We start from the raw sequence: 420,991 nt of genomic DNA, 5'->3' as shown, positions 1-420,991 counted from the left end.
TTACAGATCATCCATCTACCTTCATGCAGCCATGAGAAACAGGATTAAGTTTCTCTTTATTTATTCCCATTTCCTGAGTTTAATTTGGTCGCGGAGAAAAAGGTTAAATGCCTCGTCAGCACTGATCCTTACGAGCACAATTGCAGGTGCCTGTATCAGAGTTATTGCTGCATGCTCGTACCACAGTTTATACAGTATGTATCTGATTATGGCCGCAGAGAAACAGAACTTCCAGTTGACCGAGTCAAGCCCACATGGGTTCTAGCAAAGGCTTGGCCCGTCACTTAAAATTGCTGCTAAAACATGCAAACAACAACAGAACATGCTCCATACCGTGTAAAAAACAGTTAACAATTTTTTTTTTTTTTTTTTTTTTTTTTTTTTAAAAAAAAAGCAAAAAAGCAAAAAAAAGCAAAAGAAAGAAAAAGCCCGCACTCTCAATCTGCTTGCTTAGGCCCCCTTCGCAAACAGGATTCAGGGCCGCGCAGGCACATATGCAGAGGCCGTTTCACCTTGACTAGGTTTGTGGATGCAGTCGACGGCGATTGGGCACGCTTGGGTCGGACTCGTCCACGGCGGCCGCCACAAGCGGTTGCAATCGCTGTGCCTGGCCAACCGGAAGCCTGTGCCTGGCGCGCAGTGGCCAATGAGTGCAGCCTCAACTGGCGATGTGCCTTGGCGGGGGCGACTCCCCAAAACGGTCCCCAAGCAGTCCCCATAGGCCCTCTGGAAGACTCCATAGGGTGCTTAGCGTGGTCCCCGTAGCCCCTGGCGCTAGTTGAGGCTTTGGCCGGCACTAGGAGCGTTAGGCTAAAGCCAAGTTGGGTTGACGGACTACATGTTGGATAGAGTAAGCAAGTGGGCGACTTTTCCTAGTTTTCTTGCCCTTTTGAATTTCTTCTTTGCTTCTGTACAGTATTAGCATGGATGCCAATGTGTAACTGTGCTGCAGCGGAAAAATTATGTAAAGTTTGAGCATCGCTTGCACAGTGATGGCGGGAGAATGGAGAGGGGTTGGCAGTGTTACAATATTGCAATATATTGGGCCTCCCTGAAGGGAGGTGACGCTGCAGCAGCTGCTACATTGCAAGCAGAGGCATGCAATATTCCTGGTACTACGGGATTAATATCGAATGAGGATTCGTGATGGTTTAGCAGTTATTGCCTGTAAATTACCAACCGCGAGTGCTTTTTGTACACAGGTGCTTGAACAGCTCGAGCACAGGTCCAACCATCACTGTGTGGAACTCAATGAACTCCATACAGGCTAGCATCTCCTGCTAAGCTTTGACATATACCGGACTGCTCCTAGACTTGAACAAACAGTGCACGACTTCAAGTTTGCACACGTCGTGCCCATTAGCTACTCTCGTGGCCACAAGCATTGTCGTTGCTTTTGTCCTCCAGCTGCACAACCAATAGCGTTATAAACGTGGCAGACACGTACAGGTAGCACTGCCAACCTGCAGCCAAATGCCGAGCGAGGCCATGCAGGCCAACAGCCAAACTCAGTTCACGTTCGCTGACTCTAGCGTCAGGTCAGCAGGCCCCACCCTTCCCAGGGCACCGTTTGGACACTACAAAACTTGCACGATAGCGCCGACAGGGGGGACAACTACCCACGCCCTCGACCAACAGGGATCCCGCTGCCCTGGTTCTGTACCTTGCATCAGGCCCTGTATCGGTCCCTGTATCTGGCCCTGTACTTGCGGCTTCCACTTGCCGGGTACTTCAGGCCCCTCTCATCCCCAGCTCATCTCTTCCTTTCTCCTTCTTTTCACCATCAAACGTTTTCGATTCCCTGGCAGTTTCGTCAGCTCGTCTTTCATTTATCTTCTCCGTCGCCAGTTCGACTTCTTCTTTTGAATCAGCAAGGCTGTTCACTCTTTACTCTGCGTCTTTGATAGACCGATTGCACTCTTTAACCGGCCGCGCCGACCTGCCTCGCACTGCAAAAGCATTTACAAGTCAACCTCGACTTTCTTCTCACAGTCATTCACTTCAACGTTTGAAACCGATAGACAACTCTAGACAAAATGTACAAGGCCGTTGCTCTCACCTCCATCGCTGCCCTCGCGGGTCAGTCCATGGCTCTCAACGCCCATCGCCACCAGCACCAGATGGACAAGAAGGCTCTCGTTGTCGACTGGACCACTGTCGTCGAGACCGTCTATGTCACCGTCGACCCCGGCGCGTCTACTCCCGCTGCTCCTGCTGCTCCCGCTGCCACCTCTGCTTCTGGTGGCTTCGCTGCTCAGGCTGTTCCCAACCCTGCTGGTAACGCCGCTGCTGCTTCTTCCAGCTCTGTCGTTGTTGCTTCGTCTCCTGCGGCTCCCTCAACCACTCTGGTCACCTCTGTTCGCCCATCTGTCGCCGCCGCTGCCGTCGTGAGCAGCAGCATTGCACCCGTTGTGGCATCATCTGCTCCGGTGTCCTCTGCTCCGGCTCCTCCTCCTACCACCTCTGCGGCGCCTACTCCCACTCCCACTCCCTCGTCCAGCTCTGCGCCAGCTCCTCCTCCCAGCTCTACTTCCCAGGCTGCTCCCTCTGCTACTCCTAGCAAGGCCCCCAGCTCTGCTCCCCCAGTCAGCGCTGGTCACTTTGGCCGTGGTATGGCTTACAACAGCGGTGCTCTGGCCAACGCTTTCGGTGCCCTTTCCAAGAAGATTACCTGGGGTTACAACTGGGGCTTCTACCCTGATAGCCTCGACAGCCAGTACAGCTATATTCCTACTCTCTGGAGCCCTGCGCCCTCGCACTCCGATGGCTTCGCTGCCCAGGTTGAGACCCTTATTGCCTCTGGAACCAAGGCTATTTTCAGCTTCAACGAGCCCGATATTGCCAGCCAGGCCAACATGTCTCCTGGCGACGCTGCTTCTGCCTACCAGCAGTGGTTGAACCAGTACTCTGGAAGAGTCGCGCTTGGTGCTCCTGCTGTTTCCAACTCCCAGTCGGCCGGCCAGGGTGCCGATTGGCTCAAGCAGTTCGTTGAGGCTTGCGACGGTAACTGCAAGTTCGACTTCTGCAACATGCACTGGTACTCTCCTGCCTCTGCCATCGACACCCTCTTCTCCCAGATTGAGGCTGTCAGCGAGGCCTGCAATGGCCTGCCTGTCATGATCACTGAGTTCCAGGCTTCTGGCTCTGTTGCGGAGGTCCAGGCTTTCTTGGAAGAGGCTCTGCCCAAGTTGGACGGCAACTCCAACGTTTTGGGTTACTCTTACTTCATGGTCAACAACGACGGTACCGCTACCGGTGCCGACCTGATGGCCTCTGACACCAGCGCGACCGAGATCGGCCAAACCTATGCCTCCACCTAAGCAAGTGGCTGAGATAGCATCTTTCGCTTCCTTTACAATACCTCGCTAGAGATTGATCTCGATGAATCTTTGGCCACATTTTCGGACATAGCTTATTTATTGCAAGAGGGAGACATTTGGTGTACAACATCAGATCAAAAACAGAATGGCATTTAGGGGAAAGGCGCAACTCAAGTTCACCTGTACATATTTTTAACTACCTGGTTCTTGGATGTCACATCCGCGATATCAGTACATTTTGATTCGCAATTTTTTTTGTCAAGGAGGGGAAAGAGTGGGCTCCAGATATTTCACTTTTTGGTGGTCATCTCTAGGCCTTTCCGTCTATATTTTACTTTCAAATATTCCACGAGACAAAGGACAGAGATGTTCACGGAAAAGCATGAAATGATCTGGTATGTATCTCAAGTATAGAAATAGGGTCGTGGACAAGACTTTAGCATAGATCTACGAGCTACGAATTCAATAAAGGTCTTGCGATTTGCCTTATTTGCGCCTAAGTTTTAATACTTGTCTTTATATCTGCTGTGAATATGTGTGCATGAATGCCGACTGTCGCCAGGGATTGATATACTATCTTAATGTACTAACCATTGACTGCAACTACCTTTACGAGGACTGTAAAGCAACGTATGAATTGTGCCATAAAAGCAGAAAGTAAAAGCTCTATTGAATCAATAGCTACTATTAACTAACTACCTGGTAGGTAACACTCGGCATTGCTCTCAAAGGGAAAAGGATTGACAGTGACAGGCATCGAATTTTTGATCGGATCCCTCCACAGAGTGTGACCGCCCAGCAGTAATCTTGGTCTGCAGCGGGAGGAATCTCTCATCGATCCCGCCGGACTTTAGGGATATCAGACACTCGCGTCCACAAGTCGTGGAAGACTCCATATGCAGTCCGGAAAAGTCATTAGGGCGTGGCCCAACCTCACGTTTAATCGTTGTCGTAACTGTGACCGCATTGGAGGGATTTTTGATCATCTTTGCAGCGTCGCTATCAGGGGTGTCGTTCTCATAAGGATCATCGTGATCGCCATCGCGAGATCGACGCCTGGTTGGCACGAGCGATATGTCGGCTAATGTCGATGATAGCGTCTCTTGAAATTCGCTTGGCGTTGATATACGATTTGCCCCTGAGCCGAGATCTCGCGATCGTCTGGCTTCCCCAGATGAGCTGTTGCTTGCTGTCCCGGCGTTATCCTTGGATGTCACCCATTGGATCACTATTACAGAAAATAGGACTATCAACAACACATGGTTTAGCTATGAAGTCTCAAGGAAGAGTTTGCATAAGTAACTCACTATCACAGTTGCAGCTCATCAAGCAGATCCATCCAGGTTCACCGTGACGGGCCATCAACACAGAGAGGTTGCTAGAATCTGTTGATTAGCCGACCCATATCAAAGAGTGAACTGATTTGGATCCATTGAGAATCGAGTCTTACACAATACTGCTTACTAGTGTGCATACTGCGCCGCAGAATGTTCGAAATGCCACGCTCCGAAGACGAATATTGGCTCGTGTTCTCGCCATATTGGTATAAGAGTAGAGTCCTGGCAGATGTCAGCAAATACTGCCTCTACTGCTGCCCCCAAAAGATTCAAGCAAGTTTACTCTTCAAAGGTATGAGAAACATGATTGTCAGGTACACATTGATCAACGCATCGAAGGAGATGAGAGGAATCATTGAGACCGTTTCCATCCCTATTATGCATCCTCCATTGTTCATTCTTGCAATGCGACTGTTTTACCTGTTATCAGTGCTCATTTGCTAAATATTCACATATTAGACTTACTAAACAAAGTTTAATATGACCACTGCTATGTATATGGTGAGCATGCCAAGCGAGTTTACCAGATACAGGGTGGATTTCATGCGAGGCTTTGTTGCACCGCGAATGATATACTGGACCATAGCGTTAGCAGGATGTCGGACATGACTTTAACTGAATTTGCACTTGCAGCTTTCTCAACGAGAAACAAGTATATAAACTGAAATGGTTAGCATGGCGCAGAACTTGGCATTCAGTGAGATCAAGTACTAGGTACTGACAATCTACCAAAGAGACCATATTAGCAAGAGAGGGAAAACCGGCGAGTTTCAATATATAAATATCACCTTGGTGGTAACGTAGCATGCCAAGCACAGTATAATTTCAGCTTCACAAATGCTGAAGCCTGAGTTGATCCCGAGTGCGTGCTGCAGGATCGCAGTGGCAACAACGAACATGTACGAGTCAATATATATGGCAAATACCACTTGAAACTAGAATTAGTTCCCTTTCTTCGAAAATTGAGCAAAATAATGACAACTTACACCAAACTACAGGCGGTAATCGGCGCCAAGATTTGATTGCAAGAACTCTCTGTGCTAGTATGTTCACCGCAGTTAGCTTCGGAAGGTGCCAAGTGGAAAATCAGGTATTAGTGATCTCACTCAAAAATAACGTCAAAACAGTGATTGCTGTTAAAGACAGTATGACACTGAAGACTAATCCTCCGAGTGGTGCTGTGGCCCCTTCTCGCCGCGAAGTAATTGTCGGAGCCATGGTGACGTGACGAAAGGCCTCGATGAAAATCGACTCTCTCTAACTTGATGTACCCGAGCCCCTCTCAAATTTCTTATCCAAGAAGCCTGTAGTGTTTGAAGAGAGGGCAGAGCCACTCAGCAGATGGACTGAGTGCGAATCATGATGGTGAGAGGCGGAGTCCAGAATCGAGGGATTACAGCTGCTGGCTGCAGATAGGAAGCGGAACTATGGGATCAGGATAGCAATTTTTAACAAGGAAGAAGAGGAAGAAGGAAGTTGAAGCGATCGTGTAGTATAGACAAAGAAGTAATGAGAAGATAGGTACGTATCAATTTAGTGGTATCATTTGGGTACTAAGTTGGTAGGCATTAATAACAAAAGCATGTTTGGGCAGGTGGTATCTGCTTTCATCAGATATACGATTGGCCGTTCTCTCCTTATTAATCCAGAATCGACTTGGCAAGGAGCATTATATCCTGACAAAATATACATATAGGCACCTCATACAGAATAGTATTTAAACACCAGCTATATGACGCACGATTCTAGCCCATTGGTATATAGCAGTGAGATCTGTTCAAAGACACACTAGTGCTGGATTTTGTTTAAGTGCGATGAACACCACTCTCATGACACACGCCAATCTCAGCTTTCACCACTGTTACACGAAGATGGAATCGTCATCGCCAAATATCGAGTATTGTGTATCGTAATACGAAGTACACATAAAAATACCCACACCAGGCTATGCCACGCCTTTAATAACTACAAATAGTTCAGTTCAGCCAGGCGATCTGGCCTTGGGGAACCCTGATGACCAACCTGGCTGAACCTTATAGCTATATTTGGATGCTATCCTATCCATCCAGTCATTGAACCGAGGGCTAGGTATAGCCCTTTACTGCACCGGTCTTGTGTGGCCTATTTGAACCTATATAACTGCATTTATAAATAAAATCTAGAATAGTTCAGTTCAGTCACACAACACTGCATCTGGAAAGACATGTATGAGATAAGCATCCAGCTTCAACAACCATCTCTGTACCACTACTTACCGACTCAATCACTCGTCGAATAAGCTCTTCCTTTACGCCTACCAGTACCAGTCTAATCAAGTCACATATTGTAGCTGAAGTAGTTTAGTAGCGGGAGCTTGTCTCACGCCTTGTGTATTTCAAACACCGTCTCAAACACCGTCGTGTTCCTCATAATTATCCCTGCATCGCACGTCCAATAAAACAAAGAGGTACAGTTCCCCAACTCCGATGTAAGCCACGATTCGCTGGAAAGCAGCTTGAATAAAAGATAGCTTGAAAAACGAGAAAAAATGTTTACAGATGCCAAAAAACGCCGTGCGATGCTTCCATGAGTCCCCGTCTTCTCTGCCTAATAGAGTTCAAGTGTTACCCCCAAGCGCCGAAGCCGTAGTATTGTCAAATAGACAGTTCTACCAAGATGTGGCGATCGAAATTGATGTAGCGGTAAAGGAAAAGCCGGCCGTTTGTATATATAGTGGCCAGAAAAGCCGCTGAGATGATAATAAAGAGATAAAGGATTGTGTGGCTTTGACGTGGACATACGTGGATGGAGAGAATAAAAGGTGGGGGAAAATGCTGCTTTTAGCTATCGCGACGCTCTGGAGACCGAGCTCTGGTTCGAATTCGAAATTTCTCCTTGAGTTTCGCTGATAAGTGAGCCCTCTGTCCTCTTTCGCCTTCTGCATCATTGACGCCGCCCGCATCACCGCTTGCCCCATGAGCTTCTGCATCACTCTGGCGAGTTGATCGCATCTGTCGAAGAGCTTCGATTTGTTCTTCCGTTGTTGCCTGTCTCAGCCTGTTGATGTCGAAAAAGCGTGAAATCCTATTGCGGTGATGGGGATGACTGCCTTCGCCATCCTCACCCTCCAAAGCCAAAGGAGGCGGTAGTGTAGAGCTTCTATCAGTGGCCGGTCTATCATTGTTCTCAGCAGCATTAGGACGAAGATCGAGTCGGCTAGTTCAGGCGTCGTTAGTACCGAGAAAAGAAACAATGCATGGGTGCACATTCAACTTACCACAAGGGGCATGTTCCAGACACGTTGAGAAGCCAAGGGTCAACACAATTTGGATGGAACTGATGGTTACAAGGCAGAACCCTCATATCCTCACCTTCCTTGAAGTCCTCCGTACAAATCGAACATCCCACGTTCCCAACCGGGTTAGTGCCAGGGTCAGCAGCGCCATGGGACTCAGCTGCCGGAATCGGTTCCTTGGCCTCGCTACCGCCCGTGGTAGCCGCAGCTTCATGTCGTGCATCCTCCGTAAGGATTGAAGCCGACTTCTGAGTCCTGGTGTCACGCCCATCAGTGGTTGCCGTGTCTAGTTCAAGCTCAGGATCCGGCTTAGCGGATTCTTGGTTGTTGAATTTGACAATGGGAAGAGTCTCGAGAACTGCGCGAGCCAGTCCCTTGGCGCGGCTCTGTCGAGGCCGGCCGCCTAGGGCTCTTCGAGGTCCATATCGTTCCGGATAACGATGTGCTCTTATGGCGCCAGTGGCGATAATTACGAGAAATAGAAGAGTAATAAGACCTGTTATGGTGTAGAGAACACTCATGGCGACTGATGAGCTGGAACCCCCACCGCTGCTGGGGTTACCATTGGGATCTCCAGCTGATGAATTTCCTGTGATAGAAACGTTGACAACTCTCCCGTTGGCAGTTCCGTTTAAGAAACTTAACACATTTTGTGCTTCGCCGTTATCGGCCATGGACAGGATATTGGAAAACGCTGGTGGGTTCTGGAAATTCAGACTGCACCAAGTGCCGACAAGCGAATACAAGACGATGGCCTTTGGGTTTGCGCTGACGAGGTCGTTTAGCACTGTATCGGTGCTAATGAAGGTGCCAGATGAAGGATTATCGCATGATAGATAAGCGACGTCATTAGGCTTATTGATTTTGTTGAAGTTGGATACGTCGACAGCGATCATGTTGCCATCTATGTTCAATGACTTTGTTGGTTTGTTAGCATCGAGGCCAAGACAATAACAAAGGTTTCCGGAAACAATCTTACAAAGCTACTGCTTGACTGATTCGCGCCGGCATTAGGGATAAGAGGAATGACTGTATATTGGAGCGGGTTGGTCTGCCCGCCCGGAGTTGATAGATTCATTTGCAGAGCTTCGTTTGTGGACCATTCTGGAGGCGTATCGGTCTCGGTTGAGGTGGTGATGTTGTCACTATCGTCAGCCGAAGTCGCGGCGACCAAAAGGCCGAGCGCGGCGAGTAAGATGGAGTACATTTTGTGTATATATATATGTTATGTGCGTAGGTATCTGTATATATCGTGGATATCGGTGAAGCGGTGGTTCACCTCGCTTTGGCACCTGGAAGGGAAGCGTATAGAAATAGCCTTGGATGCGTATAGGTTGACTTGTAGCCTTTTCAGACACAGACAGAAGTGCTGCAGGTGGGGGTAGAGCAGCAAACGTGCGAGCGGGATTCGGGAGTTTGGTTGAAGCGATCTGAGCCAGCAGACAATCTTTTCGAGCTTCGGATGGTGGCTCTGCGATACGGCGGGCGTCGTCGCCAGGCTCGTCTTTGGTCCGCCTTCTCGCACTCAGAGCAGAGACGACATCTGGCGACAGTCAAGTTCGCCGGCGCCAGGCGATCACAGAGTCGGGCAAGGGCGAAGGGCGGATGGGATGCAAGGTGCGAGACGCAGATTTGGCGCTCAGCAGCAAAGTAGTGAGGAAGTGAGACGACAGCGTCTGGCGGCCATGGATATCGGCGGCGGCGGTGGATTTGCCCCGAGCACGACGGGCTTCACCTGGCTCTAAGGGTGGATGGACTGATGGTCCGCCCCCTCCGGAAGGGCGGCGGAAAATAGCTCCAGCGGATTGGGGCGCTGAGGCTAGCAGAAGCCAGGTGAGCACCAAGTTGAATGTCTGGTGCTTGGCATTTTTGGCTGGATGTCTGTTTGCAGTTGAGACTGGAGCTGGAGCGGGTCGCTATCGGTGGCGGTGCCCGCCTAATAGACTTCATGTTCTGCGCTTAGCGGTGCCCTCAAGCCGGGGAAGCTTGAAGCCGGGCTCTGGATTTGGCAGCCCTAATGCGCAAATTGGCCACTGCCGTAAGTTAAGATGTTTACAGGTGGCAGTTTATGGCAGTTTAGAAGAAATAGTTTCGTGCTCATCGCAAAAAAAGATATCATATAGGTAGCCTGTTATATGCACTAGACTATATTGACTGTGCATTCGTTTCCTCATTCAAGTAAATCACGGGTTGCGCCCACCCTCTGATTGGCAGCAGTCAGCAGAAAAAAAAAAAAAAAAAACTTCTCCAAAAAGTCGCCCGGGATTACGCACTTTGCATGATTTCCGGATTTCGGGCGGCAAGTCGACGAATGCAGTGCTTCCAGGCGTTCCGTACCAGCTTAATAGTACTAGCTGCGGTAGCTTATCCAACCCAATCTATTCTTGCAGCACAATACTATAACAATACGGAGGACTAAATCCTAAAGCTGTCAAGTGCCTACTAGGTAGTTCGATCCTTTTCTAACCCATTTCTATGATGTTAGGACTACCGAAGTCGCTTGTAAGTGGCGCTTGAGAGAGAACGAGCAGATTTTCGACAGCCCAATTGCCAGCTCGGGGCCCAGTAAAAATTGGCAAAATAGAAAGTTAATAGTACGTACGCGTAATGTCATCTTGCCGCTCTCTCAGAATTGGAGAATTCTAGCGGGCGCAGTTGCTTATCGTGAGAGCCCCTAAAGGCATTGGACTTCCGGAGAGCGGGAGGCAAATCCGCGCTAATCAGAGAAGCGGGATGGCTGCCTCATATATATGCGGCAGCGCGCTTCGTATCGTGTCTGATGCTGCTTCTGCTGCAAGTAGGTTTACGAGTTAGGCTACTCTATTAAGCAACGCCTCCTATCGAGAAAGGAGGCAGCGAAGCGTCTCAGGTTCTGAGCGCAGCGATCCTACTAGAAGAGAATGCTGAGAGATTGGGGTGACTGAAACATAAGGCTGCACGATGCCTGTGGCTTTAGCCACTGTAAAGGAGAAGTGGCTGCCTATTAGGTAGATTAGGTACCTCCTATCTGGTTAATATAAAATTTGAAATATCTCAACAGGCAGACGAATAATCTCATCAAGTATTTCAGAATATGCAGGTGTCTGTGCAGCTTGGCTGTAGAGACCAATCTGGCGCAGAGCCTCAATAACAGGTACTGTCTCCAACTGCAAAGTAGGTACATTCTGACAATGGACCCTTATTGCTGTCTCTCATTAGAGATTAGAGCATTAGACAGGTATTATTAGCTGTGGCTTGAATTGGAAGTGGCTTGCTGCTCAATAAAAATGACAATCAGGTACTGGATACTTGTAGCTGGTGCCTGAGTAAGAGCCATTCTTGCTAGATCTGACTAGCTGAGCTGGAACATTTAGAGTACTCTGTACCCCGGCGCGCGTTGTTTCGCACCTCCAATTGGTACGTACAGCCTCGAGGCTAAGGCGGCGTAATGGGCCCGCTCTCCGGCTCCCTCTCGCTTTTGGAAATGTTGTCCCCTAGTCGAGAGACATCCAAATCTGAGCTCTGCGTTGATATATCGCAGCTTTTCTCTGATCCGCCAGCTGCGGGATAAGGCACCGGCCTCTCCAATTACTCGGCCTGCTCGCGAAGCCCTTCGTCCCACTCTTCCGCCTTCGCCCGTGCCCTCGCTTCCGAACCGCAGCCTCAATCGATGGACCAAGCCCAAGGTCCCTAACTCCCGCGTCTTTCTTCCGTGGCGATTGTCTGTTATATCCGGCCTCCCTGCGCCCCATGAGCTCCTTAAAATTCGTGGTGTCCTCTCTGGACGCCATTGCGACTTCTAAAGATGCCCAGCGAAACAAGCAGCTGGCTGATCTGACCAAGACGGCCCTCGATGCCATCAAAGAGCAGGATCAGCTGCCCGATCCCGAGATCGTCTTCGCGCCTCTCCAGCTCGCAACCAAGACCGGCAGCCCGCAACTCACAACGACAGCTCTCGATTGCATTGGAAAGCTGATATCCTATTCATACTTCTCCCTTCCTGCCAAAGACGATGGACACAAGGAAGGCGCCGAACCGGCATCCCCGCTAATTGAACGAGCCATCGATACCATCTGCGATTGTTTTCTAGGCGAGACGACGGCTGTCGAGATTCAGCTGCAAATTGTCAAGTCGCTTCTAGCGGCCGTCCTGAATGATAAAATCGTCGTTCATGGCGCAGGCCTGCTAAAGGCTGTGCGCCAGACCTACAACATCTTCCTGCTCTCTCGGAGCACGGCCAACCAGCAGGTTGCACAGGGAACTCTCACCCAGATGGTTGGCACCGTTTTCGAGCGAGTCAAGACCAGACTTCACATGAAAGAAGCCAGATTAAATTTGGACAACCTGAAGCATGGTGCAAGCAATATTACTTTCGAACAATCCGAGGTTGCCAACGGCACCCCTCACAGTGATGATGATGGAGAAGACGCTTCAGTTTCGGCTTCACAGCTGGATAGCAACGATGCGTCGGAAGAGCCGGCCAATGCTGCTAAACTCACATTAAAAGATTTGGAGCATCGCAAGAGTTTCGACGATTCGACCCTTGGCGAAGGACCTACTATGGTTACGCGACTCAAATCGGAGAAGAAAGATGACAGCAATGTGTCCGTGTCAGGGCAGTCTGGTCCGCTGGAGGATAGCGATGCGCTGGACGCTGAAGATGAGGTTTACATCCGGGATGCCTATCTCATCTTCCGATCTTTCTGCAATTTGTCGACCAAGGTTCTGCCTCCTGAGCAGCTCTTCGACTTACGGGGTGGAGCGATGCGCTCTAAGCTCGTTTCTCTGCACCTCATCCACACCCTCCTTAACAACAATATTGCTGTTTTCACTTCGCCTCTCTGTACTATTAGGAGCTCCAAGAGCAATGAGCCCACTACATTTCTTCAAGCCATTAAGTTTTATCTTTGTCTTAGCATTACGCGGAATGGAGCTAGTTCGGTGGATAGAATCTTTGATATCTGCTGTGAGATTTTTTGGCTCATGCTCAAATACATGCGCCCCTCATTCAAGGTATATTACCCCCCGTCTTCTTTACTTCACCCCACCGTACACAAATCGATGCGTATCAGAGGCTCACCCTGTAGTAGAAAGAAATCGAGGTCATTCTCAATGAGATTTATTTGGCGCTCCTGTCTCAAAAGAATGCCCCGCTGACACAGAAACTCTACTTTGTTTCCATCCTAAACCGCCTCTGCGCTGATCCGAGAGCTTTGGTCGAGACGTATCTCAACTACGATTGCGATCAGTCTGTGGAGAACATCTTCCAAACTGTCATTGAGGATCTATCTAAATTTGCGACGGCGCCAGTCTCGATTACATCCATCCATGAGCAAGCGTATGAGGAGTACCGAGGGAAGACTGCGCCAGCGAGCGAGTGGCAGCTCAAGGGTATTCTTCCCCCGTCACTCACCGTTGCGCAGATTATCCCACACCAGGAAAATGAGGCCGACTACCCGAAAGAATATGCAATCAAACGCCTATCACTGGAGGCCCTTGTCGAGACCCTACGCTCTTTAGTTAATTGGTCCGCCTCTGTACGCTCAGATAGCGAAAATGTTCGCACAGATGCAGATGCTAGAACCTCTTTTGATGAGCTGCGGCCGTCCATCGACCCCACCAGCGAAAGTGCCTCTCGACTTGACACACCCTTACCCCCTTCGACTCCTGTGCTGGAGGATGACCCAGACTATCTCAGCAAAGAAAAGGCTAGGAAAACGGCCCTCATGAAGGGAATCAGACAATTTAACTTTAAGCCTAAAAAGGGAATCGAGTTGCTCCTTCGCGATGGCTTCATCGCGAGCGACTCACCCCAAGATATAGCCACATTTTTGCTCAGTGAAGACAAGTTGGATAAGGCACAGATTGGTGAATATCTCGGCGAAGGAGATCAGAAGAATATCGATACCATGCACGCATTTGTGGACTCTATGGATTTCACCAAAAAGCGTTTCGTTGATGCCCTTCGTCAATTTTTGCAGTCGTTCCGTCTGCCAGGAGAGGCGCAGAAAATCGATCGATTTATGCTCAAGTTTGCCGAGCGTTATGTGCTTGGTAACCCCAATGCCTTTGCCAATGCCGACACGGCGTATGTACTGGCGTACTCAGTGATCTTGCTGAATACAGATCTGCACAGCAGCAAGATCGCCAAGAGAATGACCAAGGAGGAATTCATTCGAAACAATGCGGGCATTAACGACAATGCTGATTTGCCCCATGAGTATCAGATTACCATCTATGAAGAAATTGCCAGTAACGAAATTGTTTTGAAGAGCGAGCGAGACATTGCAGCTGCAGCGGGCAATCTTCCTGCCCAACCAAGTGGTTTGGCTGCAGGGTTGGGACAAGCTTTCTCAAATGTAGGCCGAGATCTGCAGCGGGAAGCTTATATGCAACAGTCAGAAGAGATTGCTTTGCGTTCAGAGCAGCTCTTCAAGAACTTGTTCAAGAGCCAGCGACGAAACGCCTCCAAGACTACTCCCAAGTATATTGAAGCAACATCTTTTAAGCATGTCGAGGCCATGTTTGATATTACATGGATGTCCATCTTCTCTGCACTTTCAAGCCAGATGCAAAAGGCACATAACCTTGAAGTTAATAAACTGTGCCTCGAGGGCATGAGGCTAGCAACCCAAATTGCCTGCCTCTTCAATCTCTCAACACCTCGAGAAGCATTCATTTCCGCTCTTCGAAATGCCACAAACTTGAACAATCCCCAGGAGATGCAAGCCAAAAACATTGAAGCCTTGAAGGTGATCCTGGATCTGGCTCAGACAGAGGGCAATGTTCTGCAAGAGTCATGGAAGGATGTTCTCATGTGCATCAGTCAGTTGGATCGATTGCAATTGATCTCTGGCGGTGTTGATGAGAGTGCCATCCCAGATGTGTCCCAGGCGCGCTTTATCCCCCCTCAGCGATCCGGGACATCAGAATCTCGCTCATCTATGCAGTTGAAAAATAGACCGCGACAGAGATCTACTACTGGTACCAAAGGCTTTTCTCACGAAATTGCTCTCGAGAGCCGCTCGGATGAGCTTATTCGAAGCGTCGATCGAATATTCTCCAGCACAGCTGACCTTTCGGGTGAAGCCATGGTTTATTTTGCCAAGGCCTTAACAGAGGTCAGCTGGGACGAGATCAAAGTTTCAGGTTCGAACGATTCCCCTCGGACATACAGTCTGCAAAAGATTGTCGAAATCAGCTACTACAACATGAATCGTGTGAGATTTGAGTGGAGCAATATCTGGGTAGTACTTGGCGAGCACTTCAACCAGGTCGGATGCCATAACAACATGAACATTGTATTCTTTGCTTTGGATTCTTTGCGCCAGTTGTCCATGCGATTCATGGAGATCGAAGAGCTTGCAGGTTTCAAGTTTCAGAAGGATTTCCTAAAACCATTTGAGCATGTGCTGTCCAACTCGCATAATATCACAGTCAAAGACATGGTGCTGCGGTGTCTTATTCAGATGATTCAGGCGCGAGGAGACAACATCCGCTCTGGATGGAGGACCATGTTTGGTGTCTTTACAGTTGCCGCCCGGGAGCCGTACGAGAGTATTGTCTATCTTGCATATGAGAACGTTAGCCAGGTTTACAAGGAAAAATTCGGCGTTGTCATTTCCCAAGGAGCGTTTACGGATCTTATAGTCTGCTTGACAGAGTTCTCAAAGAATCTAAAATTCCAGAAAAAGAGTCTAGGCGCTCTGGAGCTGCTAAAGTCGATTATTCCAACAATGCTCAAAACACCAGAGTGCCCGTTGTCTCATCAACCATGGAATACTTCCTCGTCCCAAAATGACGGAGCTGCAGAGCCTCCTAAAAAGGGGCAGACAAAAACATCCATGGAAGAGGGCTATTGGTTCCCTGTGCTGTTTGCTTTCCATGATGTGCTAATGACTGGCGAAGACCTTGAAGTTCGTTCAAATGCTCTGGAGTACTTCTTTGCTGCACTCCTCAAGTACGGAGGTGGATTTACCCAGCCATTCTGGGATATTCTTTGGCGACAGCAACTCTATCCTATCTTCATGGTTCTGCGCTCAAGACCAGAGATGACAAACGTTCTTAATCATGAAGAGCTGTCCGTTTGGCTGTCTACTACAATGATCCAAGCTCTACGCAACATGATTACGCTTTTTACACATTACTTCGATGCACTCGAATATATGTTGGACAGATTTTTAGAGCTGCTCGCCCTCTGCATTTGTCAGGAAAATGATACGATATCTCGTATTGGTAGCAACTGTTTACAACAGCTGATACTGAAAAATGTGACGAAATTTAACCTGGTACACTGGAGTAAGATTGTTGGAGCATTTTGCGAACTGTTCGAGCGGACAACAGCATACCAACTCTTTACTGCGGCAAACATGGAAGCCACTACTTCTATGTCAATGTCGTCATCCAATGGACTGGAGTTTACTTCGCCTCTCAGTCCAACTGCTGCTGAGACTCCTTCCGTTGGGGATGAAAACACATTGAAGATTAATGGCGGAGACGAGAACGGCGCTTCCGACACAGAGTCCATTCATCACCCAACTTTGCACAAACTAGACGATGATGAGGCCCAGACTTCAGCGGCAAATACCACCAATGGACAGCAGTTGGAAGAGTTTAAACCAACTTCTAACCTTCAGCAGCAACCTGTTGTCGTGACAGCCGCTCGCCGACGATTCTTCAACCGCATCATTTCCCGCTGTGTCCTACAGCTTCTCATGATTGAGACAGTCAACGAGCTCTTTAGCAACGACACCGTATACGCAAACATCCCTTCCACCGAGCTCTTACGCCTCATGGCTCTTTTGAAGCGCTCTTTCCAGTTTGCACGCCGCTTTAACGAAGATAAGGAGCTCCGAATGAAGCTCTGGCGGGAAGGATTCATGAAGCAGCCACCCAACTTGCTGAAGCAGGAAAGCGGTGCTGCGGCGACGTACGTGTCTATCCTGTTCAGGATGTTCATAGATGATGCACCTGAGAGGCTGAAGAGCAGACCCGACATTGAAGCCGCTCTCGTGCCTTTGTGTGAGGACATTATTACGGGATACTCTTTGTTGGCTGAAGAAAGCCAGCAGAGAAACATCATTGCTTGGAGACCAGTCGTTGTTGATGTGCTTGAGGGATTCGCTACTTTCCCTGAAGATGCTTTCAAGACCCACTTGAGCTCTTTCTACCCGCTCGCCATTGACTTGCTCCAAAAGGACTTGACGGCGGATTTGCGCGGTGCGCTACTTGCAGTTTTGCGGAGGGTTGGTGAGGTGTCCCTTGGAATTGAAGGGCTGGTAAGGGCTGGGGACAAGAGGCGGGACAGCACGGTCAGCACTAATGCTGAGGAACTTCCGCTTGGTAGGATTGAAGCTGCTGCACGAAAGATGCTGTAAGTCAGGCATGGCTAGATCGGACAGCGATGTATGGCGTTGGAGGGCGGATATAATAGACGAGTGTGACTTTTTTTTTTCATTTTCTTTTTTCAAAGCACCATGAGTGTGTATGTATGTTAGGAAAGACTGCCTATACTGTCTGTCAGGTAGAAGATAAAATGTTATAATAGTATGATGTTTATTTTTAGGTTATGCATGGTATATGTAACCCTTCTCGTTAACTACTTGTTTGACCTGACAACCCCCTTTCTTGAAGTCACATAAATAGTTCTATTGCTCGATAGGTAGCTGCGTGTGACTAAACTAGACTTTAGACTCTCAAAAATTTATGAATAAGAACAAATATTTATTCAATTTAGTAAATCATTGATATATGCCCGCAGAGGCTCAGCTTCTTCTTCCACAGTCCGGTTCGGTAGTCCTCTTAGGGCCTCCTTCAGCTCGCCATCCCCTTCGGCCGCCACTTTGACCAATTTCTTCACAATGGCATTTTCTTCAGGAGTGAGACGAGATACGCGCATGATGCTGACGAAAGTCTCGAAGAAATCGATGAGATTGAGGTGCATGAGGATATCGTCTGACCCGGATAGCATTTCCAGCGCTGCCCATTGCAGGATTCCTTGGTCGCTGGGAGCGATGGCATTGGTGGAAAGGGGAAATAGATTCTGGTAGTGAGCTGTGCTTATGGCACGAGTATCGAGCGCTGAGAGGCGGGTGAGAAGGCGTAGGAGACGGCCTTGTGAGAGGGAGGTTTGGTGTCGAGGCCGCGTGGGAGGGTTTGCTGTTTCAGGGGAGCAAAGCGTTTTGATGAGTTCCAGGAAGGGTCGCTGGGTGAATATCAGGCGCCAGAGACGTCCGTGGCCGGGGATACGACGCCTGGTGGTGCTCAGACCGTTGAAATTATAGCTGCTTGCGCCGTTGACAGCTTCTGTTGGTCGGATGGTTTCGCTGTCCGTCTCGAGCAGGTCGCCGAGTACCTTGGCTGCGCGCTCGCCAACGCCAACATCTGGGCTCTCTAGCCAGCGGCGGATGAGGGCCTCGACGACATCGGGGAGAGTGCTGAGGAGGGCGGCCTCAGTAGGTGCTTTGGCGGCTTTGTGGATGATGGCGAGGGCGAGAAGATTGGCGCCGGGGAGTGGAGAGCTCAAGGCTGTGAGGATAGATGGAGGGTCGGCGATGGTGAGAGTGCGGGTGAAGGTTAATGGTGAGAGGAGCTTGATGGTGAGAGAGAGCAGAGGAGTAGGATCCTGTGTGGTTGATTTGAGGATTTCAGTGAGAGGAGGGAGGACGGTTGGGAGGAGAGGAGGGATGTTGGATTCTGGGAGAGCTGATTAGCAATCTTTCTTGGGACCTGTAGAGGGTGAATGATTTACCTGTTAGCTGAAGCTCGACGTCATCGAGGAGCTTGAGATTAAATGGAACAGAAGGATCATTCTCGAGCTCTGTCAGGTGAGTTTGGAACTCTTCGAGGCCGGAGATGGGATGGGCGTCTGAGTTGCCGTCTGGGATGATGCGTTCTGACATGATCAAGTCTCAGCTATCACCGGTAGCTTTGAATCTTGTTTTTCTGCTGGCTGATCTCCGTGAAATTGAAAATGATATCTAATGCGGCAAAATATAATGAGAAAATGCGAAAGCTGTTATTGAATTCAGAGCCAGTGTATGGATTATAAATGGTATCCTCAAGGACGGTTGATTTACATATAATTTGCAGGGTAGGCAATAGCAGGCAGATGCGCTGACGGCGAGCGCCTAGGCAGCGGGGCAGCGTCACAGCGGAGGAAATTCCGCCCTCCCCACCATACTTTTTTCTCTGTCGCTGAAAGTTGGCGCTCCAATTGAGCTTCTTCTGCCATTTCCATCCAAGTCCAACAGGTCGCTCTTTGTTTATCCAGCGAAAAATATTGACGCTGCTGTCGTGACATTCGGCAGTATAACAACTACTATTATCATCTTTACCACGATATTCATAAACTAGCACTGAAATAGACCTGCTCACTGAGCAATTGGAGCTTTGCGCAAGGCTCTTGAGCTGAGTCGGAAATGTCAAGAGGTGGTGGGCGAGGAGGAGGTCGAGGAGGCAGGGGAGGAGGCAGAGGAGGACGGCCAGGTCTTCCATGGGATGACACAGATGAGCCTGATGCGCGGCCCTCTGAGCTGTTCCCAGTAAGTTGATGATGCGCTGCATATTCAGAAAAAGATTCTATAGGTGGGAGCTGCTGCTAACAGTCATTCTCTTTTCAGCCTTATGTCGTCCCGACCTCTCGCGACCTAAACACCACAGAATACAACGGCGTCCAATATTTCCTCCTCCTTCGTCACCAGATCCATTCATCGGCGCTATATACATCCAAACGAACCTCCCTCATCGATCCCGACGCACCACGCAAAACCTACGGTCGCGACCAGATGAATGCCCTCTACGACGTCAAAAGCAAAGCCTCCGTCGACCCCTTCATCGCAATGCCAACCTACTCTCAGCGCTTCTCCCGCCCAGAACGCGCGCTCCCGGAATGGTCTTCACGGCCGGTGTGTCGAGAGATGTACCCACCCGAGCTGCTCGACACAGTCGACTCTGCGGATCCTAGCGGCGTGAGGAAGCGGCGCAAGCTGGAACTGAGCAAAGTCAATGCCCTGCCAAATGCGGAAGAGGCGTTTGGTATGCCTGCTATTGAGGGAGAAGACGACGGCGTGCTGGTGGATGAGAAACATATCCTGGAAAGGCTGGATGCCATGCGGGATGATGAGGGCGACGATGTGGGCGACGCTGAAGACGAAGAGGGTCTGGAGGAAGAAGAGGAAGATGAGGCCTACGACGATGAAGATGCGGGTGACTACGATGCCGAAGGATACTTTGATAATGGTGACGACGGCGGCGATGACTACGGAGATGGAGATGATGGCGAAGGAACATATTAAAAGCCAATTTTTTTCTTTACTTGTTTCACCACTTCCGGCGTTTTTTTGAATTACCGAAAGATCTTTGGTTACCAGGGAGAAAAAACTTCGAAGAAGCTGCTGTCATTGGAGCAATTTTTTTTCTTTTTTTCGTTATTATTTCCAGATCCGCATGTATATAAATTCTACTGAGGTACTCTCATATACCCATTTCATATATCATGATTCCAGAATGAGTCACACACACGCAACATGCCAGTGAAACAATTTGCTTAGAGCCCTCACCCTTGCAGATTTTCCTATTTCGCATCTTCTAAGAGGAGGGTATCTCTTGTGGCTACACTTGCAGCTATATCTACACCAATCACCCCCTATAGTTTTATCGTCTAGATACTCCTTTTTCTCGCTGCTACCCTTCTCATAGTCATACATTGCTTTGACAATGAACAGCCCGTCTTATGCTCGGCCGTAAACAGCCCTTGTACAGCAAGCGCCGCCTAATGATTAAACCTAAAAGCGCGTCTCCCTTCAACCAAATACCAAAAAAATTAAACGCAGCGAAATCCCAAAAACCCGAAAAGACATGAAAACAGTGACCGTAAGCGCTTCATGAGGAAATGCCAGATTACAGGCCGTTATCCAAGAACCCGGCCTGCAGCCGTGATAATCTCTCCCGCGTATCCGCAATCTGTCCAGCCTGAGCAACAATCGCGCTGCCCATCTCTCGCAGCGCCGCGAGCACCTGGCTCAGCTGGTCCTGAACCGGCACGTTGCTGTGGTCGCGCAGGCTGCGAATCTGCTCGTAGAGGCCGTTTTCCACTCCAGGCATGTCGCGCTCGATCTGCGCCCGGTATTCGTCCAGGCGTTTCTTGTATTTCTCGACGTCATCGCAGATGCGGTTAAAATAAGTAATGAGGTCCTGAGCACTGGCATGCGCCGATGAAGCGTCTGCTGAGTTGGAGTCGCTGGTTGGAGGGGGGCCGGCGAAGAGGCCGGTTTGGTGGTAGTGTGTCGGTAGCTTGAGGTTATCCGCGGCCTTGAAGGAGAGCTGAGCATCGGTGACGTTCTTCTTGGTCATGTCTTGTAGGGCCTTGACAGTCTGGATGTCGCGGTTGAGGGCGTCTTGAACTGTCTTGAACTTGGACTCGACAAACTGAACGTCTCGTCCGAGCTGATCGATGTCCTTTTCGTGCTGGGGCATGAATTCGCCAATCTCATCCCTCATCTTGATAACGCGCTGGATGCCTTTGTCGATAAGAGCAATTTGATTCTGAACCGGCTGAGCAAGATCATCGAATCGCGATCGTGGTCGCAAATTGTCATAGTTGACTTGGACGGCGGCAACTTGGTTTGTGGACTGGGCCGGTTGGGCTGTAGATCCTCCACTGCATGGTTGTTAGCATTGACTGAGAAAATCCTTCAACACGAATATAGTATTGCGTACAAGAAACCACCTCCTGTGGTAGTTGCAGCTGGAGCTGTTCCAGAACTAAAGAGACCACCTCCTGACTGCTGAGTGGTCGCAGCACCGCCGAACAAACCTCCTCCTGTTCCCGTTGTTGTCGCCGCGGGTTTGCTTCCGAAGAGACCACCGCCGGTTGTAGCGCTGGGCTGGGCCGCAGGGGTGCTTCCAAACAGACCTCCGCCGGTGGTTGTCTGCTGCTGAGGGGTCGCAGTATTGCCGAACAAGCCTCCTCCCGTTCCTGTCGTCGTTGTCGCCGCCGGTTTGCTTCCAAATAGACCCCCGCCAGTTGTACCAGATGCCTGAGCTGGCTGAGCAGTCGCTGTTGAGCCAAACAAGCCGCCGGCGGTTGTATTCGCCGCCGGTGTGCTTGGAGCAGCGCCAAAGAGACCTCCGCCGGTGGTCGTTTGTGGGCTCGCCGTCGTTGCAGCTCCAAAGAGTCCTGTTGCTGCTGGCTTGGCGCCAAAAAGGCCGCCCGTGGTCGCCATGTTGTTTGGTGTTGATGGATTCGCTGACGCGTTACCAGAACCAAATAGCCCTCTAGTCGCTGCTGGCTGCGCAGTGCCTCTGTGGCGCGTTTAGTTAGAAACAATAAGAGGATGACAGTGTAAAGCGTGGCCAATTGGAAGATATGGGGGGTGTTGGAGAGTTGAAAGGCGTGGTGCAAAGTATAAATATGGGCGATATCAGATAGCCCAAGGCGTGGTGTTGAAGATTTAGCAAAGCTTACAGGCTATTGGCAGCTCCAGTGTTAATGCTAAGACCCGCTGGGCCACTGGCTGACCGCGCCAGAGACATCACACCTCTATAAGAGACGCTCTGAACTTTTTTTTTTCAGACAGGCGAGTCAAGGGTCTAATTCGTGTGGAGCTCTTTACTTCAGTATGCGAAAGCTTGGACTGAACTTTGTTGCGGGTCTGATAATGGCTGATAATGAAGGGATACGGAAAAACTACGGAGCTGTGTCGCTATGACCCACTATGGACTTATCCAGCCTATCAGCCTGCAGAAGAGCTTCCTACCTAGTAGAGCTTCAACTTTGAATTGATGTAGGCTGCATGTTACTTTGTTAATCCTCTTATTCAATTCATACTATTTTTACACCAAATTTGCCTCTAATCCGCTGCAAAAATGGACATGGACGAAGATGATGATCTTTACCAGCCGGAAGAGCCCAAGATTGAACAAGACGAGGAGAAAAAGCTTAAAGCTGAAGAGTTAGAGGAAGGCGAAGAAGAAGATGAAAGCGGCGCCATGGACGAAGATGACGATGACGATTCGGTACGCGACTTTGACCTTTTGTTGTCGAAATTGGCTACAACACGTATGCTAACATTATGGATTTCAGGATATAGACATCATCACAGAGCGAAAAGATGGCACAAAGGCAGCGCCACCACCGTATGTCGACCCCAAGCACGCCGTGCTGCGCGAACGCTTTTCTAAGCGCCCGATGATATATCCAATCCTTTACTGACAGCTCGACAACAGCCAGGCAAAATATAGCGACATTAGGAATATCCCCCAACGGTCAGCCTCCAACGATATCTCCGCAAAGTCAACGGCGCCGGTCAAGAGAGACGAAGACTCGAAAACGACCAACGCTCTGAGTATTGCTGCCCCAAGCGCAGACCAAACCTCGGCTGCCGCCTCAAAATCTACAATCGATATCAATGCCATCCCAGTTCACCCTGCAGCTGGCAAACCTATAACACAAATAAACATTGATGAGGGTATGCGGCTATTATTATAGGTGGATTTCCTTGATAACTGACCAACCCTGTTAGATCTGCCAGAGAATGATAAGCCGTGGCGCAAGCCAGGCACAGATATTAGCGATTACTTCAATTACGGCTTCGACGAATTTACATGGGCGCTATATGCTGCCAAGCAAGAATCTATTCGTGGCGAGTTTGGTGCTGATGCTTTTGCTGTCAACAACAAGAAGATGATGGAAGACTTCAACATGATGATGATGGGAGGTATGGGCATGCAAGGTGGAGGAGGTGCTGGGGCTGGCGGCCAAGGCCAAGGCGGTGCTGCTGCTGGTATGCCTGGTATGGATGGAATCCCACCTGAAATGCAGGCCATGATGCAGCAGATGATGGCTTCTGGCATGGATCCTTCCCAGATGGACCCAAGCCAGATGGCAGCCATGTTCTCTGGGATGCAAAATGCTGGCGGCAATGCGGGTGCCCAGGGAAGCCAGGGCCAAAATTTTGGTGGAGGCTTTGGTGGAAACCAGGGCTTCGGTTACGACCAAGGCATGGCCGGAGGTGGCAGTGGAAGAGGCGGATTTGGAGGCCGTGGACGCCGTGGCCGATGGTAGGACCATTCCCACCATGATTATGATGCTGCCATGAATTCTCAGAATTTTCTTAACTATCAATGAGTGGGCATGTATTTGGGACATCTGGAGTTGAACAATTGGCGTTGACGGGACTGCATTTCCAAGATATTGCAATGTCACATTGCTGGAGATCTCTACTGCGATAATGGAGCGGGGATACAAGGCAACTTTTAATGGATGCTATCTGCTATTATGATTCCTGATTGCGGAGTCTGAAATTAGACGCGATAGGCCAGCGCAAAAGAGCGATAAGAACATCACATTCATGATGATATACCACCGGAACCAACGATGTATCGAATCTTAACGGGAAGCAAGATATTATTTACGAGAAAAGATGGGACAGCAAAGGCATAGCCAAAATGCTTTTGAACTTGATTATCGAAATGCTCAAACAAGGAAGCTACGTTTTCTTATGCCAGCGACTGCTATGGACAAGATCAAAAGACTTAAGACCTTGGCCGTTACCAGCCCGAAACAAGTTCTACAAGATGGAAGGCGGCAAAAGGAGCTGATTCTCCTCTTCTTTCAGTCATGGAGTAGGGCATAACTTGAAGAGACTGATAGACGTAATTACACGGATACTTTGATGTACAAATATATACAACTTTGAGAACTGCCAACCGAAATGAAAATGCCGATAAGGCATATCTGTGTAGCTCGGCACCAGGTAACGTTACCTAACTGTAGCAAACGTAGACCTAGTTGGGAACTCTGAGGCTCGAACTTCCTAAGACAGGTGGGCGACCGATCCTGTATGGCCTGCCAAGAGGCTAAGAGGGCTTGAGTTGACAGACGCCAGGAACGGCCGCAGTCTAGATTGGATTCGCATCACATGACGCCGGAGAGGTGTGTGAATAGAGTCTTTGTCCTTGGTGAGACGGAAGAGCTACTCGGCAGCGGAGCAATATGATGTTTGGCAGCACAGTAGCAGGCGGATTTTCTGCAGCCAGAGCCGAAAAGCTGGATTGGTGTTGAAACTGGCTTAGGTGGGGGACTGCGCGGAGAGAGATGTTAGCTTCTATGTCATGAGAAATGCTTACTACCGCTGTTGTTATTATTAGCGGATAAACTAAACAGACGTATTAAGCTTGATAACTAACCTTACTGCCTAACAGCTATTCGATTATTCCTGCCTGGAAAAGCCAACTGAGCTATGCCATGGTGAGAAGCTCTCCTGCGCCAGAGAGAGAAAGGACCGAGACTGGATCACTGTTTCTCATCAAAATGTCCTGGTGCTCGCCAAAAGCGGTTATCGCTGTCGGTAGATAACGTCTCATCGTGGCTATTGATAAGACGGATTTGAGAAGGTGCGCTACGCTGCAGGTCATCAACATGTTTACGTTGCATCGTGCACTACAACAGCCTTGGGGCCATTCTCTGCCATTCTCTGCCATCTTACTTGCTCACGTATTTGCATCGTGGGAGAGGCGAGATGCTGCATGAGACACGTGGGGCTGCGGGTACAGCATCAAATGAGTGTGGTCTCGACTCTCTTTTCGGATTCCTTTCAGGTACCGTAATAGCAAAATAGCAGTGTCACGCTTGAAGCTGATGGACTCTAATCGAAGACGCAGAAGCCAATAAGATCAGCTTCATGATACACCAACCGAGCGTCGCGTGAGTGATCAACAAGATCGAAAGCATCTTTACCAGAATACCGGAGCTGGCTATCTGGATTCACAGACTTCGGAAACCGCCATTCTCGTCTTAGTAGCGGGCATCGCAATTCTCTCCGAAGCCGACTTGACTCGCTAGTACCCCACGGAGTATCGCTCCACTACTTTAAATCATGCTTGCGCCGATTAGGCTGGCGGCTGATGGGGGTAGCCGGCTAATATGTGATGCTTGAAGCACACTGGCTGTCATGGACAATGGCCCCAGAAATGAATGATTCGCTATACAGCCATACCCAAGGAGCAGGTGGAAACACGTCTTTAAAAGGGCCATGAGCGCCGACGACAGCTAAGTTGAGAATCTCATGAAATGAAGATACGCGGAGACGGGTAAAGCAAAGGGCTGTATTATAGCCTCATAATTGTTCCTACGCAGATGTTATCATATTTCTGGCGTTTTGGAGCAAAGTGAAATCGCCGAGACCACTGAGAAGGGTGGAAAACAAAGTGTGATATGATCACTGGGGCAGCCGGACTGAACCGAACCGCGGCTCTGCTTCCCCACGATATCTGGGTTGAAAGATTTGAAGTGAAGAGTTTTAACCTTCTTGGGATATCCCTGTGGAAAACGTCTACAGGGGGACATTCACCCCAAAGTCATATGTATTCTCCCTATGCCAAAGTGGGAAGCTGCTATATCAAGAAAAAGCTAGCTGTAGCGATACGCTCCGTCGAGCTTCTTTCCGACTGGTGGAAGTGTCTCGTTGGGCGGCAAAAGAAAGTGCTTATGATCTATTTGATGAGAGGAAGGCTTGGCATCCAAGCAAGCTGTTTGCTATAATCTGTTCAAAAACACATGCTTTTTCGCGCGTTGCTGCAGATGAGTAAAGGGTGTCAAGCTTATTGTGGTGCGTCGGATGAGCATGGTCACAATGGAGGGACTTTCTAGCCGCAGCTGTTTTGTTTGCGTCTCTTCTGCACCAATAGATACTGTCTGTGATAGCCGACTGTGTGCAACTCAGATCTGCTGAGCAAATTCGGCAGCTTGAAAGCATTTTTGGAATCGCTGCCGACCATTTTAGCCTGTGAGATTGACATGCCAGGGACTTACTCAAGCTTAACTGTTGCTTACCGACTGACCCATGTTTGAATCCAAATTAGGATTCCATGTCGCTCTGGGGCGGCTCGAAGGCCAACTATTGATCTTACTCGATATTGGCATCTAGGCTCTGCCCAAGTAGGTAGGAGGTATTACATCCTAGTCCCTCCGCAAACCTTACTGCAAGTCAAGATTCAGATACGCTCTCATCAACATTTGTTCCTTTCCCTCTATGATTATCTCAGCCTGCTTCTAGTGACACTTTGTGAGCACTGAGTTCACCTCGTACGTATACGAACTCGTACAAATATATGTGGAGTTTTGCTTCATATATATATTTTACCAGTGCTGAAGGAGCCATTATCAAGCTCTAGAAGTTGTATAAGATAGGCAAAGACATCTATAGGGCGGTAAAGCTCGGTGGCATTGATTGGTACTACTACTGAGTACTTTGTACGTTGTATTTGAGCAGCAGCCAGAACCCCTGATGTTTCGGAGCGTTAACCAATCTGGCCTCGGCACGCACCTTCGAATGCCACCATCCCTCTTCTTTGCTAGGGTGCGTACATGTCACCTTGTGGTTTAGTTGTGAAGCTGCTATCTCGACTGATGGTATATCTAAAACTACAATAGCGAAGCTAAGGGATACAATTGCCGACATTAGTGGTTCTCTTATTCGAAGCTGCCCAAGATAGCATGGCTCTATCATGGGCTTGTGATGACCCTCGTCTCGCCTCATCCCTTTGTCCGGGGGTAGAAGCTTACGTTGATGAAAAAAGGTCGGTCGATGCGATGCTACGTGTGTTCTCAAAGATGGATGTAGAATGTAGCATCGCGGTAAGACAGTGGAGAGGACTCCTCTTCGATGTTCAGGCATGTTGAACTCAAAATGAGGATATAAACGCAGTTTGTCCAACCGGTCGAGGTGACACTCTGCTCTTCATCATCGTCAGCATCTTCATTTCGCACTCAGCAGCTTCACCATCTCTTCAGTCACGATGCCCTCTTTGACTACTTTTGCGAGCGTGCTCGCTCTTGTTCCATCCGTCTTCGCGGGTTGGAATGTTAACTCGAAGCAAAACATTGCTGTGTACTGGGGTAATTACTATCCTTATAAATTTCTCTAATTTGGAAAGAAAGTAATCATCTAATATAACTTTTGTATAGGACAAAACTCCGCCAACCAACAAAGCACACAGCAACGTCTTTCAACCTACTGCAGCGGTATGTTTCTGCTTTATTTCCTGACGCCGAAACCTTCAATCGGCCAAATTGAGAAAAAGAAAATGTAGAATCTGACAGTTGCCATGTAGATGCCAACATCAATGTCATTGACATTGCTTTCCTAAACGGAATTACTCCCCCCATGACCAACTTTGCCAATGCTGGTGACCGATGCACTCCTTTCTCCGACAACCCTTGGCTCCTGAGCTGCCCTGAAATTGAGTGGGTTTTTGGATGAATACATTCTTTTCTGCTGTATGCAAATTTGGACTAACAATTCATTTAAAGGGCGGATATCAAGACTTGCCAGGCTAATGGCAAGACCATCCTTCTTTCCCTTGGTGGTGATTCCTACACTCAAGGTGGCTGGAGCTCTACCAGTGCTGCTCAGGCCGCAGCCAAACAGGTTTGGGCCATGTTTGGTCCTGTTCAATCCGGCAGCTCCACCGAGCGTCCCTTTGGCAGTGCCGTTGTGGATGGCTTCGACTTCGATTTTGAAGCGACGACCAACAACCTCGCGGCCTTTGGCGCCCAGCTCAAGAGCCTCTCGAGCGCTGCCGGTGGCAAGAAGTACTACTTCTCTGCTGCTCCTCAGTGCTTCTTCCCCGACGCTGCTGTCGGTGCACTGATCAACGCCGTACCCATGGACTGGATCCAGATTCAATTCTATAACAACCCTTGCGGCGTCAGCGGCTACACCCCCGGCACCAGCACCCAGAACAACTACAACTACCAGACCTGGGATACCTGGGCCAAGACGAGCCCCAACCCCAACGTCAAGCTTCTTGTCGGCATTCCCGCTGGCCCAGGCGCTGGTCGCGGCTACGTCTCTGGCTCTCAGCTCACTTCAGTCTTCCAGTACTCGAAGGGATTCAGCAGCACTTTTGCCGGTGCTATGATGTGGGATATGTCCCAGCTTTTCCAGAACACTGGCTTTGAGGCCCAGGTTGTCAACGCTTTGAAATAAGTAAAATTATAAAATGAATAAAAAAAGAAAATGTTATGAGACTCGGATCATGCACAGATATCTCGAAAGAGGATGAGCTAGTATGATTTGACGGCCTGATTTGATTGTTTGGTGGACAATATTGTATATATGTATATATGTTTGTCTTGAAGTACTACTGTATATAGCTTCAGCTCTAGCACATATTGAACTGACTGCACATAACTTTGTGTTTGTACCGCTAATTATATGTTGCTGTAATCAATCTCATCAGTTCTAACATTGGGTATCATAAGTTCATAACTCCTAACAGGGCCGCTTATCGGCACTGTTTTCCCTCCGAGTCTCCCTCTTGCTTCTCTTCTCGCCCCCTGCGAATAGATAAATGATTGGCTTAGGTTGGGATGAAATGCTTGGAGTCATCCTCTTGCTGCGCAAACGATTGCGAGAAAGCAGCCAGGCCAATGATAATGCCAACAGCCATAAAAAGTACAGAAATGATGGACCAAATGACACCCCAGCACTGTGACGAGCCGCCATACCGCTTGGCAAAGACGCTCGCATCCGACTCATTCACTTTACGCAAGATCAAATCATCGCAAATATCCCACACGCTGTACAACGAACTCATGACGCCAATAAACAGCACGACAAAGCGCAGCGCCTCAGCATGGACAATAAACCAACAAGCCACCAGCAATCCCACAGCAAGCAAAACCGTCATGATGGTCAACCAGTCGCGCTTCCCCCACCACAGCGTTAGCAGGAAGCACACGCCCAGGACGATGGAGGCGATTTTGCTGGCGACAATGTCAAAGCCGCACATGGTGAGCAGGGCGCCGATGATGGAGGAGCCGAGATAGCCTGCGGGGAGGGTGATTGCGCTGATGCCCCCGGTGAGGTGGGTGACGCCGCCTTCGTTGGGGTCGAGGGAGATGGACTTGACGTGGCCGCCGGTGAGGATGGCGGTGATGGCGTGGCCGAATTCGTGGAAGGCGATGACGAGCATCTGTGATGTTGTTAGTTGCGATGTACTACATCCTGGTGTTTTGTACATGTATGTAAGTGTATATATGAAAGGGATTTCAATTATATGTATATACAAAGCTGATCTGGAAATTTGAGATGAAAATACCTTGAATGGCCACAGAATCATGCGCAGGTAGGGCACATTCCATAGGATGGCAATGGCCACGACATAGCCGCCAATGACGCCCAATGTGACGGCCTGAGTGTGAGTTGGATGCTGTAGATTTCGAGAGATTAGAGGTTGATATTGAGGTTCATGACGGGCAAATAGGTTGGAAGCATCCTCAAGAGGCTGCCACGGCGCCATTTGGGCAGATTTTGGTGATGACGACGCTTTGTGGAGGAGTTTTGTTTTTGTAGGTGGTTTGTTGATGCTGGTTTTAGACTTGGGTGGGATGAAACAAGCTTAGGTCTAATGATCGTCGTCACTGCATGAGCTGATCACGAGATCTCAAAAGAGAGCAAAATCGCACACAGAGGAGCAGAGATTAAAAAGGCAAGATGGTAAATAAAAAAAGACAAGATTCAAGTAAAGGTCGAACCTAATAAAAAATGAGAGTCAATATCGAATTCCAAAGCTGTTGACGCGGCATGTGAGCAGCAAGTGGAACCGCGGCGTGGCTGAGGCGCGGTGCAGCATCATTCTTCAAGCAATGCGGTTTTGTTTTTGTGGCTTTTTGGCTTATACGAGAAGAGTGAGCCCCCTGGAGCTTCTTTATTTTTAGGTGGTTATTAAGATCGACAGGGCATAGTTTGCCACTGCCACAGCCACTTTTTATGCTTGGCTGCTTGGGATCGGCAGCTTGGCTTGGGCTGGCTTTGTGTGCGGGGTACTTGTTGGATAATCTTTTAAACATGCTATACTCGACGTCCACCTGGCTGTTTCTCATGAGATGGTGGTCTGTTTTGACTCAATTTTGGTCTGTAGCATGAGAGATGTGGTATACATGGAGTGTCTGTTAGCCAAATTGCCTTTGGTTGCTCAATAGTTGCCATTTGACTGAGGTAGTGGTACACATTGTAACTCATTACACGTAGTAACAGAGTCCCTATGTTGTATGTTGAATCAGTAGTATGCAAAGTTGAAGAAGAGAAAAAAGGATAGCAGCCATATGAATCAACAGTCAATATAGACTGGAAAGGAACAGCTTCAACACAGGCAGAGCCTTCTTCTTATATAATAAAGCTACCGTTACTTAGCAGTTAAGAATTATGCTATACTGGTTTCATCGACTTCACCCTATGATGAGCTTAAGCGTTCTCGGATTTCTGACCAAATTCTAGAAATAAGCCGGGCATTTCGCGACTGGCTCTGTCTCGCATGATGGGGCCGCACCAATCGAAAGCGCCGGCAAAAAGCGCCGGTGAAATCCCATCTAGTTCACTCTTATAACCGGCCCTATTTGTGATTATAGATACCTAGGTATATATACGTAGGTACGTATAATACGTATATACACCAGCGCAGAAAATGGATAGTTTGATGAGACTATTACTACTCCGTCCTTCGTACTTCGTATGATAGGTATGGATTAGATCTAATCAGATGCAGCTATCGACGCGTTGTAACTCTGACCCCCTGTATTCTGCATTAGAGTAAGCTTCTTAAGCGATAGTATCTCCTGCAACTCTTTTGAAGGAGAAAATCAATTGTTACGAGTAGAGCCTTTTTCAGAAGACTGTCTCCAAAAAAAGCGACAGCGGACTAACTACCAGTCAAACTTCCTCCTATTACTAGGCAGCAAAACAAACTAGATGAAGGCCAATGATGCAATCAAATTATATTGCACCGATTGGTAGTGCGCTAAAGACTTATATATGCTGATTGCAGTAAATACCACTGTCCATTAGAGGAAAATGCTATGGATATGTCGTGGCTATATAAGAGCGTATTCTGAAAACAGAAAACGGAGGCAGTACTGCTGCTGCTACTGCCAACAACAGTGTTGTAAGCCGACGAATCAGGACTCCATGCCATGAGTGGAAGCTGGCGGCCTGCTCTTGTAAGTAAAGTCGAAACAAGCGGCGGGCGCTGCAAATGCATCTCACCGGCGGAGGGTCTGATGGATTCCAAGATGGATCTAGAAGCCGGCATCCGAAATGAAAGCCTACGTACATGTATATAAACCTAACTGATATCGCGAACTTGTCTAGCGTTTCTCACAAGTTCAAACTAGCCCAGTCAACTGTTGATACCAGCACAACAACACCTGCCCACCATGCAGCTCTCCCTCTTCGGTGTAAGCTTATTAGGCCTTGCCATGATGACTTGCTGAAAGTCCAATGCTTCTCTGTTCTAATATAACTTTAGGCACTTATGGCATTGGCCATTGCCCCCGCAGCGGCCACTGACAGCCTCACTTTTGACATTTGGTTCTATCAAGATGGAGCCCTCTCCCTCGTGCCCTGCGGACCACAGACCTTTGTGGGTTTCAACGACACAGTAAGCGACAACAGTTGCTCTACTTGGGCGCTCGCAGCTGCAGATTCCGTTACGCTGTCGGCTGGACAGACTATCCCAGCGTCCTTGCAGACCAACAACGAGCAGACGTGCACGGTTTACTGGGTTTGGTCTAATAACGGCGTGGTCTCGCCATCATGTGCTGATACTGTCTTGGCCACCACGGCGGAGTTGTCTGCCGACGTTTGCTATCAAGCGCCGAATACTAGGGTTTTTGGGCTGAATATCAAGTGTGAGGCGAATTGAGCAGTTTGAATATCCGCCATAGATGTTACTTGGGCTTGTAAGTTTGGCTAGTCAAACTATCAAATGTGTCTCCAAGATTTGGGTGGCGATTAGCATTTTGACGTATTCATCTACGGAGCAATATACGGACTTACATGGAGAAGGGAAAATTGAAGTTTGCAAGCCAATATGCACATACGTGAACTTCCATAGAGAATAGCCTATCATCATCCATCATTCCTTTTTTTTTTTTTTTTTTTAATCTTTTTGTATCCGCCCATTAAATTGCTAAATAGTTCTCTTCTTGGTCATGATACTAGTAATGCCTCTTCAACGGCCCCACCCGGCCCCATCGCCTTAATAAACTTTTAACATGATCGACATCGGCACCGGCTCCATCTCAGTTTAGCATCTCCATCATGTCAATGACTTGCGGCTCTCACATTTTGAATTAAAATTTTTCTTAATGTCGGCTCATCTCCTGCTCTTCCTTCTTGCCATTCAAGTTGGATAAGAACAAAAAAATTTTTTTTTTAAAAAAAAGGTAAAAAGACAAAAGATAGAAACGATGCCAGTCGACTTTGACAAGCAGGCTTACTGGCACGACCGCTTCTCTACTGAAACTTCCTTCGAATGGCTCGCCAGCTCTGCTGAGTTCATGTCTATCATCAAGCCTATTCTCATCAAGCTCGAGCCTTCATCAGCACGAATCCTCCACCTCGGCTCTGGAACCAGCGATTTACAGAACTACTTCCGCCTTCTCGGCTTCCTGGACGTCACAAACGTCGACTATGAGCCTCTGGCCGCGGATCGTGGCCGAGAGCTTGAGCAGCAGGCTTTTGGCGATGTCAAGATGAAGTACGCTGTGGCAGACGCTACACAGTTGCAGCTCTCAAATGACAGTGGTGATCAAGACTGCAAATTCGATCTCGTGGTTGACAAGAGCACCGTCGATGCAATCTCTTGTGGCGGAGACGACCAAGTTTGGCGCATGGCGAGCAGTGTTAAAGAGCATCTTGCGCCGGGTGCTGTATGGATCTCGTTGAGTTACTCTTCTTCTCGGTTCGGCATTGAGGGACTGCCATTCGATGTTGAAGTCTTGGCAAAAGTTCCCACGCCGAAAATTAAAGCGACGGATCCGGATATCTTTCACTGGTGCTATCTGTTGCGGCAAAAATGAAAGAAACCACCATCTCGGAACCATAATAAACAATCTACATCTAAACAGGAGAAAGAGAGAGAAAGGTCAAGCCGCTTGACGGGTTATCGAATAATTTCGGCCGCTAAATAGACAAGGTGACCCAACTATGGCTATTGGAAAAAGTCCGCCAGCGCAGAATTTGGAGTTCAAGAGGAGTTGAAGCTTTCATAGAAGACATATATGTCTATTGGACCTATTTTTGAAAAAGAATACCTTTGGATGATAAATTTATATAATCCTAGACGCCATAGATAGATTATAAAGGCAGGTAAATAATCCGCAAGCCCATTTATTAAGAAACATTCTATTTTCCTTCTATCGTACCATTCTATATCTCATTTGTATGATACCGCGCCTGTATGATGCCATGCCGTGTATGTTCATGTCCCAAAAAATTAAAACAACTCCCTTGTCCCAAAATGCAACCCGTCTACTCCGAAATATCCATTCGTCTCTCGCGGTAACTTTCCATCTTCCGCTTTGCTATCACCTCAATCTGCGTCCATCGTTTGACCAAAAGCGCTCTTTGATCATCCAGACCAACTTTCAAAGCATCAACCTCTTGTAACCGCTTTGCAACAACGTCACTCAAAAATTCATCGAGCAACTTGACCAGATATTCGTCAACTCGACTTTGGACGTCATGTCCCTTTTCTTCACCATCTACAAACCGGCCAAACTCTTTGATCGTACAAGAAAGCAGCCTCAGTGCCGCCTGCGTACGGTGAAATTCTTCTATAGCTTCTCCCAATGGATACTCTCCAAGTAGATCTCGCTTTTTGAGTTCCTCCTTTTGGCCCTTTCCCAGCTTAGGAAATATCACATCGTCAATATAGATGTCATCTGTTGGATTTTCATCGGGGATGAAGCCATACTCGAGCAGGTTGTAATCATTAGAGTGAGTACTGTACGAGATGAACAACTCTTCGCCCTTCTTGTAATCTCGGTCTGCAATAATATGGTAACCCTCTGGAGAGTAGTATACCTTACATCCAGCGTCTGTATGGTTGAACAAATCGGCCACGGGGATCAACGCCAGTCTATCTTCCCAGGGATACTTCAACGTCTCGGGTGATTCGTTGTAAAATGTCCGAGTGTTGACCACTAGCCATGCATACGTGTACTCATCATACGGAACATCCGGAAATGCCTTCTTAAAATCATTCCAATCTCCCTGGAACGTCTTCTCTCGCTTTATGAGAAGGTTTCTAGGCTCAAGAGGCAAAAGATCCTTGAGCTCCTTCGGCCACATCATCGGCATGCCTACTTCAAAATCACTCATCTTCGGCAGCACAGCTTTCCAAGGCACCGCATTGGCGCTCTTATCAAGAGCCAAATCCGCCGCAAGCAGCGCCTGGATGGTCGTGTTCGCGGGCAATCTCTCGCGTATACTCGATGGGATCGACTCCAAGCAACGCAACGCTCCAGGAGGCACCTTCAGGACTTCCTCTTCAGCCTATTGGCGTGAATGTTAGAACCCCCCAAAGTGCCGATACTACTCAGTGGGCCCAATTTACCTTAATTTTTCGCGTGGCCAGAATCCCTGTGCCACGACCGGGAATCTTGCTCGGCTGTATCGCGTCAATTACCACGCCTTGGGCCTTGGCCCATGTTATGAGATTCTGCAGATGCCCCATGTCTACTCCGCAAAATGAAAGAGTAATTTACTCTGTACGACACAAAAAGAAACTTAGTTGGACATAATTTTCGAAATACTGAGAAAAGAAAAGGGATTATCTGCCCCATAAAGAGATGACACAACGGTGCAGCAACAAGAGCCCCCTTTAACCCCCAGCTGTTAAGGCTTCATCACGGGATCTCGGTGTTTTGGTGCGCAATTGAAGTATTTCCGGTTAACCGGATAATCTTAGTGTTTTTCTCTAACTCCATTCCGCCGCTTGTTTTACAATTCTGACATTGCCGCAAAGAGGCATAAAGCAATGGCGGCCATCGTGGCTTTGGCTCGTCGCATAGCTGAGGATGGCAGTCACGGGAAATCGTTCGGCCGAGAGCCCAGCTCTGGCGCTGATTACTAATGACGCTGTCAGTTGTCTGTTTCTTTAAAGGTACTTTGTAAACTTGTGAAACCTTGAACTTGTCATGGCAATAACAACATCAAAGCTGCATCTGCGTGTTTACGTCCATCAATTTAATCTACATGAGGCGCATGGGCCTCGAGGAACCATTGACGTCTATCAATTCTATTCGTCCATGGTGGAAGCATGCATTAATTGTTGTCCACAAATGTTCACGGAACATGCGTGCTTATTGCTGCGCAGTTCGATATGTAAGACCACCTGCATTAGCACATACATATACGGAGTATATGCTCCATTGAGGAGTGGGTAAACAAACACCAGACCTCCTATCCCCACAACCAGCTTTCTGGTAAACATTGACTATCCTTTTTTAAACGAAATGCCAATTTACTCATGTCGTTGCTATTTCTTGTCTTGGGGCTTGTTCGGCAATGAGGGATAATAATGAAGGCCCCTGCCCCAGATCCACCGTCTCTTAATATCCTCTCCCTCTGCCGTAAAATCCTCCTCTTCCGTCTCCTCTACCCCTACCGCCGCCTCTACCGCCTCCTCTGCCTCCTCCTCTGCCCCTTCCCCTTCCCCTTCCATCGTAGCCCACTCTGTCACTGCGCCCCAGGAGTTGTGTATTCACCGGCCCCTGAGCCTGCCGCTGCTGTCTCTCCTCGGGACTAGCATCCCACAGGTTCTCAATGCCTAAGAGCTCGCAGAAGGCCGCAGTCTGTGGGCTTGTATACTCATTGGGCTGCTTGTGAACAATTTCAGGCGTGCCGAGAACATATGGAGGTGCTGTTTGCTCAAAGTTCTCCGGCACATCCAGCTTCCCCTTTTGCACAATGTTCTCTTCAACCCACGCCTTTTCTGCTTCAATCAGGGGAATGTATTTCTCTTCGCCCAAATCTTCGGACACTTGGACTGCAGGATCGCCAAAGGTCTGGAATTTGTGGAAAGCACGAGTGATTGCCAACCACTCGGCATCATACTGAAGTCGATATCTAGGGCCAGAGCTTTGGGGTGGGTATAAAGACAGCTGCTCTTTCTTGAACGGCTGAACCTCACATAGCTGGAGAAAATGTCGTTGTGGCAGACACTTGTCTAATGACAAAAACCTGACTTCCTTATTTTCAATACCCGGAGGGACTGGTTGACCCGGTGTGCGCTTCACCTTTTCTGTAGGTCGAGCAAACGATGCGGGCAGCTGTGCTCTCAAGTCGTCAGGAACTTCCCCAGTAGCACTCTCAGTATCCTCTTTAGCCTCGCTTTCTGTGCCTCCCGTAGCCGTTTCTTTGGTAGTATCCTCAGTCTTTTCAGCATCTTCGTCGTCCATATCCAAGTCAATCTCATCCGGGTTATCTTGGACGAGGGGTGCAGCATCAATGGGCTTATCTGGTTGAGCTTGAGTCACCTCAGTGGCATTTGAGGCATCGCCGTATTTTTTGATTGCAGAAAATTTGACATGTAGATGTGCAGAGAACCAGTAAGGGGGTCGTAGACGGTCCATGACATACTCAGCGGCCACGCTTCCCAGGGATCCATCCATAGACTCGCGTCTGAGAAAAGGCTTCCGTCTAAACAGTTCGTCAAGGTCACCGTGTGTCTCTACCTGGCGCGGCCAATCGTGACTTAGGCCGACATCAACTTGCGTCTGCATCAACAAGAGCTTCCGGACATCAATCTCTCTGATAGAGTAGAATGACTTGATATCGAGATGATTAAAAGGTAGTCGTTCGTGATGCGGCTTGCGATAGTTCATGCCCCTCCATATCCCAGACATGCCTGCGATGCGGATAGGTCCCAGCCGTAGAACGTTGGCAGCTCCGAGATAGTAAATGTTAGGAGCCACCCAGCCACCATAATAGAGCTCCCATGAATGTGAAGCAGCTTCATGATTTCCGCCAATGAAGATGGTTAGATATGGAGCTTGCTTTCTCCCAGCGTAGTAGTCGTGAAAGCCACCAATTTTGCGATACTTGATGGGACATGACATGACCGTCAAGTCAGCCGCATTGCGCACAGCCTGTGTGGATCAGCGACCTGTATCAACAGGAAATGGAAAGTTGTATTATATGATTTACCTGGAAATCACCTCCAATGATAAGCAAGTCAACGCCATCCCAGCCGCGCTCCTGGGCAGACTGCTTGACGGAAGCATATATCGCGTCGAGCGCGCCATGGCCCTGGAAAGAAGGTCAATTGACGCTATCCCAGCAGATCATAAGGAAATATGTTGTGTGGAGAAACCTACACAGCCCTCGACGGCAATTCGAACGCCCTGCGATTCGAATGCACCTGAAGCCATTTTCCTCGTGGTGGGATATCTGAGGTATTGTTGAAAAAGAGTGACGAAAGGCCGAGGCTTAGCGCGCATCTACTGTACGTCCACTAACAGGACCACTGGCTGTATTATATTGCCAACCTATGCAAAAGACGGCCAAAACGTTCGCTCAAGTGTACCTGAGTGGATACGACGGAAACTTACCCTTTACGACGACAAAGTTGGAACCGACGGATTTTTTTTAATTCATCCAGGGATGTGGTTGAGTCATAGTTTTGAGTTTGACTCACAGATGACTGATGTGACACCATTACTGCAGCTTAGGAAGGAAGCCACTGCAGCTACATGCAACTCCTACGGCAGAGCAGCATGGCAAGAAGTGTCATTAACGCCGAGTTGGCGGCGTTTACACAGCATCCTGTAAGGGATAGAGTGACTGAGGTAGGATAGACTAATGTGGTGTTTATGCATGGCAGTTTAAGCAGATATGAATATTGCTCGAAGCTCTTGTAAGAGTTCACATCAAACTAGCCAGCCTATCAGAGGCAATTCATTGATTTACAAAGCTACGAATTGTTTGGCAAAGCATGTGCCCCTACAAAAAAAGCGAGATCTCGACGGAAGAACTGTGAGTCAAGCAGAGTGAGAGGGAGGCTATCAATCTACCACTTCTAATAGACGTTCAACCCACGGAGGAGTAACAGAGAGGAACGCATATGCTGAAATGGAGGTCATGGAGAGATGATCATCACAGTGAACTGAGGAAAAAAAAATGCTGCTGATTGTCATTCTTAGTATTAAGGCGAGGGGTATTGCTTCCCTCTTCTATTTCTGTAATCGGGGTGGTATCATATCTTCGTATCATAATCTTTCTGGATAGAAACATCCATGGGAGTGCGGCATCATTTCGTGCTCATATTGGCCCTGTGAAAAACATGTAAAGTTAGAAGTGCCTATAGCTCGATTCCCACATGGCTTACTGATCCAAGCCCAGGTAATCGGCTGCGGCCAACAGCTCAAGGCAAAGCTCTACAGGAATGTCCATGTCGGGCACGTCTTCGCTGTTCCTGTAACGATACCAGTAATGGAAGTACTCGACCACCTTGTCGAGCACCATTCCGCTATCATGCGTTAGTCAGCCAGCTCGAACACCGTTATAGCAAGGCCGTTTCAAGGCGATTCTCGGTCAGTTCAAGTGTAGTGCAAGATCAACCAGACCAGCCTGCCAGCCTCTCCCGAGACATTCAAGTCTGGTAGAGACAGCGGCGTTCTGTCAAAAAATGCTCATGAAATTGTCGTCATCCCATGCAGCACATTCCAGCGGCCACGCATGTTCGTTTCTCACCTCATCTCTTGGAATACACATCTCGCATCTTTAGCCTCGACGAATTGACCTGCACAGTATTGTGAGCAGGCAGAGCCAGAGAGACAATGAGGTGGTCCCCGGGCTGTTCTTCACGCACTCCTCGGGTCCAGCATGCCCTTGATAATCGGGCTCACCATGGCAGCCTCACGCAGCACGACAAACTCGAAGCCGTCTCCGGACACGAGCGTCACATACTTGCTGGGGGCTGAGAGATCCATGGCAGCTGAATAAAATCTCGTTAATCTCCGGCGAGAGAGGGACCTCGGAAAAAAAAAAAGAGAAGAGAGAAATTTTGCACTGAAAAAAGCTTTATACGCACGCACAAGACTATCTCCACTTGCAGGCGTTCGTGCACGCGTTTTAGCCCAGGAGAATTTTTGCGAGCGGCTAATGCACGGACCATCTTCGGAGCCGGAACAACCCGCCCTAGCCACCGCCGGTTGGCGCCCCAGCCACTCGTCAGTGCTGTCACGTCAGTGCACCGCCATCCGTTGCCCCGCCAACTTGTTTACTCAGCTCTTTGGGCTCGGTTTCCACGTTCCCCGTCTGATAACCAGCTGCAGCAACCGTCCTGTCCCACCACCTCGTCTTGTTGCCCGGAGCGAAAAGCAACAGCAGCCTAGCCCGCCCAAGTACAACATCGTCATCCCCCCCAGCCTCTGTATCCTGCCAATTTTCAACCCTTCAGCTTTGGGGGCTGCGCTACGGTTTTTGCTGCTCGCCGCATCGTATTCCACACCGCCGCGGCCTGTTTTTGTATCTCTTTTTTTACTTCCTCTTTTTTCATTACACCGCGTTGTTCCTTTACCTGCGTCGACCCTACCGAGCCGGATTTGTCCATTTTCTTTGTTTCTGCTGCGGTGCCCACTCCTATTCTTTGTTGAGTAGGATCAGCATTCCTGTCGGAGAAAGAGAGATTGTTGTTCGCCCGAGACACGCTCTCCTGCCGAGCTCTCTCTAGCATCTGCACGGAACGTCGTTTCCACCATGGCGGCGTACCAGAACCGCAACTCGCAGTATGCGACGGGGAGCAACGAGAAACGCGCCCAGCGCACCCGCTCCAGCGAGGGAACTGTCAGTACAACCACCTCCTCGTCAGGCCGCAATTCAGCAGCGACTCACGTAACGGAGGCCCCGACATATTCGAAGAAAATTGTCGTTGTAGGAGACGGTGGATGCGGCAAGACATGTCTGCTCATCAGTTACAGCCAGGGCTATTTTCCAGAGGTAAGCAGAGTCCAGCCGCAGAGATCCATCATTAAGCATACAGATACTGAAGCTCGACCCCTGGTAGAAATATGTTCCTACCGTATTCGAGAACTACATCACCTACCCGACGCACCCACCCACCGGCAAGACCGTAGAACTCGCTCTATGGGATACCGCCGGTCAAGAAGAATACGACCGTCTCCGCCCACTGTCGTACCCCGAAACCGATCTGATTTTTGTTTGCTTCGCCATCGACTGCCCCAACTCTCTGGACAATGTCATGGATAAGGTACGCTGGAGGCTCCACCCCCTGAATCTAGTCCAAGGCAGCTCATCTGCGATTGCCGTCTGCTAACTCCGACAACAGTGGTACCCCGAAGTTCTGCATTTTTGCCCTTACACCCCCCTCATCCTGGTCGGCCTCAAATCAGATCTCCGGCACAAAAAATCTTGTATCGACATGCTGAAGACCCAGGGCCTCACGCCCGTCACCGCAGAGCAGGGAATGGCCGTTGCCAAGAAGATGGGAGCCCAGTACATGGAATGCAGCAGTAAGGAAATGCGGGGCGTCGACGAGATCTTTGAACGAGCCATCCTGACTGTCGTGGCCAACGACCGGAGGAACACGGAGACACCTTCCGCATTGGCTGTGTCCGCGGGCGGCGATGGAAAGACACAGGCTCCGATAGTAGGAGGCATTAAAAAGAAGAAGAGAAATTGTAAATTCCTCTAAAGCGCGCACGCGAGAGCCTGTGTGCTCATACTTTCTGCACTGGCGGCAGAAGGCAGTGGTCGTCGAGGTGGACCTGTGGGTGCGGAGTGGATGCGGACGCAGATACGGCAATTCTAATGACCATTAGACGATCTTTACGACGATTTGCGCCTATAACGAACGACGTCCAACGGCTAATGGTCCCACGATTTCAGACGAGAACGCTTGGAGATGGGAGACGGGCTGCTGGTGCATCTCGCTCTTCGAAGGAAAGGTAGCAGAGCCTGGTATATATAAGCGGAAATCCGCGTGGTTGATTTTAACATATTCGAGCCGGCCTCTTTTTTTGGATTTGCGCTTTAGGTCCTGCTAGCCTTGACGCATGGAAGGGGAAGGGTGGATATGGAAGCCACAAACTTTTCAACGCAACTAGGAAACGGGTGGTGACTTTTTTGCGAACTTGTGTGGTCTTTTAGTGCTTTATTATTTTTTCCTTTTGTCTCGCTTTTTCTATCCACTTTGCGTTTTCTCTTATGTAGCATGATACTGCTGAGCTCAATCAGGTTTGGGATGGGGACATAAAAAATCATCATATTCACCCTACCGACTGTCTCTCTTTTTTACCCTTTTCTTCTTTATATTTTTCTTTCTCTCCGATCTAGCGGTCGTGCTGTAGCGATAGTGTAGATTCATACGTTGCGTAGATTGGTTTGGGTGCTCGGCAGTTTGGGGTATCTTTTTCGCCTACGTGCGTGTAGTAGCAATATAATCTTTCGTTTGTTTCATATGAAACGTGCTTCCTTCTTTCTCCTTCCGTCGCTCTGAGTTGGGTATCATATCATAAACTCATTCATGTCGTGTCTCTTCTTCTTCTTCGGCTTGTGTTTCGTCACCCTGGTTGTCTGCTGCTTTGTTGGTGCTGTCTTCGTCTCTGCCCATGACGTTTTCGAATTGTGACCAGAGGGCTTCTACGGAAGAGAATTCATTGCCAACCTAAAGAACCGTATTGATATATTAGCCTTTGCCATCTCTTTGGCCGTCACTCGGATAGAGTCGGGACGCACAGCAATGACTGCCTCGAGCGATCGGTTCAATTTGTTTATACTGGAAAGGACATGTTCGAAGCTCTAAGATTCCCCCAGATATTAGCTCCCTGTATCGCAAATGAAGGGTAAAGTGATTTCCATACTTCCGCAATGTCCCCAATGAGGACCTCTCGCTGCTGTTCGAAATACGCTCTGCTGCTAATGTTTGAGCCGCTGGCGGTGTTGCGTGAGTCCATTGTAGAGAGCTAGAGGGACTTTTAGATTTGTGGTCTTTTTGTCTTTGGGAATAGCTCGTATTATTGTACTGAGTATGGTATGATGCAGTTGCAAGTAGCAGTTGGAGTTGCGCGACGCGCCAGAAGCTATTTGGACATGCCTATCTGCAGCTACGTCGTTAGGCATTAGCAGCTGATAACTCACTAATAGCGGGGACGAATGCGCCCCACCAATCGTCTTCCTCCAACTATAGCATACCTCACAAATACAGAACCATCCACTAATATTACTCGCAGTCTTCTAACAATAATCATTTATATGTATATATATATAAGCTATATTTCATCATCGAGATAAACAGTATCATACAAAGGCCCGTCCCAAACGCAAAGAGCAATTACTTGCATTCGTAAAGACAACTTTAAACCAAAACAGTGAAGACAAAACGCACTATACACAAACCACTTCGCCGGTCCTTCTCCTTATTTTCCCAGTTTACAGTTTTGGTTTTCGCCATAAACGCTCCATTCAACCAACCCAAATGCCTTTGTATATCTTTTTTCGGTGCTTCAGAGGCCCCCATCTATAGAACATGGCAAATTCGTAGACGAATGAAATCAAGAAAGATGCGTAGAAAAGATAGAGGGAGGAAAACAAAAGGATTGAAATAAGGCAAGTACATAATTGTAGCAGAAACAAATATGGTATATTGCTATACCTCTCATTGGCCCTTCAATGAGCCTTTTTTTCATCGCGCATATCTGTTGTCTGGCGGCCGATCATACTCTGGCGGCCGAAGACTACCTCTGTTCATTATATCACGCGGATCACGCGGATCACGCGGATCTCGCAGATCTCTTGGGTCCCTCTGATCTCTTGCATCTCTATGATCTCTCGGATCTCTTGCATCTCGAAGCTGCATGTCTCTTGGGTCTGGCGCTGGATAGCCATGCATCTGCGACTGAGCAGGTGGCGGCCCACGTGTATCATAGACACTTGGGGTGTAGCTTCGACCCGGCGGAGGTTCCCGGAGATCTCGCGGTGGTGGCGGGCCTGGTGTTGACGCATATCGCGAGTATGGCTGAGGAGCAGAAGGCAGCGGTTCCCGAGTAGCGGGTGGGTACCTGGATTGCATTCCGTGCTGCTGTGGCAAGCCAGAAGCACTTTGCCCGTATATTGAAGGTGGTCCTCTTTCATCTCTCAGATGCTGTTGAGGTGGAGGTGCCGTTGACCATGTTGGTCCCGGAGTCCCTGGCTTTGTTGAAGGATGCTGAGATCCCCAAGCCTGCTGCGAGTGTGGTGGAGGAGCCTGTGATGATTTCGGAGGTTGAGTTGGCCAGCTGTTGCTTTGTGACCGAACATCAGAAGGCTGTGCTTGATGACCGGATGATGGCCAAGCGTTATCGCGGCTGCTCGGAAGAATCTCGCGGCTCCTGGATGAGGAGTGGACCGCATATGGTTGTGCCGGCGGAGAGGTGATATGCGGCGGTTGTGAAGCTCCTCCATATGACGTAGGATAACCTGTCTGAGACTGATATTGAGCTTGAGTCGGCTGTACAGGTGGAGGATATCGATGCGATGTTTGGGGAGAATTCGTTCCGCTCGCTGGATGGCTTTGCGGATATCCATGGGACCGATAGTAATCAATGTCCACAGCTGAATCAGATGGCATGCTTCGATGTCCACTCATATGCTGCGAGGAAGCTGATGAGGCGGTATAGGGAGGCTTGAGAGACGGCATGGCTGATGCTCCACCTGATGGCGTCCGCGTGTAGGGAGAATAGTGCGCGTCTGTTTCCCGGCGAACTGGTGCCCCCTGTGGAAGCCCGGATGCTGGTGGCGGCGGCCTGCCGATACCCTGAGATGGTGGTGTCGAGGACGGCGCAGGCGTGTGGCTTTTCGTGACCTCGGCAACCCGCTTAGGGGGTGGAGGATCATCGTTCAAGAGCGACATGATGTTCGACTTCCGGGGTTCAGGTGGCCGAACCGGTGTGAGGGGAGATATTGAAGCAGCACTCGGCGGTGGCGCAGCTGCACTATAAGACTCGTGTGGAGGTCCTGAAGATATTCTTGGCTGAGGAGTTTGAGTCGGTCGAGAAGACGGAGGTGCCAATGGCGGCGACTGCACTGCTACAGGTTCCGAAAGCAATGGCCTCATTGGCTGCTGTGATACAGGAACAGAGTACGGTTGAGGAGCAACGGAACGAGAGGGCTCTTGAGATTGCGCCCTTGTCAATGAGAAAGGCTCTCGTGGGCCTCCGCCATGGCTGAGCTGCTGACGATGAGTGTAAGGCTCGTAACGGTGCTGAAGTGGTGCCTCGGGTTCTTGTTTCAATCTCATCGACTGCTGCTCTGCTTGTCGCAGATCTCGCTCCCTCTCCCTCTCCATTTCAATTTCTCTTTCTCGAATGAGCTGCTGCTGCTGTTGCTGTTGCTGGTGATGCTGCTGCTGATGTTGGTGGTGGAGCTGCTGCTGTTGCTGTTGTTGATGCTGCTGCTGCATTTGCTGCTCTCTATACCGCTTTTCGGCATTCATCCGCTCAAGCTGAGCAGTGCGTTCGCGCTCAGCGATAGCGTCAGGGTGCGATGGCTGAAGGGGTTGTGTCACAGACAACGGGCGTGGGTCTCGAAGCTCCGGAACCTGGCTAACAGAAGACTTCTGCGGCAGCGGCACTCGCTGGGGCTGAGCGGAGTCGCGCTCTCTCTCTGGGAAGCCGAAATGTGGCAGCTGTTGATGCATGTTGCGCCCGCTCGGCGATATGGCCTGCTGTGTCCCTGGAGGCACTGGATGAGCCGGTATAGCAAGAGGGGTCTGGTTAGGCTGCGCGAGGGGAGCCTGAGCTGGAGCCTGAGCAATTGGCACACCATAAGTAGAGATATGCTGCTGCTGCCTCAATGGCTGAGGAGCTGTAGGCTCAACCTTGGGCTGTGGAAGATCCACGTGAGGGTCGACTGCTCCAGGAGCAACCGCAATAGGTCGTGAAGTGCCAGGTGTAGCGCTTTCGAACCTCCTACCACGGCCACCACTACTGAGCACAGGGGGATCAGGTCTCTTTTCACCCCTGGCCCGCTTTGCATCAGCCTCTTGAGCAATTACCTCCCACTCGGGTTTCCCTGAATCTTTCTGCCGCACATAGTAGTTCTTAACCTATATTGTTTATTTAATTAGTAAGTCTATCGCTCACAATAATTTGGGTGAAATCATACCATCACAGTTGTTTTCGATTGCATGTACTTTGCAATTGCAGACCAATCGGTACCAAATGCTCTTAGTAGATGCGGAAAGTCATTCGCTTCCGAGACACTCCAATAGCTCGATGCCGCTTGTGACAGTGCCTTTCGTTCAGGAATTGGCTGCTGCAAGTTGAAAGTGGCAATAGAGGACGGAGGTGGTGGGGGTGGTTCTGGTCGAAGTGATGGAGCCGCCATAACTTCTGTAATAGAAGTAACGGCAGGCTTCGGTCTCTCCATAAGTTGCGGCTGTGGCACAACAAATGGCGGTTGAATACCTGCTGGCAGCGGCTGTTCGAACTGTACCGGCAAACGATGAGGGTCGGAGAGCGGGTGAGGAGCTGGCAGAAATTCTGCGGCCACTGGACGGGATTCGGGTCGACCTCTTCCCTTTCCTGTCCCAGAACTGGGGCCCGGCGCAGCTGCAAGAACTTGGTTTGGTTTAGATGCTTTGGCATCCTTCTCCTTCTCCTTATCCTTGTCCTTGTCTTTGTCTTTGTCTCTTGGCTTTCTCCTTTTCCTGCCGTCTACCTTTTCTGGCTGATCGCCCTTGGCAGCAGCAGATGCTCCGCGTCGCCCAGGAGTAGCTGCAGGAGTGCTCTCGCCGTCCGTCGTAGGTTGCTCGAAACCCCATGTAGGAGCGGCAGCTCTGCGTGGCCTTCGTCTTTCTCCATTCTCTCCATTTTCCTGGGGCGTCTCCTCTGCTTCAGGCTCGCCGTTACCGAGCTCCGAAACCAGAGCACTGGACCTCTGTTTGCCACGTCCACCCTTCTTCCGCCTCTTGGGCTGCTTCTTCAACTTTTCTTTGAGATTTAGCTCTCCCTTCATCAGATAGTAATACTGAATGCAGGAGTGGAAGTCGCGGTTTGGAAGAGCTTCTGCGATCTTGCCCCATTGCTTGGGAAGCTCTAGGTAACGCTTCTCAAAGAGCTGTGCTTCTTCCTCAGTGAAATTGTTGGTGGGTGGGAGTATATGCCATGCAGAAACAAGCCTATCTGGAGGTGTATATCCCGACCGATCAATGTACTGAATCTGTTGCTTCTCCAAATCGTCCCAGTACATGTCTGGAATAACAGCCTCCTTATCGCTGCGGTATTTCTCCTGCTGGATTCGCAATTCCCGTTCCTTCCTCTCTTCGTCTTCCCGCATGGACGCTTGAAGCACACGCTCAAGATCACGTTCGGTGGCAAATCTTCTACCTGTGCCCCTTCCTTCTGGCTTATGCTCTGGCGTTACAGTACCTGTAGTCTCGGAGGGGGCTGAAACAGAAAACTTGTCTCGGCTTTTTGTCGCCACAGGGTCATCCGACAATGTGTACTTCAAGTACTGCATGTAGTTGTCTGCATAAATCTGTTGCGCGTGTCGTTGCTCAGCGGATCTATCAAAGTGAATTTTTGCAAGATGCTCGGCAACAAAATCGTCGATAATGGGATCTGAGTCTAGCGTTGCCAGAAACTCTTTATCTCGGTACCAGACTGGACCATTGAAATCAGGAAGGCTATCAATGGGTGGCGTCGACATATATCGACGGACTGTCTCGGCGGCTGCGACAGCCTGAGCCTCCATGTAAGCTTCATCTTCCGTCTCAGTCTCATCATCCTCATCTGGTACTTGGGATGGGGTGCTTGGAGCTTTAGGCTCTACTTCAGCTGGTTTCACCGGACTAGTAGTCTCTTCGATAGGCGCCAGAGTCTTTTCGTGAGCCTTTTCGTTGATCGGATCGGTCTCAACTTCTTTGTCTTCCTTCATAGTAGAGTCATCTGCAGTAGTTTCGGCTACGGGCTCGGCGACGGGCTCGGGTACAGGCTCGGCTTCAGGCTCGGGAACATCTTTGGGCTCTGAGGGTGGAATCGTAGGTTCGTTATCGACGTCCATTTCTTCGGCTTTGGGCTGAAGATCTTCTGCTTCTTGTGTGGCTGCAACCTCAGGTTTCTCCTTGACTTCCTCAACCGTTTCCCTTTCAAGTTGCTCGGTAACAGGCGCTTTTACGCGATTGATCTCCTCGGTCTCATTTGAAGGACGGGGTTCGTCGGGAAGAGCAGGCGCTCCTTCAGTCTGTACAGCGGGTTCCACTTCCATTTTTTCGCTCTCGGGCTCAAGGTTCTCTGGTATGTCGCCCAGCATCTCGGACAATCCCTCTCCTTCGTTGAGTATCTGTACCATTGATCCATGTGATAAGCCCATAAAGCGCCTGATAACTTCAACCGGTGTGTTTGGCCTCTGCAATTTGTCCAATTCAGCTTCAGTCTTGTTAATCTCCATATCAAAATAATCGCCCATATCTTCATCATCAGATTCAGGAGGTTCTTCTTGCTGAGTTTTCTTTGGAGGTAGAGCGAATCGGACGGCGCGCACTTTGAGTCGTCTGTATTTCTGTTCTGTGGTTGCTTCCGCAGAGATTTTCGTATCCTCGGTCATCTCAATCTCCTGGGGCTTGGCAGGTGAATCCTGCTTAGAAACCGGTTCCTGCTTCGGTGAAGTGGTAGAAGGGACAGCTAGTGGCTCCGAGTTAGCCAAAGGCTTTTCGTCCTGGTCCATTGATTCAGGTGGCTCGTAATCAACTGAATCCTTTTCCTCAGACTTCTCAGCTTCGGCTTTTGCGGCTATCTCGCTCAGTTTTTCGTCTTCAGTCCTTGTGGTAATCTCGCCCGGCTCTTCGCTATGGTGAGCTCGCAGTCTATTATTATCTAGCCCAGAGTAAGAATCCGACTTGGCATCGCTACTACGCGGTCGTCTTGGTTCGGAAGGCTCGACTTGCGAGGTGTCCCGTTGTAACGGGATTGGCCGCTGTTGAGCAAAGCTTTGCGATCTCGCTACCTTTGGCGATTCTGGCGGCGGCTTCTTCAAGCTTGGGTTGATCCATTGCTTGCTAGATGGCCGGGTAACCTTGGGTGGTTGCTGAAGTCGGGGACCTACAGGCGTCCCTATAGGGGGACTGTCGTGAGGTGCAATTTTCGATGGTCCAGCGGGGGGCAATGGGGTCTCAGGGGCTGTGGAAGCTTGTGCTGTGGAAGCTTGTCCTGCGGAAGCTTGTCCTGCAGAAACAGGGCGTTCTCCAAACGCCCGTGGGGCTGTTGGTGGCGGTTTAGCTGTGACTATGCTATGGGCAGCCTGCGTCTGCGCCTCGCCACCAGCACCGGAGCCTGCACCCGTAGCCGGAGCCCGATTTGGTGCAGGCTCGAATGCCGGAGCTGAAGGTGCCACATGAAGAGGTGAGACGTCTTTGGCCTGCGCAGCGGATTCCTGGGCCGCCATCTTCGGGCGAAAAAGTTCACGATCTCCTCGATCTCTATCGATATGAAGGTCACGGCGCACATCGGCGTCAGGATGCCTATCGTTTCGCTCGCGCTCGTCACGATCACGAGCCCAGCGCCCTTCCTGAGAGCGACTGCGCATGTAGCGGTCGCCGCGATCGTCGTACGGAACTCGACCACGACCTCTCTCCATAGGCCAGTCTCCTCGTCCACCCCTTCCTCGCCCGCGGAATCCTCCTCCTCCTCGAGGAAATGGCAATACACCAAATGGAGGCTCTGACGATGAAGAGCCTGCCGATGGAGGACCGCCATCACGGGAACCACGTCGAGATCTGTCGGCATCCAGTCCTGGGGGTATGTCCCGGTCACGATCCCGAAAATCTCGTGCATCTCGCGTGGGCGATCGTGCTCTGCCGATTGGTGATCTACGCAACCTAAAGTCTCTCGAGTCGCGCCAGTCTCTATCCCGCTCTCGTTCACGTTCTCGGCTTCTCTCGTCTCGATACCGGTCTCGAAAGTCGACATCTCTATCCCTTCCTCGATCACGGCTATCGTCTCTTCCCCATCCTCGTCCTCTGCCGCGCCCTCTTCCGCCTCTGAAGTCACCAGCAAACCCTCCGCCTCTCGGCCCGACAGGCGCATCTATGAGGGCCTTGGGGCCGCGGGGCGGCTCTCTGCGCATCTGATCTCCGAACAGATCTCTGCCTGGCGGAAATGGTGCCGAATTCGTTCGGGCTTCTGCGGATGAGCGACGCCTATCACCATCATTGTTAAAGTGTGACGGTCGGTCAAAGCGATCCGCTGGGGATCTATCTCGAGGGGACCTAGACCGCCGGTCCCCATCGTATCTTGAATACCTGGACGTCCTAGAACGAGTGTTAACGTGAGTAAGATACCCCAGGCCGATAGTTGCAGAATTCAATCGTCTCTTCTGATAACGATGATCGCGGCGCCACCTACGACCATCGACAATGCACCGTTACTAGGCAGATCACTCAAGCGCGGTACGTACATGATAAGTGGCGGGCCAGTGCCGGATGAGACCCTGCAGATGTTCCGCAGGTCCCATCCAGGAGCAAATGGTGTCGCGAAACCAGAACCGGAGATGGATTCGCTGCGTCTCGAAGTCGGTTTTCCTTGTTGTTGGCCACGGGGACTCCAATGGGCTCAACGGTTCGGCTAACGTGCCTCTGTACCCGAATCAAGCACAAGGGGGTCCCGAGAAGTCGAACTCAATGGACCAGCGCCCTCAAACACAGAATAAAATACGATGCAAAATGCAGCCGACGATCCGACGATGTCTAGCCGCGACGCCGCAGATTATCGCAAGGGAATCGATGCAAATAGCCGTCGGGGGCTGGAATGGTGAAGGAGCTGAAGATCTCGAGGTCCACCGTGAGACTTCAAAATACATCCAGATCGCGTGGCGCTTGAACAGACCTAGCCTCTTTGCCGCGAGGCGCTAGTCCCTTCCGGGGGCTCTGCTGTGATTAAAGCACCCCGGTTTTAGGCGGGGGCTTGGCGCTGTCGAGAAAAATTGTTTATAACACTGCCGGGCTACGGAGGTACCTGCCTTGTAACACTGCAATAGTGGGACTAGCCCCATTATTGATACAGAAGGCTTTTTTTTTCTTTAATTTTTTTTAGAGTAAATCTGGCGGATGAGGCTACCCGCGACTTGTGCAAATATAGAGAAAAGCGTCAAGTATTTCCACCTACCTTGAAGTTAACAGGCCTCTGTCAGAGGGTGGGATAATTCATTTTGAAATCTTTCCATCTCCAGAATCGAATAATCTACATCTTTTTTACTCTTTACAGGGGGATCACGTATCATTCAGCAGAATTCCTATCTCTTAAAATGGCTGACAACGGCAACTCAAATGCGCCTCCAGTTGAGGTCACCAATGCGGTGCTCGTCCAGTCGGAAGAAATGCCAAAGGACGCCCCGAAGGTAGAAGAACTTGATTTCAATAAGTTAAAGGGGCCCATTACTGCAGAGGATTTATTTCTTGGTATGAGAAACATGGGATTTCAGGCAACTTCGATGAGTGAGGCTATCAGGATCATCAACGACATGGTTAGTAAGAGAGTCTCAACATAGCTGATTCAATGTGGCTAACAGCCTCATAAAGAGAGCTTGGAGAGACCCTGAAACAGGAGATAAGACCACCATCTTCTTGGGATACACTTCCAATCTAATCTCATCTGGTCTAAGAGGCGTCTTTCGGTGGCTGGTGGAGCACAAGCATGTCTCAGCCATTGTCACCACAGCAGGAGGAGTAGAAGAGGACTTCATCAAGTGCCTCGGTGAAACATACATGAGTTCTTTCAGTGCAGACGGCGCAAGTCTGCGGAAAAAGGGCCTTAACCGAATCGGAAACCTCGTAGTACCCAACGCCAACTACTGCGCCTTTGAAGACTGGGTGGTGCCCATCTTTGACAAGATGTTGGAGGAGCAGGAAGCTAGCAAAGGAACAGAAGACGAGATTCACTGGACACCATCAAAGGTTATCCACCGACTGGGCAAGGAGATCAACGACGAGCGCTCGGTATACTATTGGGCGTACAAGAACGACATCCCGGTCTTCTGCCCTGCCCTGACGGACGGCAGTCTTGGAGATATGCTTTACTTTCACACATTCAAAACTTCACCACAGCAATTGCGCGTTGACCTCGTGGAGGACATCCGTCGCATTAACACCATTGCCGTACGAGCAAAGAGAGCAGGAATGATTATCCTAGGAGGAGGAGTTGTCAAGCACCACATTGCAAACGCATGTCTAATGAGAAACGGCGCGGAGTCAGCCGTCTACATCAACACAGCCCAAGAATTCGATGGTAGTGATGCCGGTGCTCGTCCAGATGAGGCCGTCTCATGGGGCAAGATTAAGATTGGAGCAGATAATGTGAAGGTAAGCATCCCCATATCTTTCTCTTGCAATTTCATGGATATAAGCTGAGACAAAGTAATAGGTATACCTGGAAGCTACAGCATGCTTTCCATTTATTGTAGCGAACACATTTGCAAAAGATATTTAGACTTAGACGTACACTCAAGATATCCCAAGACATTCTCATTTATCCTTTTGTTGTGCTAAGTGGGCGGGTCATACTCATATTTATTCCTATTCGCATCAGCAAGACGCCCAGAGGGAGTTACCAATGGTAGATTTGCAATCTCGGTTTATTATACCACCTTCAACTATAATAGCTTCTACTGTTCTATGAGGGTTATGACTCACCGATTAGCTTCTTGAAGTCACTGAGCGCAGAGGCCCAATCAGAGGCCCCTTCTCCTTCTGCCCAGACGCCCACAGCTTCTATTCCCTCCAAGTCTTCTTTCATATGCGCCTCACTTGTCGTTCCATCCAAGATGGTAGTTCCCTCAAGACCCAGTACCATGGAATAATACGCCACAACCGCTCCTACCCCAGCTTTTTGTGCCACCTCTCGGACAGGGCTGCATTGAATAAGATGTCTATTGGCGGAGATTGTCCAAAAAGATTGAAACACGATTTTCTGCTCGCTGCAGAATGCTCTAAGCTCGGTCTCGTAATAAGTCCTATTATGGAACCGATTCTGTACAACAGCCGGCTTCACGCTCATGTCGTTGAACAAAGTCTGCAAGACGGGGAGGGTAGTGTTGGAGATCCCGAGATTGCGAATCTTGTGGGGCGTGTACGTTTCGAGAGTCTTCCACACGGTTATTGTCTCTTGGATGGTGTCCATGGGAGAATGCAGCACGAGACTGTCCAAGTATGCTTCTTGGCCATCAATGGTAAAGTTGGCGAGGGATGACTGCACAGATTGGTGAACTTTGTCAGCCAGCGGGGCGTTGAAATCATATGGAGCAATATCACTCTGCCCCGCTGGTGAGGTAAACTTGGTCTGGATCTACAAATGTATGGTTTAGCCACTAGTTTTTCTAAAAGAAGCCTCACGTATATGGTAGAGCTGTAGCTGTACATACGAATAGGTCCTCTCGTTTAATTATACCTTCTCCTATAGCTCGTCGAATACCGGTGCTGACGCCGCGCTCATCATAGTGCTTCGGCTGCGCTGCAGTATCGATGCCTCGAAAGCCTGTTTTTAGAGCCAGGTAGACAAGATCCGCAGTCTGGTCTTTCTTCCAGGCGGTTCCATAGACCAGCTTTGGAATCCGCGTGGAGGATGTTGATGATATCCCCAGAGGAAGATCTCGTGCAAGGCGAGAGGCCTGCGCTCCAATAGACGGTCGAGCCATAACACTAGGATCGCTGGTGGTGAGACCACATTAGCAAAGATGCCATTCAGCAGAACTGCATCATGATAAAGAAGGTGATAGAAAAACAGCTGCTATCGGCTTATCGGCCTGGAGCTGTTAAATATCAGTCCCATGCACTCAACAGCGGAGCTTGAGACGCGGGGAAATAGACCATGTATGCATTACGAGGTCACGTCAGGCTTATAGTCTTGTTCAGTTCATACACATTGCCACGTTTAGTATAAGCTTATATAATAGATATGCCAAATGAAAAGCGCTTAGTTTTGCTCTTTTGGCATCTTCTTGAACCTCGCCTTTAATCATCTAAACTCCAGTTTGACGGTTAAAGCTGCCTGATCAATGCTTTTGCCTCAGCACCACTCGGATATTAGTCCCACGAACCACGGATATACTATCGGGGTAATGGACATGGAAAAATGACGCCGTTCTCTGAGCCTAATTGGATCGCATGTTGCAACCCCACCAAGCCGAATTCCATTCCCCGCCGCTAACGTAGCTTTGCCATAATAACGAACTGCTGAGGAGAGTCGGATTTGGTAATTTGTAAGCTATAACGAATGCGTTGTATGGTCAATAGAGAGAAATAGCTGCTGCGGGGCAACTTTGTCCGCACCTTACGCAGTGGATAATGGGATACCCTCCACCACTGGCGGCCGTTTATTGGTGACGGCGTGGATCGACCAGTTCGCAGTGGGTCGCTTCGCCGTATATTTTTGTTGACGGCGAACTTTACGAACAATCGCCAATACTGCTAAAAGAGAGAGCTAGATGATGCTAGTAGATATAAATATCCGTAGAGCCTCCTGTCTTCAGCCGTCAGACCACGAAACCCCTCTTGACGCAACCTCATAGAAGCGCTCTCTGTCGTAACACATTCTTCTGGCAATTGCAATTAAACAAGTACCACCCACAATGGCTGCAGGAAACCCTTACACCGTGAAATGGGGCATTATGGCCACCGGTGGAATCGCAGAGAGTCAGTATATTGTCTCTCAACCGCATTTTAGGAGGCAATCATAGAGCTAATACCACAACAACAGCTTTCTGCAAGGACCTTCTGTGCAACCCCGAAATTCGAGGCGTTACTGACGTGCGCCACGAGATTGTTGCCGTAGCCTCCTCCAGCAGCAAGAAGAGGGCAGATGAGTTTCTCAAGACGATTGACGGCGCCTTTGACGCCAAGACATATGGATCTTACCCAGAGCTGGTCGCCGACCCCAACATCGACATCATCTACGTCGCAACCCCTCACAGCCACCACTTCCAGAACACCATGCTGGCATTGGACGCCGGCAAGCATGTATTGTGTGAAAAGGCGTTCACTGTCACGGCTGCCCAGGCCAGAAAGCTCGTTGAGACGGCCAATGCGAAGAACCTGTTCTTGATGGAGGCTGTATGGACTCGATACTTCCCGCTGAGCATCCAGATTCGAAAGCGTATCACATCGGGCGAGATTGGTACTGTCTACCGAACAATTGGTGAGTATACCGACTCTATAGCTGATAGGCTTGATAATTTTAAAGAACATTACTTACTGACTTCAATATAGGTGACTTGTCATTTAACTCAAATGCAACTGAGGGCAAGGGCCTCTCGTTTGCAGATTCTCATCGCATGGTCAATGTTGATCTTGCAGGCGGCGCAATCCTAGACCTCGGAGTGTACCCCCTGACTTGGGTGTTCCAAACGCTCTATCACCTGCAGCCAGAGCAAGACAAGGAGGCACCGACCGTGGTCGCCGCCAGCAACAAGTACACCACCGGCGCGGATGAAAACACGGCAATTATCTGCCAGTTCCCTCAGCACAACACCCTGGGCGTCGCCACAACCACCCTCCGAGCACACACCGACCCCGAACTCGACGCCGTCCCAGCCATCCGAATCCAGGGATCAGAAGGGGAAATTCAAGTCTTTTTCCCGGCTTACCGACCCCTCAAGTACAAGGTCGTCAAGAAGAGCGGCGAGTCTCAGCTCATCGACTGCCCCATCCCCGGAGACCCGGCACGCAATGGATGGGGCCACGGAATGTTCTGGGAGGCAGACGAGGCTGCTCGATGCCTGCGCGATGGCAAGAAGGAGAGCGCCACGCTGCCCTGGACGGAGAGCATCGTCATTATGGAGACGATGGAGGCGGCGCTGAAGCAAGGTGGTATTCAGTATCCGGAGCTGATCACCACGGATGTGTATGACCCGAAGAGCCCTTTGAACACTGGGAATCAATAAAAGAAAAGAAACATAAAAAAACCAGGGAGAGTGGGATGGATGCGGAAAATTATTAAACCTCGAGTCACAAGCGATTACGTGAACCATAGCAAAATATAATGAAGTGGAAATGACAGGGACTATTGCTGCAAGTACATGTACCTTATAAGAACCTTGAATGGTGATGTATATGACATCTGACGGTAAAAAAGTATATGCTGAGTACGAGCGCCACAAACGCAGCACTCATCCTTGACCCAATGCAAAAATGATTGCCACACAGCCGCATGAGACAGTGTACATTATACTATAATCAATTGCCATCATTTACTTGAAAAGGAAAGAGAAGAAAAAGGAGAGAAAAAGACAAGCCCCCAAATGTAAGATGCAGATGGAAGAGCGAGTCAAGAATAGGTAGCCTCGATAGTAATCCCTTTACTTGGGAACCAATCAAATAGTCTACATCATCCAATACTTCCTACAAGCCGGACTCACCTATCTTGCTTACTTCATACAGGCATCATATCACATAATACAAGCAAACCACAATCTAGATGATAGACGCCATCCTTGGCTGTCATTCTCAATATTATCCACCGAGCACTTTTGTCCAGCATCAGCCCATGGTTCCCCGATCTATACAAGCCCACAAAGCAAGGGTCCCCCGAATACCACCGAACAATACCACCTTGGCACGGCAATTATGCCAATGATTAGAAAACCAAAAGAGAGCAACAACAAGAAATAAGAAAGAAAAAAATCAAGATGGAGCAAGGGTACCATTCCGTTCATCGCATCAAAAACCCCTTGCCAGCAGAAAATACGACACGGTAAAAATGGACGGCAGATAAGCTTCCCTCCCCATGCGATTTAGGTCCCGCCGCACAAAGCAATAGCTCTTTTTTTCACTATGTACAGTAATCAATTCACATGCTCGGTGGGATGATTTTATACATGCACACCCACGTTCTATTTTTTCACACCCTCTCTAGCCGCTTAGCCTTTTTATCGCAGGCTTTTTTGAACGGCCTTGTTGAGAACTGCACTGAAACCACCAAAAAAGAACAAACAATTTTCTCATATTCGTTACAGACTAGCAAGCACAAAACTCAAACTTATTAATTTCGCATACAATAGCCAAGGCTCTACACAGCCCACAGCCCGTTTAGGGAGGGAATCTAAAATCAACTCAGTTTCATCCCACATATCAAAAAAAAGTTGCAATTCTATCACTCATCACAACACCAGAAACATCCTGCTCTCACACACATCTCACACACATCTCACCCTCATTGCTCATATACAACACACCCCAGTCAAACTGCAACCCTATCACACACAAAATCTCCGACCGCAAAGCCAAAACAAAATCATTATACAGCACAATGGAGCAGCCTTCTTCATCAGCCGAGGACTACGAGGCCACCCACGTCCACTCCGTCTACAACGCCATCGCGCCGCACTTCTCCTCAACCCGCCACAAGCCCTGGCCCCTGATAGCATCCTTCCTCACGTCCCAGCCCCCGGGCGCCACGGGCCTCGACGTCGGGTGCGGCAACGGCAAGTATCTCCCCGTCAACCCGACGCTGCACATCTTCGGGTCCGACCGCAGCGAGAACCTCGTGCAGCTCGCCCGCTCCGAGCGCAATGGCGAGGTCGTCGTCGCTGATGCCCTGAACCTGCCCTACCGCGAGCGCTCTGTCGACTTTGTTATTTGTGTGGCCGTCATCCACCACTTGTCTACTCGAGAGAGGCGCCAGGAGAGTCTCCAGGCACTGTTAAACTGCGTGAGGGCTGGTGGCAAGGTGCTTGTGTATGCGTGGGCGCTGGAGCAGGGCACGAGTCGGAGGGGGTGGGATGAAGGGTCGGAGCAGGATACGCTGGTGCCGTGGGTGATGCGCTCAAAGGGCAAGCCAGATGCTACGTATCAGCGGTACTATCACTTGTATCGAAAGGGGGAACTAGAAGAGGATGTTGAGGCTGCTGGGGGAGTCGTCTTGGAGAGTGGCTATGAGAAGGACAACTGGTGGGTGATATATAGCAGTAAAGAAACGTGAGACTTGTGCATGAAGGCAAAAAAAAAAAAAAAACAATACCCAAATTCATCAAGAGTTGCAAAACAGACGATATTTTTGATAATGATAATCATGATAGTCAATTTGATACAAAGTAAACGCTGCAGATATGCCGTATGCTAGCTAAATAAGTAGAACAAATACAAAACAGTAAAAGTTTTTATGCCCAGTGTATGCCCAATGCCATTCTCTCCCAATAAAAGCAGAAAAGAATAAGAAGAATAGAAATAACGCCCTTTCGCTTCATGCCCTTTCAACAAATCTTCTTCACGTCGGAACTTAAATACTTCAACACAGGTAGATATCTTTTTTTTAAAAAAAAAGCTCTCCCATCAGCTACCATCGGTCCGTTCTCATGTACCTCTAAAGCCATAGTAGAATGCCTGTTTCATGAACCAAACCCACCAGAAAAAGCCCAGAGTCAATTTTTTTCTGTATTCCAAGAAGCGCCTCTAGCCGTAGACCGGAAAATAACCAAAAAGAAAAGGAGTGCGGAACTCGGTTGACAAAGAGCTAGTACAATAATGAATGAAAACCTAGAAAAGAAAAAGAAAAGAAAAGAAAATCATCAGAACAAAACAAATAGCTGGCTGTCTTAGTGTCTGTGACCGGGCGTACTGTACTGTTGATACCATCCGTCTGTCAGTGAGCGTGTTGTCCCGTGAACCGTGTTCCGTATTTCCCGTCTATTGATATTGCAGTGCATATCCGTCCCAATCCATGCCTATTCGTTGAATTCATCAAAGCGTGTGCCTCAACCCAAATAACGAATGAATAACCAGTGGTTTTTTTTTTTTTTTGGTCTTTTCTCTTTTTATTTTCCCTTCATCTTTCTCAATGTCAAATTCTACTTTCGCTCGCCATATATACGCCTTACTCCCTTTCTTTGCAACATATATGAAATCGTTTGATAATTGAGCAAGAATAAGATTTTATGCCAGTCTTCTCCTATGAGCGCCATCCGGCCTTGTCATATCAGGGCTCGCTCGACGTTTTGTTCCAGTCTGTTCCAGAGGCAGATAACGAGGCATCGACGGATTATTAATCGCAGGCAGAGACGTTGGTGTTGGCGGTCCGCTTGGCGGGCCATACGGACTCATCCCGGTAGTCAGTTGTGCAACACTTGGTAGAGGGCCGGTGTTGTGAGATGGAGGGTGAGGTTGAATCGGGGCAAGACCAGGACCCGGGCTGCGGCGGTAATCAGGATGAGGGTGTGGCAAAGCAGCGGCAGTTGCCGGTGGCGGCGGCGGCGGCGGCGGCTGCTGCTGCTGTAGCGGAGCCGATGGTCCTGGCACTACTGCGTGGGGGGAGGAATGGGGTGTTTGATGCAGGTGTTGGGGAGGTAACATTGGTCGAGCATGCGGTGGGGGAGGTGGTTGAGAGTTGATACGTCGAGTTGTTCGTGCAGGTGTCATGGGGGGCATGAGTTGGCCACGGCCGTAGCTCGAGTGAGGAGAGGGTGGTTTTATTTCACGAAGATTGCTACTATCGTGTGGTTGAATCGGCGTCTGGTTTCGACTGGCCATGGCCCTGTTGCTCGCTGCCTCATTGTTGACGGCAGCGAGAGAGAAAGGAACCACCCCAGCTCGTCGAGCCATATCCGCCTCTCCAAGCTGCCAGTGCATCGCTTCAGCTGCTCGCCAGGGGACAGCCAGTTCTTCAGCCACTTTAGCCCACATGTCAGATTTGAATCTACAAGTAGATAGATGTTAGCTTTGTTCATAAGAGGTTGAGGCTCCATATTGAAAGAGGAGAAGCAATGGTCGTAAAACACGAATGAAAAGTCAAGGCATATGTGATGAAAAAGAAGGGGGTCCTTTTGCGCCACTAGAGCCCATACATACCTCTCATAGAGTCTAGCAAGCTTATTCTTGCGTTCCTCATCCCATTCACTGCGTCTCTCGAGATAGTTCTGGTAGTGAAGTCGACAACTGATGGCACTGCGTCCAGGAAGTCGCTTGGAAACATCTTCCCACTTCATGCCTCTCCCGCGAAGTTCGATGATGACGGCATCCTCTTCGGGAGACCACTTGCTCTGTTTCTTGACTGGCTGGTCTGGAACGTGAGGTGTCATACTGCGCCGATTGCTCGGGACGAGCGTCGGAGCTACAGGCAAAGGCCCTACACGTGAAGGGAGGAGATCATGAGGAGTAGTCGTAGGAGTTGATGGTACAGAGGCAGGTCGAAGCTGTCTTGTGTGGGACACGGAGGGCTCGTTTGAGGCTGGAATTCGAAGCAAAGAGGCGATATCCACGGAACTGGTTGTCAAGCCTCTGCCGCCCAGACGGGGTCGGTCAGCAGAGGCGCCAGAACCGCGGATCAGGCCGAAACTGCCGTGTGCGACCACGTTGAACGACGTCGGTGGCCCTGCCTGCGGGAGGCAGAGCAGCGACTGGCTCTGGAGTTGAGCCAGCTCAGCGACTGCCTGCTTAAGCCCCGGCGCGGGCTATGCAAATGAGGCGATGATGAGGGCCGGCGTAATGGCCCAGTGAGGTGGCAAAGCAGTGTCAGCAAATTGTGGCCGAGACACAGTGTCCTGGAGACGGTCGATGTTCCTGGTTTTTTTTGGTGTGGCGGTCGTTACGAGAGCTGTTGCAGAGGGCAGCAAAGGGGCCTAGGCAGAACAGACCAGCCCCTCGTAGGTGATGCGTATGAAGTCAGAACGACGGCGTGAAATATGGAGAGAAGCAGGGAGCAAGATATGTGCTGTCCTATCGTTGCCTAATGCTGCCAGAGTAGAATACAGCCGCAGAAGCTGAGAGTTGAGGAGGATAAGAGACGTCTGGGTGTAGCTGGGCTTCCAAGTACCGTGAAGAGGAGGGAAGAAGACGGCAGAAGAGAGAAGAACAGTGCTTGAATGTGCTTGTGTCTCGGGGAGTGAATACAATGGGCTTGCAGTTCCGGGAACGTGTTTATGAAGGCGAAAAATGCCAACTGATTGGCGTGGCCCGGGGGGTTCATGGGGCCAATTGGGGGGGAGATGAGAGGAGCCGATGAAGCAGAGCATGGGGCCGGCGGCAACGGGCCACTACGTCAAGGCCAGACCAGGACCCTGTCACTAGATCGGGTTGCAGTGCTTGTAAAAAGGCCTTGGGAGAGTCTCAGTTCCATCTAGCCAGTCCCACGAGAGAGGAAACGTCAGATGGACCAGGCAGGGGTGGAGAGAGCCCAGCGCTGGGGACAGGGCGGACGCCAGTCCGGGAAGCCACTTTGATGGTGCATCTGGCCGTTGAGTCCAGGGGGGAGTCGACCAGGAAAACTAGCCAGAACCGGCACTCAGGGCTGATTGGCCTGTTCGACGCCAGCTGGACTGGGGAGGCAGAGAACGGTGGGGGAGTGTGTTTTGAGAAGAAAAGAAGAAAGGACAGGTTTGCATGCATGGAGCAGGCAAGCAGCACTGTAAAGCCTGGGGCTCAACTCAGTCAGGCCCGAGCAGCGTAGGGCTAGTTCCCGGTAAATAATGAACCAATTGATTAAAGCCGATACAAAAGAGGGAAAGGGCTTGTCGGCACTCGCAAGGCGCGAGATTGAGTAAGAAAAAAAAAGGGTGTGAGGGAGAGAACGGCGAAGAGACGGCCGGGCTGAAGTCTATGCCGAAATACAGCAGGTCGGAGAAACTGCATCACCACCAAAGAAGCTTGAAATCAATGGAAGAAGCAAGAACAAAAAAGGAGCAGGGAGGGGGTGCGGCTGGATATCAGACCAGCAGAGACCACAGCAAATAGTTTCAGAAAAAAAAGCAAAGAAAAAAAAAAAAGGAAATAGAAGCTTGCTTGAGTCACTGGCGGCCCTCCAGCTCATCCCATCGTCAAGTCGACGTTGATTCAAGTCGGTGAGGAAGATGCACCATGGCGGTGGCTTGTGTGCTCGTCAGAGGTCGCCAGGCTCATTGCATCACCGGCCACGAATATGCACCAGGGCCCTGCAGATGGAAGCTAATCAAAGGCCCCGGATCCTCTTTGGGTTCCCAGAGTGGAGGCTGGAGCATTAGAATCTGGTAGCGTCGTGGCCTTCTCGCTGCATGTTTCAGCCGAGCTTTGCCAGATCGCCCACGTCGTCTGCTGTTCATCTAGCGGCTGACTGCTGGAGCAGACAACGGAGAGTGGTGCTATGGCGGGTTCCAAGTGCCGGAGGTGCGTCATTCACTGCTGATGAGATTCCACGCCCTTCGTTTGCGCCGCTCGACTTCATGGTTGCACCTATATGGAATGCATCACCATCACCGCCTCGCCCGTACCGTACGCGTCTGGGCAGACTGTGTTCGTGCGAGGCAGACAGCCCTTGTCGTAGTGCTCAATCTCGCAATCAGGAGTCTGACCTTGTCGCTCTAAGCCTCGTCGAGCCCAAGGTTCGCACTGCCATCCTCTCTCGGCTCTCGCCACAGCACCACGTATTCGGTGCAAGGAAGGGTGGACAAGCTGGATGGCTTCATTTTCTTTTCTTTTTTTGGTGTCTGATGTGCGTGCATGGGCATGGGGGAGGTACCATTGGATTTAGGTACAGATCAAGGTACAACCGCTCCCACCGTCGCGCAGTCCGCATCGCGAGTACCTGCCAAGTAGAGCATGTGCTTCTGTATAGGTAGGTACTTGGTAACATGTACATACAGTACACGCCTTACACGACAGCCGTGCATTTGGGTATAAAGATAGATTAGCAGCTCCATCCTGGCAGCATCACTAACTATGTTGCTGTGAAGCTTAGTCGGGAACCCGTCTCTCGATGCGTTCTAGCAGCTGCTGTGGCACTACCTGTGTATGGCCAGCACAGGGATTAGACAAAGAGGCCAACGGCACAGCTGGCCTACCGTTTCATACACGCCCCCCTCTTAGCCCAGCTTCGCAACTGGTCGCCCCATTCGCTGTGGCCTCACTACTGCCTGTACATGTATGCATGTACGGAGTACACTTTGCTTCTGGCCCTCAAACGAGTCTGCCAATAAGCTGTGGCTTGACTTGGTGTTCTTGTTCCTGCCCCCTACATTGCTAGTATATCTGAAGCCACCACCGCAGCTTGTCCAGGGACTTCATATATGCAGTGTAGCACCTGACCTGGCCACGCATTCATGCATCGAAAGGTGCTAATTGCTAGATGCTTGAGTCAATTACCAGGCAGGCAGGCCTGTTATGAGCTGCTGGGTACGAAATACATGCTTGGACAAGTATTCTGGATTACTAGTGGCCCGTAACTCGCAACCAGCTGCTGTAAGATGAGGTAGTTTGGCATCCTGCATCCTACTTGTGCTAGGACTGTGCCCATCGGGTTCGCTGGGCTGAACTCGTATCGACAGCTCTTCGCCCCCAAATATTACAGCATGACTTGTCTGGGTGATCCCGGCGGTAGCGTAGTCATCTCATGCCGCAGTAATTGTTTTGAATGCATCTATGTGCAAAGCTACAGCTCCCTAATGAGCCTCTCCTCTCCTTAACACTATAGCAGAAGATGGAAACAGGAAGTTGCTTTCAAACGCCGTGGTAATAGCTACATCGGAGGCTTTGGAATAATGGAGTGGCAATACCGCAACTAGCGAAGCAGGGCTCTTTGGACCCGTATGTAGTTTAGCACCGCGCTTATATGGCCATAGTGGATGCTTCGATCATCTTACGGGAATGACCGTCAATCATCCTGTCATTAGCCTGTAAATAGCAACACTACCGGGGAGCTGTACCAGTAGCGTCTGCTCGCCTCTACAAGCTGTCAAGTCCCCTGCGGAGATAGGCAGGCTGTAGTACTGCTAAATTTGCGCTCAAATTTGGTAGAACGGCCATACCAGGCCTTCTGTTGTCAGGGCAGACCCTGCAGTGCTTTAATTAAAGCGTCATCGGCGACTATTGCTTCGCTTTTCTGTTTTCAGCTCTCCTAGTTTCACAAGTATTCTTGTTCTTTTTTCCCTCATCTACTCTCCTCCAGGCTTCCATGTACATACAAATAGGACAATACGTGTATTGTGACGCCACTACAGGGTCTAACGTGAAACTTGGAATGGTTGTAAGCAGACTAGTTTCAGCTTGGTTCGCCAAGCCCCAAACCGCGGTGAAGGTAGTATTATCGGAGATAGAGCGCTCACTCGGGAGTTGTAGGGGATAACGAGCTGCACCTCATTTACATGTATTTTTCTTATTTCTTTCTCTTACAGAGCGTGCTCTTTTTTTTTTTTTAATGCCACGTCCATTGCTTCTACGTGCGGCCACCTGCAAGCTCATATAAGATGAAACACTCACTAGAATTGCCACAGTCTCCATCTATAATATATCGCTTCTCGGATGTGCGTTCCGTCCAAAGTCTTGGCGTCCCGGGCCGTCGTTGGTTTAGACAAGGCGGAACTCCGGACAGCACGTACAAAGTATAAAATGATCCTAGTAATTTCATCCTTACCCCAGATACTAGTGGTATTTGATAAACAGTTCTTGCTATTGCTGCTAGTTCAATCAATGCTTGCCACCGTTATCAGCACCACCCTCGCCATATTGCTCAATCCTACGGGGAGTACTGGGTATAGGATACCTAAAAGACTTGTACTACTACTCCCTTGTTCATGGCCAGACGCTATTAGAGCCTCTGCTAGATCTGTCATATATCTAACCTGATTAGCTACATACATGCGTTGAACAGGCATAGCCCAGTCCAATAGTAATAGAAAAAGTCCGCGGGCGATGTTACATTGCGGGAGCCGAGCTTAAAACTAGATGATCAGTCTGACGTCGAATCCAGGCTGCCGGCTCTGTTTGACGGGCGTACTCCGTACTACCTGGTACTACTTACTGCTTGAGGCTATGAGCCAGATACGGGGAAGCGCCGTCTACCTATGCTGGTATGAATGCGCGGCAACCCCTGGCCCTGTTCACAATTCGGCACTTATAGTGCCCAATCCAGGAGCAGGGTGCCATGATTGTATGGTATGGTATTATTAGGCAGAAGTCAATGCAGGGAGAAGAGAAGGCAGGCTTGTATTGGACAAGCAAAAGCTATCTACCAGCGTACCTGATCCTTAACGAAGCCAGCCACAAGCAGCAAGCAGAAGCGAGATAACCAAAGTCTGGACCTGAGAAAGATATGACAACAGCTAACGCCACTTTTTTTTTGATGCTTGTATCTGTATTTGTAAGTACGAACAAGTACTACCTAAGCATTGAGATCGTGGTTTCAGCCTTTGACAGGTTCTCAAGCGCCTTGATAAGTTGTATTTCAAGGTACTTGTACTGTGGTAACGAAGCAACGTCCACTTGCTGTACCCCCGGTTGGTTTACAACTATGAAGTAGTATTGGAGTTGTCAATCCCCATTAAATGGCCGCTTACATTATTCTCTACCTAAACCAAATTACGGCCAATGGTAGGGCTTATTTGTTCAGAGTGACATGACATATGGCTTGCGAAATGTGTCTATCAAGTTCAGTGCTATACTTGAATGAAGAGGACAGGACACTTCCAAAGCATCCATTACGTTAATCCTAAGCAGATAATAAAAGATTGCTGTTTAATCTGCGATATCTCGAGTGCACGCGAGCATCCGTCACATGCGCCAAGTACAGATACATGGGCCTTAGTACTGTGTCCGGCAGTGCAAGCAGCCAAGTAGTACTTGTGGAATACCTGCCGGTCATTCCTGCCTCAGCCCATAATGGCACCTCACTTGCGGCCCATTAAAAATGCACCACATCTTTTTCTCCCCCCTTCTCTTCACTTGTTCTATACAACTCCATCCCACGCTTTCAACGCATTCTGTAGAGCCATCTCAGAAGCCCAATAGCTACACCTGCAATATTCTTCACCAAGCAAGTCATCGTGGATGAAAGGAGCTGGATCAGGCAAGCTCTCTTTGAGCACCGCCAGGGAGCTTGCCCGGGACTGCCGATGAACGAACTGGCGGTCAACTCCAAGCTACATGCACTCGGGTTTCTGCTTTCGCGAAAATGTAGCAAAGCGCACAGGATCTCGATACACGATACCTGTGCGCGAAGCTTCAGCAGCCAATTCGTATACAAACAAGCAGACAGCATGTATCGGTGAGTAGCACTACGATCGAACGAAGAGGCGTGGGAGGCCACAAAGAGAGGTATGGGTGTGGATGCCAGCTACTGCACCTCACCCACAAAAGTGTGCGTGTGTGAGCTGGCTCTCAGGAGCCGGTGCTAGGACAAGGGGACATCGTTCGTCGAACTGACTGCGAACCATGATCGACCAGTCAGCGTCGCATGAGTCTCAGAGATCCTGTTCGTACGCCCCTCGTGGTCTTGCTTCTGCTTGCTGTCTGTTCTGCCGGCGGTCTGCGCATCAGCTGCACTGTCATCCGAGCCGCTCCAGAGATTGAATCATGGCGCACCGCTTGCTTCCCTTACCCCCCCTGTCGCTTTCATTGCAGGTCCACCACACCACCATTAGCTCGCTATATTTACGATATTTACGAACCGCTACTGGGCCAGAGAGCTTGAGAGCCACAGCCGCCAGCAAGAGGTGTACTCGCACGCCAAATCAAATATCGCGTCTCTGGACGTGCTGGATACCGCTCTTGGTGAGTCGACGATCTGCGGTGAACAAAGCAAGCCACTCTTTATCAGTAGCGTCATGGCCCTGCTGACGCCCACTCCTGCACCCACAAGCAGTCCTATGCGGAAACAGAGGGTTCTCTCCCCCACGGCCAGTGCTACCTTTGAACAGCAACCCAATCTGCCAGCATATCTACTCTATATCTGTACTTGCCATACGAGTGTACAATATTCTGTGCCATACTCCCGACTTGAAGTTTGGAACAGTTATTATCGTGCATGGCCGCTAATAGCTACGTACTATGTATATCATACATATCCAAGTTCCGAGCGCCAAGTCAGTGTTGATGCCCGAGCCGCAGCGAGAGCCGTAAATCCCTGGCACTCCTTCGCTAACCTAGCAGTGTCATACTGCTAGTAGGGTTGACAGGCGAGAAACTGCTGGCATAAATTCTAATAGCTTAATATACTATGTAGCTGTAGCACTAGGTACCTGGCAGCGGCACAGACAATGTTGACAAGCAGAACCATTTCCTCAGCCCGCGATGGCCCTTGTCTACTGCTCACAAGCCGGCCCTCGTCAGGTAGCCAGTATTGTGAATGTTTCGTGATTCATACGATGCTATGAGGGCTGGCATGGTAAATATGCATTGGCAGTGGTAGTACTCCATACGGAGCACAACTCCCGCCCCTCCACCAGCCGCGGTGTCGTCCCGGAAAAGCCATCGTCAACTATTGCACGAGGCGGTACGAGGAGCACAATAGCTGCGCGGTACTACCAATTCTGGTAGTAGTACGGTATGGAGCAGCTGTATCCGCATTGCTGGTAGCATAAGGCAAGGGCACTGAGGAGTGGCATAAGTATGCGCTGACCTTGTATAACAAAGTCCAAATAACCGGCGATAGAGGCGAAATATACCGACATTATGCATTCCACATAAGACAAGATGGATGCTATCAATCAATTGCGTTGACCAAGCACGGATTGTCACTATCATTGACTGCGTCTTAATGATATAAGATGCTACTACTATTATCAGTTTCAAGTGTTATGAGTGGATGAACCCACAGGAGACTTTGTTGGCTCGACACACCATCTGCAGAGACATCCCTGTCAGACGACGTCGTTCCAGCATCCGTTCCCCGAAATCACATCTCACATCTGTCTGTCATCGCGGGACATGCAGCAATTTTTTTTGCCCGTTACCAGTCGCGTGGGCAGCCAGCTGGTGCAGCGTTGTGTGCGGGAGGACCATCCCCAACACTACTTACTAACAAACCCACCAGCCAATCCAAATGTTGGCCTCCATATGTAAGCAGAGGATCCTCTTGCTTGTGCTGGTACACATACGGAGTAGCAGCAGCGCAACCTGAAGAAAAAAGGCAATCCATATCGACTCCACGATCGTCTTTGCTAGAGAAGCGGATCTTTTTAGAATCACTACTACAGTTACTACATTAGCACGCTACTACTGCTGCTGCTGGGCATCTTTTCTCCTCCTCTTTCTCCCCCCTCCTGATGTAGAACTTGCAGGATGCACTTAATCCAGGCAATAGAAAGTCGTGACGTGGCGGCGGTGAGTGTTGGGTCAGGTGCCAGGCGCCACGATACCCCCAATGGACGGGGGCATCTCCGAAGATTGGGAAGAAGTTGAATGAGGCGTGGCTAGGGTAGCATTGCCTCCGTCTTCATGCCTGGCCGGGGTCATTGGGAGTGGTGCTTCATCCCAACCGATCTCATTCAGCAGTATTCAAACGGGGAATGTTGTCCGTCAATCAATGAAGCGTATGCTGCAAAAGAGGAGAGAGAGCCCCATCATTGACAAACGTTAGGCTCTTCTCAGGTTTACACAATTGTCTCATGCACATTTGCCATGAAATTTTATACACGGCATAAATCAATTCTTGGGCTTCTCCTCTTTGCTTCATGATGAGAGGATGTAAAGACCAGAAGCAGCCGTCGCTCACAGTGCGCATGCCGGCCTTTCTCTATCAAGAAGTGCATTATGGGCTGCAGAGTATCAATTGGTAGGTAGTATCCTGATTGCGTGGATGAAGCCTGTTGCAAAAACGTATCTGGTCCGGGATTAAGAGGCTGCCGTACCTACAGTACAGTATGCTGTGTTACGTGAAAGATCTGGCATGCCAATGAAATGCGGGCTGTGGAGTAGCGGCTGGCCAATTGATGCTAATCGTTACATACAACAGCTACCTATCTATGCGAACTCATACTAATAGTACCTCGATCTTATAATTACCTTATAATTATCCTGAAACGGATATTAGCCCAAAAACCTTAAATTGTTTTGATAAAGGCCTTTACGTCTGCAAGACATCTCGCCAACCTCGCCCATTCAACATGTGCTTCAACATCTACTAGGTAGATTTCGATATAATCCAAAGCCTGTTCCGGTGCTTTATCAATCTACCGCCAATACCGCTATGCACTAATACTGCTATTGCTACAGCCATGGCTGCGCTTCGATTGGGCCTGACAATTGGGCACTCAGATACTTACCTCTCCACGCCCGCTACGACTATACACCTAAACAAGGTTGCTCTGCGGCAAAGCTCCGATGCAAACACAGGTCACTCAGGTAATCTGGTCATTTATGACATGCCTATGGTCGTATATAGCCGTCGGCGGATACCCTCAAGGCGGGTGATACTGCCGTGGCAAGGGTCTTGGGGGAGTCCCGTCCGTTTGCTTGCCAACGGCCATGTAGGCAAGGATTCTGCAGGGCCCTACAAGGCCTGTTCTAGGCATCTCTTTAGACGCCTTTGATAGATACCCAAAGCAACCATGAAGATTTTCAAACCTATATGGGGAATATCCCATTTACGAAACCGCTTTATTACGCAATTGAAAGCAAGAGAAACAAAATCCAGCTAGGTATAGATAACCATTGTCTTTAATGGGCTCTTGGGAAGCGGCTGGTACCAATGCACTACTAGTACAGGTACTAGGTAGTACTAATCACTTCCACCCCAAGGTGGCGCTCGTATGCGCTGTGGCTTGTTTCCGCGTATTAGGCTGGGCAAGCAAGTAGCGGCTGACGCCTGCCGGTCGGCAAATACTTCGCACAGCGCGTTGCTGCAGTGGACGGCGTTGTAGCTGGACCCCTATGCCAGCTGTTAGGTACCACATACGTCCACTAATGCCTATTTCTCCTGTGGCGCCAAACCGTTGCTGCCTTCTGCCATTTGCGCCTGGCTCTTGCTTTGTAAAGGATAGGGACTTAGTAGGCACCGACAATAATTGGCCTGACGAGAAATTGACAGGTACCTTACAAAACGACATATACCTGCTTGCAGAAATATTTTTCTCTTCTCATCTATTTTCTACTCTTCGCTCTACATCCTCGTTCTTTGCCCTGCTCCCTTACCGCGGTCGCATCAGCATATTGCTTGCTCTCAACGGCCGTTCTCAGCCACTAGCGACGTCCTTCGATCAAGTTCCTCCGTGCTCCATCAGCGTTTGCGAATTCTAGGGGCCAAACCCCGCTAGTTTGTCCGAAGTAGCAGTGAGGACTCAAAAAAAAGGGAGTGAGAGAGGTTGATACCAAACAACCACCACAATTGGCCCATTAACGAGAAACGTCAGAAATCTCAAAAAGGTCCTACTGCCGAGCTACACAATCCAAAACGTCATGGCGGACGTCCCTCTTCTGGTCATTTCGGAGTACGCCGCCTCCGAGCGTCGCATCACACCTTCTTGGTCAATCTTCCAGCTCAAGACAAAGCTCGAGCCCGTCACAGGCATCCCCCCTTCATGCCAGATACTCAGTCTCAAAACATCAGCCGGCTCGGAAAAGATCCCAGTCGAGGCAGCAGATGAAGACGCCGTCCGACTGTCTAGCTTTCCCCTGGCACCGTATGCAGAGCTGCATGTAAGTCAACCGTTGTCGATTTCATTAGCCGCTGAGCATGCTGGCTAGGATGCGGAGTTTGATCCCATGCCCTGCTGCGCAACGCAGACGCCTCAGCTTGCTTGTCTTTCTCATCCTCTTCACCTTCTTCTTTCCTTGCCTCTGTGTGCATACTAGCCTATGCGGGGTGGAGAATTGCTTTGCAATTGACTCAATGCCCGAAAAAAAGAGCTATGAATTCCCAAAGCGGGCCTCTCTTGGAGGGTTTTGGGCAGCCAAACGTTTCTTCTGGGCGCGTGCGCCCCTGCCGTCCGTAATGGAGCGTCTCTATGCATTTGCTAGGGATGGACGCAGACGGCAGAGGAGGGGGGGGGGGGGGGGGGGCCTATATGGAGACGAAGCTAATACGCCATGATTTCGTAGGTTGTTGATACCCGCCCACCTACAGCCAGGCCCAACTTCACCGATACTTCAGGCGTTGAAAAATATGTAATGCCCGATGATGAGTACGAGAAGAAGACAGACTCTGTGCTAGCATGGAAGAAGACGGAGAAACTTGGCCGATTTGACCCTACAGCCCCAAGCCGTGAGGAGGCCAAGGTGGTCGCCCTCAAGGAAGAGATTGCCCAGCGTGGCATCGAGGTCGGTAAGAGATGCCGTGTTGGCGGAGACGACACTCGTCGAGGCGAAGTCAAGTATGTGGGCGATGTTGAAGAGATTCCTGGTGGTGCTGGACCGTGGGTGGGGGTTCATCTAGATGAGCCTGTGGGGAAGAACGACGGCAGCATCTCAGGCAAGCGTTATTGGGGACAGCCGTCAGAGCTAAAGCATGGTGTTTTTGTAAGGCCGGAAAGGGTGGAGATTGGAGATTATCCTGCTCTCGACGATTTAGAGGATATGGAGGAGATTTAAACTAGATACTACCTGGAAAACCAACAGAGCAGATGAATATCCAGGAAATGGTTCTACGTTCTGGCTATTTGATATGCTTCAGAGGTGGATTGATGAAAAGGACTGGAAATTTTACAGGTATGAGCTGCAAGTATTAGCATGTGCGTATCTTCTCTGAGTGGTATGCAGGGCTGATTATTCACCAGCTTAGAGTGAACGCCATTCTAGAAACAGAAGCTATGCTATAACAAGACTCTTGCTTCCGATGTGATCCTGGACGCACTAATGCGAAGAAGCAGAGCTCCTCTCTCTAATCAGAAACTGCCACGGAACTCGTCTCCATTCTTGTATTCCGCAAAAGTTTGGCGAGCAGAGAAGTCTCCATAATCATAATAGCTACGTGCTCATACAGCTCCCGGTATCATATCATATAATATCATACATACATACATATGTATGTATGTGGTAACGCACTGACCTTTTTGCAGGTCATGGGGACACCGAATGTACGAGAATATTCAATCGAATGCTGTGCCCGGTTTGGCTGCCTAGGAAAATTCTGGTGAAGATTTTCCTACTTTGTTCTTCCCTTCTTTTGCTTGCCCTATATCCCAGCAGTTGTGTGGCACATTCAGTGCATCTCTTTTCCCGGCTGTGAGAATCCTATGGAGATTACGGAGTTTTTTTAGGTCCGTATTAACACTTGGTTCTATCCATTCTCCCTTGCGGAATCCTGTTAGGCGGGAAACAGTAGAAGACAAACGGAGATAAAAGCAGCTGTAACAAGAGATGAGCCGTTTATCACCGATCTCGCTGTCGAACATGCCCCTTCGTATTTAGGAACTGTGTTGAAACAGACGATTTGGTTGCCTAAAGTTACGATTCAAGACTAGGACTAGGACTAGGACAAGTTAAGAGCCGTATTGGATGGTTGTATTACTACATGCTATACCACTGCGAATAATGAGTGGATGTCAAGGTCTGATAGCGCAGACCAGGGCAAGACAAGGAGCTTGAGATGCTTCTATGAGCAGGATGTAACTCATACGATGTACAACTATACCCTGCAATATTGTATGCTGCACACCTACAGTACACCGTAACATCACTGCTAGTACTATTGCAGTATATTCTTTTGATATTCCAGTTTCTTTCCTGATATGCCATAAGCGAGCCGTTATAGAAACAAGGGTCTAAGCCAGCCCTTGCCAGTGATCCTGGTCCATTTGTTAAGCGCCAAAACGGTGCGGAACAGCCGGGTAAGCAGCGTTCCTTTTAGCACTCCGTACTATTAGGTAGTAGTAGGCTACCTATTACTGCACTTACCTATACGATGGTATCGCGAGGTCTTGCTTTAGGTTAAACCGTCTCTCGTCTTCGTCCCGTCGTTATGGTACATGGTGTACATGTATAGACCGACGCCAACGCCACCGCCACAGGCCAAGGTCAAGGTCACGACCCAGCGGGCTCGCCGTCGGTCATGGCATAATGAAGAAGGGGGGTAGTAGTCAGCCAGCTTTGCTTCTGAGACTGCTAGGGCGCTTTATGAATCTCGATTTGGTTAACAGTATTACCAAGCATAGAACTAACTCGTACAAAGGATTTACTTATGAGAAAGCGAGAGAGAGGGAGGGAGAGACATAATGAAGTAAAGCCACAATGTTTTGAAGTATTGCTACGCAACTTAATCCTCCAGGGTTGTACGAATACCGCCGAATACAACTATCTCACCTAGCTACTAAGATACGATATCCTCAGGCATTGGTGCCAAGCTTGATTTTCGCGGAGCGGAGCTTTTTTCCGTTTCTTGGTTTGCTTCTCTTTGCGATCAAGATAACAACCCGGCGAATGATGTGCATCTGATGTACATGTTTCCACTTCACTCACTAATGTTGCCAGGCGTGTTTATATTTTTGTGGTGCTACTATTCGAATACGGCTTGCGAAATGCTACAATCATTACCTCAAAAAGACAAGAATGTCGTAAGAATGATAATGGCAGAACCACTTGCACTAGCCGTAGTGCAGCTAGTTGATGTTCATGTTCCCACCTTCTCGGACCCAGCGTGGAGCAATATCAGCATCGTTTAAGAGGGCTCGCTTCGCAAGTTAGTAGTATTAGCTAAAAAATTACTATACTGATACATGGAGGTAGGAGTTCTACCCCATAAGCCAGAAGGCCGACTGCGGCCGTCTCTCTCTACTTAGAAATAGTCCCGAAGTCCCATTGACAAATGCTTGCAAACTCTAATATCGATGCTTGATGGATGGTTAGCCTTGCTGGCCGGCAAAAAGTGGTCGGCAAAAAGTGGTCGGCAAAAAGTAGCCGGCTCGGCCGCTTTTGAATCTGACAAACAAGCTTAGAAGAAAGACCTTGAGGGCTGCCAAAAAGCGAAGAGTACGACCCCTGGAGGGGAAAAAAGGACGGTTGCAGCTAATAATGGAGATGATCTTATCGTTGTTTGGGACTAGCATGGAGGGAAATGGCGCTCCGTGCCGCTGAGGAGACACGCTTCTGCTAGTAGGAAAATATTGAGCCAAGGAGGCTTTTCCCATGAATAGTAGATAACTATGTAGTAAGAGCAATATGATGTGTAATATCGAGGGGGGAGTACGAATAAACTATCACCAGTGTGGAAAAAAAAGGCGAGGCACGGGCAAGGGGGTTTTCCCTAGGGCTTCCTGGAATTTGGAAAGTGGCACTGCTAAGGATTCTCGAGAAAAGGGCCCATGTCCTCTTATTTTTCCTAGCTTCAGTCTTTGTTGCTTTTTAACCCAGGGCTCTGTCAGTGGTTTGATCCCCTGGAGCTAAGCACGGAGGAAAGGCAGCGTTACGCGGTGCTAGTATTTTAGCGGTGATGGTGTTTGGCAATTACAGCCACCCCAGCCAGTAATCCCAATGTCTGGGTATTGGTGATGGTGTTAGTGGCAGTTTTAGCAGAGGGAACTAGTGGCCGTCTAGCAGCCAGCAATTTTGGAAAGTTCCCTTTGGTAGGGCGTGCGTGTGGTGGTGTGTTTCGTGTGTATAATTCCGGATATAAGGTAGGTATATCGGCATAAGGCGTCTCAAATACGTGCTATGGAAGGATTGCAGGCAAAATAGGAGCATAGCAATTATTGCGTGGCTTTGATGAAACTAGCAATCCTTCTAGCGGGTTAGACTGCATGGAAATCAGACGCTTAGACTAGAAGGATGGGATCGATTTGTCTTGGGTTCGTGTGTTTGTAAGCGGTCTCGCTCTCGGGTAAGGAAAAGGCGAAGGAATCGTCGTCGTCGTCGTCGTCGTCGTCGTCGTCGGCGTCGCGGTTTGTCGTTCGGCGTCGCGGTCTGTCGTTCGGCGTCGCGGTCTGTCGTTCATTTCTCAGGAGTAGGACGACTTAGTGCCGCGCTTGCACACATATACTCTGTGTACATATATTGACATGGATGTCCTTGACAGGGGGTGGTGAGAGGCTTTAGAGCGAGCAGATCAATTTGAATCGCTTCCTATTTTTAGAGGGCACTACTTGCTGATGTAAGGTCTAGTATGCGGGTTGCCTATTACAAAGAAACGAGAGATGATTTGAAACATGGGATTTGAGGAAACTAATATTGGAGTCCGGGTATTCATCACTGTGAGATCCTTGTGTGAGAGCGCCTCGCTCTCGGTGGTTTGTATGCTAAAGGCCGATGATTCGATTTCCTCTTCTTTGCTCTCGTGATTGAAAGGGTACACTATCCGTGTATCGGATCACTGATCCGAGAACGTTCCGTCTTACACACATAGACGTTAAACGGGGGGCAGTTTGTCGAATTTGTAATTAGGAATTCTTAGTAGTTGTAGCATGTACAAGGAGGAATATACTGAATAGCTTCATTGTGCTGCCCTATAATTTTTATTTTTTCCAAGATGGACAGCATATACAAAGTTTTAACCTTGAAATTTGAAAACTAAAACCTTAAGGCTCTGTCACTGTTATGTGGCTCCAAAGAGCTACTATTCCTTCGGTGATTTGCCGCTCGCTGGCCAATGAGCGATCACCAAAACACCGAACAGTAGTCTCGAAATGCGCCGTTCTTCCGAGCTTCAACGCGTATGTACATGCAACTAGCAGTAGAATAGCCTTAGAGACTTCGCGTCGTTGTTCCTTCAAGCCAATTGAACTTTTCTCTTTTCAAATATTTTGCAATTTCGATACAATAAATTTACTGGAGATATTATTCGTTGTATGCATCTTTGTTTCGCAAGTGCTGCACTGTAAAACCCCGCCAAAGTCTGGCGTAACTAGAGCGTCTTAAATGAACTGGATCGAAACTTCATGATGGACTCAGGATCCAAACAACCGCAGCAGCCCGAAGCTTCAAAGGCTCCCGCCGAGAAGAAGCGACGCCGGCCGCCGCTCTCTTGCGAGCAATGTAGGAAGCGCAAGATTCGCTGCGACCGCACGCAGCCGTGCGCCAACTGCGTCAAGTCCAACATCCCCAGCTGCACCTATGCGCCGTATCATGTTCCCGCCTGGCGGGCTAAGAAGATGGACGCCATGATGAGCACCAGTAAAGATTCGGCTGCTGATGGCAATGGCAAGGTTTCGTTGAGAAACCTCAAGGCAGCGGAACCTAAGCCAGATGCCCAGAACCCAGAGACATCGGAAATCAGTCCATTCAGTGTAGACTCTGCTGGCGCTTCATCATCGTCTGTCATTCTCAGCTCCAAGGCTGGGTCGTCTTCCACTTCATCGTCCCCCAATGTCGACTGGTTAGTCAACCGAGTTCAACAGTTGGAGGAAAAGCTTGCCAAGGCTCTGCGTATCAACGACGCTCCAGACGGGCTCAAGAAGCGCCCATCTGAGCTGGAGCCACAGGAACAAACGGATGGATTCGTGGCCAAGTCTCGATATTTTGCTCAAAGCCATTGGATATATGGACTGAGCATGGTGAGTAATTCGGCAGCAGAGCACTGTGTTGACTTTTGCAATTTGTGCTAACTCTCATAGCTTACTATGGAACAAGATCTTATTGGACAAGACAAGATCAACCAAGGAGAACTCTACATGTCACTTGGGAAATGCAAAGTCCTTGGGCGCAAGATCAAGAAGAATCGCTCTAAACCACTCTCCTCTACCAATCTAGGGCTCCAAATTCCTGCCCGGGAGCTCGCAGATGAGCTTGTCGAAAACTATCTCCGCACTTTTGAAGGCGTCTTTCGTATCGTTCATATTCCCACGTTCAGGGCTGACTATGCGAGGTTCTGGGAAGGCAGCCTTGCGTCTAATAATTATTTTGTTATTCTGCTCCAGCTCGTCATGGCGCTTGGAGCAGCTGTTTACGATAACGTCTTCTCCCTGCGGCCAATGGCGACGCAGTGGATATTCGAAGCCCAGATGTGGCTCATGACTCCGCCGGAGAAGAAAAGGATTAATATCGAGGGCATTCAAATCCAGTGCCTTTTGCTCCTTGCCAAATCTACGTGCAACGTCGGCGCAGACATGGTATGGATGATGGCTGGGAATTTAGTGAGAAACGCCATGTTTGTAGGCCTTCATCGGGAACCTCAATATCTCGGAGACATGACGATATATCGAGCTGAGATGCGACGTCGTTTATGGGCGACTGTCTTGGAGCTGAACATACAGTTTTCTTTTGAAGCTGGAGGCTCGCCATTGCTTTCCACAGCGCATTACGACACTCTGCCTCCGGCCAACTTAAACGACGACGAACTCACAGACGAGAAAGATGGCGACAGACAGACTGTGAAAGGCCCAAAGGTGCCGACCCAAACGTCAGTTTTGAGAGCACTACTGGCGACAATACCACTGCGCTTGAATCTAATTAACCACGTCAATAATACAAGACCAGGCGATCACTACGAAGAAACGCTGCGGCTGAATTCAGACCTGACGAAATCCTGCCGAGCCATCTCAGAGTCTCTCGTGGCTCTCAAAGCAGTGCCAAACTCACCCATCACGCAGTTCCACGTTCTTGTGACGGAGATTTTCCTGTACCGCTGCTTTCACGCACTTCATCAGCCCATCATTGTCAAGTTTTTAAACGACGCCAGGTTTTACTTTTCTCGACAAATGTGTCTGGATAGCGCATTGAAGCTCACGCATATCTGGGGCTTCCCCGACGCCTGGTCCGCAGACAACCACACAGCCAGCGAAGAAGCCATGGATGCCGACCTCAAGCGACTGGTCACTACTGGAACGGGCATCTTTCACAACGTCGCATCGCAAGCCATGATCAACCTTCAGATAGAGCTCGTCCATACCAAAACCGGTCAGGCTTCCAGCCTTGGCTATCTCCCCACAGTGGGCAGCACCAACCTCCGCGCTCGGCTCGACGCCACGCGGACGTGGAAAGTCGAGCGGGTGCGCGCCGGTGAGACAAACATCAAGGGCGTCATCTTTATGGCGGCGTGCCTCGCCCACATCAAGGCGCTAGAAGCTGGGGTCGACGCCAAAGAGAGAACGCGTCTGATGTTCGAGGCGGCGACCACCATGAGCCAGCAGTGCTTTGAGCTCCTCAAAGAGGTGGCCGAGCGAGAAGGGCTGCCTGCATCCGAGTGGGACGACTATGAGACAGCGAGCCTGGACGGGCTGTCTTCCATCTCAGGGATTCCGATGGATTGGATGCAGGATTGGGTGTTTGACGGCGACCAAGGAATTTCATTCCCTCAGTGGGATCCTGATTTTGAAAGCGCCGACTTTATGGACGACCTGGACTTTGACATTGGTCAGATGTAGATGAGGTGCCTGGAACTTATGAAGCTTGATGGATTGTTGTGCTACCAGCTTATATATGGAGTGCTATTATTAGTGGTATCTATTCCTATCTCTGGAGTTTGGCGGATGGATGCCATTCCAGAGTCTCTGAGAAATTGTCTCTGGCTTTACAGACCTCTCAACTCGTATTACCTCTCAACTCATATTACTACATAATATTAGAATCTCAACTTTAAATGAAGAAATAGCAACAGTAATACTTCCTGTGGTGATAATAATGCATAAGCGAAGCAGCTGCAATGCGCTGCATGTGACTGGGGCATCCGCTACGCAGTGTCTCTTGTCTGTTCCGTCTTTCCGGCTTGTGCGATGCTGATCCTCCCTTGCGTTTGTCACCGCCATCGCTCAGCTTCGTCTCCTCATCATCTCTCAGCACACTTGAAGAGAAGGAAAAATCGTATAAAAAGAGGTCGAGTAAGCCCAGATTACGTCTTTTCATCACTCATTGAGCATACTCGACAACTGCCGATAGTGGCAAAAACAACAACGCCCAAGTCTTCACAGCCCGCATTTTAAAACACTCTTCAATTCTCAGCTACCTTTACAAACAGCACGATGGCAATTCTATCTACCAAGGTCTTTCTCTTCCTCGCCCTTCTCAGCGCAAATCTTGCCACAGCGGAAGAAAACCAAGCTGCTTCCCAGGCCAACTCTCCAGTCAACTGCACAACTACCCTGACATTGACGCAGTCTCGACTCCCTACTCCGCCATTCTGGCCGCAATGCTCATGGGATGGCACGATGAGCATCTATTCATCCACTGTCACCGTTGACCGCTCGATCGACTGTCATGGCTGCTCGGATGTTCGAGTCACTGAGGTGCCGATAGTCCATTGCCCGGCCATGATTATCACGGCGAGTGTACATGTGGCGACACCAAGCACGTCGCACCGAACGGTTTGCTTAGCAACTCCTACTCCTCGCATTTAAACAAAAAGGGGACGAATTATAGGATTATGGGCTGAGGATTTGGAAAGGGGGATTTGGGGTAGTGGCCGCGTGGTGTTTCAAGAATGGAATGCATATCACGAAGAGGTGGATCCTGGTGGACTGATATTATTGTACGGGAACTTTTGTATGACTCGGGTTTGATCAACTATCGTGGCGTTATGAGACTACTTTATGAACTGTCAATGCGAGTAATATACATGTACCGTATAAAGGTTTTTTTTCGGGGAGCATTTGGGGTGGCATGGTTACTAATGAGTACTACCTGTGACTTATCTGATACTATCAGAGTTTATATTATATGTAAGTTATTGCATACATGTTCCTTGCACCTTTGCTTTACAACTAGGTACTTTACATAAATCTTGTTTTACTTAGTACTCCAGTCGCCACTGCTTATATACTTTTCTTTAGATAGTAGCGTCTCAGTTCCCCTTACTTAGTATGTAGATCTTATACTATTAAACTCGAGTATAAGAAGCCACAAGCCGCCTCTAAACAACCCTTTGCTCAACAGATTTCGGAGCCAAAACCGACGATCTGCAAACCCTGTCCTCGTAGTGGCGATCTAAAAGTATCCCCTTGCACGTTAGTTTGAGCTTAATAAGATCTAGAATGAACGCTATTCGCAATACTGTTAAGTTTGTCTCGGATATATGGCAAGAACTGGTCTTGCGCGGACAATGCTCCGAAGTCAGTTGAAGAACGCCTCCTCCATGTATATTGAGCTGAAAAATCAAGAAAAGAACTAAGCCATCCAAGGCTTAACCTTGTAACTCGCTTTTTTGAGATTTCTTCTATTTCGTAATTTTATCACGTTTTCTGACGCTTAACCTATGGTCGCACCAGGTACCGTTTAAGTAAAGGGCATAAAAACATTCCAGTCCCAACTTTTTCTCTCTCTCTCTTCTCTTCCTTCCACCAACCTATCCATCCGCATACGAACTCCTTTATACTCTATATTGGCTATACAAACAATTGCTGGGAAAGCAAGATAGACTCATCATGGCTCTATCGATCAAATCCTCTCTTCTCGCCGCCGCCCTCGCCTACATCGCCGCGGGAAACCCTCTGCCCCAGGGAGGTACAGTCTCTAGGAGGCCCGACAATTGGCATATAAACCCATATCCAGAATATACTTCCTACTGCACAAGCACCATAACCAAAATCTGGACGCAAGAGTCGATACCCATGCCGCCGCCAGACATTATGACCGTTACAAAGTATGTGAAGGGGAATAATAAGCTGGTTCACAAAGCACTCGACTGCGGCGGATGCGCCTATCTCGATTCCGAGATGACGGTCACCAACTTTGACCACCCGCATCTGGGGTATCGGGGTCCAACTGGGTTCAAGTACGTCACGGAGACGGCCACTTTTACCTATCTGTACTGCTCTGGATTCAAGGTTGCGCCTCCAAGATTCCAAGATGCGAGGCGTGATCTCGGGGCAGTTGACGAGATGATGGAATATGTCGATTTCGAAAATGATTCGGGCGTCATCGTTCAAGGGGATGAAGACTGCACTGCTAGGGTCTTGCAGGTGCCTAAGTTGAACATCGGCCCTACTCGCACCATCTTCACTACCACGACGACGACCGACAGAATCGTCAACTGCGGTACTTGTACTAACAACTCGCCCATCCCTATCCCGCTCGGCGTCCCTCCAGTCGCAGTTTTCAAAACGACAGTCACAGCCGTGGAACCATATACAGAGACAGAGCTCGTGTGCGGCACTCCCACAACTAGCATTTGGATCGAAGAATCTGCCAAAGCATCCGTCATCACCTCTGTCCCAACCACGGTCACAAAGGAGAGTATCACCACCGTCACTGTAGCTAAAGCTTCCCCAGAGAACGTTGCCGCCGTGATCACGGCCTCAGCCGCTACTACCCGATCACAAGCCAATGTGCAAGGTATTGTTTCTCACACCGACATCCCTGTCGGGACGATGTTACCAGACTGCGTTCTCACTTACGCCCTCCAGGCTGACCATCAAGACTCGACGAAGACGGTTTACACTTCGACCGTCACGCGTACGAAGCGTAGGGCGTGTGGCCAATGCGCGCTTGTGTGGTGGCAAGAGCCGAGTGAGCCCACCATCACGTCGTTCGTGAAAACAGTGACGGAAAAGGGGCGCAAGACTGAGACGGCGCTTGTTTGTTCAGAGGATAAGTAGCAAGAAGCTATTTAAAAGATGTGGGGGATGTGCGAGTTGAGGTTTGAATAGCAAGTACTTAATTTTCTATGCTACTTTTGGGCGAATTTCCTATGATGAATAATATGACTCCGTTTGTGTTTTGGCTGTATGAATCAAACGCTATGTATATGCGATCAAACTCAAAGTAAAGGGCAGCATTGAATCGCTAGTTGAGTAAAATGCAGATTGTTTGGATAAACATCCAGCTTTCACCTCTGTCGTGTCAATGCGTTTCCGTCCAAACCGTTCTCTGTCTTGAATGTTGACGGCGGAGTGGCACTCTTGGCCAATAAGTTCCTCGTAACGTCAATACGCCAGACAGTCGGGCCGCGTTCCCCGTCATCCCGTCTGTTAGCCTCGACCCATGTGCGGATCTGGCCACGAATTTCCTTGTTTGATGTGACGGTTACATTGCCCGTCGCCCAGCCGTACATGTATATGCTCAGCTTGGAGCTCTTGAAAGCACCGCACTGAGCAACATCAAGAGCGACTTTCGGAAGACGTCCGTCTGCCACGGCTTGCGTGACTTCAGCCATGGTCCACGTCTCATCGAGGATTCGTATGGGAACTTGGACATTGGGAGGGAGAGGGTGAGTGGAGAGTTCTTCAAAGCGTCTGCGGATATCCTCGGTTGACATGTTGCGTGTTTCGTCGTCATATGGTACCAAGAGCCTCCCTCGCTCCCTTTCTGTTGCAGTTCCGACTGTGCTGAGTACTTCATGGAAATGTTCGGCTGCTTCTTGCGTGCAGACGAGGGTGCGGCCTTGTAGGATTGGATACAGGGCGCGCACCATGACGCCTCCTTGCTTTCTTTCTTCTTCGATCTGTAACTGCGTGGTTTGAGCCTGCCATGGTTGTGGTTGGAGTTGAAAGTGGGTGATGTCGGAGATGAGGTCAACGAGGATGGTGTGATCCATGTTAAGGATGTTTGTCAGGCCATCATATTCGTCTCCTATAAGCTTTCTTATAGCATCTTGAAGAGGTGGAGATGGTGTCTTCATGAATAAGCTGCTACTATCCTCAATGATGATTTCAACCAAGGGGTCAAGATGACATATCTGATCCAACAGCACATCGATGTCCTCATTTTCTCCCTTAGTGATATTGGGAAAGACGATTCGTAGGCGGGGAATGCGATATTCGTGACGGTTCATCTTGGCCGCAGCCACCAGTCGCTTTATCTGCTTGGCAAGAGGCGTATCCTCCCATTCTTCAGGGTCGACGGTATCTCCCAGTTGGTAGTCGCCCCATCCCCACCCGCAGTCTGTCATTTGTCGTGCCAGCCTATCCGCTTGAAGCCATCGAATATCAAGCCATTCGCTCCCCCCTTCGACCACATCAACTTCCACTTTAGCCTGCTCTTTCAATGTTCGATTCAGCTGTTGTTTCTCTCTCCCATCTCCAACGATTCGTGAAACTTGCTTCTTTCGATCCTCTTTGGCCGACCCCTGAAACGCCTGGTTGGCAATGCGAAATGAGCGGCAGCGTTTGAGGATATCCCAGTGAACTGCCCCGTGATTAACAATAGTAGAACTAGCCACCAATTTCCTATTTAATAGACCAAGTCCAACTTCGTCTTGTTCCTCAGCAACGAGCTCAGACTCTACCCGCTTTAAGATGTCATGCTCTTTTCGCAGTTTACGAATAAAACTAGGAAGGCCAGTAACTCGCGGGTTCTTGACTTTTAACTCGATGGCCTTGAGAAAGTTTTCAATCTCGGGTATGTATGAATCGCATATTGAGATAGTCTGGCGTGTCTCCTTTAGCATACCCTGCTTGATAGTGGCAACATCATCTTCGCTGCAAGGAGGCAGCCGAGGTTCAGGTTGCTCAGCGATTTCCAGTCTCATGATGGATGTTTAGTTTTAGCCAAAGACAATGAAAATTGCCCTGGCTTGTAAGATTCACGCCCGTCGCTCTGCCATAATCGTGGTCTCTCAGCACCAAAGACTCATGAGCCTCATCTCAACATGAAGCCAAATCTTGAGAGGCTATGCTGTGGGTGCCTAATCCATACTGTGCTACGGAGCATATATTTACCGGCCCGAGCTGGGCCATCTAGAACTTTCATGTCAAAGTAGTTTGGCACTAATCTCACTGATCAGAGTCTTGAGTAATTGATTACCCAACACTAGGAATAAGAATGTAGAGGACTCGATATTATATATGGCTTCATTAAATAGGCGAAAGCAGCCAGCAATTATCCTTTGACCTACGATTTTAGAAGTTGAACCGCCAGTTGGTGTAAGAGACTGCTAGTTTGTGCAATCCTGCCGGTTAGGCTAAGACGGCACACACATGAAAAAGATGGGCGGGGCAGTCAGCGTCCGATCCAGATAATCTGCTAAAGTAGAACCTGTGTGTTCCTGAGTTTTGCAGACTCGTACATCTATCTAGTCAGGGCCTCAGTCCAATAGAGTAATTCATCTCATTGTTGCTATAAAAAGTAATAAATAATGGATTCATGATGCCAAAAATACCAATTGGCCTCCTCTTGTCCAGCAGAGCTGCCCATCTTTTACTCATGTCCATCCACTTACACGCTTCCCATACACAGAATTCGTCATGCTAGCTTCACATGTTTTTTGCCACCATTCAGTGGAATAGTATGTAGTTCTCTCCAACCAGAATAATGCCTCAAACTCCATAGCCTTCCCCACCATCACCGACAAGCGAAAACAAGAAACTTGGTTCCTCACATGCCAAGGTAACTCTAGAATAATCGCCGACTCGGTGGATTCCCTCCACCTCAAAAGATCTAAACGTCCACCGCTAAAGTATGTCACCATGGATTCCTCAAAGTGTACCGATCGGGTTTGTCATGATATAACCGGTTCTTAAGAAATCCCGCTAGTACCTGACAAGGCCAACCAGATCCATTTCCCATGTGGCAAGGCACACCCACCGGCCCTCTGCCAACTCATCAATGACTCGAGCCGACCGAACAACCCGCTGCAGGCCGCTTCACTTTTTTTGATGGAGATGTGCGTGTAAGTGTGAGGTTTTACTTACCCTCTGACGTGTAATACGTATGCAGTGCACCTAATTGACCACTCGGATGCTCACCCGTGCTACCATTTACTCTAAAACGAGCATTTTAAAAAGAGGGGAAAGGATTATGCTTTACAGAAAAGCAATAGTTTTACAATGTCCTGTGCAATCGGAGGCCATGGAAGGGAAAATTTTTGTGACCTGCATTAGCTACGGGTCGGATGCCTAAACGAGAGTGTCTAGATCGGTAACTTTCCGGTAAACAAGAAAAGATCCGTGATGCTAGTAGTACACGCGAGAGGGGAGGAGAAAACCAATGAAGCGACTCAATGAGGGCCGTTTTGTCAAATGGAAAAATTCGAGGCGGACTTTTAGAACACAGACTAGACATTTAGTAAACCGTTGGCTTCAGTTACGCGAGTTGGCAAGTTCAAGAACCAACGGAAAGGAAAACGCCATGGCGTACTGCTTAGTTTAAATTTTGCCAATAGTAAATTCGCCTCAAGACAAAGGCACAATAAGAGAAAGACGTGTGAGTGGAATGGTGTAACGCCATCCACCATTTTCGCTGTTGTTTTCAAAAGAAAGTTAGAATTAAGCTCAATGATAATCACGCATTGGTGAAATAAACTACAGTAGGCATGACTCATATAGAAGAAAATCAAATAAACATTTCAATTATATATATAAAAGAACCGTAAATATATATATATAAAACACGGATTCGAGCAACTTTGAGTGGTCTTTGTCCCATGCACTCGATGGGTATCGGGGGGAAACCGTAAAAGCCACACACCAAAAACACCGTAGATATTCTCCACGTAAGAAATTCTCAAGTCGAAATCATGTAAAAATAAATCCCAGAACCTAGCCCAACTAATTTTCTCTATTCCACTTCTCCCTTCGTCTTCCAGTGAGAATCGAGAACTTAACCCTGGTAGTTAACGGTGACGACGAGTGATTGGTCACCAGGGGTCAGGTTGCCACCAATGCCGTCCATGGCCGCAGTACCGGCGACGAAAGCATTGTCGCCCTTGCCGCCGGGGTAGATGGTGGAGCATGTGCTCCCAGAGGCAAGGCAGACCTTGAGGCCGGGGATGGGCAGGTTGGCAGCGGCGGACACGAGGCAGGAGGCATCGTAACCGGACCAACCACCGTTGGAGAGATTGCCAAAATCAAACTCGAACCAAGTAGCAGCGAATTCGCCAATGGAGGTCAAAGGAAGGCTGCCCTCTCCGCAAGCGCAGGCACCCTGAGAGTTACCGTCGAAAGCGATAGTCTGAGAGCCACCAGCGGGTAAGGAGAATGTCAAGGCTTCGTTGCCGTTGAAGAAGCCGTTGATACCACCATCGGGTCCGATCTTGTTCCAGCACTTGCATTGAGAGTCGCCGCCAGCATTGTTGAAAGCAGCGGTGTATTGATACTGGGAGGCAAATTTGCTCTGGACGGCCATGATGTTGCAGCCGGCCAGGGCGCCAGTGCCGCCGACATTGCCCTTATAAGCAATCTCAGCGGCGGTAGCACGCTTGCTGAGGGGCTTGCCACAGAAGCCTTGCGCGGTCGAGCTACCAGAGCCACCAGAGGTGGCATCCTTGGCAGGGGCAGCAGAGGAGGGAGTAGGAGTGGCGATAGGAGCGGCGGTGGAAGTGGGAGCAGCGGCGGGCTTGTTGGCCATGACGAAGTCACCGCGGGCCTGGAGAGAGTTGTGGGCGCGCTGGTGAACGTGGCCGCTGGGGTGGGCAGAGACGCCGAGGGCGGCAGCCAGGAGAACAGAGGTGGTGGAGAACTTCATGATGTCGGTGTTTTGTTGTCGAAACTTGAAGATGCTGTGTATTTGATATATATCCAAATGAGTGATCGATCGTCTTAGGTATTCCCAGAATACGGCTTGCGCGTCTGTATTTGGCTGAAGGAGCGGTGGGCGACTAGGTGCGCGAAGGAAGCCTTTTTGCTTTTGTAGGAGGTGCTAAAAGAAGGTGTTGTCGAACGCTGAAAACGGGCGCCGGCGATGTCTGGTTTTCAAGGAATGGCTCTGAGAAGAGTGAAAGACGGGGTGAGGAGGAAGAGGAATAGGACGAAAGGAGGAGGGAAAGCGGACGTTATTTACGCATGCGGCAGGGGACCAGGCTTCATGTTCAGCGGCAGGGGTGGAAAGGGATCAGTGATTGGACCCAGTCGCAGCACGTTCTAGCGCTCTTTGGCAACGCCTGGCTCGTAAAACTCTTTGTCGACGGCCCCCTAAGGCCGCGATGCTGCCCCCATGAAACAGCCCAGGAGACCCCTGTCTTTGCAGCGGTCCAAGAACCACCAGGTACCCGCCGGCCGCCATTGGCTCAGCTGCGCGGTGGAGCCCGGATTGAGTGCCTGGATCTCGCCGCGTCAGCCCACAAACAGGACAAGAAGTGCGGTATTGTTGTGTGCTTTGGCGATTATTTGGTAACGGACGCTCGAGAAGATTCTCTTTGGTTTTCGCTCTTTGTCCGCGGAATTTTTATCTGCTCTGTGTAACCGAGGTGTGTGGCAGACAGACGACGGTACTGACGCAGATTAGTAGCCATTGATGGTTCACAATGGCCGTTGACGATCCACCACGCGATGTACGCATGGATATGCTTTAATGGATGCCTGTCATTTTAGTAGTACTGGTGGTAATTTCATGTACTCGGTACCCCTTCAACGCAGTATTTTGCTGGCATGTACAAGTATCTGTACTAGTGTTTTACTATTTTCTATATGTGATCTATTACACCTATTACACTACTCGTTGAACACCATCAAATCAAGGCGAATGGCATCTGCTTCGGGCCTCGTCTGCCAAATTAATCTTCCCAATCCTTGTGTTTTCCCCCTCAACCTCCCAGATGGATTTCTGTTCAAAGTTGCCTTTGGCGACTACCTGTCACCTCCCAGCCAGGCTCCAAATATGAGACATCACTATCTCTTCTGATCCTTTTTTCTCACTGCCCGCCGCCCACCGCCCAGCCATCTCGCCAAGGCCGCAGACTACCAAAACCCGCAACGCCCAGGCGCCTTCTGGAATGAAAAAAGAGCAATTGTATGACTGTTACTCCGTAGCATTCTCGCCTAATTGACAAGAGCTGGCGAGGGGGGAAGCGCAAAAAGGGAAATGAGCTCGTCCGCACCCCTGCGAAGCAATTTCGTCGAAATCGAGCCTTTGCTGCATCGGGCTGCCGGGTCCGCGAAAAGCCAAGCCAACGGCTAAAATCCTAACCACTTGAGCGTGCAAGTTTAATGCCACCACCCCAGACGCTCAAGGCGGTAAGAATCGGCAATTCTCATCCACATAGTCCACGCAGCGAGCTTAGTCATTGTCTTGATTCCAAGGTTGAGCTCGTATTGGATTGAGTTGAGAGGCTTTCTCGTTTATGCACAGCACCTTTTGGTCGCCGCCTTGTGGAAGAACAAGATTTTTTGCGTTATTTTCACAATATGTTCTTCTTCTTTTTATTTACAGTTTCTTTTATTCACAACTACCCATCTACGGGCTGCTGCCTCAATGTGCTAGCACTGCTGATGCACTAATGCCATCAAGTGACTCAGGGTGTTGCAGCTACCGAACTCAATAGTGCTTCAGCCCTCTGATTCGCCAAACCAAACTAGTAATACCAAAACACCATGCCACAACCTGTTTTGCACTAGCATTCCATCAACTCCAGCCTCTTTATAACGCGTAACTACCGCGTCACCGCCATTTTAATTCATCTAATATGTCAAATACCGCTTAATTGTTCTCGCATATATATTGCCGGTACAAGCTCTGGTTCTCCATACAATTCATTCCAACTCAGACCACCGTCCCAATCTCGTCTCCTCTCTCCCCGCTGATGCTATTCTTGTTTCCTCGATTTCCCTGTTTTTCTTCCCCCATGGCCCCATCGCTTCTCCTATAAACGCATTGACACACGGCTCCGCCTCCCCCCTTTGAATCCATCCGCTGCCAATCCTCTTTTTTTCTCCGTATGAGTGCATATTCCGGCTTCCGGGTCTCCACAACGACCCAGCCGCAGCAATCGGATCCGCGTCACCCCTTCTTTGTGTCTTCCTTCGACATTCTATTAACGGTGACAACGTTCGACAGCCTCTGAACCCCCTACGAGGATGTTCTGCAGCTTTTCCTGTTTTGCAAATGAAAGAAAGCTTATTATCCTTGGATCACGAGCACTAGCAACCGATCGCCAGGGGACAGACAGTGCATAGACCACTAATCCAAACTAATGCAAGGATCGGAACTTGTAATACCAATACTCTCTCCCTCCGGTTTGTATAAAGCACAATTACGTATACGTAAGTGTATATGGAATACAAAGCATTGATATCTCGGTGTGCTCAGCGAGTATTGGATTCCAAATGCTTCGCCAAGAATAAGGAGCAGAATATGGCATTTTATTCTTGCAAATTCCGTTTTCTTACCAAGATAGGGGGGAATGGTGGTCTCGTACCATGTCTTGCCTTGAGCATGGAGAATCTCACTATCGCTGAGACAAAAAACGGTAATCTGTCGATTCTTTGGTGACCACATCCACCATAAAAGGCTCTATCAAAATGTCTTGAGGGTTCGTGGCACTGAAATATCGATTAACATGAAACAAGATGGGGCATTCACCTTTATGCAGTACACTGCCTTTTTATGCACTCAATGTAAGTTATGTGCCAGGACGTACTTCAATACCTACTTTGTATATGTAATCTTTCTTCCGTTGCTCTTGTGCTACCTGACGAGGCAACCTGACGAGGCATAAGCAGGATTGCGCATACTATGAATAAAAGAAGGAGGGGGGATATTAATATTATAAAGCACATAATCAGCAAGAAGTAAAAGTATACTCCGTAAAAGAAAAAAAGACAAACCCCTCTTCGCGCATCTACCCTGGAAAGATCCAAGATCAAGAAAAGTAATTCCGATAGTCCCTTCCTCCAAAATTACATCTGTATTTTTCTTGCATCTCCATGACATCCTGCAAATGCCGTCTCCCGAGCGCTTCCTTTCTCGCCTCTGCTAAACTTAGGGCTAGCTCAACTGCCTTCTCAATCTCGCGGCTGCTGAGATCGTTCTCCACGAGTTTACCGTAGTCTTCATCGCAGAGTGTGTCTGTTTTCCCAAGATCCAGCGCCGTTGCTCGACGAATAGCTCGCTTGAGGATGATACTTTTACCTCTTCTGTCTGGTTCATCATATTTTAGGACAAAGTCAATCCGCGATTGATATGCTCCATCAAATGCCTTTTCCATTGTTAGTTTAAACGCAGCATGCAATAGTATTTGGTCATAGCGTATAGCGGGTATATCTCAACTTACCCGGATGGTATCACATGTTAAGAAAATGATGCCTTGAAAAGATTCCAGATGCCGTGAAACGGTGGCCACCAAAGAATTCCGCTCGATGCTAAAGACGTCATATTTTTCCAAAAGTATTTGGGCATCGTCAAATACTACAATGGCATTCCAGCTCTGACAGGTAGTTAGGATCTTAGTTAGCATGGAGCTGACCGAAACAGCACAGCACCCCATCAATTCTTTAGCTGGCAGCATCAACAAAGGACGCCTTAGATGATCGCTAATCCCCACCACCGTAAGCGTCTTTCCAGTCCCTGGAGGGCCATGTAGCACGACTGGATAAAGATCAGTATTCCTGTGCTGCAAGGGGAAACTAGTTAACGTCTTGAGTTGTGGGGATGGAGCTACTCACTGGTCAACCCTTTCCTCTTCGTCAACACATCATTATTGATATCAAATGCCGAATTAGAGATGTGGGATGCCACGGACGCCTTGATCAACTCCTTCATCTTCTCTTCAAGCACAAGAGAATCCCATGCTTCTTCATTCCACTTGACATCTTCGATACCACGCACATCAAACTCGAGCCATTCCAAGCTCGCAAGAGAATATCCTACTATAACGGGAGAACATAAAAGTAAAAGGTTGTTTTTTGCCAGCTCTAGCCTTATCTTTTCCATACAATCTCTCTTTGACCATGTGTTTGAACTGCTGGGTGAGCCTTTGCTAATTTTCAAATCGCTTCTGAGATTGTGCGGACCATCTTCAGCCTTTTTAGTAGATATCATATCAATAAGATTCTGGGGCTTTACACCATTGTTGAAAGTTTCATCATCATTCGTATATTGAGTAGGCAAGTCTGTTGTCTCGAAAAATTCCGGATATACTTTTCGAAAGCCCACGGGATCTATCATTATCCTGCTCTGCTCCTCAAGAAATTTTGTCACTGCCTCATTCTTGCTGTGAATAAGCTGAAACGCGGTACCCGTATACGATTTGTGGTGTATTCCTTGGAGCGATACAAATTTGGCACCGCGTTCGACTAACAAACGGCGAATTTGGGTTTCATCCTTGTGGTATTGAAGTGGGTAAAACGGAAGGCTGGTGATGTTGACGGCACCATTGAAATGCTGCACCTCTTTCTTCAATCTCTTATAGGTGAGCGTCTCGCCGTTAAAATCGACAAATCTGGACTCTACAGAATATTCAAACTCTGCTGAAGACCGGCTCTTGCATTTCTCTGCACAAATCACCATGGACACCCAAGGAATATCATGGTATCGATAAATAGGTGAGTATATCAACGTAAAGGGCTTCCAGAGTGCCCATAATAAGTCAAAAGTTATGACTCCTTTGCCTAGCATTAAATTGAGATTCTTCTTGGCTTCTGCAAACTCTTCTTCTAGGTATTCGATGAGAGTTTTAAGACATCTCCTTTGGGTAGAAATCACATTCCACTTTTTCTTCATCCAATGCCCTTTTTTGTTGTAGGGCCTTGTTTGGGCTAATGATTCGTGATGGTTCTTGAAATCGTCCAAGTAGCTATTGAAGTGGAACAATTGTTAGTAAAGAAGACCGAGGGATGTGGGTATGTATTAATAGGGCCAAGTAATTCTTACAGAAATAAAGTCTTTGGATCAAGTATAGGATTTTCTTCGGCAAAATTGACGCCAGAGATATTTCCTATGACGTTTTGTAGGCATTCCTTTAATAGGCTGTCCTTGATCTCTACGGTGGTTTTAATGTGAGTTTTGTCGCAATTTAAATCTCGACGAATCACAAAGATGTAGTCTTTAGCTTGGGAAGCATCATGATGACCATGCTCTTCTGTGGTTTCCATTATTATAAATTTCTGCTCTGATACATTCCAAAGGCGGTCGAGGCGCCTGAATTTCGGCAAATGATGACCATTGAAACTGGTCTTCTCGTTTTCTGTGCTTTGCTCTCGCTTGGTAAGGGGTGAGTGTTCAGATGAAACTTGAGGCGTAGATACGGATGAAGACACGAGAGAAAGTGAAGTCCCTGGTGACAGTTCAGGTAACGATTCCAAATGTTGCTTATCCAATTCCGTGTTGTTATTAGACGAATCTTTGAGAAAAGACCGGTTGTTTGTAGCAGGAAGATCAGACTGTGACACTGCTGGTGGGTCTCCATATGCACATTGTAGGTGCGTAGATGAAGAGAGGTCGCCATCCGCTGTATCTATCAACTTCTGCAACCCCTCATCTAGACGTTCTTGAAGCTGCTCTAACTTTGATAGCAGCCATTCAGCCTCGAATTTACCGTATATTGAAGGCGCACGGTCGTTTTTGTTTTCTAAGATGGAGACGGATTGAACGAGTTCGTCATGTTTCTCTGAATCTTTTGTCCCAGATGGTGGGGGTTTCGACTGATTTCGGGTCGTCTTTTTGCGTTTTTTCGAATCCGAGGAGACGCTTTCGAAAGATTCGTACGAAGAACAGGTACTGTCTTCTGAGGCACTATAGATAACACTGCTGCGGCGGTTCATACTGACAACAACGCCAGAGTTCTTGTCTATATCGTTGGCATGCTGAATAAATGGGGTGCTAAGTATGTCTTTGGTTGTAATCTCTTTCTTTGGATCCTCCATGGCGATTATCCGTGGCTTTCAAGTTGGTGAGGACGCTAGTTTCGAGTCAAAGAGATATTTTATTGCTTTGAGAGAGCTGTAGCTACTACTAAGCGACGGTTCGAAGTGATGTTTGGTAAGCATGAAGATACGGTGACTGGGGATAAAAGCTTCAAGTTTGGCTAAATTTTTTAAAATACCTCAACACTGCCAAACATAGCTTCCGCACAATAGGTGATAGAAGGCGCCGCCAGCTGTGATCCTTCACTTTGACCACGATCTCACTTGCTAGAAGATTGGACATATTCGTAATACTCATTAATAAGCATGTCCAGTATTTTTATTATACTGGTTCTCTCTCGCAGGTTGGCTACTCTACGTGTAGTTAAGCATAGCGCATTAAGTAATAATTATATAGGTAAGCAGCTGGAATAAGTCATTGAAACAAATAATGAACGAGATAAGCAAAATAGCGCCTATAGTATTATATAAGTTATACTACTTCTTGCACTACTCCTTCTTAGGCTATTTCTTAGGCTTTTTTTCTCCCCATTTCAATGAGAGTCCAAAGAATATGCCAACCACAACTACAAAAATTAAAACTAAATATAAGTGCCGACATGGTTTGGAATACTGAGATTCTAGAGATGGAGAAACGGATTGGTACTTGCTATTTAGTGCAGTTACCCCCAGACTAAAGATTAAAGCAGTATTTCTATAATATAAACTCTTTTTCCACTTTTTAAGTATAAACTTAACGAAGCCCCCTGCCATAGCTTAACTGTCAATATGTACCTAAGCTGAATCAAATTTTGAATACAAAGTTTATTTTCTTTCTCTCTCCGTTTAATATACACATTATATTATGTAAGATATTGTGTTACTATATATGTTTCTGGCCATAGCTAATTTTACCAGCAAACATGACGCTCAGTCTTCCCCTTGTTATAGCAGCAGCGGCTGGCTCAGATGCAAGAGCCACAGGTTCTTTTAAAGGCAGCATTTCCTTTTATAATGCAATCAACTGTAAAGGCGAACTGGGCAGTTATGTTCCTACCCAGGAAAGAAATTGCTTTGTGTTCAGTGCATTTACTTCGGTTTATGCTAGCATAGGCGCTAATGGAGATAGAATTGACTGCCCATATGTTTTCTGATACAAATTGTCAGAATGAAATGGCTAGCGTGTCAACTGATAGTCTTGGGGGTACAAGTGGTATTTATGATCATATTCCCCTTGGCTCCAATGGGCTTCCCATTCCATTTGCGCAGTCTATGATTTGTATTGTTTAATAAATATTTGCTGGCGACAATTGGTATAGAACTGGTTTAGGGGTATAACTATAGATACTATTTACTTTTTATTTTGTATTGCTTAGTACTAGATATAGAAATCGAGATGAATCTTCCATACTGTGTCTTCCAATATGAGAATTTACTTTTTCGTATTGTAATTGTCCTTTGCTCTATGAGTACCTATATCTCCGGGAGATAGATAGGTACATGTAAGCACCTGGCTTCAATGTTCTTTACTGTTCCAGAAACGATACATCAAAAACCCACGGAAGCTATCGATAAAAAAAATTCGAAAAGTGTCAATGACCATCAAATGCTGATATCCACGCATCCACACGGCGGCTAATATTGGGCCGATTGTGAGGATGCTCCAGCTCCAACGACAACTTGATGTATGATACGCAGAGGCATGATAGCTCTGACACTTACGATTTGCCTAGATTGCAAATAGGTGAGGCATATACGTCTTCCAATAATGGCATTTACTACATACAAGACCTGTGATATGACACCACGATCATGTTATATACTTTGGCAGCTGCATGCATGTACATAAATCTACCCGGTATCCACTGAAGAGGTGCCAGATAATAAGAGTGGCACTGCCGCAAAGCATGAGACAATTTCATGCAATAAATTACTCGTACAGCAGTGCAATATGTATCCGATTCGCCCAATGGCAGAGCCATGTGTCTGACCTGATGTGTTTCATAGGCGACCACTCCCTCACGTGTAACATTCTGCAGCACATGGCTTGGCTCGAATCAGTTGAGAGCGTGCATGATTCCTTGAGCCTCTTGGAAGCCAGAGAAGACGCCCAGATCCGACATTGGGCAAAGAAACATCCGACAGGCGGCCGCACGACATACATGATTTGCTGCTTTGCGGCCTAAGGTAGCAACGCAGCGGCATGTATGAGTCTTTAATTAACGGGCAGCAGTCCGAGATACGAGGCCGCTCGAATCATCGTCGTTAGCGCCCAACTTTCTTAGTATGATCTCAGCAACGGGGCATCAGAGCTACAATCTCCTGGCCATCTAATTCGCCGTCTCTAGCTGCCATCGTCGATTTGCTAGAGGCGCTGAAGAAGCGCTAATGCTGGCAGCAAGTCGATGCTAGGCTGCTCCAGGAATGGCAGCTGGCGGTGCTGTTGCGTCATGCGGGGTGCTAGCGCTGGCGGCTGTAGCTCCATAACAGCGATAAGCTCACTTCGGGCTCTGCTCAGGCCGCTTCCACGATGCAATCAGCTAATGCACAACCTGTCTATGCCGTGAAGCTTAAGCAAAAATAGACGCTGCTCCCTGGCTAGGGCAGTGGTAAGGTATCCATCGTTTTGCCGCTAAAACAAAGTGACCCGACAGTATTAGTAGGGCAGTGAGTAGGACCTTGTTTTTGCCCTTTCAACTCAGCTTGCATTGCTGCAGTGCCTCCAGCTTTTTTCTTCGCCGCCGCGCGGTTGGTGACTGCTGTTCATTATTTTTGGCGTCTTTGACTCAATTTTTGACCTGCACGGTGGATTGACCACAGCCGCGAGGCTTTTGAGCCACTTTGGCATTTTGTTGCATCCGCTGTATCGCTCACCGTCTCTCGATTGTCGTCATCATGCCTCGCAGCAACCGCTGGCGCAACATTGATCGCCTCCTTGGCTTCAATAGACATGGCAGCCACTCTGGCCGTCATTGGCTTCACGAAGAAGAGCGTGCTCGTAAGTGAAATCCTTTCAATGGCACTTTAGCTCTTGTCTCGTGCCCTGGAGCTCGCCCTGCTAACAAAAAGCTCCGTGCCCTGGCCATAGTGCTTCCGCATATTCGTAATGAGGACATAGACTCTGCCATTCCGCCGGCCGAAGTTACAAAAGTATGCCTTCGGCTAAGGCATCTGGTCCAACAGTGCGTGCCGTGTGAGATGGAAGAGAGTCGAATCACAGAACCGCACAGCCGCATCATCACACCACACGTCGTTCGGGCAGCCAAGGAAGCAGGCGGTCAAGAGAACAGGGGTTGTGTGGTATGTAGTTACTTGGAAATATGTTACCGTCTATTATGGCGATCACCCACTGATCGTACTAGGTCTACTCTTTACTCGTAAACCAACGCTGGTTCACGCATGAAGCCAATGTCGAGCTCTGGGATGCCGGGCTACACAACCTCCGAGCTGAAGCATGCGGCGTCATAGCAAAGGCTCTGTACGTGATCCGAGACACAATTATTTGTTGGTATCCGTTATCTTGATTGATATGCTAATATTGAGACTAGTATCGAGGAAGAAGAAGACACTGCGTACCTTCTGCACTCTGTGTTATTGCGTCGATATTCATACATTGCAAACGGCATACCAACCCCTCCCGTCAATGTCATTGAAAAAGCTGTTGATTTACACGCCGTTCGAGTCATTGGATCTTCAGGCTATCAAAAATGCATCAGCTATCTATGGCGTGGTTGGCTAGTCCAAGACGAGAACGATCCGTCCGTCTTCGTGGATTACGATAATAAGGACAACACTAGATTCTTTGTTCATATGGACCCGGATCGGATGCGAAGCCCCAGAAACCAAAATCTTGCCCAGCTTTTGTTCTCACTCATCTATCTTGCCCTCTTCACAATTGCCATCAATACTGTCAACGCTAGTGGCGTCATCGATATCGCTGAAGGAGCTTTGTACGCTTTTACGCTTGGCTTTGTATGCGACGAATTGCTCAAGGTTTACAAAGCTGGGCCTCAAATTCTGGGTTTTTGGAATGCATTCAATGCAATCCTATATGCATTTTTGACGGCTTCTTTTGTATTCCGCATCATTGGCTTGACCTTTGCGGCCCACACTGATGGCCGAACGTATTATAGCACCTTGGGATACAATATTCTGGCTTTTACCGCCCCCATGTTTTGGTGCCGCCTCTTGCTCTACCTGGACAGCTTCAGGTTCTTTGGCGCAATGCTCGTGGTTCTTAAGGTCATGATGAAAGAGTCTGTGATCTTTTTTGCTCTTCTTATCGTCATAATTGTCGGCTTCTTGCAGGCTTTCATCGGCCTTGACCTTACCGACGACAATGTGGCTGATGATGTAGTGTTCATCATTGAGTCTATGATGAGAGCTATTCTTGGGAGTCCAGAGTTTGATGGCTTCGATGCCTTTGGGCCACCTTGGGGTGCTATTCTGTACTACTGCTTTACATTTATCGTCATGGTACGTTCTTCTGCCCAATTTTCACCGATAGCATATTGTGTCTTACGCTAACATACATTACCAGGTCATTCTTCTCAATATTCTCATTGCCCTCTACAACTCTGCTTACGAGGATATCTATGACAACGCGGATGATGAATATTTGGCGCTCTTCGCTCAAAAGACAATGCAGTTTGTTCGGGCACCAGATGAAAATGTTTACATTGCTCCATTCAACTTGATAGAGATTGTAATTTCGGCTCTATTTGAATGGTGGATGAGCAAGAGAGTTTACGAATTCATCAATGATTGTGTCATGGGCTTTTTATACTCTCCGCTTCTCTTGATCACAGCCTTCTTTGAGACTCGTACTGCGTACGCTATCCGCCGCAATCGGGCACGTGGGGAAGAAGATGATGATATCATTGAAGAGTGGGAACAATTGGCACACGAAATTGACTTTGGAGCCGAAGGCTGGGCCAAGAAGTGCGAGGCTGTCAAGCCCAACCTGGAGGTGGACCCCGCTGTCCTTGAGATTAAGAAGCTCCGAGGTGAAATCGCTGAGCTGAGGTCTATGCTGTCTGATATCAGTGATCATGTCCAATATCCGACCAGCCAGGATACCAAAATTGGAGATGGTAGCACCCACGATGAGTTCAAAAACTCTTACTTTGAATCGACCCATGAGGAAAGCGACTCCGCTGGCAAAACTGTAAAGGATGTAAGACATAGGCCTGCAAGCACATCGGGTGATACAAGAGAGGAAGCTGGCCAGAGCAGCTCGGAACAGTTGATTGAAACCACTGAAGAATCTGCAAAGCCCGTCAAGCCATCTGATGAATTGGCTCAGCTGACCGAGGAACCTACACATCCTTTTACACACCCCTCCGAGACTGAACCCGAGGCTGAACCAGAAGCTGAACCAGAGGCTGAACCCGAGGCTGAACCAGAGGCTGAACCAGAAGCCGAATCAGAGGCCGAGCCAGAAACTCGAGATGCACCATCCAAGGCCTCCGAATCCAAAGCCTCCGAATCCAAAGCCCCCGAAGATGTTCCCTCTAAAGTATCTGAAGACATAGCCTTCGAGTGGTCTGAAGATGTTCCATCCAAGACGCCTGATGATTCACAATCTGAAGCTCCTGAAGCGATGCCCTTCCAAGCCCCAGAAGGTGCTCCCCTTGAGGCTCCCGAGTATGTTCCGTTTATGGCTCCTGAAGATCTGCCAACAGAAACTCTTGAAGGCGTATCCTCCAAAGCCCCTGAAGTCGATTTTCCCCAAGCTCCTGGAGCTGTATCGTCTAAGGCTCCCGAGGATGAACCGTTCAATGCCCTTGAAGGTGTAACATCCAAGCCTAATGAAGGATATGATCCGTTCGAGGCACCTGAAGTCACGTCATCCAAGGCACCGGAAGATACATCATCTAAAGCTCCTGAAGCCACGGCACCGGCACCTCTTGCACGCGCTGACACTGAAGAACTCGAAGCCGAGGATCCTAACCCTGATAGTCCCACATCTGGGCAGCCTTCCCAAGGAGCAAAGAAGAGAAGACGGAGAAAGAAGAATAAGGGAGGGCAAGGTGGCCCAAGTGGTGGTAGCTAAGCAACTGAGCTTGGCGTGAAAAGTGCAGCAAAGGAGTGAGGACTGTGTGTATTATCTTTGGTCTAAGGAGGGCGTATATATACCCATATGGTTCTGATTTGATGAGATGCTACCAGAGCAGGGTCGCATTCTTTTGTATGTCGTGGACTGAGCTTGGACATGGGGACTTGGCCGAACGGGTGATGATGCTCAATGTAGGAATGACTTTGCGCGTTGCATTTTTTTTTAAGGGGAGGACCGGATGTTATTTATGGCTTTTATGTATTCATGACATTTTTCTAAAGACTCAAACGATTTCAATGTGACATAACGCTTTAGAATTAAATGCACCCATCCCTTATCTCATTCAACCGAATATACCAGCTGAAGATTCGCTAATTTTTGCCTTCCGTTTCCTTCTCTCCAATCCTTAGTCTCGGTTGGGTGGCTCTTCCACCCCATCGTGGTCTATGGGAGGAAAATAGTGGCTTCTCGAAGCATTAGTATATATATTTCACTAAAAGTTGGTAGTTACTTACGGAATTGTATTGCTATATGCGTTTAAATCCTTGTCTAAAAACGTCACGAATACCACTTTCTGGATCTGATTCGTGGTGTCCTCGTCAAGATACTGTCTCACTGCATCACAGGCTGCGGCACAAGCCAGAGTGCTCGGATACCCGTAAATGCCAGTGCTGACGGCACTGAAGGCGATGCTGGAGCATCCATTCTCCTCGGCGACCTTGAGGCTCTGTAGATAGCAGCTCTGCAGGAGGGGTCGACTCACCCTCTCGCTGCGGAAGATGGGGCCGACGGTGTGGATGACGTGCTTGGCGAGGAGGCGGTGGCCCCTGGTGATGACGGCCTGGCCGGTGTCGCAGCCTTCCGGATATTTGGTGATGCATTCTTGCACGAGGCCTGGGCCGGCAGCGGCGTGGATGGCGCCGTCGACGCCGCCGCCGCCGAGGAGAGAGGAGTTTGCGGCGTTGACGATGGCATCAACGGGGAGGGTAGTGATGTCTGCGCGGACGAGGCATACGCGGGCATTGAGTTTTTCGTCTGGTGAGATCTCTCGGAAGGGCTTGTATGGGAATGGACCCTGGGGCGGCGAGAGGCGGTTGGTGGAATAGAGGTGGTGGATGGTGGGCATGTCGCGGGCAGGCTTAGGGGGAGATCGTCGGGAGGAGGAAGAAGATGAAGAAGAAAAATAATTAGTAATGTAAGCCATGGCGAAATGTTGGTGTGAAGAAGATGGCTTGAGATGCGAATGCGATGGGGTGCGGCGAGTGTGTTGTTGCTGTAAAGCTTTGTGAGAATCAAGTTTTTGGTGTTTTGGTGAGAGACTGGGGCATATACCTACAAGTGTGTGGTGGATTGGGTACGTTACTCGTAGGTAGCTTGGTTTTAGGCCTTTGAGTGCTGCAATGGAGCTGGAGGTGCAACGCAGCATTGAATTCTCGCTTTGTTATCACCAGGAAAATGGGATGACAAGAAAAAGGGCGAGAGAAAGTGTAAAGAAAGCTGTATCAAGAAGTGAGAGTGAGGTGACGTTATGATATTGAAGGCGCACAGTGCTGAGAGGTACACGCCTGCTAGTCGTCGGCGCATATTGGAGGGCAAGCAAATACCCGACTAAAGGGTCACACTAGGCAATTCTCTGAAGCTTTATTAAGCAAGAAATAGCTCTCGAACGATTTATTTATAGATGTAACGCTTCATTTTTTAGTCAATTTTCTTGGTTTCGTTGCCATCTCCTAGTAATCATGAGTGTATCGCCGTGGTGATAGGTGGTAGCAACATCTATGGAAATATATGTGTATTGTTCCTGTCTAAAATACAAATTGCATGCTAATATCTCATTAATTGAGATCTAAAATACTAAAAGAAAGTAGCAATATAGAAGCCTAAAAATCCTACAACTCTATCATCTCGACGTTCAAGTTCCCTCCTCGCCCTGCAGCTCGTCTGCCTTGTTTCGCTCTTCTTGAGCAAGCTCATGAGCCTTCTGCTGCCATTCTGCCGCCTCATTCAACGCTTTTGTATGTTCATCCATGGCATATTCTATCTTAGTTGTGAGGAGTTGGTTGGTTCGATGAATTTTGACATCTTCATTGTCATCACTCATTATTACGTCCATGTCTTGCTGGACAGATTCCGCAAGCTCTTCAAGGACGTCACCTGAAATTTGGATATCTCGATAGACCAACTTTGGGGCTCGTCCTGCAGGCATGTGGACATTGCCATTGCTGCTGTTGCTGATTTCCATAACCGCTTGGGACAGACTATCGATCCTTTGTGGCAAAATAGCTGGTCGCCTCTTTCGCACAGGAGTCTCAACGATATCAAGTGAATTGTCGCAAAGATCCCAAGTTCTCTTCTTTCTGTTTTCAGAGCTCGTATGAGGAATAGGGTGGTCTTGCATGAGAACTCGTGTAATTTGTGGCTCAGTAGATGTAATAGGAGGGTTCCTTGCGGCCTTTTGTGCCTTCTGTAGTTGATATGCCCACATTGGATGCGTAGGAGCATCTCTTTCAAAGGCTTCTTGAACATACGACTCTGTGCGCTCAAGTTGCATCTTTCTTTCATTTTGTCTGATAGTTTCCAGCTCGTGACGAATCTCCCGTGTTCGATACTGTCCTAGAACTTTGGGGTCCATTTTCGCGGCTATAGAGGTTATCCTCGAGGAGGATTCCAAAATTTGTATCTCCTCCCGTCCCAAGTCTTCCATCAGCTTGCTCTCATCTCGTTCAAACTCCACAATGTTATTCAATAGGCCTGCCCACTTCTCGGCAATTCCTTGTTCATTTGCGCTTCGACCTGGTAAGATCATCTTGTACTTGTTTAGATCGAATTCTTGAGAATACAGGTTTTCGAACTCTTCCAATTTAGCAAGCTGCTCGCCTTTGAGATTGAGAATTGCTCGTTTGGCCAAAAAGTACCACCTTTCCCACAATTTACGCCTCGACTTACGCAGCATGGGCACCGTATGAAACATCTCCCGCCAGTTGATATGCACTTCTCTGGCATCTTGGGATATGAGAGTCAGGATATTTTGAAATGACGTTAGCCAAGACAGAATTTTAGCTTGCCACTCATTTCTCCAAGATGGCAAGTAATTCTGAAGCCCATTAAGGTCCTTAAGTAAGCTGGTCAGTTGAATAATGATCTTGCCAGTCCTCGCTTTCCAAATCAATTGATGGCCTGGGATGCCATGTATATAGTGCTCCCAAAATCCAATCGGCAGCTCATATAGTTGAGCTGCCATGGTTTCTTGCAAACACAACTCTTGGTGCAGGTGGTGAGAAAATTCCATTAGTGACTTGGTAATGCGCTTATCATAATCAGCCTCTGCTTGACAGATGGCCGATGTAAACTGATCCATTGGTCCCTTTAACGATATGGAAACCTCATCTGGTTCGATGTAGCGGTGGTTTCGTAGTTTCTGCCACTGCGCATGGAATGTTGAAGCTACTTGTTTCTTGTGATCAATATCGATGCCTCTGTTCTGATGTAGATAGAAGGTTCCCGCTTCAAGTGCAATCATACGTGTATTTGCAACAAAGCCTGCAAGCCTCTTCCCCCTATAATACCACTTTTCCGCAAAATTAACAAAACGCTTGGCAAGCATGGCAAACTGCCAAGCGTCATAAATCAGGGCCTTGAGGTACTGCGCAATAACTTGCTGGCCGCTTTTATGCAGTTCCCAGATAAAGCTACAGGCTCGTCGTCGAAATTCAGAGCTTCCAAAACTGAGGCCAGCGACTGAGCTGTAAAATGTGGCAGACTCTACAGCTGAAAACCAAGCGACTTTCAGAGGGTTGGTTGGGGCGCTCTTTAAGGCTGATGAACCGTATTTCTTGAATGTGGTATTCCAAAACTCTTTTTTGAAGAAGGTCTGAATCGTGGTGTGAGGATTGAACGTGAACGATAATTCACCCAGCTTATGTGGCGCCTCTATGCCATCTTGTTTGGTACTTTTTAGAAAAGTATCGCTTTGATCGAATGAAGATGTAAGACCGCCGTAAAAGGATAGAAATATGGGCTTACAAGAGGAAGCCTTGGCCATTGGAAATGGGCTCTGACCTAAAACCTGGAAAGATAACTCATTAGTGTTCTGTTTTTTTTTTCTCTATTTATTCCTATTAATAAAGCATACATGTCTTTCAAAAGCCTCTCCGATTTCATTTGATGAATCATCTTTATAGTATGGTTCTAGGGAATTGTATTGTGAATCTGAGATATATAATTCCTTCAGAAGTAGCTCGCAGAATCGGAGATCTACTGGATCCGTAACTCCGTAGTCGTCGGGGTACCGAATCCATAAGAGTGTTGCTTCTATGATGGCATACTATGGTCAATATTTGGGTCAGTAAATGTGCTTAAATTGCTTTAAGAGCGTGCCTAATATCATATGCGAAATATATTTCACAATAAAGAGGTATAGATGTCAGAACCACTTACACATAATTCGTGCACAATTGTCGTTGAAAGCATCCAGCTAATCATAGTTTTCTCGGAAGAGCTATATCGGGACGTCATGAGCTGCCACACAATCTCTGCACAGAGGTTTATACAGATAGACCTACTACGGTCTGAGAGATCGTAGTGCGTCCCACCCACTGCTGTCTGTACCTTGAACTCGCCAATTGGCGGCTCTATGTCATAATGAGCAGTGACAATTCGCAACTGTAACTTCTCCTCTAGTACTTTAAACGTAAGTGCAACTGGATTAAATGTTGGGGAAGGCTTGACATTATGTCTATATCCTATTGCCTCGTTGTTATCGCTTCGAATCTCTATCCTGATAACTGGTTCAGCTGTTCCTTGAGCCTGGCTGTCAATAGTTGACCGTGCATCGTACCAATTTCTCACATCGAGTATTGCTTTAAAGAAAGGATCCTCTTGACAAAACATTCTCGTAGCCATCTGAAGGGTTGGCTGAAGACTATCCCATACGAGGTCATAAAACTATGAAGGCCACGTTAATTTCCTTTTCTATTACTTCAAGCCTTGTTCGAGAAACAAAACTTACACCAGGCTCCATAGGACAAAAGGTTCCATCAAGGTTGTAAAGGACGGCGCTGACATCTACTGCGCCAGTAGGACAGTGATCCCACCTTTCTCGAGAGAACAACCTGAAATATATTAGCAAGTAGTATGAGAAAATGTTGTAACTTATTCTAACCTATTTATGGGCCCGCCAAGATTGTTCTGAAAGGCACCTACTTCAAAATAATTCCCAGCTAATAACTGATAGTTGTTAGCAAGTAGCCTAACAGAGTAGTGTCCGAATATACCAACCTCATCCATAGTCATATCCCCAAAAAGACACCGATGCCAAAATTCTTCAATGAGTAATTCGTCAAATGCCCTTACGTATTCACGTTCCTGTTCATCTTGCTGTAGTGAATTAGAGGTTTGGGATGTGATATATTCATCGATATGGAGTCCTTTCTTTCGAGCTAATTCCTCGAGTTTGCTAGTTAACGCTCTTCTTGTAATGTTTTTGTTGGGCTGATTTTGCATCGCTATCAACTGTGTTGTTAACCGGGTCGGCGAGCTGCATGAACGCCCGTCAGAACGCCCTGGGAAAATGCCAAATCTCACGGCATGCTCTGATGGATTCTTTGCCTTATCCGTATCTAGCATCATTGGCCTTATCACATATTTAACGGGGTCACAGATTTCGAAATCCGTGTCGGTGCGAGCAACGGCATCATCGCTCCAACCTGGCGTTGTCCATATAGGGACATATACGTCAGGCCATGGTGGGCTATCTTGCCTGTCCGAACCAGCTTATGAAGAGCTGCTCGGTTCAGTTGAGTGGTGGCTCATTATTATATCGATGGAGAGTTATCGTACGCTTGTCTCTGTACTAGTGGCAAGAAGGAGAGGGATGAAAATATGGGATGAGGTGAATTGTGTAGCTGAATTGGCTACCTAAAAACCAGACTTCTAACGAAAAGATGCTCTATAGTAGGCTTTGGCTGATTGAAGCAGGTTACAAAAGAGAAGAAGAAATTTATTTTTCCAACGGGTATATTCAGATTTGGTTACTGCTGGATTGACCCATGCAAAGCAAATGTGATATTGGTAATGCGATGCGATCACCTTTGTTAAACTCACCAACAGGTAGCTCTGAGGGTATAATATCTAAATACAAAGAGCTATGAAAGGCTACAGAGTTTAAAATAGAAGCAATATCGAAAGAACAGTGGCACTGTCGTTAATACAAGTATGACCGATAACAAGCGCGAAATTATAAGATCAGGGTTGGCAAGGATATCGGGATTGAGAAAAGGCACCGCCGCAATAAGACGGCCAAGAGGAGAGAATAAGTGAGCATATACAAAAAATTATTCTTTGTCGTTTCTCTCAAAAGATCACAATAATGAGCTTCAATAGCTAGGGATACCTTTGTTAGCATTTACAAAATGCGAAGCAACCCAAGAGCTCGACAAAGGAGGCAGTGGAGCTTTGTTTAGTAGGAAGAATAAAGAGCAGCAAGCGCGAGACATGAAAGACCTTTATTTGGCCAGTTTTTCGTCAAACCTCTTCTAGAGCCGTTTCCGAAAGCGTAAAAGCTGAATCAATGATTGAAACAAGCGGCTCTTGAGACTCAGATCAGAGATATCGTGATGAGTCAGCAATGGATGAAGCTTGATGTCGCACCTACCATGGATCCGTGTTGTGGTATCTACAGATGCTGAAGCCGATTTTACTTTCCTCGCCCTTCACTGCCTCCTAATACCTACATGAGTATCTACGAGTATGCCTCTGGTGAATCTGCTTTCAATTGGAAGCCCAAGTTTGCTGATTTCATCGCTAGGACATCAATGCGCCCGACGAGCGAGCCCCGTCTATATGTGCCCTATGCCGCATCTGATAGTCGGTGAGTCCGCATCTAACATGGGCAAAGACGCTGCAGCAAACTGGACTCTGGGGCCCCGCGATAGTGGTGGATCATGGCGATGGACCTAAGGAATTGGCGATTCGATTTACCTGGATGTTGAACCTGAATGCATATCTGGACTGGCCGAGCGTGAGACCTGCATTTCAACATCGACGAGGCGCTTCTTCAATCCGAGGCTGGCAGCACGCACAGCGCAGAACAGACTCAAGACGTACGGAGCACATGCTAGCCTGGGGCGGTTCTCCACGCCGTCCCAAATCCAGCCACTGAGGCTCACTGACAGTGACAACGTGGCGACAAAGCTGGACAGGAATGGCAGGCCGAGTTTATTTGGTAACTTTTTTTTTTCTGCCAGCCCCACCGTCACCGCGAAGATGGATAAGGAGGGCAGCTCTATGTCAGGTGTGACATCTCCATTACTCGGCACGGAGTATTATGCCCAGACTGACCACAGACAGCTATACGAGAAGGCACCAGGCAGAATGCACTGACAACGCAGCCGCCCTGTTGTCTTATTTTTTTTTTTTCTGAAAAGGAGCTGGAAGTGCCAAATGGGAGCAGGAATTCAGTCCGGCCAAGCCGATAAGTGCGAGAGCTTCTGACACCGCCTCAGTCCATGCATAATACTTGTAGGCCCAACCAGAATTCACAACAGCTTTGCCAGCAGTACATGTAGCGAGAGGGCCAATGGGTGCAGACTACAGGTACCGCATACATGCATTTGGACCCTTCGTAACTGGCAGTAAGCTTGGAGTAGCACCATTCTTACCACTCCATATGCAGGGGCGGATCCGGCTGGGCGAGATGTGAGACACACCATCGGCCATAGGGGGGATAGCAATATATCTTATAGCAATGCGTGGCGGCAGATCAAGGGAGCATTTTGCCCTCCCCCACCAGTCCCTGCCTGCAGCACCACTACGCCATATAGCCGAGTAGTGTACAGATCAGTAGCGGCAGAACACGATGCATGTGAGGCTTTTGGCGGGAAAAGCTGCGAAGACTGAGCTCATTCACCCCTGAATCTGGGGGAGTATTCGTATCTCAGCCCTCGATACCCCCAATATCACCAGATGCCGTAAGAAGGAGATACTACGTCTGTAAAATCACTAGACTCTGGCCAATGAAGATGCCTGTCCAGATAGAATTTCACAGATGCGAGAGGCTTGGGTTACGGCAACTATTCGCAATCTCGGAGTATATACTTCGTGGACACAATACCCTCAATACAAGACGCAATATGGAGAGAACTCTCAGACCTTAGACTCCGCCACCTAGAGCTCAATGCTGGGGTACCAGGCGCCTCTAGGGAGCAGGACTAGGACCCGTCGAGCGGCAAAAAAAAAAAAGCTAGAAAAAATTCGCTGCACATCGAATTCCTTCTGTTTCGACAGCCACAGCAATTTTTTCTCGAAATTTAGTACCCAGACGCCTCACCGCCTTTGCCTCACCACAGCGTCATCCTGGACAGGCTTAGCGCGGCACTGATAGAGCTGATAAGCCAGCCTCAGCGCCCAATGGAGGGGCAGCAAAAAAATCTTTCTGGGCTGCCCGATTTTAGCGACACGCCCCGCGAAAAAAAAAAGTTGTGGACTCGAAGCTGGCTCTTGGGCGGCCGCAGCCTTTTTAAAAACTTGTCGCCCTCCCACCTTTTTTTCTCCTTTGACCTCCCTACCTCCATCTCCTTCATTATTTTCTCATATTTGGTCGTCATCTCTTTCGACGAACCTCGGACTTGTATTCACACAGTCCCTGACGAGTTGTTCTTTGGTTCCTCCCCATCGAGCAGCGTCTTCGAAGAAATAACAGGCAGAGTCGATTCCTCCATCGTCTCTCTTGACTACTCGATTGAAAAGTCTTTACTGCCTGTGGTAGATATCGACAGATTCCAATCGACTTCGATTCTCTAATCCTCCGACTTTTATAACCCTCTTCTACATCATCGCCAACATGCCTAACGAAGGTGCCGAGTCCCTCAAGGTCCTCGACGAGCTCTTCCAGAAGCTCACCGTCTCCAAGGAGGCGGCGGACATCAAGCAGTCTGCTGGAGAGCTTGCCGGCTTCATCAATGGCCGCATCAGCGACCAGGCCGTCCCCGAGAAGTAAGTTTATCCCTGACGATACACTCGAAACTCACGTTTTTTTTTTTTTTTTCTTCTCTTTTTTTTTTTTTCTCCCCTTGGCGGGGAAAACTCTTTTTTTTCGCCTCTAATCTTACCTGGCCAACGAGTGCCCCGCCACTCACAGCGGGGTTTCCGCTGGCCTACCCCTCCGTTCGGTGGCTACGTTAGTGGCCAAATTCACTGGGAAAAAAAGTTTTCTTTTCGCTGTACCGCCATAATTTTAGCCGCCATCGGTACTAACAGTGTTTTTTTCTGCAGGACCATCGACGACATCAAGAAGGCTCTCGTCAACAAGAAGGATGCCACTCTCCGTGAGAAGGCCGCCCTCGCCGTTGAGGCCATTGCTTCTCACTCTGAGGTTGGCGCCGGCGTCGAGCCCTACCTGATCATTCTTCTGCCCGTTGTCCTTGCCGCCGTTGGCGACAAGATCACCGCCGTCAAGAATGCCGCCAACGCTGCTGTTCTGGCCATTGCCAGCGCCATCAACGGCAACGCTGTCAAGGCTGCCCTCCCCTATCTGATGGAGTCTATCCGCACTGCCCAGAAGTGGCCTGAAAAGATGGCTGCTCTGGACTTCATCCTTGCTCTTGTCAAGACTGCCCCTGCTCCTCTCTCCTACCGTGTCCCCGAGCTGATCCCCGTCGTCTCTGAGGCCATGTGGGACACCAAGAAGGAGGTCAAGGAGCACGCCTACAAGGTCATGGAGACCATCTGCCAGCTGATCGTCAACAAGGATATTGAGCGATTCATTCCCGAGCTGATCAAGTGTATTGCTAAGCCCGAGAACGTCCCCGAGACTGTCCACCTTCTCGGTGCCACCACCTTCGTTACCGAAGTCCAGGAGCCTACCCTCGCTCTTATGGTTCCTCTGCTGGATCGTGGTCTCGCTGAGCGTGAGACTGCCATCAAGCGAAAGACTGCTGTCATTGTTGACAACATGTGCAAGCTGGTCGACGACCCCAACATCGTTGCTCCTTTCTTGCCCAAGATGATGCCAGGTCTCCAGAAGAACTACGACAACCTTGCTGACCCCGAGGCTCGTGAGAAGACCAAGCAGGCTCTTGACACCCTGTACCGTGTCGGTAACGTTGTCGATGGCAAGATCCCTGAGGTCCGCAACGACGGTGATATCACCATCGTCCTCACCAAGGCCAAGGAGGTCCTCTCCACCCGCTACGCTTCTCTCGTTGAGAAGATGGGCCCCGTCGCTGAGTACATCGCTGCCATTGCTGGCCAGCTCGTCGACATGAAGGAGACTGAGCCTATCGTCTGGGTTGAGAACCTTAAGCCCTACGTTGCCGTCATCACCGGCATTGACAACGCTGAGAGCGTTGTTGAGACTCTCCGCAAGCGTGCTTCCCCCGGCGCTGAGGCCGAGGCCGAGACTGAGGCCGATGAGGAAGAGGGTGAGGATCTTTGCAACTGCACCTTCTCTCTTGCCTACGGTGCCAAGATTCTGCTTAACCAGACCCACCTTCGCCTCAAGCGTGGCCAGCGTTATGGTCTTTGCGGCCCCAACGGTTCCGGCAAGTCTACTCTCATGCGTGCCATCAACAACGAGCAGGTCGAGGGTTTCCCCAAGCAGAGCGAAGTCAAGACTGTCTTCGTTGAGCACGATCTCGACTCCGCTGACACTGAGATGACCACCATTGACTGGACCATGAAGAAGCTGGCTGAGGCCGAGGTCGATGTCAGCAAAGCTGATGTCGAGAAGCGCCTGGACGAGTTCGGTTTCACCGAGCAGATGGTCCAGGGTGAGATTTCCGCCCTCTCTGGTGGTTGGAAGATGAAGCTCGCTCTGTGCCGTGCTGTCTTCGAGGCCCCCGATATCCTGCTTCTTGACGAGCCTACTAACCACTTGGACGTGAAGAACGTTAAGTGGCTCGAGGACTACCTCGTCAACTCTCCTTGCACTTCCATCATCGTCTCTCACGACTCCGGCTTCCTTGACAACGTCTGCCAGCACATCGTTCACTACGAGCGCTTCAAGCTTAAGCGTTACCGTGGTAACCTGAAGGAGTTCGTCAAGCGTGTTCCTTCTGCCAAGTCCTACTACGAGCTTGGTGCCTCTGAGATCGAGTTCAGCTTCCCCGAGCCCGGTTTCCTTGAGGGTGTCAAGACCAAGGCCAAGGCTATCTTGCGTGCTACCAAGATGTCCTTCCAGTACCCCGGTACCTCCAAGCCCCAGATTCAGGAAATCAGCTTCCAGTGCTCTCTGGGCTCTCGTATTGCCGTCATTGGTCCCAACGGTGCTGGCAAGTCTACCCTGATCAACGTTCTCTGCGGTGAGCTCATCCCCACTGGTGGTGAGATCTACCAGCACGAGAACATCCGTATCGCCTACATCAAGCAGCACGCTTTCGCCCACATCGATAACCACTTGGACAAGACTCCTTCCGAGTACATCCAGTGGCGTTTCCAGACTGGTGAGGATCGTGAGACCATGGACCGTGCCAACAAGATCATCACCGAGGCTGATGAGAAGGCTATGGACAAGGTCTTCAAGATCGAGGGTACTCAGCGTCGTGTCATTGGCATCAACGGCCGTAGAAAGTTCAAGAACAGCTACGAGTACGAGTGTTCATTCGCTCTGGGTGAGAACGTCGGCATGAAGAACGAGCGCTGGGTTCCCATGATGTCTGCTGACAACGTTTGGCTGCCCCGTAACGAGCTGTTGGCCTCTCACCAGAAGATGGTCGCTGATGTCGATATGAAGGAGGCCCTTGCCTCTGGTCAGTTCAGACCTCTGGTCCGAAAGGAGATTGAGACCCACTGCGCCAACTTCGGTCTCGATGCTGAGCTGGTTTCTCACTCCCGTATGCGTGGTCTGTCTGGTGGTCAGCGTGTCAAGACTGTCTTGGCTGCTTGCTCTTGGCAGCGACCCCACTTGATCGTCCTTGACGAGCCTACCAACTATCTGGATCGTGACTCTCTGGGTGCCCTGTCCAAGGCCCTGAAGAAGTTCGAGGGTGGTGTTATCATCATTACTCACTCTGCTGAGTTCACCAAGGACTTGACTGAGGAGGTCTGGGCTGTCATGGACGGCAAGATGACTCCTTCCGGCCACAACTGGGTCCAGGGCCAGGGTTCTGGTCCTCGTCTCAAGGGCGATGATGATGATGAGGAGGACAAGTTCGATGCCATGGGCAACAAGATCGTCAGCACCAAGAAGAAGGCTAAGCTGTCATCTGCTGAGCTGCGAAAGAAGAAGAAGGGTAAGTCTACTTCAAAACAATACCACAAGATGGTGTCAACATTAACTAACTCGGATTTTCTACAGAGCGTATGGCCCGCCGAAAGCGTGGTGAGGAGGTGTTCAGCGACGAGGATGACCTGTAAACGATTCAACATACCCCTACATCACGGCATTTCGATGACGTCTAGTCCTTTGACGGCTTAGAGAATGTTTTCTTATTTTCTTTTTTTGTTTTAATTGTGATGAAAAATACGGATTGGTACAGGAAAAGTTGCGATGCGTTCTTGCGATGATTGCATGCTCGGGTTTGCCGATAGAGAGGGCCTTCTCAATAGAATGGAATGGCCTGGATGAGTGCGGGAAACACAGTTGGGGGTGGAGGACCCCCTGTGCTGTCATGAAGTCTCGCACCTTGGGCTATAGAGGGAAGGTAGACGGTAGATAGAACCCGAATAGACTTGAACAACCTCTTGAATTAAACATTAGTCTCTCTCTTTTACTGTGAATGTTAGGTAATTATAGACCTATTTCTCACTCGGGGTAAATCTCAAATGCAAGATTTCTTTTTATAATATTCACTAGCTATGGCTATATTTGTGTGTAATGTCCTTTATTTAGAAGTGCCTATTTAGTGGCTTTATTAAACGATTTCGGAGCTATATGATGCATATATTATTGAACATATACCCCATATTGAACAGATATATACATGAGCGACGCACTTATAACCGAAATGCTGATTGGGGCAGCTGTACATAGACATACAGCATACCCCTTACAATCATACCAAGTCTCTCTCACTCCAAATACCAGAAAGAAAGGTTCTTGATCTTCCCTTTGCATTTCTATTCTATTTTATTCTTTTTCTATTCTATTCAGCTTCTGTCTATTTTCAGTCCCTCCATGAGATTCTCCAGCGTTTTCCACCCCTCGCTATCCTCCCAGTTGGTCTTTGCCCGTCCCATCACGCTGCGCACCGCACTCCGCGCCTTGCCCTTCCACTTTTGTCCAATAGTCTCGACATCAGGGCCCCAGTTCTCCAGTACGGAGACCAGCTCGTCAGTTCGCTTAACGACTTCTACCCAACCGGCCTCGTTAGTAGTCCAGTCCGCAGAAGCAGATTCGCCGGGAAGGAGACCACTGCCTGAAGCACCGACAGCAGCGCGCCAAGCTCGCTCTGAGGCGTCGATGGCTCCGGCGTAGTCGCACCGCCAGGAGCGGAGGCGTGAGACGAGTGTCCAGAGGTCGGAGCGGTTGGTGATGAGGGGTACGATTTCCTCTTCGATGAGACGCATGAGGAGGCGCTCGACTGAGCCGCGAGGGGGGTCGTAGACGCCGTTACTAGCGGAGGGCCTGTCCTTTGATAGAATGGTGTCTTGTAAGAGGGCAGAGAGGATGTCGGTGTCGAGGCCATCCTCTGTTTTTCGAATGCGGATGATGTGTGTCATAGCGAGGATGATGTCTGTGGCGGGGACGGGGTAGATGCGAGAGCCAAGAGTGATGACGTTGTCCCAGATGCGCCAGTTGTCGTGCGCGATGGAAGCTCCCTGCTTGTAGGCGGCGAGTGACTGGGCGAGAAGCTTGTTAGGATCTCGAGAGGCGATTTTCTCCTCTGAGCCTGCGATAACGACGTCGTCCTCCTCGTCGTCAAGTGGGGCTCTCGTAGCAACAGGAGACTCTTCGACCTGTTTAGCCTTTCCAGGAGCAGTCAGTTCGCTGTACAAGCTGTACAAAGCACTGCCGAGATTGCTCCACGTCTTAGCACCTTCGCCTCCCTCGGTGTCGTTTGCGCTGCTGATGGACCGGCTGTATGCCTCTGCTGCGTCTTCAAATTGTCCCATACGCAAGCTGATATCTCCGAGACGACCCCACATGTCGGGACTCAGCCTATTGACACTGGTGGCCTTTTTATATGCTTCCAGAGCCTTTGATAGATCTTTCTGGCCAATGTAGTATTCTCCCAGGGATCGCTGGGCACGAGAGTATCGGTGCTTGGAGATCTCCCATGCACGCTCGTAATGGGCGGGATCGTTTTCGAGGTCGCCGAGAATGCACCACAGACGAGCAGCGTTGGGAGAGGGGGGTTGTCGCTCTACGCCCGAATAATCAGCTGCCTTGAGAAGGCTGACGTCTTGGCCAACAACTTCATCTTCTGGCTCTGAAGAAGAAGGTGTTGTAACTCCAGTCTTGTTGAAAAGTCTCCAGCGAATGATTCCCTTGGCCTTAGCCTCTCCACCACTTCCCCGGCCATCTTCATCCTCAGTAGCTGCACTGCTGGCGTAGCAGAGAGCTACTTCCGCCCACAGTTTCAGACGCTTGAAGATTTCAAGAGCAGATGTCATGGAGCCTATGCCAGCCCATGCGTAAGCAAGCTCAGACTCGAGATGCCATCGCGGAGGGGAGGATAGGGCGTGAATGTAACGAAGACGAACGTGAGCGGGTGCAGAATCTGAGTTCGTTGCGGCGGGTAGGAAAGTAGTGGGCTTGGACTCGTCGACAGGGGCGGCAGATTGGCCAGGGGCGGTCACCTGAATGGCAGGGACGTCGGATTCGTCTTTTTCTTGAGATTCATTGTTTGTCGGAGCGGAAAAGGTGGTGTCAGTGAGGACTTGGTCGGCAACAGCCTGCAGTTGCAGAACACCACGTTCAACTGTTCTACTTCTGTGAATTTCCACCCTTGAACGCACGAGCAGGGCTTGTGTGTAAATCTGCCAGTTGACGGATTTATCAGTCAGAACGCGGACAGCGAATGGCAGAATCTGTTCAGATGTGAGTTCGTCGATGGGTGAAAAGGCATCCTTGATTGTGGCCTCTGTAAGAAGAATAATTTCGTCGAGGGCAGAAAGCTGTGGCTGATCATCTGGTGATAGCTCGGATAGCGCCGGCGGCAAAGTCTCAACTGCTGCTGTGTCATTCACGGGCTCGTTTGCAAACTTAATCTCTTCAAGTAGGGTATCATTGTTGAGCTTGAGAGAGTCTGGCTTAGCAGCGGCTTTGTCGTCCTCATCTTTGCTCAGCTCTGTAGTAGCAGCATCTTGTTCAGAGGCGCTTCGTGCGAAAACAACCAGCTGGCTGATGTTGTGCTCTTGGAATTTAGTCCTCTTTCCCAGTGCACCGGATAAGGCATAAGCAACGCCAGTGACCTGTGCCGCTTCACTCAGCGTCTCCTTTGCCTTGTCATAGCGTCCAAGCAGAATGTAGTTGTTGGCAGCCTCGACAAGGAACAAGGCCTTCTCATCACGGGTCCAGGTCTCATCCGTCGCCCAGACCTCATTACCGATAATAGTTCCTCGTAGAGCATCTATTTCATTGCTAATTTGGGTTGCCAGTGTGGGAATGTCGCTCCACTGTGAACTCTTGGTGAAATTTGATCCAGAGCCCAAGCTTGGCTGAGTGATGATCTTATAGTGCCAGACATTAACGCGTAGTTTCTCCCATGCAAGGCTTCGTTTTGTTGAAGCTCCTTCAGATGAAAGCAGCTCAAATACATCTTTTGTCTCAGTTGCTAGGGAGTGGACCAAGATGTACTTGGCGAGAGAGAAGAGTTCCAAGTGAGGGATGTAGGCATAGGGAACAACACCATCAACTTCGAGATACTTTAAGCAGGCCCGTCTAAGTTGGTGCAGCGCGACGGCGGAGTCGTGAGATTCTGAGTGACTTGAGTTCCAAGCAGTAACAAAGAGCTTCTCAACATGAGTTGACTCATTCGGTGGCAGAACAGGACCGGTAACGGTTGCTTGGAGGAAGGCATCGAGAGCGGCCAAGCCTATGGCGAGGAGTTCTGAAGACGGGTGCTGTGTTGATGCAGTTGAAGCTGTCCCTTCTGAAGGAGACACCAGGTGAGATACATGTGCCGTTATGAGCTGCTCCGCTACAGCACTGCCAACCAGCGTTGCCAGGGTACTGTTATCAGACGTCGAGGCCATGGTGGGGGTTTTGATATTCGCAGTTGGTGATGCTTTGACCGGCAGGCCTCTGGCGATCGCAGAGCCGCCACGAAACTCGGGGACTGGCGAAATATCAGACGAGACTATTTGTTTGGTCTCCAGGCAAGTGATACGTGCTCTGGGATGTCACTGGTACGGTATCTTGGTGATTCTTTTGTTGTCACCTTTTTTGTGATTTTCGTTATCGATACGGCAGCCTAAGGTGGGATGACGATTTTCAGCATGAAAATTTTAGCGTGTGAGAACCCTTTTACCCCACCTGTCACTGAAGACGCAGGATGGCAGGTCTTTCTAAGTGGCATGAAAAAGAAAGAAAGCTCATGTTCATTATGGGCCAGCTTTGAGAAAAAAAAATTATAAAATGAGTCCATTACAAATTTCTGCCATCAAATTCATACATATTGAGTACAACAAGGCTTTTGTCTATCAGCGACTAGACGTGCCATTTGGTACTCAAATCTGCCGCCTTACAGCACATGAGCCTTACCGTACAAGCAAGTGTCCAAAATCCACGAGAACTGCACTAAACCTCATTAAAACCCACGCTTTTTAAAATCTACGCCAACAGTTGTCTGGGCTCATACTGTAGCTGATATGCAAATATCCTTATTTACTAGGTTATATAAATATATAATAGCCCCTATACTGTATTCTGTTCACATGCTGGACTTTGTCGCTCTTATTCCAGCACTATTACCTTAGTAGTGGGCTCTTTAGCCTCATTCATTTCACCGACTTCAGGGTCTCTCTTCAATTGACATGTGATTGTCCCAAGGCGGTAATCCACCTCCGCTAATGCATCAATAGACTTCTAAATACCCTCGCTTAGGATGATGAATTCTCTATTTCTTCATATTTAGTAATCGTCACTATGTTTTTGTTGAGGATTAAGGAAGTCTCGTCGGTCCAGACCGTTTCTATGCGTTGAGACAGCTTCATCCATGTGCTAGTAAGAGAATATGCCTGCAACACGGATGTTTTCCTCCCTCTTTTTTGTCACTTGATTGTTCTTGGAATGGTCACTTTTTCTCGCTCAATTCTTCTTTCTTTCTGTTCTTTTCGCCCCATTGCTCTTTACTTGACGCGCATGGCTTTAGAATAGACCCACAGGCTCATCAGTGCGCGCGCGAGTGCTTGTGTGTGTGTGGGCTTCAAGAATTTTTCTGCCTGTGCGAGTCTCCAAGCTGTGGTGGCGAAAGGCCAGTGATGCTCTCTGCATCGAATTCCAGCGCCAGACTATAAGTATTATATGCCTTTCGATGGTATGAATGTTAGTAATTCATATCATTTTTGTAAGAGTATTCGCAACTTGATTTGGCAAAAATAACTGCGAGGTCACGCGATGAGTAGCCAAAAAGATACAAGGCCAAGCCATTGAACGGCAAAGCAGCAGCCAGAAAGAGGGAGAAAAGCCTTGCGCTGTAATTTACCGTTAGCGTCCGTTTCTTACGGCAACTCAACGCCTATTGGTGCCTTTGTTCTGAAAACCCTGGCGCTGCTGAGGGCTGAAAAAATATGAAACGACGCAGACGCCGTCTAATACGTATTAGCAGCTACTAGGTACAGTAGGGAGGATGTTATGACCGAATGGGACTTTCTGCGGTACGGGCGCTCTCCTGCATTTGATTGGCAGCACAGTGCGAAAATACCAACTCCGCCGCCTATCAGCGCACTTGCTGCGGGTACGAGAGCGAAACTTGGCTGATGTGGGAAATTAGCGGCAGCCCACGGTCTCCCTCAGGTAGATACCCCATATGGTGCGATAGTACTCCTAACTCCGAGCGTACAGTATTATGTGCATTTCAAGTTCCCCGTATGCTAAACCGAACTTCCTGCCCAGTCATTGGTGCGCTGTAAAAGGCGGTGGATTCCAGCCCACAAAAAAAAACCGTCGCTCAACAAACTCGCCTTTTGTCTCCAAGTCTTTGACCCTCTCTCGCCTCAGCTTGCCTTGCCTTGTTCTCAAAGATGACGACAGTGATGGCCTCAGACATCCGGGGCTTTGCAGCTGGAGGGCATGTCCTGACTCGCGTCCACCAAGCCTGCCGCATGCAGCTCATTTATGCTCAAAGTCTACTTTAAAGTATGGCTGTGCGCAGAAAACGGCAGCCTGGTGTTGTTGCAGGGTGTTCAGGGCACAGCCTCCCTATTCCGGCATTCGGTCTAATCAGATGAACTGTTGGGGATCGCCAGCATCCAGGCGGTGTCGCCAGCGAGCGACTACTGGAGAGGCCTCGAGATACGAGTACAATACGATGCCGATTGTTATTTAGCAAGGCCTCTGATGGCGCTATCCCGCACGGTTTGCAAACTGTGCGACAGGGACAGTCGTGATCGTCGATGCCCGCTAGGCCAGATACGAGTCTAGTCGCGGACAGGGCTCAAGCAGAGTGACGTCAATGTGAGCTACGAGGAGATTCCTTCGACGCAAGCAGGCACACCAGCCGCTGAATCGCCGTCAAAGTTACGATTTGCTGAAGAGCGCCATCAAGATCTCTGTTAAGCGACATGCAACTTTATATGCTCAGACGTATGCAGCCATGATGGGAGTCTTTCCAGATCGAGCGCCTGGCTTGAGTCCAGAATCCTTGGTCGCGTGGCCAGAACGTTGACATGCTTCGATCGCACAGTGCCTGGCAAAAGGCTGATCTTGGGAGCAAGTTCTGCGAAAATGGCATCTAGAAACTTGCCGGTTTGTCTAACTTTTCATAGTCCAATGATAGAGACGAGATACACAATTTGTAATAAGGGCTAAAGATGCCATCGTGGCTTTGGATTCGCTAAAGACTCAAGACTACGCTTATACTACTATCAGGCCGGCGAGGCGCGAGTTCTCAGCTCTGTATGCCATTCCATGTATGGAATTGTTCTGATACTTAGCTTGAGATGGATGTGCAGTCGATCCCAGGGTTCTAGACTCGGGTATTTACCTAGGTACGGAATGCAGACTGCAGCGATCATTCTTCCATACTTATACCCTTAACTCTAACCTTGCTTCAGGACGGAAGACAGGATGGCTAGCATATGTCGGTATTTAACACAAGGTAATCTGGCTAATAAAAGCCGGATTTAGCTTCTTGACGTTCGATCAACACGTGTGCATAATGCAATAGCCAAATATGGGCATTGGTTACGAGTTGAAATCTGGGACGAGTCATTAAGATATGCATGTGACTTTCTTTGACGTCTCGCTGATCAGCGATATCTTGACAGAGGGGAGTTTGGGGATATCGTAGAGTACTTGGGGGTCAAGGATCTTCGTCTTTTAGCATCAGGATTTCACTGACTTTTGATTCTGGTCGATGCAAGTAAATCTTGGACAAATACGGCACTTTTAGGAGACCTGCGTGTGCATGGTTTATTGCATAGCATGTCGGGCACGCAGGGAGGTATTTGTGATGTGATTATAATATATCCTTGCCCAGGCCTCTAATCTTGCGATAAATGCTAATCTGTTGTCAGATCTCTCTCCTTCTCACTGCCATGACAGTCAACCTTCTGCCCCGAGCGCTGTGAACAAGAAAACAGGGAAAAGCAAGGACCGCAATCTAACACTGTGCCCTCCCCCTGGTCGCTTTTCTGGATCCTTAGCCCCCCTTCTCTGTGGTGGCTGTTCGTCCCGTTCAGTCTAAGCAGGGCCTAAAGCGCTAGCTCTTCTTTGGCGTTGTCCTTGGCTTCTCCACCAAGAACGACAATGGCAGGGTACGCGAGCAGCGAGCACTGAGCGACTCGCCAGTTGTAGGACAACAGCAGCTCCTCGGGCCTTGCCAAGACGAATACCAAAAAATCGCCTGAGATCATATTGGAAGCGTTTCTAATTCGGCCTCCCCCCCACATAGCCTACGCCGTCACCGCGATGCTGTCCAATCCCATTGCGATACTAAGTCTTCGGCCTTGTCTTCGCTCTTGTCACGGTCCCCAGTCGGTTGGCTACTACATAGTACGGTATTCACTCATACAATTGGACCTGATGCGACAGGTACTTTGCGAGTCCCTGGCCCATTGATGCGGCGCTGCTCATGAATACTTGCTACATATACTCCTCCATCGCCCGTCATCTTCGTTGGATTTTTTTTTTTCTTCTATTCCCCAACTTCTCTTTCATTGACCATACGAAAACGTCTTCCCCAAAGATTTAATCTTTTGGTGGCGCTAGTTCGTTGATCTTGATCTATTTGGCAATACACTCTGCTTTTGTATCGTCACAGTTCTTTTTTCTTTCTTCATGACGATCTAAGACGTAGCACTGCTACCATTTTACTAGTCCATTTCTCAAAATGGCAAATGTCAATGATGAAAAGCACCTCAAGTTTGAAGCTCCCGAGGCTTCTGACTCAGGGTCCCAAGAGTTCATCGAGAATGCCGACGGTCTGCAACGGCGCCTTAATAACCGTCAGATTCAGCTAATTGCTATCGGCGGTTCGATTGGCACTGCTCTCTTCGTCAGTATCGGAAGTGGACTTTCCACGGCCGGACCAGGCAGCCTTTTCTTGGCATACGCTCTTTACTCAATGGTACTGGGATTGGTAAACAACTCTCTCGCGGAGATGACAGTCCTAATGCCCGTATCTGGAGGATTCATCCGGCTCGCAGGCCACTGGGTCGATGATGCTCTGGGATTCATGACTGGTTGGAATTTCTTCATTTATGAAGCGCTGCTCATTCCCTTTGAAATCACGGCACTCAATCTCGTTATCTCTTTTTGGGATGATAACATGACCAATCCGGGCCCTACTGCTGGCATTTGTGCTGCAGTCATCGTCTGCTATGCGTAAGTACTCGCCCTGTAATGGAGAGAAAGGAGAGGCAGATAAGAACCCTGCACTCCTAAAATTCATTGGTGCTAGAGCTTCAATGCTAACGTGTATTTTCAAATTTAGTCTATTAAACGTCCTCGCTGTGAAGGCTTATGGTGAAGCTGAATTCTTCCTCTCTGGAGGAAAGGTTATTCTCATCTTCATGCTCTTTGGCTTCACTTTTATCACTATGGTTGGCGGAAATCCTACCCACGACGCCTACGGCTTTCGATACTGGAACAATCCCGGAGCCTTCGCCGAGTACCACACAACGGGTGCCCTCGGTCGATTTGAAGGGTTCTTGACTGCGCTTTGGAGCGCTGCTTTTGCTGTTGTCGGACCCGAGTATATTTCTATGGTGGCTGCCGAAGCTCAGCGACCCCGAACCTACATCAAGACCGCTTTCAAGACCATTTATATCCGCTTTGGCATTTTCTTCATGGGCAGTGCCTTGGCTGTCGGCATTATTCTTCCTTACAACGACAGCACATTGTCCAATCTCGTCAATGGCGGAAAGGGCAGTGGCACCGCTGCGGCTTCACCATACGTCATTGCCATGCAGAACATGGGAGTCTCAGTGCTACCCCATATTGTCAATGCGCTGATGATGACGTCCATCTTCTCTGCTGGTAACACATACACCTACTGCGCAACTCGTTCGCTGTATGGCTTGGCTCTTGAAGGCCGCGCTCCTCGATTCCTGCGCAAGTGCACAAGCAAGGGTGTTCCAATCAATGCATTTTTGGTCGTCATGTGCTTCCCATTCCTGTCTTTCCTCCAAGTTGGAAACGGATCTGCTGTCGTGCTTGACTGGCTGGTGACTCTGATCACAGCCGGTGGAATTATCGACTACCTGGTCATGTCCTTCACATACCTGTGCTTCTACAGAGCATGCAAGGCCCAGGGCGTTGACCGAAAGGCATTCCCATATGTCGGTTGGGGCCAGCCTTACTGTGCCATTATCGCTTTCGTGATCCAGCTCATGGTTGTGGGAGGTTATGGATATGCTTCTTTCATTCCCTGGGACGTCAAGAGCTTTTTCCGCAACTACACCATGCAGATTCTGGCGCCTATTCTCTTCATCTTCTGGAAGGTTTTGAAGCGCACTCGATTCGTCCGACCCAGCGAAGTTGATCTCGTGTGGCAACGACCAACGATTGACGCTTATGAAGCACACCTTATCGACCCTCCGACCGGATTCTGGAATGAGATGCTGCAAATGGTCCGCATTAAGCGCAAGAAGGACCCAGTCACAATTCACGTGTAAGATGAGAAGCGAAACCGAGAGCTTTCTAGACGCTTCTTGAGGCTGGAGTTTTTGAAGATAGATTTACGATTATACGTCCTTTTATGCCCTCTCTTTTTTTTTTACGTTTTTTGTTTTATATACCCATCACGTTTTGTGGAATAGAGATTCTACTGCCGGGATATACGGGGCTAGACGTATATAAATGCACGACTTATAGATATAGCATACATACATATACATATACGCAGGACATATAAAAGAAAAAAAATAAAAAGTACATTTCAAGAAGCACATGCACCTTTTCCACCCGACGGCAAACATGCACCATAAGACGCATCGCATGGCGAAGACGAGCAACCCCACCAAATGCTTTACTTGCAACACCAAAGCTTTGTTTTGCCTTTGACCTTTTACAACACCGAAAAATAGCAAACAACAGCAAAAAAAAAAAGAAATCTCAATGCGTAATCTGGGAATCGAACCCAGGGCTCCCCGACGTTGCTCGGATGGCAACGGAGAATTTTACCACTAAACCAATTACGCTGAAAGATGTAGAAGAGAACCAAGATCCTCACTGCGTGAACTGGGAATCGAACCCAGGGCTCCCCGACGTTGCGGATGGCAACGGAGAATTTTACCACTAAACCATTCACGCTTTAGTGTTATTTGTTGGAAAAGGGCCGAGCAGAATGCAATCTTGAAGTTTTCGGGAAGATTTGAGACAAAGGAAAATTCTGTTGATGGTATGGGCTGAGACGTACCCTGGAGATGAGTTGTTTCTTTCCAATTGGCAAGATGTTATGACATTGGATTGAGGGAATATTATTATAGAGAAAAAAAAATAAATGCACTCAAGTTTGTGGTGTTAATTATTCAACATGCTTACCCTTTGAGTGAGTTGCTATGCATTACTTGAAGAAATTGAAATTAGCTGCAGCTAGTTGTATAGAATAACCAAGTTGGACTCAGCCATAATGAAAATGCAAACCTCCAGGGAACAAGATTATAACAAATGGCTAGTACGAAGTATATGACAAAGGAACAACTTGTTGATTTTCGAAAATAAATTCAGGATTCGTTATCCTCTTGATATCCAAACACAGCTGCATACTATGTCCAGAGATAAGTTAGAGAGCTCATATAAAGACTAAAACTTGAGCAAATGGGCTATACTGAACAGAGATATGCGAAACATAGTCCTAGAAGTGTTATAGTTCAAACATGTATGTGTATGGCTTCCTGAAAAGCAGTCTCAGTTACAGGTGCGCAATTCATACTATTGCATCAAACGGAATGACAACGGCCTAGGAACAAATGGTCCCAGTTCAGAATCAAGTAGACATTTTGCGTAGCGTAACACTGCTCTTAACATTCATTTGCGCACAAGTACATACTACATATAGTCATGCTCCGCTCTGGTTCCTAACACTAGCAACGCTCGAAAACATACAATCCAATGACAAGGGCTCGAGCTCAACAATATTCCATAGCAATATAACTTTTCTACAAGTGCCTTATTTCTTGCTCTTCTTTCTTCCGGGCACAACCTTGAAATCAGCGCTCTGCATTGGCTCGCTCTCTTTGACCTGAGTTGCACCGCTCTTCTTGGCAACTTCGCTCCATCCACCGGCGGAGCTAGTCGTCTTGCTTTCAGCCTGCGTCTGCTTCTCTACAACGCCCTTTTCGGCCAGCTTCTTTCGGCGGATGTACTCTTCAGCAAAGTGTCGTCCGTCCATTGTGGTTGAGTTGGCATATACGGCGTCCGCAATCAATCCCGTATCAAGGGGTAAGACGGCGAGGTCTGCCTGGAAGCTCGTGACTATTGCATGCATGTTAGACACTATGAATGTGATTGTAGGAATATCCAAAGATGACTTACTATCACTGACACCCGTGATTCCTCGAGAAAGCTCTCTGTACGCCCACTTGTTGAACTCATCCATGGCCGCATTGGCTGGCTGAGAGCCAGTGTTGCTAATGATTGACTTGGGTGCCAATTTCACAGGGGCGGCTACAACAGGCTTGGCGCTGCTGGCACTTCCAGAGCGGCTTTGAAGCTGAGATGGGACTGTAGATGGGCTCTTCACTTTGCCTCCAGCCCCAACAGTAGCCCAGCCACTTCCGGCGGTAATGATCGGAGAGGGGACTGTTGGAGAGGGACCATGGTTTGGCTTGCCGGCAAGGTTAGCATAGCTTTTGCCGGTGCTAACAGGAGCACCACCTCCAGCCTGGATGGCAACTTCTTTGGCCTTCTGCTTTCGTGCTTCTTCTTCACGCTGGATTTCAGCCAAAGTTTTCTTGGCTCCGGCTGCTCCAGCTGTTGCGATGGGAGTGGCTCCCTTGGCTTTGGTAGCCCCTGGTTTGGCCCATGGGCTGACGGATGATACAGGCGAGCCCTGGCCCCAAGTGCTTGTCGCCGGGAGGCCAGCGTTGGCGGCAGCGGCAGCAGCCGACTTCTCTTTCTCTCTCAACAGGGCAGCCTCTTGTTCCATCGCGGCCTTTCGGAGTGCGGCGGCGGCTTCTTCAGCTTTGGCAGCTTTACGCGCTTCGGCTTCTTGAATTTCCTTCAGGCTTGGGCCCTTCTGTCCTTCCTGGCCGGGCTCTTTAGCCCAAGGGGCCAGAGGAGGAGGCTGGGCGACAACGTCGGGGGTTGCAGTTTGCGATCGGCTGAACTGTTCAGGCAAATTAGACCTGGCCCTTTGAGCGGTTGGCGCCGGGAGAGGAGTTGTCGAAGCCGGTGGAGGGAATGGCATTGGCATTCCAGGCTCCGTAGGCTGGGGAGGAGGGGGGGCAGTGGCAGCCGCAGCTGCGGAGGCTTGAGTCTTCTGCACTTGCTGGGTTAGAGAAAGCGAGCTCTCTTCGACAACTGTAGTCTTCTTCTTGGATGCCTTGCTAGCTTTGCCGGCAGACGGAGCGGGTTCGCTTTTCGGCTCGACGGTGACGGTCGTGACGGTCGTTTCTTCTACCTGTACGGAGCTCTCTTGGGACTCATCGGCGGGAATCCCAGCAGCAGCTTGCTCAGCGTCATGCTCGGCACGGAGTTCTTCAAATTCTTGGAGTCGATCTTTGAAACCTTCATCGTCCTCCTTGAGCTCGTTAGCTTCTGGTAGACCGTATCGTCGACTTGCGTCGCCCGGAGTCCCAATGGGCTGAGGCGCACCAGATTCAGTACCAGTAGGTTCACCCTGCAAGGATGCGAGCATTTGTCGTTCATTTGCTGAGAGGTTAGCCAGGTCTTCTGGCCTAAAAAGCTCGCCGTTTCCCATAGCGGCGCGGATAGCGGCGGGGTTGGCGCCAGGGTGACTATCAAACACGCCTCCCGGGCCAGCCATAGCCCCAATGGGTTGTTGATGCGGCAACTGGTGATGTTGCTGCTGAGGAACTCCCAAAGGGGATGTCATGCTGCCAAAACTTGGTTGACTTTGGAGGCTATGAGCGCTGGAATGATGTTGGAGGCTTGGCTGCATTTGGAACTTAGCCATAGCTTGCTGCCGCATCATGAAATCGCGCTGTTGAGCCATAAGGAATTGCTCCTCTTGTTTACGGCGCTCCAGATTGTTCTGTTCTTCAGCCGTAAGGGTTCGGCCAAATGTAGGGAAAACGCCGCTGAGAGGAGGAATGATTCCGCTGCCAGTTCCAGGTCCAAATGGACCGCTCTGCATAGGAGGTCCATGAGCAATTCCAATCTGGGGTACCAAGAATGGCTCTCGAGAATTTCCAATGCGTCTGATGAGCTGACCAAGTGGCTCAAACTCAGGATCCTCAACCTTTTTCACTCTGAGATCAGGGGTAAAGAAGTTGGCCTTGTACCAATCATTCATCTCCAGTCCTGTAAACGGACCTTGAATCTGCCCCTGGGGGTCAAGATAGACCCATCGCATACGATCGGGCATAACCATTTGACGGACCTGGGCAGATGGGTGGTCTACACCAGCCGGAGCATTTCCGAATGGTAGACCGCCGCTAACTGGTGTGAATGACTGAGGTACCGTAGCAGCGATGTTGGGCTGCCCAGCATCTGACGCTCCAAACGCCGCGAGATTTCTGGAACTATCGCTGGAGGGGAAAAGCTCCTCAAAGACTCCGCGGTTAGACCTCATGGGGCTATCAGTGTCTCGAGTTGGGACGGCAAAGTTACCCCGGCCGATGGCACCGAGCGGGTTGCTCTGTCGGAGATCGCCCAGAGAATCTGAGAGGCTGCTCTCTTGCTCATGCGCCTGCATCTGGGCTTGCATAGCAGGGGGGAAAAGAGATCCCAGCTTGCTTCCGCGACCGATACTACCGGTGTTGGAGGGCCCAAACACACCGCCGAGATTGCCAAGACCGGGAGATTGCATATCACCGATAGGGCTGAAGAGAGAGCTGCCAAATGCGCCTCCAAAGTTTGACCGCTCACGGTCAGGGGTTCCGGTAGACGGGCCAGCTGGAGCCGGCCAACCGCCAGACAGAAAGGCTTTAGCACCTACACTTGAGGTCTGACTGCGGTCACTCCCATCAAATGCTGCAGCAAATCCCCGAGAGAGAGTGCTATAGTTGGAGTGTTGCTGCTGTTCATGCCCAGTGCTGTGGATCTTATCACCAGCACTCGAATCTTGTCCGTCATGGTCATGGCGTTCAGCTGGGGGGCTTCGGTAAGGATTTGTTTCCGATGGGCTAACAGGGCCATCGGCAGAAGATTGTCCGCCCAAGTTCAGGCCAGACATCCCAAAGTCTCCGGCGGACCCCTTGACTGGAGTGCCCAAGACACCTGCTCGATTAGGCGGTTGCGGCCCCCCCGAGTTAGTATCCTGCGCGCCTCCAAGAACGGCACTACCAGACAACTCTTCATCGCCACCGAAGGGATCGGTGTCAGTTCGTGGCCTAGTTCGCCAGGAACTCTGCGCCTGAGCGTTCTGAGCTTCAGAAGGTTTGCTGGTACCAGTGCCCTCCACATTGTCCTTGGGAATCAGATGTGCCAGTCGACTTCCACCGGTAGCCCCACCAGGTCGTTTGTCACCAACGGCTGGAGACGTGGGCAGGGCAAAATTGCCAAACCCGCCAGCACCGGATGCGCTAGATGGCCACATGGACCCCATGCTTACGCCAGTCGATGTATTAGATCGCATTAGGCCTCCAATCGGCAGCTTTGGGACATCACGCGAAGCTTGCTCAGTATCAGGCTCGTCATTTTCTGATTCTCTCAAATCGCCACTTTTTCGCGAGAACCAGAGCGGATCTTCCCGCGAAAATCGGCTAGCAGTCGGCGACGCAAGAGCGGAAGGGCTGAATGGGTTGGAATCGACGGTTTCTCGGCGACGAGTACTAGGTCGGACAGCGGATGATGGTGAGCTCACTCCAAAGGTAGCTCCTGGAGCATGAGAAAGAGAAGGCTTGCGGCCATTGACAGCAGTCTGGTGAACTTCCTTGGTCTGTGTGGGAGGTTTCAGTGGCGAGTTGATGTCAGTAGAAAAAGCCTAGACGTCATCGTTAGCACGTTTATATCCCCGCAGCGTGATTGACTGCAAAAAAAAAAAAAAAGTTGCATCTCTAACCTCTCTCTCTTCCGAGGAGAATCCTTGTAATCCTATCGGTGCTGTCTCGCCGCTGGCATCCCAACAGGTACCGGGATCCTGCGGCACGTGGTTTTCGTTGCTTTTCCCCCAGCCCCTTACAGCAGCACTGGCGCCATTGCTTGGGTCCCAGCCAGAAATGAAGAGGTGAGAAGGGTTACCACCAGGGCGCTGGGAGTTATACATCTCGAGCAGGTCGTCTTTTGTATAACGTGAAGGGCCAACTTCGTAGGTTGTGGGTTGCGCGATGGGTACCTCGACGCTAGGCGGCTGGACAGCGTTATCATTCGCAGGAGGAAGGTTGGAAGACTGGCTCAGGGGCGTAGTGGAGGAACGACGAAAGGTCAGAGTGCCGTTAGCTGAGCGCCCATCTCTCCGAGACCTAAAGATTAAAGTTAGCCACGAAGACAATGTTATGGATAGGACACGGCCGCTTTCGGGGAAATAGTAGAGGGGCTGCGTCGTTGAGCGGGTGTCCCCGCCCAAAAAAACGATGATTCACGCAGCGTTCGTTAGTGCAAAGCAACAGCGGCAGACTGCATGCATGACACAAATTCTCCGTCGTCTCCAGGGTTTGCGCCCAACACGGGTGCTGGCGAGGGGCAGAACTCACCATTCGCCTCCAGCAGATCCCCTTCCATCAGTTCTACCACCCCTCGCATCACGGGCCGCGTTCTGGCCGGCGGCGGCCGAAGCAAAGCTTGACGGGAGATTGGATGGCATGTTTTGGACTTTTCCCACGGGTCGTGATCGTGTATCGAGGCGCGGGGTGTTTGTCGTGAGGTCGAGTTCAGCCGTGGGTCGGGCGACTGAAAAAAAGTGGCAGGATGCAGACACCAGTGGGTGGATGTCTAGCAAAAGGAAAAACTCAAAATTCTGCTACGATTAGCTAGATGATGAGAGTGATCAATTGCGCGGGCAAGGGGTCGTCGGAGTCGTGGTTATAGCAGACGCTAGGTCGCGAGATGACAGAATGCTTGAATGAGAAACTAATGCTACCAGTGCTTTTGCTGGGGTTAAAAACCTGAGATTTGGGAAAGATAAAATTGGAGTTCGATTCTGTTCCCCAGGCTGGATGAACAGCGAGGCTGGACGCCGCTAGGCCGCAACGGGATAGCCCCGAACCTTAACCGAGCCTACTGTGCGAGGGCTAAATCCTAATCGAGGAACCTTGCAGGGACCGTCCAGAGCCGTATTACGACATGCTACGATAAGTGCTGTAATAACGCATGCACAGGGCCCCGGTAAGGCACAACGGCTCGCGATTCGGAATGCGGTGCATCTGGTCGCGGCGGCCCTGGGACTGACGGCGTGATCTTTGCCCTAATGCTACGGGGTAATGCGGCCTCTGGCGAGGAACGGTGGATTCGGTGGCAGGCCCTCATGCAGGCGTACTCTTATAGTAGGCAGTATCTGCACGGAGTAATATGTGCGTCGTCGACTTATGGTAAGCGCCATCAGCCACCGAGAGCTACCGAAGAATATAGCGGTCTCTTTTCGGCCCTGAATCCCAAAGGCAATTACGTGTGTACGACGGAATATGTTGAGAGCTGAAAAAGATCGACGCTCTATGAATGCCAACATGCAGATATTATGGCGGAGGATTAGTCAGATGGACTATATGCAGAGTGTAAGTCGGTTGGGCACCTATTGGGCAGGTAAGTATTACGTGATGGTTGCATGCACCGAGAGAATGTATAAATGAACAGCGGCAACTCTTGAAAATGATATCATTGGTCGAATTACTACTACTAACACTATCAACGTGTTCCACAAACATAATATTATATGCTACTGCAACAGTATATTGCCTTTCTGGTATTAAATGCCTTGTGCCCGTTTAGATATACCTAATACTAGAACTATTCTAATTAGGCTCCATTCATAGCTGAATTCTCTCCTCTTTGGATTATTTTTTTAACCATGAGGAACCGAGTGAACCAGCTTATCCTATGAACTCAGGTCAGCTTTTTCTTCATATGCAAGGGGAGAGAGTGTCACGAACGTCTGCCAGCAAGCCATATACAAAGCGAGGGCGGTGCTGATCCAATAGTACACAGACCAGGACGTCCCCTCCCAGTCGGGAATCTCAGCTGCTTTACGATTGCCAAAGAAGTGACAATATTGCTGCGCGACCTCCTCTTGATAGCCAGGGGCATGGCAATGTACAAAACCGCTCACGATGATGCTGGCATTGAAAACAAAGACCAAGGCCCAAATGGAGGCGAGACCGAGACACAACATCTTCATGTTAGGACTGCAGAAATAGTTGTTCAAACGCATGGCGCAAAACGCGCCGATTAATAGAAGTATTGATGCGAGCTATGTGTTATAGCAAGAGTTAGCTGCTAGATCTGAGAAGCAATCTATTTCTAGTGCCAGGTTGACTTACTAGGGAAATATTCATCACAAAAATATAGACAGGTGATACGTCCAGGATTCTCAGCCGTTCGTAGAGCCCATTCATATTGGCCAACATGATCAGGCCTATGAAGCACCGGACAACCATGCCCACAAAAGGCACCGGGAGTGTCCATGGGCGGGGGTCGAATAAGCACATTTTCCTAGATTTTTTCTGTTACAAGGACTTGACAGATTATTCGGGCAGATTGTTCGAGATGAGCGTTCTGGAGGCTGTTTGTGTTGCAAACGATTGCTCGAGATGCTAAAATCAAATAATCGGGAAGAGTCTCATCCCCTCCAGACAATGGCCGTAGATTTCTTATATTAGTGGGGTGTACTATCTGCCATCCCAGCAAACGAGAGCAGGATTATTGGCTCTGGACAGATTCCATATGGAGAGAGGAGTACTTGACGACGCGCAATGCAATGTGTACACGGCGTAGTACTGGAACCTTAAAATAAAAAGATTGGAGAATCTTTATGGTAAATCCATAATTCCGCCGGGAAGAGGCTCGTATTTCAGAGTATGTGTCGTCTTTTCAAAGCCACCGAAAATAAATTGGCGACGCGTCCCGCCACTACACATTCTTCAAAAAGTGTGACTTGAACTTTCTGTTGGCTCGGTCCGCAGATCGGAGCATCATCTGGTCGCCAAGTACCTCGAAGGCAAACGTTTTCTCCGTATCATCGTTGGGTTGCTGGGGGGCGCAGACTTCCACCCGGAATGTGGTCCCTTCTTTGGGTATGACTCTGAGTCCCCTCTTCTTCGTAATCAGCTCAACAACAAACTTGCGATCTCTGACGATGATGCCCTTGGTTCCCACTCGTCCAGGACACCGGCTCCTCACCACTTCAGCCTCTGCTCCATGGAATTCAGCACTGGCCAGCTTGGCAGCAGCAAGTGAACCGCCGGTGTATATGTCGTTCCCTAAGATCTCCAAGGCGTAGCCCATCCACATCTTTTTTAGCGGCTCGTAGATTTCATATTTCTGCCCTTCCTTTGGAATATCGTACAGTCCAAGTTTGCGACGCTCCCGAGCTGACAATGGCTTTGGCCTCTGTTTCCCACGTAGCTTTTCCTGTTGCCGAGCTCTGTGACGCGCTGCCCTGGCGTTGAGAGCAGCAGGTGGAGGAGATGTAGGCTTTAGCTGGAGAGTTCGATACTGGATCTTTTCGCTGTAGATGCGGTTTGCGCTGTCGGGGGAGTGCGCTCTCGCCAATAGGTCTTGCGTCACCTTGATCTGCTCTGCGGATGACATGGCGGCGATCTGTAATGTCAATGTCCGAGACCCTTTGCAGAATATTGCAATCTTTTGCAGTGTAAATATGAGCTGCAGCCTGACGGCAGATGTAGCTGATAGGTCAAATAACTTTTTTTTTAGTGGTTGCGGCTTCGAAGCCTTGCAGGTGGTCCAAGCTCCATCGAACTGCTTTGTCGCTAGTACGAAGTGATGGAGCGTTTATAGTGCGTCATGTTCTGTACTCGGTACGCCGGCTGTGTGCTTAGCACAGGCTTATAGCGGCTCAGCTGCTGGATGCAACCACTCTTCACATGTCCTCGGGTTATATCGACTAATGACACTGCTCGCGTTCTCGTCGTCTCATTCAGCCCCACAACACTATTTACCCCGGATAAGCATCAGACTCGGTCTCCATGGCTGACCATTTGCCATTGCATCAGCGAGCTTGATTTTCTTTTGTGCAGAGCATAGCATGGCAATGTTGCTGCTACCCCTCAGCTCCTTCAATTATCCTTAACCAACTCCGCACCGCTCCAGCTCTCGTCTATTTCGACTCCGCGACATCCAACCATGGCTCGAGATGGCGATTCCGTTGACGATGCCAGCAGCTCGGCTCCCGATCTCCAGATCTTGGGCGATGAAATCACTCTGCAACCCAGCGGCTTCGTAGAGCCCAGAGGTGTGTCGCAGGACGACAAAGAGGAGGCTTTGATGAATCAAACCCATTCGTTCCGTAGCGAACCGCTCCAGTATGACTTACCGAGGTTCGCCGTTGGACTCGTCTGCTAACCCGCTGTCAACCAGGTTTCTTCGCGAAGTCTCTCTTTACGTTTCTGGCCAAGGATGGCGAGCCTACGACCGCGACCGCGTTATTGGGCAGCCGGTCTTCTACTCCGGCTTCTCAGAGAACATGATTTCCAATGTCTTGTCGGCCCCTTTGCTACAAAAGCGGATTTCGCAGCTAGCCAACGATCGCCTGGCCGTTGAAGAAAAAGAAGGATTGCTCAACAAAGATGACAAGGATTATCAATTGAAGCGTGCGCAACGACGAAACATTATCGAAAGCTCCCTCCTAGAAGTTGCAGAGAAGCTTACGGATAATATGATTTGCAAGATGGAGAGCAACACCTTTATTCGCGGCGCATACTACCTGTGTATGCAGCTAATAACGCGCGCCTACCACCAAGGAATCCATGTTTCTAGCGAAGAAGTTTTGCGATTACGAAAGGTGGCAGATATTGCTGCTAAGAACAAACAGAGCATTGTGTTCCTGCCCAGTCATCGATCACACGTTGATTATGTCTCTCTGCAGCTGATTTGCTACCGCCTTGGCTTGACGTTGCCGGTGGTCGTGGCTGGCGACAACCTCAATTTTCCATTGGTGGGAGCTTTCTTGCAGCATGCGGGCGCGATGTGGATCAGAAGATCGTTTGGAGATGATGCCTTGTATACCACACTCGTCCAATCATACGTCGATACCCTCTTGCAAGGCGGCTATAATTTTGAATGCTTCATTGAGGGAGGCAGGTCACGTACAGGAAAACTGCTGCCCCCTAAATTCGGTATCCTGAGCTTCGTGCTTGATAGTATTCTCTCTGGCCGAGTCAAGGATTGCATTATTTGTCCCGTCAGCACGCAATACGACAAAGTCATCGAGACGGAAGGCTACGTCACTGAACTGCTTGGTATGCCAAAGAAAAAAGAAAACTTGGCTGACCTTCTCTCCAACGGGCCTTCTGTTCTCTCTTTGAAGCTGGGCAGAGTCGACGTCCGATTCCATGAGCCCTGGAGTTTGAGAAAGTTTATCGACACGCATCTTTCGAAATTATCTAGCGTTCCTCGTGGATTGGATACTGATCACCGCAACCCGGAAGTAAGAGCAGTCCGAGAGAAGATTCTGCGTGCTTTGGGCTACAAAGTCCTCGGTGATATCAATGCAGTGTCGGTTGTGATGCCTACCGCTCTCATTGGCACCGTCCTACTTACTCTACGTGGTCGAGGCGTCGGCAAAGGCGAATTGATCCGCCGCGTAGAGTGGTTGACATTTCGTATCCGAGCCAAAGGCGGACGAGTGGCACACTTTGGAAACGCAGCTATCTCGGAAATTGTTGACCGAGGATTAGAAGTCTTGGGCAAAGATTTGGTGGGAGTGGCCGAAGGATTGGCAGAGCCAACATATTATGCCGTCGACCGCTTCCAGCTCTCCTTTTATCGCAATATGACGATCCATCTGTTTATTTACGAAGCTCTGGTTAGCGCGGCCATGTACACACGTATTAAGCGCGGAGGCGGCCCATCTAACCAAGATATTCCCTTTGCAGAACTTAGGGACCAAGTTCTGTTTCTATCCTCGCTATTCCGTGGAGAGTTTATCTTCTCTGGCGCTGGTCTTGACGTAAACTTGGATAATACCCTACGTGGCTTGGAAGCCGATCATGTCGTCCGCTTGGATAAAGATGAGAATGGTAACATTACAACCGTTGGGTTGTCAGACGAGGAGCGCAAGGCCGGGCGAGAAAATTATGATTTCTACTGTTTCCTTATCTGGCCTTTTATCGAGGCTAGTTGGCTGGCGGCAGTGTCGTTAATGGGACTTACTCCCCCAGTCGGTAAAAACGGTGATATATGGATTGGAGAAGCAAAAGCTCAGAACAACGCACAGCTGGTAAGGAAAAAAAAAATCCCCATGATATAAAGAGCGAAGCTAACATTTTGATACTACAGCTCGGTAAAACTCTCTATCATCAAGGAGACCTATCTTACTTTGAGGCTGTAAACAAGGAAACTCTCAAAAACTCATATACGCGCTTCCAGCAAGAGCAGATTATCAGAGTCGTCAAGTCTAAAGATGCCAAGATCCCTCCCCGCCTCCAGCTCGATCCTTCATGGCGGCCTTCTCGTGATCCCGCCACGGGAGCTCTATTGGCCGAAGGAAAGCTGTGGGATTTCACAGAGAAGATTGCAAGCTCGCGCCGAGAGGGTAAGAACCGACGAGACGGAGCGACGGTTAGCAGCCGCGTGCTTCGATTAACGGATGAGCTTGGCACACGGTTGTTTGCTGAAGCTGAAGAGGCGGAGAAGGGCGGAAAGGGAGTACCCAGCCGGCTGAGCAAAGAAGAGCAGGAGGCGCTGGATCACAATGTGAAGAATGCACGGCAGAAGAGGAAGTTGGAGGGCAGGGCACATTTGTAAAAAACAAATTTTGCTGGCTTTTTTTTGAATTTCTCTCTCATTCCTTTCTAGGCCTGTCTTGTATTATACCCCTATATATGATGCTATGTATACATAAGAAATTTAATAAGAGCGCGTTATTTGAAGAAGGAGCAAACGTTGTAAATCCAATCGCCCGCCATATATAATATACATCTTTTTCTATCGGTGTTTCTTCGCTCGCAGACTCCTGTTGGTTGTTAATTATCCTCTTCTTTAATTACTCGTCAATCGTAATCCGTTTTTCTCAATAAAACTTCTCTTCACTCGGTCTTGGGCGCAAGAATAATGTTGTCGATCAGTCTTACTGCCGGTCCTCCAGAATGGCCTAAGTCTTCACCACTCTGGGCTTGTTCTACAGGCTGCATCTTGATTGCGCCGCTGAGGATAGCTCCCTTTGTCGCATCTACAACGTCAACTTCTTGCAGCGTATCCGGATCAGCCAAGGATATGTAGTCGACCTCATACGTAACCCGCTGGTCCGCAGGAAGCTCCTTCTGAGCCTCCAACATGGTCTTGGCAACATTGTTCGCCGCTCCGAGGACATCACTGCGATCCAGTCGGCCGTTCTTGTACATATCCTCCGCAGCACGCAAGGCCTTGCTCAGAACAACAGCGACAGTGCGTCGGCGAGGGCCTAGGTAGACATTCCGCGAGCTCAGTGCAAGGCCGTCGGTTTCCCGCGTGGTGGGGCAGATGACAACTTCGGTGGGCATCATAAAGTCCTTGACCATGCGCTTGATGATGACAGTCTGCTGGACGTCCTTTTGGCCAAAGTAGACGCGGTCCGGCTGGACAATGTTGAAGAGCTTCATGCAGACGGTGGCGACGCCGCGGAAAAAGGTCGGCCGGCTGGCGCCCTCGAGGACCTCTCCCACGGGTGTGATGGTGACGAAGCTGCCCTTGCTGTCGATCTCCTGGCCAGGGAAGCCAGAAGGATACATTTCGGTCGTTGTGGGCGCAAAAACGGCAGATATGCGGCCGAGGTTGGCTCCATCGTCGGCGAACTCGCGGTCCAGCTTGGCCAGGGCGGCGGTGTCGCTCTCCCACGTCACGGGGTAGGACGCCAGATCCTCTTTGATGCCGAACTGGGCCGGGTTAACGTATATGCTCACGACAACGTGGTGGTTCTCGCGCGCGGCGGCTCGGATGAGGGAGAAGTGGCCCTCGTGCAGGGCGCCCATGGTAGGAACCAGGCCGACGGAGCGGTAGTTGGCCATGTGCGGTTTGCGCCATTGTCGAACGGCATCGACGAGGCGGAGGATCTTGATGGACGTCTTGGGGATGGTTTCGGCTACGGTGCGAAGCGTCCGGATGGTGTCTGGACGGCCAATGGCGCGCGGCAGGCCGGCAGTCCGGGCGACGAGCCGTGAGAAGGAAGCTTGAGGCAGCATTGCGGATGTGTGTGTATTCTGGTCTTTGGCGGTGGTTGCTGTCGCAAAGATCGCAGAATGGTCGTGTGCCTTGATGGTTTTCAAGTGGATTCTGGGAAGAAAGAAAAACCGTTCGAGATGCGGCGACAACCAAGGGAATTAAATAAAATGGCTCGGGGTTGGGGCCAAGCCGAAGCGTTCAGGTTGGAGTCGATGCCTCGGCCGCCATTGCCGGACGCACAAGTTGGCCGAGTCAAGAAGAAGAAGTTGTTTCGTGATGGTTTCTGCCGCGGAGTTTTGGGGACGAGGAGGGGTGAGTTTGAAGCTCTGGCTGTTTTTTCCCCCTCTGTTTGGTGGCTTTTTTGCCCGCGGTGGTTCTCTCTGCCTTACGGTATGACGGAGCTCGGATCGGCCCCTCCCCTCTAAAAATCTCACGGCTTGTCACCGCCGCCCCTCTGGGATGGAGATCCGGACTTGGCCGTGCCTGAAGGAGCCGCGGATGGAGCTTAAACTGGGGGTTTCATGAGTGCGAATGCACTTCGTAGGGCTGCGTTGGTGGGATCCCACGTGAGATTGAGATGCAGAGTTGCAGTCAATGTGTATGTGTGTGTGTGAGGCTTGGTGCCGAGTAGAGTATAAGCAGGGCCTTGTAAGACGTCATGTTGTTACATTATAGCTAGTAGGTACCACTTGATTGGATTTATACAGATGCCTTTCTATCTAGAGTTAATAATCAAATACTACCCAAGTAGGTAAACCATATAGAGACATTCAGTACGTCGTGATATATATCAGAATAGCCTTGTTAGCTATTGCATCGTATTATTGCAGGTTGCTTGGAATCATCAGTCCACCGCTCGACCCAGCGGCCGCAGCCTTATTTCTCGTCATGAGTATTACTCCGTATAAACCCAATGATCACGCTGCACTTCCCATCATATTTTCTCATCCGCCAGCTTGACTAAACCCCCAAAAGGTAAGCTTACTACATGCGATACATCACGATCCTCAAACTGCGCTCTCTCGTAAAAGTGATGAATCTTGTTCACGAATTAAAAATAAAGAATAAAAATAGAACGTGAGTAGTGATTGATTCCGCTCTCTATATATGTTGAAAATATGTATCATCTACTGTGGTATATAGCGTTACATGCGTTTAAAAAAAAGGAAACTTCTAAAGGAGGGTGTCAGAAATCCCACTTCTGCCCTATCTATATTACCCGGTATTACCTATTATACCCCTCCGGTTTTTCCCAAACATGTTAAAAAAAATGGACGCCTGCAAATGCAAAAATTGTACCAGAAAATTCTGTCATCTTTCCTGATTCAGCCACCACCAAGTCTCTATGCCGCTCCTCCGGCGTTCTTGAGAGCTTCGGGGTTGAGCTTCTTCCACCGCATGCCCAGGCCAATCAGTGTCGCGATACCGGTGCAGGCAACGCACATGGCAAATACGACCTTGATGCCCGCCATGTAGCCGTCAATGACAAATGGCTGCTGGTCGAGGGGGAAGCTTTGGCGGATCTTGGTGGCACCGGTCAGGACGAGCGTGGCCTGGCTGACCTGAGGAGCGTGCTGGAGGACGTGGCGGATCATGGTGTTGACAAAGGCCGACTGGGCTCCAGAGACGAGGAAAGCTCCTCCGAGGCCCTGGAAGAAGAGGAGCATGCCGGTGGTAGGGCCGAGGTCTGCTGGGTCGGCCAGAGCCTGGACGGCGATCATGGGGATCTGGAAAGATGTGCCCCAGCCAGCACCAGCAATGATTTGGTATCCGATCCATTTTCCGGTACCCGTGGTGGTGCTCAGGGTGTACAAGAGACCAGCGCCGATGGTGGCGAGAGATGTTCCACCGAGGAGTAGAGGCTGGTAGTATCCAGTGGTGGTGACCAGCACACCGCTAGCGACGGTTGAGAAAGACACGGCAATGATGAAGGGCAGGTTGCGCACACCGCTCATAGTCGGGTTAGTGCCATCAACAGACTGGAAGTAGATGGGGATGTAGTAAATAGCTGCGAAGAAGCCACCGGCCTGGATAAAGGCGACGAGGCTCATGACCCAGTTGGTGCGCTTGAGGAACAGCTTTGGCGGCACCATGGCGTAATCGCCTTGGAACCACTGACTGGCCATCCAGGCGCCGATGATGAGGACGAAACCGACAAGGAGTCCGATAACAACGGATGAGTTCCAGGGGTGGGCGATACCACCGTACTGGACAGCCAAAATGAAGGTAACAGTGGCTCCCATCATCAAGATGACACCGAGGGGGTCCATCTGTCGGATCTTCTCAAAGAGAGGCGCCTTGACGGGCACCGCATTGCGAGGAGTTTGGAAAAAGATGAAGATGATGGCAGCGGAGACACCACCAATCGGCAGGTTGATGTAAAAGCACCATCTCCACGTAACGCTATCGGTGAAAGCACCTCCCAGCAGCGGTCCGATGACACTAGCAAAACCATATGAGGCACCGATGATGCCAGTGAACGCGGGACGCTTCTTGGGCGGCGCAGCAAAGGCAATGATTGTGTACGCACCGGCGCCGATGCCAGCGGCACCCAGACCGGCAATAGCTCGGCCGGTGATGAGGGCTTCAGCGTTGGGGGCGGCACCGCAGATGACGGAGCCGAGCTCGAAGATGAGGATGGAGAGGATGAAGGTGATCTTGAGAGGGAAATACTTGTATGCCTTGCCCCCTGTAAATTTAATTTGTTAGCAGCTGAACTGAGATGTGATTGTAGGGAGGTAGAGTTGCTTACAAGTTGATTGGAATGCGCCGACGGTCATGAAGAAAGCAGCGCCATACCAACCGGCTTTGTCGAGGCCTTTGAACTCGTCTGTGATTTTGGGAATAGCTGTTGCGACGATTGTCTAAAGCCACAGTTGTTAGTACATGTAGTTAATTGGCTACTATTAAGTGTCCAAACTCACCATATCGAGACTCAGGAGGAAAACACTCAGCACCAGGGCGACAACGATGAAGAACATCTTGATACCCGAAGGGTACTCGTCCTCTCGTAGCTCGCCATCTGAAGCTGGAGATTCAGATTCAACAACAGTGTTTTCTCGCTTCTCGCCAGCTTCTTCTCGCTTCTCATCCAGGCCGAGATCTAGGTCGTCCTTTTCTCCCAGGCTAGGCACAGGAGTCTTGCTATCGACATCTTCGCCATTGAGTGTTGTGGCCGATGATGCCACTGCGGCGTGCAGCTTTTCAGGGTCTAGGTGTAAGTCTGCCATTATGACTTGCGTCCTTGTTGTCTCTTCGGAGAATAGTTGTAAGGACAAGGGGGGGCTGGAAGGGTTGCCAGCAAAGTGACAACGCGTCGATGGTTGGATCCTTTCACCAGGTCCCCGGCTCTGGAGCCCATGCCCATCTTATATATACAGGCCTGCACAAGCTTCTGTCTGGGGTACGGCGCGGCAGCGAGTCACTACAGTACCAAAAAGCGAAATTTCTATCAAAGCGGACTTAGGGTCCGCTAAGCCATCTTCCTACGGTGTACATGCCCCGTCGACGTCCACGTAGCCCCCCCCTTTGGCCATCATACTGTACTATGGATGAACCTGATCGACCCGCTCTTTGGGTGTAAGTGCGTTGGAGCCCATCTCGTTCTTTCTCATGTGTCTCGGACGCTTAATCTCCAAAGTCCGCCCAGCCTAACGGAAGCCAAGATGCTGACACAATGAATTAAGCTCACGGTGAATGAGCCAGATTGCTGGGTCTGGTTGGCCGCCTCGACGGCATGGGTCACGGCTAGTTTGGCGCAGGGCGGAACGACCGAGTGGAACTGGCAATGTGCCGAAGCGGTTTCGTACGAGTTAGCGTTTCTGAGTGGGCGGCTCTTCTCTCTGCTTTGTTTACTTTGAGACAAAATACCCGCTGGCTTGGGCTTCCGGACAGGTGCAAGAGCCCGAAGGAATGCAGCTATTCAGAGTCAAATGGCCCATGTCCAAGTGGCGATTACGTGCAGGATTCAATGGCATTGTGTAGGCACATGTGATGCATTCTATTCTTACAGTGGACACGTATTCGATGCAGGACACAAGCCATACAAAGATGATCTGCATTGGCCTCGTAAGAGAACATATTAAAATAACGTAGAACCGCGAGTCAGAGCTTGCCAGCACCTGCAACTTCTAATTGAGGCTACAGGGGATAACCGGAGCCGAAGTCCACTGCAAAGGCTTATACACTACCACTAACACTACTGTATCGCTACCAATCTCATGGCTCCCTTCCAGGCGCTAAGCCTCGAGCAGGATCCTGGCGGTTGCTCAACTGGGCATCGCGCACAGGCGCTAATGAGTCACTAGCCGAATTCAACAGGAAAATTCTTCAGGTTACGAATACAAGAAGGTTTGCCGGATCAGCAGCGTATGACAAGTACTTTTCACGGCCGTCATTAACGCGATCCTCCTTCATCCTTCGCACGCAAAAAGCCCCATTCTTGGATACGCATGTTGTCATTCTCTCACCGCGTCGGAATTAGCCGCTCTTGAGAAAAGCTTCGACACCCTATGACGCTATGACGCCTATTTGGCTTTTTCGCTGCATTATCTCGACTAATCGGAACGTTTGCGGGTGAAATATTAAGCCGAAGTGCGCCTCCCGCCCAGTCACCAGTGAATCATTCCACAGCCGTAGCGTTATCTCGTCAATCTAAGTGGCGGACACGTTTTCTCTGCTAAATTTACTCTTATTTCCGGAGTAGGTATCAAGCAGAATCAAACTCCCTCGGTGGCTTTAGCGGCTACTTTTGTGGTGACTTTTTTGTACGCTATGGCACGTAGTGCAGCGGTAGTGCGAGAAGGTTTCAATCTTTGTAAGCCTCTGCCGCTGCTAGCTGGCGGACTTTTCAAATGTCCGCCAATGCGACGACGGACGCCCTCCAGATAGGACGCGAATAGGCTACTTGCTAACAAAGATGTGGGTGTTTGAGCTTCAACTCCGAGATTGATGGCCTGAAACGTGATGAGCTGCGTTGGAGATTCCAACTCTAATTCCGCCAAGGGAGGAGTTCCGCAGGGCATATACAAATCAATATTCTATCTGCGCAGAGAAACTCAGCCCTGCGGATGTTGTTCGTGTTGGGGAGTTGGAGACAATGGAGTAAACGGGCTCGGACTTAATATGTCTTCAACGAGTGACATGCTGTATGCATGGCATTGTGTTGCAGATTTCAAAGCATCTGAGTTTGAGGGGTTCATGAATGCATGGTGATTTCGGCCTCTATCAGGGCGGATAGTCCGATCTGCATATATGGATTCCGTCACAGTGAGACGATCTGCATTCGGCATCCAACAGCATGAAGCTAGCACCAACAGCTGTAGCCGCCCTTCTGCACATCTCATGTTATAATCATCTCGTATTAACGAATTGCACATGGTAATAACATACGTATGTGACCTTGGGAGTAAACCTGAGATAGACTTGCCCAATAATTACTTCCAGTTTGTAACGAGTACTCAGCTTCTTGGGCTCGCGCAACTATTACCTCTCCTGCTAAGACTACTCCTCAAAACGAGCTGCCAAAAATATTGGGTTGACCTAGCGAGACAGCGAATAGTATTTAATCTTCTTTATAGAGGCCTTATTTGAAATCAGCCCTTACTTGGATGTTAGGGCTTATGCAATGACTCAGTTTGGGAATATCATTAGCTGCTGATAGTCCTGGTTAGGAAATCCGTGTTTTCTCACAGCAATTAGTGTATACTATTCCAGATAACCTATATGCAGCTATAATCTTTAGGCAAATCGTACTAAAATTAGGATCGTTCCCTACAGAGCAAAGCAACAGTCGTCCTTGGTGGCTAGAGGCACCTTATCCCCCTTTCTCCCTTTCTCCCTTTCTCCAAGGAGATATCTCTTATGCCCGGACAAGACATTTACAAGAATTTACAACATTTATGTATATTCTCTATAATCCACATTAGCTGAACAAGCAGCGCGATATTAAATCTCTAGAATCGATTTCGAGATCAGTTGCAGATACGAAACCACCTGACTTCAAAATGCATCTTTCAGCTACAACGAGTGTATTTGATATGATAAATTCGTCTTTATTATGAAGGATATGTATGCAGCAGTAAATGAAAATCCAAGATATCATGTCGTGCCCAAATTTTCAAAGCCAAAATGCATTTCAAGAATTTTCTGGCATCAATATCCTGTTCCTCGCAACAGCAGCGATAGTATCTTTATCCATTAGAGGGCCCAAAATAAACGTTAGCTACTACGTATATGCCCGGTTTACCAATAAATTTTGATTATCAAAGAGCAAAATGATTGAGGGAATTTCCATGTTCGCTTACGCCATTCTTTCCATCTAGGGTAAGAAGAAAAAATTCAAATGACCATGGCTCTCACCATACGTCTTGTCTCTAAACATGGCTAGGCCTTGAGAATGTACGCTTGCAACTGCCTTTGTATAGCAGGATGTTTCATTAACTTTCTTTTGCGTATCAGGAGCTGAACGAAGTGTCTTGTCCAAGCTTCACTGGGATGAATTCCCCTGGGTGACTGAACTTCCGCCCCAGATGGATATAGCGGACCCTACAGGAAGTTGGATGCTGGAAACATGAAGCGTATGTGTAATCTTTTGATCTGGTACATGATGTATGTAAATAAGAAATATAGATCGAAGGCGATCAGTTGTTTAAACTAATTTGAGACGCCATTGACTATTATACGAGCCATTCATGAACTCCCTAACATCACTAGCTAAGCGAGATGCGGGATATTGGATGTCCAAGTAGAAATATATGAACCAGGAGGAAGAAAGTAAAGCGTCCGAAACATCTCGACAATAATACACAGCCTCGCAATGGAATAAAAGGCCGTGAGAACAAAGGCGAGACAATCTATCGAGAAGGTGGCGTAAGAAGCCAGGTTTAAATGCTTTTCAAGGGTGCCTGACAAGAAAAGGAACAACGCGAGACAAAGTGGAGCTGCAGCTGTGTAGATACTTGCGCATCTCCAGAGCACCAATTCAATCGTCGATGGGAACGCGAAGTTCCACGCAACGGCATGAATCCCACCAAACACCGCTGCACTGGCAGATGCAACAACCCAGATAGTTATGGTTTCACTGCGGCTATTATCTGCAAGGTCGATTCTATCCACGCTAATCGGCGAACCATGTAATAGAGTTTCTTCGAAAGAGATGCCAAAATTCTCAAGTATTGCGTAAAATATATCTTTGAAAAATCTGGGACTCTCCTTTAATTTGGGTTTATTATATAGCGGATTATTGCTATTTAGCTGGATAGTTTGAGTGACGCCGACGCGCTGCGGCTTTTCCCAGTAGAGAACGTACATGAGGACTGCGCAGACAGCAAAGGCCACAACGGCCACCTCAAGAGGCGAAACGGGAAGCCTTCTCACAGCCCGTACGATGATTTGAATCGTGGACCACGCAATTTGGCCAAGTGCAATCAGTTTGCCCAGCATATCGCTTTTGGATTTGTCCTTGATTTCTGCTTCCTTTATGTTGGGCAATTCCGTAATATGTCCTTCTTCTCGAAGTTTGAAGATTTCTTCGCCAGTAAGATGGTATGGATCATGATATATCTTTTTGTCTGCCGATGGGTTGTGTACAACAAAACCTCCCATGTATGCATAATAGCTGTGGGTTAGACTCCAAGTTGCTTCGTCTTTTAAGCCCAACCCTAAATTCTTCATTTTTTTACAATTCTCCCGTGCTTGTATCAGTTCATTACAAGCTGCAACAAGTATCAGTTCGGGAGCGATAACCGTCCACAGCATCCGCAGCGTGCTTCTGTAGAAACTTTTCAATCCCCATTTGGCGTTTCTCAATTGATCACGTATCCATCCCTGTGATGTCTCTTTATCAAAATTTCGTTGTTCGGGGACATTGGGATGCTGAATACTCCAAGTGCAAGCGAAGATTGTGAAGAGGGAGCTCCATAGTATATCGAGAGTCCCACGAGTGTTAGGAGATGATACATAGTTGAACAGAGTGACAGGGGCAGAACAGTTTGTTTCGAATACCGTGTAGGCTTGAACGAGTGAAATTAGACAAAGGACAATGAATTGACTTGGCCATTGCGGTAATGCCATTTTTAATAATAATGGATTTTTATCGATAAAAATAGGTAAATAGAGCATGCTGTATACGCTTTGGTTGGAGCCTAGTACGGAATAGAGACATGCTACGAGGGCAGAGAGGAGAATGGGAATAAAGAAGGAATATTTAGAGACCAGGATGCCGTTTTGGGCATACATCGCGCTACCTAAAGCTGAATCCCAATGATAGACTGCCTTATTGGTCTGCCTCGTTGCTTCAGTGAGGCAGTGGAGAGGCGTGGTTGCAATCCTGCAAGGATGGCAAGCTCTCCGTAAAACTATTGGTTCTCTCCAGAGCAGCTGAAGGTGCTAAAAGACAGGTAGAACAGCCAGCTCAGCTCACTTAAGCCATACACTTGTATGCTTAAAAAATGAAGCGCATCATTGCCTTGGCGGTGCAGACTATGTTTTCGTAAATTTGCCTTGTTGTTCTCTAGATACCATATGCTTGATGTATCACTGGATAATTCCCAAGGTGTGCCAAGCCAAAAGTTAAGGGATTCCGTGCATCAGACAAACCATCTACTCTGCGTTGATTTAGGCAGCACATTAGACTATGAGGGCTTGACTAGCATTTTTAGGTGGTGGGCTAGGTACAAATACGCCACATCGAATCGCGGTGAAAGGGAAAGCCAGTATATAGCATTAACGAGCATAGGATGTATTTGTGCAACATATATCCTGCTAACCCGCGTATCAATTTTCATCTTATACCCAGGACTGTGCAAACTTATATTCTGTGGATTATCATAGTGAAGAGGGGGCAGAACTAATGAATTCTACAGCAATTACGGAAATGCATTCATAATATCGCTTGATGTTGTACGTGCAGCAATTTCGCCACAGCTTAGCTGCCGTGCTTGCGCGTCTCAGCCTCTGTCGACTCCTGGTCTATGTGACAGACACTGACAAGAGGGGGGACGCCCTGGAGTTCAGCTCTAACGGCTACAACCAATAGGGAGAGTAAATCGCTAATAGATTTTATAGTATAAGCCGCCACTACTTATTCTTAGTGACAGACTTCCAATTTCAATAAGTGAACTACGCGCACTTAAGTGTTTTATTTCTACAGGGCGCCTATCCAAAATTTTTACTTATCCGAAGCGTTTCACTCATACCCATATACCTATGTGAGGTCCTCTTGACGTGCGGACCAAGCCGTTGCGAGTAGTACGTCATGTTCAATACTACTGGGCTGATCATTGCATTGATCAATAAGATTCAAGTATTAGTAGTTGTCAATTCATCCGCGATAATCGATTTGTTATTTATCAGAAGTCAAGGTCAATCATCGTTTGCCATTTTCCCACCGCCAGATTATAGCAACGCTACCCAGAACCTAGGGATGCAGCTAAAATGATACCCTGCGACCATAACTGCCACACGCTACTGTCATATTCTCATGCCTAAATAAGTCTTCTTTTCCAAATCGAAGTTCTGGATGCTGCCCTAAAATCGAAATCTCTCAAGGTACACGCCCATCTTGCCATTTCTAGCAATCGCAGTGAACGCATAGCGGTCGTTTGACGTATGATGTAGCCACAAGAAAAAGGGTTCCACCTAAAAATAAACACCTGTGATTGCATATACCCATAGCTGTTCCTTGGTTTGGGAGGCCTGCGCGGCGCGGTGGGTCTATAACTGCCGAGAAGGCGTCATCTTAGATGGTCAAACGCATGTAGATCTGTAAATCGGCCCATCGGTTTATACGCTGGAACATCTGTCCGAATGTGCATGATTAGAGTTCAAGAAACCATTTAGTATTAGCGGATCCCCCATTCTGCGGCAGCAGCTTTTAGTTCATCCCCATATATAAATCCCGAGTGCGGGATGGGTCCAGGCCAGGGCTAGTGGGTAGCATGAATCTTGATGTCATTCATCGCTGTATTCTTGCATCGCCAAAGCCAATTCGGGTTACATGGTTCATCATTTAAAGTGCTGATAGGGACAGAGCATTTCTATATTCATTGGATAGATCATGTGGCTCAGAGCTGTGAAGACTGTGGCTGCGAATAAGAAGCCAGGGGAGCGCCAACATCACGTCACACGTTGTAATCATAACGCTGCAAAGGCAAATTCACACCGTCCGTGCCACGATCCTTTCCTCCGCGTACACTGTAGCCACCGACAGCATCATATCCATGAGTTTCATATAAGTCGGGCCTTTCATTGCGCCGTCCGCCATATACGCCCACCCAAGACGCCCACCAAGAACCGAAATTTCTTCATCGCCATATAAACACATACGCACTCATGGACGACCCGCCTTCATACTACTGTAGCGACTTTACCAGCAGCTCCTCAGTCGGCGAGCAAGACGAAGTCCTCTCACCGACAACACTCTATGTAGCTGGTCGCTTTATTCACTCCGCTGGCCCCCCAGCGCCACCACTGTACGAGCTCTCTCACTCAGTGGGCTTTCTCAAAGACACAGATCGTAATGTGCGCGTAGAGAGGCTGGACTATTCGGTGAAACGGCGAGAAGGCGAGGCCCAGATAGCGGCGCGGAGGAGGCACATCTATGACCTGAAGCATCCTGTTCGCGTCACCTGTCCAACATTTCCGTATCATGCAGAGCCTACTTCGCGGCAGAGTCTCTGTACTTTTGGGTTAGAGAGCTTTCGGCCAAGGAAATTGTCAACTACTCGGGGCTATCGCATTCGCCGCGCAACACACTCGCATGATCACCAGTTAGTACGCCGAAATGTTCTCTTCTCAGCTGTTCCTACAAGAGACAAAGCTGTTCGATATGAGTGGAGTGACGGAGAGGGCCAGCTTGTAGCACGAGAGGTGGACATGAGCGATCTGATGACATTAGTGATCAGTGCTATGATGAGTCCTGGCGAGAGAGATGCTTTGGTTTCGGCGTGGATGTCAAGGATATGGTCTGAGCTTGCAAATAAGCAGTGAAGACAGGTTGCGCGAAGGAGTTGACCGAGGAATTACACTAGCCAGTATTGAAGACTGGTGTGAGCATACTGACCGGGTAAGCTTTCTCTTCCTGGTATGCTCGATGCCTGCGATGATAACACGAACTGGCCAATGGATATGATAATGATGTTATGACATGAATTTTGGTGTATATAGCGAGTTTTAGTATATGTCCCAAAGGCTTACTTTTCCATCTTTTGCCCCTGCTGCAATCCAGTGTGCGGTCTTTGCAAGTTGTAGTCTGCGGTCTTTGACACTCATTCCAGCTCCTCTTATCAAGCTCTTTGTTTCCTGTGGCTCAGCCTTTTGAGGTGCTTCGCCATCAAGTTCTTTGACAGTGTTTTCTTCCGATTGTTCGGATGATGCAGGTTTAGTGCTTCCAGTAGCAGCTGAGTCTTCGATGACAGAAAAGGCTACGGCATAAGCTCCGACTTTGTGCCAGCTCAACACAGCGAGCTCCTTTAGTGTCTTGGTCGAGTATATCCTTATCTTCGAATCCCATCCAGCAGTGGCAAATATTTTCCCGTCGGATCTGACTTTGAGATTTTGTTGGCCAGAATGCTTCGTGTTAATAACTTTGAGTGCGTGCTCCCATTCCTTCAAGGTCTTACGGCCTGAACCAGTTGCTGAAGAGGTAGACGGAGAGTCAACAATCTCTACTACCCTCTTATTGGACTCGAGCCCAATGACTACCTCTTGCTGAGAGATTGGAATCGGGTGTTTGGCTATCAGAGCATCTGCAGCTGAAGTGAAAAAGCATCCCCGATTGGGATGAATGTCTATAGATAAAACAGGCTGAGTATGGGCTTGGCATCGGTATGTCATCGTCCAAGTCCCATCAGTTTCCAGTCGATGCACAGAGACAAACCCGTTTTCAAACGCCGCAGCTAGTGTCAAACTCCCCTGGTGATGAAACAAGGATAGGCTCATGGCCATGCCATTTTTTTCACCGGGTTTGATAGTATGAATTCTGTTTTGGCTTGGGAGTGTGTAGATATCAATCTGCGAATCGTCAGTTGAGTACAGCCAGGCTCATCATCATCATCATCACAAATAGTGCGGCTACTTACAGCCTCAGAGGCCAGTGTATTGGGCACAGCGAGAATAACCTCTGTTGTGGGCGAGCTGGCTTCAATAGAACTTCCTTGCTGGGGGTCACCAAGACAAGCAGCAAATGAGCAAAAGTTCATTGTATTCACCTCCAACAAGTGAAGGACCCAGGGCTGTGGGCGTGGCGTGGGGGTATCCTCCAGCGGCAATGAGACGCTGAGACGCTCCTCATCCTCCTCTTTGACCCTCCACACAATAAGCTTGTGATCACGGCCATGGCTTGGGTCTTTGATCAGTAACAAGTTTTTACTTCATTCTGCGCTGCCTACTGATAACATACGTGATAATTTTGTCGTTGCCCCACCCTCTTATGCCAAGAATTGCATTTTCATGAGCTCTCCAAACAGCTCTTGGCCGCATAATCGTGAGGTCCCAGAGCACAACCCAGCCCTCCGCATCACCAGTCGCAAGGCGCTCATTATGTCTCACGAAGGTGGCGGCGTGTACCTGGGCCTTGTGCCCTCGTAATATCGCTTTTGGCGATGGCGCTGATTCAGCCATAGTTTTCCCCGCCTTTCAGCCAACACTTGTCAGTTGAAACATTACTATCCGAGCGAAATGGGACGCATCGTTAGAAAGAAAAGAGGGCGTCCTGCGGGAAGGCTGATAAAGCGTCAGATTGTGCTAGATAATGCGTAGTAGTAATTGAAGTCGAAAGTGTATGGAGCAGTTACTACGAGTCACGTGCACGCCGGTAGCACACTTGATGCGGCAAGCTCTCTTGCACGACAACCTCTTCCAATAGAGCTTCTACTGTACAACCTGATCTGCACTATTCAAATTCACTGAAATTGAAACCAAAGACCATAGCTCAGATGCTATGACGCGTGGGAGAAATGAAAACTGCTTGACATGTGCCATACTTGAACATCATCATAAGCTTGTGACAGGCAATTTCCGCCTGCTCTTACGCTGTGCTACCATCAAAGTCTCAAACTTCTACTACCTCGGTGAAGCATCTCTCCTTTCTTTGGTCACAGCCAAGTGACGATCTTTATCCAATAAGACATCACTGTCACAAAGCGTTGTATGATGTTTTCACATTCTGCCTGTTCCACCTGAGACATGCATGTGAAGTTGAGCTGATTATCGGTTTTCGTGTTACCAGATTGGTCCTCAAGATGACCCTGGACTACCTGAATATTCTCCTTGCTTCTAGGCCTTCACGTGGACTATTACATACTTACCAGAGCAATACCCTTGCAAGTATTAGGCCAATGTTGCGGTTACTCTTGTTGGTTCTGAACACCTAGTGTGCTGATAGCTGACACTTTGCAGTAAGCCACCGCCACAGGTTTTCAGCAGATCAGTCTAGTGGACAGGATTCATGGGTAAAATATGAATGCTTGATTTGACTCAATAACCTAGTTGCATCCTTGCCTCTCACTACTTTGATCTAAAATCCAATAAACAAACGCCCAAATAAAGACAAGCACTCACGAGGAGCTCGACGGGTGGGGGAGGAGCGGACCAGTCACAGATATCGTGCCGTTGCTTGAACTCTACAGTATGTTTCGGAAGAAGCCGTGGGATGTATGACATGCACCTAAATTATTGCTTGTCGTCACAAATCCTGAGCCCAGGGACGCTAGTCAACCCCTCTATCCGTTGGAGCAACTAACGCTTGTGTCAATTCTCCAACGCTAAATCATTTTTGCCACAATATGCAGTATTTCAGTCAACTGGGCTGGTAATAGTCCTGAGAAGGAAGAGACTAAGCTGCCATGCTTGTCAGGCCCTTTCAGCCCATAGCGCTATACGAATCAAAGTATATGCCTGACATGCTAAGCTAGAGCCTTGCTAGAGCCTTGCTGGAACTCCATGGGTATCCCACACCAGTTTGCCACACCTTTTAGGACTATCAAGAGTACGGTCCAATTTCCTTAATAGCTATGCTTTGGTTTATTGACAAGATGATTGTATGCGGCAAGGCCTTCTGAGCGTATTAGCTGGGGTGGACGTATATGGCTTCAGGTTGCTCAGGGCTCCTGTAATTTAGAAAGCATGCCACATCTATGCTCAGGGTTACGCAACCTTGGGATAGATTTACGACTACCGGCGTATTATACTCTCGTTCTACATCGCATAGGCAAGACAGACACTGAGAAATTTGTATCACCATATGGATACTACTGTAATCTAACTGGATTTAGCAGTGAGAGCATTTCACAACCTCTAAATACTGTTTCTCTACCAGTTACTCACCGCATCCTTACTTCTTAAATAATTTTTTGCCATGCTATTAAATATCTACTCTCATTAACCGTTCGAATGGTGTACGAATGCTCTCTAGATAGCAAACAGCAAGTTCAAAGCGAGATACCGAGATAAGTAGCAGGCATGACGACCAGCGTTTACAATATAATCCGTATCCTATTTTACCAATAGGCCTTCAAAGGCTAATAGGCCGATAAAAGTTGTTTCTTTTGTTCATTCAACGTACCGAAATTGATTTGCTAGCAGATAATTTGCCTTGACTCCACGAGATTACGCATGCATGCAAAATACCCTGATATATGCCGATACAGTACAATTTTACCAATGATCAAATCATGTCAAACACCGTCGCTGGGATCTTCTAAATACTCTAGAAAGTCGAAGCGAGTACGTACCGGCTGCCTGACGTGTAGAGATCGACATCTCAAATGCGACGAATCAGTACCGTCCTGCCAAAATTGCCAAAAGGGGAGACGAAAATGTTTACGCGGAATCAGACTCAATTTTACAAATATTACGATTCACGATTCGTCTAATTTTATTCCAGTTGCTTTCCAGAACAGTATGGAATTAATCTATAGACATGAGGATATGAAACTGATATACTCTCAGATATAGTTACGATCAGAGATGAGTCTCGCCAAATCGCTTCCGAGTATCAAGATGGGTTAGTGGGATACGCAGACGTAGACGCTGAGAGAGGCCAATTTATAGGACGCAGCCCGATGGTTCGAACGCAAACCCCCATTTCTGACCAAGGATCATCCTCTAGCTCTATCCTCCAGGGACATGTCTGGCACATTTATATATCACCTGAGAGCTCAAACAAAACGAGGAGTATATACAGCGATAGCTTGATACTACAAGCCACGGAGTGGCGCAAAGGAGCTACAGTCGAATCAGGACCAATGAGCCTATCTGAAGTGGAAGATCGCTCAAATATTAGTGTGAGCATTGAAGACGACAGTGCTACCCTTGGAGATGCTACGGGCTCTACCTCTTTCGAACGAGAGTTCCTCGACTCACCTGAGCACGTTCAGTATATGCGAGTCTATGTAGATGAAATTGCGGTCTGGATGGATTCGTTCAATAAGGGAAAGCACTTTGGCGAGTGTCTTCCATATCGAGCGCTGGATTCTCCTCTGCTGCTCTATTCTCTCTTGGCTTGTGGAGTTAGACGCTTATCACATCGCCAACCAGATTTAGGCCACAGCGCTACAGCATATTATAGCACGGCAAATATGCAGCTATTTCGCTATCACGAGAATCCAGAGCGTAACATAGAAGAATGCTCAATTGCAGCAACGATTTTAAAACTCTACAACATCATGTTTAGGGAAAAGCCGGAGACTGGCGGCCACAGTCTTACTGTGCTCAACTCCATCATTAGCGAAAGCCAGTGGACTGCAGAGGGCGACAGCGTCGGACCAGCATGTTTCTGGTTAAATGCCTACTTGGATGTTTTGTGGAACCTAGAAACAGGCTACCATTTGCATTTTGGCTTCTGGAATATGGAATTGTGCTTTCCCAGTGATGGAGGCGAAGTTATGTCCCAAGGAGATGAGGAGCTTTGGGCACAGAAAATGCTGTTCATACTGGCCAAGGTTGCAAGCTACAGGCTACACGTGCTGTCATTTTCAGAGATGGATCCAAGGGAAAACAGGACTCTGGAAAATTATATACCGGAATGGAAATATCTAAAGCAGCTCTGCGTTCAGTGGAGCGACGCATGTCCGAGGAACCTGCGCCCTTTGGGATACACGCAACCCATTCAAGTAGAAAACGATTCTGTTTTCCCAAAAGCATGGTAAGTCTGAAACAGGATTCTCTCTTTTCTTCTTGAGATGAGGATCTAGGAACTGATTGTGTTATTCTTTGACCAGGGCACCCAAACAGGTGGCAATATTCTGTCGTCTCTTGTATCACACTGCACAATGCATGCTTACCCAAACACATCCCATGGAACAAACAATGGTATCGGATGAAATAAGCTGGCTTCAACTACACCATGCCCGCGAAGTATGCGGGATTGTAGCGCATACGGACGACAAATATCTTGGGCCGGTTTATATACAAGCACTCTTGCTGGCTTCGGTAATCTTAACGGATCACAAAGAACAAATAGAAGTCTTGGAGATTTTACAGAGAATAGAGACTCAAATTGGATATTCGCGGCCAGGTGCCGACGAGCATCTTAAAGCGACTTGGGGCTGGGGCACTACAGGACCAGCCATGCCGCTGAGGTACGACCAAGGGGATGAGCAAGTTGCTCGGATAGGCCCATCTCCTACACAAACGTCGGATATCTCAGCAGTTGTTTCGCCTCAGCAGCGATCTCCGTCAGTAAACACTCCGTATACTCCGATGTTGGTACCGCGAACAGATGGTTTGCCACAGCAGCCGGGTCTTTCATTTGCCCAATATGAGCAACTTCACCAATATGGCTTTGGCACTTGGTGAGATAGCAACACGTTCGCTCAGCCGTTCTATCCTCCTAGTCGCTGAGATTCTAAATGGTATTCACACCTGATGGTTATATCTATAGATAAATGGCGCTCTTTAAGAAGATTATGATAATGACCTCTTGACATGTCATGATGATGAGCCGCCTTGTGAGAAATTCATGCTATATCCTCCCGTCTTTTCATCCTTGACCATTTGGAAATTGTTGGTACTCAGACCAAAAGGCTTAAGGAGACTGTCTCCAAGGCCACGCAGTTTCCCCCACATCTCTGACATTTCAGCTTCCTGGGCGGCCTTTGTTCGCGGCGGCAGGGTCTTGAGCTGTGACCGAACGGTACGCTGGTCAGCGGGCGTCAGGCCAGGCATTTGAGAGAGAGCACGATAGTCCTCTTCAGCGCCAGCGAGGTTGGACCAGCCACCGGCCTCAGAACGGGCGCGCGCACGTCGAAGTAGGGCTTTTGTGCGGATACGAAGAATGTCGGCTTTGCGGTTCTCTAGTGCTACCTGCTCGGGTGTGGGTTCAGGAGGAGCCATAGGCGCAGCTCGCTCTGCTCCGGAGCTGATAATCTCTTCTTCGACATCATCATCCTCATCTTTGTCTTCATTCGTCTTTTTATCTTCATTATCTGACTTGGTATCCTTGGATTTCTTGGATTCCTCTTTTGGCACAAGTTGCTCCTCAATTTCAACTTTTGCTAAGCTGTCAATGGCATCTGTTGCGGCTTTTATAGCTTCTGTCCATTGTTCGACTTGCAAATGGCACGCAGAAATGTTGCTCTGTATCACTGCACGTTCATAGTGAAGGTAGTTGGGGCATGAAGCAATGGCGTCGTCGTATCTGGAGAGGGCGTTGTGGTAATCTTTAGAGACGAAGAGAGAGTTGGCATCGGCCTTGAGGGTGGAAGATTCCTTGAGGAGGGCCTAGGATGAGAAGCTTTGAATGAGTATTTTGAAAATTGTAAAACTTTAAGAGAATTCAATATTGAAATGAGTGCCGATCATGTAAGTGAGTGGCAGTCTATATAGCGAGATTGACTGATGCGAGACGGTCATAAGATTGAATAGGACAGATAAAGAACTGACTGATGAGACATAGCCCATATTGACAGTAAAAGAGGGTAGGTGCAGTAATATATAATAAAAGTAAAAGCGAGACCTGCTACCAGGATTCTGAATAGCGCTAGTTAATACTTACTGCTTCTTCCTCCGGAGGGAATCTCACAACTTCCGGTTCCTCATTAGACTTCTCATCTTGAGGTGCTTCTTTTGTGTTTTCCGGAGTTTTTTCTTTATCACTCATGTTTGAGTTGCGTATCGCTACGTATCAAGCAACAGCTATTAGCGAGCAGAGTGAAATGTAATAGGGGGGTATCAATGATGAAGAAGCATCATCACTGAGCTACGAAGCTTGCATGGCGGAAATGTGGCATGTGAGGCGATTATGTCAGCGCAGCGGAAACTAGTGGGGAAGTCTCTATGCACAGCTCCATAGCAACTTATGCCAGTAAGCATTGGTGTGTTCGAAAAATGATAAGGTGGCATTCTGGCGGTCAAAGATACGGCAGATAGAAAGTTATTGTCTATAGCAAGCAATTTTCAACCCTTTCAGCCTTTGAACCAATTCATCGGAAGCTGCCGATGTACGGGACCTCACTTGCGAGTCACTCGCCGAACCCCAGCGCAAATCGCCCCGCCCCCACTTCGGCGCGTTTTCGATACTTAAAACTCGAATGGATAGTCTCCGATAGGAATCAGGAGAATCTCACAATCCTTCAGCTTCATTTAGCAAGACTAGCCTTCTTCTCATTTCTTCCCTTGTCCATTCGGCTACTAGCACCTTATCTTCAACCTTATCGAAACAATAGAATCCTTCTCTATACCCTTCCCTGAAAATGGCCCCCCGAACTGAGTATGTCCTCTTCATCATGAATCTTCAACATGAAGACTTGAACTAAAGCCATTGCCAGCTTCCCTCCCGTGAGAGCCTGTCTCTTTGACATGGACGGCCTCCTTCTTGACACCGAGGATATCTACACACTCTGCGTCAACCTCATCCTAGACAAGTACTCTCGTCCTTCCATGCCATGGTCCATCAAGGCCCAGCTCCAGGGCCGTCCTGGTCCCGACGCCAACAAGATCCTCCTGGACTGGGCCCAACTGCCCATCTCAGACCAAGAGTATGCCGTTGAATGTGCGGCCCTCCACCAGAAGATGTTTCCTGGCACCAAGCCTCTGCCCGGTGTCCCTGAGCTGTTGACCAGCCTATCTCGGACAGCGGAGCCTGGCGTCGACTCTCCTACCGTGCACATTGCTCTCGCCACGAGCTCTCACATGGGCAATTTCAAGCTCAAGACGAGCCATCTCGCCGATACGTTCTCCGTATTTCCCCCTCATCGACAAGTCGTAGGTGACGATTCCCGACTCAAGCCTGGCCGTGGAAAGCCGCTCCCAGATATCTTCCTCCTCGCCCTGCAGACCATCAACGATTCGCTGCCCGAGGGAGAAGCGCCCATTAAGCCCGAAGAGTGTCTTGTTTTTGAAGACTCAGTCCCTGGCGTTGAGGCTGGTCGCCGCGCTGGCATGCGTGTGGTTTGGTGCCCTCACCCTATGCTCAAGAAGGAGTACGCCGGCCGTGAGGAAGAAGTCCTAGCTGGACGAACTGCCGCGGCCGGAGAGGTTGACTTGCACCAGGTTGGTGAATTGGGCGATGGCTGGGCCGAGTACCTTGTTTCTCTGGAGAACTTTCCGTATGAAAAGTACGGCATGGTTATCCCGCCTGTTCAGGCATAGATGGTGAGTTGGACCATAACTTTAACGACTTTGATAACAACTAACATGATCTTGAGATTGATTTTTTTCTTGTTAAAAGTACAAAATGATAAACGACTGATTTATGGTTGGAATGAAGATACAACTGCTCTTTTCGAATCGCTTTTATTACAAGCGTATGTATATTGGAAGGACCAGTAAAAATTTGAGACGAAAGAGAAACTATAAAGCTAGATTTTAGAATGCTCGTCTTGCTAGATTGAGAATATAGAAGATTATTTTTTTTATCATGAGCTCTTAATAATTGTGCAGCTCTGGTAATACAAAACCGTAGGGCAGTATGAATAAGACGTATTATGAAGCCTCTGGCTGCCATGAACAAGAGAAATCATGAAGCATATTACAATTAGTTTAGAAGATGCGATGAGCGGTCTGCATGAGACGCTGGCTGAGACATTTTTATACGTCATGACTGTGACGTAATGTGATATCGTACTCGCATTCACTTGCTCTTTCATCTTTTCTGCGCGAGCCCTTCTCAATCTCATTATAACTCTTTCTTACGACAGCTTGTATCACGAAAACCAGCAAATTGACACTAAACTCACCAGATAAAGAAGAGAAAAGAAGAGGACAATGGCTGCTCCCTTCTCTCTCACGCAAACCGTCCTCGCTTCCGACCCTCTCGCCTATCAATTAGCCACGCAATCCTCTTTCCTTACTCGTGCTTCCGAAGGCCGCGTCTCCAAACACCACCTAGGACAATGGCTTTCTAATGATCGACTTTATATCCATGGATATATCCGTGGCGTGGGCCGTCTACTGAGCTTTCTACAACTCCCTGAGACGGCTGAAGATAAGGGAAATGTCTCCGAGAGTACCAAACTACTTCACTGGATGATTGATGCACTGGTAAACATTCGCCGAGAGGAAGAGTTCTTTGTCCGCACCGCAGCAGAGTACGGCATAAGCCTGGATCTCAGCCACAAGCTGGAAGGTCTCTGCCGTTTCGAGGCTCTCTTCGACAACACGTCTCCTGGCGGTGGCGACAGGGCCATTCTACCCTGGCTCGAGTCAGCGATAGTATTCTGGGCGACGGAGAAATGCTACCTCGACGCTTGGTCCGGCGCATCAACCCGGCTTTCCGCTCCGTCAGATGCCGATGAGGATGGTGGGGCTCTGAGGCGGGAATTCATACCGAACTGGAGTTCCGTGGAGTTTGCGCGGTTTGTCGACCAGCTGGGCGAAATTATCGATTCTGCGGTGCAGCACGAGATCAAAGTTAAGCAGAATCAAGGCGAGGAGGATATCAAAGGAGAGTTGCTGAATAGAGCATTGGTAAAGTGGCGCGAGGTATTGGCCGCGGAGAAGGCGTTTTGGCCTGCAATGGAATAGTAATAGCAAACATGGGCCCATGGCCAGCCTGTCAGTGCAGTATTACATGTTGCTAGCGCTCAGTTTGGATAAAGATGTACAACTCTACGCAAGGATATAGGGCATCAATGTAAAAAGAAAAAATGAGTCAAGGGAGAGAATGGTAGCCAAGAGGTCTTGGCTGTGATGCTAAATCATACCGCCACAGTATGAGCCAAGGAAAGTATCCAGAGCCAAGCCACTCTACCTACGCGGAGAAGATTGGCATCATCAGACAAATACAGTATTCAATAATTCTGATATTCCAATAGTATACCATACCTCGTAATCTATGCCTAACAAGGAATCTCCAGGCTGAGAAGTAAACGATAGCGAGCGGCTATTCCACGGCGCCTCGAAAGAAGTTGCCTGTTCCACCAGATCGAGACAAAACGTGCGGAGGAGCCGCAGCCCACATAGACGCTGACTGGGTTTGGACTATGGAGCAGAGTATGCAATACCTACTACTTCGTACAACTGAATAGGATAACGAAGGACAAGTTAACCAGCCACCCTTTCTAGAATGTACCTAAACAATCTAAACAATACCCAGAGAAGCAAATCGAAAGCCTGGAATCAGCCTTGGCGTCCTCCCCGACGTGTCGGCTGATTTGGCCCGCGTGGCTGGTTAACGTAGCCGCACGCACAGACAGCCGATCTGGCCCCTCCCTTGGCTGGAGGCTGAGCGAAGGCTGGAATCTTGGCCACCACCGCTGTTTCGGCTTTCGAGCGAGGGCGCCCCCCGCTTTGCCCGTGTCTCTCGTTGAATCGCCATACCGAGGCTGGATGTGTTAGACAGCCATGGAGAAGTTGGCGTCTCTCGGACAGATGAGCCGAGATGTCATCGAAGCCATGATTGCTATTAATATGTTTTTGGCGTGCAAATTGCTTCGATGCGTGTTCTGGGGAGGCTCAGGGACTGCATTCAGCCCCTCCCTTGTAGGTAGTATCAATAATCCTCCTGCAGTGCCATCCCTCCAGCGCTTCCACGGCCAGCAGACCTCACCTAGCACGCAACCGCTGCCCAAAGCTAAAAGTTGAGCCTACCATAAGCTCCAGACTGTGCCGGAAATGCCGTAGCCTGGCCTGGGTGACCCTGTTACAGCCTCTCTTTGTTGGGGTGCATATCCCGTAGCGACATGTATGCGATGCTGCTGCTTGCGACAACCAAAAAAAAATCATATCGACCAGTATTACATTCTATCATCATGCTGAGCCCGAAATTGATGTCATCGCCGTCCTAGATTCCATTCGACAGCAAAGAGAATGAAAAAAAAGGGTTCGCCCCAAAAGGGGGAAGAGAACCGCAGTGACTGCGCCACGCTCAAGTGTACCTTACAGCTGACTCCAGTAGCACGGCCCAGCCACTGCTGATATGAAGCCGCTAGACATGCACAGAAGCGCTCTTCCCCCCCACCGACCTCTTAATATTTCTCGTGTAAGAAAAACGAATAAATAAGCTTGGCCGTAGCCTCTCGAAGTCTGATTATTCTACTTCTTTCATCCATCAAGTTTCTACTCGGTTCATCTTTTTCTGATCTCATCTGATCACCGCGTGACTCTAGTCTCGTTTTTGCAGCTACATATCCCTCTCGACCTAGCCTCTTTTTCGCTCGAATACCCCGCCATCATAATGTCTGCCAACGATTACTACAACAACGCCGGCAGCGGCAGCGGCTACCCGCCTCAGCAGCAGTACGGCCAGCAGCAGCAGTACAACCAGGGTTATCCCCAGCAGCAGCAGTACGGCCAGCAGGTAAATTTGAATCCAGTCTAATAATATTGACACATCCATCGGTTGACTAACACATTTTGGAAATAGCCTCAGTACGGCGGCCAGCAGCAGCAGTACAACCAGGGCTACCCCCCTCAGCAGCAGTATGGCCAGCAGCAGCAGTACGACCACAACCGCAGCGCCTCTCCTTATGACCAGCAGCCCCAATACGCACAGCACCAGCAGCAGCCTTATGGCCAGCAGCAGCAGTACGGTGGCCAGCCCGGCTACGAGCAGCAGCAGTACCCCGGCGGCGGTCCCCCCGGCGCTGAGGGCCCCGAGGGCGAGCGCGGTCTCGCTGCCACCTTGATCGGAGGTGGTGGTGCTGCTTTCGCCGCGCACAAGGCCGGTGGTGGCAAGCTTGCTGCCGTCGGAGCTGCCGCCGTCGGTGCCATCGGAGCCAATCTGATTGAGCACGCTTTCAAGAAGCACAAGGAGGAGAAGGAGATGCAGAACCTGGCCTATGGTGGCAACAACGATGGCCACCACCATCACCACCACCACGGTGGTAACCAGTACTAAAAAGGGTGATGCAAGAGAGGGATATTCACACATTATGACTTCGATATAAATATTACGAAACGCATGGTTATGGGGCTTTGATTTGGTTCTCTTTTTTTCTTCTAGAGAAGCATTATGATAAATGAGAGGCGTTAGATCTTTTGCTTATACCATAAAATATATATAATAAATTACATCATAACAAAGAGCATCTCGTGTGATCCTAGTAGATTTATTAAGCTTATAATCTATAATTAAGCTTAGTATTGCTGCATTTAGTTCTAAACTCGAGTCTATAAGATCCTCTTTTCACTAATGCGGGATCCGCTGCATAAATCTTGGATCCTCATGCGGGTGTGAATGATCCGCGGACTCGTTGGGCAAACTCTTCGATATCTTGCAAGAATAGCTTCGGTTGTTCCAACCTCGCGAAATGTCCGCCCTATTCATCTCAGTTAGTGATCTGGCATCTAAACACACGAGACGTTGAGAACTCACCACTTCGTGTGCTTCGAAGAAGACTAAATTCGGGTAAATCTGATGGGCCCAGGCCTTGGGAAGCAGAGCGAGGTCGCGCGGAAACATTGAATATCCAAGCGGCTTTTCCTTGGATATCGGGAGCGATTCTCCTTTGAGGATTGTTTGTATGACTTGTGCGTGGTATAGGCTGCGAGGGAATGTATCTGTGAACCAGTAAAGGCTGACCATGGCTAGGATGGTATCGAGAGATAGCGGCTCACGCTGGTCAGGCCACTCAAGGAGCTTCTCCCCAATCCTACTCTACTGTTAGTAAAACATATGTTGAATCTAGTTATTGGGATTATTTACCAAGCTAGCAAAGCGAGTGGATTGGAGGAAATAGCCAGCCCAGCAGTGGCAGGGCGGGTGCCATGCTCAAGCGCAAAGGCCAAACCAGTTTGAGCCCAGGTTTCGGTGCGCTTCATTTCCTGTGCCTCTTCGGCAGATAGACCGTCGGCAGGAGGTGGTGTTTCCCCCGTATTCAACGTCAGCATACTGACTGCATTCTGTTAGATATTCGTCTCCATCTTTTTTGTATCTTCGAAGAAAACTTACGGTGAAAAGCTTTACACTCCTGGTATTTGACTGACATGATTCTTGCTAGCATGCTGCCGAGATCGCCTCCCTGGGCGACATATCCATCGCTGAACCCAAGGTCCATCATCAGCTGGTGCATAATTCGTGCAGCTTGGTCCAGCGTCATCTCGACATTCTCGCTAGGACTACCAGAGAGTCCATAATTGGGCAGTGATGGTACAATGATGTGATATGGCAGAGTCTCGGGCGTGTACTTGTCGGAAAGAAGCTCCATCATGGGTAGAAGCTCAAAGAATGAACTTGGGAACCCATGTAGGAAGATAATTGGCATCGCGTCCTTCTTGGAAGAAAATAGTGCCAGAAAATGTATCTCGATTTTGCCAGACTCTGGATCATCAATATTCATCTTGAAGTTGGGGAACTTGTTGATGCGAGCCTCATGCTGGCGCCAGTCAAATGTTGTAAGCCAGGTTTCTTTGGCCTGGCTGAGCCACTCGCGGGACACTCCAAAGCGGCCATCACTTTGTTGGTTCCACCATGTTGCAGGCCCGATCTTGGACAATTTTAGAAGTTGGTGAAATTCAGATAATTCCTTTTCAGGGACATGCAGGGTGAAAGGCTCAGGTTTGCCTGGCGTGTTAGTGGGCGGTACGTTGAAGTGGTTTGCCATTATAAGATGATGTGTTTTCGGTACTAGACTGTGGATGTGGACTGTAATCAAAGAAGCGCATATAAATTAGAAATTTACGAGAGAACAAATTGGCCTTTTATAATTGTCTTGTCGCTGAAGGATCTCCGATGTCACGGACGAAGGTTTACCTCAGTTGTAATCCAACTCGCACAAGGAATGCAAAAAGTGGGGCCACCCAAGGTCACTGGCTTCAGCTCGTCCACCGAGATTCCGGTCGAAAGACAGGACTTCTCCCCTACGCGCAATCCGTGTTACATCTCGTGCGACGTATACTTTCTACATCAGAAACTCTTTTGCTGTGTTTCATTCTTCCGTAATCGGGATTATTTTAATAGCTATCGCTACGGGTTGAGCTTTCTCTCATGGATGCAGCGTCAACCAAGCGTTCTGAGCCGACTCATACGCCACCAGACCAAGAGCACGAAATCGATGGCGGTCCTCAGTCAAAGAGGAGAAAAGTTCGAAAGGGGACGAGAAGCTGCTGGGAGTGCCGGCGGCGGAAGATGAAATGCATCTTTGGCTCGCCCGAAGACACCATCTGCATCAGCTGTAAGCGACGCGGTGCCAAATGCGTCGACCAGCAGTTTCCCGAGCAGATCTCAACGCCCTTGGACCGGAGTCTTCAGATGGGAGACCGAGTTGTGAGAGTTGAAGCATTAGTCGAACAGTTGCTCAAAAAGATCCCCAACAATTCGGACTCTTTCTGCGGATGCGCGACGGCCCAAGAGAATGGGAAACCTACTAATAATGGCAGCTCTGTACTTGCAGAACCACGTAACAGTTCATATGAACCTGAATCTTTAAATGTACGTGCTCAACATTCATAACACGTCCAATGATACATGTTGACCTATTTCATTAGCATAATGAGACTCCTCAATATGAAATCCTCGACTGCGATAGTAGCGGTAGATCTCCGCAGCCAGTTTCTAGTAAGAAGCGCTCTATTGAACTGGGAAAACACCAGGCACTATCAAAAGCTCTGTATGAATCTTTGCCTACGCCGAAAGATATCGACATCATCTCCAATGCACGCGGCGACTTGTCAGCGCGCTTCTACCAGATGCTTACCGTTTCCTATAACGACCTCGAAAAAAGCGATCCTCAATCATTAGAGAGCCTGTTTGAGCCGCCAGGACCAAATGCTCACCCTGTTCTGATAGGCCTATACATGCTCAGGATTGCTACCTTCTTACAACACCTCCATCCTAATCTTCATCAAAACCTCAAAGGATTATCAGAACCGCCACGTCAGATTATGAACCGCCTGTTTAACACTGCCATTAGCCTCGTAAATGCAAACGAAAGCCTCATCAACAACATCGAAGGAATAGAGTGCGTGATGATGGAGAGTCTGTGGCATACAAACGGCGGAGATCTGCGCAAAGGCTTGGTTGCTATCCGGAGGGCCATGACGATTGCGCAACTAATGGGCTTTCACCGCTCCAGGAGCTCGGCGCAGTGCAAGCTGATGGACTCGGAAAGACAGGCCCAACCAAGATTTATATGGTTTCGCATTGTGTTTGCGGAACGACACATCTGTCTCATGCTGGGTCTGCCTCAAAGTTCCATCGATCAGAGCATGGCTTCCAAAGAGATGCTCGAAAGCGACACGCATATGGGACGCCTTGAGCGCATACACTGCGTTATTGCATCTCGTATCTTGCAGCGCAACCAGTCAGATCCAAGCCCGGACGACATTGGCTTGACGCAAGAATTGGACAAGGAGCTGCAAAAGGCTGCTGAAGATTTGCCTAAAAAATGGTGGCTTCACTCAAACCTAGCTACAGTATTGGACGACCCAGAAAGGCTCTTTTGGGATATGCGACGGCTGTTTCATCAACTATTTCATTATACCCTTCTCAACCAACTTCATCTTCCTTACATGCTTCGCTCCTCTCTGAATGGATTCGATAACCAATACTCAAGGGCTACCTGCATAAACACCTCTCGCGAGGTGCTCTCCCGCTTCATAACGTTCCGCAGCGCCGATCGAATAGCTTTTTGGTGCCGGACCATGGACTGGTTCTCCTTGATGGCAGCCATGACGCTACTAATAGCACATCTTGACGGGCATCGTCGAGGTTCCGAGTCTGCGAGATCCGAGAATTGGCTAACGCACCAGCGACCTGGTGACCGAGCGATGATAGAACAGGTGTATGAAAGCATGGAGGAAGTTAGCCAACGAAACGGAGACGCACTGGGAGCACGAAGCGTAGAACTGCTACGAAGACTACTGGTCATTGAGGCAGAGGCTGCTGGTGGCCATGCAGAAAATGCGAATAGGGCAAGCGTACAGGTCGCGGCGGCTGATGAGCCAGTCGATGAAGGGAGAAGCGGCGCTGTGTGTGTAAACATACCGTATTTTGGCACAATCCAGATTGCGCGTGGAGGCATCATCTCCAAAGAAATGCTTACAGATGTAGGTAATCAAAGCTGGATACAAATTCCAGAAGCTCACCATGCCGATGATATCGCTGGAACTTCAAAGACTTGGAGCAGCACGCTGGCCGATGCAGGATACAGCAGCAATGGCACATTAACAGAGACACTACCCGAGAGCTTCTTACAACAAGAGGAAGATGATTTTTTCACCCTTGGGATTGATGAATGGGCTTACCAAAGTGTTGACATGGCCTTTTTTGATAGCTTGATGAGAGGGGTTGGAGATGATCCTGCTGAGCTAGGGTAGCAGAATGGGTGTTGGCTCACGATAATACAACTGCCCGTTAAAGCCCAACATTTTAACTCTATAAGAAACAGTAAATTCTGTTCACATAATATGGCACATTTCATTATTCATTTACCACTTTGTGGTCTTTGTATTGATAGGCAAATATATATGGTATATATATAAAGCATAGTTTGTATCATTTCATAATTGTCATACAGTGTCTGATTCCACTGCCTCAAGGCGTCCTCAAAATCTCAAACCAATATCCAAAAGGTTCTCAGATCCTAGAAGCCCTCATTTCCCATTTCATTAACATAACAAGAAAAAGCAAGATATACTAGCGACATTATCCAAGTAAAGGGTATCCATTTTAAACCTCCTGCTTCTCTCCCGCAACAGAGTCCCGCTTGTCAAACTCCTCGTGCTCAGCCTTGGCCTTGTCGTCCCAGCCAGCAACAACAGCGGCGTCGTGGTCGTAAGCGACTTCGAAGCTCTTGCGGAGCTGTTCGGGGCCGAGGAAGGTCAGGACAATGACGTAGGCGTAGACGCAGCCCATGAAGATGCAGATGACTTTGCCGTAGTCGTAACGAGCAACACCAGCGGTGGTGGGTGGCAGAGGGAAGCGCTCGCCAATGCGGGCCTCGATGGTGGAAGATGCAGAAGAGACGAGGTTACCCAGCTGGTAGGCGGTACCGACGACAAAGGTTCTGAAAGCACCGGGGGACAGCTCCATCAAGTGGATGGGAATGACACCCCAAGCGCCCTGGACGCAGAATTGCTGGAAGAAAGCGGCGGCCATGATGGAGGTGTCGTGCACAAAAGTGTATGGGTAGAGGAGAGCACCGCCAACAATGCAGCAGCAGATGATGCTGAATCGACGACCGATAGACTGACTGAGGAAACCAACAACGGTTCCGCCAGTCATGGCGCCCAAGTTGGCAACAACCTGCGTAACAGTGACCTTGTTGGCGCTAAAGGCAAGCTGGTTGGTCAACATGGTCGGGTAGAGATCCTGGCTGCCGTGGCTCATGAAGTTGAAGCCGGCCATGAGCAGGACGAGGTAGGTCAGCAGCAGCCAGTGGCGCTTGATGGCGACCTTGCCCTCGGAGAGGAAGACGCTGCCGACAGACTTCTCGTCGCCTCTGCTGCGGCCGGCCTCGATGCGCATGCGCTCGCGCTCGCGGTAGGTCTGGGTTTCGGGCATCATGAGACGGAAGACGATGAAGATGACGGGGGGGCCGGCGCCGAACCAGTACAGCGGGCGCCATCCGTGGGAGGTGGTGTTGACGAGGCCGCGGGCAAAGGCGGCAGCGAGAAGGTATCCAAAGGCGTACTGTTGAAAAATCAGTTAGACAAAAAGTCGGCTACTTGGAGTTGAGAATAGCTTACACCCTGCTGGAGGATTCCGGAAATGATACCACGGGCCTCTGACGGGCAGTCTTCCAGAGCTGTGGCCGCTGCGTTTCCGTACAGACCGCCCATGGCAACGCCGAAGAGCGCGCGGCAGGCAAGGAACTGCTTGTAAGTTTGGCAGAATCCGGTTCCCTGTAATTTCAGCCATGGTTAGCCTTTTTTTTTTCATTTTATTCTCCTAGCCTCTGTAAATTGGCAAAATCAGTTCAATAGCTCCGGCAGTTGCTATACGCGGCTCAGATGCCGACATTATAGCGCTGCTTGGCCACTTGGCGGGGGTTTTTAGGGAGAGTTTGGCCAAGGCGGGTGGCACCGCCGTGGCTCTCTGAACCGAGCCTTGGCTGCATCTCTGCCAAGGGCCAAGAGCCAAGACGCTGCATCTCAAATGCACGAAATACGATCGGACGGGGAATTTCTTACCAATTCCAGAGCAATAAACAGAAGATTGTTGACGACAAACGGCCACTTGCGGCCGTAGCGATCGGCAGCCACACCAAAGGCAATAGAGCCGACGGATCGGAACATGAGCACCAGCGTGATGCCCCAGGTGATGTCAGTGTTGGTCTTGCCAAACTGCTTGGCCAGGTCCGACACGGTCAGCGACACGGTGAAGAAGTCAAAGGCGTCCCAGGTCCAGGCCCAGAAGGCAATGGCGAAAAAGGACCACTGCTGGCGGTTGAGCATGCGCAGCAGCTTCCACGGGTTCGGTACGTTGAGCATCGGCGGCTTCAGCGAGGACACGCGCGTGGCCAGGTAGCGGCCGGCGGTCATGCCCTCATAGTCCTCGGGGACCCAGTACTCTTCATTGTTCCCAACCATGGTGGGCGGTTTTGTTCGCTCTCTTCTTGCTTGACGACGATGGCTCTGTGAGACAAGTCAAGGTCGAGATGGAGGAGATGAGAGGGAAACAAAAAGGCCTTGGGGAAGAAAAGGGAGAGGGGAAGCGAGTAGATATAAGAAAAATCAAAATGCGGAGGAATGGTGGATGAGGAACAAGGCGGAGGAGGGGGTCGACTTAGACGCATGTGAGCCACGTTTGGGGAACCCCAGACCGATTAATGTATAAAAGTGGGATACTCCAGGATGAGGCTTACTGGGGAACCGCAAGCAGACACTCCACGCGACGACTAGCACCAGTCTAGGCTCTGGAACCTGGAAACTCTGTCTTTCTTTTTACTGCAGAGACACCAATACGAGCAGCTCGTACGTGGATTGGGCGTCTGGACACACAAGAGCCGTGCGCATTCGGACCCGGGGCAGCATGGGGCTGCTTTTGCCTCTTCGCCTCCATTCTCGTCCCGATGATACAAGCTTAATTTTTGTTTTATGGAATCAACATCATCACTAGCTGAGATGGTAGCTGCGGTAGTACCGTCAAGAGCTGGCTCTAGCTTATGCCAAGGGCCGCTTGTATCTCCCGAGTCAATACGGGCGCAAGCAAAAAAGCAGGTTGAAGCACGAAGGGAGGAAAAAACCACAGAGCATGGCTGATCCACCCGGGTTGGAACCAGGCCATGGATGGCGGCCAGTCACGCACGCTGCCTAACGGGGTGGGATCCATCCATCACCAAGTGATTTACATGGATGGCTCGAACCAGCGGAGCGACAATGCTCATGATGAGGTCTGTGTAGCACCTGGACCCCTGGTCCGAGCATCTTCCGCTACACTATTGCCATTAGCACTCGGGGACGGGTAAACCTTTATCACAATAGCTGTGTCTGCATCATCTTGAATAAATCTGGCTGGCTGTCAGGCTGTCAAAGTGGAACGACCACCAGAAAGGAACGGCGACGAGAAGATGGTGGGCTCCATTTTCGGAAAGGTTCGGCGGCCAGGCCGAAGGAGAAAAAAAAAACAACAGAGATCGAATCGGCCAATGGTGCAGCTCGTGTAGACGTTTCCTTGTTGTAAAAGATTTGGGCGTGATGACAGGGGGAATAAGAACGAGGCGTTTGCTGGCTTGAAGATTCGTGGCTTGTCTGATGGCTGGTGAGTTTTGGAGAAGCAAGCTAGAAAACCCACATGGCGAAAGCGGCAATGAAGGAAATAACGGCTATCATTGCATTGTTGTGAGGCTTGAGTCAAGACAGCTCTCTGAATTAGGTTCAAGACAGATTGGCCAGTAGCCTCGCCGTTATTTGACATCATCACAGCGCCGCCTTCTTCTCTATTCTTTGTGGCTGGCTTCGAAAACGTGTAACCACGACGTTTAATTGCCGAAGCCGGCGAACTACAGAGCGGGCTTCCAAACTCAATAGCCTAGCCGCAGCCCTCAGGAACGAATGCCTCTCCATATCCGTCGTAGACGTGACACTTGAGCCATTTACATCACACGCTTCAGCTCATCAGATAGTGGCAATGTAATGAGCACCCATGACATGGCCGTCCTTACTCGTACACGCATGCATAAGTGCGATACGCGCAGGTGGCCATCATGGCAACCTCAGATTCTGGGCTGCTGCTCATCTTGAAGAGCCAACCCACTTTTCTTCCCCGCCGATACAATTCAGAATCCAGCTCGTCTTCCGGACATGGGATCTGCAGAGCTAAACTGCGCTAAGCTGGTCCTAGAAGACACTGAGTGACGAACCTGGGCACGGCACCAAAAATGCCGGTCTTTGCACCATGACGCTCTTGGCAACGAGGCCGGTCTTGGTCTTGTTCTGCGTGAAAGAAGAACCCCCCGGGCCAATGAGCATGTCGAGGTTGTTTCCCCGCTTGCACTCCAGACATTACCGGGCAGGGTTTTTGGGTTTAGTGAATGCGAGGCAGGCCAAGTTTGGCGAGATGCTTTACGAGCAGGTGGTTGACAGGATAAGCGAAACTGCAAGTGTCGCGTAATAGTTGTCTGTATGCAGAGAAGAGAAGATGTATAGAAGCAATCGTCGGGAGAAGTTTGCAGAGAGTAGAAGTGACAGAGGAATGTTACAACCCCGGTTCACTAATCCGAAGTCGCAATCCCACTTATTCCGTCTACGCCTTACCATAGCCAGCAGCAGCACCGAAGCCTCTGTATTTTCTTCTTTCTCTACCTTAAATTTTTTATTTTTAAATTAAAAATCCAACAAGCGGTGTTACATAAGTAGCATGCGAATGCCGCCGCCTAATAGGCTGGCATCTTCGGCCAATTCGGCTATTTTCTTTTAAGCGCCCTGCGAAAATCGCATCTCGCCATCTCGCATGAAAGGATGAAATAGCCTGCCGCGCCCCAAAAGGAGCCTCTCCCTGGAAGAAGTACCGAAGAAGAAAATAAGCCGCGTATTTTTTGGTGGAAAAGAAGTTTTTTTTTTTGGAGAAGCAATAGAAGAAAGCCACATTTTCACCAATTCTTAACAAGTGCGACGCAAAATAGCTACTAGTTGGTTGACTAATGGACGGAGAGAGACCGAGAGTCTGGTGTCTCCAACCTCCAAAATACTAGCGGTTCTCGCTAAATCCCCAGATCCAAAAATTGCAGCTTCTCGCTAAATGCGATACCCATAGCCTAGACACTGAGCTCGGAGCTCAGAGCGATCAAAGCCTGCGGCGAGTTAAAAAAAAAAATGTTGCTTGCAGCATTTGGGGAAAAAGCACCGACGGATTATACGTAGTTGCACAGACTGAAACTATAGACTCAACAATAGGCGGACCCGTAGTAAAATTCTTAACAATGAAGGCTTTCAGCACAAGGCGAAATTCTAGATTCTTTTGGTAGCCTTGCTCATGAAGTTGATTGACCAACCGGCTTTGACCGTAACCCCAAAACAATCTTGCAGAAATAGGCAGAGAAATGCAACATTCACCACGCGAGGAGGCCACTAGTAACAGCACTGCATATTTACAGTAGTAGTTGCATCGACATCTAGGAGTTGGAGATGCCGATCCTACGGAGTAATACAACATGAGATGGTAACCACTCCGCTACACAAACTATCCTTCAGCTCCGTGACATTAATGCCGCGAGCGAGATCCAGTGTAACTTAACTTTTCGATAGTCTTTTTTCTATTCTCACCCTTCAACCAACAAACAAACAACAACAGCCTCAAACCTCCGATTTCCCCATTTTCCCCCAGACCATCGTCAATCTCAAAATCATCCCACACACCCCTCCCTTTCTCCTCCTCCGCAACAACCCTCAAAAATCCAATCTCAGATCCGACTTTTTATCGTATCCCATGTAACATCGTTGCAATATACGGAAACCATCTCCGCACGTCAAAACATGCATCCTTACCCCAAACTTGACCCTTACGCCAGCAGCTAGCACTCCGTAATTCTCCATTAGTCTAATACTCTATACCGCAGACTAATAATAAACACTCATACAGACGATAAAGAATCGCAAAACCGCCCTACGCCCTGCGCCCAATTCACGACTCAAAACAATGAAGCCCAGTTTTTCTCCAAAAAATGGTCATACATGCTAGAGTGAGAGCTCGGCCGTTTTCCGTAGTCCCCTAACCTTGCTCCTCCAATTTTTCTCCACCATACAAACTGCCGTCCCCCAGCTTTACTCCACACTCAATATTCCCCACAAAAACAAACCCCAAAATCTCATTCCCTCTGTACTCTGTAGATTTGCCCTCATTTCTCCAACATGCTAAGACACGAGGATAGACAGCTTCATGACGACGACTGCGGAGAAGGAAAAGGGGTAATCGGGACGATTCGGAGGCTATAGATCAGTTTCAGATGTATATCAAAGATAGAAAAAGATAATAGATAGTTACTTAATTTTCACATGTCATCAATTCGTTTCAATGCAGATGAATCTTGTGGCTGAAGTTGTGAGCGCTCAAACCTCCAGGTTCCCGAACCATTTCCGACACAATACGCGCCGCCCGTATCACATCTAGTCATGCCATGGCACCATTGAAAGGTTGATAGCTAAGCATATTATCTGGAGATGTTTCATTACTCGTACTGCAGAATCTCTACTCCAGTCCGACTCAAACTAAAGCTATCAAAGTTTTGATTTTACTTGAGTGGTCTTTAATCCTTATCACTACAAAGCCCTCAACGCCTCTTTGCCCCTCCTCCGTCCTTCCTCCGGGTATCGGAAAACCAGAAACCAAAAAGATAAAAGAAAAAAGAAAAAAAGAGTAATAAGCCTAACAGGTACAAGCTTCCCTCCACCCATATTAATATCAAGTCTGTAATAATTCAGTCTTCCCGTTTCACGTCATTAGTATGCATCTTAGCGATGCTGCAGTTTTGTATAGCCCTTCTTTGTCTTGCAAATCCCATCTTATGCGCTCTTGCTAAAGAAAGAAAGAATAAGAAAAAGTCCGTAAGCTTGGCCATCAAATCTATGTTATGTCGCTGCGTATCCGGAAAGAGTCATAAGCATCATGGCCCCGTCCGTAATTGCCATTTGTGATGCATCATCATGGATGGCTTCAAGTCAAACTCCACCACCCATAAAGGCCGCCAGATCATCAAGATCTAAAAGCTGGCGCTCAAACGCCTCACATAGCTCAGGCGCAGTCATGTCCTGGCTCGTAGCCTGGCCGTCTTGGACTGAAACCATGCCGTTGGTCATCATCTCAGGACTCGGTTGCTTGACATCGTGAACCTGCATATTCGCCTGCGGAGCACCGCCAGATGGTGGCGATGCGGTGCCCGAAGAGGAAATGTTGTTAGATCCCCCGTTAATGGTCGTAACGCCTGGTCGTCTAGGAAGGGAAACCGGAGGCTCGCTGTCTCCCCGAGCAGAGCCAGATACTGAGCGGGGCACAGAACCATGCTGCTGGCCAGGAATAGCCCCAGCGGCAGATTGCTGGTCATACTCCATAGCATCTTGGTTTGTATCGCCATTGGATGAAATTTCATCCTTGATGCCCGTCACCGGGGGAAGGTGAGGGTGAGAGCCGTGTCTCGACGCCATCATGTTGGCAGCGGCATCATTGTGGAGGACACGCTGCATGACAGTCAGGTGCCTAAGCCAGCTGTTCATCAGAGGCCAGTTCTCATTGCCATCGTGCATGAATCGCAAACCATCCTTGACAATGTGTGCTGCCGTCTCGACGGCGTTGGGAGGTGTCAGCCCCTTGAGGGAGAGGAAAGCAATAGTTGCACTAGCAGTGAATGCGGAGAAGAGCATGAAGATGGGCAAGCAAATTGCATGGTCCTTCTCTGCGCCGGCCTCGACTGCTGCAAGGAGAGCCAAGGTGCCATGGCACGAGCTAAAGAGGCGGTCCACGATCTCGTGGCAGCGAGGAGTGTGGCGATATGTCTCTAGATTAAACGAGGGGGATGTAGTATCCTCCAAAAGGCGCCGACGGTGGACAAAGATGATGGCGCAGTGAATGAGGCAGTGAAGCATGGCAAAAGTGTAGCCAGATCCCATCGTCATATGAAGGTTGATTTGGCCTGGCTTATCAACGAACTGCATGGGGAGGCTGCCTCGAAGTCTTTCAATCCTAACGATGAGGTCTGTGCAATCCTCTTCGCGGAAGCTCGTAACACCAAGCATACCAACAACGTCCCGCCAAATAGTAGCGGCCATGACAATGTGGCCAAATTCGCCAATCTCGCCAGTAGGCAGATGGCGGTTGGGTGACTCGTGAGCACCATTGAGAAAGCTGAGCTGCTGCGGCAGAGTCTTGACGTAGACGGCATTGCCAAATGCAAAGTTGATGTCCGAGCAGGGCAGGGCCACGTCAGTGGTGTCTTGGATGGTCAGGGCGGGATACCGGCCGGGCGTAGAGGTGAGAATACAGTCGAGGATGTAAGTCAGCCACAGCGTGCGGCGGAAAGACTCGTCACGCAGGAACTGGTCGGCGGTATCAGATGTGTGATGGCTATTCAAGATCCGATACATCTGCAACAGCCGGGTGGCTTGGCCGAGGTAGACGTAGGCGCGAACGGCATTTCTGCTGCCCCATTCGTGAATGATGACCAGGCAGAGAGCCTGGATGTCGGCGAGGTTGGGCTGGTCCAAGTTGGCGTTGATCAAGGACATGGCCTTGCCTGCAAAGGTATCCGCAGCAGCGGTAGGATTGCCGCCATACCGACGGATAAGTGTCGGAGAGCTCCTGCAGAGGCATCAATCAGCAATCAAATCGCTTGGCGAAGGATACAGATGGAAATCCAATTAGAGAACACAATTTCCAATATCCAATCCCATTGCGCGTTCCTCGAGACCAAGCCACTCAAGACAAGGCTGTCTGGCCTTGCGCACGGACTCCGATCGGGGCCAATAATCAACCAGAGCTCGGCGAAAGCGGCTGAAACATGTAGCCTCGGTGATTAAGGCGGCATACCAGACCAAGCCATGCCAGCACCAAAAAAAGGAAAAAAAAAAGAGAAACTCACCGAGCAGCACAAGTCAACAGGCCATAGACGAGACTGGATTCGAGCGAAGCATTTTTCAGCTGTTGCATAAACGTCGGCTTGTGAAAGGCCACGCAGGCCGGGAATGTCTTTGAGACGACGCGCTCGCACTCGGCGACGAGTTCCGGTGTAAGCCTGGCAGTGGGTTTTAGTTAGCAAACTGCGCTCGGGTTCCGGCGGCTTCAGCGACCACGCTGCGGCAACTGCAGCAGGGGCGCATAGGGCGGCGGCAAAATTAAAAAAAAGAAAGACAAGGGCAAAAAGCAGAGGGAAAAAAATCGGGCCGCCTGGCATCCGAACGGAAATGGGCAAGTGGGGGAATGGATGGGAAACGTGCAGATGGCAGCAGCATAGCTCGGCGCAGTGCAGCAGCGCGTGCACGAGCTAAAAGGGCGGCCGGGCCATTCGGGGGACGAGATCGGGGGAAGGGTGGTAGCTGTACCGAGGAAAGAGGAGGGAGGTAGCGCCTCTGTGGCCAAAAGGGATATAGAGGTTCAGAGGGATGCTCCCGAGACCTGCATGGCTGCAGACACATGTAGCAGTCAGACAAGCAAGGCAATAAAGAAAATGAATGCAAAAAGCCCAGATCAACGATTCTGTTGAGGATGGCGGCGGCAAACAGGCACAATGGCCCAGCAAAAAACGAGGGAGGGGGTGGGCGCGAGTAAGGAAAAAGCACTCACTTTTCGGAGGTGGCCTGTACGTGTCTGGCTCCGCCTGAGCCCACAACGGGCTGTCTGGCGTCAGAGGCACCGGGCCCGGACGCCGGCAAAGCGTCGCGCGCTGGGCGATGCGCTGCGGTATGGCGAGCTGGGCTCTGGCCGTGGTGATGGGCCATGCTCTCCGAAGGCAGATAGCATTCGTGCATGCCTTTTGCGCAGTTCTTGCAGGGCGCGCGCCCGTTCTCGTACACGCACTTGGTCTTGCCCTTGCGGCAGCGCACACAGGCGCCGCCGGCTCTAAGGGCAGTGGATCGCACCACGCCGGAGGACATTGTGGGCGAGGCGACGAGTGTGGCAGGGAATTGGAGAGATGATAAAGGAAAAAAAAGAGGGGGGAGAAAATGGGAGAAATGCGCGTGGTTTTTCGCAGACGCTCGTTATTCTGCTGCAGTCGGCGGCGGGTTTGCGTCGTGATGGTGACGGGGAGGAGCGAAAATGACCGGAGGTCGCGACACCGTAGGCCCGGGACGAGGGCGGTGCACGCGCAATCGACTCGAGCAGTCTCGCAGTGGCTTCTGGCGAGAGCAGACAAACAAGCTGAGCGGCGGCAGCAGCAGCAGATGCAGAGGCCGGCGGTGACGGAGGCTGATCGCGGGTTGGAGCGAAGGGGTTTGCAAGAGGAAGAGGTGAGTCTGGCGACGGGTGAAGGAGGAAGAGATGGAACAGGAGACGGGCGCGAGCGTCTTTGGGGGATGAAAGGCGGGGGGTGTCGCCAGAGCGCAAAGTGTGTGTCCCGGCCACAGCGTGGGAAGCCCCACGGGCGGATCGGCTTGAGGCCTGGTCCGGCCCCACCCACAGGGAGCTGGACAGCCGAGTTTTTCAGTGCCTTCAGTGGACGCGTCCAGAAGTAGACAACTGGACCTGCGAGTAGTGCGAGCGCCGACCGATGGCAGTTGAGCCTCTTCTCTTAGTTCGCTACATATAACTACCTAGAGAGACAAATATAAAAAAAAAAACAAAAAAAAAAAGAGCTGGCTTTCGTGAAAGTTTATGCTCAACAGAGGGTCTCGAGGCACAAGAGCAAATGGTCGCTGATAGTACTATTAATACGGTGCTGAACAGCTCGCCCCGGAATGTGGCCTCCCGTCGCTCTCCTTTCACCACGACCTGATTCCTCACGGCGTTGGCCCCACAAACATGACCTGCGCTCTTTTCTTGGAGGTGTGGGAAAAGGCAACTGCCTGCTGCTGCTGTCACCTGTACGAAGTACTGTACGAGCACCAGCACCGTCGAAGCGCCTGGGAATTAGCAGTAATTCCACCTAGGCATGCACCCCATCCCACTATGACGCAGCCTTGGCCAGGGCCGACCAGATCGGGGTTTTACCTGCCGTGGAGGCGGTCTCCCGATACAGCCAGTGTACTTGGCTCTACTCCAAACTAGTGCTGCTCAAGTCAGGCATCTCCGTATTCCGGGGCGATAGTCGTCAGCGCCGGCTGGTGGCAAGCAACGCGGCTCGTTGGCCTTGTAACTGACTGGTATCTCGCTTGTAGCTATAAATCACTTGGCTACACGACGCCGCATACCGCCGCACGCTGGCTCCTGAATCGTCTACTTGCGATACCCGTGTTGCTCAGCGAGCTGTGAGCTCCTGTGCCTCGGGATACATGGCCAAAGGCTGGAGCCGGTGGTAGATAAACGCCAAACCTTCCCGCCAATACAGGTGCCAAACAGCAGCCAGTTGGACTTTCCCCAAAGTCAATCAATGAGCGAAATGGCTGCGGCATCCGCTCGCGTCCGGCGGCATGCGCCGCATCAGAGCCTGCGAGTGAGAGGCGAGGCTTTCGCCCCCCTTTCCCACCCATCTCACGGCCATCCAGAGCACTTCATTTCACAAGCGCCGGCTGCCTTCCCCTCTCCAAAACCAGGCCAAGGCGGGAGCCCACTTGGGATCCGGGGCACAGCCTATCACGAAAGGCTGCTGCTGAGGAAGCGGCCAATCCCTTTTTTTCTCACAGCTGGATGATGGGCTGACTGACGCGGCGCGTGGCGCCCAAGGTAGTACTCCGTGCAGCCGCGCCGGAACCGAGAAAGCTCCATCGTCCGACTTACCCCAAGCGAAGTGGTCGACAGAGCGGCTGTCTGCTGAAATTGCAACACTAGATCTGGTGATTTTGCGACATTACACGTTCGATTATGTACGCACGCGGTCTCAGTGCCACGGCAATAGCAGTAGCATCTTTGTGCAAACACTCTCAAGAGGCATTCTCGAGGTAACTGAGTACCCAGGCAGGTATTTGGATTTTGTGTAGCATGCTTTCCCCAACGGCGGCAGCTCAGCTTCGGCGGGCGGCACACATCCAATGGCGCATTTTTTTTCTCTCTGGCTAAAGGAATAGGCCAGCAGCGGCGCCTTGTGGGGCCGATGCTGTCCTTCTTCGAGAGCCTCATCCTGCGGCTACTGTACACGCACAATGCAAGCTGTTCTATCTACGGAGCACCTCGCTTGGTCTAATGCAAGCAACTGAAGCCGTCCAGAAGGACAGCTGTGCGCAGCCAATCTGAAAGCCCAACCCACTCTCTCTGCGGAGGTCCATGTTGCTCGGAGCACGGCCTGTGCCGGCTAGTACGGAATGTGCAGGTGGATGACTGTAGTGGCGCTGCCGACCCGGCCTCACAGCCAGATTGAGGCGTCCGGCACGGAAACCAAGAAATAACTTGGCTCTGCCCTGTCCTCGCCTTTGCAGGCCCGTATCCGTACGACTGTACAGGTACAGAAAACCAGACGAAAAACGACGACCAAAGCTTATAGCTTCTGGCATTCTCACTGGTCGCGGATAACTGCGATGGAAAAGGAGGCGGCCAGTCAGAGAGCGGGCGCAGAAAAGTAGAGTCGCACGGTCGGTGGGGTGGGCCCTAATTATTCAGATCATGTCCGCAGCCAGACGGATGTTGCCAGTGAATGTGAATCACCCTTGCCGCCCCTAACAAGTCCTGTAGCCAGATAGGCGCCATAGGCATCGTCAGTCCCGCCCTCATCGTCGGGGAGAGTAGCCCACAGGCGGCCCAGGGCTGCTGATCAACACCGCCCGCGTGGCTCTCAAAGCATTCTGTAGAGGCAAGAAATACCAACGTGCAGCGCCAACAGATCCGCCGCACATGGATGGCATGGAGAGAGAGGCGCAGAACCGCCGATCGCTCTACCGCATCACATTGTTGGTCGCGGTTGTATGTAGGTATATACCTACAAGCTGGCGTCGGCTTTGCCCTCTGTATCTCCGTCCGCATCAGACAAAGGACAAAGATGTTCCGGCTCTCTGGGGTTGGCCAGGTCTGCCCCTGTCTGCCCTGCGAATCCCAAGGCAAGGTTACATAGGTACAGTTCCAAAGTAAAACCCGAAAAGTGCACCCTACGGTGCGCGTGGTGGGCCCTCCGTCTGCTCCGATATTTGTCCAATTTCTAGTCCGTGTTTGAGTCCCGCCTTCGACCAACGTGCATGGCGAGGATTCGGCGTCATTGATTCATGAACAAGAGTTCCATTCCCATATTTGTCTGGGCGCTAACGCATCCAATGGCGCCGAGCTCGTAGCTGTTCGTGGAGTCCCTGGATGATGCTACTCTACTCCGTACTGGCATCGTTGCATGCTGCTGCTCCTCACCGATGGGACTCGTTCGCGCTGGCTGGCTGACCCCCCAAAGCGTCCGCTTGTGCTCTAGACAACCTTGTATACATTATTAAATTATTACTTTATCTCGTTTGTTATGCTTTTCTCCGCAACCACTCGCGGCTCTATAGCGGACCTCGTCGTATCGGAGAGCCACTACGAGGCAAGTCAAATTTTACCAGCGGCGCTTGGTCTCCCCGCTGCAGTTTGTGGTTAGCATCATGCAGCCAGCAAAATCATTTAATTTCACCTCTGTATTTTAGATTGCCTAGCCACTTCCCTATACACACGCGAGCCCATTCGATCCTCGCACCACGTCAGATCATTCTTGACGAGATGGCCGGGGTATCGTACCACGGAGTAGTGATTGAGATGCCGTTGACATGTGTCATTCAAACGTCCCTCGTCTGATCACCACTGCATTCTCTTTAATCTCGCAGCTGGGACGATCTATGGAGCTGAACTAGTCTCGTCTCTTTTTTTCTCTTCTCCTTTCCCCGAAATACGGAGCAAAATCGAGAAGAATGCTGCGAGAAAGAGCATGGCAGCGCGCGATTCGGGCCGCGACGTGTCGAGCCCGCCATCAGCGGCTGGCAGATCTGAGATCCAGACGTTCGCAAGCGCGTCTCCTAGGTAAGCTCCGCATCTTCCGGTCCCTACCGGTGTGCTACCGTGCATGAAATAATCACCCCCTTTTTTTTCGATGGAGTCTTTGGCCATGTCACCAAGCTCTGCAGAGTGGTCAGCGTCATATAATACTGTACGACTAAGATAGAATGCACCCTCTGTGCCGACGTGGACCAAGCCAGTTGAGCCATTTTAAGCTGCCACGCGAGTGATGCCACTCGCACCAGGACCACGTGTTGCGAATCGAGTAGCTAAACTACCGTTCACGACGTTGTCGTAGCAGTTAATACATGCCGTAGACAGCTATCAAGAGCAATTTCCAGACGAGTCTCTTGTCTCTGGAGCAGTGCCTTTGACTTCTGCTGCTTCTGCGTCTGCTTCTTGCACGACTCGTCGGAACGGCCGATGCTCTCCTCGCTCAACGGCTAGCGGCATCTGACCAAGGCCCGAGGTGGAGACGATTTCTGGTGCTACGGGGAGAAAAGGATGTGATGAAAAATCCGAGGCGAGCCAAAAGGGCTTATTCTCGGCAGACGATGGGGACGAAATTTGGAGCTGCCCGGCTCCGGGGAAAAGACAATCACGTGGTTTTTTAATTTATTCCGGCGCTCGGCACTCTCCACCCAGAAATGAGATGATCCGCCATGTAGCATTTGTATGCAAAGTACAAAGTACGAGGCGCTGCAACGCAACGCAGCAATCTATGCATGAATTAGCTACCTAGCTATACTCCGCAGAGGATTGAGAAAAGCATCGCCCATCTAACTGCCGCCGGATTCGGCTTTCTGAGAATGTAATAGATTGCACGGAGCCGGCGCGAGGGACCTGTATTGGGCCGTAGCGGGAGCAGCACTGCAGCCTCTTTGCCCAACGTAGCAGTATAGGCTCTAACTGGCAGGTTTTAAGCTTAAACATACGATAAATTATCCCGAGATCGGCCAAGGTTCTTAGACAAGTGAGCTCCAGATGAAGTAGCTATTCTAGTTACATTCGTGCGTGCATGCTCAGAACTAGGACGGGTTTCGTATAGGCACAAGACATTTGGACTCTAGAGCTTGTGGACGGCAATATATACAATGGACCGAGTAGAGTAAATTGACCAGGATAATGAGGATGCGTATATCATGAAGCTCAATTGATGCTACTTATAGATGTCTATCTAAATATGCTAGGGTGGGGCAGAATCTAAAAAATCGTTGGAAACTATTCGAATACAATGAATGTTATAGTAGAACAATGTGCGAGTACTAATTTAATTGTGTGCTTATAGTTATAAGACTTCCTAGTATTATTGTTTTTTGTCCTCTGCTTGTGTGCCTATAATGTCCAACCTGCACATAAACAATCTCAGAACAGCCTGCTTCATAAAAGAGCTAACACTGCAAAACTGCTCATTCCCACTACACATAGCCTAGCCAAGAAACATTCCCAATCCCTCAATCCCTCACATAATTGACCTGATAGGCAGCATGTCCACCAGGCATAGAAACAGAATACTCCAGCGTAAGTTTAGCCGCCTTTCCGGCATTCAAGCTCACATCCCAGCTCAGCTGGCCCTCCTTCTTGAGCTTCGCAACAGCCTTGCCCCAATTACCGTCGTCCTTGCTCTGACCCTCCTTGTCAGCCGCGCCAGTAGCAACTCCGTTGTGGTTGTCAACGACCAAACCACGCGGGTACAAGAGTTCCACGCGCAACCGCTCGTCTTCTGAGACGGGCACTTGGTCCTGCACGAGCAAGTCGACAGCCCGGCCTCCCACGGCACGGGTGTTGTGAAGCGTTATTGTACGTATATACACAGCGCTATCCTCTTTGCTGAACAGGCCGGATGATGTGCGGTGCACCTCGGGCTTGGAATACGTGACCCTGATGGCAGGATCGATACCGAGACTGAGGTTGAAGGACTCTCCGGAGCTGCAGCGAGGCAGCGACGTCTTGCCCATAAAGGTGCCGTCGAGGGTGAGGCTCGCATCGCCCTTGAGGAGAGCGACTTTGCTGCTGTTCTTCAGCTTGGCCTTGAGATACGCGACAGCCTTGTACTTGGCAACAACGGTGTGGCTGAAGACAACGTTGGAGAAGGGGATGCGGGCCACGCGCTGCTTGGATCCATTGTACTTGGGAGCAAGGGTCTTCAGGCCTGGAAGGTCATAGGTGGTTGTAAGACCCGTCTCTTCCATGAGGGAAGCATCGAATGTGATATCATCGTCATTGGAAGGCTTCTCAATTTCGGCCTCCTCCTTGACAGACTCTTGTTGGAATGCTTCCGCCCGGGTTGTTTCCACTGGGGGTGCGCGACTATTACCGAACAAACCTGATGCTGTGGGTGCGGCAGAACCAAACGCTGCAGTTGTTGCGGATGCGGTAGCACCAAACAAACCTCCACCTGTATTGGAATTAGCGCCGTAGCCCACGCTTTGGGCTCCAAAGAGAGACGAACCTCGTGGAGTTGCCGCTGCTGGTGGAGGAGGAGGAAGAGCAGGGGCAACGTTGGATGTGTGGAATGGATTCTCTCCGATATACTTGCTGCGTGCTGCCTTCTTCCTCATCATGCTCCCAGCATTGTCAGCTTGCATCAAAATGGCCTCACTCTTAGCCTGATTCTTAGCCCGATTCATATACACCATTTCTTCCATGCTCCAGGTGATTCTGTCGTCATCACGACGACCAGGGTACCCAGAGGTGATGCCAATGCGCCACGGCTGGAGAGTGGGAATCTTGTCATCAAGACCAGAAAAGGTCGCCTGGGAGGTGGAGAGGGTGACTTTGCAGTTCTTCCACGTCTCACTGGTTCGATTGGTGAGCATGGCATCAAAGAAGAGCGATGCAGATGTATTGGTCGTCGAGAGCTGGAGGTCATAGTTTGGCGCCCAATAGGCCGATGAAGTGACATAGGAGAATACCAAGTCGCTCTCGATAGAGCCTGTTTTTTCAGCTTCGTCGTAAACTTCGGCAGCTGAAACCACTGAGATATCAACATCGCTAGCTGTAGAGCCTCGGCGTGAAGACGCGGGCGTAAAGGCCGCAACCTCCAACGTGATGCATACGCTGTAGACGTTGAGGGGCCAGAATCTCTCTCGCTCTCTACGCAGACGTGCTTTCTCCCTTCTAGCCTCGCCCTTGACTCTGTCTTTCAGGGCCTTCTTCTTTTCCTTCTCTTTCTTAGCTTTGGCTTTGGCCTTGTTCTTTTTTTCGTTCTTCTTGTCTTCTTCTCTCTGTAGCTTATTGGCCTTCTTTTCGGCCTTTGCAACGTCCTTTGTGAGTTCAGCTACCACCTTTCTGTTTTCAACCATGTCTTGACAGGCCTTTGCGCGCTGCTCTTTGTAATGGTCGAGGGTAACCTGGATAAAATCGTCGCCCTCGCGGTTACCGAGTCTACTAATGTCTTCCAAAATTTCGAGTCGCCTCTCCGCATTGCAGACGCCATCGCGGGCTATGTCCAGTTTGTCTTTGAGTTGATAGAGGGTATGCTGGGCGGCTGTTAGGTGAGAGCTTTCTGGTCCCACTTCGTCGTCAGACGCTTCTTCGGTCTCCGCGTCGGATTCAGATTCCGATTCAATCTCAGGGTACACTTCGTCGAAGAGTTGGCGGTTTGGTACCTCCTCGACTTCCAAGTTAGTGACTGTGGCGCTGCCATTGCTCTCAACTCTGATTGAGTCTGGGTCAAGCGTTTGACTAAGTCCAATAATGGTAATTTGGTTTGTGCCGTGCTGTAATTTTGTTTCTGTTAGTTAACTAGGACTCTGGTGAAGACTATTATAGATACTAGTGCAGTTCCATGGATTGCGGGGCTTACCTTGAGCTGGACAGCTTTGATCTCTCGGCGTACTTGAGCTCTGGAGGGAAAGAGAGTCACCGAAGAAGTACTGATATCGTTGGCCTGATACTCGATCTTATGGATAGAATCCTCTTCGCTAAAGGTAGTCGAGACCGCCATTGTTAAATGTGATTCGCAGCCAAATAGGAAACGATTAGGAGCTATTTGATGAGCAGAGTTCCGAAATGAGCAACTTGGTAGCTAGCAATTCTTCAATTATATTCGTCAATTGCAATGTGATTATGCTGGTGATGATTATTTTCCTATGTGAGTAGAATTGATGAAGAAGCGTCCTAATTGAAAGAAGGACGTCGGGTCCTTTTATCTGCCAGCAGAAAACTCGCCAAGAAATCCTACGTGGACGATATATAGTGTGCTTTTACTGACAGGCCAATAATATAGTGTGTTTTTACAGACAGACCAATAGATCAACGCGAAACGGCCCAGGCACCGATAGGCTGCAGCTTCAGGCAAACGCGGGGCTGGTGCCTGTACTAAATTGCTTGATCGTGACACGCATCCTCTTTACGAACCATACAGATTGCAAGTTTAGCGTCTATGACTGGGCCAGAAGTAGCCGTCGTTACGTGTTCTCAACTCAAGATGAAATTACATGACGCATATATCCACTGGACTATGGCAGCCGTGGCTTTTACAGGCCTTGCTGTGAGACTTGAGAAGCATTCCTTTGAACTCGCTAAAATAGCTGTTGTCTCCAGCACTACGGTAGGCCGAGGACTAGTGTAGTCGTCGAGCGGGGCAAGTCCCGCATGAGTTAGCCTGGCAGTCGAGCTGAAAGCAGGGATTAGCATCATGATCAAGCACAAGCACCATGAAAGCTATGAAAGCTACGCTACGATGCTTTTCTGTCTATTGTGTCAATTGTACTAGAATTAATTATGGAAATTCACATACGTTATATGTATATCATGCAATATACAGATGCCAAACTAAGATAGATTCCTATTTCGGGAAAGACTAATTCTAGAGCTCGGTTGCTGTAATAGCTCTCACTTTCGTACTCAGTACATGCTAATACTATCTTCATGAACCATATTTTTTTTTCCTAATTTTAATTTATAAAAAAAGACAAAAAAAGAAAAAAAGAGAGAGAAGAAAAGCCCCCGCAGGCCTCCCATTGCTAGGCTATGCTCCGTGCCACTTTGCACTTCTAATTGCTAGGCCGTCGGTTAGTATTGGCGCTAGTCTCTTGGTTATCATGGCTATGCTCAAGCTGCTTCAAAAAGTTTCTGAACAACTTGTTGGCTTAGATCACAAAGGCAAACGCAGAATATTTTGTTAAGGGGCAGATTATTACGATTTCCAGCACGGGCCATAAGGAGAGCCTTGGTAAACGTAAAGGAGACGGCTTATAAGATGTCGGTGAAGCACCCAATGTGGGCCACGATAGAGCAACGGGCCTCATTCGGAGTATTGAATTATCTAGGTCTTGTATGACAGGGTGAAGGAATGTAGAATCTGAGAAATCTGGCGAAAACTTGTGAGTAAAAAAGCCCAGGTATATACCAAGCAGCTACATGTCAAGCTATATACGTCAACCAATGTTGGGAAAAGAAACACTCTGTCGATCAAACCCCTCTCCGCCACTAAGTAAGCTGCTGCAGAGCTGTGTAATCCATTCTGGGCCATACTCCGTCTATACGCATACGATGATCCCTGTTATTCCTCACTAACTGCTTCGATGCATTGCATATCGTCGGTGCAATATGCAGCATGAGGCCAATCCCCCACTTTTAACCGTCCTCAGCTTCTTGCCCCCAGCTCGGTCGTGCAATAAATGATGCAAACGCGCAGGTCCTGTATGTGAACGTTACCAGCCACCTCCAATTTGCGACGCTCACAAGCCCCCGAGCATCATCAACGGGTCTCCCAAATCCTTCCAAGCCGTGATACCTCTCATCTTTTCCTATTTTCGCGTGACATAGAAGCTGCAGACATGGATCCGCATGCACCGCCGTTGAAGTCGCTGGATCCGGAGCCGATTGATTCGCCCAGCCCCAATAAAGCCTATCCCATCTCAACTGCGCAGCCATCGTCCTCAATACCGGCGCTGCCTTTGCGACCAGCGCCAGATCAGCAGTTGCACGATCGCTCAGTGAGCAAGGACGACATACCTCGGACGAGATCGATTCCGCGCAGCGCCGACTTCCCTCAGGCTGGCGACTTTCCCCCAAAGCCCAACGACTACTCCAAGGCCAACGATTATCCCAAGGCCACTGACTTCCACCCGAGGCCGTATGAGTACCCGACCCAGAGACCACTGCAGCAGCTTCAGTCCCCGATGCAGCAGCTCCAGTCTCCGTATAATCCCATGGTCCCTCAGCTCGATATGAAGGACGTCAAGGCCAGCTGCCAGCGCAACATTAAACACCTCATGTATCTCCAGGGCCAGCGGCGCGGTTATGACTATGCATCGCAAGTGGACCTAGAGTGGCAGATTAGCAGTCAAACAGGTATTCTGATAGGTGAAGTGCGGACGCTTCAGAACGAGGTCCGACGGATGGTCAAGAATGCAAAGAATCACCAGTGGCGACGATGGTTGTTTGGAGGATTTCTGTAAGATTGACCTTTAATACCCATGCTCTATCCTTTTGCGGGAATGATTAAAGCTTACATTGAACAGGGCGACTTTTATCCCGATTGTGCGCAAGCTGTTTCGCCGAGGCTCAGATCATGAGTCGCTGGCTTCATCCAACAACACCGAGTACGCATTCCGCAAATCAAAGGGTCTCCTCCAACGTATCAAGGATTCTGTTCTAGGCCACCACCATCTCGCCAGCATCGCCTTCTTTGTCTTTTCGGTCATGTACGTGTTCCAGAATGAAGTCACATTGCGAGTAGCCAAGACAGTGCAGAAGCGCCTCAAGAAACTGTCCCAGCGGCTCGAGTACAGCAACCAGGAGGTCGATGAGAAGGACTTGAAAGTTCTAGAAGGCTGGAGGTGGAGGGTGCTTTTATGGTAAAAAGTAAAGTTTGCCGCTTTTCTACTATGGGCATTTCTGGAATGCGCGGACAGGCTTTGGCACTTGATGATGACGAACATATCCTACTAAAGGTGCATGATTGTAACGAAGCTTTTGCACTACTCGCAGCTCAGCTTTGGGCTTTGTTTTAATATGTTTCAACCTTTGCAACTTCAATATTACTATACTTCAATCTAATAGACATTTCATCATAATTTACTTATTTACACCGCAATTGATACAACAAATTCTAGCTGAATGCTGAATTTATCTTTTTCCATTCACGAAAATGGCTGAGAATGCTTCGAGTCGAGTTCAGCAGCGGCCTCACGCGGGAGTCGGGACAGGATCTCACAAAGATCTGGCCAAAGGACCCAAAGATGCCTATTTTCGCAACTTGTATACAAAGGCCCCCGATTTCCGAGCGATGGCACTTAATGATCCAGAATTTGCAGCTTTGTCCGTCCTCTCTTTTCACGGTGCTCATTGGGTTGTAATAATGACGGTGCTAACGTGAATATCAGCATCAAAGGTCGTGGACGCGACCTCAACTTTAGCGATCCCAAAGCCGTCATGCAGCTGACGAAGACGCTGCTCAAGGTCGATTTTGATCTTCGCATAGATTTACCAGAGGATCGATTGTGCCCTCCTGTGAGTGAGATCAGCTTCTTTTAAGCTTCAATTTGCGGGAACGCTCTAACGGAGATGAGTGAAAAGGTTACGAACAGACACAATTACATCCTATGGCTCAAGGATTTGCTAGATACAACATCATATGATGAACCTGGCCGAAAAGTGGTTGGGCTAGATATAGGCACGGGCGCGAGCTGCATATACCCACTGCTTGGATGCGCTCAGCGTGAATGGTCATTTATTGCAACTGGTGAGTTTGTCTGGCCCAAATTCATCCCCAGATTCGGCTACATGTTGTCCTAACATTATAAACAGATATCGACGCAAAAAGCTTAGAATGCGCAAAAAATAATGTCAAGCTTAACGATTTCGAAAATCGAATTCGGGTCATCGGCCGAAAACCCGATGATGCGCTCATTCCGCTAGACAATCTCAAGATGGAATCCATCGACTTCACAATGACGAACCCTCCTTTCTATGAGTCTGTAGAAGCCTTGTTAGGTAGTGCAGCAGGAAAATCGCGCCCGCCGTTTACTGCTTGCACCGGCGCCGAGGTAGAAATGGTAACCAAAGGCGGGGAAGTTGGCTTCATCAGCCGCATTTTTGAAGAGTCGCTCGTCCTGCGCGAGCGCATCCAGTGGTATACCGCTATGGTAGGCTTTCTATCTAGTGTCACAAAGATTGTCGATAAGCTATGGGAGCACAAAATAGACAATTATGCCATCACAGAATTCACTCAAGGCAACAAGACGAGACGGTGGGCGATTGCGTGGAGTTTTCGGCCTTTACGACCAGCGCAGAGCGTCGCGAGAGGAACGAAAGCTGCGCTATCAAAGAATATCTTGCCAGCTATGACGGAGACTACCGCGTTCAAGATGCCCCTGAGTGGAAATATTGGCGGCTTTGCAGAGAACTTGAGCAATGCTATTGCGGCGCTGGAGCTTATATCCTGGAATTGGAATAAAGAGAAGCTCGAAGGTGTTGGCAGAGCTGTGGATAAGGTGTGGAGCCGACCGTGGCGACGACAGAAGAAGAGAGAGGCAGAGATGCAGATGAATGAAGAGATAGATGGAGGAGGGAATATAGAGAAGCCTTCGTCCGAGGAACAGGTTTGTCAGTTTGGCTTCAAAGTTGCCGTGAGAGTTGCGAGGGACCACGTTTCGGTTGAAGCACGGTGGTTGGAAGGAAATGATGAGGTGGCCCTGGAGAGCTTCCGGGGATTCTTGAAGACGGCATCAGAGAAGGCAGTAGAGGACTTGAAGAAGGTATGAAGATGACGACGAATGAGTAGTATGAGGCCAGCTCATTCGGCCAGTTCCGTTGATACCATTTCATCTAATACTAAAACCTAAGTGATCCCTTCTATGGAAAATCCTTCTTATATAATCTATAGATAGTTGAATGTCTACGACTTTAAAGGCTTCACGGCAGATGCTTATCAAAGCCCGCCTTCACAAGCCTCTGCCCAGCCTCCCAAACCTCCTCTGGAATCTCTTGCTCGATCTGAAACCCCCGCGCAGGATACTCCCGAATTCGAATCAGATCTCCCACCATGATACTTGTGACAAGCTCCTTTGTATTGCTCGCATCAGGATACTCATCAAAGCTCAGCTTCGGAGACGAAACCGTAAACACAGTCGTCTCATCCGGCCACTGCTTCCTAAACGTCGCATACGTTCTCCTCTCCATGTACGGCTTCTGCACCAACACCAAATTTCTAAAATCCAGGCCCTTTTCCTTCAAGAGGTCATACGTGAAGCGCACATTCTCACCCGTGTTCTTGGCACGGGGTTCCACGATTATCTTATCCTCAGGCACGCCCATCTCGTGGGCAATGGCCGCGAAGACCACCGCTTCGGGCTCGTTGAAGAGGCCCTTTGTCAGGGCGCCTGAATCGCCAGAGTAGATGAGATACGGTGCCAGGCCGTCGAGGTAGAGCTGCGCGGCGTGGGCGGCGATGCGCGTGTCGAGGCTGCAGAGGCAGAAGATGGCGTCGGCGGGGTGGAGGGACATGTTCATGCGGTGATAGTTGTAGACGAGCGTGGCGTCCTGGTGGACTTGGTCGGTGGTTTCTACAGCCATGATGAAGTTATTTTTTTCCTTCTTTTGATGAATTTACACGTATGAATTGGGATGAATTGTATAGAGAGCTGATGGAGAGCTGATTGAAGTGAGGCCTCTGCCGTTATACGAAGTGGGGGTCATGAGCGGCCGTACGAGCACGCCCTGCGCCTCTACGAGAAATCATCGGAGTATCCTAAACAGGAAATGCTGTATCGTATTGAAGAAAGTTTAATGTTACTATTCTCATCATTTGATTCATCTCTGTCAAAATTCTCAATTTTTTCCATCCAGTATCCAGAGTTCATGAAGGAGAGAATCTGCGGTAGTGGAGTCCCAGACAAGGAGAGTTCGAATAATAGTCAGCAAATACATACACGTGCAGTTCGCTTACACGCTTCCCAATTTGGCAAATATCCAGATTCATACATGCCATATTAATTTGTTTTGAATAGAGTTAGAGCAGATGCGTGAAGCTTAAGGTATCTACAGTTGCATCAGATCTCATTTCCTTCCCGGTCAATCTGCATATATGCCCTGTCTATATGCTATGTTGAAAGGCCTTCCACAACAAGCAATTACTGGGCATTTCGTTATTATCATCATACGATCTGGGAAACTGGGGGCGGCTTTTTGGTCATAAAGCGATATAAAGTGGCCAGGATATCGGGAAATGGTTCTGGTCAAGGTTCTTGATACGAAAATGGTTCAGCCTTGGCTCGGTAAAAGACCAGAAGGCCAGCCCTGATTACAGGGTCCAGAATGACTACAAACACCCCCTTGAGGTGAACAACTAATAAAGGCAATTGCCTTTTAGGTAACAAATGGAAAAGCGGTAGTCTCAAAGCAGATGTAACCAACCAACGGAAAAGCAATCGCTGCTAGTTAGTCTAAAAATGTATTTACCCATTTAGAAAATGAAATAAAAAATTATGTTTTAAATTTATGTTTAATTTGTAAGCTTTATCTCCATTGAATTAACTTACAATAAATAATAAATAGTAAAAATATATTTATAACTTTTTTTTAAATATCTTCATGTTTATGCCCCTTGTTATTTTGGTTATGGCACTCTATAGACTTACTTGCAATACAGGTAGTCTTTCCAACACAAATTATTGACATTTCTGTAACAGCGTGAGAGGGTGCACCACTGCGCCAATAACCAAAAAGATCAGCTATATTAGCACTCTACGCTAATATACCCTCTACAACAGCTTATAAGGCATCTCACCTTCACCGGCCCTGTAATCTCTGTTACAGAAGCTCTGTTACAATTTCGTACAGCTTGTAGATATCTGCTATTTCGTCCTTATCTAAAAAAAAACATTAAACTCGCAGAACTGGTGAGTTGCCGATCAGTGAAATCTCTTCCTAAACATACTTCTCATTCAGGCTCGTTGATTGTGGAAAAGTATTCCTTCAGCCCCTCCGCTCCAGCTCGCGACTGTAGGATTTTGAGTCTCCGAAAACCAAGGAACAGACTGACAAGGGTTGCTCTCCATACCAAGGATTCTCTTCCTTCCATAGCCTGGTTCTCGATAAAGTTAGCCCACTGAATCTGACTTACCCTGTGAAATCCGGCTTCTCACCCCCACTGCAGATGTCAGCAACCTCTTGGAAATCCATGCCAAGTGGCGTCGATATATTTATTGTTGAAACACCCTACTCAAACGAGTAAAGGGAGTGAGACTAGTTAATTAATATTACTAGGCAATTTGTTCAGCTGAATCTTACTCAGACCACCAGTTTGACTAATAGTCTCTAATCAATCGCCGAACTCTGAAAGGACTGCAGCTGCTGACAGTCGGAAGGCAGGCTCGGAGGGTGTGGAGTCGATTGTGAGAGCTTCAGCTATGTTTATTAGTTACCAGCTGCAGATACGCGTAAGAGACAAGTATATGAAGACACTAGGCATATATCAATTCTACATGAGCTGCTTTTTACGTGCCTTTGTGTTGCCCCAAGCATCTCTCCCCCATTCTCCTCCATTCTCCTTCATCAAACCAAAGTATCAACCTTGAACATTGTACTTGCGTGTACTCAACTTCAAGATGACTTCTATTGCCCCCGTCATTGATATCTCTGGCTACCTTGCAGGCGACAAGAGCCAAATCCCCAAGATCACAGCACAGATTGACAGTGCCTTTCGCACATCTGGCTTCTTCCAGCTCGTTGGCCATGGCATCACTCAGTCCCAGATTGATGGCATGATCAAGCAGACAGCCGAGTTCTTTGCTCTACCTGACGAGACCAAGAGAAAGATTCACGGCAAGATGCGAGGCTACCAGTCTCCTGAGCTCCGAGAATCGCTCTCATCATTGGCCAAAGAGGGCTTCTTCATGGGCCGCCACTTGCCTGGCAGGAACCGACCCATTGTAGAGGGCAACCTCTGGCTAAAGGAGCAAGATGCTCCTGGATTTAGACAAACAATGGAAGAGTATTTTGCCGCAATGGAGAACCTGGCTGTTATCTTGCTGCGACTCATTGCGCTGGGTCTAGGATTGGAGGAGACATACTTTGATGATTTCGCAAAACAACCAGAAGGTATGCAGACTTGGGTCTCTAATTTAGTAAACACTGCTTACATATGTCTTTAGGTGCTGTTCTATGTCGATTCCATCGATACCACCCTACTCTCCCTGAAGAGGGCGACGATGTGGTAGGTTTGGAGGCCCATGCCGATACGTCTGCTGTTACTATTCTGTACCAAGACAGCAGTAAGTGTTTATTTGCTTGAATCTTTTAAAGAGCAATGACCAGTTGGCTAATAACTTTGAAGTTGGCGGACTGCAAGTTAAGAACGAGAAGACTGGCGAATTTGAGACTATTGAGCCTATCCCCGATGCTTTCGTGATCAACTTGGGCAACATGTTTGGTAAGAGTTTTGCCCGTGTTACACTGAGACACAATGCGTTATTTGCAGCAACTAATCAGTCTTGGCAGCCCGCTGGACCAACGACACATACCTTGCCGCCGAGCACCGAGTCCTTTTGCCCACAGACAAGTTCCGCTACAGCGCGGCGTACTTTATGGCCGGCTGGCTGGACCAGGTCATTGAGTGTCTCCCACAAGTTCTCAAGGCCGGAGAGGCTCCCAAGTATGAGACATGCACGGTAGAGCAGCTGGTGACCAACTTCAGAAAGGAGATTTACGACATTCACACGCCGGGTGCTACGGCATACGTTACCGTCGAGGAGTCGTAAGGCAGGGGTGATGGTTGCTTCTTTCATGTATCCGGGAGCATTCAAAAGTTTTCTTTCATCGTTGTGTCCTGTAGACAGCGTGTCTGCTATTTTGGCCATGTCTCCTATCTTTTATTGATTATTTATTAGTTGACATAGCTATACGAGGCCTAAGGTCTTGTAAGTCTCCATACTGCGTACAAACCCCGCTATGGCTCGTGAGCGGCGGGGGTGGAGACAATAGACATCAAATAGACATGTAATTTGCTTGCCGCTGGAGTTTCAAAGTAACTTGCGCAGAACCCGTCTACTGGAACTGGTGCCCCGCCACAGCCCGCGCGTCCAGAACGCCCAGGCCAGACCCTCTGCAGGGCTGTGCTGTTTCACCCAGTCGCTATTGATCCCCTATTGCATTTCTCGAATCCTGCGGTCAGCATGCGCCGCCTCCACGTGCGAGCCATGCGGCTTGCTGACACACAAATTGCTCACTCGTTGGGAGGGAGAAAGTATTTGGCCGAGCGTCCCTTTTGCGCTCAAGACGGGACCTTCGACCTAGACCCTTAGGACGCCGGCGTTTCCCTTTTCTCTCTCTTGTGCTCTTTTATTGTTCCCGCCTCTAAAGTGCAGTCTGGTGTCGATTAGCAAAGCATCGAGCGCTGAAACTTGCTGTGGTTGTCGCGTAGTCGCGTTTACTGTGGGCTGTCTGTCACTGGCTGCTGGTTAGCCTCCCACCATCTCGATCTGCAGACAGCGCCCTAAAGCTTAAGGAACAATGCGGGCCGCCACCGAGCGTGCCTACAAAGGCCAGCCCGACATTGAGCTCGAAGGCAGAAGCGCCAGCAATAGTATTCGCAAGCGGTCGCTGGATGGTGGCGCCGCCCACGACTCAGATAGCGATGGAGAGGATGAAGATGAGGACCTGCCCCTTTACGAGGATCCATTGGCATCGCCAACGGCGGTGCCAAAAACGGGTTCAACGTCGCCGCGATACGTCGTCATCATGTGCTCGCTGTTCATCTTCATGGTGGAGCTGAGCATGTATGTCACGGATCCGGCGCTGCAGATGATTATGGAGGATGTGGCCTGCCACGACCACTACCCAGACCACAAGATTGGCGACTTCACGGGCGAGGACACCCGCTGCAAGAATGCCGATGTCCAGGGGACCTTGGCCATGTCCAGATCGTGGATGATGTGGGCGGGCATGTTCGTTCGTGAGTGTCGATTCAATTTCATATTCAAGCTTTCCAGTTGCGGCGACTGACATCCGCATAGCTCTTCTCGTGCAGGTCCCCTACGGCATCGTCGCCGACAACTATGGCCGCCGCCTGGTCCTCTTCCTGGGCCTCTTTGGCAACCTGCTCGGATCGTGTTGGACCGTGATTGTTTGTAAGCTTGGAAATACTTATTCTCATCTCAAGTTACAGCGTCTGATTGTAATTCTACAGTGCTCAACCCTACAGTATTTTCCATCTGGTACCTGGTGCTAAGCGCTGTTCCAAATTTGATTGGAGGCGGCGGCTCCGTCATCATTGCCATGGTCTGGACCATTCTCACAGACGCCATCGCGCCAGAGAAGAGAACCACTCTCTTCTATCAGATGCACGCCATGATGCTTATCCTGAGTACAATCTTCCGTCCCATTGCAGGTTGGATGCTGAGCATCAACCCCTGGCTGTCAATGTGGACGGGTCTAGGTTCTCTCGCTATAAGCACCGCCCTGACCCTCCTTATCCCCGAAACTTTGCATCTCGCTCAGAGCGCAAGTGGGCAGCAGGCACACGGCCACGGCCATGCGTCACATTTCCCTCCGTTCGGACCCAAGCAGGGCGTCATTCGAACGGCGTGGGAGACTGCAAAAAAGGATTCTTCGCGGGTCTGGCAACTGCTTCACAACTCCAAGAACCTTTACCCTCTTATCCTTGGCATGGCATTTTATACCCCCATTCACACTGGATTTGAAATGAACATGCTCCAGTATATAACAGCGAGATTTGAATGGGACTGGTCAAAGGTGAGCCCCCCTGACCGAACTTATCAGTGAGAATCAGACGCTAATCATTGGCCGCAGGCCACGTACTTTATGACCATTCCAAAGATCACTTCTGTCGTCGTGCTACTTGTCATCTTGCCTACCATCACCTGGCTTATTAATAGACGCATGCATCTTGACATTTTGAGAAGGGATCTTTACTTTGCTCGCGGGTCCATCATCTGCGTCGTAATAGGCAGCGCGCTCACGGTAGTCTCGGCAACACCCTGGCTGCTGGCCATCTCCCTAATTTGCCTTGGCTTCGGCAACGGCCTGGTGCCGCAAGTCCGGGCTATACTCGCCTCACAAGTGGAGGCACATGCCCTGGCAACAGTCAACACCGCAATTGCCTCTGTAGAAACGATGGTCGGCCTGATCGGTACGCCCGCATTGGGTTGGCTGCTAAGCAAAGGAATCGCGGTTGGCGGGTTCTGGATGGGATTGCCCTATTTTGCGACTACAGGCTGTGCCATTGCCAGCGCCGTCGCCATCTTCATGTTTAGATTTCTTCCACAGACTGCCAAGTCTGATGAAGAGGCACTTTACGATGCACTGAGAACTGAGGAGGACATTTAGACGCATATATCTCTCATAAAAGAGGTAGCCAACATAATTGTAATGTGAGCCTATTTTTGATTCGCACTTTATATGTAACTACTTGGTATGCGCTGCAATCTGTGACGTAAGAAGTAAATGTATGTTTCTATTTTGATCATGAAAAACAATCTATCTAATATTAAAATTCACTTTGTTACCATCAGCACCATTTTTTTCTTAAAACGCCCACTGCTTCAACCACAACTTCATCCACTCTGGTCCCACCGGTTCCAGCGCCGCCAAAGTCTCACTCTGGCGCTTCGTCAGTTCTGTCGCCAGAGTTGGCATGACACCCTGACCATCTTCCACACCACCCAGAGACTCAAAGTAGTCCAGCAGCTTGAGGCCAGTGTTTGCCTCTGGATCATCGCCCTGTGCTGAAGAGCGCAGCGCGCTGACCCATTCCGCCCACGGCACGATCTTGTTTGATGGGATATGCAGTGCGTCTGCGACTGTGGGGACTAGTTCTGCCCAGCGGATGGAGTGAGGGTTGGTTGCGTGGTAAACGGTGGCGTGGCTCTTGTATTCTGACTTTACGCCGTTGATTGACTTGCTGGTTGGAATTTCTTCAGGCTTCTGGATGATGCCTGCGAGTTCCAGGATGACATCGGCGAGGATGTCGACTGGGATCCAGGAGAGGTTATCCAGGGCCCCAAGATCGGATGGGAGGAAACCAATGTGCTTTGAAGAGGCAATCATCTGCAGACACAATGTTAGCATCTTCATAATCTTTTTATTAAGAATATGAGGAGCGAACTTACGGTTGGAACCCATTCCTGCTTGTTCCATGCGCCACCCTCCTTCTCTACCGGTCCCGCGACTTGTCCCACGCGGCAGATGGCGGCGTTGCCCTCGCCACTCGACCTGACCTCATCCTCAATGATCAGCTCGCTGACGAGCTTTGATGCGTTGTAGCCGTTGAGATCTGGGGACAGAACATCACATGGGCGCTCTGGAACGGGCTTGGAGGACGAGAGGTGGCTGACACTGCCGGTAGTTGAAAGGAACAACAGCTTTGCTTTCTTGGTGCTGTCGTAGGAAAAATCCAGAAGACGTCTCACGCCTTGAATGTGGGGTTCGAAGGTTGTGAAATCCCAGTTGAAGTTGACTGGCCATTGAGAGTCTGTAACACAAACGGACTATTAGCTACCAATCACAAACACTTTTTAAGCTCAGTAAGGTATGTGAAAACTCACGAATAATGTGCGTCGCCTTCTCTAGCATCTCATCATACTTTAGGGGATTGAGGCCAAGATCCGGTTGCGACAGGTCGGCGCGCAGAAACTCAATTCTGGGCTCGAAAAAGTCTGTGTCTAGGCCTCGCGATCCGCTGGCCTTGGTCTGAGCGGCCTCTCCATCTTCAGCACGGTTGAGGCAGTAAATCTTGCGGACGTGCCACTGGTCTAGGAGGGCATCGAGCAGGTATGAGCCGATGGAACCTGTACTACCGGTGAGAACGACGGTTACGTATTCACCGGCCAAAGGATCTCTGTAGTCTTCCATTATGAAATGCGGTTTGTGTATGTGTTATTCGTTTAACTTTCTGGTGTTTCACCAGTGTCTTTGAGAATAAATTTGTGTGACAATGCTAGAAAGCAGTGCTAGGAGGCAGTTCCGGGAGAGTGGTTGCAGAAACACTGCGTTAATTCAGAGACGTTAGAAGCTGATACTACCTAGTAAGTATGCAAAGAGGACCCTGAATGCACCAAATGTCGAATCCGTTCTAGATAATTACGCAAAAGTCCTTTACAAACCAGGCTGAGCTGGCTGTGCCTGCGCCACTAGTGTCTATTATCAAGAAGGGCGTGACTCAATCAGATATCGCGCCCAAGTGTTCGTGTCAGCCGTAAGACTCGCCTATAACCCCTTGTGATAGTCCCGTCTTATTCTAGAATGCATAATCACTACATAATCAGATTATAGAGCGGTTATAGTGGTAGGGAGGTGTTTTGGCCATGGGTTCGCGCAGTCGAGGCTGACGCGTATGTATCTGACATTATGCACGAGGTCCAAAGAGTATTGCCCAGCTATCGGCGAATGGGGTGGCGTCATATCCTGAATTTTCCGTCTGCAGTGATCTTAATCGGGAAATTTGTAAAATATCTGCCGTGAGATTAAAGAGCCGAAGCTGTTGGGCGTTGGTTGACGCGGCTCCAATCCCCGTGGCATTAACAAACATCCGCGGCTTCTTGCGTCAGCTGCAAGAGACCCTCTTGGCAAGTTGCCGGAGGTATAGTTCAGAAAAACCATGGCTTTAGCTGGCCTGGGCAACTTCCAGGGTGGGAAAGGTGGCTGGCTGAGCGTTGCGCAATGGCCTGAGACTGACAGGCAAGCCCTCGCAACTAGTTGCAGTCATTTGCAAAAGGATTCAGTTGCCGGCAGCAGAGTTTTCTAGGGCGCGGCCGGGGCCTTTAGAAACTCTCCAAAGGGTGTGTACGTCGACTATCACGTTCTAATAATAACACTAATAACACCAATTTTCCTCCAACAGGATTCAGGGCTGACATGAATGCGTCCTACACTATGTAATGAGTGGATATCTTCCCATGTTACGGACAAATTGTCACTGTGATTTTCAATTCTGGTCTAGCGATGGCAAAGAAATTCAGATAGGATTGAGGCTGACAGGCGGTGCATAGCGTTAGACAAAGGAGTAATATTCGTCACCGGCAAAAGTGGCAATAGTTTCCTTTTGACAATGACCGTTTAATAATAATAATAATAACAATGCTAAGGCAGCATCTGAGTCTGACATGTAGGGATGTATGGATCTAAGATTATGCAGGAGCAGAATAGTGCCAGACTATAGTCGAATAGAGAATAATGATTATATTCTTCGGGTCAAGGCGAAAGTAGTTGCAGGGGTGGCAGATCCTGCCAACAGGGGTTAATAAACTGTTGCACCGAATTGTCAACCCCACCCCCACAGCAAGAGTTGAGGGACCATGTAACCTTCGGCTATGCTAGTGCTACCCTTTAGTTCCCATGTTTAGTGGCTGGCGATCATTATCCAGTTGGGCTGGAAATGCTTGTAGGTAACGTCTGGAAAAGCACGTAACATTTGGAAAAGCACCGAGAGTGCACGCAGCTAGGGTTGTGAAAGCAGCCGAGAGTTTTTTCGTATTTTTTTTATTTAAGGGAAATTCCTTATTCCTATTTAGTTTACTCAAAACCTCCTTGCATTCTGCCTTGCTGAAACAGCTGCGTTTTTTTCTTCTTTGGGTGTAGACAAGGTTTTACTTGTGTTTCTGTGGATAAACGGCAAGAAAAATTGTTTTATTTGCATATTTATTAAAATATTAGCTGTTATTAATTATATTATATTGAATTTGGTAATGCAAATACAATCTCATGTATGAAATATCGATAATTACGATAATAAAATATTAGTCTGATGACGCTATCTTGTCACAATATTACTATATTACGTTTTCCCGCAGATCAATCCATTTCCAATAGTCAAAGCTGCCCTTATCACTATTCACTCTGTAAACACCACACCTCTTTATGTCCCTCGTCCTTCCAAACCCATCTTTTCACGCACCATCTCCCCAGTCAGCGAGTAATACTGGTCACGTTCGCCGAACACTGTGCTCAGCTTTCGGCGTGACGCCTCGTATCCTCGTATGCTCCTCCGTCGTGTTAAATAAGCACGGGAGAGAGAAACTAACGCCGATCTAACGCGCGGAAACGTTAGTACTGCCGGCATAGGCTCTCTCTGGCCCGAAATGAGCTAACTGGGCTGGGCCGAGACCCCTGGCTACCTGCCAAGGTTGCTCCATCGCGCAAGTGACGGCACTCGGGCTTGTTTCTGGCACAGCCGCCGATTGGATGGTACGGGCACTAGAAGGCTCTGGACTGGAGGCGGTGAGCGCCTTTTTACAGGGGTTCTGGATCTCTGATTAGGCACCCCGGTCTGGACTTTTAGCTCATGGCTAGGCTCTTAGCTCCGCTGTCAGATTATGCAGTCACAGATGGTCACAGATAGGCTATTCAGTTTACTAATTGATATAAAAGTAAAAGGTATCTTAATTATAAGATTTAATTAATATAAAAATGATATTTTGAACATCTTATTTTAAAGAAGCTTTTCCTTACCATGGCAAGATATAATAAATTATATTCCCTCTTGCAGAAAATAGTATGCATGGATTCCGCTCCTGGTCGAAAACTGGGTCAGTCAGACCCTTACCAAGCTAACAAAGAAACTTGCTCATAGGGGTGTGCATATAAGCACAACCAAGTTTGTTCTAACGAGGAGTAGACAAAGAGCCATCCACAACTGAAACCCTCCTCGTGGCATATCAGCCGCTTGGGGGCGATTCCTCTGCCGCTGATGCTGCCTATCAGATATTCTAGATCCTGCACATGCCTATTGTCTAGTCTCTGTTTCGGTTACCCAGCTTACGGCCAGGCCCGGGGGCGTCACTAGCAACTAACACATACTTAACCTCTTTTGATGCCGCTGCAAGTTTTTTCTCTACAGCAACACCTTGCTAGCACTCCTAAACCAAGTTGTTAGTTTATTCAATTGTTAGTTTATCCTTCCCGCCTTTGCATCATGTCGCGCCACTCTTTTCTCATTACCGGAGCTTCATCCGGCCTTGGTCTCGAGATTGCTCTCGAGGCGCTCAAGCAGGGCCACGTGGTTGCTGCTGGAGCTCGCAATCCCAGCGAGGCGGCAAAGCAGCATCCTGAGGTGCAACAATTAGGGGGCAAATGGGTCGAGTTGGATGTAACCCGTGCCGATACCAGGGAATCGGTAGCCAAGATTGTCAAAGATGCTGGGGTTGACGTGTTGATCAACTGTGCTGGCTACGGCATCCTCGGGAGTCTTGAAAACACAGAGTATGTTGTTTATCCCTAGCTATTCTATTATTATGTCAGTCTTACTGATCGTCTATACCGCTGCTAGTGAGGATGAGTTCATTGCCCAGGTAGACACCAATGCCTTTGGCACCATGCGCTCTATCAAGGGAGCATTGCCGCACTTCCGCTCGCTTGCGGAAAGTGGCGGGGCCACTATTATCAATATTGGCAGCCTCGTCTGCTACGGACACTTTCCTGCATGCTCTGCTTATGGCGCGTCCAAGGCAGCCGTCGAGGCTCTCAGCGAGACCTTGGCCCTGGAAGTTGGACCGGCCAAAGTTCGGGTGGTCTTGATTGACCTAGGCATCTTCAGGACCCGGTTCCTGCATGCAGCCGTCAAGCCAAAGAGCGGACTAGACGAGGCCTACGCCGGTGGCTCCGTCGATAACACCGTCTCGTTCCTGGACAGCATTGCTGGCAAGCAGCCAGGAGACCCAGCCCTTGCCGCCAAGAGAATTGTCGAAATTGTCGACAACACTGGCATGGCCAAGGATCTTGCGGCCCAGGGCCACGGCAAACTCTTGAGAGTGCCTTTGGGAAGTGATGCTTTTGATGCTCTCAAGGGCAAGGAGGCTAGCTTGGCTGAGATTCAGGCGCTAGAGACACTGGCACGGAGCACAGATTTTGCCAACTAGAATATGTATCCATCTACGTAGAAACAATTCAGTTACTATTGCCTGTTCATTATAAATCCTAGTCGTGGTGTTTTTATCTGCCATATGCGGAACTGTGTTTTCCGAATGGGTGTCTGGTCCATATTTCATTAACGACGACTGGCTGAACATTTCCTATGTTACAGTTACATTGTAACACGCGTCCTTTCGCATATCTTGCTTACCAAGTTCTTGGTTACAGGCCTCCTAGATAAATGTAAGATGCACATCTAGCTTGACAGAGCCACTTTCCATAATGAGACGCTGCAGTGAAACGCTACGTTGCTGAGGAACGATTTGTAAATCTCGGCAGTGAGATATCTCCATATTTTGTTTCACAGAGTGATCAATGCTTTGCGCCACGCCATACCGTAACGAGAGCAGATGATAATAACCATTATACCATCTTGAGAAAAATTGGTTATGGGGCCATTCTTAATCTATAATTATCAGACCATGCAATATCTCAATATATTATTATCATACCATACAATAAACTACCGGGTCATGATATGTGGGCATTCATTATTGAGCTTGACGAAGGAATATAGCATAACTTTATCCGACAAATCTTTGGTATACCACATAATCTTAGAATAAAAATAGAATCAAGTCATAGAAGTATATTCCAATATGACGCCTACGATTAAGATATCCATGATGTGTGATGTAGACCCTTCAAATAAACATACTCTAGATTAGCAGACCTCAAGCTATGACGGAACGCCCAACATTGATTTTATAACTCATCCTGTAGCTGCACTTTAGCTACATACGAGTTCTCAAACTTTCAGATCTCACAACAGTGTTTTACAAAGATAGGACGTGTAATTAATAAAAAAAAAAAAACATCATGAAGATTCAATTGTTGTAATCTATGTACTCCGTATACCTATGCCCTGTCGCGAGCGCCTCTAATCTAAACGACATCACTTTTTGGTAAAAAACAAAAACAAACAAACTAATTGCTAGCCTCCTCAACCTTCTGCTTGAAATAGCTGGGACGGCCATCCTCCTCGACTATCTCCATGGTGGGGTCGTTCTTGTAGTCTCCCATGGGTGCGCTCTCCCACTCGCCATTGGCCATCAGGGCGACTGAGCAGTGCCAGGGGGTTGTGTAGCCGGTCTTGGAGTTGAGGAGAGCCATGGAGAGCTTGTGCTCACCAGTAGACTGGTGGATGGAGAGACGCAGGTGGTCGGGGAAAGCGTTCTTGACGGCTCCAGCAAAGGCCTGTAAAGAATTTTTTGTTAGTATTTATTAAAAATTTGCGAACGCAAGGAGTGGCAAAAACATACGTATCCACGGAGCAACATCTCCTTAGCGAGGAACTTGACGCTTCGCTTGTATCCGTTGCTAGTTCGTCCAGCCTGAAGAGGGAAAATGTACTGCAAATCAGACTCGAGGAATCTGCAGTAGCCGCGGTAGGTCATGAGGGTATCGGGCTTCTCGGCAATCTCGCCATCAATGTCGTGATCCTCCTTGCCATACTTGTTCAAGAGGACGCGGCGGAAGTTGGTGGCATTGGCCACATACTTGATCTCATCTAGCTTCTCTGGGAGAGGGAAGTCAACCAGATCCTTGATACGAGAGAAGTCGATTTGAGTGAAGCCCTTCTGGAGGACCATGGCACGGAGAGCCTCGCCGTAAGCCCAGGTGTGGCGATCAGGAATGCTCAACAGGTCGTTGTATACGAGACCATCAGAGATGATGGTCAACTTGGCGCCAGGGGCATAGATCTTTCCGATACGAACACACATGGTGTTGAGGCGCTCGACAGCAATCTCCTCGGCCTTGTCGGGCAAAACGCCCAAGACCTTGTACTGCTTGTTGGCAGACTTGAAGGGGAAGGCAGGCAGGCACATCAGGACCTGCTTCTTGGCCATGACGAAGGAGTCAATGACTGAAAGGAACTTGGGGATACCAGCTCCGAGTCTGTCCATGCTGTCGTCGAATTTGTTGAGAGCATACTCGAAGATGATAGCCAGGATCTGTCTGGAGATCTCGGTGGCTTCCTGAGTAGCCTGGGCGAGCTCGGTGCTCTCCAGGGAAGTGAAGGCGGGAACTGAGGCAAGAGTTTCCATTGTGAAAGATGTTTTTATGAAAAGAATATCTAAAGAAAGAAGAGTACTTTAGATGTCTATGAATTAGAGAGAAGTTGTTTGTTGATGGAATTTCGAGAGATTTCGAAGCAACTTTATAGACAGATGATCACTGGTATTGATCAGTGTGTACGAAGTACATGTGTAGTGATCAAAACACAGGCAATCACAACACAGGCAATTGCTGGGGTCTCGATAGGGGCTTAGACAAAGTGGTTACATGTGTTCATGCTCCATTCCAAACTAGTTTCTCACGATGCAGAAAAAAAAAATAGTATTCGTATTCAGCTTGCCTTTGATATTTATTACTCAAAATGGACTGGACTAGTTTTATTTATATACCCATTACAATTCCAACTTTTACAAGGTAGATTTGGACATCTTCTTTTTTCTTACAGGACTCGTCTGGTTGCCTCTGTTAAAAGCACCCTGGTGTATATGGCGTGTGTATAACCTCTCCAGGGTTCTTTTTACCTTCCGCTCTGCGGGCGCACTAGGGGTGAATTGCGCTAGGCCCGATCCTTCGGGCCGTTGCCCCATCGCAGTAACCACGCTAGAACACGCTAAGCCCTGCTGAGACTTTTGGCTAGCCTCGTCTTTTTCCGTCAACTCAGCTTTGCCCATAGAGGGTAGGGATCACTTTCTCCAAGTACAACGCTTGACGGTATAGCGGAGCTACTTATAATTAAGAAGCCTAGCACTTAACAAAAGGAGGGAAAAAGCCAAGAAAGAAAGAAATAGTCACATGTGTATGCACGCTCCCCTCGGCAACAAAATCATTGAGATTTTATAATGTCGTACTTTCGTGTGCTGTATGGTAGACACAAAAGTGATGATTGCAATAATTATTTCCAAAATCAGTCAGTAGAAGTAGTAGTATATAATTCCTTACAAAGACTTTGCGTTATTACAAAGCCATATTAACAAAGCAAGTGCAAGGGGAAGAAAAACAAGTTGTGTGAATAAGCCAAAACGTGAAGTGAGAGAAAAGTGGACCCAGCAGGGCCGAGACAGAAAGTATTATTACATAAGTCCAAGGATTCAATAGTATTGTATTATGAAACAAAGGGGTGTGGGGGGTTGAAGAGAGGCAAGAATTTCTGTAGTTACCTAGTTTACTTTGTTTTCTGCCGAGGCATCTAGCAGGCAGTAAGTACTGTAGTGTAGGATCATCAGCTCCGGCAAGAGAGTGCAAAGAGGCAACTCCAACAATACAGCATATATGCTACACAAGCCCTCGAATTTCATGATTAATTTCGAATAGATATTTATTATATCATAAGCTATATATATTATTTAGCTTATTAGTATTATAACGTGAAATGTTAATTTTAAGCAAAGAAAAATGCATGATATAGATCAACTATATATTACCAAGTAATTATTATAAAAATATTAAGAATTATCCACTTTATGACCTAAAATAAAATATTTCTTATGCAAAATGAACTTGTATGTATTTTAAAGGGTTTCTTTATACTCATGTATAATCTAGAACTATTATTAGTTTACACTCCTCTTCCCCCTCCCCCTAACCTATTAAGTCTGATATCAGGGTCCATATTAAACACACACCCAGGGGTTACAAAGGAATACAGTAATACAGTAATATTTTATATTCATTGTTAATCATACCTATCTACTGCATCATGGTAAGAACTACGGGAAAAAAAAATTAGCCCAACCGTTACGGAAAAATTAAGATTCATATTCACTGCTGCTAGTACTAGCGTTTGTGACTATCTCGCAACCCTGTACCCGCACTTTCCGTGCCCTCTCTGATGTAAGACGGTGACTCCCAGGATTCATCTAGGCTTCACTGCATCCTACAGGGCTGGCTGAAGAAACCCACCTCCATGTGGTGTCATGCATGGGGGCAGGATCTCGTATCATTCTGCCGAATTGAAGCACAGCCATCGGTTTGGAGCTTACAAGCTCAATGCTCAATTCATAGCCCCCCACAACCCTAGGACCAGCTATACTACTATGTCGGTCCCGCTGTTTCGGTGACAAAAGTACTTATTAAATGCATATGTAGACTTTAGGCTTTGACGACGACCGTTATTTTCCTTCGTCTTTTGGGATAGAGCCATTGCACTTTGCAATTCTGTCGTCAAAGACTGTCAATATGGCTTCCTCAGAAAACTACGGGAAGCGGCTCATTCCGCAGATCTTGGATAATGTAGCTGCTACTGATCCAGATCGCATCGTATACTCTATAGCAAAATCCGCAGACATCTCTCAAGGTCTGCAACACATCACAGCAAAGCAGTTTGCTGAAGCTGTGGACAAGACGACTTGGTGGATTCAGTCGAGAGTTGGCAAGAGCACAACACTCGAGGCCGTGGGTTATATTGGACCTCGTGAGTTTTCTCAAGACACTTTGTTGAAAAATGGCAAAAATAGACTTCATTGGATCCTGAACTGACTGTGTGTGCAGATGATATTCGACATGTTTTGTTGATGTATGCCAGCGCCAAGGCCGGCTACAAGGTGAGTTCAGCTCAAAAGCCTGAAGTTGACAGTGTCACGGCTAACGCGAGATTTCTCAATTTCAACAGCCACTCTTTCTCTCAGCAAAGAATAGCACAGAAGGTGCCTTGGCTGTGCTCAAAGCCACTGACTGCAACATTTGGGTTCAGCCCACAGAGCAGCCATTTGGCCCTCTCGTCAAAGATTTTCTTAGCCAGCGTGCCATGAGAATCCTGCATCTCCCTGGAATCGATGAACTCTTGGATGCAGCAGGCACAGAACACTATGTCTACGACAAGACTTTCGAAGAGGCCGCCTACGACCCATTCTGTGTCCTTCACACGTCTGGTTCAACAGGTTTGCCAAAGCCCATCGCTTGGACTCATGCTCTCATCGGCACCATGGACGCCGTGCGGTTGTTGCCACCTGTTGAGGGCGACCAAGGAATGGCTCCCTGGACGAATGACTGGAAGAAGGGAGATCGAATCTACTCATCATTTCCCATGAGCCATGTACGTTGAAACAGAGTTCATATTGTTGAGCATTTTACTAATCAACATTTCACTTGTAGGGCGCAGGAATCATTATGGATATTTTGATGCCAGCGCTTTTTGATTTACAGACCATTATGGGACCCGCTGGAGTTATTCCCAACATGAATTTATTAGAGTCTTTAGCAGACCATGCTAAAATTGACATCTGGAGTCTTGTTCCGTCTCTCACAGATGAACTTGGTGAGACCCCAGATGTCTTGGAGAAGTTTGGCTCTTCAAAATTCATCTGTGCATCTGGAGGACCTGTTAGTCCGACCAGCGCCGCCAAGGTCAACAAGGTGATTCGCGTGCTTAATCTTACAGGCACAACAGAAGGTCTCTTCATTGGCAACCTTGTCACGGACAGGGAAGACTGGTTTCACTTCTCCTTCCACCCATACTCTGGCTTCGAGTTCAAGGAGATCGAGCCCGGTGTTTACGAGCACTGGGTGCGCCGCAATGAGCATTGGGATCTGTTCCAAGGCATATTCCACACTTTCCCTGATCAGGATCTAATCAACCTGAAGGATTTGTATATCAAGCACCCTACGAAGCCCGATCATTGGGCCTACAAGGGAAGGAGTGATGATATTGTTGTTTTGAGCAATGGATACAAAATCTCCCCGCTAGACACGGAAGCCTTTATCACTACGCACATCGCTATCGAAGGTGTACTCATCGTAAGTTTTGACACCACCGTCTGATATGATTAAAACCAATATCAACTCCATGACTAACTATTTTCCAGGTTGGAACGGGAAAGAACCAGGCTGCTTTGCTCATTGAGTTGAAGGACCGCTCGGCAGCAAATGACGAGCTGTATGATAGCATCTGGGAAACTGTAAAACAGGCAAATGCCATATCTCTGCACAAGGATCAGCTTCGTAGAGAGTACATCATGTTTGCTGAGACTGACAAGCCATTTATCCGAACTGACAAGAGGACAATCAAGCGACGAGCAACGCTGGAGCTGTACGCCGACTACATTGACCGCTTTTACGAGTCACGTTCAGAAGAGGCGGATGCCGAGGTTTCTAATATAGAGGTTGACACAACATCAATCGAGTCCATCACGGCTGCGGCGCGAGAAATCTTTGTCACGCTGTCACCGACATTCAAGGGCATTCCAGACGATGCAGACTTCTTCCATCTCGGACTGGACTCTCTTCTTGCCTACCGGGCTGTGCGCTCATTCCAGGCCGCCATGGGCTTGAAAGACAAACTTGCTCCTCGACATATATACGCTTATCCCACTATTGCTCAGTTCTCTGCCTGCCTGAAAGAACTTGCCAGCCAGACACTGGCAAACGGCTCAAACTCCAAGTCTGCTGAAAAGCTAAACAAGATGAAGGAGCTTTTGAGCAAGTACAAGTCGCCACAAGCTCTCAAAATGAACGGCGCTGATCTGATGAATCCCGGCCTATACGCAAAGCTCAACCTGTACATTCCCCTCCGGCCCGGAGTCAGCTTTGAGCAAGCCTTCTCAAGACTACAACAGGGTTTGGCCCGTTTGATCACTCTTCTGCCGGAGCTCGACACCAAGATGGTACACTGCTCAGAGCGAGAATCTGGCTACAGAAAGGGACAGCTTAGGATGGAGTACCCGGAGCAACCACACACTAATGGCCACACCAATGGCTATACTAACGGCCATACCAATGGACATAGCTCATCTCCAAGGCAGTTAAAGTACAAAGACTTGTCAAAAGAGCTTCCCTCTTTCAAAGATTTACAGAAGGACGGATTTCTTGCCTCCGCAGTCAAGGCCGACCAGCTCTTGGAAGCTCCATGGTTCGCCACGCTCCCCTCGGACATTGTACTTGCGCAGGCCAATTTTGTAGAGGGCGGCTGTCTTTTGACCTTGGGAACATTGCATCCGGCAATGGATGGAGTAGGCATGGTGACTCTTCTCTTGGCCTGGGCAGAATGCTGCAGGTATGTAGAGGGAGACAAGTCGGCGGACTGCAACTGGCTGGACGCCGACAGCTTGAACCACAGTCTTCCACGAGCACTGTGGGAAGATAGACGGCGTGGCCAGCCAGCTCGAGAGATCGATTCTGTCACATGGGATTACATTGGGTTTGAACCAACTGGAGAGCGCGCCAAGGGTGTGAGTGGTTTGGACGTCCAGAAGTTTAAGCCAGTGCCTGCTGGCTTCCCTGGTCCTGGAAAACAACCGCGTAACTTGACCAGCAGTATGTTCTCCGTCTCACCCGAGAGCCTGGGACAGCTCAGGCAAGACGTTTCTGCCGATCCAGAGATGAAGGGTATCAACCTTACCGACAGTGATATCCTCCATGCTCTATACTGGCGAGCCCTGATCAGGGCTCGGCACCGCGTTACAAAGGAGGTCGATGGCAAAATCACCGGCCCTGAAGATAAATCTACTTTGGAGCTGGTTGTAGATGCCCGGCCCTATTTCAACCCTCTACTGCCATCATCGTACATGGGCAACCTTCTCGTGGTCACCCGATCTTCCCTGCCTGTGGAGGAACTCTACTCGCCCAAGACGAGTATCGGCCGCGTCTCACTGCTCATCCGCGAAGCAGCCTCAAGAGTGAACCCATCAGTCGTCAATGATGCCTTTGGCTTGTTGGAGGAAGTTCCAGACTACAGCGATCTGCGGTACGCATTCATGCGCCTCGACGGACACGACGCCATGATTACCAACATGATGCTGTTCCCGGCCAACGATGTGGCATTTGGCGACGAGTTCTTTGAGAACGGCGGAAAGGCAGACGCTGTGCGAATTGTCCACGATGGCTTCAACTCGGGATTCCGAATGTGCGTAATCCTTCCTTATCGCAAGGACGGTGGCATTGAGTTTTTGTTTGGCTCGTTCCCTGAGGAGCTGGAGAGAATAAAGAAGGATGAGGAGTTTATGAAGTATGCCAAGTATATGGGATAAAAAATAAGGGCGATATTTGAATTAATTAGCGTAATCGAATCAGGACAAAAAATAGACATGTAATTGCTTCGAATTTTCTCTTGTTTGTGGAATATTCCGTGATTCAATCACTACATGTAACTAATAGACTTGGGCGATATTTATAGAATTCAATACCGGGAATATGTGCAGCATCTTATATCCTTAGATGTGCTGTAAGTTAGCCATCATCGCCCGGTGAAGAAGCTGCCAGCGGCGCTACCTCTACCGAGTGCTGCAAAAGGGACCCGTAAGTTCCAAGTCATTATACGAAATGCAAATTTTGACTTGGCAAATATCTGCGTGTAGTTTATACGAGTCATTCCGTTAATTTGAATAAACTTGTGGTAGCTGGATGAATTGAAGCTTAAGATGTTTATCGTTGCATAAAATCTCCTCTGCATTTTGGCTGATCTGCATATACCCCATCTATACACGTAGGCTACCCCCGCAAATCTTCTATAACAAACCATCACATCCTTCTTCACATATACCCAAGTAGTCTATAAAAAAACAAATAGAAATATTCATCATGGCCAGCAACAACTCCCACGCCGACGACCGCAGCAACCTCTCCAAGCGCATCCTCCCGGAAATGACTCTCGCGCCCGGCCGCGACGCCTATTTCGAAGCCCGCATCGACTCTTTCCACCCCGCGGCCCGAGACTCGGCCGCCGGCCGCTTTAGCATCGCCGGCAACGCCATCGTGACGGGAGGAACCGGATCTATTGGCATGATTGTGTCGAGGGCGATGCTGCAGCATGGCCTGTCTGGGTTGATGCTATTTGATCTCAACGTTGGTGCATCTCGGGATGTCGTACAGTCTCTGCGGCGGGAGTTCCCCGCAGCCATCATCACGGCTCAAGAAGTTGATGTCACAGACGAGGTAGCTGTTGCTGCAGCTATTAAGGAAGCAGTTCAGTTATTAGGCTCGGTAGACATGTTGGTATGTCTTGCTGGCATCGTGGGATGTGCTCATGCGTTAGACATGCCCATCAGCCAGTGGCGCAAGATCCTCGACATCAACACCACGGGGGCTTTCATCTGTGCTCAAGCCGCCGCACGACAAATGGTCGCACAGGGGAACGGCGGACGAATTATCTTTACAGCATCTATATCAGCGCACAGGGTGAATTTCCCACAGCCTCAGGTTGCATACAACGTGAGCAAAGGGGCGCTGCTAATGCTCAAGAATTCCTTGGCGGCGGAGTGGGCGCAATATGGTATCACGGTCAATAGCATTAGCCCTGGGTACATGGATACGGTTCTAAATGAAGGCGAGGGGCTTGCAGCAGCGAGGAAGATTTGGAATGAGAGGAATCCGTCTGGGAGGATGGGCTTGCCGGAGGAGTTGGCTGGGGTGGTGGTGATGATGCTGAGTAGGGCCGGGACTTATATGAATGGGGCAGATGTTGTTGTGGACGGAGGAGGACATGTGTTTTGAGTGATTGTTTGGTATAAATTCCTAGATTCTGTATTCTTAAGAAGCGAATATCATCAATCATAGAGAATATACATGTATACTGAGTGTAAGTCACTCATAAACCCTGTACACCGGACAAGCACATATAAGTCAGCATCACCATACAGAAATTCGAGTCAATACAAGGTGTGAAAAATATTGAATCCAGCATCTCTATCAATCCAAATGAATTACCTTTTCAGGCATTTTTAACCGTTTATCCTCACCCAAAATTTTGCTTCTGGTCACGCCTCTCTAAATCGAGCAAACCGCGGCGTAGCGGGCGAACACGTGGGGTCCTCCAAGTCTCCAACAGGCTAACAGCGAGATCGCCTCTCTTCATTTCTGTGTCAGTGTCGAATGGGACTTACCGCACATGGGAAACGGCGCGTCTGTTTTGAATTCGCCTGGATAAAATCTGATTCATGCACGCAGGGTCTAGTCCGTTAGGCGAAAATGCAGCTCATTCCCCGGGCGCTTAATGTCGTGCGTTAGCGAGGCTCACGGTGCATCTCGAGATATTTTGCTTCACGCTCTCATGATGCCTACCTAAATACTCAACTCGGCGAATTCAAGTTTACACATGTACATATTCTATCAATTGACTTGGATGCTCATAAATTCTTAACAGCCATCAATCTGTCTATCCATTCCTTCATAAAGCACGCAATCTAGATAAGGCTGAGCAAAGCGGCCTCCATTCACTCAACGCACCACACCCCCACGTGGGCCTCACAGAGCCTCTCCGACAATCCATTCCATCCATCCACCCATGAGGGGTTTGTTTATCTCGCTAACATGCCAATGCAGTACCGCCCGCCCTCCCGTGTAAGTGATTGGCATAGTAGCATATGCTAGCACAGCACAGCAACGAGTGATGCGCAAGAACCAGAAAATGTGCCCGGCTCGTGCAAGCTAGGCGTGTCTCGCTCCGGCAGGCGTCCATCTTTGAGTCGCGAGAAATCGGACCCCAGGAGCCAGCATCTGCTTGATTGACGGGCGCTGGTTGGCTCGAGCGCTCGGAATTATTCTTTTGGGATGTAAGACATCTCTTGACAAATTGGGAAGGCAATTTATTAATCTCAATAGCAACGGCGGCATGATTTGGCGGTGGTGGCTATTCATATAAACAACACCCACCAGGCATCTCTTCCATGCTACCACTCGATCTAGAGTCTTCACGGTAATGCTACTGAATTCGGTCCTCCCCCTTCTCTAACTTTCTCCTCGTCAGCGTCCGTTTCGTATCTCTGACATAATAATGGACAAAGTCACGCTCCTCACAGCATCCCGGCTCGAGCCCACAGTTGCTCTCCGGCCCCACTCAACTTTGATCGTCGGCCTTGGCAAAGCGTTTGCTCTTTCGCTTCAATTACATCATCGTTTTTTGAACATTTTCCTATTTATCGGCCTGCAATCGTACTTCATTTCATATACGCTTCTTGCCGGAACTTCATACGCTTGCAAACATCTCCTCTTCTATGCATTTATCGCCTCCGTATTCATTCTCAAGAACGGATTCACCATGTCCACCAAAGCCATTTCCGACATCTGGGACTCAAGAAGCGTCCAGAAGGTCCGCGCCAGGATCTTTTACGAATTTGCCGTCTTTATCTTGGGCTGCGGAAACGCCATGTTTCTCATCATCTTTTGGCCCGGCTGGCTTCTTCTCGGCGGTGCCTGTTTCGCTGCATGGCAGTTGGCTGGCTGATTGATTAATTGGCCCTTGCTTCTGCCTGGAATATCCAATCAAGGAAAAAACAATAATCGATAACCAAGATCCCAGCTCTCCATATCAACCAGCGAGACAAGCCTATTATTAGGCTGAATTCTGGTCGCCCAATTTCTTATTTTTGAGCTTCATATTCCACATTCAATCTCTTCATTTTGAGAAGAAGAATGTGTTTCCACCAGTATCCTTCCGGATCTGCGACGAATAATCCACCTCGGGATCAAACTCTTGCCACGTGCTGGCCGGATATATGTGTTTATGTCTTTCATACCACCTACGATCCACTACCTTTGTCAAAGTCGGATCTTCGTCGAAGCCTTCCAACGTAGAGATATCTGATTGCCGCGCCCTAGCAGCTGCCGCCCTGGCCGCCGGAGTCATCAGGACGCCAATCGAGGGGTCGGGGTCTGAATCAGCTGAAGTTGAAGCTTTCGCAATCGGTGCCTCGGCGCTGTAGTCGAAGAGGCGAAGGCCTCGGGGACCGGTGCTCTTGTTGACGACGAAATAATAAAAGTCGTAATGCTGGCAACAGAATTAGCATCATCATATACATATACATAGAATGAATAAATGAATAGACGAATAGATATAGACACTTACATGAGGAATAATAACTGTCCCTCGTACCAGCATCAAATCGTCCACTCCAACTCTTGCCCAAGCTCTTTGTGCATTTGCCTGTTCTCCAACGCCAAGCTCCGCGCCAACCTTGCGGCTCTTGTCCAAAAATACCCATATAAAGTCGCCCTTCTTCATGCGGACCGTACCGCCGGGAGTGTTGGCACCATCGTAAAACACAAAGGGTATCGCAATCTCTGTTTCCTTGATAGATTCCTGCAAGGCAACAAACTCGCGCCGCAAAGCATCTCGCTCGGTAGCCTCTTTGAGAAGCGCCGCTTTGGTCACGGCTTTGGGAGCCAGCCCAACAGCAGCATTTGCCTTGAGCTTGGATTTCTTCTCGCTTATAGGACCGTCCTTGTCGCTTGGCGTTTCGGAGGCGGCGCCGCTCGCATTCTCGGTGTCGTCTTCGTCATCGTCGCCGAAAGAGAGAAGCTTCTTGCCAGGATTCTGCTTGCTCTTCTTCTTCAGCTTCTTCTTCAGCGGCCCGGGGCCAGCGCTGCCGGTGGAATCACTGCCAGCGTTGTCAGGAGTGCCTGTCAGCGAGCGGTCCGGTTTTGACGTGCCTGAGAGCGCAGCCTCGCGGGCTTCGCGCTCCTGCTGCTCGAGGACTTCGGCGCGACGCTTGCGGAAGTCCGAAAGGGCGACGAGGCCGACGGTGTGCGTTGACAATCGCTCGTTTGTGGTTTTGTTTTGTGCTGTAAAGCGCGAGGCTTGTTGATCCGACATGATGCCGGATGTCGACGCTGAGATACAGCTGTTATTGTGATGAAAGAATGAAAGATTAAGCTTTTGAAGTTGAGGCGATGCCTAGCTGCACCAGTATCCGCTATCCGCAGACTGGGTGCATATGAATATTTATTGGCACTGTATTCACGTAGCTTTACTGGTGGCGTAGCACAGTATGTTCGTTTTAGGCTCACATTACGTAGAGGGATCAATACCCTAGAATTGAACTTGAAAATGTGAAGAAAGCAATATCTAGACAGCAAAATTCAATTTTAGAAGCTGTTCAGTCTCTCATAATACCAAATTCGTTTTATAACCACCAATCATGGAAGCCTGGTGCCCTCTCTCGTTGCTTTTCCCACCAGCGAGTTTGTTGTATCATCAGCATATCTCTTATAGACCTCGATAAATCTATCATTGTCACTCCAAGTGCTCTTCACACTCGGGTGGTTCTCAACGGCTTCAATCCATGAATTCCATCTCGTCCACACGTTGTTTTCACCTCCCTCCTGTGGTATTTGTAGCCCACCAGGCTTATAATAGTCCAGCAGGAATAGCCGTTTCGCCCAAGGCGCCAAGCTTATATCCACCAAGCTGATATTTTCCCCTAGGAACCATGGACCCTCTGGATCCATTTGCGCCACGAGAGTCTTGATGTGACCGTGAAACTCTTCCCGTGCTTGATCAATGGTGAAGTATTTGTCGGGTGTGTGCTGCAGGAACTTGTAAAAAGCTGGAACGATTCTACTGCCAATGTGGTCTATCCAGAGCCGAGCCCTGGCTCTCTGATATGGATCTGACGGCAGCAGGCGAGGGCCGTATTTGGACTCATCTGCATATGCATCATCAAGATACTCAATAATGACAGAGCTTTCATATAGAGGCTTCTGTTCTGTTCCAGTAGCGTTAACAGGCACGGCGAGAGTGGGCACCAGGCCACGAGGATTCATCTTGAGAAATCCTGGCTCCTTGTTGTACGGGTTAATCTCCACATACTGATGGGGGATCTTTTTCTCTTCAAGAGTGATCCAGGCCCGCTGGACAAAAGGGCAGAACCATCCTCCATATAATTTGAGGGGCTGTTCGTCTGCGTGGAGAGCGGCCAACTTGGCAGCGGCACCGCTGGGGGCTGAATGGATTTGAGTGTCTATGCTGGGCATCTTTATTTCTTTTCGGTTCTTATTTTTGATTGAACTGATATGATGATCACAGAAGAAGAACTATTTCCCAAGAAGGAGACGAGATTGGAAACAATTCATCTGTGTCAGATGCGGGCAAACGAATGACGTTATTGACTGCACCCCGCCAAATCGAGGGGTATTGCTTTAACAGTGACAATCCATGGATTGAATAGGAAATCATCTGCATGGCAAATTCCATGTAGTTTCTAGAATTTTGGCCGTCTAACCGATTTTTTTCTCCATAGGAAAAGCCTCCCGGCACTTACTTTTCTTTGCACCAGAGACAGACCTAATTCACTGGTAGAGCCTTGAGTGACAAAAAGCACCCTCATTCTCGTCTGCTACAAGATTACATGTAGCTACACGTATCTACACATAGCAGCGCAATTAAGCCAATAGAAATCTTGCATTTAGAAACATCTTTAGGGTAACATAGCCAGCAAACAAGTTTACAATTAAGCTGGGTGGCTGGTACGCACATGGTGCTGAATATTCGAACAAAGCTCATCAAGCAAGCCCAGCAGTAGCAGCAGTACATGTAGTCATCGGCAACTTGCATATTTATTTTATTCTTAATATAGCAAGTTAACTAGCAGATGTCAACATCATTCACTAATGTGTGAACCACCAATGGGGTTGTACTAAATGAAGTGCTATACTCACACCTCTTAGGCACCAGCCGCGGGCAGCCGTTCTTATCTGAGAGAGAAGACCAAGTTACTTGACTGTCATATTCACCGAAACTTCAAAATTTAGAACATGCAGCACCGGCCCGTGCACTATCCGCATCGTCACTTTTGAATGAGAATTTGAGGCTTCTATCCGAAGTTGAGTCGAGTCAAGCTGTTGGCCTCCCGCATTTAAGACATCTTGATAGGTCGCCCTTGCGTGAATGCTATCGTGTTATGTGGTATATAAGCCACTGATTACTGTCTGGTTCTATCTTTTCTTGCCAACTCATCCTTATTTCTATTCTGTCTTCTACATTTCATCCTACCAGTCAAGACCTTTGCAGAGTTTCCGCCTGAAAGTTGAGAAACATGAGTTTTGTATCTTCGTCTTCGAGCAGCAGCTCAGCTTCAACAGACGATACTGATTCTACGTTAAATGCGCACATGAAGCTCTTGGGTTTAGATGACGGCGATGAAGATATAGAAGAGCTTGCCGCATCTCCGTTGTTCACTCAGTCTGTTCTCAACTATGGATCCTCTTTGGAGACGAGCCCTTTAAATCAATACGGATTAATAGGTGGCGTGATTGAGAATAACGGCATGGCCTACAGTAACATCGATCACGCTGTAAAAGACCATCGGCTGTATTTCAATGCAACGGCACCATCAAGCATCTTCATATGCGGCAGTCAAGGTTCTGGAAAAAGCCATACTTTGAGTTGTCTTCTGGAGAACTGCCTTGTGAAGTCAGAGGCAAATGTTTTACCCCGTCCGCTGACCGGCATAGTGTTCCACTATGATCCTTGGGTATCTGATTCTAGAGGTTCCCCTTGCGAGGCAGCCTATCTGGCTTCCGCTGAAGACGTCTCAGTGAGAGTTTTATGCCCGCCCACAAATGTGCGACAGATTGAGGTACGTAAGAGCACAAGATGGTGAAGCCACTAAAAAGTTCGCCATTTCTAACTTGCCAATTCTATTTAGAAAATATACTCCGAGCTGCCAAGTGTGAAAGTGGAAACATTACGGATAAACCAGACCGACCTGAATACCAAGCGGATGATGGATCTGATGGCTGTGAGCTCTGTTCAGGGCGGGATGCCATTATACTTGCACGTTGTGCAGCGCATTCTAAAAGACTTGCGCATCGAACAGCAAGAAAGCAATACTACCTTCAACTATCGAAAGTTCAAAAAGCGTCTAATGAATGAGGACCTGGCCGCCGGCCAACTCGGGCCTCTTCAGCAGCGACTTGATACGCTGGAAAGCTTCATGGTAAAAGAGCAAGTAGCCAATGCACCGGGTAAAAGTATCAAGCTGAAGCTAGGTAAAGGGATTAATTGGGAGCCCAAGGTAAATCATCTCTGATCCCGCACAGCGTCATCAGATCTACGAATTTGACAGCGTAACTTGTGATATAGGCAGGCCAGCTCACCATAATTGACCTCTCATGCCCTTGCGTGACGGAGGAGACGGCATGCTCGCTCTTCAATATTTGCCTTGATCTCTTCTTGGAGCAGAACCCTAATGTTGGTCGTGTAGTTGCTTTGGATGAAGCGCACAAGTACATGACGGGTACGGCTGAGTGTGAAGTACTGACGAATTCACTTCTTTCAAACATTCGCCAGCAGCGTCACCTGGGTCTCAGAGTGATCATATCGACTCAGGAGCCTACTATATCGCCCAAGTTGCTAGATCTATGCTCGGTCACGATCGTGCACCGATTCACTTCTCCAGACTGGCTCCAAAGTCTAAAGAAGCACTTGGCTGGCGCATCAATTTCGCTACTGAACCAGAATCAACCAACCAGTAATGGTCACTCTAATGACGACGACAACAAGAATAGCCTTGTTACGGGCCTCAACCCCCATGATTTTGCAATGAAGCTATTCAGCAAGATCGTAGCCCTTCGGCGCGGCCAGGCTCTCTTGTTTTGCCCATCTGCCATAATCGACGTGCATACAACTGCTCTCAAATCGGAGAACGGATTTCCTGCCAATAATGGGTGGAATGGTGCCGAGGAAGCTGAGCCAGAGGAGGTGAATCCACAGCTTATCAAGCTATCTCACGGCCATATGAAGATTCGGGTGCGGAAGAGGGTCACGCAAGATGGAGGTAGAAGTATTCTTGCCGTCTGAATTTGCTTATTATATCTGGGCGTTGGATAGGACACATGGACTGAATGTTAGCTACTTTCACGACCCCCATAGAGATGATAGTCCATCATATTTGTTGATTTATGTTTATCTCAGTAGCTGAGTTTATGCCTAATACATTGTATGACCTTGCATTTTTAGCCCTATGGTATCCAGCTTCTTTTCACTGAATATCTGCCTCGACCAAACAATGCTCGCTTGTAAAGCAAAAAATACCCAGTAAAGAAAAAAGAAAATTTGTGTATATCCAACTTCATCACTCAAATCGTGAATCAGCCATAAGCGCCGTCATATCAAAATTAAACATATTCTGCAGCACCATATCGTCCATTATGAGATCCATCTGATACACGCCCGTAGCATGCTGCTGGTGCTGGTGCGGTCCTACCATATATCCCACCGAAGGTTCCACCATAGACGCACTCGCTACGCCATGGTCACTAACCAAATCGAACCGAGAGTGTGAATACGTAGAACTGTCCATAGATGTCGGTGTAGCCTTATGTTCCGATATCGTTGACGGAACCGAAGTCTCACGGCCCCTCAGACGTTGGTTTCGAGATGCTAATCTCTGCAAATATGTCTGAGCGGCTTGTTCTCCGCCAAAGATGAAGCCTATATCCGCGACTAGGTCATCGGTATCTTCTGGCACCGGAGCACCATTGTTTCCCATATCTACCAAGCTCAACATTTTTGTTAAGACTTCTCTTCCGCGGCTAGCGACGGGGGATACGCAGCCTTCATCTTCCAAAATCTTGAGATCGTCTGCTATGTTTTTAATTTGCTGCCAGACATTCGGTATGGGCAGTGAGCCTTCTACCAAAAGCAGCGCCATGACCGTCACGGCAACGGAAAACATTTGATATGCCTGGGGAAGGAATTTCTGAAGCGAAGTACTTGATTTATTGCTCCACCGGAGGGTTCTGTATACCGCCATGGCGTCCTCGGCTGCTTCGATGCATTTGGCCCAAGAGTCGCCGATGCGATGCGATATGAAGGGACGATACATGCGGATGCGCTGAGTACTGATGCACGTTCGGATAATGTGATTTTGCCAGGTAAGTATCTCCCCCATTGGGTGTGGCAACGGAGGCGGTCGGCCCTCTTGATCGAGCTGAAAGAACCAAGGGTAAGATCTTGTAATATTGAGGACCTCCTCGTCCAATTTGCAGATGGCCTCATAGGAGTCACCGTCGCTGAGATTACGATAGCAAATATGATTGTTCATCAGCTTGAAAAATCTGGCTCTGAATATGTTTAGCATCATAATGGTTGGCTCATCATGAGGGCGTGGCCGCAGGCATGTATCGGTGATGTCTTCGTCGTTGCAGTTGAGCGGTAGAGGGACTCCTGGAGACTCCAAGCGTATTAGTGGAGGGCGACCCAAGCAGATGGATTGGAAGCTTTGACAGTTATTAGCTGGCTCACATCAAGACAATACTGTATTCTTACGTGTCGGAATCCACGAGATCCCACCATATACGGTGTCTCATCTCATCATGCAGTGTTTGAGAAGGAGTTAGGTCTTTATCTAATCCGAGACTTTGAGCAGTCCTCACAGCTTGTCCCAGCCGTCTATAAAGCGCATTCGTTAGTTAGGCCATCTTAAAGAGTATCAGCCATTCTTAGAAAAGGCTTACGAGTTCAGTGTATCGATCTTGTTCGTGGAATACCAATAAAACTGTGTAATAGAAAAGGTCTGAAGCTGCACAATGCATGGCTTTGACTCGTAATCTCCAGCCCGCAATGCTTGATGAGAGACTTTATGCCACACATGCGCCAGGTCCCGTATCGATTCTTTGGGACATCCGAATATCTCAGCCGTCCCAGGAGGTATGAACAGGGCGCTGACTGAGATGATGGTGAAGAGGAGTGCTATGAACATGAAATCCATCTCATGGCCGTTCTTGGTATCCCAGAAGACTTCATATTGGCGCCGGAATGAGGGCACGTGCGTGATCTGAAAGATCCAGTTGATATGATCGAGGTAATAGTTCACCATCAGGTCACACATGGACCGCGATGGCAGGGCAGACCGCAGCTGCGTCTCCCAATATCGCCTGTTGTCGTCCCCCTCCATCATGCTCCAGAGCAGCGACGGCTGGTTAGCACGCTGAATCTCTGCGAGGAGCTGTGGCAGTGAAGAGACAGGTATGGACGTGGTGTTGGCGTCTAAGCCCAGAGCCCGGAAGAAGGACGGGACATCTCTGGTCTCAGCAGCAGCGTCAACCTTGGGCCCAGCAACAGCCAGCTGACTGTTCCGGAGCGAGAGCAGGCCCACGCCGGTAGAGGCCTCAGTGATGGATTCTCGGACCGAGGAGTCCACGGTGAACGACTCCTCCGGCGATGCGGTATTGACTTCAGCCGCCGCCTGGTCTCTGCCCCTTGGCCGACCTGGCTTCGGGGGCGCCGGATTCAGGCGGCAGAACTTCTCGCGACGAAAGCGAGTGCAGGTGCCGCAAGGAACTTTCCGGTCGCACTTCAGCTTGTGTCGGCGACATGCAAGACAGCTCAAGGGCTTCCGCCCGCCTTTGTTTGGCCGCTTCGGCTGGCCGTCAGTCGCCAGCTGCTGCTCTTCAGCGACCGGAGATGCGGACATGGGGCCGCGATGTTTCGGAGATGGGCGCCACAGTCTGGAGAGTTGGCTAAATTAAATGCACCTGTATCCAGTTCTCGCGGATTAGGACCAAAAGAAATGGAAGAAAATTAAGGTTAAAGGTAAAGATGACAGCACAGAGGAGTTTTAGAAAGAGAAAACATTGCTAATTAAGAATTGGAGGTTGGCTTGGTAGATTTGGCGAGGGAACCCAATTGGAGGCGTTTCCAACCAAACTTATCGCGCTACTCGACTTGGTTAAACCCAGCTGACTATTGACTACGATAATACGAGAGGAAATAGTAATCATTTATTCCTATCTTCAGCTTCCTGTTCTATTTGTGTGCATATTTGTCAACCTTCTTATTGAACTTGTAAGAATTTAATTTATTCTAAATCAACGTCTGATTGGCAGTTGGCATGTGTCCTCTACGTGAATTCATATACGTGTCACTATTCGACATTGATTCCTATACAAGTCGCCATTTGCATTCAATTATATACATGTCGCTATTCTATATTTATATACATACATGTGATAGTTCATGCACTTGGTTGAGGTAGGATCGTATTATAGTTAGTTAAACGGCTGACTCAATAGCCCTTCAAACTTCTCGACTATAGCTGTAGCACCTCCTTGGTAAGATTGCGCAACGGCTTCATCCCGCTCTTTGCCTCTCGCGGGACCGATAGCCACTCGCTTTTCACCGAGAGCGCGAGCTCCCTTCACGAGAATCGAAGTTCGCGGCTGTCGGGTCTCTGCAAAAGGCCGGAAGATGTCCGAGATGGAGCCGAGGACAGCAATGTTCTTCTCAAAATCTTTCTCAGAAGAGAGATCTGGGAGTGCGGAACTCAAGTGGTAGCAATCCTCCCTGTTGACGAGTCAGTAATGTTAGGCTTCAAAAAAAACATGCGGAGTTCCACTCACATGGCTTGATTAGCACCCTGTCCGAGATGAGGGCTGGTAGGATGGGCGGCATCCCCGACTAGCACGCATCGCTTAGAAAACCACTGCTCGGCTTTCAGCTCGTCACGATCAAAGAGGCCGAATTTGATAATGCGTTCTGAAGATTTCACCCCCTGTATAATGCTCTCATCCCACCCCTCAAGCAGCTTACACAGTATATCTTGCTGGGTTTTCATCTCTTCAGCTGTGAAGGGGCGCCATGTCTCTTCTCTCTCCTGAGTTTCACGTTGCGTGAGAGCCCATGATATGGTCTTTGGGCCGACTGGGTAAGCAATGACGTGCGTTCCATCACCGTACCAGTTACGCATAGCTGCCAAGTTTTTCAAAGGTTCCGGTGTTTCTGAAAGGAAGGCGGTCTTTGTAACTATCCGTTAGTCACCCATCTTAGCAGATCAGGGATTATCGAAACATACTTGTGTGAGACCCGTAAACGAAGGGGCACCCTCTTCGATCCCACGTTGCTTTTGTAGGATCATTCTTGCTGCTGATTTGATACCATCACATCCAATGAGAAAAGATCCCGTGACTGACTCGCCGTTGCTGAAAGTTGCAGTCACTGAACCTTCATGCTCTTGAATATCAACCAGGCCCCATCCTTCTCTAACTTCGATTCCCTCTTCCAATACTTTGCTTTTCAGTAACAGATTTAAGCTTGTCCGCCTGATACCGGTGGCTGGCTGCTGATATTTCTCAGCAAAGGTAGCTGGTAAGTCGGATTGCCCCAAGACCTCTCCTGAAGCTTTGGCATCCCAAAGAGCTTGTAGTGGTGTAGACTCGGCCTTAATGGCGTCTGCAACCCCAATCATGTTGAAGACTTTGAGTCTGGAATTCCAAACATTAATACTTTTTCAATCCATTAGAAGAAACCATGTCCGGAGTACATACCCGTTGGACATCACCATCAATGATGCACCGGCAGTGCCCAGCTCTCGAACTTTTTCAAACACGATCGGATGATAGCCCTTGCGCTTGAGAAGAATCGCAAGCACAGGTCCAGCTACACCGCAGCCGATGATAAGAACGGTAGGAGGAGCCATTTTCAATATTATGAATCTCTAGATGCAATTGTCTTTGTGAAAAGAGTGGGTTAATGTTGTTAGAAGAGTCTGATTGATTGATTTATCTGCCTTGTGCTTCACTCTCTTCATTCACTTCTCCATCTATATATAAAATAATTACTTTGCCATGGCAATTTAAGGTTTAAAACTGCTCCCCGAGTGACTCAATCGGTGAGGCCGTGCCCTTGCTTTTTCTGTATTGCTTCATGGCGCGTCCCATATCCGAATGGCCTGACCGGAGATGGCGTCTGTTCTCCGGTCGCTGGGCGGCACCAGATTTGGGACTCTGGGGAAACGCGCTGGACAAAAAGGCCGGGACTACACAAATATCAGCATACAATTATACGCCACGCGCATATGTTAATAGCACTGAAAGGGTAAAAATGGTGCTCTTGTTGCTTAATTGTATGTGTATATTTATGTTGCCTTGCTTATTTTTTTGTAGCCCTCTGACCGGGGTCTAGAAAAAGTACCACTACCTATATTATTATAACAATGGACGTGCTTCTATTGGCCAATCCTGCTGATTAATCTCGGCCTGTCCTTAACTTTTATACCACTAATATTAACCATTAACCCTAACTTACTCATTAATCCTAATCCTAAGCAGCATTATTTCTTTTTTTTGAAAGAGAAATGGTTTTTATTATTACTAATTCCTTTTTTCCCCTTTTATCGTTTTTTAAAAAAAAATAAAATTCAACTGAGTTATGAGCAAATGAATGACGTAGGTGGAAGTACCTACTGCTAGTGTCGCTCAAGCCCCGTTTTTCATGCCAACTCCTAGAACATAGAGGCTTACACGTCCCGTTAACAATTAGGAAAAGGAGTTGGCAAGATTTCCGAAGTGATAGAGGAAGAATGAAAGAGGAAAACACTAAACTTCCGAAATAGGTGAAAGTGAAAGAGAGGAATTCGTCATTTCTATGGTAGCCAAGAACTCTGCGCTTGCTCGTTATAGTACATCAACGCCAAATTCCATTTCCCTTTAGCCAGAAAAGACAACCATTGAGCGCCAATTTACTGCACAACAAAATAGTCACATAACCTTTTTACGTCTCCATGTTATTATTACGACCCCACACTGAATCCAAATGATCCGTCAAAGATGTCGAGCTTCTTGATGTCGTTGTCGGGGCCGCGAAGGGATTTCAAAATATCGATATCCGGAACCTTGTTTGCGGGATAGAAAAGCAATAGGTTTTCCAAGTCCTCTTCTGAGAGCTCGCTCATCTCTTCCCACTTATAGGCCTCGCTGACTTTGGACATCCTATCCACCATTTCAGTCAGCATCTCCGTGTCGCGTGCGTCTAGCAATTACGACCAAACTTACCATCGCATCCGCTTCTGGCTGTCCTCGTGATTGGGCGCAACCTTGCGTAGCCGTGTTCTCAGGTCTCCAATTGTCTCAATAGCGTTGCCGACATTCTGCGGCAATTGGCTCGCTATGTGCCGCCGTAGCGATGCCGCCAATCGGGGACCCTTGCCGTTGGTGCTGACCATGACTTGCAGCGGGCCATCGCGATGGACGCTGCCAAAGTAGAAGTCGCATTCAGGGGGCACGTCCGCAATGTTGGCTGGGATTCTCTTCTCTTTGCACAGTTTCCAGATAGCTGTAGAGGCTGCCGGGTCGTCGATGGCGACTAGCACCATGTCTGTCTTGTCTAGATCGGATGGTTCGAACAGTCTGTCGATGTGTGTAACTTGCTTCTCTGCGATTCGGTATGCGACCTCTTCATTCAGCCCGGACGCAGGGCACACGACGGTGACTTTGGCATCGGCATTGAGGCAGTTGAGAATGCGGCCAGAAGCAACCTATCGATTGATTCGTTCGTCAGTTCTGCAGCTCTTTTACCAATCGACAAGAACCCAAAGAGTCCGTGTAGCCATTCAGACGTCAGAGTTTCGAATTGCATACCTCGCCACCGCCCACTACCAAAACACTCTTGTCCTTGATGCGCCATGCGAGAATCAAGCTCCCTCCGGGCTGCACTTGCGGAAATGGTTTGCCCATGGTTGAATTATCGTATTAAAGTACCTTTCGATGTGTGGTTTGAAGCGGGAAGCCCGGTGATTTCCAAACTCAAGTTTCAGTATCCTGAGTCAAGGTTCGAGCTATGTTGGCTTGCCTTACACTGTGGCGGAATTGGAGATTTTTCGGAGTCTCGATAAGGCAAACGCAGCGATAGGTGTTGAGCACATGAGATCCACTGTTCTCAATGTTTACTACAGCTGCTCTCGGCGCGCTTGACGCTTCCCGTCCGCTGTAGTAGCGTCGGCGCATACCCTTTTTAGCGCTTTAATGGGGACTGGAGCCTCTACGTCAACCACCTGTACCCCTGTAGCAGCGCCCAATTTGCGCTAAAGCCAGCGAATCACGCCTGGCTGGCGGCTGAGCGACGCAACATTTCCGCACAGCCCCCTCTTGCAGCCTGCCTTAGCCTTGCCTTGCCTTGCGCTCTGCTCTGCTCTGGCTCCTTCAGCTATGCAGCTCGAGGCACAGATCGGCCTGTTCTGGTCGTCTTGCTGTGCTCTTTGTGTTTCTTTTCTGTTCTGATTGTTTTTCTTTGCTGAGCTACACAAAACATCGCCATGTCTCGCAGGCTCGGCGGCGGCAGGATCCTGGGCAGTGGGAAGGGCCTTGGCCCGACCCCTCCGGCTCGATCATCCAGTCCCTTTGCTCCATCCGAGAGCACCGTTTCTATGGCCTCGTCGTCGATATCGCCACCTGCGAGCGGGAGTCTAGCCGACCTAAGCCAGGATATTGGCTCCAGTATCAGCGTAGGGGCACAGCCAAAGGGCAGCACGGCGGATCCGTCAAGCCTTTCGTGCCCCATCTGCAGCGAAGAGATGGTATGAAGCCGTGATACTCAACCGCCATTTTGTGCCGTGATGTATTCTTACCTTATTGTAGCTCACTTTGCTCCAACTCAACCGCCACATCGATGATACCCACCAAGAACTCCCTGCCGAAGAACAAAACGAGGTCAAGACATGGTTCGACAAACAGGTCCTCAAAGCGAAGCGCTTCCAGCCGCTGTCGATGATCAATATGAAGCTGCGCGGTCTCGACGTTTTCGAATCCAATGAAACTAACCTTATGTCGCCGCCACCGGTTGCAGTAGCATCCGCTAGCAAGCTCCCGATAGAAGCTCCCATCGACCCGGAGGAATACATCACGAGACATCATTGGCAGCGCTCTACGGGATATGATATGTGCACGGATCCTACTTGTGGAAAGGGGCTCGGACCTATAAACGGAAACGTTAATTGCAGGAAATGCGGACGCCTCTTTTGCGAGCAGCACACCATGTACCAGATGAAACTGAGTAGAAGTGCGAACCACGAGCCTGTCCGCGGCTACTGGGCCAGAGTATGCGAGACATGCTACAAGTCTAGGGAAGGATATAACGACCATAACGGGGCATCAGTAGACCACACGGACATGTTCAAAGCTATCAGGCGAAAGAAGGTTGAAAGACAAACCTTGGAGATTTCGCGCTTGGAGAAGAGGTTGACGAAACTTACGAGGTTGCTCGCGAATTCCCCAGAGGCGCTTACGAACGCATCAAACGGCTCAATATTAGCTCCTGTTCAGTCACTAACCGGCCAAAAGAATCCTCGGAAGTTGATTGAACAGTCGGTAGTGACGTGGGAGGAGGACGACAAGGTACCCGAGTGCCCATTTTGCCACCAAGAATTCGGCTCTTGGACGTTTAGGCGGCATCATTGCCGAATATGCGGCCGCGTAGTGTGCGGAGACCCTCAAACTGGCTGCTCATCTGAAGTGAGCTTAAGCATTGCTAGTCGTATGTGCTGCTTGTCCATTGTGAATATCTCCATATTGTAGGCTAACCTAGAATATAGCAACCGGTCCTGGCGCAGAGAAGCCTCCATCGACTGGTACCGGCCATATGGCTGTGGATATTAGAATGTGTCAGGATTGCAACAGTACCATCTTCTCCAGTCGTGACTTTGCAGCATCCTTGGCGCATAGACCTCCAGACCAGCGAGCCTATGAAACTCTTCGGCAGTTTGAAAGAGGTATACGACAGCTCCTACCAAGCTTTCATCGAGCTCTTTTAGCCTTACAGCCAGAGGTGAAAGAAAACGGAGAAGTCGATCTCAACAAACCTCCACCTACGCACGCACAAATCCAAGAAGCGAGCAAAATACGAAAGCGCCTAATAGACAGCTTTACCAAATACGGATCCGCTGCTAAGAGGCTACGTGACTTGACAGCGAATAATCCAACTCAGCAAAGACTCCAAGTCGCAGTATATGCTTCAGCGAGCACATTTCTACACACCAACATGCTACCGCTTAAAAATCTACCGCAGTTGCTTCGTCACCGATCTACACCATCTACCTCCTCATCACACTCACAGTTCCTCCCCTCGACGAATCATTCGGCGTCAAGCCTGCGGCACTCAGAGCTCGCTGAATCAGAAAATGCTTCCCAGGCGGCTAGTGAGACGAGCACAGTGGTCAGCCTGCTAGAGACGGAAGAAAAAGACCTGAGAGAACGCCTTGCCGTGCTCGAAGAACAGAAATTTATGGTCGAAGAAATGGTCAAGTCGGCCACTGGATCGAGAAGATTCGAAGAAGTCAGCGCCTTGTCTAGGAATATGGACGAGTTGAACAGCGAGATACAGGGACTGAAGAAGAAAATTGGGGACGTGGAGAAGAAGTGGGAGGTGGCCTACCGGAATGGATCGTAAGCTGAAGGAGAAATACCGGTTTTCGACATTACTACGAATATTAATATCTCGGTGCGAATTGCTCCCCTATTTATGCTGTTTGAGCTAGGTTTTTATTGTTATTCGCATTGTATGGCGTTTCTGGCGGTTCAGCAGATAACGATTGATTTCTTGTTTACATGGGAGCTATGGGAAGCGCTTCAGTTTGAAGGGTTTTGATTAGAGGCTCGATCTACGATATCGTTAGAGTATATGTTGAAATAATATAGGTGCCCAGATATTAATCGATTGCTCATTATCTTCACATTGCGAAATCTCATTTTATCGAATTAACATGTGAAACCAAGCTTTTTTTCAATTCTCTTTTGAAAATCGGATGTAAACACGCGTCGATTACATTACATGCAATAAAACAAAAGCAGATAATTCGCTATACAATGACCTAGAAATAACGTAGGAAAAAAGAAACCTCCCGCCATTGTAGGATCTCAAAAACGTGAAACAATAAAGTGATATACATCCATCCAATGATCCTAAAAAAAAGCATCAAAACAAAACCAAAAACACCACCCACTTCCGCCCTCAATATCCGAGTGTACAAGAAGAGAAAAAAAAAAAAAAAAAAAAACAGAAGCCAAAAGAGAAGATGCTATATATCTGGGTGTATGCATATATGTATATATATATGAAAAGAAAAAGTGATGATAAAATCGTCACATGAGACCAAGACAAGAAAAAAGTTGTCCAGAAAAGAAAGAGCAAAAAGACAAGGACACAACTTTTCCAAGGATGCCAGACCGGGAAAGTGTCTCGCATATGCAGTATACAAATATACAAGGAATTCGAACACGGAATAAAAAGGAAGAGCTCCTGTTCAAAAGAGAGAAAAGAGGGTGTAGGATGATGGAGGATGAAGAAAAGAGAAGAGTGGCGCTCTCACTAGTGCACTACACCTTCAACTCCTCCAAGGAACCTCCTTACCCTCCCTATTTCCAGCTCGTCCTTTTCGCTTTCAACAGCCTTCAAGAGACCATCCACGACGGCATCCACCTCAGTCTCAGGGACACCCGTGCACAACGCAACGACACGGCGGTATTTAACCTCGACGTCGCGGCTTCGCCCCTTGAGGGCCATGACCATCTTGCGCGTAACTTCTCTGCGGCTCTCGATGGCACGGATACGTGCCCGTAAGATCGTCGCAGAAGGCAGCATTCCTTCGCTGGCAAAGCCACCACTGCCCGACGAGGCTTCTTCGGCGGCTTCTAGCATGGCGGCCAGTTCGGTTTCCCATGATGACGATGGATTTGACTGAGCGGCGTTGGATTGTTCGTTCATGATCCTGAATTGGTCGTCCTCCCGGGCATGTGTAAGGTTGGCGACCTTTTGACGGGCCAGCTGCTGCTTCTTAAGGGTGGCTGTGATCTGTTCGATGCTTCGACGGGCTTCGCCTAGTTGGGCTGATGTTGTTCGGAGGGTAGAATGTAGGCCATCTAATGAAGCTTGTTTGCTCTTCATTTCCTGCTGGAAAGTTGCGCCGGTCTCATTCAATAGATGGGTAATGGCTGTATATGCAGCGTTAGTAGGCAAGAAAAAGGGGTGTTTGAGTTTAGAAGAAGTAGAAAAAACGGCGAGGGTTAAACTTACATTCGATAATCTCGTCACTGCTCTCTCGGCTTCGCTGGCTGGATCCAGGAGCACCATTCTTCTCAGCTGTGACATCGCCGTTGATCTTTCCATCGGCATTCTCACCGCCGATACCAAAGTCCAATGGCCGCAGCCCAACACGGTTAGCAATTTCCGGATCAGCTCCAACCTCTAGGAGCTGAGAGATTATACTCCTGTTTCCGATTCGGGCTGCAATGTTGAGTGCTGTATCTCCTGAGCTATCCTGGGCGTTGACAATTTCGGACATGAACCGCGCAATGCCCATCTTGGGGATGGACTGTGATCCATTGATACCATTTCCATTCAACTGCGTAGCTTGGCTATTCGGGACACTGCCTTGTCGTACCACCCACTCCAGCAGGCTCTCGAGATAGTATCTGCTGGCAGCGTTGCGGCCCTTGACAGCACTTGTAACTGCAATATGATGCAAAACGGTTCGTCCTTTGTGATCGCGGAATTCAATGGTGCCTCCCAAAACTTCAAGGAGATCTGGGAATGAGCCCTGGTCCATAGAGTTTGTAACAAGACAAGCCCGCATGAGGGCCGTCTCTCCTGATGCGTTTACTCTTCGAGGTGAGGCTCCGACGGAGATGAGAGCTCGTAAAAGAGGCATTCGTGCCAGTGTAGCTGCCCAGTGGAGAGCGGTATGGCTTTGAGGGTCGATGGGCATGTCAAGCTCGAGAGGTGTAAGCGTTTGAAGCATTTCGTGTGATGACTCCTCCGTGGTCGAGTCCATGAAAAGGCCCATGAGCATACTGCGTTTCAGCTCTACGTCAGGAGACACCTCGAAGGGCAGAGGAGGGGATGGGCCGCTGCCTTCGTCTATAGCATCGCGTTCATTGATAGCACTTTGCGTGTACACAAAGGATTCGTTAGGCTCCGTTGGTGATCCCGGAAAGGCTGTGGCATAGGCATCCATGTTTTGCCCGTAGGCTCCAAAGCTATCGGCGGGGGTCATGGTGACTCGTGCACGTTTTCTCGGAGGCTCGTTATCGGGCATGCTCACACTGCCGTTCGGCTGCTGGTGTTGGTGTTGTGACTGCTGTGACTGCTGTAGTTGCTGCTGCTGCATTTGTTGCTGTTGCTGTGTTGAATAGGCAGAGTCGGCAGCTGGGTTAGTATAGTCGGAGGTGTAGCTTTGCTGAGAGTTGCCAGGGAAATCATCGCCATTCTGCATTGAAGGCTGTCGGCTGAAGCTAGGAGCTCTTGATGGCCCATTGCGACTTCTGGGCCCGGGAGAGCCGAATCGAGCTTTGCTAATGGCGGCGACGGCGTGGGATGCTGTGCTAGAAATGTTCTTGAAAAAAGTGCCTGACAAGCCATTGGGTCTTCCATCGCCCCCAGCGTTATACATGCGTTTCCTTTGCGCGGCCATGGCTTGTTCTTTAGTCGGCGTGTTAAAATCGCCGCGGCCTGCAACGCCTCCGTCCTGGCCCATGTCGTACGTCAATAGCGGCCGCAGTGACTCCTCCACACCGTATTGGCGGCAGACTTCAACGCCTCGATCAAATTTTATCCAAGTGCCCTGGTATTTGCCGTAGCCTCCTTGGACCTTTTCGTGTTCGCCGATCTGGATCTCCTTTTCGAGAATCTTGGTTCGCTTCCCCTTGTCAACTCCGGCTACTTTTAGAATCTGGGTGGCATTCAGCCAGGAGTCGTGGCGGCGGCGCATAACAGCAACGTTGTTAACTTCCATTTCGTACACATCGACACCCGAATAAGAGGCCTATTTCTCGTAGTGTTAATCAATGGCCTCACGATGGCTTCTCGATAGCGACAAGCGCACAGGCCGAGCGCTGACGTTGGCACAAGGCGGGAATACATACCGAGTATATCTGCGGCCCGTCGACGCCGCCATTGTAGCTCCGGTTAAACGAGGCAGCTCGCCCCGTCTGCGACTGCTGGCTCATTGTGAAAGACTGTTGCGACGATTGCGACGCGGATGGCATGGCCAAGGTTGTGAATCTGGTGGAGGAGAGGTTGTCGCACGAGATTGGACACGACAAAATGGTAGTGGCACTAGCTCGTAGCTCTGCCAGCCGATGCCAACTCAAAAGCCTAATAACCCATACACAAAATAGGAAGGGGAAAAGAGCGAATGCGCGCAAAGGCTTTGGGTTCGTTTTCGTTACGCTGCCTTTTTTCTTTTTCTTTTCACTCTTCGTCTCTTAGTCGCAGCCTCGTTGATCGCTCAGAGCGCTTTGGAGATCTGAGTCCTGTGTCGGAAGCAAGATGAGGCTTCGGTCCGCTGGGTTGCTGGCAGGGTAACAGCAGCAAATCTGCAGCAAAAGATTGTGTGCAAGGTATAACAACGACTACTTCTGCCGAGGGGAGGGGGTCGACGATGGCGTCTCCGCTTTGCAGGATAGCAGCGAATTAGACAACGGGCCGCGGCCGCAGATATGGCGTCCGCAAGAAGAGGGAGAAGATATGCAGGTCCTGGCTGAGGCTGCGCAAGAAGAAAACAATCCGCAGCAAGGGCGCGAGCTCTTGAGGCTCTGGTTCCTGGTCTCGGGGATCTTAAAGGCAAGGTTTTGAGACCTGACAGGCACGGTTTGATTGCACAGGGCAGAGCAAGAGAACACAATTTCAACTACGCAAAAAATAGGAGCCAGCCGTGATGCAATCGACCAAAAGGTGCGGTGGGGATATGCAGCCGTGGCATAAGGCTTCCCCGTATGTACATCAGACTTGCACTGCAGGAAATGTTTGCCTGTGCGAGGTACGAGGCAATGCGATGCGCGTGCCGAGTTGGAGTATGTAACTCTGTTAATTGAAACCCGACTGTCGACGTGTCTGTTTCGTGATTTCGTGTCGAGCGTGTCGCGCAGCGCGACTTAAATGACCCTTTTTTTCTGTGCTGATGGTGAGATAGGCCTTGGTGGGGTTGGATAGCCCTGGTCTGCGACCCGAGACATGGCAGTTCTGCTCATTTCTGGCGATTGTGATACGCCGAGACCCTATTTTGGGGCTTTGGGCTTTAAGAGAGTTTGTCTACATGTGCATGTATTCTTTGGCTATCAACATTTAGCCTCTTTACCAATCAAGGCGAGAAGCCGCGAGTTGCGGTGAGAGCTTGTCCAGCTGATAGTACTTGCAAGTAGCTGTTGTAACGGTACTATCACGAGGATGATGTATGAGCGCAGATCAAGAGCTGAATGTAAGTCATCAGCTCTGAGCATGTGCATTTGGGACCTTTCAAGTTCTATTTCCACCATTTACCGTAGCATCTTAAAGTAACATTCAGTACTGTAATGCTACAATACAAGCCACTAAACGTGCTGGTACAATATGCTCAAGCCACTAAAGTTGGGCGGCAGCTTTTAGAATAAGCAGCTGACGACTCACATGATCCAATGCATAGCTTGTCCAACCCCACGTTTCCAGATCTTCCCGCACCACAGCCGAGCGTCTCATTTACTGATATATGGAATGTACTTATGTAATCAAGTCAACAGCGTCGTTATTGTCTTTTACCTTTTGAACCTTATATGAACATTCTAGTCCAAGGGAAAAACAAGTAGGTGCTCGCTGAAGGTGATAACTTTCTCTATTTGAGACAAGCAGCAACGAGTCATCTACGAATATGTCGTGACCCAAAAAGCTAGAACGGCCCTCCTACATGAGAACCTGCTTGGAGCTCTCGGCAGTTTCTTCTTCGGACCGGATGAATCAGAACTAAAAGCTATCACCAATAAAGATCGAAGGGTTTGTCTATAAGCTGAATGTTAACTAGTTATTGTATAATTTGTTATGCCTATAGTTAAAATAATCCTGTATGATATACATATGTCTTAACACGAAATACAGTCATTAATCCCTGTTCCCTTTGTTTAACGCCGTTTTTCTTGTTATACACTTTCAATCCTGTCTGTTAACAGTCTCATTTCATCTTGGCCAAATCTCGAAGCATCTCCACCGCTCCCGGTGTCTCATACCACGCAGCAAAAGTGTATCCGAGTATAAACAAAGCCTCTTCTTCCGATCGCGGCGCATATCCATCAAATTCTGGTCTCCGCAAAATACAGGCATCCGGATCATTAACCATCAGGTTCCAGAAGTGAGGGTTGTATTTTCCAACGGCGTTGTATACCTCTTTCACTTGGGTTTTGATTCTCTTCGTCAGCAGTGCTATCTTTTCCGGCCTACTCAATAGACCTCGATGCCGAAGTAAGACGTCACGGCGAACGACTTTACCACAGATAATTCCAATAATTTCGGGTGGGATCACGCCGGTAAGCGCAGTGGTGGTGTTCTGGATGGCTTGGAGATCGAGTAAGATCCGCAACTTGATTAATAGCAGTACCACAGCGTGGCTCAGATCCAGAAACGAGGTAACTGTCCACGCCCGCTTTAGTGGTTCCTCGAGTACGTCCGCATCCTTGGTATCTAGGAAAGGTACATCCACGTTCCCCCATTCGTAATCCGGATTCTCATCAACGGCGGCATACCACTTCATGAAATCGTAGGCGTCCTGATCTCTGCCAAGCCGAATATATAGCCCGGGAATTATCTCACGTACGCCCAAATCGTCTGAACGACTTAGTCGTAGCATGTCCAAATAATGGTCTAGGATCATCTGTACAATGTCGACAGGGCCACCAGGGGTGCCGTAACTGTCCAGCATTATATGCGCCAGGTCAAACCGCGCAACCATATACGGACGCGTTGCCATGATTCTCCAGAAATTACCGACGTCCTCTTCAAAGGCGTTTGCAGGCGAGTCGAGATCTCCCGGCCACTCACGCAGCTTCTGTTCCTCTGACTGGCAGCGATTAAGCGCTTTATTGAGTAGCTTGCAGGGAATCTTGTGACCCTCACGGTCTTCGGTTTGGCAGTCTCGCCCACAATAATACACCGCCTGGCAAGCTGAACAACGGAAGATGTTATCTTGTCGGTGACACACTTCGCAGGCCCTTGGCGCTAGACCATCGAGGCTGTTGATGTCTTGAATGTTTCTAATGAGAGGCATCCTGCCCCCGCAGTAAACAGGCGATAGCAGGGTGAGAAATAATGTCGCGTCGAAATGAATCGAGAAATAATTCGAGTGCTCAGGGTATAAAATGTGCCGCTAAAATGAATTGATAATACATCTGATTGTAGTAGAGGGCTGTTTGCTGCTGACTGCGGCTGTATGAAGCTGAAAGTGTGGGCGGAAGTATGGCGCCTCTATCTTCAGCCTAAGTATAAATGGTGAGCGGTCTAGCACCCAGCATTTTGGTACCAGCAAACAAACGAACAACACATCTCCACTTGAAACGTAGCTGGGCGTTTACCTCGAGAAGTTCGCCGAAATACACTTGCAATACACTGACTTAGGAAGTTGTTAGCAGATGGCGCGCATCTGCTTGGCCATACGTACATGCAATCACTATGTAAGAGGCGAGTTCATTTAGCTGTACCAATGTCGCGCGTAAATCTTGGGGGTCTTATTCCGTAAGTCCAGTGACATCAAATTCAGATACCTCTACACCAACGAAGAGCATATCCACCGAGTCATCAAGACTGTAGTTGATCAATCTATCATATATGAATGCTTATACCTCTCATTCAAGAGACATTATGTGTCGCTAATGAAGCGCCACTGAGACCCAGTCTGTCACTGTGCTATTTTTAGGTGACTTGCATGCAAAATAAAAATTAAGGCTTAGCCGGAGTTTAACCATTAAAGAGCAGATGTTGAAGCTTCACTTGAGATCCATTGAATCTATATTCGTCTTTCTCTTTTGTCTAATAAAACATTTGATATCTCTTCAATCTTTTACGAGAGCGCCTTTTTGGCTTTGCTCGACCAATACGACCCCCGATTTCGGCCATCCAACATGCCTGCCCCGGCATACCCCCTCCCCGCGTTGCCGTCCGCAGTCCAGCTCTATCGTCATCTTCTCCGAGAATGTTCCTATCTACCTCCAGCGTTTCGTGCCGAGATTTCCTCAATAATTCAAGATCGCTTTCATAGACATCGGAAATATGATCCGCGTGCAAAGTCTCATCTCACAAGAGCTCAGACAGCTCTGCGAACCCTACGCGCCGCCAATAGCGGCGAGCAGTCAGCCATGGAGGGCTTAATATCCAAAGGATTTGGGAGATCAGGAAGCAGGCGACGAGAACTAATGGCGAAATTTGTGATCCCGCAAGGTCCAAACGATACGGGCGCTCTCGAAAAAGCTCTCAATTCAGCCGATAAAGGAAATAGAGGTGCAAAGGGCTCTGCGTCATCAACGCAGGTCTCGGAAGAGAGCGAGATGGAAGTCAAAAGGAAGTTTTTTGATAAATGGGACCAAAAAAAGCTCTTGCGGCTTCTGTCATCACAGCGGCAGCAACAGAGGGATACAAAGGGAACGGCCAGCTGGCGGGGAGCAATCATCAAGACGATTGACCCGGATCAATATATTCCTAAGGAGACTATCTGGGGAAAGCCACCCGGGGAAAATCTAAGACAAACGAAAAGAGCTCATTGGTGGCGGCGAAGTGCTGAAAAGATTATGCCTCCGCTCGGCAGGGGTGAGTGGGAGATGCTCAAGCAGCTGAGTAGCGGAGGCCAGGAAAGAGGCGAGTGGAAGATACCAGAGAGGCGGACCCCAGCAATACCTTTGACAACCTCGGCAGAGGCCGGTGCGCAACTATCTCGGAGCTGGGAAGATTATGCTTTAAAACCAGCGGCAATTGTCGAGAAGCCAAAGTCCCTTAAACAACAGCGGCGAACCGGCCAAAAGGATAGCAGCCCGTACGGCGTCAAAGATCGGGATCGCAAACTATCAGCAAGATGGTTCCAAAGAGCGTACAGCAGAACATGGCAGCTTACACCAACAATGTCACAAGACCCCAACACGCTCAACTATTCGTTTGCATGGGGTAGTGTCCAGCCAAAACTACCTCCCGCAGCTAAGCACCAGCTCGAGATCTTCAAAGGTGTTGATCAGAAAGGCCGCAAGGTGCGCAATACGCCATCGTCGTGAAAGATATCATTTTGATATTTTTTTTTTCGTCCTTTTTTATATACTTCTACTGGGATATATACCTATATATAAATATTTTAGGCAAGCTTAGCAAGCTTGCCCAGGGCCTCGGGGCCATCCATACGCATACCCACCCACTCGTTCATTGCGGTGGCTCCAATGATCTCATAGAACTTGATGCTGGGCTCGTTCCACTTCAGCACAGACCAATCCAGGCGACCACCGTTCATAGCAAGAACCTCCTTGGCCAGCGCGGACAGCAAGATCTTGCCGTATCCCTTGTTGCGCTCTGCTTGAGAAACATAGAGATCCTCCAGGTAGATACCGGCCTTGCATCGCCATGTACTATAGTTGTAGAAATAAAGTGCCATTCCCACGGTCTTGCCCTGTTCGTCGATGAGGAGGAGGCATCGTGCGGGACGAGTAGCTGTGATGGGCTCCGTCACGGGCAGGTGGTTTTGGGGACTGACGACGTCATCGGCCGCAAACGCAATGGTGTTTTGCAGAGTCTCGACGGTGGCCTCCACAGCATCGGATTCTTTTTCGTAGTCGGCAAGCTCCTGGATGAAGTCTAGGATGGTCTTCGCATCTACAAATTACACACTCATGTCAGCGCTTGAATGTCACTTGCGCAAAGGAAATGGCGCCAATGGTACAAGAGAAAACGGTCTTACCCTCGCGTCTTGCGTGTCGAACAGTTGCCATTTTGATTGTTGTGTGTGTATGTGAGGAAATGAGATCACCAGGATCGCTGTTTGTAGGAATTGAGGAATTTGATTTAATTGATCCATTGCAGAAGCAGAAACGCCACGGCTTCTTATAACATTCAAGAACCACTGTGGGGCATAGCAAAGCAACATTTTACCCATCTCGGCGGCCAACTTTGGATTGGAGATGAGGGGCAAATGGCGGGGCATTCGCAACTCGGGGCGAGTAATCAGCCGCAGATTCTTTCCCGACGTCGCTTTACGCCTTTCCAAATGTCGAAATCGCCCTTTGCATCGGTTTAGCTAATCCACTATGGACACAGCAGTTCCATTAAAAAGCTATAAATCCACTATCGGTCCACTCGACGTTGACTTATTCAAGGCTGTTGCCGACTTCCGTCACACGGACAGCAGTTACTATTTTTACTATTTAAGAAAAAGACAGAGAGTGTAACACGGGAACTGGATAAATCGACCCATCAGTTTAACAATTTGAGTTGCCACCTGCTGGGATTGAAACTCAAGATCCTCAATTCTAAACTTTGAGCTTTCCCCTGGAAATAAAGAGCCACAACAACAGCTGCGATCCAAATAACGCCAATGCAACGGGCTGGAGAACTTGTACGCCATATGCCTGAGCGAGTGCACCAACTGCAAAAGGAAAGCTAGATGAGAAATGAACGTCAGCACGTTGTGATAAAGTAAAATTGAATTTGCAACAGAGCTTACATGGATGACCCGGACACCGCAAACGCTGTGGCAAAGCCCACAGAAACAAGATGCTTCTCCGGCGGTAGCAGCTTGGTCATCATCCGAATTCCCTGAATGACTTTTTGTTAGCAAACCTACTTGTGTGGGGGGTTGGAATTTTCAAGAGGATGGCAACTCACTGATGGCATAATCATTCCAGTTGATACCCCAATCAGCGCAGCCATAACTGCACTAACTGCAAACTTCTGGCCAAACCAGAAAACGAGCTCCAGAGCGATTGCGCTGATGAGGTACAAAGACACCATGATCTTTTCGCCTACGTATCCGGTAATCCAGCCCAATGCGAAACGGCCGACTGTAACGCCAATCCAGAACCCAGAAGTTGCCAGCGAAGACGCAGTAGGCGAACCCTTGCGGACGTTCATCAGGAAAGTGAGGAGCCAACCTCCAATTGTAACTTCAGCTCCAGCATAAAGAACCATGAACGCAGAGAGCGTTAAAGTGACCTATATATTGTCAGCTCTAAGATAAAATTGCAAGTTAATGGGATACATGTGGAATATTACCCTATTCTTCAGGATTTTGATGGTTCCTTGAGCGTTAGGCGGCCTGACAGGTTGTCGATGAAATCCCGTCCCGACATCATCCCAGAACGAAGAAGTGACGCCTATACAGGCGAGAAAAGACAATCCGGCCTACAGAGACACGAGCGTGTGAGAGGGCGAGGATTCTACAACAAGCAGAGGGGGTGAACTAACCATCATACCTATCTTGTGTCAGCCGAATACAGAAACTATGCCATTTATACGCGGAAACTTACAATAAAAGATCCACCAATCTTCCACTTTGGCCGCAATTCTCGATATCTGCGATGATATACATCAATACAAATAATCCGCACTATTTGGAGACGGTACAACGACATACCAGGATAGGCGACAGCGTTGCACCAAGACCCCAAAACCCATGAAGAAACCCCAGCACTGTACTTCCTTGAACTAATCCTCCAAACCAGCTGTTCCAGCTCCCATTCATCAATCCGCTTCCAAATCCCGTCAAAACCAGGAGACAGACGACGACAGCAAAGGGAGGATGCTGGGAGAGTCCTATATATGCAAGCATATACGCACAAGTCGCAGTAGCCGCAACTCCACGCCTTCCAGCCACTGCATGGAGACGGTTCGAAGTAAAAGAAGCGAGCACGCAACCTACCATAGGGCTGAGGAAGATGAGAGAAATAATTGAATGTGGTAGATGATAGTATTCTCCAAAGAGAGGCACCATGGCACCTGGAGCGCCATCATTCATGCCATACACGATAAAGGTAAAGAAACATGAAAATACACGATACTTGTTCCTCGGAGGGTCATTCCATCTTTGAGCTGTGGAGACGGCTGTTTCAGGCGGTAAGGCTGATTCGGTGTCATGGACCGAGTGCTCAGAGAATGAAGCTAGAACATCTGGATCTGAAGATCGGCGCGGGATGGAAGCTATGGGGGCCGGTAGAGAGAGGGGCTGGAGGATGACTGTCTTTGTTGTAGTAACAGCAGTCTTGGACATAGCGTGTATCTTTATTAAAAATTCCTATGCTTTATATATGAAAATAGATGCAGTGGTGCAGTCTTATTGCTTGTGAGATTATCTACAACTAAAGTAAGAAGTCAAAATAAACTGGCCAAAACCAGGCGACCCAGCGGGCCCTTTTAAGCTCCCATCGCTTCATTCATATCAACTTTCCAGCTAGCCTGAACGGCAACAGAGCCTTTTATCCGCACTATTACCCCAGCCTATCTCGGTCAGGGAGGTGCTACCGATTCTCCGGCATCGGTAGACGATATGCAAATACGAGAACGCCCGACACTCCCCGAAAAGGTTAAATACTACTTAATCGACATCCTTCGCTTGCAGTAGCTTGGGATCCTGATTCTATTTAGCATGTATATAGATAACAGGTGACACATTGAGGACGATTATTAATGCTGAATAGTTGTTGTAATTTTTAGGTAATCGGAGAAATTAAAGTCGGTGTAGGGGAATTAGTGATTGGTTGCGCATTAGTTGAAAGTGTTAGGAAATGTTTGGAAGCAGTCGAGTTGATGCTGGTGGCGAAGGATGGATGGCTGCCTTGTAGATGTAGCAAGAAGAATGACGTATTGAGCGATGAATAATACAAAAAACTAACAGTTTAGCGGACAAGTTGCTGCGCATGAGGAATGGATGAAGCGTTATTACCGAGTGTTCACGGCAATTACTGAAGTGGGCTGCAGCAGTCACGATGTTCACCTGATTTTAGCAAGAAACATACATTCGGGGAATTATTATGATAGAAACCGAACGAAAACACATTAAAATGTTTCGTGATATTGTAATTTGTTTAAAAAGAATAACTTTTCCATACTCCACTAATATGCCTAGTTGCTGCACCTCTGTATCGGAGATGGTGAACACCAATTTCCATGGCTATGTTACAGAATTCTTGCAGTAAATTAGAATTAAGTGGCATCATATGAACTTAAGCCATCAGTATGACATATCTCTACTATTCAATCTATGTTCCAAGTTTAATGATTTTTGTTCTATCCAGAATCATGTTCATCTAACCACCTAAATGAGCACACAACCCAACCAGCCATTGTTCGAACACGGGAGCAGGAATAAATGGATACAGATAAATATACAACATTAATTGAAAACGAAATTTTGCTCACGTGTAAAGTAGCCAAGCCCTATAAAATCATCTCAAACTAGCTCAGTCGTGGGCATTCAGGAGCAATAAAAAAAAAAATAGCAACAACCATTACTCCCCATTGCAAATTTTAACTCGACTCTCTTCTCTTTTATAGTCTACTCACATCAACTCAATCAAAGTAAACTACGATGCTCTTCCGAAATCTACAATTCATCAAGTTAAATAAAAGCGAGATCTAATCCAATCCAACCATGCAGCACACTCTACTCACCTCCAAACCCCAGAGAGCACCATCTCTCGCTACCGAGATCCAATTCGGCATCAAAGTCGAGTTTCTCGCTCCTCCTGTGTCTCCGAATCAGACTACCCAGAGTGCCCCTAACAGCAATCGCATTTTCCACTACTTTGCTTCTGCACTCCAGAGATCGGGCCTCCAAGCCGCCTTTCTCCTCGGCCATGACAACGACAATGACCAAGACGAGACAGAAGAAGGCCAGCTTCGCACCGCAGCTCCCAAAGGAAGTATCGTCAAAACCAAGCACAATTCAGACATGTACATCATGAATCCCCTCTCCTTTGCCCAATGGCTTAAAGCAGGCGCCACCCAAAATCCGCTGTGCAGATACTGGATCATCAAGTCCAGCAGCGACATCGGCCACCACGGCAAACACGCCGCATGGCAGCCCGCAGAGCTCAGCAGCCCGACTTTGCGTGAATCCGAGGCAAACAACTTGTTCCCTGGCATCAACACGGCGCTATACGGCGTCTGGACGGCGCATGCAGCGAAAGTGCACATCGACAGTGACTCTGGCCTGCACGTCTCCGTCAGCCCAGCGTCTGCAGAGGGATTGACTGTCTTGCAGGCCCAGCGTGTGGCGACTCTAGTCATCGCGCTTGAGAACAATCTGCTCTTCCATTTGTGCTCGCCTGTTCGCCGCAGAGTCCATCAGCAGCTTCTCAAGGCCTCTGCTCTTGTTTACTCAAATGCCGGGACGGCTTCGTCTCCTGCAGCAACAGCCAATCTCCCGCTGAACATCCTTCATAACAACGTCATGAACAAAACATTGAACTTCCTCTGGGGCGCTTCCAATCTCAACCAAGTCCATCAGATGCTCGCTCACCATCCCAAGACTCGCGATACCACAGCACCTACGGCTCTACGCATCACTACACAAACTCACGAAGACGACAGCACCACCAATTCACTCGAGTTCCGCCACGCGCAAGCATCATTCAACCAAAGTTTCGTCGACAACTGGGTGCGTCTCATTCTGACCATCTGCAAAGTCGCTTTCCTCCCCGCGGAGAGATACAAACTCGTCGTGGCCATGCTCTAGGAAACCATTGTCACGATGCCTCGCCCGGAAGATTCATGGAAAACGCTGCTCAAGGTGCTCAACGACTTTGCGCCGGTGAATTGGCATGGTAGGAGCAGCGAGCAATATTGGATTGGCTATCTGGCGGTGCAAGACAGAAGATGAAAAGAGACAATGGCGATGTTTAATGCATCTGGGTTACAGACACTGACGGAAAGTCCGCGGGGTGTGAGATCAGATGTAAGTTTCCGCGACTATGGAGTAATGAGCTAATGCGGTCCGAATCTTTTACACCCAGAGAGCCCAACTACTTGTATACGCAAGGTCTGCCTGGGACGTTTCTTCGGTTGATATTAACAAAGCACTGCCGTCAGCTTTATCAAGCGTATTGCTATTACTCCTGGGTAATACGCCTTTGGTGACACCTCCAAACACCCTTCTAATCAATATTTCTCAGGCCCTAGTACTCCGTACCATGTCCTCAATGCACCTCATTTCCTCACATCAGACATATCAAACGCAACAACACAAAAAAAAAAAAGAAGCTACTCCGCATTAGGAATCATGATTGCTCATCATTCCAACCCAAAAAGAAAAGGAGAACGCGGAAGCTACGTTAGAGCAAAAACTCCACGATCATGACTCTCGGTCCAAGTCTCCACCGAGAAAGGTAGACCAAACAACTTTAAAATCAGAAAAACAATAACAGAGGCAATGAAAAAATAATCGTGGCTGGCTGGTACATCTCCTTTCGTCCTAAAGGCCCATATTTTCTCCGCACCCCCAGAAGTAAACCTGACTCGGACTTATGTCCTGCTCCGGTCCAGGCCTTCTTTTTAACTTCTGGGGCCTGTGGCTGGGACGCCGGCGGGAGAAGATCTTGGCTCGTATCTCAGTTCAATCTGGTTTTAGAGGCAAGTGGTAGATAAGCTATAGTGGCATTCAAGTGGCTTGGTGGCGGCATCTCTCTGAAGGCAAATTCGCGTATTTGACATGTATTCCGCGTGTTCCTCTGACTCGGTTAGCCAACTCATCTCGAATCAGTACTCGTAGCAATAGAGCAATGGTCTGGGCTAAGTCGTTAATATGGGGTTCTCGTACGGCTCGGCAGCCTAGCTTTGGTTTAAGCGCCAGAGCTTGTTGAAGCGAGGTCACAAGAGACTAACGGTCCGACGTTGTAAAGTAGGCAACAAAGGTTGAATTGATACTACTGGTAATAGTCAAGTGCCCCATTCAGTTTTTACCCAAAAGACAACTCCGACCAATCATTATTATACTATACCTATATACTTCATTATACTACTGCATTCCATCGTGACTCATTACCCAGGTTACAGGAGGTATCGATAGTCTGGGGACAAGTCGCCCAACACCGTCTTCTCTTCTTCTGTTAGGTTGGGAACATCCGTCATGCTGTCTCTCTTCTTGTTCGCCGCCCAGCATCCCAGTCCGTAGAGTAGCGACGCAATCATGGAAAGGATGGTAAAGGCGAGGCACACGCTGTAACCCGTAGTGAACTTGGGGGCGTCTTTCGTCAAGAAAATAAACACGGCAATGATGCCACCCAGGTTTCCGTAGCCAACTTGCCATGCGCTACCGACGGCACGGCGAGTATGGTTTCCTAGATTCATGTTGAACCAGCAGACAATGATGGGCATAGCGGTATAAGCTCCAGACGTGATGAGAAATAGCGCGCCGTACTGGACATTATGGTTGCTGTGCTCAGCGAGAAGAATAGCAAAGCCAGCAATAGCGACAAACATGGCGAAAATAGCAAATGCGAATCGATGCCGTAATCTATCCGACAAGGTAGCAAGGAGTAAAGAAAAGCCAAAGGCAGCTGCCCACGGCGGTACACTGCGCAGCTGAGTCTCGATGGGGCCATATTGGAATGTCGAGATAATTGTAGGGGCGAAGTAGGCATAGCCGTAGGCAGGGACGATAAGACCAAAGTACATGAAACCACCAGCAATGACCTTCCAGTCCTTGAAGACACCCAAGATGTCCTTTATTGTCATTTTGTGTGCAAGACCAGAGCCAGCGCCCTGATCAACGCGAAGGCGGGCTGCAACATACTGGCGCTCGTCTTCCTTCAGCCACTTCGCCTCTTCTGGGAAATCGGGGAGAAGGAAAAAGAGGAGGAAGCTGACAAAGACTGTTAGACCACCCTCAATAAGGAAGATCCATCGCCAGCCGCTGTAGCCTCGCAGGCCGTTCATCTTGCCAATGGCGGCAGCGAGAAGGCCACCAAATGCGCCGGCGAGGGTTGTGCTGTTGAAGAAGAATGAGTAGCGTCGCTGGGCTTCGGATCGCTTATACCACATGCCAATGAGATAGAAGGCTAAAAAGTTTATGCTGGTTAGCTTTTGGGCTAGGTGGTAAATGCTTTATTGCAAGATACACGAGACTTACCTCCTGGAAACATGCCAGTCTCAAAGAGGCCGAGGAAGAAGCGAGTGACAAGCAAGCCACTGTAGTTCTTGACAAGACCTTGCATCATGGTAGTAAAGCCAAAAAGGAACATGTTGAGCGAAAGCCAGACATGGGGCTTAAACTTCTTGAGGAGGATATTGGATGGGACCTCGAAGATACAATAGGGGACGAAGAAGATGACAAGAGCGGTATTGTACTTGTCTCCGGTGCCGAGATCCAGATCTGTGGCAAGGCCAAATAATTTTGCATTTGCGATGTTAACACGATCTAGTGAGAGATGACTGTTAGCAGATATCGCTAGACACGTAAAATCGAAAGGAGTGTTTCGCATTGCGCGCCGTCGACTTACCTAAAAATGCAAGTAAATACATGATACAGAGAAATGGAACGACCCGCGAATCAATTTTGGCCATCAATTTGCGCTCAGTGGTGTGCGACGGGCATTGAACCTCTTCAGCCGCATATTGAATCTCTGCGTCGCGAACATCAGTCGAGTTGCGATCCGAGCCGCTGTGCTTCTCGTCTATAACACCCATTGTGGCTATCTGTTATTGGCTGGCGCGTGGATGCGCTGCAGCTTTCCAGGGTATAAAAACAGACGTCCTCGCCGTGCCTTGGTTGTCTCTCCTGGTTCCTAACTAAGGCGAGAGAAGCCAGACAATAAAAAGAAATTATAAGTAAAAGAAGAAGGGCAAGAGCCCACGTGAAATAGTGGAGGAATAAGAAGCACAGGCTTCGATGTTGGCAGGACAAGAAGCAAGCGAGCGGAACACAAAAGGTGCAGGCCAAGGGATCTGCCGGACCCTATTTGTACTCGGCCAGTGCTGTGTGTGCTCCGTGTTCCCCCAGACAGACTTTCCTTGTCCTCTATTGTCCTTGACGATACTCGCAACTCGGACTAGGGTCCGCGGGTGGGTAATGGAGGCAGCCATTGGCATCGCCGGACAAGCGAGCGATGGGGGCCACCAGGGCCTTTCCAATAGCAGTAGCTGAACTATCAACGGAGCTTACCAAGAGCTCGCTGCAACTGCGACCATGACCAGCCGTCTCCAATATTCGGATACCCAAAACGCCAAAAGGTGCGCCGCGTACGGAGCGTCGTAGTACTAGCAGTGGTGTTAGTGCTAGCGCTTCTCCCAAATGGCTGTAATGCATCCTTGCAGATCGTGGCGCCTGTGGACCCGTCTTCTCCAGAAATCCCAAGCTTACCAGGGCTGTCTCCACGAGTCATCTCAGCCGTAGCCGGACTCTCAGCAGACCGACTGCCGACCAGCGTTGCAGCGAGTTTTTGGAGGAATGTCGTGCGGAGACTCTCCTCCACTTGGAGCGCGGAATTATGAATCATTCGAGAGTCATACGTAAGGACCATGTCAGCTAGCGTTTTGAAGGATGGAAGCCAGCCAGCTGAAGACTGTCAATCTGTCAATCACACTGTAGTGCGTAGTGCCAACTGAGGCTCGGGAGTTGGAACTGCGGCCAAGCAAGCCCAGAGCGGGCGGTCTATAAATTTCCCGAGGCATCTTCTGCTATTGGCCATGACCGCCTAGCACGCTAAAACCCCCGCATCGAACCGCTCGCCAAAAGGAAGATTCTCTCAGAGCCTAGGCATTCTTCTACGCCCCAGATTTCCCCGGGTTTTGGCTCCCATATTGGTCGCGAGAGCTTAAACAACGTGCTTATGTCCGCTGTCTAGCAGCCAGTCTAGCACTCCCTAGCCTGCTTGGCTTCTGGTTGGAGTTGGCCGCAGTCCGTTGGAGAATTGGAGTAACCTGTCGAGCGGTCCGAACTTCTTCTCCGTGCTCTCATCGGCAATCTCCTCGGTTTTCGAGCTAACCTTCCCTCCCTCCGCAGGTTCATCACGATGAGAAATCAACAAACAAATGCAGAAGACGCCGGGTGGGGCTTCTACTCTGTTTACTCATGAATTCGAAATACAGCCTGCCGTGAACGACTCGCGCATCTTGGCCGTCTATGGTTCACGTTGCTGGAGAACTTTGTCAAATTCAGATGGGCACAAACTTAAACAACACAAGACGGAGAGCTACCCCAGAGACAACACCACGTTGGACTGAATCTTTGCGCCTCTTGATACCCCAGAAAACCCACCCCCGCATCTCCACCAATTGTTATCTGAGTCAAGGGCAACAGTCAAGTGGCATTGACCAATCTACACGCAGGTACGGAAGCAGGCCCAGAGACTACTATCCGTCTGCTACCCCGTGGGTTGCAACCATTTCCTTGTAGCACGTGGAAGTGGCGTCTGTTGGTAGCCATCCCCAGACTTGAATATCACTACTAGCCCAACCACCGTCACTACCGCCAGCACTGCTGCTTAACATAGAAACATGGGGTGGGCCGGTCCCTCCTCGTTCTCCAATAGCATATGCGATAAACAAATAGTTTGACGAGCATCCATGGTCCTGTATTGCATGGTTAGGTTCCAGCTATCCCGAGAGCTAATTAAACTAACTCGCCAAATCCGACAATCTGGATCTTTGCAGCCAGAAGACAGAGGCTAATCGCGGCTTTGGAACTGGAAACACCGGCTCCAGCCGTGATAGTGATAGATAGCGACGATTCTAATAGTCATATACGACAGTCACGCTTGGAAGATATCCAATTAATGACCCCCAGTGTCCTTTGCTTACCTTCAGGGATGCTGAAACGCTTTGGCTGTCAAGATACTCACAGAGAGGAGAGGCTGTGGAAGCTTCCGTCTCATGGTTCCTGCCGACGGCCAACCAAATGAGAGTATTTGTTTAACAGATTCAAATCAGCCATCTTTACCTATACAAACGAGAGATACAGGGGTGCTATCGCATATACGGAGATGCCAGGGTGGAGAGCAAGCGGCATACTGTGTTCTTTGAGGCTTGCGGCATCATCATCTCATCAAAGGCATTAAACTGCAGCTAGCCTCAGTGTCCCAGTGTCTTTAATGTATATGAAAACACGGGTAGCCGCGTCTACCAAGTGACAGCTGTCAGGGGGGCGCACATGTAAATTGTTTGAGGCTGTAAATAGAACGGACAGCTGTTGTCAGTGTTGAGATGGCCGGTTTAGTTAGGCACATATCCTATGATGGATATGCGTCTCTTGTGTTTTCCATGTATTGCTTGCATATGGCTTGTGTTTGCCTGGGCACTTCAGCTGATTATGCAAGTTGACGTTCGTTGTTCTCGATATTGGCTTATCGCAAACGAAGAAGCCTACGCCTCTCGCCCGCCCTTACACTCACCCACCCCCCGCCAAACACGCAAAGGTGCAGCAAAACAGCATAAAGAATTCCCAGCTTCTCTCTCCTTCTCCCCATTCTTCTCCCATCTACCTTCATCTAATCTTCAACATCTACAACACCCACTCCCCCCCTTTTTTTTAGCTTCTACTTGCACTTGCTACTATCCCATAATCTACCCCCTTCTCCACCTTCTTAGCGAGAATATCACGGTGTTGTCTACAAGGCAATGGATACCGATGAAACGGAGAACTCGCTTTTTTTTCCTGGTTGTGGATTCTTCACAGACATTTACGATGCCGGGAGCAGCACCGTGACCACCAATCCAATGGCAATAGGCTTACCTCTTACCTGTCCACCATACAACGAGGGCGAGTGTTCAGGATCCCCAGAGAGGATTTATGAGCCAAGAAGGCGCCTCTACAACCATGAATACGGTCATCAGTTCTCTAATCAGGAATACTATAATGATCATTCGTGAGTATTCTTATTTATATGATCGAATTCCATTTTGGGGCCTAAGCTAATAGCATATCATACTTAGTAGTCTAACCAGAGAAACCTCCCTCGACTCCTTTTTCGATGCCGCTTTTGGGTCCTCTTGCTCTATGCCAGTACTGTCGCCATCATTAGCACTAATTGATGAATTGAGAGCTGAACCAGCGCCGTTTGAGGGATACGGCAACCACGACTTGGACACTGAGCACGGGGCACAATTGCAACCAGAATCAGATACAATGCCCTTTTACTCAAATATCAGTAGTTTTGAATACGGTGGCAACGCTCCTGGCATCAATTATCCAACCAACGGTATAGGCGGTGTCTTTGACAATTTATACCACTCGGAAGCAACTCTACAGCCTGTCGCGGACGCAACTACAGCGGGAGCGGGAGCGAGAACAAACGCCCAAACCCAGAGCCCAAAATATCAAGGATCATTAAGTGACATCAGGCCCAACCCCGAAAATATGCCAGGACCTCTAGGACAGCCGGCCACATTGGCCATGCCAGCCTGGGCAGGAGAAGCATTGAAACAACCAGTGGCAATGTCTATCATATCACAACAACCGGGCCATACGGCGACGTCATCTCCCTACGCTACCATTTCGCCTCCATCTTCCGTCAAATCCTCACCTCAGAAGCGCAGTGCTGCGGTGGCTGAAATCGACAAGAGCACTGTAGCTCCAAAGAGAAGAGTCATTAAGGCTCATATGACGACCAAAGTTGATAACAGCGAAGACTTTGAAATAAAAAAGGAAAGCGAAAAGTCTCCCACATATAAATACCAAGAGTATTTTCACTCGCCCGAGGACGCCAGTATGAAGCTTAAGCGTCTTCTCGAGCTGTATCGAAAGCCAGAGGACAGCTGCAGCAACCCCTCTACAGATTCTACGTTTCCTCAAAGCGATGAAGACAAGAAAGAATACGTCAAGAAGCTCTTCAAAGCCATCAACGAATGGGAAATTATAAATGAGTGGTCACAGACTCTGAATGTTGAACAGCGAAGCCAAGTGATGGACGAACTTCGACATATGAAAGAGGAAGCCAACAGTAAAACTCCTGACAAGAAGCCGATCGACATTTCGATGGACGAAATGCGACCGAGCCGGGACAAACTTCCGCCTGTCCCGATACAGCAGAAGAAGATATTAGGTCGCCAGCTGAACGACCAGACAGTTGAATGGCTCTGCTGGGAGCTCATTGTAAGTATCTTTTTCCCGCTCTCCCTACGCACTGCTATAAAGGCTACATGGCGATGAACGGCCAGCTAATTCACTTGTTACTCTTTTTTTTTAGGGAGCAGCCATACAATCGCAGCAGGGAAATACCCAGATACCCTACTGGTGCGGCGCCGATGGAGCTTAGGAAGCTTACGAGACGTTTGCACAGCGTGTCGACGCGATGTGTTATGCCCTGACGGTGAGACTTGACCTCGGCGAAGTTGACTTGTCTCCCTACTAACTCGTATCTCCTAGAGATCGAAGCAACTCGTCAAATCTCTTTTATCTGCAGGCGACGGATGGAAGCTCCGTATTGCTAACAACCCATTTGGGGAGCTTGGAGTAAGCTTTTACGCCAGTGTCACTTATCTTCTTTTGCTCTAGATACTAACACACAACCAGCACAAAGGGAACAACATGAAAGTTAATATGAACAAGAATGACCGACTGCGACAAATCACTCTAATGAATAACGCCCCTGGGAAAAATTCCTTGCCAGAAGCTGCAAAACGATCGACAACAACGGCGGGAACAGCGGGCAGTGGTTCCAGCAATAGACTTTGAGGCGACGCCATGGCTCCATTACACTAAGATTTTTTGGATCTACATCTGTTTTATTCTTCCCCTTTTTTCGATTTGTTTGCCTTTTACCATTAAAACGCATATAGATGAGCGCAGCTAACATGGGGATTGTCTGCCACTTTCATATTATACCAGCGAGAGTATTCTCCTTCTTCCCTTGCATTTCTTTTTCTTGTTATCCATTGGCTATTGAAGGTATTGGATTCTAATTACCTATTTTCTATTTTCTTTTTGTCTTGTCTCTCTCAGAATGCTATCATAAGGTGTACTTTCAGAATGTATTATTTAGCACGCCATAATAAGGTTATTGGATATGAACTTCGGATAATTCAGTGGTTCATAACACGTCATTTCGCGGAAACTGTATCACACTAGATTTTTGGCATATGTATCAATAGCTACATAGGATTACATATTCAAAAGCAGTCACAGTTTTAGTAGGGACACCATTTTTAGTTTGTGAAAAGATAAACAATTAACATTACTTCAATCTATCGGGGTATCCTAACGCTTTGTTGAAAAACACAACCTTGTTATCAACACACTTTTCATATCCATGCCTCTGCCTATGTTGACTTCAACGATCTCGTAGTGAAATAACTTCTCTCCCATCCATCAATGGGATCAACGGCAGTCTCTTCAACCAGCTCGTAGTTGCCAACCCAGGGCATAATCTTGGCCCAGAGTAGCCAGTAGAGAGCACCGACAAAGAGTACTCCGAAGCCAACAACGCAGTGAATATAGTAAGGAAGGTGCTCGTAGACGTTCTGGCCATCTTCAGGTGGGACGAAAGGCGCAATGACGAGGTAAATGTTGCTGAGAAGGAAGAAGATGATGACTGGGTAGGTGGCCTTGATAGGAGGATTCCAGTTCCACTCGGCACGGTTACGGTAGAGATGGACGAGGGCGCCAGCGACGAAGACGTTGATGATGGCAAGAGGGTAGGAGATGAGGCTGTACAAAAGTTGTTAGTATATGCTGTCTTTTTTTCTCAATTTCGTATATGTGAGAACACTTACTTGAGAACAAAGTTGTACGCGTCACCTGCAGGTGGTGCAAGGACAGTAATCATGGTAATAGCCCAGTGCTCAAACAGACCGGCCAAAGGAGCGTTGAAAGGACGGTTGCTAGCGAAGAATCGAGAAAAGGGCAAGACACCCTCACGACCAAGCTCCTGGACAAGACGACCCTGAGAGAAGATGACACTCAAGACGTTACCAAAGGCAGACAGTGCGACGAAAACGGAGAGGGCTCTCTCGGCTCTCTCACCAAACATGTTTCGGAAGAGAGAGGCGGCAACAAGTCGCTTGGCTTCGAGAATCTCCTCCTTGGACACACCAGCGAAATAAGAAACGTTGGCGAGCATGTACAGGAAGGTGACGGAGCCAACAGCCAGGGGAGCGGCAATTCTGAGAGTTCGGGTCGGGTTCTTGGTCTCGCTGAGGGCGTAGTTGGCGTTGCTGTAGCCGATGAAACTCCAGATGACGTTGTAAAGAGAGGTGACGACACCATAGGCGCTTCCAGTGGTGCCCTCAAAGGCATTGTGAAGGCAGTTGATCTCCTTGACCTTCTTGATGTTGGCCAAGGGCGCAATGATGACGATGATGACGATGCAAATCTTGATAACACCAAGGAAGTTCTGAAGACGCAGTCCCCATTTCAAAGCAGTGCCGTGAATCAGGAAAGCGGTCGTGATACAAGCCACAGCAATACCTCGCTGGTTCCAATCGGTAACCTCGACTCTCGCAGCGTTGAGAATGTATTCACCAAAGACGACCGAGTTACCAGCCGCCCAGCCCAGGAGGATGACATAGGTGGTGTACATGCCCGTCACGAGGAAGCGGGGCTTGCGGTAGACGTATTCCAGGTAGTTCTTCTCGCCACCGTTCTTGGGGAGACCAGTGCCCCATTCCATGTAGACAGCCGTGCCGGCCCAGGCGATGATACTGCCGGCGACCCAGAGGAAGAGAGAGAGACCGACACTGCCAGACAGGGCGAGAATGGAGCCTGGGGTTGCGAAGATACCGGTACCGATAATTCGGTTAAAGATGAGCATAGAGGCTGAGGGGACACCGATCTGGCGCTTGGCCTCTCGTGCATGTTCGAACTGAGCTAAGGAGAAGAGTCAGTATGATAGGTATATTGCATAACCAGTATCAACACAACATACTTTCAGTTCCATTCTGAACAGAAGCGGCATCATCGCTGCCAGCGTGGTGAGGATTTAACTTGGTAACATCCTCGCTCCCCGATGTGAACAGACTCTTAATGGCCGACATGTTGTCTGTCGTTTCAAAACACCAAATGTCAAAGAAACAAACACAAAACAATCAGCAAGCCAAGCCTCAGATATCGAGGACCAGGCAGCAGTATATAAAACAATGAGAAGAGGGATATGGAATCATGCAAAAAGCAGAGGAGGCTCGGTCCTATTATAAATTTATACAACCCTCCCAAGCAGGTCCATATCATGGGAAGTGGACCAACAGCGATCCCTATCCCCAAAGCGCGGGAATGGCAAAAAAAACTGGATCAAAAAACTAACAATTACACGACAAAATCAGCTTCATTCGCACAGAAACAAGAAGCAGTCGAAAAAAAAAGCTTGTCTTGAGCGGGGCCCGCCATGGTGCCATCGGGTGCTAAACGAACGCAAAGAGCTCCAGGCCCCCTGTTTCCAGGTAACAACGATGGGACTTGGAGGTGGCGGATTTTGAGAAAGGACGTGGTCTGGGATAAAGAGCCGAATGGTGTGCCACGCCAAGGAAGGATTGATTGGGCGCGTGAGGCGTGTATAATGAATGCGTGTGGTATGTGATGAGCACTTGACTTTTAGAGACGGTTTTAATTCCCTTATACAGACGTTTTGCAGAGATTTTTTCTGCCTTTCTCTCTGCTCTCTCCTATTTCATCTCAGCATAGATTTTTGTCCATAGACACTAGTAATACCGTAGCAAGGCTGACACTCTAAAAGTGGTCCATGAGTCGAGAAGCTTGATAGACTAACATGAAGTTTGCGAGTAAGTCACCTCACCTAGCCAGGTACATGAGCCCCTACAAAACCCACTAGATAATTAAATATGGAGTACCAAACAGTTTATTAGCACTACTAATAATCTTTAGACAGAACAAAGACAATAAGGATACGTGTAAGTCGAAACGGGAAAGCAACAGGAGACTACAATGGTGCGATGCGACGGGAGTCACCCAATTCCGCGCTGTAGCTTGCAAAAAAGGCCAAATGCCGACGCTATCCATTGCCTTAATTCACATGCAAGCCCAGCTAGGGCCCTAAACAAGGCGTTAGAACTCTTCTCGAAACGAGGTAGAAGCAGAGCAAAATAAGCCAGAAGAAAAAACCAGCGAAAAAGGCCCCGTTTTGGCCGCGCCGTGGTGATCACGACATCGGGGCCTTTCCCGATTCTGTCGTGCCCGGACCCGGCGTGGGCCGATGACGCGATCGGAGCTTGTTCCAATCAGAGGCTGCCGGCGCTTGGGAGGGAACCAAATTCACCGGGCGCCTTTTTTTTTCTTTTTTGTATTTTTGTGTGAATTGTTGCATTGTTGCGTTTGCTTATCGACTAACAAAGGCTAACAAGGCTAGTGAGTTAGTAAATGGAGAAGCTAGAACCTGTTCCCGCTCCCTAGCCTCATACTCTGAGTCGGTCTGGAAGCTGTATCTGAGCCTAACTTGACACGCCGCTTCGAATGCCGCAAGTTTATTGGCAGGACATCCCGAATACGGCGTAATACCAAAGTGGATTTCTCTCTTTCCTTTGCCATGCTTAAGGCTTAGCTCCAGTCGCGGCAAACGGTTTTCCTTACGTAATGGATTGAATGCCAATACGCTGTAGCTCGCTCTGGAGTAAATGGGACGACTAACAGGTGCCCATGGGGATTTGATTGAATGGGGATGACGCCTTTTCTGCCAAGCGAGGAGATAATGCCTCGTTTTTTATTGATAGCATGACTCAGAAGAGCTGATGATTTGAGCTAGTTTTGGTGTTATCGAGGTTCGGTGGTTTGATTTAGACGTTGAGGTTTGAGCGTTTTTGAAGCTATTGTAAGCCTGGACCTATGGCCTCATGAAGAGGCTTGCTTGCGTTGAGCTTTTGGCGAAAAGATTGGATAAGATGAGTAATTTTGTAAAACTTTGGAATCCACAATGTCAGCTCATACACCTGACAAATCTAACAACAACTATCAATCGATGCTCACGAGAACGCAGCTATGAAAAAAGTGTCACTGTCACTCGATAAAAAAAGGCTTGCTGATAACTTGTAACCTGAGTCACGGGAGTTATAAGCATACCTGGCCTTGGAGCCAGCGCGAGACTGCCTCGAGCTATTGCTTGGCAATGCATCTACGAAACTAAGTGGATTTTGATTGTATCTGTTATTGGGCGTTCTCACATCTAATCTCCCACTATCTGGAAGTGCTCTGTTCGAATGTGAAATTTTGAAGTTAGTGATGAATACCTCAGACAAACCAAAATATGATATTCCACTAGATGGTAGACTCCAAGTGTGGCGAAACGAGCGATGCGCACGTGTTGAGCCAACGTCCCCTGGTACGATATCCTTGTCACTGCATAACAAGGGAATCATTTAGAGGGTAAAAAAGCTTGATTCTTCCTATCTAGAGTGGGGATATTATAAGCTATTATATAGTAGGATTTACGGCTTAACCTTGGGGGGTATCACCTCCCCCAACACCAAGAATACATCTAAACGCTGTTTTACAGATAATAGAAACGAGGAAGACGTAGGAGATGAGGTGAAAGAGGAGCGGAAATGTCGTCCAACTTCGGACACACCATGTAAATATTCTTGTTGATACAGTAAAGTGTCACAGAATGTATTTGCTATATCCCCGGCTGCATGTTGAAGACAAAGATGTTTTCAATGCAAAGTCTCAACTTTATATACACATATGAATCTCTTCGCAGATTACCCCATACTCGAACTCTGCACTTTCCAATATATTTATGAAACGTTCATCATATCAGCGAATATTGATTACAGGTCTACCGCAAATATCCAACCTCCATCTAACTTCTCGCCATATCTAGTCTAACCTGGCAGAAATATATATACTGTTGAAAAGGCCGGAACAAGAAAGAAATAATGACCAAAAAGGTAGAGAGGTTTACTACCCGCGTTGTACATCCAGCCTTGAAAAAAAAAAAAAAAAAAGTAGTGTTTTGGCAACATGTTAATCTGATGCTCATTTACTCACTTTCAACCTGGTCCTTGAACTCAACCACCATATCAAGATCTCTCCACTTCTCCCTCTCAATGTTCTTAAACAGTATATCAGCCACGACGCCCTCCTCGGGGGTCTCCTTAATCTCATCAGTCTCAACCAAGCCAATGCTCTTCGCCAATGCTCTCATCGAGGTATTATGTTTCATAGTGCCCGCCTCAATAATGTCTACTTCCACTTCGTTACTCAACCGCAGCAAGACTTGCAAGAGCGCCTTTCCCAGCCCTGTCCCTCGCACTTCGGGGCTTAGTCTGATACCGATGTTGGCGACACTCGGCTTCTCATCGGGGGGCGTAATCTGAAATACCGCTCCCCAGCCTACAAACTTGCCCTCTAATGAGACGAATACGTCGAGAGCGTGGTGCCGGATCCGGGACTCGGCGTACATCTTCCGCATCCTTGCTCCGGGAATGACCACTGGTGGAGCTTCAGTGCTCGTCGGAGCCGGTGGAGGGACCGCTCCTTGTGCGAAGCGTACAAATTCGGCTGTTTCGGCGGGTGTCAAGCGCACGAATCTGAGATTTGGCTCTGGGCGAGAGGGAAGGGTAATTGTCCAGTCCTTGGTGAAGAATCTGTTATCTGTTTGGAAAAGCGCCATGGTTTTAATTTTTTAATTCTTTATGTTTCTTGGAGTAGAATGAAACAGGGAGAGCGTGATTGGATTGACAACCCGGAGACACCTGAACGATGGAGTTGAAGAATATTATATATCCTTAGAGATAGGCCAGCCAGTGAGGGATTTTAGTTGATAATGCTAGGTAGCAGCTATACAGAAATTTCTGAATGTCGTTGTAATCTTAGGCAGATGTTATTGTGAACTTAGGCAGATGTTTTTTGTGATCTCCAGGCAGCCATAGTTAAGACTGTAAACTGTTAGGATGCTACGGTGGTCTAGTCTACGAAACTAACCACTGAGGATTAACCTAGCTAACAATTACTCCAGAAACCGAGGATATCCCACTTAACTCCGGAGCGATACTAAAGGCGGGGAAAGCAGACACTTAATTCTCATAGGATTCCTAAAGGTGATTATCAGTTTCAAATAATTTAAAGAATTTTCTCTGAGATACTATTAGCCTTTGGCCTTTTCGTTTTTTTCGAGCGACACCCTTATTTACAACGATCAAAGGTAGCTGTTAGGACTAAGCCATCAGCCAGTATCGAGCTTTAATATATTTCTATCACGTCCAAAATCCATCATCCAGATCAGTCTACCTAGTGTAGTATGAGATGGTATGTCCCTACTGGAATTGTCTCACAAGAAAGATATATAAGCTACAGGAATTGTGGTTCCCTCTTATCTTCAACGATAAATCTGACGATGCGTTTTATGGCTCCCTCGCATTTTCGACGATAAATTTGGTAGCTTGTAAAGTACCTCTCTCTTATAAAAATGCAGGGAAAATACTTTATAAACTACCGAATTTATCGTCGAAGACGCGAGGGAGTTTATTAGGTATTCCCTCACAACTTCGACGATATATCTGACAACGCAAGTCAAGGTACTTAAATGGACCATTCCTTCTGTACTAGATAGCCTAGAGGTATGCAGCCAGGATGGCACATCCACAATACCCACTGACTATAAGTAATTTATCGTCGAAAAAAGCGAGATAATACGGTATTAGTCTGCCTCTGAAGAACCGGTGTGATGTTGAACAGGACAATACCTGCAAGCTGAGTCTCAACTTCTTCGCGCGTAACGTAAGTTTATTATGTTAATTTCTTCATATCACTTAGTGGTTGCAATGTCTTTGAATGAGTTTTAACATTATGTGTACGTTGTGTACTATGGTACAGGCAATTTTAGCCATCTCATGAATCCAGCCCTCCCTCTAATTACCCAACCCAGAGTTTTTTCTCCCCGTCCCATTATTATTATAAAGAATGTCGTTGATCATCAAAGGAGTGGCTCGCTCGTAGTCGACAAAAGGTATAAAAAAATCGACAAAAATAACTCCTCGCAAAAAAGAATAAAGCGCCATATTATATATCCTCCCTCTTTTCCAAAGAACACTATATATGGTAATATGTTCCATTCATTTTCACAGTAGAAACCCTCTTATACATATTTTTTTTCATTAAAACGTGACGGATAGACTGGATCGTCCTCCGCGCCGGCGGAAGCATGGTGCTGTTTCTGTCCTACAGAACAGCGCTCATCTCCTCAATGGTCGCAGGGACGGTGACCTTGCCGCAGGTGACTGTGCGCTGAGAGTAGATCTGGCCAGGCTGCCAGTTGGGGTTCTGCCAGGTGGTGTCGCTGCAGGTGAGGTTAAGCTGGACGCCTCCCTGGGCTGTGAAGCGGCTGCCTTCATCAGCACAGGTCCACGTCTGGTTGATGGCAAGAGTGTTGTTAGGACGAGCAAAGGTGAAAGTAGCCTTGTCGGCCTTGGCTGAGGCGGGCAGCTCGCAGTTGTAGACAAAGTTGCCGTAGAAGAAGTCGGACAGCTGGTCAGATGCAGCGCTGCAGACGGGCTTGTAGCTGAGAGCCGGGTTGCTCAAGGTGAAGTTGACATAACCCCATGAGTTCTGGTGGGCGGGTGTTGAGAAGGTGTATGAAGCGTGGAAGTCAAACTCATCGACTGTCCACTGGGAGACTTTTGTTGAGCTGGCGGTGCATCCTGTAGGAGTAGCAGCTGGAGGTGGGGGATAGTAAGTGTTGGCATCTCGAGGAACGACTCGAGAAGGCAGAGCCAGAGCCGAGCCGGCGAGGAGGAGAGTAGACAAGAAGTTCAACATGGTGATGGTGATAGTTGAGAGAGACTAAGGTAGTCAAAGATATAAAGAGATAGTAATAGAGAGATGGGTTGAAGAAGGCACTGGAGAGACAGAGTCTATATATAGGTAAGTGGATAGATATAGAACTATGTCTTGAATCTTGTCAACTTATTGGTGATGAGAGCAATAGAAACAAACCGCTTCTTGTCGGATCATCGCCTCCTCTTATACAAACTGCGAGCCACGGCTACTCGGTACAAACACGAATTTATTACTCAATAGGTGACATCGAGTCCACGATCAAAAATCAGTGCGGACTTGGCACACGTACATGGTCTCTCGACTAGACTGACGATTTGCTCTGTTGGCGATGCACAAGAGGCTGGAGACTGAGCACCGGCCTAGCCATTCTTTCATGACGTAGCACGGATCTCGTATTCCCAGCGCACGGAGAAAAAAAAAAGAGGGAATCGGGTGTGGCGGTTGAAGAGCCGTCGGTAAGACAGGGTGGCAAGATTTGAGGTACTAAATACTTGATCTTCACTACATTTCAATGAGTGAACTAATGTCCTGTATACCTAATTCAACGACAAAGAAAACCTAGGAAAAACAGCTGCTCGCCCGGTAGATGCACCTGTAAGGAGGCGGCCCAACAAGGGACTTGTGCACCTCAAGAGGGGCTCTGGCTCACGCTGCAAAAAGGCCACCTGTAAACGGCGAGGGCGCTGGAAGGGGCCCTTTCAGCGCCTACACAAGGGATGCCTTAGCGGGCCTTTTTAGCGGGCTCGCGGACGCTAAAGAAGCGCACGTCTCTGCGTAGAGTGGGTCGAGTGGCACTGCCAGCTGCCACACCTGCTGCAGTGATCGACAGAGGCCGTGACCTCGTATTTTGTGCCGTTTGCATGAATGCTACTGTAGCTAGCAGTAGCTGCTCTGAGAGTAGCATTTGCTCTTTTTCTTCCGCCGCTGATTCTTCAGCTGAGAGAAAGAGGGGCCGGAATCTTTATCCGACGAGCATTAGTGGCTGAAGAGGATGCGGTGAGCCGTTTATGCCAGTAGTGTTACTACTATGCTGCAGGATGTTGGAGAATCTAGAACGAGGACACGGCATATCGGATGCTAATATTAGACCACCGATAGGAATTGATACTCTGCTATCGGTCTACCTGTGCAGAGTCGCTGGCCACATGGGGACGAATGGTACGAGCACCTTTACCTGCATGAAGACAAAGAAATATATTGTTGGTTGCGACATTCAATTAACATTGACTCAGACTCGGACTCAAAGTCAACGCTTTGACTTACTTCTTCATCTCTGGTGTTCTCTTCTCCTCATACATCCATTTCCCTCCCTCGAACAGGAAACTCCTACCACTCAGGGCAAAGAAATAAGATTAAGCCACAGACCCTTCGGCTTCAGCCAGCAGCGAGTAAAAACATGTTACGATAATTACTGCTCAGATAATCAGAGAGCGACGTTACCCGTCCTTGCCAAGGGCATGTCACGTCGTGATACCACATCAGAGGGAGCTGCTCTTCCATCCTTGCCAAGGGTCCCATCCGAGCCCTCCCTCCAGCCAGCCGGCTCTATACCGGCGTCCCGAAATCGTTTATGCTTAGTCGTAGGATTACACGAAAAATCTACGCAAAGTACAAACGCACGGCTCTGGTTAGATCTTTGGAATGCAGAAGAAAGCTGGATACCCTTGCCCAATGGCCCTTGCATGCATTGCCACGTTGACGGAAGTGGAAACTTTGTTGGTTTTTTTTTCTGCAGAGCACATGCTCGCAATATAGAATCCGATTACAATTCGTGCTCTTGGGCCCCAACAAAAGATGAAAACACCAAAGAGCCGCCGAGCATCCGAGCTCTTTTCCTGCTGTTTCTTGTCCGGCATGAACGGTGGTGGCGCGGAGCTCGTTCGATTCTCTTTGCCAGCGTTGCACATCAGCTCACACAGACTTACAGCGTAACACTGACATGGCTCGCATCTCCTCTCCATCTCTGGTTTCGCAGGTGGCTATGTAGGTAGGTCGACAAGCATCCAACAAACAGCCTCCGCCCCCAAATGCATCTCATCGGCCTCTTCGGACCTCGTATAATTCGTCCAGCACCATAGTTAGTAATGGCAAAACTAACTCATGCCAATGCCTTGATAACGCAAAGATGTTAAAATTAGTAGTAGTAACGTCATGTGCTATGCGGGGGTTCAACAAGCAAGATATTAATGCGAGATATCAACGGAAGCTTGCACGACGATATCCGTCAGGGTTCTCGTCATCCACCGCAATCACTTAGCAGATCGATCCATCTTGTGCAATCTGCCGGCCAATTGACCGTATCCGGGATCCTTTGGATCCTTTGTCCCACGGTTGCTCTCGGATCCAACGGTGAAAACCTCAACTTTTAGGCTTTGCTGCGAGCCGCATGCTTCTCTGCTTTCTTCTTTATGTCGTGCTTCCTGATGAGAGAGGATGAACGTGGCTGGAGTCATACAAACGACGCAATTCCCACTGACCGCTTGTGCTGTGCTAGTCTACACAGACTTGGCTGCAGCCAACATAAAAGCCACAAGATATAGCCTGCAGAGGCAGTGTAATTGTGTATCGTGAGACTTTGCCACGAGCGTTTGCCTCGGTATGCTCACCTCTAGCCAGCGAATATTCATAGACAAGCATGGCGGGCATTATGCGCCTAATTGCGTCGATACAATCTCATAACATTGAGATATAAGAGAACAACTGGTAATAGCTTAGAGTTCCGCCCTCTCCATATAAAACACTGGAGAGGAAATCACGCTGATGATGATCATCTTCCCCAGTCGCAAGTTGCTTACATACTTGGCTTACTAAACACAATCTACAAAGCACATACAGCTCAAGGCACTTCGTATAGCTATAGTGTTTAAAGTCTAAGTTAGCAAAAATATGGTTATATAAACATCTAAGACCGTCCTATAGGATGAATTCCGCTATTACTGCAGCTAAGCTTATAGTCTTTTAAATCGTGCAGCCGTGCAAATGGCCAGCCAGGAACCAGGAACCATGACTTGCCTAACCATGAAAGTAAAGCCACAATGATGTGTGGCCCACGCTGAAGGATCGACTAGCAGCGTCATGATTGGCACGCATGAAAGACTGGGTCACGCCGCCATCTTTGAGGCAATGATATGTCGCGCGAAACCGCCATTTGACGATCTAAAACTGGGCAAGAGATGGAAATTCCCCTCATCGCGACGCGCGGCAAACTGTTGCCAGATATGCTTTAGTGAAATGAGATGAACTGGTAGACTGCTAAGGAGAAAGTGAAGGCTTGAATATTTAAATGCTTCTCGTGATAGCTTACACTGTCAGCAAGAAACTGTAACCCTTATCCCTTTGAAAGATTGCCAAAGATGCCTGATGTTCAGCCTCAATTTCACGACTCTGACGAGTATCCTCGTCCCGATTTCCAACGCACTGGATCACGCTGGCTGTCACTCAACGGCCCCTGGGACTTCCTCTTTGACGACGACGATGTCGGTCTAAACCTGCGCTGGCAGCAGTCCGGCCTACCATCCGAAATTGCCATCAAGGAGACGCTCGCAATGAGGGAAGCAGAAAACCAGTCGGAAAGCGACGCCATCACGCAGCGCATCGCCTCCGGCACGCAAGACCTCATCAAGAACAACGTCTTCACGCGGGGCTCCTCCGCCGCCGTCAACCACAAGCGCCCCATCACCGTCCCCTTTGCGTTCCAGTGTCCCGCATCGGGCATCAACGAGCGCGGCATCCACGAAGTGCTCTGGTACGAGCGCGACATCTCGGACCTGCGCAACGCCAGCGATCGGGAGGAGGGCCGTCGGGTGCTACTGAGATTCGGCGCCGTGGACTATGAGGCGTCTGTTTGGCTCGACGGGAGCCTCGTCGGGAGCCACCGCGGCGGCCATGTTCCTTTTCAGCTGGACATTACTGACGTCTTGGACGCACAGAGCCGTGACGTGCATCGGCTGACGGTCCGGGTGTATGATTCGGCTCACGACTTGACACAGCCGCGGGGGAAGCAGTACTGGGGGGCACAGCCGGAGAGCATCTTTTACACGCCTTCGGGAGGCATCTGGCAGTCTGTGTGGCTGGAGGTTGTGCCGGCGGCCCGAATTGCGGACAGCAGCTATGGCACTGTGATTCGGTCGAATGACATCCATGCGGGAGACGTTTACTTTGACATTGCGGCACAGGGCTTGCAGGCGGGTCACAAATACGTGGTTGAGGCGGACATCAGCTTTGCTGGCCAATTGGTCTCCAAGTCTGCCAAGGTGGATGTTAAAGAGGGATCCGGCAAGTTTAGTTTGAGTGCTCGTTTGTCAAAGGAAAACATTTCTGCTCTCGCCGAGTCGGTACTTCAAGGTGCACCCATAGATGATGCTTCCTGCTGGCGGGATGGCGTCGCGCTTTGGTCACCGGAGCATCCTCAACTATATGACCTCTCAGTCAGGCTCTTCGATTCATTCTCAGGGCGGCAAGTTGACGAAATCAAGACCATTACGGGCATGCGATCAATCAAGTGGTCTGACGGCCTGTGGAGGCTGAACGACGCTCCTTACTTCCAGATGTTGAATCTGGATCAAGGCTACTGGCCAAACTCCTTCATGACTCCTGAATTCTCTTACAGCCTGGAAGTAGATATCGAATGCGCCAAGAAGATGGGCTTCAACGGATGCCGAAAGCACCAAAAGGTTGAGGATCCGCGGTTTTACTACTGGGCAGATAAAAAGGGATACCTGGTCTGGGGTGAAATGGCGAGTGCCTATCAGTTTAGCCGGGAATATGTTGATCGTTTCAACCAGGAATGGACAGAATCGGTCAAGTTGGCAATCAACCATCCCTCGGTGGTGACTTGGACGCTGGTGAATGAGAGTTGGGCGTATACGTCGCTTAAGGATGATGTTGAGCAGCGCAACCACATTCGCAATCTCTACTATTTGACCAAGTGAGTTTATCCTTTGTTACTGCTGCATTATGCATGTGCTCATGACATTTTAGGACATTGGATCCCACGCGGAGCATCAACGACAACTGCGGCTGGGAACACGTCTGCACCGACCTCACCACCTTCCACGACTACAGCGACGCTCCAGAACTAGAAAAGACATGTGCAAGCCTAGACGCAATTCTTGGTCCAAAAGCTGGACGAAACATGTTTGTAGATGAAATCCCAAACGTAGACAAAGGTGCTTCTCATAATCCTACCGCACCAATTATATGTACCGAGCTTGGCGGAATCAACATTGCGTTGGGCAAGAAGGATGCCGATGGCGAGGAGTCTCGCGACTGGGGCTACACCACCGCTACTGATCCCGATGACCTCTTGAAGAGGATAGAGAGGATGGTCAAGGGCGTTGCCGGAGGCGGCCATTGCTGCGGATTTGTTTGGACACAACTGTGAGTCTGAGTATCAATGCATGTAAATTTTTGGCTGCTAACTGAAAACCACTAGGACGGATGTCGAGCAGGAGACAAATGGCCTTTATTCGCAGAGTCGGTTCGAGAAGCTGGATGCAGCAAAGGTTAAGGCGGTTTTTGAGGAGGCAGCGCAGATTTTCTATAAGAGGGTTAATGCGTAATTTATAGACTTGAGATAGAGCTATAGAATTGATTTGAGTTGAATAAATAGCATTCAAGACGTTGATGAAAGCTTTTCATAATGTAAATATATGTAATCTTGAAGCTGTATATATAAAACAGTAATACTTGGGAGTATGAACTGTCAAGATGAAAGAGCGACTGCTTATCCGATAACTCAATGTAGATTCTGTATGTGTAGAAATATAAAATATCCAAGATTATTCATGATAAACATAATACCTTTTCTTAAAAAATATCTACCCATTCTGACCTTTTCTTCTCTTCATTCTCCTACCGGGTACGCAGAAGCTCGTGACTCTAACATACGTCTCCCAAAGTAGGCTAGGTTCTCTTCTGGCGCTAAAAAATGCTAGCGCGCACAGTAGTACTATAATGTGTAATGTATGGTAAGAACTTTCAACGAAGGGGATATGGTGTAGGGGTATCACGTTTGCTTTGCATTGTTCATTCAATACATTGCCTGTAAAAGGTCGGGGGTTCAAATCCCTCTGTCTCCACGTGTTCTTTCTTTTTTGCGATTTTTTATAGGTTCCCATCAAAGAATTTTATATGCGACAGTTATTCTTTTTATTTTTCATCAATTTTTTTCTTCTTCTTCAAGCTGTACTGGGCGATTGCAATTACTAATCCCATGAGACATTGGAATCCTGCCAGTACCTTCGTGTTCATGCATCTAGGTATGCATTCATGCGACACCCCATTTTGTATATACACGCTGACATCTTAGCATAGCCTAAGAACTAATAAGTCATTCTATATTCACCAAGAGAGGGTATTTGTTATCAGAGCGCTATTTCTCAACATTCTATACATGGCAATCGCTTAGTCATGCATCTCGTGATGAATCGAATAAATACATGTAATCTATCCACTCTTCAAAATATCTACTTTGTCAACTTTTCCAGATGCATTCCAGAGCATTCCAAGTTTCTCCATAAATCGCAATCAATGACCATTCAAAGATGTGACTACATGACATATTGACAGCATACTGGGGCGCCTGCGAATTGACTAAATGTAGATATCTGACGCTTCGTGTTTAGTTGACATTACAGTTTGCTCAGGAGCTTTGACAATGGTAACTGTACCTCCGGCATTAACTCCTTCGATGACTACTCTATGCTTCAAGAAGATTGATTTCTTTTCTATCAATATGATGCATTGCTCGCTGGTGAGCCGAGGGTGCTGCCTTTGATCATCAATCTTGGAATGCTCAAAGCGGAACGCAATGCGCAAAAAGCTGGTGATAGCCTCTACACAAACAGTCATGGTAAGCACTTTGTTTATATGGCGAAGCATTATATGTCCTGGAGTAGTAGGAAAGATTAGACTTACCTCCATAAGTTTTCCTATGGTTTTTAATTTTGTCAATAGCTTTTTCGAACTGCAAGTTGAATCTGAAACGTGCCTGGTTCACGTTTTTGCAATCCTTTCTCCAGGGATTACCTTCTACCCCAAAGGCCCATGGTAGTTCTCCAAAAATGGTCTCGAAGACGCTGACACCCAAAGACCAGACGTCGGTTCTCCCATCATACCCCAGCAATTCATGCTCGGGAGCATGGTACCCTACTGTCCCGCTGCTGCCAGGTACTGCTTCAATTGTGCTTTGACCAGCGGGGATCTCCTGGACAGAGTCAATACCAAGGATTACCGCGCGAGGAGGGCGCAGTGACGACAAAATCGCGGGTTGATCTATTTCATCCATATGGAAATCGAGAAGTCCAATGTTTGCGGGGTTTACGTTCGTGTGAATGATATTATGCTCATTCAGGAAAGCCAGGACGCGAAGGCAATCGTGCAGAATCAGTTCTATCTTTGTGTTGCTGTTACAACCAAGTTAGTTTTTGTTCCCAACGAAGATCTCAATGACTGCCGATATTGAATTTGCTTACTGTGTGCGCTGGGGTAACTGCGATTGAGTTAGGCCAACAAAAGGCTCCAATATGAGATGGTATTCGTGTACTTCTCGCCCCGGTATGTGAATGTTTTCAACCATTCTCAAAATGTTGCGATGATTTTGAGCTTTAGCTTCTAGTGTGATCAACTCCATCAGCGCAAATTTCTCGCGTACAGAGACTGCTTTATCCGTCTCAGCTGCCAGGCTCTTGACGGCAACTATCTTTTGCCCATCTGAGCTGACTGCTGGGCGTATGCTGCTCCCCGTGCCAGATGTGACCGTGTAGTTTCCAATCGTCAAGGCATTCATCGAGCTTGGGGTTGGCGCTGCTTGGTGTATTTCATTTGTGGGTTGGTCGCTGCCATACACAGCTGTGAGCATATTTCGAAGTTTCTTCTGACCATCATCTTGGCGAGAGTATGGGGTGTACTCGAGGGAATACTTTAGATCTCCAAGGCAGATGAAGTTCTTGGCCAGAGCACAGCCAGCAACGCTGCCTCGGGAAGCCATATAGCACTTGTTTACTATCATCGAGCTTCCAGACTCAAGAGTAATGGTAGCCAGGCGCGTCTCTTGAGCAAAACTAATAGTAGCATGTCGCCTAGCAACATTGCTCTCTCGTTCTGTTGTGAGCAACAAGTCGACGTCCGGTTTGGTAAGAGACGCAGTCTTATTACTCAGCCGTCCAATGATCCATTGGAAGTTGGACCCGAGCGACAGGACACTCTCATCAACAAAGAAGAACCCATCCTATATCATCATGGGATCAGGATCTGGGCCCATGCCACGGGACGGTGTTGCAAATCCTGATGTCCAGCTTTCAGGGACTGATTTCCACGCGGCATATCGAGAGACTGCAGGGTCATGCACCCGCTCGTCAGAACACCAGATAAACTTTGCATAATGGTTTAGAGCATCAGAGTTACTCTTCTGCTCATTGATGAAATCAACAACGCTTGAAAATGCCAATTTGGCTGCCTCGTTTTCCGGCCGAATGGCGATTAGAGCGTGCGCCGCTGGACTATCCTTGGCGAGCGGGACCCGACTGTGGGCATCGTTGAAGCCTGAAAATACCATGACGATTTAGATGCTGAATTTGGGGCATGAAGAATGCAATAGTGTAATTGACTGTAGAACTTAAGGTAAAATAAGTAATAGCGGGACGAAGCAAAGAAACGAAGAACTCTGCTGCTGAAGTGAAGTGTGAAGAAAGTAACAATTGAATGGGAAGAGAAAAAAACCCACTTTGTTTATCTTTTTTTTTTTTTTTTTTGTCAAAAGACCTTTTTTTATCCAAGAAGAACATATCTTGTCAGTGACACAAGCTGATATGGTGTAACAACACCACACGTGAAAGCGTTTGCTACTGCTACCAGCCAATTCACTCGGCAGCCTTGACATTCAGTGCTCACCGCATATTAGTATTTTTTATTTTTTTATTTTTTGATATCTTCTCTTTTCTATATGACTATGAATTTGAATCCATCCGTTTTCGCCGTTCTGGTAAAACAGCGAAACTATGAAGTACCTACATGTACCTAAGAAGCGTAAAGGACGTCGGCGCCATCAAATCCTCCGTAAGAGACAATCAGCTCGTCGGCTTGTCATTAGTGAGTAGTGGGTTATAATAGTCTTCACGGTGTAAGAGTCAAGTCTCAGGCTCTTATGAACAGGCTTTCCGAGTCGGCATTACATAGGTAGCTGGGAGAATAGGTGTGTAAGTGGTTACAAGCATTTGGCAGTACCTATTAAGCTTAGGTTGTATCTATAGAGTTGTACATTGGGCCAAATAGGTAAGGAAAATGGAGGCAATCACAGAATTTCATGAATAAAAAGACATCTGCAACACTGATAGAATAATATTAATAATATTACTTACAATAAATGTAATTCGAATCCCGTGAGACAACAGAACCAGTCCGTGCAAGACATAGAACCACATGGAATTCTCTCATTCCTGCTCACCTCTCTCTCCGAGCTTTTGCCGCCACCAGCGCCGTCCAATCCGTCTTACAGCCCGCAGATGCAACCTCCAGCAATCCTGCAATCCGCAAGCCTGGCGGGGCATTACATACTTCGTTCACTTAATCCCTAGGCACAGCTCCATCTTTCCCGAACATACCGCTCCGAGGCATAATAGTCCCGACCGGTGGGCTCTCTGGTCTAGCTAGTGCTACTTCTATTAAGCTCGCATTCCCCCCATCTCTGCCGGATCGAATTCCGCGATCGCCTTAGCTTTCTTTCTCGCTTTGCTCTAGAGAGGCTATTTTCTCATACTTCGCCATGGAATACGTCGAGCACCGCATGAACGACGAGGCTGCGAAGGAGGCCATCAAGTAAATAACCTTACCAACACATATTGCTATTTTACATCAAACCTCAGCTAACAATCCTCCTCCAGCGCCGGCCTCTTCTCACCCCTCAACATCCTCATCGCCTCCATCATCCTCTACACAGCCTACTCAACCTTCTTCTCCAAAACCGCCGCGCCGCAGCTCCCCAAACCCCCACCACCCGCCGTCTTCAAGATCTATAACCCGCACACCCTTCTGCCCTTCAACGGCGAAAACGGCGCCCCCGTCTTCATGGCCATCCGCGGCGCCGTCTACGATGTCTCGCGCGGCCGCAACTTTTACGGCCCCGGCGGTCCTTATGCGAACTTTGCCGGCAGGGATGCCAGCCGCGGCTTGGCCTGTGGCAGCTTCGACGAGGATATGCTGACCAAGGATTTGGACGGCCCGCTGGATACCCTGTCTGATTTGGGAGCGGAGGAGATGGAGGCGCTGAGGGGATGGGAGGAGAGATTTACGGAGAAGTATGATATTATTGGCAAGTTTGTGTCGATGAAGGAGTTTGAGGAGCTGAACAGGAAGGAGTAAATGGTTTGAGAAGTTCTTTTTATAAGCATATTTAGCAAAATGGGATAAGCACCGCAGTTTCCACAATTGAAAACCAAAACAGTCCTTTTTATATCAACGTAGATATCACATCTACAGACGAAGAGATAGCGCATGCAAATGAGAGAAGCAAAGATTCTATTCGATTCAAAGATGGATTCTTTTGGGATAAGATAGCTGAGCCCTGTTTTTTGCTTTCGATTTCAAACGAATAAAGATATCAAAAAAGAGGTTACATTCGGGCCCAATAAACTCCATTGCCATGCCGTTTCTCAGCTACGAGAAAGGATCTCAAAAAAGACACAGACAAAAAAAAAACAAATAATAACAATCAGGCCAGGAGTTCTATGCTCCTGGACCCAAGATTCGACATTCCCTTTTTGCAGCACTCTTTCCACGCAGAGTTACAAGTAGACAAAAGATGACAAAAGGAAAAAAGCTAGTAAAAGCAGCCACAGGAAGGCTTAGGTCAAAAAAGACAAAGCAAAAAAGCAGCATATCCCCCCAAAAAAGCCCATCTATCGTGCTTCCCAAAAGACCCTATCTGAATCTCCCGTACTCCTCTCTTCGGGGCTCTGTTTGTCTGTCATAAAAAAAAAGTGGATTATATATGTCGAGAAGTGGTTGGATATATGCGTCATGTGTGATATGTATGATATTTAGAAGGGGTTAAAGGAAATCGGGGGCGGCGGGCGTAGTTTTTCGATGAATAAATGCGTGGCATGGCGCCATGCTGGAAATCGAAAAGATTCGCAATAAAACGGAGATGAAAAGCTCGATGAAATAGGAAATGGGGTAATAAGTAAAAATCGTCTCGTTATATCTCCAAAATCGATGCCGCTTCCATCATCAGAGTCGCTGTTTTGTTGATATATGAATTAGCCCCGTCCCATAGTTCCGCATCGACAAGATCGCGGATGGCAGGGAAAAAGGCCTCGTCGTAGCCAGACCACAGTTGCGGGCCATACACGACGTGCTTGAATTGTGTGCGATTAGGGATCTACAGTATTCCCGTTAGTAAAAACAAGCCATTAGTTTTTTGAGAAAAAGACAACTTACACCGCCACCAAACTCCAAATCCAACAGCATCGACTCAAAGTATCCCATCTTGTTGTTATACGCAATTCTTTTTCCGCCCAGCTCTTGCGTCTCCCACCCTCCGCTTCTGTGAACCGAACGGTCCCACTCAAGCTCCCACTTCGAAAATTGCTCTGCCTTTGCTGAGATTGTGGCGGCTGCATCCTTGAGTTTGTCGAATTTGAGAAAATCCTTCTTGTTCTTCTTCTCTTCCTCCTTCTTCGCCCACGATTCTAGGTCGCCGATCCAAGACTGAAGATTTCGGCCGTAGTTGATCATGTCAAAGGGCAGAATAGGCCTATCAGCCAGGTCGAGGAGGAGGAGGCCGACAACTTGAGCCAATAAGCCGTGATAAGTAAAGTCGGGATCGATGACCTGCTCCATCAGTTCAAAGTTGTCGTAGCTGGAGTGGTAAGGGAAGGGCTCGCCGCCAAACTCCAGGTCCAGCGAGCTTGTGCCAGCAATATCCTGGAAAGCGACGTAATCGCTACCTGCTCCCAGGCCCTCGAGCTTAGCACCACGACGGTCCCAAAGATCCTTGAGAGTAGTGTTGAAGTTCGGGTCGACGACTCGGTTAATAGCGTGATACAGACTCTTTTGGAGCGGAGGAGAGCCAGAGGCGCGGAACTCAGGTCCTGATACAACAGTATCCAAGTTGATGTAGGCAAACGCATTCTCGCGCAGAGAATCCACGTTTTTCTCGACAAACTCTGTAGATCCAATGAGGTTATACTCCTCGGCATCCCACGACATGAACTCGATGGAACGAAGAGGTCTCCAACCCCGACTAACAAGGTCGCCGAATATGCGTGCCATTTCAATCATAATGGCTGTGCCTGTGTGCGGATCGGTCGCACCAAATGACCACGCATCTCGGTGGTTACCCAGGATGATCGATTTGGCCGACTGCTCCATGCCTATGATCTTGCCGTAAACGTTCCAAATGGGCTGCTTCTCATTTTCATCCTGCTCGTTCTTCAGACGAACAATTGGGGATGACGAGTTTCCGGTCCACCACTCGCCAATTTCGGGAACGCCGCCCTTCCAGGCATCCGGCACTTTTTGTCCGAAACCTTGGAGATGCTGTAACAGAATCTGTGCGTCTCTCCAGGCAAGCGGAAGACTAGGAATCTGGACAAGTCCCTTTGCTTCGTTCAACTTAATGCGAGGCACCTCTTTCTTACTCTCCCAACCTGGAGTCAGGACATCGCCGACGACCCAGCTCATTAGACTGACGGCGCCTCTCTGAACACCGTCTTCCGGCATATACCGCCCACCAGGGGCGACATCACCTTTGAGGAAGCCGTCGTCTGCAGGATCGCTATAAATCAAACATCCTGCAAAGCCCGCCAACTCAGCTCCCTTAACTTTGAGAGCTCGATCCGTCTGCGTGCCGTAATATCTGACGAGAGCAATTGCCCCTGTCGGATCGATACCCAAATCCTTAATTTTCTTATAATCTTCCCTTGATCCGTAATTTGCGTAAATTAGCGGGCCTTTAACATCACCGGATTTGGAATGTCCATGGAACGCTGGGGTTTGTTTCCCAGCAGTCTCTCCGCCACGCTCAATCTCCTCCAGTGCGGCTGTCCAAATCGCATTCTCGCCCTTTTCGTCCATAATCTGCACGGCTCGGCCGCCTTCACGAGGGTAGTTGAGATATACGTAGTAGTCGTCCTTCTGCACCACATCCAGTCCAGCCTTGTTGAACATTGCCTCCACATCGAGTGCCGTCGCATAGTCGCCCTCGGTACCGGCAATATGTGCGTAGCTCGAAAAGATCTTTACCGCGGCGCGCATTCTCCTGGGGTCGACGGTTCGCTGTAAATGGACTCGAAGGTCCTCTGGGTCGAAGCGCAGGCCTCCATTGTTGACGCCATTCGTCAGGCCGGTCAGCATGCCGCTCGCAAAGAGGAAATACATGAAGCCGATGACGAGAGCGAGCGCTAATAGTCGCGCAAACGTTACCAGCACCATCATGCTATTGACCTTGGGGAAGGCGAAATCTTGCATCCACGACCTTACGTTGTCAAGATTGTCTGTGTCGACAGCCTCATCGTCGGGAGAGGAGCCCGCCGATGCCGACGCCCGCTGCGGCAGCTGGATGCGTATCCGAGGCATCCTTATCCGCCAGGTCCATTTCCATGTTGGCAGTGACAGCTTGAAGCCTATCCGCTTCCCCCATAGTGAGCTTCCTCCTGTGCGATTTGGCTCCTCAATCTCCAGCTCCTCCATCTCCCGGCGCACCTGGTTCGTTTCGTCGGCATCGCTGTCGCTCCATAGGTCCTCCTCGTCTGATTCTACCGTCGGCGGCCGGTAGCCATTAGGCCGTCTGGAGCCTTGTGAGTTTTCGCCGGAGCGAGGCAGCAGTGATCGCGATTCGGTCTCGGTCGCGTTGCGCTCGTCAATAGGATCTCTCGTGGGTGCTGGTGGCGGCACCCAGTTACGACTGCTGCCGGCCAGTGCCTCATCGTACGTCGGTGGCACCGGATCGTAAAACGGTACCTTTTCTGAAGGCATGATGGGCTAGATTAAGAAGAAAGAAGAAACAAAAAAATATCGTACACAAACGCGATTGCGCACTCATCCGCAGATTGTCGTCTATAGTTAGGCGAGCTGGAATGGGTTTGGACGAGCACGCGGTGTCGAGGTGGCCATTCAGATCGAAGGGGGGTTTCTGGTTAGGCTAAAGCAGGCAATCAAACAAAAACGAGTGTCGAGAATGAGAGATGGTAAGTTGGACTGGTCGAGCTAGGATGTGGCGACAAGTATCAAAGAATGCGAAGAAGTAAAGCGTCGTCGAAGAAAAAGTCGGGTCAAGAAGGCCGCATATCCAAGAAGAAGAAGAAAGGGCTCGCAAGGCTGATGGTCGCGCAGCCGCTGCTGGAAAATCGCTGGTTGGAGATGCAAGAACAAGAGGCGATGGCGGCTTACGAAGCCCAGCCAGATGGGAGATAAGGGATGACGATGCTGGAAAGCCGGGGGCTCCGCTCTGCTTCAAGTCTCGGGCTCTGTCTGGCACTGCTGCACCGCCTACTGGGGAACACTGTTCGATCGCTGAACTGGACATGCACAAGGCAAATGACAATGCGGAGTAAAATTGGTGCAATAAGAGGCACAGCGTGTGCGCCCAGTAATAGCGACCCAAAGAATGCTGCTAGCTATGGTAATTACTGCTAGTATTAGCCGCATCGCCCTCCCTGGAGACTCCGCCCCTATAAATTTGCCTCCTAGACAAACCCCTTCGAAACGTGACGGGTTACATTAAAATCCGCGCTTGGCAATCCATCTGCACCTCATTTGGCTAAGTTAGAACGCCACCATTGCTGAGAGCGGACTTTTGTGCTGCGAGGTTCAATATGGTTGCAGAAGCGAGGGGGAAATACTCTATAACCATCGTTATATAAACCAGCTGGCATGCGCTTATTAGCCGCCATATAACATAAATTACTGCTGCATGGTGGTAATTAATATCAAGATGGGCGATTCTGCTGTCCATCAATCCTCCAGCCAGTTGGACCCTTAACTTAACAAGGCCCCTCGCAGTGGCGCTGATCAGTCATGGATGCCAAATCTGCCACCGCGATCTGTCAATGATACACGTACTCGTATACTACTTGTATACAGCACAGTCAGACTACCACTAAAATAGCCATCCAATTAGTGACCCTGGCAGCAATAATACCTCGAAATACGGATTGGGTCGGGGTACGGAGCTAATGGCGGCACGAAGTCCATCTGTCAGCTCCACCGTCGTATTCCGCAGGAATGGGGCCTTAGACATGTGTATACGTATGTATATAGCACCACTGTCTTGTATGCCTGTATGGACGGTATAGTAGGTACAGCAAGTAAATGTTCTAGGCATGTAGTAAAAGAGTATAAAAGACCGCATTCAAGCCATCTACTCCCCGACGATTTCTAACATCTCTCTTCACCAAGTTTTCAACAGCCAAAAAAAGCCTTTTTCGCAACCAAAAAGTGTAATATGTAATCGAATAAAAATACATCAATTGTCATGCCATGTCCTCATTTGCTCCGGCTGCATCTTGGTGGTGCATTAAAACATCTATACGCTCTCTCGTCCCATAGCGCCTTTACTTACCCCCTTCCCAAGAGCTTTCTTTATTCTTGAATCTTGTTTTATATCGCAGAATCATTTAAGCATCCCTGCGGCTTTGGCGGACCAGAGACCCCATTCCTAACTTGGGTATAAAACAACTCCCTCGTACTGCCTGGACTTGATATTCTCAAGAGTTTGATGAAAGTGTTTCTTGCTGGTTTCAATCGAAGCCGATTCTTGCTGATTGCCTGCCAAATTTGAGTGAATCAGCTCAATAAGACCATTCAGGTATTTCGTAGTCACCTGGTTGAGAAAGTAAGTGTTAGTACGATATCCAATAGAAATACATAAAAGGAGAAACATACTGCTTCATTCTGTTGATCAAAGTAGTAGACGTAGCGGTCCAAAATCTCAACAAACAGTTCAATCGAAGCCGCCGTCTCCATGCACGAATCAGCCACACGAAGAGCCCGTTGTAAGCACTCAAGAACTCGCTTGCCGTCACGGTAGAGCTATTAGTCAAGACAGGTTAGCACATGATACAATTTCTTTTCCTTTGCCTTTAATTTCATCTTACCTCAGTCTCTTCTGTCTCGCCATTCACAGCAACGGGAGTTGCCCACCACAGATGACTGGCCAGGTACACCGCTCGGCATTGATCTGGCTTCCGCAGCAGCTTGCTGCCGTGCTGTGCGCATTTAGTGATTAATGTGTCGTAATTTTCCTTGCCAAAGCTGCGAGTCTGGTGAAGTGAGCTGGCAATGACACATACAGCCTGGAACTGGGCTTTAGAATCAGAGATGGATTCTTCATAAGCGGTAAACGCTTGCGCATAAAACTCATACGCCACCTCCTCAAATCCAGTCAGATCTGCGGTCTGTCCTGCAGAACAGAACAAACGTAGAGCCAACTCAGCGACTCCCGTGCTGGTCACGCGAGTATAGAGCGTGCTAATTGCAGAGTGGATGAATTTGAAAAGGGCATTAATCTGCGTCTCCCAGTTGTCGTCAAAATGCTCTCGAGTCTTGAATTTCCTGGCTAGCTTCAAGCATGCTGTTATCAACGGCGGCGTGGTTGTCCGGATGCGATCGTTGCCATCCGAAAATGCTTTGCGTGTCAGCTGCAGGAGCTTGAACTGTGTATCATTGTCCTCGCCCTGGAGCAGGTGCACCATTCTTGCCAGCCATCCTTGCTCCTCAAGGGTCTCATCAGTCTCCACGGCTCGTCGCTGAGTAGCTCCGGAGTACCCTTGTGGTGATTGTGTTCCCTCTTTGATAAGTACCGATAGGACATCGAGCACGTGTTCCAACTGGCTCGTTTTGGAAATCTTGATCTGGTCTTTCAAAAGGCCGCGGATAATACCACCAGCAACGGCACGGCGAGTCGGGTATGACTGAGCTTGGAAAAGAGGTACGTATGTTGGAAGAGATAAGGCGGTGAATATTGATACGTAGCGGTTGAGGGGCGCCTGCAGTAGGGCAAGGAGGCTCTGCTGAGCCTGGGCGGAGTGGAGATCAGCATTGTTGATGTTCTCTTTTGTTTTTGCCGTGGCGTAAGCCAAGATCTGATCCACATAGTCGAGTCGGTCGGGATAGTTGTTCAGCGCCAAGTTGCAGAGGGATACCAACAGCGCAATAGTATCTTGAATAGGGAGATGTTGAGCTTCAACAAGATTCTTGACCTGTGTGAAGAAGACTTCATAGAGCTGTACGTCCTTGGAAGTCTCACCCTCTTGTCCATTGACTGCCGTTGTTTCCGTCTCGACAACCGAGGGCTCTGTCTCTTCTGCCGCAGCGGCAGTGTCCGCTTCGCTAGCTGCGGGCTCGGCTGATGCCTCACCTTCCTCTGGTGCTTGTTCCTCCTGGTCAGCCTCCTCGGCGACCTTGTCACTTGCCTCCTCTGCAGGCGGCTGCTCAGGGGCAGGGGCTGGTTGAGCGACTGGCGGCTCGGCCTCTTTCTGAAGCTGCACCCTCTCAAGCAGATTGGCCAAGGCGTCAGCCTCGGCCTTCTCTTGATCAGGGCCCTTCTCACTGGCTCCCTCGCGTTCAGCATATTCGGATAGACGGTCCATGAGACCAATGACAATAGCTTTGACGTTCACGTGGGGGTTTAGTCTCGATACGGCGCCGAGGAACTGATCCAGGGTGTGCAGGTGGAACTCGTCTGGGAACACCTGCGTGATGACCTCCAAGAGATACTCCTGGGCCAAAACATCTCGGCATTGTACAACCTGCTCCAATAGAGGCGCAAGAATGCCTGTCTTGTAGGTTTCCAGGTCAACCAACTGGCTCAGGCGGACAATGTTGCTTCCTACAAGGAGCTGTAGCTCCTGTCTTTCACGAATCCTCTGCTCCCTCTCGCGCGAGTGTCCTTGGTGCTGTAAACGAACCCATAACTTGTTCATTTCCACAAAGTTAGTCAGTATGAAGTTGATCGAGTCGCTCAGATTACCCTCTGGGCCGTCACCGGTGCCAGTGGGGAGAAAGTCTCTGGCCTGTCCGGACATGTAATATCGGAGGAATAGTCCGCGGATAGGGTGTTGGACACCGCGGCTCATGTCCATCATATCCTTCATCAGCTCCTTTACTGGCGCATCAGGTATGGACATGTATGCTGTTCCAACAGTGACCATGAGGTACAGCCTTGGGATTATGTTTCCGGCGTATTGAACCAATTCGTAGAGATCGGCCAAGTGGTTAACAGGATGGTTTTCTCGGAGATGGACCGCCAGGAAGCGTAGGGCATCGAATATGGCCATGTACAGTTCATAATACTGCTTCGGGCCAAGGCTGCTTGTCCGAAGCTCGGAGACCAACGTCGAGCTACAGAATCAACAACATGCTTGCGTCAGCCTCAATCGTTCTCTTCCTACATATGTCCCTCGTTTAAAGCCGCGGGGCGTCGCAACGGCGTAACAGCGGCACGTACCAGCACTTCAAAGCGTCCATGAGCTTTCCGGGCGTGTCGAGGCATTTCCGCATGAGCGATGTCTGCTGGCGCACAGCCACCAGGGCATCTTCAAGCAGTCGAGCCTGATCCTCCAGGGGGGCCGGCGTGGCCATTGTCAGTGCGTTGCGGCAGGCGGCGGGGTAGCTTTAGGGACGATGCTTGCGACCAGAATCGAGCCTTCAACTAGGCATTGACGAGCAACAGAGCGTGGCGATTGCGCCGGTTTGGATGGCGAGTCGTCGGATCTTGGAGTATGAGCGAGCGAGACAAGGCAAAAGACCAGCGCAAAGTGGCTCGGCGGCCAGTGACGACAGCTTAGCAGGCAAGGCGGCGCTGAGGTAACGGCTGGAGCTCCCCAAGAAGCTAGCCACAATTACATTGGGCCTTGTACCCGGAAAACGCAGCAGCCAAGGCTACCTACCACGTGATGTCCAATATATGTGCGTACCTCTCAAGCTTCACTACCAACTTCATTAATTCTACTATCCTATCCAGCGCTGGTGCCTTCATTTATTGAATTTGTTCCCCTAAATAATTTTCTTTTAGAGACTTTTCTTCGATGGCTATTACTACAGCCCATCACCCCCACGAAAGACTAGCATTCGTGCGGACGCCACAAACATCAATACTAAGCCAAGTACGACTAATTTGATGAGGGCCGAGATACAGCACACAATATCTCACAGCGATGCATCTTCAATATTTTTCTCACTTATTTCATCATATTCTCAACATGTTCAAAACCTTGACAATAATATTGGTCAATTCGTGCTATGGCTCAGGAAAAGCTGAAGCCCCTCTATCAATTTCTCCGCTCCTTTATCCATTATCATACAACAATAAAAGCAATGTCCAATCCATTATAACGCCCGCTTAATACAATCCCGCTGTCTAATTTACCACTTAATCAACTTTTGAGGGAAAAACTCATCAATCAGCTCCATATAGTATGGCTTGAGCTCGTCCACGCTGGGAACGTCGTCACTCTTGCTGTACAGGTCATACGGGTTAAAAGCCTGAACAGCCTTGAGCATCTTCCAGTCTTTCTCGCACATAAACTCCCTGTAAGCTCCCTCACGGTGCCAGGGATAGAACGAGTGATAGCGGATCATGGCGAGTGCCTCATCCGGCAAGTTTGACTGGTCGCGGACAACATGGTACAGATACTCGTCATGACCCCAGCTAAGCATCATATTATCCAGGCCACAGCCAGGAGAGTAAATGCCATGCTTGGTAGAGTACACAGGATCCTTTGTGTCAGGGTTGCTGGCAAAAGTATCCGGGAGAATGATGCGCTTATCGAAGGCACAGCCAACGGGGAAAGTATCTCCAACGACATCCCATTGGCCCTGAGTGCCAAGCTCCTCAAAGAAAAGCATGAGCTTGCCGAGGTCATGAATCAGACCAGTAACTTGCATCCAACGTGGCTTGCCATCGCGACGAATCGCCTCTGCAGACTGAAGCAAGTGCTCAATCTGAGACAGTGACGTGTCAGGGTCGGATTCATCAATAAGAGTGTTGAGCTTCTCCATGGCCTCCCAAATAGTCATCTCCGGGCGAACTCGAGACGCGCTGTGGAAGCGGTTGCGAGCAGCAAGATTGTAAGCGACTGTCTGCTTCTGGTGCTGTTCCTTGTAGAAGTTCTTGACCCGGTCGCAGGCGTCCTCATACTGGCGAAAGTTTGCTTTATCTTTCTTGGCATCGAATTTGGATTCCGAATCGTACTTGATGGAGTTAACCTCGTCAATCTCGTCGGAGAGGTTCTCTAATTTCTGGCCGACAGAGTAGGCGACGGTCTCGCCGAGATCAACAATAGCCGTTGGTGCCATTATGGAAGATGAAAAAAATAATATCGTGCCCGAATGATATAAAGACACCCGGCTGGTAAAAGATGAAAAATTACACTCTCAAGCGAGACGTAGTTTGAATATCAGCGACGAACGTTTAAAAGTAGTAGCGCTCGCACTTTTTATAGACGTTCTTGTCGTATTGCTCTGATCTTGAACGTCTCTTGGATGAAGGAAATCTGTCTTCCCTGATGAGGATACCGTTTGCCTTAAGTATCCCGTCCACATCCCAGGACCGGCTTCCATTTTTTCCAGACTATCTTTTTACGTCATTTAACGAGCTCCTCCACCCCCTCAATAATCATCGCCATGTGCGGGTTTGTAGGTTGTACGATGGACAAAAAGCTGGATCCTGGTGGAACTGCTCGCGGCGGGATTTCCATGTTTGGCTTCACCATAAGGCTAGCGCCGCCGAAGGATTCCAAAACAGGATATCCCCAGGTTTTGCTCCCAGTGTGGGCGAATCTAAATCTTAGATGGCGGGCACGGTTGCTCATTCAGGCAAATAAAAAATAAGAATCTTTCTCGTATATCAGCAAAACGAGGGGAGCACAAAGCGGTGCTAAATTTACTATCCATCTTAGATCTTGTTATCGCGTGGTTGATCATTCGTTCCTGAGCGGATCTCTGCAATAATAACCATAATCTCCTCTGCTTTTAGTAAGCTAGCGAGAGAGCTTTATACTCATCCCTGTGCTATCGTGACGAGCATCTGGCTTATATCCCCACACTCTCCCCAGAGGATCTATCATTTGCGAGACCTGCCTACATCGGCAAAAAGCAAAAAAGGAACACGGGCCAATATGCCTAGCCATCTCAAGTTCGAGACCATTTACCACTGCGAAAATGTGAATACCGTGGATCGCATTTGATCGGCTGACTGCCAGATCCACAATTACCGCCGGTTTCGCCGTGAAAATGTCTTTCAAAATGCGGATGCCTACTCAGGCAGATTTACAACGAATGAACTATTTGTCTTTGGTCAGCGGAGATGATCGTACAGATCATACGACGTGAAGTCTCTTTCGGGACGACGCCTCTGAAGTCAATATCCGCAAACTCTACTCTTGCCGGCAGATATCTTTTGCTCAGAGTGAACATCTCCTAGCGGGATCCACGTGTGGTAAGAGCCGGCGTGCTTCGCCATTCTCTCATATATCTTGGAATTTCTAAGCATATACGTTTAGAGGTCAGCGGGACACATCATGAAATGTAGCTCGTAGAAAATTTCAAAGCGGCGATCACTCGGCATCAACTATTCCGATACTGTCCCCCACGGACCCATATACCAGCCGTCTAAAGCTCGCTAGGACTTTCCAAGCCTCAGTGAGATACTAAGACATGGTGTAATTAAGAGGCCTGGTCATAATACTGCGCAGTACTTGCAGTATCAACCACTGAATAGCACACAGCGAAGCTGCCTCAAGATTCCCCAGTCATATATGAAGACCAGTTGATAGACGAGATAAACGATGAAGTAAACACACCAGCCAAGTTGCAAAACAAATAAATGCTTTGATATAACTACACTCAAAACAAATAACGCATAACGTATCTCTGTCCTCGAAGAGGACTTGGGTGGCGCCAAGGTATATGCAGCCCGTAGTATCATAGATGGGTAAATACTTCAGTGAGAATGGTGACCAAATCATATCGAGTATACTCGATTTTAACTTTAACAGCATTGCATCATTTTTCACAGCCACAGATATTAAAGTCTAAACAATACCAGTGCCCAACTACGGCACAGCTTTTCAGATAGACATTGAGACTTCATCATACACATTTGGCAGAAAGCTGACTGTAGTGTATCCAGCACCTATCATGCCCAGGTAATACTAAGGTCCCGGTGATAATACTCCCTCTCTTCTGCTCCTTTTCTTACATTACCAACGGAATATACACCAGCATTTCCCAGCAGGTATTTATCAACGTAATTCTATGGCTGCCAGCAGTTTTTCATACTTTTGAATAAAAATTCTTTATACTTCGAATCAAAGGCTATCTCAGTTCTTTTCACTTGATAAAGCATTTTTAATGTTCTTTGTGTTCTTTGGGTCGATGTATTCATCTACCTCTTCATTCCAAAGATATTCTGCACGTACCCTAATAATTGCACCTCCGACGATCAATAATCTTGTTTAACATGAACGTAGATAGAATTTCACCTCAATCAGTGAGAGTGCAGGTACTCTCCGCCATCTATACTCCACATATCAATAACATTTATCACAAACACCGGTAGCAAAAATATCTAAATAGTTAGGAAATAGTATCTCGTCGTCCGACTAATAATGGCTCAATATTGGAGAACAGGAAGATCTATATCGACTCGTTAATACAGGCCTGTCTACCTTACATATCAGCTATACGGCCCGTCAAAAGGCATAGGATGATGGTGGAAATATGAAACATTTGGGACAACGCAACAGATATTACTCTTGTATCAAGATCTTTTGACTACTAGATACAATAACTGCTCTCAGCGCTCTAAATAATTACCATATTACTATGTCGATTTGTGGATGTGATGTACACGAAATTTCTTTTTGAACAAAGATAACTTCTTGAATGGAGACTTTATCCACGCCTGTTAGCATAAGAACCGATGCTCTTGAATGCTGTTTCTTTGTTGAGTCATAATATCCCATGTATAAATCCTTTTATAAAAAATAATAGAAATAGATTGCAATATAAATGAGGCAAACTCCTCTCAGTGGGTGCTCTCCAGAAATTCACTCATAGCAAAAGACACTGCTATAAAAGTTGAACATATTATAAATATCATAGAATTTATGTGGATTCAGATGCAAGAGATTACTTGACGATGCAGAGATCCAAGCTCTACTCAATGTATGTAGATCTGGAAGAGTGAAATTTTAGAATAGCCTCTAAAACTTACACATGCCTTATATAGAGGGATCTCAACACGAGGCAAAATATAACCTCAATTAGAAACAAAATTTATCTCCATGATAATAGCGCTTTGTAAGCTGGCTTATTTTTTCACCATTTATTATAGTCTTTTCTTCCTCTCTTGATGGGTTCGCTGTGTGACTTATTCTTCGAAAGTTAGTGCTCTTAGTGCTCTTTACTGCCTCTATTGCTAACGTCCAGTGAAATGTGACATCAGCCTCTATTATATTTACTAGTCTGGGATGTATATGTATATATGTTTTCTCTCACTTTTACTAATTCTACCTCTTCTCTCAAAGGAACGTGTTCAGAAGAGCGTCGCCAGAGCTTTCTCTGCAAACCTGCCTGTGTGTAGGATTGGTGTCAAGTGGAGATGGAGACGATTCAAGGATGTACATCTGCAAGGGGGGGTCAAATCGCTAAGCGTTGGGCACGCAAACCCCAGCAATTCACTAAAAGATTAAAAGGCAGCTCCCCACAAAGTAAGCCAAAAAAAAAAAAAAAAAAAAAAAAACGCTCCAGCACGGATTTTTCATCTACCAATGAAGATGCAGGTGTTTGGAGGGTGGTATTAGCATCGAGCGTACAAGTCAGATATCGGATGATCGAGCAGTGGGTAGCACTGGCATGGCTAACGCAGTGCAACTGAAGAGGAATTTTCAATCTCGAGCGATAGAGCAGCGGTTGCTCTTCCCTCTCTCTTACTAAGTATCACTGAAACCCGTCACATGGGGTGTGTTACAGTACACATAGGTGACGCTACTCTCATGGAAGTGGATGTCAAGCCTGCGGCGATATATCAGTCCTACCCGCCAGGACCCTCTCGGTGCCCAAATCGCCAAGCGGTGAATCCCCGTCGCTCAGTGGAACAGGGAGTGACAACTGGGCATGGCAACAAAAACGAGGGATGAAGTCTTGTCCTATCTCTTGCTGTTCGCTGATTGCTCTCTTCGTTCTTGAAATGTAAGGGTAGTCATTGTGTCATGCAATCACGTAAAAGCAATACGCAAAATATATGTACGGCTAGTGCCAGGTGAGCTGCTCTGCTAAGCATAAAGGAACATCACCGAACTTGAATGCGACAGTAGGAAGTACTTACGTAGTCGTGCGCCTGCATCTGCACAGTGAATCTAGTCGGGTCAAGGGTGATTCCCATGCCATTATGCATCCTACTGACAACGAAGGATCGCCTTGGGAGAAAACAGCTTGCATCAGCTGGAGTGCTGAATAGGACTAGTAAAGGGAAGACAGCGGCTGTATGTGGAGCAATGCAATATCAGTGCATCATGGAATCCATTTTCCGAAGAGGCAGCCCATCAAATCGGTGCCATCCTGCGGACACATCAGGTTGCCAGCCACTCGGGTGCGTTTCTCGCTGTGGGTTTTGTATCCTTGTCTTGTGCCCACACGAATTACCTCTCCATCTCTTTCATTGTTGTTGGACAAAGTGTCAAGTATCGCTGCCTTACAATGAGAGACAAAGCGAGGGAGGGAAAGAAAAGAAGAAAGCGTGTCACTTATATATGGAGTACTTTGCTGGGCGTATGTAGTGGGCACGCTTGCCAAAAATTCTCCATGCGCGTCGTCCCTTCGGCTGTCAATCGGAAGTAATAATAAGCAGCGTTGACGCTGATATAGTGGCTGATCGTGTGCCAGCCGGTCAGTCTGAAAGCTAGACACTAATAATTCTCGTGCAAGCACTTGATGCTCCGGGGTGGCTGTGCGAGCTAAGAAGGAATGATTCAGCGAACTAACTTCCAACACGAAAATCCGGAATTCATCGAGTAGCTTGGCAGCTATGGATAGGGTACCTAGGCATTGGCGTGTAGTGTATCGGAAATTGCTCACCTCAGGCAGTGCTACCTCACTGGTGATAAGAGGTATTCGAGTTTGGCTCTGCTGGTGGTAGTGTGAGTAACACACCCCACCATCATCGCGGACAAATAACGACATTGTTGTTGCTAAACGTGGCTCTCGGTGATATGCTTACTGTCATGTGAATTGGGAATTACCTGAGTCGTGGGCTACCAGAACCGGACCCTCTCTCGTCGATTCGGGGATTCTCGTCAGAGAAAATGCAGATGCAGAGTCGTTGGCGCCTTGCGGCGACATCATCTTACACGTACCCGTACCCCTGCTGTGTCTATCAGGCACAGCTACAGACCACAGACCACTTAATGAGGCCTTGCATATGCACACAAATATGGAGCAGGAAGATCTCGATGTCACATCCGACAAGACCGTGTCTGGAGGGACTTGGTCAGCTCCAAATAGATGGACCATCATCCAACTCTGCTCTCCTCATCTGCGGGTAAAGCGTAACGATTGGATCAAATCGGACGTTCTAGCCGTGAGGATGAGGAGCGGTAACATCGCGCGAGGGCTCCGAGCCGTATAAGAGAGCCAACCGATTGCCTGCATGTCATTTGTTTTCTGACTGCCCTCTTTTGCACCCTCTCAGCTGTGACCTTGACATGACCTGGTCACCAAAGAAGTCATATTTTGCGCTTTCTCAGCCCCCTGTGCTCTCCAATTACTACTTAAAGAGGCCATCCGTATACGCTCTCGCCATGCCCAGCGCATAGATTGCAAGGCAGCCTTGGGCAGGGGTCTGTACTCTTAATTATCCCAGCCTCCAAGGGCTTGTCAATGGCTTCGGCGTCTCGGTGATCATGGGCCACTAAGGCATCCTAGCCTGACTCGACTGGAGCTAGAGAGGCAGGTTCCTCGTAACAGCGGCCGCAGCGCCTTATAGAGTTTCGCAATCGAATGCTGTCGCGCCGACGCATGCCCGCTGAGGGAGGTGGAACTGGAACTGGAACTGCGGTGTTGGAGAGAAGTGCGAGGTACGCGATATGCATCGACGGAACATTGACAGTTCCAGGCTGTTGTTCCGTCTCCCGTGCCACCGCGCGCGCAGTGATTACAGCCCGTGCAGCACCTATTGCCCGTGGGTAGGTGCTGTAGAGGCCGCCAGAGCCTGGCCCTCACCTCGGCACTTGGTACCAGTGCCACTGTGAGAAGTTGGACCTTCATGCAATGCTGAGTTGGGTCGTAATTGCAGGGGCTGAACAAGTATGTACAAATGTACAAATACATGTATCAGCCCAATTCAGTAGCCCAACCGTTGAATAGTTGAGTGAACTCTCCAGCCTTGCTTCTTACTCGTGCCATCCTGGTAGTACATGTTAGGTACAGTATGTACACTCGCAAGGCGCTCGGGTAGCCGCCTATCGGATTAGCGGGCCGTCCGGGTGAAATGCTGGCGGCTTTGTGATAGGTGGGAGAGAGGCGTGCATACATTACATGGAAAGTAATTAACAATAAACTATTACTATTACGCCCTTACTCGATGTAAGCGGTTGGTGCGCCCACCTAGTAGCTTCGCAGCCAGAGCCACAAGCACGCGCGGTGGCTTGAGAAAAGCGAGCGAGGCACGAGACGAGAGCACAGAGGCTGAAGCCGGCCATGGACAATGGGGCAAACCAGCCAGGGCAGGCCTCAATTCCTCCCCACTCCATATCAATCCCTGAGCTGGATCGGGAGAACCTTGAGGGTGTGATTGCCAGGGGCAGAGATTGAAATGGAACACGATGAAAGCGAACGAAGAGGCTGAACAAGACGCAAACACGCAAAGGCACAATCAGCATCTGGACCGACACAGCACAATCTGGGCGTATCAAACAGGCAGGTCGAGCCTGTCCCTATAAGAACCTTGGAACTGTCGGCTGGGCCGAGCTTCTCGTGACTTAGTCGTGTAAACACCTGCAAGGTACATACCTAGCTCTATCCATCCCTCCTGCGGCTCAAGCTCAATTGTCCACCAAAGTCTTTTCCCTCTCGCCAATAGCAGCAGCAATAGCAGCAGCAATAGCAGGAGTTGCTTGGCCTCACGCCTCCCAGGCTCTTGCCTCGGCCCTTGCTGCAGCCATTGCATACAATATAGAGGAAAGCTGCTGGTGGAAACCGTCTTCCTCCTCCTTCTTCTCGCCCCTTGCTCTTCCGCTTCAGCCTCATTTCAGCCCACCACGATTCCCACCTGGCAACAGCACAACGTAGTTTTGGCCTCTCTCGCTGTATCTCGCCGCTTATACTCGACCAGCCAGTGCCTTAGTCCGTTTCACGGTACGCTACTGCAGACCTTCTCGCCGGCTCTAGCTCTGTTTCGTCTCTTACAAGGCCATTCTCGCTCTTTTCCATCCCCAAACCAAGCGTTTCTCGCCTTCTCACGGCCATATCGACATCAGTTGCAAGATCGGAGATCCCTGTCTCTCCCACACCAGCCAGCTCCAGATTCAGCCTTCGATATCCATTGTGATCTTGATCTTCGTCCCACCATCGATCTAGATCTGCAACAGCGCTAGACCACTTTCATCGGTCGAGGCCTTCGACATCTGGCTATTGACCCAACATGGTCCCCGAGGCCAGCGAGAGCGCGGTCCTGGTGGCCCTCAAGTACTTGTATCCGGCGACTGTCTTCGTTTATTTCTTTATCGCATCTCTGCTGGCCTCCTGCACTTTGCAGGCTCTCAAGAAGAACCAGAGTGCTTTGCCAGAGCGACCCAGCCGACGGGCTGTCACCATCATACTTGGATGTTTCCTGTCAACATATGTCGTCCAAGTCGTCATTCTCAGCACGCAATCAGTCATTACAAGATCTGCCCCCATTGAACATGTCCTCATAAACTATCTGTCATGTATTCTCGTCTTTGGCAACTTGTTTATCCAGCTGATTGAGTCCGAAACCGTGGTGTGGTACCCTTTTCGCGGATCATGGTCCTTCGCGTGGTGTTTTGAGCTCTCCATCGCAGTTTTGACGGCTTTTCATCTAAAGCGAATTGTACTAAGCCGCTTTGATGTCCTCCATATTGTATTTCTCTCCCTGAGACTTGTGTCACTCTCCACTCTGGTGGTATGGACTGGCTTGGGCCTATGGTCCAGAGCCCCGCCAGCGTTGGATGAAGAAAGACAGTCACTTCTATCAACCTCCAATGGCGACCAATCTGAGACTCAGACAAACTCAGGGAAGCTTAAAAACAACTCCAACTATGGGTCGACAACGCAAAGCGAAAGTGCATCCAATAGCAACACTGAGACCCCTTGGCAAAGCCGACAGAGAGAGGCCCGTGAAATTATGGAAAAAAGGCTGGAAGAGGGGGGAAACTGGTTTGAATATGTCAAAGGCTTCGCGGTGGGTAACTTTTCTAATCAAAGTTTTATGCTCAACAGAGCTTTTATTCGATTGACTTTCAGCTAACGTATCCAGATGTTGTTCCCTTACGTTTTGCCCGTGGGAAATCGTGGCTTGCAGCTACGAGCAGTAGGGGTTATACTATGTCTTCTCGCCTCAAATGCGCTGCATTTGCTCATTCCCCGGCAGACTGGCATCATCATGGACACCCTTGGCCAGTCTTCCAGCAATCCTTGGGCAGCCGTCGCCTTCTTCGCACTTCTTCGACTAGCGGCTTCCGAATCTGGCATTGAGCTCGTCCGCACATGGCTATGGATACCTGTTAGATACTATTCGCAAGAGTCCTTGGCTAGGGTTTCTTACTCCCACATAATGAACCTATCCGCTGATTTTCACGAGTCAAAGCCCCCGGCTGATTTGTTGACGGCCATCCATGGTGGCGGCGCAATCGCAAATGCAATCGAAAGCATTTTACTTCAGGCTGCTCCTATGCTAGTCGATATGGGTGTCGCTATTGTCTATCTCTCCATTACATTCGGCGCATACGAAGGTCTAATTACTGCGGCTACTGGAACCGTTTTTATGATACTTGCAACTCGCCTTGTAAATGAATCCAAATCAACTAGCCGCACACGTACGGCTGCCTGGTATCGAGAGAATAGGGTTCGAACCCAGGGTCTGAACGGGTGGCATACTGCTAGCGCCTTCAATCAAATTGGCTTCGAGGATAATAGACATGCGGATGCGGTGACTAACCGATGGCTTAAAGAGCAACAATTCCTGCTGGGTTGGTCTGTGTCCGTTGCCTTTCAAACCATCGTACTCACTACAGGCCTCATGGCAAGTGCATTTCTCGCCGTCTTCCGTATTCGCAATGGGCAAGCGACGCCAGGGCAGTTCGCGATGCTTCTCATGTATTGGGCACAGCTTGCTGCGCCGCTACAGTTTTTCGCCAGCCTCGGCAAAAATATGAGCGATGATCTCATTAATGCGGAACGACTCTTGGCGATCATGAAGACCAAGTCTTCGGTTGAGAATAAAAAGAACGCGCGGCCACTCAAGTTCATCTCTGGAGAAGTCAAATTTGATAATGTGTGCTTCAGCTACGATACGAAAAGGGATATCATCAAATCCGTTAGCCTAAATATTCCGGCGGGTATGACAGTGGCGTTTGTAGGAAAGACTGGATCAGGAAAATCAACGTTGCTGAAGCTTTTGACCCGAAATTACGAGGCTCAATCAGGCAGCATCTCCATAGATGGCCAGGATATTCGTGATGTTGAACTCTTCAGGTACATGTCCATTCCAATATCTGACGCCATTGACAGCACTAACTCGTGATATATAGTCTACGTGAACGTATCGGCATGGTTCCTCAAAATGCGGATCTTTTTGATGACACCATTATGAACAACGTGCGCTACGGCAAAATCACTGCAAGCGATGAGGAGGTGTTTGAAGCGTGCAAAGCCGCTATGATTCACGATAAGATTTTGACATATACCAATGGTAAGTAATAACCTCAGATGTAGAGCTTGTAAATTGTATGCTTACACGATTCTTATAGGCTACGAGACGCAGGTCGGTGAAAGAGGAGTGTAAGTATCCATTATCGCCTCTTTCGTTGATTTATTGGCCTTTTTAATCACTGTGCTAATAATACCAGGAAACTCTCTGGGGGAGAGCTTCAGCGTGTGGCAATTGCCCGGGCGATACTGAAGCAGCCTAATATAGTTCTTCTGGACGAGGCTACTAGCGCTGTTGATACGGACACTGAACAGCAGATTCAGGGCTCTCTCGCGAAGCTCTGTCAAGGGCGCACCACACTCGTTGTAGCGTAAGTTCTCAGCCAATGCCACTTCATCTGCTCTTCTAACCAATCTTCATTAAGTCACCGGCTTTCTACCATTATGAATGCCGATCGTATCGTAGTTATCGAAAATGGTAGTGTCGTCGAGCAAGGCTGTCATAGTGATCTCATTGCCGAGAACGGGCGATATGCAGATCTATGGTCGAAGCAGACTTTCTTAAAACCGCAAGATGAGGTCAGTGCCGCAGACGAACTCGACGATGCAAACACTGTTGCCAGCGACTCTTGCTCTGAGAGAACCACTACCGAGACATGCGAGCTACAGGATGAAAGCCAGAGTAGTAGCGTATCCGGGATAAGCGATGGCAAATCAACCACTCAAAAGAAGTGTCAGAATGAGGTAGATTCTGGCATTATTCATAACATTAACTCAAGTTCTTTAGAGGATACTAACGGGTCCTCTTAGGGGTCCCGCTTGAATCCTGTGGCCCCTGAATTCACACCTCGGGCGACAATGGTGACAAAGTCTGAATCCAAAACGATACATGCTGCTCAGCAGAATACTTCTTCAATCGTCAAGAAAACCGAGACTTAGGCGGTCACCGGTCACTCCAGCAAACTTCGATGGTCTGATGAAGTGTCTATCATGGATGAACGCGGCATGACCAACACGCCGATGAGCCTGTCAACTAGGTCTAGCCGCCTGTCCGAGGCGAATACTGCTACTTCTGAGAGCAGTCTTAACGGACCTGAGCGCCATGAATCGAGAAAATCACCCATAATAGAAGCGGCTCAAGAAGTTACCGTCGAGTCAATTGCAGTGGGTGGGGGGGGCAAGACAAACGGTAACAAAACCGCCCAAACAATACGCACTACAGTTACTAATATTTATGTTGTAGGATCTACGACAAGTGCAACAGCCCACTCTTCCAAGTTGAATACTGTCACTTTCATGCGACCGCGATACTCCCGTCGTGTGCATTCAAAAAGCGAGCCCCATCACACGTCTCCTGCCTCTACCTCGGGCTCCGTCGCTTGCAACGAGTCTCCGGCAAAGAGAGATGATGGCAGTATCACGTCTGTGAGTATAATCCAGTGTTCCGCGGTAACAGCTCAGCGTTCCTAACTCATTCAACAGGAGCAGCGTCGTGTATCTGCCCCAGTTGCCCAAGACAGCCCAGGCCCATCTTTAATTCCTAAACTTGGCATCAGGGGCTCATTCATCGCAAAACAGCCACCAATCCCTCCACGTAATTCTAGTGACGGCAAATGTGGCATATCCCCAACTACAGCACCTAAAGAGAATAGCGAAGGAAAGCTCGAAAGAATCCCCGCCACTTTCATAAAAAGCATACAGGAGCCAGCCAATCTACCAGCAGCCCCCCTCAGCAACGAAAATCAGCCGCCACCAAAAACGGGCGAAAATCAGGCAACCACAATAGCTTCGGGTCGACATATTCGAGGCCTTCGACGCCTACGGGCCGGGTCTCTTCGTGGACACCGAGGCCGTGTTTTCCGCGGCCCTTCACAGCATAAAAGCGGCCAAGAATAAGAAATAAGGTGATGAGAGAAAGTACTAATAATAAAGGAGACTATTCCCGCAACATCATTTTGGTTTGTAGAAATATTATCATATCATAATCTCATAGCACGACTAGACCGTTTTACGGCATGCATTATTAGGGAGGCGTTTTGTGTTAGCATTAAAGAATGGCTCTCACGGCATAATTACGATGCGTCATACTTGGAGAAGAAATAATGAAAGGGCAGTCAGTGCGTGAGCATTTCAATCTTATCATACGAGCGGTGGCTTCAAAGACGTTCTTTTTTCTTTTTTTTCTTTGTTTGGTACATTGGTAGTGGAAGATGGAAAATATAGATTAAGTAGTTGCGAGCAATGTTAAGACAATCAAAAGTGAAAATTGAGGGCTCCATTTAGCTCTCTATATTTACAATTCATTAACTACGCTGAGGTCATTGCGCCTGTTACTCAGTCATATCTAAATGAGGACGTAGGCCTTTTGTTTCTGTTTTTTTTTTCTTCATTGGGCATACAGCTGTGATGTCGCACAGGCATATAGCTAGAACAGCCCTTGCTCACTGACTCCCCTTTTCTCCAATCCCTCCCTTTCTATGTATAAAGCCAGTCTCTTTACCGGCCAGCACCGCCACCAGGGGCAGCACCACCAGCACCGCCGCCACCCATCATGTTTCGGGCCCTGTGATGAAAGGATTAGCAAAGTGTCTCTCATCATCTTCAAACTCTTGCAAAAAAAAAAAAAAAAACTTACAGATCAGCAATGTTGGGGTCGGACATTATGGAGCTGAGGTCGGGCATGCCACCACCGTTGCTAAACTGGTTGGCCATGTCGCGGAGACGAGGGTTGCTCATCAGGTTGTTCATGAGGTCGGGGTTGCTCATCAGGTTCTGGGCCATGCTGGCGAACATGGGGTTGCTCATGATGGAGCCGAGATCAGGCATGCCGCCAGCGCCACCGGCACCGCCGCCGCCGAACATGGAGGCGAGGTTGCTGAGGTCTGGCATGCCGCCGGCGCCGGCACCGGCACCAGCACCGGGTCCAGAGCGGGTGAGGTTGTCCTGGGCTGCCTGCTCCTCCTCGACGCGGCGCTTGGCAGTCTCGAAGCCCTTCTTCATGGGCTCAGAGCCGCCGTTACCCTCGTACTCGATACCCTTCTGGTAGGCCTCCATGGAGCCCTTGGGGTCGCCGAGGGCGAAACGGGCGAGACCCAGGCGGGACCAAGCCTTGGTGTAGGTAGGGTCGATGGCGACGGCAGCCTCGGCGTCGATGCGGGCGGATTCGTGGTCGCGAGCGGCAGAGTGGGCGGCAGCGCGGTTGGAGAGGAAGACGGCGTTGGAGGGGTGCAGGGCGAGGGCCTGGGTGTAGAGGTCGATGGCGGAGGCGTAGTCCTTTTGGGCCATGGCGGCGTTGCCCTTGGACTTGAGGGACTCGGCCTCCTTCTTCTGGGCGTCGGAGGGTTCGGGGATGGAGGAGGCGGGAGAAGAGGAGGCTGAGGTTGCTGCGGGAGTTGAAGCGGAGGCAGAGGCGTTTGCTGATGAAGAGGGGTTTGAGGATTCGTATTTGCTAAAGACCTGGAGGAGGGTCTGGGGACCGATGGCGGTCTTTACGGCGGCATCGTCGGTGGGATCGACCTTGAAGGACTCGGCGATGCAGTTGACGGCCACGTCGATGGAGTCCTTGTCCTCGGCGGTGAGGGTGCCGTCGGTGGTGGAGGTGGAGAGGAAGTCGCAGATGGCGAGCGCGAGGCGCTGCTTGGGGGTTTGTTGGGCGGCCTGGATTGAAGCGTTGTGAGGTTAGCAATGAGCAATTTAATTCAATTCTTTCTTTATACATGTATATCGATCGCAATGCAGACAAAAACTCCGAGTCAGAGCGTCTGGGGATGATTCGGCAACCCCCAAAAAAAATAGAGGGGGAGGGGAAAAAGAGAGAAATTGCGGCTTCGTACCATGTCTGCAACAGAGGATTATTGCCTTAAGCTCGTGAGTGTTTGTAATAGCGCGAGAGCTACGTGAGCCTTCAACGCGTTTTTATATAAAAGAACAGGGAGAAATTCTTGAATCTTCGATATTGAAAGGAAGGCTGATCGGCGAAAAGAAAAAGCTGAGAGTCTAAAGAGAGGGAAGAGGCTGGCTGGAAGGAGACCCCGCGGCCAGTTTAGGCTGTCATGGGTTGTCGTGGGGCCCAAAGTGGCAAAGCGCTTGCGCCGAGGGGCTGGAATATTCTATTTTCTTGTTCTTTTTGCGCCGGCATTTCTTGTTATCTGTTGTACCGTGTTATCAGTATCGATATCGGCATCGAGGCATTAGGAGAGATGCTTAATTACTTAGACTATTTTCATGTGACGTCTCAGAGACCATGTAAAGGAGAAGCGCAAAATGATATCATCAGCCTATTTGCTGATATACACGCAGATGCTTATACATATATGAATACATTGATAAAAAGAAGCCCTCTGCCACAAACTCTCCATCTCATAGACAGTAGCCGAGTCTAATTCGAGCGAGTACGCTTCGTTATACTTGAAGGTTATAAAAGCAATAGCAAATTTGTAGCATTTCCGCCCCAAAAACTCCCATCCCATATGCCCGCCCTTGTTGTGCTTTCCCATGCTTCGCTGCAGTGCCTGACGCAGAATTCGAAAAATCGCAAAAAATTACTACTCTCATGCACTTACTTCTTCCGTCGGGGTCTATCTACGTTCTTCACCTTTCGGTTCTGCATGGCCGCCACCTTGCGAGACTTGCTGTACACCCTGAGGATGTCGTTGAGGACGACGTAGAGGCATCCTCCTACTAGACTGCGGCCCCATTGTTGCTGTAGCAGGCCAGGTCGCCCTGAAGGCGATGGTCCAAACAGCCAGTGATTCCTGTTGGACGGGGCCGCAGTCCACGACCGTGGGAGTATCAGCCGTAAAGCTTCGCCCATGGCAAAGGAGATGCCCGGCAAAAGCAGGGCTCCCACGATGGAGTTGGACACGCTGGACAGGAGACCGCCAAGTCCCATTCTCCTTGCTGGCGGTGCCTGAGGTGCGTCCCGTTGGTTTTCTTGGTGGTGCTCATCTGCAAGGTCGCCTTGGGCTTGATCCCATTGTGGATGAGCGTCTTGCCCATCGTCTTCTACTCTCGGCACCTCAGCCTCGCCCTCTTCAATCTCCTGGATGAGAAGCTCAACCCTGATCTCATCGCCCTCCTCGCGCTGTTCTAGGCGAAACTCATTACGAGCTCCTGGTCGTGGTGCTTCACGACCAGCATTATTGGCCCCGGCCGCGGGCTCTTCCTCATCTGGGTCCAGGACATCAAGAATATTCTGGAGCAGACCAACAAACCCTCCCTCTCCGTTGCGCTCCAAGTCTTGTCGGTTATGAGCACCGTCGCCGTTTTCTCGCGGGTCGATAGGTGGCAGCCCCGAAATCTGTCGGTTCAGCTTCACTTCGTAGGGCATGACAAAGTCTCTCCAGAGGGTAAAGTAGGCTTTACGCATGATGGGCAGTGCCACCATGGCCAGTCGTGGAGAAGGCGGCCACTCCAGAAAGTTGTCGTTTCGAATCATACTATAGATTCCGTACTGGCGCACAAGAGATCGTTAGCGTATACTACATTCTTACTTTGCGCGCATGCTTCTTGTACCGCGCATTTTCATAGGTAGACTCACGATGGATGCAGACTGCATAAAGTATCTGTTAGTGAGGCCTGGTAGCAGCTGGCTGATGAGCAGCGTCGGCGCAATATTCATCAAAATCAACGCATTCACTATGCGCTCCTTGGCGAATCTAAGCGCTCCGGGAGATCGCCCATCGATGAGCATCTCCGGTCCCAGCGCAAAGCGAAGCAAGGCCTCCTTGCCCGCAAATGTCCACAATGCCATGGCGCCGTACATTTGCAAACTGAACTGTACGCCCACTGACACACCCGTCAGGAGAATGAACGGGCTTGCGCGCGTGAACTTGCGATGTATGACATCGTGAATATGGGCGATAGGGTCCCATGGACCGTCCATCTGAATGTCCGACTTGCACACGGGGCATTTTAGAGGTTTATTAGATCGCTCGCAGTCCGTTACCCACGAGAGCATACAGTCTTGATGCGCTTCGAGCGTGCATGGGCACGGGTCAACCCAAGAGCCTGGGGGATCCGTAGGTTCCTCGTCCGTTAAGCAAACGAAGCATCGTCGCGGGGTGTCCATCGAGTCGTTGGCAGTATCGGCGGACGATGAACGAGACTGGGTCGCCGCCGAAAGATCCATGCCTTGCCTGTTAACCCTCTCTTCTTGGCAGATATCCAGGTCTCTCGAGGCCGTTGAAAAGTTCGCTTGTGGGAGCTATGCTTGGGATCGTTGCATCATCTGCGTCAAGCTCGACGTGCGGCGGGACAGCGCAAGATGAAGTAAGAAGAGGGCAGCTGCAGGTTGCCAAGACAAATGCAAACAAATACAAAGTGTGTACGCAGAGGGTCGTCCGCAAAAGGATGTCGTCGAGCTGTTTATGTCGTGCTGGTCGTGTGAGGAATCGTCGCAGTCAAAAGGCGCAAGACAAAGCAGAGTGATTGATGTCAGAGCGTCCCACCCAGCCGCGGCATGGCCCAATCGGACAATCCACATATTCCGTGGGTACGGGACCTACAGCGCCTAAATGTGCGGCTTTCAGGGACTCGGTGCATTAGCACTCGGCAGATGCAGCAATGATGGCGCCATCCGTAACATTAAAAAGAGGTATGGAGAATGATCCCTGATGCTTTTTTGAATATTCTAGCATCAAAAGCTATGATAAATGAGACTACTCAGAGAAAACTGCTGGCTATACAAATGCGCAGCATGCAGTGAGCAGAGAGCTGTTCAGGTGATGTAGCTACCCTGCAGCTTGGAACTTGAGAACTGGCCAGATCTGAGAGACGCAGCTGTATCACCAGGAGAGACATCAGATTCGCAAGCTTTAATGATATAAAATCAGTTTTTTTCTCATTCAAATTTAATACTATCTTCTCTCTCTCCGCCTGACAATCCCTCCACGAAACCACAAACTTCCCTCAGGATCCCTGACATAGGTAGGTACAATCTTTGCATCTTCAATGACAAGAAAGAAAAGTCACCACTCGCCCTTTCGAGCTCAACGTCCCCGCGTTCGAAGAGGAATTCCAGCTCGGATGTATTCAGCCTGAAGAGGCTTTATTTGGTGTGCTGTTGCAGTCTGTATCAGTATAATCCCATTATCTTCTCCAAAAATCATCCCCAAAAAGAGGGTTACACAAAGAAATCAGATAGACATACGGTGCCGCATCCCTGGCAGGTGCAGTCAGCACCGCAACCGCAAGAACCGCCCTCAGCACAGCCGCATCCAGCCATTATGATTGTATTTGTTTGGTTGGTGGTGAAGATTTGAAAAATTTGGTTGAAGAGTAGTTTTGTCTGGTATTTGATGGAGGACTAAAGGATCTGCTGAAGAGGGGGAATGGGCGGTCAGCTTTAAATAGTCCCCATCCAGGAGCCGCCCTGCTGCTGCGCTGCTGCTAAAGCTTAACAGCACAGTCGTGGTCCTACCGTGGAATCCAGTTTAGCACCGGTAGGCACAGCTGCTAGTTGTTGTTAATGCAGCTCTTGTGGCGCCCCCGTATCAGCTGCTGCTTCCCCTCATCTGGAACGATTCGTGTATCCAACCCTTGAAAAACTCTCTCAGGACCGCAAAAAGGCCCTCAAAAAGACTTACCCGGTTGTTCTTCTCTGCGGTTTATATGCAGGACGCGCAAGAGCAGTGCATCTCCCACCACGCAGCTCACAACGTCATTTTTGTCGTATCTACCCCTCCTCGCCGGTACTTATCCAAGGCGATATCCGAGGGGCGCTGCGAGATGCGCTGCGGAGATTAAAGATTCGAGATTCAATCTCTCATACCGGCCAAGGACGCACATGTGGACACACAACAGCTTTAGCGCGAGATCCGCCGTCGGAGCATCGCTTAAGTCGCCCAAATTCCTCTGGATAGCGGTGCGACTCTGATAAAGCAGGTTTTTCTCAACGGCGCCATGTTTTGCGTGGCATGCTGTGTGCGACGTTATGTTATAATGACACCGCCAATGACAGCGGCATATATAGCATGAGCGCATGATAGTGAGTATGACAGCTTCGTCGTACAAACCTATCATCTGCTTGCCTACCTATGGTGCTGATGCTCCATCCGAAATGCTAAGCACCTGAAACCTTTTATCTAATTCTTCTATTCCTTTCTGTTCTGCTCCTGTCCACTTCTGTACCCGCCAATGTCATCACCTTTTCGCTAAGCAAAGACGAATAACAAAAGGAAAGGAAAATAAAGAAAGAATAAAGAAAGAATATGCAGAGGTCAGATATCATCGGCGATCGAGCAGAATGATCGACACCCGCCCGCTAGGCTATGTCCGCTGTCCACTGCGCTACACAGCATTGAGATAGGTATATTTAACCAATATCCTTGCTTCAACTTTTGTACTCCCTGCACGTCCACGTCGTCGTCGTCGTCGTATGCTTCTTACACGCCCATAACGCACTTTGCTGTTGCCTGCTTGCTAGGAACAGACCCTGCCTTGTCAAGCTGACCTGAAGCAATCAGCCCTTGTATTTGCCTGGGTTCTTTCATATTCACTCTGTTCCGTATACAACTGCCGAAAATGCAAACGGCTGCTCCGTATCATGGCCGCCGCACATCTCGATAAGCTCTTACCAATCGCACAATACAGGGCCATCTTAATTTAGTATCTGGATCAGCTCATGCATCTTTGCTTAGGGATTCGCCAAAAAGGGAAAGATGAGTTGATTGAGTAATGAATACTACTTGTAAAAGTTATACGTGTCTGTAAAGAAGCCAGGAGGGTGTCCAAAATATCAGTCCGCCGATATGCCACCCACCGGCTCAGTTGAAGTGAGCAGCACAAGGATTTGCCCATTCACCAATCAAAATAGGCAAGTGATCAACCAAAAGGCAAAAAGTAAGTCAGGCACCGTAGGATAACGATGCATACACATCCTAGTAGTGCAAGGCAGTCGTGTAAGCAATTGGCCTATCTTTGGAGATTGACAGCTAGTCTCCCGATATGGAGCAATGATTCCATATATAAGACAATATCATTCTTTTTTTAACTTGCAGCCTAGAAAAACGTATGTGCTTCTATTTAGATCCAAGCTGCTACCTAATATGGCATCTTTCGGCATTCTGTCTGACCCCAGGAATAGTCATTCAACTGACAGCGGATTAAATTCCGATGTCAGAATAAAGAGGGTTAAAACAAGTAATCCTGATTAAGAATCACGGACCATCTTTCCCTTGTATTCGGAGTTTAGTATATTAGGCCAGATATAATTATTATGCATGCTTACACAGCCCCCCGTAAACGTTGTCACCAGTCACCGGCTTTACGAAGGGTTTACCAGTGGGAGGCACGGACGAAGTTGCAGGTTGCAGGCATCTATTTGTTATTTATCCTTGGCTAGGCAAACTTGTACGGTTGGACGCTTCAACCTTGCTCGCTCTTAAAAGACTAACGAGTATCACTGCATACTGTCACCGCATACTACTGCCTAGTGGCAACCAGGTAGTACCAGCAGGATGGGTTTCAGAATAGTAATCTTTCTCAACTAACAATCTCTCTTTGACGCACACGCCCCCCATGTCCAACGTCTCGCACCCCTTTCTCCAAGTTTTTGACGTCCTGGTACCGATGGCGTGTTCTCACGCTGATAAGCCGATCGAGATGCTATCCGCGGCATATCTAACCCCATGTTTCTTCTCCCACCAGGGTGCTGCTATCATCCGAAGACCCTGCTACCGAAGCTGAGCGCTGATACCCAGACCCCCAATGATACTCGTCGGCGGCAGATCTGCCACCGTCATCCTCACCGTTGACATTCTCGTGTATACGTACGTCCACGGCGAGCTCCGTTGCGGCTATTGCGGCTGGGACTAGCTCAACTCCAAACGCAGAGGCCATGATAGGCCGTGGCAGTTGGCCTGCGAGGCCGTACCAGACCTCCTTGTACGCCAGGTGCAGGGCCTCCTGCAAGAACCCCTTCGTATCGAAGAAGACGTCCGTCGCAACCGCATCGTACGGACAGTCGGCGGAAAGGTGACGCCGCGTGCGGAGATACATGGACGACGCCCAGATGAAGGACCTCGTGGCGCTGGATGCCGTCTGAACCGCCAGCCAGTCCAGATAGGATGTCAAACCGGCAGCAAAGGGGCTTGGTACTCGCAGGACCCGGATCAGGCCGGCTACGCGGGCTTGCAGACGCGGTGACTGGTACACGTCCAGTCGGGAGAGACCGAAAAAGGGCATGATGCGAGATGCTGCTCCTCCTTTGGCGTCATCACCCGCAGAATCACCAGCAGAAGCACCACCCATGCCTGCTGTCCCCATGCTTGCGTCGATCGAGCTGCTTAGCCGGCGGAGTCCATACCAGGTGCCGTTGCCATGGCCTCGGTGCAGGTAGACGCCCCAGTCAAACTCCTCTCTATCGATACCCTCAGCGCAGGAAACTTCGTAAGATGCCAAGTCCAGATCGTGAGGGAGGTAAGGCAAATATTGGAAAGAAGCGGAGAAGGGATCACGGAGCTGAGAATCAGATCGAGGGACGGAGATCGTGATGTACAGAGATCCGGGCTCAAGGGTTTTCAGCTCTTGGCTGATTACTGAGCGCTTCTCTCTGAGCTCCATGTGCGCCAGCCGATATCGATGCGAGGCTGAGAGATGCGAGGCTGAGAGATGCGAGGCTGAAATCGATGATCGGCGAAGTAGCGTCATCGAGCAGAATGCTCTGGCTGGCAGAGATGAGATTGATTGATGATTTTCTTTCCCATTTCCTCTCATTTTCTAGAACTTTACTTAGCTGGAAATGTTCCATCGCCAGCTGGCGAAACTTGGCCATTTTACCAACAGCTGGTTGACAAATGCCAAGTCTCGTTCTTCCGCCAGCATCATCTTCTACCTTCACCGCACATGAGTTGTGAACTACCAGAAAAAGCTCGCAAGTTTCATTCAAAGCATTTCAGCATTGTACTATCTTATCATTAGCCACCATTTATCAATTCCGTTTATAGATCAAAATACAACATTTTTTTTTTGTTGAGGCCACATATTGATAACCCCCATCGCCGAGTAATTTCCCGGTCTGGATCCTTTACTGCAACATCACGCTCACCTGGAAACACAACACCACGCGACTCGCAAATTTCGCGGTTACTCTCGGGGCTAGGAATCGTAATAATCCGACATAATTCCCACGGATTGCGCCACAAAGGAGATAAAAATTGGTCAATGCTGTTATGAAAAAAGAACAAATCCTACCAAATCTCGCGATACGACTATTGAGGTTTTTCGCAACTCTGCAACGCCTCTGGAGCTTTGACGCAACATCACTCGCGCGCTTAACGGTCGCTGGGCTCCACGGGGGATTTTTTGCTCAGTGCTCCGTAGTACCCGCAAAACCGCCGACGATATCAGCGGGGCCAGGCTTCAAGAGTCGCGCCAAAGAGATCATCATTTAAAAGAAAATATCCATGTCTAATGGCGTGTTCTTCTTAGGTTGCCTGTGAATCTCCTTTGCATCTGGTGCTTTCGGTATAGACTCTCGTGTCGCGCTGCTCTCCTTTTTTTTCGCATTTATCATCCATCTCCTCACCTGCGCGATTCTGAAGCATCTTTTTCCTCTTCATTTGCAATTGTTTTTGGTCCATTCGGCTGCTGCTACGCCGAGCAATCAAAAAAGTCGCAAAAGCTCGAAATTTTGAAGGCGCTGCATACGTCATAGAGGCCAAAAGCAAGAACCCCTGATTTCCGTGCGAAAAACCACTGCGGGGTACTACTTGTCGCGGGGCATCTCCAACTTCTAAGCGCAAACAAATTCCATTACACTGTAAGACAATTCCTTTTGCGCCAACTAGCTCAGAAAGCTCATAAAAAGCGTCAGCAAAGAAACAACATTGTCAAATAAGAAAAGGAGATACAGCGCACTTTCGACAAGTGGCAGAAAGACAAAAAAAACTCGCCAAAATGTCTGGCTCTGTCCCAGTCGCAACATCCCTGGCGGATATCTATCCTCCCACTGCCATTGCAGTAGAGACGCCACGATGGAATAACCTGCTCGCCACGTTTGCGCAAGAGTTCGGCCACCCTGCGCAGTTCATCTCCCGATCGCCCGGCCGAGTCAACATCATCGGCGAACACATCGACTATTCCCTCTACTCCGTACTGCCCATGGCCATCACCGCCGATGCCATAATCGCAGTCTCTACCACGCCGGCCGCCGCCGATGCAAAGACCTTTAAGATCCTGGTACGCAACGTCCAGGGCTCAAAATTCGCCCCCGGGGAGTTTGAGGTTCCGATCGGCGGCGATGTCGACATTGATTCCACAAAGTTTGAGTGGACAAACTATTTCAAGAGCGGCCTTCGCGGCGCGCTCAGCCTCCTGTACAAGAAAAAGGGGGCCGACTTCCGGCCATGCAACATGGAGGTGCTTATGGATGGCAACGTCCCCGTGGGAGGCGGGCTGAGCTCGAGCGCCGCCTTTGTCTCCGCCAGCGCTCTGGCCGTCATGACTGCCAACGGCGAGAGCTCAGTGGACAAAAAGGAGCTAACGGAGCTCGCCATCGTCAGCGAGCGAGCGGTTGGGGTCAATTCTGGAGGGTAAGTTTATTGAAAGAAAAGAGGGGCCCCCTAGTTTACCCCGTTGTGCTGCATTGTCGATGATTTTCCTCGCAGGTGGATACACAATATGCCTGCAGTATCCAGCAATCTCACACCACCCTGTCCCCATGCCCCCAACAACACAGTTTGCCTCTAACAGATCTACGCTGTTAAAAATGTGCATGATGCTGACAATAGCCTTCACAGCATGGACCAGTCCGCCTCAGTCTTCTCAGAGCAAGGATCCGCCACATTCGTGTCCTTCACCCCTGTGCTCTCTGCTCGGCCAGTCAAGTTCCCTCCAACAAGCCCCGAGTTATGTTTCATTATCGCACAATCATTCATCACATCAAATAAGCATGTCACTGGCCCCATCCACTACAACCTTCGTGTTGTTGAGGTCAGCTTTGCGGCTGCTTACCTCAACGCCGTGCTCAACCCACCCGGCACCGAGCTACCACAGGACGCTGGCCCGCTCGGCATCAGCCTTCAGGGGTTCCACGAAGCCTTCTTCTACCACAATGGCGGGTCAGACTATGCTGCTGCCAGGAGCCTTAGTAAGGAGGAGGAGCTGCGGAAGCTCATCGAGGTGACAAAGCAGACGCTGACCCGGGAGGACGGCTATACGCGGGAGGAAATCGCTGCCGTCCTCCAGATGTCCGTGCCTGAGCTAGAGAAACGGTTCACTTCCGTATTCCCGGTTCGTGCTGACCGTTTCAAACTCAGACAGCGAGCCTTGCATGTGTTTACGGAAGCATTACGAGTGCTCGAGTTCTTGACCCTGCTCGAGCGCCCCCTGCATACGGGAGCAACTGATACCACCCAGTACAACAACGCGCTGGGAAAGCTTATGAACGAGACACAAGACTCATGTAGAGATCTGTTTGAGTGTAGCTGCCCAGAGCTTGATGAAATCTGCCGTATCTCACGTGGCGCTGGGGCTTACAGCAGCAGGCTAACCGGAGCTGGGTGGGGAGGATGCAGCGTGCATCTCGTCCCAGCCGATAAAGCGCAAGCTGTAAAGCAAGCGCTAGAGGAGCAATACTATTCTAAGATGAACTTGACCGATGAGCAAAAGGAACAGGCTGTGGTGGTTAGCCGACCTGCTCGGGGAAGCGCCATATATATAGCCAAGGGAAGCCAAGTAAGCTGAATATAGCAATTTGATATGTCTCCACGATGCAAGGCTATCTAGTCCTTTCTTTTTTTATGAAATTTGCCACCATTTAGATAGACATTAGCCGCTGCAATCAAAAGAAGGAAGAACAAAACAAGGAAAAGAAAAGAACTTGGCATAAAGAAGCAAGTGTAAAATGATAGTTTGAATTATGCATACGCGTCCCCCTGTGGACCGGAATAGAAATCATCACCACCACCCTCAACTTTTTTGACAATCATCTTCCCGAATACATACGTTCCCGAACACACGCAAGATAGAAGTGAGATGGACAAAAGGCCCGTTCAATGCTGCATATAGCGAATAATTGGGCGCAATCTAGAACCCCTGTGAACTCACGTTGCAGGCCGGCAGTTGATTAGCAGCATGCAGGGAGGAAAGAACCCTTGAAAGATTCCATCCACCCGAGTCCGAATCCATCCAAGCATACACTAGTACCTGGGGGCCTTTGTATGGCGTTCTATTCCTAGTAGCAGCCCATCCCATCATCTTGCAGCCATCATCTTTCTTCCAAGAGGGGCGTTCAAGTCCCCCAAAAATATGGGATAGCCTTGTCTTGGCCTTGCGTTAGCCTTGTCTTACACCCTCAAATGCGGCAAAATGATTCTAACTGCTGCTGCTTCAAGTCTCACACCCCCCCTCCCCCATTTCCTTTCGCCCAGCCAGCCAGCCCCCACGTAAAATTTGTAAGACCATTTCAGTCAGAATTATTTGAGATGGAGCGGAGGGGGCCAGACTATTGGCCGGACTTTCAAAGATACTCCACATATAGAAGTCTATCTCAGAGCCAAGTTCCTTTGCGAGGTGAAAATAACAGAGACAAGTGGAAAGGCTAGGAAAACATGCACGGATGATAGTCAATGGGCGCAACCATTGGTGTGAAAATGTCTGAACAACTTCAAACTTTTGTGTCTTTTTCTGTCAGAAAACTAAGTAGATTAAGGAAGCAGCTCGAGTAACTCGTATGAGACGGCGTGTATTAGGCAACTATTCTGATGAACCTATAAGATGCCTTGTACACGAAATTACAACTGCCGAAAATGTATAAGCGAGCGAGCGGACTTTGGCACAAGCCAACCTGCCGTCTACTTGCTACAATACAAGGAAAATAAAAATGCCTCTGATGCAGCATGTCAGAGTTTAAATTGACTAGGAAATCAGAGAGATGCTTATTATTCCTTTTTGCCTTTTTGCCGTCTTCTTCTTAAATTGTTTTGCTTCTTTTTAATTTTTTGTAGTTTTTTTCTTTGTTTTTGCATGATACAAATGGGGTATATCTCGGTTACTGCTTTGGTCGAATTCCTGGAAATAAAACGGGCCATCAACTGTGACTAAGTCTTGCAAGAAACTAAGCTATTGCTGTGGCTAGCAATCTTAGCTCTTAAGACTATGACGTACCATTGGAGGGATTACTCTGCTAAGCATGCAAGTGTTTAAGTTCAAACTTGGAGTCGCATCATCTCATCTCAGGATTTAAAGGTCTAGCTGACAAAGTCGCTAGGGAATAGTGCGGTACTACCAGCACGGATGGTGGAGATGTCAGGAAAGAGAAACGTGCTATTGGAATATCTTGTTTTGTATTTGATTACTGGATATGTACCCAATTTGGCCAATAAAGTGACGGGAGTGGGAGAAAAACAGGGTTGGATATAAGGATTAAGACCTATTCTCCCCGTGGCCAATAACATAGTTGCTTCCAGAGAAATTTAGGGGAGCGTGTTCCCTCAAAATGATGTCGTTATCAGCTCATCTGCCCTGCTTAGACCCTTCCTATTTTGATTAATGGCCGTTTAGCCTAGCCACTGTTCCTAGAGGGTCTGTAGGGCTTAGCAGACCAATTGAGAAACTCGTACTCCTGCCAAAGAGCCTGTCCCTTGTTTAGCGGATCTTTCGGTCGGGTAATGCGGAGTATGTATTGCCAATCTGTAGGGAGGGCTCTGTACGGAGAACAAGTAAGGCAAGAGGTAGCGAGCCGAGTATACAAGCAGCAAGTACAGAGTGGTATGGAGAACGGAGTAATCGCTAGTTGATGTGCCTCCTTTTCTTGTACGGAGTCGATAAGCTAGCTGGATGTAGTTAAAAGGCTATTCACTACTCCGTACTTGTAGCCGTGTAAAAGAAGTGATATAGTGTCTCAGGTGCTCTTTGGAAGGCAAACGCCTTGTTACCGCTGCTGGAGACGATCAAGAATCTCCAAAAACCTGAGCCACATGTGCTGAGATAGAAGAACTCCCCAGCAGAACTGGTAGAGTCATACACCAGCAATGCGTACTGTTATGCTTCATACGGTTACTCATCACACACCCTGCACCGCCGCCGCAGAGCGCCGAGAGCCGGCGGTGGTTTCCTGATTTGCCCGTCGTGGGCCGTTGAGCGGCATGGTACCGGCGCACAAGGCGGCCCCTCAAATCTTTCACTCCCACTTCGTCCGGAAAGCGGCAATCATATCATTAATTGGACGCCCTGGGGCGTATAAGCAGATGAGAGGGCACCAAATATTTCCAGGAGAGTTATTGATTATTCCTGTTATCCTAAACTACCCATATGTCTTAGCTTTTTGGGGTCACAGGCTTGACTGGCCAAATTGACATCGCTCGTTACCTGTCGCTCATGTTCGGGCTGTCCGTCAACGGCGGCAATTGAAATTCAAACTCCCATCAGAGCTGTGTGGCCTTGTTTACACCTGGTCGTAGGCACGACTCATCTCTCGTGTCATTGGCCCTGCTAGTTCTAAATGAGAAAGAAGGGTATTCCAGATCCGTATGTGCTTCCGGGGACAGGACACGCAGTCCTTGTCGCTCACACTAGTTTTGATCGCATTTGACGGCATCTGCAGTCTGTACTGTAGGCTAAACAGGGCCCTGGCCTCTCCAGGCAGCAAGTGCGCTATTCCGATTTCCGTACTCTGTATTCCACATTCCGTAGTAAATGCTAGTATTATGATCTGTGTTGCCGATTCACATGATTGTAAGCCATTGCTGGCTAGCGTACGCGTAGGTTGGGAACCTCGCCCGGGTTCTAATTCAAGAAGCCGTCCACACATCCCGTACCATATGCAGTAATACATTGAACTACCACGAACTAGCAGCCCTGGTTTCTCTTGATCGACGAGGATCAATAGGCTGTTGGCTAGCACATGTCCCGAAAGCAAAGAAGTCACCCCCTTGCCCCAAAAATAGAACAGCTGTATAAGGACGCTTGTGTTTTTTTGGTAAGGCCCGCCAATGTCAAGGCGCCATCCACGGAACGGAGAAATTCTCATACCAGAGTGACGGGTCAAAGAGATGCAAGGATCCCCGAGGAGAATGCTAGCCGTCACAAACTTGCAGTGCTTCTCACCCTTTTATAGCTCCATGCCCACATGGAGCAGCTTCTCCTTGTGGCTAACATGCTCTGTCATTGATATGATACTATTCCTCTTCCAAGAAGAACACTACCGGATAGAACACGGAAACTCTGTCAGCTGTGCTTCATCAGTGTTACTAAACAAAGATGTCTTGGTACGGAGTATATAGAATGGTCCAAGTAAACTTGCCGAAGCAGCTACTGCTGTATGTAAGATTGGCGTGGTTGGCCAGCATATCCCCAGTCTAGCAAAGTGGGCTAAATTCGTCCCTTCCCCTTCTGTTTTTTTTTTTTTAAAAACCCGCGCTATGGGGCGGACTAAACACAGCCAGCGCGGGTCGTCGTCTGTGAATAAGCCTTGGTCGTGATTTGGCGAGCTAAGAGCCAGCTAGCGCGATCATCTCAACCCTAAGCACCTGGATACTCCGAATGGAGCACAGTCTGTTTTTTTTGTCCCCTTTGAATCAAGCTTGTCCAGCAGAGCCAATAGCGCTCGAAGTGCTTATGATAACGGAAAGTTTCCGTATGAGGAACAGTTTGCACATTCTTCTGGTAGCATTATCGAAGCTCGTTTAACCGATCGCATCCAGCGCAAGGATTTGATTTGTTCTCCGTCTCCGTAATGCCAATAGGACTAGTAGTAGCGAGCAATCTGAAGCATGATTTCAAACTGTAAAGCCGCCGAGTGAGGCCGAATGCAATGCGAGATATGAGATATGCCACGGCCGCAGCTAGGCTTTGCAACACATTGCCGCTGTTGACAGGTTTGCGGGTGGCATACCTGCATGCAGTACTTTTTATATGCCGATGATGCCATAGAGATAGTGGTATCTGTGCCGAACGGTGCTGCAGGAGCGTAGCAGTATACAGTAGGCGCGGTTACGACTTATGCGGAGTTGGCAGTTTCAGCAGTGGCTGATTCGCAACCACGGCCATGAGGTGGCCAAAGCTCCGCCCTATGAGTGGACCATTTGAAGATGATGAGGATGGATATTGCAGTTTTAAGCGATCTAACTGGACTGTGGGCCCCATGTCAGCTTGCGTTTGTCCCTACTTGTCCTTGCTAATAGGTAGTCAGTCCGGGGTACTTGCTAAAGCGTACTTGTACTTAACACTCCTCGACGCACAGCAGACGAAGATCAAAACACCTTGGTGGCTGGGTCATCTTGATGCCTTTCTCCGCATAGCGGCGCTCAGATGTTGCACCAGCCTTCCCAGAAATGGGAAGACATGTTGATAATTTCTGTTTAATTCGAGAATATCGCTAACGCTAACGCGAAGTAGGTGCTTACTCTCTTCAGATGAGCAACGAACGGGTTCGGACATTGGAATCATCACGGAGCCGGAATCGAAACGGCAGCCTAGGACCATTTGAGCGAATATTGAACGGCCTTGTTCTTATTCTGTAGCTTTGAGTTTGTCATCGACTCTTGTGGGCGAGCAATCTGGAGGGGTAAGAATCCAGCATGCGCTAGACCCTGCAGTTAGAGACAGAACATCTGTGGCGCCATCGTCGCTGGCTCACTTTGATAGCGCCTTGCTAAAGCCACGAGGTCTGGAGACGAGGCTGGCTAAAGTCCGGTATTCTGACCATACTGGAAGCCGGAAGATCATGGTTTTGGCTTTCTATTAGCTCGCCAGGTCTTTTTGTTGGCTGACGGGAGGACCGGGACGATCGTCGGCCAGGGGTTGAAACTCACGTCCCCGTACTGACGAGCGCCTCGTGTGCTATGGAGAGCTGCAAGGTAATAGCATAATCATAAAATCGAGACAATCAAATGGAAAAGCAGCAGAAATGGAGGTGAAATTAAGTTCAGGGTAAGTTCGTAGTGCTGCCTGTGCTCTGCTCAGGGTATGTGTGAGTGACGGAAAAAATAGATGCCTTCCGTCGTCTCTGGTGTTGAGTCGGTGTTCGTATTATTCCGAAGGCCTTCCCCTCGCTCTTCTGATGCCATCCAACAGCAAGCTCCAGCGGTTCACTGGAACCCGCTCTGCATTGCATTGCATTGCATCTCATCGTGGTCAATCGACTGACAATCGCGTCTGCGTCGCTTCGCTCGCATACCGCCGTTTTGACACACCCGCCGTTTGGCCGCCGGCCTGCCTTGCTACCATTAGTGAGCCCTACAGATTCCACATGCGATTGATAACTAAACAACGATTTGCTCCCCCGAACCTGACGTCTTTACAAATGGTGCTGACCGGCCAATGGCATACGATACCAAGTTCACGGGTCTAGCTGTGCCAGAGAGCGTTATATCCGCACCTGGGACAGGCACCCTTGCCTTGTGTTCTGGACAGACAGGGCAAGTAATGCGAACTAATAAGGTATCTGCCTAGGAAGCTGACAGAGTGCATAGCACCACGAGTCTTGCTGTGGAGAGCATCAAGGACTGTGGTAGATACGGCATGAGCGTTTGCCGGCTGAATTTAGCTTTGAGTGGTATGTGACCCGAGTCAGCATTATACTACCTATGTACCCGTCCGACCCATGGGTGCTGTACGCAGCGCTTGCTCCCTCATGCGAAATCCTTTGACAGCGACTGTGTGCCCCGTGCCGCGCGGGTGATTGTCTCTGTACGACACAGGGCCAGGACCAGACCCTACCCACTGACCATCTCCGATGGCCCTGCTCACAGTCTCATCGATATGGAGCATTGAATAGCCTAGATCCTAGAAAGGGGGGAGGGGCCGCTATGATGACGGAGCACACAGCCTTACGGTTAGCTCTCTAACCGCTCATTACTTGCAGTAGAGCACTCCGTACTGCTATATTTGAAAGCAGGGCTAAGCAGAGCGCCACACGAGATTGCCAGGGTGTGTAGAAGCCGAGTTCGTCCGTTCGGCTGTCGCCCATTGACTGGGTTCCAGTAGCAACTCCGGTCTCTCGACTCGGGCATCCAAAGCCCAGTCGGGGACGAGGTAATCTTTTATGCGCGTGTAGCCCTTTATTCTTAAACCCCTACTGAGATACGAGTACGGGAAAAAAAGCGAGAAAAAGAAAAAGAGACAGAGAAAACGAAAAAGGAAAGAAAAAAGGGACTCTCTCTCTCTCATTCCCGCAATAATATCCGCCGGTAGGCTATGCCGAAAGCGCAGTTGCCACGATCTAGGAGTTCATCGCCGCCAACCGCACCGTTTTTCGAGCCCCATACGAGAACTACTACGCACTTGTTTCATAACCTTGACTCTCAAAACACCAATACGCTATAAGTATTATAGGGAATGTAACGATAGAATGAAACAGCATGCATATCATCATAAGAGAGAAGGGAGAAAAGAAAATAGCAAGCCCTGTGGAAGACCTACAAAGCATACAGATTTACGCAGTCAGGTTATGATCCAAACTTGTGACCTCTGTCTCTATGATTCTGTGATGGCCAATCTCAGCCCTCTTTAGACTGCTCATCGCCATGGCAGAGTATGTCAATGAGGAATGGCATATCGACTGTTACGAGTACATAGGTACTATTGTCTCTTGTCTTGCAGAATGCTATAGCCAAAAGAAAAGGGGAAGAGGGTGTCAACCAAGAGGCCCCTGTGGCTCAAATCATATCGCAATCTGGTCCCAAGCGCACGGTCCTTTCGCCCTGTCGTTCACTAATGTTTCTGGGACAAACATCCCAGTCGCTTCTCAGCCCTGCTGTCGGGTCGTGTGAGAGAGGGCGTGTGTGGAGAGAAAGCGGGAGTGCTTCTTGGGTTGCACACACCAAGGTGGAGAGAGGTACTTGTACACGCTTTGAGACAAGGGCATCGTGCTGACTGCGGATACTAGATAGCATGCTCTACTTGGCTGCTCATCAGGACTTTTTTTATTCTCGCTCACCAAGTAGGGCCGTCAAGCTCTGCCCTACACTAGCGTGGAGACGACTGACGATGTGGCGCCCAATTTTGCCCAATTTTGCCCATCTTCTGCAGCTCTCTCCTTCTGCTTTTTCTTTTCGGCAATTGCTCATCTGAGGCTAATTCATCTCGTTTAGGCGCGCTGCTGTTGCACAATTACTCGTGCGTTTTTAGTCTGAACATGGCGCCTCCGTTCAATCTCAAAGAATCGTGGCTGACACACACTAGCATCTGGAAGCTCGGGCATAAAATTTATCCGTTTCTTAACCTTCGGATGTGTTGATGTGTTTGTAATGGAGACAGGGAATGCTAGCTACCACTCGGGCAAAGGAAACCACTTTATCCGTACCGCTTTCTATCCGGCTGGAGGACCAAACCAATGATATGCGTTAAAAGAACGAACAAGGTCAAGGAGTGGAACGAGCACTGACGACATGAGACAACAGGGCTTGCGTGTCTTTGCTCCCCTCAAAATACATACAACGGTGCTGCATTACCCCCTCCAGGGGATAAGGCATGTGTTTGACAGACCTTGGAAACTCATTTTGACTTAATAGTCCAATCCCCCGTCTGCTAAAGTGGAACAGCAGTTCCAGCCCGCTGGCTTGGTGACCACCCGGCCTGGTAGTATCTGGATCCATCGAGCCATCCGACCCATGTCGCCTTACCACACCCCTTCTTGTGCCGCTCGCTCGCCAAGTACCATGCATGGGATGCCATGCCCTGTAGCTGGTTCTCCGAACCGTCGGTACGGTAGCCAGCGGTCATGTTAACAGCCTGCTGCTGGTACTGCTACTCGGATTATCACTAGCATTACTACTACCACGCCCTGATACAAGCACTTTGCACCACGAAAGCCAGCAGCCATACTTGCAGGCGAAATAAAGGGGACATAGTACATCAGCGCCAGAAACAGCTAAGGTCTAAGAGGCTAGCAGGTCTTTGGATGCCGCAAAACTAATGCCTTAAGTGATGAAGGCACATGTTCTTTCCAGCATCCTCCCTATGCAGGTAGAGCATGAGCGATATCCACCTTTGCTACAGGCTTTCGCCTGCGGGAGTTTCTTTGCCCACCGTCACCTGCCAGTCGATAACCGCTCCATCGTGCCTCTCTCGATACTTACACGCCCCCAGCTTCTCCAACTAGTGTCGTCCGAAGCACGCGCTCTTTCGTCGCTGTCAGTTTAGCGGCCCACGGGTCGATTGCTCGGCTCGCCTGGCTGGGGCGTTTGATTCTGGCGCTCGGCGACGCTCCGTCTGTGCTGCTACATCCTGTTGCCATCTAATCGCCATCTGGCTGGGTTGAAATCGAATGCGTTCTGTCGCTGCGTGGCATTGATTTTCGTCTTTGTTCCTGCTTTGCACGCCCGCACTAGTGGAGGTGCCGTGTCGACCGAGGCGGAGCCCTCCCTCAGATCACGACTCCATAAAGACAGACGCCTCCGGCGCATCTTAATTCACTACCTGGATTTGTCTCTTCATGCTGCTGGTAAATTAGGCTCGAAGGCTCTTATTTAAAACGCTCTGAATCGTGATCGTCATATTCCGTTTTCCGTCGCTTCGTCTGACAAAACGGGAGCTAGACGGCGGGCCTACACGAACGCTTCAGTCAGCACGTGTTGAGTGATCCCCCTCCCCATCGCCAACCAGCATCCCGCTTAATTCTTACTATATACCCTGCTCGTCTCTCACCAAGTAAACGGATCTCTTCTCCGCGTCTTGAACTTTCTTGGCTGCCACTACTTATATCTGACTATCTCCTCACCGCCTTGACCTCGCTTTTTTAATTTTTTTTTTCTTTTGCTTATAACAAATTGATCCTGTTAAAACTTGGCCATCTCCCTCGTCTCTCGAATCAGCCACTGCCTGTTCTTTTTCTCAACCTAAGCCTAGCTTATCATCCCACTAAACCCCCGTGGCTTGGCACCAACAGCTTTTTATACAATCCATCTCTACGCATCGACAGCTTCTCCCCTCTTCTCCATATATGGTAACAACAAGACCAGTCTCGTTTACTATATTGGTTTGAAGGCGGATATGGCACAAGGACTCTGGCCAAACCAAGAGGGCGTGTCGCCCGACCTCAATCTACCCCAGCAGGAGCGGGTTGATCGTCAAATGATTCGACACCTGCTTGGTAAATACTCAAGAGAGGAGTTAGGGCGATTGCTACAAGAAGAAGGGCGCTTGTCACCATCTTCATCATGTGAGTATTTCTTCCATTTATATTCATCAGCCGAGACACATGTATGGTCTTCATAGCCTGGTATACATCTTTTCCCTCGTCTATTCGTTCATGTATTTCTTTTCTTTTTCTCCTCGTATTCATGCCTCTAACAATCTGCCTCTTATTCTGCAGACGAGGAGAGATCTTTTATGCTCTCCAGCAGCAACATCTCCAGCGGCAGCTCGCATGACGATTCATCAAACATGTTCGATTCAACAAGCAGTAACAACGCATTCTCAGATACATCATCCACGTGCGGAAGTGTCGCCTCCAACGTTTCGCCTCGAGCAAGTCACCGCCGCAAGCCAAACGCAAGCCCATCGACAACTCGCGCCAGCATATCTCTTACTGACGAATCATCCTGGGATGTCGAGGATGCTACACCTGCAGCAGCGGCTCCGAAGCAAAAGGGGTCATTTACCTGCGGATTCTGTCTTGAGGAAGGGATTCAAAAGACATGCACCCGCAAGAATGACCTGAAGCGCCACATGGAAGACTTCCACCATACGAATGCACAGTGGTTCTGCCGCCATCGAGGCTGTCAAATGGTCTTTGATTGGCAAACTGCTTACAAGGCTCACCTGAAGAACTCTCATGGTGGATCGAGGATGAACCTGGATGATGCCAAGGTTCCGCTGTGTCCCCAGACTGTCTTCGCGTGCGGCTTCGAGAACTGTCTCCAAGTCTTTGAGGCGCCAAGTGATGTACACGCGGGCCCCACATTCAAAGAATACGTGAGCCACGTTGTCAAGCACTTTGACGAAGGCGCAAGCAGCGGCCAGTGGAGTTACTCGGCCAGGATGCGGAACCTTCTCAGGCAAACCAGCGTACTGAACGCCTGGTCGCAGTCGCTGTGGCCAGATGGTGACCCGAGCCGCCTGCGGTGGAACTCACAAACTAGCAGCGTCCTGCGAAAACGCCTTGAGACAAGACATCTTGGCGACCTTCAATTTCTCGTTCAATACGCCATTGCGCTGGGGTCAAGCCCCAATGGCGCGATTCAGAACTTTCGTGCGGACTTTGTGACCCCGATCCGTAGCGAGTGCCGGATGGCGATCCATGGTCACAGCAGGGCCTCCGCACCCACCCCAGAAGCAGACCACATGCAATACAGCATGTCGACGGGTGGTGCCAACCCAGCAATGATTGCATATTATCAGCGACACGCATACATGCCTCAGCCGGCGCAGCCGCAGCTTCACTCCTCAGGCTACACTTTTCACAATGCGCCTCCTTCTCCAGGATATGACGCCCAGCACCAAGCTTTACAACAACAGCAGCAGCAACAGCAACAGCAACAACCGCAGCAGCAGCAACCGCAGCAGTACATGGGGATGACCGATGCACCGATGGTTGGGTCTGATTACGGGACACATGCAAATGGCAATCTCCAGACTATGCCCGCTGCTTATGGTACCAACGGCCTGCACAGTCCCGCACCTACGGATATATGCGGAACCGCGAGCCCGGGCTCGAGCATGGAGCAGCGTACTAACACGTACGCATACAACTCTTCGCCGTATGCGTATTAAATCACGAGGTAGCAGCGCCTCGTACACCACGCCGTTTGAAGTTGCATACAAAACTGGCTAGTGTGACCACATCCCGTAGTGGTTGCTGGTCTGCGGCGCCATGTACAATTAAGCAGTTTTATTTTCGAGACAGAACGCATGTGCCCCAAAATTATCGGCACTGGCGGATTGCACATACTACTATTACTACTATTACTACAATCAACAAAAGCTGGCTCGGGCAGCGGGGACGGGTTTTCAAAGAGCTCCTGGGAAGCCGGAGGGTAGACGATTACACAATAACGGCCGGCTTGCATAATTTTCCTTTGTCCTTCTTTTTTTTTTTTACGTTGGCAAATTTCCTCTCTCTTATAATTCTTTTTTATACCCTCACAAGCACGCATTTCATTTCATCAGTAAGATTGATTCAGAATATGAGAATAAAAGCGGAAGAGCAACACTCCTTGCGACTTATTTTATGATTGTCTTTTTTTATATGAGGAACGGCGGGGAGAAGGGAATCAAACTTGCACTTCTTTTTACTAATGTGTGGGGGTTTGGAGCTGGTACACGACTATGGAGGACATCTGCGATTATGGAGTGGGCGAATTACGGGGAAATGTTTTGTCTCTTTTGTCTTGATATTTTGTTGTTGGCTAATTCATTTGGGAAAATGTCTAAACGGCCTTTGGGGATGAATCTTTACAAGCGGGGGAGTAGGAGAAACAAAAATATGGATTACTTGTTAGACCAAAGATACGTCGAAGGCCTACCTTATTAGAATCTATTGTGGATGCAGCGATGCACGTACAAGTAACGCCCTTCCCTTTGTGTATAAGTAGTGTTAATGCAGGATTTCAGCACATGTATGTAATGTGACGGATCAAATTGCTTATATTAAACAACAGAGCACATACATATTACCTGCACCTGTAAGTTACGTAGGCAGCAAAACGGAGCAACACAGTGGCAGTACCGTAACAAAAAGGCCACCATTGTCCCAACCAGGTAAGAAAACAAAGAGGAAATCCCTTTTCCGAAGAGGAAGCTCTATGTATGTAGTGTAACAGAAAAATGACTCCTCCGGAGACACTGCAAGTAATGCTCTACGTACATTGGGTACGACAACTCTTCTTGAACAAAAGGGCAAAAAAACAGGTAATTGTATTATGTATTACTATTACTTCTTGTATTTAGCTTTTCTTATAGTGAACGGACATTAAGCCGAAACCTCGTTAGTTGGTGTGAGTGACCTTTTGGATGACGGGGGGGAAACGCCATTTAGAATAAAATTCCTGCGAAGCTTGCTTTTGATTGCTTGCCTTGCTTTTTGTTTTGTCTGATGGAGGGGATGGAGGGGGGCATTTGAAATGTAACTGGGTGCTAAAGTCTTTTTTGTTTCGGGTTTAAAATGTTACTTTTCACTGAAGCTTGATTATTCGTTGGCATTTTTGTTGATTTTTGATTTACTGTATGCTTTTATGCAGCTTAGGTGTGGGACTCGTGTCATCTTGATCAGATTCACCACCCTCTTCCTTTCTGTCACTCTCCCTCCCCCTCTTACTTACACAGTTTTGGAACTACACCAAAGCATGTATGTAATGCCTGCCTTAGCACAGGATATGTAATGGGCGCTCCCGTACCGTTCCATACCGTCGCATGTCGTGCCGTACCTAGACCGAGTTAGGTATGTGCATTTAATTCGACGGATAACGGAGCAACAGTAGCAGCTTGTGTTGGTCGTTGGGTTAATAAAAAAAGGTTCCATTGCAGCCAAGCGAAGGTCCCCCCGTCTAAAATCCTTCACACAAAGTCTAGCCGGAGGAGGACCCATTACTGTCACTTTTTTGTCATTTTTTTTTTTTTTTTTTTGCCTTTTCTATAAGCAGCCCTGCAAAAAGCTGTCGGTAATAAATTATGCCGTTTTTGCGACTAGGCAGAGGCTTTTAAGCGAATCCGCCAATCGCTTCCTCTTTTTTGTCTTGTCCCTCTTCCTTCCCTTCTTTTTTTTGGGTCGTACCGAGTGGGATTTTGGGTGTGCGTATGGATAATGAATAGAGTGTTGGGCGGTATGTAATACTACCCTGTGATACTTTTTCTGTAGGCAGTAATACGGCGTGATGCGCAATAAAATGGAGTAGTGCTGCCTTAGTACGCTTTCACATATATGAGGGATTACATCTTCTCTTCTTGCTTCTTTAGCAGTGGACTACTGCATTGCTTCATCACTGCTATACACAGCATAAGAGGAGAAAATTGTTACAGAAGGGTAGCAGCGCTACGAAGTAGACTGACAAGTTTCTCTCTCTCGCTCTCGTAGCAGGGGGGGTGTGCGGGTGGAGTGGGTGGGCAATATGGTTTCTCAAGCTGCTTGTCTTTTTTTATAGTATATATATATTTTCAAGCTTCTGCTTTCTCTAGCATTGCATGATTTTCCTCAATCTGCTGATTAATAGTGACTTATCACATTTAAAACTGGTTATCAGAAGGGTATGTCGTATATGAAATATTGCATATGCCGAAACCGAGGAAAAGTGATTACTTTACATGCTAGAAGTGGGTGGTGGCAGTGGCGATAGCAAAGACAGAAAAGGGCCGGATTAGCAGTATGCATTCCTTCAAGCAAGAGGGAAAAGAATCCGCCAAGCGAGGCAGTGGCCTTGGATTAGCCGCGGCCATAAGAGAGGGAACAAAGGTCGCTACCCGGTGGTCGGGTCTTTGGGTGCGTGAGCCCGGATGCTTGGAAGCCGACTTGCCTCCAAAAAGCAGCTTGGCAATGATAAGGTGCTGATAGGAATGCACAAGGGGGCACTATTGAAAGGATGAGAGAAAGAGAATAGACATGCTCTGTAGGGAAACAGGGCAGTATCATATTTGGAAACATATGCCGAATGCAGGTCGGCCCTCTTTGGTTGATCTTCTTCCGTACGCGCTGGATCTCAGGCGAAATATTAGCAGCGTGATAAGCAGGTGCTTACGCAGCTTTGTGCCACTTTGTGCCAATATACAAGAGCATAGCCATGCTCCGTCCGACACATCGTGAGAGTACAGATGCCAAGTATTTAGCTTCAATTAAGACAGCTAGAGGGGGCGTGAAAGGATTAAAAAAAGGTACTAGACTAATAGTACTAGCGCCATAAATATGTCGATGTCCTTGATCAAGTGGAGGGAGCAGTTTCCAAGGCGTTACCCATGGGGTATCATGAAGACTGGGAAACTGGGGCTGGGTTACTTCTAGATTTGGAATCTTGAGTAATTAATAATTGCCGTTCCGGCGCCGAGAGCCCGCAAAGCCCGGGAGACCGCCGGGTGGGAGAAGGAGCCAAGACAGAAGTGAGCTGCGGGGAATGCGTAAGCAATGGTCTCGCTGCCGACAAATGAAGTAATTAGATTGTCGAGTAAGTACAGTACTAACATGTAGTATCAGAAGGCGCGGCTAATAACAGAAGCAGTGGCCCTGCTGCATATGCACATGCGCCATATTAACATGGACCACGTGCAGGTGAGAATGATGGCCTCAAGTCAAGGCAGAATATGAATGGTGATAGTGCGGGAGCCAAGGAGTGGAGAGGGGCCATGGCCTCCAAACAAGGTGAGTCCACTGGAGCGGCATACGAAGTGCGAGTTCTTGTACCGCCGCTGCAGCTGCAGGCAGTAATATACATAGCCAGGTGGTGTTGTTACCATGTAAGCAGCCTGCATGAATAGACAAGGGACTTGCACATCGGCCCAGGCTGGCGGGAAACTTTGACAGCGAAAGAAGGCAACGGCTGGAGAGAAGATCCGCGGCAATGGACCACAGGGCAAGCCGCTCAGCTGACTGGCGTCGACATGTGCAATACTGGAGCACGCTGCCAAACTTGGCGTCAGAATGCCACTCGGCGCAATTAACTTGTAAGTTTAACACGGGCGATTAATGATGAACAGCAAGTGGTGTTGGTGGCTGCCGTAGGCAGTAGTGTCCACCATCCACGGTGCTCTGTGAATGTATGTAATGCTAATCCATGCAGTCATTAACTTTGTTGGTAGCATGTATGTACGGAGCGAGATTGGTAGGGTTATCTAGAAAAGGGTATGTAACTTGGAAGTAAGCATCCGATGATAGGTGAATCGGAGCAGGCAAAGTCCATGTCGGCCGTTGGGCGCGGGGAAGGGCGCCAGGTAGGTTAATTGGATAATTTAAGTTTGTGGCTGAATGACTTTGAGCCGATGAGAGACACGGGAGTGGTAGTAGTAGTGGCAGCGGCAGCAATAGTAATACGAAACGAGATACGGCAGCACTGAACGACGAATGGATGGCAAGACAAGAAAAGACCCAGGCAACAGAAGAGAACACAGAAACAAAAAAGAGAATAGACAGCTAAGCAAGCTAGAGACAACTCGTTGCGCATTGTCATCATTACAAGCAAGCAAGCAGGCAAGCGAAGACACACCTCGCCGCTCTTCTGGTTCTTCCTGGAGACTTTCCCCTTTACACGCACCTATCTGTGTAAAGAGGCGGGAAGAGGGGGCTGAATGTGTCAATTAAAGTGAGCACTTATGTGTGGTATGCGTGTGATGCCAGCAGGCCAGACTGGTTGAGGTTTGCCACTTGGGAAAGCTGAATACTGTATGCTGAACCAAATGGCTCCGAGTCGATGCTGTGTTACTGTAACGAACGCCAGCCCCTAAACCGATAGAATATTTCTGGAAATGAAGAAAGGAGCACCGCTCGGAGACGACCACGTGGCGGGCTGTGGGAAGGGTGCCGAAAACGAGGCTTGAAGGAAAGAATCACGCCATGGCTTGGTCGTTAGCAGAAACAGAGTGTAAGTTGGTTGGCGCAGCCGCGGATTTCCTTGGCTTGACACCATTTCCGCAAATACTGTCTTACTGTGATTGGCGTGCCGGCTGGCTTTCTTAAGGTGGTGTGCTGTGAAAATGGTGGAAAAATCAAGCAAATAAACGGATATTGCTCTCTATCTGGCCCAGTTCCCCGAAACGTTAATTGTTTCTATCCAAGAGGCTGGCCCAGGATCCTTATTAGGGCTGAGGTGAATTGAGGAGAAATCGCCAAACGAGGATATCGTCCGCAAAGTCGGCACTGCCAATATTGATTGCCTGTGTCGTATTTTGTAGCACGCTGTTGCGTCTTGAAATTATCCACTGTCCCGTCGCGTAGGATTGGCATTTCCCTGAGATTGAATTGTTCTGAAGACGGTATGAGCTTGTTTCATTACTCGTGAGTCTGTGTTTGTAGTGCTACTCCGTACCATGTTCATTGATATCGCGGGCCTGGAAAGGTCTTACATGCTAGCAGTGCGGAGTACCAGGGGTTTGGAGCCTTGTCCAGAAATGACCGTTGAAGTTTTTTTTTCCTTGTCCTGCCCTGTTCATCTGCCATCATTTCTCGTATACAAGTCTAAACCGAGACTGCATCAGCGATAAGAGGCAAGAGGGCCGTGCGTTGGGGATCGGGGCACCCATGATGCTGACCCCCTTGACGATTGGGTTCTATGGTCATCATTACTCCGAAATCCGAGCCCAAACACACATCATGTAACGCTGCCGATAGAGTATAGTAGGTGGCGAGCTAATCTTTCGATTCACAAGATGAGGAAGCAGGCAAATGCACTCGCACTTCAACAAGTAGCAGCATTTGATGTCGACAAGCAGAGACAGAGGACAACAAACACAGGCGGTCTTCACCGAAACATTCGTCCAGCCCCCTTGCAGCCAAAAAGAGCGGCGATGCCGGGACGGGTGAATAATAATCTGTAGCAGCAAGGCTTGGACGAATGTGCGGATGGCTCGGTGAGGCAGGGCTGGCCACCGATGGGCTCGTGCGTGCCCAAAGCAGCAATAGTCGTTTGCAGCCAGCACTTGCTTGCTACTGTGATAACCGTGATAGCCGCCGCTATGGCCATACTGGTGCTACCGCTTGGCATCCCATCGGACTTGTTACCGCATATTGCATATCTGCCAGGATCAGCATCCCATCCCCCACGTGCGCGGCCAGAGTGTGGAGAGACAGCAAAGGAGGTCTGGAGGTAACCGGCAATGACTGAGGCTGACATAACGGAGGTCATGGCCGTATTGGGCTCTACCAGCTGATTTTTCTTCTGATTGTTGATGTCCTGCCCATGCCTGGATTCCGGATAGAGCAGGTGTAGGAAGCTGAAAATCCTACCTGTCCAGTACGTACTAGCAGAACTAGCGGTACTAGCAGCAGTGCTAGCCCCGAGAAACCAGCAGCAGTAGTGGTCGCGTTAGGCATTAGTGGTAGCAGTAGTGGGCTGCAAACTGTTTGCAGGGCTGCATTAGCGACTGGTTTCCCTCCTCGTGGTGGTGCATTAATAGCATCGCGAGCTGAACAATGAGAATGAGAAGAGGAGGAAAACGGAGCGATGAGGGGTTCTAAATATGGATCCCCCATTATCATATCTATACTTAGAACTGTGCTTGTACTCGGTACTTTATACTTGGCTGCGGAGCTGCTGGTTTCGCAGTGTCTCAGGGACATTGATGGGCAGCCGCGCGGGTCCGTCCCATCGCAGCTGCTGTTTTACCTGCTACGTAGCGATCTGCGGCTTCCTAATTAGCAGCGCGGCATTTTTCTAGAACCCTCAGGCTGTAGCATTTCTCCACCTTGTTCACGTTTTTTCTTTATTATTTCTGGCTTCTAATGCAGCTCAGCCTCAGCCTTCTCTGCCCATCGTGAGATGCGAGTATCAGTTTGATTGGCATGCAGCCCCCCGCGGATGGCGATTTGTACCAACCGAAGCTGAGGTGCTGCACCGAGGAGGAAACATTTACGGAGTAGCCCAGCACCCAGCAACGCATCCCGGTCTGCTCGACTTAAGCGGCATTTGCACTAAGCAATCCGAGTGGAACCATCCTCATCGTCCCGTGTTTGGCGTCATCTTATCACGTACTTGTAACTATTGCTTCCACTATCCACAAGGGCCAACCAGGTCTATTTGTGCCCAAAGCGCTCTGTTAGGTGATCGGCCTAGCCGAGTTCCTTGGTGGCCAACGGCGAGTACGGAGTCTGCTTGAACCAGCTACGAGTTATACTCCGTCAGTGATTTGTATGCGCCAAGTAGCCATGTGGAGAGACCGCACGCAGCGCATAATCCGTGGCGACAATGGAGTGGGAAATAAAAAACAAATTCTGCGTACTGGATGCTTGTGCTGATACGAAGCTAGGTGCCCGTTGACTCGTACCTGGATGCCTTGCTAAGTAGCATTGCATATATTGATGGACAAACCAACGATCCTCTAAACAGTCAGCACTTGGCCGCTGCAATCGGATATGACTGCCAGGTACAGGCTGTAGATGGTATTCTTAGCACCGTCCCTGGTCTTCTTTATTTTTGACACCTTGCAGGATTTTCTCTACTGCAGAGCGACTTGACTGCAGGATTGGTGGCTGATAGGGCCAGCAACGCATTGCATGGCTTCGCGTGTCGCATGACTCTATCTATGTTTGGTTTTGGGCTTGGATTTGCCTCCTCCATGCCGCGGACTAGTACCTGCCAAGCGGCAGCGCTAGACAAATCCGCGCCCTCTCTGGCCTTGATTTGTCCTTTGATCTTATTACCCTGCTGTTATCATCGGCGCCGACTCCAAGCCGCCGATGTTCTAGCTGCAACACCCGCCATTATGCCGCTGTGTTGAATGGTCGCCAATCTAGGATTCTTGGGCACAATGTGGCCGTCTCATTGGCCTGGTCGCCCATATTAGACCCTCAGCACATGTCTCGCCTTTCCCTTCTAGAAGGACGGCAGAAGCAACTGGCCAGGGGTCCCTTCCCACGCTGTTTCCCGCAGCCATGGTGAGATGCAGGGGCCAGAGAGCTGGTAATTTACGGCTGTCCCTTGCGAGGTCAGGCGACGAGGCTGCTTGCCCTCTGGTTGGCCGTGGCGTCTCCGGACGAGGGCACCATTCGACAGCGACAGCCATTTTGGCCTTTGTGGGTCCCCACACCACCATCTAAACTTTACGCAAGTCGCTCGAGTCGACAGACTTTGGCTGCTGGGCGCCAGCGCTTTTTAGCTAGCCAGAGGCGACTTGTGTTTCAGGACAACATGGGGGCCGCTGGGAGAAATGACACTGTTCCTGAAATGGGGTTTGGTGTGTGGTGCTGGACAGGGGAACGGGCGACACTAATTCGTCGGATTCCACGACTTGACCGGGTTATGCCAGTCGCTCAGCAAAGAAAGGATTTGGGATTAGGGGGCGGATTCATGCTCCAAGCGTTGGGTCCCAGATGTGGCCCTACCGCAACATTGTTGCCCATCAACAGTGCCCCGACGCAGTGGGCTTGAATTTGCACGGGCTGGCGCTCTGTCTGGGCTTTTCTCCGACAGATCTTCTAGAAGCCTTCCCCGGCTTTTCGACTGTTTGTTGGTTCCCCCTCGCCATTCGTTCTTCTCCCCTTGCTCGGCCCTGGCGACGGTGCCTCTTTCCTCTTTGTCGCTCGTTCATCCATTCTCATTTTCACAAACATATTTCCTCACAGGCAGTGCCTTGACAAACTTCTCAACTGACGACTCAATCTTGAGGCGACGCTAATATTTATCCAAAGTCTGAACTGATTGAGGCTGTACTAATCTGTCAACTTCACACTCTTTGATCGTGAGCTTGAGCGTGAGCGGGACGCGAGACGGGGCTGGATTGATTTTTTAACGCTCATACCAGCGACGTATCCAAGGCCTCTTTCTGTCAACCCTCATCGCCGCGTTGTGCGGCGGTTATGCCATTTTAACGACGAGTGGTAGTACTGAGCTGTCATCTGCATTTTTTTTTTCTCCTCACGTCTCGGCACAGAGAGAGTAACGCATCGCGCACCGCTCCAACGTGCTTGTGGGTAGCGGCTTTTAACTATCGGCACGAGCAATTTTCTGTTCGTTTTGCGGCGATAGCTGGTCTGTAGTTTGTCGGCTTTAGCAGAACGACGAACGCGATTTAATTATCTAATCATAACCATCACTTCCATAATGTTTCCATACGGAGCCGCGCCTGAGGAGTCCACCGTGCGCCCATTGGCGGATGAGGACCAACAGTTACTTCTCGGGCTTGTTCACAAATATGGAGCTTCGAGTGTTTTGTACGCCTTGACCGGCTATGGAGAGCCATGTAAGTCATTAACTTTTTCAACCAAAGTTCAAATTGAATCTGACTGGATTCAGCTCGCGCGTCTGCGTTTTCTGCAAACACACTTCTAAGCAGCGCGAGCGCGTCTTCAATAGCATGGACTAACTCGGAGGCGGCCTCGCAATGCCGATCAGATGAAGCCTCCATTCACACTTCATACACTTGGCCCGATGTTCAGAACGACATGCAACCAGTGCACGATGGAGAGGCTAACAAAGGAACCGGGACCGAGCGATCATGGCTCGACTCGCCCGTAGCAGTTCCGTCCCCGATGATTCAGCCTCACGACGTTACATCACACCCATCGCCGCGATTAGTGACACCAACCTCCAAAAAGTACCAGTGTCCCATGTGTTATTTGGATAACAGCCCCGTCGGATTTGGCCGAAAGAGCGATTTCAAGAAGCATCTTCACAACTTCCATGGAGCCGACGTTGTCTGGATTTGCCGAACCAAAGGATGTCATCTGTCTTTCTCAACTGAGCGTGCTTATGGTACTCACGCGAAGGAAGCTCACAGAATGAAGGCACTCCCTAACAGCGCTGCTCGCACGGAAATGTGCCCGCAACTTGTCTTTGCTTGTGGATTTTCCACTTGTCGCGACCGGTTATTCGAGGCCCATAACGCAGAAGATGCCTCGGCAACACGCGATAAGCATTTCGAGCATATTGCCAAACATTTTGAAGACGGATTCGACGTTGCCAACTGGGAGTACCGGGTCCAGATGCAAAATCTTATGCGACAGAAGCAGGTAAAACAAATCTGGAAGACGTGCGTATGGCCCAAGGAAAAACGACAACAGCTTCACTGGCGAGCCAGATCCTCTGGAGACTTGAAGCGTATACTTGAGTGCCGCCACCTGGGGACCAACATCTCCAGCCTGGTCAGACTGGCTTTCATTCTCGGCACTCCTCCGTTCACAACTAACACCACTCCACCGCCAAACGAAATCGATGCCTACTTTCAACTTCCATACAGGAGTCAATGCTTACTGGAGTCATCCGGGCACTCGACCCTGCCAAGCACCGCTTCAAAACTGGAGGAGGACTCACCTACGCTTAGCCTCCCCAAGAGTCGCTCAGGCATCACGAGTATCCCTCAAACTATGCTTAAGCTCTCCAGCCGCTCACTGAAACGAGGTACGCGACCGTCAACACCTGCAAGTGTCATGAGCAATAGCGGCGATACAATCATGGGAGACGATTTAGCGGCTGGCCCGCACCCGGGAACCCCATTCCCCATCCCTAATGAGACTGTTTGGCCGGCAGATGCTCCAAAGTTTGCTCCGGATATCCCAACCTCCATGCCAAAGCAGATGAACAGTCCGGCCGATACACCGATCTTTGATCATCAACAGCTACAACACCAGCACCAGCAGCACCAGCAGCACCAGCAGCACCAGCACCAGCAGCACCAGCAGCACCAGCAGCACCAGCAGCACCAGCAGCACCAGCAGCACCAGCAGCACCAGCAGCACCAGCAGCACCAGCAGCATCCGCAGCAGCTGATGTATACCATGCCGCCGCAAGACCCTTCGCAGCAAGCATGGATGGCCATGGATCAACAGATTCCGACGTACCAAACACAACAGCAAATTTTCCCAGAGCAGCCGGACATGATGAATGGACTTTACGATTACTCGATGAACACGAGCCAAACTTCTGCGATGCGGCCAGGAACGCCAACACCCCATAAACGACCGGCATCGTGGAGCCGAATGATTAGCATGGAGAATCTCCGACCAGCTAAGAAATCGACACCTGATACACCACCACCCGGTATGATTATGGGTATGTGAACGGAGTGGATTCTGTATACCAAACTATTTGCCATTGTTATATTCTGTCGCCAATACGATCCGGAGAGAGGGTCTGTTAGCGAATCGCTCCACTCTTTTATCGACATTTATATATCTCCTTTATATCCCTTGCTGCGGCTGATTTCCTGTATTCTCAAACATATATACCACTATTTATACCAACCGGAATGGGACGACAATGTACACTTAATTGGAGGAACTGAGGGCGGGGAGGGGCAAGGCCGATCGAATCGCTTTCCATTTTTGTCACTATACTGATACTGAGATACCATTTCCTTTCCTTTTTTTTTTTTCTTTCTTTTCTCTTTCTTTTCCTTTGCTATTATGCGGTGGACCGGCGTCGTTCATGATTTCATATATATTTACATAGATCAGGTGGGATAGGTTACTATGGCATTATGTGGAGCGAATATCTCTTTTTTTCTCTGTTACGCTATAGTGTACGAAGGAAGAGGACGAGAGGGAGAAGAAGTTGACGGAAAAGCAAATTAAGATACACATGAATACTTACTTGTACGGCGCAATGTCTGGTGAAAATCACCTTTACATAAGGGAATAGGAAGCAACCTACAATTGACCTTTTTCTTCTGATTGATTCTTTTTTTTTTTTTTTGGATAATGCTGCGTGCCCTTGCTCTGTGTTTGTAGAGATTTGCAAGTCTGGGAATAGGACGTGAATGAACAAGGGCATGGTATTTGGCGCGACTACGATGTACACAGAGATAGTACGTACTAATCTAAGGTACCGAGTACTATAGTACCTTGTAGTTATATGACTGGGTGCCTAGGTACTCTGTACATGAGGCATGTGCGTATCGGGCCGTCAGCTTACTTGCCTTGAAGCCGCGTGTCCGCTATGTAGGGAGACGGTGACGAAAAAGAGACGAAGTCGGAATTGGGATCCAGGTGTCTCGTATGCGGCCGAGAGGGAAGAAAGCCAGAAGTCGGTGAGAAGTAGAGCACATGGCGTGCTATGGCATGTGAAACATGAAGACCTGGGCTACTGCTTGTATGCAAGACAAACGAGACAATTTTAGAAATGATGATTGGCAGTGTGTTGAGGTGAGTATAAACCTGTGCTGTTACAAGAGAATAACCAGGGATACGCTGCAATATATGGAGCGGAGTGCGGCCAGATATCTAATATGGAACTGCCTGCTTGGCAGTTAGTAATGAGTATTATGTAGCAATATCGGCTGGAGGATCTGATAGCTATACTGGTTTGAGAGAGCAGACTATAACGTTATTGGCTGAGACAAGAACGGGACGGGACGAGCAAACAACAGAGACAAATTGGACATCATTGGGCTGGGAAAAGAAAAGGGATGATAAGCTTCTCACACACACATGCACGTCCCTATTCCGAATCAATGTCGGAGTACATGGTACAGTAATTAAAGAGTACCTTATGGAGTATGGAGTACTACACCGCAGCACATAGTACGTACCTACCTATCCATTGAAGATAGTACGGGGTATGTGGCGCCAGGATCCCGGACTGTGCAAAGCATGGGGCCTTGCCGCAGGTTTTTGTTGGGTTAAATTCCACATTATACGCATGCCGCGTGAAGTATACGGCGTGGTCGAGGAATACATCAAACATTGACTCATACTTTGAAACTACTGTACTAATGGGCATACGAGACTCTTTTCCCACTCTGCTCAAATGGCGACTGATTCGGGATCCGGTTCGGGGTCCGGTTCGGGGTCTGATATTCAGTGCCTGTATCCGCAGAGAAACAAGAATTGCTACCCCATAATAGTGCCCGTAAACTCCCTAGCTCCGTATAAGTGCAGTGTGTACTACTGTACTTCGTAAGATGGCGCCAGTCGTCCAATGAATAGCCTAAGCGGTTTCTTGCCCTGCATGCTAATGCTGCTTTAGTATGACAGGCCGAGTAGGTACCATGTATATTGAAGTAATAAGCGCTATTGACCGGAAGGAAGCCATACTTGATTGACATGTGCGCGCTCTAGGCTAAACACAAGACAGAGGGCATCGGAGGCGAGTGCATGAGGCCTTCCGGGAATAAGGGCATTATTGTAGGCGCTGTGAGTCAATGGTCTTCCTTCTCAGAGGACATCTCCGAATTTCGCAATTGGGTGCATGTGTCTAGGATCCGGCTAAAGAAGCTGTTTCTGTGCTCTTTTGGTGGAAATGGAGGTTCTGCAATGTACGCGCTTATATCGTAGTATTACCCATGTTGAAGCTGCCAGAAGCGACTGCTCACACCTGGCTGACAGAGCCACGGGGGGAAGGCTGAGGGTAATCCCGCTGTGGACGAAAAAGGCAGTCGGAAGAGGGATCACGTAATGGCAATTCTCACAGTCGTATTAGGATGGAACATGTGGCACGGCAGCAATTGATGAGAGGAATCAACACAGCTTCGGATTGGCACAGCACAAATTGGAGTCAGGTGACGCAGAAATGCTATGCGATGCGCTTGAGTTACAGTGTTTTGATATTAGGACGGGAGCTTTGTTACTTGTCAATCAATGTATGATGCGCTGTAAGTGCTTCTGGCTTGCAGGGAGCACCGGCGCTAAAGCCCTCAACTGTCGACGTGCACTGTAGCCCGGTGGCTCCCAGCCCCGCAGCGCATGCCGTGGTGATTGGCCTTTTGCCTCGGTGCCCATCTGAACTCTTTCTGCTTTGGCGTTCTTAGGCCCGTGCAGCAGCCCAATGGGAAAAAAATTAAATCAAGCAGAGCTGGAGAGGTCAAAATCACAGGAGAGAGAGAGCGAGAAAAAACCCCTTACCCCCACAGTGAAGTATAGTGGCAGCCTAGCAGCCTAGCAGGTACTCTATCGCAGAGCTTATGGAGCGCCTGGCGCCAAGTACCTTTCTGGCTGTCTGACTTACATGTACCTAGTAGATGGCTTGAATATTACGACTAGTGCTCTGTAACTAGCCGCAGATCTGCCCGGCATCGCCCTTGGGGTCAGTGACTCCAACCTCTGCCAGGCTAACTTTTCCGATTCATCGTCGCGGCCTCTTATCTCTTTTTTCCTCCCATCCTTGAATCCTCTTTCGCCACTCCTCCCTTTCCCCACGATATCCTGCACATTCTTTGCAGAAGAGAAAAAAGAGAATCGAGCGAATCCACTGCGCACGTGCGAGGACTCTCTGCGTCATCTCTTGTTTAATTTTTAATTCCTCTTCCTTTCTTTCATTGGAAGCACAGAGCTTTCCATCTCTTCTTCTTTCTTTTGTGTCTTTTTGCCAGGCTACCCACTATAGCTCTGCCCACGATGCTTCGAAGTCGCCAGGCGACATTCAGGGCCGTCAAGGCCCTGCGACAGGCTCGTGCCTTCACGTCCACGACGACGCCCATCACCGTGACTGCTCAGAAGAAGGTTCCTACCGGCCAGAGAAATCAAGCGACTGCGAGCGCTGCGCCGTAAGTGCAATTGTCTTATTTGCTTTGCGATTTTGTGCTCTTTTTGGAGGGTGCACTCGGTTAGGCATGTGAAGGGCCAGGTGTTCTTACATCTATCGCGGCTCGTTGCCAATGAAGAATTTGTTGCGCATTTTACGATGCTGCGTGAAGGATCAGGTGTTGTTACATCCATCGCGGCTCGTCGCCGATGACCGGGGCCTCGAATTCTGGACGAGATGGCTACAGAATTTGTTGCGCATTCTATGATGCTGCCCTTTTAGAATTTGAGCAATTATTCTTGTGTGAATAGCATTGGCTAACAAGATGACTGGAACAGACAAGTCCGCCCTTCCCCGAGCCCTGCCTTCAACCAAGAAGACAAAGATCGAAGCCATGTGCAGCCTCTTGTCAATCCGCGCAAGCCTGATATGGATGAATCGTATGTCAGACCACCTCTTTTACTTGGCTGCGTTGTTGCCACGCGCCACTACGATGCATGCACATACCAAAAAGAAACAAAAAAATTTACATCATGGCAATCAATTCTTTTTAAATGTTAATTGAGCACATTCTAATTACTTTATTCTCTATTCTAGATTCATTGGCAAAACCGGAGGAGAAATCTTTCACGAAATGATGCTGCGACAGGGGGTCAAGCACATCTGTAGGTTCCGATGCCGGCAGCCCACCTGGGGCTCCATATAGCAGCTAAACAATTCCGCTAACTCGAGTCACTGTCTAGTCGGATACCCTGGCGGCGCTATTCTCCCAGTTTTCGACGCCATTTACAATTCAAAACATTTCGACTTCGTCCTGCCCCGTCATGAGCAGGGAGCTGGCCACATGGCGGAGGGCTATGCCCGCGCATCCGGCAAACCCGGTGTCGTCTTGGTAACTTCTGGCCCTGGTGCTACTAATGTCATTACTCCCATGCAGGATGCTTTGTCAGATGGAACCCCCCTGGTCGTCTTCTGTGGCCAGGTCCCCACTTCAGCTATTGGCAGCGATGCCTTCCAAGAGGCAGACGTCGTTGGTATCTCACGTGCCTGCACCAAGTGGAATGTCATGGTAAAGAGCGTTGCTGAGCTGCCACGGAGAATCAATGAAGCTTTTGAGATTGCCACCAGCGGTCGTCCCGGCCCTGTTCTTGTCGATCTGCCCAAGGATGTCACAGCTGGTATCCTGAGAAGAGCTATCCCCACCGAGACTGCTCTGCCGACTCTGCCCAGTGCCGCCTCTCGTGCCGCTATGGAGTTGAGCCAAAAGCAGCTCGATGCTTCCATCAAGCGGGCTGCTGACCTCATCAACATTGCTAAGAAGCCCATCATCTACGCTGGCCAAGGTGTCATTCAGTCTGAGGGAGGCCCTCAGCTCCTGAAAGAGCTGGCTGAGAAAGCTTCCATTCCTGTCACCACCACCCTCCAGGGTCTGGGTGCCTTTGATGAGCTGGATGAGAAGTCCCTGCACATGCTGGGCATGCACGGCTCAGCATATGCCAACACGGCTATGCAGCGGGCTGATGTTATCATTGCTCTTGGTAGCCGATTTGACGACCGTGTCACCCTAAACGTTGGCAAGTTTGCTCCTGCCGCCAAGCAGGCTGCTGCTGAGGGCCGCGGTGGTATTATCCACTTTGAGATTATGCCCAAGAACATCAACAAGGTCGTCCAGGCAACAGAAGCCGTGGAGGGTGACGTTGGTGCCAACATGAAGCTCCTCATTCCCCAAGTCTCCAAGAAGACCATGTCCGACCGGAAAGAGTGGTTCGATCAGATCAATGAGTGGAAGAGGAAGTGGCCTCTGTCACACTACCAGCGAGCTGATCGATCTGGCATGATCAAGCCCCAAACGGTCATGGAGGAGCTCAGCAACCTGACAGCAGACCGAAAAGAGGAGACATATATTGCTACTGGTGTCGGCCAGCATCAGATGTGGGTCGCTCAGCACTTCCGCTGGAGACATCCCCGATCTATGATCACTTCGGGTGGTCTGGGCACTATGGGTTATGGTCTTCCTGCCGCTATCGGTGCCAAGGTGGCTCAGCCTGATGCTCTCGTCTTTGACATTGACGGCGATGCTTCCTTCAACATGACCCTGACTGAGCTGTCGACTGCCGCACAGTTCAACATTGGTGTCAAGGTCATTGTCCTGAACAACGAGGAGCAGGGTATGGTGACTCAGTGGCAGAACCTCTTCTATGAGGACCGATATGCACACACGCACCAGAAGAACCCCGACTTTATGAAGCTGGCTGACGCTATGGGTGTGAAGCACCTGCGTGTCACCGAGCCTGAGAAGCTGGTTGATGCCCTAAAGTGGCTGATCAAGGCCGACGGTCCCGCTCTCTTGGAAGTTGTGACCGACAAGAAGGTGCCCGTCCTGCCCATGGTGCCCGCTGGATCAGGCTTGGACGAGTTCCTCGTGTTTGATGATGGTGAGTTTACCCAGATATTGATTTTTACGACGTAACGGATGAAAGATGCTGACAACTTCTATAGTAAAAGATAAGGAGCGACGTGAGCTGATGAAAGAAAGAACAAAGGGCGTGCACTCTTAAAGATGAGATGATCATTTGAGGACCCTTCTTTCTGGTTATCACTTGGACTTCAGCAATTCCCCGAATTTTTTCGCTTCTATTTCTTTTTTCTTTTGCATTATTTCATGCCATGTTGCATCCATGTTTTTTAAATTTGGAGTTCTTTGTCATTTTCTGGTACACAGGCGGCGAGAACCGAATTTTTCATCATGCTGTCCTCTAAAAGTTTTCTTATGAGTGGAAATGAGAGAAGAGCCTATGACGGATGGGTCTTGGGAAAGAGAGAGTAGCTCATAGTTGGAAAAGAGGCAACTCATATGTAGGAGGTGGGAGAGTGAAAGGATCGCAATGGCATAAGAAGTGCCGTGCCAGTATGTTGAACATGCTGGCGGAACGGGGAATGAATATAATAATTTTTATCGGTCTATATACTTTGTGCAGCTGATTAATTGCTGAATCTTGTGAAATGTGATTTTGGTTCATGACAAAAGTATCACGGCTTTGATGCGCTGAAATGAAGTTGGTTTTTGGTGTAGGCACAAATAAACGCTTTAAATAGCCTACAATGAGATGCAGCTCACTATTAATAAGCCTCGTCGAGGATTATTGGAAGCCAGTTGAGCGACCAAAGCCGGGCGTAGCTAGTTGTATTCAGCCTCATTTTCAAGCCAGTAGTAGTTAGCTACATACTGGCAAACTGGGTACTTACTTGGTAGCACTCGCTTAGCCTCAAGAAGATGAATCAATATTTCCCCGCGTCGGCGATCAATCCATGACGACTTAGACTTCTAAAGCTATCAAAATCTAATATTTTTGGTTTATTTTGTTTTTGAAAACATTGAAAGCAAGCGATTTTTGATATTTTTTGATGAGACCTTATGAGTGAGAATGACTATGCCAGATTTGGGGAGGATGCATCGTCGGTGAGGAATGGTGGCGTTGACGCCCAGGAGGGTATATGTATGTTGGCTTACTACATGTATAATTGGGATGTTTTGTTTGCTAATAAAGGGGGTTTCTTGCTTGATCAAGCTCTTCCTATTGATCAAGATGACGATGAAGACATTAGCAGCGAGGCGAGCACATTGTTATCTAGTGGGGGAACATCATCACATCTCCATCACCATCACCATCACAAACACCAGAGACAGCAGTGCCATCAAGATGTCGACAACGAAGTATCTACCTCCCGGAATGGATTTTTAACAACGATTTTCGGTGGAGACGTGTTACTGAGGATAGGGTTGTTTGCGGGGATGGTGGCGGTTGTGTGTTTGGCGGTTGTGAGGGCCATGGAAGGGGAGTTTTCGCCTGGGCTGGTGGCGGGAGGAGGGCTGATGATGGTTATGTGTTTGGTGGTTGGGAAGAGGGATCTTTGGAGGGGAGGGATGGCTATTGGTTGAGAGGGGTGGGTGATGATGATGGTGGGATGATGGTCTAGAATGCTGCTGTATTACAATCATATACGAGTTTATGTATATTTTGGATATTTCTTTGCTGAGCGGATAGTTAAGCAGCGTTGATATATGTGACCCATGCTCATACTCTTAATATAAGCATATTCTAGTAATTTCACATGTAGCAGCGCGGCCTCCAACTGCAGGGGCAACAATAAAGGGAATGGTCTTTGATACTGAGCCGTAAAACTGTTGGATCAAAGCAAAAATGCATAGTAGGACTACGGCAGCTCACATACAAAGCTGTACTACTTACAGGGGGGCTGCACTTCTTCGTCCTGTGAGTGGCCCCCCATAGCGATTGCCAAGGGCCTTTTGTACGAGATTTATCCTTTATGGAGTACAAAGATATGGATCTGGATGATAATCTTAAAACGAGTTGAGAGTTGTGATGGTAAAACGGTCCAGACCGCAAAGTGATGTTGGTAGGTAGCACAAGGTGAGAAAAGGGGGAAGAAGAGAAGAAGGCTCGGATATTTTGTTGTTGTGAAACTCTGAGTGATTCTTTATTTGAGTCAAACTGCCATTTGTTTTTTGTCTTCTTTTCTTTTTCTTTTCCGTTCACAGACTGAGGAATTCATGCAAAGTAGACAATATTTGGAAGATATCTGACAAAGTGAGGCAAGATTAAAAGTCAACAGCCATGAGTTTAGATTGGAGAGTGCTTATGACAGCACCCATGAGCTCAAATACGGCTGCGTTCATCACAGCACCAATCTTGTTTGTAACTCTCTCCAGCACGTTATCTTCTTCATCTTTGCCGTCATCAACTACAATCCCGGTTTTGGAGGCTACGCCATCACCCTCTTCACAATGCTACTTCCCCAATGGCAAATCCGTCCTGAACTACGATTATAATTATCAGCCTTGTGGAGGTAGAAACACAACATGGCAGCAATGCTGCGATTTTGAAACGGACATTTGCACTGAGAATGGCCTGTGTACGCATCTTGAGGATAATACTATCCCTGCGTATGAGTATAGAGCTGGGTGTATGAATGCGGACTGGTCAGGATGTCCGCAAGTTTGCCTGGACGGTAAGCTTTATTTTTTCAATTAAAAAGACAAGAAGACAGGAAGAGTGAGACTGATACAAACTTTTACTGTTTAATCTGGTCGCGTCAACTTCCCCGGTTCCAGTGAAGCAGTGTCCTTCGGGAGAGTACTGCTGCAATCCAGAGACTGCCACGAGTGACTGCTGTTTGGACGATAGCCGGCAGTTTGGTCTCTCTGACCACAATCCAAACGCAAAGAATGCTACGGGGGCTGCAGGAAGCGGTAACGAAGGGGGTAAGAATGGAACGGATGCTTCTGGTGGAGTTGGCGGTAATACTACTACGCAGATGAGTGATGGCAATAACGGTCGCAAAACTGACAGAGTCATGATTGGAGCTTCTGTTGGAGGTGCTCTAGGCGGCCTTGCAATGATTGGCGGTGCAGTTGGCATGTGGTTGCATCTAAGAAAGAAGAGGGGTAAACAAGGAAGGGAGACGATTGCTCAGGACGAGACGGATGTGGAAAGCCCAGAGGCAATGGATCCTCGAGAGATGAAACAAGTCTTGGAAGTGGGAACTAATCCGATGGTCGAACAAAAATATAGTCCTGGGTCTGACGTGAAAGATCATTCTGTTGTGATGGAGATGGACTCAACGGCGGTCTATGAGTTGGGAGTTTAGATTTCAATGTCTTGCTCGCTAAAATTGCGCTTGTATATACCATCATGTCTGGTATATGTTCTCTAAGAAATACATAGGAGGAGGAGAAGTAGGTATATATGTATATATATACCATAATGGATTATAACAAGATCATCTATAGCCACTTCGCCTCGTCTGATCCCAAAGGCTTCGGCATCTCTTCCCATCCAACCTCACACCCCTCGACAGTAGCACTGTGTCTCACCGCAGTCATCTTCCCAAATGCCGTATCTCTTGTCTCATAGTATTCTGTCGGCACATCTGCCTGCGTCACAAAATCTCGACTCTCAAAGCCCGTCTTACCGGGATACTGTCCCAGACTGCGCAGATACTTCATCACCCCCGCTAGCGAAACGTCTACAACCCAAGATCCCCCAACTTGAGACCGGTTGTATAGTGCGGCCATGACACCCGTGGCGAGGAGATAGCCGCCCGCGTGGTCAAGCGCCTGACAGGGCATGGCGCGGGCTGGTTCTCCGGCGCCATAGTGCTCTGCTTCGGAGATGTTCATGCCGGAACAGGTCTGGACGAGGGAATCGAAGCCTCGACGCTGGGACCATGGGCCAGAGGGCCCAAAGGTGGAGAGGTTGGCGCAAATTATGTTCGGGTTGATCTTTTGAAGTTCCTCTGGTGAGAAACCGTACGAGGCGAGACTTCCCGGACGATACCCTTGGACGAAGACATCGCAAGTTCGTAGCAGCTCGAGAAGGCGGTCTTTTTCATCTGGATTGTGTATATCTAGTCGTATAGTGCGTTTGCCGCGGCTGAGATCCCTGTCGAGCACAGGTTGGTTCGGTAGATTTGGCGATGTTACCCATAAAACATCGGCGCCGTGAGCGGCGAGTGTCTTGCCGGCTACGGGGGCGGCGATGACGCGGCTCATTTCGAGGACTCTAACGCCTTGGAGGCAGCGGCTGTTGCTTTTGGTCGTGGATAAACTCTTTAACGGTCCCTGGGCGAATTGCTTGATGAGAATGGGATTGTCGCTTGTGGCTGAGGATTGAGGATGGGCGTCCCATTCGCTGTATGTGCGCAGGGCGTAGATGGCGAGCTTGCCCTTTTCTGTGCCGGCGGTTTCGAGGTCGACGCTCTTCCATTGGGCTACCTTGGCGGCGACATCTTGACGAGAGGCATCTGGTGGTAGGCCGAGGAGTTCAAGTGTACCGAGTGCGTGGCAGGGAAAGTTGTCGTGGATGCGAACGTAGCCGTCTGCAGTTTTGTGTAGGCCGCCGATGGATCCCCAAGGGTCTTCTAGGGGCTGTTTATCGATGTCGTAGAGGCGTTCTGATTTGAATTCCGCTAGGGCGTGATCCAATGGGACGCTCACGCGAGGTATAGATGATGGAGGTGAAGATCGTGCGCTGTGTAAGAGAGATGCTGAAAGAGCTGAGATGGCAATGGAGCTCTGTGCGAGATGGCCAATCTTGAAGGATGAGGGGGCGGCGGGAGCGGCTTGGTGGCCTGGGAGGTTGAGAGATGAGAGGGCTTGAGGAGGGAGATGGAGGCTGGCCCAGATATCCTTGACGATGTCGGCTGCCGAGAAGGAGGTGCGATTGATGAGGTTGTTTGATATAGACATGATGAAGAGTGAGGCCGCTTATACGATGATTGATGACACAAGTTTCGTCTTTTCGCCCTTTTTACCACATGTCTTAACGACTGTATGTGTCAAAAGATTCAATTATCATATTTATGCTTTAATGCGAATAGTAAAAATGTTTCAATGGCAGTTGCTTTGTTTAAAAACTGCGCCCTTGCGATGATCAGTCCGGGCGGATCAAAGGAAGCAGTTTGCGCCCGTCTAAGATGCTAAGTGCGGAGGTAAATCCCGACACTGAGCCTTTTTAGCTTCAACCGCCACCAGCCGAGGCTTCATATCACGTCTTCAATGCAATCATGTAACTGAAGTAAATGCCGAATGTCGTTTTCGTAGCATTCTCATATACAGGTATATATTCTATTCTATCCAGAAAACAAAATTCATGTCTGCACGCTCTCTGTTCGTAAATGCTGCAAAGTCCACCTCTAATGCGTGCCTCGTATCTCCTGAATCCCAAATCTATCCGTGGTATATCAATCCATGCCCTTTGCAATGCTTTGATGCAATTTTAGTAAACCGAACATAAAAAAAAAATAATCAATCAAAAACCGCTTTCTCCAAAAAATGATTAATGCGTCCACCCAGTCGTACTTTTTTTTTTATCCAGATTAAGAATTAAATAGATGAAGAGTTGAGTTAGTTGGCTGCTGTTTCGCGCTCTGCCTGAGCAGCCTTCTCATCAGCCGTCAATTCTGATGATGCTTGACCAATCTTGATCGACAACACCAAAAACAATGACAAGCCGGCCATGGCAACACCGATCCAGAAGCCAATCTTGTACTGCTGCCGCAGGGAGAGTCCCTCTGGCAGTTTCCGCCTGTTTGCCTCGGAAACAGCCATCTCGGCAATGCCCAGCCAAAACGCCAGGCCGAGATACAAGAGGGTATTAATGAGACCTCCTGCAGTAGCCTGGAGACGTCGAGGCATGGATGTCGTGATGAAGACGTTGGTGACATTATAGGTAATGTCCACGCCGATGGTGCCGCAAATCATAGCGGGGAAGATGTACGCCCAGTAGAGGAAGCTAGTAGAAGGATGGTCGTCGACGCGGTCGGGGATGATGGCGAATAAGAGGACAGAGATGAGGAAGCCGACACTAGAGATCATCATGAGGATCCGGTTAGAAATCATGTGCATGACGAAGCCACCGCCGACGGCAAGGCAGACGCCGCCAATGGCCAAGGGGGTGAACCAGGCGGCGGTGAGAATGGGAGTGGTGTCGAGCACAGTCTCGATGCTGATGAGGGTTGTTAGTGATGTTAACACATTAATAAGCGAGAAGAGCACTTACTAGTAGCTTGAGTAGAAGAGGTACAAGCCAAATACACCGTACAGGCAGAACAGAGCCAAAGACAGCCGCTTCATGTACTTGGGACGGAACAAGTCGGCCGGGAGAAGCGGCTGAGAGGACACCCAGCCCTGCGTATAGACACCCGCAATGAGGAAGAGCATACCAATGATAAAGGTCACGATGATGTAAGGAGTTTGCCAACCATTAGGGGCATGACCTCCATCCGTAAAAGCAAAGACAACCAGAATCAGGCCGGGCACAATGGTGCAGAGTCCCCACCAGTCCATGCGAATAGTCTCATCCTGCTCGTGGAGGTTTCGTGGGATGGTCAAGAATCCGGTGACGGCGATGCAGAAGACGATGATGGCACCGATCCAAAAGTACCAGCGCCAGGTCATGAAGTCGGCACACACAGCTCCCAGGAAGATGCCGAAGTAGAATCCCAGACAGGCAAAGGCACCCCAGATGGCGAAGACTAGATTCTTTCGAGGACCAGGTCGGTACGTCTGTCCCAAGAGGGCCAGACCGGCGGGTGTAAAGGCCGAAGTGCCAATTCCTTGAAGGGCTCGGCAGATGATCAACATGATGGTATTTGTGCTAAAGCCACAGACGAGTGACCAGATCATGAACCAGATGTGGCCGAACAGGAAGACGGAACGGGCACCGTAGATGTCACATAGACGGGAGAATGGCATCAGGAAAGCGGCGGTGGTGAGGTTGATGACACCGGCGGGCCAGGTACGAGTGTTTTCGGGAATGTTGAGGGCATCTGCCACGGGAGGCAGGATGATGTTGAAGCCGCCGATGAAGTACTCGCTCATGGTCATGGACAAGACGACAGTCGTGATGAATCCAACCTCTGTGAACCAGGACTTGAGGACGGCTGGGCGGACTCGACCGAGACGTTCGAGCTCGACCTTGTCGGGGAACTGGCTGAGGTCTGAGGAGGTACGGCCTGAGATGACGCCGCTTTCCAGACCGGCGGAAAGCTCTGGCTGGCCCATTTTGATTTCGTTTTTCTTTTCCTTCTTTTTGGTTCTTTTCTTTCTTGAGTCTCTAGTTATGTATAATATGGGACGGAGAGACAGTAGTAAGAGGAAGAAGAGTAATAAGGGGCCAGTTGAGGAAAGAGAGAGCTATCCACTCTGATTTAAATAAGAGTTGTAAGAGAAAAAAGATTTGACAGACGATGTGTCAACTGAGTTCCCACAACAGCATTCTCGAATCGCCTTCTCCAATTCGGGGTCTTATCTTATGCTTTTTTCTCACGCTCACCTGCCCATGTGTCACTTGTGCCCTTTTTATTACTCCACGTGGTAAAAGGGAAAAAGGCGGATGGTGCACAAAAACCCGAATAAGAAAGAAAAATATCGGATACGGGGGGCCGTGAGAATTTTGTGGGCTTTTTTTCTAATCCTTTGCGGAGAGGCGAGTGTTTTGGTGGTGCAATTTTTAAGCTCTATGGGTCTGATTCTATGTGAGTGTGGAGTCTTGGCTTCCGGTCTGGGATTTGGGCGACGTCCATATCGGGGCAAAAAAGGGCAATAAAGACGCCAATGTATGAATCACGCCGTTATTTTGACTTCTCATTCTTATTTTTTTGCTTCTTACGTCTTGTTAGCTCCGTTGTGGTGGGTGTAAAGGGGGGTCGGGTGGGTAAGACTGGACTTTTACGTTGTGGCGAATGGACTGACCTCATGGAACATTCCCGATAGGTTCAAAGGGTGTCTACAATAGGCAAAAGAAAGACAACTCTCGCTGTGTCTGATTAGCTAACTTGGATAATTCTCCTATACTGTGGGTGTTGATGGTTGACTCAATCGGTTAGCATTTGGGGCAAAAAAAGAATTCCTCTAGACGTCTTCTCTGGAGAACGAAATGGCATTGTGTGAGTGGCTCCGGATTTTGACTGGCTTTAACAACGCCCGAGTTGCGTCTTGGCTTCCTGTTTGGGGCAAAGCCTGGCCAGTCAACGGCCGCTAAACTTTTTTTTTGGGTGCATAAACTGCACACGCTGCAGATGGCGCTTCTGCAAGGGCCACTGGTACTGATTGATAATAGAAAATCGTGAAATCATTGGATATTGTCCAATCGGTGAGTTTGGATCACGGCTTGGATTCACGGCACTGCCATTGTGGTCCGCGGACATCCGAAGAGAAGGATCTGGATATAGAGATCCTGATGAGGAAGTTGTTTGACATTTCTCCTTCGGAAAGTTCCATGTAGATGTGATGTGACTGTGATGTTTGCATTCAATTGTCCGATCTAGGAGATTAAGATTCATTTGTTATGATAAATGTTATTTGATTACCTGATTACATGGAATTTGATTACGTGGAATTCGTAGTTGTCATCATCGCTGTAAACTATCGAAAAGCTTGATTCAACTCGAATCGGGTAGCTTCGGTAGATCTCCGTAGGGCAGGTAGTGCGTATTATTTTCTTACCAATTGAACGCCACATGTCGCTTTTATGCTAAATGCTGAAACATCTAAAGACGTAAAAAGGAGATAGGTAATATACAGAGTGAAGCTTGCTTGTATTATATTATTCTTTCTGTACCCGTGTCGTTGATAATGCAAACTTCTTTTTCTTCTCTTCTTTCCCCCTCATATTTCGAGCTAGCATCGTGATGGCCATGCATGAACTCGCTTCCAGTAGGGTTACAATTTGCGACACGATAGTAACCTTGGCACGTGGATTCCCGCTTTGATAAGACGAAGCTTCTGATAGAAAACAGCAAATCGGCGGCAGCACTGTGGTTGGTTTTCCTGTTATACTAAAGGATGAAATAAGAATACGAGTCCGGCGATGGCCAGGGGAGCATCTAATACCTAGACCGGTACTGGCAGACGATTCAAGAGCCGGACCTTGATCCCGGTACAACTTGACGGAGAAGCATTTCCAATACCTCTATTACCAGGATCACCGCTGCAACATGCATATCGATTGGCAGCTGCAGAGCACAATATCCTCATGAGGCTGAGACAACAGAGCACAGCAGCATCTAGCATTATCACACGAGCTCTCAAATGTCTCATCATCATTATTGGCTGTAGCCTATATATACTTTATACAAATGCGCCAAAAACAGCTTCCAAGCCACAGAAAATATTACTACGTATTACTACTTCTATGTCGTATTATCCACTGCTTCGCACCGTTTACAGCATCTGAGACAGAACAGCCAACAGACCGGCACCAAAGATCAAGCTGCCCGCCGCAGGAGTCAGAGCATTGGCAGCAGACTTGGGGCTTGTTGACGCAGAGGCAGACTTGGTAGGGCCGCTGCTGGTGCTGTTGGTGCGGCTACCGCTGCCGCCGCTGGTGGGAGTAGAAGTGGCAGAAGAGGTGGGAGCAGCAGTGGTAGAGCTGGAGTTGGTGGAGCCGGCGGACTTCTGGAACTGGCTAACGACAAAGTTGACGATGTCGTCACCGTAACGGTCAATGTACAGGTGGTGAACGGTGGCGTTTACACCGCTGTCGCAGTAGATGTCGCCGGTGTCGCAGTAGGAGACGAGGCGGCTGGCGTAGGTCTTGCAGACGTCGACACTGGCAGCAGTGCGGTTGAAGATCTAATGACAAGCAGGTTAGCTACCGCATCTCAAGCCCCTGCGTCCAAGCAAGGCCAATCAATGGCTGGGTTCTTCTACTTACGCCGTTGTGCACGCTAGTGCCTCGGTCGTACGTCAGGTTGGCGACATGGGTTGGGTCTCCGAAGATGGCAATGGCGACGACTATTGAATTTCCTCTCGTTAGCTTCATATTCTCCTGCTTCATACGACTTACAGCCCGGCTAAACAAATATCCCGGCTTCAGCAAAGAGAGAAAGGGGAAAGCTCACCATTGTCCATAACGCTCGTCGAAAAGGCCTTGTCATCAATAAATGGGCTGCCAGAACCACCGCAAACGGAGTCTGACGTGACTTGCGCACCCTGCAACGGCAATAAATCAGCATTTGGAAATAAGACCCAAAGTCGTACGAGTTCACCCCGTCATCGCCATGCAAAATCAATCATACCTGAGAGTAGCCCAAGAGGGCAATCTTGCCATCCGGACAGGCCTGGCTATAGGCGTTGACCAGCTGCTGCATGTCCGTAACGCCCTTGCCTTCCGAGCCCTCGTAGTCGTCGAACGTGGCCGGATAGTCAACGGCGACAGCCTCACTGCCGGGCACCTTGGCGGCGATCTGGGTGGTGAGGTTGCCGGTGACACCAAGACCCGCAGGCTCTGTACTGCCTCGGGCGACGACCATGTAGAGACCCTTGACGCATGTTGGTGCAGAGGCTGCTGTGACGGCGGATGAGCCCGCGAGCAGGGCGAGGGAGACGGCGAGACTGCGCATTGTTGCTGTTTCTGCTTCTTTTGATTCCTCGTTTGATTATTACTGTGCACCCGGCTTCGGATCGTGGTCGTGTGAGGTCCCTGCCGTGAAAAGACTGCGCTCCCCGGATGAATCAATGGCAAAAAGGCGGAGATGGAACGAGGGCCGCAAAGGAGCCAGGGATTGCTATTTATTGATTGAAGAGAAAGCCAACTGGTCCCTGCACTTTATGCACATGCAAACAAGAAGAGCAAACTGTGAAAAAGCAGATCCAATTCCATTACGTAGCGGCCGAGAGAGTCGCAGCCGTGACGGAAGGGAGACGCCTCCCAGGATCCGCGTCTGGGGTCCTCGCCTCGGGCCATGCCAAAATCGTGGCCTGGCTGCGTCAATAGTTCCATACCTACCGCTTGCAACCACTCACAAAGGGCCCCTCCGAATGCGACCGTGGCAGTGATTTCTTGGTGCTTAAGCCAGCTTCAGTCTAGCAGCAATACGAGGGCCCTGGCCATCCATGCAATGCCCCGGAAGAGTCTTGCTTGTCTCTTTTGTCTCTTTTGTCTCCATCGTTCTAGGCTCGGACGTGTCAAGCGGCAGCGCCGAGTCAACTGAGACGCTTCCCGCATGGAGCACGCATGGAGCACCCAAAAAGTCCAAAGGGCTGATCGGTGTGGCTGCGGCGCGTAACTGTGTTTGGACAACGGCGCAAATCAAAATTGCTACTAGTTCCTGCGCCTCGCATCGCTAGTCGGATGGGCGGCTTGCTGTGGGACGCTTTTGACGCTTTTTTTCTTTTTTTGCCCTTGTTCCCTGTCTCGGTGTCTTGATCTCGCCGAGGCACATGCGAGCTTTCGTTGGCTGCTGAAGGACAAGAGTTGGAGTTTTGGCATCCTTCTTTGGAGCCTTCTCCAGATTTGCGGAGATTGGAGCGCTTGGAGTAGATTTTCCCCTCCATCTCAGCTCACCGCATGGATTGTATTTTGTATTTTGTGCACTACCAATATGCTACTAACATACAATTACTGCTTTAGATCGTCTTGAATGCTGACACCCAAGTGCAACCACCCAAAACAACTCGCGGTCAATGCGTTTTTGTGGGCGAAGCAATCATGAGACATGACAAGAAATTAGTTTGAGCAGCATCACAATGCAGTGGAGGAGAAAACGCCCTCCATAGCAAACGTACATGTAAATCTTCATTTACCACTTTGGAAGGTCAGACAACTCGGCTTCCAAAGCCGTTCGATGCCACCTGGAGCGGGGCAGCTCCGATCCTCGTCATGGGCTATTTTCGGCCTTCTTACGGTTTTTGGGTGTAGTTTTCCACTTTGACTGTCAGGCACACGGCGAGTCTGGGGTACATACAGTATGTTAATGATACAGGGAACAGTGATCTCTCTATCTGCCATCTGCCAAATGCTATTCGCAGCCCTGCCAGCAGAGGATTGCTGCAAAGGCACTAATATTATGCCAACCAATTTTCTCTTTTCTTCCTAGAATTGTATTTTTACGTATGGTGAATGATCCGGGTGAGCTTACAATGCTTCCTTTACAGCAATTTTAGCCCTTTACCTTTGTATTTTTACCTTCGACCGTCTCCAGTTGCCAGGGTTTTTCACAGCATTTTTAACCTCCAGGGCTCCCCCAAGACCATCTCCTACACCTGTACTTGTAGAGGACAGCTGCAAAGGCGCTGGCCCCATTAAGCGCTATTAAGCCAATCAGTTTTCGAATAGCTGGCAGAGAGCTTCACAACATTTTTAACCTCCCGCAAGGCCATCTCCTAATATTTGTAGTGGCAGAGGACAACTGCAAAGGCGCTGGGCTTAAGTCACTTAAGACAGTGTCTTATCGAAAACCGAAAAGGATTATTCACAGCATTTTTTGACCTCCCCTGGGGACATTTCCCTAACTCTGTGCGATCCGTCCCAATACTTTCAAGCAGGAGACACTACATTTTTTGAGATAAATAAATACTACTGGGTAAATAGTTTTCCCCTTATTGTGAAACATACAGATACATCAAATATTGCGCCTAGTTTATATGCCATCTGGTCTTCTTGAATGGTAGTATAACTGTTCGGAACGGAGATTAGATATTGGTGGCGTAGCGCGATGTTACTCTATGGATTGTGACGAGATGAAGTGTCAGATTACTCGACTGCCGTTAAACCGGGCTCCAGGATAGGCCAACAGGTTCATTCGCTGCTCTGCGAATGCATACAGGGCGGCTATGCGTATTAGCAGTGGATCATAGGATCGTTGATTGCGGGTTGCTTCTGAGCTCTAGCTGGAGCGTACTTGTAAAACAGCTCGTTCGCTGGACAGCCTCGGCAGCGCTCACATTACTAGATAGGTAGTAGATCCATGGACACTGATCTAAGGCTCAAAATTGAAAGTGTTATTATTACATAACGGCACAATTATGCTTCGGTAGTTTTTGCTTAGCAGTAGGCCTCAGGGGAGTTTATAAATGCTGTGAAGACATCGCCGGTAGATTCATGGGTGGTATTATTACATAACGGCACATATTAGGTACATGTAGGCAGCTTCTGTCCAGCACCAAGGCCTCAGGGGGGCCTAGAAATGCCGTGAAGAGCACGACCATTGGCTGTTGCCCGTGGGAGCCTCTTGTAAGTCTTCATGATCTCTGGCGGGATCCCATTGGAAGTATCTTCCTTGTACATATCAAAGTAGGAGTGCGGCCAATGAATTATCAGCAAGAAGAGGTTGGAAGTAAATTACAATTGGCACCTGGAAAGTATATTCATAAAGAGCATCTTGGTAGCTGAGCCTTGCATATAGGTAGCGTGCATTGAAGCATGCCGCTGACGAACATGAGGATTCCTCAATCTTCTACTGTAGTGCGCCTGTAAGTATCAGACAATAGTGCCTGCGCGGGCATTTGAAAACACGATTGCAAGTGCTTATTAGAGAAATTGTATGAATCATAACAATATTACTGCGCCTCGATAGTCATCATTTTCCCCCAAAAACCACCTCAAGGGTAGGTAGGTAGCTTAAATCGCATGTTAGGCTGACATGGTCACAGCTGGGTTGCAGCCTCAGACGAGTAGCGCGGCTAGTCGCAGCTAAATCTAAACACCGGCCAGTGATTCATTCCTCGACTGTAACTCTCCTAGGCCGGAGGAAAGAAGGCCCTTGATTCGCAATCTTTGATCCAGTCATCTCTACGTGCCCCGAATTATATGATTTCTTATCTTTATTACTTTTACCGCGCCCAGAGCAGCTTCTAGGCCTCCCACGTTTGTCTGCCTGGGAGTTAATTCGGCATATGCGAGCTGTGCAGAGCTAGTACCCACTCTGAGCATCTTGCATATGAGTCGCCTTTGTTCTTCTAGCATGCCGTCTTTCTTCTCAAAGGAGCACTAGAGAGAATCGCAATACAAGCCAGAGACATTTTTAAAAATCTATAACACTGTTGCACCAATTTCAGCGCTTTTCATCAGCTTTTTGCATAGTCTTGCGACCATCTTTCTGCTTGAGGGCCATTTAGCAACCCTGAGTCATCCAATCCCAGCCTCGCTCTTGTTTCCACAATAGAGCGAAGGCCTCATATCATCAAGATAAATATCAGTGAGTAGCCATCGCATGCAGACTCGAGAAATTAGTTTTCGAGCTTGATGTCATGATTCGAGGGCTATAAAGCCTGCCGAATCGCCTCATAGTCGCTGCCAACCAGGCTGGCCTCGAAACCCAACACTGAGCTAACCATGTGAGCCGCAGTACTCTATTCCCTAATTGCTGCATTCTCAAGACCGTTTAGTCACCAAGAAAACACTCTACTCCTTTATTCCAAACAACTTCATTAAGTGTCAGAAAGTACTTCGCAAGCATTTCAACATGGGAGGCCAAGCTTTTACCTCGGGCGAAAATGCACTTTATACTCCTCGAATGCCAAAAGAAGTCTACGAAGCCACGAAAACCCGGTGTCAAGAGATCCTTTGCAGCCTTTACCATCATGTGGAATCGCCTCTTGATGGCCCAGGCAAAGTAGATTTTGGAGATATCGATATTTTTTTAGCGTCTCCAAAACCAGAAGCCTCTACTGGTCGTTATGCGATTAACATCATATCCAAAGCTCTAGGGGCCGAACGTACTATTGTTGATAATGGTAGTGAAACTATTAAAGCTGCAGGAAGTTTAGCTATCCCGTGGCCCAAAGATGAAACCAACGATAGCAAAGACGCAGACAAGAAACACATCCAAGTCGACGTCCGAGTGTGTGAATCAGAAGACAAGCTGCGCTGGATGCTTTTCAAACACGGCCACGGAGATTTGTGGCAAATTATCGGATCGATGCTTAGACCATATGGATTGACAGTCGACGACAGTGCCTTGTGGCTTCGAATTCCCGAGATAGAGGAGTCCAACAAGAAATTGGCAAGGATTTTTCTGACATCGGATCCTCCCAAAGTTATGGATTTCCTTGGCTTGCCCATGGAAGGATATTGGGACCAGCCTTTTCCCTCCGCGGAAGTCATGTTTGACTATATTGCTTCTTGTCGGCTGATGTATGTCGCCACTACTGCGTCAGAACCTGATGCGAAAAATCTCAAGTCAAATGATCGCCGGCGCTTGAAATACCGGCCGATTTACAAAAAGTGGATGGATGAATTCGTTCCAGAATGTCGTCAACTTGGCCATTTTTCAGAACGAAAATTTACCAGAGAGTCCGTTACCGAAGAGGCATTCGTCGTGTTTGGTGTTGAAAAGGAATTCAAAGCCCGACGCAAAGACTTTCTCATAAAGCGACAAGAAGATTTTATCTGGAATAGCTTAATCAAGGATAGTATTCCGACTCCTAATCCGTCGGATCAGAGAGCTGTTCTTTATAAATCGTGCAGTGTCAAAGCTCTAAAAGAAATCATTCTTGGGAGCAGCGAGAACTACAATTTTCAGCCAGACAAAAAGAGCCTCAAAAACTCTGACGGTTTCTACAACATGGAGTACATCAAGGATTTTATCGAAACACACAAAGACGAAGTTGGAAAGGTAGCTCTTGTCAGACATAATGAAAAGTACGCCGACCATTTGTTCCAAAAGAAGACCAAGGCAGAGGCACAGTCATCTTAAATCGTATCTGAATTAACTTTGGGTCGGGTTAGGTCAAGAGAGTTGGCTTTGATTCAGAAAGCTGCTAACTACATGAAACATTTCTTTGTAAGTAGAAAGTCTGCTGGCTTCATATCTTTCTGCGCTGGCCAATTCTTGATCCACGGAGCGCTTGGGCGGCGACAAAGGTACCCGTTCTTTACAAGTAGTAGCCAGATGATAAGGGAAGGGGTTGCGAGTGAGAGGAGGTATACTTCTATGGGGAAAATACGTTGAAATGCGATTTGATTTATATCTTTTGAGCCCCCAGGCTCTTGGTGCTGGTTATCATAGGCTAGAACAATTGCAAGCCCTACGCCATATGCTTAGAAAATACCGTGAGCATGAATTTCGCTGGGTACATGGGGAGTTAGTACCTTACCTATATAATAAAGTTTTAGCACTTGTGTGTTGCAGTCTTTACTTGGAGTGACAATAATTTAGAGGGCCAAATCTTAGCCAAAGCTTGGCGTTTCTAACCGGAGCACAATTTCATTCTAACGACCTCGCCGAGGCTCTTTCTACTACGAGAGTTACAGACGAACAAAACTTAGTCAAATAAGAAAAGAGCTAAGCAAAAGTATTCTATATAACTTGCTCCGGGGGCAGATATACCAACGATGAATATGTGACGACGCTGGCATTGGTGTGTATCCTCGTTATCATCAAGCTTGGTATGATATCTGGTAGATCCGACTTCGCTTCGGAAAGAAAAGAATTACAAGGCAGCGAGAAATCGAAAAGGCAAAATCGAAGGGAAAAGAACAGAAAAGGACAGAATTTATGGTTTGAATGCTGGTGGGCAGGAATGGAGAAGGCAGCAAGAAGTCGTATATACATTTTGGTTCATCTGAGGAATGATGTATTCGCAGAATGAAAAGAAGCTACATCTACGGTAACACGTAGTAAAACCAAGTCACATTATTAACACCAAAGTAAACATTAACGGAACAAATAAAGTAAGGAGTATAAACGAGCCACAAAACCACGCATACGCCACTTTCATATCTGCGAGTGCGTTATCCTGCCACTCCACTCCAAGTTACAAAGTCATAAAATTTCAAAGAATATTTTTCATCCGATCGGTGAGAGCAAAATTAAACCTTCCAAATTCTACCCCACCTTGTATACTATATTGTCACTCGATACCGGTACTTGTCCATCTTTGCCAGGGATACTGTACTTTATGCAGAGTCCATTTCCTGTATCAAAAAAACAAAAAAATATAAATATAAAAATAAAAAAGAACAGACCGAAATTTATCAGAATAGAAAACACGTCTAATTGATTGTATTTTTTTCCATCATAATAACATTGCAACATTTGGTCTGGTTATTTTCTACGGCTGTAATTATATCAAAGAGTGCTACGTGGTCGACTGGCATAGTCTTGGAAAGCCCTAATACAAATGGCACTTACAGACGCGCCGTGTCAGTTTTCGACATGTTGTAAAAAGGGTTTTCAGTACAAGTCTGGTACCAAGTACTAGAGCGTAACAAACAAAAAAAAACTTGTTGTATCGCTTTGGTCCACCCTCTTTTGATTTTTTTCTGTCTGGCCCATGTTCCTTTTCTCCGGCTTCGGCTCCTCTTCCACTCCATCTACGTCTTTGCCCACAAATAGCACCAGAAATCTCCATCATTGCCGTAATGTTTTCAAATAGGCAGAAAGAGAGTAATCAAGCTATCTCTGCTATCTACCTGGCTGATGCTGGTGCTGGTGTTGACGAAGATAACGACTCAACCATTGCCATCGCCCCTTCAAGTCCTCAAGCAACAGAGTTCGAAGACGATCCTGTTGCTGCATTGCAACCGCAACCCTCTCCTCTCGAGCGTACAGCACCTGTTGAAGAAAGTATCTCAATCGACTCTGCCAACATCTCTATCATGCCTCAAACGCCGCCTCTAGCTCCTCAAGATCGCCACCGCACGACTGCTTCTGAAGACTCCTTTTTGCTAAGCCTTCTGCAGGCTCCTCCGCTAATTTCGCTATGTAGATATGCTTCCAATCAAGGCAGTTATAGCAGTCTGCCAACCCCCTCGGAAAGATCCTCTTCGTCGAGCCTTGATCCTCTATCCCTTCTCCTTCCTTCGCCCTCTCCTGTTTTCCTTTCTGAATTCACTCCTCACTGGAGTGATGATAATCCTCAAATAAGACCTTTGCCTCAGGCACGTGTTCCTCCTTCCCCTAGACCGCCTCCTCGAGCAGAAGCTTTCCCTTCAAACCCTCTCCCTCAAAAAACATCTCCCTCACAACCTTCGCAGCCCTGGCCCATCAACCATCCCAATCCTCTGGGATCGAATCCTCCCCAAGGACCTGCCGCTATGATCGAGCAAAATCCTCAATTCCCCTTTGTTCCTTCGTCGGTGCCTACTATTGTGGCGCCGCAGGCTCTTCGATCAAGGAACGTTGTTCACGCCGGCATGCAGTTGAGGCCTGATGACCTGAGGCAGCCAAGGCAGCTCCCGTCGCCGCAAAGGCAACCTGATCACCATGTTCCGCAAGGTGGACAACAATACCACTGGAATTTGCCAGGTCGCGTATGATTTCCTAGATTTCTTTGATTTCTTTGATTCCTTTGATTGAGGAATATCTGCTAACTTTCCCTCGAACAGGAAATTGTTCCTCCAGCGCCCAATGATCGTCCTGTTGACGGACAGTGGATGACAGGGTATGTGATATACGTTTGAATTCCAACGAAAGGCTCTACTAACCTGTCTACCTAGAGAATTCCTTTGGATTCGTGTTGGAGGCAAGACATTCAGACTGCCGATGCACCTTTTATCCGAGTACCCCTTCTGGTCTGCGCTTACCGTCTTCGAGCCGCCACCGCAGGGCTGGTCCATACCTGACGTTGACCCTGAGATCTTCACCATTCTAATCGAATGTGTGTATACTGCTTCTGGCTTTCATGGTACCGAGAGTGGGTTGAACTTGGTCAAGCTTTGCTATGCAATCAACCTTGCCAAGAAATGGGGCATGATACAGGATCGGAGGAAGCTTCGAGATACCGCATACCGCTATATCGTTCGAAGAATCATGCACTACAACCCGAATCTGCCTGATGACTGTAGTGTCCTTGATCATAGCCACTACGTATACCGATCAGAGGAACTCTATCGCACGTGGGAGCTTTCTCAAAGGCACAACTCTATCCAAAAGATGCTCGCTCAACACGATTTGATTGCGCTGTACTGCTGTGCCATCCCACAAGACGTTTGGCCGGTGTTGACATCTTCTTTCAAGCATGAGTTCAAAATGCTACTCAATGTCTCTGCAACAGCACGCAGAAACTCAGCTGGTGTGGCGACTGAAGTGGACTACCGTAGTTGGTGGCTTCACTACTACCGCTTAGCCGGCTTTCGAGATGCAGACTGGCTGAGTGCTGATGCACAGAATCGCCTCTTTGGGCCGCGGAGCTGTGATGAAGATGCGGACCTCCAGGAGCGAGCACACTTTGAGGCTGCTCGGGCGCGTGGAAGCGCGTTGGTGAATGCGTTTGAGGCACAGCAATCACAACAGCAGCAACCAGTCACTCCAACTACTCCAGACGCTCCATCTGTTGTTGTGGAATTCGATGCTAATCTTGACAATAATTCTTCATCAGAGCACTACCGCGAGACCCGGCGCGTTCATTTTGCAAATCTCCCGGAAATCATCAGGTTTCCACGCCAATACGACCGGATCCAAATGACTGCTCATGATACAGCTTTCGATTCAGCTGAAGAGGAGGCAATCCATGGCGAAGCCGCATGTGCAGGTTAATGCATTTGCTCCTACTCAGTCTGACGCCAGTTTAGAAGTTTGATAACTTTCATTTCCTCAAATGGCTTTCGGTGCTGTCATCTATTAAATGCATCTGCCTTCCCTTTTTTTCCTATATTTTTTCTCGACGCTCTGCAAATGCGAATATCCTCATTCAACGCGAAGCAGATATTCTCTTCTACTTTACTGTACAAGTCACAATTCAAAATCTACGCTCACGATTTGCGATATATAGCACGAATAAGCTGGCGTTTTAGGATCTTTCCTTTCTCCATAGGAACTCGAAAAGTTTTATATCAGTTTTCCATCTACAACAAAGCTCAGGTTTCTTGCTTAAGAGCTACACAAGAAATCTTCATTATATCTGCACATCATCTCGGAATTTTCATTTTTAGTTTTTTTTCTTTCTCTTTCGATACTCTGATCAGTCTATTTTCGACATTGCAGCAGCTGCTAGTAGGGAGAGAAAGCTCCCGAAAACTTGCAAAATGCCCGCACCCAACTAGCAAGGAGACTTGCATTGTCTAGATGGTCTTCAAGCCGTTATTAGCACATGCCGTTTAGTATATTCACAGCTTCAAACACTATCAGGGCAAAGAGGAATTTGGTTTGGTGGGTAGTATAGAGGGTGAGCTCAGAAACTCACAGGTAACCTATCCTACCAAGATTCGACGTGTTATAGCTAAGAGTTATCATCAATAGCTCAAATTCAGTAACTCTCTCTAAACTACCAAGTTCGAAAGTATAGTGTTGTAATATATTTTGAAAGCGGTTTCAATTCCGCAAACGACGTTCTACTTGGCGTGGAAAGATATTCTAGAAAGCACTATCTCACTGACAAATACCTTGCGGAATTGTTGAAAGTGAAGGTACGATTTATAAATTAGGTCACAAAAGGAAAGGGGGTAGCAGAAATTTTGGCCTCTATACCCTGAACAGAATAGTTTCAACTTGATTCAGCTTTCTGTTTACCTACAACTCTCGAAGTTATCTTAATCTACAGCAATGACGTGACCAAAAGTATCCACTTCATCAGAGTCCAGATCAAGCAAAACTGAGCAATGCTGTCAACAAATATTAGCGGTGTCGGTATAAACAGAATGGACCGTAACCCGTACCGATATTCTATGACTAACATTGGGCAAAAATGCAAGGCGCGCCCTATCAATTATAGGGATCCCCACACACACCCCACGACCAGAAACGAGATGGTTTCCAGGATAGCTCTATCGTGAGCCTAATTATTAGTCACCCCGCATTAACTGTTTATTACCAAAGCATCTATACAATTCCGCTCATACGGAAAACAACTTGACTCATTGTGGCCTAGGATCTCGCAATATCCATTGATTCGAAATCTCTATATAAGCTGAACTATTGGAAACTGATGTCGATTCACCAACTGAAGAGAATATAAGTTGTCGCTTAGACAAATACTCTAGGAATAGAGGGTGTTCATGGGAGAAGATAATTAGCTTGGACAGACCTTCTCAACTAATAGGTACAAATCAAGTCACTTGCCCGAATATCTGTGTTCAATTTCAAATTTGATTCCTAACTTTTCTCGTCTTGTTCTAGGAATTTTTATTGAATAATTCACTTGAGAAACATCATTCACTACGATAAGATGTCGGACAAAGTTTTGCAAAGTGCAGCTAATTCTGTCCAAGCAAGAAGCCGCATTCGGGAACACATCTATAAAACCCCTCTGATTCCAGCCCGGGTGGCGGGCAAGGCCAAGAACGCAAATGTCTTATTCAAGGCAGAGAATTTCCAACTTACAGGCTCCTTCAAAATCCGGGGCGCGACGTCTAAGCTGTCTATTCATCCCGCTGATGCGAAGTTGTTAACTGCTTCGTCTGGAAACCACGGTATTGGTGCTGCGTCTGCGGCAAAAACCCTCAACAGGAAGCTCACAGTCGTGGTCCCTCATTCAGTTGTACCTGAAAAGTTGGCCAAGATCAAGTCATTCGGAGCGACTGTTATCTTGGCTGGCGATGATCCTGGTCAAGCTGAACAGCATGCGCAGCGACTTGCGGCTTCAGAGAATTATACCTATGTTTCGCCTTATAATGATGCAGTCGTAATTGCCGGACAAGGAACGATTGCTCTTGAGATTCTTGAACAAAACGATAGAGTGGACAATGTCTTTGTTGCCATGGGCGGCGGTGGATTGATCAGTGGAATTGGGTCTGTTATTAAGGCTTTCAGTCCGCGTACCAAGGTATATGGCGTTTCTGCAATCAACTCAAAGGCGTTGGCCGAATCCATGGCTGCAGGCCATGTAGTCGAAACAGAACATAAGCGCACCGTGGCAGATGCTGTTGCTGGCGGTATCGATGATGACACAATCACGCTCCCACTGTCAATATCTGTGATAGATGAAGTCGTTGAATGTGATGAGGAGGAGATTAAAGCTGCCTTGAAGGCCCTTGCTTTCGAAGAGAACATGATTGTTGAAGGCTCTGCAGCTCTTGCTCTCGCTGGCTTCAACAAGGTTGCAGAGAGTCTGGCCAACCAAACTAGCGTCATTGTTTTATGCGGTGCAAATTATGACCTGGGGCTTATTAAGAGCATAATTCTCTAGTTGATCACTGTATAATTCAATAGCTATACTTGCCCAATATAAAATTGATCAATATAGCAAATTCACACATTACAGACACACACATTCTCATATCACTGACGAGTTTAGTGTTCAGGCGCATTGTTTTAGCGATGAAATGATTGCCTCAATCTACTAATGTTTCTGTACGACCGAATGCTTCTGATTTAAGCTGGGGGTGCTGTTTTTAAGCAACCCCATCTGTCGTTCAGCGTAGCTCATGGCCTAGATACTTGGTCTGTTTGCGGGTTTAAGTATGCCCCCCCACACCCTTGACAATAACTTCACGTCTAGTCTCGAAAAACTGGAAAAGAACCCGCCCTCCCTGGCTGAGCCTAAACTTCCATACATTACCACCGATATTCATGAAATCGAAATCATTAAGACCACGAGCGGCTTCTATGGGATTCATATTCTGCCTTCTAACTAGATCTCGAAAATAGAGATATGTATCCCGTAGATGCTCCTGGCCTGCGTTGTTAATCTTCCATTTATCTTCTCTGGGTTCACGATATGTAAATGCCCTATCCTCTTCCTTCATGTTTTTGAAATGATTATTTCGTAAAGTCTCCAGCTCGTCACAGAGCGCCCCTAGCTGGGACTTATCACTCTCCGTCGCATTTTGAATTCTAACATGTAATGCATCAATCTCTGGGACCGACGCCGTTGGCTTGGGAACTGGCTTCAACTTTGCTTTCGACTTGCCTCCAGCGATCTTTAGCCTTTCTGCATTCCTAACAAAGTCACTCGCTGCTTCATGAAGCCCCTCGAGTCCACGAAGGGCCGCTTTTCCTGCCTTTCCAATGGCTCTCCCAACTCCCTCGCCAACGAGGCCACCGATTACGCCGTACGCAAAGTCGGTGCCAACGCTGCCCCAAGTAGGCACCTTGCCACTGGCGCTATCGTAGATTATCCCGGTGGCTACGTCTGAGGCCGCGCCTACCATGACTCCAAGGCCGACCTCGATCGCAAATCCTGCACCGCCAGTCACAACGCCAAAGGCGATGCCCACTGCCAAGCCAACAGCCGCGATTGCAAAATCACGCCATGTAAATTCTATACCAAAAAGGCTGAAGTGTCCGCTTGGATCAATGCGGTTGATGGGATCACCAAGGCAATATGTATACGGGTTGATCTCTCCCGAAATAAAGGGGCTCCATGAATCTGGGGAGTGAAACATCATTAACACTGGGTTGTATATGCGGTAGCCGTTGCCGAGATGGTACCAGCCGGTGACTGGATCGCGCCATTGGCCATTGAATCCGATAGAGGGACAGTCCTGGCCGTCTCCTGGCTGGCTAAACCCATATGGTGTATATTGTAGATAATGTACATCATCATTAAGCCAAGCCATGACAGACTGGTGACCATCAGCTGCCCAAACCTGGGTTTCTATGGAATCCCCTTGCTTGGATATCTGTCCCCAGTATCCAGCACCATCGGAGAAGTAGCTGACCTGTGTCTCCCCCGAGGTGAAACCAATAAGCATATCTCCCCCGTAATGAAGATGATACTCAGCCTTGCCGGGTATCACTTGGCTGACTAGTTTTCCAGATGCATCGTAGTGGTATTGGCTACGAAGATTGCCATCGGCATCTCTTACAGCAGTAAGTCGACTCATGGCGTCATATTCTAATCTGTTCTTCTGTTCATCTCGGATCAGACACCCATTTTGGTCATACTCCAAGTAAGTTTGCGAATCATAACTCGGATGAGTATTCGTGATCTGGGTGACTTGAGTCGCGTCTTGAGCGTCATACAGATATTTGGTTACATTTTGGCTTCCGTCTTGAAACACAGTTGTAATTTGGGCCAGGTTATCAAAGTTTCCAAATGTAAAAGTCTGGCGTTGGAGCTGGTGCCCTCTCTCATCAGCTGGAGACTGGGATCCTTGACACTGATAATCTATCAATCGATAGTGTTCATGGTATTGAAAGCTTTCCTGTCGTAATAAGCCGCTCTTGCCGTCTTCCAAGCGGCGCGTGTTCACATGGCCTGTTTCATTGTAGGTCTGACTTAGTTCATATAGAGTTTCATTGCCCCTTGTGACAATTCTCTTGGCTTCACGGCTGAAATCATCATATGTGAGGCGCGTGTTCAAGCCGTCAGTCCCTTATTTCTGAACATAGCTTTCAGAGAGGCGGCTTGTATCGTCATAGGCACAGGTGATTTTTAAATCTCCTTGAATAAGTTTTTGAGGTCGACCTTGGTCGTCATATTGTATCTGCTGGCGCTGCCCATTTGGATCAGTGTAGGACTGTAGCTTGCCAGCCATTGAATAGGCTGAAACCGCAGAATACTCTGTCCCATTTTTAAAGCGGATGATCTCCTTGGATAATAATCCCGAAGATAAATATTCGAGATGATTGGTGCAATAAGGGCCATTGAGTTGCAATGGAACCAAAAATTTGACATCGTATTGATAGCTAGACTGATCATTCGCCCCAACGCTTGTCATGAGGGCATAGTTTAAGTGTGGCTCGTGTGTAAAGTCGTATGTATCTCCCTTGGGTGTTATAACTGCCGAAGGTTTGGGCGCACTGCCATGATAAGTCTGCATTGTTGTGCGACCGCCAACCTGTGTGCTCGTGACTCGGCCAAGTCCATCAAACGATTGTTCAGCCAAGACATGGTTATTTGTCTCAATCGATATAGGAAGCGCAGCAACGCTCTGTAGAGCGAATGAAGTTTTTATTATACGAGTTCCGGGCCAAGTAGTTTGCGTAATACGGTCAAACAAGTCTAATTGATATTGAGTGACACGCCCCAAGGCATCTTTCTGCTGAACCAAACGCCCCACGCCGTCGTGCATAGACTCTGCCGCAGCATACACGGTGCCGTCTCTATTCAGAAAAGATACTTTTGTTGGCGCTCCAAATTTGTTGAATTGTGTCAGGCTTTTATTTTGGCCGTTGATATCTTCTCTGCAGGTGAGAGTGACTGGATCCATGGACGTTGATGTGACGACAGAATTGCTTTCGGCAACTCGACAGACTTGGCCCCAGCTATCGTAGTCTATTGATCGAGTTTTTCGCTGCGGCACTGGATCACTGCTTGTTGTTGTTCTGGTCCAATCTGTATCGACTACTGTTGTGCATTGGCCAAGAGAATTGTAGCTGTGTTCCTGCATAAGCCGGAAGACTTGATCTTGATCATCTTGCTCCTCAACTTGGCACACCCTTTGTAAGCCATCTGTAAAATATCGTGTCTGGAAACCTTTAGTGTCTGATATGATTACACAATACCCGGCTTTATCCGAAAGGGTGGCATATTCGAGCCGCTCGGTTGCCTCGTACTGGGTGCCAGGGGAAATGGTTTTTTTACGAGTTGGCCAGTCAAATCATATTCAAAGTCTGATTGAACCCCAGCTGAATTTTGGTGCATTAGGGCTAGGCCAGAAAACAATGAAAAGCTAGCTTTCTCGTTGATAATGCTTCCATCAAAGGTTTTAATTTCGGTGGCCTGCGTCAAGTGTCCTGGACTAGAGTATTGATAGGTCCAGCTAGTTGTCGTAGGGTATTCCCCAGAGACGCGCGTAGTATCGTGCTCTAGACGACCATGATCCTGAGTTGCCGGTTGATTCACATAGAAATGCTGTACACTGGAAACTTCCTGCCCATCTCGGAACGCTTTCTCTTCTTGGGCTGCTACGAAATATTTGGCATGGGCAGAAGCAGCAGCAGACGGCAGTTGGTAATAAAAAACTGAATCCTCTGGGTTGGAGTTGAATATGCGCTTGGTGTGGGCGTCACAGTGACATTCTTCATATAGCGCTGAAATCCGTGTGGATCACCTGGACAATGATATGTTTCACCTGCAGGTGAATAGTACTCGCGATCTATTTTGACGCCGGTTGGTTGAATAACTTGGGTCGGGTTGCCCCAGTCATCAAAAGCATATTGAGTGGTTTCCACGCATGGAAGCTGAGTTGTTGATGTGTCTTGGTAGGTTGTTTGGACACTCTGTGGCAGTTGATATTGCGCCGGCTGCTGGTCAAACGAGCCATTGGTGAACATGTGATAGGTAGTCGCCTGGGATGTCTTTACTTTCCCTTTAGACGTCTCGCTACTGACGAGTAGGTGAAATCGATTATAAGTGTATGTTGTTACCGCCCCTCCATCTACTTGCACCGTTGATGAGTAGCGGTAGTCTTCCCGTGCGCGGTATAAGTTGTCCTCGCCATCTTTCCAGTCAAAGCCACTGTCAAACCCAAGAAAGTTTTTGTTTGAGTAGCTATAGCTGGTTTTGATGGCTGGCTGGTTGTTTCCAGGTCTCACAGTGTGCGAAGTCACATAAGGGATGGTTGCATGCGGATCGCCCCTGGGTAGCCGATGACCTTGTTTGTTGCAAACGATTTCTTCTATAAGCCCGGCAGGACTCTGAACCTGCGTAATAGGCATCCCGGTCATATAGAAACGCCCAAGACGGTGAGTCATTCAAGGGTAGTTTGAGCTCGACCAGGTGGCCGGCTCTACGGACAAGCGTCAGCGCACTCGCTTCTATCGTGTTTGGTGCCCGGGTTATTTTTACCAAGGCATCGCCGTATTCAATATCCAACAGAATGTCAGAGCCGTCTTGGATTTTCTGGAGTCGCGGCTGTTCGCCCCAACGAGCCCAGACTAATTTAAGCTGGCGGCCTGTAGGAGCATGAAGCTCCATGAGCACAGTGGTTTTCGTTGGAGAGTATTTCGACTTGGCCGGATTTATGAACGACCTCATATTGATTGCCATTTTTCCTGAACTGGAAGCTTTTTAATTTCTGATCTTCAACCTGAAGGGCGCTTCTGGTTTCTGTGACCTGGTAATTCTCCCCTGTAGAGAGGAATAAACATTTTTTGGGCGGACGGTGCTGGTATGAAGATAGATTGAACGACCACCCTTTTCCCAATCCGACATCCTCTGTATTTATCGGATTGTAGAAAAGAGAGAGGTGTAGAGAAGGACAGTTGCGATGCTCAGCAGGTGTTTCGTATACCGCAATTGCACAGGTGTACTGACCAGTGCGAGGGTCGACATCTTTTTGGATAAAGCTGGAGAAATTGAAGCCTTGAGAATAGAGCGCCGACATGACGAGCACGAGATAAATGGTAATAAGTGGCGTGATAATTTTAGTCAATTGATGTCAATCTTTTCTTTTCTTCTTTTTCATTTGACTTTTAGATCTTTATTGCTGTCAATGCTACACGAAGTCTACCATTTCAAGCGCCGACTAACACGTATATATATACATGGAAGTATACGAGATTATAGCAAACCCTCTTACGACCAAGAGTTGATTAAAGAAGACTTGGATGTATTAAAAGTGACGTAGCTCGACACCCGGAAGCCATTAATCTTGCAAACAGGTATAATGAATCTTGAAAGCTTACATGTATGCTTTGATAACACCCCAGCCAGCCATTCAGCTGCCCCACCAAGAGACATGGTTTGATCAATTAGACACCCTGGGACGGACCGCACCGACAGGCAGCTGTCTGCCTTGTTCTTCTTCCTGCGTTTACAAGTATTTGATTTGTTGATGGCACAGAGGGCCTTTCACATTTCCCCAACTTTCCAATACAGCTGAATGTAGATGGCATAACCAACCAGGACAGAGATCAAGACCATGTACAGTGTAGTATTTTTGCAAGCTGCAGTAAGCTGGCAGCGATGCGACCTTAACTGGTTAGCGTTGATATTCGATGCGAGCTGAAGATGTACTGAGATTCGAGGCAGTATTATGTGCGCTTGAACGACTCTTGTTGATGAATTATGGAGTATAAATATAAAAAGGGTAAAAACTGCGTTAATCAATTGTGAATGGAATCCAAAAAGGTTGGCATCTGTATTCAAATAACAGCTGAAGAAACCTCCCAATACCTCATACATGGACCAAAACTTGGATTATCACATCTGATAGGCTTTTATCCCAGGCTCATCAACATTTTTTATGGAACATTCGGCTTCCCATCGGCATTCTGGCCATGAAGAGAAGCCATTGGGAATTATTGCCATGGCATTTGAGATTTGTCTATAATTTGATATTTCCCAGCTCACGTTAAAAGTAATCCAACACAATTAGACAAACACAGTATTTCAGCCAACCCAACACCCAAACATCGTTAATTAACCTTCATCATGATTAAATGGGAAATTACTTAATTTTCGGTGTCGTCAAGCGCGCCCTTGGAACCATCCGATGTTCTCTTTGCCAATGGTCGGATGCAGGTGCTGGTTAATGTTCAGATCAAAGCAATTGACGCAGATAATCCAAACATCCCTTATACTTTGTCCAAGGCAGAGCTCGCCTCCATCCGGCTGATAGACTACTTCACGAATCTTGAACTTGCCAATAACGGAGCTGGCTGGGTATGGAGTTACAATAAATCAATATATGCCGGCACGCTCCTCTCCATAGGTAAAGCTGAGTTCCAGCAAGAAGCTGATAGTCAGTTGGTACAATTTTGGGTCTCGACTACAAATATAGAGAAGAAAACCATCGGCGCCAGTATCAGGCAACCAGACAGAACCCTGATCATAACTAATAATGGCGCTTTTAATTCTTTTGTCACATTAAAAGCGGAGCCACCAATTACTTATACCTATCCTGAAAACGTCGGCTTGGAGCAAGTGAAGATGGATTCTGGAGTATACCAGATTTCGACCGATTCAGGAGGCGGTCCATGGAGTCCTGATTGGGATCAAGTTAATTATTACTTGACTACAAAAGACTACCCTCTACTGCACTGTGAGACTAATGACTTTGACAAACCTGCCACCTCCTGGGATAGCAAAACTTACCCAGAGAGACACTTGGAGGGCTGTTACGCTGGTCAGACGAGACCTGATTTATCGCTGTTCTACCTATGGAAAATTGGCCCAGAGACAAAGGCATCCAAGCAAAAAGCAGGGTTTAAATGTGTTGTGGACCCAGCTCCAGCTATTAGGTATACAACTGACACAACTGTCGACATCACAATCAATGATAAAAAAAACAGCGTCTGCCTTACTTACTTGAGCTTCAATCAAGTTCCTAACGTCGCCAACTTTACACTTTTTGGACCATCGGTGCCGTGGTCGGCTGAGGCTAAACTATGTCTCTACGATATTTATGGGAATTGTGGTCATTTCAAGGCAACGTACTCGGAAAGAAAAGATTCGATTGTTATTCATAATGATAACTGAGGTAAGAGCTTTCAGTCTGAAGTATTTGAGTTTTGAAATACCCTCTAAAATATTTATATGCTGATATTAATACTTGAGCTATGATTCATTATAGCTCTATTATAATTCGATACATGGCAAATTTTGTCTATCTGGTTAAAGGTCAAAAGGCGTTGCAAAAGTGCACAGGAATGATGAACATATATGCTTTGTGAACAAATTGTAGGGATATCATTTGACATGATCTCAATTGTCGAGATGGTAAAAGTGGAAGAGTCTTTGGGGATGTTGAGTTTGTGCCAAACATATGTTGGTACCGATCAGACTTGAGAATAATTCTTCCAGGGCCTCTACGTAGTACATCTGATCTCCATAGTATTGCTAGTCTTGCGGTCCATAATACTGATTAACTGTGTTCTATTGTTAATGGCAGTTGAAGATATAGAAGTGTTTTGATCCAAAATTAGATCGCTCTCTTCATCCTTTCTCCTTCGTTTTCAGATGATAATGCCTCTTACGTCTCGTTACTGCATTTTATATCACATCAAATCTTCGTATACATCATTTTATTCCATATATCCTTAAGAAACCATGAACAAACAAGAAAACAGCCCTCTACCATCCTCCTCTATGCATATACATCTATCCTTTCATCACACACCTCACGCCGTGTGCAGATTCCACAGCCCATCACCCAAGTAATGCGCATCCTCCACCACAGGTCCCTTACCCTTCGCCTTGACCTCATCTGTCCCAGCAGCCAGCGTACCAACCGCACAAGCCTCCTCCTTACCCTCCGCCATAATCACCACCGGCTCTCCCTTGGCCAGCTCCCTGCTCCACCGTCCATCCTCCACAATGCCCTGCTCCATCTCTTTACCCTCCTCAAGAGGCTTTGCCCCATCAACAGGCAGTCTTCCTCCTGGAGACGTCAACCCAGGCGCCATCAGCGTCGCTCCCGAAAGCACAAAGCGAATAGCTCCACGATCGATCCGAATGCTAGGAAACGCCTGCGGGAAGCGGTGCACGAGCTTCAAATGCGGCAGCAGGTCGGAGTGGTCATTCTGGTAGAAGAGAGGCACGGAGTCGAGCACGTAGAGGGTGTTGCGGTCGGGCAGCTTCATGCTCTCGAGGGAGCCCTTCTTAGGGAGGATCTCTTCGATGTGGGGGGTCAGGAGAGGGTACGTGGCGAGGAGGGACTGGCGCAGCGCGCGCTGGGCGGAGGATTTGAGCTTTTGCTTTGGAGCGCCTTGGAGACTGGATGTTGATGCTTGCGTTAGCTTGGGGAAGACTTTCTTTTGCGTTTGGAGAGAGGAAAGAAGAGAAGAATTGGATTGATGGGGCGCGTACTCTTTTTTAAACATTTTTGCGGTATAGCTACAAACGAATAGGCCAAGATGTTTCCAAGATAAAATACACGGGAAAAAATGCGTCGAAAACCCGCAAATGCTAGAGGGGAATCGCAAGTGGTGTATCGTCGCAGCGGTGGTGAATGATTGACTGTAGTCACAATTGACGGCAGCAGTTTGGAGTTTATTGACAGCCCCGCGATGGATAAGATAGGGAAATGGCGGGGCAAATCGCAGACATGCAATCAGCGGGGGAGCTTCAAGCAAGCTACAGCGCGACAGGCCATCTAACATTACGGCCATCAAAGCAGAAAACTACGAGTCAAATAGGCAATGCATAATTGCATTGACAGCTTATTTAAAAAAAAATTGATTTCATAATTCCGTCATTTAAGTATTGTAGTGTACACCGCATCCGTATTGTCGTAGCTCAGCTCCTCCACCGCTAACAAACTATCGTCACCGCAACCTCGGCGGCTGCTCTACCCGTGAACAACATGCGACACGGTTCCATCCTCCTTCAAATGAACATTCAGTCTCTCGGGCCTGAAGTCTCTGGTCACAAACTGCCCGGGCTTGATGATGCGATGCGATTCCGGCAAGTCAGTCTTGCAGAACATCTGGTTGCAGCTTTGTTAGCAAATGCTTTATTCAACCCCCTCGCGTGTATCGGCGTGATGAAATAACATTGAGAGCTTCAAAGTGAAAAGGTGCACAACTTACAGTCTCATTAGATTGATCTTCCGAAAAGGTCTTTCCGACGAGCTTGTTGGCCCATTCCTGGGTCTTGTCGTCGCCGTTGGTCATGATTCCGGGTACAACGAGAGGCATTGTGATTGTGATCGCGTAGTGTGAAAATAAAGAAATGTAGAGTTTGAAGTCCTGCTTCTTAGGGTAGTCTTGTTGTTTAAAGTTATTTGTGTCGTTGCGAGTCGAAATGTGGGATTGGAATGGAGAAAAAAGAGAAAAGAAGAGATGGAGAAGAAATAAGGTTATATCATCAATTCTTATAAACAGGCTTGCGTTGGCGTTGCGTAAGTGACAAAAGTCCATTTCCGGTCGGCGGCCAAAAAGTCCTTGGAAGCTGCTGAATAGCGTCTCAGGCATCGCGGACGATGACGTCGACGCGGCGATATCTGAACATCGCTGTAAGAGTACGTAAGTACCTACCTTGGAATGTACATCATTCTGCTTATCAAATCGACGCCCCTTTCGTCTCCCCAGCGAAAAAAATGGAATTGGGATTGGAAGCAAAAGGGTCAATGGATCAGATAATGTCGCTTCGCTATCGCATGCAAATCTGGCCATCGACTTTTTGGTAGGGTAAGCCTTTTCCATCCAAGGTATAATATACAGGTACTTCGTACATCGCGCGACGTGCCAGACAGTCGCAGTCCCGCCGCATTAGCTGCAGCACTGCCCATTCGCATCAGGTTGGGCTCTTGTACATATTGATTGATTATTCATCCCCTCCGTTCATGTACAGTGTACAAGGCCATATCAAGGCTCTGGCACTGATAAGCTGTTCCCTCTGGTACATGTACCTTTTTGTTCCATTTGCTCTATTTGCTCAGCTCATGGTGGTGGCGCTGGATTGCAAGTATAAACACTGCTTGTCTTCTTCATCTCCTTCAACCCAATCAGTATCTGGAGCAGAGCACAGCTATTGCTGCTACTGGTATATATAAGCAGTATTAGGACCAGACGAGGATGGTGCACATTAGAAGGATGGAAAAGGGTTTATTATTAGCGAGCCACAAGTAGCGCTGATTAAGAGCCTGTCGATGGGGTCAGGAGGATGGGCCGCTTATATCGCCCGATGAACTCCGTAGCTCACACCTGCGAAAAAAACCGCGTAAAAAACAAAGAAAAAGAAAAAACAAGAAAGAAGAAAATACCAGACGAGAGAAGGATAAAAACACAGAGGACGGAGAAACTGAAATATTGACACCGAAATATTCTCATCAAACCCCCTTACCGATGTTTAATCTTGCTTACTTGATTCCACAGCGTGATTTGGCATGTTGTGCTTTCACATGGCCCGGCATCTGCCACCCGCCGCCAACGACTCTAAAAATGGAAGCAAATCGTAGATTTAGATTCAGCTCGGTTCCGCAAGGGAAATGAACCCAGCGCAGGCACTGCTCCCCCCAAACCAATTAGTAGCGGCAAGTAACGCCTCTGGCCATCATCCCACGTCAGTCTGGAATTAAATTGATTAAACAAACATGTTTTGCGGCGTTGCACGCGTCCGTCCTGGTCATAGGGCTCCGAGATGCGATGCGTGCTAATTGCGGCTGTGGCACCAGAACCTCCCGCGGCCTGAAATGCACAGCCCTTGATGGCGTCGTGTAAGCGTCTCATCAGCGCTTTGTTGTCCCCTAAAAGGCCGTGGCTCGCAGGCTTTGGGGCTAATCTTGCTGCTTTGCCTGCCCCCCTTGTTTGGATCATTCAAACCCAGCCCCAGTCAGCCTTGGGTCTGACTGAAGACCCCTAACTGAAAGGGGACAAGTGCCACTCCCCGTCAAACAGGTTCTCCTCGACTCCTTTTTCGTGTTAACAGAACCGCCTCTTCTAATATTTTGCTCTGGCACCACCTCCGTCTTTGACGATCCATCTCTCATCTTTCCTTCCTTGCGAGCCTGTGTCTGTTGTTTTCAAACGCGGAACACATTCGTTTCCTAAAAGCCTTCTGTAAGCCAAAACCACCTAGAGACCCACCATCCCGCCATCTTTTCAGCACCCGACTTTGGCTGCGGCTCTGATACTCATTGTTCCCCTCTGCAGTAGCACGACACGACCCAAAAGCTTTTCACCATGAGACTCTCTTCTATTGCTGCTCTCGCCCTCAGCGGCAGCGCCCTTGCCGCCTCTCAGCAAGAATGTTTCTCTCAGCACAGCCGGGAACTGGTCGAGTTCTCTGACTGCGGCAACCCGACCAACCTCGAATTCTGCCTCTCCCAAATCACCAGCTCCGACATCAGCGACGTTGAGGCCTGCTATTCAAACGCAGGATGCTCAGCGGCCAAGGCCATTTCCGAGGCCAAATACGCCCTACGAAGATGCGACGAATATGCCAAGATGGGAGACCTGAAGAAGAGATACCGCGGCGTGCTCGAGGGAGCAGAGAAGACGATCGCTGCCCGAGATCCTATTGCCGCCCCAGCACCAACCCACATGGCTCGTGATGGCACACTGCAGTGTCTCGCCACCTCCACCGTCAAGACGCAGTCCTGCGATGTCCAGACTGATAAGGGTGTCCTCAAGACCCTTACATGTGTGCCCACCGAAGTTGCGCAGAGCGCCTGTGCCCCCGGTCTCATGTGCTCCATGGACAACCAAGGCACAACCGTCTGCATGAAGAAGCAGGACAGCCTCGGCGTTGGTGGTATCATCATCGCCATCGCCTTTGGTGCCTTCATCGTCATTGGTATCACCTTCCTGACCTTTGCTTGCTGCCGTGAGCGCCGCCACCAGAAGCAACTCGAGGCCCGTGCCGAGGCCACCGCTCTCGCTCGCGCCCAGACAAAGAAGGCTCGCGCCGCCGAAGCCCGCGCTCCTTTGATGCGCCAAGAGGGAGGTGACCCTTTCACCGACCGCGCTCAGCACTAGAAAGCCAGAACAGGTCGAGGCAACGGGCTAACACCAAGCAGGCTTGAGGTGGTTAGAGAACAGGAAAACGGTCGAGATGTTTGTGACGCACGGCATTAAGGGAGGACCAGCACTTTTTATTGATGTCTTGTTTTTACTTTTGTTTTTTCGGCGCATCATGTTGCTCTCTTCGAGCCGTGGGTTACAGGGAACAAGACGGGTGCACATAAGTAGCTAGCATCCTTGCTGCTTCTTGTGCTTTGGCAAGACGGGCACATATCATAAAAACATTCCAGCTAGAAAATGAGGCGAGCCTCGGGTAGGAAACGGGAAGAATTGACGTTAACATAAAGAAGCAGCATTGATCTTTGGGGGGTTTTGATTTAGATACTGAAAAAATAAATTGCTTAATTGAAAAAGCCAAAAGCTAAAAGGAATTTCCATGCTAGACGTAAGAGATCTCTCGCTCACGTGTTTTGTGAGAAAATATGTGCAATTGCGGCTGATGCACCTGCCAATACCGGTGAAAGCCAGGTTTATATCATTATCGTCAACTTACCCCTCCAAGAGCCCAGATAAGCTTGTGGTGTCTACCTAGTACTACATATTTACCGTATATCTTCAAATTGCCCAGACCTTGGTGCCTAGCACGTGCCAAGGAGCTATAACCAGTCAGAGGATAACATATGCCCTTGAGAGTAATAAGCATATATAAACTTCACATGGTGGAAACAAGGTCAATCAATAAATGGCTGGACAAAAAGTCATGATTGAGTACAACTATCCCGAGGATGGTATTTATGTAGACACGCTTTCGCACTTATTTGCTACTCTTGTGTCTCTTCCCCCCAAATAATAATCCACACGTCTAATTCACACATACAGGAAATACGCGCACGCGCCATGCCAATTGATACTTGATAAGTCGCTTATTCCCACTGCCCGGCATTTGCGCTCTGCGCTGAAAGCAGCAATAGCTTGGCTATATTCATCTTCTCCCTCCTTGCCTGTCTCTCATTATAAAAAAGAGCACAGCATGAAGATTATTCTTCTCGTTCCAGTTTCAAGGCCCTAGAGATCTTCTGTCGTTGGTGCGAGGATTGTAGAAGCCTACCCAAGTATCTAGTTTGTTGGTATCATCAGTAGCCGTATCCTCACGGAATGAGCTCAGTCCAAGATTTTCGCTGATGCCCTTCTTGTGGTTTCTTATCGTATTGCTCTGCCAAAAGGACCCATCCATCAGGTCCAAAATCGTATTAATGGATGGCTGCTTAATGGCATCCGCTGCTATTAAGGTTCTTGATCGGTAATCTGATGCAGATGAACCGCTGGTGACGCCAAGTCGCTCAAGGAGATTTTTACGCTGAGAGGGGCTTTCTTCAGTCTTCTCGCGCCGTCTTTTGCCGGGACTTGTCTAAACCCCCCGCAATGAAGCATGGCCTACCAAGGGACTGCCAATCTCACCAGGGGCCCCAACAGCCCGAAAGTGAGGATTCAGGCCCTCATCTGTGTCGGGAACCCAGCGTACCCTCCTTAGTCCGAGCATATCTTGCTTGACATCAAAGGATCCTCCTCCATTTGATGAGCTGCCCATTGTATCACAGAGGTTCAACAAATCTTGCTCCGAGATACTCGAATCGCCTGACATCATCTCCACGTGCGACTTGATGTTGACCAGATCAACATATCCCTCCTTGTCTGCGGAAGGGGTGTTCATCAAGTCTTTGCATGCCTGTGAGAGTAATAGGCGGACGGTTACATGGCGAGGCTGCGCATGCGATCGAATAGATCCCATCCCATTGGGCGAACCAACATGGAATCCAGGCGGGCCGCTTGGAGGACCCCATCCAGGACTTCCAAATCCTGGCAGAGGAAACGGCTGTGCAGCAGTACTGGGAGGAAACGGCTGTGGAGGGCTATTGATAGGAGCCCAAGGGTTGTGACCCATTGGGAATCCCGAGTCAATAAAGGGGCCAGCGGCAAAGCCGCCTCGGGGTCCTGGTGGGTGGTTGCGCAAGCCGCCGGTATTAGCATCCGAACCCAGTGGTTCATCATCCTCAACAAGAACTCGGCTTCCGAGATGCTGCGTATCTTCATCCTTGTCGTGCGAATACCCTTGGCCAATGCTACCAGGCCTACCTATTGGCGCCGGTCGTCCAAAGCTTTGTAGAGGCGTGCTGGGTGAGCTGTCAAACCCTATAGAGCCTTGACGTCCGTTTGTCAAGACAGGTCCGTCTCTAGCAGGCATGGGGTATCCTTGGCCACCAATTGGGAAATCACTTGCTGGCTGAGAGAATCCTGGAGGTGGCATGGTGACAGGTGGATATCCGCGGCCAGTTGGACTATTGATGCCGGGCGGCGGAATCATCATGTTATGCCCAGGATTAGGCCTGAACCCGACGGGGAATATTGGGTCATGATTTGGTCGACCAGGGAATCCAGGCGGAGGTTGATGAGCAGCTAAACCTGGAGGAGGTTGCATGCCCATGATGGGCATTTGGAACTGGGATGAAGGGCTTGGGCCTTTGAGTGGTGGTAGCACAGGCGGCGTAACAGACACTCCAGTCGGCAGCATTGTGACGGGAGTGCTTCCGCTGATCCGTCTCTCCGTTGAACTGGGACTGGTATACGCTGGCGTCGTTGAATGTGGCGACGCACTCTGGCTAGGAGCAGATGCCCCCTGAGAGTCTGATGAGCTGGCCGGACCAGTCCCGTGCTGTTGAGATGATGATCTCAGTCGAATAGGGGTTGGCGCCTTGGGAATTACCGGAGTGGCCACTGCGATTTTGGGTGAAACGAAGCTGGCTGGATTAGGAGGATGTTGGGGTAAGACGGCAGGCAGCGATACAGGATGCTGTTGCTGTGGCTGTTGCTGTTGGCTAGATCCACGTTTAGCAGGCTGTGAGGGCTGTGTCTGGGATACCTGAACAGAGGAAGCTTTTGGAGCCGCCTTTTCTTCCTTGGCCTGCTGGAGCTGCAGCAGCAATTGCTGTTGATGCTGTTTGCTGGCAGTCTCTGCCGCCTCTTGAGCCTCCTTCTTGGCCTTGGCGGCCCTGGCCTCCTTGTCTCGCTTATCGCGTTCTTGCTTCTCTTTACGCTCCTTGGCTTCACGCTCCTTTTGCTCACGAGTCTCTTGTTCCTTTACGCGCTGCTCCTCCTTGAGCTTCTTTTCTCGCTCTTTGGCTTCGCGTGCTTTTCGCTCTTGCTCGGCTTGCTTTTCCTTTTGCTCGTGTATCCGCCGTAGTCGGTCGGCTTCCTTCTTCAGCCGTGCTTCTTCTTCGGCCTTCTTTTGGGCTTCCTTTTGTTTTCGTTTCTCTTCGGCTTTCTGTTTCTGCTCAGCAATCTTCTTCTTCTCGGCTTCGATTCGGGCGGTTTCCTCGGCGGCCTTTTCGGCCTCTTTACGAGCCTTCTCTTCAGCAAGTGCTTGCTTCCTCTGAGCCGCCTTGTCCTTCTTTTTCTGAGCGCTCTTGGCCTTTTTGGCCTTTTGTTCATCCACCGCTCGACTCTCCTCTTCTAGCTCTTCTAGCAGCTTTTCTTGCCTCTCCTTGGCTACTTTCTCTTTGTACGCGGATAGTACTCGTTGTTCGAACATGCGGGCTGCGAATATCTGGAACATGCGTCGTCCTTCTTCCATTCGCTGCTCTTCTGTCATCGGGTCCTGGCAACAGCACTCAGTATGGAACTTGGACGGCATCATAGACGGGTTGTAGTATACCTCTTCGTCCTCATACTCCTCATCTTGACTATCGTCGTAGTCTTCTTCCTCCTCCTCCTCTTCGTCCTCGTAGTCATCGTCTTCGGGAGGAGGGTGGTTGTGAGGAGTGGAGTATGAGCCGTTCGGATGACCGTAGCCGCGGGCGAAGTCTCTCGCGTCTTCTTCTCGGGCCATTCGACGTTCCGCAAGCTGCTCCATCATTTCGATAAAGCGTCTGCCGTCGTTTTTGAGTAGGTCATCCGCAACGGTGAGAATGCCGCCTAAGTCCATGTTACCATATCTGTGCAGAAGTGAATCAAGAAGTTGCGTACCCTTGACTTGGAGGCTGTTACCAAACGTCAAGAAATCAGCTACGTCTCGGTCAGGAGAGCCGTGAAATTCTTCCGGTGGTTCGTCATCGCTATACTCGTCATCCTCCGCTTCGTCGTCACTGTAAGCTTCCTCTAATTCTTCGTCATCGTCGCCGACGTGCTCTACTATTCGCCCGCGGGCTGGGGGATGCCGCGTATACGCTCCCGGCATACCTCGTGGTGGGCGGATCGAAAAATCTCGGGGTGGTGGAGGTAGCATGGCGGGACCCTCTCCTTGGTTTGCAAACTGCTCCAATTCGAGATAATATGCATCATACAGACCTTCCAGCTCCTCCTCGATGGCGGTGCGCTTCCTTCCGCAGACGGTACAGCTACACGTGTGCTTTTGCTGTTCCTTCATCTTCTTCAGTACGGCGTCTTTCTCGACCTTTACCAATGATTTCCGGTCATCCTCGCCCAAGCCTAGCCAGAACTCTTTGATACGCTCGCGCTCCTCGTGATTGCTAGTGCTCCATATCTTATCCTTGGACATTCCAGAGCCTCGCGGCACTTGAGTCGCCGGCATAGGGCCATCATCGTGGTAAAGATGGGGGCGATGGTGGTGATGGTGGTGGTGGTGTTGCTGGTGGTGGTGGTGGTGTTTTGACGTCAAAGCCTCCTCAGCCTCAACGCCAGCACCGTTATTTTTCTTCTTTTTCTTGTTCTTTTTACTAGTTTTAGTCTCTATCGCGTGGCCGTTCGCCGTAAGTGTAGGCTCGACGTCCTCAGCTAGATAACAGACGTCATCATCCTCGTCACTTGCGACAAGCTCGTATTCTGCAGGCATCGGTTTATCGGAGCTGAGAGCGGGGCTGGTATGGCCGTTGATGGCTTGTGCAGCAGCAGCCTTCGCCGCGGCCTTTTGCCGTCGCTTCTGCTTCTTACGATTAACAGTAGGCGCCGACGTGTCGAGTCCTGTTGAATCCGGAGGCGGCAGGGCGCTGTTGGGTTTGGCGATGGTGGGAGTCGATGGCTGAGAAGATGAGTCTGATGGGCTGCCCTTGGGGACGGTGATGAACTTGGACCCGTCCTTGTTAGTATATTTGGCAGTATTTCGAGGCGATGCCGGCACGAGGGGAGCCGGTTTCTGGTGATGGGCCGGCATCGTATATCTACGGCAGCGAGGCAGTCGAGAGCATCAAGGGTCTCGGGACACAGGGCCCAGGGCGGCTCAAAACGACGCAGCCTGCAGCAGAGAAAGAGAAAGAGAGTCAGTGGCTGAAGCACTTGGGCCGAGAAGCAGAGAACAGGAAGCCGATCAAGAGCTGCGGGCAAGCACGAGGGCGGGCGGGCGAGAGGGTGGGCGTTTGTCGTGAAATTGTTACGGCTGGCCTGTTTGGTGGAGATATTCCCGGCGGTTCAAAATGAGGCACTCACAATCCGCAATTCAGGGTTAGGTCAGCAATGACGCCAGTGGGGGTTTTCAAAGGCCCCGGCTCGAGTGCCTGGGCAAGAGATTGAGATGCGGCGCGTCGGGTAGCTCGCGTCGAATGCGTGGCGACGGGGTTTGGGGAGGAGTAGGCGATGCTTTGGACGGCCTGAGATCGATGGAAGTCACCGTGGTGTAGTTACATAGCGGCATGTACTTTTGTTATGCAAGAGTGGTTGTCCCTGTTGAGGCTGGCGAAAACCGGGGCTGACAGCCGTCGCTCAGTTTTCGCGCTGGGTTTAGGTCGTGAACAGGCACGTGACGCCAGCTTCAAGGCCAGAATCTACCTGTTTGTGCCTGAGGTGCTGGGGTTAGCGGGCCTACAGGGCGTCTGTTGCGCAAACACTACCTGAAAGGTGCGGGCAGGGAACCTTTATGGCCAGCTGCAGTACAAAGAACAAGGGAGCGTTACGCTGTGATGCGCATTGATGGGCAGCGCAGCCTTTGTCACTGGAATGCGCGTGTCTGTACCCCGTAATCCGCATTGGTACTTCAGCGCAAGGACAGCGCGCTTGCTTGGCACAAACAAATATTACTATCGCCTTGCCCTGCCTTAGCTAATAAAACAGGCAACGTGCATCAAGGCTTCAGACTGCTGCACGACTTACATAAAACAGCCTGATGCTCTTACTCACCACGTCGTAATTGTTGGAAAGCGACGGCTATCTACCTAGGGGTTACCTTGGGAGCAGAGCACAGCAAGCATTGGTGCCATTACTGTCCGTTCTATTTATATCTGCAGGTGGTGGACTTCACCCTCGACTGGGCAATGGTGTTACTATTACCTCTTCATTCTGGTATCCCTTGCATATACAAGTACTACTGCACGGGTCAAGCGAGCTGAAGCCGGGTTCAGATGCAAGGAGTAGCGAAACTGTTGGGCATCAAAGCCATATACACACTTGTTACTTATAAGCCCTTCATGACCGAGTGGCTGCGCCGATGACGGACATTGTACGGTACTTTTGCCATGGGAAATGCCCAGATGCAATGGCTTACAACATTCTTCTAACAAAAGTCGATGTAAGTGATGTGACTAAATGGGCACTAGGTAGGTCAGCCTGCATGCACCTTGATGGCGTTGGAGTGATGCTTAGTTGCCGTGTCTATACAAACAGCGTAGACCGGCACTTGGAAAGATACCGTCGTCGTTGTAGTGGACGGCATATAATTTTTGAATATGAAGCGGATGCTTGGGCTTTTATACGATAACATGTAGTACATGCAGTATTCAGTCGGATATCACTTAATTGCGTAGTTACATTTTACTCGCAAGTCGCAAACGCTTTCCGCATCGAGAAGAGATCCTCGTGCTCGACGTCAGGCTATCCTCGCTGCAGCGGTGCCGCTTTGGGACAAGATCCTTCAATTGAGCAGCTGATATGGGTCAGCAAGCTCTGGCGATATCTCGGGAACCGCTCTATACGACGTCCTCCAGGGCTCAGGATGCCTTGGGACGGTTCTGTGTCTGCCTTGCGCCATCCAAAGGCTTGGGGTAAGCCCACCTTACACCCAAACTCCTCGTACTTTGTTTGCGCGTGTGCATAAGGAGAATGGTGAGAATCCTGCAGAGGCCGCCGAACCCCACCCTTTTGGTCGTCTCGCAGCAAACACGGCCCAAGCCGATAACTTACCTTATGCGTCTAGCAGGCGAAGTGCGTGATGTATGGGCTGGGAATCAAGCAAAGTGGATCGGGCAAAGAGTGGCTACGATTCGCCGAATCGCCCCAGAAGCTTTGCTCCTGCAGAGTTTTAAACCGTTTTGGCTCTGGCTGGCCTGCAGTGAGTCCTTTCTTGGTTATAATCTGCTTTAGGTTTCTTGGGTTTAGACGATAGGCACGATAGGCACTATATGGAGGCAGGTTTAAATGCCTAAAAAAAAAAAACTCCGAATGGAGGACCCCGTATTCTCGGGCCACCTGCACTGCTTTTCAGGGTCTTGATATCATCCTGAGGGTCTGGAGACCAAGCGAGTATACGGGACGGGTTTCGGTGCATATTGGCGCATGTACTCCATCTGGGTGTCCAATCCCCTTGCAAATCCAGAGTTTGTTTACTCTGTTAGCGCATCTCTCTTATGCGTGCCGTTGCACCATGGCTTGGAGCCGTTCGTTCATTCGCTTGGAGCACAGCCTCACCTGGAAGGGCGGGACGATCGGGACTGTTGAGCCGAGAATGAGTGCTGTGTAATGTTCTACTGCTGGAGAAATAGAGAGAGAAAGGGAGACCAAGATGGAACAAATCGGCGGCTGCAAGATTGATTGCCAGATTCGACAAAGCACGAAATACGAAGTACGAGCAGACCCTGATCTGCTCTTCTTTATAAATATCACTGCATACGTAATACACGTAAAGCACGACTACTGCTAGTACTACCGCTCTTCCGGCAACCGTTTCTTCGGCCAGTTTCCATCAGCGAATGTACTGTAAGCTGTGCCCCATGGCTGTCCCAATCAAGACATATTTTGACTGACGGCCGAGCTGCTGGTTGGTCGACAGGTCATTTATGTAAGCCAAATAGTGCGAACTCCTCCGTTGGAGCGTAAGACCACGCCCCAAGCCTCACTCGGGCCTCGATCCACCGCTTTGTGAAACGTCGTGCTAACAGGTGCTTGGTTGCTTAGTTGCTTAGTTGCTTAGGTATACTTGCTGCTAGAGCGCTTCCCCTTAACCCTGTTCTGCGTTGCTGCTGCTCGAGCATCTTGGTCTGGTTTTTTGTCGCCATCACCGTCGTTTTCTGTCTCTCTCGTCAACGTCTCGCCATCAATTGCCATTGTGTGATCCTGCCCCTAGCCTCGACCGAATCCAATTGGCGCGGCCGAGTCCCTCTGCAGCCGACCGACCACTCGCAGGGAATTAACTGGAGCCTCTTCAGCTCGTATTCCGACAAAATCGCCTGGCGACCAACCAGTCCGTTCCACCGCCCTGGTCGACCCGTATCCCCTAGACGCGACAGCACGATTTTTTGTGAGGCAGCACAGCAGCGGCGTTGCCGAAACGAAGATACAAAAAGCCGGCAATCGAGCAGCATTCCCCGGGGAACCGCTGCTTTAACTGGTCCTGCCATCCACAGATCTTCGGCAAACAGGCCGTAGGACTGGGGGAAGCTCCATTTTGCACAAGAATCAGCGCCTGGCCCTGTCTCTTGTTTATCCATCTGCCTATCCAGCTTCGTATTATCATAGCGCTTCATCATGTCGAATGGGAGTGCGCAAAATGTCATCCGCAGGTACGATCAAGGCCAACTGCTTCTATGCCGCAGCCTTGTGCTCGACTTTTGTTACGGCGACTGTCGAGGCTTGAGCGCCGGCAATTCTGGATAAGGACCGGCTTACTGACCATCGCGACGTGTAGGAAGCTCGTCATTATTGGTGACGGTGCCTGCGGCAAAACAAGTTTGCTCAGCGTCTTCACACTTGGTTATTTCCCTACAGTATGTTTCCAATCCCAAGGCCTTGGGTCTGCCCCAGTCTAGATGGCATGTGCGGTCGCTAATCATTCGTATAGCATTATGTGAGTTCCAACTGCGCCTGCAGGACCCGCAGAGCCGAGATTAACGAGCTGGATTAGATCCCAACAGTCTTCGAAAACTATGTAACCGACTGCAGAGTAGATGGAAAGTCCGTGCAGCTTGCCCTATGGGATACGGCCGGTCAAGAAGATTACGAACGGTTACGGCCCCTGGCTTATTCCAAAGCGCATGTCATCCTAATAGGTTTTTCGGTTGATACACCCGATTCTCTTGACAATGTCAAGCACAAGGTTCGACGACACTGGATGTCATACTGAAAAGACGATTTTTGGCTGATATATTGTTGCTGTTATAGTGGATTGAAGAGGCTACCCGTCTTTGCGAAGGTGTACCCATCATCCTCGTTGGATTGAAGAAGGATCTGCGAGATGATCCTGTTGCCATTGAAGAGATGCGCAAGAAGTCCCAACGATTCGTTACTGCCCACGATGGCGAAGGCGTTGCCCGAGAAATTGGAGCCAAGAGATATCTGGAATGCTCCAGTCTGAGCGGCGAGGGCGTCGACGATGTGTTTGAGGCCGCCACCAGAGCTGCTCTTCTTACCTTCGAGAAGGGGGAAAGCACCGGTTGCTGTGTTGTTCTGTAAAACGACATGCCAGCCCGCTCTCATGAACCGACCCGACTTCGGCATAACTGTCTGGCCCAAAGACAGTGACCAAATACACGTTACAGGCCCACATGTTGCAGAATGAGATCACGACACGATGTTTAAGTCTTCACAGCTGGCTGCCGTTTGCTTATCTGAGCACACTTCAGTCTCATCTCTACCGCGAATAGCGTTAGCACACTACATTTCTTACCATCTCACGGCTTCTAAATCAGTCTCATTGGATATTCTTTAATGACACGGCTGATTCTCATCATATGAGGTAACACATAAAAGCATACAACTATCCGAGAACATAATCTCAACTCCAGAGTTGAGATCTCTACAACATTTCCTTCACTGTTCTTTTTGGCTTATCTGTTGGAAACTTGTCTCTTGTTTATTTATTTTTTATCCCGTATTCTCGCGATGTTTTGGCAAGCGTATTTTGTTGCAGCGGAGAAAAAGCGCTCTAACTCGAAGCGACTTCAACCTCTGTACTAATATGGTTGATCGCATAGATCAATAACTGGTTTTCTTTTTTCCTCTCTGGGTTATATTGGGGGGTTTTTTTTGGACGGAAAAGGGTGAATGATGGGGAAGGGATTTTTATACTCTACTGTTGGCAATAAAATTGTCGAGCCTCCCAACTGCGTGCCTACGTTTACTGCTTATGACTAATTGTAATTGTTTGTCCATTGTGCCCACTTTACATGACTCCAAATTCAGTCAGCAACGGTGCCTCATGTGTTGTTATACTATACAATGCTTAATATTCGTACATAACGTGTCTATCTCATTTCTTTTTTTGCTTTCCTCTCTCCCGCTCATCTATATCATCCTCTACCTCTTCCACTCGTGATTCCAAGCCTCTTTCGCAGGGCTATCCGTCTGGAATCGAGCATACTCTATCGGCACACCCTCAAGTCCATAAACGCCCTTCTTCTCCATAGCAACTCGGTACAAGTACCCCTCTCCCCTTGATCCAGGTCCAACCGTCTTCCGCAGCTCCTCGCAGGCGTTGTACATGCCGGCGTGCATCCTGCTCCTCTCCTTCTCAATGGCCTCGTGCTGCTTCCGGCGGAAGAGCTGCCAGGCGCGGTGGATGGTCCAGTGGCGCAGGTATCGCAGACGGGCCATGCGCAGCGGGGGAGGTGCCGGCGAGAACATGTTACGGCGCAGCGTGCGGATGCGGAAGAAGTTTTCGGATTTCGGGGCTTGACGGCTGCGGCGGACGGCTTTGGGGGCAGAGCCGCCGGCTGGGGGAGGAGCCTTGCGGGCGAGAGAGGTTGAGGTTGTCGAGAAGAGGCGTGGGGTTGTTGTCATGGTTGCGGTGGTGGTGCTTCGTGAGAGGAGAGAGAGGCGGCTGAAGAGCCCGGTGATGGAAGTAGAGGAGGCCATTTTGAAGAAATTTGAGATGTATGATTCGTAGACTGGCTGCTTTTTGCTTCCCCAACAGCGAAGTGCAGTCTTGATGTCGCCTTGGTCGTCTGAGCTTTCGCAGATGTCTGAGTTTTATATGCCTGAGTGGTCGCTCTTCAATGCAGGAAACGAGCTCGAATCCAGAGAGCAATCCAATTGCTCCTCCCTCTCAGTAATATTCGAATTGATGCGGGCAAGGGTATAGAAGATTGGGGGTATCTGCCGTCTGCTGGAGGGATCTGCCAAAGCTTTTACTGGATCTTGAGAAAATGGCGATGATAGTGCCATCAGAATCTGTGTGCGGATAAACGTAAGCCCGGCGGAGTCCGCATGCTTTTTGGGCAACATGAGGATATAAGTGATCGACTACGACAGCTCATCTCATTGCAGAATTGGGCTAAAAAAATTTCTTGGGAACTTATACCTTTTAATTTCTGCTTTTTTAATTACGTTTTTTTATTTTCATAGAGGTGATTGAGGCCTCTAGATTTACAGCATGGTAGCCCGAGGTGGCAATGGTGCATCATCTACCCACCTCAACTTTGTAAGTCGGCCATATCACGTCGCGGCCAACCAAAGTCTCCGGACAGAGAAAATTGTGAAAATGATGATATTTTATTCATAGTATAAATTCAGTACTTATTTTGTTTGTAATGGTGATACGAGATACGAATACTCTTTCCAATATATTTGGATCGATACTTTCCAGCCACAAAATATCCTTCATATACGCAACCAATTGTTCAAAAGAGTGGATACTGAGATCACTCATCGATTGCCTCGCTCTGACAAGTAATAAGCCTCGGACTTCGGGCCGAGCCAAGGAGTATGCCGTAATAATTGACCAAAATCGCAGCTTTTTGAGTTCCACAGGTATTTCGTCAGAAAATTCCTCCAGCAGAATTATGAAGCGATCACATAGAGGACCTATGTCTGCCCAGTAGAAAGATGCTCGTCGTTTGAGCTCTGATATGATCATCAAGCATGCAAGTTGAACCATTCTTTGTACTATGAAGATAGGATAATCCTTTTGTGTATCATCTTCCGGACACTTTGGCACGGACAGCACAAAATGGCTAACAACACCAAGCATTTCGACTATAACCGCTGGTTCGGTCCAGAACAGGGTATTATAAGTATTGCGGTTCACTGTAATAACAACTGGCGCCATCATCCGTAACATGGTGTATATTCGTCTACCTTGAGGAGCGATTTCCTCAGTATGATGTAGCAGAGCGCGCAGCGTTTGGGGTATATCGTCGTTATTTATCCTCTGAGGAGAATTGGCGAGCTGCCTTGGGATGGGGAATCGGGGGTAGCGATCGAGCATGGATGCGCCCATTAAATCAACCCTGCTTATTTATTAACTCCTATAAGTATAACTAGTTTGAGATGGTTATTTCGCTCACCAAAATGTCATTAGCGGGATTTCGCTGTCCAAAGCATCAAATCCATGGCGAAGATGATATATTCGCTCTAAGCCATCCATATGCACCGTATATCGATCCCAATTTTCAACACGAGTCTGACTTCGAGTTAGTCTAATGCAATTATCGAGGGAAGATTGCCGGTAGGATACATCTTACATCGACGCATATAAATCCCATGATAGTCGCTATAACGCCGTCGCTTATACAATCTTGGCGATCGTTGAGTCGAAGTGCCAGCTGGTGAAGCGACTTACAGTAGTATGTATTTGCTTCGGAGGTATCCAAATATTTGGTATCATAATTGAATGTATATTTTTCGTTTGATAAACTATTGCGGATTACCACTGCTTGTGCAAGCCATAAGTCGAATGCGGCTGTATCTGAAAGACCAATCCGAAACCACGATGCTCGAAACGGTCGGTATACATAGTCGGCTTCAGCTGTCACTAAAGCCTATAGTTAAAATATAATCTCGGGGACAAGCATCTATCCTAAAGACAACTGACTGAAAGTAATGAGTTCTGAAGCACGAGCATCGTTGCCGATGAGAAAGGTTTGAAACGATGGCGGCATCCTCACGAGAGGAGTTAGCTCGGCTGCCGCAGTATTCGCCGGCATAGTGTCTGGTGGATCATTTGTGGCAGCAACGTTGAAGGAAATAATCTTGTATTTTGCCTTTTTACGCCTTGAACGGCCGACATCTGCCATAACATGACGACGAACCAATGCCCTGGTACGCTTACTCTGGCTCTCATCAGGCCGAGAGATGTTGATGAAGGACAGATGCCTGGAAACCATGGCTAGACTCAGACAGCCTATTATGATATCGCAGAATATGGTGGAAGAATATTAAGAGTATCCAATAAAAGAAATATTGTTGGAAAAGATCTGAAAGACAAGAAGCTCGCATACGTTCAGAAAAGGAGCGCGGTATTCTTATATGCCCGATCGGCCGGAAGCTTCCCTGCATTAGCCTTAACACTAAGTGGCATGGGGGGTTGTTGCTCCACTCTCGTGGGCAGTCAGACGAACTAGTACGAAGGAATTGCCATGAGAAGTAGTATGAAGACAAATCTTAGAAGCTGATTGGGGCAAGTAATGAAGTGACACGATCATGTATCTCTCAGATCAATATTAAACTCTTATGTGAGAGCAACCCATTTGAGCTTATAAAAGTATAAAGAGAAATTAGTTACCCAGGATGCCGCCGCTGACAGAAATGCTCTCTCCAGTGATCCATCGACTCTTCTCATTTGCAAGAAGCAACACTGAGTCTGCAATATCCTCAACAGTCCCAAATCTCCTCTCAGCCCTAGTCATATCTAGTAATTTGCCCTTTAGTATCTCGAATTCGGGAGTCGGAGGCAGTCCGTCAGTAAGCACAGGACCTGGCATAACAGTATTGATTGTAATGCGCTTGCCATCGCTTCCCAGCTAGATGTTATCATTAGCCTTGACCAATAAAACAAGAGATTTGCGCACCTACATCTCTTGCGAGACTAAAAGTCAGAGCATCCATGGCTGCTTTTGCGGCACCATAAACGGGCTCAACGCCAAGCTTTGAAGCTATGCTCCCGATATTTATGATCCTTCCACCCTGTGACATGTGAGGTACGGTAGCTTGAATGAGATACAGCGGGCCTAAAACACATGTATAAAAAGTTCGTTGGACGGTTTCTTGTGTTGCAGTCAAAACAGGCTCTGTTGAAGCCCACGCAGCATTGTTTACTACAAGAACACAAGTCATTAGTGAAATGCTTTCAATTGTAGCGAATATATCATATGTCCAATATTTACCAAGGATATCAATTTTATCGACTCCAAAAGCTTTGATAGTTTCAGCAACTAGCCTTTTGGTCCCCTCTGGCGTGGTAATGTCTTGTTGAATAACTACAGCGCTGCCCTTGCCTGCAACTGCTTCAATACTGGCCGCGACTTTTGCAGCCCGAGGAGCGGTAGCTTCTGTAACGTAGTTGATGACAACACGCGCACCGTTGCGAGCGAGAGCGAGAGCAATAGCAGCCCCGATGCCGTTCTCTTTGCCGGAGCCTGTGACGATGGCAGTCTTGCCAGCCAGAGAGAGGGAGTCCATACTGGATATTGTAGGTGTATCAAGGTAGACAGAGGTGAATGTTTTAAAAACAAAGGGTAAAATATTGTTAAATGTAGAGATTGGATGAGGATATTTCAGAGGTATGGGCTTGTTTTTATAGACGCATACAGCGTAGTCCTGCGTCTTTCTTCATATACAAGAGATTCCGCTTCCCCTGGTTGTTTGATCCACTAATCCATAGACCCCCGGAATCCGTCATATGAGCAATGGCTACAAACTAGTATTTTATCTAGTCATTTACGAAGCAAAAATTCATCAGTTGACAAATGTACTGGAAGCTCTTTGCAGCTATTCACAACCGTTAATGGCTTCTATGTAAGAAGCGGCTGGTTTAGCGCACTGCTTGTGACAGAAAAGGAAATAAGAGAACCTTGCCTGCACTAGCATTAGGTGGAACCGATGCTCGATGTCAGATCAGGAGACTATTCCAAAAAGGGAAAAAGGACATCCTTGTCTGCATCAAGCTTGAAGTATCAAGGCAATCCGAGCTTATCTAATTTGTAGCAGCGGAAATGATACCAAATGAAGCGAATTGAGTGATATGCTCCGCGTTAACTTGAGTCCTCAGACTATCAGAGCCATTTTCTTTTACAATACTGCTCATCATAACGTAAAAACTGGTACCGTGTGGGGATTTTGAGTTAACACTCGTTCTTAATTCTTATCTATTCAAGCGGCGTGCAACGAATGGACACGACTCTGTCCCCATTATCAACATATGCATTATTCTGAGTTATGTCATCCAAAAGGAATTGCGTCATAGTAACTATTAGAATGTAAACGCTTGATCGAAACTAATGTTAGGTATGGTAATATCTTACCTAAATATTTCGCAATGCCCACTGCCGACGATAATTGATTGAACATTGTTCCTGTAGAAATTTGCGTTAATTTGAGAACAAACCTGCATAGATGATATCACATACAAAGGGGGCTTCAGATTTTAATGCATGAGTTCGCCGGTATAGGTAGAGACCTTCCTTAGAAGTTCGGTGAAGTGAAGATCATGTATCATGTTCTTTAGAGGACTTCGTTGCCGGAATATTTTAATTTAATTGTTATCTACTCACTTCATTGCCATTTTGCGCAACTACAAGGGTAGCAAGAAAAATAGGAATAAGCTTCGGAGAATACATCTCGATAGTGGGTGTTTGTTAAAGAGGGGTTTGGTAGGGGTTGTTTTGCTTATTATCAAGTAGGGGAGTCGTAAAGCGCTTGTGCAAGTTGTAAAAAAAAATTAAATGCACGAAGAGTGGCATCAAAGAACTTTTATACTTGCAAGAAAGAGAATCATGTGAATTTATGTTTGATGAGTGTCTTTCTTTACGAATATTGTGTACATAAGTTCAATCAGATGTCTCCTCGGAATTGAAATCTGTATGCCCCATCTCGCGGCAAGAAAGATCTGCCAGTCTCTGACCGAATCTCATAGATTCACACTATATCTAGACGAAACTTTTTTTTGCTTGGGGTATAGTCGCAAATGTCAGTCTAGAGGCTATTTCCGAGACATAAGCCTCTCTTCAAATGGCAATATAATCTTCGGCGCATTTTCAAAGGCCCAGTTTCAGCCTATGAGTGTAGTGTGAAGAGTTGTGCCCGGCAGCAATTAGTAGAGAGCCGCTGGTTTCAATTAAGCGTTATTTTTCTAGCTTCGAGTGACAGATCGGATTGGCAAGCCATGTTTTACAAATATTGGACTATTTCCGAGGCTAGCTTGTCCTTTCGTCTTCTAAAAGCCAGAAATTCAACTCGGGTTTAGCTTCACCGAAATGCGGGAGTGGTATATGTGTATAGTTTTTCGTCCAGCAACCATGAAGCGGCTTCCTTACCATATCGAAAAACATATTTTCTCCAATCCAGTAATATAACTAGTTGTGGCTTGTCCTTTCTATTGCTTCTTATGTATGTCTTAGGCGTATTTGTATGACGTCCTATAGCTCTATTAGCTTCTGAACTTTTCCTAGGGTAGAAAGCTAGTTAATTTAATGTACCTCACTTGGTAAAGACAACATCTTTAATGGGAATAGATAGTCTATAGGACGTTGCTAGGTTAAGACATGCAGCTACATGAGAGTAATATGATTGGTGGTAAGCATTGAAGGACGGCACGGAGAGACTTTGTCTAAGAGCAGCCCACTCGCGAGCATTACTATAATACTGCGTTAGGCATTTGGATTTTTTCTTTATATTATGCCACACAATTGTTATAGTGATTAAACAAGAAAGTCAGCTCGCACTACAAGGCATTTCAGCATTGTCGACCATGAAATGGACAGACGGTTACTTCCTGACAACGTTTCTATAAATATCGATATGGATTAATGGGAGCCTAGTCGCAAAATCCTCCATTCCGTGGATGCCACAAGATGTGTGAAAAGATTGATATATACGTGTAAAGGCATGGTCTTATAATCAAGTATAATTCGTCTGATCCATCATAGTGAGCTACGTAGGTGGGTTTCTACAGCTCACCGCTAAATTGTCTTTTCTAAGGCATCTAGGCAACAGGACGGACGGTATCTGCTTAACCTTGCTTTATGCCGACAGTCCGACCTGAGCTACTTTCAGGCTGGCTGTAAAGATTACTCGGCAATGGATACATTGATCTAATCGCACCTATTGAACCTTCTATATTGACTTCAGGCTCCTATTATGATTCGATATCACCTGAATAACCTTCGGAAGTCCATCTGAATAGAAAAGTTACATATCTTAACCAGCACCATCGTGAGTATAATTTGTAGGCGTTTCTGTAGCGGGACATGCATATTGTCAGTGATACGCTGTCTTACCAGGCGCGATATATATTACTCATAATACATATCTAAAGAGTAATACTTGGGTAGATAGATAAGGAAAAAAGACATCCCTGTCTGAATAAACTTTGAAAATACTAGGTATGTACCAAGGCAATCCGAGCTTCTCCGATTTGCTATAGAGCAGAAGGAATACGAAATGAGCCGAGTGATATGCTCCAAGTTAATTTGAGACTTCAGACTACATGGAAGAATCTTTTGTAATACAGCTCTCTATAATAAGAATGTAAAAACCAGCCCCATCACTATAGCTACAGCCCGTTCTTGTCCATGAGCGTGAGCGGCCAATCTACATGTATTGACATACTACCTAAAGCATTAAACTGATAACTCTATAGGCCTGAAAAAGGTATCTCACTAAAATCAATAACCGCCTTTGCTTTATTTATACGCCATTAATAAATATTGGTCAGATATTAGATCTGGAAACGTAAACATATGAATAGTAGCAGCAACATGTCCGGTGGGATGAACAATCCAGCCCGAAAGTGATGCCGCCCAAACCTCCTAGCACCGTTATACCATTTTGGCTAAATTTCCCTAGATATAATGGTTGACCGAAGCCTATTCATGATGTGCACACATAGCGTCGACGTCGATACATCGATAATCTACCCATGTCTCTCTAAATGCTACGCACTCTGGTATGCCAAACATACCCACCTACAGTGAGCCTCTGATGATCTGTACAAAATCTACAAATACAGAAAAGATAAAAGAAACCCTATTGTTACCCAGGATATATACTATTTAACACCATTTCTCGCGTTGAACTACCACTGAGAATGGCCCTGGGACTGGATGCATCAAATGCCTGCTTCAAGATGACGAGTTGCTCATGCCAGTAGTTTAAATCCTCTATTTTAGTTCATGAGCGTAATGATGGCTATATTCTGACAGGCGTGGGTTGATTTTTGTGAGACCTTTGAGCCACCTTGGAGTTTCAGTACGGGCGGAAGGGAAGAGAAGCATTAGAGCGTCTAGCGTTTCTTGGAGAAAGGACTCTGCATCAAAGCTGCTACTGAATCTACTTCAGCGTCTGTCTTAAAATTTTCACAGGTTAGTCAAGGCTTTGTATGACTTACTTTGTTGGAAATCCAAAAAGCTTGTACGATGAAAAGTGTATACGGCCTGGTCGTCATCTGTAGACGTAGATGATCTGCCAAGTTTGTTGTCCATCGAATCTCAATACCAGCCATGTGACACAAGTTTCGAGCTGTAAATATTTAGCCTAGCTTGAGTCGATCTGATTATAATGTGGTTTGAGGACTAAAATAGCACGCCAAAACGTCGCTTAATAGTCTGTTCCTCCATGGTATAGCTGTCACTCCGGATAGACTAACATGGTCGCTATCTTCAAACTCTGTCTTGACAAGCAAGCTAGCGCACATACTCATGCTATAATTGATGTTGGCAGCGATAGATTTGAATACGCCTGCACCTACTACATCTCTGAATATCTCTTCTGTTGCTGCTTCTGAACGTGTTTTCCAGGCAATTGATGTAATTTCTAAATCAGAATCTACTCTTGATCCACCATTGACCCATGACAATAAACCCTAGATGTTCTTGGAGTCATGTTTAAAATACGTCGACATGTCAACGTCATGGTCAGTGCGCTCCCATAATGTCTTAATCAGCTCCCTCTATACAGACATTGAAGTAGGATCTTTTTGCAGCAGCTCATCTAAAGCCTCAAGTCGCGACGCCTGAGAAGCTGCGCTACTCATCGTGATCGCTTCAAGAAATGATAGCCAAGTTATATTCTGCAAAGTACATCAAAGATGGTAATTATGAGATGCGCTTCATGAAGCAATCCGACGAGCCCAGCGCATGGTTCATATTTGTATCGCTGAGTCTTTGGCAGTGGAATTGGTAACATGACTCCAAAATACATGTATCCATTGATTGTAATTATATGTACTATGTAGGTAACAACTCAAGATGTTGACCTAGCTCAGTGCTCGAAAGTGCACATTTGAGATTTGGTCGACCGGTAGTGAAGATGAATACATATAGAGGGCCGATTTGCGCTCAAATGGATTATACCCATTTACCTGAGTATGCTAACTATGAGCAGGTAATGATCTTCTCCCGCTTCGACGGCGGATAAGGTGAAGAGTATCTCTGTACTCTCTGCTTCTAGGTTGTGTATATGTGTATATATATATACCACATAATATGGGTTAAATGTCACCCTTTTCATTTTGCGCTAATATAAGAAGAACCCTAAATAAATAAAAAAGGCTATGTTGCTAGTCGTTTATTAGGTCGCGTATAATGTAGCCAACACTTTGCGTGAATTGGAATGGTGTAATCTTTATTCCTCATGTGAATAGGAAAGCAAGAAGTGGAGAATTTTTGGACATACCTAATCACTATTGTCACTTTTATTATCTTCGGCTTTCTTCTCTTCCATTCTCTCCTCTTATATGCGAATCTCTCGCTCTCTATTAATACCATGCGTTTAATGGAATTCTTATCGCAAGTATCCGAGTGTTCTGTTCCTTTGATAGGCTAAATTCTATTTATAGTACAAATTTGTTACCTTGAAGACGAACTCAAGATGAAGTTGCTCTGTTTGCCTCTGGCGAGCACTGGGCGTACTGTTAGGATCTTTGCGATTCATCTCTATCTCTTTTCTCAGCCGATGGTCTCGTCAACCCGACGGCTCTGGATATAGTATTCGTAGCTGTATCAAATAGGGTAAGCGGCCCACATATAGGATGAGGGGTAGTGGAGAACACATAAACACGCCCCTGAAATCTGTCCTTGGAAAAAATAAGAGCACTTAGTGGGTAGTGTTTTTCAAAAAAAAAGGGTGTGTGTCTATAGCCGCTGCATTATTATTACCTAGATAGCTAGGTGCCTTCTTCTCATGCGTCCTACGGATCTATTCGCCTCAAGGACTATTTCTGCATGCCCGATATCATAATAGAAAGGGTGTACGGGTTTGATGGGTACAAGCCATTTGTCCCGACCCTAAGACAAAGCATTGCTATCAGTAGCAGAGCGAGTACTATGCCATTCAAGCGGCGCAATTTTATTGTCCATGCAACATGTTCACTTTGTTGAGTTTTGTTGGAAGAAGTTTATGAAGCTCAGCACAAACCCCCAGCACCAATTGTTGGCGTGAACCGACTACTATAATTACACTATTGAGCTATCATAACTTCAAGTGGGTCAATCAGCATCCAAAGAACATAATTCGATAAGAGATCATGAGTAAGGCAGCAAGCCAATGGCTAAAGAAAAAAGGGCAAGCTAACAGCCAAAGAAGGTGAAGGCTCTCGTAATTTCGTCAGAGAAACAGTTGTCGTGCAGGTAAAGAACAGCCCCACCGCCAAAGAGCGTAGCGGCCTGGCATTCAAAGGAAGCAGTAGCCTTGCAACCATTAAAGAACAGTAGTTGTATAAATATTCATAATGTTACTGCCAGACAATGGAAACACTGATCCACCCCATCTATGTGGATCACAAAGCTATGTATATATAAGAGATCCTGTCCCCGACTTCTCATTTAGATAACCACGATCATAATCGAGCACCTTTTTACCATTATTCATAAATATTTATTTCTCTATCTCGGATAAAGAAGCAAAAGACACTCGAAGCACTTCATTCTCTGGCTATAATCACCTTGTGCCGTTACACTTTGGTATAATATTCTTAGCGACAGTGTTCCTGAATAGAAATACTCAAGTGTTGTAAGCGATCAAGATTTGAAGCTGGACCACTCAAGCCTTGGTGACTATGGCCCAAAACGACCAAACCGTCTATGTGTATTCGACACAACATGAAGACGGTTCATGTTGCTATAAATTAGAGTTGAACCATACATCTATTTGGCATACGTCGGGTGGTGTAGTGAGCTACAGAGGAAAACATATGCTGCTTACTTCCAGCCAGGTGTTGGGGTACCGTGGCGATGATTATGAGATAGTGCACTGGGATATCGCTCAAGACAACCATGATGATGAAGATGGCGAAGAAGCTGAAGCGAGAGAGAGGCAGGGAAGCGTTTCAGATGCGGGAGAGGACGACGGATCAGAGTCTGGCAGTTCGTATGGCCCAGTTTTACCCGTGACAAGCGATCCAATCTTTCCGAGTGAGCCTCCAGTCATGCGGTCACAAGAGTTGATTGGTAGAGGAAACGCAATTGTTCGAATGGATAAGCTCGATTATGCTCTCATTGAAGTAAGGGGATTAAATTCCATCCAAACTTCCTCTGCGGTCTCACTCAATGATTGGGACAAGATCGTGGTACACCGCGACGAATCTATGCAAGTCACGGCTGTGACTCCTAGCGGTGGCTATATCCGTGGGACCCGAAGTCCAGGCCTTTGTGCAGTGAGACTACCTGGTAGTAGCGAATATCTCCAGGTATACGAAGTAAGCTTTGCCGGATCACTGGGCCCTGGACACTCCGGGAGCTGGGTTTGGGACACAGGAATTCATAACCTTCTTGGGCATGTCATTACAGTCCGTTTTTCTGGGGGTTCGGAAATAGCTCTTATCATGCCAGCAAAAGATGTTTTTGAACATGCCCGCGCTGAATTAGATTCACGGTACGAGATCGATTAAAGATTGTGGGAGGTTGGGTGTTTATGCCAAAAATTCTGAGACTAAAACAAGGACAAGCGGGGAGGAGAGTGAGGAGAGTCCATTTATTTGATGTAGTTTAGTTAGGTAAGCTTGACATTACTATTTTTATTTTTTACACTTGATAAACAATTGCCAAGTATTTCTTAGTTTGTTTATTAACTACTCATTTTGTAAGCAAAGAAAACTACCATTGTAAAAGATAAAAGATTATATTCTACGCATTGTAGATATACAGCGCTAATTTGTGCAGCTCTATATAAGTGATTAGGCTTCAATGTTAGTAGAAATGATTATAAAGAGAGATGAAGGTTTCTCATGGCCAGACATCGGGTATTTGTGATTAGAGAGACCGCATTACTCGATTTTGGGGTTCTTTACCAAGATCCAAGTATCGTAACTCCCTTCGCGGCCCCATTTAGCCATATCTTGCTTTAGACTATCCAGCTCCTCGAAACCATACTTCACATACATGTCGACTGCTTTCTGCCCCATGGCAATCAGATACAAATACACCCCTAATTGATTACCTTGCTCTACACCAGACTTGACAAGCATGCTGCCGATTCCTCGGCGATGATAGTCAGGATGCACCCCCAGGTAGTCAAGCTCTGCTCCCTATCAGCGACAAAACTTTGGAGAAGGAATAGGTAATATTTACTCATATACGGCCCTTTAGGGATATGCTTATTAAATTGCTCAACAACGAGATCATCCGAATCGTGGACCTCAGGTCGGATGGCCCAATCTGCTGTCTCAAAGGCCGTCTGGAAGCGAGCCTTATCCTGCTCACTCACGTCTGGGACTTGGGCATCGAGCCAGGAATCTGCGTGCGACTCTGGTAATATCCATCGAGCATAGCCGACAATTTGTCCTGTTGAGGTATCTATGACCTTCTGATGCCGTCTTACATTTCTCTCTTTTAGGAGATTGATGGGCATTCTGGCCGTAGCAGATTCGATGATTGCAGCGAGAGGCTTGTCCCAATTCATGTTCCACCAAGGCTCGCCGTAAAAGGCTGTCATGTTGGAGTTGGCGAGACCGACGGCATCGTCTACCGTGCAATTGGGCACAAGCTTGTATGTAGCCATTTTCTTCGAAGTTTGCCTTGGACTTGGCGATGTAGGCGAGACGAAACAATGTGGGGTTGTATGAAATAAGGTAGACGCCAGTTGATGAGCTTGCGATCTGATCAAGTTCCACCTTCCCTCAGAAGTAACACCAAGTATGGTCTATAAATACTATTGTCGTATTTCAAGAACAAGCTCGCGATGTTATTTAGGACACAGTGTCCTTCGCTACTTCGTAGGCATTGCTCTCGGAATCACGGCTTCTTCAACAGCGAAGTCGCATGCTGAGCGATAGCTAACAACGCTAAAATCCTACAGAGGGAACTTTTTGACAGCTAACGGGGAAACAATGAGGGTGCTGCCTAGTCACCCATGCCGAGCCACGTAACTTCTATTTGTTTCAGAGTGCAAGTAAATCAACTTCTCATACCGAGGTCGATCTACACAACTAGAAGTCAAAGCGAAAAAAAGACACATTTCGCTTTCACACAAGCCCCGAATATAGCTATGATTTGTAATAAATCCGCACACTATTGAGTCCAGAATAGCGAAACAAGCCGAATTAAGTAGCGAAAGAGACTATGACTCAATAGTAGACTTGAATCCGTCTTGAATATATCGTGTATCTTGATTTGTTGATAAGTACGCTGCATTATGTGTTAGTAAGGTCTGATTTGAAGTATTATCCGTACTGTCGCTAGCTCTTTAGTCCGCCTCGCAGATCGCCAACAAAAAAAAAAAACTTCTAATACATCAATTACGTGTATGTGATAATGTAAATAGCATATAACTAGCACTCATTGCTTTAGAGGTAATCGGAGAGTCAGCTGGAATGCTCCATTCCAGTCAACACCGTTTTATCAATATCATCTGCATTCAATTATACCCATTACTTCGTATATAGCTCTCTATACTTCGTTGAATCTACATGAAGCCTCTCATACAATGGATCATAGGCGTCTATTACAACTCCCATATCATAGCGTACTTCGTCGTCGTTCTCCTCATCAAATGGATTCTCACCACCATGATATAGAAATTTCTCAACTTCTTCGTTAATCCAAATTGCGCGCCCCTGGATATAACGATTAGGACTTAGGTAAGATACAGCAAACTTGACTTTGGGATGCGTAAGTCTCTCATGCCAGCGCAGAGAGTCACGCATATCCTCTAGCAACTTGCGCTGCGTGCCAGAGCGTATGGTTAAAAATCCCAACTCAAGTGACTGTAACGCAGGAAGCTGTGAGAGCGTTAATATTAAATTAGCGGAATCCACCGGAAAATTCCATAGCCGAAAGTATTGTAGCCTTGTCCAGCAATTAACAGGAAGAAAATTTTGCAGTGCTGGTGGCCATTCATGGTGGGAGTAATATTCGGGAGCGAAGTCATATAAGTCCATGCCTGTTTCCAAGCTGAAATGTTCCAGTTCGGAAGTTTTTGCCAAGGCATCTCGTAAAAGATCACGGCGAAAAGCTGTCCAACTGAACTCTACCATAAGGGATAAGTGCAATTTCTTCAAGTTAGGGTGCTGAAGGCAGGAAACAAAATCTGAATACTCCTGGGATGACTGCTCGAAGATGCGGCAATTAAGGACAGTTTGAAGATAGTGGGAGTCGATATGAAGCTCAGAGACGCGATGATGTGATCGCTCTTGAGCCAAAGCCCTTGTAACTAGACAATAGCCACGCCATCGCGCCTTTGAATCTTCCCATGGCGCGAGATTAGGAAGTTTAGTTGGCCAGCCACGAGGAATTGGATAGTTAAATCCATAAGGGAAAGCCCGAATCATAGGGGTCTCGTAGAGAGGGGTGAATAGCCATCCATGAGCAGCAGGTGTAACAGTGACTCTTCGCAGGGCGGGAAACCGTTGTAAAGCATATCGAAAAGCCTCGACATCAGCCCTATGGGCAATCATGTCGTCTTGCTGGCGTACTAGATCTTGGTAATACGCCCATGACTCTTCTAGCGATAATTCGACATTTGCTTGCTGTGATATTATAAGGTTTTCAGGGCGGCTTGGGTCATCTGCTTTTCGGCGGTGTCTTAATTCCTGGATGTTCCTATCCCGCTCGGCCTGAAACCATTCTACATCCGTCATTGGCCTATCGAAATACATCCTTGAGACGTCTTCGGGAAGCGGATTGGAATGATCAGTACGGAAGTGGCATAAGTGCGCATCGTCATAAATGAGCTCGATAACATCCTGGCGATAAACGTCGTGATTTGCAATAGAACGAAGGACATTAATATTGAGTGGATTGGCAGAGAGAAAGACTCGACCGATGCGTAACTTGGTAGCACTGAAGAATCTACAAGTCAGGCGTAGATTCTTAATTGAGCGATTGTCCAGATGGCTCACTAGATTCTCAATGAGCTCGGGAGACATCGTGGTTAGAAGAGGAGGAGAATCTAGAGCTTATTGTTAGACTCTGAGTGCGTTATTCTTGGTTAAGAGAATAAAAGAAAAATAAAAAAGAAACGCACCTGGCAATATGAAGGCCGTGTATTCCCTTGGGATAGCATCGTCATTTGGAAACTCAATTGGAAACCGGCGGCGTATGTCCTCGGCTCTCCTGTTTAAGGCGGCCTTTGACAAGATGTGATAGAATCTTTCACTTGTGAAGGGGACGAGAGTTACGGTTTATATTTTGCGTAGTCGAGGATTTAAACAATATTTGATGCTACTTATGAATTCCAAATGGGTATACTCCAAACTATTGATATTCAAGCGTATATTTTACAAATTTACACTCTGGTTGGACCTAAGTGTGGACATGTTCCAGGTAACTTAAACGATGGCCTATTCCAGTATTTGTTGATCAGCCATTGAAACGAAAATGTAGGATTGAGGTAGGAGCTTGTACTATTTGTATATTTATAGGTTAGCTATAAGACTAATTCTTTATAGTTGGAAGGGAATTCAATCCTTGGTTCTACATACGCTCTTTTTTCGTACATCATGTCAAAAGCGGCGAGAGCACGAGTGACTGCTGAGTCCAGAGCAGTCCGAATAAACTCTTCCCATTCGTCCTGTAGATTTGGTATCGCGACAACTTGGCCCTTTGACGCATAAAAAGTATTGAAATCGCCCATATAGTCGTATAAGGCTTGATACGTTGCGCAAAACTTATCCCATACCTTATTATTATTGAGATAATTAAATACCATACCTGGTTTGTTAACTTGTTATTACAAATGATGAAAAAAAAAATTGGAAGAAAGAGAGAAGGAAAGAAAGAAAGAAAGAAAGAAAGAAAGAAAGAGAGAAAGAAAAGATTGTATACTCACCCAATTCTTTCGCTACTAGGAGCTGTTCTTGTCGAGTATAGTCTTCTACGAGTGTGGTTTCTGATACAATGACGCCTCCTTGAAATACCTAGATCACGCAAATTAGATCGTAGAAATGTTAGAAAAAGATAATACATTATAAAACAAAAAGAAAATGATGATCATATTTAACATCATATCAGAGTTTTCTGTGGTTGGTCCTTGCGAGCAAAATTGTTAGGCGGTCCAGGTGCGATTCATTGCCCATTTCTGACAGGAGGATCTCAGAGAACATTAGTAGCCTGGGACGTTAGAGTAATCTAATCGAATTCTCGTGTTGTCTGAGTCTCTGCGCATAAGTCCAAGATTGAAGTCAAATGAGAAATCATATACGGGAGAAGTGGGGGTTCTGTTTCCTATACCCAAAGGCACTGACTGGTCTGGCATAAATTTATTGGTTAGCTATATTAAATGGTTCTTGGGATTCTTCAAATAGTTAGTAGCTCACCATGTGAGATATTCAGAGAAATGCCTCTTGCAAATGAATTAGGGGCGCACTGTGGTAATTTTGAGTCAGTAAATTCCTAAAATCGTTGTGCAAAACAGTTAGTTATGAGCTTACACTATCCGGCATTTCAACAATAGTTCCTTCAACGCCACGTTCAAGTATTTGGAAACACCCTTCCAAATCATCGCTCAGGCAGGCTACTCTAGCAGTTTGAACTTTGTGTTTTGGTCGATTTCCGACATCTGCAGGGCAGTCGAGAAAAGTAAATGGCTCTGGCTCACCATTCCTTTTCTTTAGATTTGTGACAACATGAGAGTCTCCCGCAATCAGAACAAAGCCGAATGGTCCAGATGTGGGACTAACATCATGTAAATCACCACCGCTACCAAATGTGACCAGACCGTATGAAGGTTGAGAGCCAGAGGATGGAAGGTCCTCTGATGGGAACAAGTATTTTAGATCAACGAGTGAAAAGGCGCCATCAGCTCCAGTCGCCACACTGGATCCTGAGACGGCTCTCAGAGCGTCAAGTTTGCTATCATCGAGATCAACCGCCCAAACCATAAGTCCTGAAAGACCCATCTTACTGGCATAATCAATTTTTGCTTGAAATGTGATATTATCGTCAAAGCTGTATGCTCTCTGTATCAGCTAAATGCCAATTGGTCACATGTAGACTGTGTTTCTTGAGATGATAACTTACGAAATCCAACTGTTGTTACCATATACCAAGTATCTCACAGCGGCCTCTTTGTCCAGATATGAGGCTGCGCCGGTCTGATCAAGTATCGCTTGGATCTCTATCACTCGACATTAGTTGAAAATTCATTTTATACCATGTATTGGAATTATACCTCGATATGACAAAATTCCTGCCGTATTAGTACACGGGCCCGCATCTCCTGGGCCTCCAAAAGGACAGCCAGGCTTCCAGCAAGATGACGACTTCAAGTTGAAGGTCCGACCATAAAATGCAAGGCCTAACACAATGCTGGACGGTTCTATTTCGGCTCTCCAAAACTATTCGTATTCACCGATTAGCAAAGCAATCAAGAAAATAGGAGAATGATTGAACGGATATACCAGATCCAAAGCCAAGTCGATCTCAGTTAGATTAGTGTGAGCGAGAACATGGCTACCAATTGGGTTTGCACTATCCCAGATCCCATGAAGGTCATATGACATGAGATTGATCCAATCGACATATGATGCCATATTTTTAATGTCGAAATGCCGCAAGTGCCAATATGATGTTGGTGCTGTGAATGTAACAGTATAATTATGGCCACTGCTAGTTATGGCTGCTCGCAGCTCCTTTAGAAGTGCAACGTAGTTAGCGGCGTCTACATCACTGCCACCTCGATCATCGGCCCCGGGATATTCCCAATCTGTGAGTTATAGTTGGCCAGATGGGATCAGGTATCTATTTGATAGCATGGATGCAGTTGGCCACTCATTGGGGACTTCTATACAAAGGTCACCACCTTAAGTTTCAAGAAGGATGCTCAACATAGTTGGAGGAAAGTGGTAGGCATAATATAAACTTTTGTAGAGCATCAACTTACCGAAATCTGTGACAACAAATTAGCTGATCTGCTGGACTGTAGCAAAATAAAAACATTTGAGTTACTTACCAACTCCATCATAACCGTACTCTGAGAGAAATCCTAGCAGATTCCGGATGAATATCGCGCGATTTGCCGACGAAGATGTCATTGTAGGGAAAACGCTGCGCCAAGGGCCAGGATCGCTAAAAGCCCAACCTCCCAACGATATAACAATTTTGAGATTTGGGTTCCTGGCTTTGAGATTGCCCACATTTCGGTACAAATCAGAAGATACGCCATCCATGTTTGTTATACGAAAGTCATTGCTAATATATCCAAAGGCGACATTGAGGTGAGTTAGAGAGTTGACGGGAATCTCGCCAACAGCCATTGTACCACACGGATGTTGAGAATTCCAAGCATCCCTCAAGACGCCTATGTCGGTACCTACATTAGGTACACACAGGTACCAGGTACCAGGCATGTTTACACGCACCTCTCTATCTACCTGAGTACCTCCAGCCTATATAATAGCCTTGCCCCCCTCCAAAATCTCCCCACTAGCAACAATTTCCCACCATCATCCCCACCACTAGCATCTCAGCACCCAAACTCGATGTATATTCTATTACTGATATTCCAACTACCACTCCAAAATTTCTCTGGTCCTTGTCACTTACCCAAAGATGGGAAGTAAGTCATCAAAATCTGTCCGCGCTCAGAATATGGTAGATAATGATGGTCATGATGATCATGATGACGGTAGCATCTTGGTTATACACAGTATAATTTAAACTAGTCAAGAATATTACGGAGTCTATGTGATTAAATCAACAACTCCTATATCTTCACCAATCCAAAAAGGATTGTTCCATGCACCACTACTTTCCGATAACCTCGCCAATGCCAGCCAATGTCATACCACTCTTCAGTACGGATTTCACGGGCCTTTCAGGATCATAACCAACAGATCTCATCCATTCTTCGACAGTTTTGATTCGGTCCGGCTTAATCTTATCCAGGCGCTGATAGTCCCTGGTCCACAGTCCCGTATTACCGATACTATTCGTCCAGACCGTAAACCAGTTATAGAACATGCTTTGCGGAGTCCAAAGCGTAGGATCGTCGTATCCTGGGGAATGGGCTACACCCATTTTTATAAGCGGATACCGCTGGCGAAACTCTTCCTCTGTCATTGGAACGTATTTTGACGGCTTGCCTGTGACAGCCGTAAGTGCAGAAGCAAGCTCTGCCCCGGAAGTGTGCTTGATGCCCACGCTTAAGAGGTCTCCACGAAACTCTTCAGGGTTTTCGAACATGTATCGCGCAAACCAGGCAAGGTCTCTCAGAGAGACGAGTGCCATACAGCCGCTCTCTCCTAGGAATAACTTCCAGATCCACTCACCCGTCGCTGCGTCCAGCTCGGGAGCACGTCGATTGAGGCTGTCTTCGGCGTATGGACCACTTTCCAATAGGCTCCAATTCATAACATCTGTCTGCTGAGACTTGAGGTACTCTATTAGATGCACTTAGTAGAAGCTCTGTTAATTAAAAGGGCACGGGGCTCTATACCTCCGAATTTGGCCTTTCCATCCACAAATGGGACGCGGAATTTAGGATTGAAACCGCTCTTCTTGGACACATATGGCAGTGTGCTATAGATGAAGTGCTTTACGCCAGCCCAGAGGGCAATTTCGTAGATGCGAATACTCCAGTAAATTTCGCTCTTCTCTCCAATTGCGAACCCATTCGTATTCACAAAGACAGACTCGATGTTCTTGAAAGCAGACACGAGCACATCTTCGTCATAAGTATCTCCTTTGACGACTTCAATACCGGGCAAAGCCGCCAGCTTCTTGGGCTCCTCTCTTTCTGTATCACGACTTAGGATACGCACTTTATGGCCTGCTTTGGCGAGTTCTTGGGCAACAAAGGAATTTTGTGCTCCCACACCACCGAGTATAAGGATGTTTAAAGATCGTGTCATTTTGTCAACGTGAATTGAGCAAAGAAAAGTAGACAATAATTCGTTTACTGCGGTCAACACTTAATCTCAGGTGGACATCGTCCTATACTTATAATATCATATCCTTCTCCCATCAAGCTCCCATCTTTTGTGATTTGAGTTTGAGCTAAACACAATCTATATTAATAATGTGAATTGCGTAATTTCCGTTTGTTGTCTTTATAATACTGTGCTCATGCTTTCTGACACCGCTGAATCTGACCCTCGACTGACACTCGATTAGTAATGGCGAAGATATATAGGTCTATGCAACCTCCGCGCACATTTGGCTGTGATGTTGGATGAATCCTGATGGCTCGGTTATTGATTCCACATGCTTAATATTCATTCTCCGGAACTGGCGCATAATAACTAAACATGACGATTATGCTGACGAGCAGAGGACACTCGCGGAGATAACGACTGGCCCGGCATATCCAAGAGATGTGTTACTAAAATAGGATTTTCTCTTCAATGCCTTACCTATAGTGTTATTCTATCCTACTTATTCATATTGAAAGGATACTTTACACATTTCCTTCATAATATCGATCATGAAGCGTTTCAGACACCAGTTCCTTGCGTGACTAACATATAGCCAAGGAAGCGTCCAGTGACATGAAGAAAATAGATTCGAAAAGCTAAGCCGATCTAGGTGCAATATATCGCTCTCATTGCAAGCTTAGCTTCATTTTAAAATTGTTACTTTTAGCTGCTGGAATAAAGATAAAGATAGCTTCCCGTTTAGCCAAGCACCCTCTTATTTAACCAGATTAGCTCTCTTCAGACTTGTATCGTCTCAGGGGATGCGTCGCTACGAATCAGACACTAATGCGGGGCATCGGTAGATACATAGAGATGCACCCAGCTACGCTATAAATTCAAGTACCCGCGCCACGTTGCTGCTAAGACCGCGCTATGGGTCCAAGGGATTGGACCCCTGAGCGCTAATCCACTAAATTATCTGCAGTACGTACTATCGTTTCTTGAGGCCATCACAAACTCTGGACAGGTCAGCATATTCTTCTCTTCTACTTACTATTTTTAATTCTCTTTTTCTTTCTCTCCCTTCCTACCACCTTTCCTGTGCCTTTTGCATATGCGGCTGGCTACATGTTAGTCGCGGCTTTTCTCCGCAATGGCTTGGGCCTTCTGGTGCCTCTGGCGATAGCCTGCACCATCTATCTCTATCTCTATCCCTTTTTCGGCGGCTGCGCGTTTCCTCTGCCATCGAGAGACTCCAAGGAGGCCTTGGAAGCAACCAAACGACTGCATTGGCCGTACACCGAGCGCGAACCCGAACCAGACTATGTGCCGACTCAACTGGCTCCCTTCCGACTTCTTGCTCTGGGCGATCCTCAGTTGGAGGGCGATACGTCGATCCCAACCGTCATCTTGGGCACGTTTCCCCACGTATTCAGCATCTACGACCATGTCACGTTTCGCACCGAGCACTGGTGCTTTCGCGAACGCGTCCGACAGATCGTGCACGACATTGTCGACATCTTTTTCGAAGACATCCCGTGGTTTCTCGAGTCCATGCGCAAGCGCTTCGACCTCTTCGGCAACGACTTCTACCTCGCCCACATCTACAGAACGCTGCACTGGTGGTCGCGCCCTACTCACGTTTCGGTCCTTGGAGACCTACTGGGCAGCCAATGGATAGAGGATGACGAATTTGACATAAGGGGGCACAGATTCTGGGAGCGAGTTTTCCGCGGCGGAGAAAGAGTGCCTGATGATGTCGCCGTGTACCCAGAGCACGAGTATGATCTCTCGGGTATGCTGGATGGATCCGAGGCGGAGGAGATTTGGACAAAACGGATTGTAAACGTTGCTGGCAACCACGATATTGGATATGCAGGCGACTTGACACCTGAACGACTGGAACGATTCGAGCGTGTCTTTGGCAAGGCCAACTATGAGCTTCGATTCGGAATTCCGATCAACGACTCTGATGTGCTAGCCACTTTGCATAACGATGCGACGAACCCCGAGTCGGTTCGACTTGAGCCTGAAATTCGCATTGTTGTCCTCAATGATATGAATTTAGACACCCCTGCCAAGAACACATCTCTGCAGGACGCGACGTACAGTTTTATCAACAAGGTCATCGGAACATCGGCTGCTGTCGAATATTCGGGCATATTCACCCTCGTCTTAACCCACATTCCTCTTTACAAACCCGAAGGCGTCTGTGTCGACGCGCCCTTTTTCGACTTTCACACCCAGGAAGACGGCGGTGGCGTCAAGGAGCAGTATCTTCTGAGTGCAGATGCCAGCAAAGGTTTCCTCGAAGGATTCTACGGCATGAACAAAGACCCTAACGCTGCTGCCGGTGGAAGGGGCCGCAAGGGTCTGATTCTCAACGGCCACGACCACGAAGGCTGTGACACGTACCATTTCATCAACCAGACAAACGGCACAGATCCAGCTGAGCGCTTCTGGGAAGTGGCGAGATGGCGTGATGCCCAGGCTCAAGGGCTGCCCGACCTGACTTCTTCAGGTATCCCAGGCCGCCGAGAGATTACCGTCCGTAGCATGATGGGCGACTTTAACGGCAACGCTGGCCTTCTCAGCATGTGGTTCAACCAGGAGACTTGGGAGTGGGAGTACGAGTTTGTTAACTGCCGCCTCGGCACACAGCACTTTTGGTGGTTTGTCCATTCTCTAGATTTCGGAGTAGTTGTCGTCTTCTTGGTGTATATCGCGGTGACCATCATGGGCGCTGCAGGTGTCGATGTGGACGCGCGATTCTTTGAAGCAGTTGAACAGGGGAAACGCAGATTTTCCCTATGGTGGAATAAGAATAGTAATAGAGCAGAGGCCGCGACGACACAGAACGGACATGCTAAGATAAAAGGGTGATTGGACATACGCAGCGAAATACCCAAAAACTTTTTTTCCTGTACAATACAATAGACACGTTTTAATGTAGCATACTTGGGATAAGGGGGGCAAAGGCACTTAATACGTTTGTTTGCTTGGGTTCTTTTGTAAAACGCAATGGGCACATGTCGGCAAATGCATGCTTGGTGTTGTTGCTTTTCTTATGTTTTGGAGATGACATATGTTTTACGAACACGAGGTTTCTTTTGGCTCCAAATTTCTTTGTATGGATTGGCAGAGGTGGAGATGTTTGTCTTGGTGGATGAGCTTTTGTATTCCACTCGCTCTAAGTCATCATCACTCGTATGCATTATTTCTAGAATGTTTAGCTTAATATAGGGTTGTCTGATCTCTCATTACGACTGTGTGAAACGACTTAAAGGACTCATGCATAAGATCCCGCGATTCAACGCCCAGGGTTACCGAGTGATAGCTTGAGCCACGTGTCACATAAACCGAGAGCGTTCTGGTGTGGCACATTTGTGTACCGTACCTTGGAGATTTAAAAGCCGTTATATATGGCCGTACATAGAGCATAGATCTTTGCTGTAGAATGACAATATATGAGCAGATGAGATTACGTGGCTTTCATGATCTTTGAAGTGATGCATGATGTGTGGTTTGACAGATCTTGCAATAATGCAACCATGCACTGATTTGAGATGGGGGGATACGACACTATGAGCGAGGTCCAAATCTCCAGATGTGGGTTGAACAAACAAACATCTGAATATAGTTACCGAGAAGCTTGTGGTCAAGATCTTGTGTAGCAAACTCAATATCTGCCTTGTAGGAGCCATCTGGTTCTTGTCTTACAAACTTCATCAACGACATAAAACGAGGAGATTTCTTTCTTATTTATTCGTCTGTTATTTGCAAAAGATCTTTCATCACAGCTTGACATATCAATAATGGACGCTCTAATACCAACAATTTACTCTTACCGTGCCTTTCTCTCAATCAAAATGATGCTCCTCCGCCTTCTCGTGGCAGTTCTCTTCCATCTGCCCATTGTCCTCTCATTCCCTTATTTTCCTACGCATCTCGATCTTCGTGATGGAAGCTTATTGACAGAGCCTCCTATTCCTCCACCATCAACTACTCCAATCCCGATACCAACAACGACTGGGGATTATTGGAGAGAAATGTGCAAACCTGGTGCTGAATGCGACTGCACTCGTATCAAAGACAAGAACGGCGAAGAGTAATACTAATTCTCTCTCTATTCTCCCAATCTATAAATGGCTATTTTTTACTAAACAAGAATATCTCTTACAGATACTTCCAATGCGTCACCAATCCTCGTTGCGACCACTGCTGGATAAATCTGACGACAACCTCAACGACTACAACTAGCCCGCTCCCATTCACGACTCTTACGCCTGTAACGAACTTTCTCAGAACAGACTATCAGACCCTCTTGCCAGGCACTTACACCAGCTCTTCGGGAGGAACAGCTCATGTTGTGATAGTGCAACAGCCGCCTCAGTCGATTTCTATAAGCATCGTCACGGCAACTGTGACTGATTTGGTGACGATTTCTGTGACCCCTTTCTGCGATGCTTCTTTTGGTGGTTCAATAGTGACGACCTCTCCGTCTGTGAATTTTCAACCAGGCATGCAATGGAAGAGATGAATTGGGTATAATATTCCAATGCGGGCGACTGGGATTCAAAGATGTGTGAAGTTGATGGTTTATATGTTACATTGAAGTGCTAATTATGGGGGCAATCTTTACTACTGCTTGATATCTCCTAATTAGAAGCGTCACTAATACGTTGTAATGAGAAGCGAATTATCCTTTATCAACTCTGTTTGCCGACCTACAAAATGAAAGAGGATTCAAAGCAAAAGAAGAGTAGACATAAGCCAAGACACCTCATTATCCTCTGCAGCCATGTTCAACTCACTTCACTTCACTGAATAAAGTCTCCATACATCTCTTCAACATAATCCATCATCATCTCGTACATCCTCTAATATACAAGTCGATTTACACAGAAGTACATTTTTCATCCTTCTTGTCGCAGCAAAATACAAAAAAGTCTGGCGCCCGTCAAAGACCGCCTCGCGCCCGCGCGCCCTTCCTTTTTCCCTCTTCCCCAATTCGAGCGAGCATAAAGGCTTGACTTGCCCATGCCATGATGCCGAAAATATTTCTATATGCAAATAATCCTGTCCTCGATCAACGGACGCGAGAACCTTAACCTGCCCTTTGTTTTTCTTCTTCTCGCGTTCCTTTTTTCTCCCCCCTTTTGATGTTTTTACAATTATTACAAAGCTGAAACCATTATGTAGCGGAGAGATAGTGAAACGCCATATCCATCACCTTTTTTTGTGTCTTCATTTCAAGATTGTTGAGAGGGGCTGCTTTATGCCTTGGGAGCCTCGCCACCCTCCTTCTTGCCGAACATGCCAGAGAAGTTGCCCATCATGCTGTTCATCATCTCTTGTTGGGCCTTCTCCATAGCCTGTTGCTCCTCCTTGAGCCACTTCTCGCCGTTCTCACGAATCTCCTTCTCCAGAGCCTGGTAGTTTCGCTGGCCACGCTCGCGAGCAATGTCCTGAATCATCTTGCCCTGGGCATAAGCTTCGGTAGGATCCTGCTCTCCGTCAATGGGCACAGTCATGCTCATCTTGCTGGGTTTCAGACCCAGCAGGTTGCCGAGCGCACCCATGCCGGATGGCTTTCCATGGCCCTTCTTTTCAGCAAGCTTCTTGTTGAACTCCTTTCGAGCGATGGCTTCTCGGCGGGCGAATTCGGTAGGGATGTGCTTTCCTTCGAAAGACTTGAGGATCTTTCGCACGTCGGAGTATTGCATGGTGTGGATATATTCGAGGAAGGGAATCAGAGCCACAAGTTCCTTATCGGTTGCATCGCCCTTCCAGGGGTCCAAAACGATGGCGTTCTCGGGCTGCTTGCGGACATGGGAGGCCTTGGTGTCGAGGATAATGACCTTGGAAAGGTCACGGTTGAGGTATGAGAGATCCTGTTAATCATAAAGTCAGCTTAGAATCGAAACTAAGGTGGAAGCGAAGTTAATAAGAAGAGGGTAGAAGCTTACCTTGACAATCTCTCCGTCCTCGTATTTGGTCGCCTCGCGATAGAGAGGCCACATGATGAAGCGGAAAGGATCCAGCTTTCGGACAACGGGTTCTGCCATGCCAAAAGGCTGTGTAGTAAAGAGAACCAGCTCGTAGTACTGACTCAGGTATCGGATAAAGTAGTCCATACCAGGGCGCTTGGCGACTCTCCAACCATGCTCACGAGTCCATTCGCTGTGGATGAGCATGTCGTCCAGACTGAGACAGAGGGTGTAGGGTCGCTCGAAGCTGGGATCGGGATCAGGTAGCAGCTTCTCAAATGCCGGATCCTGGTAGTAAGAAACAGACTCAGTCCATCGAGCCCTGGTGCGCTGCCACCACAGCTGAGGGGTCCAGCCGTTGGGAATATCCGGGTGACGGTCCGCCTCGATGGAGTCCTCCCAGTTGCGACCCATGTATCCGATGCTCAAAACCGATCCCGTACCAGCAACGGCCAGCATGAAGCGAGTCCACCATTTGCGATTGCGCTCGCTGGTAGAGACATACTCTTCTCTTCCTCCACGGCCACGGCCACCACCGGCACTCTCCTCCTCGGCGCCGACCTCCAACGATGACGCCGACTTGCCCGCTCTTTGATCAAGCTCGGCCTCTAGTGTTGAAGGAATACCCTGGGTGAGATCCGGGAGCTTGTGAAAGGGAATGGGCTCAGGCTCGGCAGACTCGGCGGGCTTCTGCTCGGTTTGCGAAGCAACATTGTCTTCTGGCGCTGATGAGCTTTCCGCGGCGGGGTCTTTCGGTGTTGATGAGGCCTGCTTCTGAGCGTTTTTGGGTGTCTGCGCAGAGCTCGGCTTGTTGCTGGCATAGGCTCGGAGGAATTGAGAAGCTGGAGCAGCTGTTGCTGGGCGAATCCGGAGAGGTTGCAGCGCCGCAACTCGAGGTAGCCGGCCGGCCGTCAGCCCCAGCCGAGAGGCTTGAGCTACTCTGGAAAGCATTGTGATGAGAGACGTCGTTCAAGGATGTGCGGGACAGATGGAAAGGCGAGAAGAATCAATTGCGCATGCCAGGCCCCTGGACGATGATCTCGATGCCGCCGGTCCAATGCTCGTGGTTGGCTGCTGCGAGCTGGATGGTCCTAGAGAATAGAAGCTTGTTAGTGACTCGCTCTTCTCCTCTTGCGTATTGGCCCGCCACCGTCATCCAAGAGATTTTTTTTGTCCGGGATGCTTCAGCCGGGGTTTAAGCGATTCTGGCATGTTCTTTCCGAGGTGGGGGTCTGTGCATTTGCCCCGTTTGGGCCCCTCACTGCCGCTTGCAGCCTAGCGCGCTCGCATCCGGCTCACGTGCCAGGCGCTGCCAACAATTGGAGAACGCTCGGCCTTTCCGCCTTCTTCCCCAAAACCTCCGATCGGTACCGGGTACTTTGTCTGATATTCCCGGTTTGTCATAAGACAAAAATCGGCCTTCCCCAGCTTCCGTCTTTTGTCTTTCCCTCACACTCGCGAACCCTTGTTTTGGCTGTGTCTTGTCTCTCATCCTAGTACGACGCTCATCTTAGATATTACTACATACTGGTGGTAATATTACTCGCGACTCTCGCTCAAGTCCCTTGTCTCAGCGTCGCTCTGGAACACCCACCATTCCTTGACCATCGGCTGATCTCTCGCCTTCCGCCAATCAGTCAGACCCCTATCATGGCTTTTGCGTTTGGTGCAATTTAGAGGGTGGTTCATCTCGAGTCTTGTCATCTCGCCATGGAACCACCCTCGACGAGGCACCTCGTTCCTTGCAATTGATTGACTGACTTTACTCCGCCCTATTTAACCGCCGGTGTGGCAGCCCAGCTGGACCCCAGATTGCGAATACAATACATACAGATTGCGTTTTCACCATAATTCGCCACATCTCGAAATTGGAAACTAGCTATATTTCTTTTCCCGCTCGATTACTTCATCATGTCTGAACACCCCTCCAAGAGCACTGGCCGCCGGCCATCAATGACCAAGCCTATGCCGCCGCCAGCTCCAAGAAAGGCGCAAGCGACGGCCAAGAAGTCGCAAGCCGGGGCGCATAAACCACACGCCTCTGGAAACAAGGCGCACACGACCATTATACAGAAGCCTCAAGGAGCTTCAAGCATGGTCGAGATCGAGGCTCCGGCGCAGGAGTCTCAAGCCTTGGCGGTCAGCAATGACGACAAACCAGAAACTACATCTATCGATTCTCTCTCTGTTGATATCGCTTCTTTGACCCTCGATACTCCAATCATCGAACTCCGAAAGAAACCACCGCGCGTTCCCGCAACGCCATTTCACTTTCTTTCTTTGCCTTCGGAACTGCGCGTCAAGATTTACGAATACTACTTTGACGAAAACGAAGACGTCATAGACTTATCCCCAGACAACTACAAGCGCTACCACAAGAGGCTCGGCCTCATGCGCGTCTGCAAGCTGCTCCGTGACGAAGCAACCTACTTCTTCTACGGCACCCGAACCTTTCGCCTCTTCCCCACATATCCCGGCAAATACTTTAAGAGCAAGAAACCCATCCTCGCCCGTCTCAAACCCCGCCAGCGCGAATGCCTTACCTCTTTGGAATTGCGCCTCGGTCCGGGGTGGAATGCGCCACCTAAAGGGTGGGCTGTCAACGATGCACTTGGGCTACAGAACTGCATCAATGTGCACAAGCTCAAGGTCCTTGTGGAATGCGACCCCAGCGACAATATCTTTAAGGGTTTCCGTCGCTCCGAGGGCTTTTACGAGAAATTCAGCCGCCAACTACTTGCCAGCGTCCTTGAAGCGTTGCCGGCGGTAAATGCCGTCGAGTTCGACGCCTGGTCTAGCGTCAAGAAATCGGGCGCCATGATGACTGGTCTTTTCAAGGTAGTGACCGAGCAGAAAGGCTTGTCGATCCAATGGGGACCAGATCGCGGCTGGACTGATGCAGACGAGGAAGAAGAGGTTGCGACGATTGGACCGGATGCTAATAGGCCAATCGAGAGCGTTCCGATTCAAGGGTTCGGAAATGCACACAACATAGGTCTCATGGTTGTGGCGTAATGGGCACGGAGCAATGGGTATTGAGATTCTGTTTGGAACTTGTTGGAATGATTGTTATGATGGATGTCTCCTATTATATGAACAGGCGCTTTGTTTTAACCTTCTATTACTACTTTTATACTAACCTTTACTTCTCAAAGCGTCTGTCTTTTGTTTACGGCGTCCAAGACCCCGATGAGGGTTCGCGCTCTTTTTGCATAGGTAGTTCAAATATACCACTCCTTCTATAGGCTATTACTACTCTTGAAAGTGTTTCATAAACTTGAAAATCTCGTGCATTTCGCTTCGTTTGGTATCCCATATAGATTCAATTTCCCAATACTACCACTTTCTCTTTCTCTTTCTTCTTCCTTCTTCAGAGTGCTCCAAGCGTGGACAGCGCATTCCGTAGCTCCTTGACTGCTGTCGGCACATCATCAAAGTTCAAAGCAGATATCGCAAACTTGGCATGTTTCTGCGCCTGCGCCATGCTCTTCTGATCTACCGCTGCTCGCGGGCTACCTCCTAGCTTGGGAATCGCCGGCGGCGCTATAGGAGCCGGTGCGTGGATGGGAGATGCGACGGCTGGCGGGACAGGAGCCGTAGGGGCGGTCCATGCAGGTGGAACAGACGGGTTGATGGGCTGGGGAGGCTGGGGAGGAGGCGCAAAAGATGTGAATTGCGGAGGAAGCTGGGGCGTAATCGCAGGCGTAGGTTGAGGTGTAAAATGCGGAGGTTGGGTCGGGAAAAGAGGTTCCGCAGGTGGAGGAGGACTTATGCTGGACACTGGGACCGGGCTGGTGCTCATTGGCGATGGGACGAATGGTTCGCTCTGCGGCTGTTCGGGGACCTGTGGGAAATATCCGTCTTGAACATGCTCTGCTCGCGAGGGCTCTCCGCCATCAGGGGCGTCTTCCACAAATGCGGCCTGTGGTGGTGAAGCAGTAGCAGCTGTGAGTTCCTGAACATCGGGGTCCATGGGATCGAGCGCGGGCTCTTCCTCTTCTTCTCGGGGCTTGGGGTTTGACTCGTTGGGGTCCTTTCCTTCGCGGATGGCCTTGAGGATGCGGGCGGCGTTCCACTTTGCGAATTTGATCTTTTGGAGGACTTCTGGTTCGGGGGTTCCCCATTCGTGGGTGAGATCGAAAAAGGTTGCGGCGGCGTCAAAGGTATCGGCGGTTTGTCTAGAATAGCTGTTAGAAGCGGGCGCGGCGCTGAGGTCATTTTCTTTATCCTCTCACCTCGTCACTTTGTTCGCCTTCATTGTTCGCTCCGCACGATCAAATGTCTCTTGCGCAAACTGCTCGACGTAGGCCTGGCCTGCCGTATTATCCATAATCGCATCATCGTCTGGGCGCTCTGTCTTTGTGGCCTCGAGGCGCTCGAGCAGCGTCTTGGTGAAGTTGAAGCAGTCATCGTCGGTGGTATGCAGGCTCTTGCCTACAATCTGGTTGACAGCATGGTATTCACCTATTTTTACATGTAAGAAAACATCATTTAACGTATAGAGGTATGAGGTAAGTGAATAAAGCACACATACACCAGTATGAAATAGCTGGCTTAAAGGCGCGCAGCTGGTTTGCTCGGTTGAGGAACCGACTGACCTCGGGGATCTTGAGTGGCGCGGGGATTGGCTCAGCCATTGCGGTTCGCTCTCGTCTCTCTTTTGTACTTGATGTGTAAATAGCAAAGCAAAGTGCAGCGTTAGAGGGAAAAGAAAGGTTTCAAGAAGTGGCAGAGCAGAGATGGAGATGGGTTTGTTGAGAGTTGCCTTGCCAGCGACGTAATAAGGTGACGATGCTGCTCCCCCACATTTGCCCACATGGCAAAGGCACTTTAAAGCTGGAGCCTTGAATGTATTGGACTGGATGTATTCAGCACCAGCCACAGCGTTTGCCCCGCCTGAGGTCGCGCCACACGATGTTCAGATGTGGAAGCTGCAAAAATCATACGGCTTGGCTAAATGACACTGTGTTTGAAACAAGATATAACGTATTCAGAAATCTTGACGCCAAAACATTGCTATTCATTCTCAACATTAAAACTTGAAAATTTTATCAGTATGTTCTAAAAGTTAACTAGAATATCAAATCGAGTTAAAGTTTCTAGCGAAAAGTACATCACCAGCATATCGAATAGCCCAGCACTTCTATAAATACAATTCAGGCCCAGTGTCAAATTGCCCTGTCTTATTGGTAAGCCATACCTCACACTGTGCATCCTCCAGCGTGGCCTTTTCCAAAATCTCATCCCCATTTTCACCAAAGGGTCAGCCACTATAAATTCAAGCGCTGTGACATCGTGGCCGCATCGACGTTGCATTTTCTATTTGCCATCTCCTCACTCACTAATTTACTTCTGCAGAAAAGTGAAAAGAGGGGGACTTTATGAAAAGCGTCGCCATCTTATAACAAGAGAGAGCGCTGCGATATTACAAATCGACTTCTCATATTCTTACTAACTTACACGTCTATTCACATATACCACAACCATGCATCAACAAGCTCTCCTCGCCACCCTGACGGCGAGTCTGGCGGCTCTGCCGTTTGCTCAGGCCGGCTTGTACCCCAAGAGTTCTGCCGTTCTGCAAGTAGACGGCAAGTCTTACGACCGTCTCATTGCGCAGTCCAATTACACCTCTGTAAGTGATCTGTCACACTCATTCCATATAAACATACATGGATGCATAAACTCTATATAGCCCAACAGTAGCTAACACACCCCGCCAGATTGTCGAATTCTACGCCCCTTGGTGCGGCCACTGCAAAAACCTCCAGCCCGCCTACGAGAAAGCCGCCAAGAACCTCCAGGGCCTCGCCAAGGTCGCCGCCGTTGACTGCGACGAGGAGGCTAACAAGCCCTTCTGCGGCTCTATGGGCATCCAGGGCTTCCCTACCCTCAAGATCGTCCGTCCTGGAAAGAAGGCTGGCCGACCTGTCGTTGAGGATTACCAGGGCCCGCGCACTGCAAGTGGCATCGTCGACGCTGTCGTGTCCAAGATTAACAACCACGTTACCAAGTTGACGGATAAGGAGATTGATGGATTCTTGGAGAAGGACGAGGAGAAGCCAAAGGTTATTTTATTCACGGAGAAGGGAACTACAAGTGCGCTGCTAAGGAGTATTGCCATTGATTACCTGGACGTCATCTCTGTGGGACAGGTCAGGAATAAGGAAAAGGCCGCTGTCGACAAGTTCGGCATCTCTTCATTCCCGTCCTTTGTCCTCATCCCTGGAGGCGGCAAGGAGCCCATTACCTATGATGGAGAGCTCAACAAGAAGGATTTGCTCGAGTTCCTCAAGCAAGTCGGCTCCCCCAACCCCGATCCAGCTCCGGCCAAAGCCAAGTCTGGCAAGAAGTCAGCAACCTCCAACAAGGCCAAGGAGGCCAAAGAGGCCAAGGAATCCTCATCATCTACCGCATCCTCCGAAACCTCTACAGCTGCCGAACCCGAACCCACCCTCATTGAAATCCCCGCCCTCACTTCCAAGGCCGAGCTCGAGGAGCACTGCCTCCAGTCCAAGTCTCACACATGTGTTCTTGCCTTTGTCCCCGCATCCACCTCCGAGATGCGCAACAAGATCATTTCCTCTGTCTCTCAGCTCCACACCAAATACGTTAACGGAAAGCGCCACTTCCCCTTCTTCTCCCTGGATAGCAATGTCGAGGGTTCTGCCGCTCTCAAGGAGGCTCTCGGTCTTCAGGGTAAGATCGAGCTCATTGCCCTCAACGCCCGCCGTGGTTGGTGGAAACGCTACGAGGAGGGCGAATTCAGCGTCCACAGCGTTGAGTCTTGGATCGACACCGTTCGCATGGGCGAGGGTGAGAAGAAGAAGCTCCCCAAGGGCGTTGTCATTGAAAAGCCAGAGGCTACCGAGGAGGCCAAGGTCGAGACAGAGGCCCCAGCAGCTGAGGAGTCTGAGCATGATGAGCTTTGAAAAGAAGCTATATTTTGACAGCTAAATAAGATCTATGTTAGAAAATAGGAAAAAAAAAACTAGAACAAGATTGAACATAAAACATCGCCGTAGAGTAATTCCCATAAAACTCACCTGGTATCATCCAAAAGCATAGCAGTCCAAAAGAAACGCCAATTATTCATCCAAGCTCACAGCCATCATATCACTCCTCCTTACTGACCCTTCTTTAATCATCTTTCTTCCCTTCTGCTTCACAATTCCATCCAGCAATCTCCTCACTTGCTTGCACCCGTCCACTCCCACCACCAGCATGCCCTCCAGCCGGCTCACCTGAACACGGCTCTCACACACCAGCACCGCAACTTTGTCGCTGTCTCCCAGTGTTCCAACCGTCAGATAGGGCAGTTCTTGCTCCTCCTGCGTATTCAGGTCGAGCAGAGGATCGGCTGCATCATCGCCCGCAGCGTATGAGGAGGTTGAGCCTGCGGTACAGGCTGTGATGTAGTCTGTCATGGGGATACCGGCGTCAATGACCGCGAGGGTAGTCGCATTTATCAGCGCAGCAAGAAGTGAGCCGTCTTGGGACAAGACATGCAGAGATACCGTAATAGTCGAGTGTGGGAAAAGGTGAGTATGCAGGTTAGCCGCCAGCGCTTTCTGAATCGTAATCTCCATCTCTTGGATGCGCCTATTGACGATGCCTCAATTAGCCTCTTGTCTCTCCTATCTTCTCCACCATTTTCTTTCTCGTCTTACCTATCGTTTCTTCCTCTCTTCTTACGATCCACGCTTGAAAAGCCAGCCACTACCACATTCACCACGATGCTCGCTCCCTCCTTCTGCCCAGTAGCCTGTGCGCTGCCAACAGTTCCCTTCTTCTGCCCCGCCTGCGGCTCTGCCGGACCAGTCACCACGCACATGACCTTTGTATGGCCCATCTCGAGGTATGATGATCCATCGGCGGCGTCCTGGGTGTGAATCTGGGCATGAAGGCGACGGAGGTCGTTCCATCGGCGGCCGTCGATGCGCAGCAGCGCTAGGGAGTATGTTGATGTGTCGAGAGGCATAGTGACGGCTCTGGATTTTGAATTGAACTGCTACAGCCGAAAAAAAAGAAGGTCGATGGGAATATTTTGTTCTGCGACAAAACTTAATTGCAGATGTCAGTTAAAGATCTGCGAGGCCTAGAAATTTTGGAGCTTTGAAGCGTAGTGGGGTCAATTGGAGCTGCAAGTGTGGCTGATAACGGAAGGCTGTGGCGCTGGCTTCTGAGATCAGTTGCTTAAACTACTAGTATCAGCGGTGGCAATAACATTATGTACGTATGAAGAAGCAATAATTAATTTTTTGAAAGCAAATTCATTAAACAGTGCTCATTATAGGTTCATATATTACATTATTTCAGCAGTGGCCACGCACGCCATCAGCGTGGTCGGGTATAGCAACTACTCCTAACTAAACACTTACACAGCTTTTGGAGCAATACTGATACTATAGTAGAAAAATATGACCAACTCGCTCGCTATAATAGCATTCTATGCTCCTCAAACGGAGCCGCATCAATATTATCAATAACAATCTTCCCTGATTGGCTCAATTCTGCGCCAAGATCAGATATTGGCGTGGAAAGCCGAGTATGTGCCACCTCTTGTCTGCTCACTCTCGCTTCGTCTCTTGGGATCCACAGAGTTGGCTTCGGTAGCCAAAGTTCCGGAGGCTCATAGGTAGCACGTTTGTCTCCTTCTTTATATGCAATAGGTGGTCGTTCTTCCTGTGGAATCAGCTTGCGTAATGCCACAAAGTCTTCGTGCTCCTCTGGGTGCAGCCACCTGATAAGAAATCCCGGTGGCTCCTCTCCATCTCCACTCCTAAGAAAAGCAAATGTTCTTCTTAGATATTCGTTTATGCCAGATTTGTCTGCCTCGGTCTTGAATTTCTCTATAGCAGCAGATTTAACCCAATCCGTTATGGCCATTCGGATATTGCTGGCGCCTTCAAGACCCCTATTAGAGACCACATGGTGATCATCTTCGTCAGAGTCCTCTAATTCAGGCTCTTCTTCGTCGCCAAATGCTTGTTCCACATCAAAATAGCTGGCCGCTGCACCACCAGCATCATTTCCATTCGCTTCTCCGCTGTCAGCTTCAGCAGCCAGCTTCATCTTTTCCTCTTCTTGGATCTGCTCTTCCAGTGCCAGTGTTTGTGGCAGATTCCACGTGAGGCGCGATATGGCGTCTCTCAGCAAGAAATGAATTAGCCCCGTGAAAAGCAGAAGAGCAATGACTAGCGCCATAGGGCCGTACGCCTTATTTAGAATCAATAGGCCAGTCAGGCATATTTCTGCCAGGTAAAGGCCGATAATCAGCTGCTGCAGTGCGCGCGGATAGAAGAGACCTTTGCTATCCGTCGATGTGTCGAAAACATAGATCAAGTTGTATTTCCAAACCATCCCCATAAACGCCATACCTCCAGCGCAAAACACAAGAATCAATGGCGCAATGCAGGCATATGAAAGTGCTAGTAAAGAATTGCCATGGTCAGTCCAAACTTCCTATTATATGGGCATGAAACAGATGGTTATATAATATGGAGAGAGAGAAAGTAAGAATGCGAGACCTACCAATTACACCCATATTCGTAAACACAGGAAATATGCCACCCCAACGAGCTGGTCGAAGTTTGTGCCAAGTCTTAAATCGTGCCCTTGGTATATCAGTGGTTTTCGCCACAATTTGATGGCGAATCAGCGAAGACGCTTGCAGGATGCCAGTTCCACCAGTAGCCAAGCACTGGATCAGAATATATGACAGATAGAAATTAGATGCCTTGGGCAGATTTTGTGCAAGAAGTGACTGGATGCCGAGGGGATTTTGGATGATGCTTTGAAGTGCTCCTGAGGCAGCCGAAGTGATGGTTGTGACCAAGAATACTTGCACGACTTGAAACGCAAAATATGCATTTTGCGTAAAGAGCTCTCCGATAACGAGAGAAGGAATTCCAGATTGTGCAGCACAAACTACAAAGTGGATAGACGTTAGTTTTAGTTCATATTCCTTGTTATAGCCATAAATGATAGGGAAAGAGGAGTTTCTTACTTCTCAAGAGGATTGGTACCAGTGCCATGAGTACAGATAGAGCAAAGGGCGGGAGAAAACCACCGATAACACCTTTCACAAAACTAGGTAAATCGTTGACCCAATGAAGAAACGGAACTTCTTTGGTCAGGAAATCAATGTTGGAAACGATGCCGACAAAGGCTGAAGGAATGGACCAGAAGATGATGCTAGCGGTAATGCCACAGAGTACCAGGAGACGCCGAATAATGCGTTCCCACCATCTCATTCTCAGGGACTCCCATATAACCTCCTCTGGGCGAATTCCAAGCAGACCGGGCGCCATCTGTAATGGCATATGATGCACCACAACTTGCTGCGCAGCATGAGCAGCCTCTTGGGTATCAAATTCAATGAAAGCAGCGGAGAGAGGGTCGGCTTCGCCTCTCCGGATTCGGCGTCGTAGTTGATAGATTTCCTTATTCAGCTCCTTGAGTCTATTGCGAGTCCAGCGAATTGTATCGACTCGACGACCGAAATTACCGATGGGTCGATGGTATGGCCTAGCTTCGGCCGGTATCCATTGGGCCGCGACAGAGCCTCTAACGTCCGGCAAGTTGGGTCTTAAGCCGTAGGGATGAACATAGTCCAAATCCTCAGCTTTGATCTCCTCCTGTTCTTCGTGAACAGTCACATTTTTGCCTCCTTCAGCGTTGTCAATGTTCTCTTGAATTTCGATATCCGGCACAAATTGAATATCAGATAATACTGCTTCCCGCGGCTCGTCAGACTGTTGAACAGTTTCGCCACTGTCTACAGTACTCATCTCATTATGCGATGGCGTGTCTTTCCCATTTCCAGCATTTTGGCTATTCAGAGCTCGATTTTCACGCCCTGTTGTGAACCAGCTCCGCACACCAGCAGACTCTGGATTCTTGCGATAAAACTTGTTGCGGGCAGCATTAGCCTTCTTGATTAGAGCAATCTCGGCTTTCTCCAGTCGCATAGCAGTCTGCTCCCTTTCTTTGACCAAATTTGCAAGTTCTTTTGTTGTACGTGGGATGAAGATTCGCTTTGCAGAATCGCCATAGAGCTTTCGAAGTCTGGCTTCATCGCGGTAAGGTTTCGGCACGCAAAGCAAGAGCATTGTCTTGGATGATAGTCGATCAGCATAATACGGCGACGAAAGATATGCCTGGCGCAGGTTAACGAAGTAGATGCACTCTCGGACAATTGTAAGTAGCGTAAATCCTTCAATTTCATGTTAGTGGACGTCGTATAGACCAATTGCTAGCAGCGCCTTACCAAAGAATAACCAGGCAACTATGGCATGGGCCCATAGCTTTACCGATCCTGTGACGACATTACCAATCGTCAAGAGTTCGAGCTGAGTGAGATCATTGCCGCCGGTACCGTGTATCGGAAAGAGGATTGGCCATACGATGCAGCAGCCAACAAGGCAAATATTCCGCAGGACTTTGAGGTAGCGAAGGAAAAAGTAGGCGTCGAGAGAGCCATAGTTGAGAACATAAGTATCTGGGATCTTGTAAAAGGGCTTGATCCAATTGAATAGGCCAGAGGGCAGCTCAGGGGTGGGTATTCTAAGATGGCTTGTGTTAGATTTAAACAAACATTAAAGTCCAAATAGTTTTGTGAATCGAAGCTGGGTTTAAAGAACCGTCCAAGAGGTCTAGTCTAGTCCGAAGCGATGAGAAAGGGAGTTCTTACTCTGGGTATCGAAGACTGGGAATAGTTTTCGGTGCATAAACCCGCTTGCAACGCGGCCGCAAAAGGATGAAACAGAGCAAGCAAATGCTCAGATATATCGCGACGGGGGCAAAGGTAGCACCAAGTTTGGACAGAGAAGCTGTCTTATTGCCATTTGCTGTGCTCAAAGTACCACCACTGGAGCCGTCGCGACCAGATCCAACTCGAGTGTCGTTAGGCTGCAAAACAAAGAGTTAGCTCAAAGTAAACCGGCGCGCAGCGTCAATGGAGTTGTGGCTTGAATTGGCCCCCAGCCCAGAGCTGCCCCATCCCGCTTCAGCTCCCAAGGTGCAGCGCCAGCTGGCGATGTTGTGGATTGCGGACAGAAGCGAATCGCGGCAGCATGATGGTTCCAGCAAATAGATTTGCGTATTGGGGCGAAACGCCAAGGCGGCAGAACGTACCAGCGTGAGGCCCCTCTCCAGGACCCCGTGCCATGACATGGCGATGTCGAGAAGCTGGCGATGAGGAAGAAGCTCAGGCTGCAATGGCATCGCACAGGCAAGACATCTTCACCGCTGACAGAGGGGGCGAACAGTCGGAATCCGTGTATATTTTCCGTGTCCCATCTACAGGAGAAAAAAATCAAGGCGAGCAGTGCACAGCAGCTGAAGCAGATCCAGCAGCCGATTTTTCAGCAAGCCAGGTTGAGCCGACGGCGCACAAAACTAGTCGCAGGCTCTACTTGTAGTATTCTGCACAAGGCCGCCGTGAGCCACATGAAAAAGGCATTTAGCCCGGTTTACCAATTAGGCGATGGCACGGCTCCAGGGTCCGAGTGACGAGCCGGGGGCAGGTTGACTGTCAATCTATCAGCGAGAGGGGACAGCAACGATTGATGTCAGCCTTTTTTGTTTCTCCTCATCCCCTGTAACCTCGCTGCACTATCACTGACAGGCTGACCGCGCCTCTGGTAGACCGGCACAGGAGCCCCATCTCATCTGGGATGGTGGATGGCAATCAAAGGGGGCAATATTATTTAGTGCGAGAAGGCAGCTGAATGTGCGCCGTAAGGCTTGCTCGACCCGTTCACACGTATCCCCGGCATCAAGGGTGATCCCTGTCTGCTATCGCCAATCGGAAACGCAGATAGGGTTCAGAATCTTCTGTGTCCTCCTCTGCTTCGTACCGGTAGTTGGCAGTGCTCGTAGTCCGTATATACGGGATCATGTACGGTGTACAACGAGTGGCATGTACAAGTGTATGCGCGAGAGCGGGCTCGGATCCTAGATGCACTTAAAGTGGGGAGAGAGGCGAAGCGAGACGCAAATGTGGATGATGAAGTTGCTGGTGCTGGCCCGCCCGGTGCATGTCTCAAGGAACCATCACCGAGCTGATTTGTTGAGTGCGACGAATTAAAATTGGCGATGCAGCGCTAAAGTAAATCCAGACCTGTCAATGTCTCGGAGGACGCCTGAATGATGTGATGTTGAGAGAAGAGGAAAATAGGAGCAAGTTGTGTGCTACGACATTGGTACTGTATGTATGTCGGTACACGTAGGTATGTACCTTGCCAGGTCGTATATATGGGCGAGGTACCACTTTGTTTAATCTTATGTCCTATCTCAGTCACCAGTGGCATCACCCGTTTGTTGTACTTTGTAAGACCGTAATCCGTGCTTTTTCGATCTAGAACTCGCTGCTAGGATCATCGTCTGGCCTCTGGGAAAGTGACATGTCAGACTTTGGTCTTTTAGCTCTTCGCTCCCTGCATTTACCCACTCTATACCTCTTTGAAGAGTACCTTTCGCAACATCTCAGCCTTTTGCTGTCCTATTTTCCTCTCTTCTTTTTCTCACATGTCATTGCCAAGTAGGATCTAAAATTCCCAGTAGACTACAGGGATACGAGTCAAGACGGCTTCTCATCCAACGGTTAGTGAGCTGATCAGTGAAGTAAAACGGCGTTCCTGAGCCGCTCCGAGGCTTGGCCCAAGGCTCTGCTCCATGGGGTTTAGCCCAGTGAATAGTGGCGAGCTGAAGGCCCCCAAAAGACCCCCGGCGCTTTTTAGTGGCAGCCCTCGTACCTCTGGAAAAAGGCTCGGGGTAAACGATGCCGCCATTGATATGGGTATAGACCATATGTCGGCTTAAGAATAGGCCTGAGGCGCTTTCTCATGTACATTGTTCAACTTACAAGTAGACAGTATCGTAACTAATTTTTATTTAGATATCCAACCTATATACGCGTGGGCGTATTATCTCTGTCTACTCACGTCAGGTTGTTTTATCCAGCACCAGTTATAACTACTAGCTGAGCCAATGGCCCAGCTTCATAATAACAGAGCAGCACAAGCAGCATACCCTATGAAATGCAATAGCAACAACAATCGGCCTCTTATTGCGTACAATTATTTGAAACACAGGAAGACATATATTTGGAATAACAGGGCAGTTTATTCAACTTAATCTAATTATTCATTTACCTTTGAATCATCTCCTGTTTTACCACGGTATCCTAAGCGCCCGCACTGCGACCCCAAAAGGGGCCACCTAACATAGAAGATTGAGTTATGAGCTATATGAGCAGTTCTATCAGTGTAACTAGGCTAGGTGGCCATGTTTAATTTTTCTTCGATCCATAATCTCAAGCCACCGCATCCACACATGCTACTGTGACGACGAGCTGAGGTATACAAGTCTATACAAGCAGTAGTGTGAATCACCGCGCTCACCAGGGAGATATCTGTTTCTATTTATTCGAAAATTAGTCCGGCGTGGCTTCGGTGAGGCTTCGGAAAGTCAGCCAAATCTGAGAGTGAAGACTTCGTATGACCAAGCCGCAGCCCCAGCGAAGGAGGCTCGTATAGCCATCGTCACCGTCTGTGAATACATCCACTCGCCATCTACTTCGCGAAAGCCTACTTAATATCCCATTATAAGCACTTGTACACATATGTCTTAAATCTGTCAAATGAATTCAAGCCTCAATTTAGCTGGCCAAACTTTCTTAGCCGCAAAGGCGACAAAAGAGGGTATCATCGCTTGCTATGGTAATCCTAAACAAAACCCCTTGCCCAATGTTCTCATATGCTCCGCCAAAGCCACAAAGCCATATCTAAAATTCGCCTGTAACAAACCAAAAATCTCGCCAACGGCATTAATGTGTTAGCCGAGATCTCTTAATCAGGCAATGCACCAACCTCCTCCGTAAAATCCCACACGTCTATATCCTCCACCACCACCATCCAGCCATCTTCTACCTCGTGACAAGGACTTTGCACTTGCCTTCCGGCGGTCTGCTGCTCATCATCAAGGCTCAGATTGGCCAAAGCGCCGGAAAGACCTGAAACTTGGCCTTGATTTTCTTCTGTCCATGTTCTCTTGTGTTAGCCTTTCCGAAACTTGAACCAGTTTTTGAAGTAGTGATTAGTGGCAAGCTTACCAGGCTCGACTTCTCGTCGCTTTTCCACCTCCTTGGAACTACGCTTGTGCGTAGACCCGGGATCTCTATCAATGGCCTTCCCCTTGTCGGCCTTCTTCCCCTTGCTCCGAGGCTTCTTCTCATCACCTTCATGAGGAGCCATAGACTGCATCTCGAATGTGGTATATGCAACATCTGCTGGCTGCTCATAAAGCGACTCCCGGAACAGCGACATTAAATCTCGCTTCGTGTTCCGCGCCTCCTTCTCCCCCTTTCCCATCAAATAACCTCGTTTGGAGGACTCTCCCTTGGATTCTCCGTCTCCCCGGCGACAACTTGTCTCAAAGTTTAATCCCATTGTAAACATTTGTCTGGGAGTAGATATACCCTCGAGCCCAAGTAGGGAGCAGTATGATGCAAGGTTAATTGGGACTTCAGGAGCACCAGCTACTGTACCAGGTTATGGTAGCTGATGGTTATAAGATAAAACGAAGGATATGAGTAGTGGACAACGAAGGGAAAATCTCCGTGACAAGATGGGGGAAACCGAAGATTATATAGACGGAGCAGATAGACGAAACAGATAGACCAGAAAACCAGCCCTCGCGTACAAAGTTTGTGACCAAATTTACCGAGCCGTATTCTCGCGAAGACGCCCATTTCAAACTTTTTTTAATATAAAATAGCTCTCTATCTACTTATACATACCGGATTTACGATTTACAATTCAATCACACGACCAAAAGATCAATAAGTAGTAGATATCGATCCAAATCACTCACCTAAAAGGTTCGTGTTAAGCTCTTCGGATGCTCCCACCTCGAAGTTTCCTCTGTGGCTGGCATTTCCATCCTCAACAAAAGCGGATGCTTAAGTAGTCCCATTTCCCAAATTCATGTTCCCCCCCCCCCCCCCCCCCCCCCAAAGTTTTCTTCTTCTTTTTCTTTTTTTAGGGGGGGCAAACGGAGCTGTCCACAGGAATTATTGTTATGAAGAGGGAAATTAACGATTAAAAAAAAAAGAGAAAAAAAGCTACTAATTTTCTCGAGTCTTACGAAGTTCCAGCTAAATGTCTACGAATAGATTCATCACATTATTAAAAGAAGCAGATAGATTATTCTCATCAGTCAGTACTGTTAGATTCACTATAGTCATCTATACAAGTATCTAACCCGGCAGTAATCCTTAACCATCTGCCTAATCCTCCACATCCTCAAAAACCTTTTTTTGATTTGGCTAGCCCGGGATCATTTTACATAACCTGATCCCGGGCCACATCCATGACCTTGTCGTAAAAATGTTGTCCAGAGCTGGAAACCCGCCCCCCTTTCTCTGTATGCTCTACAAGAGTTGAAAGAGGGTGGATTTTACTCCGGTCTTGGCTGAATGTCAAGAGCTTGGGTGGGACAGGTACCGCCTATCCGAAGCTCTTGACAAAAAGGTGCTCAAGAATCATTAAAACAAGCTACTCGTCGAGGTGGGAGGTACCACTCCAACGAGGGGCCGCAGCATCGACCCAATGGTCATCACACGCACCATGGTGAGGGATCATAGCATCAAGACCAGCTTGGCATGCTGTGTGATCCGCCCCAGAGGGCGCGGTGGGGAAATCTACATAGAAGCAAAAGAGTGTGCTTGTATATGTATTACCACACAACAACATTAAATGTGTGTTACCGACATGAGTAGACGTTGCAGGATCATTATGCAGTAGTCATTCAGTCGTAAGGCGTCAACATGTTGACCTTTTCTCTTCGGTCTTTTTTCTCGTATTATCCCACTGTATAGTTTGAATCTCTCAACCAACAATGATGCCGTTGCGGCGGGCATCAGCGGGGTTAACCTCGTACTCGTACTCATCATCACTGGCATCGCTGGCGCAGGAGGAGCTGTCCTCTGAGTAGCCACATCGAGCACCGCCACAGTCGATCTTGACACGCTCGCCCTTTCGGGTGATTCCATAGCGCTCGCATGTGCATGAGCTGCAGTCGGAGTTGGGAGTGCTGTAGCCAGAGAGCGAGGAGCTGGGCGATGAGCTGTCGGAGCGGTATGAGAGGCTGGAGCCGTTGGATGAGACGGGAGAGGTGCTGAAGTCGGTGAGAACATCCTCGAGGCCGGCGCTGCCAAAGCGGGCAGTGAGCTCCTCGAGCTCCTCGTTGTCGTAGTAGTCGGACTCGAGGATGTGCTTGGTGGCATGAGGGGACATGGGCTTGGGGGCCTTGATCTGAGAGATGGAGAGAGGTCGGCCCTTGGGGATGTCGACAGTCAGGGAAGAACGGTGGCGGGAAGATCGGCTCTCCTTGTCCTTGGAAGAGCTCTTGCGGGAAGACTTGGCTGAACCATCCTTGGTGACATCAAGGATGTTGAGCTCTCGGCCGGTGGTGGGCTCAGTGGTGGACTCAACGGAAGGGTTGTGAGCGACGTGGTAGCCGTCGATGATGTAGTAGTACCAGTATCGCTTGCCAGCCTCGAGGGTGGAGTTCTGGAACTTGAAGGTACCCTTCCATGTGCCGGACTTTGAGGTCTTGTCCTTGGCAAGGGGGAGCTGGCCGACGTAGTTGTCCCAAGAGCCGAGAAGGTGGACAGTCTTGACGCCAGAAGAGACGCGAAGAGAGAAAGAAAGTTGGATGGAAGACATGTTGATTAGGGGTATTAAGTTGTTGTGATTAGAGAGATGCTCGTTGTAGAAAGTCTAGTGATTCTTAGGCAAAATGCTAAAATTGGTGTTTGTTCGCCAGCGAGCAAGTGAAATCCACAATTCTGTTTATAAGGGGGTATCAATTAAGGTGTCGTGATGCGTAAAAATCATGCAAAGTGTAAAAAAATCAGTGTAAAAAATTATCTCGTCTCAAGCTGACCGGCAACTGAGATGTTTGGTGGTGTAATTGGCAGTTGAAGGTTTTTGGTGTAAGTGAAAACGAGATAGGAGTATTAGAAGTAAAAGGGGAGACCAGCTCCAGAACAAAAAACAAAAACAAACAAGGGGAAAAAACAGAAAGGTGGATTTGAGGTTGGCAGAACTTGCTGAAGAACAAGAAAAAAGAGAAATGAATGGGCGGGTGTTGGTCGCCTTGATATATGTTTTGAGAAGCGCGGGCCAGAGGGAGAGGCCGCGATGACAGCGTCCACTCCAGAGTGGCCAAGTCCATCCTGCCTGTTGGTCTAGGACACAAGAAGCAAGGCAAATGCGTAGTGTCTGCAACCTCTTCGCCCTTCACCAAGCATGTGTCTATCACAGTGGGCCAATAGCGCGGCAAAGACCCAGACCAAGCTTGCATCGCGGACAGGGGTCGGGCGGTTAACTATTTTTTTGTGGCGCCCATCCACAGCACCGCTGGCGTCTAAACACTGCGCTTGATTGGGCTGCCGCCGTCAAGTCTCGTCACCTGCAGATCGCCCGGATCCAGGGCGCGGGGCTGCTTCTCGCTCTCACTGGCCGATGGGATGGCTACAGCCGTAATTGCGCACGCCGGCGCCCTTTTTCGTGTACGGCCGAGCTGTCCGTGATTCGCTGAAGCGCTTGCGGGTGGATTAAGGTAGTATTGGCCCAGCCGATGAGTGCATATACTGTAGGCGAACAAACAAACATAAACAAGCTATCCTGGATGGGGATTAAAGCTGCAGGCGCTGCTTTTTGAATCACATTTCGGCGGTGGAGCCAACAGCTTCAGTATTGCGAAACTTCATTTGGTTCATATGCGTGATCCAAGCTTAGAAAGCCCAGAGATTGTCAGTATGTATATAACGGGGCTTGTGTAGTTTGCTTAGCCGTAGCTTGATGTTATTAGATTCGGCAGAAAAGCTGTTGAGGAAGTTGGCAGAGTACAGGGTAAAACAGGACCCGAGGTATGACTTCATATACCCAGTTCAAAGGCCAGCCACAAGACATTATCTATATCATTGGCTTGTCCCTGCATAAAGCACTTGGGTAGCCAACAGAAATGGCGTTATGATGCCACGGCACGTGCAGCCAAGATTCCAACTCGCAACAAGCAATTGTTGCCAATAAGAATAAAACTGAAAGATCAATCCGAAAAGTAAAGACCGATGCTGATTGATGAATAGCTAAATATTTCGAGATGGCGCCTTGAGTAATCGTGGCTTCCCCTATCTTGTCTGTGTATGCCCTGGTATATCATTCTTTTGGTTGCAGGTATCGAAATCGAACCCGACTTAATTCGTTCCCATCGTGAAACTTTTCATGAGTAATGTCCTTCCGATGGTGTGTACAGCTTTCCCGTCTCAGCCCAACAGCAAATCAGCCCTCAATGCCATATTTCCAAATGCTTAACGGCGGAAGAGTCTGTTCTCTCGTGTATCCCCTCTTCAGTCCTCCATTCTAGTATCCCCACCGCTTTCCTTCTGGTCGGCGCCGCGGATGTAAAGAACGTTATTGCACCTATCCCAGCTCGTTAGAACCCATGCACAAGGTAGATAGAGAGAGGCGATGTCGCCATCCACGGCAGCACCTACCGGATGAGAACTTGGCCCAGCTCGCCGGTCAGCTTGTCGTTTAGGTATTCTTCGGTATTGGACAGCTGCAGGTTCATGTAGCTATCAATGGACTGGGGGTCGCAACGCGCAATTAGCATCATCCAGGGCAGGGGAGCCGCACCTCGACAGAACTCACCACCAATCTTCCCTTGTACTCGGTCTCTCCCCACTTTAGGCGGACTAGGACAGTCTTGTCGACGAGGTCTTGCAGCATGGGCCGCGGGTTGACAGGTACGAAGCTCATCTTGTCTGCTGTGATTCGATTCGCAGGGTTTCTGGGCAAGGCACGCTATCACAAGGCTGAAAGTTTCGCGACTGAGGCCAGACGACTGACCGCCCCACCAAGCTCAATCCGGTTAAATATCGGCTACTGGAGCTATGCGGTTACATAAGCTATTAAGAAATGCATGATATTTGCATGGCCTCAATAGTTGCATATACCTGCGAAGGAAGACGATCCTGGACATTAGCTCTTTCATAGCTCAAAACTCCATAAAAGCAGCGATGTGAAGAGGATACCACCTCATGGCTCGGCCGCCAAACGGGCCTCTATGGCCGGCTAACCAGGCCAACCACGGCATCATCCGCATTTCCCCCTCGCGGCCGCATAAGAAGCGACCTAAGCGTGATGAAATATTGATCACTGGGTACTGCCTGTACGGAACATGAGGCCATTACGGCATTGGTTGGATGGATGGATCATTCATGCATTCTCTTCATGGCCTCCGTCGCATTCTCTGCCTGCATGGCCCGCAGGCAGTAGCAAGAAACAAGAAACAAACAACTAGCTGCGTTTAACGGCGTTTAGTTTCCCTACTTTGTACATACGGGCGAAATCTCCACACCATCCTCGCGGACAGAAAGGAATATTACCATCGCATCTTCCTGCGGCCCATAATGGCGGCCGTGCTACGAGTTATTACGTATTGCCACTACCACAGTCCTCCGTAGTTCTAGTCATGTTCTTGGTCTCTTTGTCTTGTGGTCCCATGCAGTGTCTCCCTTGTATCTTTCCCCTCCTGCTGTGTTCTGCTGCTAGAATGGATATTTATCACCATAGCCTTCAACTCGTAATTAAACAGTCATAGGTAGTTTTTATTCGCCAGCTGCCTAATAGTGTCAAATGTGATTCGACTCTAGCGCCAGCGGGTAAGCATGTCATCAAAGACGTATGTACTATTGCATTCACAAATGTCCCCATATCATATCCCGGTCCAACACATGTCTCCACTCCTATCTATGTAAAATGCCGACATCCACACCAAGAGCACCGAAGAATATACGTCGGTTCAGCAGGGTCGTCTCCGGCTGCCTCAATATAGCTTCCAAATTCCTCGCAACAAGCACCATTTCGACAATACTCCCGGTTGTTTGTTAGATTGACAAGTTTATCAAAGTTTTCAATGACGCGGGCAGTTCTTGCTTCTGCGGCCTGGCATCTGACCTGAAGATCATTTTGCTGTTGCACGCCGACTTGACCCTGCTCGTGCTGTGATGCTTCGAGCAAATGGTCATGATAGTGTAGGACTGAAGCAGCAAATTCGCCAACTAAACTAGTCAACTGGCCAGACTTGCGCAACTCTTTCAACCTCTGGGCTGTGAGAAGTGCCATCATATTGTGCAGCGACTTGTCCCCGCTGACGCTGATGGCCGCTTTCGCTGAGGCAGCAAAGGCCTTGGCGTCCCAGTTTGTGAAATAGGCCTGCTGAATCTTTTGATTCGCAAGCAGGGCAAGGCCTTGGATACCGTAGTAATCCGCAATTGCATTCACTTGTACATGATGCAGTGTGCCTTTGGTGACCACTAGGGCAGGCGTTGGGGGGGCTGTGCTGACTGGCGCCGAGCTGCCTTGGCTCTTTACGGTACTGGGAGCAGCACTAGGCGTTGAAATAGTTGTGCTGGATGTTGCAAAAGTAATACTAGACGTGGCAACAGCGACAGGAGCAGCAACTGTTTAGCCATTGTTAGAATTTTCCAAGTGCAACATCTTTTTGCGAAAAGGACGAACCGTTGTTGTTTGCTTTGACTTTGTCATAATCTCCAGTATATAAATACTCGACCATGCGTCTCACCGTCTCCGCGTCGAAAGCCTCGATGGTGATAATGCCAGACTGAGCTTCCTACCTCAAATTCAGAGCCTGCCTCACCAAGCTCGCCGCGCCGTCATTGCTTACCTTGAACCCCCCCTTAAGGGCTGTGGCAATAACGGACGACTGAGAGCAGGCGACCAGCTTGTGAATTCTGAACTCTTGGCCTTGGCATACTAATTTGAGGTCCGAATATTGGCCAGAGGTCATTAGGTGAGTAAAATCGATTGCTGCTCGAGCTGCCGCCATGTTGTCTCACAGGCCTAGATGGCGGGCCGATCCACACTAAATCGGTGATGGCTTGCAATGGTGGCAGGGGTGGATAAGGTGTAACGGATCGTGATCCCCACCAGAATTCTAAAGAAGAAACATTTGTATTGTGGGTTTTTTTGTGGGCTCGCCTTTTGTGGGTGTGACCCTGGGCGGTGAACGAGCGCGCCGAGATTCTTCCGGCTGCCTGCCTTGGGCAGTACTAGGTAAGCATTTCGCCAAAGTGCTCTGTACAGCACAGAAAGAGGCAGCAAAATGTTTTATTTGTAGATATGAGTCTACTGATAGGCGAATCGCCTCGCTGTATAGCCTGTTTTGATGCATGATTTGGCGGAAAATGTTGGCTTCTACATTCCACCGGCGTGTGCTGCGTTAAACTAGGGTCACGTGAGCACTTGCCGGCTGACTCAACCTTTCGGCCAGCCTAAAGAGGATATGCTAGACGAATCTCAGATGCTAATATTGAATGCCCCAAAAAGTATATATACCTACGACAACCATCCGATTTTCACTGACGAAAACTCCGATTGCGTTTTAGCAATGAGTTGGCAGATATCTGGCAATTGATCAAGCTGGGATATATTATCGAGTTGGCAAATTAGGGCAGATGAACAGGAAATATTGGCTCTGAAAACATACAATCTTGTCGTTATATATTGAAGAAAAGAAAAAAGGAACAAAAATCTCGTTCACTGCTATAACTGGCAGAGGGATTAAAAAGCCAAAAACACATAGATTGCACAATCTTTATCATTTCAAGTGTCGTCATGAGCTCCCCTCTCACAGTGGACCCGGCACTCATTGCCAAGGTGACCGACTATATAAAGGTCTACATGTCCAACTATGATCCATCACACGACTACAGCCACATCAAGCGCGTGGTGCACCTTGCACAGACAATTCAAGCGCATGTCCCCAACACGAACCGCGATATCGTCACTCTTGCGGCGCTGCTACACGACGTAGGCGATAGAAAGTACCTTAAGCCCGGAGAAGACGCCACGCGCATGATCTTTACCGCCTTGACGAATCTTGGGGCGTCTGAGGCCCTGGCAGAGAAGATACAAATAATCTGCCTTGGAGTTAGCTATTCGAGCGAAATCAAGGATCCGGCACGCGTGGTGGCGCTTATTAAAGAATACCCGGAACTCGCTGTTGTGCAAGACGCCGATCGACTGGATGCTATTGGAGCGGTGGGCATTGGCCGAGCTTTTACTTTTGGGGGAGCCAAAGGAAGGGCCCTGGACGATTCTATTGGCCACTTTGAAGAGAAATTATTAAAACTGGAGTCTATGATGAAGACGGACGTTGGAAGGGAAATGGCTCGGGAGAGGACGGAAAGGATGAGGCTCATGAAGGAGTGGTTCCAGCAGGAGACCGAGGGAGTTGAGTAGAGTGCCCCTTGGAGAGTCGCATTGTTGATATAGGCATTGGACATCAGGAGGCAAGATACATGTCGTTTTTCTGTAAGTAGATGCTATAGAGAGTTTGCATTAAGATAGACAGCCATGATGATGAGTCTACATGTAATTAACCGAAGCGTATGATGCACCTCAAAATCGACTATTGTACCAGCAAATTAGTCAAGTATATCCTGGTAGTAAATTCAATAATACATGTTTACTATGCCCACTAAGTGAGATATGGCTTTTTATCTAATCCATTGATGTGGACGATCTTACATGCAGGTACTTACTTAACAGCCTCCTAGGGTAGATAGCCCGGCTTCGCCAAACTGCCTACATGTATGTAAGGTACTAATAGCAGCCTTATAATGTAGATCTAATTACCACACACTTTAACGCAAAACTCAATACTCGTTTAGGACGTAGACTCGATCTAGGACAGAAGTCGCTATTGTACGCTAAAAATGATCATCACGTGTAATAGATTGCATCTTCAGCTCAGCTCAGCTCAGCCTCGTCGTCGCCTAATTACTTGGTCGTGCGATGATCCTGCATACGATTGCATCAACTAGAATAACCTGGTGTCGCGTCAAGCACATTTAATTATGGAGACTTCGAGTGTGACAGTCGCTGCTGATTTATCTGCCAAAATCATCATATTGTGCTCTCAGTACATTGTCGGTGTTGCTAATGCGCGAGCTGAGATCGAACGTCTCAAAGAACAACTGAAGAATCTGGAGACGACTCTTCGCCGTGCTAATCATCTCCTCGAACAGCCAAACAGTCAATTTCTATCTGCATCTCGAGAACTGAATGACCCACTCCAGAGATGTCAAGCCGAACTTCAACGGCTGCAAGATAAGCTTGAACCAAGTGCGGCGCAGAAGGCAATGCGGCGGTTTGGTCTTCGCGCGGCGAAATGGCCGTTCAGAAAAGGTGACGTTGAAGCCATTATTGCTTCTCTTGTCGATTACCGAGAGGCAATTACAGCCATTTTGCAGATCGATCAGACGTAAGTCACAGCTCCCAGTGAATATAAGCACAATGGTAGAAACAGTAGCTTATACTTGCGTCAGAAAGCTTCTTCTTAATATCAACGAAAGAATCGAGAATCTATCGCTCCAACCAGGCGGCAATACATCAGTGAATTGTAAACCCCATTTCATCGTACCATTCCCCCGCGATCCAGATTTTGTGGATCGCCCAGCCCTTCGGCAGTGGCTCGAAGAGCAGTACAATGCAAGCCTGGCCCGTCGAATAGCACTAGTTGGCATGGGTGGATTTGGGTGAGCCTATTCCCTACTGATTCATAACCTTATAATAGTCCAAAGCTAAAAAGGCCAAAGGAAATCCCAGATTGCCATCGAATTTGCACATAGAGTGCACATCACGTCACCCGAAAACAGTGTATTTTGGGTGCATGGGGGCACGGAGGCGAGATTCGAAGAGTCGTACCGATCGCTTGCAAACACACTCGCGTTGCCTGACCGCAATGATCCAAATGTCAACGTTCTTGCCCTTGTTCGCGATTGGCTGCAAAAGGCAGAAGCCCAGCCCTGGTTGATGATCTTGGACAATGCTGATGAAATGGAGACATTATTTCCCAACAGCGAGAATAAAGACAATCAACGGGAACCTTTAGCGTCCTACCTGCCAAAAACAGGCAATGGGAAGATTGTAATCACATCGCGCAATAGAAGCGTGGCAGAAAAACTGACTGGCAGCCATAAAGCCATCCGAGAGGTCCCCACAATGGATAGTCTTGAAACTCTGAAGATTCTTGAAAATAAATTGAGCCGAGATGTCGACCGGGACGCAGCTATAGATCTCGCTCGTGCCCTGGATTTTATTCCACTTGCCGTGAACCAGGCAGCTGCATATATCAACCGACACGCACCTCGCGTCTCCATCAGAGCATATCTCGATGAATTCCAGCAAAACGAAGAACAAAAAAAGAGTCTCTTGAATAGGGATGCTGGTGATCTTCGGCGGCGTGAAGATGTTTCGAATTCTGTTGTAATTACATGGCAAGTTACCTTTGAACAGATCCGACAAGAGAGGCCAACAGCAGCGAACTTGCTTCTACTTATGAGTTTCTTCCAACCACAAAATATTCCTAGATTTATGCTATCTGGCTACAATATTGTTGCCTCCATCGAAGATGTGAATAGCGATAGCTATGAAAATATCGAGGTTAATCTAGGTGAAGATCTAGGTGAAGATCTGGAGGATGACTTGGATGTTCTTCAGAGCTATTCCTTCATCAGACTATCCACCACATCTGGACTGTATGATATGCATGCTCTCGTGCAGTTCTGTACTAAAGTTTGGCTTTTGGAATCCAGCGAGGACAACTATGCCCGATTAAAATACCTATTCTGGGGTCTCGGTGCGGAGCATTTCCCTAGCGGTGAATTTGGGACATGGGCTAGATGTCGGCTTTTACTGCCTCACATGAAGTCATGCTTGGATGAAGAACCTACAAATGATCTTGATGTCATTGAATGGAGTGGGCTGCTGGCAAAGGTCTCGTGGTATATGCTGCAGATTGGAGATTACTTCGCAGCCGAGAGCATCACTCTAAAAATTCTTGACTCAAGAAAGAAGCTGCTGGGAGATGATGAGAATCTTTATACGATGAAAATTATGGCTATCTTATCAGCAGCATATTTTTCACAAGGAAGAGTTGATGAAGCCGAATTGCTACTTTTGAAGGTAATAAGGGCTTCAACAAAGTTGTGTGGAGACGAGCATCCTAAGACAATGGGCTATATGTCTACTCTGGTAAATATACATCGAGTACAAGGCAGATTTGGAGACGCGGAATTGCTTGGGGTGCGGGTGGTGGAGACCTCAAAAAAGATATGGGGAGACGAGCATCTTACGACATTGAGCAACATGTCTAACCTGGCAAATACATATCGAGAACAAGGGCGATACGCAGAGGCAGAATTGCTTGGGGTGCAGGTGATGGAGACGTCAAAAAAGATATTAGGAGATGAGCACCCTGAAACATTGGACAGCTTGTTTTTCCTGGCATCCACATATAAGAAGCAACAGCGATTAGCAGAGGCAGAATCATTATTTTTGCAGGTAACACAGACAAGAAAGAAAATACTTGGGGATGAACATCCCAGGGTTCTTCGCGATATGTTTAATCTATGCCTCATATTTCAAGAGCAAGGGCGGTTAAGGGAGGCAGAGTTGTTGGCTAAACATGTGATAGAGACAAGAAAGAGGATACTAGGGGATGAACATCCTGACGTGCTTGAAGCTATGAACGATCTAGCGGATATGATGAGAGAACAGGAACGATTAACAGAGGCAGAGTCATTATATGTGGAGGTGATAGAGACAAGAAAGAAGGTGCTAGGGGATGAGCATCCTGACGTATTTGACTCTATGATTGATCTCGCAATTGTATTCCAGCAGCAGGGCCGCTTGGATGATGCACTGAAGCTATTACGCGATACTGTTTCTCGTATGCAACGCATTCTAGGCCCAGAGCACAAGGTTACGTTATTTGGGTCAAAAATTCTCAGAAAATTGGAACAGGAGCAGGCTTAGACAAGAATTCTTGGAAGGCATAATATTGTGGATTATTAAATATGACATTCAGCTCAAAAAACCCAAGATATTCCATTATACTCGCTGATTCCCCTTCTAGAACCTGATTTAAGGTTCTATCAACCTCTTAAAGACAAGTGATCACGGCACTCTTTGATAGTCACTGTATAGACCTTCGCTTGCTTGCAGTGCAACGTGATTCGCATAAAGAGGATTTGTTTCTGTTTATTATCCAAGTTGAGTAAGCTTCTTTCTTGCTTTTTCAGCTATTTATCGCCTATTCTAGTGAATAGTTGTATAGATGGCTAGTTTAGAGTCCTACCTAATAGCTAGTTTCTAAATAGAACCGGTCTGCTCTTGCGGCAACCAGCGGAATTAGTGACGTAGCAAGCAGAGAGATCAATGCAATTAGAGGCATTTCTTGTTAAATATTGTATCTCCGATAAAGCCTATTCCCCAGGTTTGCTTCCCCATTGTTCCCACCACGTGAAT

The 420,991-nt window shown here is 48.7% G+C and overlaps 146 protein-coding genes and 3 non-coding genes across 149 annotated transcripts; 68 read left to right on the top strand and 81 right to left on the bottom strand.

Moving 5' to 3' along the window:
* The first annotated feature begins 1,951 nt into the window (after positions 1 to 1,951).
* On the top strand, positions 1,952 to 3,426 carry GGI43DRAFT_7607 (glycosyl hydrolase catalytic core-domain-containing protein). The gene has a single exon (XM_083210258.1). It carries the CDS (start codon positions 2,037 to 2,039, stop codon positions 3,318 to 3,320), a length of 1,284 nt encoding a protein of 427 aa, XP_083065912.1. The 5' UTR covers positions 1,952 to 2,036; the 3' UTR covers positions 3,321 to 3,426.
* Positions 3,427 to 4,045: 619 nt separating this feature from the next.
* GGI43DRAFT_378306 (uncharacterized protein) lies at positions 4,046 to 4,859 on the bottom strand (the record flags this gene model as incomplete). The annotated part of the gene is made up of 3 exons (XM_083202675.1): positions 4,046 to 4,548; positions 4,628 to 4,698; positions 4,771 to 4,859. 3 exons carry the CDS (start codon positions 4,857 to 4,859, stop codon positions 4,046 to 4,048), a joined length of 663 nt encoding a protein of 220 aa, XP_083065911.1.
* A 2,573-nt stretch (positions 4,860 to 7,432) lies between these two features.
* GGI43DRAFT_7584 (RING-H2 finger protein) lies at positions 7,433 to 9,311 on the bottom strand. Its single transcript, XM_083210251.1, has 3 exons — positions 8,911 to 9,311; positions 7,914 to 8,848; positions 7,433 to 7,852 (listed from the first exon to the last, which is right to left on the bottom strand). The coding sequence occupies exons 1-3, from the start codon at positions 9,136 to 9,138 to the stop codon at positions 7,477 to 7,479; spliced, it is 1,539 nt and encodes a 512-aa protein (XP_083065910.1). The 5' UTR covers positions 9,139 to 9,311; the 3' UTR covers positions 7,433 to 7,476.
* Positions 9,312 to 11,402: 2,091 nt separating this feature from the next.
* GGI43DRAFT_7547 (Arf family guanine nucleotide exchange factor SEC7) lies at positions 11,403 to 17,462 on the top strand. The gene is made up of 2 exons (XM_083210244.1): positions 11,403 to 12,923; positions 13,001 to 17,462. The coding sequence occupies exons 1-2, from the start codon at positions 11,661 to 11,663 to the stop codon at positions 17,285 to 17,287; spliced, it is 5,550 nt and encodes a 1,849-aa protein (XP_083065909.1). The 5' UTR covers positions 11,403 to 11,660; the 3' UTR covers positions 17,288 to 17,462.
* Positions 17,442 to 18,977, bottom strand: GGI43DRAFT_389892 (uncharacterized protein). The gene is made up of 2 exons (XM_083204255.1): positions 18,661 to 18,977; positions 17,442 to 18,605 (listed from the first exon to the last, which is right to left on the bottom strand). Exons 1-2 carry the CDS (start codon positions 18,809 to 18,811, stop codon positions 17,638 to 17,640), a joined length of 1,119 nt encoding a protein of 372 aa, XP_083065908.1. The 5' UTR covers positions 18,812 to 18,977; the 3' UTR covers positions 17,442 to 17,637.
* A 165-nt stretch (positions 18,978 to 19,142) lies between these two features.
* GGI43DRAFT_389891 (DNA-directed RNA polymerase III subunit C31) lies at positions 19,143 to 20,420 on the top strand. The gene is made up of 2 exons (XM_083204254.1): positions 19,143 to 19,453; positions 19,532 to 20,420. Exons 1-2 carry the CDS (start codon positions 19,331 to 19,333, stop codon positions 20,204 to 20,206), a joined length of 798 nt encoding a protein of 265 aa, XP_083065907.1. The 5' UTR covers positions 19,143 to 19,330; the 3' UTR covers positions 20,207 to 20,420.
* A 293-nt stretch (positions 20,421 to 20,713) lies between these two features.
* GGI43DRAFT_7485 (nucleoporin FG repeat region domain-containing protein) lies at positions 20,714 to 22,666 on the bottom strand. Its single transcript, XM_083210234.1, has 2 exons — positions 21,630 to 22,666; positions 20,714 to 21,570 (listed from the first exon to the last, which is right to left on the bottom strand). The coding sequence occupies exons 1-2, from the start codon at positions 22,133 to 22,135 to the stop codon at positions 20,811 to 20,813; spliced, it is 1,266 nt and encodes a 421-aa protein (XP_083065906.1). The 5' UTR covers positions 22,136 to 22,666; the 3' UTR covers positions 20,714 to 20,810.
* Position 22,667: 1 nt separating this feature from the next.
* Positions 22,668 to 24,155, top strand: GGI43DRAFT_7410 (cleavage polyadenylation factor subunit FIP1). Its single transcript, XM_083210230.1, has 4 exons — positions 22,668 to 22,928; positions 22,996 to 23,048; positions 23,139 to 23,380; positions 23,435 to 24,155. The coding sequence occupies exons 1-4, from the start codon at positions 22,779 to 22,781 to the stop codon at positions 23,974 to 23,976; spliced, it is 987 nt and encodes a 328-aa protein (XP_083065905.1). The 5' UTR covers positions 22,668 to 22,778; the 3' UTR covers positions 23,977 to 24,155.
* Positions 24,156 to 27,082: 2,927 nt separating this feature from the next.
* GGI43DRAFT_7415 (glycoside hydrolase family 18 protein) lies at positions 27,083 to 29,090 on the top strand. Its single transcript, XM_083210231.1, has 4 exons — positions 27,083 to 27,810; positions 27,880 to 27,936; positions 28,026 to 28,158; positions 28,225 to 29,090. The coding sequence occupies exons 1-4, from the start codon at positions 27,711 to 27,713 to the stop codon at positions 28,901 to 28,903; spliced, it is 969 nt and encodes a 322-aa protein (XP_083065904.1). The 5' UTR covers positions 27,083 to 27,710; the 3' UTR covers positions 28,904 to 29,090.
* GGI43DRAFT_7433 (peptidase M50B-like-domain-containing protein) lies at positions 29,090 to 30,335 on the bottom strand. Its single transcript, XM_083210232.1, has 2 exons — positions 30,018 to 30,335; positions 29,090 to 29,891 (listed from the first exon to the last, which is right to left on the bottom strand). The coding sequence occupies exons 1-2, from the start codon at positions 30,216 to 30,218 to the stop codon at positions 29,277 to 29,279; spliced, it is 816 nt and encodes a 271-aa protein (XP_083065903.1). The 5' UTR covers positions 30,219 to 30,335; the 3' UTR covers positions 29,090 to 29,276.
* Positions 30,336 to 32,016: 1,681 nt separating this feature from the next.
* On the top strand, positions 32,017 to 32,827 carry GGI43DRAFT_389879 (uncharacterized protein). The gene is made up of 2 exons (XM_083204253.1): positions 32,017 to 32,151; positions 32,223 to 32,827. Exons 1-2 carry the CDS (start codon positions 32,131 to 32,133, stop codon positions 32,616 to 32,618), a joined length of 417 nt encoding a protein of 138 aa, XP_083065902.1. The 5' UTR covers positions 32,017 to 32,130; the 3' UTR covers positions 32,619 to 32,827.
* A 155-nt stretch (positions 32,828 to 32,982) lies between these two features.
* On the top strand, positions 32,983 to 34,065 carry GGI43DRAFT_389878 (S-adenosyl-L-methionine-dependent methyltransferase). Its single transcript, XM_083204252.1, has one exon. It carries the CDS (start codon positions 33,166 to 33,168, stop codon positions 33,775 to 33,777), a length of 612 nt encoding a protein of 203 aa, XP_083065901.1. The 5' UTR covers positions 32,983 to 33,165; the 3' UTR covers positions 33,778 to 34,065.
* GGI43DRAFT_389876 (uncharacterized protein) lies at positions 34,066 to 35,813 on the bottom strand. Its single transcript, XM_083204251.1, has 2 exons — positions 35,316 to 35,813; positions 34,066 to 35,254 (listed from the first exon to the last, which is right to left on the bottom strand). Exons 1-2 carry the CDS (start codon positions 35,433 to 35,435, stop codon positions 34,229 to 34,231), a joined length of 1,146 nt encoding a protein of 381 aa, XP_083065900.1. The 5' UTR covers positions 35,436 to 35,813; the 3' UTR covers positions 34,066 to 34,228.
* A 104-nt stretch (positions 35,814 to 35,917) lies between these two features.
* On the bottom strand, positions 35,918 to 38,369 carry GGI43DRAFT_389874 (RNA lariat debranching enzyme). Its single transcript, XM_083204250.1, has 3 exons — positions 38,080 to 38,369; positions 37,910 to 38,011; positions 35,918 to 37,851 (listed from the first exon to the last, which is right to left on the bottom strand). The coding sequence occupies exons 1-3, from the start codon at positions 38,200 to 38,202 to the stop codon at positions 36,313 to 36,315; spliced, it is 1,764 nt and encodes a 587-aa protein (XP_083065899.1). The 5' UTR covers positions 38,203 to 38,369; the 3' UTR covers positions 35,918 to 36,312.
* A 716-nt stretch (positions 38,370 to 39,085) lies between these two features.
* On the bottom strand, positions 39,086 to 39,693 carry GGI43DRAFT_378293 (elongin C; the record flags this gene model as incomplete). The annotated part of the gene is made up of 3 exons (XM_083202674.1): positions 39,086 to 39,230; positions 39,455 to 39,503; positions 39,573 to 39,693. The coding sequence occupies 3 exons, from the start codon at positions 39,691 to 39,693 to the stop codon at positions 39,086 to 39,088; spliced, it is 315 nt and encodes a 104-aa protein (XP_083065898.1).
* Positions 39,694 to 40,170: 477 nt separating this feature from the next.
* Positions 40,171 to 41,612, top strand: GGI43DRAFT_7295 (P-loop containing nucleoside triphosphate hydrolase protein). Its single transcript, XM_083210218.1, has 5 exons — positions 40,171 to 40,549; positions 40,607 to 40,702; positions 40,770 to 40,973; positions 41,052 to 41,492; positions 41,545 to 41,612. The coding sequence occupies exons 1-4, from the start codon at positions 40,463 to 40,465 to the stop codon at positions 41,415 to 41,417; spliced, it is 753 nt and encodes a 250-aa protein (XP_083065897.1). The 5' UTR covers positions 40,171 to 40,462; the 3' UTR covers positions 41,418 to 41,492; positions 41,545 to 41,612.
* Positions 41,613 to 42,115: 503 nt separating this feature from the next.
* Positions 42,116 to 42,801, bottom strand: GGI43DRAFT_7270 (DASH complex subunit Dad1-domain-containing protein). Its single transcript, XM_083210213.1, has 3 exons — positions 42,586 to 42,801; positions 42,461 to 42,523; positions 42,116 to 42,389 (listed from the first exon to the last, which is right to left on the bottom strand). The coding sequence occupies exons 1-3, from the start codon at positions 42,676 to 42,678 to the stop codon at positions 42,243 to 42,245; spliced, it is 303 nt and encodes a 100-aa protein (XP_083065896.1). The 5' UTR covers positions 42,679 to 42,801; the 3' UTR covers positions 42,116 to 42,242.
* Positions 42,802 to 42,956: 155 nt separating this feature from the next.
* Positions 42,957 to 50,529, bottom strand: GGI43DRAFT_389859 (SANT/Myb-like DNA-binding domain-containing protein). The gene is made up of 2 exons (XM_083204249.1): positions 45,866 to 50,529; positions 42,957 to 45,806 (listed from the first exon to the last, which is right to left on the bottom strand). The coding sequence occupies exons 1-2, from the start codon at positions 49,823 to 49,825 to the stop codon at positions 43,407 to 43,409; spliced, it is 6,360 nt and encodes a 2,119-aa protein (XP_083065895.1). The 5' UTR covers positions 49,826 to 50,529; the 3' UTR covers positions 42,957 to 43,406.
* A 276-nt stretch (positions 50,530 to 50,805) lies between these two features.
* Positions 50,806 to 52,239, top strand: GGI43DRAFT_7160 (Deoxyhypusine synthase). The gene is made up of 2 exons (XM_083210198.1): positions 50,806 to 51,220; positions 51,276 to 52,239. The coding sequence occupies exons 1-2, from the start codon at positions 51,002 to 51,004 to the stop codon at positions 52,101 to 52,103; spliced, it is 1,047 nt and encodes a 348-aa protein (XP_083065894.1). The 5' UTR covers positions 50,806 to 51,001; the 3' UTR covers positions 52,104 to 52,239.
* Positions 52,239 to 53,953, bottom strand: GGI43DRAFT_7150 (NADP-dependent oxidoreductase domain-containing protein). The gene is made up of 3 exons (XM_083210196.1): positions 53,559 to 53,953; positions 53,114 to 53,500; positions 52,239 to 53,037 (listed from the first exon to the last, which is right to left on the bottom strand). The coding sequence occupies exons 2-3, from the start codon at positions 53,384 to 53,386 to the stop codon at positions 52,375 to 52,377; spliced, it is 936 nt and encodes a 311-aa protein (XP_083065893.1). The 5' UTR covers positions 53,387 to 53,500; positions 53,559 to 53,953; the 3' UTR covers positions 52,239 to 52,374.
* Positions 53,954 to 54,319: 366 nt separating this feature from the next.
* Positions 54,320 to 55,630, top strand: GGI43DRAFT_378287 (Gfo/Idh/MocA family protein; the record flags this gene model as incomplete). The annotated part of the gene is made up of 3 exons (XM_083202673.1): positions 54,320 to 54,383; positions 54,448 to 54,885; positions 54,957 to 55,630. 3 exons carry the CDS (start codon positions 54,320 to 54,322, stop codon positions 55,628 to 55,630), a joined length of 1,176 nt encoding a protein of 391 aa, XP_083065892.1.
* Positions 55,631 to 56,655: 1,025 nt separating this feature from the next.
* Positions 56,656 to 57,784, top strand: GGI43DRAFT_389850 (tRNA (carboxymethyluridine(34)-5-O)-methyltransferase). The gene has a single exon (XM_083204248.1). It carries the CDS (start codon positions 56,995 to 56,997, stop codon positions 57,664 to 57,666), a length of 672 nt encoding a protein of 223 aa, XP_083065891.1. The 5' UTR covers positions 56,656 to 56,994; the 3' UTR covers positions 57,667 to 57,784.
* A 619-nt stretch (positions 57,785 to 58,403) lies between these two features.
* Positions 58,404 to 60,028, bottom strand: GGI43DRAFT_7136 (SANT/Myb-like DNA-binding domain-containing protein). The gene is made up of 3 exons (XM_083210193.1): positions 59,529 to 60,028; positions 59,299 to 59,376; positions 58,404 to 59,202 (listed from the first exon to the last, which is right to left on the bottom strand). The coding sequence occupies exons 1-3, from the start codon at positions 59,756 to 59,758 to the stop codon at positions 58,617 to 58,619; spliced, it is 894 nt and encodes a 297-aa protein (XP_083065890.1). The 5' UTR covers positions 59,759 to 60,028; the 3' UTR covers positions 58,404 to 58,616.
* GGI43DRAFT_7105 (uncharacterized protein) lies at positions 60,029 to 60,794 on the bottom strand. The gene has a single exon (XM_083210190.1). It carries the CDS (start codon positions 60,689 to 60,691, stop codon positions 60,299 to 60,301), a length of 393 nt encoding a protein of 130 aa, XP_083065889.1. The 5' UTR covers positions 60,692 to 60,794; the 3' UTR covers positions 60,029 to 60,298.
* A 404-nt stretch (positions 60,795 to 61,198) lies between these two features.
* GGI43DRAFT_7091 (uncharacterized protein) lies at positions 61,199 to 61,595 on the bottom strand. Its single transcript, XM_083210187.1, has one exon. The coding sequence runs from the start codon at positions 61,483 to 61,485 to the stop codon at positions 61,273 to 61,275; it is 213 nt and encodes a 70-aa protein (XP_083065888.1). The 5' UTR covers positions 61,486 to 61,595; the 3' UTR covers positions 61,199 to 61,272.
* GGI43DRAFT_7090 (uncharacterized protein) lies at positions 61,596 to 62,421 on the top strand. The gene has a single exon (XM_083210186.1). The coding sequence runs from the start codon at positions 61,706 to 61,708 to the stop codon at positions 62,267 to 62,269; it is 564 nt and encodes a 187-aa protein (XP_083065887.1). The 5' UTR covers positions 61,596 to 61,705; the 3' UTR covers positions 62,270 to 62,421.
* A 2,940-nt stretch (positions 62,422 to 65,361) lies between these two features.
* On the top strand, positions 65,362 to 66,677 carry GGI43DRAFT_7051 (uncharacterized protein). Its single transcript, XM_083210179.1, has 3 exons — positions 65,362 to 65,688; positions 66,106 to 66,194; positions 66,286 to 66,677. Exons 1-3 carry the CDS (start codon positions 65,537 to 65,539, stop codon positions 66,456 to 66,458), a joined length of 414 nt encoding a protein of 137 aa, XP_083065886.1. The 5' UTR covers positions 65,362 to 65,536; the 3' UTR covers positions 66,459 to 66,677.
* A 2,927-nt stretch (positions 66,678 to 69,604) lies between these two features.
* GGI43DRAFT_6962 (CAP Gly-rich domain-containing protein) lies at positions 69,605 to 71,235 on the top strand. The gene is made up of 4 exons (XM_083210162.1): positions 69,605 to 69,692; positions 69,773 to 70,058; positions 70,461 to 71,089; positions 71,135 to 71,235. The coding sequence occupies exons 2-3, from the start codon at positions 69,819 to 69,821 to the stop codon at positions 70,947 to 70,949; spliced, it is 729 nt and encodes a 242-aa protein (XP_083065885.1). The 5' UTR covers positions 69,605 to 69,692; positions 69,773 to 69,818; the 3' UTR covers positions 70,950 to 71,089; positions 71,135 to 71,235.
* Positions 71,236 to 74,933: 3,698 nt separating this feature from the next.
* Positions 74,934 to 77,866, top strand: GGI43DRAFT_389838 (uncharacterized protein). The gene is made up of 2 exons (XM_083204247.1): positions 74,934 to 75,841; positions 75,902 to 77,866. The coding sequence occupies exons 1-2, from the start codon at positions 75,227 to 75,229 to the stop codon at positions 77,648 to 77,650; spliced, it is 2,364 nt and encodes a 787-aa protein (XP_083065884.1). The 5' UTR covers positions 74,934 to 75,226; the 3' UTR covers positions 77,651 to 77,866.
* Positions 77,867 to 78,024: 158 nt separating this feature from the next.
* Positions 78,025 to 79,131, top strand: GGI43DRAFT_6785 (uncharacterized protein). Its single transcript, XM_083210144.1, has one exon. The coding sequence runs from the start codon at positions 78,245 to 78,247 to the stop codon at positions 78,617 to 78,619; it is 375 nt and encodes a 124-aa protein (XP_083065883.1). The 5' UTR covers positions 78,025 to 78,244; the 3' UTR covers positions 78,620 to 79,131.
* Positions 79,131 to 80,930, top strand: GGI43DRAFT_6782 (uncharacterized protein). The gene has a single exon (XM_083210140.1). It carries the CDS (start codon positions 79,643 to 79,645, stop codon positions 80,813 to 80,815), a length of 1,173 nt encoding a protein of 390 aa, XP_083065882.1. The 5' UTR covers positions 79,131 to 79,642; the 3' UTR covers positions 80,816 to 80,930.
* Positions 80,931 to 83,321, bottom strand: GGI43DRAFT_6843 (uncharacterized protein). Its single transcript, XM_083210150.1, has one exon. The coding sequence runs from the start codon at positions 82,684 to 82,686 to the stop codon at positions 81,046 to 81,048; it is 1,641 nt and encodes a 546-aa protein (XP_083065881.1). The 5' UTR covers positions 82,687 to 83,321; the 3' UTR covers positions 80,931 to 81,045.
* A 1,157-nt stretch (positions 83,322 to 84,478) lies between these two features.
* Positions 84,479 to 86,300, bottom strand: GGI43DRAFT_389827 (uncharacterized protein). The gene has a single exon (XM_083204246.1). It carries the CDS (start codon positions 85,617 to 85,619, stop codon positions 84,756 to 84,758), a length of 864 nt encoding a protein of 287 aa, XP_083065880.1. The 5' UTR covers positions 85,620 to 86,300; the 3' UTR covers positions 84,479 to 84,755.
* Positions 86,301 to 86,458: 158 nt separating this feature from the next.
* GGI43DRAFT_389826 (uncharacterized protein) lies at positions 86,459 to 87,237 on the top strand. The gene has a single exon (XM_083204245.1). It carries the CDS (start codon positions 86,484 to 86,486, stop codon positions 86,772 to 86,774), a length of 291 nt encoding a protein of 96 aa, XP_083065879.1. The 5' UTR covers positions 86,459 to 86,483; the 3' UTR covers positions 86,775 to 87,237.
* A 1,494-nt stretch (positions 87,238 to 88,731) lies between these two features.
* On the bottom strand, positions 88,732 to 91,732 carry GGI43DRAFT_427020 (uncharacterized protein; the record flags this gene model as incomplete). The annotated part of the gene is made up of 5 exons (XM_083208759.1): positions 88,732 to 89,067; positions 89,143 to 89,295; positions 89,413 to 89,456; positions 89,534 to 90,663; positions 90,741 to 91,732. The coding sequence occupies 5 exons, from the start codon at positions 91,730 to 91,732 to the stop codon at positions 88,732 to 88,734; spliced, it is 2,655 nt and encodes an 884-aa protein (XP_083065878.1).
* A 2,710-nt stretch (positions 91,733 to 94,442) lies between these two features.
* Positions 94,443 to 97,953, top strand: GGI43DRAFT_6744 (uncharacterized protein). Its single transcript, XM_083210135.1, has 5 exons — positions 94,443 to 94,709; positions 94,800 to 95,011; positions 95,074 to 95,189; positions 95,260 to 96,187; positions 96,252 to 97,953. The coding sequence occupies exons 1-5, from the start codon at positions 94,607 to 94,609 to the stop codon at positions 97,764 to 97,766; spliced, it is 2,874 nt and encodes a 957-aa protein (XP_083065877.1). The 5' UTR covers positions 94,443 to 94,606; the 3' UTR covers positions 97,767 to 97,953.
* A 222-nt stretch (positions 97,954 to 98,175) lies between these two features.
* GGI43DRAFT_378276 (macro domain-containing protein) lies at positions 98,176 to 98,973 on the bottom strand (the record flags this gene model as incomplete). The annotated part of the gene is made up of 2 exons (XM_083202672.1): positions 98,176 to 98,233; positions 98,285 to 98,973. The coding sequence occupies 2 exons, from the start codon at positions 98,971 to 98,973 to the stop codon at positions 98,176 to 98,178; spliced, it is 747 nt and encodes a 248-aa protein (XP_083065876.1).
* A 708-nt stretch (positions 98,974 to 99,681) lies between these two features.
* GGI43DRAFT_427019 (uncharacterized protein) lies at positions 99,682 to 103,271 on the bottom strand (the record flags this gene model as incomplete). The annotated part of the gene is made up of 6 exons (XM_083208758.1): positions 99,682 to 101,835; positions 101,902 to 102,093; positions 102,207 to 102,713; positions 102,778 to 102,880; positions 102,931 to 102,995; positions 103,047 to 103,271. 6 exons carry the CDS (start codon positions 103,269 to 103,271, stop codon positions 99,682 to 99,684), a joined length of 3,246 nt encoding a protein of 1,081 aa, XP_083065875.1.
* A 3,219-nt stretch (positions 103,272 to 106,490) lies between these two features.
* GGI43DRAFT_6626 (armadillo-type protein) lies at positions 106,491 to 110,128 on the top strand. Its single transcript, XM_083210123.1, has 3 exons — positions 106,491 to 106,760; positions 107,040 to 109,996; positions 110,062 to 110,128. The coding sequence occupies exons 1-3, from the start codon at positions 106,609 to 106,611 to the stop codon at positions 110,118 to 110,120; spliced, it is 3,168 nt and encodes a 1,055-aa protein (XP_083065874.1). The 5' UTR covers positions 106,491 to 106,608; the 3' UTR covers positions 110,121 to 110,128.
* A 449-nt stretch (positions 110,129 to 110,577) lies between these two features.
* On the bottom strand, positions 110,578 to 114,142 carry GGI43DRAFT_389821 (tetratricopeptide repeat-containing protein EMW1). The gene has a single exon (XM_083204244.1). It carries the CDS (start codon positions 113,901 to 113,903, stop codon positions 110,853 to 110,855), a length of 3,051 nt encoding a protein of 1,016 aa, XP_083065873.1. The 5' UTR covers positions 113,904 to 114,142; the 3' UTR covers positions 110,578 to 110,852.
* Positions 114,143 to 118,201: 4,059 nt separating this feature from the next.
* Positions 118,202 to 119,987, top strand: GGI43DRAFT_419733 (amino acid permease/ SLC12A domain-containing protein; the record flags this gene model as incomplete). The annotated part of the gene is made up of 2 exons (XM_083207729.1): positions 118,202 to 118,695; positions 118,805 to 119,987. The coding sequence occupies 2 exons, from the start codon at positions 118,202 to 118,204 to the stop codon at positions 119,985 to 119,987; spliced, it is 1,677 nt and encodes a 558-aa protein (XP_083065872.1).
* Positions 119,988 to 120,430: 443 nt separating this feature from the next.
* On the bottom strand, positions 120,431 to 120,512 carry GGI43DRAFT_t3. Its single transcript has one exon. It is a non-coding gene; the product is annotated as a tRNA-Gly (tRNA).
* A 32-nt stretch (positions 120,513 to 120,544) lies between these two features.
* Positions 120,545 to 120,624, bottom strand: GGI43DRAFT_t2. Its single transcript has one exon. It is a non-coding gene; the product is annotated as a tRNA-Gly (tRNA).
* Positions 120,625 to 121,402: 778 nt separating this feature from the next.
* On the bottom strand, positions 121,403 to 126,544 carry GGI43DRAFT_6436 (GYF domain-containing protein). Its single transcript, XM_083210108.1, has 4 exons — positions 126,132 to 126,544; positions 125,501 to 125,900; positions 121,849 to 125,422; positions 121,403 to 121,788 (listed from the first exon to the last, which is right to left on the bottom strand). Exons 1-4 carry the CDS (start codon positions 126,239 to 126,241, stop codon positions 121,484 to 121,486), a joined length of 4,389 nt encoding a protein of 1,462 aa, XP_083065871.1. The 5' UTR covers positions 126,242 to 126,544; the 3' UTR covers positions 121,403 to 121,483.
* Positions 126,545 to 127,245: 701 nt separating this feature from the next.
* Positions 127,246 to 128,288, bottom strand: GGI43DRAFT_6461 (uncharacterized protein). Its single transcript, XM_083210116.1, has 3 exons — positions 127,911 to 128,288; positions 127,524 to 127,840; positions 127,246 to 127,468 (listed from the first exon to the last, which is right to left on the bottom strand). Exons 1-3 carry the CDS (start codon positions 128,076 to 128,078, stop codon positions 127,390 to 127,392), a joined length of 564 nt encoding a protein of 187 aa, XP_083065870.1. The 5' UTR covers positions 128,079 to 128,288; the 3' UTR covers positions 127,246 to 127,389.
* A 1-nt stretch (position 128,289) lies between these two features.
* On the bottom strand, positions 128,290 to 129,270 carry GGI43DRAFT_6446 (RNase P/RNase MRP complex subunit). The gene has a single exon (XM_083210114.1). The coding sequence runs from the start codon at positions 129,178 to 129,180 to the stop codon at positions 128,500 to 128,502; it is 681 nt and encodes a 226-aa protein (XP_083065869.1). The 5' UTR covers positions 129,181 to 129,270; the 3' UTR covers positions 128,290 to 128,499.
* Positions 129,271 to 129,732: 462 nt separating this feature from the next.
* GGI43DRAFT_419731 (acyltransferase-domain-containing protein) lies at positions 129,733 to 132,354 on the top strand (the record flags this gene model as incomplete). The annotated part of the gene is made up of 3 exons (XM_083207728.1): positions 129,733 to 129,911; positions 129,967 to 131,827; positions 131,887 to 132,354. The coding sequence occupies 3 exons, from the start codon at positions 129,733 to 129,735 to the stop codon at positions 132,352 to 132,354; spliced, it is 2,508 nt and encodes an 835-aa protein (XP_083065868.1).
* A 140-nt stretch (positions 132,355 to 132,494) lies between these two features.
* Positions 132,495 to 134,514, bottom strand: GGI43DRAFT_6423 (pantoate--beta-alanine ligase PAN6). Its single transcript, XM_083210103.1, has one exon. It carries the CDS (start codon positions 133,764 to 133,766, stop codon positions 132,636 to 132,638), a length of 1,131 nt encoding a protein of 376 aa, XP_083065867.1. The 5' UTR covers positions 133,767 to 134,514; the 3' UTR covers positions 132,495 to 132,635.
* Positions 134,515 to 134,871: 357 nt separating this feature from the next.
* Positions 134,872 to 137,166, bottom strand: GGI43DRAFT_6396 (major facilitator superfamily domain-containing protein). Its single transcript, XM_083210102.1, has 3 exons — positions 136,671 to 137,166; positions 136,499 to 136,610; positions 134,872 to 136,435 (listed from the first exon to the last, which is right to left on the bottom strand). The coding sequence occupies exons 1-3, from the start codon at positions 136,974 to 136,976 to the stop codon at positions 135,090 to 135,092; spliced, it is 1,764 nt and encodes a 587-aa protein (XP_083065866.1). The 5' UTR covers positions 136,977 to 137,166; the 3' UTR covers positions 134,872 to 135,089.
* A 2,612-nt stretch (positions 137,167 to 139,778) lies between these two features.
* On the bottom strand, positions 139,779 to 141,941 carry GGI43DRAFT_389795 (uncharacterized protein). The gene has a single exon (XM_083204243.1). It carries the CDS (start codon positions 141,865 to 141,867, stop codon positions 140,461 to 140,463), a length of 1,407 nt encoding a protein of 468 aa, XP_083065865.1. The 5' UTR covers positions 141,868 to 141,941; the 3' UTR covers positions 139,779 to 140,460.
* A 1,803-nt stretch (positions 141,942 to 143,744) lies between these two features.
* On the top strand, positions 143,745 to 144,826 carry GGI43DRAFT_6209 (aldehyde dehydrogenase family-domain-containing protein). Its single transcript, XM_083210082.1, has one exon. It carries the CDS (start codon positions 144,079 to 144,081, stop codon positions 144,733 to 144,735), a length of 657 nt encoding a protein of 218 aa, XP_083065864.1. The 5' UTR covers positions 143,745 to 144,078; the 3' UTR covers positions 144,736 to 144,826.
* Positions 144,827 to 144,847: 21 nt separating this feature from the next.
* GGI43DRAFT_6361 (WD40-repeat-containing domain protein) lies at positions 144,848 to 146,607 on the bottom strand. The gene is made up of 3 exons (XM_083210101.1): positions 146,147 to 146,607; positions 145,827 to 146,085; positions 144,848 to 145,758 (listed from the first exon to the last, which is right to left on the bottom strand). The coding sequence occupies exons 1-3, from the start codon at positions 146,365 to 146,367 to the stop codon at positions 144,919 to 144,921; spliced, it is 1,320 nt and encodes a 439-aa protein (XP_083065863.1). The 5' UTR covers positions 146,368 to 146,607; the 3' UTR covers positions 144,848 to 144,918.
* A 1,800-nt stretch (positions 146,608 to 148,407) lies between these two features.
* Positions 148,408 to 150,543, top strand: GGI43DRAFT_419726 (Zn(II)2Cys6 transcription factor; the record flags this gene model as incomplete). Its single annotated transcript, XM_083207727.1, has 3 exons — positions 148,408 to 148,645; positions 148,696 to 149,890; positions 149,967 to 150,543. The coding sequence occupies 3 exons, from the start codon at positions 148,408 to 148,410 to the stop codon at positions 150,541 to 150,543; spliced, it is 2,010 nt and encodes a 669-aa protein (XP_083065862.1).
* Positions 150,479 to 151,939, bottom strand: GGI43DRAFT_6269 (uncharacterized protein). Its single transcript, XM_083210090.1, has 2 exons — positions 151,742 to 151,939; positions 150,479 to 151,455 (listed from the first exon to the last, which is right to left on the bottom strand). Exons 1-2 carry the CDS (start codon positions 151,844 to 151,846, stop codon positions 150,676 to 150,678), a joined length of 885 nt encoding a protein of 294 aa, XP_083065861.1. The 5' UTR covers positions 151,847 to 151,939; the 3' UTR covers positions 150,479 to 150,675.
* Positions 151,940 to 152,438: 499 nt separating this feature from the next.
* On the top strand, positions 152,439 to 153,336 carry GGI43DRAFT_378260 (haloacid dehalogenase superfamily protein; the record flags this gene model as incomplete). The annotated part of the gene is made up of 2 exons (XM_083202671.1): positions 152,439 to 152,455; positions 152,514 to 153,336. 2 exons carry the CDS (start codon positions 152,439 to 152,441, stop codon positions 153,334 to 153,336), a joined length of 840 nt encoding a protein of 279 aa, XP_083065860.1.
* A 334-nt stretch (positions 153,337 to 153,670) lies between these two features.
* GGI43DRAFT_6277 (uncharacterized protein) lies at positions 153,671 to 155,120 on the top strand. The gene has a single exon (XM_083210092.1). It carries the CDS (start codon positions 153,952 to 153,954, stop codon positions 154,708 to 154,710), a length of 759 nt encoding a protein of 252 aa, XP_083065859.1. The 5' UTR covers positions 153,671 to 153,951; the 3' UTR covers positions 154,711 to 155,120.
* Positions 155,121 to 156,550: 1,430 nt separating this feature from the next.
* On the top strand, positions 156,551 to 157,202 carry GGI43DRAFT_389785 (uncharacterized protein; the record flags this gene model as incomplete). Its single annotated transcript, XM_083204242.1, has 1 exon — positions 156,551 to 157,202. A coding segment is annotated over one exon (474 nt), but the record flags the coding sequence as incomplete, so codon positions are not given.
* Positions 157,126 to 158,846, bottom strand: GGI43DRAFT_389776 (Alpha/Beta hydrolase protein). The gene is made up of 4 exons (XM_083204241.1): positions 158,078 to 158,846; positions 157,832 to 158,021; positions 157,502 to 157,778; positions 157,126 to 157,445 (listed from the first exon to the last, which is right to left on the bottom strand). The coding sequence occupies exons 1-4, from the start codon at positions 158,727 to 158,729 to the stop codon at positions 157,350 to 157,352; spliced, it is 1,215 nt and encodes a 404-aa protein (XP_083065857.1). The 5' UTR covers positions 158,730 to 158,846; the 3' UTR covers positions 157,126 to 157,349.
* Positions 158,847 to 158,852: 6 nt separating this feature from the next.
* GGI43DRAFT_5711 (uncharacterized protein) lies at positions 158,853 to 161,618 on the top strand. Its single transcript, XM_083210037.1, has 2 exons — positions 158,853 to 159,556; positions 159,613 to 161,618. The coding sequence occupies exons 1-2, from the start codon at positions 159,113 to 159,115 to the stop codon at positions 161,440 to 161,442; spliced, it is 2,274 nt and encodes a 757-aa protein (XP_083065856.1). The 5' UTR covers positions 158,853 to 159,112; the 3' UTR covers positions 161,443 to 161,618.
* On the bottom strand, positions 161,540 to 164,258 carry GGI43DRAFT_389771 (major facilitator superfamily domain-containing protein). The gene is made up of 3 exons (XM_083204240.1): positions 163,258 to 164,258; positions 162,814 to 162,969; positions 161,540 to 162,757 (listed from the first exon to the last, which is right to left on the bottom strand). The coding sequence occupies exons 1-3, from the start codon at positions 163,654 to 163,656 to the stop codon at positions 161,795 to 161,797; spliced, it is 1,518 nt and encodes a 505-aa protein (XP_083065855.1). The 5' UTR covers positions 163,657 to 164,258; the 3' UTR covers positions 161,540 to 161,794.
* A 3,440-nt stretch (positions 164,259 to 167,698) lies between these two features.
* GGI43DRAFT_389768 (Zn(II)2Cys6 transcription factor) lies at positions 167,699 to 171,516 on the bottom strand. Its single transcript, XM_083204239.1, has 3 exons — positions 170,837 to 171,516; positions 170,136 to 170,288; positions 167,699 to 169,855 (listed from the first exon to the last, which is right to left on the bottom strand). Exons 1-3 carry the CDS (start codon positions 171,145 to 171,147, stop codon positions 168,223 to 168,225), a joined length of 2,097 nt encoding a protein of 698 aa, XP_083065854.1. The 5' UTR covers positions 171,148 to 171,516; the 3' UTR covers positions 167,699 to 168,222.
* A 4,708-nt stretch (positions 171,517 to 176,224) lies between these two features.
* On the bottom strand, positions 176,225 to 179,204 carry GGI43DRAFT_389759 (uncharacterized protein). Its single transcript, XM_083204238.1, has 2 exons — positions 178,899 to 179,204; positions 176,225 to 178,812 (listed from the first exon to the last, which is right to left on the bottom strand). The coding sequence occupies exons 1-2, from the start codon at positions 179,037 to 179,039 to the stop codon at positions 176,545 to 176,547; spliced, it is 2,409 nt and encodes an 802-aa protein (XP_083065853.1). The 5' UTR covers positions 179,040 to 179,204; the 3' UTR covers positions 176,225 to 176,544.
* Positions 179,205 to 179,462: 258 nt separating this feature from the next.
* Positions 179,463 to 180,089, bottom strand: GGI43DRAFT_389756 (uncharacterized protein). Its single transcript, XM_083204237.1, has one exon. It carries the CDS (start codon positions 179,732 to 179,734, stop codon positions 179,513 to 179,515), a length of 222 nt encoding a protein of 73 aa, XP_083065852.1. The 5' UTR covers positions 179,735 to 180,089; the 3' UTR covers positions 179,463 to 179,512.
* Positions 180,090 to 180,876: 787 nt separating this feature from the next.
* On the top strand, positions 180,877 to 182,591 carry GGI43DRAFT_427008 (uncharacterized protein; the record flags this gene model as incomplete). The annotated part of the gene is made up of 2 exons (XM_083208757.1): positions 180,877 to 181,496; positions 181,564 to 182,591. 2 exons carry the CDS (start codon positions 180,877 to 180,879, stop codon positions 181,901 to 181,903), a joined length of 960 nt encoding a protein of 319 aa, XP_083065851.1. The 3' UTR covers positions 181,904 to 182,591.
* On the top strand, positions 182,193 to 183,807 carry GGI43DRAFT_378251 (uncharacterized protein; the record flags this gene model as incomplete). Its single annotated transcript, XM_083202670.1, has 4 exons — positions 182,193 to 182,362; positions 182,428 to 182,554; positions 182,621 to 182,786; positions 182,852 to 183,807. 4 exons carry the CDS (start codon positions 182,193 to 182,195, stop codon positions 183,805 to 183,807), a joined length of 1,419 nt encoding a protein of 472 aa, XP_083065850.1.
* A 75-nt stretch (positions 183,808 to 183,882) lies between these two features.
* GGI43DRAFT_5389 (uncharacterized protein) lies at positions 183,883 to 184,705 on the bottom strand. The gene has a single exon (XM_083209978.1). It carries the CDS (start codon positions 184,616 to 184,618, stop codon positions 183,959 to 183,961), a length of 660 nt encoding a protein of 219 aa, XP_083065849.1. The 5' UTR covers positions 184,619 to 184,705; the 3' UTR covers positions 183,883 to 183,958.
* Positions 184,706 to 186,651: 1,946 nt separating this feature from the next.
* Positions 186,652 to 187,803, top strand: GGI43DRAFT_378249 (isopenicillin N synthase family dioxygenase; the record flags this gene model as incomplete). The annotated part of the gene is made up of 4 exons (XM_083202669.1): positions 186,652 to 187,144; positions 187,198 to 187,317; positions 187,380 to 187,475; positions 187,544 to 187,803. The coding sequence occupies 4 exons, from the start codon at positions 186,652 to 186,654 to the stop codon at positions 187,801 to 187,803; spliced, it is 969 nt and encodes a 322-aa protein (XP_083065848.1).
* A 252-nt stretch (positions 187,804 to 188,055) lies between these two features.
* Positions 188,056 to 190,592, top strand: GGI43DRAFT_389747 (MFS transporter). Its single transcript, XM_083204236.1, has 4 exons — positions 188,056 to 188,996; positions 189,058 to 189,171; positions 189,231 to 189,796; positions 189,854 to 190,592. Exons 1-4 carry the CDS (start codon positions 188,555 to 188,557, stop codon positions 190,388 to 190,390), a joined length of 1,659 nt encoding a protein of 552 aa, XP_083065847.1. The 5' UTR covers positions 188,056 to 188,554; the 3' UTR covers positions 190,391 to 190,592.
* GGI43DRAFT_427006 (male sterility domain-containing protein) lies at positions 190,560 to 191,932 on the bottom strand. Its single transcript, XM_083208756.1, has 3 exons — positions 191,608 to 191,932; positions 191,173 to 191,534; positions 190,560 to 191,110 (listed from the first exon to the last, which is right to left on the bottom strand). Exons 1-3 carry the CDS (start codon positions 191,912 to 191,914, stop codon positions 190,589 to 190,591), a joined length of 1,191 nt encoding a protein of 396 aa, XP_083065846.1. The 5' UTR covers positions 191,915 to 191,932; the 3' UTR covers positions 190,560 to 190,588.
* A 2,762-nt stretch (positions 191,933 to 194,694) lies between these two features.
* Positions 194,695 to 195,971, top strand: GGI43DRAFT_389744 (uncharacterized protein). Its single transcript, XM_083204235.1, has 2 exons — positions 194,695 to 195,259; positions 195,327 to 195,971. Exons 1-2 carry the CDS (start codon positions 194,973 to 194,975, stop codon positions 195,913 to 195,915), a joined length of 876 nt encoding a protein of 291 aa, XP_083065845.1. The 5' UTR covers positions 194,695 to 194,972; the 3' UTR covers positions 195,916 to 195,971.
* Positions 195,972 to 196,894: 923 nt separating this feature from the next.
* GGI43DRAFT_419716 (isocyanide synthase family protein) lies at positions 196,895 to 198,015 on the bottom strand (the record flags this gene model as incomplete). The annotated part of the gene is made up of 2 exons (XM_083207726.1): positions 196,895 to 197,164; positions 197,230 to 198,015. 2 exons carry the CDS (start codon positions 198,013 to 198,015, stop codon positions 196,895 to 196,897), a joined length of 1,056 nt encoding a protein of 351 aa, XP_083065844.1.
* A 1,893-nt stretch (positions 198,016 to 199,908) lies between these two features.
* Positions 199,909 to 203,946, top strand: GGI43DRAFT_427002 (uncharacterized protein; the record flags this gene model as incomplete). The annotated part of the gene is made up of 5 exons (XM_083208755.1): positions 199,909 to 200,396; positions 200,474 to 200,526; positions 200,595 to 201,017; positions 201,077 to 201,718; positions 201,787 to 203,946. The coding sequence occupies exons 1-5, from the start codon at positions 200,162 to 200,164 to the stop codon at positions 203,944 to 203,946; spliced, it is 3,513 nt and encodes a 1,170-aa protein (XP_083065843.1). The 5' UTR covers positions 199,909 to 200,161.
* Positions 203,947 to 204,366: 420 nt separating this feature from the next.
* GGI43DRAFT_5273 (uncharacterized protein) lies at positions 204,367 to 206,098 on the top strand. Its single transcript, XM_083209956.1, has one exon. It carries the CDS (start codon positions 204,497 to 204,499, stop codon positions 205,406 to 205,408), a length of 912 nt encoding a protein of 303 aa, XP_083065842.1. The 5' UTR covers positions 204,367 to 204,496; the 3' UTR covers positions 205,409 to 206,098.
* A 589-nt stretch (positions 206,099 to 206,687) lies between these two features.
* On the top strand, positions 206,688 to 207,137 carry GGI43DRAFT_378242 (uncharacterized protein; the record flags this gene model as incomplete). Its single annotated transcript, XM_083202668.1, has 1 exon — positions 206,688 to 207,137. One exon carries the CDS (start codon positions 206,688 to 206,690, stop codon positions 207,135 to 207,137), a length of 450 nt encoding a protein of 149 aa, XP_083065841.1.
* A 171-nt stretch (positions 207,138 to 207,308) lies between these two features.
* GGI43DRAFT_378241 (XAP5, circadian clock regulator-domain-containing protein) lies at positions 207,309 to 208,505 on the bottom strand (the record flags this gene model as incomplete). The annotated part of the gene is made up of 2 exons (XM_083202667.1): positions 207,309 to 207,680; positions 207,759 to 208,505. 2 exons carry the CDS (start codon positions 208,503 to 208,505, stop codon positions 207,309 to 207,311), a joined length of 1,119 nt encoding a protein of 372 aa, XP_083065840.1.
* A 323-nt stretch (positions 208,506 to 208,828) lies between these two features.
* GGI43DRAFT_378240 (glutathione S-transferase) lies at positions 208,829 to 209,665 on the bottom strand (the record flags this gene model as incomplete). Its single annotated transcript, XM_083202666.1, has 1 exon — positions 208,829 to 209,665. The coding sequence occupies one exon, from the start codon at positions 209,663 to 209,665 to the stop codon at positions 208,829 to 208,831; it is 837 nt and encodes a 278-aa protein (XP_083065839.1).
* An 848-nt stretch (positions 209,666 to 210,513) lies between these two features.
* GGI43DRAFT_5236 (G protein-coupled glucose receptor regulating Gpa2-domain-containing protein) lies at positions 210,514 to 212,659 on the top strand. The gene is made up of 3 exons (XM_083209949.1): positions 210,514 to 211,269; positions 211,339 to 211,707; positions 211,776 to 212,659. The coding sequence occupies exons 1-3, from the start codon at positions 210,727 to 210,729 to the stop codon at positions 212,490 to 212,492; spliced, it is 1,629 nt and encodes a 542-aa protein (XP_083065838.1). The 5' UTR covers positions 210,514 to 210,726; the 3' UTR covers positions 212,493 to 212,659.
* A 1-nt stretch (position 212,660) lies between these two features.
* GGI43DRAFT_5291 (transcription factor domain-containing protein) lies at positions 212,661 to 215,258 on the bottom strand. The gene is made up of 3 exons (XM_083209960.1): positions 214,151 to 215,258; positions 213,963 to 214,085; positions 212,661 to 213,913 (listed from the first exon to the last, which is right to left on the bottom strand). Exons 1-3 carry the CDS (start codon positions 215,107 to 215,109, stop codon positions 212,767 to 212,769), a joined length of 2,229 nt encoding a protein of 742 aa, XP_083065837.1. The 5' UTR covers positions 215,110 to 215,258; the 3' UTR covers positions 212,661 to 212,766.
* A 320-nt stretch (positions 215,259 to 215,578) lies between these two features.
* On the bottom strand, positions 215,579 to 217,531 carry GGI43DRAFT_5217 (FAD-dependent oxidoreductase). Its single transcript, XM_083209946.1, has 4 exons — positions 216,959 to 217,531; positions 216,487 to 216,895; positions 216,035 to 216,429; positions 215,579 to 215,978 (listed from the first exon to the last, which is right to left on the bottom strand). The coding sequence occupies exons 1-4, from the start codon at positions 217,108 to 217,110 to the stop codon at positions 215,684 to 215,686; spliced, it is 1,251 nt and encodes a 416-aa protein (XP_083065836.1). The 5' UTR covers positions 217,111 to 217,531; the 3' UTR covers positions 215,579 to 215,683.
* A 495-nt stretch (positions 217,532 to 218,026) lies between these two features.
* GGI43DRAFT_389712 (bifunctional precorrin-2 dehydrogenase/sirohydrochlorin ferrochelatase MET8) lies at positions 218,027 to 219,573 on the bottom strand. Its single transcript, XM_083204234.1, has 3 exons — positions 219,050 to 219,573; positions 218,465 to 218,946; positions 218,027 to 218,401 (listed from the first exon to the last, which is right to left on the bottom strand). The coding sequence occupies exons 1-3, from the start codon at positions 219,143 to 219,145 to the stop codon at positions 218,203 to 218,205; spliced, it is 777 nt and encodes a 258-aa protein (XP_083065835.1). The 5' UTR covers positions 219,146 to 219,573; the 3' UTR covers positions 218,027 to 218,202.
* On the top strand, positions 219,570 to 222,156 carry GGI43DRAFT_5195 (FYVE zinc finger-domain-containing protein). Its single transcript, XM_083209943.1, has 3 exons — positions 219,570 to 219,984; positions 220,046 to 220,940; positions 220,999 to 222,156. Exons 1-3 carry the CDS (start codon positions 219,724 to 219,726, stop codon positions 221,850 to 221,852), a joined length of 2,010 nt encoding a protein of 669 aa, XP_083065834.1. The 5' UTR covers positions 219,570 to 219,723; the 3' UTR covers positions 221,853 to 222,156.
* Positions 222,157 to 222,645: 489 nt separating this feature from the next.
* GGI43DRAFT_5183 (MBP1 family protein) lies at positions 222,646 to 225,980 on the bottom strand. Its single transcript, XM_083209942.1, has 3 exons — positions 225,323 to 225,980; positions 223,476 to 225,222; positions 222,646 to 223,393 (listed from the first exon to the last, which is right to left on the bottom strand). Exons 1-3 carry the CDS (start codon positions 225,443 to 225,445, stop codon positions 222,771 to 222,773), a joined length of 2,493 nt encoding a protein of 830 aa, XP_083065833.1. The 5' UTR covers positions 225,446 to 225,980; the 3' UTR covers positions 222,646 to 222,770.
* Positions 225,981 to 226,918: 938 nt separating this feature from the next.
* On the bottom strand, positions 226,919 to 229,136 carry GGI43DRAFT_5090 (zinc finger MYND domain-containing protein). Its single transcript, XM_083209930.1, has 3 exons — positions 228,859 to 229,136; positions 228,773 to 228,810; positions 226,919 to 228,676 (listed from the first exon to the last, which is right to left on the bottom strand). The coding sequence occupies exon 3, from the start codon at positions 228,466 to 228,468 to the stop codon at positions 227,380 to 227,382; it is 1,089 nt and encodes a 362-aa protein (XP_083065832.1). The 5' UTR covers positions 228,469 to 228,676; positions 228,773 to 228,810; positions 228,859 to 229,136; the 3' UTR covers positions 226,919 to 227,379.
* Positions 229,135 to 230,494, top strand: GGI43DRAFT_5079 (LYR motif-containing protein). The gene has a single exon (XM_083209928.1). It carries the CDS (start codon positions 229,319 to 229,321, stop codon positions 230,453 to 230,455), a length of 1,137 nt encoding a protein of 378 aa, XP_083065831.1. The 5' UTR covers positions 229,135 to 229,318; the 3' UTR covers positions 230,456 to 230,494.
* Positions 230,494 to 231,493, bottom strand: GGI43DRAFT_5066 (acyl-CoA N-acyltransferase). Its single transcript, XM_083209923.1, has 2 exons — positions 231,130 to 231,493; positions 230,494 to 231,044 (listed from the first exon to the last, which is right to left on the bottom strand). Exons 1-2 carry the CDS (start codon positions 231,158 to 231,160, stop codon positions 230,533 to 230,535), a joined length of 543 nt encoding a protein of 180 aa, XP_083065830.1. The 5' UTR covers positions 231,161 to 231,493; the 3' UTR covers positions 230,494 to 230,532.
* Positions 231,494 to 231,697: 204 nt separating this feature from the next.
* GGI43DRAFT_378230 (major facilitator superfamily domain-containing protein) lies at positions 231,698 to 233,433 on the bottom strand (the record flags this gene model as incomplete). The annotated part of the gene is made up of 7 exons (XM_083202665.1): positions 231,698 to 231,827; positions 231,892 to 231,983; positions 232,053 to 232,379; positions 232,440 to 232,568; positions 232,632 to 232,639; positions 232,694 to 232,739; positions 232,801 to 233,433. 7 exons carry the CDS (start codon positions 233,431 to 233,433, stop codon positions 231,698 to 231,700), a joined length of 1,365 nt encoding a protein of 454 aa, XP_083065829.1.
* Positions 233,434 to 234,813: 1,380 nt separating this feature from the next.
* GGI43DRAFT_378229 (uncharacterized protein) lies at positions 234,814 to 235,899 on the top strand (the record flags this gene model as incomplete). Its single annotated transcript, XM_083202664.1, has 1 exon — positions 234,814 to 235,899. One exon carries the CDS (start codon positions 234,814 to 234,816, stop codon positions 235,897 to 235,899), a length of 1,086 nt encoding a protein of 361 aa, XP_083065828.1.
* A 1,089-nt stretch (positions 235,900 to 236,988) lies between these two features.
* On the bottom strand, positions 236,989 to 239,077 carry GGI43DRAFT_5017 (major facilitator superfamily domain-containing protein). Its single transcript, XM_083209918.1, has 3 exons — positions 238,661 to 239,077; positions 238,291 to 238,578; positions 236,989 to 238,219 (listed from the first exon to the last, which is right to left on the bottom strand). The coding sequence occupies exons 1-3, from the start codon at positions 238,845 to 238,847 to the stop codon at positions 237,210 to 237,212; spliced, it is 1,485 nt and encodes a 494-aa protein (XP_083065827.1). The 5' UTR covers positions 238,848 to 239,077; the 3' UTR covers positions 236,989 to 237,209.
* A 2,698-nt stretch (positions 239,078 to 241,775) lies between these two features.
* GGI43DRAFT_419706 (uncharacterized protein) lies at positions 241,776 to 243,412 on the top strand (the record flags this gene model as incomplete). Its single annotated transcript, XM_083207725.1, has 3 exons — positions 241,776 to 242,023; positions 242,091 to 243,249; positions 243,344 to 243,412. The coding sequence occupies 3 exons, from the start codon at positions 241,776 to 241,778 to the stop codon at positions 243,410 to 243,412; spliced, it is 1,476 nt and encodes a 491-aa protein (XP_083065826.1).
* Positions 243,413 to 244,415: 1,003 nt separating this feature from the next.
* On the bottom strand, positions 244,416 to 246,128 carry GGI43DRAFT_378226 (amino acid/polyamine transporter I; the record flags this gene model as incomplete). The annotated part of the gene is made up of 3 exons (XM_083202663.1): positions 244,416 to 244,803; positions 244,869 to 245,961; positions 246,020 to 246,128. The coding sequence occupies 3 exons, from the start codon at positions 246,126 to 246,128 to the stop codon at positions 244,416 to 244,418; spliced, it is 1,590 nt and encodes a 529-aa protein (XP_083065825.1).
* Positions 246,129 to 248,636: 2,508 nt separating this feature from the next.
* Positions 248,637 to 250,007, bottom strand: GGI43DRAFT_389678 (GNAT family N-acetyltransferase). The gene has a single exon (XM_083204232.1). It carries the CDS (start codon positions 249,710 to 249,712, stop codon positions 249,080 to 249,082), a length of 633 nt encoding a protein of 210 aa, XP_083065824.1. The 5' UTR covers positions 249,713 to 250,007; the 3' UTR covers positions 248,637 to 249,079.
* Positions 250,008 to 251,213: 1,206 nt separating this feature from the next.
* On the bottom strand, positions 251,214 to 252,242 carry GGI43DRAFT_4936 (uncharacterized protein). The gene is made up of 2 exons (XM_083209904.1): positions 252,167 to 252,242; positions 251,214 to 251,951 (listed from the first exon to the last, which is right to left on the bottom strand). Exon 2 carries the CDS (start codon positions 251,854 to 251,856, stop codon positions 251,260 to 251,262), a length of 597 nt encoding a protein of 198 aa, XP_083065823.1. The 5' UTR covers positions 251,857 to 251,951; positions 252,167 to 252,242; the 3' UTR covers positions 251,214 to 251,259.
* Positions 252,243 to 252,591: 349 nt separating this feature from the next.
* On the top strand, positions 252,592 to 254,068 carry GGI43DRAFT_4922 (uncharacterized protein). Its single transcript, XM_083209901.1, has 3 exons — positions 252,592 to 253,035; positions 253,110 to 253,864; positions 254,003 to 254,068. The coding sequence occupies exons 1-3, from the start codon at positions 253,033 to 253,035 to the stop codon at positions 254,007 to 254,009; spliced, it is 765 nt and encodes a 254-aa protein (XP_083065822.1). The 5' UTR covers positions 252,592 to 253,032; the 3' UTR covers positions 254,010 to 254,068.
* A 956-nt stretch (positions 254,069 to 255,024) lies between these two features.
* Positions 255,025 to 257,508, top strand: GGI43DRAFT_389663 (glycoside hydrolase superfamily). The gene is made up of 3 exons (XM_083204231.1): positions 255,025 to 256,804; positions 256,858 to 257,256; positions 257,312 to 257,508. The coding sequence occupies exons 1-3, from the start codon at positions 255,231 to 255,233 to the stop codon at positions 257,436 to 257,438; spliced, it is 2,100 nt and encodes a 699-aa protein (XP_083065821.1). The 5' UTR covers positions 255,025 to 255,230; the 3' UTR covers positions 257,439 to 257,508.
* A 356-nt stretch (positions 257,509 to 257,864) lies between these two features.
* On the top strand, positions 257,865 to 257,957 carry GGI43DRAFT_t13. The gene has a single exon. It is a non-coding gene; the product is annotated as a tRNA-Ala (tRNA).
* A 514-nt stretch (positions 257,958 to 258,471) lies between these two features.
* GGI43DRAFT_378222 (kinase-like protein) lies at positions 258,472 to 260,434 on the bottom strand (the record flags this gene model as incomplete). The annotated part of the gene is made up of 4 exons (XM_083202662.1): positions 258,472 to 258,713; positions 258,796 to 259,283; positions 259,353 to 260,107; positions 260,186 to 260,434. 4 exons carry the CDS (start codon positions 260,432 to 260,434, stop codon positions 258,472 to 258,474), a joined length of 1,734 nt encoding a protein of 577 aa, XP_083065820.1.
* Positions 260,435 to 261,281: 847 nt separating this feature from the next.
* GGI43DRAFT_4842 (cytochrome b5-like heme/steroid binding domain-containing protein) lies at positions 261,282 to 262,456 on the top strand. The gene is made up of 2 exons (XM_083209889.1): positions 261,282 to 261,693; positions 261,759 to 262,456. The coding sequence occupies exons 1-2, from the start codon at positions 261,641 to 261,643 to the stop codon at positions 262,234 to 262,236; spliced, it is 531 nt and encodes a 176-aa protein (XP_083065819.1). The 5' UTR covers positions 261,282 to 261,640; the 3' UTR covers positions 262,237 to 262,456.
* A 264-nt stretch (positions 262,457 to 262,720) lies between these two features.
* Positions 262,721 to 265,934, bottom strand: GGI43DRAFT_4838 (M28 family metallopeptidase). The gene is made up of 2 exons (XM_083209888.1): positions 263,314 to 265,934; positions 262,721 to 263,254 (listed from the first exon to the last, which is right to left on the bottom strand). The coding sequence occupies exons 1-2, from the start codon at positions 265,849 to 265,851 to the stop codon at positions 263,072 to 263,074; spliced, it is 2,721 nt and encodes a 906-aa protein (XP_083065818.1). The 5' UTR covers positions 265,852 to 265,934; the 3' UTR covers positions 262,721 to 263,071.
* Positions 265,935 to 267,885: 1,951 nt separating this feature from the next.
* On the bottom strand, positions 267,886 to 270,703 carry GGI43DRAFT_389651 (retromer subunit VPS35). The gene is made up of 2 exons (XM_083204230.1): positions 270,323 to 270,703; positions 267,886 to 270,216 (listed from the first exon to the last, which is right to left on the bottom strand). Exons 1-2 carry the CDS (start codon positions 270,454 to 270,456, stop codon positions 267,963 to 267,965), a joined length of 2,388 nt encoding a protein of 795 aa, XP_083065817.1. The 5' UTR covers positions 270,457 to 270,703; the 3' UTR covers positions 267,886 to 267,962.
* A 526-nt stretch (positions 270,704 to 271,229) lies between these two features.
* GGI43DRAFT_4848 (inositol oxygenase) lies at positions 271,230 to 272,276 on the bottom strand. The gene has a single exon (XM_083209891.1). It carries the CDS (start codon positions 272,170 to 272,172, stop codon positions 271,240 to 271,242), a length of 933 nt encoding a protein of 310 aa, XP_083065816.1. The 5' UTR covers positions 272,173 to 272,276; the 3' UTR covers positions 271,230 to 271,239.
* A 7,044-nt stretch (positions 272,277 to 279,320) lies between these two features.
* GGI43DRAFT_4569 (ABC transporter ATP-binding protein) lies at positions 279,321 to 282,663 on the top strand. The gene is made up of 6 exons (XM_083209855.1): positions 279,321 to 280,297; positions 280,373 to 281,589; positions 281,646 to 281,806; positions 281,865 to 281,895; positions 281,964 to 282,134; positions 282,189 to 282,663. Exons 1-6 carry the CDS (start codon positions 279,518 to 279,520, stop codon positions 282,571 to 282,573), a joined length of 2,745 nt encoding a protein of 914 aa, XP_083065815.1. The 5' UTR covers positions 279,321 to 279,517; the 3' UTR covers positions 282,574 to 282,663.
* A 90-nt stretch (positions 282,664 to 282,753) lies between these two features.
* On the top strand, positions 282,754 to 283,659 carry GGI43DRAFT_378216 (uncharacterized protein; the record flags this gene model as incomplete). The annotated part of the gene is made up of 3 exons (XM_083202661.1): positions 282,754 to 282,952; positions 283,007 to 283,188; positions 283,246 to 283,659. The coding sequence occupies 3 exons, from the start codon at positions 282,754 to 282,756 to the stop codon at positions 283,657 to 283,659; spliced, it is 795 nt and encodes a 264-aa protein (XP_083065814.1).
* A 519-nt stretch (positions 283,660 to 284,178) lies between these two features.
* On the bottom strand, positions 284,179 to 285,809 carry GGI43DRAFT_389638 (uncharacterized protein). Its single transcript, XM_083204229.1, has 3 exons — positions 285,597 to 285,809; positions 284,399 to 285,420; positions 284,179 to 284,326 (listed from the first exon to the last, which is right to left on the bottom strand). Exons 1-3 carry the CDS (start codon positions 285,597 to 285,599, stop codon positions 284,260 to 284,262), a joined length of 1,092 nt encoding a protein of 363 aa, XP_083065813.1. The 5' UTR covers positions 285,600 to 285,809; the 3' UTR covers positions 284,179 to 284,259.
* Positions 285,810 to 288,241, bottom strand: GGI43DRAFT_389636 (uncharacterized protein). Its single transcript, XM_083204228.1, has 2 exons — positions 287,303 to 288,241; positions 285,810 to 287,215 (listed from the first exon to the last, which is right to left on the bottom strand). The coding sequence occupies exons 1-2, from the start codon at positions 287,891 to 287,893 to the stop codon at positions 286,322 to 286,324; spliced, it is 1,485 nt and encodes a 494-aa protein (XP_083065812.1). The 5' UTR covers positions 287,894 to 288,241; the 3' UTR covers positions 285,810 to 286,321.
* Positions 288,242 to 290,922: 2,681 nt separating this feature from the next.
* On the bottom strand, positions 290,923 to 292,861 carry GGI43DRAFT_4421 (uncharacterized protein). Its single transcript, XM_083209839.1, has 2 exons — positions 292,723 to 292,861; positions 290,923 to 292,668 (listed from the first exon to the last, which is right to left on the bottom strand). The coding sequence occupies exon 2, from the start codon at positions 292,477 to 292,479 to the stop codon at positions 291,385 to 291,387; it is 1,095 nt and encodes a 364-aa protein (XP_083065811.1). The 5' UTR covers positions 292,480 to 292,668; positions 292,723 to 292,861; the 3' UTR covers positions 290,923 to 291,384.
* Positions 292,862 to 293,480: 619 nt separating this feature from the next.
* Positions 293,481 to 295,620, top strand: GGI43DRAFT_4425 (galactokinase). Its single transcript, XM_083209841.1, has 2 exons — positions 293,481 to 294,296; positions 294,504 to 295,620. The coding sequence occupies exons 1-2, from the start codon at positions 293,662 to 293,664 to the stop codon at positions 295,447 to 295,449; spliced, it is 1,581 nt and encodes a 526-aa protein (XP_083065810.1). The 5' UTR covers positions 293,481 to 293,661; the 3' UTR covers positions 295,450 to 295,620.
* A 6,700-nt stretch (positions 295,621 to 302,320) lies between these two features.
* GGI43DRAFT_4280 (uncharacterized protein) lies at positions 302,321 to 303,039 on the top strand. The gene is made up of 3 exons (XM_083208902.1): positions 302,321 to 302,542; positions 302,594 to 302,823; positions 302,890 to 303,039. Exons 1-2 carry the CDS (start codon positions 302,422 to 302,424, stop codon positions 302,776 to 302,778), a joined length of 306 nt encoding a protein of 101 aa, XP_083065809.1. The 5' UTR covers positions 302,321 to 302,421; the 3' UTR covers positions 302,779 to 302,823; positions 302,890 to 303,039.
* A 1,404-nt stretch (positions 303,040 to 304,443) lies between these two features.
* GGI43DRAFT_4002 (uncharacterized protein) lies at positions 304,444 to 306,649 on the top strand. Its single transcript, XM_083205438.1, has one exon. It carries the CDS (start codon positions 305,038 to 305,040, stop codon positions 306,418 to 306,420), a length of 1,383 nt encoding a protein of 460 aa, XP_083065808.1. The 5' UTR covers positions 304,444 to 305,037; the 3' UTR covers positions 306,421 to 306,649.
* An 8,498-nt stretch (positions 306,650 to 315,147) lies between these two features.
* GGI43DRAFT_3960 (uncharacterized protein) lies at positions 315,148 to 317,562 on the top strand. The gene is made up of 2 exons (XM_083204919.1): positions 315,148 to 315,519; positions 315,573 to 317,562. Exons 1-2 carry the CDS (start codon positions 315,381 to 315,383, stop codon positions 317,333 to 317,335), a joined length of 1,902 nt encoding a protein of 633 aa, XP_083065807.1. The 5' UTR covers positions 315,148 to 315,380; the 3' UTR covers positions 317,336 to 317,562.
* A 3,050-nt stretch (positions 317,563 to 320,612) lies between these two features.
* GGI43DRAFT_389590 (acetolactate synthase catalytic subunit) lies at positions 320,613 to 323,820 on the top strand. The gene is made up of 4 exons (XM_083204227.1): positions 320,613 to 321,175; positions 321,333 to 321,400; positions 321,479 to 323,170; positions 323,235 to 323,820. Exons 1-4 carry the CDS (start codon positions 321,165 to 321,167, stop codon positions 323,291 to 323,293), a joined length of 1,830 nt encoding a protein of 609 aa, XP_083065806.1. The 5' UTR covers positions 320,613 to 321,164; the 3' UTR covers positions 323,294 to 323,820.
* Positions 323,810 to 324,680, top strand: GGI43DRAFT_389589 (uncharacterized protein). Its single transcript, XM_083204226.1, has 2 exons — positions 323,810 to 324,232; positions 324,305 to 324,680. Exons 1-2 carry the CDS (start codon positions 324,151 to 324,153, stop codon positions 324,673 to 324,675), a joined length of 453 nt encoding a protein of 150 aa, XP_083065805.1. The 5' UTR covers positions 323,810 to 324,150; the 3' UTR covers positions 324,676 to 324,680.
* Positions 324,681 to 325,372: 692 nt separating this feature from the next.
* GGI43DRAFT_426986 (uncharacterized protein) lies at positions 325,373 to 326,405 on the top strand (the record flags this gene model as incomplete). The annotated part of the gene is made up of 2 exons (XM_083208754.1): positions 325,373 to 325,766; positions 325,870 to 326,405. The coding sequence occupies 2 exons, from the start codon at positions 325,373 to 325,375 to the stop codon at positions 326,403 to 326,405; spliced, it is 930 nt and encodes a 309-aa protein (XP_083065804.1).
* Positions 326,286 to 328,220, bottom strand: GGI43DRAFT_389588 (CoA-transferase family III domain-containing protein). Its single transcript, XM_083204225.1, has one exon. It carries the CDS (start codon positions 328,003 to 328,005, stop codon positions 326,542 to 326,544), a length of 1,464 nt encoding a protein of 487 aa, XP_083065803.1. The 5' UTR covers positions 328,006 to 328,220; the 3' UTR covers positions 326,286 to 326,541.
* A 26-nt stretch (positions 328,221 to 328,246) lies between these two features.
* GGI43DRAFT_3875 (MFS general substrate transporter) lies at positions 328,247 to 330,486 on the bottom strand. The gene is made up of 2 exons (XM_083203940.1): positions 329,318 to 330,486; positions 328,247 to 329,263 (listed from the first exon to the last, which is right to left on the bottom strand). The coding sequence occupies exons 1-2, from the start codon at positions 330,319 to 330,321 to the stop codon at positions 328,663 to 328,665; spliced, it is 1,605 nt and encodes a 534-aa protein (XP_083065802.1). The 5' UTR covers positions 330,322 to 330,486; the 3' UTR covers positions 328,247 to 328,662.
* GGI43DRAFT_3878 (uncharacterized protein) lies at positions 330,487 to 330,911 on the top strand. Its single transcript, XM_083203988.1, has one exon. The coding sequence runs from the start codon at positions 330,653 to 330,655 to the stop codon at positions 330,863 to 330,865; it is 213 nt and encodes a 70-aa protein (XP_083065801.1). The 5' UTR covers positions 330,487 to 330,652; the 3' UTR covers positions 330,866 to 330,911.
* A 1,570-nt stretch (positions 330,912 to 332,481) lies between these two features.
* On the bottom strand, positions 332,482 to 333,662 carry GGI43DRAFT_378206 (cutinase-domain-containing protein; the record flags this gene model as incomplete). Its single annotated transcript, XM_083202660.1, has 4 exons — positions 332,482 to 332,892; positions 332,975 to 333,054; positions 333,162 to 333,252; positions 333,339 to 333,662. The coding sequence occupies 4 exons, from the start codon at positions 333,660 to 333,662 to the stop codon at positions 332,482 to 332,484; spliced, it is 906 nt and encodes a 301-aa protein (XP_083065800.1).
* A 3,558-nt stretch (positions 333,663 to 337,220) lies between these two features.
* GGI43DRAFT_389579 (uncharacterized protein) lies at positions 337,221 to 339,165 on the top strand. The gene has a single exon (XM_083204224.1). The coding sequence runs from the start codon at positions 337,506 to 337,508 to the stop codon at positions 338,736 to 338,738; it is 1,233 nt and encodes a 410-aa protein (XP_083065799.1). The 5' UTR covers positions 337,221 to 337,505; the 3' UTR covers positions 338,739 to 339,165.
* A 1,240-nt stretch (positions 339,166 to 340,405) lies between these two features.
* GGI43DRAFT_378204 (uncharacterized protein) lies at positions 340,406 to 342,521 on the top strand (the record flags this gene model as incomplete). Its single annotated transcript, XM_083202659.1, has 3 exons — positions 340,406 to 341,296; positions 341,372 to 341,427; positions 341,483 to 342,521. The coding sequence occupies 3 exons, from the start codon at positions 340,406 to 340,408 to the stop codon at positions 342,519 to 342,521; spliced, it is 1,986 nt and encodes a 661-aa protein (XP_083065798.1).
* Positions 342,522 to 343,751: 1,230 nt separating this feature from the next.
* On the top strand, positions 343,752 to 345,186 carry GGI43DRAFT_389576 (tryptophan synthase beta subunit-like PLP-dependent enzyme). The gene is made up of 2 exons (XM_083204223.1): positions 343,752 to 344,022; positions 344,100 to 345,186. The coding sequence occupies exon 2, from the start codon at positions 344,149 to 344,151 to the stop codon at positions 345,106 to 345,108; it is 960 nt and encodes a 319-aa protein (XP_083065797.1). The 5' UTR covers positions 343,752 to 344,022; positions 344,100 to 344,148; the 3' UTR covers positions 345,109 to 345,186.
* Positions 345,187 to 345,376: 190 nt separating this feature from the next.
* GGI43DRAFT_426984 (RHS repeat-associated core domain-containing protein) lies at positions 345,377 to 350,194 on the bottom strand (the record flags this gene model as incomplete). The annotated part of the gene is made up of 15 exons (XM_083208753.1): positions 345,377 to 346,543; positions 346,583 to 346,668; positions 346,705 to 346,763; positions 346,794 to 347,086; positions 347,117 to 347,137; positions 347,177 to 347,238; positions 347,290 to 347,383; positions 347,417 to 348,050; positions 348,081 to 348,141; positions 348,178 to 348,334; positions 348,365 to 348,421; positions 348,451 to 348,837; positions 348,879 to 349,462; positions 349,512 to 349,779; positions 349,820 to 350,194. The coding sequence occupies 15 exons, from the start codon at positions 350,192 to 350,194 to the stop codon at positions 345,377 to 345,379; spliced, it is 4,305 nt and encodes a 1,434-aa protein (XP_083065796.1).
* Positions 350,195 to 351,323: 1,129 nt separating this feature from the next.
* On the top strand, positions 351,324 to 352,290 carry GGI43DRAFT_426982 (uncharacterized protein; the record flags this gene model as incomplete). The annotated part of the gene is made up of 1 exon (XM_083208752.1): positions 351,324 to 352,290. The coding sequence occupies exon 1, from the start codon at positions 351,328 to 351,330 to the stop codon at positions 352,288 to 352,290; it is 963 nt and encodes a 320-aa protein (XP_083065795.1). The 5' UTR covers positions 351,324 to 351,327.
* Positions 352,291 to 352,671: 381 nt separating this feature from the next.
* Positions 352,672 to 353,852, bottom strand: GGI43DRAFT_389575 (translation machinery-associated protein 20). The gene is made up of 2 exons (XM_083204222.1): positions 353,620 to 353,852; positions 352,672 to 353,526 (listed from the first exon to the last, which is right to left on the bottom strand). The coding sequence occupies exons 1-2, from the start codon at positions 353,631 to 353,633 to the stop codon at positions 352,932 to 352,934; spliced, it is 609 nt and encodes a 202-aa protein (XP_083065794.1). The 5' UTR covers positions 353,634 to 353,852; the 3' UTR covers positions 352,672 to 352,931.
* Positions 353,853 to 353,928: 76 nt separating this feature from the next.
* On the bottom strand, positions 353,929 to 355,322 carry GGI43DRAFT_3653 (uncharacterized protein). Its single transcript, XM_083202452.1, has 2 exons — positions 354,342 to 355,322; positions 353,929 to 354,238 (listed from the first exon to the last, which is right to left on the bottom strand). The coding sequence occupies exons 1-2, from the start codon at positions 354,954 to 354,956 to the stop codon at positions 354,101 to 354,103; spliced, it is 753 nt and encodes a 250-aa protein (XP_083065793.1). The 5' UTR covers positions 354,957 to 355,322; the 3' UTR covers positions 353,929 to 354,100.
* Positions 355,323 to 356,206: 884 nt separating this feature from the next.
* On the top strand, positions 356,207 to 357,244 carry GGI43DRAFT_3657 (uncharacterized protein). The gene is made up of 2 exons (XM_083202456.1): positions 356,207 to 356,312; positions 356,406 to 357,244. Exon 2 carries the CDS (start codon positions 356,436 to 356,438, stop codon positions 357,228 to 357,230), a length of 795 nt encoding a protein of 264 aa, XP_083065792.1. The 5' UTR covers positions 356,207 to 356,312; positions 356,406 to 356,435; the 3' UTR covers positions 357,231 to 357,244.
* Positions 357,245 to 358,271: 1,027 nt separating this feature from the next.
* GGI43DRAFT_3638 (salt tolerance down-regulator-domain-containing protein) lies at positions 358,272 to 362,623 on the bottom strand. The gene has a single exon (XM_083202418.1). The coding sequence runs from the start codon at positions 362,377 to 362,379 to the stop codon at positions 358,624 to 358,626; it is 3,756 nt and encodes a 1,251-aa protein (XP_083065791.1). The 5' UTR covers positions 362,380 to 362,623; the 3' UTR covers positions 358,272 to 358,623.
* Positions 362,624 to 365,384: 2,761 nt separating this feature from the next.
* On the top strand, positions 365,385 to 367,479 carry GGI43DRAFT_3625 (P-loop containing nucleoside triphosphate hydrolase protein). Its single transcript, XM_083202398.1, has 5 exons — positions 365,385 to 365,932; positions 366,058 to 366,136; positions 366,211 to 366,216; positions 366,274 to 366,465; positions 366,531 to 367,479. The coding sequence occupies exons 1-5, from the start codon at positions 365,898 to 365,900 to the stop codon at positions 366,819 to 366,821; spliced, it is 603 nt and encodes a 200-aa protein (XP_083065790.1). The 5' UTR covers positions 365,385 to 365,897; the 3' UTR covers positions 366,822 to 367,479.
* A 1-nt stretch (position 367,480) lies between these two features.
* On the bottom strand, positions 367,481 to 368,798 carry GGI43DRAFT_3626 (mitochondrial 54S ribosomal protein mL40). The gene has a single exon (XM_083202404.1). It carries the CDS (start codon positions 368,220 to 368,222, stop codon positions 367,665 to 367,667), a length of 558 nt encoding a protein of 185 aa, XP_083065789.1. The 5' UTR covers positions 368,223 to 368,798; the 3' UTR covers positions 367,481 to 367,664.
* A 31-nt stretch (positions 368,799 to 368,829) lies between these two features.
* On the bottom strand, positions 368,830 to 370,542 carry GGI43DRAFT_389551 (uncharacterized protein). Its single transcript, XM_083204221.1, has 4 exons — positions 370,180 to 370,542; positions 369,830 to 370,119; positions 369,653 to 369,768; positions 368,830 to 369,595 (listed from the first exon to the last, which is right to left on the bottom strand). Exons 1-4 carry the CDS (start codon positions 370,469 to 370,471, stop codon positions 368,863 to 368,865), a joined length of 1,431 nt encoding a protein of 476 aa, XP_083065788.1. The 5' UTR covers positions 370,472 to 370,542; the 3' UTR covers positions 368,830 to 368,862.
* A 319-nt stretch (positions 370,543 to 370,861) lies between these two features.
* GGI43DRAFT_426977 (SDR family NAD(P)-dependent oxidoreductase) lies at positions 370,862 to 371,814 on the bottom strand (the record flags this gene model as incomplete). The annotated part of the gene is made up of 3 exons (XM_083208751.1): positions 371,471 to 371,814; positions 371,160 to 371,401; positions 370,862 to 371,107 (listed from the first exon to the last, which is right to left on the bottom strand). The coding sequence occupies exons 1-3, from the start codon at positions 371,763 to 371,765 to the stop codon at positions 370,862 to 370,864; spliced, it is 783 nt and encodes a 260-aa protein (XP_083065787.1). The 5' UTR covers positions 371,766 to 371,814.
* Positions 371,815 to 378,045: 6,231 nt separating this feature from the next.
* On the top strand, positions 378,046 to 379,269 carry GGI43DRAFT_3593 (uncharacterized protein). Its single transcript, XM_083202370.1, has one exon. The coding sequence runs from the start codon at positions 378,358 to 378,360 to the stop codon at positions 379,186 to 379,188; it is 831 nt and encodes a 276-aa protein (XP_083065786.1). The 5' UTR covers positions 378,046 to 378,357; the 3' UTR covers positions 379,189 to 379,269.
* A 133-nt stretch (positions 379,270 to 379,402) lies between these two features.
* GGI43DRAFT_389544 (acyl-CoA N-acyltransferase) lies at positions 379,403 to 380,570 on the bottom strand. Its single transcript, XM_083204220.1, has 2 exons — positions 379,868 to 380,570; positions 379,403 to 379,817 (listed from the first exon to the last, which is right to left on the bottom strand). Exons 1-2 carry the CDS (start codon positions 380,295 to 380,297, stop codon positions 379,564 to 379,566), a joined length of 684 nt encoding a protein of 227 aa, XP_083065785.1. The 5' UTR covers positions 380,298 to 380,570; the 3' UTR covers positions 379,403 to 379,563.
* A 583-nt stretch (positions 380,571 to 381,153) lies between these two features.
* On the bottom strand, positions 381,154 to 382,662 carry GGI43DRAFT_426975 (uncharacterized protein; the record flags this gene model as incomplete). Its single annotated transcript, XM_083208750.1, has 1 exon — positions 381,154 to 382,662. One exon carries the CDS (start codon positions 382,660 to 382,662, stop codon positions 381,166 to 381,168), a length of 1,497 nt encoding a protein of 498 aa, XP_083065784.1. The 3' UTR covers positions 381,154 to 381,165.
* A 272-nt stretch (positions 382,663 to 382,934) lies between these two features.
* On the bottom strand, positions 382,935 to 383,846 carry GGI43DRAFT_389540 (uncharacterized protein). The gene is made up of 3 exons (XM_083204219.1): positions 383,565 to 383,846; positions 383,218 to 383,446; positions 382,935 to 383,139 (listed from the first exon to the last, which is right to left on the bottom strand). The coding sequence occupies exons 2-3, from the start codon at positions 383,442 to 383,444 to the stop codon at positions 383,022 to 383,024; spliced, it is 345 nt and encodes a 114-aa protein (XP_083065783.1). The 5' UTR covers positions 383,445 to 383,446; positions 383,565 to 383,846; the 3' UTR covers positions 382,935 to 383,021.
* On the bottom strand, positions 383,558 to 385,989 carry GGI43DRAFT_426969 (glycoside hydrolase family 18 protein; the record flags this gene model as incomplete). The annotated part of the gene is made up of 8 exons (XM_083208749.1): positions 383,558 to 383,983; positions 384,052 to 384,100; positions 384,166 to 384,682; positions 384,755 to 384,851; positions 384,906 to 385,071; positions 385,135 to 385,439; positions 385,617 to 385,622; positions 385,686 to 385,989. The coding sequence occupies 8 exons, from the start codon at positions 385,987 to 385,989 to the stop codon at positions 383,838 to 383,840; spliced, it is 1,590 nt and encodes a 529-aa protein (XP_083065782.1). The 3' UTR covers positions 383,558 to 383,837.
* A 193-nt stretch (positions 385,990 to 386,182) lies between these two features.
* GGI43DRAFT_389536 (uncharacterized protein) lies at positions 386,183 to 388,307 on the bottom strand. The gene is made up of 4 exons (XM_083204218.1): positions 387,888 to 388,307; positions 387,171 to 387,832; positions 386,365 to 387,114; positions 386,183 to 386,291 (listed from the first exon to the last, which is right to left on the bottom strand). Exons 2-3 carry the CDS (start codon positions 387,583 to 387,585, stop codon positions 386,480 to 386,482), a joined length of 1,050 nt encoding a protein of 349 aa, XP_083065781.1. The 5' UTR covers positions 387,586 to 387,832; positions 387,888 to 388,307; the 3' UTR covers positions 386,183 to 386,291; positions 386,365 to 386,479.
* A 299-nt stretch (positions 388,308 to 388,606) lies between these two features.
* GGI43DRAFT_389532 (uncharacterized protein) lies at positions 388,607 to 390,848 on the top strand. Its single transcript, XM_083204217.1, has one exon. It carries the CDS (start codon positions 388,717 to 388,719, stop codon positions 390,469 to 390,471), a length of 1,755 nt encoding a protein of 584 aa, XP_083065780.1. The 5' UTR covers positions 388,607 to 388,716; the 3' UTR covers positions 390,472 to 390,848.
* A 609-nt stretch (positions 390,849 to 391,457) lies between these two features.
* Positions 391,458 to 392,501, top strand: GGI43DRAFT_426967 (uncharacterized protein; the record flags this gene model as incomplete). The annotated part of the gene is made up of 2 exons (XM_083208748.1): positions 391,458 to 391,696; positions 391,771 to 392,501. 2 exons carry the CDS (start codon positions 391,458 to 391,460, stop codon positions 392,126 to 392,128), a joined length of 597 nt encoding a protein of 198 aa, XP_083065779.1. The 3' UTR covers positions 392,129 to 392,501.
* Positions 392,502 to 392,864: 363 nt separating this feature from the next.
* On the bottom strand, positions 392,865 to 394,529 carry GGI43DRAFT_419684 (protein translocase subunit TIM50; the record flags this gene model as incomplete). The annotated part of the gene is made up of 2 exons (XM_083207724.1): positions 392,865 to 393,482; positions 393,558 to 394,529. 2 exons carry the CDS (start codon positions 394,527 to 394,529, stop codon positions 392,865 to 392,867), a joined length of 1,590 nt encoding a protein of 529 aa, XP_083065778.1.
* Positions 394,530 to 395,282: 753 nt separating this feature from the next.
* On the top strand, positions 395,283 to 396,770 carry GGI43DRAFT_3522 (uncharacterized protein). Its single transcript, XM_083202276.1, has one exon. It carries the CDS (start codon positions 395,490 to 395,492, stop codon positions 396,591 to 396,593), a length of 1,104 nt encoding a protein of 367 aa, XP_083065777.1. The 5' UTR covers positions 395,283 to 395,489; the 3' UTR covers positions 396,594 to 396,770.
* GGI43DRAFT_3521 (Vta1 like-domain-containing protein) lies at positions 396,771 to 398,462 on the bottom strand. Its single transcript, XM_083202274.1, has 3 exons — positions 398,113 to 398,462; positions 397,814 to 398,042; positions 396,771 to 397,756 (listed from the first exon to the last, which is right to left on the bottom strand). The coding sequence occupies exons 1-3, from the start codon at positions 398,213 to 398,215 to the stop codon at positions 396,949 to 396,951; spliced, it is 1,140 nt and encodes a 379-aa protein (XP_083065776.1). The 5' UTR covers positions 398,216 to 398,462; the 3' UTR covers positions 396,771 to 396,948.
* Positions 398,463 to 398,959: 497 nt separating this feature from the next.
* Positions 398,960 to 400,611, top strand: GGI43DRAFT_3502 (uncharacterized protein). The gene is made up of 2 exons (XM_083202252.1): positions 398,960 to 399,213; positions 399,302 to 400,611. Exons 1-2 carry the CDS (start codon positions 399,064 to 399,066, stop codon positions 400,508 to 400,510), a joined length of 1,359 nt encoding a protein of 452 aa, XP_083065775.1. The 5' UTR covers positions 398,960 to 399,063; the 3' UTR covers positions 400,511 to 400,611.
* GGI43DRAFT_3493 (exosome non-catalytic core subunit SKI6) lies at positions 400,589 to 401,659 on the bottom strand. The gene is made up of 2 exons (XM_083202239.1): positions 401,249 to 401,659; positions 400,589 to 401,180 (listed from the first exon to the last, which is right to left on the bottom strand). The coding sequence occupies exons 1-2, from the start codon at positions 401,557 to 401,559 to the stop codon at positions 400,667 to 400,669; spliced, it is 825 nt and encodes a 274-aa protein (XP_083065774.1). The 5' UTR covers positions 401,560 to 401,659; the 3' UTR covers positions 400,589 to 400,666.
* Positions 401,660 to 401,831: 172 nt separating this feature from the next.
* Positions 401,832 to 406,555, bottom strand: GGI43DRAFT_389524 (uncharacterized protein). The gene is made up of 6 exons (XM_083204216.1): positions 405,717 to 406,555; positions 405,274 to 405,491; positions 404,851 to 405,146; positions 403,588 to 404,796; positions 403,113 to 403,508; positions 401,832 to 403,009 (listed from the first exon to the last, which is right to left on the bottom strand). Exons 1-6 carry the CDS (start codon positions 405,804 to 405,806, stop codon positions 402,015 to 402,017), a joined length of 3,204 nt encoding a protein of 1,067 aa, XP_083065773.1. The 5' UTR covers positions 405,807 to 406,555; the 3' UTR covers positions 401,832 to 402,014.
* A 1,664-nt stretch (positions 406,556 to 408,219) lies between these two features.
* On the bottom strand, positions 408,220 to 409,256 carry GGI43DRAFT_389522 (uncharacterized protein). The gene is made up of 2 exons (XM_083204215.1): positions 408,697 to 409,256; positions 408,220 to 408,621 (listed from the first exon to the last, which is right to left on the bottom strand). The coding sequence occupies exons 1-2, from the start codon at positions 409,040 to 409,042 to the stop codon at positions 408,434 to 408,436; spliced, it is 534 nt and encodes a 177-aa protein (XP_083065772.1). The 5' UTR covers positions 409,043 to 409,256; the 3' UTR covers positions 408,220 to 408,433.
* A 512-nt stretch (positions 409,257 to 409,768) lies between these two features.
* GGI43DRAFT_3349 (uncharacterized protein) lies at positions 409,769 to 411,406 on the bottom strand. The gene has a single exon (XM_083202033.1). It carries the CDS (start codon positions 411,311 to 411,313, stop codon positions 410,474 to 410,476), a length of 840 nt encoding a protein of 279 aa, XP_083065771.1. The 5' UTR covers positions 411,314 to 411,406; the 3' UTR covers positions 409,769 to 410,473.
* A 1,595-nt stretch (positions 411,407 to 413,001) lies between these two features.
* GGI43DRAFT_378178 (mRNA splicing protein SMX3) lies at positions 413,002 to 413,413 on the bottom strand (the record flags this gene model as incomplete). Its single annotated transcript, XM_083202658.1, has 3 exons — positions 413,002 to 413,074; positions 413,149 to 413,240; positions 413,306 to 413,413. 3 exons carry the CDS (start codon positions 413,411 to 413,413, stop codon positions 413,002 to 413,004), a joined length of 273 nt encoding a protein of 90 aa, XP_083065770.1.
* A 537-nt stretch (positions 413,414 to 413,950) lies between these two features.
* Positions 413,951 to 415,764, bottom strand: GGI43DRAFT_3455 (BTB/POZ domain-containing protein). The gene is made up of 3 exons (XM_083202193.1): positions 415,344 to 415,764; positions 415,178 to 415,289; positions 413,951 to 415,119 (listed from the first exon to the last, which is right to left on the bottom strand). Exons 1-3 carry the CDS (start codon positions 415,503 to 415,505, stop codon positions 414,407 to 414,409), a joined length of 987 nt encoding a protein of 328 aa, XP_083065769.1. The 5' UTR covers positions 415,506 to 415,764; the 3' UTR covers positions 413,951 to 414,406.
* A 338-nt stretch (positions 415,765 to 416,102) lies between these two features.
* Positions 416,103 to 417,170, top strand: GGI43DRAFT_3356 (HD domain-containing protein). The gene has a single exon (XM_083202046.1). The coding sequence runs from the start codon at positions 416,294 to 416,296 to the stop codon at positions 416,918 to 416,920; it is 627 nt and encodes a 208-aa protein (XP_083065768.1). The 5' UTR covers positions 416,103 to 416,293; the 3' UTR covers positions 416,921 to 417,170.
* A 70-nt stretch (positions 417,171 to 417,240) lies between these two features.
* On the top strand, positions 417,241 to 420,641 carry GGI43DRAFT_389514 (uncharacterized protein). Its single transcript, XM_083204214.1, has 3 exons — positions 417,241 to 417,944; positions 418,009 to 418,218; positions 418,279 to 420,641. Exons 1-3 carry the CDS (start codon positions 417,538 to 417,540, stop codon positions 420,497 to 420,499), a joined length of 2,838 nt encoding a protein of 945 aa, XP_083065767.1. The 5' UTR covers positions 417,241 to 417,537; the 3' UTR covers positions 420,500 to 420,641.
* Positions 420,642 to 420,991: the final 350 nt, after the last annotated feature.

The sequence above is a fragment of the Trichoderma evansii genome, assembly GCF_050947405.1.
Source record: "Trichoderma evansii strain SZMC 28006 chromosome Unknown GGI43scaffold_1, whole genome shotgun sequence".
Lineage (NCBI taxonomy): Eukaryota > Fungi > Ascomycota > Sordariomycetes > Hypocreales > Hypocreaceae > Trichoderma > Trichoderma evansii.
Note: the sequence above shows the minus strand (reverse complement) of the source record. Positions and strands in the feature narration are given on the sequence as shown.

Coding starts and splice junctions, on each gene's coding strand:
- GGI43DRAFT_389589 (XM_083204226.1), top strand. CDS start 324,151: ATGAGTGAGAATGACTATGCCAGATTTGGGGAGGATGCATCGTCGGTG. Junction 324,233..324,304: donor TGACGCCCAGGAGGGTATAT/GTATGTTGGCTT, acceptor TGCTTGATCAAG/CTCTTCCTATTGATCAAGAT.
- GGI43DRAFT_7485 (XM_083210234.1), bottom strand. CDS start 22,135: ATGGCGACCACGGGCGGCCTTTTTGGCGCCAAGCCAGCAGCAACAGGA. Junction 21,571..21,629: donor ACCACAGGAGGTGGTTTCTT/GTACGCAATACT, acceptor ACAACCATGCAG/TGGAGGATCTACAGCCCAAC.
- GGI43DRAFT_389588 (XM_083204225.1), bottom strand. CDS start 328,005: ATGTCTATATCAAACAACCTCATCAATCGCACCTCCTTCTCGGCAGCC.
- GGI43DRAFT_389891 (XM_083204254.1), top strand. CDS start 19,331: ATGTCAAGAGGTGGTGGGCGAGGAGGAGGTCGAGGAGGCAGGGGAGGA. Junction 19,454..19,531: donor GGCCCTCTGAGCTGTTCCCA/GTAAGTTGATGA, acceptor TTCTCTTTTCAG/CCTTATGTCGTCCCGACCTC.
- GGI43DRAFT_3875 (XM_083203940.1), bottom strand. CDS start 330,321: ATGGGCCAGCCAGAGCTTTCCGCCGGTCTGGAAAGCGGCGTCATCTCA. Junction 329,264..329,317: donor CTCTTCTACTCAAGCTACTA/GTAAGTGCTCTT, acceptor AACCCTCATCAG/CATCGAGACTGTGCTCGACA.
- GGI43DRAFT_6962 (XM_083210162.1), top strand. CDS start 69,819: ATGGCGGACGTCCCTCTTCTGGTCATTTCGGAGTACGCCGCCTCCGAG. Junction 70,059..70,460: donor CACCGTATGCAGAGCTGCAT/GTAAGTCAACCG, acceptor ATGATTTCGTAG/GTTGTTGATACCCGCCCACC.
- GGI43DRAFT_6361 (XM_083210101.1), bottom strand. CDS start 146,367: ATGGCTGAATCAGCGCCATCGCCAAAAGCGATATTACGAGGGCACAAG. Junction 146,086..146,146: donor GGCAACGACAAAATTATCAC/GTATGTTATCAG, acceptor CAAAGACCCAAG/CCATGGCCGTGATCACAAGC. Junction 145,759..145,826: donor ATACACTGGCCTCTGAGGCT/GTAAGTAGCCGC, acceptor GACGATTCGCAG/ATTGATATCTACACACTCCC.
- GGI43DRAFT_6782 (XM_083210140.1), top strand. CDS start 79,643: ATGGCTCTATCGATCAAATCCTCTCTTCTCGCCGCCGCCCTCGCCTAC.
- GGI43DRAFT_6277 (XM_083210092.1), top strand. CDS start 153,952: ATGGCTGCTCCCTTCTCTCTCACGCAAACCGTCCTCGCTTCCGACCCT.
- GGI43DRAFT_389638 (XM_083204229.1), bottom strand. Junction 284,327..284,398: donor GACCCCAACATTGCTGATCT/GTAAGTTTTTTT, acceptor CTTTCATCACAG/GGCCCGAAACATGATGGGTG.
- GGI43DRAFT_7295 (XM_083210218.1), top strand. CDS start 40,463: ATGGCGGCGTACCAGAACCGCAACTCGCAGTATGCGACGGGGAGCAAC. Junction 40,550..40,606: donor CCCGCTCCAGCGAGGGAACT/GTCAGTACAACC, acceptor CACGTAACGGAG/GCCCCGACATATTCGAAGAA. Junction 40,974..41,051: donor TGGACAATGTCATGGATAAG/GTACGCTGGAGG, acceptor CTCCGACAACAG/TGGTACCCCGAAGTTCTGCA.
- GGI43DRAFT_4838 (XM_083209888.1), bottom strand. CDS start 265,851: ATGCCTTCAGAAAAGGTACCGTTTTACGATCCGGTGCCACCGACGTAC. Junction 263,255..263,313: donor ATTTGGAGTTTGGTGGCGGT/GTAAGTTGTCTT, acceptor GGAATACTGTAG/ATCCCTAATCGCACACAATT.
- GGI43DRAFT_3502 (XM_083202252.1), top strand. CDS start 399,064: ATGCATCAACAAGCTCTCCTCGCCACCCTGACGGCGAGTCTGGCGGCT. Junction 399,214..399,301: donor CGCAGTCCAATTACACCTCT/GTAAGTGATCTG, acceptor ACACCCCGCCAG/ATTGTCGAATTCTACGCCCC.
- GGI43DRAFT_389651 (XM_083204230.1), bottom strand. CDS start 270,456: ATGGCCACGCCGGCCCCCCTGGAGGATCAGGCTCGACTGCTTGAAGAT. Junction 270,217..270,322: donor ATGGACGCTTTGAAGTGCTG/GTACGTGCCGCT, acceptor TTGATTCTGTAG/CTCGACGTTGGTCTCCGAGC.
- GGI43DRAFT_389576 (XM_083204223.1), top strand. CDS start 344,149: ATGTCGGACAAAGTTTTGCAAAGTGCAGCTAATTCTGTCCAAGCAAGA.
- GGI43DRAFT_5090 (XM_083209930.1), bottom strand. CDS start 228,468: ATGCCTCTCATTAGAAACATTCAAGACATCAACAGCCTCGATGGTCTA.
- GGI43DRAFT_7607 (XM_083210258.1), top strand. CDS start 2,037: ATGTACAAGGCCGTTGCTCTCACCTCCATCGCTGCCCTCGCGGGTCAG.
- GGI43DRAFT_3638 (XM_083202418.1), bottom strand. CDS start 362,379: ATGCCGGCCCATCACCAGAAACCGGCTCCCCTCGTGCCGGCATCGCCT.
- GGI43DRAFT_6396 (XM_083210102.1), bottom strand. CDS start 136,976: ATGGCAGACTTACACCTAGACCCTGAAAAGCTGCACGCCGCAGTGGCA. Junction 136,611..136,670: donor TCCTCCTGAGTCTCGATATG/GTGAGTTTGGAC, acceptor CTGTGGCTTTAG/ACAATCGTCGCAACAGCTAT. Junction 136,436..136,498: donor CGGCGCATTCCAATCAACTT/GTAAGCAACTCT, acceptor TTAAATTTACAG/GGGGCAAGGCATACAAGTAT.
- GGI43DRAFT_389678 (XM_083204232.1), bottom strand. CDS start 249,712: ATGGCGCTTTTCCAAACAGATAACAGATTCTTCACCAAGGACTGGACA.
- GGI43DRAFT_3455 (XM_083202193.1), bottom strand. CDS start 415,505: ATGGCGGCAGCTCGAGCAGCAATCGATTTTACTCACCTAATGACCTCT. Junction 415,290..415,343: donor CCCTTAAGGGGGGGTTCAAG/GTAAGCAATGAC, acceptor AATTTGAGGTAG/GAAGCTCAGTCTGGCATTAT. Junction 415,120..415,177: donor AGTCAAAGCAAACAACAACG/GTTCGTCCTTTT, acceptor ATGGCTAAACAG/TTGCTGCTCCTGTCGCTGTT.
- GGI43DRAFT_3960 (XM_083204919.1), top strand. CDS start 315,381: ATGTTTCCATACGGAGCCGCGCCTGAGGAGTCCACCGTGCGCCCATTG. Junction 315,520..315,572: donor GACCGGCTATGGAGAGCCAT/GTAAGTCATTAA, acceptor GACTGGATTCAG/CTCGCGCGTCTGCGTTTTCT.
- GGI43DRAFT_6209 (XM_083210082.1), top strand. CDS start 144,079: ATGGACGACCCGCCTTCATACTACTGTAGCGACTTTACCAGCAGCTCC.
- GGI43DRAFT_389590 (XM_083204227.1), top strand. Junction 321,401..321,478: donor ACAGGGGGTCAAGCACATCT/GTAGGTTCCGAT, acceptor GTCACTGTCTAG/TCGGATACCCTGGCGGCGCT. Junction 323,171..323,234: donor GTTCCTCGTGTTTGATGATG/GTGAGTTTACCC, acceptor CAACTTCTATAG/TAAAAGATAAGGAGCGACGT.
- GGI43DRAFT_389663 (XM_083204231.1), top strand. CDS start 255,231: ATGCCTGATGTTCAGCCTCAATTTCACGACTCTGACGAGTATCCTCGT. Junction 256,805..256,857: donor AATCTCTACTATTTGACCAA/GTGAGTTTATCC, acceptor ATGACATTTTAG/GACATTGGATCCCACGCGGA. Junction 257,257..257,311: donor GGATTTGTTTGGACACAACT/GTGAGTCTGAGT, acceptor GAAAACCACTAG/GACGGATGTCGAGCAGGAGA.
- GGI43DRAFT_389747 (XM_083204236.1), top strand. CDS start 188,555: ATGCGGGCCGCCACCGAGCGTGCCTACAAAGGCCAGCCCGACATTGAG. Junction 189,172..189,230: donor GTGTTGGACCGTGATTGTTT/GTAAGCTTGGAA, acceptor GTAATTCTACAG/TGCTCAACCCTACAGTATTT. Junction 189,797..189,853: donor TTGAATGGGACTGGTCAAAG/GTGAGCCCCCCT, acceptor CATTGGCCGCAG/GCCACGTACTTTATGACCAT.
- GGI43DRAFT_389756 (XM_083204237.1), bottom strand. CDS start 179,734: ATGATGCTAATCCCTGCTTTCAGCTCGACTGCCAGGCTAACTCATGCG.
- GGI43DRAFT_389540 (XM_083204219.1), bottom strand. CDS start 383,444: ATGGTATTTAATTATCTCAATAATAATAAGGTATGGGATAAGTTTTGC. Junction 383,140..383,217: donor ATGATGTACGAAAAAAGAGC/GTATGTAGAACC, acceptor ATATACAAATAG/TACAAGCTCCTACCTCAATC.
- GGI43DRAFT_7051 (XM_083210179.1), top strand. CDS start 65,537: ATGAACGAACTGGCGGTCAACTCCAAGCTACATGCACTCGGGTTTCTG. Junction 65,689..66,105: donor CAAGCAGACAGCATGTATCG/GTGAGTAGCACT, acceptor CTACTGGGCCAG/AGAGCTTGAGAGCCACAGCC. Junction 66,195..66,285: donor CGTGCTGGATACCGCTCTTG/GTGAGTCGACGA, acceptor ACCCACAAGCAG/TCCTATGCGGAAACAGAGGG.
- GGI43DRAFT_4569 (XM_083209855.1), top strand. CDS start 279,518: ATGGTCCCCGAGGCCAGCGAGAGCGCGGTCCTGGTGGCCCTCAAGTAC. Junction 281,896..281,963: donor CAGGTCGGTGAAAGAGGAGT/GTAAGTATCCAT, acceptor TAATAATACCAG/GAAACTCTCTGGGGGAGAGC. Junction 282,135..282,188: donor CGCACCACACTCGTTGTAGC/GTAAGTTCTCAG, acceptor ATCTTCATTAAG/TCACCGGCTTTCTACCATTA.
- GGI43DRAFT_6436 (XM_083210108.1), bottom strand. CDS start 126,241: ATGCCATCCAATCTCCCGTCAAGCTTTGCTTCGGCCGCCGCCGGCCAG. Junction 125,901..126,131: donor GGATCTGCTGGAGGCGAATG/GTGAGTTCTGCC, acceptor TTTAATCTTTAG/GTCTCGGAGAGATGGGCGCT. Junction 125,423..125,500: donor TCTCCTCGGAAGAGAGAGAG/GTTAGAGATGCA, acceptor GATGACGTCTAG/GCTTTTTCTACTGACATCAA.
- GGI43DRAFT_389892 (XM_083204255.1), bottom strand. CDS start 18,811: ATGTCAGAACGCATCATCCCAGACGGCAACTCAGACGCCCATCCCATC. Junction 18,606..18,660: donor CGTCGAGCTTCAGCTAACAG/GTAAATCATTCA, acceptor CAGCTCTCCCAG/AATCCAACATCCCTCCTCTC.
- GGI43DRAFT_3657 (XM_083202456.1), top strand. CDS start 356,436: ATGAGACTCTCTTCTATTGCTGCTCTCGCCCTCAGCGGCAGCGCCCTT.
- GGI43DRAFT_4425 (XM_083209841.1), top strand. CDS start 293,662: ATGTCTGGCTCTGTCCCAGTCGCAACATCCCTGGCGGATATCTATCCT. Junction 294,297..294,503: donor GTTGGGGTCAATTCTGGAGG/GTAAGTTTATTG, acceptor TAGCCTTCACAG/CATGGACCAGTCCGCCTCAG.
- GGI43DRAFT_389838 (XM_083204247.1), top strand. CDS start 75,227: ATGATGGACTCAGGATCCAAACAACCGCAGCAGCCCGAAGCTTCAAAG. Junction 75,842..75,901: donor GGATATATGGACTGAGCATG/GTGAGTAATTCG, acceptor TAACTCTCATAG/CTTACTATGGAACAAGATCT.
- GGI43DRAFT_3626 (XM_083202404.1), bottom strand. CDS start 368,222: ATGGCCTCCTCTACTTCCATCACCGGGCTCTTCAGCCGCCTCTCTCTC.
- GGI43DRAFT_7270 (XM_083210213.1), bottom strand. CDS start 42,678: ATGGACTCACGCAACACCGCCAGCGGCTCAAACATTAGCAGCAGAGCG. Junction 42,524..42,585: donor TCATTGGGGACATTGCGGAA/GTATGGAAATCA, acceptor GGGGAATCTTAG/AGCTTCGAACATGTCCTTTC. Junction 42,390..42,460: donor CGCTCGAGGCAGTCATTGCT/GTGCGTCCCGAC, acceptor ACGGTTCTTTAG/GTTGGCAATGAATTCTCTTC.
- GGI43DRAFT_5183 (XM_083209942.1), bottom strand. CDS start 225,445: ATGCCATCCGCGTCGCAATCGTCGCAACAGTCTTTCACAATGAGCCAG. Junction 225,223..225,322: donor ACGGGCCGCAGATATACTCG/GTATGTATTCCC, acceptor TACGAGAAATAG/GCCTCTTATTCGGGTGTCGA. Junction 223,394..223,475: donor CAGTGACGAGATTATCGAAT/GTAAGTTTAACC, acceptor CTGCATATACAG/CCATTACCCATCTATTGAAT.
- GGI43DRAFT_389859 (XM_083204249.1), bottom strand. CDS start 49,825: ATGCGCAGAGAGCCGCCCCGCGGCCCCAAGGCCCTCATAGATGCGCCT. Junction 45,807..45,865: donor AATCGAAAACAACTGTGATG/GTATGATTTCAC, acceptor TAAACAATATAG/GTTAAGAACTACTATGTGCG.
- GGI43DRAFT_389768 (XM_083204239.1), bottom strand. CDS start 171,147: ATGTCCTCCGGCGTGGTGCGATCCACTGCCCTTAGAGCCGGCGGCGCC. Junction 170,289..170,836: donor GTACAGGCCACCTCCGAAAA/GTGAGTGCTTTT, acceptor ACCCACTGCCAG/GCTTACACCGGAACTCGTCG. Junction 169,856..170,135: donor CTGTTGACTTGTGCTGCTCG/GTGAGTTTCTCT, acceptor ATGCCTCTGCAG/GAGCTCTCCGACACTTATCC.
- GGI43DRAFT_6744 (XM_083210135.1), top strand. CDS start 94,607: ATGCCTCGCAGCAACCGCTGGCGCAACATTGATCGCCTCCTTGGCTTC. Junction 95,012..95,073: donor AAGAGAACAGGGGTTGTGTG/GTATGTAGTTAC, acceptor TGATCGTACTAG/GTCTACTCTTTACTCGTAAA. Junction 95,190..95,259: donor GGCGTCATAGCAAAGGCTCT/GTACGTGATCCG, acceptor TATTGAGACTAG/TATCGAGGAAGAAGAAGACA.
- GGI43DRAFT_389874 (XM_083204250.1), bottom strand. CDS start 38,202: ATGCGCGCTAAGCCTCGGCCTTTCGTCACTCTTTTTCAACAATACCTC. Junction 38,012..38,079: donor GAATTGCCGTCGAGGGCTGT/GTAGGTTTCTCC, acceptor CCTTCTTTCCAG/GGCCATGGCGCGCTCGACGC. Junction 37,852..37,909: donor TCATTGGAGGTGATTTCCAG/GTAAATCATATA, acceptor TGATCCACACAG/GCTGTGCGCAATGCGGCTGA.
- GGI43DRAFT_427006 (XM_083208756.1), bottom strand. CDS start 191,914: ATGGAAGACTACAGAGATCCTTTGGCCGGTGAATACGTAACCGTCGTT. Junction 191,535..191,607: donor GAAGGCGACGCACATTATTC/GTGAGTTTTCAC, acceptor TTTGTGTTACAG/ACTCTCAATGGCCAGTCAAC. Junction 191,111..191,172: donor AGCAGGAATGGGTTCCAACC/GTAAGTTCGCTC, acceptor TTGTGTCTGCAG/ATGATTGCCTCTTCAAAGCA.
- GGI43DRAFT_6843 (XM_083210150.1), bottom strand. CDS start 82,686: ATGAGACTGGAAATCGCTGAGCAACCTGAACCTCGGCTGCCTCCTTGC.
- GGI43DRAFT_389551 (XM_083204221.1), bottom strand. CDS start 370,471: ATGGTTTCCAGGCATCTGTCCTTCATCAACATCTCTCGGCCTGATGAG. Junction 370,120..370,179: donor TTCAGAACTCATTACTTTCA/GTCAGTTGTCTT, acceptor TATAGGCTTTAG/TGACAGCTGAAGCCGACTAT. Junction 369,769..369,829: donor TGGGATTTATATGCGTCGAT/GTAAGATGTATC, acceptor ACTCGAAGTCAG/ACTCGTGTTGAAAATTGGGA.
- GGI43DRAFT_3653 (XM_083202452.1), bottom strand. CDS start 354,956: ATGGAAAAGGCTTACCCTACCAAAAAGTCGATGGCCAGATTTGCATGC. Junction 354,239..354,341: donor AAGATCAATCTAATGAGACT/GTAAGTTGTGCA, acceptor AGCTGCAACCAG/ATGTTCTGCAAGACTGACTT.
- GGI43DRAFT_389795 (XM_083204243.1), bottom strand. CDS start 141,867: ATGCTCTATTTACCTATTTTTATCGATAAAAATCCATTATTATTAAAA.
- GGI43DRAFT_6423 (XM_083210103.1), bottom strand. CDS start 133,766: ATGCTGCCTCAAGCTTCCTTCTCACGGCTCGTCGCCCGGACTGCCGGC.
- GGI43DRAFT_5066 (XM_083209923.1), bottom strand. CDS start 231,160: ATGGCAACTGTTCGACACGCAAGACGCGAGG. Junction 231,045..231,129: donor TCGACACGCAAGACGCGAGG/GTAAGACCGTTT, acceptor TGTAATTTGTAG/ATGCGAAGACCATCCTAGAC.
- GGI43DRAFT_389850 (XM_083204248.1), top strand. CDS start 56,995: ATGGAGCAGCCTTCTTCATCAGCCGAGGACTACGAGGCCACCCACGTC.
- GGI43DRAFT_389776 (XM_083204241.1), bottom strand. CDS start 158,729: ATGGCAAACCACTTCAACGTACCGCCCACTAACACGCCAGGCAAACCT. Junction 158,022..158,077: donor GGAGTGTAAAGCTTTTCACC/GTAAGTTTTCTT, acceptor AACAGAATGCAG/TCAGTATGCTGACGTTGAAT. Junction 157,446..157,501: donor TCTTCGAAGCACACGAAGTG/GTGAGTTCTCAA, acceptor TGAGATGAATAG/GGCGGACATTTCGCGAGGTT.
- GGI43DRAFT_389636 (XM_083204228.1), bottom strand. CDS start 287,893: ATGGATCTTTCGGCGGCGACCCAGTCTCGTTCATCGTCCGCCGATACT. Junction 287,216..287,302: donor TTATGCAGTCTGCATCCATC/GTGAGTCTACCT, acceptor CTTGTGCGCCAG/TACGGAATCTATAGTATGAT.
- GGI43DRAFT_5217 (XM_083209946.1), bottom strand. CDS start 217,110: ATGGCTCCTCCTACCGTTCTTATCATCGGCTGCGGTGTAGCTGGACCT. Junction 216,430..216,486: donor CGTTTACGGGTCTCACACAA/GTATGTTTCGAT, acceptor ATAGTTACAAAG/ACCGCCTTCCTTTCAGAAAC. Junction 215,979..216,034: donor CAGGGTGCTAATCAAGCCAT/GTGAGTGGAACT, acceptor ACTCGTCAACAG/GGAGGATTGCTACCACTTGA.
- GGI43DRAFT_7160 (XM_083210198.1), top strand. CDS start 51,002: ATGGCTGACAACGGCAACTCAAATGCGCCTCCAGTTGAGGTCACCAAT. Junction 51,221..51,275: donor TCAGGATCATCAACGACATG/GTTAGTAAGAGA, acceptor AGCCTCATAAAG/AGAGCTTGGAGAGACCCTGA.
- GGI43DRAFT_4936 (XM_083209904.1), bottom strand. CDS start 251,856: ATGTTGAACTTCTTGTCTACTCTCCTCCTCGCCGGCTCGGCTCTGGCT.
- GGI43DRAFT_6785 (XM_083210144.1), top strand. CDS start 78,245: ATGGCAATTCTATCTACCAAGGTCTTTCTCTTCCTCGCCCTTCTCAGC.
- GGI43DRAFT_389876 (XM_083204251.1), bottom strand. CDS start 35,435: ATGGGGCATCTGCAGAATCTCATAACATGGGCCAAGGCCCAAGGCGTG. Junction 35,255..35,315: donor TGGCCACGCGAAAAATTAAG/GTAAATTGGGCC, acceptor TCACGCCAATAG/GCTGAAGAGGAAGTCCTGAA.
- GGI43DRAFT_6461 (XM_083210116.1), bottom strand. CDS start 128,078: ATGTGCTTATTCGACCCCCGCCCATGGACACTCCCGGTGCCTTTTGTG. Junction 127,841..127,910: donor TTGTGATGAATATTTCCCTA/GTAAGTCAACCT, acceptor TATAACACATAG/CTCGCATCAATACTTCTATT. Junction 127,469..127,523: donor TATATGGCTTGCTGGCAGAC/GTTCGTGACACT, acceptor CTGAGTTCATAG/GATAAGCTGGTTCACTCGGT.
- GGI43DRAFT_389544 (XM_083204220.1), bottom strand. CDS start 380,297: ATGGCTACATACAAGCTTGTGCCCAATTGCACGGTAGACGATGCCGTC. Junction 379,818..379,867: donor CCCTAAAGGGCCGTATATGA/GTAAATATTACC, acceptor GATAGGGAGCAG/AGCTTGACTACCTGGGGGTG.
- GGI43DRAFT_4848 (XM_083209891.1), bottom strand. CDS start 272,172: ATGGCACCAACGGCTATTGTTGATCTCGGCGAGACCGTCGCCTACTCT.
- GGI43DRAFT_6446 (XM_083210114.1), bottom strand. CDS start 129,180: ATGTCATCCGCAGAGCAGATCAAGGTGACGCAAGACCTATTGGCGAGA.
- GGI43DRAFT_389744 (XM_083204235.1), top strand. CDS start 194,973: ATGTCGCGCCACTCTTTTCTCATTACCGGAGCTTCATCCGGCCTTGGT. Junction 195,260..195,326: donor GGGAGTCTTGAAAACACAGA/GTATGTTGTTTA, acceptor TACCGCTGCTAG/TGAGGATGAGTTCATTGCCC.
- GGI43DRAFT_7136 (XM_083210193.1), bottom strand. CDS start 59,758: ATGACACCTCACGTTCCAGACCAGCCAGTCAAGAAACAGAGCAAGTGG. Junction 59,377..59,528: donor CTTGCTAGACTCTATGAGAG/GTATGTATGGGC, acceptor ATCTACTTGTAG/ATTCAAATCTGACATGTGGG. Junction 59,203..59,298: donor GCTGAAGCGATGCACTGGCA/GCTTGGAGAGGC, acceptor GGCCATGGCCAG/TCGAAACCAGACGCCGATTC.
- GGI43DRAFT_389826 (XM_083204245.1), top strand. CDS start 86,484: ATGTACTCGGTACCCCTTCAACGCAGTATTTTGCTGGCATGTACAAGT.
- GGI43DRAFT_4002 (XM_083205438.1), top strand. CDS start 305,038: ATGCTCTCCAGCAGCAACATCTCCAGCGGCAGCTCGCATGACGATTCA.
- GGI43DRAFT_3878 (XM_083203988.1), top strand. CDS start 330,653: ATGGTGCACAAAAACCCGAATAAGAAAGAAAAATATCGGATACGGGGG.
- GGI43DRAFT_5017 (XM_083209918.1), bottom strand. CDS start 238,847: ATGGGTGTTATAGACGAGAAGCACAGCGGCTCGGATCGCAACTCGACT. Junction 238,579..238,660: donor GTATTTACTTGCATTTTTAG/GTAAGTCGACGG, acceptor ATCTCTCACTAG/ATCGTGTTAACATCGCAAAT. Junction 238,220..238,290: donor GACTGGCATGTTTCCAGGAG/GTAAGTCTCGTG, acceptor TAAACTTTTTAG/CCTTCTATCTCATTGGCATG.
- GGI43DRAFT_389821 (XM_083204244.1), bottom strand. CDS start 113,903: ATGGCCTCGACGTCTGATAACAGTACCCTGGCAACGCTGGTTGGCAGT.
- GGI43DRAFT_7547 (XM_083210244.1), top strand. CDS start 11,661: ATGAGCTCCTTAAAATTCGTGGTGTCCTCTCTGGACGCCATTGCGACT. Junction 12,924..13,000: donor ACATGCGCCCCTCATTCAAG/GTATATTACCCC, acceptor ACCCTGTAGTAG/AAAGAAATCGAGGTCATTCT.
- GGI43DRAFT_7410 (XM_083210230.1), top strand. CDS start 22,779: ATGGACATGGACGAAGATGATGATCTTTACCAGCCGGAAGAGCCCAAG. Junction 22,929..22,995: donor AAGATGACGATGACGATTCG/GTACGCGACTTT, acceptor TATGGATTTCAG/GATATAGACATCATCACAGA. Junction 23,049..23,138: donor ACAAAGGCAGCGCCACCACC/GTATGTCGACCC, acceptor GCTCGACAACAG/CCAGGCAAAATATAGCGACA.
- GGI43DRAFT_5389 (XM_083209978.1), bottom strand. CDS start 184,618: ATGGCTGTAGAAACCACCGACCAAGTCCACCAGGACGCCACGCTCGTC.
- GGI43DRAFT_4842 (XM_083209889.1), top strand. CDS start 261,641: ATGGAATACGTCGAGCACCGCATGAACGACGAGGCTGCGAAGGAGGCC. Junction 261,694..261,758: donor GCTGCGAAGGAGGCCATCAA/GTAAATAACCTT, acceptor ATCCTCCTCCAG/CGCCGGCCTCTTCTCACCCC.
- GGI43DRAFT_3521 (XM_083202274.1), bottom strand. CDS start 398,215: ATGGCTGAGCCAATCCCCGCGCCACTCAAGATCCCCGAGGTCAGTCGG. Junction 398,043..398,112: donor GCCAGCTATTTCATACTGGT/GTATGTGTGCTT, acceptor ATGTAAAAATAG/GTGAATACCATGCTGTCAAC. Junction 397,757..397,813: donor AAGGCGAACAAAGTGACGAG/GTGAGAGGATAA, acceptor CAGCTATTCTAG/ACAAACCGCCGATACCTTTG.
- GGI43DRAFT_389532 (XM_083204217.1), top strand. CDS start 388,717: ATGTTAGTCGCGGCTTTTCTCCGCAATGGCTTGGGCCTTCTGGTGCCT.
- GGI43DRAFT_6626 (XM_083210123.1), top strand. CDS start 106,609: ATGCCTAACGAAGGTGCCGAGTCCCTCAAGGTCCTCGACGAGCTCTTC. Junction 106,761..107,039: donor GACCAGGCCGTCCCCGAGAA/GTAAGTTTATCC, acceptor TTTTTTCTGCAG/GACCATCGACGACATCAAGA. Junction 109,997..110,061: donor GCTGCGAAAGAAGAAGAAGG/GTAAGTCTACTT, acceptor GATTTTCTACAG/AGCGTATGGCCCGCCGAAAG.
- GGI43DRAFT_389771 (XM_083204240.1), bottom strand. CDS start 163,656: ATGGTTGGGAACAATGAAGAGTACTGGGTCCCCGAGGACTATGAGGGC. Junction 162,970..163,257: donor TGTTTATTGCTCTGGAATTG/GTAAGAAATTCC, acceptor CTGAAATTACAG/GGAACCGGATTCTGCCAAAC. Junction 162,758..162,813: donor CCGGAATCCTCCAGCAGGGT/GTAAGCTATTCT, acceptor ATTTTTCAACAG/TACGCCTTTGGATACCTTCT.
- GGI43DRAFT_5711 (XM_083210037.1), top strand. CDS start 159,113: ATGGATGCAGCGTCAACCAAGCGTTCTGAGCCGACTCATACGCCACCA. Junction 159,557..159,612: donor ATGAACCTGAATCTTTAAAT/GTACGTGCTCAA, acceptor CTATTTCATTAG/CATAATGAGACTCCTCAATA.
- GGI43DRAFT_3493 (XM_083202239.1), bottom strand. CDS start 401,559: ATGCCTCTCGACACATCAACATACTCCCTAGCGCTGCTGCGCATCGAC. Junction 401,181..401,248: donor AAGAGAGGAAGAAACGATAG/GTAAGACGAGAA, acceptor CATCGTCAATAG/GCGCATCCAAGAGATGGAGA.
- GGI43DRAFT_5195 (XM_083209943.1), top strand. CDS start 219,724: ATGTCTCGCAGGCTCGGCGGCGGCAGGATCCTGGGCAGTGGGAAGGGC. Junction 219,985..220,045: donor CCATCTGCAGCGAAGAGATG/GTATGAAGCCGT, acceptor ACCTTATTGTAG/CTCACTTTGCTCCAACTCAA. Junction 220,941..220,998: donor GAGCTTAAGCATTGCTAGTC/GTATGTGCTGCT, acceptor CCTAGAATATAG/CAACCGGTCCTGGCGCAGAG.
- GGI43DRAFT_5291 (XM_083209960.1), bottom strand. CDS start 215,109: ATGTCCGCATCTCCGGTCGCTGAAGAGCAGCAGCTGGCGACTGACGGC. Junction 214,086..214,150: donor AAGATCGATACACTGAACTC/GTAAGCCTTTTC, acceptor TGCGCTTTATAG/ACGGCTGGGACAAGCTGTGA. Junction 213,914..213,962: donor GATCTCGTGGATTCCGACAC/GTAAGAATACAG, acceptor TAACTGTCAAAG/CTTCCAATCCATCTGCTTGG.
- GGI43DRAFT_7584 (XM_083210251.1), bottom strand. CDS start 9,138: ATGTACTCCATCTTACTCGCCGCGCTCGGCCTTTTGGTCGCCGCGACT. Junction 8,849..8,910: donor ATCAGTCAAGCAGTAGCTTT/GTAAGATTGTTT, acceptor AAACCAACAAAG/TCATTGAACATAGATGGCAA. Junction 7,853..7,913: donor TCTGGAACATGCCCCTTGTG/GTAAGTTGAATG, acceptor CGCCTGAACTAG/CCGACTCGATCTTCGTCCTA.
- GGI43DRAFT_7150 (XM_083210196.1), bottom strand. CDS start 53,386: ATGGCTCGACCGTCTATTGGAGCGCAGGCCTCTCGCCTTGCACGAGAT. Junction 53,038..53,113: donor TTAAACGAGAGGACCTATTC/GTATGTACAGCT, acceptor ATACATTTGTAG/ATCCAGACCAAGTTTACCTC.
- GGI43DRAFT_389827 (XM_083204246.1), bottom strand. CDS start 85,619: ATGAAGTTCTCCACCACCTCTGTTCTCCTGGCTGCCGCCCTCGGCGTC.
- GGI43DRAFT_5079 (XM_083209928.1), top strand. CDS start 229,319: ATGCCTGCCCCGGCATACCCCCTCCCCGCGTTGCCGTCCGCAGTCCAG.
- GGI43DRAFT_7433 (XM_083210232.1), bottom strand. CDS start 30,218: ATGGCGCCGTGGCAGCCTCTTGAGGATGCTTCCAACCTATTTGCCCGT. Junction 29,892..30,017: donor TGATTCTGTGGCCATTCAAG/GTATTTTCATCT, acceptor ACAACATCACAG/ATGCTCGTCATCGCCTTCCA.
- GGI43DRAFT_7105 (XM_083210190.1), bottom strand. CDS start 60,691: ATGCTCTGCTTCATCGGCTCCTCTCATCTCCCCCCCAATTGGCCCCAT.
- GGI43DRAFT_389536 (XM_083204218.1), bottom strand. CDS start 387,585: ATGACACGATCTTTAAACATCCTTATACTCGGTGGTGTGGGAGCACAA. Junction 387,115..387,170: donor TGGAAAGGCCAAATTCGGAG/GTATAGAGCCCC, acceptor TGCATCTAATAG/AGTACCTCAAGTCTCAGCAG.
- GGI43DRAFT_3522 (XM_083202276.1), top strand. CDS start 395,490: ATGTCTGAACACCCCTCCAAGAGCACTGGCCGCCGGCCATCAATGACC.
- GGI43DRAFT_389524 (XM_083204216.1), bottom strand. CDS start 405,806: ATGCCATTGCAGCCTGAGCTTCTTCCTCATCGCCAGCTTCTCGACATC. Junction 404,797..404,850: donor AGTTGCCTGGTTATTCTTTG/GTAAGGCGCTGC, acceptor ATGAAATTGAAG/GATTTACGCTACTTACAATT. Junction 403,509..403,587: donor GGTACCAATCCTCTTGAGAA/GTAAGAAACTCC, acceptor TCCACTTTGTAG/TTTGTGCTGCACAATCTGGA.
- GGI43DRAFT_389579 (XM_083204224.1), top strand. CDS start 337,506: ATGGGAGGCCAAGCTTTTACCTCGGGCGAAAATGCACTTTATACTCCT.
- GGI43DRAFT_5236 (XM_083209949.1), top strand. CDS start 210,727: ATGAGTTTTGTATCTTCGTCTTCGAGCAGCAGCTCAGCTTCAACAGAC. Junction 211,270..211,338: donor CAAATGTGCGACAGATTGAG/GTACGTAAGAGC, acceptor AATTCTATTTAG/AAAATATACTCCGAGCTGCC. Junction 211,708..211,775: donor GGATTAATTGGGAGCCCAAG/GTAAATCATCTC, acceptor CTTGTGATATAG/GCAGGCCAGCTCACCATAAT.
- GGI43DRAFT_3593 (XM_083202370.1), top strand. CDS start 378,358: ATGGCCCAAAACGACCAAACCGTCTATGTGTATTCGACACAACATGAA.
- GGI43DRAFT_7090 (XM_083210186.1), top strand. CDS start 61,706: ATGTTTCAGCCGAGCTTTGCCAGATCGCCCACGTCGTCTGCTGTTCAT.
- GGI43DRAFT_389522 (XM_083204215.1), bottom strand. CDS start 409,042: ATGTTTACAATGGGATTAAACTTTGAGACAAGTTGTCGCCGGGGAGAC. Junction 408,622..408,696: donor GCGACGAGAAGTCGAGCCTG/GTAAGCTTGCCA, acceptor GAACATGGACAG/AAGAAAATCAAGGCCAAGTT.
- GGI43DRAFT_7415 (XM_083210231.1), top strand. CDS start 27,711: ATGCCCTCTTTGACTACTTTTGCGAGCGTGCTCGCTCTTGTTCCATCC. Junction 27,811..27,879: donor AAACATTGCTGTGTACTGGG/GTAATTACTATC, acceptor ACTTTTGTATAG/GACAAAACTCCGCCAACCAA. Junction 28,159..28,224: donor CTGAGCTGCCCTGAAATTGA/GTGGGTTTTTGG, acceptor ATTCATTTAAAG/GGCGGATATCAAGACTTGCC.
- GGI43DRAFT_3349 (XM_083202033.1), bottom strand. CDS start 411,313: ATGTCTTCCATCCAACTTTCTTTCTCTCTTCGCGTCTCTTCTGGCGTC.
- GGI43DRAFT_389879 (XM_083204253.1), top strand. CDS start 32,131: ATGCAGCTCTCCCTCTTCGGT. Junction 32,152..32,222: donor TGCAGCTCTCCCTCTTCGGT/GTAAGCTTATTA, acceptor ATATAACTTTAG/GCACTTATGGCATTGGCCAT.
- GGI43DRAFT_389514 (XM_083204214.1), top strand. CDS start 417,538: ATGGAGACTTCGAGTGTGACAGTCGCTGCTGATTTATCTGCCAAAATC. Junction 417,945..418,008: donor ATTTTGCAGATCGATCAGAC/GTAAGTCACAGC, acceptor TACTTGCGTCAG/AAAGCTTCTTCTTAATATCA. Junction 418,219..418,278: donor GTTGGCATGGGTGGATTTGG/GTGAGCCTATTC, acceptor AAAAGGCCAAAG/GAAATCCCAGATTGCCATCG.
- GGI43DRAFT_3625 (XM_083202398.1), top strand. CDS start 365,898: ATGTCGAATGGGAGTGCGCAAAATGTCATCCGCAG. Junction 365,933..366,057: donor GCGCAAAATGTCATCCGCAG/GTACGATCAAGG, acceptor CGCGACGTGTAG/GAAGCTCGTCATTATTGGTG. Junction 366,466..366,530: donor TTGACAATGTCAAGCACAAG/GTTCGACGACAC, acceptor TTGCTGTTATAG/TGGATTGAAGAGGCTACCCG.
- GGI43DRAFT_5273 (XM_083209956.1), top strand. CDS start 204,497: ATGGCCAGCAACAACTCCCACGCCGACGACCGCAGCAACCTCTCCAAG.
- GGI43DRAFT_7091 (XM_083210187.1), bottom strand. CDS start 61,485: ATGAGCTGGAGGGCCGCCAGTGACTCAAGCAAGCTTCTATTTCCTTTT.
- GGI43DRAFT_389712 (XM_083204234.1), bottom strand. CDS start 219,145: ATGGGCAAACCATTTCCGCAAGTGCAGCCCGGAGGGAGCTTGATTCTC. Junction 218,947..219,049: donor TGGTAGTGGGCGGTGGCGAG/GTATGCAATTCG, acceptor ATCAATCGATAG/GTTGCTTCTGGCCGCATTCT. Junction 218,402..218,464: donor AGCCAGAAGCGGATGCGATG/GTAAGTTTGGTC, acceptor AATGGTGGATAG/GATGTCCAAAGTCAGCGAGG.
- GGI43DRAFT_3356 (XM_083202046.1), top strand. CDS start 416,294: ATGAGCTCCCCTCTCACAGTGGACCCGGCACTCATTGCCAAGGTGACC.
- GGI43DRAFT_4421 (XM_083209839.1), bottom strand. CDS start 292,479: ATGAGAGGAAATGGGAAAGAAAATCATCAATCAATCTCATCTCTGCCA.
- GGI43DRAFT_4280 (XM_083208902.1), top strand. CDS start 302,422: ATGTTTCTGGGACAAACATCCCAGTCGCTTCTCAGCCCTGCTGTCGGG. Junction 302,543..302,593: donor ACACACCAAGGTGGAGAGAG/GTACTTGTACAC, acceptor TGCGGATACTAG/ATAGCATGCTCTACTTGGCT.
- GGI43DRAFT_389878 (XM_083204252.1), top strand. CDS start 33,166: ATGCCAGTCGACTTTGACAAGCAGGCTTACTGGCACGACCGCTTCTCT.
- GGI43DRAFT_6269 (XM_083210090.1), bottom strand. CDS start 151,846: ATGAGTGATAAAGAAAAAACTCCGGAAAACACAAAAGAAGCACCTCAA. Junction 151,456..151,741: donor TCCCTCCGGAGGAAGAAGCA/GTAAGTATTAAC, acceptor GCCCTCCTCAAG/GAATCTTCCACCCTCAAGGC.
- GGI43DRAFT_389759 (XM_083204238.1), bottom strand. CDS start 179,039: ATGGCGGTCTCGACTACCTTTAGCGAAGAGGATTCTATCCATAAGATC. Junction 178,813..178,898: donor TCAAAGCTGTCCAGCTCAAG/GTAAGCCCCGCA, acceptor ACAAAATTACAG/CACGGCACAAACCAAATTAC.